The sequence below is a fragment of the Xyrauchen texanus genome, chromosome 34, assembly GCF_025860055.1.
Source record: "Xyrauchen texanus isolate HMW12.3.18 chromosome 34, RBS_HiC_50CHRs, whole genome shotgun sequence".
NCBI classification, from domain to species: Eukaryota; Metazoa; Chordata; class Actinopteri; order Cypriniformes; family Catostomidae; genus Xyrauchen; species Xyrauchen texanus.
Genome location: NC_068309.1, coordinates 10,930,589 through 11,392,175, shown reverse-complemented (window position 1 = coordinate 11,392,175; position 461,587 = coordinate 10,930,589). Strand labels below are relative to the sequence as shown.

The 461,587-nt window shown below is 38.3% G+C and overlaps 11 protein-coding genes across 18 annotated transcripts; 8 read left to right on the top strand and 3 right to left on the bottom strand.

Moving 5' to 3' along the window:
- The first annotated feature begins 793 nt into the window (after window positions 1–793).
- Window positions 794–157,147, top strand: whrna (whirlin a). Of its 4 annotated transcripts, none has more exons than XM_052103941.1 (12): window positions 794–886; window positions 72,138–72,359; window positions 78,623–78,748; window positions 96,787–96,995; window positions 103,070–103,106; window positions 117,710–117,922; window positions 129,189–129,398; window positions 137,741–137,812; window positions 140,379–140,877; window positions 142,319–142,479; window positions 143,225–143,347; window positions 156,606–157,147. In XM_052103941.1, the coding sequence occupies exons 1-12, from the start codon at window positions 854–856 to the stop codon at window positions 156,786–156,788; spliced, it is 2,088 nt and encodes a 695-aa protein (XP_051959901.1). In that variant the 5' UTR covers window positions 794–853; the 3' UTR covers window positions 156,789–157,147. The 4 variants fall into 4 exon arrangements, with proteins under 4 accessions (XP_051959901.1, XP_051959900.1, XP_051959905.1 ...); XM_052103940.1 differs by lacking the exon at window positions 794–886 and adding an exon at window positions 4,396–5,208; XM_052103945.1 differs by lacking the exon at window positions 794–886 and adding an exon at window positions 4,945–5,010.
- Window positions 157,148–166,671: 9,524 nt separating this feature from the next.
- akna (AT-hook transcription factor) lies at window positions 166,672–203,891 on the top strand. The gene is made up of 24 exons (XM_052103948.1): window positions 166,672–167,057; window positions 178,681–179,044; window positions 179,258–179,426; window positions 180,069–180,891; window positions 181,653–181,947; window positions 182,483–182,557; window positions 188,265–188,415; window positions 188,704–188,831; window positions 188,958–189,017; window positions 189,194–189,312; window positions 189,423–189,588; window positions 189,866–190,035; window positions 190,139–190,306; window positions 194,931–195,177; window positions 195,320–195,423; window positions 196,046–196,338; window positions 198,198–198,351; window positions 199,134–199,304; window positions 199,525–199,667; window positions 199,758–199,892; window positions 200,540–200,656; window positions 200,771–200,875; window positions 202,083–202,224; window positions 203,031–203,891. The coding sequence occupies exons 2-24, from the start codon at window positions 178,856–178,858 to the stop codon at window positions 203,293–203,295; spliced, it is 4,389 nt and encodes a 1,462-aa protein (XP_051959908.1). The 5' UTR covers window positions 166,672–167,057; window positions 178,681–178,855; the 3' UTR covers window positions 203,296–203,891.
- Window positions 203,892–205,588: 1,697 nt separating this feature from the next.
- On the bottom strand, window positions 205,589–247,754 carry LOC127627524 (syntaxin-binding protein 1-like). Of its 2 annotated transcripts, XM_052103946.1 has the most exons (20): window positions 247,608–247,754; window positions 230,659–230,708; window positions 229,804–229,885; window positions 229,210–229,286; window positions 228,612–228,690; window positions 227,172–227,275; window positions 225,888–226,036; window positions 225,535–225,619; window positions 224,079–224,209; window positions 223,753–223,860; window positions 223,573–223,633; window positions 219,197–219,262; window positions 219,010–219,090; window positions 217,375–217,513; window positions 217,129–217,238; window positions 216,918–217,019; window positions 215,862–215,947; window positions 210,473–210,627; window positions 209,230–209,386; window positions 205,589–205,862 (listed from the first exon to the last, which is right to left on the bottom strand). In XM_052103946.1, exons 1-19 carry the CDS (start codon window positions 247,642–247,644, stop codon window positions 209,277–209,279), a joined length of 1,812 nt encoding a protein of 603 aa, XP_051959906.1. In that variant the 5' UTR covers window positions 247,645–247,754; the 3' UTR covers window positions 205,589–205,862; window positions 209,230–209,276. The 2 variants fall into 2 exon arrangements, with proteins under 2 accessions (XP_051959906.1, XP_051959907.1); XM_052103947.1 differs by lacking the exon at window positions 209,230–209,386.
- A 2,512-nt stretch (window positions 247,755–250,266) lies between these two features.
- On the top strand, window positions 250,267–293,089 carry LOC127627785 (protein Niban 2-like). The gene is made up of 14 exons (XM_052104330.1): window positions 250,267–250,566; window positions 260,912–261,042; window positions 265,219–265,347; window positions 265,594–265,699; window positions 267,377–267,544; window positions 277,672–277,787; window positions 286,101–286,205; window positions 286,795–286,957; window positions 287,954–288,141; window positions 288,292–288,447; window positions 288,862–288,975; window positions 289,320–289,427; window positions 289,570–289,681; window positions 290,615–293,089. Exons 1-14 carry the CDS (start codon window positions 250,512–250,514, stop codon window positions 291,673–291,675), a joined length of 2,712 nt encoding a protein of 903 aa, XP_051960290.1. The 5' UTR covers window positions 250,267–250,511; the 3' UTR covers window positions 291,676–293,089.
- A 74-nt stretch (window positions 293,090–293,163) lies between these two features.
- Window positions 293,164–299,363, bottom strand: LOC127627786 (probable low affinity copper uptake protein 2). Of its 2 annotated transcripts, XM_052104331.1 has the most exons (5): window positions 299,168–299,363; window positions 297,803–297,869; window positions 296,623–296,706; window positions 294,981–295,248; window positions 293,164–294,795 (listed from the first exon to the last, which is right to left on the bottom strand). In XM_052104331.1, the coding sequence occupies exons 1-5, from the start codon at window positions 299,171–299,173 to the stop codon at window positions 294,630–294,632; spliced, it is 591 nt and encodes a 196-aa protein (XP_051960291.1). In that variant the 5' UTR covers window positions 299,174–299,363; the 3' UTR covers window positions 293,164–294,629. The 2 variants fall into 2 exon arrangements, with proteins under 2 accessions (XP_051960291.1, XP_051960292.1); XM_052104332.1 differs by lacking the exon at window positions 296,623–296,706 and having other exon boundaries at window positions 293,166–294,795.
- A 3,723-nt stretch (window positions 299,364–303,086) lies between these two features.
- On the top strand, window positions 303,087–321,819 carry LOC127627610 (ER degradation-enhancing alpha-mannosidase-like protein 3). 2 transcript variants are annotated; one of them, XM_052104059.1, is made up of 20 exons: window positions 303,087–303,687; window positions 307,265–307,310; window positions 307,561–307,661; window positions 307,924–307,963; window positions 309,251–309,363; window positions 309,659–309,812; window positions 310,021–310,155; window positions 310,240–310,345; window positions 315,630–315,727; window positions 315,851–315,976; window positions 316,077–316,160; window positions 316,282–316,365; window positions 316,458–316,582; window positions 317,092–317,257; window positions 317,448–317,602; window positions 318,704–318,824; window positions 318,944–319,120; window positions 319,237–319,402; window positions 319,636–319,827; window positions 320,188–321,819. In XM_052104059.1, the coding sequence occupies exons 1-20, from the start codon at window positions 303,548–303,550 to the stop codon at window positions 320,379–320,381; spliced, it is 2,523 nt and encodes an 840-aa protein (XP_051960019.1). In that variant the 5' UTR covers window positions 303,087–303,547; the 3' UTR covers window positions 320,382–321,819. The 2 variants fall into 2 exon arrangements, with proteins under 2 accessions (XP_051960019.1, XP_051960020.1); XM_052104060.1 differs by lacking the exons at window positions 303,087–303,687; window positions 307,265–307,310; window positions 307,561–307,661; window positions 307,924–307,963 and having other exon boundaries at window positions 309,265–309,363; window positions 309,640–309,812.
- Window positions 321,820–333,617: 11,798 nt separating this feature from the next.
- Window positions 333,618–375,829, top strand: LOC127627726 (neural proliferation differentiation and control protein 1-like). Its single transcript, XM_052104242.1, has 9 exons — window positions 333,618–333,993; window positions 354,275–354,433; window positions 367,148–367,240; window positions 367,864–368,067; window positions 369,426–369,492; window positions 371,626–371,707; window positions 373,489–373,568; window positions 374,043–374,142; window positions 375,255–375,829. Exons 1-9 carry the CDS (start codon window positions 333,888–333,890, stop codon window positions 375,324–375,326), a joined length of 963 nt encoding a protein of 320 aa, XP_051960202.1. The 5' UTR covers window positions 333,618–333,887; the 3' UTR covers window positions 375,327–375,829.
- Window positions 375,830–382,640: 6,811 nt separating this feature from the next.
- LOC127627723 (POU domain, class 5, transcription factor 1-like) lies at window positions 382,641–388,243 on the top strand. The gene is made up of 5 exons (XM_052104240.1): window positions 382,641–384,206; window positions 384,291–384,402; window positions 384,483–384,613; window positions 387,552–387,716; window positions 387,798–388,243. Exons 1-5 carry the CDS (start codon window positions 383,445–383,447, stop codon window positions 388,059–388,061), a joined length of 1,434 nt encoding a protein of 477 aa, XP_051960200.1. The 5' UTR covers window positions 382,641–383,444; the 3' UTR covers window positions 388,062–388,243.
- Window positions 388,244–390,074: 1,831 nt separating this feature from the next.
- On the bottom strand, window positions 390,075–394,078 carry fut7 (fucosyltransferase 7 (alpha (1,3) fucosyltransferase)). The gene is made up of 3 exons (XM_052104241.1): window positions 393,927–394,078; window positions 393,577–393,654; window positions 390,075–391,581 (listed from the first exon to the last, which is right to left on the bottom strand). Exons 2-3 carry the CDS (start codon window positions 393,591–393,593, stop codon window positions 390,537–390,539), a joined length of 1,062 nt encoding a protein of 353 aa, XP_051960201.1. The 5' UTR covers window positions 393,594–393,654; window positions 393,927–394,078; the 3' UTR covers window positions 390,075–390,536.
- Window positions 394,079–399,612: 5,534 nt separating this feature from the next.
- Window positions 399,613–403,561, top strand: LOC127627866 (chloride intracellular channel protein 4-like). Its single transcript, XM_052104462.1, has 6 exons — window positions 399,613–399,888; window positions 400,251–400,360; window positions 401,058–401,183; window positions 401,406–401,512; window positions 402,450–402,625; window positions 402,845–403,561. The coding sequence occupies exons 1-6, from the start codon at window positions 399,853–399,855 to the stop codon at window positions 403,007–403,009; spliced, it is 720 nt and encodes a 239-aa protein (XP_051960422.1). The 5' UTR covers window positions 399,613–399,852; the 3' UTR covers window positions 403,010–403,561.
- Window positions 403,562–404,654: 1,093 nt separating this feature from the next.
- Window positions 404,655–443,614, top strand: LOC127627804 (patatin-like phospholipase domain-containing protein 7). Of its 2 annotated transcripts, none has more exons than XM_052104356.1 (36): window positions 404,655–404,826; window positions 405,600–405,640; window positions 408,346–408,411; window positions 408,787–408,874; window positions 411,116–411,195; window positions 411,498–411,586; window positions 411,798–411,938; window positions 413,763–413,922; window positions 415,310–415,390; window positions 415,484–415,612; window positions 416,045–416,125; window positions 419,722–419,863; window positions 419,993–420,076; window positions 421,299–421,384; window positions 421,484–421,636; window positions 421,728–421,805; window positions 423,656–423,861; window positions 424,241–424,372; window positions 424,721–424,844; window positions 427,364–427,477; window positions 427,558–427,624; window positions 427,771–427,920; window positions 428,349–428,412; window positions 432,944–433,112; window positions 434,082–434,264; window positions 434,731–434,849; window positions 435,453–435,609; window positions 436,106–436,222; window positions 436,299–436,368; window positions 436,453–436,569; window positions 437,087–437,235; window positions 438,763–438,915; window positions 439,059–439,175; window positions 439,726–439,810; window positions 440,040–440,155; window positions 441,850–443,614. In XM_052104356.1, the coding sequence occupies exons 2-36, from the start codon at window positions 405,602–405,604 to the stop codon at window positions 441,973–441,975; spliced, it is 4,032 nt and encodes a 1,343-aa protein (XP_051960316.1). In that variant the 5' UTR covers window positions 404,655–404,826; window positions 405,600–405,601; the 3' UTR covers window positions 441,976–443,614. The 2 variants fall into 2 exon arrangements, with proteins under 2 accessions (XP_051960316.1, XP_051960317.1); XM_052104357.1 differs by having other exon boundaries at window positions 427,364–427,481; window positions 427,562–427,624.
- The last annotated feature ends 17,973 nt before the right edge of the window (window positions 443,615–461,587 follow it).

The window sequence follows — 461,587 nt, the reverse complement described above, 5'->3', positions numbered from 1 at the left end:
CATAGAATAGCCCAAAAAGAAACTGGTGGCTGGGGTTAATTCTCAGTGTCCCCAATATGCACTAAGAACTACACTGATTTTATAGTTGTATATTAGCTATGAACACAAAATCTGGCTTTCTCTGGTGTTTTGAATGGTGTCTGTGTAAGAGTTGTTGAAAGGCTGAATCCATTTCACTCTTCACTGGTACCTCCAGGTAGCTCTGAGTCACGCTTTCCTAAGCCTATTACATAAAGTACTTTACGTCTTTTTCTCAAAACAGAGAGATTAATACAGTTGGCCAATGCAGAGGTAAATCTCTCACACCCCATCTCACCCTCAATTGTGGATATAAACAAATTCACATCAAAATCTCGCTCGCACCAGCCCATGCTATTTTTGTTGACATGCCTCTTTCTTGGTCCCATGTCAAACTCACTATAGTATTATCGAATGGTGCTTTATCCTAAGGACATTTTTCAGCTTGGGCAAGTGCAATAAGGTGCTGCAGTATGCACTATAAATTGAAAATCAAACAGATAGCCAAAGTCATTAGCTGTGCTGATGCAGACAAGGGAATAGGGAGAGTTAATTAGTTCTCTCCTTTGGTGCCTACCGGGCTGGAATTCAGCTCATTGTTACTCTGTCTATGTCCAGATCAGAGGCACGGCAGAATAATCATGTTTACCTTGCCATCTTGTCACTTATACTCAGTAACAGCATTAATTACGCCCATCAATCACTCACTGTCTCTCCTTCCCTCCCTCCGTGACCTCTGCATGTTGCCACAGCTCTGAAAAAATGACTAGACACCTAATTATCCAATACAGGTGGACTGGGGAACGACTGATTAGAGCTCCTTGGGAATCATACCATGTTTGTGTGTCCAAAGCTTAGAGGATCTCAGGTAGGCGGGACTCTGAAGTATACTGTATGTCTGTTGCTTTAACTATGGGCATTTTTGGCTCTGTGGACTCAGAATATAAACTTCTTTAACCTCCTGAGACCCCACGTCCACATAGACATTACATTTGGCTTCACTAAACATTATGCCTAATTTATCTCTGAAGACAATAATATGCTGATCTCAGTTCAGAAGAATCTGGGCTGTTATTAAGGGGTTAAACTTTATGCACTGAGTCATGTGACAAAACAACAAGGCACTGATCTCAGCAGAGTTTGTCTTTGGGAGAAACGGCAACAAAACTACATCTGGTAAGAAACCTAATTAAGATTTTATTTTAAAATCTGTTTTAAGTCTCTAGTTTCATCCGATATGCCATTTAAAAAAATATAATCAATGTATCGTGAAACAGCATGCTATTAAACACAATATCCACATATTTGGACCATATTTTCCTTAAAAGATCCAATATTCATCAATGGATGCATCCATAAGATGGACAATGTTGATTTCAGAGGCTGTATATGGAGTTAGGATGAAAATAAGATGCATTTTAAACTGTTCTGAGACCAGTGCAAAAAGACAGCAGTCTGGAGGATAAGTCCTTGCCTAAATAGGGAGTAAGGGAACATATTATAGCTCTCTTACGCAGCCAATGCATTCACTCCTAACATCTGGTCAAAGTTCAGTTTCAGGCTGCAGATGATGTTTGGACCACTCAACATGTTTGGCAGACATGGGACAATGGTAATCAGTACATAGATTCAGAGGTTTACATGCAAAAATGTATTTTAACATGGTTGGCAGTGATTGGAGGATGCTGGACATTACATAAAATCTGAATTATTTATGCTAATTTCTGAACTAATGTCTCAAAACATGAATAACCAAAACTCCAGGAAACATAACAAACAATTTGAAAAGATATATAGACTTCTATAGCTTGGTATTATTTAAAATTTCACAACTTAGTCACACTGTATTTTTTTATTTATTTTTTTTGTATTATTATGTTTTATTATTATTTAAATTTATTAGGGGCTAGTATTAATAAATAAAAAAGGGACTGGAAAATGTACAGAGTTGTCACTCTTGCCTCTCAGGGGGTTAAAACACACACTCTCACTAGATGATAAAATTCATGAAACATTTTCACCACAATGTCATTCTCAACACAAATTAAATTATGTAATATATTAATGAGCAATATGTGGTGAAAAAGACATTTGGCAAACTTATATGTTTTGTTAAGGCTAATTTTAAAGCTTTCATTTTATGTATCCTAAATACACACAGTTAAATATTTTCACTTTTTCGACATTATTTGACAAAATGATAGCTTGTTTGGAATGTTGTACAATAAAAACATTCTGTTCAAGTGATATTTATTTTTCCTTGACAATATTCATCAGTATATTTCAAAATATTTTAATATTCATTTATTAAATATTAACATTTTTATATCACATTTGACAATTATTTAGATCATCATAGATAGTAATAATTCATATTTTTGCAACAAAATATTTGAGACTAGGACAAGGGTAAAATAATAAAATATATAAATAAATATAACATAGAAGACATTTAAGAAGTAGCAAAACTAATAATGTAAGAATGGCAAAATGCAAAAAAGGCAAAGTTTCCGAGAATGTTTTAAAGTGACCCCATTATAACAACTTGAAGAAACCCACATATCCAGCAGAGATTTTGATATGCGTCTACATTGACACCTGTGCCAATGCCAGCCAGAAATCCATTTGATTTAGATGTGTAAATGCTGACTCAGACTTGTCGCAGGATTTCAGTGTTCTGGAGGGTTATGGGATGTACAAAATGCTACAAATATGAATGTATTGTAGACCTTATACTCAAATGGATTAAGAAACTTAATTTTTAGAAATGTAATTGAATTTAATGTAATGAATTTCATTTAAGACAAAATGTTTTAGAATTCTGTTCATTTTAATTATGTTAAGAAATCAACCTGCAAAAATCCTTTTTTAGTGTGTTTTTATTATATAAAACACAAAAATGTACAGTAATTGATTCCCCCACACTATAGTTATTTTAAGACACATCTCTCTTAGTGCCTCTTTTTATGTTATCTTAATTTAACAGAAAATAATCTAATATCTTATTAAATAATAGTGTCTTATTATTTAGCTAAGTGCATAAAATGATGATAAAAGGTGATACATGATACATACATATGAAAATATTATGACAAAATTTAGCAAACACTTGTCTTTTAACTTAAAAGTAATTGTAATTTATTATCCTTTTCACCATAGCATTTTTAGTAGTTAAGACATAATATAGAGCAGACACAGACATTTTAATTATTTGCATATATGTATTTATTCATTTATGTTATTGTTTTAAATAATACAGGCTCTTAATATTATTGTATTAGTTTATTTTAACATTGTGTAATTTTGATATTTCCGTTTTTATTTCAATTCCCACTACAGAATAGGCTGTTTTATTTATTTTGCTTCTTTAATTTGTAACTTTGAACTTGAAATCCTGCATCTCTAAAAAATATTTATATATAAATGTTATATGTTCAATGTTAGAATTGTATTTTAATCAGAAGTTTAACACTAAGTTTGTAAAAAGCTGTCAATATGTTTATGCTCTCCATGATTTCTGATAGATTGTTTTATATAACTCCAAAATAAGCAGCTGGGCATTGGCGAGTCCTGCGGGCGCCCAGCCCACCCGTGTGTTGTTGGTTACTAAGCAACTTTTGCGCTCAACATAAGCTGCGTCATTTCCTGTGTATGGGGCACATAGGAGCGCGTTCAGTCGATCCCCTCCGACAGCAGAAGGCAAGACGATGACTGTCGAGCTCCGTGCTGTATTACTTTATTAATTTGCGCAGTAATGCAATTAATAACTTCGCGAACTGTTGGATGCTGCGTCTTTGGAATACGCCAAAACACTTCCCATGGAACTAAAGCGCGTTTCAACTTTCTGCTCCATTCACTTGTGCGAATTTGATATTGCCAAAAAGATAACAACTTTGTGTTGTGTATAGTTTGGGTGCCATCGATTGAAACGCCGGACGAGGGGATTTAAGCAGCACTTGAAACCCGATGTTACGCGTTAAAAACTATCAATGCGTTTGATAATGTGGGTTTTTAAGGTTTTGATTTCTGGGATAAGATCTTGAATTCCCTCTTAAGGGATCCACCGTTGGCGACGGAGATACTGGAGAAGCCACACTGGCCACTTGACCCATTTTCACGAAAACAAATCGCACCCGGAGCTTGCAGCTTCTGTCGGGTGCACTACTTTTCCGTGTGCTTGAGGACTTCATTGCCAGAAATGATCCGTGCGTAAACAGTGTATTTATTGAAATTCAAAGCATTTTGTGCATCATTGTATCCTGCCATATATGTATGTGTTTATAGGGTCACTGTGTTGCCATACGTTTGGTTTGGTAATAATGACAACCATCAAGGAATTGCAGTGCCATCCGCCAAGTCACAGGCTCATGTAGTCTTGGCACCGGTGGTACCGCAATGCTCGCCGTGACTCTCCGCTTCAGCGTGGCTCTGTGATCCAGGCAAACGAGCGAGAGGATGAACACAGACCTGGAGCGCCTGTCGCTGAACTCCTCCACGGGTATCTCCGTGGCGTCCAGTGCGCGTTCACTGTCCGCCAACGTGAAGAAGCTGCACAACGCGCTAAACCTGCTGCTCAACGACTGCGAGAGAGAGCAGTTCATCCACTGCCTCAACGTGTATAACTCGAAGCGCAATGTCTACGATCTGGTCCAGACGCTTAAAGTCATCCTCAACGTTCCGAGCAAGCGTCAGCTTCTGCCCATGTTGCGGCTGGTTATCCCGCGCTCGGATCAGCTGCTGTTCGATCAGTACACCTCAGAGGGGCTGTACTTAAAATCCGACACCCTTACGCGAAATGGTGACCCGGACGGTGCCAACGAAACTGCTTATTCGAGTCCGAAGCACGGGGCTCATTTCTTGGGCCACTCCGCGTCGCAAGCCGCTCTACGCGGTTCCCCTGACAATATCAGCACGAGCAGCGATGGGACAGCGTCTCTTGTTCCTCTACTAGGCAGGAATTTCTTACCTGAGCCCCCAGGAGAGATCCGACAGGTAACCCTCAAGCGTCACAAGAGCAACGAGGGCTTGGGATTTAGCATCCGCGGAGGCTCTGAACATGGAGTTGGGATATATGTGTCACTGGTGGAACCGGGTTCACTGGCTGAAAAAGAAGGTTTGAGAATTGGAGACCAGATATTGAAAGTTAATGACAAAGTGTTCGACCGCGTCACGCACGCTGAGGCAGTTAAGGTAAATTGAGCGTTATTTTATTTTATTAAAAGTTTTGCGTTGGAACTTCATTTTATTATTATTATTATTTAAAATATATTAATCAATTAATTACTGACTGAAGTTTTTTTTTTTACTTCTTTGTGTCTTATGGAAGTGTTATTAAATATCTTATTTTTTAAATAGTAATATCATTATCAACCAATTTAATTATTATTATATATATATTTTTTTTACTTATGTAGATTAGATTATATATTTTAAATGTACTGCTATTATTATTGGATTTTAAATGAATCTAAAAATTATTAAATTATTTTATTGTGTTGTATGTATGAGGTTACCTGTCTTAGAAAGGTGTAATTACCTACTGTAACTTTAATTCATTTAAAAAAATAAAATAATACTGTAAAGTTAAAATAATTAATCACACATTTGCAAGTTAAGTAACCTCACACATACAAAAAAAAAAAATAAATAAAAAATAAAACAATTAAGTGACTTTTTAATTTATAAAAATCATATAATAGGCCTAATAATAAATTAACTATTGAATTAATTTATTTGGTAATTTTTGTGTTATATTGTGTCTTAAATGGTGTTATTAATTATAATAAAAATATTTTTTGTATATTTTATTAATTATAAACATATTTATTTATTAAGCTCTTGATGTTGGTATCATACAAGTGCAGAGACGGGTTTCCTGTCATTTCTTACCTCTGTTAGACAACAAACTGTATGCACGCGCCTGGCCGCCGATGTTAGAATCGTATTTAGATCACGCAGTCATTTGACCACAGAGGAACCGAAGGTAGACCGCCCTCCTTCTCCTTTATTGAATATAAATGCGAAACAAGTAGCTGAAATGTCCCTGGAAGCACCCGAGTGATAAATGCACACATTTATTGAGGTGAGTTTGCCAGTGACGTTGGTGCAAATGTCGATTTTATTGACTAGTGTGTATGTTCGCTACAGTTAAATGACTGCCGGTTTCATCGATAGTACTTGCTGTCACGAGGAAGTTTCTATGCTCGCTCAATTTTCCAATGCGGGAAGAGTTCCTCCAGGTCTATCTGACTTAGTTGTAATTCAGAAGAAGAGCAGACTCTACCTAGACCTATACATATTAACTACGGTAGAACAATTATCATAATTGGAAGAAAACTGTAGCCTCTGAAGTATTGCTATGAAGGTAAGAGGAACTGTCCGTGGTGCTGAAATCATCTATTCAATATGGAGTGCGTTCTGTTTTGTGCATTCTCTATAAAAGTCTTCACCAATAATCTTTTTAAGTTCACATACAGTACTACAGACATCCTTGTTGATCCACCACAGAGATTAAAAAAAAATCAAACACTAAAGGATCTTTAGAAAAGGATGTAAAGGTTAAGGCATATGTGGAAATAAATCATGACTAGCTGGGTTGTCATTAACTATTTACACGCAACTCTTCACTTGATTACAGTATAAAAGACAATGGTAATAATTATAAGGTCAAAATGTATTTATTATGGGAATATTCCATGTTCAATACAAGTTAAGCTCAATTGACAGCATTTGTGGCATCATATTGATAACCACAAAAATAATTTAGAATCATCCAGCCTTTATTTAAAAAAATACAGTGCTGCATAGTTACAGTGAGACACTTACAATGGAAATGAATGGTGCCACATTTGGAGGGGTTAAAAGGCAGAATTGTAAAACTTATAATTTTATAAAAGCACTTAAATGAATTCTTCTCTTAAAACTCAAATATTATTTGAGCTGTAAATGAATATTTTTTATAGTTGTTTTAGGGTTTTAGGATTTTTTGACATCACATCGTCATGGCAATGAAGTTGTAAAATTGGCTTTAACTTTACACAGAAAAGGTTAGTGAGTGATTTTATCACACTAAAATCATGTTAACACTCATAATGCTGACGTCTTGTGGCTATACTTTTGAAGCAGTTTAACGTTTACAGATTGGCCAATTTACTTCAGTTGTAAGTGCCTCACTGGAACACAGCTTTTTGCTGCTTTCAAAGAAAAGGTGGGGCAAGTCCAAATACATTTTTGTGGTAATCAGTAGGATGCCATAAATGCTGTCTATTGAGCTGTACTTTTATTGAACCCAGAATATTACATTAACCTCATTCGACCTGGCAAACACATGCTTGGAGGTTGTATTTTGGTTTTACTATATGCAATGCATAATTTTAATTAATTTAAACCAACTGATCTCAGTTCAGTAGGTTCTGAGCTGTCAGCAAAGGGTTAAACTTTCGACATATGGAGTTATGTGACAAAACAACATAGCGCAGATCACAGCAGAGATTGTCTATGGGAGAAACGGCAAAAAAATGACATCTGGTATGAAACCTAAATAGGTTTTACATTGAAACCTGTTTGAGTCAAAAGAATAGTCTCTTGTATCATCCGATATGCCATTTTTAGAATTTGAGCGATTAACTGTGAAATGCCATGCTGCATAAACACAATGTACACTCATGTGTACTTTAGTGCATTATTTCTTTAGAAATCCAATATTTACTGAGCATTATCACATTGAGAGTCAATGGGTTCAACAAAAAGCTGAAAACTTTTGCTTTCAGAGGTTTTCTTCAGAGTTAGGTTGAAAATAAGGTGCATTTCAAACTGTTCTGAGACCAGTGCAGACAGACAATATACTGGAGGTTAAGTCATACACTAAATAGGGAGCAAGGGAGGAAGGGAACATCCTATAGCTTCCCAGCTAAGTGCATTCACTCCTAAAATCCTGCAGATCATGTTTGGACCACTCAACATGTTTGGCAGACATGGAACAATTATTATCAGTACATAGATTCAGAATTTAGATTATAACATTATATTTTAACATGGTTTACAGTGATTGGATGATGCTAGCCATTACTTTCATTTGTAATGTCTGTAATGTCTCAAAAACATGAACAACCAGCACTCCTGGAACATAATAAACTTTTAAATTGGATTAAAAAAAACTTTCTATAGCTTGGTATTATTTTAAATTTCACAACTTAGTCCTGCTGTCCACATGTGTTGCCATCAATTTTAAGGAAAACTATTTTTTCTAGATTTTATTTCTTTGCATGTTGATTACATTTACATTTATGCATTTGGCACACGCTTTTTATCCAAAGCGACTTACAGTGCACTTATTACAAGGACAATCCCCCTGGAGCAACCTGGAGTTAAGTGCCTTGCTCAAGGACACAATGGTGGTGGCAGTGGGGATCGAACCGACAACCTTCTGCTTACCAGTCCAGTGCTTTAGCCCACTAAGCCACCACCACTCCATACATTATTAGGTGCTACTAGTTATAAATCAAAATGGTAAATGGAAAATGTGACACTCAGGTCTCAGGAGAATAAAGTACTGGTGTATAACTAGAAACTATACTCCATTCAGTTGACATTGACCTCTCACTGTCTCGTTGATGCTTGTTTGAAACTGTCGCAAGGAAGGAACTAACACTTCTCAATTCCCTTGATTACTCATATCTCTATAGAGCTGTGTGCCAAGAGAAAATTAACATTAACAGTTTGCCACCTTTCGATGTCATTCTTTCACTCCTTCGCTTAGGGAAAATTGGCACAGTGAGCGGCAGTGTATAAATTCCTGCCACCCTGCCGTTTTTAAACAGACGCTGACAGAGGGGTGGAGGCTTCATCCTCCCAGTTAATCATATTGATCTGCATGAGTAAATAGATGGGCCTCTACCCTGGGCTGAAAATGACCTTCCATTTGTTTTGATGCTTTTGTTCTAATGTACTGCAGACATGGGTAAAAAGGCAGAAGAAGTGTCAATGCAGAGAGGAAGGAGAGTGACAAGTATGAATCTCTCTGAGTGTCTACAATATGTACTGTATCTGTCTGTTATATGGTGCTTTTGCTAGATGCAGAATGCAGCTAAATTTAGCACAGTATACCTTCGGTAAGCACCTCCATGCTCCCTGAATGCTGAAGCAGACATAGAGTTATATCTAGATTTTTCTAACAGAAGGACGGACATCTGTTTCAGTTCGGGACAATGCACATTTGCAACAGGCTCTGCTGACATTTGTGGTGTGTAAATGACCCCTGAACATTAGCTGTTTTGTTCTCCTTTGTCTTCTTGTGTTAGTTTTGCGTTTCTTTATATTTTAGAAATAAGCACCAACGTAAGAAACTTTTCTATGTCTGTTGAGACAACATTAAGTGCTCCAACAGATTCATGTAAAATTGGAAACAAGACTGTCAGCAAAGCTCATGGTAAAAGTAGACAATGTACACACTGACAACAAAGCACTGCATGCTGTATCACATTCACAGCCAATCAGAACAATTATATGCTTAATTTACAGTTATGTGGAGTGGCATTTTAGACCAATGAGATTTCACAGTGGGTGAGGGAGCAATGGAAACCCAGTGACAGAAATAGAAACCCAGTGACAGAAAACCTTCTGTCAGTCATCATTTGTTGCAGTCACAGCTGGGTTAGACAGACAATAATTTTACATGGAAGAGATAGATTTATTGTTTCATTATCATTTTGTGTCTAGTTAGGACACAAATATAACAATTCTTGAACCAGCAGATGAAGTGCTATCCATCATTCAGTCATTCAGTTACATAATGGATTTGGCTTATGGTGAGAGGGCAAAGGAAGAATCAATCCAGTAGGTTGTGACAGATGGGCTGACATCACTGTTTGTACTCTGTCTTTGCTTCATTGTCTTCTTATCTTTCATTAACTCAGATTTTTACCTGTTTGGTTGTCCAGATAGCTGTGTGGTGGGCTGACTGTCTCTCTCTCTCTCTCTCTCTCTCTCTCTCTCTCTCTCTGGTTTGCATTTCTAGAGTTCAAATCAAATCAAATCAAATCACTTTATTGTCACACTACCATGTACACAAGTGCAACAGTAGGTGAAATTCTTGTGTGCAGTTCCGAGCAACATAGCAGTCATGACAGTGACGAGACATATACCAATTACAGTAAACAACATACTTACACAAAACAATTTACAAATCAAATGTACACATACTTACACAACACAATAATTATATACAATGTACAGTAAACAATACACACAATATACAATACACAATATACAATACAATAAGGAGTATATGATATATATATATATATATATATATATATATATATATATATATATATATATATATATATATGAAGTAGTATATTGAGGAGAATATGTTGACAGTCCAGTGTGAGATTATAGATTAATAAAGTGCAGTGCTAATTATTGATCGTGATAGATCAAGTGTTCAACAGTCTGACTGCTTGGGGAATGAAGCTGTCATGTAGTCGGCTGGTGCGGGTCCTGATGCTGCGATACCGCCTGCCTGATGGTAGCAGTGAAAGCAGCCCATGACTCGGGTGGCTGGAGTTTCTGATGATCCTCCGAGCTTTTTTCACACACCGCCTAGTGTACATGTCCTGGAGGGAGGGAAGCTCACCTCCGATGATGTTCCTGGCAGTTCGCACCACCCTTTGCAGGGCTTTGCAGTTGTTAGCGGTGATATTGCCGTACCAGGCAGTGATGCAGCCAGTCAGGATGCTCTCTACAGTACTGGTGTAGAACCGTGTGAGGATGTGGCGGTTCATTCCAAACTTCCTCAGCCGTCTCAGGAAGAAGAGGCGCTGGTGAGCCTTCTTCACAACTGCCTCAGTGTGGACGGACCATGTGAGTTCTTCAGTGATGTGGACACAGAGGAACTTGAAACTGCTGACTCTCTCTACCGGTGCTCCATTGATGGTGATGGGGCTGTGTACTCTGTCTTTCTTCCTGAAGTCCACAACAAGCTCCTTGGTTTTACTGACGTTGAGGGAGAGGTTGTGCTCCTGACACAGCGTGTCAGAGTGTGCACCTCCTCTCTGTAGGCTCTTTCATCATTGTCAGTGATCAGACCTACCACCGTCGTATCGTCAGCAAACTTAATGATGGCATTGGAGCTATGTGTTGCCACACAGTCATGCGTGTATAGGGAATACAGTAGGGGGCTGAGAACACAGTCCTGCAGGGCTCCAGTGTTGAGGGTCAGTGATGAGGAGATGTTGCTGCCCATTCTAACCACCTGACGTCTGCCTGACAGGAAATTCAGGATCCAGCTGCACAGCGAGCCGTTTAAGCACAGAGCCCGGAGTTTCTCATCAAGCTTGGAGGGCACTATGGTGTTGAATGCTGAGCTGTAGTCTACAAACAGCATTCTCACATATGTGTTCCTTTTTTCCAGATGGGAGAGAGCAGTGTGTAGTGTAGATGCAATGGCATCATCAGTGGAGTGGTTGTTGCGGTAGGCAAACTGCAATGGGTCCAAAGAGGGGGGCAGAACAGAGCAGATGTAATCTCTGATTAACCTTTCAAAGCATTTGCTGATGATGGGGGTCAGAGCAACAGGACGCCACTCATTTAAGCAAGTGATTGTGGCTTGCTTCGGTACAGGCACAATGGTTAATGTTTTGAAGCATGTGGGGACTACAGACAGGGAGAGGGACAGATTGAAAATGTCCGTAAAAACACCAGCCAGTTGATTCGCGCACGCTCTGATGACGCGGCCCGGAATGCCGTCTGGGCCCGCGGCTTTACGGATGTTCACCCGTCGGAAGGATCGGGTTACATCCACAACAGAGACGGAGAGTGAATCAACCTCTGTAGCGTCAGCAGCGAGTGCTCTCTCCGCGAGGGCGGTGTTATTGTCCTCAAAACAAGCATAAAATGTATTAAGTTCGTCCGGGAGAGATGCAGCGGTGTTCACAGCGGAGTCTTTATTCCGTTTGTAGTCCGTGATGGTATTAATTCCCTGCCACATGCTTCTAGAGTCAGTGGTGTTGAACTGACCTTCAAGTTTGTGCCTGTACTGGCTTTTGGCTTCACTGATGGTGTTACGGAGGGCATAACTGGCTTGTTTACGCTCCTCCGTGTTAGAAGAATTAAAAGCGGAGGACCGCGCATTGAGTGCCGCACGAACGTCGCCGTTAACCCATGGTTTCTGGTTGGGGTATATCCGTATTGTTTTGGTCGGAACAACATCCTCTACGCACTTCCTGATGAAACACGTTACGCTGTCAGCGTAAACCTCGATGTCGTCATCAGAGGCGGACCGGAACATCTCCCAGTCCGCGTGATCAAAACAGTCTTGTAGCGCAGAGTCTGATTGGTCGGACCAGCACTGGATCGTTCTGAGGGTGGGTGCTTCCCGTTTCAGGTTCTGCTTGTAAGCGGGCAAAAGCAGAACGGAAGAGTGGTCCGATTTGCCAAATGGGGGGCGGGGGAGGGATTTGTAGCCATCCCGGAAAGGAGAGTAACAATGATCTAAAACCCGGTCCCCTCGTGTGTTGAACTTTTTGTGTTGGTGGTATTTTGGAGCGATTGTTTTGAAGTTGGCTTTGTTAAAGTCCCCGGTAACAATGAACGCAGCCTCAGGGTGCGCGGTTTCCTGCTCACTTATACTCCCATACAGTTCCCTGAGTGCCCGGTCTGTGTCGGCTTGTGGGGGGATGTACACACCTGTGATGATGACCGCTGTGAATTCCATCGGCAGCCAGAATGGTCGACACAGAAGCATGAGATATTCCAGATCAGGAGAGCAGAAAGACTTGATGAAATGTACGTTCCTCTGATCACACCATGATTTGTTGATCATAAAACATACACCACCCCCTCTGCTTTTACCAGAGAGGTCTTTCGCTCTGTCCGCTCGGTGCACGGAAAAGCCTGTGATTTCGATGGCCGTGTCTGGAATCTCCGCAGCCAGCCAGGTTTCTGTAAGGCAGATAACACAGCAATCTCTCGTCTCTCGTTGGAAAGAGATCCGCGCTCTCAGCTCGCAGAGCTTGTTGTCCAGAGACTGAACATTTGCCAGTAGTATACTGGGTAGCGGGGGTCGATTTGCACGACGTCTTACTCTGATGAGAACGGCGGCTCGTTTTCCTCTTTTCCTTCTGCGTTTCCGCGGCCGGGCAGCCCAGACAAAGGGCTCCGCCGGCGTGTTTGTAAACAGCGGGTCGGCATTAAGGAATTTGAAGTCCGGTTTTCGATGTGAAATTGTAGAACCAATGTCCAAAAGTGTTTGGCTGTCGTAAACAATAAGGCAGACAACATCCAAGACAAAAAAAACAAAGAACTGTAAACAAAACAAACAATAAACCGCAGTGTTGTAACGGAGCTCGCAACGCAGCAGCCATACTCGGCGCCATCTTGAGTCCAGTTGGTGCTGAGATGAGGATAGATTATACATGCTATAGGTGACCCATGTGCATTATCTTTGTGGGCTGTACTGAATGCATGTGATGCCCTTTGGTGTCTCGTGGTTGGTTGGCTTGTCTGCACGGCCCCCAAACTTTGCTCTGCTTGCAGAGCAACACTGATATATGGCAATGCCTTTCAGGAATTTCCTCATCTCCTGCTTAAAACATGACCAAACAGAAGACACTATGGCTCTGTTCCAAATCCTGGCTACACATTTACATTTATGCATTTGGCAGATGCTTTTATCCAAAGCGACTTACAGTGCACTTATTTCAGGGAGCAATCTGGAGTTAAGTGCCTTGCTCAAGGACACAATGGTGGTGGCAGTGGGGATTGAACCAGCGACTTTCTGATTACCAGTTATGTGCTTTAGCCCACTACGCCACCAATACTCCACCACTGCGGTTAGGCTACACAGCTGCCTAACCACATAAGTGACTGATTTGGCATGCTCTATATCAGCAACTCACACAAATAGTGATCCTCATGCAAAGCGCACAGGAGATTAAACTCTCAATAGAATAGGCATTTAGCTAAGCTAAGAACGTGAAACTCTAAATAAGCACAATATTCATAGCACACAAAAATATTTGTAACTATATTAAGCTAAATTGAATATGCACCGATTTATTGTGTAGAGCGGAGGAGGGCGGGGCTGAGCTGGAAAAATTCACGCCCGGTCCGCAATCAGCCTGATGGGGAGCGCGAGGGATAAAGGCGGCCGGTGACGACGCATCGAAAGAGAATGACATGGAGCTGCACTGTGTTTATGTTTGTGTGTTTTTCATTCAGTTTATTATTAAAACTATTATTTATATTGCCAAGCCGGTTCTCGCCCCCTCCTTGCAGATTAACCACTGTACAATCAGATACTAATATTTATCGGGCAATTATCGGGCAATTGAGGGTTTATTTACAGTATAATTAATTATGTAAACGTATTTCATTTTGATAAGGTTCGATTGTATCATTCTGACATGCTATTCTGCTCACCACAGTTGTACAGGGTGGTTATCTGAGTTGCCATAGCCTTTCTGTCAGATCGAACCAGTCTGGCCATTCTCTGTTGAACTCTCTCATCAACAAGGCATTTCTGTCCACAGAACTGCCGCTCACTGGATGTTTTTTGTTTTTGGCACCATTCTGAGTAAACTCTAGAGACTGCTGTGTGTGAAAATCCCAGGAGATCAGCAGTTACAGAAATACTCAAATGATCCCATATGTTACCAACAATCATGCCATGGTCGAAACCATTCTGATGGTTGACGCGAACATTAACTGAATCACCATGCATTGCACCTCTGCCACACGATTGGCTGATTAGATAATTGCATGAATAAGTAGGTGTACAGGTGTTCCTAATAAAGTGCTCAGTGAGTGTGTGTGTGTGTGTATATATATATGTGTGTTTGTGCGTTAATGTTAATTTATAAAAAATACTTTTGCTTATTGCTCTTTCATTATTTTATTGCATTAACCAGTGTTAATGTATACAACATTTAATGTAAAAATGTATATGTAGTAACTAACATTAGTTAGGATTAATAAATCCTGAAAAGTATATTAACAATTAACTAATTTTAACTAATACAACTTTATTCTAAAGTGTTACCTTTGATAGTTTTTTTTTTTTTAAATGAGCTTGTTGCAAGACATTCTAATATTACCCACCTGCAATTCCATAGAATGTTCAGAATATGGCCAAAACAAGGAATTTAAGAAGGCAGAATAATTATGCCTACCTTTTGGAACAGTTTTCATACTTAGAGTGTGTCTATGATGCCTATAAATGTTTCCTACATAGGCAGCTCACTAGGATTTGGAACAGAGCATACTGTAAATGTCTCCCTTTTCCCTTCATCTTTCCTTCCCTTCATCACAATCATTTATTTTACGAATGCAGAGTACCTGTTAGATGTTGTTGGGGAGATTGAATTTTAATGCTTTTGTGTCTCTCATGCAGAAGCACTGCTAGACAGAAACATAGACCATTTATTTGACAGATCGCTTTGGCCCTTTGGCTCAAACTTGGAGGAGGTTAAATCCTTCTAGCCTTTGTTGTCCTGACAGTGAAATATGATTAAGAGAGAAGTGTTTACCAGCTAAGGCAAGCAAGATTAAGGCAAATGCTGCTGTTCAATTGCAGTCAGAGCCAGGAGAGAAGATTCATCAATAGGTCAAGCCTATAAGCGTACCTGTCCACAGCAGTGAGTGGAGCTGAGTAGGCATTTTTTTCATTTATTCGATGGGTGGGCCTGGGTAGCTCTGCAAGCAAAGAAGCTGACTACCACCCTTGGAGTTGCGAATTTGAATTCAGGGTGTGCTGAGTGACTCTAGCCAGGCTTCCAAAGCAACCAAATGCCCCATTGCTACCTTGGGTTACCTTCCACGTGGTCGCTATGAGATACACTTGCTACGTCTCTGCAGTGACACACTCAGCAATCCTTGAGGAATTACAGCACATTGGCCTGCTCACATGATCTCTTGTTTATTACATATGTTTAGGGCAGGTGACTGACCATCCTTTGTATTCTTCATCTTGATTTAGCTTCACCATAAAACAGAGAACATACACTCTGATAGACCTCATCAATTTAAGGTAGGGCAGGATTTATGCCTGGCCATTACACCCTGTTGGGTACCTGTTGATATATTGCTGACCATGTATCATTGGACCATATTTCTGTGACTTCAGGACCTCCTCTCTTTGTGATATACTGATCCCAGATCTGTCAGTTTTGTGTTTTACAAATAACTGTGATAAATCATACTAAGGTGACTTTGGTTTAATGGTTTTAAGGATTGGGGTTTGCTATCACACTGGTTGTAAGTATTATCCCTGGCGATGGGTGACCCAAGGCATGTTAGAACACATTTGTAAAATGACTTACAATGAATTCAGTTTATTTTTTCAGTATGTGTGTTCTCTGGGAGTTGAACCATTGCTAACACTCTACAACAGCGGTTGTATTTTAGCTTTGTAGGTGGATGGTGATCAGCACTTTAAAACTCCAAAAAGCACAGACAGTCATAGTAAAAGTAATCCATATGACTCCAGTGGTAAAATGAATGTCTTCTAAAGCGATACAGTCGCTTTAGGTGAGAAATAGATCAACATTAAGTCCTTTTAACTATAATTGTTTACTGTTTGCTCTCCAATGCACTTTTATGAGAGCATGAACCAATGAAGCTTGTGAACAGCATTCTGTTGTAAATAAACCGAGACACACTTGTATCGCGTCAGTTCTCGTGAGAGGCTTAAAGTGCTGATCATCATTCACTTGCATTGTATGGACCTACATGGATATTCTTCTAAAAATCTTAATTTGTGTTCTGCAGATGAAAGAAAGTCATACGCATCTGGGATGGCATGAGAATGAGTAAATAATGAGAGAATTTTCATTTTTGGCTGATTTGGCTTTACCATATCATTAGTTATAAACTTTGAAATTAGTTAGTTGTTAGAAATGGCATGAACATGTAAGATAATTCTTCTTCATTGAGTACTTTCAGGGTCAAGTAAAGCACATCACCTACATTTATGCATTTGGCAGATGCTTTTATCCAAAGCAACTTACAGTGCACTTATTACTGGGACAATCCCCCTGGAGCAACCTGGAGTTAAGTGCCTTGCTCAAGGACACAATGGTGGTGGCTGTGGGGCTTGAACCAGCGACCTTCTGGTTAACAGTTATGTGCTTTAGCCCATATGCCACCACCACTCCACTTCACCTCAGGTTGCTTCAAGTGCAATTTCAGTGCAGTAAGTGTATCCAATACAGCCACTACAGTGTTTTACTAAATGGGGTATAGAAAGAAATTCACTGCTCAAGACCACCAGACAGCAGAGCCCTCATGAACAGGAAAACATGAATGGAAGGGACCGATACCAGTAAAATCTCCAAGCTCAAATTTGTTGAATGGGTTTGACTGCATGGACTTGACATGTTCCTTGTCCTACTTTTTTAAGAAAGTGAAAAGTTGCAGAAATTCTGACAAATCTTTGGCTTCAGTATGTGTAAGTTGTCATTCAGTGAAGCACAGTGCAATGAAAATCATAATTATTCACCTGCCAAAAATACTTTTCAGACATTTTATTGCTTCAAAGCCATTTTTGGATGTATTTTTTTCTTCCTTTTGTGTATTTCTTTTTTTATTGTTTCTTTCTCTTTTTTTGGGGCATGAAAGGACTACACGTTTACTGTAATTCACGATGAATAAACCTCTCACTCTTTCAGTCTCTTGTCCAATTCTGGCTCTCTTTTTCTCTTTGACACACTTTCGCACGTATACTGTATACAACATGTAGAATTATTCTACGAAGGCAAAGAGACTGAAAGAGTGAGAGATTCATTCATCTTGAATCTTGCTTGTCTCTCTTCTACGTTGCAGAAAAGTCAGTAGGATGTAAAGAATACCAGAAATTGCTTGACTGTTTGTTTTCATACATAAAGAAAATCCTGATATAACAACCACACCAGAAAAAGAGATTGTGTATAGTTAGACAAAGCTAGAATTTTGTTGAATTATAAAATAGGTTGCTCTTTAAAGAAAAGAAAAAAAGCTTAAAAATGTAAAAACCTAGCATGACGTGACTTAAAAGATCTCAAGACAGTCTGGAAATGAAACAAGAGTGTTGCTAGATTTCGATGGGCGAGTTATGATGTTAGATTATGATATCAAGCTATGATACATACCATGGTTTTGAATGATTATCATATCCATACAGTATATCATGGTATTTACATGGTAGTCCAAGGCACTTCAAACAATACCATAGTATTACCATGGTGCATATCTGAAAAATATTAAATTACCATGGTACATTAAATATATGATACTATGATACTTTTGTGTGTGTTTATTTATTCATTTATTGATTGACTGGACCATTCTAACATTGTGTGTGTTTAAATATTCGTTTATTGATTGACTGGACCACTCTTACATTGAATGTATTAACCGCAATACACTCTGTTTACATCTAGCCTCTGTTCCCAAGTGACATTTTCCTGAGTTTTGTGCATATGCAAGCAATTTAATGATAATTTTAGACATTTGTAAAGACATTTGATAATAGACATTTGTAGCTATTAATAACCCTCTGCACTACCTTTTTTACTTTCCTGTTGCTGAAACAGAAAGACCCAAGCATGTAATATAATACAGTTTAGCCTGACCCCTCCCCCCTATCCCAAACCCTACATCCCATTGTCTTCCTTGGACCCTGACCATCTGTTGCACAAGCTCTTGTATGTGCAGTATGGCTAGCCACTTCTAGTCTTAGAAAGACAGAATGGATGGAAAGGTGAAATGTGGTGTATCTCTAATGAGGCAGTGCAGTATTTCTGATATGCATGCTCTTTGCCACTGGCACATATCCTTGCATTGGTCTCTGATTGGCTGACACCTACATCATGGACTCCTGCTGGTAAACAGTTAAACAAACTCCACCTTGTCTCAACACATACAACTAATGTCAGACACAGAGGGAAAGAGGAAAAAGAGAGTGTCATATGTAGATATTTTAACATGACTAAACATCTGTTAGATAAATGAGACTTGGTTGGCATCAAAAACATATGCAGTCCAAAAGTCCATATGTTAGACACTGGAGCTAGTTGTCACATGGGCTATATATCAGTGACTATACGTTTTTGAGTCAAAAGTCCAGTATTACGTTGTATAACACTTGTATAACCTCTACCCCTCCTTCTCTCCTCTTTTTTGATTTCATCACAATTAGTGTACTATGTACACACATGCCCTGAATGCAAGATCAAACTCCAGTTTCCTGCATTATACACCCTCTTCATCCTAATCGGCACAGTCTCACACACATACAACACATATGCCTGCACCCCCACACATAAGCACAAACTCAGCTTCACCCATCTAAGTATACACTTTTTATAGAAGATTTTATTGCTCTCAATGACATTTGTGAGGACGTATACACAGAGCCCCGGGCAAAACCTACATCATGAGATGAACACAACCATGCGCGTACAGTGTTCTGTATGCATTTATTGACGTGTGTGCTTGTTTGTGCATGTTTGTTAGTAAGTGCACACATGCTGTAATAGGAAATTAGCAAGCACAACATGCATCGCCAGCATGTGGGTTTGTTTTGTTTATTCCATCTGTTTTTTCAGTGTCATGTTACTCTAATGACTGGTCTTTAGAGTTGGTTGAATATAGCAGCAAAACAGTATGAGTCTTGCTGCTTAGACTCTCTGCTGGGTAAAAATCCCATTAAATGACTAAATGGCTGCCCCTCCCTGGGAGGAAGTTCACACTGAGCCTTAGTCGATGTGCATGTGACTCTCACTCAGAGTGGCTACTCTTGCCAATTTTCACTGCCGCATGGGAGGAATGGCAGTAATTGACCTACAAAGGTTACTTTCATGTAGTTTTTCTCTTTTATCTCAGTGCTATCCAGCCTCTGTCACTGTCATCTGCTTTAGTTGTCTGTATGTATCTGACTTCCTGATTAATCATCAGCTCTGGGTCTATCGATCTGGATTTTATTGGCAGCGGGCATAGTTTCAGATTTTTTGATGGCTTTATGGCTGGCACTGTTTACCAGATGGATCTGCTAATTGACTCTTTCTTACTATGGTGTTTTTTCATGCTAGGTTGGGTGAGTCACCAGCACCTTTCAGGCCTACGTGCATCAACACAGTGCCTAGTTTGCAAACATAGGGCATTAAGGTGTAATAGCAATATGTCACCATGATGGAGTCTGTTACTCTGTTCCAAAACCAAGTGAGCTACCAAAAGCCAAGTGTGCACTTCATTTTTTGTCTGCAGTCACGACTCACGCACAATGAAGGGTTCTAGCTTTTAAAGGAATAGTTTGCCCCTAAATTAAAATTATTTTATAATTTACTCACCTTTATGTTTTTCCAAACCCATATGACTTTTGTTCTTATGTTCATATCAAATGAAATATCTCAGTCTGTCTTTTGGATGCAATATCAGTGGAAATTGCTTCACTTTAAAGCTTAAAAAGGGACCCAAAATTATCACAAAAGTAGTCCACGTAACTGTCTCATGGTGTTCATGGTGCTAAAGCTGTTCGTATCATATTAGATATATGATTTTTTTTTTAAAGCCTCTACATCATCAGCATGATGAACACTTTGCTGAAATGCCTGATGTATGCAAAGAGGCATTTAAAGTTTCCATGCTCTCCTGGAAGTAGAAGTCTTGTATTATTATCTCCAAAATGGCAGCCTTCGTATTGTGATGCACATGTCTTTTTGCTGTGAAATATTTGCTGGTTTTGATAAAGTAAAAATGACAATAACATTTCAAATTGCTGATATTTCAAAATGATTATTTGCTGAATTGAAAGTAATTGTTCCTGGTAAAAATGTAATACAGTGTTTTATAGAAAACAAACGTTTAGGGATGTACCGATATGTAACCGATATGTGACACTTACCTTATTTTGTCATCAGATTACTATTTTACTTAGGAATTATGGTTTAGAAATGTACAAAGAGGTACAAAAGCTTTTTACTGTTCTAACAAAAAAATATTTCCATTGACTGTTTATATTGAAGTTTCAACCAAAGGAACAATCCCTCCTTTTAAATTCTGCATTTTAATAGTATATTGGATAAAGCCAACCAGACAGCTAAAGTAACTGTCTGAAGCCCTGACTGAATGCAGACTATATTTTAAAATGCTGTCTTTTAAGGTTTAGTAACCGTGCAAGGGCTTGTTGTGATTTCAATCTTTATTCAATCAATCAGGCAGCATTAATGGATATTAAACAGATGTTTCAGAAGTCAAAGTCTGCTGGTTTCAAAGCGTTTTAGTTTCCCTTATTATACAGCCTAAATTGAAGTGCCACTTTCACAACTGTCATGTCTGGGTATGGCTGTTTTTCAGCATTAAAGTGAAAATTAGAAAGAACACAATTTCTATGCCAACACTTAATATTATTTCTGGACTGTGCATTTGAATTCGCAGAGTTTCTACAAAGTGTGTTTCTTAATTTTAAATAAAGCATTGGTTTTTTATGGTAATAACAGATGATTTTAATTTGGTCAATAACTGGCCAATAAATATTGGCTGTTGATAGATCAATGCATCCCTACTGACATTTCAATGCATATATAAAATAAAATACATCAGGCTTTTGAGGTATGTCTCTCAATTATCATTAAATTCCATCCATGTACTAAAATTGAAAAAGCAGAGTTTGAAAATAATGACAAATAATTTATAAGATATATTTTAAGTAATTATAAATATCTCATAATTTTACATTACAAGCAATTATGACATCTGACTATAACATCCTGAAACCCATCAACATTTTTGTTTTTAACAGTTTTGCTTTTTAAACATCAATATAGCGTTTAGTGCATAAAAAGCATATGATAGTAATAGTTTTTTATAAATAAATAATTTATTCATATTTGATTTGATGTGTTGAATTGTCATACATTTCTATAGACTAAGGAGAGGAAGTTGTAATTGGCATTTAAGAGTGTCCTCTTAAGATACCCCGAATTTACAAGAGAGTTTAAGAGAAACATAAAGGGGTCATGAAGTGCTATTTTTATATATATATATATATATATTAGGGCTGTTAATCGATAAAAATTCGTAATCAAATTAATTACATGGTGTCCCGATTAATTAATCACGATTAATCGCATATACACATTTTTGCTGAGAAAGCCCCTCATATAACAATATATATATATATATACAAAAAAAAAATATTCAGATAATTAAAATGCATTACATTCTTGTGGCAGAAGAGTTAATCATTAATAAGACAATACAAAAAGCGGCTTTAGAATACAATGTATTGTTTACTACCATATTATTGATCATAAGTCAATCATTGGCATACAGTTCACAGCAATCCATTTCACAAGTGAATTTGTCAATCAGTTGGAGATTTATTGTGAGGGCTTGTTTAAGGACCCGTCAATGAACAGCTGCATCAGACATGCTTGTGTAGCGTCTTGGATGTGTTGCATCATAAACATAAAATGTTTAGGTCACTGTGTCAAGTTAAATATAGTTTAATACTTAGAACACATATTGAGATCCCTTAGTTCGGATTTGCGCTCCATCAAGTGTTTTGAATGCAAGAACATAATGCGTGTTTATGTTGTTCTGCTGCTCAAGCATATTTTTCTTCACTATATAAACTGCGCATTGCCACGCAGCTGAAGTTTCACTTATTGCCATCTGGAGTAAACAGGTGGTACTACATGCTTGCATTTCTCAGGAATCTTCCATATTACGGTCCGGGGGTATTGCGATTAATGGCATTTTTTTAACTCGTTATTTTTAGTCAAATTAATCGCACTGAATTAACGCTCTAAATCGACAGCCCTAATATATATATATATATATATTAGTTTTATTATCTTTCCTGAGGTCCAGTGATAATGTTCTGAAAGTTTTATCTTTTTATTTCCCCCACCAATAGTAATATATGATCATTTTCCACCCTGTTTTTGGCCCTCTGTCTGAAATGCTTTGTTTTGGCCTCAAATACAGCAAACTCAATCGATAGAACATTTTAAAACAAAATTGCAGGATTTACACATAACACACATCCAACATATTGCATTGAATATATTAAACTGTTCATCTCAACCACAACTGTTAACACAGCACCATAAACTATCAAACAGTCATAACATATTAAATATTCATGAATGAAATTGTTTACTTATGTTTTTGAAGTGTTTTTCACTGACCCCTCTTTCAATAACAGTTCCTTTTAGTGAACAGACTTTGTCTGTTCACAAGCAATCCATGCTGACATGAGCCAAAAAACGCACATACATAGTCCAAAGAATGGTGAAATTACGCACATACATAGTCCAAAGTACGGAGAAATTACACACATATATTCTGAAGGCGCACTGAGGTGCAGTGAGGTGGAAACACACAAAAAAACTGTCAAAAATGTCCATCGTCCATCGTCAAAGATGTCCTATGTTTATATACACAAACAATTAAAAATAGCACAGATGGTCAAAAGAACGCATCCATAATGTGTTTGTGCTCAAAGCAACACAGGCAGCTGCTGAATGAAAGAGAATTGCTTCTCCTTTCAGTGTTGTAACTTGACACAGCTTCTTTTAAAAGAGGCATGAGATATGTATCAAGTGGTCAAAGATGTCTGTCTAGTGCTTAAATATATAAAAAAAATTATCCAATATAGTTCAGATGGGTCCCCTTAGGTGTTATGTTAAGAATAGTTTGCCACGGAAGGCTTGCTGTCTTGACTTGAACTGCGCGGCAGTGGGCGGGGCCAAGGGTGCGATGACGCCTGTTGTGGTATGTGTAAATACAAATGAGCACATCGCAACATCGGTGACATCGCAAACAGACAGATTTCAAAACTAGATGTTTCAGCAGGGTGGCAAATATAAATGGTCTCTTTAGACTGAGGAGGAAGTTCTGAAAGTTACAGTAGGTTTTAATAATACAGTTAGCTTATATGTCTAAATATCAATGAAAATGTCTATACAATTATTGTATTATTAAAAAATTAATTGCTGGGAGGATAACCTTTAAAGCCTTGATGTATTCAAATCTTGATGTATCAAATCTAATTGAAAACAAATCGCAATTTTTTTTATTGTCTATAGGTTAAAAAACAGCTCCATTTCAAAACATTAGAATTTGAATATTATTTAATATATCAGGCTTTATAGGGTTAACAGTGAAACTTTGCAATTCATTTTTAAACATTGCTGCCTTTGATTATTACTGTGATGGCTTAAATATTTAGTCATATCAAAGTAATATAAACTTCTAATCTGTCGACGTACTGGGACTCTTTTATAGATTAATGCTTAAAAATGTTTAACGCTTAAAGCCTTTCTCTTCCCAGTAGGATCAGGTCTGTTATCTTATAAAAAAATTTGGCACGGTTGAAAGCATGCATATCTACTCATACATTGTTTGGTTACAGAGGATTTAGATCTAGAGAGATAGTTAAGATGTTTTGGGCAAATTATTAAAATCGTTCTTTGGTGAGGATGTGCTTTGAAGAGGACTCCATTTTAATTCCCCAAACGCAGACTGTTTTCTTCTCTGGTATGAAGGAAATGATTTAGCGGAGGGTGTCAAAGTCATATGGAGATATTAATTCTGCAGTGATATCTGCGAGGTCAGAACAGAGGCCTATGTTTTATTATAACTCCCTGGATTATGATGAGCACCAGAAGCAAGAGTACTTGAGGATTTGAGTCTGCACAAGGTCCACATAACTGATTCCATTCTGAGATTTATGTTTCCCGGACTTTGTGGAAAAATTCATTTTGGTGAGCCTTCGGATCTGTGTTGAAAGGCAGATGATATCCGTACTGTTCCGGATTGCAAGTCCTAAGTTCAGACCTTGACATTGCCAGTGTTAGGAAAGGTACTTTGAAAGCTAGTCCCACTTCTACATCCTAGCATTTTGTTGCGCTACCTGTTAGCAAAAGTAGCTTGTTACTTGAAAAGCGAAACTATTTTTAAAGCAGCTACTGACACACTACTGAAAATTTTACTTAAAGAAACTGTTTACCTGAAAATGTTGTTCCAAACCCGTTAATAAAGTTTTATTTTGTGGTAGACAAAAGGAGATGTTAGTTAGAATGTTAGCCTCAGTCACCTGTATTTGTTTTCCATACGATGAAAGTGAATGGTGTATAATGCTTCCATTCTGCCTAAGATCATTCCACAAAAGAAATTTATATGGATTGGGAACAAAATTTATTTATTGAAATTATCCCTTTTAAGTTTGTAGTGCCACTACTTTTTAGGTACTTACTCCCCAACAATGGTTACCGCAGAACACTACTCCTCAAACCACAAACACAAACTGATGAGTTTTCCCCTGTGGACTGCTGCCAGTGGTAGTGATCAGCCCTTGAACACACATATTCACAGGCTAGCTGTACCTTTAAAGCCTTTTGCCAGGGTGCCAAATGTTCTGGCTTGAAGATGATGGAGGCGGGGGCTGTCGAGCTTTATGATTGAAGGGCGGTATAATGAGAGAGCAGGGATTTGATAGGTGATAAAATTGTTCTGCCACTCAGAACACATACTCATATGTTCCTCATGAGCGTTGAGGGTTACTGACAGATACAGACTGCGTACGGTTGATAATACACTGGCCTGACTGATCCAGTCAAACACTGACTAGGAGGTTTTGAGGTTTTTACGTCATTGTTCGATATGTATGTTGTGTCATTGTTTACAGAGTTAGATAGAATATCATATTTCACAATGGGTGATATGGCATAAACATATTAAGCCGGCAACACACTAGCAGAATCAGAATAAATTAGTTTGGGTGGGGGTGACACACTTAGTGACTGTTGTTGTTGATCTTGGTAATACAGCATAAACCAGCATAAACACTACTTATTACATTTGATAAATGATAAGTAAATGTTAATAGATGGTTAAGTAAGGATTAATGTACAGTCATCTTCAACAGGTTTATTTTTGTAATATTGACTTGCTAACTAAACTTAATACACAGCTACGTATGAAATAGTTAAACATAAAACATTCATGCAAATATTAAAAAAATATAATACGAAAATATTTGAACGTAGAATGCCGCAATTGACCAATCACAATCACTTATTATCTTTAAGTACATAATAACTACAATTATTATTATTATTAAGTACATTCTCAGCAATGCTATATCTATAATATTAATAATAATATATAAAATAATTGTAATATACGTATAATATAATTTGTCATACAAACAGATATGTTTGCTCCAAAGAGCAATGAGACTCTCCTCTGTATGTACCGTCCACACATACTTTCTTTTTGATGCCATTGTTGTTCTGCATAGAAATATTTCACTTTCGTCCTCTGAAAAACTTCTGGAAAACTATATCTATGAACTGGACTTTGGCCTGGAGCTCATTGGTCACTGCCTTGGTCACGTGCACCCGTCCCACCGACTGCCAGCGATGATTTCAAAAAAGCTGGATGTTGTTTAGGGGTTTGTGAAGTGATTATCCCAGCAGAGAGTCCCGATGTTCAAGGGATTAACAACCTCCCGCTGGCATACACTAATGCGTACTCCGTCTCCCTCTGCCTGGCCAGTGATTATGTAAATGAAGCTCACACCTGAAAATTGGTGCCGGCTTTACAGTACATGCAGTATATATTCATTTAAGTCATACTTTTATCCAAAGTGACTTGCAGTGCATTCAAGGTCTGCATTTGATCAGTATGTTTGTTTCCTGGCATTCAAACTCATGATTTTGGTATTAACCTACTGAAAAATCCCTTTCTATGCTAGTCTAGTTTGGTTTTTCGACTGACTGCACTACTTAAAAAACCCATGATTTTGGTATTAACCTACTGAAAAAACCCTTACTATGCTAGTCTAGGTTGGTTTTTCGACTGACTGCACTACTTAAAAAACCCATGATTTTGGTATTAACCTATTGAAAAAACCCTTACTATGCTAGTCTAGGTTGGTTTATGCTGGTTAATATGGTATAATTAATATGGTCCAGCTGGTAGACCAGCATAGATTGCCAGCTAAACTTAGCAAGCACCACTAATAAGTGCACTAAATGTTTCAATAAAAGTGTCTGCTAAATAGCTACTTACAAAGCTCTTCATATAGACTGTGAAACTGGACTTTAATGACTCTGTCCTCTTGAAACAGCAAAGTGTTCTTAAAGTGCACTTCTAGACTTGTTCTGCTTCTCACAGGCTTTGTCTTTTTCCCCTGCGTTCACCACTCTAGCTTCGTAGGTGGCCTTGTAGATCTCGCCCTTAGTTTTGACCCAGATTAACCCACCCGCATGGGTCTGAACAGGGTGGTGTGCTGAGTAACATAACAAAAATCTCCATTTCAGTGTAAAGCTAAAAAAATCTCCACAAGGAAGCTTTAGCACAGCAACCACCTGTGTCTAATATATCCATTATAAAAGTAGCTTTAGACCTGAATTGAGTTTTTAGGAATGGTGGTGAGACACGAGAGTGTATTTATCCCTCTCATTTTGACATATTGACGTATGGAGTATTAAAGCCTTGCGGAAGCATGATATGCTCTGAATAGTTCCATTCTTCCTTGCAGCAGTTTTTTTTGCAACTCTAAAGCTCAGAGTTAGTAGTAAAATCAGCAATATCTTGCACATAATTCTCTTTAAAGATTAAAGCTGTTAGTATATATGTTGATGAGGACAAAGAAAAGGCTGCTTTTTTGCCTTACTTAGCAGTGTAAATCTAGCAAACTTTTTATACTTTTAGTTTTTACATTTTTACATTTTTAATTTAATTTTAATTATTTTTTTGTAAATTTATAACCCATGCCCAGATATAGTGAGGTAATAAGAAAAAGGCAGTATATGATTCCTAAACACCAGTAGAACTAAGGATAATACGAGAGAATTGTTGCCAAACATTTTGCTGTTCCTGACTGTGTGTAGCACCTTCCGCTCTGCATGTCCTTCTGATGGAATCAAGTGAATGAAGTTTATTTTTTAACAGATCCCTGATCATTGTAGTCTGATCATAACAGTTACTGTGGCGGATTTCAGCACGGATGGTAACGCAAGCTTTTCAAAGAGGCTGTTATTGAAGGATGGGGCAGTTGAAAATTACATTGTACAGCAAACTTGCAAGCCGGTGTGTGAGCACCAGAGCACAGCAATCAGTGCTTTTGCTCATTTAATATGCAAATTGTTTGTTTCTTAAAGGTGCAGCAGTCAAAAAATGGCTAGATTAATTCTTAGGGAACTAAAGACCCCTTGCACTGTGAAATTCCACGGGTGAAATACAGTCACCTCAATGGAAATCCACGCTATTAGGAAATTCACCTGATGGACTTCCATTGGCAAAGACATTTCCCAATGCAAATTTCACATGGGGTTCAAGTTTGGTGAACTTTGACAAATTTGCAGCATTTACTTCCTGTGTGGGTTTACACTGAATATTCATATTGGACGAGGAAATCATTTTAGCGATGAGATGCTAAATTTCCCAGAGTATAAAGTGCTGAATAAAAAACATATAGCTAGACATGTGGGCTAGTTTTTGAAGGTTTTATACTTGCTTAACATTTGCCTACGCCTTCTTGCCTGCAGAATTCTTCTGTGGATGGTAAAAGCAAGAGTCCCCCTGCCTAGCCTGTGTACATGTTTTCTAACATGATATGTGTCACCACAGGAATTTCCTTTGGATACAAACCTTTATGTCAAGGGGTTTGCTCTTTGAACATACTGAGAGCCCTTTCAGTTCAGCTGATGGTATGGTTAGTCTTCCCTAAAGGCCATCACGCCATGTGCCCGGCTTTTTATGTGACAGAATGTTTTCCAAGAGAGGAGGGAACAGCTGTGAGGCAGGACTCAGGTGGGCGGCTCTCAACGCAACTCCACCAGTGTAAATGATGGCTTTTGGTACAGAAGGGGGGAAAGGTTTAAACAAACAGCAAAGCAGAAAGTTGTGCAAATGAGGGGCACTGACACTGACTGATCACCATCACCCACTGCCTATAAATTACCTGTGTGTCTATCAGTGGTGACTGGTACTTTTCAAGAATGGGAAAGCATAAGTGTACAGTCTCACATATTTATGGCAAAATGTTAATTTTTGTGTAAACCTATTTGGATTGGAACCATGTATGTTTATTTGTGTATGTGCAAGCATACTGTATGTGTACATTATATAACTTGGTACTTGGAAAGATTTCAGCTTTGCTTAGTTTCTGTTTTACATGGTTAACAATGACTTGAAAATAGTAGGGCTGTCAGTACATTAAAGTAACTAATCATGATTAATATATTATATAAATAATCATTTTTAAGTATCTTTCAAGGAAATAAAAATAATGTGCATAAATCTGTACAAGTTTTAAACTTGTGTTTGTACATTTGTTTCTGACACTTGTAGCAGCCTATATTTGGCAAGATTTCTTTCCCCACAGATTTGATTTGTTTTTTACTTTTATAATATTAATAATAATCCTTAAAGATTATCTAGTATTATTCTATTTTGATAGGAACACATTTCTGGTTTGATTTCATTGAAGGAGTACTTGAGCATTATTTATGGTGTTGTGGAGGTACATCCATCTAAAGCATTTTTACTTACAGCAATTATTTAGAAATAGAAAGTACTCTGCATACATACATCCCCATAATCGTGAAAATTACTCTACCAGCATAAATGTGTACAGTATGTATGTATATGTAGTTGTAGACTGTGCTGTCGAACAAAGGTTTATTTTATCTTTTCACAAGCAGAGAGAAGACGAGACACTGAAGTATTACCTTTTCTTAGTAAAGAATATGGAGAACAGCTCATAAAAATAGAGAGCCCAGAGCTCCTCCAATACCTGAACACCACTCTTACCATCACATGGGTGAGCGAAGTGTTGCATGCTGGGAAGAAAGGTGCAGCGCCGGGTTAAGAAGCACTTTCAAGAGCTCTGACCTACAATAGAAATATCTACGACAGCAGGTGCACCCCACAGCTGCCTCTCGAAACCAGAGGAGAGCAGGGAAGAAAGGGAAGGCGCTTTTAAAATGACATACGATGCAATTTGTCATTCCTGCTTTTTTCTGCCTTCCTGCTCACTGCCTTTGATGAAATGCTGGGAGGATTGTTAGTTAATTAAACGGGATTAGGTGTAACCTGGGGATCAGGCTGTTCATTTATCCTCTTACAATCTCACACTCTCTCTCCCACTCATTCTCTTTGTAGGAATGGATGTGTTAGCTCATAAGTAAAAATAATGGCTCTGCTCTATTTCACCTTAAAGCACAAACGTACTGCTCTGGATAGCAGAAAGCACATAAAGCCCCCCCCCACAAACTTCCATTTGTTGATGCTAATTGTGCAGAAACGTCTAGTTACTGTTCCCTGATGGAGGGAATGAGACTTTGTGTCGAATGAAGCGACACTAGGGGACTTTCTTGAAGGCCTCGGTTACCTCTGAACTTGAGAAAAGGCCAATGAGAATTTGGCAGACAGAATTAGCATGTCCCTCCCCCAGACATACAGGTATAAAAGGAGGGAATCGTGCATCTGTTCATTCAGTTTGTTCCCTCCATCAGGGAACAGAGGTTACAACAGTAACCTAGATGTTCCCCGTCTGTCGTTCAATCAACGTTGTGTCGAATGAAGTGACACTAGGGGTCCCTTTTCAATCACGCCCCTCCCATGCACGATTCCCTCCTTTTATACCTGTATATCCAGGGGAGGGACATGCTAATTCTTTCTGCCAAATTCTCATTGGCCTTTTCTCAAGTTCAGAGGTAACCGAGGCCTTCAAGAAAGTCCCCTAGTGTTGCTTCACTCGACACAACTTCGAGTGAGCGACAGATGGGGAATGACATATTTCAGCTTTAGCTTCAATTAATTTACTTACATAACTAAATTATCCTGAATTTACTTTCCAGTGCGGGGCAGTTTATTAGAAACTCCTTTTTAGACAGACGATTCTAGACCTGAAATATCTGCGATTTATGTCAAAAATCTTTAGTAAGGGTATATTAAGTTATTTCATTCTGGTTTGTGTATAATTTACACACTTATAATTTGAAACCATGTTATTTTCTATATTCTATAGAGCTGAAGGTCGGTTATGCAGCAGAAATGCTGTCTGTGTAATAGAACACGTGAGAGCCTGCTGTTGTAGTTATGCTGTAGTGCCACTTGCATGCCATTGATGCTTGATGTGTGAAGCAGGCCTTAAACTCTGACTGAAATATCCATGACGGATCCAAGATCAGTATCTGAATCAATTATTACAGTTCCTGAGTTTGTGTGTTCTTTGTGACTACATAGAGGGGCTTCTGAAATGATCAAATTAAATGAATGTGGATGTGTGTGTGAGCGTGTATTTATCACTTTGTGGGGACCAAATGTCCCCATAAGGATAGTAAAACCTGAAATTTTTGACCTTGTGGGGACATTTTGTCGGTCCCCATGAGGAAAACAGCTTATAAATCATACTAAATTATGTTTTTTGAAAATGTAAAAATGCAGAATGTTTTCTGTGAGGGTTAGGTTTAGGGGTAGGGTTAGGTTTAGGGGATAGAATATAAAGTTTGTACAGTATAAAAACCATTATGTCTATGGAAAGTCCCCATAAAACATGGAAACACAACTGTGTGTGCATGCATGCATGTGTGTGTGTGTGTGTGTGTGTGTGTGTGTGTGTGTGTGTGTGTGTGTGTGTGTGTGTGTGTGTGTGTGTGTGTGTGTGAGTGAGTGAGAGAAAGAGAGATTCAAAGAGAATGCAGAAAGAAGGGCAGACCGGGGGTCAATAAGTCCTTGTTGGGCAGCTGCAACGGCAAGAAAACACTCTTCCCATGCCATTCTCCCCAATCAAGCCCCTACTCTCCCTATAAATAGCACCCGCTCTCCCTCTAAGTACCATGTAGAGGAAAATACACATAGTCCTCCTTCTAATCACTTCAGACACCTGTGTATACACAGCTCAGTGCCACTTCACATCCATCCATCCATCCATCCATCCATCCATATATACATACATACATACGCACATACCACTTCTATGCCAATCCACTCCTGCACCTGTCAATCCATCCACCCACCTGCCTGTCTGTCAGTCCAGGAGTGCTTATTTTTTGCCATTGCTCCTTTGTAATTGTACACTCTCAGCCTCTCTATAGAATGGAGTGGGCGACAACAGTGCAGGGAGGAAGTGACTTCTAATATCAGGCATTAGCAAACACATCCTACTTTAATGGAACAGGCCAGACATTGCTCTTGCATTTGTAAAGCGTTCCCAAATGTTTTCATACACTGGCTGGTAGCTGTAAATCAGCTGGTTTGTTTTAAGCCTTTGACATTTATTATCACGTATAAATAATAACTGTGGCTTCTAAAATTCAGATTTGACAGCACAGGGATGAAAATTCAGATGGCAAAAGTTACTGTTACACAGATTCACAACACCGTGTTTGCCTTCAAATTGGGCTGGTGGGTTCATTTTAGATTTTACAGCATTTTGGAAATATGCTTTTGTTACTTAGTCCAAGTTACTGTGGTAAAATAAAGCAATCCAAGTGTGTCACAATAAGGGATGGGTCATTATAGTCAGCTAGTCATCAAACAACCAACTAGTTGCTTAGTAAGGTTAAATTTGTTTTTCTTGTTTTGATATTTGTATTAACTTTAATTAGTTTGCTGAGTGCATCGTGTTCTTTAGCTTTTAGACAGTTTGCACGATAAAACCCTCACGGAAGAGTTAAATACATCCCCTACTGTATGGTGATCATGCTGTATTGTGAAGTTGTTCCCACCCCTTTTGGTCGCAAAGTTTTTATATATTTTGATAATTTTTTTCCTCCTTGCTGTAACAACTGACTGATGTGCTTAGTAAAGGAGGGGGTTGGTTGCTCATTGGCTGCTTGAGCTGTCCATCAAGTCTCTTTTAGGCTCAACTGGCTGATTGCATGGTATGCAGTGTTTGTGTGTGTGTTACTTGTGGCACGAATTGTAGGCTATATTTGTAATTGGGAATTAGGAAATTGGAGAGGATCTTCTGGAGAGGGTTTCCTGTGCTTGTCCTGGGAATAAAGAGAATATGAAGTTGGAAATATTGAGCTGACCTTGAGCCTTAGAAATTGTCTTGCATTAGCGAAGACAAATCAAAAACAAAAAAGGGCCCCTAAATGCTTATCGATTAATTTAGTTCTGGGACCAGTGGCTGCTGCACCTCTGCCCTTTGTAGTTATAATAATGTGCTTCAAATCAGTGCTGTGCTTCCATTAGAGGTGCCTTCCCACTACAATGCAACCATTAATTTCTTTGCCATTTGACCAAAATGTTCTAACCTTACACCAACCCCTTAATTTATCCCTCACAGAAACCTTTCTGTATATATATATATACATTTTCATTTACACATTAAGTATGTTTATTCAGACATTTTCCTCATGGGTACTGCTGGCTGGTCCCCACAAGGCAACTGATTTCAGGTTTTACTGTGCTTGTGGAGTACACTTTTGCTTAGCTATCTAAAATGGGGTCATACCTTAGACTTCTATTGTTTTTATACAAAGCCTATTATACTGTAATTATTATTGTCTAACCCTATCCATATCTCTAAAATAAATATTTGTTAATTTTTTTAATAATTTTAAAAAACAGTACTTGATTTATTTATAAAATATTTTCCCCAAAGGAGGGTTTTGTCAAATTTAGCTTACATTTGGGTTCAGTTCGGTAAGGACACATACACATGCAGTCCTGACACACTTCATTTTTAAAGGAAACCTTACTTACAGCCTTACCAAAATTATTTATAGGCTTTTGCAGCGGCACAATGTTCCTACATGGGATTTACAGTAAATGGTGAAATTGTCATTTTCAGTGCTGAATGTTTCTGAGAGAGAGAATATGCTTTCAGAACATTTCTCAACAATCAAAAGGCAGATTCAGGCAGAACCTATCGTTCTGTGGATGGTAAGCCTCAAACTGGGTTACTGTGATGAGCACACGGCAGAACTCATCTCTGCCTGTGGAGGAAACTTGCTCTCCTTTCCATCCAGGATGCTTTGCCTAGTGGAAGAAGTAGGTGTAGTTTGACTTTTTTGTAAATTCTGTACATTTGTACTCTTTTGGATAATTCGAACAGTGTACCAGTGTCAGAAAATTTCATTTTTTATTAAAGCTGTTGAACACTTTTTAAAGTTGGTCAGGCATGTCTTAAACCTGCAAACCAGCTAAGGCTGGTCCCTTATCTGTCACTCACTCAATGTTGTGTCGATGAAGTGACACTAGGGTTCAGTCTTGGGAGCCCGAGACACCTCTGATCTTTGATAAAAGGCCAATGGGAATTGGCGAGTGGATGCCATGCCACTGCCCCGAACATACGGGTATAAAGGAGCTGGCGTGAAAACCGCTCATTTAGGTTTTCTCTTCAGAAAAGTGCAGTTGCTATTCATTGAGCTGAATTTCCACAGCTTCCCATTCACCTCTGCTGGATTCTGATGGTGCATTACAGCGGCTTCTCCCCCTCTGCACTGGTGCACTGCAGAGATCTTCTCTGGGTGCTTCGACAGAACAAACTAAAAGAGTATATTCTAAAAGAGTATAAATCCTAAAAGATTATTCTGAAAGAGCGGCACACACATAAACGTCTTTTTAAAGACACGTTGTGGTCGTTATCTCACGCCTTCTGATTGCCATGATCGCTGTCTTTCGTGCCTGGGCGCTGCCCACGTGGAGACATCGTTCGTGGATGCATCATGTCTCACTGCGAGAACATGACAATGGCAATGTTGCGGTCGCGGCTTGCCCTCGTAAGAAAGAAAGCCACCCCAGCGGCTCCCCACCTTGGCCCTTCTACCTACGGGTTTGAGGCCAGCGCGGCTAGCACTGGGGGCGATTTGGGGACCTCAATGGGACCACCTCCACTAAATCCCCACGGACCTCCCATTCCCCAGCACACTCGTTTGCCCCAATCAGGCTTCCAGATGAGTGCGCCGGCTCATCTTAGGGCGAGTTTGACCTCTTGTTTGGGGAAAAAGTACATTTTCACTCTTTTGGGGGAGAAAAAAAAGAGGGAATGGGCACGACTAGGTTAGCCTGCACCTATTTTTTGAGCAGTCAACTTGTCCCCAAAGGGCCATTCCAAGCTCATAACTGCATTGGGGCAGGTTACGTGTTTCGTCCCATGTCAACCCATGCAAATATGCATTTAACAAATGACAAGATGGAAATTTAAAAGACAACAATATAAAATTAAATATTGAATGTTAGTTAACATCTCGGGTTACTTAACTGTAACCCCATCTCGTTCCGCTTTTATCAGGGAACAGGTGTTACAGTTAAGTAACCCGAGACGTTCCCTGTCAAAAAGTTACACTTTGATGCTGCGCTGATTTAGCACTTTGGGAACGAGAATACCCACTTCGAGAGTGACCGGATGTACAGTCGAGAAAGGAACCTTAGGCAGGTAGTCAGGATGAGGGTGCAAAATTGCTTTAGCAATCATTTCCTTGGGCAAAATCTAAGCAGGCTGGCAAGACAGACAAAGCCTGTAGATCCCAATTCTTTTTAGAGAAGTAATTGCCATAAGAAAAGCCATCTTGAGAGTCAGAAGTTTATCAGACGCTGACTCTAGAGGTTCGAAGGGGGTCTCAACCAGACCCTCAAGGACTATTGCTCCTTGTTGCCCCTCCCCCTCAGTGCGGCGAGGAAGGAATTGCCCGAAGGCTTCCTCGTGACTTTTAGCCTCCTGTACCCTGGTGATAACTTCATTCATAGCGTCACCAAATAAGCAAGAAGGCGAAACCGGGGCATAGAGAAGGAAACATTTGTCCTTGTCTCTGATGCCCGACAGGTTGAGCCATAAGTGTCTCTCTGTGCTGACTAAAGCCGACATAAACCGGCCAATGGTGCTGGCCATCTGCTTGGTCACATGGAGTGGCAGATCCGTGGCTCGACGAAGCTCAGAGAAAGCCTCTTCGTTGACCATGTTGCCCGCACTCAGGTCCTTCATCAGATCAGCCTGGTACGCCTGTAACACTGCCATAGTGTGCAGGGCAGCACCAGCCTGACCTGCTGCCTGATAAGCCTTCCCCACAAGCGTGGAGGTGGTCCTGCACGGCTTTGTGGGGAGAGTGGGACTCTTTAGTAATGATGCTGAGCCATGTGAGAGATAACCTTCAAGTGTCTCTTCTACCGGTGGCATCACTGAAAACCTCCTGCCTCGGCACCCACGATAGTCGAATATGTCAACGTCGAGTGCACGAAGACACGGGAAGTATAAGGTTTCCTTCATGAATGAGAGAGCTCGTCATGGAGGTCATCAAAGAAAGGAAGGGACTGATATAGTGTTCCCTTCACTTTTTTATTTTTTTGGCCACCAGACAGAAATATGTCTTCTAGTTTGGAGCGTTTGGGGGTCTCTTGTCTCTTGTTCAGCCCGAGTAACCGCCTCGAGTAATTCCTCAGCTGCTTTATTATTGTGCGTGGAATGTTCAAAGGTTCAGCGTCCCCCCTCGTGAACTGAAGAGGCGCCAAAGCGCACTTCAGGCCTACGAGAAGGATCAGCTGGATCTGGGGAGAGAGTGAGCCATAGGGACGGACCCTTCTCTCGCTCCTCAGCCAGATCTATGCAAGAGCCCCACGATGAAAGAGTGGGCGCTGGCTCTTGGAAGTAAGCGTGACGAGTGTGAAGCATTCTGACTGTAAACAGATCGCAATGCTTGCACCCGCCCTACCCCAACGCGAGAGCAGCATGCTCTTCCCCCAAACACACAAAACAAAACCGGTGTGTGTCCGTTTCAGCCATAGAGCGTAAACATGGGAACACACACAGCTAGCTTTGTTTATCAGTCATTCTTTTTCTTCTTTTTTTTTAAAGAAAAGAGAAAAAGAAAGGTATCTGCACAATGCCTAACAATTCTAACTCCTAACAGAGGAAAGTAGAAAGTTCTGACAGTCAAGAAGCACAACACACACACAGAGTGATCTGAAGACAAAAGATCTGACGATGCACCTGTTTCTCATCTATTTATAGCCCTGCTACAGGTGCATCCAATGAAGTCACCAACAGAGGCTATAAATTCTGGTCAATTTCATTGACGTGTTGCACACATATTCACAGCTGGTCACACCTAAAGTTGTTCCCAAAGTGCTAAATCTGTGCAGCATCAAAGTGTAGCTTTTTGACAGGGAACAGAATGTTATAATAGCACTTTTTACCCCGTATTATTTATTTTTATTTTTAGGACTTTTGGTGGCATTTGTGCCCCAAACCCTGGTTAATTTCTGTCTCTGGGGTGTGCATATATGTTTACAGCTCTGTTTGAGCATGAAAATGCAGACATTTATGTAAAAACACAAACACGTAACCACTTAATTCTAAGGGGTGTTACCCTCAATCACCATGCTGCAAACTAAAATCTACTGATCAGATATAAACCCACTATAACTTTCTGTACAGTGATTTACCAGTCTGTTGAGTACTAGTCACAACCCTGAGGTTGGGGGTTAAGATAAGGTAAGCAAAGAGTGGGAATTATCCAGTAAACCCTGCCTGATCTCTATTTGTGAAGAGCTTAAGCTGTTGGCGGTGAAATCAGTGGCTTGATCGGATGAGACAGATGTGTATTTTGACTGCGTGTGTGTGTGTGTGTGTGTGTGTGTGTGTGTGTGTGTGTGTGTGTGTGTGTGTGTGTGTGTGTGTGTGATGGCTGAACTGATAAGCTGGGCTCTCCCTTATCAACCAGACAGCCCCAGCGAGATGAGCGCGGCAGCGGCATTGGATTGATCGCAAAATTAAAGCACCACAGAGGGAGGGAGCATGTAATTGAAGAGATGAGTCAACAAGCTAGTCCATCTCTCTCCCTTTTCTGTCTTGTTTTTTCTCTTTCTAACTATCATTTTCCTTGTCATCTTTGCAAGACGGTCAGAGTTGAGCCCACAGCTGTTTTGGAAATATTTTTGCTTCGATTTGTGTTGCTCGGTGAGGTTGCAGTGTTAGTCTTGATTATTAGGAAGATATCACGCCTAATCTTGTCCATTACCATGGTGATATCTTTTAGTGTGTGTTTGAGTGTATGTAGGTCAGGTTTCGGCAAAATTCTGAGTTGTAGAATTGGTTTTCTATCAATTCATGAGATGGATTTTGAATTAAATTGGCCATGCCCCAAATGATTTTGAATTGGAGTGACAGCAAGAGAAATTTACTGAATTGACTTTGAATTGATAAGAATAATTACATTTTTAGTTTATTCACTGATGTAGAATGTTTTTTTTCTAACTGATTAGACATACTTCTCTAATCTAAATGTAATACAGTACATATCAAAACAGTGAACATTAAAACTCATTTTGATTTAGCCATAAAGCACCACAAAATGTCCATCACATTCTTTTTAGATAACTTTATAAAAATAAATGTTGACAAAAAAAAAATGTAGTCTGTTGATTATATAATAATATAGTTTAATTCTGGGAAATTAAGTATTACTTCCACCATGGTCCATAAAAAGTTAATTTATTCATTTTATGGATTACATTATGACATATATATTTTTTCATAATTAATTGATCCCTCTAATTCTTATTATATATAAATATATAAAAAATATTCTGAATCAAATTTATAGCTGATATACGGTATGGTTTAAGTCTTCAATTTTTATTCAAAAGAGGGGGCAACTGCTCAGTGGTGGAATTGCACACACAGATATTATATTAGCCACCAGACATTATTATATTTAAGATGGAGTGGTAATCCACACATCAATGCAGAACCAATTATGCGGTAAAATGTAGTTTAGTTACGCTACTTACTTTTGAGTTTTAGCAATGCCAGAATTGCCAGAGTTAGAATATTTTATTATAGTGCCTTTTATTATTTCACTCATAAATAGACAAATATTGAGTAAAACACACAAATACAAAATCATATCACTTTTCATAATTTGATCCATTAAGTAAGATTTTTACCTTTTTACTTTGCATTTAAATTAAAGCATTTACATGAATTTCTTTTCATGTATGGCATTTTTATGCCATTTGAATTCTGCTTCCATAAATTAAATTTCAATTAAATTTGAAATTATTCATACTGTTTCCTAACTCAATTCTAGTTCAATTAAAATGTAGGAATTGGATTGGAATTTAAAATGCATTCTCAAATCAATTCTAAATGGCACACAACTGTAATTTAGGTTAAATTTTACTTAATCACCTCTTTACACAATTAAAATAGTCAGAGCTGAGCTGCTACAGTTTTGTGTAGGTCTAAAGCAGATTGTGGCATCTCTCCTGCACCTGTAGGTGGACATATGTATCAGACCATGTCTGAAGCAGATTATCTCTTATATAATTAAATTTAGCTGCTGTTTGCCGTGTGTGATTTGATTCCCTGTGCTAACGGGCCTGCTGCAGCCGCACATGACTCAGGCACGTCTGCTCGCTCCTCTCTCAATCCGGTGGGTGGACCATAATTGAGCCCAGTTGAAAAGGCCACAATTGACACTGACAAGCCACTAATGAAGTGATCCAGACAGTCAGTGCATTTTTAGGCACTCAATCTGACTGGCTGAACCTAAAGAATAGGAAATAACACTCAGAAATATCAAATCAGGACCAGAAGCACAATTAGGCTACAGCCCCACATAAACACCTGCCACAAGTACACTATGTTCAAAAAAGAAACAAGGGTTTCTGTCAATGTCAATGTCAATGTCAATTTTATTTATATAGCACCATTAATCCCAACCGAGGTTGTCCAATGTGCTGCACATACTATAGCAGACATAAGACAATACAATACAATAAAACAATAATAAAAATAAAAACTGTAATAAAAAACAGTTTAAAAAACGTACAATACACTTTCTCATTGAATATAAGCCAGTTCAAAAAGATGCGTTTTTAGCTTAGATTTAAAAACAAACAACGATGATGCAGAGCTGAATACACAAGGGTAGTGCATTCCACAGTCTGAGAGCAGCTACTGAAAAAGCCCGTTCACCCCTGCGCCTCAGCTTCGACTTTGGAACACACAACAATCTCTGGTTAGCAGACCGGAGAGACAGAACTGGACGATATTCAGTTAGTAATTCCGAGAGGTAAGAAGGGGCCAGACCGTTTAATGATTTAAACACCAAAAGAAGAATTTTAAAATTCACTCGGTAACGCACGGGCAACCAGTGAAGAGAACGCAAAACAGGCGTAATGTGGTCTCGTTTTTTAGTCCTGGTTAAAAGTCTTGCAGCTGCATTTTGAACTCTCTGTAACCGCGAAAAAGCTGACTGGCTAATCCCAAAGTATAGTGAGTTACAGTAATCCAATCTCGAAGTAATAAAAGCATGAATTAATTGTTCAAAATTTTTTCTTGACAAAATAGGTTTTACTTTAGCTAAAAGTCGAAGCTGAAAGAAACATGATTTGACCACTGTATTGATATGTTTGTCAAATTTCAGCCCATCATCGAAAACAACCCCTAGATTTTTAACCCAAGGCTTCACAGACGAGGATAACTCACCAAAATTAATTTTCGGTGGACTAACAGAGTCTGAAGGACCAAACACTATTATCAATTATTATTATTATGACTTCTGAGAAGTCAACGCAGCTGGATTCAACATATGCATCACCTACAGCGGATTATGTTATGTTCCAGGTAGTCACTGGAAAGCTGCTTTTTTACATTAAGGCTATAGACATGCTATTGTCCACGATTACATTAATAGACACATGTAGATATTCTTGAAAACTACAAAGCAAACTACAAAGCTTCTTCCAGAGAGTCTGACTACGTAATTATGTTTTTCTTCTGTCTTTGCGTGTTTCTTTATTCCTTGGCTTATATATTTTATGTTCAAAGGTATTATTTAATCGTAGTTTGCTCCAATCTTACCATAGAGACTGAACAACATAATGTGTAAGCTCTTTTTGGCACCTTCCAGAATGTGATGTTTGTTATTCAGTCTGGAATTGTAGTTAGTTGGACACATGCATTGCTACTCCATTTTCAAAAGTTCAAACATCAGTGCATCGGATGGTGCCTTCTCATTTATTCTATGTATATTGTAACATCTGAGGTCTTGCGGCTAGACGTGGTCTGATATTAGTTTACCTTCTTCGTTTTAAATAAGATAGATCATAACAAAATCTCAGACATGGAAGATATGAGATTTTGATTGGTTGCTGACTGTTTGTTGCCACCAATTTAATCCCACATTTGTGACCAATATGTAATTTGCAATTTGAAGGATCTAAAAACAGTTGTTTTTGTATTGTACACAGAGTTGTAAACTATAAATGACAACTCAGACTGAGCACACTGTCTTGATTTATGGTGAAAATTGTCACATGACCAAAGCCATCTTTTCACCTCTGAAAGATGATATCTGTCAAGTAAAGATATCAACCTGTCATAATAAACATATAACTACCACATTAAATACTTACAATATCTGAAGGGTACATCATTGATTTATTAATTAGATTGCTCTGGCTCACACAAATCATGCTCACAGGACAAGTTAATATGTAAGTGGCCACAATTGAGTCCTGTTATAAAATTACAGATTTACAATTATTGTTATTGTAAAAATTAAATACAATTTGCAATTTTTATTGGTTCATCACTTCCATTTTCCTCAAATTTGCATGCAAGTAAAACTCAAATTTAAATATAGCTGCAAGCAGTGATGACGGGCCCAAGCACAATGGGGCTTTTGTAAACAATGCATGATGGACATTTATACAAGTAATACAAGTAAACAAGTAAGACACCATGTCTTACCTTCTGGTCAGACATAATGGTTAACAACTTTGATGTATGTGGCAAATGGAATAAATGTGTAATTATGGCAAGTTCTGGAATACCCTTGAACATCAATTGTTGCCAGCTCGAGGCCTTATGACCGTAACCCACTATAGCCACATTCATGTCATAAGCATTATTAAACATATGGCAGAGTTTGTCAAATACACCCGAATATAATACAACATCATAGAATTTGATCTGTTGCCATGACAACGCTTTTCAAGATATCATAATCCCTTAACAATTTCATATCTGTGGTGTCTGAGTGATTTGGGTAAATATAAGAGGACTATTTTAAAGTTGATTTAAGTGCCACACTTCCTGTTTCCAGTTGGTGGTGCTATGACCATGACCCACAGTAGCCATATCCATGTGATCAGCCCCCATTACCAATCATGCAGCTCAATTTTGATCTAAATCATGCAATACACACAGATGATATAAGACACTTCCTGTTTCCCATTTTTGCCATTAATTTATTGCCTCGCCATGGCAACACCGTTCAATATATCAAAAATCTGTTTGCAATTTAGCATCTTCAATATCTTGGCATAATCTTGGTGACAGTAATAAAAATCCCCTAGGAGGAGTATTTAAAAGTCCATGGCCTGCAATTACCCAAAGAAATTGTTGTTTTGTTGGGTGGAGCTAATGACTGCTGAATTCAATCCAAAATGGCCAACTTTCTTTTGGGTGGAGCTAATGATTGCTATTTTGAAAGTTTGGCTTGATGAGAACAATATATGTACTATAAGTGGTGAATGCAGGTAAAACTGACCCACCACTTTAGTCAAAAGGTGGTGCTATACAGATATATATACTCAAATATAGAATCTTCAATGCCTTGGCATAATGTTGCCCACATTTGGGGCCAGTCAGATGAATCCCCTAGGAGGAGTATTTAAAAGTTCAAAGATTTTCAAAATATTTTCAAAAAATCTAAAATGGCCAACTTCCTGTTGGGTGAGCTAATGACTGCAAGAATGAAAGTTGTTCGGCTTGATGAGAACAATATATTTACAAGTTTGGTGACTCTAGGTGAAAATGTGGTGCTACAGAGGCCCGCAACACGCCCATGTATGAAATTTTGCCCAGTCTAATAGCCGACAACTCTTTTTTTTTTTCTCTTAATTTTATGACATTTCCAAGTGCCTCAGAAACACCCAAATATAAGAAGAAAGGAATAATAAAAAATGTATGCATTAACATGGCAACAGTATTTAAGATATCAAATATCCCTTTACAATTTTTTATCAGCAATGTCTTTACATTATTCTAAATAATTTTGAAGCAATTCATGTAAACACAAGAGGGCTATTTCAAAGTCTGTTAAAAGTGCCATACTTCCTGTTGCCAGTTGGTGGCACTATGACTGTTCCCCATAATAACTGCATCAATGTGATCAGCCCCCATTACCAAGCATATAGCTGAATTTTCATCAAAATCACATAATCCACAAAGAAGATATAAGGCACTCCCTGTTTCCCATTTTTCACCACAAATGTATTGCATTGCCATGATGACACTGTTCAAAATACCCCCCGCAATTTACAATGTACAATGTCTTGTCATGATGTTGCACACATTTTGTGCCAGTCACATGAATCCCCTAGGAGGAATATTTAAAAGTACAAAGCTAGCGAATTTCAGAAACTCCAAAATGGCCAACTTCCTGTTGGGCAGAGCTAATGACTGTTAGTATGAAAGTTGTTTGGCTTGATGAGAACTATATATATCAATGTCGTTGAAAACATTTGTTGCGTAAATGGACATTCATGTGACCATATAATTTGTGGGAACTGATGGATTCAGAAAAGCATTAGAATTTTATTCTAGCCTATCCGGAGATAGTCGCAAAAATGTGAATTAGCTAATTATAGTATCATCATGTGGCCAATTGTCACAAAATGTTATATACTGCTTAGTGTTGACACCCTGCTTATGTACAGTAAGTTTCATGACCGTCAGCCATTCCTAGTGCAAGTTATTAGGTGCTGAAATTTGAGTGGCTACTGGCAGCCATATTTGTTGAATAAAACAAAGCCCTCCACCCTGTCACATTCCTCCCTCGTTCTCTCAGGCCTGGGAGCCCCCGGCATGACGTACCCCCCCCCCCCTTCCCTGCCTTACGCCCCATCTGCCGGCAGGTCATCCCTGCCTTCCTGAATTTGGGAGGGGACAAGGGGAGGGAAACAATAATGAAAAATAGGAGAGTACTCCCTGTAACAGGGCAGTACCCCCAACAAAAAACTGTTAAATTTAAAAGAGCCAACACGGAGCGGCAGTGGGAGAAAGACAAAAAAAAACACTTACTTACCGGTTCTCCGATACGCCGTAGCTTGGTCCTCGGCCACTCCTCCAACCTCTAACGGACAACAGCCGTGCCTCCCCGGGCGGATCGGAGGCCCCCTCAGGAACAGAAGGTTAATACCCCGTCCCTGCCAGCGGTTCTCCCGCTCCAGGCGGTCGGCAGTGTGCCCCTCCCCGCTCGCGGTCGGCTGTCTCAGACCCCGCTGAGATTCAGCGGCTGGTAGGGGTCTCCTCTGCCCCTGGCAGAGGCCTTAACCACTCCAGGTGGTCGGTTAGGAGCCCTTTCTCCCCTCTCAGTCGGTGGCTGCTCCATTGGGATGGATGTAGCGGTGAGAACTCCACTACGGCATATCCCTCCTCCTTCCCGGGTTTTCGGCACCAGTGTAAATGGATTAAGGTAAAGGAGGAGGCGAGAACCGGCTTGACAATATAAATAATATTTTTATGTAAAACGGAAACCAAAAGACACAAACACACTCATAGGATGGAAAGCTGCCCAAAAACATTCTCTCTCTGTCGCACCACCATCTGCAGTCGGCCTTTATCCCTCTCGGAGTCTTGATTAGCCTGATAAGGGACCGGGAGTGTAAAATCACGACCCGGCCCCGCCCTCCGCCCTTTCACAACCCTATACACTTTTGGTACCTAAACCATTATATAAAAAGTAATAATTTTGCGCAAATGTTAGATTTTTTTTTTTTGTGATACACTTATAAAACAGACTGAGGAATACTAATATCCAAAAAATATATGAGAAACAGGGTGTGAAATGAAGTCCCAGGGCTCTACAGACAGAGATATGTGTTTAAGGGTTAAACTGGAAATAACTAGATTTGTTTTTCTACATTTTTTACACTGCTTTCTGGAATACATGATTCTGATTGGTCAATTATGGCATTTTGCAACCAAAATATTTTGGTATAATGAAAAATTGTGTAACTGGCCCTTGTCCGTTGTCCTGAGCAAGCTGTGCTAATTCCATGACTCTCATTATGGTTCACTTTCCAATAATGAACCATTTAACCTGAAAGTTTCAGTATGCAATAATTATTATGAAATCATCTCTGGTCATTTGATTTTTGAATAGCAAACATTCTATCAGTGTAAATCAATGGAAGATTTTAATTGTAAAATTCTTAAAAATATAATGTTTTTTAAAAGAGAAAAAAAATACATGCATTTAAAAAGGTCAGAAAGTATTATTTCATCTGAAAACTTCCTATGTTGACAATTGACAGGTTGTGTGCTCAAAGCTCATCGGATACAAGGCCATCATTTGAAAGTTGGTGTCATGTTGTGTTACTCTGTGTGTGTTTGGTGTGTGAGCTTAACCTTCAGAGGAAAGACGCAGGTGGTAGAGGTAATTTTATGGGCAGGTGACCACTGAACAGAAAACGCAGCCTGTGGCAATGTAAATCCAGACCACAGGCAACACTTTATCTCTGTCTACTCTCCTGACACACACACACACACACACACACACACACACACACACACACACACACACACAAAATAAACACAAACTCCAAAAAGGGTGTAATGTTTAAAGTTGCACTGTGTAGAGGAGACCAGGGCTTGTAATCTCTAGCAGAGGTTTTCTACATATTTCAAAATTTCAAACACCAAGTTTAAAATAGTATATATTTTTTTAATTAAATGGCTATTATTACCTTTTTTTTTGTACAAAAAAAAAAAACAAAAACAAAAAGCAAAACTAAAAAATAAACTCCAGTTCTATTTAATACAAGTATTAAAGTTATTACTTAACTGTTAATTCGTACTTGGCATCTAATCATGAATAAAATAAGTGGTGTCACCAGTCACTGCTACAAATGGCTTACCTGCACATTAAATTATAGGACAAAGTATTTTCACATCAAAAAACCCTACACATATCAGCTTTTAAGAACAAATGCTGGGAGTCTCAGGACCAAGGGGTGTGTCAGTGAACTATTTAATCAGTTGATTAGGGCTGAAGATTTATGCAGATTACAATAACATTCACACAGAGCAAAATCTTTTTTCTAGTCTTTCTAGTGCAAATTGTTTTATTTCAGCCACATAATACAACACAGACAGGCTATAATGTGCATTTTAAAACAGATTTTTGCTCCACTAAGAGCTGTTTTGACCCTTGAGAAGCTCATTTTTACCTTGCAGCATGCACTGGGCTTCCCAAGGTAGAGTTCCCACGATGATAAACACTTAGCGTGATTCATGCTATTGCTTTTGATTTAAGTATTATCCAAATCAGCTGTTCTTCTCTTCTAATCTACTCCCCATCTTATCAGGAGAAAGAGTGATTAACTGCACTTTTTCTGTTATAAAGAAAGAGTTCCCTACTTCTCTGTTCCCACTCCAAGACCAGTAGAGGAGATGGATGGTTTTGAGCCCAGGGTCAACAGCTCTTCCCAGCTAGCCATTCACACACACACACACTGGCAGTTTGGTCCCAGGGTCACTCTCTATCTTCCAGAGCACAAATAATGAACTCTAGTAACCTGCAGTGATGACTGGGGAACAGGGTGGTGAACTGAGCTGTGGAAAATTGTCATGACTGTTGCAAACTGAAGAGAAGAATTTTGAGCCATGCTCTCATGAGATTATCTAGTGTAGCATTGTAATAATACAAGAAAAGTACTCTAAAAGGAATATTCCACGATCAATACAAGTTAAGCTCAATCAACAGCATTTGTGGCATAATGTTGATAAGCACAAAACAATTATTCTGAGTGACTATTTGCACTAGGTGTAAACGTATAAATGTTTGACAAACTTTTTGAAAAGTGATATGATAGATACAAATTCTCCCTGCCCAGTAGGTGGCGATGCACAAAAAATGCAAATCGGAGAAAAAAAAAGAATGTGAAAGTGGAGATTTATTGTAAAAAATAAATTAAATATTTGTCTGTTTCTCACCCACACCTATCATATTTCTTCTGAAGACATGGATTTAACCACTGGAGTCTTATAGATTACTTTTATGGTGCCTTATTGATCTTTGGGAGCTTCACAGAGCTGATACATTTTCTAAAAATCTTTGCTTGTTTTCAGCAGAAGAAAGAAAGCCATACATATTTGAGATGAGGCATGAGGGTGAGTAGACCATGAGAGAATTATCATATTGGGTGATCTATCCCTTTAATGTATTCACATTCTACTTTTACTTTTTGTATTAAGGTTGTATAAAGATCATGTGCTTTAATGCAGTGTGTCTGTGTATTTTTAGTGCGTTGGTTTGTGTGTCTGAGGTCCCTGTAAGTCATAGAACATATTACCTTTCGCGTGACGGCACTGCTGGTGCCTGGATGAAGTTGATAACAAGAGACACGGCAGCAATGATGCAAAACACAGAATGTCTACTTCACCTAAACCACTAGAACTGCTACATTCCACTAAACTGTTTCGGCACCATAAACACTGTGCGTTGGGGAATATTTCCATCTTGTGGTCTGACCAGAGGACAGCTTAGTATGATTTCACAAGTTCTATCAACCAATTTATGCCCTCTGATTTCATCAACCTGGAATCATGGAAATACATTACTGGAATCATACGATATACTGTTTTCGGTTTTCTGGTGAAAAAACTATTACTTTTATTTCTTTTCACACAAATTCTGTCCCTCACACAATTCCGTCTCATATTATATAAACGTTTGAACTATAGCGCATGACTTGTAAGGCTATACTGTACATTTTCATGTTTGCATTACACAAACAACAAAATGTACAAGCTTGTTCGAATGCAATCAAATTGCGCAGTAGCTCAAGTGATAGAGCGTTGCACTTGCAATACAAACGACGATCCTGAAGAGCAAGTGAATCGACACATGACCCAAAAATCTCATAGAAGCATTGCAAAATTATGTGGTTGTGTCAGAAATTGCATTTTCATGTACCATCAGATTTTAAGCTCAAACCCGTAATCGCTCTCTCTCTCTTTATAATTTCTTCTCAAAGCTAATTTTGTTGCAATAGGTGGGTTTTTATGTAAGCATCGTAGGAAACGTCTCGGGTTACATGTGTAACCCTTGTTCCCTGAAAAAGGCGGAACGAGATGTTGCGCTGCTAAGCGCTACGGGGAACAGCTTTAGCTGTGAGCCAAGCTGAATAATGTGTGGAACACGTCAATGAACATTGACCGGAATTTATAGCCTCGGCTGGTATAATCATTAGATGCACCTGAGGCCAGGCTATAAATGGATACGTCACCAGGTGTCGTCAGATACTTCTTTTTGAAGAGCAGTCCTGGGACGTCCCAGTGCGGCAAAGCAGCGCAACATCTCGTTCCGCCTTTTTCAGGGAACAAGGGTTACACATGTAACCCGAGACGTTCCCTTTACAAAAGGCTTCACTACGATGTTGCGCTGCTAAGCGCTACGGGGAACGCAATACCCACGCCGCCGCACTTGGGGCTGTCCGGACCCCTACGGTTGTGCAGTGTACTCACAAAAACGCGAGAGGTCTCAGACATGAGCTTCAGATGTCGACTCAAGGGCATAAGAGCCCGGAGTAGCATAAACATCTAAACCATTCAATTTTGATGAATGTGTGCGGAGAGGACCAGCCTGCCGCATCACAAACTTGTTCAGGCATGAGCTGAGATGTCGACTCAAGGGCATAAGAGCCCAGAGTAGCAAAGCATCTAACCCATAAAGTTCGATGAATGTGTGCGAAGAGAACCCTGTCGCAACACAAACTTGTCATAAAAACTGATAAATGTGATCGGAGAGGACAAGCCTGCCGCATCACAAACTTGTTCAGGCGTGAGCTGAGATGTCGACTCAAGGGCATAAGAGCCCGGAGTAGCAAAGCATCTAACCCATAAAGTTCGATGAATGTGTGCGAAGAGAACCCTATCGCACCACAAACTTGTCATAAAAACTGATGAATGTGAGCGGAGAGGACCAGCCTGCCGCATCACAAACTTGTTCAGGTATGAGCTGAGATGTCGACTCAAGGGCATAAGAGCCCGGAGTGCAGAACATCCAAACTAAAAAAGTCCAATGAATGTGTGCGGAGAGGACAACCTGCCGCATCACACACTTGTTTAGGCATGGGCTGAGATGCCGACTCAAGGGCATAAGAGCCCGGAGTAGCAAAGCATCTAGCCCATAAAGTTCGATGAATGTGTGCGAAGAGAACCCTATCGCAACACAAACTTGTCATAAAAACTGATGAATGTGAGCGGAGAGGACAAGCCTGCCACATCACAAACTTGTTCAGGCATGAGCTGAGATGTTGACTCAAGGGCATAAGAGCCCGGAGTAGCAAAGCATCTAACCCATAAAGTTCGATGAATGTGTGCGAAGAGAACCCTATTGCACCACAAACTTGTCATAAAAATTGATGAATGTGAGCGGAGAGGACCAGCCTGCCGCATCACAAACTTGTTCAGGTATGAGCTGAGATGTTGACTCAAGGGCATAAGAGCCCGGAGTGCAGAACATCCAAACTAAAAAGGTCCAATGAATGTGTGCGGAGAGAACAACCTGCCGCATCACAAACTTGTTTAGGCATGGGCTGAGATGTCGACTCAAGGACATAAGAGTCCGGAGTAGCAAAGCATCTAGCCAATAAAGTTCGATGAATGTGTGCGAAGAGTACCCTATCGCAACACAAACTTGTCATAAAAACTGATGAATGTGAGCGGAGAGGATCAGCCTGCCGCATCACAAACTTGTCCAGACATGAGCTTGAGATGTCGACTCAAGGGGATAAGAGCCCGGAGTGGCAAAACATCCAAACTATAAAAATCCAATGAATGTGTGCAGAGAGGACAACCTGCCGCATCACAAACTTGCTGCAGAGGGAGACCTCTAGCCAAGGTTTTAGAGGAGGAGAGCCCTCCGGTAGAGTGCGCCCTGAAACCTACTGGCGAAGCTTGACCGCGTGCCTCGTGGGCCCGGGCAATAATGAGGATACCTCTTTGAGGGCACCCCGCCCACCAAGCCGTGGCAAACCGCAGTGGCCACATAGAACCTGGCAGTGGCGAGGCAAGTGCCCGCTGACAGTTCTTTCTACAGAAAATCCAGAACTGAAACAAACTGGCAGTTAGCTGGTTCTGTAATAAGAACTTTAGTAGAAGGAAACGCATGCAGGCGCATTTGCGTTACTACGTTCAGCCCCTCCTAAGGGGGAGGGGGGGGACTGGGTGACTCGGGGAGAAGTAGAGGAGACATTGCGCTATCAACAGAGGCGAAGAGGTCCTCTTCTGCCCTGTAAAATCTGCCCAGATCAGTTCCAAGTGGAGGGAGCCCTAGCACTTGAAATGGTCTCGATAATCTCAAGAGAAAACCCTGTGAACCTCATTTGGTACCCTTAGGGGCCAGACATGAAAGGTTTCACAATTCGGGCCAAGGACGAGAAGGTCCTCCCTGTCTGGAATCGCCCAAGGTGAGCCGTCGAGGAGAGTAATTAGCTCCGAGAAACATATCCTGTCCGGCCAGCGCGGCGCCATTAATAGGAGGCAAGACCCTTGCTGGTGAACATCGCCAAGACTCCCGGGAGCAGAGAAACCGGGGAAAGAAATACATACAGACGCATTCCGGGTCATGTATGTGCTTTAACGTCCAGACCCAAGGGGGCTGGGTGATTTCAGGGAGAAGTAGAGGAGACATTGTGCTATCCATAGAGGCGAAGAGGTCCTCTTCTGCCCTAAGATCTCACCCAAACTTGTTCCAAGTGGAAAAAGCCTGGCATTTAAAAAGGTCTTGATAACCTCAGGAGAAAGCCCTGTGTCCCTCAGTTGGTACCCTTAGGGGCCAAACATGAAAGATTCTACAATTCGGGGCAGTGATGAAATATTGCCCTGTGCCTGAGATAGAAGATCCTTCCTCTTCGGAATCACCCAAGGCGAGTCGTCGAGAGAAGAGATTAGCTCCGAGAACCAAGCCCTGTTCGGCCAGCGCGGTGCTATCAGTAAGAGGCAAAAACCCTTGCTGGCGAACTCTGGGCAACTACTACCTTAGGGTGGAGTTCTTAACTCCCACGTTGGTATTTCCTGTCTGGACCGTAAATCTGCTCCTGTATACGGGCATCCAGGGATATAACTGACCTGAGTGACAGGAGCTTACCCTGGGCCCTAAGGAGAATCCGACGTGTCAGAAATACAGCTGACAAGAACGTGGGTCTCCTTGAAGATTTATGTAAGAGGCTACCGCTGCATTGTCCACCCACAGCAAGACATGGCAGCCTCAGGAGGAGTTATTTCAGGGCCAGAAATACAGCCATCAACCCGAGACAGTGACTGTGACAACCGAGCTGACGACCCTCCTATCCCCTTAAGCTGGACGACCACTTAAGGCCGCTACCCCGCCCGTCAGGGAGGCGTCTGTCGTTAGCAGTCTGCGACAACAAGACGCACCTAGAGTGGGACCCAAGGCAGAAAACCGGGTCTGAACCACATAGAAAGGGAACGAAGCCTGAGGCGCGTAACCCTATTTAGCCCAGGGGTTTTGGCCCTTGGAAGAAATCCCCTGGCTTTTGGCCACAACAAAAACGGTCTCATGAGCAGAAGGTCCAGAGGGATCACCGTGGACGCGTTCGCCCTGAGACCTGGAAATCGTTGATACTGATAACAGTGCAACCTTGACCTAGCCTGACTTTGCTCAGGGTGATCTGAATGGACTCAATCCTAGCGGGAGACAGTCGTGCCCACATTGTGATTGAACTCCATACGATGCCCCGATAGACAGTGTTCTGAGTGGGAAAGAGGACGCTTTTCTTGGCGTTGAGCCTCAACCCCAGAGAAACAGATGAGCTAAGACGATGTCCCTGTGCTGAACTGCCAGTTCCTGGAACTGCGCTAGGATCAGCCAGTCGTCTATGTAATTCAGAATGCAGATGCCCCGGAGTCGCAAGGAGCCAGCGCTACATCATGCATTGTGAATGCACGGGTAAAAAGGGCTAGGCTGAGTGAAAGAACCTGACCCTGGAAGACTTCGCCCCCAGAAGTGAACCTCAGGAACTTTCCATGTTGTGGCAGAACTTCTAAATGAAGTATAGAAGTGCGTCATAAGATCGATGGTGACCAGCCAAACGAGTTGTAGGGCTTGAGACACGACCGTCTTCACAGGCATCTGTAAGCCCGTTTATCGGTCCAATGACGGTCTCCAATAATACGGGTGAAGGTCTCTGCGCGTTACAGTCTTTCTTGTACGCAACACAACAATATTAAATGAAATACATTTTCTCTTATGTATTATCTCGTTATTTCATCTGACTCCATAAATGAAAAAGGTTTTTAATGATATCTGAGTATCATTAAAAGTGAGCGAATGTTTGATTATTCCTTTAACTCTTTAATTATATTTTACCCGTTTAGATTAAGAAACTATGTCGCTTTGAGGTCCTCGCGTGTTTCTCTACACCGCGGGTCTCACGATCACAAGCGGCCAGTATTGGATCATCAAACAGAGGTAATTGCTATATACCTGAGATCGGTCACATTCACGTATACACAATCAAAGATACTTAAGTATAGCCCCATGGAATTGCATACACTTGAATGTAACTTAACGTTTTCTTCAGTAGAGGTCACGGCCACTATTATAGATGTAAGTTGACCAACATAACTTCTCTTATAATAGCTTTGGATTGGCCATGCGTGGTTTCCCACGTACACTTATCTGGAGAAACATCAAATTAAAACAGAGGTTAGACACCCGAATTTAGATTGGTCAAGCAGCGTTTGCTGTTCTAAACGGAAATTCCCTTTTTGTCTTTGCAAACCAAGTACACTTGAATCGATGCCAAATATTAGTCGTCACTAATCTGACGCAGACTTGCGGTAACATACTGAATCGTTTAATCTGTTTGGGAAACACAATGTCAGAGTCAGTCAGAATAAAATCAAATGTTGACAATTTATTGACCAGGTAACATAATCAATTCATCAATTCCAATTAGACATTGATAAGTCAAAGTTAGACATTTTATCAAAACATAAGAAATACGAATTGCAATCACCTGAAATAAACTACAAACAGTAAACTGTTTGGGATCGTCTGATTACAGAGAGCCCTGAGCAATGTGTCGCCTCTCCTTAAATACCCAGATAATTCAACATGCTTACCAAATGGTGGTGTCTGTCATTATAATTAGATTTTGGTCCCCTGTTGAGGGGGTTCCTGTAGATTAACATACAGGAGGTATGGAGGATCTGGGGGAGGGCACACCTTTACACATTTCACATATTTTATAACTTCTTTTAGCTTTTCATTATGGCTGGGAGGATGAGACCAGTTTACCAGGCGCACTGAGAGACTTTAAATGATACCAAACATGTTATAGTTACTTTTTGTACACACTTCACATTGCATAGGTTTTTAGTGAGCTTTAAGTGAGGAGTAGGAGTAAGATGAAGATACTTTAGAAGGGAGGTGTTAGCTGCACAGTATGTTGCATCTCGGATGTTGCTGTTACATCTGCGAGAGAGAGTTCAGATGTTAATTCTCATGAGAGCCTTTTGTTTTCTCGAGGAGTAGCCCAGACTCACTGGCACCCGCCTTACACATCATCTTGGACTTGAACACCCACGGGTAGTTCAAGCTTTAAGATCTAAGCCAGACGCCACCCCTCACCCTCCATGGGAAACGGGAAGTATTTAGTGTAATAACCTAACTCTCTCTCTGGAAGGGGAACACATACCATGGCCCCTTTAACCAGGAGATTGAGTTTTTTTTTTTTTTTTTTACAAAAAAGAATTCCGGTTTACGGTAGTGAGAACACGCCGTTGAAACACGGAAAAGCGGCGAGAGAATTAAATCCTGACGCCTTTATAAGACCCACAGAACAGAATATATCCGGCAGAAGTTTCCACGCTGCCAGGATCTCTGAGATGGGTATTATATTTTAACACTTCCTGTTGAGGGGTTGTCAGGTGTTTCGCGTCCTGAATAAAATGCAGGAACAGCGAAAACACCCCATTTTGACGGAAGCCTCTGCAACCCGAAACACCAAGAGGTGGCGGGAATGGAGGGGCTTCGAGGGGGTACCGGGAGGGGTGAAGTGAAGCACGCGCCCCGTCCCGAGGGGAGCTACCCCCTAATCTAGGCACAAGACCGTCAGGGTTTTCTCTTACTAGAATTTATAGTCCTGAGGTCTTGCTTCGGGGGCTGGCGAGGGCGGTGAGACTGTCCCCAATCCCTGGGAGGAGGAGCACGACTCGCCACGCTTTGCTTTTGAGCCTCCCTTCAGTCAGGACCGAGGTGGGTCTGAGGCTTTCTCGTCAAGCGCAGAACCCACACTCAGGTCGTCCAGGAGGTCAGCCTGGTACGCCTGAAAAACAGCATAGTGTGCAGAGCAGCACCAGCCTGACCTGCTGCTTGATAAGCCCTTCCCACTAAAGTGGAGGTTGTCCTACAAGGCTTTGAGGGGAGAGAGGGCTTCTTAAGTGACGATGCCGAGCCCAGCGAGAGATAGCCCGCAAGCGTCTCTTCGACCGGCGGCATCACTGAATACCCCCGTGCCTCAGCACCCACGATAGTTGAATAAAATGACGTCGAGGGTATGTGAACACGGGAAGAATATATATATATATATATATATATATATTTTTTTTTTTTAGGGGTTCTCCATGAGCCGAAAAAGCTCTTCATGGAGGTTATCAAAGAAAGGAAGGGACCCATGAGGCGTTCCCTTTCTTAGACTGGAAGATAAAATCTATCCCCTAATTGGTGCGTTTGGGGGTCTCTTTTTCGCGTGGCCAGTCCAATCTGGCAACCGCACGAGTAACAACATCGAGCAATTCCTCCATAGATTTTTTATCGCGGATGGAAAGCTCGGAGGCGGGAAGAGAATAGCGATCCACCTCATGATCCGAAGAAGCGTCGGAACGTGGAACGAGATCATGTGAAGGACCAGCTGGGTTTGGGGAGAGAGTGAGAGAAAGGGATCAACCCGTCTCTTGCTCCTCAGCCAAATCCATGCACGAGCCCCACAAACGATCTTTTCGTGAGTGCTGACTCCCGGAAGCTTTGTTAAAGCAAATCGCAGTGCTCGCACCCGCCCTGCTGCAACGCGAGAGCAGCGTGCTCTACCCCCAAACAAACAGCAAAAACTGATGTGTGCCGTCTTCAGCTATAGAGCGAGAAGAGGGGAACACGCACCGTTTGCTTTCAGTCATTCTCTCTCTTTTTTTTTTCTTTAGAAATATATATATATAATATTTTCTAAACAGAAGAGAAAAATAGAACAACGTTCACTGCACACTGCCTAACAGAATCTATCTCCTAACAGAGGAAAGAAAGTTTTGACAGGGTGTGTGAAACACACAGAAACAGAATCGCTCTGAAAAAATCTAATGATTACATCAGCCGAGGCTATAAATTCCGGTCAATGTTCATTGACGTGTTCCACACATTATTCAGCTCGGCTCACAGCTAAAGCTGTTCCCCGTAGCGCTTAGCAGCACAACATGGTAGTGAAGCCTTTTGTAAAGGGAACATTCTTTACACTATTGTAAACAGTAAACATACACACCAGAGCAGAAGGGAAAAAAACATTTATTTACCATTTATCAAGCGCCAAAACTTTACTTGGTAATACGCAATCTGGAATCATGTGTAATAATGTAAGTCACATAAAGTGCTTTTTGCAGCCTGAACTTCTTCAGAACCTAGAATCTTTGTGACAACTGCACTAAAAACAAGCTACACACAGCGCAACAAATGAAACAGAATGCAGGTGTCTCGAGATGCTGAAGAAACAGCAAGAGACGTGGTGCAACATTTAAAGACGTCCGTCCAGCATATTTTTCCATTGTAAAACAATATAGAGAAGAAGTGTGCAAAAACACATTCGGTATTGACCCCTAACACTTTGTTCCTAATTTTAAATCTTGACTTGTACTACACATAAATAACTAATACTGGCATTATTTTCATGCTGTTTAGCCAGAGGGGGACTGGCCCCCACAGTTAGCCTTAGGCACAATTTACAATCAAGTTTTTATTATTATTATTATTATTATTATTATTATACTGCACTACAATTACTCGAAGACATTACTATATTCAGTGGTCGATATGTAAAAAAAAAAAATCAAGGAGGATGGTGTAGTCAAATATTTTTTTTTTTGTGGGGGGGAGAGGGGTCTAATACATAGTGGACATTGACAATTGTACAAGTTGTTGTAATGAGAAATGTTTAAAAAATCTAGTTTAAAACACTTGTGTCATGTTCTCAGAAATGTAATTTTTGTGTCCAATTTGGTTTCATGCATTTTTGAAAAACCTTTATAGCATTTTCTACACAAAAAAATAAAATCTAACTTTAAAATTGTCATGTGGTGTAACCATTAAGTAAAAAGTATTATAATACTTTCTTTGCACCTTGAATATATGAAAGCAAAGACAACTTAATCATTAATTTCCAAAAAATTTTCAAACACATTTCTCAAGATAAATGATTTTTTTTACATATATAAATATTATGAATTTCGGAGTCAAACATATCAAGAAGTTTTCTCAAGGTTACACCACATGAACAAAATGTGCCTTTTCATATAAAATGTAAAAAAAAAAATATCAGATGTTTTTTAAAACTTCATATTCAGTTTTGAGGGTCTAATGGTGGTTTATGGTTTTTATGGTCAAAATGAATAACTACCTACATGTTGATTACACCCAATGAAGCGTTTTTTATTATGGAGCTAAAGTCTTTGAAGCATAAAACATGGTGAATTGTTCTAATTGAAAAAATAAATTCTTTGTATTTTCAGTGCTTGATTTTAAATTTGTTGAATTTACAGTGCTTGCATTTTGGGAGGCTGACATTTAACATGGTTGTATTTTTATATTTCATTTGGAAACATTTCACAACTAATTTCATTATTAAAAATTTCTAAAATTCGTTTTAAAAATATTCAGTTCATTTGAAAATACCATCTAGATATATTAACAGTTAAAATTCAGTCCGTTCCAGTTGGCCCGGTTGCTAGAGTGGGTAGAGTCACATTGGGTTAACCTCCTTGTGGTCACTACAATGTGGTTCTCGTTCTTGGTGGGGTAAGTGATGAGTTGTGCGTGGATGCTGTGGAGAATAGCATGAGTCCTCCACTCCGCGGTAATGTGCTCAACAAGCCACGTGATAAGATGAGATGGTGTATTGATGGTCTCAGACACAAACGCAAATGAAATTTGTCCTCCACCACCCAGAATGAGGTAAGTAATTATGCCACCACAAGGATCTAGAGTGCATTGGGAATTGGGCATTCCAAAAAAAAGAAATAGCCTATTGATGTCCCTCTTATCTGCACGCAAATTTTCTTAGCCTACTTCTTTTACACAGCCTGTTTTATTTAACAATAAGCTATCAAAATCTCTATCAAAAGGTGTGGCGAAGCTGTGCACAGCGCTGCCCACTGGACCGCACAGAGCGGGTGCATTTACATTGTAGTGAAGTGCATACCAGCAACTAGAATGTACTGTCTTTTAAAAAATGTTATAAACAGATTGCCGATATATTGTCCAGTTTATTACATAACTCCAATGTTTGAAGAGCTGATTGCTGTGTAGGTAGGCATTACGTATAATGTAGTAGGGTGACCAGTCCTGAATTGGAAACATTTTAGTCTCATTTCACTTATTTGTCCATGGCTGGGTTTCCCAAGGCACAACGTAGAACATTAGTATCACTAAAGTAGTACTTAATTTCTATGGCACATTTCCCAAAAAGCATCAAAGTAGTAAAGTAAAAACTTTAAAACCGCTCGTAAGTCATAGGTGCAACTTAAATGTATCTTTCTCTAATTTTCACAGTTTATCAGTAAATAAGGAATGTTTAATAACTTGTATTGATATATTTGTATAATTGGAAAGCCATAGCCAGAAACAAGGCTTTGGGTATGCCAAGAGAAAACTTTGTTCAAGAACTGAAGCACCGACCCACCAACAGTGTAGGGAAAAGTTAAAATAACTGAAAAGTGACTACAGAACCATCAAGGACCACAACAGCTGGAGTGGTTCAAACAGAAGAAAGTGGGAGTGGTTCGACCAAATAGACGCTATATATGGCAATAGACCGGCGAGCAATGGGAGGGAGTGTGTTGTTGGAGTCCATGATGGAGGATGGTACATTAACTCTATACTCTTGAAAGCTTCACTTTATTTAGATGACCAGCTACTGGAAAGCTTGCTTCTAAAACAACCAGGCCAATTTAACTGTTACACATGTGTAAAATCTCCATGCAACAACTGCTTTATGCAACACATTGAGCTAATAGCTAACAGCTAGCGATCATATTATTGTTTTTATGTCAGTAATTTTTGTGTAACATTTAAGATGATGTCACAGCAGTAGAGACAGAGCAACTATGACGATCAGCCTATAATCCCACCCACGTTGAGGCAGCACTAAACTGCAGTGGAAAAGCATGCTCAGAAAGGTAAAGTGAGCAGAGTCGAACCGTAACGTGCAGTGGGAAAGTGCCATTAGAGATTAAGTACTAAAGTGCTACTAACGTCCTACTTAGTGCTTCGGGAAACCTTGCTAAGGTTAATAATTATAATAATAATAATATTGCATAAAATAGATATTTAAACAGATGAATAGATCAAATAAAATCAGAGAGAGCAGAAAAATGTAAATTACTTTTCTCATAAATCTCCTCTTCCTTTCTGATACCCAAGGGCGCTCTCGCCCGAACCACGCGTTATGCAGCACTACATTTCTATCACCGTTATCACCTCTAGTAGTAAACTGCTGAACTCACGATAGGTGATTGTCCCTAAAGCGTAGGTTCCACATGTCTCCTTGTTTGGTGCTCAGCAATAACAAAGTGATTTCTAATCAATTAATGTCATTGGCAGGACTATTCAGCCTCCACTGTGGTCATTGATCCTGGAAGCTTTCATCTCGACCCACAGAGCAATTTGTGAAAACTAAACATTACATACACATAAATGCACACCTGATGAATTGGTTGTGTAATAGAATCGTTCTGCACAAAACTATTGCAAGACAAAATGTAATTATGTAGTTAATTAGGATCAATATATCTTTAAACATTTCCAGGCAGGTAAATTACAAATGTTTATAAAGTTATGCACAAATATAATGATGTTACTCTGACAAGCAGCACTGGTCCACCCTGATTGACGGCTAGTCCACACAATCAAATCTGCCAGAATATATGAATAGTTTTCAAATAAAAATAAACTGAATTTTGTTTCACGCAAAATAGCTCACATCATAATAATCCTAGATATTTCTTGCAACAAGGCGGATGGCATCCCCCCTCAACTCGAGCCCAGACTATATTACAGCTTTTTCTTTTAAAGCATAATTTCTGTAAAGCTGCTTTGAAATGTTGGTGAGAGGGAGGGCTCAAAGCAAGTCAGGTAGGCCTGTTTATTTTATTAATAATTCCAAACCCGAATCAAACCCCAAGTCATACATAAATAACTGATCTGAACATGGCCCAAAACTTGACGGTTTCTCGGCTTTGGGAAGGTTGCAGACCGCTAGTAGGGTTAGGATTAAAGAAATAGTTGACTTAAATTCAGTTGGGGGCCGTGAATTAAAAGTCTAGGCCTTCAGTGTGATTAATGCTATTAAGAAAACACAGTTTCACAATGAATAAGACACCCTATGCGTATGGTCATCATACATTATATTGCAGCTAGCTAATAATACCAATTAACATTTTAAAAACACATCCACGCACATCCAAGGCAGAACTTGAAACAACACTGAATGCTCAAGCAAGCATAATTTTAACTGCAGCATGATTGTTTTGTGAAATGAACGTCTTCCAAACAGACATTCAAAAATCATAATTTTTCATATGAATTTACCAAGTGTCACAGTTTGTCTCCACTGTGTTCAAGGACTCTCATTTTGAAGTTTTCCCCAGGACTACGTTTCCCAGAGACCACTGCCCTAATCACTTCATCTGGTCATTGTCATCCCCACTTGTATTCCATTTCCTCATTAGTATCCAAGTGTATATATACCCTCTAGTTTTGTTTAATATTTGTCAGTCCTTGAAATGGTAATGTTTGAAGTTAAGTTTTATGGTTTGTATCCACTCCAGCGTTTGTTCTACTCCAGTTTATATAGTTAAAATATTCTAAGATTCTACTCCTGCGTCTCCTCTCTTCCACTCCTTGGGGACCCAATTTACAGAAGGACTGACAGGGTCCTCACTGGACGCTGTGCAATTTCGAGGAGGTGGTGTTGAAACTTTGCGGCTCACAATTCACTGTGGGTGTGGAGAATGAGGACTTTGAATCTCAGGCTTCCATGGCTCATGTCTCCATGCCTTCCACATCCCCTATATATATACCCTCTAGTTTTGTTTATCATTTCAAGGACTAACAAATACTAATATTTGAAGAGTAATGTTTTATGGTTTGTTTCCACTCCAGCATTTGTTCTACTCCAGTTTGTATAATTAAAAGTTTGTTAAATTCTACTCCTGCATCTCCTCTCTTCCACTCCTTGGGCACCAAAAGTTACAACATGGAGGTCTATAATACCTGAAAAAATCGATCTAATAATATTTGCGATTTAAATGTTGCTTGCAGTAAATTCAGTTTTGTCAGGTTACACAGTTATGCTACATTACATTCGGGTTGGAAGTGGGATATTCCTACTTTATATCTCCAACCATAAATGCATTCCATTCCCTGATATTCAGACCTGCAATGCTCACATTAGCTTAGCAGGGGGTTGAATCTCATTAGAGATGTCTCCTAGCAACCAAAAAACAAGGCTGCAATTCTGGCATTTGTCCATCAGGTATACGATTATCAAAAGAGATTATAATGTTTTATAAACCTGTTTCTGCAGGCGTTTGTTAAACAAGCTTTAATATTATGTAATGTGGAAACAAACTCATTTATCGAGAGTTTATCACTTGTTTATCACTTACTTTGTATATCTCCCTGAGTGTCGACATGCCCCTGCATCTTGCTGAAATCGGTGTTGATACACAAGTTGTCATTTTGACTTCAAGATGCATTCCATTGCACTTTCCTAGTAGGAAGTTCTGACACTGAATGCTCCAGCAGCATAATTTACACTTAGAAAACTCCTGATGTTGCTATAACGATTCAAAAAGTGCTTACCAAATTTCTTGAAGTGAAAATCAGTCCTCCTTTCCTGTTTAATAAATTAAGCAATCACACGGTCATGAAGGACATCTCATGTTTATAAATCCATAAGGATCTCATGACAAATTACATCACTTAAAGTGTGATTGCATCACTCAAGGCCAGCTAGAAGGCCTTGACCGGGACATTTCATTAAGATCACACGCACCCAGAACAAATAAATCAATCTGATTGGCTGATGAATCTGACAATCTGACATAAGATGCTCATTCATTTGCACTGTTGAGGGATTCTGAAGAAATGAAGGCCTGGGGGGGTGGAGCTCAAACTCACGTGATGCTTTGGGCATGTGATTTGTGAAACAGTTGTCACACTTCGCTTGTAACCATCAAGGAATAAATTGTGACTGGATAAACTTTTCTCTATTTGTTTGTAGATTAATTAAGAATGGAAAGCAGTTAAAAATACATAGGCAAAAAAGTGATTGAGAATGAAAGGATGACAAATATTTATTTATTTGGCATGTTAGGCCAGCAGAGAAGCTGTTGCTGGCCCTGAGAATTCGCCACAGCTTAAATTCTGTTATCTTTTACACAACGTTATGATTTTCCAAACCCATATGATTTTTTGTTTAACATGAAACATAAAAGGACATTTTAGCTGAATGTCTTTACAACCAAAGTAGACTGTGACCAGTGGATGTCAAGCTCTAAAAAGGACAAAAAAGCAACATAAGTCTTCTGAAGCTATACGATTGCTTTGTCTGAGGAAAAGTCTGAAATTTAAGTCATTATTCACAGAAATCCTTTCCTTCCACCACAGCTCTCAAATCTTATTCACACTTGCACACATTCAAATCTGACACCTTAAGAAGCATCTAGCCAAGTAGAAGGTATAATTTTGGGGTCGTAAATGTAAAAGCATGAATTCTGTTCTGTTTTTATTTTGTTTGTTTGTTTGTGCGTCGAAGTGCTTAATATTTGTGTACATTTGAGAGTTTGATTCAGGCCATTTTTGCTCATTTGTGGAGAACATTAGATGATATTGTTGTTTGTGGTTCTACATTTGTGTGGCCCACCATAAGTTGTCTGTTAGTGTTGTTTACAAAACCTCTCAAAGCATCCTGTCATGTTTCAGTCAAAGAGTGAAAAATACCCCTTAATCCGCCCCCTGATTCAAGCACAAACTCTGCCCTCAAGTCAAGCTCTCTTCCTCCCCTTTTACTTTTCCATCTCTCTTGTCATCCACCGTAGTGGTGACTTCTGCTTAATAACTCATAAGAATGAGAGATGAGACAAGAAGTTGGAAAGCAGAGAGAAGTGATAGATGGAAAGAGGGATTCGTAGAGAGAGGAGGAACGGTTTGCTGTAGCAACTCGCTGTAGTCTGATCGATCCCTGAAGCATAACATGCCACAGCTCTGGACAGGAATATTGAAGGATGTCAGTGCTGCCCAAAGCTGTCAAACTATGTCATAATTCACTGTCAAAAATGCATATCATTCTTCAACTGACATGTTTACATAGTTTGGCATTTTACTGCTTAATTGTAAGCATTATTTAGTGATGTACTGTTGAAAACGTTGAGCTTTGTTTTTGTTTTTTTGTTCAGAGTTTAAGGGACAGAAAGAGAGATTGTCTTGTTATTTTGTTAGGAGCAGACATTTTGCTTATGCACTAATGCCTCAAGGGAGTGCAGGACTCAGTAATGGGCAGTCACAAGCAGATGGTCTGTATGGAAGCAAAAATAGCGAGACAGGAGTCAGACACTTCTACAACGTTTTACACTGAACGGACCAATTAGTGCTATGTATCTGCTTATATTCATTTCACCCGTGAAAAGTAATACACAAATAAGATCTCTTTATGGTGCCTTCACACTATAGTTATGCAATGTCACAGAACTTTGCGAATCCATTAATTTCAAAGGGAATGGTGTATTGAAAATATGTAGAGGGAAAATTAAAGTAACGCTCCTAAAAGGAATCCTTGGTTTCAGTACAATTTAAGATCAATCAACTACATTTGGCATAATGTTAATTACCTCAAAAAATCGTTTAGAGTCAAAAAATTATTGTGACTCATCCCACATTTATAAAAAAGAAAAAATAATTGCAGATAAAGCAAGGCGCTTGCTATAAAGTAAAGTCACATGACATAAACTTTTTACATGTTAACGTGATCTTAGTGTGAAAAAATATGGGATTTATTGCCATTACAGCGTTTACCAGATTAAAAGGTTTACCACGTTATGTCATCATGATGACAACAAAGTTGTAATATTGGAAATACAGATGAGGATAGTAAGTGATTTTATCAAGCCCAAATCACTTTATCATATTAAATGTTTCCATTACATTGCTTGCCAGGTAAGTTTTTGTTAAATTGGCGTAAACCCTGGGTTTTATGTACCATGAAAGTTGTTCAGTCACCGGTGTTTATCACCATAGTAACATACTTGTTTTGTTTATTGGTGGTTGTCTATTGCTAAACAAGTTGCTTTAAAGTTCCAGCACGGCATTGTTTCACACTATTCCTTTGGCACTGCCCAAGTCAGGGGCTTTGAATAACCCAGGATTATAAAAGGGATTATACATAATTATAAAGTAATCCCCTTTCTAAATTTTAAGGTTTACAATGGCCTAAACGTGGGGCTTAAAAAACATTAATATGCCTTAATGACATTAAATGGATAGCAAATAGACTTTTGCTTAACTCTTTGCTTCTCAGATTTAAGAATCCTGTTTAGAAATAGACTATAAGAATCTTAACAATAGATCTCCACAATGTCACAAACACTGATCAGATTTAAAAAGTCAGCATGATTATGATATACTAAAAACTTCTAATCAAATTATTCCCAGACCAAATTATCTGAGCTATGCTATCCACATTGATTTAATAACCTTACTCCATACTCCAACTGTATGTCAACAATTTTGTTTCCACATTGTGAGACAATGTTGATGCTTCAGTGAAACAATGCTGTACAATTCCATCAAGCCTCATAAGCTATGATGATAGAGCAACTTTTGAGCAATACAATTCTCCACTGGGTTTATATACAGAATAATATTCCTTAAATATCTGCAACATATACTAGTTTCTCCATGAAGTCACAAAAATGGACACATCTAAAACACAAAAAGACGCACATAGTCTAATGCACAGATGTATTTATACCACAAGAACTGACAGATCTCTGGTTCATCTGACTGTACCAAATAGATTCTTAAAGATTTTAGAGCCATTGTCATCTTGGTCTCCATCCAAAACCATTCAATCACATGCAAATTGCTTCAGCAGTATTCCCGCTCGTCTGCGTAATCACATTCTGAACCCACACAAGACCCAATTACCCTTTGTGGTCATCTAATTGGCCCCTTTTTGTTATGCTAATTCAAAGCAACGATCACAGATTGTCTGTTTATGTATGCATGTGGTACTTTTCTGTGGCAGCTGGTCAGTACACACTCGGAGTCACACCCTCAAACATTTATGACTTGATTTCTCATTCTGCTCTCAGATGCTTTATCGGTCCAGTTGGAAACAACAATAAATAAACCGAATGCGCAGCTTTGAGTAAATGTGTGTTCCTGCTGAGAAAAGCATGAATTTCCATTCTGGCCCAGCCTGGGATAAGCTGGTTCGCCAGCATGGTCTTTCTCGGGAAGCTGGTTGACCAAGGAAGTCTTGCTGTATAACCTACTGTAGTTAAGAAGCCTGGTGGGCACACCTACAGTGGGTACGGAAAGTATTCAGACCCCCTTACATTTTTCACTCTTTGTTATATTGCAGCCATTTGCTAAAATCATTTAAGTTCATTTTTTTCCCTCATTATTGTACACACAGCACCCATATTGACAGAAAAACATTTTTACAGTACATTTACATTTTTGCACATTTATTAAAAAAGAAAAACTGAAATATCACATGGTCCTAAGTATTCAGACCCTTTGTTCAGTATTTAGTAGAAGCACCCTTTTGATCTAATACAGCCTTTTCAGCAGTTTTTCACATCTGGATTTGTGTATCCTCTGCCATTCCTCCTTGCAGATCCTCTCCAGTTGTCAGGTTGGATGGTAAACGTTGGTGGACAGCCATTTTCAGGTCTCTCCAGAGATGCTCAATTGGGTTTAAGTCAGGGCTCTGGCTGGGCCATTCAAGAACAGTCACGGAGTTGTTGTGAAGCCACTCCTTCGTTATTTCAGCGGTGTGCTTAGGGTCATTGTCTTGTTGGAAGGTGAACCTTCGGCCCAGTCTGAGGTCCAGAGCACTCTGGAGAAGGTTTTCGTCCAGGATATCCCTGTACTTGGCCCTCGATTGCAACCAGTCGTCCTGTCCCTGCATCTGAAAAACACCCCCACAGCATGATGCTGCCACCACCATGCTTCACTGTTGAGACTGTATTGGACAGGTGATGAGAAGTGCCTGGTTTTCTCCACACATACCGCTTAGAATTAAGGCCAAAAAGTTCTATCTTGGACTCATCAGACCAGAGAATCTTATTTATCACCATCTTGGAGTCCTTCAGGTGTTTTTTAGCAAACTCCATGCGGGCTTTCATGTGTCTTGCACTGAGGAGAGGCTTCCATCAGGCCACTCTGCCATAAAGCCCCGACTGGTGGATGGCTGCAGTGATGGTTGACTTACTACAACTTTATCCCATCTTCCGACTGCATCTCTGGAGCTCAGCCACAGTGATCTTTGGGTTCTTCTTTACCTCTCTCACCAAGGCTCTTCTCCCCCGATAGCTCAGTTTGGCCGGACGGCCAGCTCTAGGAAGGGTTCTGGTTGTCCCAAACGTCTTCCATTTAAGGATTATGGAGGCCACTGTGCTCTTATGAACCTTAAGGGCAGCAGAAATCTTTTTGTAACCTTGGCCAGATCTGTGCCTTGCCACAATTCTGTCTCTGAGCTCTTCAGGCAGTTCCTTTGACCTCATGATTCTCATTTGCTCTGACATGCACTGTGAGCTGTAAGGTATTATATAGACAGGTGTGTGGCTTTCCTAATCAAGTCCAATCAGTATAATCAAACACAGCTGGACTCAATTGAAGGTGTAGAACCATCTCAAGGATGATCAGAAGAAATGGACAGCACCTGAGTTAAATATATGAGTGTCACAGCAAAGGGTCTGAATACTTAGGACCATGTGATATTTCAGTTTTTCTTTTTTAATAAATGTGCAAAATTGTCAACAATTCTGTGTTTTTCTGTCAATATGGGGTGCTGTGTGTACAATAATGAGGAAAAAAAATGAACTTAAATGATTTTAGCAAATGGCTGCAATATAACAAAGAGTGAAAAATGTAAGGGGGTCTGAATACTTTCCGTACCCACTGTATATCTCATACAAGTGGAGCGACATCCAAAAAACAACATATTATGGTGACCATGCTGGTCTTTTCAGCAGGGTGTACTGGTGTTAATGTAAATTGGCAACTATACTTTAACTACATTGTGAAACGAGTGCTACTTTCTATGTTTCGCTGCAGTTTCCTGTGAAATTAACACTAGAGGCACTACAACAACTTTGCTTTTGATTCACTTTCACACAAATCACGGGTACTATAGCTGTTTGTGACTTTATAAACACATGTTTTTGCTCTGTTAATCTCACTCTGCTATGTTAAGCCCTCAATATACTTCAAGAGAGGTTCTTATTCGTGCTTCCTTCAGGGGTAAAAAGAAGATCTAAACAGCCGAGCAATGATATACTGTTTGTGAACATTGAGACACCGGTCACACCGCTGTGGGAGGCGTTCAAAGGAGCATTTAAATATGAGGACGCTACATGTAAAACCTAAACTAACATGACATTAAAATGTGTTAACACTAACTTTATGCCTCACTCTATGAGTAGAGTTCACAAAAGATTAGTAAAAGAAGCTGTTTTAACCTCTCAATTATGATTTAAAAGTAAAATATGCATTAGAAAATGTTTAATTGTCATGTTTAGATTCTAAATTCATGATGCTAATGCTCTAACAGGCTATACACGGCCATAATATGCACCAAATACACAATTATTGTAATTTATGATGACACTGATACTTCTGCAAAAAGTTATTCTGAATACAGACAAAAGAATGATGATAGAGGCATATCTTAATTTTGGGCAGATGTGTGAATGGCTTTAGATGTAGGTGGCACATGAGTGAATGGGCACTTGAGAGTATTTGAGTAGATTTGAGTCCTTTTGTAGACTAATAAAAAAAAACATGATTTCATGGTCTTGGAAAATGTGTCTATTGAACGATCATTCAGATGTTGGTCATTTTGCACCAGCCCGCTAATAACTGCATGCAGGTGCGTTCATATCGAATACTGACTAAAAATGTAAACAAAGTAGTAGGTGGAGCTTCAGGTAACACCTACCAATGACGTGGACCAATGGCAGTAAGGTGTTTAGCAGCTGGTTAGAAGTTTTCCTAAAAGTTTGCCCAGGCAAGCTGTTACGAACCAAAGAAACAAATGCAAAAAACAGTCTTTTTGGAAAGATTTTGTTCTAAATTACCTCACATCGATTCGTTCTTCGATTTCAAATGAAGTATATCTGAGCCTTTATGTTATTTTTATTTTTTTTACTCTAACCATCATTTGAAAAACTACATTTTAACGCTTGTATGACAGACCCAGCTACATTCACATACTTATTCCATTGTGATTATCTTGCACTGTAGCTCACCTGATAGACTGTTGATCTTTGGACTCAGAGACCGAACTTCGAGCCCATCTAAGGATGCTCTAAGTGAAAGTGAAGTGAAAGCCCCATAGATGTGACACGAAATTACGTAGTTGCTTCAGTAAATGTGCCTTTCATGTTGAATTTGCTTTTAAAACACTATGGCCTAGATTTAGGTCTTGGTTATCTTTTAGGACACTATTAGTTATGTTTAAGTTAAAGTATTTGGTTAGGGAGGTACGTTTTACTCATTAAAACATCAATCTAATATTTACCTCAACCTCATCTGATTACAACATCATTTCACTCACTTTTTGCACCCCCTGCAGGATAGTTCACTTGGAAACTCCAGCTTAACATGTAATGAAGCACGTCATTTTTGGTTTGCAAAAATGTTGCCTTTGTCACGTAAATCATAAGAGATCAGGTTGGAATTGGTAGAACCATCAGACTCAGATTTGAAATGACCAGGAGCAATTCGTTTTAAGTGTCAATTGCCTTTAAAGTCAAGATTGAATAAAAAAATTGACATACTGTATTCACTGTAGTAATGTACTTTTCTGGTTTAATTGCTCACAATTCACCAGTACATGTTATTTCAAAGAAACACGGTTTGACTTGTAATCTTTCATAAAAATGTCATAACTTTCCTTTTTAGCTTGGCAAGAGCCAAAAAGCTATTAATGCATTGTCGCATTTTGGCCCCAACTGCAGATCACCCACTTTTAACAATCCAATCAATTTCTGGTAAATATATAATTAAGTCCCGCTTCATTAAATTTTTAAATATACTGTAAATTAAGTCTTAAAAAATCTTGATTTCTTTCTCCCGTTGAATAACTGTATCACTTGGAATTACATCACATTATGGAAGTAAATCAGTTGCGAATGCCATGTCATGTTGATTGTGTTCAAGATGGGTTATTAAGCATTTCTCACATCTCTTGGCAGTATGAAACTTTAATTTCATTCCATTCCATTCTTTTGCTCTTACTTGGAGTTATTCATTAACACGTTTTTTTGTACATTTTGTTATATGTTTTCCTAAGGTGACACTGTAGCATGCGCTTATACTGTATATCTTTTTCTTTTCTTTTCTTTTCTTTTCTTTTCTTTTCTTTTCTTTTCTTTTCTTTTGTCTGGATTTCAGTCTTTTTCTTTCTTTCTTTCTTTCTTTCTTTCTCCTCCACAGTATTACATATCCCACTCATTTGTTGACACACTCCATCAGGCAGTGTCACCGTCAGCACTTTAAAGCAGCAATGGTGCATTAAGATCCTCACTGCGAGGCAGTCTCTTATTTGTTAGTATTCACAGCAGGAACCAAGCTGTTTTTACCTTCTATTCTCATCTCTTAAACTTCCCCTCTCCCACTCTTTCATCCTCTCCCACGCTCATATTTTTCATTTTCTGGTCATTCCAATCTGTTCGCATTTTATTTGTTTTTCAAAGTTCTCTAAATTCCTCTATCCCAAAGAACAACTTGTCACTTACTTAAATAATGCAAGCAAATCCCAGCCCAGGCAAGAGACAAAACCTTACGGACCAGATTAACGGCGGAATAAATCCAAACTTTGAGCTTTGAAGCATTTTTCGGGATTAACGATGAAGAGCCTTAGTTGTGTTTCTTGCTGGCAGATTTCTTTTTTGGCGGATGACTCTCGAATAAGCAGTTTTATTTTGTTACACTTCAAATCTGGACCACTGCGTTTTGCCACTCAATAAACATTCGACAGAACTTGGTCAGAGACACCAAACAGAAAGAACTCCAGGGGACTGAAACTACCAAACTGTTTCTGAAATGCACTAGGGTGGAAGTACAGTATGAGCTGCATGGGAAGTAATACTGTGAAGCCACTCTGAGAACAGGAAGTTCAGTGAGCTGAGCCCAGTTGCATTAGTGCTGTGGTTGCAGTCGCGTACCGCTAATCTTATGGAGGGCACGCAAACCATGAGCGTGAGTCCTATCCACAAGTGGGGACGTCATGTGCAAGCATTTGTATCGGGGGTGAAATTAAATGATCACTTGGAAACAATTGACTTGAGACTTGAACTCCAAACTAGAAACTTGTGAACAAAAAACAAATGAAATTGATTTGCTTTTTGACAGCGTTTATAAAACTAACATAGAATTCTACTACTAAAAGGGACTTGATTGATTGATTGTTTTATTATCTGATTTCTCAGATTGAACATTGTCCTCGCCTTTATGTGAACACAGACACCAATTATAACAGGACAACTTAACCAATTTACCAACACAAAGTGAAATAACAGTGTGCCATAACAACAATATCCACACACAATACTGAAAAATAATAATAATGCGAGACAAAGATGTCTTCTAGCACATTTACGTAGCACAAAAACACATTCAGAATGAACAACCCCTTAGAATCCGTAAGTAAATGCTTGACTGTGACTTAAATTCTCGTTCTAAAAAGATCCTTTGCTTTACAGCTAAGCTCAAGCTAACATTTACACTGTCTTTAAACTGCTGCTCCTCATGACAACTAGCGTACTCGGTCAATAAATCAACATTTGAGTGCATGATGCATTATTTCACACAATTTTGACTCATGTGTAAAAACATTTTTGCAGACTGTGGCATTAAAAAGTCTGGTGGTGCTGCTTTGATGGTGGTGCCAGATTTATCCATTTATAAAATTGGTTCTTTACGCAGTGAGGGGGTCCTGCACGGCTGCTGGGGTTTTCCGTACTCCAGTGAGTGAATGCATTGGGATATGCAAGTTTAATGCCAGTATAGTGTACCTATGTCTGTGTGTACGTGTGTGTGTGTGTGTGTGTGTGTGTGTGTGTGTGTGTGTGTGTGCGTGTGCTTTAGAAGTAAGAAAAATGCCATTTCACACTCAGCTGAATTTGTGGCGTCCCGTTGTGCAAGTGCTACTACACTTGATCTGCGAAGTGATAGCAAGCATAGCAGGCCATCGGAGGCCAATGAAGCGAACACAACAGGGGCTTTTAGTTCATCGCCCCATTCCTCTGTCAGTTTCATAGTGTCAGTTGAGATCCGCCTGTGTGTGTGTTTATTTGTTTTTCTTTTAGCGTGTGGCATGTGCGCATGGTTGATGGAAAGTTTATCATATGGAGTGGAAAAGTTAACATTTTCACATGAGTAACTTGACATTCCCATAACTGTCTCTATGTCCAATCACTAAGCAAACACAGTAGACTGAGGTTATGTTCAGAATAGCATATTTCATTACCATACTATTCTTACTTTTGTGCAGTGTATAAAAAATAACTTTTTTTACTGTTTATTTTCCACAATGCAATGAATCATGTCATTCCAGTCTGTCAAGCACATTAATGGGCAAAAAACACCATAAAACCACAGTAAATATAATCAATATGACTCATTTACCGTATTCCAATTCCAAGAAGCAATACAATTACTTTGTGTGATGAACAAAATTTATGTTGTGATTGTGTAAAGCACTTACATATGCCGGCTATGTTAATAAAATTAAATGTCTTTGTTTCTCATCATGTCTCATGACCAAATACACAAGACGTGATTACAAAGAATGAGGTTATTTTAAGAGATTCGCCATCATGCCATCCAATACTTTCTTTCTTCTGCTGAACACAAACACATTTCAGCTCTGTAGGTCCATACAATGCAAGTGAATGGTGACCAGACCTTTCAAGCTCCAAAAATCACATAAAGGTAGCATAAAGTAATTCATAAGACTCCAGTGTCTTCAGAAGCAATATAGGTGTGGGTGAGTAACAGATAAATATTTAGGTACTTGTTTTTCTATACATATCCACTTTTACATTCACATTCTGAAAGTGAAAGTAGAGATTTATAGGAAAAAACTATTTAAATATGTATCTGTTTCTCACCCAAAGTGATTGTATCACTTCAGAAGACAAATATTAAACCACTGGAGTCACATGGAGTACTTTTATTCTGCCTCTATGTGGTTTTTTTGGAGCTTAAAAGGTCTGGTCACCATTCACTTGCATTGAAAGGACCTACAGAGCTTAAATATTCTTCTAAAAATCTTTAGTTTGTGTTCAGCAGAAGAAGCAAAGTAATACACATCTGGGATGGCATGAGGGTAAGTAAATTATGAGAGAATTTTAATTTTGGGGTGCACTGTTTCTTTAAAAAGGCAAAATGAAAAACGTTCCCCTCTAACTGCATTAAACATACAATATAATAAGCACATGTATAGTATAACATACTACTGTTGGAAATGTTTATTGCAGAATAATACACAGTTTTTTGTTTTTTAAAGTATACATTATACACTGCTCAGTGTGACGTATAGTCTGATTGTACCTCTCTTTTTCTTTCTTGCAGGTGCTGAAGGGAAGTAAAAAGCTCGCCATGTCAGTGCGGTCTGTGGGCCGGATCCCGGGCGGCTATGTCACAAATCACGTCTACACCTGGGTGGATCCGCTGGGCCGCAGTGTGTCCCCACCCCCTGACCTTCTGGCAGAGCATTGCAGTGCCACCCTGCGCAGATCCAACAGTCAGGGCCGCAGTCACATGCAGCTTCTGCAGGATGGCGATGAGAAGAAGGTGAGAGGAAGACATTTTAGTTTTTCAAGTCATATTTGCTGTAAATGTGCGCTATATAACTTAAGTTATTTATCTAAAGGAATATTCTGGAATATTTTCAATTAAGTAAACAGCATCTATGGCATGCTATCGATTACCACACGCAAAACTTTTGACACATTGCTCAGTTCAGAACAATTTACTATAAATGCATTTACAGTAATATACTTGCAATGGAAGGCAGGTGTTGAAGCACATACATTTTTCAGGAGAAAAATATTGGTTATTTGAACAGTACAGTTGTCTAAATCATCCTTTTTAGGTGAGACTATAAACTACATTGTAAGTGCAATGACTGTAAATATGCTTCCTTTTCATTTATGGACACTGTACTTTGACAAAGTAAATGTTGTTAATATACTTTCCATTTCAGCTAAATATGCAGAGACAACTATAAGTAAGTCATTAGTAGGTTACTTTAGATTTAAGATGGGCAAAGTCATGGTAAGGAGTGAGTGATTTCATATTCACAAACCAACTTTGTCACAATCTATGAGGAAAGACCAAACAAACTTGTATAAATGCTCTTAAATGCTCTTCTCCAGGACTCTGCTAAAGAGTGTTTAAACACTCAACATAAAAGTTTGCATTGTTTACAGCTCATCAGCTTTAATTAAGGGATGTTGATTTACAGCTCTTGTGAATTTTAAGAGCACTTCTTCAGTATAGGTTGAGTGTTTCATTATTATGGAGATGAGATTTTACTGCCGCATAAGAGCCGTGCGGGTGAAGAATTAGCCTAGTCTTTCATTAAAACATTATATGGCGTTATTTCCGTAAACCAAGGCTCTTTGTCTTATCTGTGCCAGCTGATTATAATCTCTTTGACAGAGTACCATTGGAGCGCTGCCCTTTTCTATAAGTCATAATTTATCTACTGTCAAGCTCACACGTCTCTGGGCTAAACCATCTTAGATCATCTCCGTTAGCTAATGGGTAGCAGCGATTTTTAAGACAATGATTTATAAACTACAGGCTGTTACCAGATTAGTTCTATGAGTTCTTTGAGACATTTTTTCACTTAACTGGTAAGCATTTTCTGCTATTTTGATTTGATTAGTTGTCAAAAGTGGAGTTGGAATGGTTGCTGTGGTCATTGTGTTTTCTGCAAGAGAAGTTAGATATGACCCAGAATCAGCCTTTTGTGATGAATAATAATATTTTTACACATGTCTTTGCTTTCCGAGTTGTTTCCAAGTTGGAAGCACCCCTTCAAGTTGCATTCTTTGCAACTTTTCTAGTAGGAAGTTGAAAATTCTGACTTTCAGAATTAGATTGAATGCACAAAGGTAAACTTAAACCTATCACTTACCCTATCTCCAAAATCTGATCGGTTGATAAAAATGTACCAGCACCAACAACGATGTTGATCCAGGAGCATGTTCTACTTGGCAAAATCACAATCACAGGTTTGTGGTTTTTGCATTCGAATTTGGTATGGTAACCATTAGGTTGTTGGTTCGAATCCCACAGGGCCAACAAACCATCATCTGTAGATACTCAACTGCAAGTTACTTTGGATAAAATGTGAATGTTACATGTTCTTTCTCTGGAGCACAATGTACGGGCAAGTCCAGCAGACGTTTAAAGAAAATACATGTATAGGAAAGCCAGAGCAGGATCACTCGCGCTACTTAATCACTTTTGACCAAGGGAAAAACCTGAAGAGTAAAAAACATTTCCACAGAAAGGGAAATGAAGAGTGTTTTGAACTCTTTTAATCAGGCAATTATTGAATATGTATGAAAAATTAAGTGGCACCTAATACATCAGTCTGTTCAACAGTTACAGTCTCCATCATACCTGAACGAAATTGAGATGTCTGGAGTTCAACGCAAGTGCTCCGTTATGAATTTTAAACAATATAAATTAAATAAATGGTACCAGTAGCCCCAGCTGATAGGTGTCCTATCTATGACATCTGGTCTCAAAAACAATTATTCAACATTAATATCCATTCAAAAGTATTTGTGCATTGTGGCAAAATGTTGTGCAGGCAGAAAGGAAGAAATCACAAATACTTGGCAACATTTCACAATAGTATAGTGTTTTGTTAGGAGCCCCTTAGAGGGGGTTGGGGGGGCATTTTATTTTTTGTACGAATAATTTATGGTACTTATACCACAAATGAACCGTACTGTAGTAAATCTGTAGTTACCATGTTTTTGGAAGATTTTGTTTTATTATTGCCATAGTTTTGGTTTTCCTGTACTTTTACTATGGTATTACTATAAATATTTGGTTGAAACCATGGTCAATTTTGTGGTAATGGTTTTACAACAAATACTATAATATTCTAGTAAAACCATGGTTAATTTTCATAAGGAATGGACAAAGCTATTTCGAGGCAATGCAAAGCTTATTGCGAGCGAACACAAACTATTGCAAGGGAGCGTAAAATCTTTTGTAAGAGGTCACAAAACGTTTGCAAAAGAACTGAAAACTATTTAAGAAAATATATAGTTTCTTTAGGGCCATTTTTTTAATTTTTTTTATTGACTCTTCATTTTACTTCATAATTAAGGAAAGTCTTAAGTGAAAGGTTTTGGACTGTGTGTTTTAAATTTTCCTGCAGCTCCAGAGTGATTAGTCACATGGTATTTCTAGCTCTGATGAAGGGTTCAAAAACATATTTTGTTCCCATTGGAAAAGTTGGCAGATTTTGTATCACTAACTTCTCTGTCAGCCAATCAACTTCCATTGACATGAATGGGAATGCTAACAGATAGCTCATTCCAAGTACACTGTAAAACAAATCTGTAATTTTAATGGTAAAAGACTGTAAAAATGCTACAGAAATTTTTTTTTAGTATTAACTGTAAAATATACAGTACATTTTTTTAATACATTTTAAGACAATACAGTAGTTTTTACAATAGAATGTTGTAAAAATACATTTTTTTAGATGTAAAAAGTATGATTTTCCTGTATAATTAATGGTAAAAAATTTACATTTTTTAACAAGAGAGTCCATGTACTTTTTACAGTAAATTATTGTTAAAATTACAGTAAAAAACAATAATCGGGCATTCCCACAACTCCCTGACCTATCATATTTCATTATATTTTATGGGAATAGTTATGTTTCTTCTTATTTTTTATATCAGTTGTGTACATTGGGGTGTTCTGTTTTATATTTAATGTAGTTTGGTTAATGTTTACTACATTATTTGAATTTCACATGTGTTACACTGATGGTGTTTAGTGTTTGTGTGAGTGACACTGAGCACTGTCTCTACATGTTTCTTAGTCATTGCTCCTGAAAGAGACACTATTGGAGAATTTAATGTCATCCTGTAATTTTTATGTTGATTAACAATAACTTATAAAGTAAAAAGCAGATTTATACAGTTTCAGAAGGCTAATATCAAGTTATGCAAATTTAACAGAATTTTTTTTTTCAGTGCCAGCATGGTCATGTAAAGTACAACAGTTTTAAAATGTAAAAGGTTGTTCTGTAAAAAAAAATTAGTTTTATTGTAATTATGTATTTTTTAAATAATTATTCTGACAACCACAGCTGCCAGATTTATTAAATTATTTGGTAAAAACAACAGGATTTCTTTTTACAGTGTATTATATACACCTCCTTGGTCCTAAGCACCTCCTCTAAATTTGTTCAAGCACTATAACTCATCCCACTATATTGTCCTGTTTTCTCATCTGTGTGCCAAATTTAGTTACTGGAAATGTGATGATAAGGAGAGTTTTATGAACCGTTCATCCAGGTGTAAATCTGCCTAGGCTATTGGAGAGCGTGGCCCAGCAGACGGTGGATGCGTTACAGAGGAAATGAGGGCACTAGTGTAGCATGACAACTTCGTTAGTACTGCACAGCGCAGCAGAAATCTCTGTCCTGATTTACAGCCCTGTTTTCTCAGTCTCACATCTCGGCAAAGAAATTTGCAGGGTAATTCTAATAAATTCCGAGGTACAGAACAAAAGTTAATGTAAGCTTGGAAATTTCTGTTGGAAGCCGAAATACGAAAGCGACCAGGGTGCTTCCTATGATGAAGAACCATTCACACGGTGTTTATAAATGTGCATCATTAAAAACAATGACACACAAAAACACTGTATTGCCCTGAGCCTACCTGACCTTTCAGGCATGGCTAGTGCTAACCTTTAAGCAGCATTTTGGATGGCAGGCACTTTTGGTGCTGATGTTTGGATGAGATGCTGCACTGCATTGATCTTCTAGAGTGCACTGGCGCTCCAGTGACCCTGGGGGTAGAGCAGCCTGATTGGCTCTGTGGGGATTCTATGATGCATTCTAATCATGGCACTATTGTTGCATTTCTGTGGTGTGTATTGAAGAGGTCTGGGGAGAGTCACATTATTTCTTTTGCTGGTTCAGCAGAATCATTCTTCAGTATGGGTGTCGGATGTTAGAGGCGCATTAGCTGTTAGAGTCAGGAATTATAGTTGTAATACACAATAATAGCTGCTCTTTGTTTGAGAGGTGAATGTTAAAAACATGTTTTGTGTGCATGATGTGGTTGGGAAATATTTGAATTTCCATGTTGCTGTAATGTCTCAGCAGATAAGGGACTACATGTGTGTTTGAGCATGTGTTTGTATATTGGCACTTTTGCACTGCACGTTACGGTTCGACTCGCCTCAACTCTACTCGCTTTATTTTTATGAGAATTAATTTCCATTGCAGTTTAGTGTCGCCTCAACGTGGGTGGGATTATAGGCTGATCTTCATAGATGCGCTGCCTCTACTGCCGTGAGATCATCTTAAACACGACACAAACTGACCAAAACAATAACACGACTGCTAGCTGTTAGCTACTAGCTCATTGTGCTGCATAAAGCAGTTGTTGCATGGTGATTTTACACAAGTGTAACAGTTAAATTGGCCTGGTTGATTTAGAAGCAAGAAGGATTTTGATATCACATTTAGTATGGGCTCCGCTCACTTGGAACCTTGGGACCGAGGTGGTACTAAAAAAGTATCAGGTACCAGGTACTATCCACAGCGGAAAACCCCAAAATAGCAAGCAGAGTCGAGATGAGTCAAGTTGTACTGTGCAGTGGAAAAGCCCCATATGTGTACAAAAGTATGCAAGATAATCTATCACTATGCCTTTAAACTAGCACTAGATTTTTTTTCGACTTTATACATTTTTAACTTCTCATGAAATGGTACCACAGTTCCCTTTCTGTCACTCACTCGACGTTGTGTCGATTGTAGTGACACAAGGGGCTTATTTCGGGAGCCTCAGATACCTCTGAATATGAAAATGGCCAATGCCAAATTGGCAGACAGAATTGGCTTGTCCCGCCCCTGGACATATGAGTATGAAAGGCAGGGATCGTGCATCTGTTCAGTCAGATTCTTTTTCGGAGCCGAGCGGTTGTGTGTGTTCAGCGAGCTGAAACCTCACTCTGTTCCACTCACCTCTAAGGGAGCTTTATCAGAAACAACACGAAACGAAAAAGTCTTTCAGGAAGTGTTGGCCGCACATGGCTACCCACCAACAGTGTAGGGAAAAGTTAAAATAACTTACAAGTGACTACAGGACCATCAAGGACCACAACAGCCAGAGTGGTTCAAACAGAAGAAAGTGAAAGTGGTTCGACCAAATGGACGCTATATATGGCAATAGACCAGCGAGCAATGGTAGGGAGAGTGCCTGGGACTCGGCCAAAGTGTTATTGGAATCCACGATGGAGGATGGTACGGTTTGTTATGTTAACTCTATATTCTGCTTGAAAGCTTCACTTTATTTAGTTGACCAGCTACTGAAAAACTTGCTTCTAAAACAACCAGGCCAATTTAACTGTTACACTTGAGTAAAATCACCATGCAACAACTGCTTTATGCAGCACAATGAGCTAGTAGCTAACAGCTAGCGGTCGTGTTATTGTTTATGGTCAGTAATGTTTGTGTAGCCTTTAAGATGATGTCACGGCACTAGAGGCAGCACACCTATGACGATCAGTCTATAATCCCACCCACGTTGAGCCGGCACTAAACTGTAGTGGAAAAGCAAGCTCAGAAAAGTAAAGCGAGCAGAGTGGAGTCGAACCGTAACGTACAGTGGAAAAGTGCCATAAAATCCTCCTTTGAACCTAGAAGGTAGTGTGGTATTTATATCACTGTGCCCATCTGAATTAATTTAGATACCTAGATTATTATTCTGAATACACCACACTGTGTAGCGGTTACACTACTCTAGAGTATTAATTTGATAAATTACCTGTTACCTTTTCAGGTGAATTTGGTGCTAGATGAGGGGCGTTCTCTGGGCCTCATGATCCGCGGGGGAGCTGAATACTCTCTGGGCATCTATATCACGGGTGTGGACCGGGGGTCTGCAGCGGATTGTGGGGGACTGAAGGTAAAGTATATCATCCTTTTATTTTCTCTTTTATTACCATTTCTTTCTCTCTTTATCACTCTTTACACAACTTTTTAACTCTTTTAATCTGCCTTTTTTGCTTCAAGATCTCACTGTTGTGAAGTGTCCTTAAAGTGTCCTTAAAAAGTATTAATATTTAAATTAACATTTTTAAATTTAAGGCTATAAAAATACTTTACAAAAAACTCCTAAATATCATTATTTAAAATTGTTAATGATGTCTTACATTTGAGGAACATAAATATTTTAGGATACTATGTAGATAAACATATATCCATTTGTATTGAAATATTGGCAAATGTAAATAAATATGATTAAATATTCTTCTTCAATGAATTCATTAAAAGCAACATTGTTCATGGAAACATACCCTTATAATTTTACTAGATTTTTCTAGTGTTTTGCGTTTTCTTTTTGCATTAAAAATGTATATATAATATGTTTATCTGCTTTCTCTGAGAGAAAAATCACAGAAAAAAAATCGGATTTTATTTATTTATTATTTTGATTATTATTATAATTGTATACTTTTTTTAACCTTTATCATATTGTGTGTGTGTGTGTGTGTGTGTGTGTGTGTGTGTGTGTGTGTGTGTGTGTGTGTGTGTGTGTGTGTGTGTGTTTGAAGTGAGAGTGAATAAGGGAGAGTACATTAGCACTCAGTGGACAGGCCTGTCTTTCCTTTCCCTCTGCCTGACAGCACCACATGAATCAGAACCTGTGTTTATTGATAAAACATGTTTGTAGACCCTGTCCAAAGTGTTCAGCTAGTCTAGCTGCCCCTCCATTCATTTGAGCACTTCTTTTGAGTGTCAAGTCAAGTCATTTTTATTTGTATAGCGCTTTTCACAACACACATTGTTTCAAAGCAGCTTTACAGGAAATCATGCATTAACAAAAAAAATAAATAAAATGAAACATATTTGAAGTATATGAAATATATTTACAATGTCATTGTGTAGTTTGATTTAATACAATTATAAAATGTGTATAAAAATTTAATAATTAAATAAGAATTGTATTTAGAACCCCTGTGAGCAAGTAACATTGCATGCTATACATTGTTTGGTGTATTCTCAAGCACTTTGTGGGATTTGTTCAGAAAAAAATGGGAAAAGTCAGTTTTTACAATGTCACATTTGTTGATGATTGGCCAATGGCTGCCATGTTTCTCAATATATGCAACTGTCCTCATGATCAAGGATGGCAGCTCCCACAAAGACACTGAACGCAAAGACCTGCATGCCAATTTTAAAATGTATTTGCCCAATGTTTATATATTTAGAGCCACTTTCATATTGTTCCCTATTATAGTGCCACCAAATGGCTAAACCCCACAACGTTTTCTGTGTGGTCTCAGGTTGAGCCCTTATATAAGTGTGTCAAGTTTGTTGAAAATATCTAATTTCACTTAAGAGTTATTTCAATTTACATAAAAGCAGAGACCACTTTTAAAATTCATAGGCCTGTTTTTGGCATTTATGAGCAAAATTTTGCCATGTTCTCTGTACTAATGGCACTTCTTATTTTGGTGGTTTCCTTCTGATCAGACGAATGGCTTTGAAGCAATTCACTAATGTAGTTTTGGAACTATTTTTGAAGTGGAAACAGGCCATAAGGCAAACCATAGCAAATATGGTATCATTGCACTCGGCAATTCCTCTCGAACTTAACGAGACCAGTCTTGTGAAAATAGACTAAAGTTTAGACCACTAAAGTTATAAGCTCACAAAAAAAATATTTTTCCACCACAAGGTCATACCAGACCCAAACACATACAAAGTTTCGTAACGATATGCCAATGCGTTCATAAAATACAGCATTTTGCATCTAAATTCAAAATGGCTGGCACCCCAAAATGGCCAACATAGAAAAATTGGGTATCGTTTGACTCTGAATGTTTCACTGAATCTAAAGAGACCAGATTTATAATTTTTGGCCGAAGCGTTCAGTAGTTATAAGCAAAAAGAGCCGTGACCAGTAGGGGGCAGTGTGGCAAAACCCTGCAGGTGACCTCAAGGCATGATGGCGATGACACATACCAAGATTTGTCACAATCCGTTAAAGTGTTGCGGAGATAAAGCATGAAGTCCATTTTTGCGTAGATGCCATTACATTTTATGCAGAGTTATAGATCATGATGGATGTTTCTGGTTCCGGCAGTCCTACCTAAAGCAGCTAACATTGAGTAGAAGGATAAATTGGGTGTATGCCTGGCTCAATAGATGAGTCTTTAGTCTAGACTTAAACTGAGTGAGTGTGTCTGCATCCCGAACAGTGTTAACAACATTTTTAAATTAATACGAAATTTAATAGGTAGCCAATGTAATTATGATAAAATTGAGCAATATGGTCATATTTGTAGTATATGTGGGTATACTAGTGAATGTCATGTGATTGTGTGTTCTGCACCTGAGGAAACTGTATGTGAACGCATGCATGGTGGAAGTAAAACCTGTTATGTTGTAGTTCAACACAGCTCTCTTGTGTGTTTATTAATCGCACCACACGAACCCAAAGTACAACATGGTGTCAGAAATGGTAAACTCCCCAGTCAACCTGAAGGGAGTGAAGAATATGCCCTACGTGAGTTATAACTGCAGCAAGCGAGCAAAGCAGCATAGAGCATTCAACGATAGAGAGAGAGAAGAAGAAACCTTTCTCTTCGACATGGTGAGTGCTAAAAATAGAACACAGCGTTAACGCTGAAATCGCAGGAGTACAACAGCAAATAGACAGTGAAAATAAAATAAAAAATACAGAGGTGCACCACGTGAATGAGAGCACAAAGAAGATAAACATGGGGCAGTTCAAACCCCCGTCACCCCTCCTGCTAATGGGCAATATTAGTGAGAACTGGCGCCGATGGGAGCAGCGGTTTGTGCTGTACATGACAGCAACGGGATTGAATGACAAAGATGAGAATATAATAGCCTTGGAGGTATATAACACACATTCAAACAATAGCCTTGGAGGTATAAAACACACATTGAGTATGCCGATCGTGATCATCCTGAAATGAATGAAATCTTCAAGGAATTTAGAGAGTATTGCAGCCCCAAGAAAAATGTAGTTTTTGAGCGCCACCAGTTCTGGTCACCGACGATGACAGAATCTATGGGAATTGACAAGTTTGTCACAGAAATGCGCCAGAAGTGTAAACATTGTGAATTTGGAGCAGCCGAAAATGAAAAGATCAGGAAGCAGCCTCTACTTAGAGAAGCTGACTTAACTCTAGACAGAGCTGTGGAGATATGCAGAGCATCTGAGGTTGCAAAAACCCAGATACAGGCCATGGAAATACAGAATGACGCCACTGTTCATGCCATTAAGCATATAAAGAAAGTAGATGCTAAACAGGGTAAACAGCTGAGTGCAAAACATGTGCCTGCACAAAAAAATGCATTTTTCAAAGCAGAACCTATGCAAAAAATGCGGAAAAGTGCATGCCCCAAGTGAGTGTCCAGCATATGGTGTTGTGTGCCACAAGTGCAAAAAGCGTAACCATTTTGCTAAGGTTTGCACAACACTACAAAGCAAGGGCACAGCTACACACAAGCACACAGAAGTTGGTGCTTTATTTATTGGGTCTGTCACATGTGCGGATGCTGAAGTCAAACAGCAGATGTACAAAGGCTGGTTCACAATGGTCAATATAAGGAATGTTGCAGTACAGTTCAAACTTGACACCGGTGCTGGCCAATATAAAAATTTTCATGGCCAACCAATCACCTATGCCAATCCTCGGCCAAGAGGCCTGTGAGGAGCTGCAGCTGGTGAGGAGGGTGGAGACATTGAATAAAACAGCCCCATCCACCAAAGAGGAACTTGTGGAGAAATACCCCTTGGTGTTCAATAGTCTGGGAAAGTTTCGAGGACAGCACCATATCCACATAGACCCTACGGTAGTTCCTGTTGTACATGGCTGCAGAAAGATTCCACTATCAGTCATGAGCAGACTGCAAACCACGCTACAACAGCTAGTGGACAGAAAGGTAATAGCACCTGTGTGCGAGCCAAACGGAATGGGTGAATAGCCAAGTCATAACAGAGAAAAAGGATGGATCACTGAGGGTGTGTTTGGATCCTTGTGACCTCAACAAAGCGATTTGTCGACAATATTATAGCATCCCGACACCAGAAGAAGTCCAGTGCAAGCTTGTTGGAAAGTCAATTTTCACTATACTAGAGATGGCTACTGAGAAAGATGGCTACTGGCAAATAAAGCTTGATGAAGCATCCTCAAATCTCTGTACATGTAATGTCTGAGGTTACCGTTTGGAATTAAGTCAGCCAGAAAAACTGCGAGATCTTGCGGAGATATTGAAGGGGTGCACATCATAGCAGATAATATGATCATCTCAGCCTATTCAGATGCAGTCATCCTACACAAGGTAATGGAGAGAGAGCTAAAAAAAGCAAATGTAAAGTTCAATAAAGACAAAATTCAGTACAAGGTGGACTCTGTGAAATATATGGGACACGTAATAACTTCTGAAGGAGTGAAGCCAGATGATGCTAAGGTTCATGCCATTGTGGAAATGCCAGCACCCGAGGACAAGCATAGCCTCCAAAGGCTGCTTGGCATGGTAAGGTATCTTGCACAATACATACCTGATGAAGCCACATTGACTGCACCGTTGCGCCAGCTCCTCAGAAAACATGTGGCAGTGGCACCTGGAACAGGATGTAGCACTTCAAAAGCTGAAAGTTGTTATCACTCGAGCACCAGTACTTAAGTTTTATGATCACACCAAGCATCTCACAATACAGGCTGATGCTTCAAAAGATGGCCTGGGTGCCTGTCTGCTGCAGGAAGGAAGTCCACTGTTCTATGCATCCAGAGCATTATCAGACACAGAGCATAATTATGCCCAAATTGAGAAAGAATTGCTGGCAGTTGTTTTCGCTACATCAAAATTCCATCAGTACATCTGACCACAAGCCTCTAGAGTTTATAAGCCAAGCCTCTTTGCAAAGTACCTGCGAGGCTACAGAGGATGTTGTTGCAACTGCAGCGATATGATCTACACATTACTTAGACACCTGGTAAGAACATGTTCATAGCAGACACGCTGTCCCGAGCGATTGTAAAGGACCAGACAGATGAGGAAAAATCTGACTTGAGCAGTGATAGAGTTGTTTACGGCATCCAGGCAACAGACACACTGAGTGCAGACATGCTACAGCGCTTGAAAGATGCCACTCAGTGCGATGAAATTCTACAGGCTGTAGCCAGAGTGCATAATCAGGGCTGGCCAGTAAGAAGATGTCACCTTGAAAGCAAGCTTCATCACTACTGGCCACTGAGGCACACAATCAGCATCAGAGAGGGTGTGCTGATGACAAATGACAGAATTATTATCCCTAGCAGTGTCAAGCCTCTGATGTTGGAGCGGTTACATTTGGCTCACCATGGGATGCAAAGAACAAAAGCACAGGCATGGCAGCTTATGTACTGGCCAGGCATGACAAGTGACCTGGAACAGCTGATTGGATCATGCGAGGCCTGTCAAAGATTACAGCCCAAGAATCAAAAAGAACCACTGCTGTCACATAACATACCAGAGCTACCGTGGATCAAAATAGGTGCTGAAAACTTTGAGCTCAATGGTCACTCATACTTGGTGTTGGTGGACTATTTATCAAAGTTCCCTGAAGTGTTGCACTTGTCTGACAAAACAGCACACACTATGATCCAAAAGATGAAATGTGTGTTTGCAAGGAATGGTATTCCAAAAGAAATAGTGAGTGATCATGTGCCCTTCGCCAGCCATGAAATGAGGATGTTCGCAGCAGAGTGGGGCATAACACTCATCCACTCTAGTCCTGGTTGTCCACAATCAAATGGTTTGGCTGAGAGGACTGTACAAACAGTAAAGCAATTATTTAAAAAGGAAGCTTCAACTGGTGTAGATCCTCACCTAGCACTACTTTCGCTCCGCAACACCCCTGTAACAGGAATGAGCTACTTACCTGCACAAATGCTCATGGGGAGAGTATTAAGGAGCAAACTTCCTGGTACTGATGCAGTGCTGAATCCAGCTACTCCTAAATGAGTCCACAGCAGACTTATGCATCTTCAAGGCAAGCAGCACTGTTATTACAATGCCACAGCAAAGCCTTTGCCTAACCTGTCCGCAGGTAGTATGGTGCGCATGGAGACAAAGAAAGGGTGGATGCCAGTGGTAGTTGTGGAGAAGAGAGAGGAGCCACGCTCATACAATGTCATGGCTCAAACAGGGCAGCTCTACAGAAGGAACAGACGTCACCTGAGGTCAGCTATAAAACATCAACAGACACTTCACTAGAGCCTGAGTCACCAGAAAGTGCAGGAAGCCGGCTGGATCAGAACCTAGAGAGTGAAGAATGCCAAGAGTTTACAGCAACACCTTTGGCTACTACATTTACATTTATGCATTTGACAGATGCTTTTATCCAAAGCAACTTACAGAGCCCTTATTACAGGGACAATCCCCCTGCAGCAACCTGGAGTTAAGTGCCTTGCTCAAGGACACAATGGTGGTGGCTGTGTGGCTCAAACCAGCATCCTTCTGATTACCAGATTACCAGTTATGTGCTTAGACCACTACACCACCACTCCATTACTACAAATTATTACACTAGAAGTGGTAGAGAGATTTGTTCACCAGTTAAGCAGAAGGACTATGTAGTTAGCAAATGCTGAAGAGATCATATGAGTATCCTTTTGAAACAAGTTAAAGTGTTGAGGATACATACAACTGACTGTGTATAGTTTGAAGCTGAGAGAAAATAACAAGGTTTCTGGTTATGTAGTTTATTTATATATAGACATATAATTTCAAGGACACTTCTAGTCTAAAATAGTGATTTTATTCTGAAAGAGAGGGATGTAGTATATGTGGGTATACTTGTGAATGTCATGTGATTGGGGGGCGTGTATGTGAACGCATGCATGGTGGAAGTAAAACCTGTTATGTTGTAGTTCATCACAGCTCTCTGTGTTTATTAATTGCACCACACGAACCCAAAGTACAACAATATTCCTTAGTTCTACTCAGCACTCTGGCTGCTGCATTTTGAACCAATTGAAGTTTATTTATTGAACTTGCTGGACATCCTCCCAGTAATACATTGCAATAATCTAGTCTTGAGGTCATGAACACATTAATTAATTTTTCGGTATCAGCAACAGAAGAGCATATGTCGTAATTTAGCAATATTTCTCTGGTGGATGAATGCTGTTCTGTAAACATTGGAAATTAAATATTTGGTATCAAATATAACACCCAAGTTCTTTACTGTAGAAAACAACTTAAAAGTACAACCATCGAGAGTCAAATAATATTTTAGAGGCTTATTTTTAGAGGTTTTTTGTCCAATAATTAGTACCCCTTGTTTTGTCGGAATTGAGTAGAAGAAATTTGAAGGAAAAATGTGTGTGTTTATGTTTGTATGAAAGAAAGTGTGAAGTGTGTGTGTGATTTTTGTACAGCTATTTCTCAGTGCACACCTGTAGAATTTGCCCAGACATCCTGTACTTTCACACTCCATTTCCTCTCTAAAATTATGCAATACTTTCAGATAAATATTATTATTATGAGATGTCAGTGGAAGTTTTAGGCATTTTCAGGTTTTGTGCCCTGCTTTTTGAATCATAGTGGGATTTAGAGATGACAGTTTAAATGGAGAGTAATCCAGAAGATGGATATTTTAGCGTCCACAAACATGAAAGCAGCTTCACCTGCGTTTATAGTGCCACATACTGTATGTGATAAACAACCTCTAACATGCATGCTATGGAACATGCATGAAAACATTTAATCAAATACAACTAAATGCCCTGCAGCTCAAAACATGCACTGCATTCATGCACTGAAAGCATTGATAATCCGTTTTAGCAGCAATACTGATTTGTATGCATAGAAAATGTTTGTACGGAAGAGGATTAGGGCCAAGCAATAATAAAAAAATAAAACCATCTCGAGATTAAAGTCATTATAATGCGAGATTAAACTCGTTAAATTTCGAGAAAAAAATCGAAATACAATCTTGAGAATAAACTCATTAAATATCGAGAATAAAGTCATTATAATGCGAGATTTTTTCTCGAAACACAATGACTTTATTCTCGATATTTAATGAGTTTATTCTCAAGATTGTATTTCGACTTTTTTCTCGAAATTTAACGAGTTTAATCTCGCATTATAATGACTTTATTCTCGATATTTAATGAGTTTATTCTCAAGATTGTATTTCGACTTTTTTCTCGAAATTTAACGAGTTTAATCTCGCATTATAATGACTTTAATCTCGATATTTAATGAGTTTATTCTCAAGATTGTATTTCGACTTTTTTCTCAAAATTTAACGAGTTTAATCTCGCATTATAATGACTTTAATTTCGATATTTAATGAGTTTATTCTCAAGATTGTATTTCGACTTTTTTCTCGAAATTTAACGAGTTTAATCTCGCATTATAATGACTTTAATCTCGAGATGGCTTTTTTTTTTTATTATTGCTTGGCCCTAATCCTCTTCCGTATGTTTGCATATAATACTGTTAATTAATAAATTATTTTTAAAGATTTTTCGAGAAAAAACTACAATGAGAAATATTAACTACATTTTTTGTAAGAGATTCTTTATAGAAAAATAGGAGATCAAAAATGTGTTGCAATATCACACTTCATTCAAGTCCTAATAAGAAAACTTTAAATTAAATTGTACCAATTATGCCAGCGATATTTAGGGCCAATTAGAATTGATCACAACCTAGAAGCCCTTGCTGAAGTCTCATGTGTATCAGCCAACAGTAAAACATATTTTAATAGCTTTCATCTCCCTCACTGAAACAATTATTATATAACAGGGATAAATTACAAAATCATGGATAATGTTGTATATCTGTTGACTTGATGAGGATGCCGATGATTCCACACTGCCACAGAGGAATGTACTTATTATACACACAGGACATTTATGATGGGTGAATTTAATCTTATTTCCCAAATGATTATGATCTGGGTGACATTCTCTTTCACAAACAACGCCGGGACATCTGTTGTCCTTTCTCAGTTATTCACTTTTTCTTAATCTCAAAATCTTTATCTTTGGAAGTTTCAAGCAGAGCTGCTAAAATACTAGAGGTCTTAAAGGAAGATGTAGTTTGTAGAGTTTTAATTGGATGGAATAATGGAATTTGTTCATTGAGAGGTCTCTTGGCTCACTCATGTCTTGATGCAAGAAACCCCTATTGACCGCAGAAGAGCCGCAGTTAATCAGCGTGCATTCACTGAAGCCCCTGCTTCTGTTTTTGTTTCTTTTGTAATAGTCTTTTGTGGGTATTTGTATATATTACTCTGTGCTTGTTTTAGTGTAGTACTACATTTGGGTATGTGCTGGGCTTGAATAACTTTACTAAATGGAGAATGAACAATACAATTAGCGCACTTATTGGCTGCAGAATGGTATAACACTTTAATGTGAGCACTGTTGTAGTTTGTAATGGTCAAATTACTTAAAGCCATAAAAGGATAAAGGCTTTTTAGAACATATATTTTTATGGCGAGGCACTACTGAAACTCAGCATTTTGAAGAACTGCTTGTGCATTAGATGATATTGTGGACATGAGCCCTGAAACCCAATCTTTGTAAAGTATTTTTCATAAAATACATCTGATCGATTTTTTAATAAATGCCTTTATAAAGGGAGTTATAAGGGAAAGGAGGAGGCGAGAACCGGCTTGACAATATAAATAAAGTTTAATGATAAACTTAAACAAAAACACAAAAACAAACACATACAGGGCAGCTGCCGTATTTCTCTCTCTCTCTCTCAAACTGTCATCTCCTGTCACCTTTATCCCTCTCTCTCTCAAACTGTCATCTCCTGTCACCTTTATCCCTCGCTTGCCTCATCAGGCTGATTGGGGTCTGGCAGTGCGTCTTTCCGGCCTGGCCCCGCCCTCCTCTGCACTACAGCCTTCTTATAAGTCACATTTCTAGAATTGTTTTTAAACTCACAGTAATTTTTATAGCAAGGTGTTTATTGTAGAAATTATTTAAAGACACTATGAATGAAAACAAATATTGTTCCTTAAAGCAGAAGTTCACCTAAAATGACAATTGTCATTTTTTACCCACCCTAGTGAGCACATTTTCCAAAAGGCAAAAGGAGAAAGATGAATGTAAATGCTGATCATTTCTATACATCAAAACAGTGAACAGAAGCTGTAAAGATCGTTCTGGTTTTGTTTTTTGTTTTGGGTTTTATTTTTTATTTTCTTTGTTGCTTTTTACATTTTCCTTTTATTTATTTTTTTTGTCTTGGTTTAATTTTTTTATTTTTTGGATTGGTTTAAATTGGTTGTTATTTTGGTTTGATCTTGTCTAGGTTTGTTAATCTACCTGTAATGCTGGGAAGAAGTCAAGAGAGCTGGATCTAGGTGTATCTAAGGGTTTTTAATGAAAATAAACAAACACAAATAACTGGTAGGCACAGGAACAAATAAAACATCCACGATGGGAAACAAGAACATAAACAGGCGCAAACATCTATGAAGGGCACTGGTTAAACACAGGAGGTCAAACACATACAACAGCTGACAACAAATGGTCAAACAACAGGGCTTAAATACACAAAGGATAATGACTAAATGAAACACAGGTGAGGACAATGAAGGACAGATGGCAGAGATGAGAGCAGGGAATTATGGGAAGTGTAGTCAGGGAACAGATGACAGGGGAGAAACCCAGGCCAGACAACAGTGAATCGTGATACTACCAAGCAAAATTGCAACTAAACTTGAAGCCAATACATGTATTTTCATTGAATGGAAAAGAGCAGCTTTGACATTTTTGTTTTGGTTTGTTTTGGTTTTGGTTTGTTAATAAACCAAGCAAAATTACAACTGAACTTGACAGCCAATTCATTTATTTTCGTATGTAAGAGCAGCTTTGACATTTTAATATTAATTCCTTTTGTGTTCCACAGGAAAAATGTCATACAAGTTTCAAGAGACATTTAAAGGGAATAGACAATGACAACATATTCCGTTTAAACAAATTATCTGCGGAAGGTACAACTCAGTTGGACTGACAACATTTAGACATGTTAATGGGTGATTTTTACCACAACACATTAGAAAAACTTTTTTATTATTATTATTTACAATAGCCATGGAACTTAATTATCAAATATACATATAACTATTTTGGAAGTTGCATTCAAAATCTGAGTGGTGTCCTGGGTTTGGGAAGGACGTTTCTTCAATTCTTCTTGGGTCTTACAATGTGCCTTTCCATCATTTCTTTAACCCCCATTTAAGTCATTGTCTCTTCCCCTATCTCTGTCCATCATTCTTTCTCTCATTCTAATTTATGAGCGGTCGTGCTCTGAATATGGACACAGTGGTGCTTAGCTCTTACATTCATTCATTCATCATTGTACTTAATGAGTGTTTAAGACTTATGGCTACACCAGGAGTACTTAAAGTTTGAGTAATACTTGCAGTGACAAGAAAAGCCATATAGCAAGCATATACCAAAGTACAGACCCTTTCTCTGGTGCCTCTCTAAAAGTACCATATTTGTCAGTCAGACAGAGGCGTGACCATCTCAAAATGGATTACAAACTTGCAAAAGTGGTCATGTCCACAGTCTAAAAGGCTTTTATTAGTCCGGAGGGATTTTTCTTATGTTGAACAGCTTCCTTGAAAAGACAGTCCATGGGTTTCAGGATAGTGGGAGTTGGATATGTTCTTCATTGTATAGGAAGAGCAGGATCAACATACAAGACTATTCACAGTTATGAAATGAAAGTGTACTGTATGACTCCCCAGGTCAAAAGTTTGCATGGAAAATGACTTTATTTTAAAACTCCTCAAGGACCAAGTGAATTGGCATTATTTGACACTGGGTAGACAGCTGAAAAGAGAAGCGCGCGGCACTCAATATGACTGATAGGAATCTTGACAGCTCTAAATTCTCAAAGTAAAATTAATAGGTTGGAAAGGAAGTTCCATGGAGTCATGCAAAGGTGAGGAGAGATCTAACTGCAGATCATGCAAGCAATTTTGTATGTAATTTGTAAGTTCAAAAAACACTATAAGATTGAGCCTCTGAGGTCTGGCAATTATAGACAAAAAATCAGGTGTTGTTACTGTATACTAAAATAAAGATGGAAACTATTGATTTGAAAAAATAAATAAAAACGAACTAATGAGATTTTAAGTAAATTATACAAAAGTACCAAAAGAAAACAAATCGGAAAAAGCATAATTATTACAACATTGCAAGTGACAGAATATCTGTAAACATGAATATTTATAGTCTTGTATTTGGCTTTGAGCAGCAACCTCTAAACTACTTTGCTAAATGAGGAATGAGTGATGCACAGCTTTCTGGCATCTTGACGGAACTTCAGAGCTGATTTTTTTCCTCTCACAAACCTGGATTTTTAACAAAGCAGAATTGCCACGTGCATTTAGCCACCATTCCTGAATGCTATCCGGAAATTGGAGCCAAACAGTGGGAAACAAGCAGCTTCACTTCCATCATCATCTTCCTTCAACATGGCTATGCAGAAAGAAGGGAGGCGTAAATCTCAGGGATGCCGTGTTTTACATGGAACTCCTTCAAATTGCCATGGACCTCTCTTTGTGCACCCCACTCACTCTTACAGAAAGAAAGCCCTAAATGCAATAAAAGGAAATGGGATAGAAAGATTGAAAAAAGAGAGACTCAAAGTAATGTGAAGATGAGGAGACTTGACCGTCATTCTCTCATGATAATACTGTCTTAATACAACGGGTCCACATGCCTTCTGATCTATCCGAATTTACGCCCACCAGGGTGTAAATGTCAGGACTGTTAAGGGCTAAGAATGCAGAGGAGTTCAGAGAAGATTAAATGGCAGATGGTAGCATGGATGCTGTGGGTTTTCATTACCATGGCTTTGGAATTGTGTTGTGTTCTTTGTGGCTTTGGAATTGAGAAGAGGAGGAGGGGCAGTGACTATGCACGCCGGCCCCCAATCGGGCTAATCAGCCGAGGAGAGGGATAAGTGCAGCGGAATATGACAGTTTGGGGGAGAGAGAGAGCCACATTTGTGTTCTGTCTTTTTAATTAAATTAAATATTATTTTGATAGTTCAGCCGGTTCCCGCCTCGTCCTTTCCCATCCTTAACCTTGTGAAAGGTATGTAACCCAAATTTTATGGCAAAAGTGCTGAAATGGGGAGGTTAAGCAAATTAAAGCCACCTTGCCACATAACACTCTCTCTTGGCTCTCACACACACATGGTATGAGTGAGTAAATGATAACAGAATTTTAAATTTTAGGTGAACTATCCCTTTGACTGCATTTAAAGTGAGCATTGAAAGAGTCCTCTCTGTATCTCAACCTCAGTCGGGTATCTCACACAATATTGGAATACTCTGGAGTGATACGCAGATGAGAAAAACAGGGAGATAAACAAATGAGCTAGTAATGGGGGTTTCGCTAGGGAAAGCAAGTGCTGCTGTACCTGCCACATCGATTTCAAATATCTCTTGTGTTCTATAGTAAAACAAAGCCGTATTATGTCCAAAATGATCAATACTATAATTTATTAATATCATGATTACTGCAGAGCCTCCTTAATTACCCTCAAGCATTTCAGAATGCGCAGGTATTGATCCAGGGGGGTGGGTGGGGTGGGGGGGTGAAGAAACTGAGGCTCTGTTACATAACCTAGTGAGCTACCTACCAAAGCAGCATTTTAAAGCATCAAAGGTTTGCTCCTGAAAGTATGGCAGTTCTAAATGGTGCAGTAGAGTACAGTGGCGGCTGTGGCTCAATTGGTAGAGTGGGTCGGCCACTAATTGCAGGGATGGTGGTTCAAATCCGGGTCCACATGACTCCACATGCTGAAGTGTCCTTGGGCAAGACACTGAACCCCAAGTTGCTCCCAATGGCAGACTAGCACCTTACATAGCAGCTCTGCCGCCATTGGTGTGTGAATGGGTGAATGAGGTGCAGTGTAAAGCGCTTTGAATACTGTTAAGGCTTAAAAGGTGCTATATAAGTGCAGACCGTATTCAGTATGATTATGCTAAAATAGCAAAAATGTCTACATTTAATTGTTAAAAATTCATGGCTCTCAGAAACTGTCGTGTTTGAACCTTTTTGTGAGCATTTTGTGTGTTTTTCCAACCATCCTGTGCTGTGTGTTAAGACTGAAGAAAGTACTAAATTGTTAATTTAGTAACTAAATAATTTTTGAACACTTTGTTATATAGAAAATTGTAGGGAGGAGGACGCCATTTTGTGTTTATTGACCACCTTTTCTCCTGTTTTTGGCTAGTTGGGGAGTGAGGGTAGATTTGTTTATTGTTTACCTTTATTCTATCAAAGATAATGCAGTTCCACTCATAAATAGATAGATTAGCTTTTTGTTTATTTTGGCCTGGTCCCCCTCCTGAAGCCATCTTAGATTGTGTTTTAAACCATTAAAGTATATGTTTGTTTTGAGAACTGGTATTCATTCTAGGACAGTAGACAAAGCCTCCTGAATGTTTTTCGTGTTCTTTTGTTACCCTTTCCCTCAAACCCTAGACAAAAGGGGAACAGGATGTAACACTGACCATGAATTTGTCAATCAGAAGTGAATACTTCCATTGGCTCAAATGATTGTCAAACCATGCCAGACAAAATGTATCTGATGTTGTATATCAAAGTTTGCAACAGCTGTATCCTAGCAACGCTTTTGTGTGCTGATTCGCATATTGTTATGCCTGTTTCGCCATGAAGTATCAGTAGGTCTATTGTGGAGAAGAATGTTTGTGTCCTGACTTGTTATCAGAACGTTTGAGAAAATGGGGGTTTGAATCCAGTCTTGTACAAGATGATAACTTCTGTTGTTCTTGACTTTGTATCTTGCTGTGCACAATATAGACTGATCTCTATGGCTAAAGATCTGAAGTAATAAAATGGATGCTTTCAATCAGTAGTTCTCAATTCTGGCTCTGGGGACCCAGAGCATTTCTTAAATTGCACATCCTTGTTTCCTCGCTCCTCTGTCCTTGAGCCCCATTTAATGAAGTTTCAACAACATAACGGAAAGCACTCCGATATAATGCAGATGCATAAAGTCGGAGCTTTGTATTGACGCTTGTGATCAAGGTCTTCTCCTTTTACAAAAACATCTTACTTCGATTCCTCTTATCTTTTACTTTCCTTGCATCCTTTCCTTTTTTCTTACAGGGTTGAGATAGGATGCAAGAAACGAAAGCAAGGAAAGGAAAACGAGGATGTACAATTTCAGAAATTGTCCTCCATGTTCCATCGCCGGACAGCAATTCTAAGGAAACTTCCCATTGCCTTTGAAGGAATGCAAAGTGTAGGTTGTACAAAGTAACATTTATCTTTAACAATGCTATCAAAGTGAATATCAGGCACAACAACACCACTACGACATGGCACCATCTTGATAGTTTTGGGCTGAATGGATCACATGACTGTGTATCATTTTAAGAAATCTCCATTTTCCCTATCCACACTACATGGCAAAAACAGCATTTTCAAATGTATCCACTTGGGAGAGCATTTTTTAAAAGCTCAGTTTTCGCTGTCAAAAACACCATCTCAGTGTGGACTGGTGGCCAAAACGTAGAGAAAAAGATGCATTTTCAAACGAAAATGTATTAGTGTAGATTTATGGATCTCTCTGTAAATGAGCTGATGATCTGAATAATGTGTGTTAAATAGGGGAGGAATCCAAAAGGACCAGAATTTAGAACCACTGCTATAAACTAATGGCAGATGGCAACTGCAGTATCTTTTATTTTGTGTGCTGAGACTTATATTGCTTATCTAAGGTTGCCAACCATTCCGTATAATACAGAATCGTCCCGTATTTGAGGGAACAAAGTTGCGTTCCCTATGAAATCCATTTGTCCCATATTTTAGTGACCCAAACTGGCGAGAATGTTTCACAAATCAGGAAAATGGACTTGAAATACTCACCTTTCAATTGAGTTGTGAGAGATACTGGCTGTTAAACGTTACACGTAAGCTACACTTGACAGAAGCGGTCAGGGAAACGGTCAATGAAAATCAGCGCACGTCTTCTGCCATGTTTTCAGTCAGAAGCAGGAAAATTGTCAAACATATAGCATTCAAGTGCATGATAATTGTTTCTCACCATTATGATTTGAAAAACACCAGTAATTCATGACATTGCATATTTCAGTGCTCGTTGTGGAAGAGCGAATCAGATAAATGACGGTGAGAAAAACTGCAGCACTTTTTAAAGTACAATACAGTACAGATTTAGCAAACATGTTTTTTTGTTTTTTTTACATCTCCCTTGTGATACACACTATTTACTGACAAAACAGCTACACTGTAATCCAAGGAGAAATACACTATTTCATGTTAAGCATTTTCTCTCCCATAAAAATCCATTATAATGCATGGTTACTACTAAGACATGTACTTTTTTATCCTACATTTTATTTGACTAATTAAAAAAATATATTTTTAATTTGACAGTCAAATAGCCTACTGCCTATTAATGGACGACCCAAATTTTTAACAGGAAGCTGGTTCTTTGAGCTTTAAAAATAGAAATGCTTAAGTTAATTATAGGGAAGAAAATGCTTGACAGAAAAATATTGTCTTTCTCTATTGATTACAGCTTAATTTTTTTGGCAAAAGTAGTGTTTATTAAAAGTGAAGATTGATAGAAATGAGGTTTTCCTGGATGTTGTAAAGCAGTTTTCATTTTAAGGGTATTGGGGCTGTTAACACCAAACACGTTTTTGCATCTGTCTGCGCTGTTTTCAATTGTTTTCTATGTAAACAAGCTTTGGGTGGACCTCTTTTACCATTGCGTAGTGTCTCATGCCCCGCTGGAAAAAGTGTTCCTTATTTAAAGCTGGAATGTTCCGTATTTGGCTGGTAGAAAGTTGGCAACACTATTAATAACGCTTCTGTTATATGTAGGCAGAATATATGTAGGTTCAGCGCATTGTCTAAATGTAACTGTTCAAATGGATGCTTTATGTTAAAGACTAATTGCAATGGCAGTGTATTATCTTTTGTTTATCTCTTTGGCATTTTCAAGCTATGTCAACTGAGTGGCGTAGTGTGTAAAGTAGTGAGCTTACACTGCAAATACACCCCAGTCAGGTGTTCGTGAGCCGCATGAACTGGTAAAAAAGCTGGTTGCTTGCAGCTATATAATTTTTTTTTTTATTCATATCACAATGTATTTTAGTAACATGGCAATGGAAAATGCTATTAAATCAATTTTGAGTCCGCTTTCAAGTAAAAACGGGTTATTGTGGATGTGGCCTGAGAGAGAGAGAGAGAGAGAGAGAGAGAGAGAGAGAGAGAGAGAGAGAGAGAGAGAGAGAGAGAGAGAAATGGAGCCAGTTTGCTGTTGTGATGGGTTAATACCTATTTTGCTCAGAGTTTGACTGCCAAAGAAGGAGCAATGATAAATGATTGACAAGCATAGGAAAAAGATAACGAGCACATTGAAAGAGTGGAAGGATGAATGGATGAAGTGGATGAAATTGACTGGGGAGCCTGTCATAACTCTGCTAAACAGATATGGAAAACAATGCAAACAATTTTGCATGTGTGTGTTTGTCTATGGCAGTGCTTTTCAACTGGTGAGTTGCAGATATGATCTGATTGGGTCGCAGACAGCAGAAAAAATTTATTTGCAAATAATAAAATGCAAATATGGGTTCTGAAGCAAAACAATTTTGGTCAATTGGTTTGTATGGCCTAGTTTTTCACAATCAGTCATCAAAATCACTTTCTTTGTGTTACATCTAATCAAAACTACCAACTTCTCTGTTGTTTCTCAAATTTTACCTGAATACACCACTCTGTCATTCCACCAATATCTGTTCTCTGGATGTCCAGGCCAACCCACCCCCGACTCCACCCCCATTACACCCCCCCTTCCACCCGCTGTCCTGCTCTGCCTGCACTAGCCCATCCAACCTCTCCTCTCTCTGCCCCGTTCACTTCGCAGGTGGGGGATCAGATCCTGGAAGTTAACGGGCGGAGTTTCATCAGCATCCCGCATGATGAGGCCGTACGTGTGCTGAAGTCTTCACACCAACTGATGATGACAGTAAAGGATGTTGGGCGACTGCCACATGCCCGTACCGTAGTTGGGGAGACCAAGTGGATTGCCAGCTCACAGATCACAGAGAGCTCAGCTAGCAGCAGTGTCACAGGGTGAGTAAAAGAGACTGATTTATACCAAAAAGGCACTATCTTTAATAATAAAGATAAAAAGTTAACTTATAAAAGTCAATATTTTTAGAGATAATATTTTACAGATATTTTTATTTATTTTGGCCTTTGTATAATGACATCTTACATTTTGTCTTTATAATATTACACTTACTATTTTTCACACACAGTAAAAAAAGGTCTTTATACATGAACATATAAAGTATATGCATTTCAGAAAGGGGGGTCCTTTGCAACAGTAGCATCATATTTGGGAATCCTTGGCATCAGAAAGTTACATACATAAGTGAATAACAGGGTGGAAAATTTGAAAATATGTTATTTGCTACTTTAAACATTTTTAATCTACTTGGCCATAATGACTGTTTGGTCAAAATAATTGCTCTGCTGATTGAAAAAAAAAATCACCCTTTTAAACCATTTTGCATAAGTAAAAATATACAAATAGATACAGTATATAAATATTGTTCACTTAAACGGCTGAAAAATATCAAGATATAATTGTGTCTGTTGATTATAGTCAGCCCTAAATGCTTGGCTAAATCACATCGTTTTCGGAATGGCAGGTTACTCAGACTGCACTGCTGGTTTCTCCATATGATATCTGTCTTTAGTAACTCAGTGGTAATGAAGCAGTGAACAAAATGAAAAGTTTCTAAAGTCTCTAGCTAGATTCTCCAGCTCCTGGTGTGTCATTTATGTCAGGTTTTGCTGTCTTCAACATCCTGCAGGGAAAATGTAATATGCCACCAAAATGTCTGTACCTTTACTGAAAAGCACTTTTTATATTTTGTTCTTTAAATATTCAAGTAATAAATATTCATACACTGATTTCTCTGAAGGCTCCCAAAGGCCTTGTCTATAGAGCTGTTTAGTCATGTCGTCAATTATAGGCCAATCCAGAAGGTTAATTAGCACTGGGTTCCCTCTAGGACTTCTAATGGGTTTTAGAATAGTGATTTTTGATTTATGAGTAAAATAAGATTGTACGTGCTTGACGAACAATGTGTTGGATGGACAACCATTGTTGTCCTTATGTAGCAACTTGTTAAAAAAAGTTGAATTTAAATCTTTCAATATTTAAAATTCCGCTCAAAAATCAAATTCTCATTCAGGTTTTAGGACCACAAACTGAACACCTCTGTTATACATGTCATGTTTACATGTGTTTTTGTTCATGTTTTGATTTCATGTCTTTTGTTTTGACAAGTCTAGTTCCTGTTTCCTGTCATGTGGTTTCCCTTGTCATGTGATGTCCTGTTTTCCCTCCATGTTCATGTGTCTTGTTTTCATTGGTGTATTGTTTCATTATGTTATTATCAGTTCTAGTTTGTCATTGGTTTTAGAATATTAGTTCTGTTATGTAATTGGTCCATGGTCATTGTCTTGTTATCTTGTTTATTTTTCGGTCTGTTCATTGGTTAATGTTTCCCATGTCCATGTATTTAAGCCCTCATGTTGCCATTGTCCAGTGTCTAGTAATGATGTAGTTTGTGTAGTTTATTTGAAGGTAATGTCTTAAGTTTAAGCTTAGCAAAGTTCATGTTCATGTTTATGTTTCAAGTTTATAGTATGTTGTATTTATGTTTATAGTTTTCACGTTTATTAATACATTTGCACTTGGGTTCTTCATTTCATCATCATTGCCATTGCCAGCTACAGTATGTTACAATACACTTGCTAAACACAAACAGTAATTTACATCCATGCAGTCGACGACACCACAGACAAACATGTTGCTTACTGTTTAAAAGCATTCTGTTTCATTTAATAAATATGTTTCAATTAACTTTAAACCCACCGATTCACTGTGTCCTCCTCTAATTTGCCACGTCTTTGAGCCAGTCATGACAGGAGCTTCAGTTAACGTTTACATCAATTTTCGACCATGGCATGAACGTTGGTGCCAGATGGGCTGGTTTGAGTATTTTTGAAACTGCTGATCTCCTGGGATTTTCACACTCAACAGTCTCTAGAATAAAACATCCAGTGAGCGGCAGTTTTGCGGATGGAAATGCCTTGTTGGTGAGAGAGATCAACGAAGAATGGTCAGACTGGTTCGAACTGACAAAGTCGATGGTTAGAGATAACCCTTCTGTACAAATGTAGTGAGCAGAATCGCATCTCAGAATGCACAACACGTTGAACCTTGAGACCTTAAGACCACATCAGGCACTTAATTAGGAACATAGTATTCCTTATATAGTGCTCAGTGTGTATATTTCCAGAAATATCTACATATCTGTCAAATATATGTATTTTTTTATACTTTGAGCAATTTGTTATCTAATCTTTTTTCTCACTAAGATAAATAGTATGCTGGTTATTTTTTTAACTTGCTCTTAAATACAGAACAAATCACAAATGCACAGTTCAGCCAAGCTAATTTAATTGGGATTGAGGTGATTGAATGGGATTTACTGTTCTAAGATCATATCATATAATTGCTGATCTTTTTGAATCAAACATCAGTGTCTTCACTAACCTCAGGGCCACTCACTTTCAGAGAACAGTAAATACTGAGGAGCTCATTGGATTATTTTAGACTGTGTGTGTGTGTGTGTGTGTGTGTGTGTGTGTGTGTGTGTGTGTGTGTGTGCGTGCGTGTTTTTGTGATTTACGAGGACAATTTTGTAAGTTACAAACTGGTAATTACAAGGTTATTATGCTATAAATGTGATTTATGAGGACATTTCTAGTGTCCCCATAATTCAAATCGCTTAAAAATCATACTAAACAATGTTTTATTGAAAATGTAAAAATGCAGAATGTTTTCTGTGAGGGTTAGGTTTAGGGGTTGTGTTAGGTTTAGAGGATAGAATCTATAGTTTGTACAGTATAAAAGTCATTATGTCTATGGAAAGTCCTCATAATGATAGGTAGACCAACATGTGTGTGTGTGTGTGTGTGTGTGTTTGTGTGTGTGTGTGTGTGTGTGTGTGTGTCAGACTAACAGGATCATAAAACAGCTCAGGTGTGTCTTTTGCTCTGTGGTGCTTCTTTTTAATAGAGGTTAGCTGATGAGGTGAGCTGGGGCGCTTGGCTCTGATGCCAGGGGAAAAATGCTAGTTGGCATTTTATTACAAAGCTTTTTATCAAGCTCTTGGTGGACTGGGGTATGAGCCTAAGCCAAGGACAGAACTGACAAAGGATGTGTTAGTACCTATAAATAATATTACTAATGTACTTTACAATTTGTTAACTGCTGTGCTTGATACTTCTCTAATAATTTACACTGGTTATTACAAGGTTGATCATAAATAAATGGACCTAAAATATTGATCGGAGTTCATATTACCTGTATTTTAGTATGCAAGAAGAATAAAACTGATTAGAGAAATATGAAACTAGCACAGTAGAAAATCAGTTGCTTGGCACAGCAGACAATTGGAACATATTCAACATATTCACTGAAGAATGCTTTGATTGACCAATCAGAATTGAGGATTTCAGAGAGGCAGATGATATATTACATTAAATGACACCATATATAATACAATACAATATGATATACATTAAATTTACTTAAGTATCAAAAGTACAGGTAAATTGCATAAATTCATTCAACAGTTCATTAAACCCATGGCAACTTATTTGATTGGTGGTGCGCATCATTTACCCCCATGCCGTCCCAGATGTGTGACTTTCTTTCATCTGCAGAACACAAATTAAGATTTTAGAAGAATATAGCATCTCTATAGGTCAATGCAAGTGAATGGTGGCCAGACATTTCAAGCTACAAAAAGCACATTAAGGGAGCATAAAGTCAACTACATTGGTTAAATCCATGTCTTCTGAAGCAATTCAGTTGGTTTTGGGTGAACAAACAAAACTGTAACTAATTTTCACTGTATATCTTGCCAATGCAATCTATAGGCACAGTTATGATTTCAAGCTTGATTTCACTTTCTAGTGCTTGATGCATGTGCTAAGTGGCGCTATAGGAAGTGTAATCGATCTTGAAATCCTGATCACCGAGAAGACTGCTAATTTCAAAATGTATAGTAGAAAAAGGAGTTATATTGTGGTCTATTATCACCCAAAACCAATTGGATCCACTCGGAATACAATGTTGAAACCACTGGAGAATAGATCACTCTTATGCTGAATTTATGTGCTTTTTGGAGCTTTAATGGCCTGGCCACGATTCACTTTCATTGAATTGACCTACAAAACAGCAATATTCTTCTGAAAATCTTTTTTGTTTGTGTTCTGCAGAAAAAAATATATAAAGTCAAACACATCTTGGATCGAATGAGGGTGAGAAAATAATGGAAGAATTAACATTTTTAAAGAACCATCCCTTTAATGGCGCATTCGAGTCACATCAGAATGATCTTATTAATGGGATTATGGGGCCAATAAGCAACAACCCAGCACACACCCAGAACACCCTGGCAACTGCAAAGTTATGTGCAAAAACAGAATACCACAGCAACAGCATAGTAACAACATGGCAACCACATACTGTAGCAATGTGCCAAAACACACAGCAGAGATCACCTTGATAACTGCAAAACATGCCCTAGCAACCATCCAGAAAACCCTAGTTACCACACAATGTAGCATAAATGTGCTACAATACAAATATTATGCTTTAGCAACCACCAGAAAACTATTTTTGCATTCACATCTTCATAAAATATGAAAATAAATATTGTAAATATGAGTGCTGGTTATTATTCATACACTTCATATATTGTTTAAATATACAATTCAATCACATGTATTTACATTTTAAATGAACAGGTCTCCTGGAAAGGCAAGAGACTGATCGCAAATAACTTCATTATTTCGCAACTTTCATAACTTTTAAGCCTAAACGTATCAATTTAATTAGTCGAAAAAAATAATAATTATATTCTAATTATACTACTTAAAGCAAATCTTGGAGTAGCCATAGTTCAGTTAAACAAAAACAACACACTGTTTCATAACTGTGCTTTTTTGTATTTTCTAGTCCTGAGCCTGTTTAAAAATTGTTTATTATTTATTTATTTAAGAACAATACAGTCGGGTTGACATAACTAAGCATCTCATGTATTGTATTGTATCATATATTGCATATCATCATCATCATATCATACTGTGTCAAATCATATATCATATCATATTGAATCATATATTGTGTCGTGTAATGTAATGTAATATTTCATCTGGCTCTCTGAAATCCTCAATTCTGATATATGTTCTCATGTTCTCATATGTCAAATATGTATACATGCAGTACCATTACTGTATGTACAATGTGCAAACATGGCCAACAAGAGATTAAGATATTTATTGTTATAAATTAAATTCTTTTCATATATTTGTTGTATAAAACAGTTTTTCCAAAAGTTATAGACAGTCAAACTCCAATAGATAAGAGAAAAACCTGTATACACAAATCAGCCGCAACATTAAAACCACCTGCCTAATATTGTGTAGGTCCCCTCGTGCCACCGGAACAGCGCCAACCCGCATCTCAGAATAGCATTCTATGCATGCTATTCTTCTAACCACAATTGTACAGAGCGGTTATCTGAGTTACCGTAGACTTTGTCAGTTCGAACCAGTCTGGCCATTCTCTGTTGACCTCTCTCATCAACAAGGCATTTCTGTCACAGAACTGCCACTCACTGTTTTTTTTTTTGTTGTTGTTGTTTTTGGCATCTTTCTGAGTAAATTCTAAAGACTGTTGTGTGTAAAAATCCCAGGAGATCAGCAATTCTTAGTGATATACTCAAACCAGCCCAACAGAGAATGGCCAGAATGGTTCAAACTGACAAAGTTTACAGTAACTCAGATAACCGCTCTACAATTGTGTTGAGAAGAATATCAGCTCAGAATGAAATTCTGAGATGTGGGTTGGTGCTGTTTTGTGTGACCTACACAGTGGCTGAATGGTGCATGTTGTGTTAATCAATTGAAGCTGAAGATATAAAATAATAATAAAAATGATAATAATAATAATAACACAATCTGTTGCATTGCAATTCAGAACCTATTTGTGAAAAAGGTTGAAGACTACATACGTACATACTAATCTCTCCATATTTACCTCTGTCCCACAGCCTCTCTCTGGAGCAGGGAGCATCAGCATCAGGAAAGGTGAGCACAATGTTCTCTCACATTTGGCCTGGTTGACAGTTTTTGAAAGAGTACTGGTGGAGTGAGTAAAATCACAGGGGTGACTTTGAAATTAGTTTCTGTAGCAGGGATTTTTGTAATGTTTTAAAATTTTACTTTTCTTATTTTTATTTTCTTATTATATTTCATTCTATTTTTAATTTGAGTTTAGCTTTCATTGTTCATTATTTTTTATCCATCCATCCATCTTCAACCGCTTATCCGAAGTCGGGTCGATGCTAGATTTAGTTTCCTTTTATTTAGTTTCTGTACGAGTATTGCTTTTAATCGCACAGCATCACAAATTGTTCCATCCGTCTGTGACAACACAGCTTTTTATCAGAAAAGAAACATGTTGTTGTTTTGCATGACAAAAAGTTGTCTCATTGGGTGGTTCTTTTTGACAGAATACACCAAATTTTATTTTGGGTTTATGTCTTAGTGCACATTAATCATTTCAGTTTAGTTTTCATTTATTTTTTTAGAATACAATTGAAATTGAATTTAAAATTTGAAGGAACATTCCAGATTCAAAACAAGTTGATTACCATAAAAAATAAATTTAAATTCTTCCCTCCTTAAAAAAAGCACTTACAATGGAAGTGAATGGGGCAAAGTTTTGGAGGTTTTAAAGACAGATATGTGAATTTTAACATAAAAAATGACTTACATACATTTTTCTGTTAAAATGAATGTATTATTTGAGGTTTTTTTTAAATTATTATTTTTACAGTCAATTTAGAGTTTTAGGGTTTGTTGACTACATCGTCATGGCAACGAATTTATAAAATTGGCTATAACTTTACACAGAAAAGGTTAGTAAGAGGTTTTATCACACAACTCAGGTTAACCTGCATATTGTTTATGTATTGTGGCCATACTTTGAAATAGTGAGTACTAACATTCACTTCCATTCACTACCATTCTAAATGCCTTTATGGAACTAAGATATTAGTTTTTCTAAAAGAAAAGGGGGGGCAAGTCAAAATTAATTTTTATGGTCGCCAATCTTGTGACAAATACTTTTACTATAGATCATGACTTGTGAGGCGATACATTTTAATGTCGGGATTACATAACCAACTACTTTTACAAGCTTGGTAAAACATGACCAAATTGTGCGACAGAGCTCAACTGATAGAGCATTACACTTACGATGCCATGGACCAGGGTAAGTCCTGAAGAGTGTATATGCTCAGAGTCCTATTTATAGCCAGGATAATCTCCTTTCTCCGTATACAGTACAGTATGCTCACGATATCACACAAAAATGCCTCCAGGACCTTTTCTCCAAGTCTATTTCTGTTCAAAGTCCCTCCTTTTTTTGTCCTCCATTGTGAAGTTATATTGTTTTTATGTAAATTGAGTGACATTCAGTCAATAAGCTGCATAATAGATCAGACTCTGTATATTTGCTTTGCTTTGATGACCTAATGAATGTCCTTTTGTATCCGTTCCCATCCTAGCCATACTAATCAAAAGAGAAATGGCATACGAATCACAGATCATTGCATATTTGGACTGAGAAGAGACCTACTGTTATTGATGAGCCGTGAGGTTGAAATGGGAACAGGGTGAAATGCACACCAGCATTGCTTAAAATATTCAGGGATTCATTGTGGCTCTGACACTTGCTAGGCAATCACGCACCTGTTCCTGTATTGCTCTCTCTGTACTGAGGCCACAAAGAGTTGACGGGAGAGATTGTGGATGTAATGAGGAGAACAGGTAGAGAGGAGGAACTACAATTGAAAGACACAGGAAGGGCAAAGGCGTAAAGAAAGGGATGAAAGAGGAAGGTGGTATCGCTGTAAATTACCATCTCGGTTTGAGAAGCGTCACTTTGTATCTCATGGGTAAAAAGGGTGTCAGGTAATCGCTGCCGGGAGGCTTTGATCCCCCTAGGCATACGGTATCCACGGTCATCTGTATTCAAACACCAGTTTCTGAAAAGGACACATGCACTTAACATTCTTACCGGTCCACAGTGTAACAGTGTGTGCATGTGAGACTAGGAGTGGATATATATTGGACAGATTGAAAATAAAGACCGTATTTGCATTTCCTGAAGGAAATGCCGAAAATACATTTTAGGTAAGTTTAGGTCTTAGAATTCGGTTCTATGTAAATGAGATTCTGCATCAGAGTCGTTTTTGCCATTGCTATTGCCATGACACAGCACGTATTGTTTTGAATTGGGTGTGTACAAGAATCAACACATTGATTTTGAATGCTGAACAATCCATCATTGTTAGTCAATGGGAGATTTTCATACTTTATTCTTAGATTTCTTAAAAAGTATAAAAAAAAAATAAAAAAAAAAAAACAGCCTGATCTCATGAACATTATACATGATTGCGTCATTTTTGCTAAATTATATATCATGTTTCATTACTCATATCGGGACAGTTCCGTGGTCAAATGTCCACTCTGAAATTGTCAAATGGTGCTAAAATGAGTTACATTTTCTCCAAACAGATGAGGTTTTTAAGGTTAATGCTTTATATTTAAAATAAAAAAAACGACCTCCCTACCCTAAACAATAACATAACCTATTGTGTCATAAAAAGCAAATGTGAGATGAAAAGTGAAATTCCTGAAGCAACCATGTCATTTTGTGGTGCTTCTATGAGTGTTTGGCTTATGTCAACTTGCAGCACCTTAGGACTATTGGTAAAAATAATTAGCAAAATATGTATATTAATTATAGTAATGTAATTCTCTGAGACCAGGTTGCAAAAATAGATAGCAAAGAAATAGCAAAAAGGCTGAAATTATCTACGAAACAAAGTCTGAATGAAGTCTTTACGTTAACGGGATAGTTCAATCACCCTCATGCTATTACAAAACCATATGACTTTTTCCTCCAGGGAACTTTTTTCATACAAGGAAAATAAATGGTGACTGAGGCTGACAGTCTGCCTAATATGGCTGAATAAATTGCAAAAGTTGAATGCTTTTGTTTAGGGGTTTAGAACAATTGCCTAACCAGAATGTTTCAAAAATATCAATGCATTGCTGCCTTGCAAGCACTATAAATATGGGAAAGACAGTATATATGTAATGTATACATGAAAAAAAAGAGATGGAGAATGTATAAAATATGTACAGTATATAAGAGACGAGGACATGAAATGAATAAATAAAACAGAGAAGGGGATAAAAATGAAAAAGGGCAAGGTGTCCCACCTGATGAACAGGGTTTTACAAGGCACTGTGTCGTTAACTGAGGTTAATGCACAAAACAACAGCCTCCAGTAAAGCTGAAACGGTGCATGAGCACTTACTTAATAAGATGGGCTGATTATTCAATATAGAGGGAATGACATGCTAAAGGACACCGTTAGATAGTGTCTGTATTCATGTCTGCGGGCTATGAGTTTTAAAAATAAGCTGCTCATTTTGCATTCCAAAGAGTCGTAACTTCACAGCATACCAGATAACATTGATAAGTAACCTGCATCAATGTTTGCGAGAAAAGCACAGTCAGCCGTAAATCACCTCTGATATGTAGACATAAACGTCTAATTTGATCTGCAAACACATAAAATAGTAACTTCTTATGTAATAGCATTTGAATTATTGTTAATAACTATATAATTACTAGAATTCATCATATCAGTTGCAGTAAAAATGCATACATTGCAACAAAAAAAAAGAAAAAAAAAGAAAAAGGTGCAGTGCTTCAACATAAATTAATATTAATGATGTTAAGTGGCCATGTAACAAGTCTTTTTTTAGTCCTGCAATTCGACTGAGATGATTTTTCAGAGTTTGACCGAGCATGCAATTGATAATCACATAAATGCCTCATAATGTTTTCATTTAAAGCACCCTGGCAAACACTTAATAATTGGAAAAGTAATTATACACAGCTAGGTAGAGGGAGCTTTGATTAATTGTAGATCAGTTAAGAGTGAGCTATGCATACATAAGGGACACACGCAGACAAGGCCGTTGCAAGGTAATCTGGGGCCGCTTGAACCCCCACCCCCTAGTGCCCACTGCACCACTACAAACACACATTGTCAGTTAAATAAATACAAAACAAAATATATAGAATAAAGATAGTACAATTATACTGTATACTAATGTATACTAATGTACAATGAACATTGTGTTGACATGAAAATAATGCTGTTGGCATAGCTCTCAAAGATTTGAGTATACAGCATCATTTATTTTACAAGGGAGTCAAAATGGAAGGATAATATTTAATCAATGCAATCCATGGGCTTGATGAAAGCTAATACAATCTAGATTAAACATATTTTACTCTTACACTCTTCCCTCTCTGATACAGGATACTTTCTGGCAGTTACTGGGCAGAGGGTCCAGGATCTGTACACAAGATGTGCTTAGATGATGCAAGCTGACTTCTAAATCTATATTAGCCAATCATCACCATGTTAAAATATATTAGATACATTTAATTTAAGATAGTCGAAATTAGATTAACTTGCAATAAGTGACAACATGATAGCAGTTCCCTAACAGATAAATTGTCCTCACTCACCTTCTGAGGCCACAGATGAATCTGCATTAAATACAGGTTTACTTCAGTTTTATAATGCTTGCAAACTGCTTGCAGCTTTGCAGTTGAAACAATTGATAAAGAATGAGCTTGTCTTGTATGTGTTTCCATTAAAATAATGGTACCATTGGTGTATTCCCTTATCTATGTAAATTCTTAAAATTCTAAAAATAATGAATGGTGATGTAAGACATGGACATGCATGCCAACATCCCCAAGATATTGAATGAATACATTGATATTATATTTCCACTAGCTTCAAATTCGGAAAGAATTCAGTTGTATTTTCTACTTATCCATCGTTCTGTTCAAAGGCTCATAAGAACAGTGATTGTTCTCAGCATGTATGCTAAAACTGTGCCGAAGGATGCCAAAAGGCTTCAATCTGAACTCAGTCTGTTTGAGTATTTTAAAAACACGGTGATGATGTCAGATAGTGGATGCAAGCTGATAACCAAATGCAACTGAGGCTGCTCAGTGGTTAAAAGTTTTAACTTGCAGATAACGGTTAAAACGTTTTGGTTTTTTTTACCTGCAGTTGCAAAGCTAACTGATTGCTTAGCACATGCAAGACAATTATATGTGCACTTTACATTACAGAAAGCACTCACCTTTCTTTATGGAGCTAAATTTATGACCAAAGTTTTTGAAGCATAAAAGCATGTCAAATTTCTCTAATTGAAAAAATAAATGCATTGTGTTATCAGAGCTTTCATTTAAATGCCTTGAATTTACAGTGCTTGCATTTAAATGCGTTGCACACATCCGGGAACTGCAGAAAAAGCAGCAGAGTACCGATGCACAATCTCCACCTGATGCTATTCGTTCTCACCAGAAGTTGGTGCAATGCGATTGGGTGTTGACTGCTGAAGACCAAAGCTACAGGTAGAGAGAACAGCCATGTACGTTTTGATAGTTTGTTTTTTAAAATTGTTCATGGGTAGAAAATAGATACATATTTGATTTGCGCATGTGGGTGGGCATGAAACACACCTCTCCACTGATTGGTCAACCCACGTTCCTCAATGCCATGCAACAGAATAATTATCCACCACCACTCAACTTTTAATGCAACTATGTATTATCTCTCTCTCATTAAGCAGCCAGACTAAGGAATGCCTGTGACACAAAGTTAGGCAGATATGTCTCTACTAGAAATTAATATACTGTATACTGACTAGATAAGTTTATTTGAATATGTGTTAAATGTATTATGCTTGTCAATTACATGTCTGATTAAAACAATCCTGGACTGTGTCCTTGTTTCTTCGGAATTATTTACTTTGGCACCGGACATTAATACGCAGATATTGAAGTAATTCAGGAAAACACAAAATAAATAAATAAAAAAGGCACAGTTTTCAACATGGTGCAATGTGAAATGAAAAAATATATGTTCCAGCAAATCATATTAATGGAATAATTGAACCCAGAATGTTTATTTTAATTATTATTATTTTTTTACTTATTTTTATTATTTATTGTGGCATGACACAACAAGGTGGTAGCTCATTCAAATATTTTCTTTAACAATCTGTTTAAAGTAGTACTCTTAATGTTTATTTCTTCAAAATTCAATTAGTTTTCAACTATTGTTCTTCCACAGAGTTGCTCATTGCTGTAGCCTGGTAACTTCTATACAACAATTTGTTATCTGATAAAGTGATAAAAACCTGTGCACCTCATGAGAGCTGCCAGACATTCAGAATGGATTTTCTGACAGCTCTTGCAATTTGTGAAAACTAAACATTGATGAACAAAGCATTGATTCTGATTTTGATTTCCACCTGAATTTGAACTACTGAATTTGAGGAAGCAAATTTTGTTTAGCAAAATAGAACAGGCTTAATTTTACCTGTCGAAAAATATAGATTGTATTTTCAAATGAAATGAATATTTTGTAAATGAACTTCATAAGTTAAATATTTATTGTTTGCATTTTTAATATGAAATTGTTGGTGAAATGTTTCCAAATGAAATATTCAATGCTTAAATTTCAGCCTCCCAAAATGCAAGAACTGTAAATGCAACACATGTAAATGCAAGCACTGATAATTTAATGCATTTATTTTTTCAATAAGCTTAATTCAACATGCTTTTATTCTTCAAAGACTTTAGTCATGAATGTAGCTCCATATTTCCAAAAAGTGAAAAAAATGCAGTCATTGTTCACCCCTGTGTTGTTGTAGCCCCATATAACATTCTTGTTTTTCTTAACACAAAGGGAGAAATTGTAAAAAAACGAATTGTGCTCAGTGATGCCATACACTGGCAGTTTATGGTGACCACCTCTTCAAGCTTCAAAAAGACATAGAAGTAGAATTTAGAATAATAAATTACTCCATGAGACTCATGATTGTTATGAAAGCATACAATAAGGTTTGGTGAGAAACAAACCAAAATCAAATCAACCTTCTGAATCTTGAAGAGGTGGTCACCATAAACCGCCATTGTATGACATCACAGAGCACAAAATCTTTTCAGAAAAACAAAGAAAATCATGTAGGGTTATAACAAAAAATTACTGAATTAAAATGTTTTCGTGAACTAGTCACAGTTGCTGCAATTTCTCCAGAAGTGAGGATTTTGTACTTTTTTTTAACACATGGCATTGAAACTAGTGTCATTTATTTTAGTTCAGTAATTTCTAATTCCAATATTTGATAGTGGGGTTATGTCTGCTTGTCTGCTTTTTGGCTAGTTTAGCACTCACACAGTTCATAAAATGGAGATGAGTCATACAGTGGTGTGAGGTCACAGAATTTCTGTGTGTAAGGTCTTCAGATGAGAGAACAAATGCACATTTCCTTTATCCTCTGCAAATTAAAATTACTCTACCTCAAAAGTTCCTTGCAGAAGTGATTTGCCCATTTGCAGGCCCTAATTCTTTTCTGAGTGACCTTGATAAATCTTTGCTGAGCCAAGCACTTATATTCATTGCCTAATGTTAAGTTTCTCTATATCTCAAGAGAGGCTTGCGTTGTTTCAAGCCAAACGCCTTGCCAACTCATTGTGGCTTAAACCCATTTCAGTCCTGCTCATTTTGGAGCTAACTGAATTCTGCAGATTGACTTTACCCTTTTGAGACAAGAACTATGGTGGCAGTGGGGGGCACAACACAACAGTATTAGCAAAGTAAACAAAAGTTGACATCACAATAAACTTAACTTGCAATGCAAGAACATTAAAGCTATAACATAAAGTTATAATGATTAAAAAAAAAACAATTGTATTCTATTGTCCAGTTATGTTAGGACATGTTTATGCACTAAAAATGGCATAATTTCTCACCCTTATTATTAAAATTGCATTTAGATTACTATGCAAATGCTGGCTTTGCAATGTGTGACAATGCAATATAGTTGAGCTGTTTCAATCATTTGATAACAGCAAAATCTTATTTCCAAGCCCAAAACATCTCGTTTTCTGTTCAAAAGTTGAAATTTAGTCATTAGAGTTATAAATAAATACTATTTCCTAGCTCGTTAATTATTAGAAAGTATACTCTTATTGATAGTTTTATTAACTAGAATAATAGTATCTTTTTATTCTAGTGTTTATAAGTAATAATCTATACTACTTCCTCCTTATTAATTTAATGTGACTGGATGGGCCAAGTTGCTAAATACTAGAAAGCTGTAATTTATGTGTATTGTATATGTGTGTGGTCATTATGTGTTTATCTATTTACCTGTGTAACATTAGAATTTCATTCGAATTTCTGAAGTTGAGAAGGAGATATTTTTGTAGCTGTTACATTAGACTTTTTTTAGACTGGGGAGGAAGTTTTTAGTTCTGAAACAATGTTTTTGTAGTACATTGAACTCTTTCCTTTCAAAGGATCACATAAAATTTGATTATATGATGCCTTTCTGAAAATGTCAGAATATTGGTGTCATAAAACCCTTAATTCCAAAAAAGCCCAGAAGAGATTTTCTAACTATAAAGTAAATTTTCCCTCCGGCCAATTCTTTTTCTTCTTCGTTATTATGGAACACCGTGGCATTTATGTGAAGGTGACTTCAAATACTCATAGGCATTTTTAATGTTTGCCTTGGTCTGTAAACTTGCTTATCTCAGAGAGCTTATGTCTTTTTAGTCCTTAGCACATAAACTATTGACTGTTCTGCTCTGCCACTGTTCTGCAAAGAGGTATAAAAATCAGCACTTCCGAAGAGACGTGCTCTTTGCAGGGCTTAATGTAGCACAAGAGGTGGAAATGGAGCTCCAATTTCAGTGTGGGCTGCAGTAAAGATGAGAAAAGCTTTTGGTGCTCTTTTGAAAATCTCAGTCACCCTTGCCAAAGTCTCTGGTCAGCATATTTGTGCCTGATAATGAAGATAATGGAGCTGTAATACACGGCAGCTCACGACTCAAACATTTGTCATTTGAATAGATGTGCTACCAAGGTGAAACTGATCTTGATCATCTAATTATTTAACTTATTGCCTTTGGCCTTATGTTGTAGTAGTTTTCAGGTAATGTGACAGCATAAGTGAGATTAATTTGTTTTTACTGCATTTTGATGGAACAGAATGAGATTAAAACACAATGCTCTAGTTTTAGTAATGAGATATTGTAAGTGTACATATATAATGGTTTTCTCAAAATGGTGCCTCAAGAAAAAGAGAGATAAAAAGAGTGTTTTATTATTACATTACACATACTGTATATATACATATATATATATATATATACACAGCCAACACACTCTCACATCGAAATCGTCAGGATTTGTGCAACTTTTCTAATTTTGTCTAATTCGTATGATATCGTGCGGCTGCACTTGTTTGAATTCCTACGACTTTCACTACAGCCAACGATGTTGCTGGACATCGTTTCCATCTAACACGCGACAATTACTTGCTTCTGTCACAAACAACAGCTTCCTGTCATGTTTACACACTACCAGAGGTGTAAAGTAACGAATTACAAATACTCACGTTACTGTAATTAACTACTTTTTCCCAAGAATTTTGGAAAACTACTTTTTTAAGTAGTTTAAAAATTGTATACTTCTACTTTTACTTGAGTATATTTTAAGTGCTGTAACTGTACGTTTACTGTGCTATTTTCCCACCGTCTGTGTTCGCTACCTCCCTGTCCTGATTTTATTTTTATCTATCAACATGAGTGTCTAGCGAGAGTCTCATGACTCCCGTCAAATCACTCGTATAAAACTGGAACGGCAGCTGCAGATCTGGTGCCAACTGTGGAGAATGCTTCAGTTTACAGCTGAACATCACAGCCGCACCTGAAATCACTTGCGATTATATCAAACACAGTTGAAAGCTATTTGGTTCATTAAAAAAAGCTTAACTTTGTCTTTTGTGTTTGTTGTAAGTTGACACAGTATGCAATAGACTGCCATGTTTTAAGGTCAATATTAGGTCAACAAAAAGAAACCGCTTTCTCTAGAAACTCGTCAGTCAATCACTGTTTTGAGGAATTTAGTCTGTTAAAGTTACAGTATGCTTTCATAACACATCAAGCTCTTTTATTTAAAAACATTGAGGGAAAATTTGATTCTTCATGATTATGACCCCTTTAAAATAAAAAATAATCTCCACTCTTGTTAAAGGTGAGTTATTTCTAGTTCTCCACAGATGAAGCTTCATTTATTTCAGTCATGATATTGATCAGCAATTATGTGTTCTAGTGATTTAAAGAGCCTGTCAATCGAGTGATGCTTTAATGGGTAAACATGGATGTAGTGATACATGATTGATCCCATCATGCTGCTATCATAATTTAAGGGCTAGTTCACTCAAAAAAAATATTATTATAATAAATTATAAGTTTCCCCCCAAACTTTACTTTTCATAATTGAGCAGCAGAGCTGATTTCTCAGAGTGCTCTGGAGGGCAAAGCTTGTGAACTTCAGAACCTCGAACCTTCAAACCTTGTGTTTGCATCTGTGAGGTATCACAGATCAAACCAGCATCTGGATTTATCTCAGTGGTTGGACTCAGGGGTGGGGAACCTTTTTTCCATTAAGGGCCATTTGGGTATTTACAAAATTATTTGCAGGCCATACAATTGCTTGCAATTTCTGATTGTGGGTTGAAATTAATGTACGCATTTCGTTACGTGCTCACACACCAAAAACACTAAAAGGTCTGTCTATTATATAATATTTTGTGTTTAGTGGCGGGCCATGAATTAAAAGTATAGGCCTTCAGTGTGATTCATGCCATTAAGAAAACACAGTTTCACAATGAATAAGACACCATATCCATTTGGGCATCATGCATTTTATCGCAGCTAACTAGTAATACCAACTGACATTTTAAAAACACATCCACGCAGGAAAGCCAGAACTTGAAACTGCAATTACTTTAAGGAAGCCTAATTTGAACCGCAGCATGATTGTTTTGTGAAATGATCGTCTTCAGAACAGACATTCAAAAATCATAATTTTTTCATATGAATCTACCAAGGAGGTCTATAATACTTCTAATCTAATATAATAATATTTGCGATTTAAATGTTGCTTCCAATTCATTTAGTTTGTCAGGGTACACGTTTATACTGCGTTCCATTCAAGTTGGATGAGGGATATTCCTACTTGATATCTCCGACCATAAATGCATTCCATTCCCATATATATGACTTTCGTTGCTCATTCATTTGCACTGTTGAGGGATTCTGAAGAAATTCTGAAGGCCTGAGGGGGTGGAGCTCAAACTCATGCACTGCTTCAGGTATGCAATTTGTGAAACAGTAGTCACACTTCGCTTGTGAGCATCAAGGAATAAATTCTGACTGGATAAACATTTTTAATATTGTAGTGTATTTTTTGAGAACCCTGCTGAAAAGATCCACTAGTTAGTCTAGCACCTATCTAGCTACAAACAGCATAAACCAACCTGAACCATGGAAATTCTTTCTTCTCTAAACTGGTCTTTTCAGTTACAAATCATGCCCTTATTATGCACGTTCCACTTTTTGTTCTTAATCTCTTTTTCTTGCTTTTATTTGCAAGAATAGCAGATCTCTCCAGACTAGCTGTTCTTCAATGTTTATTGAAGGACATTAGCCACATGGGCCACAGGGGTCAGGGCCTTTTTCTTAAAAAATTGGGTGAAAATAAATGGTCTGCTATATAATGCAGGGAAAACAATTTAGTTCTTGTTCGAGTGCTCTATGATTAGAGTTTTTTTTTTTAAACTGCTACAACATTTCAACATGAAACCTGCTTTGCTCTTAAGAGAATAAAAAAAGAATAAGGGCAAGAATAGTTTAGATCAGAGCTGACATGATCAGCATTCACTCTTCTTACCCACTGTCTCTGTCTGTATTGATCAAGCTCAGTTCAAAGGCTTGAGTCATTTTACTGTTTGATAATATAGACACTGGTGCTGCTTGGCTGCACCTGCAAACCAGGCAAGCTAACAAGCATATATCTCCAACCAATAATTGCTTAATATGGCTGCTAATTCAGCTGGAAAAAATAAATAAGAAAAGGCTTAGAGGATAGATTGTTAGAAAGCCCATGGATTGCTTTTTGCAACCTGCAAACCTTTGAACAGACACTTCCAATGCCAAAAGACTCAAATGCTTAACATAAACAACATTTAATCACTGTATATATATATATATATATATATATGAACACTGATCAGCCACAACATAAAACCACCTTCCTAATATTGTGTAGGTCCCCTTGTGCTGACCAAAACAGTGCCAACCCTCATCTCAGAATAGCTTTCTGAGATGATATTCTTCTCAACACAATTGTACAGAGCGGTTATCTGTGTTATTGTAGACTTTATTGGTTCGAACCAGTCTGGCAATACTCTGTTCACCTCTCTCATCAACAAGTCATTTCTGTCTGCAGAACGTCATGGTTACTGTTGTAACCTCCGTTCCCCGAGGGAAGGAACGAGATGTTGTGTCGAATGAAGTGACACAAGGGGTCTTCCTGGGATGCCAAACGTTCCTCTGAACCTGAGAAAAGGCCAAAGTCAAGTTGGCAGACAGAATTTGCATGTCCCACCCCGGACATATGGGTATAAAGGGAAGCGGGGCAGCGAGTGCCAGTCAGGATTTTGCACTGAGGAGCCGAAAATAAGATACGGCTGTTTACAGTGGTAGGTCTAGTGCTGTGGCAGGAGGGACACAACGTCTCATTCCTTCCCTCAGGGAACGGAGGTTACAACAGTAACCATGACGTTCCCCTTCTGTCACTCACTCGACGTTGTGTCGAATGAAGTGACACAAGGGGTACCATATAAAAACACCACGCACTGACCGTGTGACGTGAACTGCCGAGACAGGTGCAAGCAGGCTGCTGTGTGCTAGAAGCAACTGTGTCGGCTGCACGTAGCCCTCCCCAACTCCCTGAAAGCAGTGTCACATACAGACCATAGGTTCCCCGCACCCCTACGGGGGAGAACAGGCACTACATCACTAGCATGGGAGCAAGCCCGGCAGCCATGCCTTTTCTCTCACTATGTCTTTCACATTGGACGTGAAGCGGCTGGGGCTATCTTAATGCTATGAAATGTGTCGGGGAAGGCGGTCTTTCCTGGTCCTATTCTTTCAGGGGGAAAAGATCCTGCGGAGGCCACATCATGCCCAGTCTAGGGGGAGGTAATGTGGCAAATACACCACAAGGTTTGTGAAGCTGTTTGTGGGAAATGGTGCGGTGGTAGGTCCAGCCTAATGAGGGGGGACTCTACAAGCACAGCGACCGGAGCAGCGGGGCTGCCCAAGGGAAACGCGGGGCCACCGACAGGGGGACCATACCGTGGGAAATGCATCGCGGGGAGTTTGCCTGAAAAGGGAACTAAGCACGTGGAGCCCGACCCCAGTACAGAGCACCTGTGACTTGTGTGGGTAGAAGGCTAGGGAGGAGAACATCCAGGGAGTGACGTTTAGTGGCTAACCTGGGATAGAAGGCGAACTGGATCAACTTGGTGAAGGGTGCTGTGTGCAAGCGGAACACCCGGTCAGTTGTGCAATGTTACCGAGTTATACCGGCTCTGACACGGGACGCTTCAGAGCTTTCCTGGTCCTTGAAGGGGTCCTGGAGACGGGGGGGCGTATGCCGCCTGCGAGGTGCTTGACACTGGGGCTGAGAGCAGGGCCCGGGTTGAGGCGGAGCTACTTGTTGTTTAGCCGCAGGGGGACGCCTTCGGCGAGCAGGCGGGGCGCGGTAGTTTGGCGGCGCCGCGGCAAGATGTGCCATCTGCTTCTTCACCGCCGATAATAAATATATATATATATATATATATATATATATATATATATATATATATATATATATTTACAAACAAACACACACTTGCGTATATATTGGATACTGTTTCAATCTAGAATAACCATAAAATTCTACAGTGTAAAATCTTTTTGTTTGATACCTTTTCAGTCATTATTTGTCACTGACCAATGATGAATGGATAAACAGTGAGACAGACAGACAGGTTGTTGTGGTTTGGAGATGTCCTGACTGGTGACTTGGAGAGCATGCTGATCCTAGTGTAAGTGTAATACTGATAGATGATCATGGTGACTCTGAAGCAGTACTTTTTGATTAGTAGTCCAATTAAAAGGAAAAGTGATCTCAAGGAGAGATGTTCAAGCTTTTTCAGTTTCAAGCTGAAACCTAAAGAAAATGGGAAAGAGGGTCAGAGAGAGACTGAGTACCATCCCTCTCCTTCATGGAGATGTGAGTTATGATATCAGGAATGTACCAAAGGTTATCCAATGATGTTCTCATTTGGAAAATTATGTAAAGACTGCATGATTCAAAATGTTTGCTCTAGGGCTCAATGAACTGCAAGTGCCTGGAGCTAAATATTAGTCTGCTCTTAATATGTTTGGATTTCTTCTTTTCACTTTTTTAACTTTATCCCTCCTCATGGTTTTATACACATTTACATTATATTATTATATTATATATACATTATATACAATTTACATTTAACTCAAGTATCCCTCTAAGATTAAAATTTTCATACAATATATATATATATATATATATATATATATATATATATATACTAATTCGAAAAATAAAAAAAAATAAATCTCTTCTTTCTCTCAGGCTGGTTTTTATAAAGGTGTAGCTGGTTCTCAGGTGACTCTGTCCAGTCTGGTGAACCAAAGTAGGGGCATGCTGGAGGAACAGGCCAGACACCTGCTGACCGAGACAGAAAGGCAGACAATGGGTTACTACATCCAGGAGTATCGCGACGGCCACATCGGTGTTGAACAGTTTGTCATGGCCCTCATTGAGTTGTTCAATACACATGCCAAGGTGAGGAGACCTGCATGTGCATTTATGACAGAATGTTGCAAACTTAGTGCTAAATGTTGTTGTGTCCCTAATCTGGTACTTACATCATTTTCAGTCCGTTTTATTTTTTGGTGTTGGAACCCTGTTTATCTTTTATATTTATTTACTCAAGAATTTAAATGAGACAGAATTTCACTCTAATCACATTGATTGCAAGTCTTGTGAAGGCCTACTGGATTATATTTAAAGGGATAGTTCACCCAAAAATGAAAATTCTCTCGTCGTTTACTCACCCTAATGCCATCCCAGATGTGTATGAATTTCTTTCCTTTGCTGAACACAAACAAAGGTTTTTAGAAGAATATTTCAGCACTGCAGTTCCATACAATGCAAGTGGATGGTGACTGAAATTTTGAAGCTCCAAAAGCACATTAAGGCAGCATAAAAGTAATCCATAAGACTCCACTGGTTAAATCGATATCTTCAGAAGTGATATGATAGGTGTGGGTGAGAAACAGATACATTTTTATGTATTTTTTCGAACAATCTACACTTTTACTTTCACTTTCACATCCTTTTTTTGTTTTTGGCAATTTGGATTCTTCGTGCATATCACCACCTTCTGGGCAGGGAGGAGAATTTATAGTAAAAAAAGAATTACATATTGATCTGTTTCTCACCCTCACCTATCATATTACTTCTGAAGATATAGATTTAACCACTGGAGTCACATGGATTACTTTTATGCAGACTTTGTTCATTTTGGAGCTTCAAAATTTTGGTCACCATTCACTTGCATTTTATGGACCTACAGAGCTGAAATGTTCTTCTTAAAATCTTCGCTTGTGTTCAGCAGAAGAAAGAAAGTAATACACATCTGGGATGGCATGAGGGTGACTAAATTATAAGAGAATTATACATTTTCAGTGTACAGTACTATCCCTTTAATATTAATTATTCCATTAAAAATCAAAAGTCTCAAAAGTGATCTGTTTAATATATCAGCTGTTTCTACTAAACGGCAATTAGAGCTAATAGAAACATTGAAGTTTCTCCTGAGATAAACAACCCAGCAATCTCACATGTGGCTCCTCTAGAGATTCAGAAGAGATCTCAACACTGTTGTCAGATTTGCAGAGATACTAAGGTAAAAAAAATATATATATATATATATATATATATATATATATATATATATATATACATATGTACTATGCACATTAATATTATAGCAAGAATTATCCACAATTGTTCTGTTAATGTATTACTTTCTTTACTTGAGCACTTTGACAGCCATGTACAGTGCAAGCCACTTTTATATACACCGATCAGCCACAACACCACATACCACCTGCCTAATAGTGTGTAGGTCCTCCTCATGCTGCCAAAACAGCTGAGATTATATTCTTCTCACCACAATTGTACAGATCGGTTATCTGAGTTACCATAGACTTTTTCAGTTCAAACCAGTCTGGCCATTCTCGGTTGACCTCTCTCATCACTAAGGCGTTTCCATCCTCAGAACTGCCGCTCACTGGATGTTTTTTGTTTTTAACACCATTCTGAGTAAATTCTAGAGAACAAACCAGCCTGTCTGGCACTAACAGGCATCCATGCGGTTATCTAATCAGCCAATCGTGTGGCTGAAGTGCAGTGCAGTGCATAAAATCATGCCAGGAGCATCAATTAATGTTCACATCAACCATCAGAATGGGGAAAAAATGTGATCTCAATTATTTGGACCGTGGCATGATTGTAGTGCCAGATGGGTTGGTTTGAGTACTTCTGTAACTGCTGATCTCCTGGGATTTTCACACACAACAGTCACAACACTCAGAATGGTGCCAAAAACAAAAAACATCCAGTCAGAGGCAGTTCTGTGGACGGAGAGGCCTTGTTGATGAGAGAGGTCAACAGAGAATGCCCAAACTGGTTAGAACTTACAAAGTCTTTGGTAACAGACAACCACTCTGTACAATTGTGGTGAGAAAAATAGCATCTCAAAGTGCTATTTTGTGATGCAGGTTGGCACAGTGTTGGCAGCACGAGGGGAACCTACATAATATTAGGCAGGTAGTTTAATGTTGTGACTGATCGGTGTATATATTTATTATTCGTCACTTTATTCCACGTCTCTATTTGATAAAAATGTATTCAATTTACTGCTGGAGCTGCTGCCCCAGCGACCCGACTTCAGATAAGCGGTTGAAGCTGGATTGATGGATGGTAGGGTGGTATTCGATTTAGAGTAGGCTATATCTGTTCTATTCTATACTGTATATTTGAGATGTTTGTCTTTTACATAGAGCTACATTTAGGATTGTTTCAATTAAAATAAACTAAGAAACTAACCTAATGAAATATCTCATTTTAAAAAATATATATTTCTCCAATGGAATTGTAGTAAAAATATCTGAGGCAAAGTTGATAATTAAATGAAGCATGATCTATGAAAGAGCAACCTCTGAGAAAAAAAGTATTCCCTGGATAATGATAATTATAATGACAGTATTTCGAGACAGCAATGTCTGTTGATATAGACCATTTCAAGGATGTAAACAATAACAAAGGAATTAGAAAGCTACTGCACATTTCTGGCCCTGGAACATTTCCAGTAGCAACATTATTATAACCTAGAACTGTCAAAATAAAATTACTAGTGCATACATTTAGAGTCTATCTAAAACATAACAAATGAGATATGTGCAAAAACTAAAAATGAAGACTGAGGTGTCATTACTAGATCCTTAAACCATTTCTTTGTGAGTCACATTTGTGATGTTCACAGGTCAAAAATGACCTGAATATACTTGTAATATTTTCCTTTCACCATTAATTTTCATACATTAAAAAAATGCTGGGTTATTTTTTCAACCTTAATGTTGGGTTGGGCCTGTTGGGTCATTTTATTGGGTTATTGTCTCTCTGTTGGGTAGATTTTGTGTAACCCAGCCACTGGGTTAGTGTCGGGGTTATTTTCACTGACAGTTGAATCTATACACCCCTCCCCCCACCACAATGTGGCAACCCAGTGGTGGCATCAGAACAGCCCAGCTGATGAGTTACCTGACGCGGGCTTTTTGGATTGTCTTCAGGAGTAAGCAGTTCATAGCATGGAGAGAACCGCTCCGATCAAATTGGAGGATTTATTCAGTGAGATAAGGTTTGTGTCAGTGTTTTTTTTAATCTATAATATTATTAATTTACACCAGAAAATGCAAAGATAATGTTCCATAATCAGAACTGGACAGCTCATAAGACATCAACTGTTATCAGACAAACTAGCATTGTGAGCTTTGCTAGCATGTAATGCCCACTGGACACTGAATAGGTTTATTTACTTTTTAAATTACACCTCCTTTTGGCGAAATTTGCAGTTTTGAATCCAAAATATATCACCTACATGATTAATTTAGTTCATACCGTATCACCCTATCTATCACCCTAAATGCTTCACCATTTCACACACTGTGCACAACCGCTTCCCAACGGTGAGTGGCACGCTATCACAATTAGTGTAAAATATAAAGTGCCCGCTATCCTGTTACGTGAACGTGGGTCGGGTGCTCATGGGGATGTCAGATTGGGTGCTAAAAATGATTGAACATGGCTACACGCAGACCACCTCGCTTCAACAGAGCTTTGTCCTCGATGGTCCCTTCACGGCATGCACCTGAATTACTTGCAGAAATACAGCTCCACAGTCTTTTCTTGAGATTCGCGTTTGAAGGGATGACATATCAATTCAAAGTGCTTCCCTTCGGATTGTCTCGGGCCCTGTGCATGTTCACGAAATGTGTCGATGCAGTGCTTGCTCCTTTGAAGATGAATGGCATGCGCATTCTGAATTACCTCAATGACTGGCTATTACTGGCCCGATCAGAGGCTCTGCTATGCGAGCACAGTGACTTGATGTTTCAATGTCAACTGGGCGAAAAGCACACTTTCCCCCTGTCAACAAATCTCTTTTTTGGGGGTTCGACTCGACTCCAAGAGCATGCATGCACACATCACGAGCGAGCTCGTCCAGACCATTCACCAGTGTCTGTCTCAGTTCCAACTGGGGAAAGCATTTCCACTGAAGTCTTTTCAGAAAATGCTGGGTTTTATGGTGGCAGCATCTGCCATCATACTGTTGGGTCTTTTAGACATGAGACCTCTCCAATGCTGGCTCAAAGACCATGTACTAAGTCACGCCTGGTGTTGGGGGCATGTGTGCGTCACCGTGACCCACTGCTGCCTGGCTGCTCTAGCAACATGGACAGCTCCAAATCTTTATCAGCAGGGTGTGTTCTTGTTTCATGTTTAGATTCATGTTCGTGTTTTCAGGTCTTTTATTTTTAAATTGGTTCACATCCTTGTCTATTCATGTGATTATCCTGTTATCCTCATGTAACTTGTTATCAGTTCTGTTCTGTTATTGGTCCGTATGTTATTAGTTCTGTTATTAGTTCTGTCTTGTCATTGGATGCTTTGTTATGTTGTTACCCTTTTGTTTGTGTTTAAGCCCTCATGTTAGCCATTGTCTCTTGTGGAGTATTGTTGGTGTAACATCATGTGATTGTTTAATCTTGTAACATTATCCTTAATTCTTGTCTTTGTTTGTTTTCTTATATTCACATCATATAGTCAAGTCATAGTTTAGTCTAGTCTAGTTAAGTCAAGTCATAGTTTATAGTCAAGTTTAGGTTCGGATTTATATTCTGTTTTGTTTTCACTTTGAATTAACTTTTTTGGATTTATTGCACTTTCTAAAATAAAACTGCACTTGGGTTCATATTATCATCATCTCATCCTGTCTTCAGCCTGCCTACTATGTTACATAGTACTATGACCACAGATGCATCCAGCTTGGGTTGGGGTGCGCTGTGCGATGGATGTCCGGCTTTTGGCACTTTGAGAGCTGCAAAACAGGCATGGCACATCAGCTGCTTGGAAATGCTTGTCTTCTTACCGGTGAAAGCTTTCCATCACGACATAGTGAATCATCACATTCTAATTCAGTCAGACAATATGTCAGTGGTAGCGTACGTAAATCGCCAGGGCGGCACTTGATCACTACCAATGATGAGCCTGGCACAAAGCCTCCTCATGTGGAGCACGCCATCTCCTCTCGCTGCGCCAGGGACCAATGGCAGGGGAATGGAGACTTCATCCTCAGACAGTCTGAGGATTTGGGAAATGTTCGGCAAATTGGAAGTCAACCTATTTGATTCCACAGAGACAGACCACTGCCCTCTTTGGTACTGCCCTCTTTGGCAATCCAAAAGAGGGCCTTGGCCCACAAGTGGTCGACGAAATGCAAATATGCATTTCCCCTTTACATCTTCTCCACTTTGTCATCAGCAAAGCCCCAGAGGACAAGGAAATGGTTCTTTTGGTTTTGCCAAAATGGCCCAACCAGCCATGGTTTCCAGAAATTGAGATATTAGGCAGACCTCCATGGAAAATACCACTGAGGATGGATCTGCTCTCTCAAGTACAGGGCACGATTTGGCATCCTCAGCCAGAGGTGTGGAACCTACATGTATGGCCCCTGAATGGAGCACAGCGAAAAATTTGCTCAGTCTGTAATTAACACCATTTTGTAAGCTAGAGCGCCGTCTACGAGACACCTCTGTGCACTAAAGTGGCATGTGTATCCGGATTGGTGCCCTTCACGCAGCAAAGACCCAGTGAATTGCTGGTTTTCACCATGTAGGGTTATTCATTTTCATACACACTTGAAGACATATTAAGTCACTGCCCAACGGACATCATATACATATTCCTCTAAGAGTTTATACCAAGGTGCATCTCTGTAGTGCAGCATGATGGGACTCCGTTCCCCAATGCATTCACTGCAATGTCTCGTGAACTGAATTGATAGGGAACGTCTCCGGTTACTCATGTAACCTCGGTTCCCTGAGATGAAGGGAATGAGACATTGCAAAACTTGGCCACACTACTACTTCAGAGTTTGAGGTACAAGCATACATACTTGTCCTTCAGTCAGAAAATTTTGAAGAAATGGTGTTTGAGTGTCCGCTTATATAGGGAAAGTATGTGCCTAAAAGGACGAGGCAATTGCATTGCCAATCATAAGATTGCCGTTATGATACAAGGGCTTCAACTAGGTTGTGGAAAAGGAATTTCCAGAATTTCCCCAAAGCGTTCATTGCAATGTCTCGTTCCCTTCATCTCAGGGAACCGTGGTTACATGAGTAACCGGAGATATTTTTCTTTGTACTCTAAAACCATCAGCAGTGAGGCAAATACTTGTGTGATAAATCACAAACTGGTTTACAGAAACATTTACATTTATTAACAATGCTTCCAGTATTCTAAAGACTGTAAGATTGATAACATTATGGGTTGATATCTTTCTTTAACCTTTTTACCTTTAGTCTTTTTGTATGTTGGAACAAATATGGTGGAGTATCTCCAACAGGCTGAGATGTCAAGGCCTTATTTCTCCCACATCCTACACTCAGCAATTCTTATTTTAATTTAATAAATTTGTATAAATTTTTATGAATTCCTTACATAAATAGTTTTCTAGTAATAGACACTAGAATTATAAGTAACATTTAAAGGGATAGTTAACCCCAAAATAAAATATTATCATCAGTTACTCACTTTCAGGCCATCCAAGATGTGCATGATGTGATTTCTTCTGCAGAGCTCAAATTAAGATTTTTAGAAAATGTCTCATCTCTGTAGGTCCATACAATGCAACTGATTGTTGACCAAAAGCTCCAAACAGCACATAAATGCAGAATCCAATTAATCCATATGATTCCAGTGGTTAAAAGACTGTGAAAGTGAGAAAAGTGAGAAACAGGTCAATGTTGAAGTCCCTGTTTTTTACTATAAATCTTCACTTTCACATCTAAAAGTCACACGTGTCACCTGTTTAGTTTTTCTTTCAGATGTAAAAGTGGAGATTTAGAGTAAGAAAGGACTTTATATTGATCTGTTTCTTACCCACATCTATCATAACACTTTTGAGTAATATGGATTAATTTCATGCTGCCCTTATGTACTTTTTGGATATTCAAATTTCTTGCTACTATTCACTTGCACAGAATGGATCAGCAGAGCTGAGATATTCTGAACAAAACAAATAATTTTAGAAGCAAAATAAATTCATACACATCTTGGATGAGGGTGAGTAAATGAGAGATTTTTCATTATTGGGTAAACTATCCTTTTAACAATGCAATGGGTATTGTTAATAAATTAATGTTTTTAATGCCGGGTGTATTTAACATTAATAATAAATGTTACTTCATGTTCTACATGCTTTTAAGTTAAGCTTTATAAAATGAGTTTAAATATACTTATTACATATTTATACATTTGTTTATGGTGTGGTTTATTTTCCAATATTTTTTAAGAATAAAACAGTCTAAATATATTAACCCACTTATGAGATCAAATGAACCCAACATTCCAGTAAAAATGAACCAACATTTGGGTTGAATAAATAACCCATTTACTGGGTTAAAATGAACAACCCTACTTTCTGGGTTAGTTTATCCCAACATGTGTTCTGTCACATAATTAAACAGTGGCCAGTTTAAAAACAACCCGCTTTGGGTTGTTTTTAACCCAGCATCTTTTAGAGTGTATAAAACAAGTACATTTTATGTTATCTTCACCTCAATAAAAAAGCCTTCATTTCAGTAAATTGAAAGTGTCAAAACATCACAATTTGTCAAGCACTGGAGGTCTCTGATGACATCTGCTATTATAAAAGTCAACAACTTCATGAAATAACAACTATGTTCAGATGGCTCTGGTGCTCCATGCATTGGCTGATCTCTATAAGCTCATGTTCTAACAAACTTAATTTCTAGATATTATCACAAGTTATGCAATGGATATATATTTAGACATTATAAAAAAAATATATATATTATTTGTCAAATTGTAGCATTTTTTTCTAAACCACTTGTGTTGAAGATTTTGCAATTATGCTCCAGTATGCTGTCAAACATGACAATGCACCACAGTCAAATCTGATTGTATAAAAAAGAAAAGACAGAGTTATGATGTTTCCTGTCATTTATTTCAAACATCAAAATTCTAGCATAAACTTTGTCTCACAGATAATGATGATTTTCAAATCTAGTGATGTGCATAAGTTCGCGTGATGGTTAGGGTGTGGTTTAGGGGTAAACATATCATTAGCCTGATATGAAATCAATGGAAGTCAATGAGAGATTACTAATATAGTCAATTGTGGATGTTTTAAACTTCATTTATTTGTGGTTGTGTTCTGCATTGTGTCTGATTTATTGATATTTATTTGACAAAAACATATATATTATATTTGCATAATGTATTTTAGTATTTCCAATTAATTTCCTATAGTGGATAAAAAATGTAAATGATATATATACAGGTGAAACTCGAAAAATTAGAATATCGTGCAAAAGTTCATTAATTTCAGTAATTCAACTTAAAAGGTGAAGCTAATATATTATATAGACTCATTACAAGCAAAGTAAGATATTTCAAGCCTTTATTTGATATAATTTTGATGATTATGGCTTACAGCTTATGAAAACCCCAAATTCAGAATCTCAGAAAATTAGAATATTGTGAAAAGGTTCAGTATTGTAGGCTCAAAGTGTCACACTCTAATCAGCTAAACACCTGCAAAGGGTTCCTGAGCCTTTAAATGGTCTCTCAGTCTGGTTCAGTTGAATTCACAATCATGGGGAAGACTGCTGACCTGACAGTTGTGCAGAAAACCATCATTGACACCCTCCACAAGGAGGGAAAGCCTCAAAAGGTAATTGCAAAAGAAGTTGGATGTTCTCAAAGTGCTGTATCTAAGCACATTAATAGAAAGTTAAGTGGAAGGGAAAAGTGTGGAAGAAAAAGGTGCACAAGCAGCAGGGATGACTGTAGCCTGGAGAGGATTGTCAGGAAAAGGCCATTCAAATGTGTGGGGAGCTTCACAAGGAGTGGACTGAGGCTGGAGTTACTGCATCAAGAGCCACCACACACAGACAGGTCCTGGACATGGGCTTCAAATGTCAAACGTCTTACCTGGGCTAAAGAAAAAAAGAACTGGTCTGTTGCTCAGTGGTCCAAAGTCCTCTTTTCTGATGAGAGCAAATTTTGCATCTCATTTGGAAACCAAGGTCCCAGAGTCTGGAGGAAGAATGGAGAGGCACACAATCCAAGATGCTTGAAGTCCAGTGTGAAGTTTCCACAGTCTGTGTTGGTTTGGGGAGCCATGTCATCGGCTGGTGTTGGTCCACTGTGCTTTATTAAGTCCAGAGTCAACGCAGCCGTCTACCGGGACATTTTAGAGCACTTCATGCTTCCTTCAGCAGACAAGCTTTATGGAGATGCTGACTTCATTTTCCAGCAGGACTTGGCACCTGCCCACACTGCCAAAAGTACCAAAACCTGGTTCAATGACCATGGTATTACTGTGCTGATTGGCCAGCAAACTCGCCTGACCTGAACCCCATAGAGAATCTATGGGGCATTGCTAAGAGAAAGATGAGAGACATGAGACCAAACAATGCAGAAGAGCTGAAGGCCGCTATTGAAGCATCTTGGTCTTCCATAACACCTCAGCAGTGCCACAGGCTGATAGCATCCATGCCACGCCACATTGAGGCAGTAATTAATGCAAAAGGGGCCCAAACCAAGTACTGAGTACATATGCATGATTATACTTTTCAGAGGGCCGACATTTCTGTATTTAAAATCCTTTTTTTTATTGATTTCATGTAATATTCTAATTTTCTGAGATTCTGAATTTGGGGTTTTCATAAGCTGTAAGCCATAATCATCAAATATTATATCAAATAAAGGCTTGAAATGTCTTACTTTGCTTGTAATGAGTCTATATAATATATTAGTTTCACCTTTTAAGTTGAATTACTGAAATTAATGAACTTTTGCACGATATTCTAATTTTTCGAGTTTCACCTGTATATATATATATATATAAATGTATCTTTCTTCTCCGGTTGCTTCTATACTACTACAGCTATTCTAAGAACTTCGCAGTGCAATACTGCAGATATTGTTGATTTTTTTATAACAAATTGCTTGTTAGGTTCCTCAGTCACTTTAGATAAAAGCATCTGCTATAAGAATAAATGTAAATGACTTGCGCAGCTCCATTACAATGGGAGCAATCTATAGTCACTTTAGAATCCGTAAATAAATACGCTTACTTAATTAGCCAGCTAAACTCTAACTATCAAACCTACTATTAGTTGGTAAAAATGTTGTTCACCTAATAGAGATAAGATGTGTGCTACAGTTGTTAGTACTGCACGTATCCATCTCGCATTTCATGCGTCCATTTGTGGTCCCTTTTTCGGAAATATAATTTCCATAAGTTCAAGGCATACAGGGAGCATCTACCCACTGCACAACATTTTATCAATGACATTATATTACAATCGTATTAACGCTGATTACGTTAATCATGCTAAAATCACTATGAATAAAGCACCTCCCACTGTTGTTTTGAATGAGTTTGACAAATAGCCTAAAATGTTCAAGGAATAAAGAGGTCACTTCCTTACACAGACAAATAGCCCTTGAAATGGTCTATACAACCAGAATGACCTAAAACTGTATTACATTCACATTTATGATTATATTAAAGGGATGGTAAACCCGAAAATAAAAATTATCCCATAATTGACTCACTCTCATGTCATCCCAGATGTACATGACTTTCTTTCTTCAGTAGAACACAAAGATTATTAGAAGTAATATTTTAACTCTGTATGTCCTTACAATGCAAGTATGGCAGGGTGGAGGGCGGGGCCAGGTCGTGATTCTACACACCCGGTCCCTTATCAGGCTAATCAAGCCTCTGAGGGGGATAAAGGCTGACTGCAGAGGATTGTGTGGGAGAAAGAGATCGTTAACGGACATGTCCGTCATGTATGTTCGATAAGTTTATTATTAAAATATTATTCATATTATCAAGCCGGTCCTCGCCTCCTCCTTTCCATTGATCCCTTTACAGCAAGTAAACAGTGATCAGACCTTTGTAGCTCCAAACATCACATAAAGAAAACAAAATTAATACATGATTTTTGGAGCTACAAAGGTCTGATTACCATTTACTTGCAGTGTATGGACCTACAGAGCTGAGTTATTATTCTAAAAGCCTGGGATGGAATGAAGATGAGTAAATGATGAGAATTTTAATTTTGGGTGAACTATCCCTTTAAAGCCCCCTAAATCGAAACAATCAACATCAGTAAAAGCTCAGCCACATTCACTACTCTCTTCTGTATGTGTGTATGTGCAGTTCTCTCTACTGTCCGAGGTCAGGGGGCTGGTGGCCCCTCAAGACGTGGAGAGATTTGACGGGTTGGTTCTGAGACGAGAGATCGAAGCCCTGAAGGCCAGGCAGGGAGGCAGAACTGGGTTTCAAGACTCCTCCTTGGTTTCGTTTCCCGACATGTTGGCCTCTTCCTCAGCCAGCTTTATGACCAACATCACCCTCAACTCTGCACGGGTAAGACTGAAGAGAGACTGTAGGTGTTTAGTGAGCCATTGGTTTTCATTTTGGGGGGAACTATGCCTTGCTTTAAGGGCCATGTCTGCATATATAATTGGAAAGGATAAGTTGGCTGCGGATGGCTGTGTTCTTCTGTATTTGAATGTGTGGGATAAATGGAAGGCAGTTCACAAGATTGTTGGACAGTTTGAGCACAAAGAAGGCAAATCTGTGCAGATTACTAGGTTACAAATGAAGTGTTCTGAATTTGCCTGGTGAAATAAGGTCTTTCTCTCTCATCATCATTAACCTGTCTGTCCCCCTGTCTCACATTGCTTTGCTGTGTCTCACTTCAGCTCATCTATGCCTGGTTTTGAGAGTGAATATGCTGTTTAGAGTTGAGTGTATCGGTTTCAGAGGTGTAAGTGTTGTTGGTGTGACAGATGGAGAAGTGTCTCTTGCCAACTTATAAAGTCTGCTGGCTCCCGGTGTAAATTACACAGTTTAACACCCAACTCCCAGTCCCTCTCAATAAACCGGGAAAGACTACTTTGGCTGATAGCTATGATGGAGGTATGTTAAACATTCTTACTTTCCCTTACATAAATTTACCAATGTAACCATAGTAACCATGCTAACCACCAAAATATCATACAAAACACCATTTCTGCAGTTGTCGTTACTACATTTAAATTAATATTCCTGGTTCAGGAAGTTGGTCTCATGACGGCATGCAAGGTTTGGACATGTGAACATCGAGCTCTGCATACTTTGCTAGTTTTAACACTATTTATGTCATAAACCAGTGAGATTCGATACACTCTGTTCCATAAGTGTTCTAAGAGGAGAAGATGTCAAAAAAAAAAAAAAAATCTAAATCCTCAGGATATAGAGACAGTAAAAGACACTTAAAGAGGGAATTATCTGCTAATCCGCTAGCGACCAAGGTTGATTTGGAGTGTGTCTGGAAGTTGACAAGGAGAACCATAGCCGGTGGAAAAACATCTGTATTGTTGGAATTCCTGAGGCCAAAGAGGGTCAAGATATGGTGAAATTCCTGGACGGGCTCTTTCCAAGTCTGCTTGACATAACAGGCCATAAGTTGGTAACCAGGAAACATGCCCTGTGAGGAAACATACCACCACACTGAGCACTGTGGCCCCCCAGTGTGCTCAGTCCACTGCTGTTCACTCTGCTGACTCATGACTGTGCAGCAGTTTACATTTACATTTATGCATTTGGCAGATGCTTTTATCCAAAGCGACTTACAGTGCAATTATTACTGGGACAATCCCCCTGGAGCAACCTGGAGTTAAGTGCCTTGCTCAAGGCAGGCACGGATTTAGAAAGCAGAGGCCTCTGGGCGCAAAATCTTGGGGCCCCCTCCCAGAAATTTTCAGAAATATGCTCGTGGAGACAGAGACATCTGATAGCTCACCCTTTTTGTTTTCTTTATTTTATAAAAGCACAAGGTTTTGTTGTTATTGTGAGTGTACACAAATAAATGTAGACCCATTATAGTCTCTAATGATGTCTTACACTTTTCTGTATGCCCCAAAATGACGGAGAATTTTATGTTGTTTCCGCTGTAATGACGACGTAATGCCGGCGCGTCCGTTGACCCCAGAGGATTAATCAGCAGAAGGTACTAAAAATATTAAAAACAACAAAGCGATACTTCTCTGCAGTGAACTGACGGAATAAGACGAAAGATATTGGCTACTTTTAAAATATTATGTGAAATATTATGTGAAAGTACCCTGAACTAGAGAATGACTCCCACATATTATGCATTGATAAGCCTAGACCGCATATCTGGTCATAAAAATTAACAGTCAACATTAATACAACAACGTTACATGATTTAAAAAGCAACTTATCATACGGGGACAGAGGGGTGGTGAAATGCGGGTGATGGACTCTAGCGAAATCAGAAAAAATATTGATTTAGTTGGGTCGGTGCACAGAGATTCGGAAGGCTTCAGCGCCAATCCGGGCATCTATAATAATCAGGGTTTTTAATATGGGGAAAAAGTAATAGATAGAACTACATTTTGAGGCTGTCCAACTGGTAATGTACGTTTACCTACCCGTCACCGCCGGGTCTCTGCCGCCTTCAGCAGGTGTCTGTCTTTCAAGCCGGGCTGTGGTTCTTTGTCTTGTCGTGCTGGTGCTGATGCTCAGGTTCATCTGAAATAGCAAGGCTGGATGTTGTGCTAAACTTCGCTAGCATCACCGCAGGCACCGCGCTAAATAAAGGCTCTTTACGGTTGGAATATTTCTCCTAATTAAATCCTCTCTGCTATCCTTCTCCCTTTTAGCTTTCCATTTTGTGGCTCCACTGCTCCACCGTTTTTTATCCATGTTGTTTGTTTTTTTTCGATGTCCTCAATTCTCTTTTTTTCACACTGTCTTCTACCGCCGGTCTTGCCGCTATCAACAGTTTCCGCAGTAAACTGACTCATTGTCATCATCAGACACAGCCGACACAGCCAAAACACTGATCATGATACTTTTTTGTGTCCAAATAAATGATTGTTAACGCACATACACACAAACACACACTCATTATTTAATTTTATTTTAACTTAATTTTAAATAAATAATAAAAAAAAAGGATGAGGCCACACAGTTAGTGGGGTCTTGGAGGCCCCCTACAGGTCGGAGGCCCCCGGGCACCGGCCCAATCGGCCCGGTGGTAAATCCGGCCTTGGCTCAAGGACACAATGGTGGTAGCCGTTGGGATCGAACCAGTGACCTTCTCATTAACAGTTATGTGCTTTGGCCCACTACGCCACCACCACTCATTCAAACCACATCATCAAGTTTGCCGATGACATGACCGTGGTGGGTCTCATCAGCAAGAATGATGAGTCAGCATATAGATAGGAGGTGCAGTGGCGAACGGACTGGTGTAGAGCCAACAACCTGTTTCTGAATGTGGACAAAACAAAAGAGATGGTTGTTGACTTTAGGAGAGCACAGAGTGACCACTCTCCGCTGAACATCGACAGCTCCTCTGTAGAGATCGTCAAGAGCACCAAATTCCTTGGTGTTCACCTGGCGGAGAACCTCACCTAGTCCATCAACACCAGCTCTATTACCAAGAAAGCCCAGCAGCGTCTCTACTTTCTTCGAAGGCTGAGGAAAGCATATCTCCCACCTCCCATCCTCACTACATTCTATAGAGGGACTATTGAGAGCATCCTGAGCAGCTGCATCACTTCCTGGATTGGGACTTGCACCGTTTCAGACCGCAAAGCCCTGCAGAGGATATCTGAGAAGGTTATCGGTGTCTCTCTTCCCTCCATCAAAGACATTTACACAAAAAACGCTGCATCCGCAAAGCAACCAGCATTGTGGATGACCCCACACACCTTTTCTCAAACCTTTAAAACTTTTCTTACTTTTAATGATTTGGAGACCGTCATTCATGCATTTATCTCAACCAGGCTGGACTATTATAATGCTCTGTATGCCAGAATAAACCAGTCCTCACTCTCACATCTACAGCTGGTACAGAATGCTGCAACCCGTTTTTTGACTGGGACAAAAAAGAGGGAGCATATTATGCCTATGTTAGCATCACTTCATTGGTTACCTGTTCAATTCAGAGTTGATTTTAAGATTTTAGTATTTTTATTTAAAGCACTGCATGGACTTGCTCCTGCTTATATTTCGGATCTTCTTCGTCCCTACTCTTCTCAGAGAATGCTCAGATCCTCCTCTCAGCTGCTATTGACTGTTCCAAAGTCACACTTAAAAACCGAAGGCGATAGGGTCTCTTCTGTTCAGGCTCCAAAGCTTTGGAACACCCTACCTCTTTTTATTAAATCATCTCCTACTCCATCTTTTATTAAATCATCTCTTAAAACATACTTTTTTTCTCATTCTTATTCGTAACTTGTTTTCACCATTAGTACAATTATGTCTGGTGACACTTTGTATTATATATTTATATGAATTATAATATTTTATTTTTTCTTATATTTATATTTATTTTAATTTAAATGTTATTTCATTCATGGTTTTTAGTGTAGGGGATGTATTATTTTATGACTGTTGTACAGCACCTTGGTTAGCACTTATGGTGCTTTTAAGGTGCTATATAAATAAACTTGACATTGACCTTGACCTTGACACACCCCTCACACAAACTCTTCACCCTCCTGTCATCTGGCAAGAGGTACTGAAGCATTCGGGCCCTCACGGCCAGACTGTGTAACACCTTCTTCCCCCAAGCCATCAGACTCCTCAATACTCAGAGACTGGGCTGACACACATATGCTTGGGTGCTGTTTGTGATTGTCAGGGCATTGCTATGCAGTTTCAAGGGTCTTCTGTGTGGTTGATAGGGCATGGCTAGGTGGTTGCTATGGTGTTCTGTGTGGTTGCTAAACAGTGGCGGGCTGTGCATTTAAAGTCCTGGCCTTCAGTGTGATTCATGCCATTAAGAAAACACAGTTTCACAATAAGACATCCTATGCCTTTGGGCATCATACATTATGTCGCAGCTAACTAATAATACTAATTGACATTTTAAAAACACTTCCACGCATGAAAGCCAGAACTTGAAACGACAGTGTGGCAGGGCCTTGATTCCTCACACCCGGCCCCTAATTAGTCTCCCAAACAGACATTAAAATATCATAATTTACTAATCTATGAATTTACCAAGGAGGTTTATAATACCTAGAAAAATCTATCTAATAATATTTGCGATTTAAATGTTGCTTACAATAAATTTTGTTTCGTCAAGGTACACGGTTATGCTGCGTTCCATTCAAGTTGGATGTGGGATATTCCTACTTGATATCTATTCGGACCTGCAATGCTCCCGTTAGCTTAGCTAGGGTTTGAATCTCATTAGAGATGTCTCCTAGCAATCCAACTGATAAACAAGGCTATAGCTCTAGCATTTGTGCGTCAGGTGTACAATTATCCAAAGAGATTATAATGTTTTATAAACCTGTTTCTGCAGGCTTGTTAAACAAGCTTTAATATTATGTAATGTGGAAACATACTCATTTATCGATATTACTTAATAAAGTGAATGTTTATCACTTACTTTGTATATCTCCCTGAGTGTCGACATGTTTGTGTGACATCATGCCCCTGCATCTCTGCGAAATCGGAATTGAGAGAATTTCTGCACGAGCCTAAAAGTTGTAATTCTGACTTCAAGATGCATTCCATTGCACTTTTCCTAGTAGGAAGTTGTCAAATCCGACTTTCAATGTTGAATGAAACGCAGCACTACTTTTCAAAACTTGATCCAACACTGAATGCTCAAGCAGCATAATTTACACTTAGATAACTCCTGATGTTGCTATTACAATGCAAAAAGCACTTACCAATTTACATGAAGTGAAAAGCAGTCCTCCTTCCTGTAGCAATCACACGGTCATGCAGGACATTTCAGGTTTTTTAATCCATAAGGATCTCTTTCTCAATGGCGATAGCAGCAGTAATGACAGTCGACTCGTCAGCAAGATCTTGCGCACTTCGCTTCAAATTATGTCTCTTAAAGTGTGATTGCATCACTCATGGCCAGCTAGAAGGCCTTGACCGGGACATATCCTATAGATCAAACCACCAAGAATAAATAAATCAATCTAATTGGCTGATGAATCTGACATTCTGACATTAGTTGCTCATTCATTTGAACTGTTTGGGATTCTAAAGAAATTCTAAAGGCATGAGGGGGTGAAGCTCACGCGCTGCTTTCGGCATGTGATTTTTGAAACAGCTTTAACACTTCACTTGTAAGCATCAATGAATAAATTCTGACTGAATAAACTTTTTGTTTTTCTCTATTTGTTTGTAGATTAAAGTGGAAAGCGATTAAAAAGACTGATTGAGAATGAAAGGATGAAAAATATGTATTTATTTGGCATGTTAGGCCAGCAGAAAAGCCGTTGCTGGCCCTGAGAATTCACGACTGTTGCTAAATAGTAACTATGTGGCCCTAGCCAAAAGAGTCCACCCCTTTATTATATATGACTGGTGTCCCTCCTTCAATGTAAATCTATGGGATTTTCAAATCTGAATGATTTGATGTATAATTTATGTCCATAGTACAAATGATGTGGGATGAGTTACAGTACATTCAGAAGTTTAATACTTTGGTTTGGGGTTTAAAAATATATATAACCCTAAATATGAGCATTATGGTATTTTGGTGGATACTTTGGTTACCATGGTAAATTTCTACAAAGGTATGTACATAAGCATACATAGAGTTCACAGTGTTCTTGGATTTGAGTGTGCCTCTCACGTTCAACCCACATACGCACTCGTATTGTTGAGTGAGCTTGCTTTGCTATGACTCTGAGTTTCTTTTGCATCTAAACACACACTTAGTCACACATAGATGTAACCTATTCTGCATCCTCTGCATGGATTGACTGCTCTAAGAATGACACTGTCTGTGTGTTAATATGGGTTGCAGGGATCAGACATCAGCACATGCATGTCCGAGTGTCTGTCGCAACTATTAAAATATGTCAGCTGTAGTGTGCACCTGTATATGTGTGTGTGTATGGACTTTGGAAATGAGTGAATGCATTTGTATGCAAGCTTTTTTCATGGCCCTCCTCTGTAAAGCAGTGTTATTGTAAGCCTGGCACTTCTGGCTACAGTAATTACATGAAGAAGCAGCGGGCCAGACCACTACCAACCCTGTGGAACTCCAAAGACTAAATGTGCGCCTTGGGACTCTCACACTGTTACTGCACCTTATCGGCTATATACAAAGCTGTCTTGGCAGATAAGCCCACTCAGACAAAACAGACCCCTTGGGGAGAGCTTCCTGATTTATGTTCCACTGACGCAAAGTGGGGGATTGTGGGAATGTGGAGGACCTGTGCCAACACTGAGGAATGTCTGGATTTTCTGAACAAAGCATTTCAGCTTGGGTTTGAAGAAGGAAGAAATGGAAGAAATGGAAGAATGTGACCGATTCATCATATGGGTCAAAAGCAGTGTGATGTAAATGTTGATTAACAAAGCCACAAAGTGTTATTCCATCTACAGACTTGTTTTAGGGTTTTTGTTTTTTAAATCCCTAAATCAAGACCAACATTTCTGGCTCTTATCTAACTTTCTGTCTATCTACGTACCTTTTCTGTCTGTCTGTCTGTCAGTTTTTTCTATCTGTCTGTCTGTCAATGTTATAGCTCTATGTATCTGTCTGTCTGTTTGTCTGTCTGTTGTTAAAGGAAATGTTCACCCAAAACATGTGCCACATGCCAAACAATTATGTGTCATAATTTATTCTCATGTTCATTCCAAATCCATATGACTTCTTTCTTAGGCTGAAAGGACACAAAAGGAGATGTTTTATTGAATATCTCTGTATTTCTTTTTGCCTAGCACTGAAAACTATCTGCTGCATTTGTATTGAAAAGACGAACCATGAAAAATAATTTAAACATCTTTTGTTTTTTTGCGTTAGAAAAAAAATATCCTACAGGTTTGGAATGATATGAAAAATTATTTTTGGGTGAAGTATTACTTCAACACTACACAGTATAGTATTAAGTAATATTAAGGTATAAAATATTAAGGTCTTGTGGCTATACTTTCTGTTTTCCAATTGTATTTATTTTTGATTATTGTATATTCTTTTGAACCTAGACAGTTCCTAATTTTACTTTACATTTTTTAAGTAATATTAGTCCATTATTTAAAATTCCCACTATGTGTCTGCACGTTTATAAATGGTTTAATATGTTGCAAAAAATATAGGTGGCATTTGTGAATTGTAAAATATCCTCTTGCTAACAATATCTATGCCAGAAATATTGATCTGCACAAATGCACACCTAAAAAGCACAAATGGACTCAGAATGACATCTAAAACCCATGCAAACAATCTCCAACAAGCATATATAAAATAAACAGTTTGCCTATGTCGCAGTAAACAAATTAGTCCATAAGTGTGACATTGATGAGTGGTGAGCAAGCAGATAAAGTGAATTGATGAGGCTTTTGTTTTGGTGGGGGGGGAGTTTTAATGAGGTGAATCACAGGTCTAGACGCAATGAGCCATGAACGTTGAATCACAAAATCTCCCTCAGCCAGCCGAGTACATGCACATTCTAAATCTTTCTTACTCTATCTTTGTGATATGTGTATGTGTGGGAGAGACAGCATGCATGTTGGATGGAGAAAATGAGTCCAGCTGCGAGATTGAAATGTATGACTATAAATGCAATGTTGTGAAGCCCGTCTGTGAAATGGGCCCTTAACAAAATGCAATTTGGAACAAACAATTGTTTGGGGAATAAAAACACCGCTGTGTTTTCATTTGATATAGACACTTATCTTTCTCTATCTATTGTTTCGTTGTCTCACAGAACGACGGTATGGCAGAGAACAACGAGGAACAGTGTCTGGAGCGTAGCAATGCCCTGCCAGACGTCTCTCTGGTAAGTCCTTTAGTTTGAAAATGACAGGAAAAGGTATAGGAGTGAGAGAGGATATGAGAGATCAGAGAAGAAGTGTTTGGAGTGTTTAAGTCTTCCGAGCTGCAGAAAATCGTGAGAACGGGTATCATGCAAGATTTAGTCCCTCTGCCGAATCCGATCCCCTCTGGACCGCAAAGGGTAGCTTTTTGTAGTACCTGCACAGAAGAGTCTGTCATCACTTTTTTTTTCCAAACAGGTATGGTTTGCTGGTTTTTAGAGGGGTTTAATAACTTTTCAGCTGATCAGCTGGTCTAAAATAGATGACCACCAGCTTGGCTAGAAGTGTCTTTCCTCTCTGCTTAAACCAGCCTATGGGGGTTTGCTGGTCTAACTGGATTCCCAGTCTGGCCAAGCTTTTCTTAAACATGTCTAGGTGGTCTCCCAGCCTGGTCAAACAGGTGTTTAGCATGTTGAGCAGCTAAAAAGTGCCCAAAACCCCCATATAACCAGCCAAATGGACCACTTTGGGAAAAACAAGCTAACCAATTTAGGCTGGTTTAAACTGTTTTTTCTTTTTTGTTTTTGTTTTATTTGTATTAATTTATTTGATAATTTTATTTTACCCAAAGCAGGTTCATTCAGTCAATGAAATTGGTTTGAGGTCCAAGGGAAACTGAAAGTGGGGAGACTGAATCTTGCAAGACACCAGCATTGAAAACCTTGAAATCACCAGATGACCACAGTGAAGATTACTTTTTGTATGGTTATTACAAACCAGTGCACTCTCAAACGGTTGTTACACCTTGGCTACACAGATTGTTGTTCGAGAGAGAGACAGTGAAAGAGAGCTATAAAGAGAGGGAAAGAGAGATGAGCTGATGACACCATCTGTATCGGCTGCCTGTTGTGAGGGAGATGGCCAGGGAAGATTGGGGTCCCTCTCAGAGGGTTTCATGTTGGTACTTTGATAAAATCCCAACACGCACCATCACTGCTCTATCAGGCCTTTCCACAAGATCAGACACCAACAAGTCAGAAGTGCACACAAGCAAAGTTTTGGGAGAATTTTCAAGCCCAGATAAAACCCACGAATGCAACTAGTATTTTGCGATGATTACTTTTTAATGACACTGACACTTCATCCATCTGGTTTTCACTCACCTTGTTCTGCCTTAATTTCTTCATTCCCTTCTTTTTTGTGTGTGCTTTTGTTTTTTTTTTTGTTTTTTTGGTTTGCCTCCTGGTCTGAATGAGACTGTTGATCTGAGAGAAATTATTGTTCTGAGTCTTCTAAGCAGTAATTTGTGGATACATGTGGTGTTTTGGTTCTGAGATATGTTTCTGTTGTGCGTATGCTTTATGTGTAAGTATAGATGTGTACGGTGTGAGTGTGTGTGTGTGTGTGTGTGTGTGTGTGTGTGTGTGTGTGTGTGTGTGTGTGTGTGTGTGTGTGTGTGAGCGTGTATTTATCACTTTGTGGGGACCAAATGTCCCCATAAGGAGAGTAAAACCCGAAATGTTTGACCTTGTGGGGCCATTTTGTCGGTCCCCATGAGGAAAACAGCTTATAAATCATACTAAATTATGTTTTTTGAAAATGTAAAAATGCAGAAAGTTTTCTGTGAGGGTTAGGTTTAGGGGTAGGGTTAGGTTTAGGGGATAGAATATAAAGTTTGTACAGTATAAAAACCATTATGTCTATGGAAAGTCCCCATAAAACATGGAAACACAACATGTGTGTGTGTGTGTGTGTGTGTGTGTGTGTGTGTGTGTGTGTGTGTGTGTGTGTGTGTGTGTGTGTGTGTACAGTATGTGAATATGATGTATTGTGAGAATTTACTGATGGGTTGTGATATTCAAGGAATAGTTCACCCAAAAAAAATGTATTCTGTCATAACTGATTTACCCTTGTGTCTTTTCAAAACCTGTATGACTTCCTTTCTTCCATGGAACACAAAAGGAGAAAGTTTGAAAAACACTTTTTTCCATAAAATAAAAGCAGATAGTAATCAGGGACTGTCAAGCTCCAAATAGGACAAAAAGCAGCATAAAATAGTCCATACAACTCATTAAATATATTCTAAGTCTATTAAGTCATTAGAAGCCATGCATACAATATCTGTATGCGAAGAACAGACTGAAATTTAAGTTATCATTTTCTGATAAGCTTTCCCTCAAGTCTTAAAAAGCATTGATTCTTGCTTGCCTCATAATTAAACGTGACATGCCATGTCATTTTACATTTTCGCCTGTTCCACATAGCTATCATATGGCTTCAGAAAACTTGAAATAGACAGTATCGTTTGTGTCAAATGTACTCCTTTTATAGTGCTTTTTTTCTTTTTGGATCTTGACAGCCCCATGTCACTGCATGTTACTTTGTATGAAAAAGAGCAGCATTAACATTCATCAAAATGTCAATGGTTTTGGAATGACATGAGAGGGTGAGTAAATGATGACAGAATTTAAATTTTTGGGTGAATTTTCCTTTAAATGCAAAATCTTTCTAAACCCTCGCAACATGTTCTATTGATCTCCTTTGGAGTGCATTCTGAATTATGACTAACGCTCTGCTCTTTCATCCTAGGATGAGGTACATTCCACCTCAGATTTCCCTCCTTCCTTTAAACCTCCTCCTCCCTCAGGGCTTCAGCGCCGCCACAGTCGAAAGGCCACGCTTAGTAAACGTCCCTCTTCCAGGTCCTCCCAGTCGGGCTTGTACTTTACCACACCTTCCCGTAATCCCACCAAAGAACCCAAACTCTCCAAAATGCCCAAACCTCACAGCTGTCCACCCAACAACACAAAGATAGAGGTCCCGGCACCTAAGCTGTCAATTATGAGCCAGCCTCCTATAAGACCTTTCCCCTTTGTCCAGCCCCCTGGCAAAGTGAAGCCACCTATCCAATACACGTCTCTGGTTCCTCCACCTGCTCCAACTGTTCCAGCACCACCTCCTCCCCCCTGCCCAGATAAGCCCGCCCCTTCCTCCCCAGATTCCAATAAGCACTTTGTCATGGTGGAAATACATAGGCCTAATGTAGAACCTGATGCAAATGAGGTGTGGCCACTTCCACAAGCTCGAGGTGAGTTGCCCATATTTGGTACATTGTCAGGAATATTTACTTACTGCAGATATTTAATATAACATTAACCATCTGTCGATGTTTATCCTCTCTGGTTAATTTAACCCATTTACTGGCTAATAAGTAATTATCCTAAATTTTAGTAGAGAAATTGTACATTTTAAACGAATAGTTCACCCCAAAAAAAAAAAATTCAGGCATTATTTACTCACTCTCATGTTCTTCCAAAGCCTTGTGCTGTTACTTTTTTTGTGGGACACATAAAGAAAAGTGTTTAAGGGTCTTTACGCAGTTCATTGTGGTTTTCAAGTTCCATACAGCACAAAATGCCATATGTATATCATAAAAGCACCATAAATGTAGTCAATAGGACTTGCACTATAATCCAAGTCTTCTGAAGCCATATAATTGCTTTGTATGAGGCATGGACACCATTTAAGTGGTTATCCACTGATAAACTTTCCCTCCGCTTTGTCAAGCCAACATCAAAATTTGTCTTGACAAACTGCGTATCTACTTAATTTTTATTATCCTTTTTTACATTTTACTCCCCCTGATCACTATGAAATTTTGTTGTATGGAAAAGAGCTGAGTGAAGATTTTTCAAAAACAGTTCCAAAGAAAAATGCTTTGGATAGAAGCATCTGCCAAATGCATCGATTTAAAAACAATTTTGGTGAACAATTCCTTTACGGAAAAGTTGCACCTATGTATTTGGACACACTGACCGTGTTTACATGCACTTAAGAAAACTGTTTATTCCAGGGTTTTTGCAGTAAGCGGCATTCTGAAAAGTAATTTAAACAAGAACGGCAATATCCTTACGCCGTTTAAGGGATTAAAAGAAAGCGGTTTAACACCCAGGTTTCCCCGGAGAATGTGGCTTAATGTGGTCATGTAAACACTTAAGCAGCGTTCAGAGTGCGCAATGCACATGTGCATGAACAAACTGGATAACAACAAGTCAACACATCTGGAAGTACAGTGGGTAAAGCACATACACTGTAAATTATCTCCATTTAGTACACCAATGTAAAATATAGATTCATGTTCGTTTATATGCGCTCATGCTTTGGGGCAATCCCAGAGTTTCAAGTAAGAGGGAAACCACACTATTGCAGTGCAATTCAGCTGTAGTTTGCGATGCAAAGTTAACTCTGGAATAGCTGGAAATAAAGCAAAACAACAGGGGATAAAATAGTAAAATAAAATAGTGAAGTCATACTTGGATGCCATGTTTATTATTTACACACGCGTCAGAGGGAAATTATGTTTCTGTGAAGAAAGCTGCTTACTGACCAAGCCGCATGTATATGGGAGTAAAGAGTACACTACTTATACAGTGCATATAAACAGGAAAATTGCTTTCTTGCAATAAGCTGCTTTCTGGTTTCCATGTAAACGTAGTCACTGTGATAATTTTTTTCAACATTTGCTGCAGGAGAGACATTGCCACAACTCTCAGACAGTGGACAGACACTTAGCGAGGACAGCGGAGTGGACATTGCAGAGTCTGGCTGCCTCAGTAAGGATAGCAGCCCACGTCCCGCTCGCACCAAAGCCCCACTGGAGGGGCACGGAGGAGAGACATCTGCCAAACCGGTGAGGCAGAGAGAGATAGATTGTTAGAGAGTTAATGATAATGACAAAGTATAATGACATTAAAAGTGATGCTTGGGTGTGAATGAGTGAGAAAGAGTAATGACAGAAGAGTGCAGTCTGAGTCTCGCATTAATCTGTTTCGTCCCCTTCCCTGTGACTGAGTGCTTGACTTTATCACAATTCATTTTCACATTTCTTCTCCTTTTGGCATATACATTTTATTTTAGTTTTCAGTATATTCTTTTTTGTCTAATTAATCTCAGCTCATTACACTTATGGATTTGCTAAAATCTTTTATCCTAAGCGACTTGCAATGCGTTCATAGTATACATTTTATATTGCGCTCCCTGGGAATCAAACCTGCAACCTATTCGCGTTGCTAGCACAATGCTTGACCAGATGCACTACATATAACTTATGAAAAAACTCAATGTACTGAACCAAAACAGTTCTTAGTGGCTGTCTTTTAGCTGCTTCTTGGCTGTGCCAGTGATCTTGCAGAATGGGATAATAGGGCTATCTGAGGACACTGTGGTTATAATTAAGCCAGTTCTGACCTTATTTTAGGCCATCACAGACACAGAGCAATGTCTTTCATCAGAGCCAAATATGTCTTTGCTTCCTATCCCTGTTCTCTTACATTCTCTCTCTCCTTGCATTTGATTTGCTGCTTTTCTGTCTCTCTTCTTTCTCCCTCATTATTTCTCTTATCCTCTTACTAATAATCTCAAAATCTGTTTTGCAGCCTGGTCTGTTGGAGCCGACACCCACTCTAGTGAGAGTGGCAAAAAGCACTAGTACACTGGGCATTGCAATAGAAGGCGGGGCAAATACACGACAGCCCCTTCCACGTATTGTTACCATACAAGTAAGTCACCTGTACAGATTAGTACACATTAGTATAGATAGTACATATATTCTTTTAATTAGAGGTGTTTGCCATTACTGTTAAAAAAAATAGTTTTAAGTCATTTAAATAAAGCCATATAACACATACTCAACATTTGTCCACAAGACTTTTGAGAACTGGATCTTGTAGCCTAGACTTTTTGCTACAAAAGGATGTGAAAACCATCCTGATCACTCATTCATACAAAACAATATAGTACTTTAACTTTTGTAAGACTTTTCCTGTTGAAAGCTCATATGCGAGGAGGCATGAACTATCATGAATATTGAGGTAATTCACACCTGATGACACAAAAGACCCCTCCCCTGGGCCTATCAATGAGGAATGTGACAGAAAGAGAATGATTGTGAGGAGACTTAATGATCAAAATCAAGTTTTAAGTTAAAAGAAGTTACATAAAAGTTATTTTACATGAAGACTTTACTTAATTTTAGACCTACACTACCATTTGAAAGTTTTAGAAGAAGTCTCTTCTGCTCTCCAAGACTGCATTTATTTGATCCAAAATACAGTAAAAACATTGTGTGAACTCATTTTACAATTTAAAAGAACGGTTTTCTATTTGACTATATTGTAATATGCAATGTGTGATCAAATCTGGATTTTTAGCATCATTACTGCAGTCTTCAGTGTTACATGATCCTTCAGAAATCATTATAAGATGCTGATTTTCTAATATGGGCATATTTAAAGTGCATTTTACTCATTTTTGCAAGCACAAGCATTGATGATAATGAGGTAGCATAAACACTAGATCAAATATATTTTAAACATTCATATAATTTTATCATATTACATATCATATTTATATCGTGCAGCATACAATTTAAATACCTGCTTTAGCCGAAACAGCATTTAAATGTAACTAAAACTTGCTTATTAGGACATATTTCAAATGTCAATACACTGAATCCTGTCTGGCAAGTCTGGAAACAGTCCCACTAGTAAAATATGTACATGTTTATATAAAATAGCATGTCAACTAATGAAAACTAAATGACTTACTCGTCCAAAATTGTATCCTCTGCTGGATCAAGTCTCTCTTCAAAATACAAACGTTCATCAGAGTCCCGCTCTTCTTCTGAGGAAAATGTTAACTCTTCCTTCTTATTGCATGTGTATCGTTACAAACGCGCAGTAAAATGAATGAATTTTTTACATCAAACCTCTGAACACTGTCGGGGGCATGTACCATTTCCCTTGATCGTCTCAGTCCATTAGCGTATGAATGGCGCGCTCTGCTGGTGGGTGTGATCACATTACCTATAATGAGCTAAGCCTGTAAAAAATGTACAGCGCTTTATTTCATACAGATTACATTGCAGGGGAATAGTTGTTTTAAATTTGAATTATTTTATTTAAAAGCAGAAATCTTAAGCTTTCTTTAGACATATGTTTCATGTTTGTGTGATAAATATTCGCGGAGTTTCAGTTCATTTTTGTGACGTGTTTCAGAAATATGCTCGTGAACACAGAGACTGCTGAAAGCTCACCTTTTTATTTTCTTTATTTTACAAAAGCACAAGGTTTTGTTGTTATTGTGAGTGTACACAAATAAAAGTAGACCCTTTATAGTCTCTAATGATGTCTTACACTTATCTGTATGCCCCAAAATGATGGAGTATTTTAAGTTGTTTCAGCTGTAATGACGAAAATATCCAGCAGGACTCGCCGGCGCGTCCGTTGACCATAGAGGGTTAAAGGCTCATGAGGATCCCTCAGCATTCATGGACTGTTTCATTATGCCCGTGTGTACAAAGGAGGCCCATTTCCATTTCCTTGGAGGTATAGTACACAGTCTCCTCCTCAGGGGGAACAAGCTAAACGTATGAGAAGAGACTGTCAGTGAGGGATCTTCTTATGCAGATTCTCTGATCTGGGGCAGCAGATGAGGATGTTCATGTGGTAACACTGTTCCCCTCAGATGAGGAGGAGTTTGCTGAGGAACGGCATGCTGAAGAAGATTAAGCAGGGAAAACATTTATAGCTGTTCGATTAAAAGAGGTTATTGAGGGCAGCCAAAGTGTTGAATATCCCTATGCTAAAGGAAAGGAGACAGAGGCTTGGCCTGGCCCTGATAAGGTTCACCTTCTTCCAGACTTTGAAGCGGTTGTGCAGAGGCAGCTTTTCACACATAGCCTCTCATAGGTGGTCTGGAACCAGCAGAAGTCTATTGAATGTGGCTGGGGCAGAAAAGATTGGATGCGGGCCATTACCCTCAGTAGACTAACCCATGGCAGCCTTTGATTCACATTCACACTAGTCTGTTTTGCTCAGTAATGGATTGTTTGCTGTAAAAGATGTGCCATTCTCTCGTTATATCAGCAGGAGCTGGGCCGTGAGGCTCAGAAAGAACAGGAGCCATCTTCTGTGCTTGACGAGCTTAGGCAGGTTTCCTCCCTTCTGACTGTAGTTATGAAAGAACAGGTAGAGGCAGCAGGACAATTCATGGCATCACTGTGGGTGGCGAGGCGTCACTTGTGGCTGTCCCAGTCTCAGCTCCAGCAGGATGACCGTGACTGTCTCTCTCTCCTGATGGTGTGCTGGACTCAGGCTGCCTCGGCTCCCCATCAGCTAGGGTCACAGCTTGGGCAGCCCGGAGGCCAAGCCCCTGGGTCCTTTCAAGTATGACTCTGGAGTATCTGTTGTAGTTTTCCCATGTGCCTCCTCTGACAAGGGTTCCTCTGCGGTCTACAGTAGTAGACCCACAACACATGGAAAGGTTGCGAGCAGAGATTATTAGACTCCCCGATAAAGGGGTCATCAAGGAGTTGAAGAAGATGACCGACATGCCAGATTTTTCTCTAATAATTTCCTCATACGCCCAATCTTGAACCTCAGGTGACTAAACAAATACCTTCGGCCCCTGAAATGCAAGATGTTGACAGTTCCGAGGGTATGACAGGCAATAAACAAAGGCAACAGGTTTGTCACTGTCAATCACAAAGATGCCTGTTTTCAGATACCTATCTTGGGAGGTCATTGGCGCTTTTTGAGGTTTCAGTTCGAGGACAGAACCTATGAATTCAGAGTACTCCCCTCCAGCATCTCCTTGGCCCCTCGGAAATTCATAAAGTGTATGGATTCATCCTTGCACCTCTTTACTATCTAGGTATCAGGATCCTGAATTGTCCGGACGATTGGTTGGTCTGTGCCCAGACAGAAAAAATGTGCCGGCAGCATATGTCTCTGCTTATGGAGCATATCCAACACTTAGGTCTTCATCTCAATATAAAGAAAAGCAAGTTGGAGCCATTTCAAGTCACTCAAGTTTCTGGTTCTGATCTTAGACTCCAGAATTGTGACTTCTCAGAGAGGTCAGATAATCAAAGAGGATATATATAATCAAAGCTTGCCTTTCTCACTTTCGAGTAGGGTTGTGTCGAAAGGATGGAACCAAAATGGTCAATAATTTGCCCAGTGAGAACACTATCAGTGTATCTACAGCATACAAAGGCATTCAGACAGACTGATCAGCTGTTTGTATCCTTTAAATCAGAATGCCGGGGCAAGCCACTATTTAAGGCGAGGCTATCACGTTGGGTTGTAGAGACAATCTAGATGGCCTATAAGGAAACGGACGGTCTGTCATTGCTAGGACTGAGAGCACACTCAACATGAGGGGCAACCTCATGGGCTTTGTGGCGGGATGCCTCTCTGAAGAAAATTTGTGTGGCAGCCACTTGGTCATCTCCATCTAACTTTAATAGGTTTGGGGAGCTGGTGTTAAGAGCAACCAGGAAGGAACTTGTCGTCTAGGCTGGGTTTCAGGTCCACAAAGAGTATCCACATCACCAGACCTGGAGGATCAAATCCCTGTACATATGGAATACGGGGGAGAGGATTGGACAGATAGTCTCTTCACTCAAAGAACAAAGGTTACATCGTAACCGAACGTTATTTCTCCATAAAAAATTTAACCATGAACAGAACTAAAACATTTTAACTTTCGTAGTGTTCCGCAATAGATGCAAAATAGTTCTTGTGAACAAGCATGACTAGCAGAGGTGCATCTGTATACCTTGTATAATCGTTTTTACATGCTACTAAATGATTGTTTGTCATTCTATGACTTTGCTCTATTTAAACATGGATCTTTTAGCCTGCACAACATTTTTTATCTATTGGTGCAATAAATATAAACTTAATTTATTATAATCTGTTACCCTTCTTTTTTTATTTATTTGACATCCATGGCTATTTATCAGTTGTGCGACTGTTGAGCATTGTTGGGTGTAATGTGTTACAAGTAGCAAGTGTTAAGTAATCAAATTACTTTTTTGAGTAAATGAGTAAAGAAACACAATATTTTTACGTAGTGCATGATGGCATTGTATTTCTATAGTGTGTGAGGCCAGAGACTATTTAGCATAGACGAGTCACTTTAAATGAATGGTAGAAATTGGAATGCCCAACCAAGAAGCTCTAGCACCCAACAGTCAATGGATGTAGAAAGGCCTTGCAGGTAAAAGAGCCAGTCACATTTTAGATACATACATCACCTGTCAATCAACTCCCTAACATGCATGCACATTAGCTATACAAGCCAGGAAAATTGAATGTTTTACCGTAATATTAGTTCAACATTCAGTTGATTGAAATGTGATTGATTCATGTGTTAATACACACTGCATTAAAAAATCAGTAAACACATTTAGGCAGAGAGATTATAAGACTAGTCTTACACTGGCCATGACATGATAGACAGGGCGAAATACTCACTCAATTCACTGATTTATGCAGTCGAACTGCTCTGTGTTACAGCTCCCTGTAACTGGGAGAATGTAATGAGAAATGCTGACTCTAGATTAGTTGCTCTGAGCAACGTTCTATATCGATTGTGTATGCAGAGAAAATGTCTTAGTTTCTAAAAAGATTATACATTTTTGTTCTATAATAAACAAGAAGTTTGATTCATGAATCAAATTGTTTTTTATGAAATTTTAGTAGCATTAAAAATTATTATATTCAAGTTGTATCATCATGTGCCTTTGAAGTTGTATGCGATCAACCAGTGGTGTCTGTACGCACCGTGGATCAACTCAAAACAAGCTGCACTGAGATGACTTAAGTGAAAAATGTTATTATCAGACACATTCCTTACAAGTTAGGCTGGCATTCCCCACCAAATTATATCCTGACTTTTGAAATACATCTTAAGTTGACTCTGATATTGTCGATGGGCACAGCACAGCATATGATGCTGGTTCAAGTGCAGAACTTCGCTGCTTTAGGTAAGACAGTGGTTATTCTTCATTATTCATATTGGCTGCCATGTTGATGGAAAAACAAATCATGCATATTCATGCATTTTATCTTTATTATAAATATGACAAGAAGACCTACTTTCTAAATATCTAGTTGTTTAAAATGTTGTTTTGACACGAGTGCTGTACAGTAGCTAGCATGTCATATAATGTCTCTTGTATGCATTGCATTTCTTATTTGTATGGAATGCATAGCAGAAGAGAAAGTGCAACATTAATCTAAGCTACACATTAATCATGCACTAACACAATAATGTAATGATTGATGGATAAAGTAAAACAAAATCAGTGACTCTCTCCTTTAAATCCAAACACAATTGGTCAAAAGAGACATATAACCTAATGTTCATGGTATTGGTGTCTTTTAATAGTTGTGCCTATATTTCTGTGACTGCTGTCTTAAGATTCCTTGTGTCATGCTGAGTACACTGATCACAACAACTATCCATATTTCCTGTATGCCATTTTGATTTTCATTGAAAACATACCAATTCCTTTTTCCAATTCCTCTTAGGTCAAAAGTCCAAATCGCTCGAAATTTGCCATGTGTCAATCTAGTTACATTCATAACAAAAAGTTATCAAAATCCTTTTGATAGACTAAACTCGAACAGCACTTTGACAAATTGGATGGCAAGATGCCAAAAAGCATCAGCGGCTGTATCTCAGTGATACTTTGCTGTATTGACATGGACTGCATCACACAAATTCGGTGACAGTGCCAACTATTGGTCAAATTTATCATGAAATGTTTTGTTTTATAGCCATATAAGTCTATTTATTACATTTTTACAGCTTTTCTTAAAATCATTATCAGAAATGTCCAATCATATTTCCTTACATGCCGATGGTTTGCTTGGCCCTGTAATTGCTGCTTGTTATTTTTATTCATGCAGACCAAACCATCATAAATATCATAATAAAATAAACAAATAAAATGATATTGCTTTAACTTATTTTAAGTGCTTACAAGCTATCTGAATGATGCTTCAATATCATGGCACATGCACTTAAAGGCCCTATTCCTCTTTAACCCCGATAATTGGTGCTTGCAGCTATATTTATTATTATAATTATTCTACCCAAAAATCATATGGGCAGCCAAAACGTAAGTCTGAGAGACACCAAACTTGTCAGAATGGTCCTAAATCCTCCCACTACTCAAGCGCATACACACACCTCCATTCGACTCTAGGTGGTGCTATAGTAAGCGCTTTTACTTTTGGCTCATATCCTCAAAACAATAAGGGTTAGAATCCAAATTATTGTTTCCTCTGATTCCTTGGGTCAAGTCAGACAACACATATATCCGTATGCCCGTTTAAATTTTCCGGCATTTTGAATTTCCTGAAAAACATATTTTGAAAACTCCTAGGCCGTTTGTCCGATTTGCTTGAAATTTTGCACGCTTCATCTAGGGACCGTCCTGACAAAAATGTTTTCAGATTTTTTATTTATCAGATTGTTTTGAAGATATAAGCTAATTAATTATTTGGGTGTGGCCAACATTTTCTTAATGGCGTATATCTTCTGAATGCAAAGTCCAAACTTGGAATACTGATATCAGAACTACGAAACCTGGAATACTGATATCAGAACATTTTAAAGATGCATGCAAAGTTTTGTCCAATTACACCTATAGGGGGTGCTACAGCTGAAAATTCCTTATAACTCTTCAATCGTTTGAGTAAAAAATTTGAAATTTGGCATGCATCATCTCTGGGTCAAGTGCTAACATATCCTTACAAAAATGATTAGACAAATCAACAAAAATGGCTGCCACCAGCCAATCAAATTTCAGCAGCTAACAACAAGCGTTGCAAATGGCCTATCTTTACCATTCAGGCCTTAATATGGCTTAGATATAACTCTACAACTTTGCCTAATTTAGTATGCTTGAATCTATGAATATACAAATTAGTCCCTGCCTCTTTTACCCTCACCCCTGCACCGCTTGCCTGCAGCTCGAGCTACCTACTTACCTTCAACTCTGTTCACTGTAAACCTTCTAAACACTACACAAGGGTAAGTGGTAATATTGGAGTAATTCAGCCATATATGTTCAAACCGGAAACTGATTCTGAAGAAGAAGAAGAAGAGCTAAATGCACAGGGTCACCTACAAGTCGTTGTATCACAATGGTAATGTATTTTATGTATCGCTCTGTTTTTGGATAACATTTTTAAAACACTTTTCTGGAAAATGACCAAAAAAAGAAGTTGCTGAGAAGTTTTGCTGGGACATTATGATTTTTCCAAATAAACTGCACCCATTTATGTCGGATTTTCAGATACTTTGGTAATGCATGAATTCTCACCATTTGTCCTTTCGCAACATTGCATCAGAAAACAGAACATGTCTTGCAAAATACCGATACAGCGACTCGACAAATTGTTTCACTTTATACAAATGAAGAGTGACTTTAGGGAGCGACAGCCAATACGAAAGAAGACGGTAGAGCTCACGTGGTCCTTCTCTCTCTCAGCTCCTGCAGTGCAATTTTCCAGTGCTATATGATATGTCTCTGCCCACGTACAGGGACATATGTAAGAAACATTATGCGTGGAAAGGTGGATCTGAGATCTCGGGGATTCCAAGTAGGTTTAACTCATCAAATAGCCTGTAAAATTAACTATTAAATGATTTGTTTTCAAAATGTGTTACATGTACGACAGCAAACGAAACCATATAAATGATCAGATATAGTGAATAAATGTACCATATTAATAACCTTACTAATATTTTAATAATAATATTATTTGTATTAATATTAAATGTAAATAAACAGTGCTGTTTAGACTCTCCATACACACATACATGTATACAATGTATACAATGTAATGTATACTTGTATATACTATATATTAATACTATAATATTAATACTGTATTAATTAATTAACTGTAAACTTATGCATACTGTATATATTAATACAATATATGTATTCTGTGAGATATACTGTATTTACAGTTTATATCTTACAGAGTATATTGCATTATATTACAGAATAAACCATAACTCATTACATCTGAACATATATTGTCATATTTTGTTGTAAATTGTCATAAAGGTATTGTGTGTGTGTGTGTGTGTGTGTGTGTGTGTGTGTGTGTGTGTGTGTGTGTCTTTTATTTGGATTGTTAGTGGAAGAATGCAAAAAGAAATGGAAAAACCTCCTTGACATATACAAGTGAGAATTAAACAAATTGAAAGACTCAGCAGCTGATCACAAAACCTTGGAAGTACAGTGCCATCGTGGGCTTCCTCAACGCCTTTTATGGAGTTCAGAGTCACCAGTGGAAACATGCGTCAAGGGGTTGGGGAGCCCATTTTGGCAACCGAAGTCCAAAACCAACAAAGGAAGGCAGTGCCAGTCAGACAGCCAGCGGGTCAGGGAGAACCAGACAGCCAGCCAGATCCATTGAGCAACCAACCAGCCACAGTCACCAGTCAGCCAGATCCTGCAAGCAGCCAGCTAGATCCAACCAGCAGCCAGCAGAATACAAGCAGCAAACAACTAGATCTAGGCCGACAGGGAATGTAATCAAGACAGGAGGAAGAAATGTCAATAAGGCAATAACTCTTTTTGAGAAACGTCTAATTTCAGCCTTAAATAGGGCAGAGGCAGCACCATCTCATCCCCCACCAGCATCTGAAGACCCATATTAACTTTTCCTCCAGAGCCTGTTGCCACAAATCAAACAATCTTTGAGGCGTAGTGCAGTCAGGAACAGGAAGAGAGCGGGGTACAGCTGACAAGGCCTTGAGGGGTGTTCGTAAGCTTATTTACCCTTGTGGTCCTGTCAGCAGTACCCTGCAGGCGAGGTTCATAATGTTTGTGTTTTTTGCTGTTTATGTTATAAAAAAAAACACAATAACTGTAAGGTATTTTTTTTAAATAAATACATTTGTTTCAGACTTTTCAAGCTGTTTCTTTTTGTGATTATTGTTAAGGGGATAGTTCTTCTGCATAACACAAATTATATTTTGAAGAATGTCTACGTGTTTTTGTCCATGCAGTGAAAGTCAGTGGGGTCCAATATTGATTCGATAGATGAAACTATTTAGTATATATTAAAGTTCATAGCCTTTTATAGTGTGATTACCATACTGCAGTCACTATAGGTGTTATGCTTCATTATTCATACTTATTCATTCATATTGCTGTTATGTATTTGTGGGAAATGTGTTTAATGGGCATATCTAATAGTGTAGCCATCGTTGTTTCAAGAAATGACACATGGAATCATTGCTCTTTTATTATAATGTGGGTGGCTCTTAAAAGAGCCTTTGGTATGGTTCTGTCAATAACATTTCATGCCTGTCACACCTGTGGCCAGGGAACTGCACCCTCAGCACAGAAGTAGTCAACAAGGGTCTCCCTCACACGCATTGCTTCACATGCTGCATTGTTGATCCCTACTCTTCTGATGTTCTGCAGTGCAGAGGCTTCTCCGTCATCAGCAGGGGTTAGTGGGTCCCACCCAGTCCTTGTTGTCCTTGGCAGAATGTTGTGTAGATTTCTGGTGGCCTTCACACAGGCTTCCGCATTGGCAGGGCTGACACCAATTACACACCGATACATTCGCCACTGTGCTGCGAGTATACCAAACGCATTCTCAACAGTCAGTCTTGCCTGTGAAAGCCTGTAGTTGAACACCCTGTGTCTACTGGGAAGGGTGGTACCTGGGAAGTGTCTCATCAGGTCTCTGCGGAGAGTGAAGTCTTCATATGCCACGAAGTTGGCAAGTATTTGGCATCTACAACTGCTAAGAGGACAATAGAGAATGTTCCCTTGTAGTTGTAGAATAGTGATCCAGAGTTGTTGGGAGCCTGGATCAGTGCATGCTTCCCATCAGTAGACACTAGACAGTTTGGAAAATTCCAGCGATGGTGGAACTCTGCTGCAATGTTCTGCCAATCTTTGGGAACAGGCATGTAGTCCTCCACCAGGGAGTCCCAAATGGCCTTTGCCACTTCTGCCACAATACTAGCTACAGTGCTGTGTCCAACACAGTAGCTGAAGGCAATACTATGAATCCCCTGTTGCAAGGAACCTGTGGAAATATGTATTAATCACAAAGCAGAAATGTATATGAAAAGCATATTGACCTACAAAAAACATACATGACAGTTATAATGATATATATGATATATATATATATATATATACTGTATAAGAAACAGCTTTATCTGTATTAAGAGTCAAAGACTTGGAGTGCTGTTCGTGGACCCAGACAGACCGGTGTTTGCGCTTTCGCCGCAGATATATATCCGCAATGGCAAAGAGCATGCCTTGTTTCTTGTTCATCTTTGATATTAAGCATTTTATGTACTGATTCCATTTATATATAGTCTTTTCCCTCCAAAATATTTGTTTTTAGCAGCAAAAAAACTGATTCGCTGTCAACAACAATGGAATGACATTTATGAACGTCATTCATAAACATTACTAGGCAACCAGTAGTGGGAACGACAACTAGCGACATGCAGCGACAAAGTCGCTGGCAGTGTGAAAGCAGCTTAAGCCTTCTGTCAAGCCAAAGCAAATCCTGAGACAAAGACAGACACAAAATGGAGTTGCAATCATAAGCTCCCTGCCGTCAGTCATATAATGGTCTACAGGAGTGCTGTCAGCCTCTGTGAATTAAATAATTAGCACAGGAGCACAGCGGTACAGATCAATTGCTGTAAATGGTATAGACCTCCAATTGCAGGCAAGAACAGGAAGCAGGTGCTAATGTGTGATGGCAGCAGAATATGTCTGATTTTTTCTTTTCGTTTACAAAAATCTCAGCCACTCTGTTGAACAGGTTTGTGGAAATACGAATGGTTAGGTGTGTAATTTGTAGAGAGATGATGATATGTGATAGCCTCTGGAAAAGGGATTCTGTTCCTCTGTGAGAGTAATTGATGGACATTTTGAGGAGGAGAAGATGGCTTTAGTTCTAAGAGCTGAATATGAAATAACAGGGCTGATGATTACAGTTGATTTAGCAGCAAATCACCACATTCTTAGTAAAACAACTGAGAGACAAAGAAGAGTTGTGTTGATGTAACGGGGGAACAATAGAGATAGGAGACAGAGAGCAAGAAAGGGGCAACAAACCATCTTTCATAGCTCAGGAGACTTAATGGAGTTCTCAGAAATGTTTCATTTAAGTATCTTAGTAACTTTGTCTCAGATCATTCTCCTAAAATTAATTAGGAGAAATAAAAAGATACAATTTAGACACTCATTGACACAGCAAGAGTACAGAGATATAAAATGAATGTGGAAAGCAGCAAAAGATCCACAGATTTCAATGAGAAATATTTGAGTTCATATTGAAGTCTCTGACTTTTGATCGCCAACTTTGATATCTTGGAAATGGATAGCAATTTATCTTTATTATAGTTTGAGGAAAGCTCTACCTGATTGGTAAGGTTTAGGGTTACATGTGGGTAATAGTTTCTCCAATCATGTAGCTCTTTCCTGATTAATATGACTGAATTGTCCAATCAGGTATTGCCTTCCTAATGAGTATAAGTGACTCTTTCCATACCATCCTACGTATTGGAAATTAGCCTGCAGGCATCATGATCAGTAGTCTCAGCCCCAGACAACATGCCCATGGACAGTCAAAATACACAATTTCCAGCAGTAGGACAAAACATACTCTAAGCAAGTATGTGAACGTTGACGCTTCTAACTACCGAAGCTCAATTTCGTGTGTTGTTGTAAATTATAACACCTTGCAAGTATGTGTTGCATTCTCAACATTGCTGCAAGGGGTTTTATAGCAGATATCAATACGAACTCTCAGCTTTAACATTGAGTTTATCTCTTTCAAGCCAACTCCTATCATGGCGAAACAGAAGTTAGAAGAGTATATTGCAAAGCAAGTATGATAAACTCTATATATTTATAGGAACTTACCTGAATAATAATGCATCCAGTTTGATGGTACAGAATTTTGAAGGTAACTCTGTTGCCCCCTTGAGTACTGAGGTTTGTTAACACCACAATAACTCTAGCATGCACATTAAACAGGGTCAGCTGGGCCACGCATTGACACTTCGTTGGCCTAGACTGTGCAACTGCATATTTCTGGCCTTTGAGTGAACCATTTTTCATTGGTTTGACAGGAAACAAAGATTATAAGGTACCAGGCTGATACAATTAGCACATCATATGAATAAAAAGCCATTGGGTTTGCCAATATACTGATTGTCATCAAATCTTTGAAAGATTCAAGCTACTATGTGTTCTAGCATTTTTCTTTTGTTTTCAGTTTCTTAGTTATTAGCTGGTAATTGATACTTTTGGAGAGACAGAAATTCTGACAGCACAGCCAACATTCTTTTCTACTAATATATTTAGGGTTCTCTATACAATTCTTCAGATGTACTTGCCTCTTAAAGTCATAAAAAAGTGAACCATGTTGGGCTTGAGGGATTCTTGACCTGAATCAGTTGCAAATTGAACCAGATTTAAAAGTCTGGCTAGACAAAACGACATGATCAGTGACCACTCTCGTCTTTGAATTCATTTTCAGGATTTTCTAAATTGTTCACTTACTGGATCAACAACATCGCTTCAGAGTTGATCAACACCCCAAACCCCACTAATGTCATTTTCAGCTAACTCTCACTCAGTTTTCCACCTGGGATCCATTTGTGATGAATTGTTAGTGTTTAAATTCTCAACTTTGATTACATGTGTTTTGATTTCCCAGTTGACATGCATAAACAAATGGATTCTATTCAGCCAATTATGTTCAGTTTATAACCCAAGGGAATCATTATAGCTTTCTATTTCAGAGCCAAATCTACTCTTAATACTGACCACCTTATCTTACTCCAACATTACATGGATTTGTCCTCATTTCTGCCCTGTTCTGGTATATCGGCAGGATGGCTAGTTTCAAAGTGTCTCAAACTGTATATCTCTCATTCTCTTTCCCACAGAGAGGAGGGTCAGCCCATAACTGTGGACAGCTAAAGGTGGGCCAGGTAATCTTAGAGGTAAACGGTGTGTCTCTCCAAGGAAAGGAACATCGGGAAGCTGCTCGACTTATCGCAGAAGCCTTTAAAACCAAAGAGAAGGACTACATTGACTTCTTAATCACAGAGTTCAATGTGACTCTATAGGACCGAATGAGTCACATGATGCTCTACTATGGCAGACTATGCAGGAAGAATAAATAATGTGTTACATGGTACACTTGAACTCATCTTTCTCTGTAATGTTTGAAAGCTGATGCTGCTTGAAAGGCCATCCTATGTGCATCAACTCCGCTTTGACCTTTCAGATGGCAAATGCCAGAATGGAACAAAAGTTCAGTTTATTCTGGGCAGGTTGTTTTAGAAGATGGAACCATCATTTCAGTTTATCCTTTATCAGTTTGGTCATCTGACTGCAATACAGGAAAGGCTCTTAATGTATAGAGTGTTTTTGATACTCAATACTGTCAGTGTCATGGGGTACAGACCTAACTTCCTGTCCTGGTGTGGAGGTTATTGTGAATGTGGAAATCATTGTTGTTGTTATATATATATATATATATATATATATATATATATATATATATATATATATACATACATAAAATCTGTGCAAATGGATACAAGGTATTTAAAAATATATATTTAAAGTTTAAGAGGTGGACATAACTACTGATTATCAAAAATATAGTGACTAACCACATAGAAATAAGTATTAAAATAATTTTCAGCTACCCATTATGGTTTTCTGTAAACAAAATTGCTAAAACATGTGTCATGATTGCCTTTTTTTAGCTAGTCAGCTCATTTGTGCTGTTTTGCTGTTGATTACATTCTGAAGTAATTGGTTTTAAACTGTGGCAATCAGCCACTGGGACAGAAAATGCTCATCAGAGACAAAAGTTCTGATCCAAATATCTAGTGAGCTGCCTAACATTTTAGAGGCTGAAACATACTATATGCAAGTATGACTCTACTTGCTATGATTTCATGTGTTGTTGCCTTCTGAAATATGTGTCAGACCACAATTTAAGTACTCGTTGCATTCTCAACGTTGCCACAAGTAGCGCTTTAGCGGACATTAGTATGAACTGTCTGCTTCTACTGTGAGTTTTCTCTTTCAAGTGAACTACTTTCATGTCAGACAGTTTGAAGAGTATATTGCTGAGCAAGTAAGTTAAAGTGAATATATTTATAGCAACATCCCCAAATAACAGCACATCTAGTTTAATGGCACAGAATTTTGAATGCAACTCTATTACACTCTTGAGTGCTGAGGTTTGTTACAGATACAGTAGCGCAAGAACGCATTAAGCATGCATTGATCAAATGCTCATATCTGCATACATGTACTTGTGTAAGTATGTTTCTGGCCTAAGGCATCACAAGCAGGCTCCTGATTTTAATGCTTTTCCAAAACAAGCATTCCTCATTTTGTCAAAATCTAAAGGGAGCACAACATGTATACTTTGCAGGGAAGGCAATCCTATTGTGCATTGTGATGGAAAAACAAGTCTATCGAAGATGGCAGATGAAGTGAGGGAATTTTCTTATAATTTGTTCAATACTTCTTCGAAAGTAACGTCAAAATATACTTCGGTCAGATGCAAATGCTGAGCATCCGCACACAGGACGCGTGACGCAAATCTCGTCATCGGCAGAGTGCTCGAGAACTGAATGCGTGCAGCCCAATATTTCAAACCGTGCTTCTTATAATGTGCCTGGAATTACGTATTTGCACTAATTAGTGGGTCCACAAGGTGGCAACACTTAGATTTGAGCCATTGCTGTCACAAAGAAATGCTAGAAGAAGATGTAATCGCCGGTAATCATCAGCAGATGAAGGTAAAAACAACAATGGTAGATGTGCACATCAAGAGCGCTTGTGTGAGGAGGTCAGAGAGAACCTCATTTGTACAACTTGAGCCTGAAGCACTATAAAAACATCTTTATGAGTCTAAACTCCTGAAGAGAAATAGTCCGGTGTCTCATAGCAGTCGTAGCTATGCTACGCCAACTGTCTGTGGATGCACGCACAATAATATGGAGTGTAGTTTGAAAGGTTCGCATTCAACTGTACGCAGATGCTGAATGTTTGCGTCAAAATCGAAGTATAGTTTAGGCTGAATTGTGACTCAAATCTCCTGTGGGCTTCAGGTTTGGAGTGCTGTTTGTGTGCCACACTGAGTTGCTCCTAAAATAGAGTGCTCCAATTCGATCACTAACAGTGTGAGGTTTCATTTCAGTTTGGATGCTGCCAATGTAGGCAGTAAACACCAAGGCAACTCACTAGGTTTTGTAATGGAGCATATATGGGTATGCGGTTGAGACTTTGAAACAGGTCAGTTTTAGTTAGATTGAGGGATAAACCTGAAGACACTTTATGCAATTACAAGTGATGAATAAAGAACTTGACACGGCAATCAGATGTGCAGTCACTGAAACTAATGAAAGTTCAGATCTTCAACGAGGGATCTGATTTGTGGACTCAGAAAAGGTAAAGCTGGGAAGAATAGACAGCTTAAAAGAACAATGTGTCAGTCAGGTTACATAAGAGGGAACAAGAGGGAAAGGAAATCTAGAAATGGTGTTATTGTTATGTGGACAATGTGAGAGAGAGAGAGACAAAGACCGAACTGAGACACACTGTCACTTCCACCTTAAGCTTTTAAATATTGACTAGTCCAAGCACATGACTGCTCTTTCCCACCTGCCCACCCTCTGTAATATGACAGCCATCTTAAGCCCGCCTACATCACACACATCATATGACTCCTCTACAAACACTGACATGCAGTGTGTTATTTATTAACTCAAATGTGGAAATTTGAACAGTGTATGTATAGTATATCTATATATTTTGAGTAAATTACTTATAAAATGTTAATAATATCATCCTGAAAACTTTTCTTTTTTATAGCTGAGGTACAGTACCAAGTTTAATGACTTCTCCAAAAGAGTGTTGCATCTAAAGGATTGACAGCTCCATTTTTGTTTCTTTGTTTTGTGTATTGCATATTATGTTTTTCCTCATCTGTTGTACTTCCCACACTTGGGTATATGTGCAGCTTAACTCTATTGTGTAGGTCCCACTTTGGCTGCCAAAACAGCGCCAATCTCAGATAACAGCTCTGTACAATTGTGGTGAGAAGAATATAATCTCAGAATGCTATTCTGAAATGCGGGTTGTCGCTGATTTGGTGAGACGAGAGGGACCTACACAATATTACGCAGGTGGTTTTAATGTTGTGGCTGATCAGTGTATCTTTTCCCCTGAGATCTCACTTCTGCATACGCCTGTCTGATAGGATTACGAATGATCTGTCTTCTTTTGTCAATGCTTTCCTCACTGCTTCTACCACAGATGCAGAAAATTCACAGCAAAGTCCTGAGTGCACAAAGGTATAAGGTATGAAAGGCAGGCACATCTGAAGCCGTGGAGAGAAAGATGCATCCCACAGATGCAGCTCTTCAAATGGAAAGCAGTTCTGTCTAGCACACATGTGAGGCTATAGAGCTGTTTTAAGGGGTGGACAAGAATACAGATCAAAGAACAAAATATGTCAGACCATGTCAACATTCAGATGTGCATAAACATATGGTTACTCAAATAAAATTACCCAAACAGATGTGAAGAAACAAGATCTTAAACACATATTCAGGATTGGGGCAGACAACATGTAATAATTTGAGAACAAACCATTGAAAAGCATTGAAAACCCCTTATTGGTCGACTCTAATCTTAATATTGGGGATGTTGGGACACAACATATCGAAGGGCTTGTCTCTTTAAAAGACAACAAAAAATAAAACATGTTTAAAAATTAAATATGTTAGGTCAAACCATGACCTATAATTTGCTACTTCCTGGTTAGACCAGGGGGAGGAATATTCTAATTAGAGAGCATTAGATTGAACAAAAATCTGTGAAGTGCAGGATGAGTCATCAATTTTATTGGTCCATTTACTTGGAAGATGAAAATAAATGATTTGCTAAAAGTAAATTTTGCAAACTTTTAGGAGTCCACTAGCCTTTACATGACAATGGCAAAACATTTTCAAACCAAAATGTTGTGCTTCATTAAACGTTTTGCTGCAGTTTCCAAAGAAATGTACAATGGGATGCACCAAAATGAGTGAAATGGTGTTGTAATTAGAAAAGGTTTTTAAGATGAATGTAGATGGATATTTTAATGAATAAAACATACTTCCCTAACCTAAAACTTTAGCCTAAGCATAACCAATAATGTTTAAAAAGATAAATGAGAGGGGTCACAAGACACCTTGCGAGAAGCAGACGTGTGATTGGCTAGCTCTGCGCACTTTGCTGGTTTTCATGTTATAACCGGTGAGATTCGATACATCCAGTTACATATTTGCTCTTTGAGATAAACATGGAAAAGAAGTCAAAATCCTCAGAGTCTGGAGACATTAAAAGATACTTACGTGCTCAATATGAGGAATCTGGCGGCCCTTTGAACCGGGGACTCGATTTGGGAAGCACGTCGGGAGAAGAAATCCAGCGTCAACTGTCCAACATCTCGGTGATGCTGACAAAGGTTGTTGCTGACTTGGAGGATCTCGCTGTAATACATCGAATGATTACAGCGATGGAAACAAAATTCTCTGAGTGGGTCACAAGAGTGGCAGATGTTGAGAAACAAACTGATTATCCGGAGTCATCGGAAAGGGAATTATCTGCTAATCCGCCCGCGTCCAAAACAGACTTGGAATACATTTATGAAAAACTGGAAGATATCGAAAATAGGAACCGAAGGAACAATATACGGATTGTTGAAATTTCTGAGCATGAAGAGGGCAGAGATATGGTGAAATTCCTGGACGAGCTCTTCCTGAATCTGCTCGACATAACAGGCCATAAACTGGAAATCGAGTGATCTCACAGAGTCCTGGCTCGCAGATCTGCTGAGAGAGACAGGCCCCAATCAATTCTGTCCAAATTTCTGAGATCATCCGATAAAGATCTTGTGTTACGCGAGGCAAGGAGCAAAGGAAAGCTTTCTTGGAAGAATCACAATATTTAGTTTTTCCCAGATTTTGCGAATTGGACAAGAGAGAAATGCTCTCTTTTGCACTGATGTTCCGGCCAAACTGAGAATAGGCACCAAGGATGGCAGCAAAGTATTTTTATGCCCCAAAAAGGCACTGGCCTTCATACAAACTATTGGTGAGTAAACCATTGGGCATTTCTTAAGTGAGTGGACCGACTCGCTCTTCAGTGTCTCGACTGTCTAAGGAAGATGGGCTCCGCCCAGCGGCTGGAGTTTATTTTGTGACATTACGCTTCAAAAACTTGCATTGACGGAAGATCGCTTTTACACTTAGGTTCCCAGCCAGATGGAGAATGGACACTATGGATGACCGCAAAATATCTACATGCTACATAAAGGACGTCTTTTATAAAGTTGACGGACTGAGTAAATCATGGTGTATTTTCTTTACGAGGTCTCCGAGTGAATTTGTCTCTTGATCATCCAAGGAACTGGGATGCCTGTTTTGTTTCTTTACGTGCTGGCTCCGCCTAGCGGCTGGAGTTTGTTTTGTTGAATAATACTGCTTCGTGTCAGCTGTGGATGAATCTGATCATTCTTTGTGCTTATGCCTCCTGTTGGCTGGAGTTTGTTTGTGTGGAGTATTTTTAAGGGACATTAGAATGATTACGTCATCTGCTGCTCTCATAACAGCTGGCTCACTGAACAATTGTCTCTCTTTCCAAAGAAACTGAAAGGATATATATTAGCTGGAGATTGTTTTGTGGAGAAACACACCTTCAAGACAGTACTGTGAATTAATCTACATGTTCTTTGTGTTTATTCTGCCTGTTGGCTGGCAAGTATTTCTGTTATGTAATTTTGCCTCACAAAATTTGTGCAGAAGCACCAGGGACTCTCGTATGTGTACATGTACCTTCTGAGTTTAGAGGGATTGACGCTGGTTGATGCTGTCGTGCGGGAGGTTAATGTGCACATTTTTCTTTTTTTCTGTTTGTTTTGTTCGGGGGGGAATTTTTGGGTTTGATTGTTACATTAATGAGGAATGAGGTCTGTATAATCTTGCTTTTGACTCACAATTTATTTATTTTTATTATATCAATGTGTCAGATGTTAATATGAGTGGATTATCTCTCTTCACATGTGAATTCACAATGTGAATGGGTTTGTGCACCCCATAAAAAGAAGGAAGGTTATTTCTTTCTTTAAGCGTAACAAATATAATATACATCTTTCCCCACAGGAAGCTGAACATTTTGGGAAGATATGGGGTGGACTTGTTTTCTTTAGTGTTGGTTCAAGTAAGAGTAGGGGAGTCATTATACTGATAAATAAACATCTGCAATTGAAATTTCTTAAACAGATTAAATATAAAATAGGAAGAGTCGTTATTGTTTTAGCAGACATTCAGGGGCAAATGTTGATTTTAGCTAATATTTACGCACCTGACGCTGATGATCAGGGCTATTTTAAAGATCTTGAAGGGATGTTGCAAACTGCTGGTACTCCTGATATAGTATTGGGATGAGATTTTAATTTATTGATGGACTCAATCCTTGATAATAGTGAAGCAAAAGTGTTTAAGCCCCCTAGAGCAACACTGACGCTTCTTAAAAATCTTGGTCTTGCAGATATCAGACGAATTTTGAACACATCTGGTAGGGACTATACATTTTACATTTTACGTTATACATCAGTTCATAAGATTTATTCTAGAATAGATTTTTTCTTGATATCTAAATCCCTCATTTCATCTATTGTTGACAGCTCAATTGGAAACATTTTTGTCTCAGATCATGCCCTGGTGAGTTTATAGATGTTGCCACATACAGTGAAAAAGAAATAATATACTTGGCACTTTAATGTATCCTTTCTGCAAAATCTTGATTTCCAACAAATGTTAAAGGCTGAAATCAATGTTTATATGGAGACCAACTGGTCCTGAGTATCCTGTGTGGACGTGGCTTGGGAGGCACACAAACTCATGAAGTTGGAAGGGAATATTAAGTGCTGAGGCAGAGCTGAAGTGCCTAATGTCGTCTGATGGATATAATTCTATTTTGTTTTGGTTGTTCAGGGCAAAAACAGTCGGGGGACAAAGCAGGGAAGCTTTTGGCAAGATATATACAGAGAGTGTTTTTTCTACCATTCCCTCAGTGAAATCTGCTGGTGGTGAAATATTTACCTCGGCCATTGATATCAATAATCCTTTTAAAGAATTCTATCTTGATCTCTATAGTTGCATGTCTTCATCTACTGATGAAGATATTAGAAAATTTGTGGAATCATTAGAACTCCCTAAACTGACCAAAATTTCAAGAATTGAAATTCTCTTGATTCTGAAATAACCTTGGAAGAGCTTGACGAGGTAATAAAGGCCTTGCCTTCAGGCAAAGCTCCGGGGCCAGATGGTTTTGCTAGTAGTTAGGGTTAAATATTGATTCAGTATATATATATGTATATATACCCTATATATATATGTGTGTGTGTGTGTGTGTGTGTGTGTGTGTGTGTGTGTGTGTGTGTTTTGCTGTTCCTTTCTAATAGATGAATCAATAAAAATGTTAATCACAAAAAAAAGATAAATGAGAGTTGAACACAACAGAGATCCTTAGCCTTAAACAATGCCTAAAACCTAACCGATAGTGTTTTGACTGCAAATTCGAAATGAAATGCACATTTACTTAAAAAAACTCGTTATTCCATTTCGCTTTTATGGAACTTTCACTTTGAGTGACCTTGGATGGGTTCGAAGTCCAAAGTAGTCCAACACTATCAGGTGAGCTACCGTACAAGCTAATCATGTTGCATTAACTGTGTAAATGTTAGTGGGTCTGAAATACAAGCGTTAAAATTTTTAGTTTTTTAAATGATGCGTTAGAGTAAAAGGGATTTGATATAATAACATAGCAGTGTCTGAGTAATAGAGAAAACAATAAGTGTTTATAAAGTTAGAAACAGCCATAGTGTCCGTGATTTGTGTGAAAGTGAATAAAACGCAGTTGTTGAGGCGTGTCTAGTTTTAATTTTACCAGGAAACAGCAGCAAAACGTAGAGAGTGGGACGTAAAACTCATTGTATGAACATTAAATACATTTTTGCAAACTGAGACTATGGATATGGATAGAGTCAAAGCTAATTGACAAACTAAAAGCCAAAAAACTCAGATTTTGATTTTATGAGGTCTTTCATGTCTACAGAGGTTTTCACACAATTTTTTTTACTGTTACCAGCACAGGCAAATGTCCATACCATCCATTTACAATAACTGAAATAGTCTAGTCGACTTGTTTGCATGTTGCACTACCATGTGGGTATGAGTTAAGAGTGGGGGAAGTTTTGAGAAATATCAGTTATAATCTTTGGATGACCTTTAAAAACAGAATTTATGATTGAATTAGTGATGTTTTGGAGTGATGTGTAGTCTTCCTAAGAGGAAAAAATGAAGCCCTTCATCTTACTGATATCTGGTTGTGTTGTGACTGACAGTGACGGTCTCTTGATCTCCTCTATTAACCTGCACTCAAAATAAAACCTGCAGAACCTCTCATGCTTTAACACAGAATAACATTACTGCACATTGCTTTTCACCGAATCATGTATTTTGTTATGTTTTATTGGTAATATTTTATTCCCACTATGATAGTTGCACCTCAACAACTCCTCTGCCTTTGTTTGTCTATTCCTGTCTGTTTGCCAACAGTTTAAAGAAAAGACTACTCCGCCATTGTATTTATACAGAAAGTGTGTTTAATTTTCCAAAAAATAAATAAAAAACATTAACTGCAGAAAAAAGAAATAAAATAGAACCCCTTGTATTTTCCCTTATTCTTTCTATTCTTCTTTCATCTCTACGCTGTTCCTGGTGCTTTGTGGTAGGTACAAATCTCATTAACTATAATCAGAGAGATAATATAAAATTAATAGGCCTTCACGTCTCACTAAAATATGCGGAAATTCCCTAGTGCCATGCTTTTAAATCCATTCAATCAAACCAATTCCTACACAAAGACACATTTGTGGTTATCTGGACTGTTTAGTTATCTGCAAACAGGACGCATCTTGTGGTTTTTCATTTATTAGGTGCCAAAGCACAAAGGAAAAAACATTAGAGGTTTAAAATCCTCACAGAATGCAGAATTAAAACAGATAGCTCATGGCTGAATAAGCACAACACATAGCTATGAGTAAATCATTGGTGACAGGATTCATAATTTTGAAAATACTGAATATTTTGTCTAGCATGTGTTTATATTCCAAAATGATTCAGAGAAGAAGTACAGCATCAGAGCAAGATTCTTAGTGATACATAAATAAATAAAAGCACTGGGTTTGTGGCATATGAGTAAAATGTAAATGTGTTTATGTGCATTTCCAAATACTATGAAATACTGATGTGGTACAATGGTACAGAGACAGTATCGGATGGTAATACTTTGGTCTATTCCATATTCATGTGATGTATTTGTACTGTAAGGTACATCAAAGAATATCATGGTACTACCATGTTGCAGGTATAATCAAGCAGCTCATGAACCTCGTCTTGAAATATTTTCAGTTGGGTTTTATTTTTTTATTCATTTATACTGAATTCTGTAAAGCTCTACAGAATTTTAAGAAGTTATTATGTCGCCATCGTGTGGCTGGTAAGGGCATCACCCCATAGTTCTAAATTATAATATAACATATCATGTATTATATAATACATGACTGCTCTAAAAAAAAAAGTGTGTTGCTCTGTCATTATAAAACTACACGAGACTGACATTCGTATGAGAGCAATCCAAAGCGATTGAGGTTTATGGTAAAGTGAATGATCCTGCCGTGTTAAAGAAATGTCTTCATTTCTTTGACCCAGTCCTCTTCCCTGTCCAGCCAATCAAAACTCTGGTTCCAGCGTCATGTTGACTTTGACAACCAAGCTCCGCCTTCAAAAGCAAATCAACGTCTTCCTTTTGTACGATATTACGCTGTGTAAAATAATTGACCATACGTGTTTGTTTTGTCTTTTTAAGAGGTATGTAAAAAAAAAAAAAAAAGTTTTCCTGCCTAGAACACAGAGTACTTGCAAATTTAACTTTGTGCTTTGACATTAGGTGAAATTTAACTATTCGCGTGAAGTGAGTTATAGAGATTTTGGCTCGCGCTAGCAGCACAACACAGACTGTCGAGCTGAAGATTCCCGACTTGGAACGTGGTAAGAGAACAAAAGTGAAAGCGACATGGACCCTTGAGTTAAACTCTTTTATCTAGAGGCAAGTGAAGTCCCTGTTTGCCTCGTCGCTTGGTGATGGAGGGGCGTGCGGGCTACTGGCGTTAGTGCTGTTCTCAAGGCAACAGTCTGAAGTTCGTGCATTCATATGAAGATATATGGTTTTGCAATGGGAAAGCATAGATGCTCAAGGTAAGATATCACAAAAATACACTACTAAAAGGCAGCATTGCATAAGTCACTCCTAACGGATTACATCAAGTATATCTCTCGATGAACAGTGTTTAAATGTAAATTATTGGAGTTGCTACTCCAACTTTCCAAAGGATTTTTAGTCTTGATCAACAGGTCAAACCTCTGTGCTTGTCTTATAAGTGAAACAAGTGTGCCATTCCTTATGGTTATTATATTATAATCATCGCCTACATATTTTGAGGATACTTAATTTCAGTCTGACTGCACGTTAGTGAGAAGTTATGTTATTATTACACAGAATTGTAATGATATATGAACTATACTTTGGATATACTTAACTAGTAACTATTGTGAGCTAAATTTCACAGACCACATCTCAAAGACTGCAAGATCATGTAGATTTACACTCTACAATATCAGGAAGATAAGACCCTTCCTCTCTGAACATGCCCCACAACTGCTTGTTCAATCACTTGTCATAACTAGACTGGACTACTGTAACGCTCTCATTGCAGGCCTCCCTGCATGTGCAATTAGACATCTGCAAATGATCCAGAATGCAGCAACATGTCCAGTCTTTAATGAGCCAAAGAGAGCTCATGTTACACCACTCTTTGTCTCTCTCCACTGGCTGCCTGTTGATGCATGTATTAAATGCAAGGCTCTTATGTTGGCATACAAAGCAGTCACTGGGTCTGATCCAGCATACCTAAAATCATTTCTACAGAACTACACGCCCACCAGAAGCCTGCAGTCAGCTAAGGAACTTCGCCTTGTTGTACCAACACAAAGATGCACCAAAACACTTTCCCGGACTTTCAGTTTCATCATAACACGTTGGTGAAATTACTTTTATCAACTCCATCCGTGAAGCTGAATCACTCTCTGTCTTAAAAAAACAACAACTTAAAACGCATCTTTTCCATGAGCAATTAACCAGTCTCTAAAAAAAAAAAAAAAAAAAAACTTGTTGCACTTTTATTTTGAATACAATTCTGATGCTAGTGAAACTTTGTAGTAGAGGTCGACCGATATGGGTTTTTTCAGGCCGATGCCGATCTTTTGAAATCCGGGTCGGCCGATGGCTGATAAATGCTGCCGATTTATTTTGGCCGATATGTGCTTGTTTTTAACCTCTTATTTGAACCTTTTATTTGAAAGATAAAATGTAACACAAATAATTACTTAAGATAGACAACATTTCTCAACAAAAACATTTATTGAACACTTGACCAATCTGCACTTGTACACTTAAATTAAAAATGTATAATGTAAAAACATATTGTATAAGTAATGTATAACAAATATATTAAATAAACGAAGCAGGTGTTACGAACTGCTCTGAGACACGAAGGTTGAGATCCAAATGCAGCTTTAATTAAGGGGCAATCCAGACACGTAATCCAATATTCAGAGCATCCAAGAGAAGCACAGGCATAACTAGGGATGGGTATCCTTAAGGTTTTATTGGTATTACTACTCTTACCGATAGTGCTTATCGATCCGGTACTTTAACGGTATTCTTAACGGTTCTTTTTGTTATATATATATTAAACAATAAATAAACAAAAGATAAACAATTACACAAAGATAACAATTATATAGGCACAGTGATTTAATTTCAGGAAGGTCTACTAACATTACTGTTCAGGTGTGGTCTAAAAAGAAATCTAATAAAGTAATCAATTGTAAAATAACACTGCATAGTTTATCATAGATAGATTAATGCTTATTAAAGCAGAAGTTATTCATTCTAGAGCTGTAAGTGATTTTCTCTTTGCCTTTTGTTGTTTGATTCACAGTAATTGCTCAATCGTCAGCATGTTTATTAGACTGCTTCCCCTTTAAGACCGAGTGCAGATCTAATAGGCTCCAGATGCAGCATATTTTCTCCCAACTATTTCCATAACTACGTCCATTTAAGACAAACTGTGTTTAAGTGAATCTCCAAGCCGGTCGTTTTGACATATTTTTGTGTATAGTTGATCGTTTAGACGCGCACATGAAACGCAAAGTAGCCTATACTTTGCTTGTCTCGTTGCGGTCTGTTTGTCACGTTTTTTCTCGAAGTTGGCAGTAACATATCAAAAGTTTATAATTAAATATATAGGAGTTATAAGAATTTAATCCTTACCGTTTTCTCCAAGGAACTTAGCTCCTTCCTTATGCACTGGATGAGGTCTGCTCACTCTGCTGGAAAATTAATCTAGGGGCAGCGTGCGTCGAACACGTGTTCCACAACAACACTAGGCTGCCCACAGATGCGCCTGCCTAATAATCGGCTTGATATACTTGGATATTGGCTGATGCCGATTATGTTAAAAAATGCGAAAAATCAGCCGATTAATCGTCCGACTGCTACTTTGTAGTATGGCACTTTTCGTACCACTGTCTCCTTAAGATGATTAGCTTATGATTTCTAATTTTGTAAGTCGCTTTGAATAAAAGCGACTGCCAAATTAATAAATGTAAATGTAAATGATTGTTGGTGCCAGACTTGCTGGTTTGAGTATTTCTTTATCTCAGTCTCTGGAATTTACTCAGAATGGTGCCAAAAACCAAAATAATCCAGTGAGTGGCAGCTCTGCAGATGGAAACGCCTTGTTAATGTGTGAGGTCAACGGAGAATGGGCAGACTGGTTCAAGCTGACAGAAAGGCTACAGTAACTCAGTACAATTGTAGTCTACGTGTATTTAAGTGCTATTTGCTGAAAATATCCTCTATTTAAACAGATTTACATGGTGAAAGTGATGAAATAAACCCTTCACACAGTTTCAATCTCTTACTGCAGTGGTTCACAACATTTTTACAGAGGCCTACCCCTTCAAACATTCAACATACCCACTCTCTAACGCATAGATAAAATTCACACAAGGTAATTTGAAATATGTCTGTTTAACATAATTATCTTTGTAAAACAACTCCCTTATATTAAACATTTTATATTTTTACATGTTTTGAACATATTAATCATATACTACATACTGAATAAATGGCTTACCGATTGAGATCGGTATGCTAGATATGACATAACTGCATAACTTGAAAACTCCCCCCTTATTGCGTATGCAAGAATATCGTTCGGTTCTGTGCCTGAAATTGCTCATCATTGCAGGTACAGCATTGCCGGCCGAATTCGAGCATTGCGTGGTCAGCTCAAGGTGCTTTTCTATGTCACATTTGATACTGTTAACAAGGTTGAGCTCATTTGCTGAAAAACATCATGCAACAATGTGAAAAAAAGTCTCTACTGTGCGAGCAAATGTGATTGAAAATTACTGCATGTGAATATAGAAAATTATTTGGTGCTGCTGAATGTCTGACACCTGTCATCAAAGCTTTTGAACTTATACCATCAGTATCAAAACTCCCTATGCATCCTAACCTTAAATACAAATTACATTTTAAACTGTGAAAAAAAAATAAACTAAACTAAAAACTTGTGGACAATTGACATGTGCAAGTCTGGCTAAGTCTGGTAAAACAGTGAAGAATTTTACTTGCTATCACTAAGCTACGTCACCTAGGGCTGGGCTGGCAAAAAAGGATACATTTGTGACGCACGATGCATGAGTAGTTGCATTTTTTTTAACTGCAAAAGATAGGGTTATTTCATAGCATATTTTTCGGAACTTTATGACACAACCATTTTGGTGTTCTATGCTAGAGGGACACAAAATAATTTTTGCCAGTGAGAAATACATGAACTGGGTTTGAATGTTATTTTAGACTGTGATGAAACTGAAAGAACGTTAATCTCGGAATGTTATTCGCATACCCCCATTGTCACCTCACGTACCCCCAGGGTTACGCGTACCCCAGTTTGGGAAACACTGAATACTGTAACCAGAAAATATGCTCAAGGTTTGTGGAGTTTAATTTTGTGTGTGCCTCTCATTTCATTGCATGAAAAGTAGTGGTGGCCATGTGGCCTGTCTGATGTCATGACAGGTTCTTTGTCTTCGTCCCCGTAGAACTTCTAGGCCCTAAGTAGCTTTAGGGCTCACTGTCCATCCTATTAATCCTTTTCAGCTCTATGTGTTTGTTAGCACTTTAATATATTCAGTACAGTAACAGTGGATGATCTATATATAGGATACATGTTGCTTTTGGCTGAGCTCACTGCATAGGTTTACTTCTTAGGGTTTACCGTGTGTCCCGCCCATCTCAACGACTTCAGGACAGCCCTCAGATGCTGCAGGTGCCGCTGTCAATCATTACTGTAAATGATGATTCAACTAGACAGGCATAAGTGGCGTGCAGTCTGAGGATTCGGTACATGAGCCGCTGAAATGTAGCCAGGGCCCCGAACAAACCGAAAGGAAGGGTGACAAATTGGTGTAATCAGAACAGTGTGGAAAATGCAATTTTTTAACGGGACATGGGAGTTAAGGGGATCTGCCAATATCACTTTGTCAAATCCAGTATTGAATAAACGCGAGCAACACCTAACCGATGGAGTCCACCAGAACCAACACAAAGCAATGCTTGCATGCTGTCCGTTCAAATGGCCCGATAAGGTCTGCGCCAATTCTTTTGAAGGGGGGCCTCGATCAAAGGAAGTGGACACAAAGGCACTCCTGGGGTGGCCGGCGAATTCACCAGCTGACATTCATGGCATGCCTCACACCACCTGCGAGCATCCCTGTGAATGCCTGGCTAATAGAGGTTCAGACCGTTTCATGTTTTTTCTCGCCTCAAGTGACCCACCATCGGATTACATTGAGCCTTGTATCTTCGGTACTAACAATTGGGATATATCCTCCTTTGTCTGAGCAACCTGTGTCACTTGATACAACCGATCCTTAAAACAGATATGTGAGTGCGATGTCTGGCTGGAGACGTTGACAATCAATCACTCACACTTGGTCAAATGCGTGCCTAAGAGTCTCATCTCATGTCTGCTACAGAGGGACATTTCCGATGGGGAATCCTTAAAGGGCTGGGGAAGCCGAGACTTCCCCCTGCCCTTACATCATTCTGTCACGGAGCTGATGTAGACAACCCTGGCTCCACCTCCCCAGCCAGTGAATCGCACAACACACAGAGACACATTGTTACAGGACCCATCCACACAAATTTCCCTTAATAAAGCAGTGATGAAACCTGAAAATGAGTGAATGGGTGAGACTAATTGAATGAGGACCATCACTAATGGGTAATCATGAATATCCCCATGCATACACCTCACCTTCACCCGAATACCTGTATCCAAAGCCTCGGGCAGTTGTTGTTCCACGAACTGGGCTTTCCCAGTCAGCAGCTGCAGGAGGTGAACAGATCACTGCACTCGTGGCCATTTTAGGGCTTTGTCCGTACACACAAACAGCTCCAGGTAGGCTTCTGGGTCATTCTGAGCCCCCATTTTAGCAAGCACGTGGGGGTTTGCTACTGCCAGGGTCACGGTGGACGCCCCCTCCTGGGGTAACAAGCTCTGCAAGACCCGCTGGTCCACCTGTTGGGCCTGAAGGAGTGTCTCGAAGCATAGTTGCTGCTCCTTCCACAGCTGCATGAGGGCCTGGTGGATGCTGGCAAGGATCTGAATACTACTTCTAGATGCGAGGACTCCATAGTAGCGTATTCTTCTTCCCTTCCGGTTTTCATCACCAGTGTGACAAGTCTCTAGCTTTCTTCTTAAGGAGGAAGCAGGAGCCGGTTAAACAATACAAGTAAGGTTTTATTTTCCTCACTCTTTTGCCATAACACACACTAATGGCTTTTCAGCACAATCACACACAGTCCACTTTGTTTTGTGTTGAAAAAAATCTGTCTGAACCTTTTATACCCGTATGTACGGTGGAAGGGCATGCAAATTCTGTTTGCCAATTCTCATTGGCCTTTTCTCAAAGACGCTCAAGGGAGACCCCTAGTGTCACTACATCAACACAACCTTGAGTGAGTGACTGCCTTATGTATCCCACCCCTTGACAGGTCCACTATTGAAGATAATACATGTTATTCACTTCCCTTGTCAGTGGTTTTAATGTTATGGCTGATCAGTGTATATGTCTTATAAAACTTTATTTTTAAATGGAAAAAAATATATAGGCTAATTATTGTAACTACACTAAATATGTCACTATTAAATACAAGTAAAATGGACCCACTTTATATTGTGTGTCTTTAACTAATACTTGTGCATTTGATACAATGTATTTATTATGTACTTACGTGTTGTTGCATTGTACTTACATTTAAAGTACCTGCATTTAATTACATCTTTAGTTACACTGTTAAACTTACCCCTAGTCCTAAACCTTACCCTAAAACCTAACGCTACCTGTAAACCTATCCGTACCTCAACCTCTGTAGCAGCAAATGTGAATCTTGTGACAATTTTGCAGAACAACACGTAGTTACATCATAAGTACATTATTGTATGTATTTTAATGAAGTACATAGTAGTTAAAGACACCTAATATAAAATTGAACCAGTATAAATAAGTGTGGTAAATTGAATTTTTAGTAAATAATGAGTAGGGCTGGGTATCGCTAAAAAAAATTCAATATCGATACTGATATCTTCCTAAACGATACTTTTTCGATACCAATTTTATTTTAACAAGATTACAAACATTACCTCAAAAAAACTAATTTTTTCAGTTTGTTAACTTTTACAGACTCAAAGACTCATCTCCTGAGCCACTGCAGCTCCAACAAAGGAACAAACAAGCTCAAAATGTAACCAAATGACACAATAAATCAGTGCAAATAGATTTAATACATTTTAAATAGTATAACATTAATGTGAAGAGGAAAAACAAGAAAGCTAAACTTTTAATTCAGCCAACCCTAAGGATAAGCACGGTTTAACAAGATGACTAGTTTAATGTGAGATAAACATGTTCAGTTACTGTAAACTAGGGCTGCCCCCTGATAGTCTACTAACCATTAGTCGATGAGAAGAGTCTTGTTCGACCAAGTTTTGATCGGTCGGTTGGTTGGAGAAAAAAATGAAAGGATGCACATTGGTATTACCGCTGGTTGGACGCTAGGTGGTACTATGGCGTGATTTTCGGTAAATATGGTTAGGGTTAAGCTTACACAATAAAGCAAGACACCTTGATTTCAAACTTTGAACTTTATTTTGTATTAATTTTAGCTAAACGTTCAAATGAAACTGGAAAAAATAAGTGCATTGAAAATGTGTTGTTCAACTTTTTGAAAGATGGCTTTACAACAGTTGTGAACATCTCTCTAGCAAAGAAGCTTCATCTGTGCATTCTCTACCCATCGGGTATTTCGTTATCCAGGTAAAAATGTGTGTGAATAAATTCATTTTTTTCTTCCATCACAATATTCATATTTACCTCTGGGCTTAGGGATTAGTGAATATTCTTGCTTTAGTGATTTTGCATTGAAAATTATATAAGTGATTTAAAAAAATGAAAAAACTTAAATAAAATACATTTCTAAATTAAAATTGCACTCCAAACAAAACGAAAAAGCAAATAAATAAATAATAAAGTGATAAAATGATATATAAATATACGTAACCAACTTTCCATTTACTGTCAGGCAAAAATCCGTCTAAACATGCATTTACATTTACATTTATGCATTTGGCAGACGCTTTTATCCAAAGCGACTTACAGTGCACTTACTACAGGGACAATCCCCCCGGAAACAACCTGGAGTTAAGGGCCTTGCTCAAGGACACAATGGTGGTGGCTGTGGGGATCGAACCAGCGACCTTCTGATTACCAGTTATGTGCTTTACATGCAGGTGGAATATAGTCACTGAAATATAAATCATGGTTTGAGATGAACGTGTTTTTGTATTATTTTATACATTTTGTATGATTTAATATAGTTTGTATTATTTTACAGGCTGGAGAGTTGCATTCACAATGAACTGCTCTGTGGAAATAAAGTGAACTGAACTCAAAGCACCTCCTGAACTGAGATGTCTGAGGTCATTTGCAACACTAATAAAAAATAAAAATTCAGAAGGCAGAAACAACGAGTGAGATCCATAGATGCGTGTGTTCCACGAGACTGTACGTCTCTGTATCAGCGCGTCGTACATGTGCATAGACGGCTTTTCTGTCATTTGTACTTAATAATATAATAAATATTGTTTCTTCAAACGTGTGTCTTTGTGTGTATGGTATATTATTTGTAATATTAATTTGATAAAAATAATAGTTAAAAAATTATAATAATTTAATAGATTAATGGGAAAACAAGCCATATACAGTGGGTACGGAAAGTATTCAGACCCCCTTAAATTTTTCACTCTTTGTTATATTGCAGCCATTTGCTAAAATCATTTAAGTTCATTTTTTTTCCTCATTGTTGTACACACAGCACCCCATATTGACAGAAAAACACAGAATTGTTGACATTTTTGCACATTTATTAAAAAAGAAAAACTGAAATATCACATGGTCCTAAGTATTCAGACCCTTTGTTCAGTATTTAGTAGAAGCACCCTTTTGAGCTAATACAGCCATGAGTCTTTTTGGGAAAGATGCAACAAGTTTTTCACATCTGGATTTGGGTATCCTCTGCCATTCCTCCTTGCAGATCCTCTCCAGTTCTGTCAGGTTGGATGGTAAACGTTGGTGGACAGCCATTTTCAGGTCTCTCCAGAGATGCTCAATTGGGTTTAAGTCAGGGCTCTGGCTGGGCCATTCAAGAACAGTCACGGAGTTGTTGTGAAGCCACTCCTTCGTTATTTTAGCGGTGTGCTTAGGGTCATTGTCTTGTTGGAAGGTGAACCTTCGGCCCAGTCTGAGGTCCAGAGCACTCTGGAGAAGGTTTTCGTCCAGGATATCCCTATACTTGGCCGCATTCATCTTTCCCTCGATTGCAACCAGTCGTCCTGTCCCTGCAGCTGAAAAACACCCCCACAGCATGATGCTGCCACCACCATGCTTCACTGTTGAGACTGTATTGGACAGGTGATGAGCAGTGCCTGGTTTTCTTCACACATACCGCTTAGAATTAAGGCCAAAAAGTTCTATCTTGGTCTCATCAGACCAGAGAATCTTATTTATCACCATCTTGGAGTCCTTCAGGTGATTTTTAGCAAACTCCATGCAGGCTTTCATGTGTCTTGCACTGAGGAGAGGCTTCCGTCGGGCCACTCTGCCATAAAGCCCCGACTGGTGGATGGCTGCAGTGATGGTTGACTTACTACAACTTTCTCCCATCTCCCGACTGCATCTCTGGAGCTCAGCCACAGTGATCTTTGGGTTCTTCTTTACCTCTCTCACCAAGGCTCTTCTCCCCCGATAGCTCAGTTTGGCCGGACGGCCAGCTCTAGGAAGGGTTCTGGTCGTCCCAAACGTCTTCCATTTAAGGATTATGGCGGCCACTGTGCTCTTATGAACCTTAAGGGCAGCAGAGATTTTTTTGTAACCTTGGCCAGATCTGTGACTTGCCACAATTCTGTCTCTGAGCTCTTCAGGCAGTTCCTTTGACGTCATGATTCTCATTTGCTCTGACATGCACTGTGAGCTGTAAGGTATTATATAGACAGGTGTGTGGCTTTCCTAATCAAGTCCAATCAGTATAATCAAACACAGCTGGACTCAATTGAAGGTGTAGAACCATCTCAAGGATGATCAGAAGAAATGGACAGCACCTGAGTTAAATATATGAGTGTCACAGCAAAGTTGTCTGAATACTTAGGACCATGTGATATTTCAGTTTTTCTTTTTTAATAAATGTGCAAAAATGTCAACAATTCTGTGTTTTTCTGTCAATATGGGGTGCTGTGTGTACAACAATGAGGAAAAAAAATTAACTTAAATGATTTTAGCAAATGGCTGCAATATAACAAAGAGTGAAAAATTTAAGGGGGTCTGAATACTTTCCGTACCCACTGTATCGTCTTGACATTGTCAAAGGTATCAGATATTGGTGATCACTCTGACCATCGTCGATCCCCGAGATCATCATCTGTTGGCACAACCCCCTAATGTGCATTTCTCTCTATAAATTAACAAAATGTTCAGACAACCTCCTTGCTGGTTTTGCCGACACATTCAGGATCATTACAGCTTTTCCCTGTGTCGCTGCGGCTCGCTTCTTGTTTAAGAAGCCTCTTAAAATTATATTTTAAAGGCTCATTAATACGGTTTAGTATTTCTCTGTAATGTACAACAGTGTTAGCAATGTTGTTATAACATTCTTTCTCAGCCCTGGACCTCAAACCATTTTCTGATACTAGTGTTTTTCCTTGATGCCTAACCACAGCCAATCACCGGCACTTTTAGATGTGGGCACGTCTAGCATGCTACATGCTTATCACTGATGTTGACGAGATTAACCCCTTAGGTATTGAACTTTGGTACCGAATGACAAGACATTTTTTGATACTCGATTGTTTAGAAGTTCTAAATTGTATCGAACTCTGTACCCAGCCCTAATAATGAGTACTTTTACATGTATAACGAAAAGCTAATCCTGATGATTATAAAAGTCAGACAAAGAAAGGGAACACACTACCACTCCTCTCCACCCCATCTATCATTGTTCAGAAAGTTTTAAGATCCAACAAAATATCAAATAGAAAATATAGAACTAATGTTTTTGAGTTTATACTCAGGAGCTCTTTCTTGAAGGACTTGCGAACCAGATGAAAAGCTGAAGTTACACAATTATTTATTCCAATATTTTGTGATTCCACTTGGGAGCAGCTGTTTAAAAACAAGCATTTGTCTAGCCTTTCATCATGGTTCATTAGTGGCCTGCTACAGTACATGAATGACTGCATTAATTACACTACTGAATGGAGATACATCAATACTCTGAGTATTTTCGACAAGAGCAGCTCTTTTGATTGTTGATCAGCTTCTTTCAAATGGCTTTATTTAACTAACTAAATTAATTTATTTTCAGTTAATTGTAGGATAATAAATGACTGCAGCATCTTTGTAAACTCTGATAGCTAATTCCATAGGTTTTATAAACTGTGTATCATGTCTACTTTGCCTTTGTCTTAATTTGGCAGAATAAATACAGACACATTGATTGCTTTGTCAATTTTGCTCACAATGGTATTACTTAGCTGTTCATACACTCATTTAACACTTTATTAGGAACACCTGTACACCTACTTATTCATGCGTTTGTCTAATCAGCCAATCATGTGGCAGCAGTGCAATGTATATAATCATGCCGATACGGGTAAGTAGCTTCAGTTAATGTTCACATCAAACATCAGAATGGGGAAATAATGTGTTCTTAGTGATTTCAACCGTGGCATGATTGTTGGCGCCAGATGGGCTGTTTTGAGAATGTCTGATCTCCTAGGATTTTCACCTGCACCAATCTCTAGTGTTTACTCAAAATGGTGTCAAATACAAAAAGCGGCAGATCTGCAGACAGAAAAAATCTTGTTGATGACAAGAGGTCCACAGAAAATAGCCAGACTTGTTCGAGCTGACAAAAAGGCTACAGTAACTCAGATAAACAACCTGTACAATTGTAGTGAGCAGAGTAGCATCTCCGAATGCACAACACGTCAAACCTTGAGGCAGATGAGCTACAACAGCAGAACACCTTGTCAGGCACTTTTTTAGGGCCATAGTGTTCCTAATTAAGTACTCAGTGAGTGTATTTACAGAGTCCTAAACCTACTGGCACTTTATCTTCTGTGTTTTTCAGGAAGTCATTGCTACCCCTGAGTGGACAATATCTGGCCTGTTCATAGGATCTTCTGTAACTGGTCTTTTAATCTCTCAGCCTTGACCCTGAGTGATGACCTCAGTATCGATGTTGAGGACATGCAGGCTATACAGGTGCTCAAGGTGCAGTAGAGGGAGTGATAAAGAGCCAGGTAATGGAGCGGCGTAGAGGTGGTACTACCGCTGCAGGGTTCCTGGTGTGGACGCCAGCCCCGGCATACTCCTCTCCCTCAAACCCAGATGGGTCGGACTACAGCCTGGATGAAAAACCAGATGAGGACTTCCAAAGCCAGATGGATGAGAATGGCATTATTGGTCTGGCAGAGAGTCAAAGGCAGCTGGAGGTGGGGGTAATAGAGTTGTTTGACTGATAACTGCCCATTTATTGGTCATTTAGAGCAGTCTTGCCATGACTTTTCATTAGAAGAGACTCAATATGCTTGCTAAAATTTTGCTTGGAACCAGAGTAGATCTGCGTATAATTAAAACCAATTTTAGATAATAAAGTAATGTATAATGTAACTTTAAAAAGTTTTTAATAAGTATACCTTGATTAGGTGGATCAGGAAGTAGATGAAGAGATTGCAGAAGACCTGTTGTGGGACGTAAAAACCCCGGAGCCGGAGGATGGCCCACCGCCTGCACTGGAGGAGATAAGCTATCACTTAAGTGAGCTGTTAGATTCTGAGCCCCTCTCCCAGACCAATGGAGATGACTCGTTTTTGCGTAAGGACCCAGTTCAATTAAACGACCCCAGCTTTTTAAATGTGCACCATACTTGTTGTTTTTTTTTATTTATTTGTATTACATAACAGTTGGTTACAATTTCATTTTTTTGCTTCCATCTTAGATTTTGATGCTGATAGGAGGTTATTTACAGAAGGCATTCTTAAAATAAATGGAGATAGTCTTGAAGGGGCTGTATTCTATAATTTTGAAGCATTACTTTTTCACTTATATTTTTATTCATGATTTCATTCACCATTTTGAACTCTAGCTCTGACTCTTAAAATAAGAAGACATTTTTGCTACTGTACTTATAAAACTTCTATAAGTAAAAGACCACTAATATGATTGGCAAACCTTCATGAAGTTCACTTTGTCATTCATCAGGACAGGCCAAGTTACTTAATACTGAATATGCATTGATGTGTAAAGTTTGTGTGGATACATGACCTCAAGACTTCTTAATAAGATGTTTTTGTATCTTAGTTTTCATAATTGTTTTTTGTGGGCGGGTGGAACTTTGAAAGTTCTACATGTCTTCGGTGAACTCTTATATTTCCAAAAGAGCAAGGAAAATCCTGTTTTGAGTAATATATCCCACAATGTCAGATTATTCTTCCTTTTTTGTTCCATCTGTTTTAGAGGAAGAACAGGATGAAGACTGGAGTGTTAAATTGGAAGACTGGACTGATGATGAAGATGGTACAGAGAACATAATAATCCACAAGCAGGAATTAAACACTTTCCCAGAGAGAGATCGAGCGTTAGACATGACAGATGAGGAGACAGAGGAAAAAAACACATGTGAAGATGCTGAAAGACACATGAACCATTCATTTCCAGAGAACTGCAATAATATCCCAACTTTAGAAATCACTGAACATTCTAAACCAAGTGATTGTGAGGAACTCAAGAAAAACAAGGGTAGATATCTCCCAGCTTCATCTCTGTCTTGTGCAAACACATCTAATCCTTACTTCTTTACACATTTGTCCTCAGAAGAGCTGATGAATAACTGTGGAATTGAAGCTGAGACTTTTCCAGAGCTGGCCCTCACTGACAGCAGGGTGGAGTCATCTCTTAGTGGTCACCAAAACCCCACCCGTAAAACATACCACACTGTTAGATGTAGTGGGGAGGACCTTAAGTACAAGGTCACACCTCAAACATCAGCTAGAAGCCCTGTGATGAAAATCAGACTTGAAAACTCAAACAAAGATGGAAGGAGTGGAGACAAATTAGACAGTAGGTTGCACAGCTTTGCCCACAATTGCCAGCCTCCAATGACTTCTACCAGAAAAACAAACTGTTGTTCACAGGAGGATTGTGAGGTTTCCAGTCCAGCACAGCTGAAAGCAAGCATCTTTCCTTCAGAGTTCTCCCCACCTCCTACACTTTACCATTCTTTAGCACAAAAGAGCCAAAGAGCCTCAAAAACCTCCTACACAGATCCAGGTGACATCAGGTGAGATGGAAATAAGTGGGTCCAAATTCATAATGCAATTGTTCTCAAAATCAAAATTAACCCTATTTACTTTCTTAAGAAATGTCCTTGGTGTCTTATTGTGCATGATTCATTAAAGCTATACTAAATGTTATACTAAATAAAATAAATGTTTGTTTTCATAATCCTTTATCAATGTGTAACTTTAACATCTCTCAAACTACTTAAATTTTCTGCTGACATGACTACTGGTCGACCGATATGGGTTTTTCTGTGGCCTATACCAATATCTAGAGAGCAGAATGGCTAATGGCTGATATAAATGCAGATAAACATAATCAAATTTAGCAACAGCAAATCAGATGTAAACAAAATTTCTAGATTGAAAGAAACACTTATTTGATGAAAATTATACTCAAATTAAGTATTGACTTAAGAAATGATTTGATTTTGAATGAAAGTATTGACTATTTATTGACAAATCAATTGGTAGATTTGGAAACTGACACAAGGAAAAGGTAACTTCTGTTAATCGGCCAAGAGAACACAGTTATCGGCTGATACTTCGCTGTAACGCATCGGCCGATTAATCGCCTGACTGATATATCGGTCTATCACTAGACATGGCCAAGGCCAAGAAATGTTAAGTTGTTCAATTTAAAGCCTTTTCAGGTTCAGGTTTAAAATAACCACTTTGGTAACTGTACAAAGTCCATACTCTTCATTTAGTCTATATCTGTAATTTATTTCAGCACTAATAATTGATATGTATTCATTCTTAGGAAAGGTCAGCTGAGTCACTCCTTACCTGATTTCTCCAAAGTGGAGCCGAGGGTTTGTTTCCCGAAGAGCGGATACAAACCTCCCAAAAGTCGTAGTGCTGCTCGTGGCATAACTTCACATCTTCCTGTATTGTTCAAATCCCCTGCTGAGATTGTGAGAGAGGTCCTGTTGAGCAGTACTTATGTGTCTCCAGGAAGTCCCTCCTCCTGTGGGAGCCAGGAGCGTCTGAAGAGCACAGTACCAGAAGAATTCCGCTGCCCCCAACAGGCTAGCACACTGGTCCAGCAGTTACAGGTACTCCGAGAGGAGCGAATCAGGAAACACTGAAATATATAGTGTGAAGATATTTGCTGTTCAGAACAGAATACTAGTGTACTGGATACTGTTTACTTTTTGAAAAATATTCTGTGATGTCATTTGCAACAATAAACATTTGTAAAATTAAAATATGCTACATTGTTACCACAAAATCTCACTTGCATGAATAATTCAGCTGTTGGTGTCCAGTTGATGGTATATCAAGCAGACATAAACTGATTTTTGATCCAGTTTTATATAAAACATCTTATTTCTTTGGTAGTCTGATCAATTAATGAGTGAAGAAGGCAAAAGGAATCTTGTTATTTAACGTCAGTTGCGTTTGGAATGTGTACCGCATACTGCTTTGTTTTACAAAGGAAAATCGTTTGAATACCATTCCCAGCATACCCATACGCTCTAAATGAGGTTATGCATATTTATTCAAGAGGCAAAAATTAAAGATGAATCAATCGCTGTTATTTTTCTTTATCTGTGTCATTTTTTTCCTCACACGCTCTCACTCTTAAAGGAGGACTATAACAGGCTGTTAACCAAGTATGCAGAAGCTGAAAATACTATCGATCGTCTTCGCCTGGAAGCTAAGGTAAGGTTTTGCACATTAGGTTTGGTTTATGCTTGGGTGCTTTTGCTTGGGTATTTTGTACACAATTAAATGTTTTAACCCTCCTCATGGTGATTTTAGACGCTTTCCCTTTGAGTGAAGTTTCCTGTGCCCTTCTCTCACACCTATCTGCAGCCTTTTCTATCTTCGTCTGCTCTGATGTCGTCTGGAGATATTTAAAGGCTCAAAATAAATGCACATCTTTGTTGTGATGCCATTGTCAGAGTCCTCACTTTTGTTGTAATACGTCGATCGATCACTGGCTCGGAGACGAAATTCACTGAGTTGCTTATAAGAATGTCGGATGTTGAGAAACGGATTATTATCTGGAGTCATCAGAAAGGGAATTACCTGCTAATCCGCTAGCGACCAAAATAGATTTGGAATGCATTTGGGAAAAGTTAGTAGACATTGCGAATCATAACCTGTGAAACAATGTCCGAATTGTTGGATATCCTGAGCGAGCAGAGGGTCAGAATATGGTGGAATTTCTGGACGAGCTCTTTCCGAGTTTGCTCGACATAACAGGCCATAAGCAGTAAATCACACAAGCTCACAGAGTCCCGGCTCGGAAATCCGTTGAGGGAGACAGGCCCTGATCGATCCTGGCCAAATTTCGTGTTACATGAGACGAGGAGCAAAGGAAGGCTTTCTTGGAATAACCACAACATTTTGTTGTTCTCTGACTTTCCGAATTTGACGAGAGAAACGTGATCGATTCAAGGAATGCAGGAAACTTTTACATCAACGGAAGGTCGCTTTTGCATTCATGTTCCCGGCCAAATTTAGAATAGATGCTTAGGATGGCTGCAAAGTATTTACATGTCCCCAGTAAGCATTGTCCTTCATAAAGTCAATGGAATGAGTAAGTCATGGTGTGATTCTCACATTGCAGCCAAGTGAGCTTGACTCACTGAACATTCACTTGACTCTACGAGGAAACTGGGCACCTTTTTTGTTTCTGTTTGTACTGGTTCCACCTAGCGGCTAGAGTTTGTTTTGTGGAGGAACACACCTTCAGGACAGTGATGTGGATGAATCTACACATACTTTTTGTTTATTCTGCCTATTGGCTGGAGTTTGTTTTTTAGATTTTCTTCTGTTTTGTAATTCTGTCTCATAAAATCTGTATAGAAACACCAGACTTGAGCAATCTGATAGCAAAGTTGTTGCGGGGGCTCTCATAGGCATACATGGACTGAGTTTGAGGGATGGACGCCGGTTGGCGTTGTCATGTTTTTCTTTTTTGTGTTTGTTATTATTGTTTTAGCAGAAATTCAGGGCCAAAAGTTGATTTTGGCTAATATTTACACATAATGCTGATGATCAGGGCTGTTTTATATATCTTGAAGGGATGTTGCAAGTAGCTAGCACTCATGATATTGGGAGTAGACTTTAATCTTTTGATGGCAAAAGTGTGTAAACTGCCTAGAGCTACATTGACACTTCTCAGGATGTGTAAAAATCTTGGTCTTGCAGATATTTGGAGACTTTTGAACCCATCTGGGAGGGACTATACATTCTTTTCCTCAGTCCATAAGATTTATTCTAGAATATATATGTTTTTATATCTTTAAGTCCCTCATTTCATCTGTTGTTGATTGCTCAATTGGAAACATATTAGTCTCAGATCATGCCCTGGTGTGTTCAGAGGTGTTGCCACATATGGAGAAAAAGAAATCACATAGTTGGCGCATTAATGTATACCTTTTGCAAAATCCTGATTTCCAACAAATGTTAAAGGCTGAAATCAATGTTCATATGGAGACCAACTGGTCCTCAGTATCCTGTGTGGACATGGCTTGGGAGGCACTTAAGGCAGTTCTTAGGGGTCAGATCATACAGTATGCCTCATTCATCAAAAAATCCAAAGCACGAGAACTAGTGGAGTTTGAAGGGAATATAGCTGGATGGCCTCAGAGAATTGACCCGATTGAAATACAGATATAATACTATTTTGTCACGGAAGGTGGAGTTTTGGTTGTTCAGGGAAAGACAGTCATACTTTGAGTCAGGGGACAAAGCAGGTAAGATTTTGGCTAGATATATAAAGCAGAGAGAGTTTTTTTTCTACCATTCCCTCAGTGCAATTTGCTGTTGGTGAAATGTTTACCTCGGTCATTGATATTAATAATGCATTTAAAGGATTCTATCTTGATCTCTATAGTTCCACATCTTCGTCTAATGATGAAGATATTAAACATTTTGTGGAACATTTGGAACTCCCTAAACTGACGACTGAGCAAAAAAATTCTCTTGATTCTGAGATAACCCTGGATGACCTTGGCGAGGTAATTAAGGCCTTGCCTACAGGCAAGGCTCCGGGGCCTGATGGCTTTGCCGCAGAGTTTTCTAGATCTTATGCTACAGAACTGGCTCCACTTTTGGTATTGAACTGGAAGTTCTTTTTGAAAAGGAAGTTTCGGTATTGAACTGGAAGTTCTTGCCCCTATTTTGCCATTGTAAATCCTTTCTATCAAACTAACCGGAGAAGTTCAATTGCACCCCGTTATCTTGCATTTCCACTCAGTATGGACAAAAGTGTTAAGAGTGATTTATTGAGACATTTATTTAAATGTTGCCTCGAGCTTATGGCTGAACCCCAAATTATGTATTAATTAATCCCATTTCTGCTGGTCAGAGTGGATTTTTAGGGGGTTACTACACTCGATGACCTTTATAAGAGTGGCATGTTGAGATCCTTTGAAAATTTGGTTCAACATTTTGGGATCACCAGATCAAATTTTTTTAGGTATTTACAGCTGTGCCACTTGCTCTGTACTTTTTTTTGGGAATAGCATACACCCCCCTAAAGCGGCAGATACTCTGGGAGTGGTGATTACTGCTTTTGGAAAAGGTCATGAGGCATCAGTGTATTACTCCCTGCTAATTCAGAGAATGGGGGACGGAGCTTCAATTTCTCTCAAGAGATTATGGGAGAAAGATTTAAACTTTGATTTAAGGAGGAGGAAGAGTGGGCTAGGATTCTCAAAAACGTCAAGTCTGCATCTAGAGATGCAAGGGTGCACCTTATGCAATTCAAGATATTATATAGATTCTATTGGACCCCCCTCTAGATTGTATAGGCTTGGTCTTAAAGTCACGCCCACCTGCTGGCGATGCCAATCAGAGGATGTAGACATAACCCATGTCTTTTGGGGGTTGTTAAGATCCAGGAGTTTTGGTTGAACGTTCATAGTTTTGTTTGTGATGTATTGAGCACCCGGGTATCAATTTGCCACAGACTATGTATTTTGGGTGATGGGGCAATCATCGATGTTGAAAATAGACACATAAAGAGTTGGGTCCTAACCAGTGTCATGATCACCAGACACTTTTAAGGAGATTGAGGTCGGCTGGTGTGCCCTCATTTTAGGAGTGGGGCTCGGAGATGGCGAGGGTGGTGGCCTTTGAAGAATGGTCATTTAGAAGACTTGGGAAGTTTAACATGTTTGTGGTGAAATGGGTCGGTTATCTGGCGTTTATGGATGTGTGATTATTATTATTATACATTTTTTTGTGTATGTGTGTCTATATCGTTTACGACCACTGGGATGTTGTTGGGGGCCTTGGTGGGGTTGGGGAGTGGGAGGGGGAGGGGCAATAGTGGTGGTTAATGTTGATTCTGTGTATATGTTTTTGTTTCTATGTTCAAATATGTGAATCAATAAAAATTGTTAATCTGAAAAAACACTATAAAAATTGCTACATGTTTAAAACTATAATCATCTAAACTAATAGTGAAATAAACAAACTATATTAATAAGCAAAATAAAAAAATAAGATGTCATATGCGCTTCAACCATTATATCAGAGGTTAGCCAATAAAAAAAGGCAGCTCATCACTAGTTGCTAATTAAAAATTATTGCATCAGTGCATAGTAGCCTTTCTCTGGTAATAGACAACAACATTGTTGGTAATTGTTGAAATGAAGCATATTTTAGATTGTTGCCAGTTCTCTGTTCATTTTTCGTCTCTATTTTAATTTGCTCTAATGCTCATTAAATTAATCTTCCCCTCATGCCCTGGCCATCTGGCTCGCCTTTTAGATTAATATAAAAAAAGTTTCATTTACTTTAATCCCTTATTGACTAGTTTGTTGCTTTCTTGTGTATATGGAAACTTTAGACGTAGTCCGGTGAAACTGTGTATTAATTGAGATCTGATGATCTGTTACTGGTCTTGATCTTGTAGTTGTAATAAGGACAAACGTTTGATATTTTATTTATTGTCCAGGGTTTTCCTGGCTGAAAATGAGGCAGAGGTGGTACCATACTGATCAAAAAAGTGACGTTAAGAACACGTAAACGTTGGCTTTGCATTAATACACTCCTAATGACCTGGCAACTGAATAATAGGGTTCATTTTGTCATCTGTTTTTTTAATTTAGTCTTAGTCCTGTGTAAAATGTCCATTTTAGTTTTTATCATATTTAGTCAATCTTATCCTATTCTTTTTGTTTTAGTCAAGTTTTAGTTGACAAAGTCTGGGCATTTTAATGTAGTTTAGTCAATGAAAACTGTTGACATTTTAGTCATATTTTAGTAGCATTTAGTCATATTGACATTTTAGTCACTGAACACTGTAAACATTTTTAGCCATAAGAGTATTATTGATAATCATTTGTCAATGTAGTCTATCCAAAACCTATATATATATATATACATATATATATACACACACACACACACACACACACACACACACACACACACACACACACACACACTTTTTATTGTTGTTGTCATTTTAGTGTTATAAGATTGTTCTTATCATGATGATGACGTTGCAAGCTGCAGACAGCGGGGGTGAGAGACGACCGTCTCCGCGGAAGTTTAAATCTTTCCCGGTCTCAACTCCCGCTCAGATTTAGTCTCTTCCGCGACTGGTTCAAGTGGCTCTGATCGCACAGAGAATGACAGTTTTGGAGTTTGTGTTTATTTACATGGCACGTATGCCATGTTATATGAACTTTAATTAAGGATGAAATAAAGATATATCGGCAAGTTTTGATCTGTGTTTCTATCAGACACTCGAGCTGCAGCGCTCCTTTCATCTCGCGTGTCATCATTATAGTTTTATATGATCTCAAGTTATGTTACTTGACATCAAGAGATTTGACAAATTTTTTTTTTTTTATTATTGCAGAGATTTGCAGTTACAAATGACAATCCACCGAGTGCAACGCTTTTTTGTGTTTTCCATGAAGACACCCATCAGAGTTTTGTAGAGAGCCGGAGGTGGCACAAAATTTGACGGAGGCGGATGCCTAGTAATTCTCTATGCAGGATAAACACTGTTAACATGGGTCAAGGCGTCATGTAAAAATTACAGTCAGTATGATTAAGTATCTCAGTATTTTCAATCATTAGGTTACTGAGGCAGGCATCTCTACTGTATTTCTATTGCTTAGAAGTACTATTTAGGATTAATCTGAATAAACTTTTAACCCCAAGTGTTAAACTTTGAGCCATATTTAGGGATATGGTTAGCCACCACTCAGAATTCTTTAAAAATGCATATCAATGAGTGTGCAAAAGCCCACAACGTTTTGTGCACAGGCAAGCACAGCTTTTTACAAAAAGTGTAAAAATCTATTATCTGTATGTTGTGTTTTATCCAAAATGTTGTTAACGCCCTTTACTCTTAAAATCATGATTTTGTGTGTGTGTATTTGTCTCACTTCAGGTAGGTCTTTTCTCTGATCCTCCCAAACCCAGTACAGCTATACTGTCTGGTGTCATCCAGGAGGGGTTAAAGGTCATGACCCTCAGCTTTCCACAAGCACAGAGGGCAGAGTTTGGTGCAGGCTCTGCTCAACTGACACAACATAATTCAGGTACACCACATTGAAAATCCATCTCTGAAACTGAATGCTTGTAACTGCATGTAAATGTCAATTATATATGTTCAGAGTATAACAGAGGTACAAACGTTGTGTAGTACCATAAAATGTTGCACTTTTATTTTCATGCTGTAATATTCTCCTCAAAGATAGTACGTTAAAATCTCCAAATCTGTGATTTTAATAAAAAGTTTTTCTAATAACCTTAGAGCAAAATGTGCTTTGCAATCAATCTGAGAATGTTTGTTTAGTCACGCCGGAATTGCTTTTCTCACATTGTAGATATTCCCAGAAAACCCTCCTCTCGCCCCTCGTCTGTGGACTCTGGCTCTTCCAGGAGGCTTGGATCTATGACTCCAGACCTTCTCATTGAGACTCTGACCAAACAGACTCACAGATTTCAGCTACAGGTACATGATTTCAGAAAACTGTTTGGAACATTTATGCTAACTGTAACAAAGAATTTTGATTTTGATGACATTTCATATTTTAACAGAGGTGCTTTGAATCCTAAAACACTATCTTTGCTTGTTCAGGTTAATGCTTTTGAAAAGCTTCTGAAGAATGGCAAGCTAAAGCCATGTGAACAAATAAAGGTATTCTTTTTTACTTTTGGGACTTTTGTTTGTGTAGATGAGTTGCTCAAAACAGTGGAGCTTTAATAGTGCTACAGAGACACAGTGCTTACAGTTTTCATAAAAAGGAACTTATGAATGGCTTTTAATTCAATTGAGAGTAAATGTGTCAAATTTTATTTCTGAATCCTTTGTAGGGTCTCTCCACGCTGGCTGAGGGACAGGAGTCTTTGGAAAGGGCTTACCTGGACTCACGAGCCCAGTATCAGATACTGCAGCAAAGCCGAGGCTGGCCTGTGCACTTTGACCCAGACAGGTGTGCTCCTATTTTTCTGATCACATGAGCAAGCAATAAACAAACTACATTTTCTGGTCTAATGTGTTTGCTGAACATTGTTGAATTGTAAGTTTATGTGTGTGAATTAGGGAACTAGAGGATCAGATCTTCAGATCGGGGATGCAATTGGAGGAGCTGAGGGATTGGGTGGAGCAATTAGAACAGAACCGACCCATCTCAGAACGTCCTTTAACTTTGACCCCTCACACAGACATACTCTCTGAGTCCATGCATGAGGCTGAACCATTACCTGAGGTACCTCAAACATCACATCTAAACCTCACTAACCTGAGGTGATCACAAGTGGTCAGCTGAGACTCATCAGGACAGTATTTCTTTAGCACTGTCCACTTATGATTGGATCAAATGTTAATACTAGACCTAAGAGACCTGATGTAACCATCATGTACTGGGTGGATAGTGGTAGGTGATATAAGGGCATTAGTTACACTCTGTTTCTCTGGCAATGTTTAACTATGCCCTCTCTCTCTCTCTCTCTCTCTCTCTCTCTCTCACACTTTCTTTCTCCCAGAGCCCATTGTCAGCTGTTCATCCTCAGGCTTGTGTGGGTGTTGAAGTGAGTTCAGTTAGTGGAGAGAGTGATGTAGACCGAGAGGATGACGAGATTCTTCCTTCTCTTCTTCATCCTCTCTATGACAAACGCCAGTGTGTGGAGAGAGATTTCAGTAATCTCATGGACTGGTTAGTGACCTTTGACCTGCATCTCTTTTTCAATAAGTTTTACTGTACATACACAATCAGGTGTTCTGAATCTGTCACATGATCTCTTGCTATCTTTTTACAGTTACCAGAGTTTAAAAGAGCTCCCCAGCCATCTGGACAGAAGTGCACCCTTAACAAGCCATGACTCTCTGGATTTTGGAGACACTCCTTCTACCAGAAATGAGACTGTGGAGGACAGACAGCGACACCAGTCTACCAATGAAAGAGAGACAACCAAAAGTGCTCTGTTGTGAGTTGAGCTCCATTCTTGTAATATTACATTAACTTTAAAGAGGTTTAGAAGCTTAACGGATACTTAGGTATGGTGTCTGGGGCTGTCCGATATGTTACAAAAATTATATATTGATATTTTTCAGCCTATTGACAATATTCAATTTGCACTTGCTGAGCACTTTATTAGAAACACTATGGTCCTAATTAAGTGCCCGACGTGGACTTCTACTGTCCATCCGCCTCAATTGTACAGAGATGTTATCTGAGTTACCGTAGCATTTCTGTCAGTTTGAACCAGTCTTGCCATTCTCTGATGACCTCTATCACAGGATTCCTGCGGGTCTTAAAAGGTCTTTAAAAGTCTTAAAGGGTTAGTTCACCCCAAAATTTTAATGATCCCATAATTTACTCACCCTCAAGCCGTCTTAGGTGTATATGACTTTCTTCTTTTAGCCAGACATGATCAAATTTATATTAAAAAAATATCCTTTCAAGCTTCAAGCTAAAATGGGAGTGAATGATACCTTAGATTTTGAAGCCCAAAAAAGTGCATCCATCCATCAAAAACGTAATCCATACGGTTCCAAGGGGTTAATAAAGACCTTCTGAAGCGAAGCGATGTGTTTTTGTAAGAAAAATATCCATATTTATAACTTTATAAAATATGGCTTCAAGTAACTTTATAAACACTGACTTCCAGTAACGGCCATCCTCGCATTCAAGTCTTAAATCGGAGCAACAAGCCTTAAATTCATAAGGTCATGAAATTAAATGTAGTATGAGGGATTGTTTTCTCGTTGCGTTTAAGTAGAGTGACCAGATGTCCCGTCAAACTAAATCTAAAATAAAATATACATTTTCACAAGCTATATAGCCTATACAGTTAAGTGCAGAAGTTTGCATTCCCCTTTTGTTTTTAAAAGATTCTACACCCATTTCCGAATGTATACAAATAGCCTATAAGAGATAAAAACTTTTTTTTTTTTTTTAAAGTTATGTAGTACTGCACTTCAAAAGCTGCATAACACAAAATGTACTCTTAATTGCACAAATCATCCTGTTCAAAAGTTTGCACCCCTTGGATGATCTTCTGTTGCCTTCTTGAGCATCAGTAATTGTTTGCACCATTTCTAATAGTTGTGTATGAGTTCCTCAATTGTGACAAGTGGCAAAAGCTGGATCTCATCATATAGCCATTGAAGAATTCAAATGTGCAGAAGATGCTGAGAAACCAAATATTTTACAGACCCACATTAGTTAATTAGTTAGTTAAGGTGGCCTTAACTACTATGTACTTAACCATTTGATACAATGTATTTGGTGTGTACATACATGTTGTTGCATTTAATTACATTTGTAGTTACACTGTTAACTTTACCCTTAACCCAAACTTTACCTCAAAACCTAATTCTAACCCCTTATCCTAACCCTAACCTTACTCCTAAACATACCCATACCTCAACCCCAGTAGCAGCAAATGTGGATATTTTGCAGAACAACAAAGTTACACAAGTACATTACACATTTACATTTAGAGAACTTATTGCGTTTCCTTCGATTGATTCCTTAAATGTTCTTTAGTTGGTCTTAAAAAGGTCTTTAAAAAAAGTCTTACATTTAGCTGCATAACACCTGCAGAAAAGTCTCATCAACAAGACATTTCCATCTGCATAACTGCAGCTCACTGGATGTTTTTTGGTTAAAATCTCTGAGATCACATTTTTTCTCCATTCTTATGATTGCAGTTTAAAAATCACGTATAACCGTACATTAATTGTGCAGCCCTGAAAGATCATGAAATTAGGCTACTGATCCACTCTTAATAAAAACTAATGGCTAAATAATAAGCACATTTAAATTATCACAATATTGCTTAATTTTATATTGTCATATTGTGAATATTCAATATATCACCCAGCCCTAATGGTGTCCATACCATTTTTGTAAATTCATCACATATACAATGTCCTAACCAAGTCCTAACAAGTAAATAATATTTCTGTCCTCACTGAGAATGAAATGCTATGTAAAGCAACAAATTGGAACATATCAGCCGAAAAAATCATATGTAATATTTTATTATTAAAGTAATAGTTCACCCAAAAAAATGTAATTCTCTCATCATTTACTCACCCTCATGCAATCCCAGATGTGTATAACTTTCTTTCTTCTGCTAAACACAAATGGAAGATTTTTAGAAGAATTTCTCAGCTCCTTAGGTTAATTCAATGCAAGTGAATGGGTATCAAAACTTTGAAGCTCCAAAAGCACATAAAGGCAGCAAAAATTTAATCCATAAGACTCCAGTGGTAAAATCCATGTCTTTTTTTTTTTTTTTTTTACTGTCAATCTCTACTTTCACATTCTTCCTCTTTTGATTTTGGCGATTTGCATTATTTGTGCATATCGACACCTACTGGGCAGGGAGGAGAATTTATTGTAAAAAAGCACTTAAAAATGTATCTGTTTCTCACCCACATTTATCATATTTCTTCAAAATACATGGATTGTCACTCCCCAATTTTCTGTATTATTATTGTCATCACCTTCCTAAAATAATGTCCCATGTCATTTTTTGACAAAAAAATATATTTTTTTGCCTAAATCATCTCCTCGTGATGCTGGCCACCTCCTTTCTGAAAAACCTGAAAAATGACTTGAATGATTTTAGGAAGGTGACATTGTGCTTTTAATATAAGAGCCATGCTTTATTAGAAGGTCTCTCAAAGGGAACAGTTTAGTCCTAAACGGCTATTGACAGAGGTTGCGTCTTGTAACACTTTTTCAATAAAATCATTTCTCTGCTCTAAAATTCCCTTTTCGGAACCAGTGTCCAAATGCCCTGCTAATCAATAGTAATTCTGTCTCTTAAAATTTGGGTGCAATTCAGACAAGCATTTTCATTCATAGATCTTTTGATACATGCTCCTATAATAAAAAATAACATGTTTATTCCATCCTGTACTGATGATGCTTTCAAAACATGGGCTTATTACACTACAAGTCCTGTATACGGTTGATGGTTTTATCTCTTTTGTACAGCTAAGAGCAGAGTTCAACATACCTAATTCACATTTCTTCAGATATCTCCAGCTTTGCAATTTCCTTTCCTCGTGTTCAAAATGTTTCCTGTTGCCACCACCTAAATCCTGGAACTTTCCCAAATACTAAAAAGATTATTGGTAGGGTGTAAACTTACTTAACTCTTATTTATATAAGATTTAAAGCCTTTGAAAAAAAAAAAAACCAATGGGAAGATGAACTCAAATTACAAATATCAGAAGAAATCTGGCAAGTTGTTTTAGATAGGATACACTCATCTTCTATTTGCATGCATCATATTGTCATTCAATTCAAAGTTGTCCATCGATTGCACTGGCCAAATGTGAAACTAGATAATTTCATACCACATATTGATCCTACATTTGACAGATGCAAATTAGAGCCAGCCAGTCTTGCACACCTGATTTGGTCATGCCCTAAACTTGTTTTTGGGAATCACTTTTTATAATTTTTTCCAAAGCCTTGGGAATACCAATTGAGCCATCTCCAATTACTGCAATTTTTGGAGTGCTGGAGTTAGATCTTGGAATATATAACCGTGTTAAGATGATAATGGCATTTGCTACCCTTCTAGCCAGAAACCTCATCATGTTCAAATGGAAAGATAGACTTCCACCTGCCTTTACTAATTGGATTAGTGATCTTTTACACCATTTGACTCTGAAAAATCCACTATTCAGTAAAAGATAATAGTCAAAAATGTTATAATATCTGGCAGCCTGTCTTGTCACATTTGGAAAAAATGGATCCTAAAGATGTCTTGTCCTCATGAACTTTCATCACCATCCTCATTTGGTTTTGTAAGTAAAATGTTATTTAGCATCTGTAATTTGATAGATATAGTTTAATTGCCTTGTTTAATTTGTAAGAACATGTCTAACAAATATTTGTTTCGCTTTATGTGTGTATGCATTTATGGGTATATACACTATGTGTAGCAACATCTGTTGCTCTGTTGGGGTGGGATTGGGGATGTTCTGCCTCTTATTCTGTATCACTGTTAAAAGAACAACATAAAAACTTTGATTAAAACAAAAGACGTATTAAACCACTGGAGTCGTATGGATTACTTTTATGCTGCCTTAATGACTTTTTGGAGCTTCAAAATGTTGGTAACCATTCACTTACATTGTGTGGACCAACAGAGCTGATATATTCTTCTAAAAATCTTTGCTTCTGGGATGGCATGAGGGTGAGTAAATGATGAGAGAATTTTCATTTTTGGGTGAACTATCCCTTTTTAGAGCAATGATCAATATGAATGAGCAATAGAAACCAAGTGCCCAAAAAATACTTTTGGGGATGGTTAGGACAAAACCCCTGATTAACGTAGAAAAATCATATTTATAGCTTGTAGCTTTATCGCTATAAACACAGTGTAACATGAAAACAATGAGGATATATGTGTGATTTGTAATCTGATTATCAGAGATAAGTTGTTATCAGGTTTGTGTAAGGTAATGAAAGTTATTTAAAGTTCAATCCATAGTGTATCTATTGTCAACATTTGTCAACACCTGGCTTTTTGCTCTCTCACTCAGTCACCTCTCCATTCTCTCTCTTCTTTTTTTTTATAGGCAGCCAGCAGCAGATTGTGTCCCTCCCCCTGGCCCATCTGTCAGGTCGCAGGTGTGTGACTCTATGGAAACTGGCTCAGATGCTCTTTGCCACCCCTCACTGTTGCCAGGGCAACCGGGCAGAGAGAGGAAAATGGTAGGAAACAGGAATATTCACAGCAGCAGTCTGACCAGCCTGGCAGAGAGCACAGAACCTGGAAATAAGGGCTTGAAAGTAAAGCCAAAGTCCGTTAGACCACCCCCTCTGGTCAGTGTCTAATATTGGTCTGCTCCTTTATGATGAGCAACAGTTTAGTCCTCTGATTTATGCTATTTATCTTATCTGAAATATGAAGCCTTTATGTTCAAGAAAAAAATACAAGATTTCTCATGTATTTCTGACATTGTAGGATGGGGTTGTGTCTCCAGAAACAGACAGTGGGTTTATGGGCTCTGAAAGCACTACGCTCACTCCTGCAGTTCATAATCCACTCCAGCAGAGGGCAGTTGTGAGGTTTGATTCATCTTCACTGTAAACCATTTCTGCCCATTCACTGTAACCCTTATCTGTAAACGAAATCATAAAAGGCAAGGATCACTATTACTATGGCTCATACTTAAGGTTAAGGATTAGCACAAACCCCTATCACTTAATAATAAAAGCACATAACTCATCCTGCACTGCCATGGACATGAATGATGTATCATTCATGTCCATGAATGATTTGATGTATCATTCATGGACATGAATGATACATCAAATCATGCATCTTTTTGAGGAGAAGTGTGCCATTATTTTTCTAAGCAATCTCACTTACAATTTTCACCTGGTAGATGATAAAATGAAAAACAACAAAAAAAGATCCTTTATACTTGGAGGAACCTGAGCAATATCAGGCCAGAATATAATTGAGAATTGGATGTGAGCTCTGTTCACTGAGGCCAGTAGGTAGCCAAATAGCACACACCAAGCAATGGCCTGTCAACACAACACCATAGCATTGTGGAGATGACTTTTGCATAGGCAAGCACAAATATCTAGTTCTAAATTTTGTTCTATGAAATTTACAATAAACCTTGATGTTTGTTTGTGTTTGTGTTATGCAATCTTTTTCTCTGTCTGATTCCTTCTCCAGTTCCATCAAGCAATCTGGTCCACACATGAAGAAAAAAGTAAGGCCAGAGTCCACTCCTCCCTCTGGACAGTCTTCAGGGATTTCCCCATCTTGGTCACATCCCTCTCTGATTCCCCCAGTAGAACACTTTAGGGCATCTGGAGGACAGACAGATCCTGTGAGGAGGAGTGGAAGGGAGGAAAGGTGTTCTGCTACCAGCCTTTCTACCTCTATCTCCCCACTTCATTGGCCTGATTGCACTCTACATCCCTGGGCGAGCAGCCTGACCAGCCTAGAGCATAGCAGTGACCAGGGTGTGTGTCACATAATAAATAAGTTTGAAATTAGATCTGGTTGAAATACTGAATATCATGATAAATTCATAATGAAAAAAATTAAGCAACATGGTGTGGTTGCGATAATTTAAATGTGCTATTTATTTGGCCATTAAGTTTTCTAAAGACTAATGTCAGACTAGTTTTACAATCCTTTCTTGTCTCACCGCTGTCGAGTATGAGAGTGTTTTGATAAAGATGTTTTAACCTTGTGCGACCCTGCGCAAACATGCGTGTATGTTGTATTTTGGCTTCGCTATACGCAACGCATAATTGAAATTAATTAAAACCAACTGATCTCAGTTCAGAAGACTATGTGCTGTCAGTATAAGGTTAAACATTTGACGCACCGAGTCATGTAACAAAACAACATGGCTCCAATCACAGCAGGGTCTTTGGAAGGAACGGCAACAAAACTATATCTAGTAAGAAACCTAATTAAGTTTTTACATTGAAACCTATTTGAGTCAAAAGGTTAAAGTCCCTAGTTTATCCAATATGCCTTTTTTTTTTTAATTGAACGATTTATCGCAAAACACCACACTGCTAAACACAATGTACACTAATATGTACTTTAATGCATTTTTTCCTTTATCCTATATTTACATTTACTTTACATTTATGCATTTGGCAGACGCTTTTATCCAAAGCGACTTACAGTGCAGTTATTACAGGGACAAACCCCCCTGGAGCAACCTGGAGTTAAGTGCCTTGCTCAAGGACACAATGGTGGTGGCTGTGGGGCTCGAACCAGCGTCCTTCAGATTACCAGATTAGCAGTTATGTGCTTAGACCACTACACCACCATCACTCCATTTACTGTACATTATATTAATTATCAGAGGCTTTATATGGAGTTCAAACTTTTCTGAGACCAGTGCAGACAGACAGCACACTGAAGTTTAAGTCATTCGCTAAATAGGGAGCAGGGGAGCATCCTATAGCTTTCCTATGCAGCTAAGTGCATTCACTCGTACAATCTGACCAAAAGTTCAGTTTCAGGCTGCAGATGATATATGGACCAATTCACATGTTTGGCAGACATTTTTTTTGTTTGTTTGTTATGTATTTTGCACATGTTTATTGTATTACTAGTTTCGAATCAAAAAGGGAAATGGAAAATGCGCACAGCAGTCTCGCTTGGGTCTCAGGAGGTTAATAGCATCTGTCATTTAAACTTTAGTAGCAAAAATTATGTCTGAGTTGGTAAGTTTGAATCATTCTTGTGAATGCATCCAAACTGTGTTTTCAGTGAACCAATTAAAAATGTTGTGTTTGCATCACTCCGAAATGTTCCAAGAAGTCTTCACGTAGAAATTTTTATTGTATTAGTTTAAAATTTAATTTTTCTAAATGCGTTGTTATATCGATGTGGGTCGTCAAATTGGTGCACATAAATTAAAATGATTAACTATCATTCTTCATTGTTTATTTTGTGAAAAACTTTGTGGAAAAAATCCCTTGATTATTTTTAACTAAGTGTTCTTGTTTCTTAAACATTTTGAACAGTTGCTGCTTTGTTAAAATGATGACAGAAAAAAAATCGGACAGGAAAAAAATCACCCTTTTAAGATTTCAGAGCAAATAAATATATTGAATATCATTGAGAGGCTGAAATATGCCAAGATAACATTTGTTTGTCACCCAGCCCTAAATCACACTTTTTTTTTTATAAGAACAGGTCTTTCTTGCTCTTAGAATGTCCATTTGTATCCAAAACGATGTCTGAGATTAGATAAATGATTCCTTTTGTTAAGCAATGCTGATTATTTAACTCTGGCACTATTTTTCTGTTTTTTTATGACTCTTTCTTCATCTTTCTTTCTGTCTTTCCTCAGTCCATTCCTTATCAGGGGAAAAGGCACAGGATAACCGCTATACACAACCAACCAATCAGCAGCTCCGCTCTCACAGAATCCCCTCCCTCCATGTGCCCTATCACCACAGCAACCACCTTAAAGCCCAAAGTTCTGTCCAGCTAACAAATCACCAGTGAGTTTCCTAAAGTCTGACATAGCGACAGCAGCACAAACAAGCAAAGATTTATGGCAGCAGTTTGAGCCATGACTCTGAGGGCTCTACTCTATGTAGGGAATATTGGAAACACTCCAGTGTGGCAATAAGTCTCTATGCCATCATTTTTCACTTCACGGCACTCCGAGTTCAATCTCGATAATTAGATTTGGGTTTTTTATTTTATTGTCTTTTTAGAAATGTTTGATTCAGCAGTTTGAAGTTTGCTCCAAAATAGACTGAAGAGTGTGCTGGTATGTATCCTAGAGTGTTCTGCTCTGCAAAAAAGACCAGCATTAATCACCATTATCTATTAATAAAACTATAACCCTTTTGTGTGTTTCTGATGGTTGAAATACTTGCCTATCTACATCCACACACACACACCATTCTTGGCAATGCCGGAATATTTTAATTTTTTTCTCTAAACCCTACGTGTTTTGATTTGAACTCTAACAGAGACCAAAAATATCTTTATAGCCAGTATCAGCAAAGTACCTTCTAAACAACATGAGACTAATCTTGATTAGCCAGACTTTCAGCATAAGGTCTTGTCCACATTCAAGCTTATTTCAACAAAGACTACTGGATAAGCATGTTTCTGTATGGTTTGTTGTTGGAAAAACAAAGCTGTATCAGTTCTTTTTCTGCTTTCACATGCTCTATTTTTGTTCATAAACAAAGCGCAGGTCAGATGTTGCTTCCTGATTCTTACACAGATGAATGATCATGTTGTGTGGTGGCTATTGTCTCTATTTTAGAGAGGCTCTTCAGTCCCTACAGCAGGAAGTGAACTTACTGAAAGAAAGACTAGAGGGAAGTCCAAGGCATTCGAACCTTGCCAGCCCTATTGGAGTGCCCCCATCTGCCACGGAGGATATCAGGGATCACGCACACCCACTGACCTCCACACCTCAGTGGCATGGTTTAAGGTAGCATTCACTCTATTCACTCACTCATTGCTCTTTAAATATATTCTATAAATTAAGGTGCAGTGTTGCTATTTGATCTTATGCTATTCATTTTTTTTTTTTTTTTAATATTTGATGCTTCAAATTTAAGTAATGTTTTCAAGTTATAGGAATCATATTATTCTGGTACGATTACAAGTGATTTGCCAAAAAAAAACTAAATGCACTCCTTTCTTCCTAGGCATTTGGAGAAATCGGTGATCAGCAGGCAGAAGGAGAGGGGGAGGAATATAGAGAAAGAGATAAAAGAGAGAGAAAGCAGACCAAGACCTGCCATGAGGCAGAGATCATCGTTACCTCAGTATCGGCCTAAAACAGATCTGAGTATGTTCACCTAAGCACATTTCTGTCACTGTCATGTTTGCAATATTTAAGTGTATCTATTGTAAACATGCCCCTTATTAACCCCAGCAGTTGCTGACTCAAAGCACGCCCAGTCTGAGCCAAAATCATTAATATTAAGTCACATGCCAGTGTCACCCATAAAAACATCAAGAGGAAGAAGACGATCCAGAGCAGGTTTTGGACATCTCTTGGACGACTCTACCAGTAAGAAAATATGTCAGTCTTTATGTAATAGGGGCGATAATATGGCAGTATTGGTAACTTAACACTTTTCAGTGTGGTTTCTGAGGTTTTGGATGCATTTTGGTGAGTCTCCTTAAAGGGATAGTTCACATATTTATAGAGGTAGATGGATATATTTATTTTACCGATTAATCGGTGCTGATAGTTGCTTTTTTGGAACTATAGGTTATTGGAAAAATTCTATTGCAATAGTTGTCTATAGTTTTTTCATCATTTCGTCAATTCACAATGTTGGTGTCCGGTGTTTCGGGCTTGTTTCTACTTAAAAGTCCTATGTTATGCACCAAATCTTAATTTGTTACTATTGGGATTTTGGTTGAACAATAAACAGCATTTGGAATTGTATTCATTTTTGACTTTTTTGTCTTTGCCCGCCATTGTAAAGAATGAATAAGAAATTTTTTTTACATTCTAAAAATCGATTCTATAAATCGATTTTATAAACTATCAGCTGATTAATCAGTTAACGGCCTTTTCCACCACCTTAATTAACGTATCCACAAAAATCCACTATCGGTCGACCTCTAATGCTTTACTTACCCTTTTTTGTTGTTCCAAAACCAAATGACTGTCTAAAAATCTCAGAAATCATTTATTTATTTCATTAGGGCAGCAGGCTGGCTCATCTGCGGGCAGATCAGATGAGAGTGATGAAACAGAATCGAGCCGAGGGCCAGAACCTGCCTGCCCACACTGCTTGTCAGCGCATACTGCTGGCTCTACACGTAAGCACCCTCCCTTCTTCCTAATAAAGTAGTCTGAATCCTGAGCTCACCATTTCATTTACTGTGCATTATTTTTGCCCTTCTGTCTTCCTGTCCCATCCTGTCTTTGTAAAGGACCAATGAGGAGCAGAAGTTCACCACGTCTTACCCAGACTTATTGTAGCCATTGTCCATTGTGTGGTGCTTTACAGCCCAGTCAAACCAGAGCTCAACAACTAGGTTTGATACTATATAACTCATAATTATCTGTTAGAGTGTGTGTGTGTGTGTGTGTGTGTGTGTGTGTGTGTGTGTGTGTGTGTGTGTGTGTGTGTGAGCGTGTATTTATCACTTTGTGGGGACCAAATGTCCCCATAAGGATAGTAAAACCCGAAATTTTTGACCTTGTGGGGACATTTTGTCGGTCCCCATGAGGAAAACAGCTTATAAATCATACTAAATTATGTTTTTTGAAAATGTAAAAATGCAGAAAGTTTTCTGTGAGGGTTAGGTTTAGGGGTAGGGTTAGGTTTAGGGGATAGAATATAAAGTTTGTACAGTATAAAAACCATTATGTCTGTGGAAAGTCCCCATAAAACATGGAAACACAACGTGTGTGTGTGTGTGTGTGTGTGTGTGTGTGTGTGTGTGTGAGCGTGTATTTATCACTTTGTGGGGACCAAATGTCCCCATAAGGATAGTAAAACCCGAAATTTTTGACCTTGTGGGGACATTTTGTCGGTCCCCATGAGGAAAACAGCTTATAAATCATACTAAATGATGTTTTTTGAAAATGTAAAAATGCAGAAAGTTTTCTGTGAGGGTTAGGTTTAGGGGTTGTGTTAGGTTTAGGGGATAGAATATAAAGTTTGTACAGTATAAAAACCATTATGTCTATGGAAAGTCCCCATAAAACATGGAAACACAACGTGTGTGTGTGTGTGTGTGTGTGTGTGTGTGTGTGTGTGTGTGTGTGTGTGTGTGTGTGAGCGTGTATTTATCACTTTGTGGGGACCAAATGTCCCCATAAGGATAGTAAAACCCGAAATGTTTGACCTTGTGGGGACATTTTGTCGGTCCCCATGAGGAAAACAGCTTATAAATCATACTAAATTATGTTTTTTGAAAATGTAAAAATGCAGAAAGTTTTCTGTGAGGGTTAGGTTTAGGGGTAGGGTTAGGTTTAGGGGATAGAATATAAAGTTTGTACAGTATAAAAACCATTATGTCTATGGAAAGTCCCCATAAAACATGGAAACACAACATGTGTGTGTGTGTGTGTGTGTGTGTGTATGTGTGTGTGTGTGAAATGTGACTTCTTCAGAAACAAAGTCAACTTTTATTTATTTTTTTGTTAAGATTATAATATGAAAACTTAACTTTTTTCTTAAAATATGAGTATTGTTACAGGTAAGAATAATGTTGATTCTCATTTTTGGTTATTTAGCAAATCAGGACCCAGTCTTCATTCCCACAAGGAATCAGCCTTTAAGATCTCAGGACAGAATAGGCATGAACGTGGCAGTGGCTCCTCCACCTACAGGTGGTGTTCCTGTTGTCCCATATGTGCCAGTCTATCCTTCAACTCTGTAAGTAACACAAAAAGCTGATGATTTATTTACAAAGACTCTTCCGATGCAGCTGCTGGGACAAAGAAAAATGATTGAGAACACCGTTAAGGGGCGGTCACACAACATTTTGCACTCCCATTCAAACGCATCCAAACGCAGAAGACCACAAACGGTCTTGCTCATGCAAATCAATTTTGTACGACGCTGCGTGCCAAAGATCAAGTTTGGTGAACTCCGAACTAGAGGTCAACCGATAGTGGATTTTGCCGATACGATAACTAAGATGGTGGGAAAGACCGATAACTGATTAGTCGGCCGATCGTTTTTAAAATCTATTTATAGAATGTCAAAAAACATCTTATTTTTCATTACTATGGCAGGTAAAGACAAAGATTCCACAATGAATAAAATCCAAGATGCAGTTTAGCGTTCAGACAAAATCCCTATTATAACCAGAAAAAAATGAAGATTTGATTCATAACACAGAAATTTTAAATAAACAAGTATAAACAATCCCATGATTTTGAAATGATGAAAAAACTATCTGCAACTATCAACATATCTTAGTCCATTGCATTGTCCGAAACAAAATGTGGGTGCTCAAAGCCTAGTGTGACCGTGACCTTAATGAAAAATCTTCCTGTCAAAGGTTGTGTTTTACAAATGGATCATCACAGTTCATTCTGCTATCTAACAAATCGTTTTTTCTAGAGTTAATAAATCAGTGTGGGAGATCTGTATAATTTACTGTAGATTTGCGCTGTATGGCCAGTCACCTTTTGATGGTGTTTAAAAATAATACATAGTACTCTGTTTCCCTGCAGTTACGTTTCCAGCCCGGTAGCAACACAGGCCTACTCACAACCCTTTAACATCTCAGTGAGTCACTCTAGAGATGAAAGTTTGGGGGACAGAGGTCATCGCAGACGCTCTCTCTCTATGGACCATCAACAGCGTTCTCTAAACAGCTCTCTAAATCGTGCCCTAACCGGAGCTAGGAACATGAGACGGGTCTCGAATCACATGGCTCACTCTCTTGCCTCAGGACTGCAGAATGCAAGCTTCCTCACCACATCCTGCACTTACTGACTTTTACGTTAACATTTATTCATTAAGCAGATGTGTTCATAATAATAAGACAGCTATCTCTCTGCTTCACAGTTGTGTCCCATGACAGAAAGGATATGTGTTCATTATTATTAGTTTACATATTAAGTAGTTTGGCTGTGATGGGCAGACATGCACTCTCTGACATGGGAATCTAATGTGAAATGTCTCAGGTGAAGTGCTGCCTTACAAAATGGTAGCTGTGTTATGGCAGCTGCAACATTCCACAAAAGTTTGTACATATATTAGCTCAAATTTTTTGGGAAACTGAAGCCACATTTATTAGTTATTTGCTCTGATTATGATTAGTTATGTGCATTAGGTGACAGAAGTTTTTCTATTTTGTAATACTTATTTTATTGTTTGTCTGATGATTTAAAGACACGGTTAGAGCAGGAATCTTCAGGAAAGCGGTTCTCCAAGGTAAATGTCAAAGACATTACATTTTACAAAATGTAGTAAAGATCAGAGTAGTTTAAGATCAATTTTAATTATTTTGTGTTTTAGATTTATAGAGCTGTAATTTTATAAATTTGCTACTATAAAATTACTCTATAATGTTCAGTTACATGTGTTTGAATTTGTGTATTTCTAAATAAGGAATTGAATCTTTGTTGCAGGTGTTCGTGTGTAGATAAAGTGGTGAGAGCCAGTTACATTCATTATTGCTCATTCAGAACCCAGTGATGAAGGTTGGTGACTAATCCAACAGTCCATGCCACAAAATCACCCAAATTTCCATACAAATCATTCTTTTTGTTCAGTAAATCTAAGCAACTAGTTTTACCAGAATACACTGCCGCTAATTCAATTCGGGATCAGAGCCATCAAGGAAACCACTTATGGAGCATGGAACAAAAATGCACTGATTCCATATTTGTAATGGAAGCATATTTATTAGACAGCCTTAGTACATCGGTATACTTTATACATGAAGTATACTTCAGTTTGTGCTTCAACACTCGCAAACATAGAATTCCGATAAGTTCAACAGGTTTAAGACTACGTTCTTTTTTATTGATATTCTCTGAAAAATAAATTTAATAGAAATCAATTCAGTAGACACAGTTAGCGTTATACAACAGCAAACCAAAATAAGGTAAGAATTAAATATAAAAAAAATAGAGCGAGAACCATATAAGCGTTTGCATCACAGAAAACGCTTAGTGCAATATACAACCTGTCTGCCAGAATAATAAAGAGGAAACCAAATGTTCAAATGGGGGTTGCGTTTGCAAAGCCATTCAACAGTGGAAGATATAGCATTGCACCATAAATAATCAGACATACAAACAATGGATAGATATTACCTATTTTTTCCCAGTTTATCACTAGAGCTACAGCTAAAACATCAGAAACACAGTGGCTTTACATAGGCAAAGGAATGTTTTACTACTTCAGTTAGAAATTTGCACCAATTAACAGCTGAGACAAAAAACAGTAACATATGGCATATATAACAACGCGCTACTCAGTGCATGGCCCATTTAAACATCGTTTACTAACCAATGATAAAGACTAAATCTGACAAGATACAATACTGAAGTACAACTGGCCCTTTTTTTAATTCTTTAAACATTTGTGAGCGACAGCCTTCTTGACACTAAACCATGAAGTCTCTGCAGAATGAGACATGAAAATAAAAGGATGCAGAGATAAAATGCTCCCAAAATCGTGACTGAAGGAAGGGTGACATCTGCAATCTATGTACAGTGTCTCTTTCACTTTTTACTCCTTTGTTTCCTTCATCTTTACCACTGAAGCCCTAGAAGATGCTTATTATTTCATTTTTACACATCTTAACACAAGTTTTCATAATTTACTTTTCAGAGTCAAAAGGGAAAGACAGTAACGTGCGTAGCATGCACACCAAAAATGAGACCACATCTAAACCCAAAGCTTCTAAACTTGGCGGCAGTTTAGTCTTCAGCATAGGAAGTGATATGCGTAATCTTACCTCACTGGTTCATTTGCATACAAACCAGTCCCACACCCACCCACCAATAAACCATTAAAAAACACACTGCGTTAAATAAGGAACAAACGCAAAGGGATCTACCATTTACACATTCTACCAGGTTCCATAACATACAATATTACATTTGGTGCTTTCAGGTTTTTAAATGGCAATTGATAATTAAAACTCAGTTTGACAGTCTAATCACTTGCATCCATTGTAACATAATACTTGCAATTATTCTTTTTTTTTCCCAACATACTATAAATATATATATATATATATATATATATATATATATGTATATATTATCACACACACATACATGTGTGTGTGTATGTGTGCGTGTATATATATATACACACACACACACACAAATGTATAGAATATTCTCTTGTTTTTGTTTTTTTACTTTCAAGCAAGATGCGTACACAATTTATATAGGAGCTGGTTCGATTTACAGGTTAATGGACAAATAGGGAGAGGGGGTGGGGGGGGGGATTGTGATTTTAGCTTGTCTGCTCTTCATCGGGTTTGTTCATGGCCTTGAGAGTGTCGAGGAGCATGGTGGGGGAGACGACATGGGTGGAACCTGTATAGACGAGCATCAAGAGGAGAAAAGATAAAAACTCATTAGTTCTAAACATACAAATAGATTAACTATAAAAATGTGTTTTCAACTGTCATACAGTATATGTCTAAATACTTGACAATTAAATGCCAATTAAAAATAATACAATAAAACTGGGCTATTCAAATCTGGTCCTGCGTTTTGCTCCAACCATAATCAAACACAAATGATCATGCTTAAAAGGCTGGTATGTAAAAGCAAGGTTAGAACTAAAATCTGCAGGATGGTGGCCATCTAGGAACAGAGATAAATAGCCCTGCAATAAACTCTAATGAGTTGACTATGTTTATTAATGTATAATAATGTATAACAATTTTAGAATTTATAAAATGTATAAATAAAATGTTAACATTTGGTTAAGGAAAAATGCATGTTTAGAATGTATTAAATACAAAATGGTATTCACACTAACTTTAAAAACGAACATTTATTTAAAAGTGTGTGTGTGTGTAAAATATATTTTAAAATTTAACTTTTTCTCAAAATAATTAAAATAATAAAATTCATAAAGAATGGACTTTGACTCTTTAGATATTCAGCTGAAGACACATTTCTAACACCTATTACAGACATGTTCAAATTAACCCAAACATTTGTGCTACAGGGCCACCAAAAAATATCATTTATGTGGTATAGTACCAACTGAATACCCATCCCGACTGAAATATCCACTGTTTATTGGTTCCCTGTATAACAAATGTTTTAATTCTACTCCCTGTTAAAATTAGGCAAAACTGCCTAATTTTTAGCAAAGCTGCATGTAATTGCAATGCATTAAAAATCTAAAGCGATAAAAGCAGCTTGTAATGAATGTAACATTAACTTATAGTGTAGGGCTAGTAGAACCATCAAAGCCTGCCTACAGAAAGAGGTTGAATTAAATCTTCAAATTCTACCTCATTGGATGCTGAAAGAGTACAAATGAATATGTAATGCATGCTCAGTTAGAGTCAGCCTTAAACTAACTTCAACCTTGCCTGATTTTGACTTTGATATTGTCTATGGGGGCAACAAAATTCAAACATGCAGCTTTGCTAGTTATCACTTCTACATTGTGATTTGTGGCTCATTGACTAGATGAACAGGTCTAAACTAAACAAAAACAAAAATAAAAACAGAATGGAAAGATTATTTTCAATATGGCTGGAACAGTCAAGAAGTGTTTAATGTTGCAGTATGGGTTAGGACTGGCATACTGCACATGGTGAGAGTTTACAAACACAATAAACCAACAGAAATAAGGGGAAATCAAGAGGGGATATAGCTTTAGCAGGCTGACACTTGAGTAAAGATTATTGATAGGTTTAAGCAATTATCCTTCTTGAACAATGATTTCACAATGGAGTCAGAAAAGTTATTTGGAAGGACTCTATATTACAGGACCATATTGGTGCGCTGTCTTTTGGGGCTATTAGTGTAAAATTACTCTTTGTAACAAGATTTAGAGTAAAGGCAAAGATAACATATAACAGTCAGTTTCAAACATGTTACAATGAGTAATACATAACACTAAATATAGGATACAACCATAAGCCAGCACATGAATAATAGTTTTGTAATATAAAGTGTACCTAAACTTGATTTGGTTTGCGTAGCGTGTATGTAGTGAGATATGTTTAAAGGGGTCATATCACCCTTATGTACATTCCCTCTTTGTAAGTGAAATAACAAACTGTTGGCTGCAATTACATGTTGATCGAATTATAAAACAAACCCTCTTGAAAATAGACTTAATCTTCTCGTTTTTAACTCTGGGATTATTCAAAAGAATATGCAGAGTTGTAGGTTGTAGCCAGAAATGCGTAAGGTTTGTGTAACGAGGTAAAAGGGAAAGGAAGAGGCGAGAACCGGCTTGATAATATAAATTATAATTGAATAATAAACTGAACCAAAAAGACACAAACAGGTGTCGGACAGCTGTCTGTAACTCTCTCTCTCTGATGCACTACTGTCTCTGGTTGGCCTTTATCCCTCTCAGGCTTAATCAGCCTAATTAGGGGCCGGGTGTGCGGAATCACAACCCGGCCCCGCCCTCCGCCCTCCCACAGTTTGAGAAACATTTCCACATTTTATTCTTAAAATGAGTTCTTCTGGTTTACTAAATGAGTATTATATCTATCCTACTTCCTCTGTATTACAATGACTGGGAATGCAAAGTTTCTGAATATAGAATAGTCATCCTTGAAAGTAAATGTGGGCATTCATGTTTATATATATATATATTACACATTTGAAAGTTGTGGACGTTCCAAACAAGTTGGATTTGAAGCTCCGTTTCAATAGAATGCTTTTTGGACTGGAGAGAAAAGTTTTGAGTTCTAAAAGTTAGTGTTTTCATAGTACAAAGACGTCTTTTATATCAGAAGATCAAGAGAAATTTGATTTGTCATGATATGACCCCTTTAATTGTCCACACACTCTGTAATGCATTTAATAGTTAATTTTTTCAGGCATAAAACTATACAATAATATGAAGGTTCTGAATAACCAGGTCCAAAACTAGTTAGTAGCGAAATGTTAGTTGTTGGGGGGGATTTGGTGAAGCGTTAGTGCTAAAGCATATCATAAGAACACAGCTACATTTCAAGTGTTGGCATCTGCAGAAGAATTATATAGAAAGGAGAGCCATTCGCTCTGGCAGAGGAGTAATTTTAACATATTCTTTGCAGAAGGCCAATTTGTCATGTAGATGTGATGTGTGTTAGTTTGAGGAACTGGATTGAGAAAACAAAAGAGACCAAAAAGCAAATTATCCTGCATTGGCATCCAACATCAAATCAATTACCTCTCCAGGAAAAAAAATACAAAAATAATAATAAAGTTAATATGATTGATTGCTTTTGATTGTTATTCAGAAATAATCTGAATATGGTGAGTCTTGAGGGTAGATTAAATCTGCGGGAAAACATAGAAAATCATATTTGGGAGGTCAAATGGAAGTAGCCCTTCCTCATCGGAAGAAGACGCACTACTGAATTAAAAAGCGCATACTTGGGGAAAATGCAGTTTAATCCACCCAGCTGAGAGGAATGCGGAAGTCAACCGGGATGGAGTCCGGACCCCTACTACATTTGTCACTTAAGAAAAGGCTCCGCCCACCACAGTTCTGAATAAGGCATTCAGCCAGCCAATCTTTTCACTTTCGTCAATGGGGTCGGATAGGTATTGGCTGGTACCAGGGTGGAGCCTGAGTGAGACTGGGGCCGGACAGCCATCCCTGAGGCATGGTGGCATTTGTAAAACGGTAGAATGTGGAAGTAGGAGCAACGAAAGAAAGCCCTTGTGCTGTGGAGATTCAGAAAGGGTTTCTTTGTTAGGCTGCCTTTACTTTGTCAGTGAGATTTCTCTCTTTCCACCCTTCCCTCTTTCTGTCTCTCACTCGTCTGAGGGTTCAGGTTCCTCAAAGGCTACCCTAGTGGATTCTTGGAAGTCGGGGTGCCGCAGGTCCATTAGAAATTTGGTGGGGGTGAGCGAGTGAGTAGAACCTGAGGAGGAACAAAGGTGGCTTCACGCTTAGAATTGATCTCACACTGCACCTTACTTTCTTTCACCACCTTTCATCTTTGAGAGGGGAAAAAAGAGGGTTAAACAACCAGTCTCCACCATCTGTAGAATTTGATGGTCACAGATTTTCTCGAGGTTTTGTCCTAGAACCCAGAAAACAATGATTTTGGAAGCTCTTGGTTAACGTATTAGTGATTGAAGCCACAAAAACTTGTAAACCTCCTTCAATCAAGATTCGTAATTGGAATTACAGCCAAATGGATTTTCTCACTGAGGTCCTTCAACAGCATTAGTCATCTCTAATAGCGATGATGACCTCATGCTTGGACAAAGTAGTATAACTCCAGCAATAACATGGATTGAATTTGAAATTTCTCATTACATTTTTTTATTCCCTACGATTGAAGATATCATTCAAAACAAAATACTTTTTTTTTTTTTTAATGGAAAATGACTAATAAAGAGCTCTTTCTTGGCAGCATTTTGCATTTCATTATTCATTTCTAAATGGGCATCCACACTAACAGAGATTTGCAATGACAAAGTGACCGGAAGTTGAAATGTTATCCATCGCCTGACACAGCAGTCGAGTAGGAGCGATTATTAGCATCCAAGAGGACAGTGACTTGGGCGATCACAAACTATTTATTTACCATTTGAAACTATTAGAAGTGTGAATGCCAGCTAACATTTATATGTTGGCTTCCATAGGCCTTAGTTAAAAAGACAATCCTGATAAATAAACAGAAGTACATCTTTAGCTTAATCACACACACACACGTACACACACACACACGAGACATACACACAGAAAAAACTTACGAACATAGACTTATGAACACAGCAGAGGCTCACAACTGCACAAAAAACAAGACAAGAGCACAAGAAATATATACAAGACAGATTCCCAGTCTGGGATGTAAATTAGTTAGTTACAGGTAGCAAACATCAAAAACAAATGCATAAATAAGGCTAAAGGGGATCAATCTTAAGGCTTTAAAGGGTGGTTGCTTGTAAACTGTGGAATTTAATATAGCCATTGTTAATGGTATCCTGTGCAGACTCACCAATGATGGCCTCCCATTTGCTGTTTGCCTGTGTGACTTCATAGGCACAGCGCATCTCGCTAAAGGACATGCCTCCGAGGATGAAAACCATGATGCGTGGGCCTGTGCGGTACTCTCCAGGGGTTTTATTCTTGTGCCAGTGGCCATATCGGGCACTGCCATGGGAGGGACACAATAACAGGCAAGAATCATACTTAACATCAACTTTACAGTACAGTCTTCAAATATTTGTAGTTTTGTTTTTAAACCAAAAGATTCAAACATCATAGAAGTGGGACATCATTTGAAAGAATTGGTTGTCGCAATACCATTTATTGCTTACCAGTGGCATTAGTTAGAGGATGCACGTTTATAGAATTAAATTGCTTGCTTCCACCATTAGAGTTTGATCAGAATCTGGATCAGAATTTCTATCCTGCAGGTACATTCGTTTTAAATGGTCGATTTCAGACCAGATGTAGATCAGTCAGTTAATCATTTCACTTTTGTAATTGATGGAGTTTGATCATTATTAGGTGGTCGACTTCATGCAATGCTGCGCAGACTGATCGGCGCCTGACTTGAAGTAGTACATGTAATTAGGAATTTTTCCCAACTTTAGTGTCAACTTTAGTGTCATCATGATGTATGACATCAAAGAACTTTAGATTAATTACGTAACACCGGTTCTCTCATAACAGAATGAGGTATCACAGCAGACATCCCTCCTTGCATAGGCAAGGGGAAGAGTGTGCTTAGAATGTCATTTCAGATCATTACAGCTGTTATTATAGGGAAGAGGCAGGCTCCTTTAACAAGCTGTGATTGGTCTGCCCTTCGGACAGGTGTGGTGTTATTGGAGTTTCAATGGTCTGTCATGCCTGAGGCATTTCCCATAAGATACCATATGTTTGAAAAAGAGAACCACGAGAGCAAGTCGAGATCAGCCAGCTAGCTCGGCTGCTGCAGTTGCCCCAATGCAGCTGCGAAATCTCTGATGACAACACTGCAGGTACAGGTACAGGTAAATTTCGGCATCAGCAGTGTGCTCGAGCTCTGAATGCGCACAGCCCAATTTTTCTAACTGTACCTCTTTGAACATGCAGAATGCACATGTGCCTGTAATTATTTGCACTAATTAGTGGGTCCACAAGGTGGCAACACTCACATTTGAGCAATTGCTGTCACAAAAAAGCGCTTGTTTCACCCGTAAAAAAAACAGGAGACGAAAGTAAAAACAAGAGTTTGGGGTATAAAGAGGTCGGAAGATGAATGCATTTGTAAAACTCGAGGCTGAAGAAATATAAAGACATCATTATTTTTGTAAAAAAAAAAGGGAAATAGTCAGTATCTCATATCAGTTGTAGCGCACACGCACCAAACATCTGTGTATGCGCACAGTCAAATTTGGTATATCTTGTAGGGATGTTCGATTCTATCTTTTTTGGAGTTGACTCCGATTCCTGTCTCTAGATGTAAGAGTTGAAGGAATTAATTTATTTTTAGTGAGGACAGGGTCGAGATTCAAGCCCGTTGCCAAGGGTGACCATTAGGGGGCAGTGCCTTCCCTAAAAATTACTTGTCAGGCATGAGGATAAATATCCCCAGGACTTTTCAACTGTATTAGCTTTTTTAATCCAATAATTTTGATTGTTGCTTTGTAATAATTCTGCAGTTTTCTGTAACTGCTGGACTAGGATCAGTCTCACCAAAACCCAAACTATTAGTGGGGCTGGAAAAGATGACTCTAAATAAGCACCTGCGTCTAACTGAAACCACATCGCTTGCTGTGTGTATCTGCAGAGAAAATGTAATAATTCTTATATATATATGAGTGTATACAATTTTTATAAAAGTAGTGAAATTCATGGAGTAAAACATATTTATTAAATTATGGTAGCATTAAAACGAGTTCATCCCTAATTACACAGCAACCGTTATAATCAAATCAAGCAAGCCTACACTCAGATGACTCTAGAAAATAATGTATTCACTAGATATATCCCTTGAACATGTGAAGCATTGCCTACTGGATTTTATTGAACTCCCTAAAACTCTTCAAGTTGATGCCGATATTGTCAGCAAGACCGCAAGGTATGCCAGGTGCAAGCAAGGGCAGACTTGGCACTAGGTAAAGGTAGGTATCCGCCTAGGACCCCCAGAAGCCAAGGGCCCCCTAAAAATACAAATAATGTGCTTTTTTATCATTAATGCTAAATAACGTGCTGACATTTTAAATATCACTGTTGCAACACCGATATGATTTATATTCCTGTTGTTTTCAGCACCGTCAATGCAAGCAACCACTTTCCCCCTCAGATCAGGCTGTAGTGGAATATTCCAAGGTTTTATGCATCTACACATGTTCGTAAACAGGTGAATGTTAGTAAGCAGCTTTCTCCACAGCAACGCCGGCTTGTGATGCACAAATGGCTTGCATGCACAGCGTGAGTCTCGTAGCACTTTATTAGTGTTTAGCCTCCCCTTCAGCTGATGAAATCACACTGTGTGATGAAATGAGAAAGGATCCATGAGAAAGGATTACATCAAGATGTAGATTGGAATGCAGGTGCGAAAACATCACTCACTGCTTCTCTCTCACTGTTGTATGCGTGCTAGTGATAAAATATTAAATATAACAGTATACATTTAATTCAAGGACAAGTTGATAGAGAAAAAGTGAATTAAGAAACAGGGAGAGTGAGAAAGAAAAAGGTATTGTAGTGATATACTGTAATTATATTTCATAGTAGCCAGAGTGTGTTTTTATAACGTGTTATTATTAACTCTGAAATATCTGGAAATAAAGCAAATCAACAGAGAGTAAAATAGTGAAGTCTTCCTCAGATGCCATGTGTGTTGTTTACATAAGCGTTGCAGGAAAATGATGTTGCTGTGGAGAAAGCTGCTTACTGATGAAATGTATACGGGAGTAGTGTACGCCGCCTATACAGTGCATGTAAATAGGAACGCTGTTTCCTCGCAATAAGCAACTTTTTCACAATAAGCCGCTTTCTGGTGTCCATGTAACCACAGTCAGTGATATCTTTCAGGACGTAGGAATATTTTCTCCATACCATTCCATAAAAACTTTTTATAATAATAATAATAATAGACCTTTTTCACTTTTTTTGGAATGCGGAAGTACAATTTTGCAGGGTAAACTTCGACAGCGGTGAATGGGAGACCACAGCAAATATTATTTTCACTTACACATTTGCTCAAAGAGCAAAAGAAGAAACCCACTATTACATTTGAATGACTTTCCAGAAGAAGAAAAAAATAGAGAGCAGTGGATTAAGACAGGTGGGAGAAGATGGCAAAATTACTGTCACTCTCTCAGCAGCTGTAATTGAAACCCCCTCGCAGCCGAGGTAATTCATTTTTTAAAACTAATTCCAGGGTAATATAACACAAAGCATAATGTTATAAGCTTGTGTTTAAAATGTTTAAAACAATTATCATATAAAAAAGTTTGCTAGATTTATGCTGCTAAATAAGGCGGAAATGCGTCATCACAGTCTGTGAAAAAGGTCTATAAAAAGGCTTTCAGCACTATAAGAGCAAATGGACCAAAATGTGCCTAGGCCCCCCAAATCACAAAATCCGCCCCTGGGTGCAAGTGTGATTTCGCTGCATTCAGCTTTTAGGTCTATATATATTTGATGTTGGCTGCCATGCCAACGGAAAACAAATCATGCATATGTTCTTGCTCTATTCACTTAATTATCAATAAGGTCTGTATGTTATCATGAACAAAGTATAACTGTTTGAATTAATCCAGTTTAGAGACATTTCACATTTTACCTTGAAATGCCTGTTAAAAACGTCAATCCCTTGTTTCTGCCAATAACCACGTTTAAAGAGGGAAAATAACATACCTTACATACACATGTAGGTGATTTTCATTTAATTTACAAATAGAAACTAGACAAATTGAGAAACGGGCTGGGTACAAAAGTTATGAATCAAAGAACAAATCATCAGTAGTATATAGTGGAGAGCAAAAATGACACCGATAAAACCAACATCAATTTACTTCCCAACCACTGCCCCATGCATTGATGTAATGCTAGAAAGTTCTGAAAGTTTCGTCTTTTGAAGTCTGTCACACACCCTCTCTCTCTTTAGGACGCACATGCATTATCTCTCACTCAAAAGCACATGATGAATGAGTGTCCCACCTACATGTGTGTGTAAAAGGTATGTGACTGGTTCTTAAGAAAGCCAATTCAATGATTTGAGCCAATCACAACATCCTGTTCGAAAAGATACAGAGTCGATTGAACAAAAAGTACATTTCTATCTAGAGTCAACTCCGATTCAAAGGCTTTGTCTAATACTTTGACAGGCTCGCGTTCGACTGTGTGCAGATGCTAGTATACTTTGGGCTTTATTCGTAATTGTCCAGACGATCCGATGATGTGCGGAATGGCATACTACCCATACAACTTCTGCCATATCATAACTTTTTGTTTTTCTTCATAAAAACAATTCAAAATTATTCAAAAAGACTCCTTTTATTATTATTAAAATAATATAGGCTTACGTCATACACACAGGCACTGTATTCAAATGAAAAGAGTTTCAGGTTATTATACTGAATGTAAAATTCAATCTGGATTTCTATCACATCCACTTCTGCTGCAGTAAACAAAGCAAACATTGCACAATCTGCCATGACTGATGCAAGTTCAGAACATGGCGGAAAGCGCTAAGTGTCTGGCTTGATGGCTCCCTTTTCAACTCTTCCCCCGACTGCAACCTGCAGATCTCACCAATTGGTGAGCGAAGTTGAAGTCAAAAGCACCTATTGGCTGGTTCCATTCAAAGCTGGTGTCTGAGCGAGACAGAGGCCGGTCTGGTGGCGTCTTTCTATTACTAATCAGTCAACCAGCCATCCTCATGTCTCACACCATCTGTCCTCCATGGTCATTGTATAATAACATGGGAATCGCTTTGAACAGGTGATCTGGAGTTCAATCAATACTGACACAATGGTACCCAGAGAACTAATACAGGCACCACCTGCTCTCTTGCACTAGGAGCCAGGGACCTGCTTCGTCTCTGCAATTTACTGGAGCTGTGCATGTTTTTTTGCCTATAAGACAGAACCGCATGCTGCGATCATTATTTCTGATCCTAATAGAAATCTCCCAGTTTTTGCTGGTGCTGCTGCTGGGGGTCTGAGCCAAGTGACAACAGTCACTTGAGCCCCCGACATCGCACCACCCACCAATCAGGGTATTGATCTGAATGTTCTCCCCATCCCTCTGTACACAATGATTATTGATCTGAGTTTCTTTTATATTTTTAACTTTTATAACTTTTGCAATACAAAAATACATACACCTGTGCTTTGGGAATGTAAATGTAGTGTGTGTGTGTGTGTGTGTGTGTGTGTGTGTACCTGACTGCAGAAGTGCTGAAGGAAGAGGATGAGCGTGTTGAGATGTACGGATAGTGTTTGGTGTCCAGCTTCTCATCGATAGCATCCTGCAAGATTTACAATTAAGTACGATCACACATTTATACATGCACAGTCACACACAGTCCACCATTTCTTTAAAGACAAGGTTCTCACACTTCTTGATCTAGAACTTTTTTTATATTTTCCAAAACCTTTCTCACAAATTGGACTTCACTATGACATGCAAGCAAGTTTTACTCTACACAATCCCATCAGATGAAATGTTTTAGGGCAGAGCATACTCATATTCATAAAGTATTGTACTTTTTTCTAAACAACCTCAACAACTAATAATTCACTTAATAAGGAAACTATTTAGGATATTAAAGGGATAGTGCACCCCAAAATGAAAATGCTCTCATCATTTCCTTACTTTCATGCCATTCCAGATGTGAATGACTTTCTTTCTTCTGCTGAAAGATTTTTAGAAGAATCTCTCCAGACCTTCCGAGTCGATAGAACAAAAGAGTCTATATCTATCTAGAGTTGACTCTGATTCCATGGCTTGTTAGAGTAGAGGAATCGACTCTTTTGCAGTCCACTCCCCATTCTTAATACTTTGACAGGCTCATGTTCAACTGTATGCAGACGCTAAGCAGCGGATTTGTTTCACGCCACACCTATTATATCGCTTCTGGAGATTTAACCACTGGAGTCTTATGGATTCATTTTATGCTGCCTTCATGTGATTTTTGGAGCTTCGAAGGACTGATCACCATTCACTTACCTACAGAGCTGAAATATTCTGCAGTAGAAAGAAAGTCATACACATCTGGTATGGCACAAGGGTGAGTAAATGATGAGATTTTTCATTTTTGGGTGCACTATACCTTAAAGACTTGTTTTCAGAGACTATATCTTGAATAAAATGCATTTAGTTTTTTGCACTGGCAGATGTTTTCACTTGTTTTTTTCTCTTGTTTAAAAATATTAAAACGATCTGCCAGTGCTCAAGACCAAACACACTGTGTAAACCCTGTTTAGTACAAGCTTTACCTCTATAATGTCCTTAATCAGCGGGGTCCAGCGAGAAAGCTGGTAGGTCTGCTCGCTCACACGCTCCTTACGGTCAAGCTTTTTGCCTCTGCGGAGAGTTGACTGCAGCGTACAGAAGCAAAGGACAAATGTCAAGCCTTTAATAGCAAGGAAACCTGTTTGTAATTGTAGCTTAGAATAGCATATATAGAACTAAAAGTGGAGAGTGTACATCTGTGATGATGGGGACGCCCAGGTGAGCCATATTGGTGATGATCTCACTGTCCTCGGGAGGGATCTGGGCATGTTGGATCAGCTTGTTAAGATTCTCCTCTGTGATCCCTGTTTTGCCCACACACACACACACACACACACACACACACACAGAATTGTTACAAAATGGCTGATCAGGGCATGGGAACACAAGCTGGGGCATAAAATGGCTGCCCATCACAGATAACAGAGCAATCTCTCTAACCGTTTTTGAGGAAGATGTAGAGCAGGATGATGCGGATCTTGTCATAGGTGCTGACGTTGGCGTCAAGCAAGATTGGCACGATGGCCCTCATGGGGTCTTTGATCTTTTCACCCTCTGCATCTGTTCCCAAAGCGAGATCCTGGCAGCAGGGAGACAGGATGCAGTGAATAAAATACAGTATACTCAGCACACTGGAAGCAACCAGTAATAAAAACAGAAAATACCTTTTACATCATTTTAGCATCAATAAATAGTCATTAATGTAATACCTGGTAGTAAAGCTAATCTAATCAAATGACAATCACATCTATAAATAAATAGCAGATTGTCTCTTTGCATAAAGTCATTGTTGTGAAGGAATTGTACTGTTACAAAATGTATTATATTTATTTCATAGTAACCACAATTTAACTGTGGTGTTTGTAGTAAGACCATAGTAACCTGAGGTAAAGTAAACTGATGATTGAGTGTTTCTTCAACTTCGGGCACTTCTAGAAAGTGAAATCTTGTTAAATAGTGTTTTGTCTACCAACAATGTCCAAAAGTCTATGTACATGCATCACATGATATTTGTCATTTTTACATACACTTCTGAAAGTCATGAAGATCACCACCACAATGTAATTTCCACCACATCTCAAATTGTGTATTGTGTTTAACAGAATTCTGTCGTGGAAATAACAGTTTTTATGTTTTTGAAATATATTGGCCAACTCAATTGTCTTGCTAATATCATAGCTATCATTTTTATCTTAAATACAATTAAATAATATTTTTACACTTTTTGCATAATTTATAAAAAATTACAGCTTGACCGGTAATGGCATTTCTTTGGATTTTTCTTTGTTTTCTTCAAACATCACTTGTCTTAAATTTTATCTCAAGCATGCTTTTCACTGATACAGTTGTTGACTTGGTTAACATTAAGTACATTCACTTTTGAAAAAAAACTTTATTAGGGGCAAAATTATTTGGTGTGGTGGAAATGATGTCAAAACTGTGGGAAAGTTGTATGATAGATATAATTTCCGCACACTAAATATTGAAATGGTTTGTGATTTTATTCTGTCTTTAGATTATCGTAGTTTTAAACATGAAATCATTTGTATTTTTATAATGGATTTTTAAATGGAGTTTAAAGTTGAAAGTCTAAAAATTGCCTAAAAGAGCAAAATCCCTACATAAAGGGCACTGGGGAAAAGTGCCAAACATAAATGTTGAAGGCAGCATTTTTAATGTGACCTTCATATAACAAAAAGAAAAATTATTTTGGAATCTGTTGGCTTCAATCAAAATCAACCCCTTCGACACGAAAATTGTCCAAATTTAAAGAAACACTAATTAAATGTTTTATTTATATAACAAATAAAGTTATTTAGACCTCCTGTACTTCATATGTATAGTATATAAGTTAGATAGGTCTGTGTGTAATGTTTATATATGTAGGACCGTGGTCCTGCAAGTCACAATATTTCGTTCCCTTGTATGTCTCTACATACAGAGGAATGACAATAAAGCTCACTTGACTTTATAGTACAGCTTCACATTAGTGCAGTTAGTATCACTATAGCAAACACCATTGATTAATTTTGTTCTGTTCTTTTTGTGGTAGTGACAGTTGGTGTGAATCTGTACCTGTTCTACACGGCACAGCTTGTCCACGGTTCCCTGGTAGTGCTTCATGCAGTCCTCAGCCAACTGCAGGTGGGTAGAGTACTAAACAGACATGGTTTAAGAGTTAACAGAGAAAATTGCACTTTCTAAGAGATGTTTCTACGAGATTGGACATAGTCTCACATGTATCTCTTGTGACCTATCTCACCTTGCTTAGCTCTTTCTGATATTGGGGCATCTTCTTGAGCATTTGAGACAAGTCCCTCATGGTGGTCTGGAGCACAAACATTGGTTAGATAACAATCATGTAGTTAAACACATGCATTGGAATGTGATCAGAAAGAAATGCTTTGACTTTTATGTTACATTGTTTTTTCTGCTTTGTAGATTATAATCTCAGTGTTCTCTAATTGCACTGTCAAACAAAGTGATAGCCAGTGCTGAAGCATTTTACCAATCACAAATTAGCATAATTAATTCTGATTCAAAGTAATGGCCAGCATCATCCAATCACTGCCAACCATGTTGCATAAGACATCTGAACGTGGTGTGTTCTTTAAGACAAACTGTCATGACTACATTTTGATACAAGTAATTAAATAAATTATGAATAATGAAATGAGTGAAATTAACCTTAAAATGTAAAAATATATATATATATATAAGGAAAAAACACTTTTATTTAGAAATGTTTAATTGCTGCCTGCATGAATTTTTTTCAAAGCATATTTTTTCCCCAACTCTTATTTCCAGCTGAAGTTCTTGACATGGGTTTGCGTTTGATTATCTAGAAGAAAAGAAAAGTAAATAAATAAAGTAATAATAATGCCCTCTAACGTGACTGGCTGGACTTTTTTAATTTTTTTTAAATATTTGGATAAAATACTTTTTATTATTATTTAGATTTCATAATTTAGTACAGGCATCGGCAGTTGGGGATTTAGGCATGGGTGACATGGGCAGGTGCCCAAGGCGGAATCTTGCTGGTGGGGGCACGAGGTGCCCACACAGACAAGTGTGAGTCCTGAACTTCACCGGCCATCTCATTTACAATCATGAGATTGTACATTTCCTGGTCATTTTCAAAACAAATTGCAAATTGTATTTGCAATTGCGTTTTCTATTTGTGGACACATAAATTGTGACATAATCCAAATGCAATTGCATATCACATATTACTGTTTCCATTTGCATAACACGAATGTACAATGAATGCCAAATTTAAATTTGAAAAGCAAAGTCCATTTTCCATTGCATTTCCTATGTCTTAAGAGTTATAACCCTGTCATATCGAAATTGCAAAAGCAATTACCCCTTATGCTATTTCCTTCTGCGTCCCATATGGAGCTAGCAATATGTATAATGGACGAGCAGTTCCCTTTGCACTTGCATTTCTGATGCCTTACATCTGCCAATCAGTGTTGGGGGTGTGAGTTTATACTGTGGGGCTTGTTTTCAGTCAGAAGTGATGACAGTCACAATAGAGCAGTTCAGCTTGTAGTCTAAAAACCTGGAAGAGAATTGTCCGTGGGTTCCCTCAGGATTTTCCTATGGGTTTTTATCAAGTGTGCCGCAGAAGCCCTCAAAAGTGAAGCCAAAACGTCTCGATCGCCCCCCCGGTGACTGGTCCTAGTATAGGTCATAAACCCCGCCTCCCCATGTTATTTAACGGGACGTGAGACCAACTAAACAATTAAATTACACTTCACATAACTTTTTTCCAAAGATAGTTTCTGTCATTTACTGTAGTTTCTATCACGTTGATGTAATTTCAAGTGTTTGTTTTCAAAATAAGTTTGTTTTTAGTTAGTTATTTGATGCTATAAAAACGGTTCTGTGACATCATGATTGACAGCTGTGATTGACAGGTTCTCTGAGCAAGTAGTCACTGAAGCACCAACAGACTTTTTTTCAGGATCTTCGGAGGACTGAGGAGTTTGGAGCTTTAAATTTAATATCTAAATTTCTATAATGAATTATTTCACACCATCATAAGTCAAAAGTCAAAAGTGCAGGGGCATGTGCTTGTGATTGATTCAGCGAGAGTGAGGGTGGGGCCTTGATTTCGCGGCTTTACTTCCTGCTCACTACTGCGCAGGTCTGGTCCCGAAATCGCAACTGCGCAGACTCAAGTCCCAAGATGTCGGGACACTGGCGGCTTCAGTTCTCACCAATGGAAAAGATTGAAGGGGCGTCGTCCATCTTTTTTTACAGTCTATGGTTTTTATACTTATGAGTTAAATAAGGTCTGTGGTAAACATTACTTGATGATACGTGGATGCTTTGTTCTACAACATAAATTACACACTGTCATACAGGCACGGATTTAGGAAGCAGAGGCCCCTGGGCACAAAATCTTGGAGGCCCCTCCTCCTCCTCTCCTCTTTTTCTTTTTCCTTTCCTCCTTTTTCTTTAGTTAAAAACAAAAACACCAACTCCATTTCTTGTGATGTTAACTGTGACAGCAAAAGAGATCTATAAATATCTATAAAACAAAAGACAAAATGGAAACTATCACAGAACAAAATCAACAGAATTTATTGGAATAAAAGCAGATTAAAATCTATGAAAATACAGGCTAATAACATAACTAAGAATAACTATAGTCATGTCTGTACAGTCTGTTTTTTTACGGAGAAACAGATGATCAACGATATACTAGGTTGTAACGTGACAGAGGCTGGTAGCAGAGCAATCAATTCAGTGAATTACACTGCGCAAATCAAAAGTAGTACCCACCGGCACCGGACGAAGAAGGATTGACAGTCTCCACAGAATAAAATATTCATTTTATTTTATTTTTCGTGTTCGCATTTATGAGGAAAAAAATGTTACGGACGTGACCGCTCTGAAAGCGGCACTAAAAGTAAAGAATGCTTTAAAACGTTTTCACAGAGACCTCAAACAGAAAGCACAAAGCCTTTCTTTAAAGTGAATTTCGTTTTGTATTCATTTAAATCCTAATTTTAATCAATGTTTCATCAACCAATTCCCTAGATCCGGGCATCTAATAATCAGGGTTTTTAATAAGGGGAAAAGGTAATAGATATGCCTACATTTTGAGGCGGTCAAACTGGTAATGCACGTCACCGCCGGGTCTCTGCCGCCTTCAGCACCTGCTTCGGTTTCGGTCTCAAGCGGAGTCGGAGACTGTGGTGGTGGGGAGGCATTTGAATAGGTGTCTGTCACTCCAGGCGGGCTGGGGTTCTCTGTCTTGTCGTGCTGGTGCTGATGCTCAGGTTCATCTAAAATAGCAAAGCTGGATATTGTGCTAAACTCAGCATCACCGCCGGCGCCGCCAGGCTCTTTATTTTCGTCGAGCCGACTTTTGAAAAAAGTAGAGATGGCTGGAATATTACTCCTAATTAAAACCTCTCTGCTATCCTTCTCCTTTTTAGCTTTACGTTTTGTGGCTCCGCTGCTCCACCGTTTTTATCCATTTTGTTTGTTTTTTCGATGTCCTCAACTCTCTGTTTTTCACACTATCTTCTACCGCCTGTTTTGCCGCTATCAACAGTTTCCGCGGTAACCTGACTCGTCATCATCCGACACAGCCGAAAAACTGATCATGATACTTTTTTGCGTGTAAATAAATTATTGTTAACACACATACGCACAATTACACACGCATTCATGAATTTTAATTTAATTTATTACTAATAAAAAAATTACAAAAAAGGATGAGGCCACACAGTTAGTGGGGTCTTGGAGGCCCCCTAGAGGTCGGAGGCCCCCGGGCACCGGCCCAATCGGCCCGGTGGTAAATCCGGCCTTGCTGTCATACCTCAAATGTGAATTCTGAAGCTGTATCGAATTACATCCTTTTTTTTTTTTTTTAAACACAGCGGCTTCAAAATTTACATTTGAGGTATGAAAGTGTGGAATCGGAAATGCAAGTGCAAAGGGAACTGCGATTCCATTCGAATGTTCGCTTCTAATATGGGACGCAGAGGAAGTGAAATAGCAAACGGGGTTATTGGGAAATGCAATGGCAAATGTACTTCCATTTGAAGTTTGGCAGACAGTATACGCTCGCGTAAACGAAAATGCAAACAGTAATACGTGATTTGCAATCGCATTTTATGCGTCCACAAATAGAAAACACAATTGCAAATGCAATTCGTTTTGAAAATTGCCTGTAAAAGGCTTCCTTATTTTCCAAAGTATCCAGTCGTGGAGAGCACTTTCCAAATTTTCATTGGAGAAAATTCCCGTTTTAGCGTGGATGAGAGGCTAAACTTAGCGAAGTGAATTAGGTCACAAGATACAGCACGATATAAAGGCCATTATGGTTTATGCTATTCCACTACATTCTGCAGAGAGTGGGATATATTATGTCACAGCAGACATACTGTACATGTGTGTGTTTATTTGTGTTTGGGCGTGCTGTGTCAGTTAGTCAATCAATACTAATCCTGCTGTAGCTTCAGAACGCCTTCACAATGAGTCAGATTTCACATTCGGCTGCCAACAAAATCTCATCTGCCAGGCTATCCTCCCCCGCCCACGCTGCACAATTCTCTCCTTTTATTCCTTTTTTTCTCTCTTCCAGACCTCTCTCCCCTCAGTCAAACTCCAGCGTACCTTCTCTCCTGTGCTCATCCGTTTACTGGCAGAGAATTCCTTCAGGGAGCGTGTCACCTCCCTGTAAGCGAAGGAAATGAGAAAGGGAGGAAGAGAACAGGGATGTTACTATTTACAGGCATGAGAATATTAAGGGGTAAAAACTAACTAAATAGGACCAAATACTAAGGCTTCACTCACTGAGACACCTCAGCGATATGTTTGTGTCGTAGTGCCACCCAGAGGTCATCGTCTTCATGCAGGAGGACTTCCTTATCGCGAGAGTCACCTATGCCGCTGGTATCATACCTACAAAATCAAATCAAACAATTTATATTCCTAACTTAAAACCAGACTTTTCGCAATCCAACTTGTGATAGACGGACATTTTGGTCAGGTGATCAATTGGACGATGTTATTGGCAAATTCACAGTCTCTGTAAATATCTTTCCGTGTATCTATTCTGCTTTCTGCAAAAACATTTCTTTCATCACTAAGCAGGCCATTTTTTTTAAATTCTTGCTCACTTGTAGACGTCATTCTCGATGGGCAGCAGGTCATATGCCATAGCCTGGAAGGTGAGTTCGTGTAGGACGGGGGAGACAGGGTCGAAACCTCGATCTAGAATAATGAGCTGAGAGCGGGCCTTGTCTGGACCCTACAAAGAAATAAAGGCAGATGTCTGAAAATATTCTCACGCTCCATACTCTGCGCTACACATTTTTAGATAATAATGCTACCCACAAATAATATGGACTGTAATGGAGTTGACTTCAGCCAAGTAATACAGTTCACTATCCCAACTGTAGGCTAAGGGATAAAGGGATAGTTCAACCAAAAATGAAAATTCTCTCATCGTTTACTCACCCTCGTGCCGTACCAGATGTGTGACTTTCTTTCTTCTGCTGAACACAAATGAAAATTTGTAGAAGAATATTTCAGCTCTGTTGGTCCAGACAATGCAAGTGAATGGTGTCCAAAACTTTCAAGCTCCAAAAATCACATAAAGGCAGCATAAAGGTTATCCAAATGACTCCAGTGGTTGTATTTATGTCTTCAGAAGCGATATACAGTAATAGGTGTGAATGAGTAAATTTTTACTATAAATCTCCACATTCATATTCTGCAAGTGTAAAAGAAAGTTGAGATTTATAGTAAAAAAAAAAAAACATTGAAATATTGAACTGTTTCTCATCCAAAATGATTGCATTGCCTCAGAAGACATATATTAAACCTCTGGATATATCCACATATGGATTACTTCTATTGTGCCACTATGTGATTTTTAGAGCTTCAAAGTTCTGCCCACCATTCACTCTCATTTTAAGGACCTACAGAGCTGAGATATTCTTCTAAAAATCTTAATTTGTGTTCGGCAGAAGAAAGAAAGTCGTACACATTTGGGGTGGCATGAAAGTGAGTAAATGATCAGAGATTTTTCATTTCTGGGTGAACTATCCCTTTAATGTCCAGACACAGGTGTGCATTTATCTGCATATTTTTAAGGCTCCTGCCTCATCCAATCAGAGATGGAACTCCTTTACACAGAATATAAAATATCGAACTGTGATCATCTGTCACTTATTTATTTGGAGGCTAGGTCAGTTCGTTAGTTGTTAAAATACTGAACAATTTATTCAAGTATTTAAACTTTATCAAAATATTTTGCATCAGACTTTGCAACTGGTGTGAATGGCTTTGTAGCAACAACAAAAAACTGTTGCCGAATATTCTACATTTACTTGTTGTTTAGTTGCATCAAACTTGGTGTGAACATGCCATTACAGTCTCCCTAGAGAATTACAGCATTTCAAACAAATTTCCTTGTTTATGTATAAATAACGTGCATTAACATGCAAAAGAGGTCTTGCAGTTGATGGTGAAATAAAGCACTCCACCCATGATATAAACAATGATTTGGATTATCCTGCCTCCTTTCTCTCACTGCAGTGCATAACAATAACTGCAAGATGTGCCACTCACCTCCCCCATTGTGGGATCATCTGCCTTATAGGCATCCAGTTTGTCTTGAAGCAACTGAGCCAGAGTGGCATTATCTTTGTATTCCCTGTGCACAGAAAGGCAGATTATTAGCGCAGACAAACATACATTTAGACTGTAAACCCCCAGGCACTGGCTACTCATTTTGGTGATCCTGACTAACAGCCATTTCCTAGAATCCAGTTCAGAGATTACTTAGTATGTCTTCTGCTTTCCTCCCCCCAATATTATTTAAAAAAAAAAACTATAAATAAGAAAAGGGACTGTTGGAGAACTGATTCTAAAGACTAACTCTGCAAAACATGTTTCTACCATCACGGCCCCTGGTGTCTTACCCTCGGTATCGTACAGCAGGGTACTCCTTCAGTGTGGCACACAGTGTGGCCAGCTGCTCGGCCAGTCGTTCCATCACAGGGTTCTTCAACTGTGTCTTATGAGGGCTGTAGAAGCTCTGGAAGGCATCAGGGTTGTCCAAAGAGAACACCTAAGCACACATACATTCATACTCGTTAGAATATCCAGTATATCCCATTCAGTTGGATGTGAGGACCAATAGAGCTGAGATATTCTTCTAAAAATTGTCATTTGTGTTCAGCAGAAGAAAGAAAGTCTGGGATGGCATGAGTAAATCATGAGAGAATTTTCCTTTGTGGGTGAACCATCCATTTAATGCAGCGACAAGCGTTTGCGACAAAACTACATTTCCCATCATTATATGTGACTGCACAAGAAAGATAAAATAGGTAGATAAAGCATTAATGAAATTCCTAATGCGTGGCTTTGCTCCTCATTTTGTTGCATTAGTGCTAAAAAAAAGCTTCCTTTTATGCATTTCGCATACAGAAGATACCAAAGACCTCAATGGCATCATGTCACAAAATGTGCTTCTCTACTTCCTGTTTCCAAAATATTGATTTCAGTGAGATGGCTCTTCATGTTTACAGCTCCAATCTGTGATTCAGGCCTTTTCTTTCTGCCTTTGTGTTTCCTGTGTCTGAATCCCTGCCATATCTCTCTCTCTGACTGTAACGGACACAGTCTATCTGTATTAGTCACCAACATTTTCTTTTATCACAATTTGTTCTTTCTCTCAAGTACGGATGTGTTTAAATGTTCTTTATCTTCCTTATTTTGCCTTTATGTCATGACACATAAATGTCTCTCATAATTCGCTCTCTATGTTTTAGCAGTGCTCGTTCACAACCAACCCTCCCCACCCACTATTTGCACAGACAAGGTCACATGACTATCCTTCTGTTTGGCAGATGGGTTCCCCTTGATGCTCGTTCCCTTTCATAACCTCATCTGATTGGCTACTGCTTCTGTGGATGCTGCATTGGCCAATTATGCATGGCTGAACAAGGCAGGCTCGTAAAGCCCTAAGCTGCAGCATCATGCCACAAAAGGTACAGCTCCACTGAATTAATCATAGAAGACAGCATCAGCAGCCAGGCATTTTGGGCCAGATTGCACCCCCCTTCAGCAGTTTTGTAACACTCTGTTTGAACAGAGCTAAATTTACTGTATCTCATTGGAGAGAGCTGCTGCAAACATTAGCTCCCTGTATTCACTCTCTCTCTCTTTTTCTTGCTGGCTCCTCCATTGCCTTAGTTGCTCACCTGGGACTCGTAGGGCAGGAATGCAATGTTGATCTCAGTCAGGGTTTTAATGGTTTTAGAGGCCCGGCTCTTGACCACTTCATTAAACAGGGGATCCGGGCAAGCTGCAGAAGACACATAAAGTTTAGCAAAATGTACATCAGCTGTTATATTTATCGGAAATGCTGTTTATTTACTATATGGTCATTCACTTTGAAGCTGCTGCTTAGAGGACAGGTTTTGCTATTTAGTTTTGCGTTCCCTTGCAATTATTTTGGGTTGTCTTTGCAATACCTTTATTCATCCCTTACAAAATATAACCATGGTTTTACTACAATAACCATAGTTAATGGTATTTGTAGTAAAACCATAGTAACCACAAAATTTATCATGGCTTTACTACAGCAACTAGAGTATCAACTATGGTATAGTTCACCCAAAAATGTAAATTCTCTCCTCATTTACTCACCTTCATGCCACCCCGAATGTTTATGACTTTCTTTCTTCTGCAGAACACAAATGAATATTTTAAGAAGAATATTTCATCATTGTAGGTCCATACAATGCAAGTGAATGGTTACAAAAACTTTGAAGCTCCAAAAAGCAAATAAAGCAAAACTTTTCTATAAATGATCCTTCCTGCCCAGTAGGTGGCGCTATGCACGAAAAATGCAAATCACCGAAAACAAAGGATATGACAGTGGAGACTGATAGAAAAAAGGACTTAAATATTGATCTGTTTCTCAACCACGCCTATCATATCACTTCTACGATATGGGTTTAACCACTGGAGTCTTATGGATTACTTTTATGCTGCCTTTTTGCTTTTTGGAGCATCGACATTTTGGCCACCATTCACCTGCATTGAATGGACCTACGGAGATGAGATATTCTTCGATAAATCTTAATTTGTGTTCAGCAGAAGAAAGAAAGCCATACATATCTGGGATGGCATGAGGGTAAGTAAATGATGAGAACATTAAAAAATGTTGGGTGAACTATCCCTTTAATCACTCTATTAAACCTGCAGTAATCATGTACCCATTTTTTGTGGTCAGAACCATGGTTTTAAAAACCATAGTATATGTACCACAAATTAACCATAGTGATTTTATTTTTATTTATTTATTTATTTTGCAGAATGGTTATGATTTTTATTACAATATATATATTTTTTATTACTATTACTACAGTTTTACCACAAATGTCACAGTTAAAATATGGTTACTGCAGTAAAACCATGGTCAATTTTGTGGTTACAGTGGTTTAGATAGATAGATAGATAGATAGATAGATAGATAGATAGATAGATAGATAGATAGATAGATAGATTGATTGATTTAGTTCACATTTGTTAAAGGAAAGCTTTTTTGATTATATCAGTTGTTTAATTCATAGGGTCACCAACCAATTACTGTAGTGCGTATTACAAAGTACAGTGGAGTGCCCTCCAGTACTCACTGTCAGTGAAGAACACATGAGCTGCTTTATATTTCCCTGTATGAGGATCTTTGAAGTCATTAATGAGAGTCTGCACAGACTGGAAAGAGACAGAAACAAGGTGTACATAAGAGTGAGCAAGCAAGTGTGTGTGTGTGTGTGTGGTGGGGGGGGGGTTGTGTGGTTTACAAGGTCTGTTCTTTGTGTAATATGCAATAAATGTGGTTTATGATGACATTTCTTGTGTCCCCCATAATTAAAATAGCTTACTAAACATACTAAACAATTTTTTTTTGAAAATGTATTAATGCAGACATTTTTGGGGTTTTAGGGTTAGGGGATAGAATCTATAGTTCATACAGTATAAAAATCATTATGTCCAATGTGTGTGCGTGCGTGCGCAGCCATTAGAATCTGTGTGGGTTTTTGTGTAGGCTGAGTCAATACTGTGTGTGTATGTGTTAGTGAGTGACATATGTTCAGTTTGTACTGTGTGAAGGTTTCGCCTCCACACTGAGAGCGTTAAGTCTACACTATCACTATCTTATTCTCTCTGTGTTAGTGTCAAGGTGTTGCTTTGGTATATTGGTGCTTTCTGAAATAGTCGTGTCTTGAGTACCTTCTCAGTTGGGGTGATCAGGTAAATTGCTTCCAAGGAGGGCAGAGGCTCTCTTCTCTTGTTAATGTCTTCAACAACTGCAGGGGATAAAGAGTGAAACAGGACTGTCATAATCCAGCTATCAGAAAAGGATACAAATATAAATTTTGTCTGTACTTTTGTCAGCTTTACCACATCACCATTTCCTGTCCAGTCTAGGTCTACATGTGAGGTTTCAGATTCGATTGTTTGTGCTTAAAACTTAAAACTAATGATTGCTTAATGGCCTGGCAGTTAGCACACATACCCTAAAACATTAAGCTGTAGTGCTCATATAGGAGATTAAGTCCAGCCTGTGTTACATTTCCTGCCTTCTCTCTACAATCCCTGTTAGAACATGGTAGCTGGTTTCTAGCTGGTCCAAATTGGCAGATTGACCAGACATCATGTTCCAAAAAACAGCCTGACCACCTTAATTGGGTATTACCCACTGGAAGCTGTTTTGTTGCTGGTCCAAGATTGTCTACCAGCTAGAAACTATGTTCCAAAATGCCAGTTTCCAGTTTAAGCTAGATTTTATAGCAGGGAGAGGTCAAAAAGTGAGGATTGACTTACTGGTGATGCCCTCTGTCATGATGTCGGTCATTTTGCAGCAAGAGGAAAGCATCCTCATACTGAGCTGGTCCACTATCAGAGCCTAGAGACACAAAACAGGGAACTACTTAAGACTCGCTAGATAGAGAGGAAACAACAATGAAAAGAAGAAAAAAAAAACATACACACACACACACAATCATTTGTCCAGCATTATGCAGAACTGCCACAATAAGTTCAACAGTTTAACATACATAATTTCATGCATTGATTTAGATTTACATGATTTTTGACCAACCAATAGCCAGGATTGCATTTACTTTGTAAATAATACAATATATATTTTTAATGATGATGCTGACACTAACACTGTCGGGCTGTTTCTGTCTAACAAATCCGGAAACCCTAGATAAAATTGTTTGATTTTAGTCTGCATCTAAGGGACTCCATTAAAGATGTACACTGATGCATGCCCAATTCCAAAAGTGCTTTTAAGTCCCCGTGGTCACGTTGTGATTTGCCTCAATCCAGGTGGCGGAGGACAAATCCCAGCTGTCTCCGTGTCTGAGACCGTCAACCCGTGCATCTTTTCATGTGGCTTGTTGAGCGTGTTGCGACATACACGCTCAACTTACCACGCATCCAACTGAGAACGAACCACATTATAGCGACCACGAGGAGGTTAATCCATGTGACTCTACCCTCCTTAGCAACCGGGCCAATTTGTTTGCTTAGGAGACCTGGCTGGAGTTACTCAGCTCATTCGAACTAGTGACTCCAGGGGTGGTAGCCAGTGTCCAGGCCCTGAGGTGTGGGCTTTGATAACATAAGGACATTGTGGTTGCTATGGTAAGGAGGTGAAAGAGTTCGCCTTACCTTCCATTCTCCCTTCTTTTTCACCTTCTTGATAACATCATTCATAATCTCTGTAAAGGAAAAACAATGTGCATCAAATGTCTACAATTCATGCATCTCTCAGACTAGTAATATTACCCCTCCCCAAACAGAATTACACCCTGTACTTTTCTGTCATTTTCTCCATCTGCCTTTATTCATTGAGACGGTTTAGAACAGAAAAACAACAAAATATTGCATTATATTTGACATGAAGCAGCTTGTGTTGGTTTATAAATCACGTTAATAGCTATTGATGTGCAGGAGGCAAATGAGTATCCTCATACGCTAAATAGGAAGGCTTTGGTGTTAATGCAATCTCTTTCACTGTATCATCTCAATGTGGCCCCCCTACACACACACTTGCTTCAGTGCTGTGTAATCCATCAAGCACTGCTGTGTGGGTGTGCCCATTCTGTGCTCGACACACATCTGAGCCCAACTGTGCTTAGTGGTCCACATCCTAAAATGGATTATATATTTCCCTTGCTTGCTTGCTTTCTTTGATTTTTTGACATGGTATTCTTCTAAGTACCTTTTGAGTACCATGTAAATACAGTTTGTACATTGGTACATGAATATGCTAATTACTAGTAAAAAGTAGTAAAATTTACTTAATTTTTATTTAGCAAATTTTACACAGCTTTTCTTAAGTAAATAAAATAATAGTCTGCTTAATAAAATAAAAGTCTACTTAACTTCATAACATTATATTGAATGAAGTGAGTCAATTTAACTTAAAGTTTTCAGTTAATAAAGTTAATACATTTCAGTAACTTTTACTTACAAATCTTATGTACATAGTACTAAAATATATAAAAGTTTTAGTGGAACATTTTACATTCTGTACATTCTGTAATAAACATCATGTTTAATCATGTACCACATTACATATGGAAGGAAGCCTTCCACAGGGAAGGTTAATGCATGCTATGCAGTATATTAGACGATGTCACCTTTCATTAGTGCATTACTTTCTATAGAAATTTAAGCATGAGTGTAGTTCAAGCAGGAAGATCTAGGGATTCATTCTATCAGGCATCTCATCCAATCACAACACAGCCTCAGCTTCATAAGGCCACTCAGTTGTTTCTTACTTTTGGCTTACTTCCATTGTTTTCACCCCCCTCCACCCCATCACCACAGGTTTAGGTCCCTTCCTGCGCAGGGGTAAGCTCCACTCCCCTGCCGTTATTGCTTCAAGCAGGATGCAAAAGTTCAAGCAAGTATCAGAGCACTGAACCATATACGACGGGGCTTACACAAACGATTAATACAAATTTATTTCTACGTTCTTATTAATCTCAATAATCCCATGTCTTTTTTGATCGAAAGAAGATACAGACCTGTGCACGCAGACCTCAACACTTGGTACGCAAAATACGATGATGGTAACAATCAAATGGAAATCTTTTTGATCATGAACAAGTAATTTTGAGTAACTAAACCTTTGAGAAACTAAACCTTAGACTTCACAAGTTACCAAACGTAACAACAAAATCAACAATAAAAATGGTGTAAATAAACTTGCAAACAGTAAAACCATGGAGGTTCATTAGTCATTCAAGCCAGGTGTATGCTGGGAACACCAGCTTAGAAAGGTTAAGTACAATTTACTTATTTACCTGTGAAATTTACTCAAACTAGAAAATCAATATGACAAGGTTTTCTACTTCGGGATTGATACATGATGACCCATTGTAAAGATAACAAACAATCATGAATAATATGTACTTTTAAACTAGAGAATGTTTGAATTTAAGTAAAAATTTTGAATTGACCATATATTTTTGAGTTCTTATTCAATGTTGAAAGAACTTAATCTTTTCTGCTAAATTAATTTCACCGCAAAATATTTTTTTCAGTGTATGGTACATATCAGAGTACTACTGTATAATCATCTGATACCATCACTGTATCGTGATACCAGCACAGAATTTTTTTGTAAGCGGACATACCTATCAGAACTACAGCTAGGTAAGCTGCACACTATCAGATGTGGGACTTCAAGCACGAAACAGATAAAACGTTCACTCTGGCAGAAAATTGAATCTTCTTTATCAGCAAAATCTCTCCATTCAGATTCCAATATTGTGATTCTTACAGACAGGAACTCCAGCAAAATGTTAAATGAACATAGTGGATCATAGAGAATTGAATCGGAGTAGAATTAGGGGTGATTAACTCTTGTATCTTCTCTCTATTTCTTTCTCTGCATCTCTCTCTTATTCACTCTGATGTACTGTAAATAATCCCAGCATGCAGGGATTGGGCGGTGGTGACCATGTTTGTGTGTCAGGGCCAATATTAGCCTGATTGTAATGCTAGCCATCTGGTTGTAGCATTAGAATAAATGCGCTTGGGATGATTTTGTGGCTTTGATTTTGTGACGTTTGTTGTGACAATTTAAGCCCTTCTGTGGCAGAAAATACAAGGATTTGAGCGAATACAGATGGATTATGGGTGTTTAAACACAGGGCTTGTTTTAGTTTATGGTGAAGAGATAAGCGCACCGGTCAAAAGGGGAGATTTAGCATATAAATGATTCTTATAGCAATTCATGTGAGTAAAGAGACCAAATCTAATCAAACCATCTGATCCAAACAACGCACCAATTAACATATATTTGTCAGATTTCCGACCTGTTGGATAGGAGTGTGGTTTATTCGTTAAGAACATATAACTGAAAATGCTACAATGTTGCCAGAGAATAATTCAGCATGACTTTTCAAAAGAACTATTCTGGTGCCAAATCTACAGTTTGATGTATTTGGATGCCTATAGACCCCATTAGGGTCTAGGGGCACAAACAGCCTTTGAAAGAAATGCAGACCAGTAAGCAAAAATGTGTGGCCAATACTGTGAAAGTGTGCATTATCTGGAAAGCACCACACATTTTTATTTTATTGATTTTTTGTTTTGTTTTTATACACACTTATTTGCAATTGTTTCCTCAAAGGTGCAATATATAACCATTTTCATATAATATTCGCCCTTTTTTTGCCAAAGTGTGAACAGCTTGTAACGTAACTTAAAAAATTAGCCCTACCTAGCTTGCCTATTAAAGCCTGTAGACTGATTTTCAATCCAAAGGATGTGACGTTTATGCACGCTCCTGAGAGCCTTGTCTCAGACAGTAATACATTACATTTACATGTATGCATTTGCGACACATTATCCAAAGCGACTTACAGAGCCCTTATTACAGGGACAATCACCCTGGAGCAATCTGGAGTTAAGTGCCTTGCTCAAGGACACAATGGTGGTGGCTGTGGAGCTCGAACCAGCGTCCTTCTGATTACCAGATTACCAGTTATGTGCTTAGACCACTACACCACCACCACTCATAGATTGTCTTCTGTTATTCAAAAGCGACAACAAACTGCAACACTAGGTAACATTATCTTAGAGATGGTATCCAGCAAACGTCCGGCTACCAGCACAACACCGACTCCTACACAAACTCAGAACACAAAAAATAAAATAAAAAATCTACTGAATCCCATCTGGCTAAGAGGGATCGTGGTAGTACGAAACCCTTAGTGAACATCGGCAGGGCATTTGATTCCTGGAGGGACCTTCATTTGGTTTTGGTGATCAAAACCAACCCTGAATTGGCATTCTTCTTATTGGACAGGTAAGCTTACATAAATGCAAAGCATGTGAAATATAGTGCCATAAGGACTGATCTGTGTAATCTTAGCTAAACTACAATAACACATTAAATGAATGCTAGACAATGTTCAAGATAATGCAAAAAGACCCATTCATTAGTGTAACATAACTTGGTTATACAGAAAATATTTGCTTTCTATTATTATAAAACAATGGCACATTGATATATCAAAATGTCAGTTGTGATGGAATCACATCAATACTGAATTGTGTCAACGTATTTATAATGTAGGCCTACAGTCTATTTTATAAACAGCTACTGTCATCATCCACCAAATTTAGCTAACAGCTATTGATAAATCTAGCTAGCTAGCTAACGCTGACATAGGCTATTGTATAAATGCAGTCAGTGTATCATGCAAATAAAAGCGATTACTTCAAACTACAGTCTTGCATAGTCAGACATATATCCACACTTTGTTTTAGCCCTGTTCCAGCACTGGAGAGTCAAATATAATATACAGTTTCAAAGATTGTAGTAAAACAATCATAACTGTGTAATTTTAATTATGCTACCTCATCTGTCAGCATGATACCGGTGAATCACGTTCAGCCTCTTTGTATGTTACGTCATTGTTTTGGTCGATGCTTGCACACTCGCGTCCCTATGGAGTGTGTGCGTGAGCACTAGCAACAGGTAGCTGGCTGCAGTTCACTTAATGGCCACAGGTGTCATTAATAACAACAGTTTCTGAATCTTTAACACGATTATTGTTTATAACTTGTGGCAATACTTTTAAACAGTGAGGATTTTAACGTTTACAGCTTGGCTTCCATTCACTTCCATTTTAAGTGTCTTAATTTAACCCAGATTTTTTGCAAGAAAGGAGGGACTAGTCAAAATACATTTTTGTGTTAATTATGACATAAATGCTTAACTTGTTAACCTGGAATATTCCTTTAAGGAGCTATTTCTAGTTGATCTAACCTTTAAAATTGGTTTAGCTTGTGTAACCTAATGTATTCAATTTGATTTAGAGATGTTAAATAATATTTTTTTTATTAAATAAAACCTGTTAATTCAGATGTTATCACATGAAGCATATTTTGTTTAGGCTAACAATTACTTCTGGTGTATTTGTCTATAGGGCTGAGTGTTATATTGAATTTTCACAAATCACAATATTTTCACAATGATTTTGCTGGCAATATAATATCAACCATTGTAAATAGTGCAATGATTTGAATGTACTTTTTATTTGGCTATTATAATAAAACTGTGTTTATATTTTAATAGTGTTTATATTTCAGTACCAAAAATGGTGTTAGAGTTGGCAAGTTCAACTCTATCAAACTGTCCTTTTCAATTAATGAATTCAAAACTCTGATTCAATGATGCACTTGTGTCATCGTTTAAAAATGTTCACTTCGGAAAAAGTCTCTTGTGTGGCATTTTTCATATTCATTCAAATACAATTTTAAAAACGTATAAAAATGTAGGTGAATATGGCTGTTTATTACTAATAAACACGTCAAATGAAAACAATGTAATATTATTTTTTCACATTTTTATTCTATTTGGCATTTTCAGTGAAAAAAAGACTTTTAATCTATTTCAGAGTAAATACATAAATAACAAGATATATATGGAATATAATCAAAAGGCTAATAATATTGGGTAGGGTACTACAACTACTACTACTACTGATGACAGAAATTCAGTTTTTGGGTGAAGCATCCCTTTAAGCAATTTGATGTTACTTCAAGAAGCATTGATAATGTTTTTCTGATTGTTTGATATAAATGTACAAATTTTTCAAAGAACTAGTAAGCACAATACTTTTTGTTCTACTATAGTATTGCCTGGAAATAACCTATAGTGAAATCACAAGAAGCTTTAGAAAGGTTAGCGCTGGGCACTTTCACTCTCAGCTGTCTCCTGAGGACACTTTACATCCTGTCATGTGACATCAGCACTACCACCACTAGCCACAGTTCACTTTTGCCCATGACAAGCCTCTGGGACTGAAGTAAAGACCCTTTCACTGTACAAATCAGGGTTATTGTTGCAAGTGAAGGCAAAAAATACAGAGAAGGACACAATAAATGTCAAAAACAGCCTAATCGAAGGCTTCTGTAATATATCCTAAAGCCAAAACCTCTCTGTGAATTCAAAAAGGCATCAGAAAGCTTGTAGTTTCATGGATTTAGTACATTCTTATGCAGTGACCACTCAATGTATGGATTTTATGTCCTTGCTGATTTGTGGCGTTCTCGAGATTTTTTGCCGTGCAGCAGAAATATACTTCGAGTTGGAAGAGTTAAACTGAATTAAATCATACAGACTGCAGCGTCTAAGTTAATCAAATCTTTTTTTATGCTCCTCATATTGGGTAATAAAATGTACCACAGACTATCAGCTATTTGTCACCGCAGACTGAATAGTTTCAACACGTATTTTCTCAGTAAGGTGCTGAAGAATGTGTACAACAGCAGGAATGGTTTAACTGATGCCATTGGGATCAGTCAGATCAGTTGGATTTGAAAATGACACTAAAGCAAGATAATTATAATTTGATCAATCAGTAAAATCCGTTTGACATCACAGGCCTGAATGGGCTTTTTTTTGTCCTATTAAGAATGTGTACAAAAGCAAATAGCAGTTTCCGTGGAGTCAAACATAGCGTAGAAAAAGGGGGTGTGAACGGGTGTCATTAGAGCAAAATGCAGCAAAAAGCAAGAGACAGCTGCAGAGACTGTGTTACCTTCCGGGTCACTTAACAATCGAATTCACTTCAATGTATACAGAACTGTATGCATGTTCGAGAGACCCTCAGGTTTATGGCATTTACCTACCACTTGAGCAGATACTTTTTACTACATTTCTTGATTTTTGTTTTCCCTTGACCCCTTTGCTTTCCCCAAAATGTATCATCCTTAAAGGACAGGGCATCTTATGGATAGTTATGCAGTGTCTGACAATTAAGGACCAGGCACCAACTGGTTCTGTCATATGGCCTGATCAATAAATTGTCGCGTTATATCTATCAGGCAAAATGAGGGTGTGCTAGTGCATGCCAGTGCATGTTGCATTCTGACTGTCACTTCCAGGGCTTCCAGGGCATTGTGCCTCCTCTGGGCTTCCTCTGGGCCATCAGCCAAGTGCCTTTGGCCCACCGATTACTCTTGGGCCAAAGAAGACCAACTGGGGATTGAGGCGGGGTCAGTGTCAAAGGCAGAGTCAGGTTGCACTTTCCACCAAAATAAGCAAACAAATGGCAGCTTTAGTCTCCACTATGTTCATTCAAGGGCTAGCTAGTCTCCAGAGTCTGATACCTCAGCTTGAGCATTCCTCTTGCTTGTTAAATGGGTGGGGTGTGTGATGTTGGCAGCTGGGCAGCGTATTAGTGCAGGTTGTAGGGCAACGCTGCGGGGCTATTGGTCCAATGGTGGGAAGGCAGATCGATTTTGGTCTTGTGGCTTGAAGTCCGAGGCTATTGGCCCTTGCTGACCAGTTGATAGCCCTGGCTCACACTGGCTCCATAATTGAAACACTGCTAATGTGTATATAAGCATTTAGGCACTGCACCATGAGTATTTAAATTAACTCATTGAGTGCATTTATATGCACACCAATATCAAGATAACTACCAAAAATCAGCTTATTCCAAAAATACGACAACTCAAGAATCCAACGTTAGATAAACCAGTAAGAACGCCATTAGGGGTGTTTCCATGCCGAGCAAAATCAGGGTTAGGGGCAAATATCTGTGTGCTGATTAGTTTATGCTTAGACCTAAATCATTTTTACCATACACCGATAAACAAAAACCATTTAAGGCGTTTAACCTAACATGTTGTTAGTCTGTAAGGCATAATCGGTTTAAGAAAGTGCATGTAAACACAGTCCTTGTCGTTGTTTTCCGCCAAAAACACGCAGTTTTCTATGTAAATTAGGCATATTGATTGTGCAAATCAATAACTGAATATACGATCAACAAGCATCAGGGCGGACATGTTTCAATCTAAATTGCTCAACCACCACCAATCTACATCGACTCGGCAGAGTCCTTCAGCCGGTTGTGAATCAGGTTGCTACTAACTGATTTATGCAGACAATCGGTTATCCCCAAAATCCCATTGAGTTCCATTGAAAATGTACTGTATGACACTAACTTCTGGAGCTTTCAAGTTACATTCATCAAACTACAGAGCTGAGATATTCTTTTAAACATCTTAAATAAAGAAATAAAGTCATGCACATCTGGGATCTCATGACAGTGAATAAATTAAGAAGTAGTTTTTGTGTGAACTATCCCTTTAAACAATCTCACTTTAAACTTAATGTAGATGCCTTCATTAAGAATAACGCCTTATATTTGCTACAGCGCAGATGTAGTTTCTTTCCACTGCAATCAAAGATATATTTGCTAAAGTCTTTGGGTATGATGCAATTGCCGGTTTACTGTGTTTGACTATTGGTTAATGCAGAAAACCGTATAACTGCTCATCACTGCAGATTTAACCCTCTATATTCCCAGGCTCCCCCGAGGGACTCGCCTCTCATTTCATGACCCACTTTTATGCTCACTCTCTCAGGAAATTTACAGCCATTTACCTTAAAGAGACAGTCGACATTTTATCTTATCCTCGTGGATCTGCTTTGATTTTCCGACATGGATAAAAATCCTGTAAACCTAAAGTTTTAAGGTTTCATGTTTTCTGTTTATGTTGCATCAGTGACCTTGTTGTCATTGAGACAACAGTCAATTTTAAACAGAAAATTCACCCAAAAATGAAAATTCTATCATTATTTACTTGCAGATGTTAGGCGCAATGTTATGGAGTGACAGCCTTAGCAACCACTTTCATTGTATGGAAAAAAGTTGCAATGAAAGTGAATGTTGAATGAGACTGTCAGTCCCTAACATTCCGCAAAACATCTTTGGTGGTACAGATTTTAAATTGCACAAGAATGAGTTTTTGTTAGAATTTCCATTTTGGGGTGAACCAACCCTTTAATATCTGCTGAGTTGGATTACAAGCAGAATCTAAATGCATGTTTCTTATTGAGACATTATTGTAGAGCGTAGGTGGGCGGGAGTAGACTGGTGACAACAGTTCGAGGGAGAGCGAATGCCCGTAATTCTCTCTCCCTCAAACTGTCGTCACCGGCTACCTTTAATCCTCACGCTCACATCAGGCTGATTGGGGACCGGGCGGTGCATCATTCCAGCCTGGCCCCGCCCTCCTCTGCTCTACAATTATATAAATATAAAAATAGAGAGAGACTTTTTTCAAGGTAATTGGTTCCCACTGAGCAGTCTCATCCATACTGAAGTGCAGTCAGTGCACATAGTGTCAGATAATGCCTCTGAGAAGGTGACAATCGAATCCTTGTATAACAGACTGAAGATGCTCTGCTGAACCCCAACCAAAGTCACAGAGTCCAAGGACAGAGCATGCACCCACTCACATCCGTACACCCTGCTGGTATCGAATTTCAGCATGCTGAGTCACTGTGCAACACATCTCTTGCTGCCTAGGCAGCTCTGTCCAATGAAAAAAACAGCAGAGCTTTTAGAGAAAGAAATAGTGATGCTATAGACATCCATGCCAGGTCAAAGGTGCTTTTCATTATGGTAGAGTAGGTTTAAAAGTGTTCAATGGAGAAATTATGCAGGAGTCTAACTTGAAGAATTTAGTTATTTAACAAAATTATGGTGGGCAAAAAGTAATTATAGAGTACAGTTGACGGTTAATTTTACTAATTAACAAAAAAAAAACTGAAGATCAACCATTTTTTAAACCAATTTTAACAGGAGACCAGCAAACAGAAAAATTATAAAAAATTGCCATGGTAATACAATGTGTTTTTGGACATGTTCGATGGTATATGAATATGGTCATCATTCAGTACCATACTATATATTAAAGTACTATTACCATCTGATATCATAGGTGTTAGAGCGGAATGGCCACTAATCACAGGGTTGGTGGTTCGATTCCTGGCCCACATGACTCCAAGTGCAGAAGTGTCCTTGGGCAAGACACTGAACCCCAAGTTGCTCTCAATGGCAGACTAGCGCCTTACATGGTAGCTCTGCCATCATTGGTGTGTGAGTTTGTGTGTGAATGGGTGAATGAGACGCAGTGCAAAGCGCTTTGCATACCGATAAGGTTAAAAATGCACTATATAAGTGCAGACCATTTACCATTATCAAGCTGCCATAGGCTACACTGATGGTGACTGTCAAATCAACATTATTAATGGTGCACACTGTCATTTTGTCCTCATTACAATGTTTTCCTCCTACAGAAATTAACTGTATTTTTTAAACGTATGTATAAAATCGATCACTAACATGAGATGAAGGCTCTAGGTATAGGCCTTATCTGCCTATTTTATTTGTATTTTTTTTTGAAGGGGTATGGCAAGGTGATTAAAAAGGAAAAATAAAAATAGTACTTCATGTCAAAAAGGTTGCAGACCTCTGCTAATTTAATAATTATTTGAATGGCTTTGAAATGTATACATCATTAAATATGTACCTAAAATAATATGGTGCCATACACATTTTATAGGCATAAAATGCAACGGGGTCCCTGTTCCATCTCTCTACATACCAAGGGGTCCTTGCCCTGAAAATGGTTGAAGACCCCTGCCCTAAACCTAACCAATAGTGTCAGGAAAAAGCAAATGTGAGATTAAAAAAATGCAATTGCTTAAGCATCCACATCATTTTGTGGTGCTTCTATGACATTTTCAGCTTACATGTCCACTTGTGCACTCTTTAGGACTCGTTTTACACTCCATTGCATCATAAGTGCAACGCTTTTTATGGTATTTGCACAAGCTTCTAAATAATAATAATAATAATAAGACGTTTAATTTATATAGGGCTTTTCCAATGCTCACAAACAACAAACATATACATTAAAACAAAGTCAAACACTACAACACAGTAAATGCATCAAACACCACAAAACAAGAGAGCCAGAGTCAATCATGTAGTCTGGAGTGAAAGTATTCTGTTTTTCTGCACGTATCCAAAACGACAGTACAGGCATAATGAACAGTAGTGGAAAAATTACATGTTTAAGGTAGTTCCGTGTGTAATGGGGCACCAAGCAACCTGTGTCATCCTGCATCTTGCATGCCACAGAGCCAAGACGAGTGCAAACTCCAGGACCTCAAATGGCAAATCGGAACACATAAGAAGACGACCGCCGCACCATGAAATCTCTCCATCAGATATGCAGCCATCTGCAGCAACCACACCAAAAACACAGCCAGGAAGGCAGACCCAATGAAGTCAGATAGATCGGGTGAGACGCCACACCAGGCCGGTGTAATGGAGCAAACAACCCCACACATCAGCGGGTACCACGAAAACAGGCGAATGTCCATTAGGATTAAATTAATGTCCATTTTTTGAGTAAGTATAATGGGGAGAAATGTACATATAAACAACTACAACATCAGGACAAAACAAAAGACAAACATCTCTCATTGGAAACGCTACCTGTGAAGTTAAAAATAACTTCTTCAACTGATATGAGACGCTTGCGTTCTGCTCTATTCGTTGTGGTGCATTTAGCTTTTTTTAGAGCAATAACGCGACTGTCTGAATGGTTACTGGAAGAAAAACTTTAGCCAATAGTTACATGAATGCTACTCATACTCGAGAGAAAATAAATAAATGCTTATCTCAAATTCACCAGAATTGAAGGCTTTGGTGTTGTTTTTTGCAACAACAATATAAAATCTCCAGGGGGAGTATGCCCCCGGACCCCCCTAGATATAAGGTTTATTAGGCAGATTTCTGTGCGTACCCCTAGATCCTGCAGGCGCCCCTGTAAGTGGAGGTTGTTCAAACAATGTACATAATCTCATAAATCCCCTCTGTGTATACATTTTATAGACTGTGCTGTTTATTAAGTAACAATTTGAAAATTTTACAGCCTCATTAATAATTTAAAACATTTCATAACTTGCCTCACAGGTTTCAATTTGAGGTCAATGTGTTTTAAACCGCAGTACTCTGTAGTGATTCACTGTGGGCAGGGTGCACTGCAGGGACAGAATCTTTTATCCTGAGGTCTGATTTATGTATTTTCATTGGAAAGCCATAAACTCACTGTTCAAGGAGAACTCTGGGTAATGTATTCCCTGAGAGATAATCGAGAGCTAGAACTACAAATTATCTTTGTTCTTCAACATTAACGTGACCACTGGTAATAGAGTGCCAATTCAGATCATGCCGTCAGTAACAAAACAAGGAGATATCTATCACTGTATCAAACTGTATTATTCATGAGTTATGGCTGATCTAAATAGAAATCTGTAATTCATTTTAATTCCTAGAACATTTTATATCCCCCTGCAGAGATCTAAAATTTGACACTATTTATGTCTATGCGCCCTTGCACACAGCTAATGCAACACCCAATGTCAGGGCAAGTGCAAACATGAATAATGACAATTCTAGTGGTGCATTCTAGATCTGATAAAAGCCGTGCTGGTGTAGATCAATAGACAATGCATTTAATTCTGTTTAATTATAATGCGCTTTTAAGGCTTTCCCAGGCTGCACTGTCAACATGTCGACATCTAGAATAATAAAGAAGCGATTTTCTTTTCATATTGTTGTTCTGTTTCTCTTTGGTTCATAGGTGCTTGCTATGGAAAGTATCGCTATTACTATTGCTTATAGTAATAGCAATACTTTCGATAGTTATAGTTAGGGATTTGAACAAACCCATATATTGAGCTTTGGCGTGTAACTTGTCCAGCACTGTTTGTAGTACGAACATGAATGATACCTCAAATCATGCAGCTAGCTTGTTGATGAGAGAACTCAACATGTTGTTAGCGAATGTTTCGGTACCCTAACATCAACCCCATTACTGACAAGTGTCATCTTTCATCAGACATTTTTGCATCATGTCAAGTATGTTTGCCTTATCTGTGGCGCTACTGATAGCATGGAAGTAATTGCATTAGAATAATCAATCAATGACAATTCTGAGGTTGCATGTTCTCTCTAAGATTTCATTTTTACTCCACTGATGGTTAGGTTTAGGGTTTGGGTAAGGGCATATGGTTTCAATATGCATTCCTGTCAACTGTCTGAATTACATAATTTACAACTACAAACATCTAGCTTTTGGCGCCACTCTGTGGACATTTAATCTGGAAACTGGACCTCACGCATAAGCACACATTCAATAACACTTCTAGCTTCGCCCACTAGAGGCAGCGATTCGAATGTTAGTAAGCCCAGACCGATTTGAGCTGAAGAATTTTCGACCAGCTGTCACCGAAATCATAGTGAGATCAATCTGTATTTTTCGAACTGATCGGATTTACAATTTTTGCATGTAAACGTTAAAACAGGTGAAAAAATCCCGTAGACTTGCATTGAAGGAGCGACCTGAGCCATATCTAGGGACCAGAATATCATAGAGATGTAAATGACGTGAAGGAGGTTTGCTTGTGTATTGGATGGGAGCAAAGTGAGATGGCTATTACTAGCTATAGAATGTAATTCCAGAACAAAAGAGGAAATTGTCCATACTGGATTTGTACTCTCTAGCTCTGTTGATGGAGAACATTAACAGCTCAGTGCATTTGGCCTACTATTGGCCTACTACGGCTATGTTTGGAATAGCATATGAACATACTATTCTTACTATTTCTGCATAATATAATATGTATAGTGTGCACGAAATATCTGGATATCTTTGTACATTTGCCAACATGTGCATTATACAACAAAGCACACAGCACAGAATAATGTATCTTACAAAGTAATACCCTTGACTTGACCTTCCATTTCAAGTGTGATGATTGAACCAGACAGAATTAGAGCAGGAGATTTTCACATCTCTTTCTTGACTTATTATTTGACCAGACTGATCAATTGTAATTAAACGAGCAAAATAAAAAATTGTATGATAACCGGACAGCAATTAAATGTATTGAGATGAGGTTAAGTGAGCATTTATCGTGCAATAATGCCCACTTTTTCATATAAAAAATATAAATAGAAACAGTAGGTTTAGATATACATTATACGGCAGAGTATTCAGTAAGTATTAAACTAGCATTCCATTCTGAACATGGCTATGTCAAATGCATGATGTGAAAGGGACAGGACTCTCTCTCTCTCTCTGTCTCTCTCTCTCCTCTAATACTTGTGAGATATGAATGTCCTCAGTTCAAGCTTGTGTCACACGCTTACAGTGTGCCGTAACTTATAAAAACACTATGATCAAGGACTCTCGTCTCAAATACTCTTTTGTTGTTGTGCCCTTGAACGCTACAGCTGAAAAGGAAGCGTTGTCATCTAAAGGGGTGTCACATACCAGGTGTTGTGTCTGTGTTGGTGTATAATGAAGACCACTATGTGAATGAAGTGTTATTTTTCATTCCCTCATTGTGTCATTGACGGATGTGTATAGATCTAGATGCCTGTGCATTCATGACTTGTATTGGTCAGGTTAGCTCCAACGACAGGCATTCAAATGTAGCCATATATTCTGATGGGGTTTTTTTTTTTGCAAGCAACATATAAATTAATTGCATAAATTATATTACAGGTGCTGTTTCACCATTTATAATGTGTTGCTAGTGAAGGGCTTGTGACTATGTACATTCTTGTGGTGCTGTCAACCAATTAAGGCTGTCAGGAAATTTTTTACAGTTCCAGAGTGATCAGTCACTTGGTATATGGCTCAGGGGAATGACTCAACAAATTGCTGCCGAAGCCAAGTCTTCTAAGGCTGTGTGTGCCAACCAAGCAACAGCCATTTTAGGTATTACACCACCTCTGTATTAATAATGTAGGCTGAGTAATTGATCATCAAATGAATGCAGATAATTACATCAGCTACTGGGTTTCAAGTATATAGAGTCCAAAACGTCTCTACAAAGAGATTTGTGGAGAAATCGGGGAAAAAAAATAAAAAATAAAAAAAATATATATATATATATATATATATATATATATATATATATGTGTGTGTGTTTCCCTAAAGGCTGAATGTTGAAAGCAATTTTGCAAAACCTGAAAATAGTGCATCGTATAGGCTCAATACATGTGAATAGATCAACAAATAGAACTGCTAACAATAGAAACGGTTTCATTCAGAACTAAATGAATGTCTGTATCATTCACAGATGCTTTCCATGTCTACTCCTGCAGTCCCTTAATGTGGCATTAACATTCTAGAATGCACATACGTATATACCTTTTCCTGGATCCTGCAAAAAATATAGAACTATCAGCCATCCGTCTGTCCATCTCTCTGTCTAGCTCTATCTGTCTGTCTCTCTGTCACTCTTTCTGTCTTGTCTATCTGTCTGTCTATATATTTGTCTATCTATCTGTATGTCTGTCATTCTATCTATCTCTCTGTCTGTCTGTCTGTCTATCCGTCTATCTATGTACGTGCATATGGCCACATTGTCTTGAGACATCACTTGGCTCTCTTCCCTTTGTTCTTTAATATCTGACCCTGTGTCTGGATATTTGTGTTGTGTGCTAATGTCCATTGAGTTGACAGTGAAACCAACACAACGCAACACACACACACACACGCACTGCTTGCATCAAACCACACAAAAACCAACCTATAATTCTGCATGTGAGGAAAAGTGAATGCAGGGCAGGTGCTCAGATCGCTTATGCCTTTTATCAGATCAGATGTCAGTGCATGTGTGCGCGTGCATTTTCACATTCATTTGCAATGGACAATGCAAAAGGATTTTCACAATTATGTAAGGCAGTTGGGCTTTCCATATATATATATATATATATATATATATATATATATATATATATATATATATATAATTTTGTTATGATTGTAATGATATCTTACTGATATAAAATTATTAAATTAAACGTAGCCATTCCTAAATAAACAAAATAAATATATAAAAACAATTTATAGTGCAAATTTTAGGATTATAGGCTATTGAAACTAATTATATAATAATTATAAACACAAATAACTTATGAGATTGACATTTGAAATGAGAATGTCTATGTCAGTAAGCATGCTTTACCTATTTTTGTATGTAGTTCTGAGTACATAAAGCACACTTTATGGTATATAACCCAATGGGATAGCCTACATATCTTCATATGTAGTCATTATTATTCATTTATTTAATAAAATGCATCATTTATTAATCTTTATTTATTCATTTCTGTAATCATATATTACATGTATTCCTTCATTATATTTGTATAAGTCATTTGTTAATACATAAAATATGAAAAGCTTCATGAGTATAAAATGAAAGTATTATCGTTTGTGATTACGGCAAGGTTCATTTATGTTAATTAGCAATTGAGACCTGAAATCTCTAAAAGAGAGCGACCTTTCGGATGCCACTATTCCTACACAACTGTCACATTTTCCATGTTGCATTAAGACAAATGTATTTATCTAAAATGAGAAAACACCTACAACCACCAACAATCTGTTGTTTCTAAATGATCTTATCTGTGAAAATCATCCAGCATGCATTGAACATAGCAAACACCGACATGGCTAACGGAAATTACAGCTGCACATATGAGGGATGCGCATTTGGTGCTTTCATTTTCCAGTCTTCAAACGAACGCGAAGCACTCCGCCATATAACGATCCATTTGCAGTCGTGTTAAAACCAAGGGCTCTTTTTCCTGGGCAGATTGTTTCACCAACTGGAGTTTTACGCAACGCAATAGGCCCTACAATGCACTGGTGATCAATCATAGGGGTGAGGCTTTGCCAAAACACATACGCATATGTCAGTCTAATCATTGAATGCCGTATTTTGATATTGTATCTTCAATATACAATTATATAATCATTTGGGATGCTAATCAGAATGAAAAATAAAATAATCTCCGTCGAGACAGCATGCGTAATTCATTACATATTCGTGCAGAATAAGGGCGTTCCTATGTTGGACCATCTTTAAACCAATGCATCAAGCGTTTTTTATAGCAATCTGGTTCTCCAGCTAAATATTTCTGGTTTAAACCAAAAACGCATGGGGAAAAAAACGCTTGTTTGTGTCATGTTCCACAGATGCACAATGCGCAACGGTGCGTCCCCGTGAGCACTGTAATGTCTTCACCACTCAGCACAATGGCAGGGTAAAAACCGACCACATCCTCAGGGAACCAAACACGCAAGGAGCATTAAAGTCACATGCAATTATAGGTCTATACCGTAAAAACTATGTATCTATTTGGTTAGACCTTAAAGCACGTGTATACATTCTCAGTAGTTGATGATTAACATGATCTTACTTTCGCCAACGACCGCCTTTAATCCAATCGGTGCCATGATGCTCCTGAGTGTTCGCCCGTGTGCTGTATGTTTTCTTCCTCTCCTCCTCTTGCTGTCTCTATCAGTGCGATGGATGGTGCGCACCTCACACAGCAGCTGACTGCGGAGATTCGTCACTGCGTAACAGCCCCTCCTTGCTCTGATACTACCGACCAAGCGCCGTTATATTCTGCATGTTTGCCAAACACACAAGCGCATAGACACTGGGTGGATTCTTTCTACATTTCCCGCAGATTTTTCCTGTCATGTTGAATGAAGGTTGTAAAATATAAATGTCCTTGTCTTGCACCTGTTTGTGGTGTGTTTGTTGGCTACTACTTGATTAAGCCCTCTGGTATCTCATCATATAGTCACTTTGATACGATCAGATGGTCATCATATAGATTTTGTAAGGCAACTAAAGGTTTTACATTGGCAAAGAATTTCAGTTGTTCATACATGTTTTACTACATGGATTATTCGGAGCATTTTCTGCAGCGAGCTTTCAAAACAAAGCTTTTTTAGTTTACTTTAATACATTTCCTACACGAATAATTAATTTAAATAGAAACTGGTACGATATTTACTTGTATTGTGTTATTTGTCTTGCAACATAGGTGTGATTTAAAACTGTTAGGTCTAATGCAGCATTTAGTAAGTTACCAATTTTGTCCACCAGAGTGCGCTACAGATCTTCTTATTAGTGTCTCGTGATTTTTTTTTTTTAACAGGATAAATTACATTATACAAAAAAGATTCTAATAACCATATTGAGATCTTTTTTATATTATTATCATTATTTGTAGATTTTCTCTGTATTTTCTTCTCAGAATAAGAATTATAAGATTTTGTTCCTTCCTGTAAAACTTGCAAAAACATTTTGATTCATAAAATAATAATTAAATTAATCATTTATGAATCTCTTATTTCCCATACACAAATATGATATATGGCAATATGTGCAAAACACATATGTGTCACAGAAATATCTTGTTTATGAGAGAGTTCAACGGAGATTAGCGGACTGGTTCGAGCTGACAGAGAGGCTAGGCTAACTCTGTACAATTGTTGTAAGCAGAATAGCATCTCAGAATGTACACACACTACCGGTCAAATTTTTGAAACACACTCATTCTTTATTATAATTTTGTTTTCACATTTTAGAATGATAGTAAAGTCATCAAAATTATGGAATACATAAATGGAACTATGGGAATTATGTTGTGACTAAAGAAAATCCAAAATAAATCTTCAAATTAGTCACCCTTTCCCAAGAATTTGCCTAGAAAAGGCACCATCACTATTTGAAAAAAGTCCTTTTTGATCAAATCTAGACAGGCCCCATTTCTAGAAGCCATCACTCCAACACCTTATTCTTGAGTAATAATGCTAAATTGCTAATTTAGTAATAGAAAATCACTTGCCATTATTTCAAACACAGTTGAAAGCTATTTGATTCATTAAATGACACATAACATTATCTTTGTGTTTGTTTTTGAGTTGCCATGGTATGCAATAGACTGGTATGTCATAAGTCAATATTAGGTCAAAAATGGCACAAAAAAAAAAGAAGCAGCTTCCTCTAGAAATTCGTCAGTCAATAATTTGTTTGAGAATGAAAGCTAAATGCTTTCATTTAAAACAATGCTTGAAACTGCCAAATAAACCTGAAGTTTTCATACAAAGGTGTACACTACAGTCTTCAAAGACAGAGGACAACTGGTTCTAACAAGGACAGAAAGAGATGTGGAAGGCCAGATGTACAACTAAACAAAAAGATGAGTACATCAGAGTCTCTAGTTTGAGAAATAGACACCTCACATGTCCTCAGCTGACAGCTTCATTGAATTCTACCCACTCAACACCAGTTTCATGTACAACAGTAAAGAGAAGACTCAGGGGTGCAGGCCTTATGGGAAGAATTGTACAAAAAAAGACACTTTTAACAGAATAATAAAAAGAAAAGATTATAGTGGGCAAAGAAACACAGACATTGGACAACAGATAATTGGAAAAGAGTGTTATGGATCTTAACCCCATTGAGCTTTTGTGGGATCAACTAGACTGTAAGGTGTGTGAGAGGTGCCCGACAAGACAGTCACATCTATGTAACATATATTTTCCCAAATACTAGTGGAATTTGAATTTGTAAACTATATGCTCAATTTTATGAAACACACACACACATATATATATATATGTGTGTATGAAAATCTGATTTCTGTATAGGTTTCAAATTCTGTATCTATTTATTAAATTGATTTATCGATTATTGATTTTGTATTTGTATTTGTTCATGCATGTATACCTGGCATAAAAAGAATGCAGACCTAGCCTCATAGGGTTCAAACAATTATTTTTTTATTTTTTTTAAATATCAGGATAAAATGAAATACTTTTTCTTTATTCTTTAAACGAACGTGATTTCCTATTAATAGAAAAAAGCACTCAAATAAAGCAAGCAAGCCTGTTATTTTACAAACAGTCTTTTGTGTTGTGTCATTCCCAGATCGAATCAGCCGCTCTAAAATCATCTGCGATTAAAAATGCAACAGGTTTGTTAGGGTGAGTTTGGGTGTGTCGGGCTCAGTAGGCCACACCCCTCAGAGTGTCACTCGTTTGACCGAACAAGTTTAAATGCTTTACACGGTTCTCACGCGATTTCTAGAGTCGCGCGTAGCTCTGTCAGAGAAGTCGTTTTATTAGTCTCCAGTCGATGCAAAATGTGCGCGCCGTCGATCTGAGGAGCTGATTCTGCTCTCTGGGGATGTGTTTCTCGGAAGACTGAAAGGATAAATTTCACTAGTGTTTTTCTCTTTAACACAAGTCTCAAATCTCAAGGAACTTTCCATAATATTGGTGTTTTGTTCATTTAAATCGCCATCATGGGTGATGTGATTTCAACCAACCTGGACGAGGGCAAGCGCGAGATGATCACAGGTGAGACGCGTTTGTTACTTATAACAAGATAAACCAGTAAAATCGTGTTCTACAATTGAATTAAATGCTATTGTGAATGTAAGCTCCGCTACCTGCTATGCATTGGCAGTTCTTTAAGAATTACATTAAATACATTTTCATATCAATGTAATCTTCTACATTATTAACTGTGATGGTTTAAACTGAAAGTTTGACCCAAAGTAAGCTAGAGAGATGTTAATGAAATCTTAACTCTTAAGAAAACATGTTAAGGTTCTCGATTTGGAATGATAATAGAATTATTCTAGTTACGAAACCGCCTTTTGTGTTCCATTAAGTACTTTGTTTTCAAAGTGCAGGAGTAAAGTACCTGAAACTCCAGCATAAAGAGCCATTTGAGCATAAATTAATTCTTTAAACATATATATGGTTCCATATTGAACCATTAATTTAATTGAAGAACCTTAAAGGATCCCTCCTTGTATATAGACGACGACTTTTGAGATAATGTTGAGTAACACTTTCTCTGAGACAATGCCTAATATCCTCTTTTTATATATATATATTTGTCATAGTTCCATTAAATGTCTGTTGTGAAAACGGTTGTCTCAGCCAATTGTACTCAGTCAGTATATATTTAGTTATTAATAGTGCCTTCATACACTTTGACGTTTTTGTATGTTCAACTGATATTTTCTGTAACTCAAACATATAAAATAAATGTCAAAGTGTTTTAGTGTTGCCCTTCCATTTTGGTTTTTCTTGTGATCTATGAAGCTTAAAGCGTCTACTGACAGCACTTAACTTTAGTGTGTAGTCTTTAGTGTGGTTCCTCTGGTTGGTTTGAAGAACTTGTAATGTCGTCTACCTGTAGAGGCATGCTCCCAACAGAACCATATATTAGTTCCTCTTCCAGTCATGATGAGAAATAATTATGTACTTTTACAGAAGCATGCTTTTCTCATTAAGGGGCTTTAATCTTTTTCAGCCAGTAGTTTTGAGAGGCATGGTATAGCGCAATAATGCTTGCTAAGGTTTGCTTAGTTTGTTCATTCAGGCTTTTAGAATTTTCCTAGAATCATAAATGGAAAATTCAGAGTTGGACTGTGCCACTCGGCTGAGACATGGGAAACTAATGTAACCAATGCATAATTTGTGACATCAGTGGTGGTTACTGTGTTTTGGAGCAGCGGCTTCTCTTTCTCCCCTTGTTCCCATATGTTAACTGTAGAAACTAACTAAAGGACTGGACGAATAGAGCCTGAGTGTTTTTTTAAAGTAACGTTCTGCTGTGCAAGACTGTTGAGATTCCTGGTTGGGTAAAACAAACTCCGCTTGAGAGATTTTCTGAAGATTATTGTTATATATACCAACACTGTTTTGGGAAACAAAAGCTCAACCAACCTCCCAGAATTCAGAAATGATGTGTCTTTTGGCTGTAAGTGGAAATGTGGGAACACTGCAACCAGAACACACACCGTTTTACCAGGAGACACACCATAGACCATTAACTAACCAGAACCCACACCTTATTCCTTACCTAAAAAGAAAATTCTTTACATTTTTAGTATTTTCTTAACTTATGAATCTGTTTCCCAATTGACAGTGTCCCCAAAAATAGTCCTTTGTGAAATGCCATACTATAGTGAAGTGCATACAAGTCAGGACTGGTTAAGAAGTATAGGTTTCATTGTTTGTGTCTTTCAAGTACCAGTCCAATGTTTTCATTGATAATAGTTTAATCTTGTGTCTGTTAATGAGCTGCCACATAATTCAATTCCATTTCTGAGAAGAATGCCCATGGGATTAATGCAGGTGGATCAGGGCAGGTCCCACGCTCTTGCTGATGTCAGAAAATGCTGACTCTGTCTGCTGACTCGGCCCTGAGAGATGATGACAACCCTTTAAATTCTACCAACGCTCAAATTAATTGTGGGAAGGTGTTTAGTCTCTGTAAAGGTAGAGTATATGGGGGTGGTTTGTTCTTCTGAATCCTGGAGCAGTTGTGAAAATGCCTGTAGTAGATGGACAGGAGGTCAGAAGTTTGAAGGGAGGTTTGAACATGAGAAATTCCTCTGAAGAACTTTAGAACTCCCTTGTGAGCTATTTGACTATTAGAGGATGTTCTCCGAGAGCAGGTTTCAACATGTCTGAAAGTGAAGGGTGGCCCATCTGCTTACTTTGCATGTGGGAGTGGACATTTGTGAGCTTTTGGTCTTTATGTTCTTTGGTGCAATAGATAGCACATTTGACATCTAGATTTTAAAGGAGCTGTTTAAAGGTTGTGGGTTCAAGTCCCACCAAAGTTGCAGCTTTTTAGGGGTGGTGTAGTAGGGAAAGATATGGGCTGGAATATGCCATCTTGGAATTAGGGTCTTTGACTTTGTGACGCCTAGGGGCATGGATGCAGCATCATTAAAACTTGGGATGCACTGATCCCGATACTGAAGTTTTAGATGCATCGGGTATCGGACCGACGAGCCCGATCCAAATCCGATACTGTGTGTTAGTCACTTTCGTTACTGTCAAGCTAAAAAAATTACTTGCATAGAACCATAAAAACACAATTAAAGTAATTCATATGACTAATTTAATTCGTCATTTTATTCAAAGCCACTTGATGACGTGCTATAGCTCTGTGAATCACAAAAGACTGTTTTATGAGTAAATATATAAAATTCATGTGCAGTGTATATATAAATATATAAAATGTCGCAGCTCTGTTTACACACACATTCGCGGCTATTTTTAGCCTTCACACGTTGCTCAATATCTGAGCGCTACTCACAAACAACATCTCAGATGTAGATGCTCAATAGTTTGGTTCACTTATAATATGCATTTACAAATAGACACATACAGGACTTCCTGGAGAGTTTAGAATGTCAAAATAAAGCGTGAGGGTTTAAAAGTTAAAGGTGCACGATTGAGATGTATTATTGTTTGTTTACAAATTATTATAATATTTAGCAGATATCTTGGCAGAAAAGAACTAGTTGAAAAAAAAAAAAAACTGCTGCTGCTTTTCTGCTGATGACTTATATTGTTAATTTTGCTGCTACATTATCCAGTATACTAGTTAATAATAAAGTGTTTCTGAATAAGCTATACATTTATATTGAAATAATGTGTAGTTAGTGTGTTTCTTTACATATTAAAGAGTACTCTCAATTAGTTCCACACAATAATGTAAAGATATTCTAAACTGATTATGCAAAAAAAAAAAAACAACACTGGTATGGGATCGGTGTTGGCCGATACTGAGATTTCCATTATTGGAATCGGATCGGAAGAGAAAAGTGGTATCCGTGCATCCCTAATTAAAACACAATAGTTTGCAGGAACCGATGCTAAAGCAGAAATTCACTATTCACAGTAAGCCATGATTAATTTAATCCATTAGTGAAAGTGTCCAGTAGCAGGGTGGTTACTGAGATAAAGCGAATAGCATTCGGCTTGTCATGTGATCATAACATGGCAGCCCCCATGAGGGGACCCTTTTCATGTAGGGATGCACCGATACCACTTTCTCTTCCGAGAATGGAAATTCAGTATCAGCCTATACCGATCCGATACCAGTGTTGTTGTTTTTGCATAATCCGTTTAGAATATCTTTACATTATTGTGTGGAACTAATTGGGTGTGCTCTTTAATATGTAAAGAAACACAAACCTCAAACTACACATTATTTCAATATATATGTATAGCTTATTATGAAAAACTTTAACTAGTATTCTGGATAATGTAGCAGCAAAATTAACAGTAATTCCAGTACAAGTCATCAGTAGAAAAGAAGCTGCTTGTATCTGGATTTAAAGTTTCAGATCCTTTTTTTTTTTTTTTATTAGACATCAACTCGCTTTTCATTTTCATTCATTTTTGGAACCCGTTCAACTTAAAGAGCACCTATTATGGTTTTTAAACATGCCTAATTTTGTTTTAAATGTCTCATACAATAAATTTACATGCATCCAAGGTCAAAAATGCTTTTATTTGCTTTTTTATTACCAATTTAAACCCAAGTCCATTAGTGTTACATTGGAAGATCAACCTGAACCACCATCGCAAGCACAACGAAAACAGGACGTTTCTCAGTGTTAAGTTTATAAGTAGTTTGACAATAACGTTAGTTAGCCGGTTAGCAGAGGCTAACAAACTAACAGCGGCACTGTCTGTACACGTATACAGACCAGAGGCGGGTTTTTTGTTATCAAATTATGTAGGTTAATACAGGAAGTAAGTCTGGAATTACTTACGACTCGTTTCAGGTGTTTCGAGTCAGTTCTTTCTTTTGGGAGCCAATAACTATTTGTTATGCACTTTGATTTTTTTAAACTTTGCAGACTTTTTTTACATTCTCAAACGGCTATATAACACACTACATGAAAGGTAATATTTGAAAAACCATAACGGGTGCTCTTTAAATATTATTATAATTTGTAAACAAATTATAATAATAATATATTATAATAGTAATATATATATATATAGTAATATATCTCAATCGTGCACCTTTTGTCACGGATCCACTCTCTCTCTCTCTCACTGCCATCACAGCACTCCCTCTCCCCTGAGTTCTGATTAGCCTACATGCACCTACCTATCATTAGTGGCTAATCAAGGTGTAAAGGAGTCCAAAGGAAAGGAGGTGGCGAGAACCAGCCTGGTGATATAAACAATATTTAATGATTAACTTAAACAAAAGACAAACACACACACATGACGATGTCCATAAACGATCTCTCTCTCTCTCTCTCGTCGCACCACCGTCCGCAGTCGGCATTTATCCCTCTCAGAGGCTTAATTAACCTGATAAGGGACCGGGTGTATATAATCACGACCCGGCCATGCCCTCCGCCCTGTCACACAAGGACTGCATAACCCGCTTTCACACACACACTCTTTGTCTGTTCTCATCGATAGTATCTCTGAGGCTCCACACCTTTCTACTATGTCAAACATAATGTCATAAGACTGTTGTGAGTTATCTGTTCAATGTGTCTATACCCTGTCTAAATATTACTCACCTGCTGTTTGGACTGGATTTACTCGCATGATGTTTACATCACTGTTTCAATCATCTGTTCAATAAACCCTGCTACTGAGATCATATTTCTACCTCTGTGAGTCTCATGACACCTTTACCTTTTAAACCCTCACACTTTTATTTTGACATTCTGAACTCTCCAGGAAGTCCTATTTGTCTGTTTGTAGACGGATTCACAGTAGTTTAATTCACTTCTTATTCAAATTCTGGTAAAATGCACCTCCGGTGCCATTCTAAATGCATATTATAATATGCATATTATAAACATTATAGCATCATAATCAGGCTACACTGGTCACAATGTATGTTTTGCACTGTAGATTCAAAAGGACTGACTCGTAAAAAAATCATTAGTTAGGGAATCGGACCACACAAGTCACGTTGTATGTTTTGCGCTGGTAATTCAATAGCATTGTTTCAGTGATGCTGAATTGTATTGCAGGAAATGCTTTCAGTGTATTTTAGCACAATGATTTTTGAGAAGAAAAGTCATGGAGTGGAAAGTCATGAAAATCATTCGTTTCTGGTTATTTATTTTTTTAAGATGAAAACGGTTCTGAATCTGTTCCCAACTGGGCATTTCCATGAAGATGTCAACCGTACCATGGAAAACAGTGATTTCAATCTTATTTCAATTCATCATGCAGCCTTGAAGGGAATTATAACATAATAAAACATATCTCAGAGGTTGAAGTCTTGTGTTTTGTGTTTTGGATGGTTTCCCCTCATGATTCAAGTTCTTCTTTCACAATGAACCATGTAATTTGAGTTCTTTTAGTTTGTCAAGACAAATGGCTGTAAATATCCATGTGAATAACTTCTGTGGAGTAGTCAATGCTCAGACAAACCAAACTGAGTCCTCAAGTTATACTAGTTTAGTACAATAGTGGCTCTCCAAGAGAATGGACTGCCCTGACAGACGCAGCGTCTGCTGCATTCATTCAAACACAACAACAAGCTTTTCATGAACATTCCCTGTGACAAGAGGTTCTAATTTGATGAGGCTTTTAAAGAAATGAGGTACTGTATAAGAAAGAGATTTGTTGTGGAGATATAGACCTGAAGAAAGCCATCATATAGTATTTTTTTTCTGATACACTAGACCTGCTAAAATACTGATAATTGAAGGATTGCTTAATTTATACAACGTGTGTTGGAATGCTGACCTGTATGAATCCTCACGTCACTTGTGTTTGAGGATATGGTACGTTAAACCGGAATACAAAGAAGACCATGTGTATTTAGTTTTGTGTACCAGTAATTCATTAGATGTGGCCTTCCATTTCAGTCCTAGTCAGATTGTTCCTTCCTGTTATGGAAGCACCTTTCCTTTCACTCACACAAACATGCATGTGTACATACTGTACAGTAGCTATCTTAATGAGGACAATCCATAGACTACTTTTTGTATTAGATAAAGCTTATTATAATAACTACAGACTTGCCCTACACTTATTGGTTTTTTTTGTAACACCCATTTTATTTTTTATAATTTTTTCAAAATTGTTTTTATCTTTTAGCACATCCACAATGGGGACTTTTTCATATTTAGCTAATTTATGGGGACAATTTTCCCCTTAAGGTAGGCCTGTAGCTGAGTAAGCAAACTCTGCCCCAGACACTCAGTGGAAGACCAGGAAAACAAGGCTATCAACCAGAAACCACCAGAGAACTTTGAATATTGCATTCAAATGTGATTGCCTCTAATCTTGCATACATTTTTCCATGAAAATTTATTCTCTCTCTATATATATAAACAAATTCTTCTTAATAGCACCTTTCTTATTTTCATAAAGCTTTGAGCCTGTGTGCCTATTAAAAGTGGATCAGTGTTTTCTCAGACATAATAATTTTAACACCAGAGTGTTGTGATGTCAGTGTAGTGTATTTGTTGATTAGGGCTGCACAATTTGATCCAAAAATCATATTGTGATGATTATTGTGATTATAAGCATTTTATGCATTCTCATATTGCTACTTCGATGTCAAGCTTAAAGGATTTATTTACATAAAATCTAATTCAATAGCAAAAATAGTAGTAGCAGTAATAATAATGTATTATTTTAGAATAATACAAAAATATATACTACTATTGTAAACTGATCTGAGGCTACTAAAACACTGTATCATGAGCCCCAAGCATACTTGTAGCGTCTAGTACACTACAGAGTGTCATGTGTAGGGCTGCCCGCTAATAGTCGACCAAACGTTACTTGATGATAAGAGTTTGGTCGAGCAAGTTTTATTTGGTCAGTTGGTCGCAGAAAGAAAACTCCACAGGAAGTGACGGACAGACATGATCGTTTACACTGCTGGTCCATGCGTTAATTATGTCGGGCAGGAAATCTAAAGTGTGGAATAATTTCAAGAGGGTAAAGGATGACCCAAGTAGGTGACATGCAAACTATGCACACTAACAGTTCTAGTGTCCCTATAATTCAAATCGCTTAATCTAAACTATGTTTTTTGAAAATGTAAAAATACAGAACGTTTTTTTGTGTGGGTTACTGTTAGGGGATAGAAGCTATAGTTTGTACAGGATAAAAAATTATTTTGTCTATGGAGAGTCCTCATAAGGATAGCCGCACCAACGTGTGGAACAATTCACTATCAAAAGACTTAACCTATCTAAACAGCTTTGTTACATTATATATACAGAATATTACAATATTTAAACTAAAATATGTAGTAGTTTTTTGGTACTTGTATACATTTCACCCTCATGTCTGTAATACTGTATACCACAACCAACAAATGCAGTCTGCAATTTAAATATACTCTGAATATTCCTTTTAAAGCTACATTGTACTAAGTTAAAAACATGTTAACACTGTTGACAGTTGTTGATTACCACAAAAAATAATTTCGTCTCATACCTTAGTTTGGAAATTAAGACCCGATATATATATATATATATATATATATATAAGATATTTTTCGTTCAAGGGTAAAAAAAAAGTTCTAAACCGCTGAGCAACGGTGTACTGTTTGTGAACATTCAGACACCATGCACACCTGGGAGGTCTTTAAATTTCAGGATGCTCAGTAAAACCTTAACTAATGTGATATTAAAATGTGTTCTTAATGACTGAGTAGAATTCACACAAGGCCAGTAAAATAAGCTGTTTTAACCACTCTGATAATTTGAATTAATATTCAATATATTAAGTAGATAATGTTTAATTTGTCTTGTTTTATATTCTGATTTCATGACGCTAACACTGCGCGGTCATGATATGCGCCATTACACTCGGTTATTGTAATTTTTGATGACACTGATACTACTGCAAAAATGGGTGAGAAGAAATGATTCTTTTGTGGACTAATTAAACAAACAAAAATGCATGGCAGGGTCTTGGAAAATGTCTTTACATGAACGATCGTACAGATGTTGGCAAATATGCATCAGCTCGCTAATAACTCTGCACGCTGATGTGTTTATGTTGACTGAACAAAGCAAACAAAATTAGCTGTCGGGTCAGTCCATCTCAAATGGTCCAATAATTGTAAAGTTAGTTGCTTGACCATTTTTAATTTACCCTCAAATTGTTTAGATTGATTACATCTGTGTTGGTATTGCAAAACCACCAGTTTTTTTCTATTTGATTTTACTTGGTTTAACCACGACGGCCATCTTCGTGTCATGGCACACAACAAATATTGGCTATACAGCTGTTTACTGAAACCTCAATATCTCGGCTCAGGATGGTCTTAGCTCCTTGGAACAAAAACGTATCTCTAGAGCACATTACAAGTTAAATGTATATAATATAAACATTTTGCCCATTCTTGTTCCTTAGACTTCAAGCTTAAGTTCTAATGTAATGCTCAAGATTTATAATGGGAAGGGTTCGAGTCTTAATTTGAGTTTGAGATTCCACTGGTTACAGAGCTAGGGCTAGTAGAAATCTGGGGAAAAGCCTGCTTTATTCATGCATTTTGAGAAATGAACTGATTTAATAGAAGCATAACAAAAATGAACAGTATTTTACATGTTTAAATGTACATGTTTTATTAGAAGCTCAGTCAGTCATAACCCATTTCTTAAAGGTGATGTTATCAGGACGTGTGTCATCTTTGTCTGACTCTTTAAGCATCTGCAGTAAGGCCTCTATACATAGACTCTAGTCACACTTGTTGATCATGCAGTCATAACTGTTTGTCAAAGACTAGAAGTACCAGCTGGTCCACTTTTAGCTTTGCTGACTCAACCATCAGCTTGATGTTCGGATGTTGTGTGCAGACACAGACAGTGCTCTTGGCAGCACACACCATTTTGGTCTCCGTTCACAAAATTTATGAATTTACTCTGGGTGCTGATTTTTAAACTCCACATACAGTTCATTAAGGTTCCTTTAAAACTATATGCTTTGTTTATGAACATTTTGAAGAACCCAGTGATAAATCATGCTTCACTGTTGCCAATATCAAATGTAGTAAAAATGTAGACCTCATTGACAAGCATAAGCTATTGTATGTCAATCACAAACATAATTACTGTAAAATACTTTCACTACTAAATATTTGTTATATTACATCTGTATTTCTCAAAATGCATGAAAAGAATATGCAAAATTCATACATGTACATCTACCTTGTAATGTGCTCTAGTCTAGAGATCAGTTTTTGTTCCAAGGAGCTAGGACCATCCTGAGCAGTGATTCTGAGGTTTCCGTTAACAGCTGTATAAACACAATTTGTTGGGTGCCATGACACAAAGATAGCTGTTGTGGTTAAAGGAAAATAAAAAATGTAAAAACTGGTGGTTTTGCAATACCAGTACGTAGAGGTAATCACTCAAATAGGAAAAAATGGGAAAATTAAAAAATGGGTCAAGTAACCGGTATTGGACCACTTGAGATGGACTGACCATGTCGGCCTCATGGTAGGTGGAGCTTCAGGTCACACCTAACGATGACGTGGACTAATGGCAGTAAGAAGGCGTTTAGCAGCTGGTTAGAAATTATCCTAAAAGTTCGCCCAGCCTAGCTGTTACAAACTATTGAAACAAACGCAAAAACACCTTTTTGGCCAGATTTTGTTCGAAATGACATCACACCCGTATGGAAGTCTATAGCCCAAGAATGCAGTTGCCCAAAGACTTCAATGTACATGTCTGTATATGCACGTTTTTGTTTTGCAAACTGATGTATTAGTTAGTAAATTAATGTAAAAATAATTTTCTGTGATAATCAATAGCATGCCACGAGTGTTGGCGATAGAGGTTGTTTTTACACAGAATATTAATTTACAGTGGTTTCTTTTTTCCTGTGGTGCAGTTTAGCAATCTAATATTACCTTGTTTCTGTTCCAATCTAGCCTGCACCAGTGCTGTGATGGCAGAGTTTGGGAGGATTTATGAGCAGCAGTACGCCGTGGCTCTGTTCAACAGTGTGCGCTTTGAGATTGAAGCAGGGGGGATCCCCCAAACACAACTACTACACCGAAAGGTACCACTTCTGTCAAGTGTCAACACCCCAACTTTTCATGTATTCCTCCTCTACATATTTCAGGGGGTGTAGATCCAGTTGACATGTATCTACAATATTACAGTCAATATTGTAAAGAGTCCTGTTAAAAGTTAAGTTTGGTGCCCACCCTGAGTTGATCCACATCCTTACATACACATTTTGATATTGAAATAATCACTTTTACATTCATCACATCTATTGGGTCTTTATGGCCCTTTCTTGCTCCATCATGATTTGAGTTTGTCTCCATTTTGAATGTGGCAGCTCTTTTTGATGACCCCCACCTTCTGTTTTCCTCATGTTGAAGGCTTACTGTTGTTGTGCTTATCGACATGAAGTCGGCTAAAAGGAAGTGGAGCAGATTTCACCCAAGTCAAATAACTTTAATGAAGGCCTGAATAGCACACAATCACAAAGAGTTCAGATGCCACAGAATCAAAGGATGTTGGTTGGCTATGGGCCTGGATACCACTTTTTTTTCTAAGTGATGTGGATAGTTGTCTAGTGCTCATTCTCAGGGCATTCTGCACCACCAATAACTGTTAATTACTCAGAAATAAACACCTCTGTGAAGTTGGCACCCTATATAATTAAATCATTACTAAATCTATACCATTCGTTTGTGCTGATTTGTGCCACAATAATTAAACGTTTGTGCTGTTTGGTGTTTGAGATATTAGACGTTTTTGGCAATGCGTTTCCACGAATTGTGGTCCAAATTGCTCCAAACTGGTGCCATCGTTTGTGCTCTGTTTGTGCCATTTAAAAGAAACCCTAACTATTTCCCTTCCATATATATAGCAAGAAACATTTCGGGAGCAGAGACATCACTCTCCACACAATGTGGTCTAAATCGCTCTGAACAGGTGCTGTTTGTTTGTGCTCAATTTGTGCCATTTTAAAATTAATCGTTTATCTATTTCCCTTCCTTAGAAATAACAGCTTGTATTCGGGAACGGTGATGTCACTTTCCACTCCATGTTGTTCAAATCGCTCCAAACTGTTGCCGTTTGTTTGTGCTGATTTGTGCTGTTAAAAGAAACATCATAACGCATTCCTTTTTTTATTTTATTTTATTTTTTTAATTTAATGAGACAGATTTTGGGAGCTGTGAAAATGCACAGGCTAAACCCCATGTCAATCACTCTCACCTGTCTTCATTGTTTGTGCTCGCTTCTGGTTTGTGCCATGCTTGGCATCATTGAAACAAAGTTTTGGCAAAGATTTAATCTTTCACCACATCAAACTCAAACACATCTTTCTTTCTCTGTTTGGAAATATCAGATTTGAACCAGGGACACAACTCACCTTTCAGCTAAAGTCACTTTTTCTGAAGGTAATTTATCTGAATTGTTTGGTAAAATTCTAAATTGTCCTTATTAAAATCACATTAAATTGTTATTTAAGCTTAAAAACTAAAAACTTGAAACTCCGTTGTTTAGTCTAGACTTAAACTGAGTCTGTGTCTGCATCCCGAACAGTGTTAGGGAGACTATTCCATAGTTTAGGAGCCAAATAGGTAAAGGATCTACCTCCTTTTGTGGATTTTGATATTCAAGGAACTATTAGCCAGAATTCTGTGATCATAATGAATGTGATTGAATATAGCATGTCAGAAGGCCACATACAGTTCAAGCCACTTACAGTTGAAGTCAGAAGTTTACATACACCTTAGCAAAATACATTTAAATGTAAAAGTTTTTTACAATTCCTGACATTTAATCGTAGAAAATATTCCCTGTCTTAGGTCAGTTAGGATCACTACTTTATTTAAGAATGTGAAATGTCAGTGTAATAGGAGAGAGTATGGTTTGGTTTATTTCTTTCATCACATTCCCAGTGGGTCAGAAGTTTACATACACTTCATTAGTAATTGTTAGCATTGACTTGAAATTTTTTGTACTTGGGTCAACACATTTTGGGTAGCCTTCCACACGCTTCTCACATAAAGTTACTGCAAGTTTGGCCCATTCCTCAAGGCAGAACTGGTGTAACTGAGTCGGAATTGTAGGCCTCCTTGCTCGCTCGCACATGTTTTTCAGTTCTGCCCACAAATCTTCTATTGGATTGATGTCAGTGCTTTGTAATGGCCACAATACCTTGACTTTGTTGTTCTCAAGCCATTTTGCCACAACTTTGAAAGAATGCTTGGGGTCATTGTCCATTTGGAAGACCCATTTGCGACCAAGCTTTAACTTCCTGGCTGATGTCTTGAGATGTTGCTCCAATATATCCACACAATTTTCCTTCCTCATGATGCCATCTATTTTTTTAAGTGCACCAGTTCCTCCTGCAGTAAAGCACCTCTACATCATGATGCTGCAACCCTCCATACCCATCAGGGTTGGGATGGTGTTCTTCGTCTTGCAAGCCTCACTAATCCCTTTTCCCTCCAATCCTAATGATGGTCATTATGAACAAACAGTTAGATTTTTTGTTTAATCAGACCAGAGGACATTTCTCTAAAAATTAAGATCTTTGTCCCCATGTGCAAACTGTATACTTGCTTTTTTTATGGTGGTTTTGGAGAAGTGGCTTCTTACTTGCTGAGCAGCCTTTCAGGTTATTTCAATATAGGACTCGTTTTACTGATATAGATAATTGTCTACCTGTTTCCTCCAGCATCATCACAAGGCCCTTTGCTGTTGTTCTGGTATAGATTTGCACTTTTACACCAAACTCGTTCATCTCTAGGAAACAGAATGCATCTCCTTCCTGATCGGTATGATGGCTGTGTGGTCCCATGGTGTTTATACTTGCATACTATTGTTTGCACAGATGAACGTGGTACCTTCAGGAATTTAGAAATTGCTACCAAGGATGAACCAGACTTGTGGAGGTCCACACGTTTTTTTTTTTCTTAGGTCTTGACTAATTTCTTTTGATTTTCCCATTGTGTCAAGCAAAAAGGCACAGGGTTTGAAGGAAGGCCTTAAAACACATCCACAGGTACACCTCCAATTCAGTACACCTCTTATCAGAAGCTTGTATTGCTAGCTGCTTACTGGCTGACTGTCTCCGATGCGGAGGCAGCTGGAATTCATCCTCCGCCTCCCGAATTGAGGCAAATCACTATGCAATGACCAGGACTTAAAAAGCACATTGGGAATTGGGCATTCCAAATTGGGAGAAAATCCCCCCAAAAAAGTCTTATTTCTAAGGGATTTGGGGAAATAGTTTCTTTAACGGCATAAATGGAGCACAAACAAATGACACCGGTTTGGAGTGATTTGGACCACAAGGGGTGGAGAGTGATGTCACTGCCCTGAAAAGTTTCTTGCTATAACTAAGGAAGGGAAAAATTAGTGTTTCTTTTAATGGCACAAATGAATGGCACCGGTTTGCAGCGATTTGGACCACATTTGGTGGAAAGTGACATCTCCAAGCCAAAAAAATTATGTATGATATCTCAAACACCGAACCAGCACAACGTTAATTAACAACGTTAATTTTTGCAGCACAAACGAATGGTATAGATTTGGTAATGATTTAAATATATGGGGTGCCAACTTCACAGAGGTAGAACAAAACCGGATGTCTGGGGTTCGATTTTTGAGGAAATTGATTGAGCTTTATTTCTTCTAGATTTTTATGAAGAAATTTAGTTCCAAAGCAATCTTGCTTGTCTTGATTCATCATCTTTGTTAATTAAATATTTACCTAGATATAAAGGTATTATATTTTACACATTTACACACAAACCTTAAATTGTCCATGAAGTTATTTGACCTTGACTCAATGCAAAAATCAAGAAGCATACGCTCATTTTTGAAGTCTTTCTATTGTTGTGAGCCAAGACAGGTAGGCCTGAAAATATTTGTTTGGATTGATTTATATTTTATCTTTCAAAGATTAACTGATTAACTGTTCAAAGCATGTGTACTCGCTAAGTATGCATTAGAAAAAACCTGTCCTGATTGTAGACATAACAGACCCTGAATGCCTTTTATGTTCCACCCATTTCTTTGAATTGGTGCCGTCAATGTTATATAAATACATCAAGAGCTGCATGGAGGCCTTTTTGTTGTTCCATGGTGTTGGGAATGTTTCATGTTGGTTTTCTAAACACCATCCAGTGTTTTGGTTAGTCATGCTTTCATCTAGCAAAACTATTTTGATTCCCATTAATTTTCAATACATTTGTTCTCAACACAGGATCCATTGAAGAACAAGTCCATCTTCTCAGGAGGACTTTTTCAGTATCTGGAAGAGAGCAAGAAATGGAGGAGCCATTTTTTGTATGTGGGTGAATCCTACAACGTCAGCTTATATGAGAGCAAAGCGGTGAGTGTAAACTGCTGAGTCGGCTTTTTTTTGGGGGGGGGGTCCATTGCACAAGCATGACCAGCTTAGATAATTAAATGTAAACAAAAGTGAAATGTGTTTTAGGGAGCGCAGTCTTGATATGGCATAGCTACTTATAATTATTTTCCTAAACCTTGTCTAAGTCTAGAGTGTGGTGCTATCACTGGTCATGTATGTCATTTCCCCAGCTGCAGAGGGATTCTGAGCTGTCGGTTTCCTTTACAGGCACATGATCGAGGTATCCACCCAAAAGGGTTCATAAACTGTGCCGGGTACAGAGCCCTGACCTCTGTGGAGGAATACCTTGAGCTTCTCAAGGACAGCCTGCCTGGTAAGTGATGAAAAGGCTAAATACGATAAATGTATACAAAACTAAATGTAAAAAGAAAGAGAAAAGAGGTGTCTGAAATTCTAATTACAATCCTACAGAAATCCTGAAGATTCCCATTTAAATTTTTATAATTATGTAGAAACAATTTTAAAGGTTCCTAGTGGAACTGTAGTATTTTAATGAAGATTCCAATGTAACATAAAACAGAGCTAGTTACTATACAAACAGTTCTTAATCATCTCTGTGCAGGTGGGTCCAAAAGTGGCACTATGTTGTGAAAAAATGTATGCTTAAAATATTCAAGTCTCCGGATACATAAATAAGGTATATCATATGTGGTATCGTTTGAAAGCTTAAAATCTGATAACCATCACTTACTGCATTTGTTAAATGAAATAACAAAATAAGGCCTGAAAACACCCCTGTCGCAAATCAGGGCCATCTAGAGGTTATGTGGTAGAAATTATAGCACTTAAATAGACATATCATATATCTAAATCAAATTAAATATCTAATTCCCAGGCATTTTGTTACCGTAATACCACAGTTCGAAAGATTTTCAAAAGTATCACAAAGTGAAATCTGATTTCTGTAAGACATCAAATACAACTGTCTCTTTTAATGCACTGATCGCTGTTTCTGTAAACCCCAAATAGCTAAAAACTTTATGTCTGCTTTATCCCTTAGGCAGTTTTCTACAAAATGAGAATAATTTTTTTTACTGTGAGCTTGCTTGCGTGAATAATCCAATGTTATATCTAAGATGTCCAGATCACAATATGCGGTCTAGCAGGAAAAGCATGCTAAACAAATCATCAGAAATATGTTATCGACTATTGATGATAAAACGTTATACATCATTTCAAAGGGGATGATACCTAGATTGAGCTTCTAGTCCACTCAGAGGCCGAGATATTCGATGAAACAATGGGGTTGGAGCGTGAACTAAAAATTAGACTGAATGTCTAAGGATAAGCACATCTGTGAGGGCTAAAATGCATTAGAGCACCACCTACATTACAGATCGTCATTTTGTGATGGAAGGTTATGTAGAAAAAATTCGTTTTTCTAGTAGTTGCCTCCATCTTGTGGAATAAAATAATAATTTTTGGAGGGCGAACCAGAATTACATGCTTGCAAATTAGGACTCCTTTTTTTTTTTTTTTTTTCTCTCATTTGAGGGTTTTTCTGAAAAATTAGACCATTTCTGGGTAATTAGTCAACAGTATGTGTAAATGGTGAGCTTTTATGAGTGTGAAAAGTTGCAGATGGAAACTCAAAATTGCCACATAGTTGAGACTAAGGCCATATCTAAACTAATATGTTTTTGGTTGTAAACAAAATTTCTACACTGAAATGATGTTTTGCTCCACTTTCAAAAATGCTTTCCATTCCACATACTTTGTGAAAAATATGACATTAGGATACTGAAAACTTATAATATGCGTAATATGATAAAATTACTCTTTAGAACAAAAATAAGAATTAACGCAGAATGAAGAATTGATCTTTTGGAATTTTCCAACTGCTGTTCATGCGTAGCTCTCCCTGCAGAAATTGCAGTTTTTCTTTTTGATTCTTAGAGGATTTGTGAAAACATCTAATCTTATCAGTGTAATTTGACAATTTGTGTGTGACAATCTTTAGCAGTGTGTATTTTGTGATGTGTTGTTTTAGATACAAAGGCCAAAGCAGGCAATACTCCATTTCTGAAGTGCCCCACACAGTTTCCCCTCATCTTGTGGCATCCGTACGCACGCCATCACTACTTCTGCGTCATGACAGAGAAAGAACAGCAGAAGTGGCATGCCGTTTTCCAGGATTGTGTGAGACATACCAACAACGGTGAGTCAAGGTTAAGAACAAAAGACTAAACAAAGGTTACATTGTAACTGTTTTTAGATTTACAGTGAGGGAAAAAGTGTTTGATCCCCTGCTGATATTGTACGTTTGCCCACTGACAAAAAATTATCGGTCTGTAAACCTGGTGGCCAACTACAAAAAACATCTGAGCTCTGTGATTGCCAGTGAGGGTTTTGCCACCAAGTACTAAGTCATGTTTTGCAGAGGGGTCGAATACTTATTTCCCTCAATTCAATTAATAAGATTTTTGACATGCGTTTTTCTGGATTTTTTTTGTTGTTGTTCTGTCGCTCACTGTTCAAATTAACCTACCGTTAAAATTATAGACTGATCATTTCTTTGTCAGTGGGCAAACGTACAAAATCAGCAGGGGATCAAATACTTTTTCACTCACTGTATGCCCATTTCCTTTTTGAGAGAATCTGCTTTCCTGAGTTTTAATAAGCCCTGTTTAATCTTTATCTTTCTGTACCATCCTTGATCTTTCTTATTAATCATCTCTCAGACTGTCTTTCCTGTCTGTCACTCAAAAGTATTCCTGAGAGAATTTCTAGAAACACATGCTCAGAAATCCTGGCATGCCTTTATAAAAACACACAGTATTATATTAAGCTACACCCTGAAAACAGTCATCATTTTTGCAATTCTGTTCGGTGATGCCGTATCCGCTTTGATTCATCGTAAGCGCATAGTTGAAAATCATGATTCTGATCCCTTAGACAAGTAATACCACACCTTCACAAGTAATGGCACACCTGCTTTGAGGTACAGTATCATTCATGTCAGTTACACACTGAAGTTTCATAGGACAAAACTTTAACATGAACTATGAGCAATAATAGTGATGCTCACCTAAAACAAGTGCCACTAAGTATGATGTTAAGCAATCACATTAACAAGTACTTGCACATAGATCACATGACCCTTCTATTGTTAGCTGGACAGGACTTCAGTCCTTTCAAATCTGATCAAATGCACTGATATTAAAAAAATGCCCATGGTTTTGTATTCTCCTTTTGTTTCCTTGCAATTTCCTTTATCCTGCTGTAAAATAACTGCAAACAAGTTTAGAACAAACCCATTTTCTCTGTTACGAAGTGTCAAAAGAATGTTGCAATAAACTATTTAATACAAGGAAGAATTATATTAATTCAATGTATACAGTAATATACTCCTCCCCTGTTGCAAGATTAAAGATAAATGTCAGTTAGCCCAAACTGTCACATTGGAGAGAGGAACTAGAGAGAGGAACCCTCTGTCCCCAACCTTATTTGTGCTTTTCAAGATTCCAAAGATCACTCTATTGTATATATTAAACAAAAATTTTAAAAAGAGATGGGGATTAATTATCCAGAAGATGGATGGATAAACATATGCCGATCGCAGAGTGTGACTTGTCTCTCCAGGGAATTTATAATATGGAAAGACTTGCATTCAAATTGAGATTGCAAGGGGGGCATTTTGATAAATACTTTGACCGTCGTGAGATGTGCACTATTGATAAACCCATAACTAATGTCTAGCTAATGCAAATCCATGGAATGTCTGTACCCAAATGACCCTGGCTGTGTTTTTGTTGGTTTGTCTTTATATATGTTCCAATTTATAAGAAAGAATACATAAATAAAAGGAAGAATTGTATTTATTACCTTGTTCAATTCCAGTATTGGCCAACAAGCAGAGCAACATACTATAGCTTCAACATCAAACCAGGTGTCGACTGTTAACTGAACCTCACCTGACCACATGTCAACACCTTCCCATGATGCACTGGAGTAGATATGAGACTAATTTGTGATTTGCGACATGAAAACAAATTACTGGCTTTGTGAATCACAGATAATGACATAAGGTTTACAAACCAGATAACGTACAATTTACCCCGGTGTAAAAATACAAACCGAATTCAGAAAAAATTGGGACCGTAGGGCATTTAGGCATTGAAAACACAAGTTTAAGTTTAAAAAGTGGAATTTTCCCCCATTCATCCATTATGCAGGTCAGCTGCACAATTTTACAGGGCCTGCGTTGCCATATTGCGTGCTTCATAATGCACCACACATTCTCAATTGGAGATGGTCAGGACTGCAAGCAGGCCAATCTAGTACCTGCACTCTCTTGATGTTGTTCTACTGAAAATTCTGGGATGTCCCTGGAAAATATAGTGCTGGATGGCAGAATATGCTGCTCCAAAATTTGTACATATCAGTCTGCATTAATGCTGCCCTCACAGATGTGCGAGTTACCCATGCCACAGGCACTGACACACCCCCGGCCCATACAGACACCGGCTTTTGGACCTAGCGCTGATAACGGCTTGGATGGTCCTTTTCCTCTTTGGCCCGGAGATAACACGATGGCTGTGTTTCTTTTTTAAAACAATTTGAAATGTGGACTCATCGGACCAAAAAACATGGTTCCACTGTTCTACTATTCATCTAAGACCGAGCCCAGAGAAGTTGGCAGCGCTTCTGGACAGTGTTGATGTAGGGCTTCTGTTTGCATAGTATAGTCTTAACTTGCATTTGTGGATGCAGCTGCAAATGGTATTGACTAACACATTTTTACTAAAGTAATTCCAAGCCCGTGTTTGTGATATCCATTACAGATGAATGATGTTTTGTAAGACAGTGACAGGCCTCCTTCCAATTTGTCTTTGGGGAACATTGTTGTCAAATTGCTGGATTATTTGCTGAAGCATCTTGTTGGTAATTTGACACGTCCTTGCTCTTTAAGGATTCGGGACGCTTTTGGAGCGTGTTGCAATCATCCGATTTAAAATTACTGTACAACTTAAAAAAATAAACAAAAACAATGAAATTCACAAGGGTGAACATATAATGTTTAGTTGAAGAGCATTCAATATAGAAAAGGGTGAAATATCATTTACAAATCACTCCTTTTTATTATTAGCATTTTTCATACTGTCCCAACTTTTTCAGAATTGAGGTTGTAGTTCTAGTACTTCTCTGTATCTTATTGGGACATAATACAATTTAGGGTGTGTCTACAAACAGCACAGCAATATTGCTCACTGCCTCACCCGAAGTGTCAGTCACATTAAAGACTCATGCATTCTCTTTTGCATTTTTTCTCACCTGTCTGTCTGCACTAAGGACGTTTTGACCTCCCTACTGTGGACATCCAGAGATAGATCTATTAAAGGTTGGACCTTAAAGTCACTCATTAGCCAGGGGCTGAATGTTATCTTCCCTCAGATTTCCCTGCAGTCACTATGCAAAATTTATGATGGCAAGTACTTTGCTATTCTCCCAGTCCTGATCTTGCCCCCTATTTAAGTCAACATGAAACAACACTGGCATCCTGTTTTACACCATAATATTACAAAAATAGGATATTTATTGAGAAAAGAATTAGGGCTGAACTTGATTTTTATCCATTGGAAATTGAATGCATCTGCTTTTTAAGGAGGTTTTTTTACAGGGACGTGGAGGCTAAAGTTAGTTCAATCTTGAGAGTATCTATTTTGCCAAAAAACTGAAGATTTCATACAAATGTGTACCCTACAGTCTTCAAAGACAAAGGACAACTGGCTCTAACAAGGACAGAAAGAGATGTGTAAGGCCAGGTGTACAACTAAACAAGAGGATAAGTACATCAGAGTCTCTAGTTTGAGAAATAGACACCTCATGTCCTCAGCTGACAGCTTTATTGAATTCTACCCGCTCAACACCAGTTTCATGTACAACAGTAAAGAGAAGACTCAGGTGTGCAGGCCTTATGGGAAGAATTGTACAGAAAAAGCCACTTTTGAAACAGAAAAATAAAAGATTTGAGTAGGCAAAGAAACCCAGACATTGGAAAACAGGTAATTGGAAAAGTGTTATGAATCTAAAACCCATTGAGCTTTTGTGGGATCAGCTAGACCGTAAGGTGTGTGTGTGTGTGTAAGAAGTGCCCGACAAGACAGCCACATCTATGGCAAGTGCTTCATGATGTGTGGGGTTAAATGTCACCAGAGTATCTGGACAAACTAACAGCTAGAATGTCAAGGATCTGCAAAGCTGTTATTGCTGCTTAAGAGGATTTTTTGATGAGAACTCTTTGAAGTAGTTTAAGAAAGTTCTGAACATTCTTTTCAAATTGTAATAATAATTTTTCACTTTAATGTCCATACTATACATTGTGGTCAGATGAATGCCAATTTGGTGAAATAAAAGTGCACACTTTGGTCTGTTAGGATCACTATTTTATTTTAAGAATGTGAAATGTTAGACTAATAGCAGAGTGCATGATTAATTTCAGCTTCATCGTATTCCCAGTGAGTCAGATGTTTACATACACTTTTAGTATTTGGTAGCGTTGCCTTTTAAATTGTTTAACCTGGTTCAAATATTTTGGTAGCCTTACACAAACTTCTCACAATAAGTTGCTGGAATTTTGGCCCATTCCTCCAGACATTTGTAGGTCTCCTTGCTCACACGTGCTTTTTCAGTTCTGCCCAGAAAATTTCTATCAGCCTGAGGTCAATGCTTTTTGATGGCCACTCCAATTCCTTGACTTTGTTGTCCTTAAGCTATTTTGCCACAAATATGGAGGTATGCTTGTGGTCATTGTCCATTTTGAAGACCCATTTACGACCAAGCTTTAACTTCCTGGCTGATGAACTTTCCTTCCTCATGATGCCATCTATTTTGTGAAGTACATCAGTCCACCCCCATGCTCCCACCCCCATTCTTCATGGTTGGGATAGTGTTCTTCCGCTTGTAAGCCTCACCCTTTTTCCTCCAAACATAACAACGATCATAATGGACAACCAGTTAAATTTGTTTCATCAGACCAAAAGACTTCTCTCCAAAAAGTAAGACCTTTTGTTTCCCATGTGCACTTTCAAACTGTAGTCTGTCTTTTATGGCAGTTTTGGAGCAGTGGCTTCTTCCTTGCTGAGCAGCCTTTCAGATTATGTCAATATAGGACTACGTTTTACTGTAGATGTGTGTGTGTGTGTGTGTATATATATATATATATATATTAATTATACTTGTCTACCTGTTTCGTCCAGCATCATCACAAGGTACTTTGTTGTTGTTCTGAGATTTTGCTGGGATTTCTTTTTTTGAAAAAAAGAAATGGTGATTTTTCTGTCAGGAACCAGACTGTTGTGCCCTGTAAGACCAGGAACATGTTTTTCTAAAGTATTTGCGGTCAGTTGTGATATCATGTTGGCCTAAAACAAGAGTCTTCAAGAGAAAGTTGTGTTCCTCAACCTGTTTTGCGTATTGAATTTACATTAATATGTAATGAGATGCTCATGGGTGCTAGAAAGTATACACCCTTACAGTATTTGCCTTTTAGGTAGAAGGGAAGGGCCCTAACACTTATGAAGATCCTGCTGAAGACATTAGCTTAAATAGTATGATGACTGGAGGCAGTTGCTCTACTAATGTGAGAGCACAGCTGCGTTTTGGCTGGAGGGTTTCCAGAGGAGAAAACATCCAACCACATGCAAATCTGTGGTATTACAGCAGGTGCTTGAAGCACTTGGGTTTTATTGCCGCAATGGAATGATATCCAGGAAAACACGCCATCACACACACAAAAGCCTTTTATACGGATGAGATAAAGCAAACCGCAAACTTACTTTACTAACTATTTGAATTGAAACTAAGCCTCTATATGAACACAATACTTGTTTTAAAATTATTTTCCTACCTAGAGGAAAGGGGCTATACTTTAAAAAAGACTTTGCTGCTTCAATGAAAATGTTGCATTCTGATCATTTTTGTTCATCTAGTTATTGTATTGGAGTCATTGTTCAGTCAGCCTGTGGTAGTTAGTCATTGTTGATGTTTTGTTTGAGTCTTGCCTGTCTCATTGGCAACTGGGAGAGTTGGAGATTAATCATGTCATCACACCCATTATGACATCACTGTACAGAGATGCACCGCAAAAAGGAAACCAACAGGTTTTAAAATAGATGTGTAGATGAAGCAAAAAAGCCAGCAAAGCATTTTTTCCTAATTTGAGTATTATAAAGGTTGCAATACACAACCAACTAGAATGCTTTGAATTACACAAGTACCTTTTGTACAAAGTAATAAGCACCCTTTGAGTCTCTATCTGGATAACACCCATAGTGCTCACTGGAGATGTCATCTGTGAACTTTTTACATTACTCTTGCTTTCCATTTCTGTTCATCTGAAGACCACAAAATTCCATTTATGTTTGCTTGGTCTGAAAACATCTTTCCTGCAGTTTTATAAATGCAGTTTAAAAGCTAATATGTTTACACTGTGTCTCATAATGGATTTATAGATAAGACTTTTATCTTGAAACTCGCCTTCTTGGTGACGTCCTGGTAATTTCAGCCTAAATGGGAAATTCTCCAGTAAATGGAGCAGTAACGTAACCGCGCACACATGCAGTGGCAAAAAACCTTGGGAACCAGCCATTCCAGGAGTCTCTGTTAACCACCGCACAGGCCTGTGCCAAAGGCAGCCCATGCTAAACTGTACCATATGTATTATTTTTAACCGAAAGAGCCGTGCAGTTTCTCTCAGGCTTGCAAGCTGATCTGTAATCGTGAACTGAAAATTGTGTTTCACCCAACAACAACAACAACAACAACAATACACACACACACACACACACACACACACACACAGACCCACATTCAAGTTAATTAGAACAGTTTTGGGACAAAACTTTATGCACACTGCAAAAATTATTTTCTCTTGTTTTTTCAGTAAAAATACCTTATCCTTTAAAACAAGAAAAATTTAATGTAGAACCAAAATAGCATAAGATAATAAGCCACTGGGCTAAGAAAAATAAACTTAATTCAAGATATATTCTCTGAAAACCATATCTTAATTTTGCTTCAAGTAAATCTATCTTGTTTTAAAGATTTACTGTATATACTGTATTACGGGTTTATTGTGGATGTTTTTGCTGGAAAACGAGGGAAAATACTGATTAAGTAAATTATTGTTTGCAGTGAAATAAAGGATTTGTGGTGATATTATCAGTGGAAGTGGTGGTGTTTTGGGACAAGGGGGAGTGATGCTGATTTTGGGTTATTGTGTTTTATCGAGCACAGAACTCTAGGGACTTTCTCTCAGAGACTGCTGACAAATGCATTTAGTGTTTTCTCATGGGGCTCAGGCCAAGAAAAACTAGTTATGTTCTACTTTCCTCCATTCTTGTTGGTGTCTCTCTCTCTCTCTCACTTTGTCTCTTGGAAAATGGACACTGAGCATGTTTCCTGTTTCTGACAGACTCTTACACACTCCATCCCTCCCCATCTCTCACTGCTGACTTCCTGTCTTTGTGTCACTCTCTCTTTGTCACTCTATACAGCCAATCTGTATCACACACTTCATCGCATATACACAGTTAAAAATACTCAAACACACACTGCATCACCAGCTCCTGTCTTGTGAGAGTTTGTGCAGCTTGCCTTTGCTCATGTTAGGGGTGTTGCTGTTCAAATTTCTTATGGTTCGGTTTGTATCACAGTTTTAGGGTCACTGTTTTGGTACAGTTCGGTGTTTGCAAAAACACTTCATGTTTTCCCTTAATAAAAATAATTGTTTTACAGTAACCATGGTATTTGTAGTAAAAACATGGTAATCACAAAATCAACGTGGTTACTGTCGTGTTTACAATATATAGAAAATCATGGTTACTATTTGGAAACTACAGTATTACTGTTGTAAAACCATGGTAAATTGTATCAAAAGCATGATTTCTGCTAAGAAAACCATGGTGTCCACAGTCATGGTTACTACAATATTACTATAGTAAAACCATGGTTAGTTTTCACTAGCATCTTTAACAAAAAAAAAACTTCACTATTTAATCAATATTTTAACTTGATACCTGCACTATTATACTACCTATATCGACATTAAAATGCATTTCAAACTCTACTGAACATTTATTCAATATTCGGAAGCTGTACATAACTATAGAAGGAACTTCTATAGGAGCTGTTGAAATGGATATGTGGGATGTTGTGACGTGGCTCGAGTGTTTTAATCATACGTGGAAATCACACATCTTCATCAGCAGAGTAGGGGAAAATTTTGTTGACAATGAACACCCCATTCACTTTAGTTATTGTTTTATGCCTGTCCGAATCAGCACTGAGTGCTTGCTTAAAAAAAGTGTGTGCAGTGTGTGCAGTTTTGGATCATCTGCTCCTCTTTCCCCAGTGATTTCGGCATAAATTATCACATGTCGATGTATTATTACCAGTATACAGCATTCGTGTTGAGCGATGTCTGCAAACAGTGCCTGTTTTTTGACCATTTGTTTTTGCAGTCAATTACAACAGCAAATGTTTCCAGACAGGAGACCTGAATAAAGCAGGGGCTTCTCAATCAACGGCTCATTTTCTCCACTTGCCTATTTCAACACAACGCTTGCAGAACCGTGATGTCATCAAGCTGACCCACGTGAAACACAGGCAGAGCGTATCAATTTACAGATCCATCCAGGTGCATTAGCAGAGGTTGTAACTGCGTGACTATTTGACAAATTTTTTTTCACAAAACCTTGTGCTCCAGATGCGTCAAACTTGTAGTGAACCGTGGTGACAATGCTTACCGAATCTTGGGTTGCGAACTGTATGGTTATTTTTTTTTTTTTTTTTTTACAGAGAAACGTTACACCCCTAATGTCTGTGTATTTGTCTTTCCATGTCTTTCTGTGTAACTTTGTAGATCCCACACTCAGTTTCTGTTGGCAACAGGAAAGCTGTTCCAAAAGGTTATCTTGGTCCCAAAAGACACAGAGCTCAAATTACCCCCCAAAAAAAGCTTGTGTTAAGTGTTTTTTTTCTCGATTGACGCATTTATCATTCATAAAGCATCAACCAGCATAAACACTGGCTAGAAGGGTGGAGTCATTACTTGGACGCACTCACATGAAACACACACAACAGCTGTCAGTGATCAAATGATGGGTAAAGGACCTATTAATGCTTTTTGTTGTACAAAACAAGGCCAGATGGGACTTGTGACAGAAATGGACAATTGAATTGTTATCGATCACGCTAATTGATAACTATCACGAAAATTCAAAAGGAAACACCAAGCGCTTTTCATGTGGAGTTGAAACGGCGCTTGACACTTTTGTTGACGCCCTTATCCGAATAATGGAGGCTTCATGATTGCTGTAACAAAGTGGATTGCCACAGTCTGCTGACTGATTCATATTGTGAAGTATGAGAGTTTAAGAGATTTAATACGCATTGCAATGAATATGCAACAGTTGCAGGGACTAGGTGTTTCAATTAGTCAACCTTCCACTTAGACTGGGAAATGTTTAATGTTACTTGAATTGGTGCTATAAGTGTATTTCTGTATACTGCGAAGGGCTCTGTTTGGAAAATGTTAATAAAACATTGTTACATATTTTTTTGTTTTCTTTTCTAAGAAGAAAATTATGCATTTAAAATAAGTATACCGTATAATTAAAAAAAAAAAATATATATATATATTTATATATAAATATATCTCTCATAATATAAACATTTACCCTAATAACTTGCATATATTATGCATATTCCTTGTCTTATTTTGTGCAATTCATATGTGCACATTATTCCAAAGAGAAATGAATGAATGATAAAATCCAATACATTTTGAAAATATGTCACTTGAAGTAAAATGGTTTGTGAATGCTGTTTCATGTGAAAGTGGGATCCTCATCAGTTGACTGATTTGGATGCTTGGCCAAAATAGCACATTAGCCATGGAAGTCAAATTACCATGTTAATTATGTCTGCATTTAAATTTTTTTCTTAACAGTCTTGTCACATTAGGTCAGCTGGTTTCTTCTCAAATTCGCCAAAATGAACCAATGTTGCTCAGTGCAACTCGTACATGTAATGGGATTCCATTCCTTGCAGGAAAAAACATATATTATAGGTGATCAAGCAAGGGATTTTTTTTAGGCTACCAGCTTGACCTAGATGGTCTACTGGGTCGTCCTCATCCCCACTGTGATTGTTTTAGCAGGATTGAAAAAATTGTCAATTAAAATTGACAATTTTAAAGATGATCATAACAGAAGTTAAACCTGCAAACCACTTACACGGCCGTGTCTAACTAATAATTATTTTGTTTTTTAACCTCTCTAGGACTGTCAGAAGATTGCAAGGTATCAACACCGGCATTCACTGACTCTTTGCGTCTGTACAGGCAGGCTAAGGGTCACTACGGCACCTGGGACATGATGTGTGGAAACCAAGCACAGGTCAGTAAAGGTCTCTCACATTCATTCAGATGTTTGAGGGGTACAAAACCACATCTGTCATTTGTGAGTTGGGTCATCTTCCATTCAAATCAGTGTTCCAATAATAGTGGCATTTCAGAGCCAAAATCTTGCTGCCGCCAGTTTTTACAGTGCATCTGGGAGTTTAAGACACTCTTGATGCTATCAAAAAGACAATGAACTTCAAACTCTAACTCATAGCAATGGATTGAGAATGGTAAAGTAATCATAGCCTCCCTACAGAAGAGTGAGCATGTGTAGTTCAGACAGTGTTCATCCCTGTGCACTTTTCTGCAGATGATTTTGGGTTGAGTTTCCTCCCAGTGTTCTTAATCCAGGATTTATTCCGAGACCCAGATAGGTGGGATGGTGAATTAACTATCTGTAATGGTAGTTTAATAGCCCACTTTTTATCATAAGTTTCTTGCACCAAAAATTGTAATTGTAATTTAGTTTTACATAAACATTTTATTTCCTCTTTGAGACATTGGAATTTACTGGGGAATTCACTAAGAATGGATTATACACAGAAAGAAATCTGGGTATTTGCAAGTGCTGTTCACGCTAGTTTAATGGCCGATTCACTAAATAAATTATGTAGATCAGGCAACGGCGCAAACACTCACACAAAATCGCTGCAGATTGCAATTTGCACACGGAGTTCTAATCTTGGGGGCCAATTCTGAGCGTTGTGTTGCGGAGGATGCAGCAGACCACTGTTATCTGATACACTGGAATGAACAGCATCATTGACTATTGTGATCCACTCCCCTGAATTGTAACACTCTGCTGCATCATTTGATAATTATCTAATGAATTACTGCTGATACGATCGATAGAATATGTATACAAACTTCTCTTTAAATGGTGGTAAATGGTCTGCACTTATATAGCGCTGTTTTTAACCTTAGAGGTTACCAAAGCGCTTTACACTGTGTCCCAATCACCCATTTATCACACACACGCAGAGCTGCCATGCAAGGTGCTAGCCTGCCATTGGGAGCAACTTGGAGTTCAGGGTCTTGCCCAAGGAGTTGTGTGGGCCTGGAATCGAACCACCAACCCTGCGATTGGCAGCTGACCCACTCGCACACAGCCACCGGAGTGGCTGTCACAGCCGCCGCCTTTTTCATTTGGTGGTAAATGTAATTATTTTAATTGACAATTTTTACATTGTCTAATCATGCTCTGAATTTTCTTAATTTGTATTTTTTGTTCTATTTTTTTTTTAAATCTTTTTTATAATAAGCCTAATTTACATAGAAAGTAGGCGGGTTTGCGTGGAAAGGAATGACAGTGAATTAATTGAAATGCCCAAGACGCAGCACAATTTCAGTGCTGATTGCGCCCGTTTAAACTAGATGGTTCGTAAATAAGACATAAGATGGTTTTTTTTTTTTTTTTGGCAGAAATGCCATTCGCAAAAGTGGCACTATTGTTCAGTGAATTCCCTCAGAGTTAAACAGTCTTTTTTTTTTCTACTGTATTTTTCTGGCCTTTATATGTACAGGAAATTATCTTGCTCTTTTTCTCAAACTCACTCAAATACAAACACTTACATACACTTAAGACAGTATTCTTTTCCATCTGACCAGCAGCATAGTTTCTTAAAGACTAGCTCTTTGTAGTCCTCCGTCTTGGCAAATCCAACTCTGCGATGTCGCAGCTCAGTGTTCCAGTTGAGAGACTGAGCTCTCTGTATTTAAGATCTGGAGCAGCCTAAACCCTCAATAACGCCTAAACCACAGAGCAGAAAGGCAGCTGAGAATGTGTCATCACAGGAGAGAGTTATGGTCCGATATGTGTTATTTAACCGGTCTCGCTCTAATCATAGTGTGTTGGAACTAACTCTAATATACAAAAGCTTTAGGAATGTCTATCTCGCTTGCTTTCACACACATACACGCATTTATTTGAATCAAATGCAAACTAGTCATTGAAATAATTGGTTGCTGGCTGCCCTCACACCTCTCCCTCTCCCCTCTCTCTTGCACATATACACAAAACATTACCATCCCCTTAAAGGAGCCAAATCATGGAAAACAATATTTTTCTTGCGCTTTTAAAATAACTCGCACCAGTCCACCTAGACCATTTATAAAATCTAAGCTCAGTGCCAGGGGCACCAGAACCCAGCCAAAATCCCTGTTGGCAGATATTAAAATAGCAGAGATAAACAGGCTGTTTTTACTACTTTTAAGTCTATATGTACAGTATCTCTCAAAGTGAGTACACCCCTCATATTTTTGTAAATATTTGATTATATCTTTTCATGTGACAACACTGAAGAAATGACACTTTGCTACAATGTGAAGAAATGACACTTTGCTACAATGTAAAGTAGTGAGTGTACAGCTTGTATAACAGTGTAAATCTGCTGTCCCCTCAAAATAACTCAACACACAGCCATTAATGTCTAAACCACTGGAAACAAAAGTACACCCATAAGTGAACGTCCAAATTGGGCCCGATGTCATGTGACTCATTAGTGTTACAAGGTCTCAGGTGTGAATGGGGAGCAGATGTGTTACATTTGGTGTCATCACTCTCACACTCCCTCATACTGGTCACTGGAAGTTCAACATGGCACCTCATGGCAAAGAACTCTGAGGATCTGAAAAAAAAGAATTGTTGCTCCACATAAAGATGGCCTAGGCTATAAGAAGATTGCCAAGACCCTGACACTGAGCTGCAGCATGGTGGCCAAGACCATACAGCAGTTTAACAGAACAGGTTCCACTCAGAACAGGCCTCGCCATGGTCATCCAAAGAAGTTGAGTGCATGTGCTCAGCATCATATCCAGAGGTTGTCTTTGGGAAATAGACGTATGAGTGCTTCCAGCATTGCTGCAGAAGTTGAAGGGGTGGGGGGGGATCAGCCTGTCAGTGCTCAGACCATACGCCGCACACTGCATCAAATTGGTCTGCATGGCTGTTGTCCCAGAAGGAAGCCTCTTCTAAAGATGATGCACAAGAAAGCCTGCAAACAGTTTGCTGAAGACAAGTAGACGAAGGACATGGATTACTGGAACCATGTTCTGTGGTCTGATGAGACCAAGATAAACTTATTTGGTTCAGATGGTGTCAAGCATGTGTGGCGGCAACCAGGTGAGGAGTACAAAGGCAAGTGTGTCTTGCCTACAGTCAAGCATGGTGGTGGGAGTGTCATGGTCTGGGGCTGCATGAGTGCTGCCGACACTGGGGAGCTACAGTTCATTGGGGGAACCATGAATGCCAACATGTACTGTGACATACTGAAGCAGAGCATGATCCCCTCCCTTTGGAGACTGGGCCTCAGGGCAGTATTCCAGCATGATAACGACCCCAAACACACCTCCGAGACGACCACTGCCTTGCTAAAGAAGCTGAGGGTGAAGGTGATGGACTGGCCAAGCATGTCTCCAGACCTAAACCCTATTGAGCATCTGTGGGGCATCTTCAAACAGAAGGTGGAGGAGCCACGGTCTCTAACATCCACCAGCTCTGATGTCATCATGAAGGATTGGAAGAGGACTCCAGTGGCAATCTGTGAAGCTCTGGTGACCTCCATGCCCACTTTGGGCCCAATTTGGACAGTTTCACTTAGGGGTGTACTCACTTTTGTTGCCAGCGGTTTAGACATTAATGGATGTGTGTTGAGTTATTTTGAGGGGACAGCAAATTTACACTGTTATACAAGCTGTACACTAACTACTTTACATTGTAGCAAAGTGTCATTTCTTCAGTGTCACATGAAAAGATATAATCAAATATTTACAAAAATGTACATAGACATAATAGTAGTAAAAACAGCCTGTTTATCTCTATGGTCAGAGAGAAAATGTCAAATTGAATTATGACTTTTTTTGCCACAAGAAATCTTTACTAATATTATTAATGGACTTCAGGGGGACAAACGTGTGAATATGGCCCTTTTACGGCATACACTGTCCTGTTGGCTTATTGACGGCCTACACACTCACAGAACATGAATCAGTAGTTTCTGCCATGTTTGTTACAACATCCTCTTATGGGGGTTGTGCTATGAATCAGGATGGTGATATCTGTGTAAGATAAGTTTGAAAAGACAGAGTTGTTTAGGTTAATTTCAAACCGTCATACAGTCAATAACATGCCTCTTGTTAGACTGGTTTTATCACTCATGTGTTATTTATTTATTTTGCCTGGAGTGTTCTCGTACTCCTTTCCATCAGGCATCAGTCGTAAAATAATTTCCCATTAAATACAATATAAAGCATCAGTTCACCCATAATTGAAAATTATTTCATCACCCTCATTTGTTCCAAGCCTGTATGACTTTCTTTTAAACACAGAAGAAGAGGTTTAGCTTAATGTTCAAGCTTCTCTTCAATTCAATGAAAGTGAATGTAACTGGGGTTGTCAAGGTAAAAAAAAATAAAACAAATTTGTGACAAAAGTGTTTCATACAATTTGTATGCCATTTCCCAAGTCTCTTTTTCTGAAGATTTGTGTGAGGAACAGATCGTTATTTCAGACATTATTAGCAGAATATCATTCAGTTCATCTTCACATTCGCATATTTTATCTTGGTGTCTCACAGTCAGTCATGAGACATGTGAGGACCAGTGTTGTCAAAGTTATTTTACTAAAAACAAGTTTGTTTTTGTTTTTTATAAGCTGGATGACGAGACTAAATTATTGTCTGTGGTAAAATTTCTGTCAGATGTGACCAGCATTTTAAGTGCTCAAGTTACATTTAACCCTGAATATTCCATTAAAAGCACACGTGATGTGTACTTTCCTACAAAATTTGTTTATTTTAGACATTAAATGTGTTTTTCTGACTGCTAGAACACACCTTGGAAAAGCTTCTTATGAATGAGCTTTCTGTGTTTTTCGTGGGTATATAAAGCACATAAGCCCCACTACTCTTGTGCTCTTACCAGGCAAAAGTGGCACAAGTTGGAAATAAAGAAGCTATTGACGTTTTTTGTGCGCGCGTGAGGCATGGTGATTTAGTGTTCGAGGGCTTCTGCATCCTCCTCACCCAGCCCTGATGTTTCAGGATGTCATGGTCAGCCTGGATAGAGGAAATTGCCGTGTGGGTTGTTATTGCTGCTGGGTGTGGGCCGCCTGTTTTTGTTTTTCTATGAAGGGGCCTGTGTGGCGTTAGTGCACACCTGGTCCCTCTGTTGCCAAGGAAACTGGGTGAGGGAGTGCACAATCCTGTCCGATAAATTTGTGAAACTTTTAATACACTGGGGTTTCATAAAATTGATAGAAGCCAGGCCTGTCTGATTGAATGCAACTATGTGATTGGCTCCTGAGTGCATTTAAGTTCAATTAGCCATTACTCATAGATTGACCTAGAGGTCGTTTTGTGTGTTCACATGGTGTGGCTGGATGCTTTACAGATGATCAGCTAATAGCCACTTTCCCCACACAATCACTGACGGATTGTGGAAAAAGAAGCCCCACCCACTGACCCCATGACTTCTTTTTTTTTATGAATGTTTCTGTTTTGGTTGGTTTAGCTCGTATGCTGGTATATTCATGGCTTCATGGGTTCGCTGTCCTTTTCTGCATAACGCGACGGCACATTTGAACTTTTCGCGGCCGACCCACCGGACCCCTCGGTTCTCCCAATGGCCAGTCTTCCCCTGATCGGCTCCAAAGTGCGTCGGCCCACTGGTAAAATGCCAGATTACCAGTCCAGGCCTGATCCCACTCCAAACTAGCACCGTTGGTTGAGTCGATGTCATTTCAAACAAACGGCAATATTTTTAAATTGCCACCATGTTTACTTGGGCTGGGTATTGATAGATTTCCCGATTAGATTCAGATTCACAAGCTCCCTATTTAAATCTGATTTCAATTCGATATCGATTCATATGGGTATATTTTTGTTATAATGTCCATTTTGATTACTAGGGCTGCCCCCAACCAAAGATTTTCCTAGTTGACTAGTAGTTGTTAGTTTAAGCCATTAGTCGACTAGTCGCACGTTTATGATATTAATTTAATTACTTAAACTATTTTCTGATGCCCCCAATAGTTCCAGGGTTGAGAAAGAATGTTATAAGTAACATTGCTAACACTGTTCTACATTACAGAGAAAATCTCAACAGTAATAATGAGCCTTTTAAAATATACATTTTACAAGCGCACGCATGAAGCGAGCCGCAGCGACACTGGCAAAAGCGGCAATCCTGAATTCTGAATGTGTCTGAAAAACCAGCAAGGAGACTGTCTGAACATTTTGTTAATTTATAGAGAGAACTGCACATTAGGGTTGTGCGGACAGACGATGATCCCTGGGATCGACGATGGTCCTAGTGATCGCCAATAGCTGATGCTATTATTATTACTAGGCTATTATTATTTTCAAATTAATATTATAAATAATTTGCCCATTTACACACCGACACGTGCTTGAAGAAACACACTTTATTATATTATTCAGAACATATGACAGAAAAGCCGTCTATGAGTATGTATGATGTGCTGGTACAGACGCGTGCACTCTCGTGGAACACGCAAATCTAAAAGTTTCTCATTCTTGTTTTGTTTTATTTTTTTGCAAGAACCATATAGTCTATGAGTGCTGCAAATGACCTCCGACATCTCTGCTCAGGAGGTGTTTTATTGTTATAACAATAAAGCAAGACACCTTGATTTCATATATATATATATGAAATCAAGGTGTCTTGCTTTATTGTGTAGGCTTAACCCCAACCCTATTTAACAAAAATTACCCAATAGTTCCACCTAGCAGCCAACCAGCGGTAACCTGCGTTCATCTTTTTTTTTTTTTTTTTCGACCAACCGACCAATCAAAACTTGGTTGACCAAGACTCTTCTCATAGACTAATGTTTGGTCGACTATCAGGGGGCAGCCCTATTGCTTACATATGTTCAAAATGCTCTCTTAACTAATGCTGTTAATTATACAGGGGTCCTTCTAACTTGGTACAATATGAAAGTATTAATTTTACAAATTATATTTTATATATTTTTCATTATTTTGGTCACATTTTAGCTTTTTAAAAATCAATGTATTTAATCAAGAAGTATGATATTATATTGCATATATTATATTTTGTTACATGCTTGTTTATTTGCATAATTTGTACTATTTACAGGTATTTCTATTGATTTGATTTGTTACCGTCTCTTTAAAGGGGACCTATTACGCAAAATTCACTTTTACATTGTGTTTGTACATAAATAGGAGTTGGCAGTGTGTGTACACAACCACCCTACAATGTTTAAACTCCACACACACTTTCTTAAATTTCTATTAATCAGTGTGTCAAAATGAATGGTTTTCATTTCTGCTTTAAAGTGACGTCACGTTAGAGCAGGCCTTGGCCACGACTAGTGACTGACTCCACCTTATTATCATAGATCCTCCCCTGAGTGAACTACACACAGTCGGCCATTTTTTTCCGTGCTGGACCAGATACAGTGAGAAGAATAATGTCTCAACTTCATAAGCGCTATAAGTGTTCTGTGTCTGGCTGTACTCCCGGCATCACGTTTTGTTTTTGAAGGAAATGTGCCCCCAAAACATACAAAAATGTTTTCATGTTTGTTCAAATCATTTTACACCGGACTGCTTTGTGAATGAGTGTCAATGTAAAGCAGGATGTTTGCAAATCGCCTTTCTGAATGTGTTTGGTAACTTTAGCTGCATTAGCCATGGAATCAGTTAACATTGTCTTTGATCTATTCATGGAGGCCAGATCTATGTCAGGGGCGGGGAGCAGCAGCTCATTTGCATTTAAAGAGACACACGTGACAACAGCGTGTTTTTGATTCCACCCAAAAATAGGCATTTACAACATTTATCTCAAATTATCTGTGGGGTATTTTGAGCTGAAACTTCAGACACATTCTGGGGACACCTGAGACTTGTATTACATCTTGTAAAAAGGGGCATAATAGGTCTCCTTTAAGGAAACCCTCTCCTAGTGTTTAGTTTTTTGGGGGAAATCAATCTACAAATCTCTTTTATTTGTCTTTGCATATTAAGATGGGATAGGACAAATTATTTTAGCATTAAAAAAAATTACACACTTCAGATTTAATCTTTTGACATTTTAGAATGTGCCATCTGTGACCTGGTTACCAAAGATATGCATGCAAAACCACAGGCCTATGAGCATAGTTAATGATGCCCTCAAAGCTGTCTGATCAGTTTCTTAAGAAGTATTCAAATCAGCCACATGATCATTATGTAAACAGTACTAAATTATAGTGGAACGACACTATACTGTTTTGTTTTTTTGTTTTGTTCAAGGTTTTTCATCAGTAAAAATGATTTTTTTCTAGATTCTGGCTAACCTCGTGATGGAAACCTTGCACCCTGAATTGAGGAATATGATTGTACCACGGTTAAAAGGAAAACTTCAACAGAGACAGAAGGACTGGATGCTGGTTGGTTTTCATATGTAAATTTTGAAGCTGTAAACTGGCTGTTAAACAAAGATAATTTATATGTACACAATGTGACAGAGTTTGTAACAGTGTGTCATGTACTATGCATACATATTTACAAGCTATAGTTATTGTTGCATCATGCAACTATTGGTATCATGTCTTTTATAAGAGATTAAGAATTGAGATGCTACATCCTAGCTGAAAAAAGAAAATTAATATAAACCAGTTAGTTGGTCTTCCATTCAGGTCTGGCTGGTCAGTTGACTGGTTTTAGAAGGGTTTTGGCCACTTTTTAGCTGGCCTGGCTGCTGGACCAGCTTAAACCGGGTTAGGCTTGTTTGGTATGTTTATCTCAAGCTTTAAGTATCACTCTTTGTCCAGTTTTACACATTTTGTTGTAATTATAAGGGATACTCCATAAATATTTTGATTGAATGGTTGTAGTACAATTAAATTATTACCACGTAATTATTTCCCACGTAAACTAATTTAGTTTTACTACGTAAAACATTTGTGAAGAATCTCAAAATACAGGCCATACTTGTTTATGTGCTGCAATATCTGAGGTTTGTTTGTTTACTGTCAGATCTCCGATGCGGTGTACAGGCAGGTGCTGGCACAGACACGAACCCAGCATGAAGCCCTGGTGCAGGTGTGTGAGGTGGAGCGCCCCCGTCTGGACGCTGCTTTACGTACAGATATGGATCAGATCATCACGTCAAAAGAGCATGTTGCTGGAAAGATTCGTGGTAAGAGCACAATAAACCAGCACTGATCTTTTACCAAACTAAGGAGAACACCGATACAGTGGCACCTGATAACTCCTTTTTATTTATTTTAATTTCATAGATGTTTAAAAGCTGGATTGCTCTGTCAGCAGTCTTTGATGTTTGTTGTTTTGAGTCATCATTGGCTGATTCTTATAGAGACAAATAATTTGCTTTACTGTTTAAATTCTGAAGTGTTCAGCAGAAAGTCCAGGCTGTTTTTTTATATATATATATATATATATATATGCCATGAATGGGGACTGAGGTATGTCAAGCCCCAAAAAGGACTAAAGCATCACAAAATTGTCCTAAAAGTGATCCAAATGACTTATGCACAATATTCCAAGTATTCTGAAGCCATACGACAGCATTGTGTGAAGAAAAGACTGAAATGTATTATTCTGCAAAATCTCTCTTTTGTATCGTAATACAGTTTTGATGTGAAATTTGTTAGGGTGAATGCCTCATTCAATGCCTCATTCTTATTCAATAATAGTAGTAGTTTTAAAGCACAGGTGCTTTTCCCAGAAGCACCTGTTCTAACACGGCATGGCCCGTTGTTTTTTCATGAGTCATTGTATAATGTAGCTTAGTTTGGCCTTTCAGCTTTCATAATTGAGCTTTAAGCTTTGTGCTCTACAAACTTTGGTTTGATAGCTCATTCTACTTAAACATTGAGTACCCATAATTTAATGAGTCATATAGTAAAGCATAATAAAACGTTTTCCGGTAGCTTTGGCCTTTCATCATCTTAAAGCCTAAAATGACCAGGAGATATCTCATAACCTTAAAGGAAAACCACATGAATCTAACACATGTTTTTGAATGTGGTTTTGAAACATTAAACGTACCCCCAACGTTTTTGATGTGATTGTATGCGCTGATTTGCAAATTTTAGCTGTCAAATGTTCGCGTTCATGTGTTTTTCTGTAAACTAAGTTTTAGTGTGCTAATGTTCCACTTATCTTCTTGAAGCTTTTGTGTTGCCTCGTGCTGAGCAGCTTCTGAGGAGCAGCGTTCAGCCCTACATCAACTCCATCCTGGAGGCTCTTATGGAGCCCACCAGCAGAGGATTCTCAGAGGTGAGGGACATCCTCTTCCGTGAGCTGTTGGAAATCGGCAAGAACACAATGAATGATAACAGCAAGGAGAAACTGGCAGAGGTGAGGAGTTGAATTCAAGTCCACTTTATTAGTGCTCGCTAAGGGCCACATAGCCTAGGAACCAACCACATAGAAGCTTTTGTTCACCTTATCTAAGCCGTCACAATTCAATTGAAGTGTTTTCCTTTCTCTCTTTCCTTTTATTTCCAGCATATGGACAGGATTTCCATGCTGGCCTTCCACCCAGTGAAGATGCAGAGCTGTTATGAGAAGATGGACATGTTGAACCTGGAGGGTCTCCAGCAGAGGTTTGACGTATCTAGCCCGTCTGTGTTCACCCAGAGAGCTCAGATCCTTATGAGACAGGTCTGTCTCCATCTCTGGTCTCTTTCTGTTAACATGCACAGTTCTTGTCATTTTTAGATATATCATTTCAAGAAGGACTTGGCAGTAGCACCTCAAGTTAATTTCGTAATAAGCATTGTATAGATTTCACTGGTGCTGACCAAAAACAATGTCAAGGATTGTCCACATTGATTCTGCAAGAACATAAATCGATGAGTAAAAATTGTTGAAGAATTTAAAAAGGTTAATGTGTGCCTCCATGTGGCTATATCTGGTACAGCAGGTATGGTGGCCATTAAGAGCTGTTAACAAATGCAATGAGATGTTATAGAGCAGCTAGGCCTTAGTCTATAATTGAATGATTTTTCTGAAAAATGTCAAAATTTGCTGGTTTTTATATTTTGTTTTATAAATGTCCCCCTTGAATGGATAAAGCAAATGGACAATGCAGTGCATACATTTGAGCAACTGCTCCACCAAAGTCTAGACGGCCACAGTGGAGAGGATACCTGCAAGATCTTGCAGCGCTGTCAGGACCGAGTGCTCAAAGTAAGTGCATTGGTTGGGCCTGCATTTTTTAAAGGGTATTTTAGTTTAGTGGTACATTTTATTGTGCAGGCAACCAAAAGGTTGTTGATTCAACAGTTTTGCCCTTGTGTAGGGCACTTAATCTCAAGTTACTCTAGGGAAATTGTCTTTGTAATAAGTGTTCTGTATATTGCATTGGATGAAAGCGTCACCTAAATGGCTTATTGGTAATTAATTTGTGTCTCTACACAGCCATGTACAGCTAATAAGACGCATCATTTCACATTGTTTATGGACCCCTACTGTATTAGACTTTTCCTCTTTTTTTCTTCCTCATCTTGATTCCTTTTGTTCACTATCTGCAGAAATATGACTACGACAGCAGCACCGTAAGGAAGAAGTTCTTCAGGGAGGCTTTGCTTCAAATCATCATTCCATACATGCTGAAACAGCTCTCACCATCCTGTTCACCAGTTAGTAAAGCGTGTGCCTACTAGAATTTAGAGTTCTATAATATCTGTATTTAAACTTCCAGATCCCCTCCTTTTCAATATCACGTTTTCTGTTTCTTTGTGACCTTTGCCGTCATCATGCAATTTTCTCTGTGACATCTAGGATTTGCCCAAGTTCAAGGAGCTTATCTTTGAGGACTTCTCTAGATTCATACTAGTAGAGAGCATCTTTGAGGAAGTGGTTCTGCAGTCAGTCACCAAGGATATCTTGATGGGTAAGACAATGTTGAGCACGTTTTATTAGATGGATATTGTATTGTAACTTTATATTTAAGCAATTAGGTGTAAGAGGCCTGGTTATATTTGTTAATATAGTCATGGCTAAAGGGACAACGTGCAGCCAAATGCCCGCAACCCCTTTAGCCGTAACCAGTTATGGGAGTAATTGGATTACAAAGTAAATAGTTACTGTAATCGAATTACTTATAAGACACATAGTGTAAAATGTAATCAGATTGCAAGTTCTGACTTTCAATGAAAGTAATTACGTTTAGTACTTGGGTTACAAATATTTAAAAACAAATGGGAACTCATGTTCATATGTATGTCTGTTTGTGTTTCTGTGACAACTGAAGGGTGTGCTAGAATGAACAAGGATAAAATGGACATTTTGTAATTTATTGGGAAAAACAATGTTTTTAAGTGTTTAGAAAGTAACATAAAAGTGATAGTAATGTGTTTACTTTTCAATGAAGTAATCAGTAAAGTATTCTGATTATAATTTTAGAGAAATAGGTAGTAATTTGTAGTGGATTAATTTTTGTAACTTACCCAACACTGTGCTGTAACTATATTTGCAATATAGCATGACCTTGAGTGCCTTGTTTCTTTTTATAAAAGTTACTGCATAATAGTATGATAAAACATTAGAATATCACAATGAAAATAATAAGTACTCAAAGTAAATTCATAAAGTGCCATCCTTCCACTTGAAGATGTAGATCATGACATAAGGTTAAAAGTTGGCCCATAATTATATTGGTGCTGTGCAGTAATGTATAGTAGCTCGAACAGGTTTCATGTCATAGTTGTTACTATAACATGTATTTTACTGTGTCAGTAGAATCTGTATTGACCAATCTGCTTAACTTACCATGTGGATGGGCTACCCTGTTCCTCTCTCTTACTCTGACTTTGTAACTCTGCAGCTGTAAAGGAGGCTGCGGTCCAGAGAAGGCATAACCTATACAGGGACAGCATGGTACTGACCAACAGTGACCTCAACCTGCACCAGTTGGGAGAGGACACCATCGACTGGGCTGGCCAGTTCGGAGATGTTAAAGGAGAGAAGCGGGGGGGTGATGGGGCCAACAGGAAACGCAGGCAGATAGTCTCAATGATCCATCTAGAAGGGATGCCTCCACTGCCTTATGAGTCTTGCCAAGAGGTTCCAGGAGTGGATGGCATCCCAGAGGAGAATGAGGGGCAAGAAGAACAAGATCTTGCAGCAGAAAATCCTTCAAACTCGATGGAGAACAAGGGGCAGGTAGGAATGGATCTTGTTGCTGAGAAGTTTCCAAACACAATGGAGAACAAGGGGCAGGGAGGACAAGCTCTTGCAGCTAAGACGCCTATAAAAATAGTTGAACATGTGCCATTCAAAGAAGAACCAGGGTCACCTGACAGCATCGACGAGATCAGAAATCTCATCAACCCCGTTTTGGAGGTTGCTGTCCCCGCTTCCTTAAAAGAAGATTTAGAAGAAGAAAGTTTACAGTTGACCAATGGAATTTTGCCTCTGGAGGAGGGTGATGAGGTGAAGCACGTCACCATGGTAACGGAGATGATGCCAAAGCAATCGCCAACAAAAATGGAAGGGCGTACAGATGAACTTGATGGACAGACTTTAAAAACAAACCTCTCAGATGAGCAGCAGAGCTTGTCCGCAATTGAGAGCGCCATTCAGCAGATTGAGATTGCAGTTCAGGAAGACCCCGGCGAGCACCTAAGTGAAGGTACCGTTGACTCTGATGGGGAATTCACCCAACCATCAACCAAATACAGCCCTCATCACCATGATGACAGTGGCTTTCAGTCTCCAGCCAACGAGAATGTAGAAGAAGGGAAGCCTCAGTCTATTACGGATGGACTGAACGCAGTGGACGCAGAGCAGGTGACGTTAACTCTGGTGGAGGGAGTGCAAACTCCAAGCATCAATTTAGCTGTCAAAGCTCCTTGTAAAACTACAGATGACGATTATTTGCAATGATTGAGAGTTAAACGCAGAATCCAGACCACATGGAAACGTTATTTTATAAGTTGTTTGCTGGGACTCTTGTTTATATTTTTGTTTCTCAGCAACACTCTTACGATTGGTATTTAAGTCAGGCTGGCGTTATTTTTATTTATCGTTGTTATTTTTTTTTCTTATTCTTGCAGTTAATTTTGACTTGTTTTGGTATGCTTAAACAATGAGCAATTAACATGTGTTTGTTTGTTGTGTTCTGTGTATATATAGAATATTCTCTCATACATGCATTCTCTCATACATATTTTTACTCAAGATACCCACAGTAATAATTATGTGGCAGAGGGTTCATAATATGAACTATTAATGTCCTTTACGTCTGTACATTTCCTAATTTCTGTGCAAATCATCAAGCGTGGTTGCTGGTGGCATTTTTTTCAACCCTTGACATCAGTGAGGGTCATGAGGAGATTCCTTAGGTAATGTAGATGTGTTAATAAAGACTCCACCTGACTGTTCTCATATGCAAAGTGCATTGGCGCATTAGATAGGATCTTTGCGTTGTAGAAAACTACAATAATATTTGATACAGGACCAGCTGAATCATTACATAAAACTGAAACTTTTCTTTTTTTTTCTTTCATTTACTATGGAGATATTCAGACACTTATGTATGAATGCAGCTAAATTGAGCACTTGTAAAATGTGTGAATGCATTCCTAATAAATTAAAGCATATATTTTTATTCCTCCTTACTCTTTGTGATTTATAAAGAAATCCAAAGTGACCTTGCTGCTTTAGAATGCATAGCATACATAATACAGATTGCACTCTTTTGTGCCACAATGTGTTTTATAGTTGGCACTGTGACTCTCGTTCATGGAGTGCTGTATGTCCTCCAACTGTGTTTGTGTGCAGTACAGATAGATAGATAGTTGGTTGCAGAGAGGGAATCAAACTTGTAGCATGTTGTGGATTGAGGCTATTGCAGCTGTCAAATTAAACAAAATCCTCAATTTAGATTTATAGCATTCTATTAATTATATTCACATACACATATTTACTTGTTTGAAACATGACACATTTCAACTTATGAAATAAAGCATAATTTTATTCTCAGAAATATATAGTCTAGGGTTGTATCCATTTATTTTAAGAGTATGTTAATTGTGACATTTTCTACACCCCCTTTTTATTCTATTGTAGGATATCTGTGGGTAAAATAAATGGCAATCATTTTGAAATGTTTTTTGTGTTCTGTAATGGTTTTGCGTGTTGAATAAATTTAAAGGGAAGTTCACCCAAAAGCAATAATTATCTCATCATTTACTCATCCTCATGTGTATGACTTTCTTCTGCACAACAGAAACGAAGATTTTTAGAATTTCTCCGCTCTGTAGGTTTATTCAATGCAAGCGAATTGTGACCTTATTGAGGCTCCAAAAATTACATAAAAGCTGCATAAAAGTCCACTGGAGTCATATGGAATACTTTTATGCGATTTTTTTGGAGCTTCAAATATCTGGCCACCATTCACTTGCATCAAAAGGACCTACAGAGCTGAGATATTCTTCTGAATATCTTTATTTCTATTCTGCTGAAGAAAGTCATCCACATCTGAAATAGTATGAGGGTGAGTAAATTGTGAAAGTGAATTGTTATTTTTTTTGGTGAACTATCCCTTTAAGACATTAAGATGTAAAAATATTCTATAAAATAATAGTCCTTTTGTAGTCCATAAAAATGTCCTATTCGTTCTCTTGCAAACATAGACTCCCTGAAAACATATTGCAAATATCTATACACATTAAAGGAATAGTTCATCCAAAAATGAAAATCTGTACAATTCAAGAGAGTGGTGACTGAGGCCTTTCACCTTACCTCCCCATAGTACAAAGCAACAACAGGATTTATTCTTTTATATGAAAGGTTTATTTCTTGTAAAGCCTTTGTGTATAACTTTAAAATCAAATCTGTGTGCTACAACTTTGCATTTCAACCGATTACACCAAGGCCATGTTTCAACAGTTTATTTGATTTAGACATGAGGTGTAACCCTATTTTAAAACATTCTACAATCAAACATGTGTCTTTTTGAGTAATGAATTGCACAAACCATGGAGACCAAAAAGTGCCTTGAGGAATATTGCATTTAAATAAAAGTGGTGAGGATTGTAGGTTTACTACAGAAATGCACTCCTTTTCTCCAAACAAATGAATGCACAGTTTAGTATTGCACATTCCAACTTTTTGCTCTGTTTCAACATCTCCATTGCTGGTGAACATTAAGGCCGGATGATTTTTATCTCCTTTTCACCCAATGATTTCTGTTCCCCCATGAGCTGTAATTACCAGAAGAACACAATAAAACCCGATCTTGACTCTTGATGGAATTCTACTATATACCACCACAAGGTTTAAAAACTAGTGTAAATTCCCCAAAATAAAACCACAAGTTAAGTTTAATTTATCAAATCTTGCACAATGCATTTTGTGTAAAAACAGGAAATTAGCTTAATCAGTAGTTGTAGAATGTGAAAAATCAGTGTTCATTACAGTCCTGAAACAGACCGGTTGGAAAGGTCGTCATGTGCTCATCACCACATAACACCATTCTATAAAACATTCTTAAGTTCAGGCACAATAGACAATGAGGTTAAAATGTAACCAACAATGTCCCTGCCTGTTATCACATACTTTTGCCATGTTGGTCAACCTCAGTCTTCATTAAAATGTGATTTCATGCCAGCTCAAACATTTTCTTAAAAATTCAGTTAAAAAAATATCAATCAATCTGTTCAAGCAAAACAATCTTGCATCTCTCATTGTTCAAAACAATAACCACACTGCTTGTGGGTTCACACAACTTGCACCATGAAAATAAAAGATCTAAACATTTCCTCATTTTCAGTTAATTAAGATCACAAGCTTTTCAAGCTGTTGTATTTAGTTTTCCGTTCCTTCATCCCTACTCCTCAAATGTGATTCAGGAGTGGGAAAGCCAGGAAGTATCCCAGAACGGAGCCCACGATGACTCCCAGGAAGATCCATATGTTGTAGGACATGACGCAGAGCATGAGCATGTAGCCTAGTGTCACCTGCAGGATGTGTATGGTGGTCTTTAGGCAGTGCAGAAGCCAGCTAGAAAAGGAAAGAACCAAAATGGACACTGCAATTTAGCTATGGCTAACATTCAACAAGTTGACATAGAACTACTATTACTATTGGCTCATGCATGATACATTGTTGGATAAAAGTGTATTTTATTAAATGTAAACTCAACATCACATAACAGTTCTTGGAAAAGACTTTCTCAGTAATGTTACCTCTTAGCAGTGGATGTGGTGCCAGCAGTGCCACTGGTACTCTCAGTGGGAGCTAATGAGATCTCAGAGGGGCTGCTGGCCAGTGTGGAGCTTCCCCCTTGACACCCCATGACAGGAGCAAAGCAGGCCTGATCAGTAGAGAATGACACTGGGGCAGCAGGACGTGTAACTGGGGATTGGGTCTGTTTTCCGATGTTGATCTTCCATACTTTTAGAAGCTCATAGAACACAGTGAGCAGAAGAACAACAAAGACTGATAGCACCATTCCTTCAGAGAGAAAAAGTAAGATCTTAGTTCAACAAATTGGGAGGGAGAGCATCCTGTTAAAATGATGGTAAAACAAATTCATAAATCTGGCAGCTGTGGTTGCTAGAAATTCGCTGCCATGATTCAGGCATTATGGAATGCAATTTTGGTGGCAATATTTTTTACTTTTACTAGCGTATATTTATAAAATTTTATAAACGTTAATATACCAACATATCAGAACCAAAATAATCTGCTTTACAATCTGCTTTTTTCTAGTTTATGACAATTTGGAATTATCCATTATAAAATCAAGTGCAGGTCTGGTAAAAGCACTCTCTCACTGTCACATGCATGCGTGCGAGAGAGAGAGAGAGAGAGAGAGAGAGAGAGAGAGAGCACATAAAAGCTGCTGCATGTATATCATATATGCTGATTTGCATACATCTGATATACTTTGTTTAAATGGCTTACATACCCAAATTTCTGACATGTTTTCAAACTGGTTTTAAAACAGCCAAACACGGCAAGTGCAACCATGTCATTATGTCAATGTACTCGTAAACATTATATTAAGATACTGATACAAAGTATGAGTATTTACCACCTCCAAGTATCACCCAATAAGAGTACTTCAGAGTAGTATTTGTGCATCTCTTCAATAAATGACATGTAATGTAACAAAAACACCCTAATGTACATAACAGATATTAAATGTTTAGTTTTTTTTTACAAATATTTCAATAAAATGTCTTTTATTTTATGACTTCAGTGAACGGCCAATTGTTTTTCACCATCATTTTAACAATAGATTACTGTAAAAGTGCATGTATTGTCTTGTTAAACATAACATACATTTTCACCATTACATATAAAGTAAATTAAACTTTTTACTTCTAAAAAAAAAATTTTTTCCTTCGATATTTTACTGTAAAACTATACATGTAGCCTACTGTCTTGTTAAATCACATCTTTCACCATAAATGGTAAGGTAACTAACAGTTAACCAATTCATAGTTTTTACTGTAGCATTTCTACATATATATATATTTTTAGGAATACTTTACAGTGTTTAAATGATCAAGACAAACATTTATGTGATGACAGGATGCTTAAGTCATGCTACATATAAGCAGATCAACATGGAATCAGTGCTCAAAGAACTCCAAGCATTAGATTAGATAGTTTGTTTATCAAATATCTTGGCTAATTTGGTTATGCTTTTAGCTACCATTAAACTCAATCCCATTTGTCCATGTTTCCATCCATCTAACAGAATATGTGAAAAAAATCTGGGTCTTATAGAAGCTAAAAACTAATGTACTTGTGCAATATATGGCTCATCATCTATTGCATGACTTTGTTGCACTAAAAGTGAATACACAGGAAACCAACCAAAAAAAGAAACCGGTTGCTTCTGGGATTCCCACAGTATTACTGAATATCCAAAACAACAGTGTCTGTGAAGGTGGAGCATTTCTGTAACAAAGAGTCTAATGTCAAAACTATGTGATCTGGCCTTATTTTCTAGAATATTCAAAGCTCACCATTGTCTACTGAAGGTGAAAATTAGGTAACTTCAAGGTTAAGTGTTAACGTTATCTCCTTTTGTGTTCGTGAACACAACAATGTCATACAGGTTTGGAAAAACAACTAAAATGAGTTAACTAAATTAGTAAATTAAGGGCATCTTAAAGGGATAATTTCCCCCCAAATTTAAATTCTCTAATTTCCTCACCCTCATGCAGGCCCAGATGTGTAAGACTTTCTTTCTTCTGATGAACACAAATGAATATTTTTAGAAGAATATTTCAGCCCTGTAGGTCCATAAAATGCAAGTGTATGGTGGCCAGAACTTTGAAGGTCCAAAAACCATATAAAAGGCAGCATAAAATAATCAACACAAAAAACTCCAGTGGTTAAATCTATATCTTGATCGGTGTGGGTGAGAAACAGATCAATATTTAAGTCCTTGTTACTATAAATTGTCCTCCCTGCCCAGCAGGTGGTGATACACGCAACAAATGTGAATGGCCAAAAACAATAGAAGAATGTGAAAGTGAAGATCTATAGTAAAAAATGACTTAAATATTAATGTTTCTCATCCACACTCATCACATCACTTCTAAAAACATGGATTTAACCAGTCGTATGGATTACTTTTATGCTGCCTTAATAAACCTTTTGGACCTTCAAAATTCTGACCACCATTCACTTGAATTTTATGGAACAACAGTGCTGAAATGTAATGTTATTCTAAAAATCATTGTTTGTGTTCAGCAGAAGTTATTCACATCTGGGATGGCATGAGGGTGAGTACATTGTGAGAGAACTTCAATTTTTTTTGTGTGGAATATTCCTTTGATGATATTTGCATTCACATGCCATTACATTAGTATTTATATTGTGCACCTTATGTACATATTCACTATATTACTACAAGTTACATTCATTAAAACAACTTTAGAATCAGAGTGGTAAAATAAAGCCAGATCATTTTGTGGGTCATATTGAAGATGTATGCATATATTGTATACAATGATCATGTTAGGTCTTGTCTGTAACTCCCATGTACCTGCAGGCCCATGCACGCTCCAGAAATCAAACAACAGGATGACGTTACTGGACCCTTCAAAGTGCATCTGTTGAGAACAGAGAACACAATCAGCAGACTTTATAATTAGTGACTTATTTCCGTTGACTCAGCTTCACACATCTGCGAAGGAACGGGTGGTTTCACATCACAGATTGTCACATCGTCCCATGAGAAGTGTCTGTAAATTGGGATCAAGACATAATAGAGTTAACAACACTTCAATTACCTTGTCAAAATAGTGTCGTTATAATCCGGCCCAAAAAAGCAGTACTTGACATTTGCTGCAAGATATTTGTAATAGAGCCATTCACAAATACCATCAAGTTTAAACTTGCTTAACATATGCTATCTAATTCTCTACAGCACATTTCGAAAGAGCTCTTGTTTGCTTTAATCACAAGAGACAAAACTGCTTTCTGTCTCTTTGAAATACATGGGAGAACTTCAAAATAAGAGACAGAGATCAGGATCAGAACAAAATGACAGCAGACTGTGATTTGGGCATATTTGCTCTGTACTTCTGTAGGTGCTACGGTTTTAAAAATGGTAATAAAAGGGTGTGTGAGGATGCTTGTGACAGTCACATTACTTGAAACAGCAACAAAAGAAACTTGGAATAACAAGAGTTCTGCAGGAAGAATGAAAGGTAGACAATGAGGTCACTGTTACTCTTCAGATCAACAGCATTCCATGTCCAGCTGTATTCATGAGAAAATATGCGGTTCTTTTTACAGGAGTAAAATTTAGAAATTTCATCCAATCCATTCTAAGCATTGAAGAATTCCACTGGCAATAGAGTATGTACTGTACACATAGTGTCTTGTACTGCACATCTACGGTTTCACATTTGTCAATGGAGACAAGTGCCTCTTGATACGTTTCATATCAAGAAATGCCCAGTGACATCTCAGAGCAGCTTGAATGAATACATCTTTTATTTGCTTAGTGAAACATTGGCCTTGGAACAGAAAGTGGATATCAGAAGAAAAAAAAACAGCTGTCAGCTGTTATACCCTGTTCAAAAGAAGCATTCAGAAACAGCAACAATTTATTATTTTTAATAACACATAACCAACTATTTAGATGAAAGCCCATAAAAGTACGTGTTAAATAACTAATAAAAGTCCATGAAAGTACGTATTAGATCATTAATAAACGACACAACGACATAAAATTAGTTAAACAGATTTATCTATTATCTAAATGCCTATATTTTAAAATAAGCCCATGCATTAGCTTGAATTGGATAAAACTCCAATTTACATATCATATATTATACGTGAATATGAAATATAAATGTTACGGACATATTAGTGGGCTGATTGCAGCATGTGCGCAACTTACATTCATGATGGACTCGCGTGCAGCCCTCTAAAACGAGTTCAGGATCATTCAACTTTCTCAAATAAGAGAATAAACGTCCGCTATGAAAATAACGCACTTTCAATACCAATTGCGCATCAACAGCCAACTTAGCCGCATTTTTAACTGACTTTATAAGCCAACAGCTGAGTCGCGCGCAGCCTAAACAAAAGAGTGCTGTTACATCACGAGGCTTTTATTTATATCTGCCGCAGAGGACTCTGGGAGTTGAAGTCCTTAGGGTCGCCTGCGCTGTGAGGCGAAATTACCTGAATAAAACTGTACGTGCCAGTCTCACTTTTTAAAAGCACTTTAAAAAAGATAATATAGGTTCTACCTGATCTGCCTGATTTTTAAAATAGAAATAAAAGTGTTAGAGAAATAAATACATATTTATTGAAAACATATTTGAAATGACAGGAGTGTCATCTGCAAACTTCAGGAGCTTGATAAGGACCCCTCTCTCACACTCCTGAAGTTTGCAAATGACAAAGTCATCGGCCTCATGTCGATCTGTATACAGAAGGGAGGTTGAATGGCTGGCTCACTGGTGCAGTCAAAACAACCTGGAGCTGAACACGCTCAAAACAGTGGAGATTATTGTGGACTTTAGGAGGAACACTCCCACAATGATCCTGCTCACCATTCTGAACAGCACTGTGACAGTAGTGGAGTCATTCAGGTTCCTGGGCTCTACCATCTCACAGTACCTAAAGTGTGAGACCCACGTTGACTCCACTGTGAAGATGGCCCATCAGAGGTTGTACTTCCGTAGCTAGTTGAGGAAGTTCAACCTGTTAAAAGCGCTGCTGATACAGTTCTACTCAGCAGTCATTGAGTCTGTTCTCTGCACTCCAATAACTGTCTGGTTTGCTTCAGCTACGAAATTGGAAATCAGAAGACTACAAAAGACAGTTCGGACCACTGAGTGGATTATTGGTTGCCCCCTGCCCTCCCTTCAAAACTGTACACTTCCAGAGTGAGGAAAATGTCTGGAAAAATCACTCTGGACTCCACTCACCCAACCCAATACCTCTTTGAACTGTTGCCTTCTGGTCGGCGCTACAGAGCACTGAGCACCTGAATCATCAGGCACAAAGACAGTTTTTCCCCGAGGCTATCCATCTCATGAACAGGTAAAACTGCCCCATTGAGCAATAATTATGTGCAATACACAGCTTAGTCTATTTCCTCTTCTGCCATTACATTTCCTTATATATCTATATCTATCTCTCTCTCTCTTTATATATATATATATATATATATATATATATACAGTGAGGAAAATAAGTATTTGAACACCCTGCTATTTTGCAAGTTCTCCCACTTAGAAAACATGGAGGGGTCTAAAATTGTCATAATCTAAAAAAAAAAATCCAGAAATCACAATGTATGATTTTTTAACTATTTATTTGTATGATACAGCTGCAAATAAGTATTTGAACACCTGTCTATCAGCTAGAATTCTGACCCTCAAAGACCTGTTAGTCTGCCTTTAAAATGTCCACCTCCACTCCATTTATTATTCTAAATTAGATGCACCTATTTGAGGTCATTAGGTGCATAAAGACACCTGTCCATCCCATACAATCAGTAAGAATCCAACTACTAACATGACCAAGACCAAAGAGCTGTCCAAAGACACTAGAGACAAAATTGTACACCTCCACAAGGCTGGAAAGGTCTACGGGGAAATTGCCAAGCAGCTTGGTGAAAAAAGGTCCACTGTTGGAGCAATCATTAGAAAATGGAAGAAGCTAAACATGACTGTCAATCTCCCTCGGACTGGGGCTCCATGCAAGATCTCACCTCGTGTGGTCTCAATGATCCTAAGAAAGGTGAGAAATCAGCCCAGAACTACAGGGGAGGAGCTGGTCAATGACCTGAAAAGAGCTGGGACCACTGTTTCCAAGGTTACTGTTGGTAATACACTAAGACGTCATGGTTTGAAATCATGCATGGCAAGGAAGGTTCCCCTGCTTAAACCAGCACATGTCAAGGCCCGTCTTAAGTTTGCCAATGACCATTTGGATGATCCAGAGGAGTCATGGGAGAAAGTCATGTGGTCAGATGAGACCAAAATAGAACTTTTTGGTCATAATTCCACTAACCGTGTTTGGAGGAAGAAGAATGATGAGTACCATCCCAAGAACACCATCCCTACTGTGAAGCATGGGGGTGGTAGCATCATGCTTTGGGGGTGTTTTTTTGCACATGGGACAGGGCGACTGCACTGTATTAAGGAGAGGATGACCGGGGCCATGTATTGTGAGATTTGTGGGAACAACCTCCTTCCCTCAGTTAGAGCACTGAAGATGGGTCGAGGCTGGGTCTTCCAACATGACAATGACCCGAAGCATACAGCCAGGATAACCAAGGAGTGGCTCTGTAAGAAGCATATCAAGGTTCTGGCGTGGCCTAGCCAGTCTCCAGACCTATACCCAATAGAGAATCTTTGGAGGGAGCTCAAACTCCGTGTTTCTCAGTGACAGCCCAGAAACCTGACTGATCTAGAGAAGATCTGTGTGGAGGAGTGGGCCAAAATCCCTCCTGCAGTGTGTGCAAACCTGGTGAAAAACTACAGGAAACGTTTGACCTCTGTAATTGCAAACAAAGGCTACTGTACCAAATATTAACATTGATTTTCTCAGGTGTTCAAATACTTATTTGCAGCTGTATCATACAAATAAATAGTTAAAAAATCATACATTGTGATTTCTGGATTTTTTTTTTAGATTATGTCTCTCACAGTGGACATGCACCTACGATGACAATTTCAGACCCCTCCATGATTTCTAAGTGGGAGAACTTGCAAAATAGCAGGGTGTTCAAATACTTATTTTCCTCACTGTATATATATATACAACAACTCATTTTTTCATTTTTTTTTTTTACATTTGCTGTTGTATATGAGGGATATCACACTCGCAATCGTGCTATATGGCCCTACATTGGCACTGCTGTGATTACCTATGGCACTCCGCCTGTGGCCGAATCACAACAGTGCTGATGTAGGGCCATATTGCACTCTTGCTCGAGTGATATTTCTTATATATATTATATATACATAATATGCCTTATTGTGTATTTCTATATATACTTATATTTTCTATTCACTTTTTATTCTTTTTTTATTTATTTATTATTATATCTGACTTGTTGTTGTATTGTTTGTGCACTGGAAGCTTCTGTCACCAAGACAAATTCCTTGTATGTGTAAGCATACTTGGCAATTAAGCTAATTTTCATTATGATTCTTCTGATACAAAGATGTAACATATACAAACAATATAATTAATAAACCATTTATTGATGATTCAAAACCATAAGCAATCATATCCTGATAAAATACAACAAATAATCCATATAAGTAAAAACAGAAATATACATAAAATAAATAAAAATGTGCCTATTTCAAATTCATCCTGGCATTTGAAAAGTTGATAGACCCAGGGTGAAATTTGTTTTTTAACTACCTGACTCTAATTCCATAAAAAATATATTTTCCAAATAATAATAACAAATAACAATAATGTAATATTTTTTTTTCTCATTTCAAATATCTTTTTATTTATTTATTTTTATTCAACTTTCATAAAAGCTTACAATGACATTTAACATCAAACATAAGACAAACAGATATTGGGGGAAACATAAAACAGATCTTACATTGTACAGAGTAAAACATTAAATTCTACAGACATTTTATTTCAAAATATGAGATGTTTTTATACACTTCTTAATTCTAGTGATTGACTTCAATGAGTCATAAAATATTTTAAGATCTTTACAAAAGAAATTAAATGAGGGTGTTATAGACATTACTTTAGCTTTATGTATATCATTTCAAATATCTCTGCTGTTATGAAAGGGCTCTAAAATAAAGGTAATGAATTCTGACGGCGCTTATTGGTGACATCATCAGGCCGCGCCAAGACGAGCGGTGATTAGTCGGCTAAACTCAGCGGAACGAGGGGTTAAATCTAGATGAGATGGGGATTATTCGGCGTTGGGTACTGTCGATTTACCCGGATATATGTCTAGACATTTTTAAAGGGACTAAAGAGATCAAGAGTGGTGCTAAAAATACATTTGAGGGTTGTTTACTAGTTAGCCGGGTGGCTACACAACTCGACAAGTAGTTAAACTGCATTAAGTCTGACTTGTAAATAATTAAATAGTTCGTTTCGGAATTTATTATCTGGAGAGCATTATGTACGATCATTAAACCGGGGATGTTTAATCAACTAACGTCAACTAACTACATAGGACCAGAGTCAAGTGGATAAACATTGACAGGTCTTTATCAGGCAGTTTAAAAGTTATTTTAAGGGTTGAATGTAATTTAAAATATCTGTTTAAATGTGGAAAAACTGGATAAGAAGAGGAGCACAGGGTTGTGGATGGCTGGTCATGGTGCTGGCAGCTGTGTTCTGTCTTTTTACTGGAGTCACTGGTCAAGATGGGAACACAATGACTGCAGAGGAGAAGTCTAAAATTAGGTGAGTTTAACTGAAATAGGCATGGTTTACTGACGTGTAAAGTTACATTATTGTTTGATTAATGGTGGTAGGCTATAATAAAATAGTTATTGGATGACTTTGATTTCAGCCTTTTAGCAAACATTTCAATACTCAATATATTTCAAGATTTTTTTATTTTATTTTTACAAAATTTCTTCATAATCCAATTGGGGGATCTTGACTTTGCTCACGTGTGGTATCTGAAAACACACACAAAGTGGACCATTTTATATAACTTTTTATTGGTTTTATTTGACTTGGTGTCACCTGTTGTGTTTCTGGTTAAAAATGACTGGTCATTGGACATTAATGGATTAGTCTACAATATACAGAAAATAAAGTGTTCAGGAGCATTCCAATCCTTTAGATAAACAATTATGTGTTTGCATACACAAATCCTTGGACACACCCACACCCACACAATGTGTGTTGAGTGCCCTTTTGTGATTCATCTTTCCATGTACACTTTTAGAGGAATATTTCAAGATAAATTCTGTTGTGTTTTGGCTCGTTTGAATCGGGATAGTCTGCTGAAAGTTATGATATGTCATTGTCTATGTTATATACAGGTGAAACTCGAAAAATTAGAATATCGTGCAAAAGTTCATTAATTTCAGTAATTCAACTTAAAAGGTGAAACTAATATATTATATAGACTCATTACAAGCAAAGTAAGACATTTCAAGCCTTTATTTGATATAATTTTGATGATTATGGCTTACAGCTTATGAAAACCCCAAATTCAGAATCTCAGAAAATTAGAATATTACATGAAATCAATAAAAAAAAGGATTTTAAATACAGAAATGTCGGCCCTCTGAAAAGTATAATCATGCATATGTACTCAGTACTTGGTTTGGGCCCCTTTTGCATTAATTACTGCCTCAATGCGGCGTGGCATGGATGCTATCAGCCTGTGGCACTGCTGAGGTGTTATGGAAGACCAAGATGCTTCAATAGCGGCCTTCAGCTCTTCTGCATTGTTTGGTCTCATGTCTCTCATCTTTCTCTTGGCAATGCCCCATAGATTCTCTATGGGGTTCAGGTCAGGCGAGTTTGCTGGCCAATCAAGCACAGTAATACCATGGTCATTGAACCAGGTTTTGGTACTTTTGGCAGTGTGGGCAGGTGCCAAGTCCTGCTGGAAAATGAAGTCAGCATCTCCATAAAGCTTGTCTGCTGAAGGAAGCATGAAGTGCTCTAAAATGTCCCGGCGTTGACTCTGGACTTAATAAAGCACAGTGGACCAACACCAGCCGATGACATGGCTCCCCAAACCAACACAGACTGTGGAAACTTCACACTGGACTTCAAGCATCTTGGATTATGTGCCTCTCCATTCTTCCTCCAGACTCTGGGACCTTGGTTTCCAAATGAGATGCAAAATTTGCTCTCATCAGAAAAGAGGACTTTGGACCACTGAGCAACAGACCAGTTCTTTTTCTCTTTAGCCCAGGTAAGACGTTTGACATTTGAAGCCCATGTCCAGGACCTGTCTGTGTGTGGTGGCTCTTGATGCAGTAACTCCAGCCTCAGTCCACTCCTTGTGAAGCTCCCCCACACATTTGAATGGCCTTTTCCTGACAATCCTCTCCAGGCTACGGTCATCCCTGCTGCTTGTGCACCTTTTTCTTCCACACTTTTCCCTTCCACTTAACTTTCTATTAATGTGCTATGATACAGCACTTTGAGAACATCCAACTTCTTTTGCAATTAACTTTTGAGGCTTTCCCTCCTTGTGGAGGGTGTCAATGATGGTTTTCTGCACAACTGTCAGGTCAGCAGTCTTCCCCATGATTGTGAATTCAACTGAACCAGACTGAGAGACCATTTAAAGGCTCAGGAACCCTTTGCAGGTGTTTAGCTGATTAGAGTGTGACACTTTGAGCCTACAATACTGAACCTTTTCACAATATTCTAATTTTCTGAGATTCTGAATTTGGGGTTTTCATAAGCTGTAAGCCATAATCATCAAAATTATATCAAATAAAGGCTTGAAATATCTTACTTTGCTTGTAATGAGTCTATATAATATATTAGTTTCACCTTTTAAGTTGAATTACTGAAATTAATGAACTTTTGCACGATATTCTCATTTTTCGAGTTTCACCTGTATTTAAGTTTCAGAAAGGAAAAATATGACAAAGACACTCCTGTTTATTATATTTATTTGTGTCTGTGGGAATATCACTAATACTCACTGCAGTTTGGCCTCTGAGTGAAACATTTTTGCTCATTGCATTTTGATAATTGAGACCTTTCCAACAATCTATACCACATGGATATCTCAACTTTTCTATGTTTTTACCAAATCTGAATATAATTGTTGTGATAACAAATTTGCAAATGATTAGAACAAAACAGTTCTAATTTGTCAGCAAATAAAAAAAAAAGAAGCATTTTTTAACAATTGGTTGGATCAGCTATATGCATTGTAAAGTCCAGATACTAAGCTTAATTAAAATGAAATTTATTTTGTTCAGATCAAGCAAGTGGTTATTCATTTATTACATTATTATTATTATTTCTACAGGTAGTGCCCCCCACTAGCCTGGTATAAACTCAGTTCAATGAATCCTTCTATCAAAAAAATACAAATAAATAATATATATATATATATATATATATATATATATATATATATATATATTTGTACTACTTTTTAAAACATATATATATGTGTTTTAAAAAGTAGTACAAAACTTGTCATAATTATTAAAAAGAAGTTGATAAATAGATCTAATGAAATATCTTGGGAGAACATATGCAATATGAAAGATTTATTTACAATCTTAGTTGGCTGGTCATTTTTGACCAGCAACACAAAAGGTGTTAACACAAACAAACACAACACAAGGGATAAAATCAAACTAAGAGGTACAAAAACCAATGGTGTGGTGCAATGACACCCTGTCAGACATAATTACAGAGCTTTATGTAATTGTAGACATTACCTGTAGACTCTAATTCCATGTAATTTAGTTTTTTTCTCAAACTAATTATGTTGTTTTCTTCTTGGATTTTAAATCCTTGGTGACTTCTTAGTTTCATTACTTGTATATTGTTTTCTGTTTGAATTGGGATAGGATTCTATGAAGGTGGTGACAAATGCCATTACTCAATTTAACTGATTCTGAAGTGCCGGGCATCCTTTCTCAGTCAGCCCAATGATTCAGTTGGCTGTCATTCTAATCCCTGTGTAAGCAGCTGAGATTATGTTTATCTGTAACTAAGATTCACAGAGTACCTTTGCCATTTGTCAGGGTGTAGAAATCTCTAAACATATTCCCTAACCACATGGAAAAACAATGGCAGATTTTGGCATGTGAAGCAACATTTTTTTTTTTTTGGTGCATTTGTCCTTTATTTCACCCAGAATGCTGCACATTACATATAAAAGACATAAAACACATATATAACAGAAAATAAGACAATACATTAGAGGAATGCTTTTTTCTGATTTGGATGTCAAAGCAAATTGATATAGATGTTAAGTTGCATGGCTTTTCCTTTTGAAATAGCACCTGCTCACTCATTGTTACATTTTGTGTTCTAGGGACCAGATTCTGGAGATGTTCGATCATGCCTATGACAGTTACATGGTAAGAAAATACTCTCATTCCATCAGCACTTCATCTGATTCTAAACTAGCATTCTCCTGAACATTACTGGATATTTTGCTATGAATACTATTGGTTTGGTTTTTCGGATTCCTTTTGTAAGTATGTCCATCAAATCGCACTGTTTATCAAAAAGTAAATGTATCTCTGTTCTGTTACTTTACCTTTAAATTCATGCATCTGTGACTGGTTAAAAGATAAATTGTTGAGATGTTTAATTCTTCTCCGTCAGAAATATGCATACCCAGCGGATGAGTTGATGCCCCTCAGCTGTAAGGGGAGGGTGAGAGGGCTGGAACCCAATCGAGGGGACATTGATGATTCTTTGGGGAAGTTAGTCTAGTGTTCTCTCTGCTTGCATTCTTGCTGCCCTACCATATACTATATGTTGAAAATGCATCTCATATTACATAATTTGACTTTGAAAATATGTCTGTTTGATATATTTAGTTAGGGATGAATAAAACTGCCTTTGAACCTCTAGTAAAAATGTGTTCACCATGAATAAAACTAAAGCGAGTGTGGATAATCTTGAAATATGTCTGAATTGATTCCTTGGGTTACTAATGCCAGCTTATCTGTCTCTCTTTTAAAGGTTCTCTCTAACATTAATCGACACTTTGGATACCCTTGTGGTGAGTTAAAACTCTTCTGGTTATTTATTTTAAGTCCGTAAAAGTTTCTGAAAAACACTAATACCCTTTCTAGAGGTCAACTGATGGTGGATTTTGCCAATAACTAAGGTGGTGGGAAAGGCCAAACTGATTAATCGGCTGATAGTTTTTAAAATCAATTTATAGAATGGCAAAATTCTATATGTATACTTGTTTTACTGTGGCGAGCAAAGACTTCGAGTCAAAAATGAATAAAATCCCTGAAACAGTTTATTGTTCTACCCTAATCCCATTAATAACCAGAAAAAATGAAGATTTGGTGCATAATGTGGGAATTTTAAGTTAAACAAGCTGGAAACACATCGGAGACACTTATTTTGAAATGACAAAATGAATGAAGATGTCGGCAACTATCGCCATAGAATTTATCGGAGACACTTATTTTGAAATAACAAAATGATGAAGCTGTCGGCAACTATCGCCATAGAATTTATCGGAGACACTTATTTTGAAATAACAAAATTATAAAGCTGTCAGCAACTATCACCATAGAATTTATCGGAGACACTTATTTTGAAATAACAAAATTATAAAGCTGTCAGCAACTATCACCATAGAATTTATCGGAGACACTTATTTTGAAATAACAAAATTATAAAGCTGTCAGCAACTATCGCCATAGAATTTATCGGAGACACTTATTTTGAAATAACAAAATTATAAAGCTGTCGTCAACTATCGCCATAGAATTTATCAGAGACACTTATTTTGAAATGATAAAGCTGTCGGCAACTATCGCCATATAATTTATCGGAGACACTTATTTTGAAATGATAAAGCTGTCGGCAACTATCGCCATAGAATTTATCGGAGACACTTATTTTGAAATGATAACGCTGTCGGCAACTATCGCCATAGAATTTATCGGAGACACTTATTTTGAAATGATAAAGCTGTTGGCAACTATCGCCATAGAATTTATCGGAGACACTTATTTTGAAATGATAAAGCTGTTGGCAACTATCGCCATAGAATTTATCGGAGACACTTATTTTGAAATGATAAAGCTGTCGGCAACTATCGCCATATAATTTTTCAGATAACCAAAGCAACTGTCAGCACTAATTAATAGGTAAAACCGATATATCGGTCTGCCTCTAACCCTTTCTTATGTCACCCAGACATGTTGATAATGACTAAATATTTACAAAGCACACACATTTTAATAAGGCATTCTTGGTCGTATTTGACTATCCCTCACATCCATGGTGACGCTTATGAACTGTTGTTTCATGTTTTTCTGGGCAGTTGTTAAACAAACTGGATGAGTTTGAGGAGGCAGTCAAAAAGACGATCAGTGACGTCAGACTGGACAATGATATTGTCGTCTCCGTCTTTGAGACCAATATTCGTGTGCTAGGGTATGGATCAGGAAGCTTCTCTTTCTTTTGATGTTCTGATCTTTTTAAATCAGTCTTTACATTTTTTTTTAATAATTGATAGGTTAATACAGTAGCCTTTCAAGCCACACTTCTAAAGAATTTAAAAAATCAAAGTAGCCTATGTTTCTTGTTCAGCTTGTGTTTTAATTATGTTTTCATAGTGCAAAGCAATGGTATCTAAGTTCACCAAGAGAATAAGGGATTCTAGGCACCTAGAAATTAATTCTTGACATTGATTAATTTGTCTCCTTAAAGTGCAGTTTTGTTCCTTCAGTGGGTTGTTGGGTGCACATGTGATGGCAGAAGTTCTGAAACAGCGTGGAGAGAGGATGCAATGGTACAGAGATGAACTGCTGCACATGGCCAAAGATGTGGGCTACCGCCTCCTGCCTGCCTTTAACACCACCAGTGGCCTTCCATACCCTCGGGTAACTCCACTGCTTTTGATGTTTGGACAGAATAATTTTTAATTAGTAACTCTAGACATGGAACTCTGCATCTTTTACTTTCTCCAAACCCCAGTTTGTTGATACCTACGAGCAAAGGCTACACAAGTATGATTCAACATTGCTTTGTAGACCTAACTGAACAGAGGATTTCTTCAAACTTTTTTTATTTAGTTTTTTTCTTCATTAGGTAAACCTGCGCTATGGAGTCCTCAGCCCCCTCTCCCGTACAGGCACTGAGTCGGACACCTGCACTGCATGCGCGGGGACCATGATCCTAGAATTCGCAGCCCTCAGTCGACTCTCTGGGGACACAATTTTTGAGGTAAACATTCAGATTGTTTAGTTAACAACAACAAATCAAGACTCAAACAGTGAGCTAAGCGATTTTTCCTGTAATCCACAACAGGAACATGCTCGGAAAGCTCTGGACGTCCTCTGGGAGAAGAGACAAAGAGGAAGTGACCTCGTTGGTACAGTTATCAACATCCACAATGGAGAATGGGTTCGCAGGGGTGAGATTTTAATAATTATGACAAACATTCACTTCATTTTAGAGCTATAAAAATTAACGCGTTAACATGCAATTAATTTAAAATCTTTAAATGTTGCATTTTTTTCTTAAATGTGATTAACGCATTTACCAATTTGACATTCTGTGTGTGTTCTGAACACTGGTTGGAGTAGGGCGGAACCTTTGCAATGTGTCAGGGGACATTACACAGAGACACATACCACACACACACACACACACACACACACACACACACACAATAGCAATACCATGTCAGTGATTATGTGATTGGAAAGGGCCTCTTAATGCTATTTGTTTGTACAAAACACACCCAGATGTGACTTGTGACAGACATAAAGTACTTTGCAGTAGGGCTACACGATTATAGCAATAATCATAATTGTCGATTATTGCTCTTGATATTGTAATCGCAATTATTAATGTCAATTAAAATATTAAAATACTTGTGATGTCACAAAATAAGCAACCGCGTGGTTCTTCAGAGTAGCAGATTTCAATGGTGGATATGAGCTGCGCTCCAGTTTCTTTTAAGCATCTTTTAAGCATTATGTTGTATTTTATTTTATATTGTAATAATGGTTAAGGTAAGGCAAATGAAAATGATTGTAAATTGATATCTGTTGTATAGAATAAATTTAATTATTGCAAAATTACTGCTTAAATTATTAGTCCACGTACAGTAAATAATATGGCATATTCAATATTCAAACGTATTAACAGCTGATTTAAATTGACTAAGTTACTGCGTTCAGTAAGACCTTTGGTGGCTAGACAGGGGACCGTTCATCCCGTTAGATCTTCAATGGTGATCTTGTTCAAGTAAGATCATTGTTAGATCATTTTTGGCCTCAGTGGTTGCACTTTGGAAATTAAAAACAGTCATTTGCGATCTGAGTGTGCGATTTGTGAAAATGTTAAATCTACCAATACCAGCTGCGTGGCAAATGGGTCTTATTTGAGCATATGCAATAACAATGATGGTGATTCTTTAAATATGCTATTCATGCCATATTTTTTATGTTGGCTACACTTCCAAAACACACTTAGAATAGTTAAGCTGAATTATTGTATTACTATTTTTTACAAATCAAATTCACATTGGCCTACTTATTAACAAAACTGTTACTACATTTTTAACAAATTGTACACAGAAATCGAGCAATGCGACAAACTCTCCCATTTATAATGACTGTTGTCACTCACTGCAGGTTTACACTGATTGAGATCGGCATTTTGACGCGAGCACAGTGACACTCCACACAAAGTTTTGCACTCTCACGAATGCTCTCATTAAAAACAAAGCAGTCTAATAATCAGCATAATAAATCAATTATTTACACCATGTCAGTGCCTTGATTAGAACAGGATCATTTTAGTTTTGTCGTGTTGCTCATTTGCAGTGTATTTAACATCTACGTTCAAACCGAGCGGTGCAATATGCAATGAATCCAAAATATTTACAAAGTGCTTTTCGCTCTTGTTCTACAGCTTCTTTAGGTGATGTTTCTTCAGTATTAATTTTTGTGTGCTGCGCGAACAGAGCAAGAACATAAAACAAGCATCTGGGCATTAAAACGGTTTAAAACTTGCGCATTATGATCAGTTGTCATTACAGATAGGATGGAGGACTAATCTAAGTGGCTCTGATTGGCCATTGCCATTTCATTGCTCAACGGACATGTTAGTGATTGGTTAGAATGCTCAACCGCTGCAAAAACATGTTGTAAATAGAAACTCTAAAGGGGGTATAAGGGAAAGGAGGAAACAAGAACCTGCTTGACAATATAAATAATAGTTTAATGAAGAAATAAACCAAAAGACACAAACACACATGGACAGCTGCCCGCAAACGTTCTCTCTCTGTCGCACCACTGTCCGCAGTCAGGCATTATCCCTCTCGGAGGCTTGATTAGCCTGATAAGGGACCGGTTGTGTAAAATCACGACACGGCCCCACCCTCCACCCTGTCACAGAAACCATTGACGCAACAGGAGCAGCATTAAAGTGAACACAGTTTTCACAATTACATAATCGTCGCAGTCGTATTCGTAATTCGTTTTTCGATTAATTGTGCAGCCCCTGTAAGCACATCAAGTCTTAACTATCACCAAAATGGCAAAACACACAATACAAGGCACTGATGAGGGACCGCTGCTACTGGCTAGTGGAGTTCTCCTTTGGCAGGTCTGTCGATGCTCCACTCAAATTTAAAATAATTTAAATTTTGAACCCGTTGACGCAGATTTTTTTCAAACCGTCAGTTAATGATTACCGGACAATTCAGATGTATTATAACGTGAGCAGTGCCATCGCTAAAAGCAGAATTCTGCAGCACTTGTCATGTGGAGTTCAGAGCGGCACCTTGACACCCTGAAATTAATTATTTTAATTCCATATGCAAAGTGGAAATTTTGTGCACAGCCTGTTGGCCGAACGATATTGTGGAGGATGAGGGTTTAAGAGATTTATTTTGCATAGCAATGAATATGCAACCTGTGGAAAAACTAGTTCTTTCAATTAGTCAACCTCCCACTTAGAATTTGGGAAATGTTTAATGTCACTTGTATACAATTAACATGTAGTCATTTATCAGACGCTTTTATCAAAAGCAACTTACAAATAAGGAACATTGAACAAATGAGCAAGCAATTTGCCATACATTTGTCAACAACATCTACAGTGTTGTACTGCCAAGCTCTCAAGGTAGCTGGAGTAGTATAGGTGCTAGCACAGAAGAATGAGGCAAAAAGAGACCTAAGTATTTTTTTGTGTGTACAGTAAGTGCAATTAGTGTGGATTGGTTAAGTGCTCACGGAACAGATGTGTTTTCAGCTGGTTTGGTGCTGTTTTAGTGAATTTCTATATACTGTGGAAGGCTTTGTTTAGAAAATGTTAATAAAGCATTATATTGTGTAAGATATTAGGTGCAGAAGAACAAACAATTGCTGGCATTATGACTTGAATCTAGAAAACCCAACCTTTTAATCTTGGAATTCCTCAACGTCATAAATGAAAAGATTCAGCTCACTGGTGCCAAGAAGCCTAGCTGAAGCTCACATCTGGCCAATAAAACAAATAAAAGAGCCCATTGGTCTGAGGCCCCTCAAAACATGGGTGGCGACATGGAGCAAACTCAGCATGACCTTCTGAACTTCCACACAGAGCTAAAGCAGGTTTTCTTGAAAGGTTTCCTTGTTAAAGCCCCTCATGTTTGCACAATCCTAATATGAAGACATCTCATCTTAATCCAAAAACGTTTCACACAAAGTACCAGTACTTGTGATTTAACCCTCTAAAATGTACAGAATGCATTTGGACCCAAAATGTACACAATATTTAGCCTTGTTAGATAATTCTAAAAATGACTTTATGACCAGTGATCAATTTGAGAACTGACAAATTAATGATTATAGCCTGATGTACCTTTTAAAATATGTGTAGTGATTTGTAATCGCTTATAACTGACAAATCATTAAGTATAATCTATAAACTTGTATTGTTCATCTCATTGTACTAATTGTAACTATTCAAGGCTTAACCTGATAATATACCCTGACAATCAGGTTTCTCATGACGTGTAATGTATTATCCATGTTGTAAAACCCATGAATTAACCAATATGATTTGTAATCAGGGATTTTCATGTTTTGTTACTTACACGTATATTATTCATGAAAGTATGTTATATTTAGTATGTAAAGGCTTGCTTGTTTACGTAGAGAATGTTGATGACAACGAATGTCACGTCTCATGCACCGTTTTTAAGATATAAAAGTTCATGATTAAACATTAACTAGTATGAGCGGGAAGTTTGTAGGAATACTCGACACAAAGGATTGTAAATCAACTTTGAACAGGGCAGACCAGTCAACCATGTGACTCTGAAAAGCCACTTCTGATCAGGACACATTTGGGGTGTGGCCAATTTCAGGTCAAACATTTCCTACCAAGAACAACTCCCTCTCTGTCTTCTCTCTTCTTTGGCTCTCTTGCTCTTCACTTCCTCTTGCCCTCATGGCTTGCAGCCTCTGTGCCATTTAGAGTCCAAGGAAACTCGGGACCTGAAGTCCCGAGGAAGCCTCTCAATCTCTGCTCTACAGTTCACACACCCAACGGGAGTTGTGAATCTTCCTTGTGGAAGGCCTCGTTTCAAAGCCCACCTCATCATCCTTCGAGACAAAAACTATCAGCAATCAGAACAGTCCAAGACATCAACGGAACAAACTTGCTACAAAGAGCCAAAGAACCAAGCAACACAAGGAAATGCAACACGCTAGGAAACGCAATGACAAACCAGTGCATCTCCAGACTTTTGCTCAAAGTGCTGGTGTATTATTTAAATAATTTGGGTAATCCGATTGCAAATCAATTTTGACGCGAAGGATAAATGGTTCTTGAGGCATTGTCTACAGACTCCATAAAGTTAATTTTCACTGTATTGATCATTTATTTCACGTTCTGTCTCTTTACTCACCAACCTGTTTCATGTTGTATGTGTTAGATTAGTGGATGTTTATAATAGTGATAAAGTTTGTCTGTATTCACAGATAATTTGAGTGTGGTATATTTTTATAAATAATCTCATCCCTGTTTCTAAAAGATTTAGCTTCAAAGCTGTACCTAAATATGTGTGATATTATTTTCAATAAGCCATGAGAATAAGATCACTCCAATAAGTGAATTCATCATAATTCCCTTATTAAAGCGAATTCCTTACAATAGAAATTGTGAGTGAATACAACAAGATGTTGAATTTTTATTCATTTATCTTGCTTATAAAGGTTGTCGAACGTAATTAATTCCATTATAAATGTAGAATAAGGTCAGTTTAACATACTGTTCCTACAATTGTTACATAATTTTTTTAGTTTTCTTTCCTAAGATGGAAATAAATCCAATTTGACATAAAAATAAGTACAGTGTTTATAGTGCGGAATTACAGCAGTTTCAAATTCTGCGATTAATTGCGATTAATTTAAACTATGAACAGTTATGCGATTTAGTTGCAATTTTTTTGATCTACTGCCAGCATTACTTAATTTACAGTATATGGCAGTAAAATAACCTTCACATTCATTTATTCATTTGACAGATGCTTTTATCCATTTTATCAGTATGTTTGCTCCCTGAGAATTGAACCCATGACCTTGGTATTGATTGCGCCATGCTGCACCAGTTGAGCAATGGGAACTTCACTACCTCAAATCAGTCTATGATTCTCATAGAGATTATTTTCACATCAATGTCTTCTTTGTTTATTACAGATAGTGGTGTTGGTGCTGGAATAGACTCTTATTATGAATACTTGATGAAAGCATATATTCTTCTCGGAGACAAGGTGTACCTTGAGAGATTCAACACAGTAAGACCTCTTTATTCTCTTATGCTGTTCTGCTAAAAATCTGAAACCTCCATTCATCACTTAAACTAATTTTAAATCAATTTCTAGTACACATGACAAATGTGTTTTTGTCTATTGTGACAGCACTACAGTGCCATTATGAAGTACATCAGCCAGCCTCCTTTGCTGCTCAACGTGCACATGCACAACCCTACCGTGAACGTGCACAGCTGGATGGATTCTTTGCTCGCCTTCTTTCCTGGACTACAGGTTTCTTACTATACCATGTTACATCAAGAAATGGAAAGAAAGAGAAAAAGCAAATGTAGTTTTAGAATTGAATTTTAACTTTGTGTCTAAACACATTCAGGTTCTAAGGGGAGATTTGAAACCTGCCATTGAGACACATGAGATGTTGTACCAAGTGACCAAACAGCACAATTTCCTCCCTGAGGTAATTCATAGACTGACTGCCTCTACGCTATCACCTAAAATTGAAACGGCCTAATATTTCAAGATTTCTCAATCCTAATCCTCTATACACCTATGACTTCAAATTATCTGATGTCTTACAGGCCTTTACCTCAGAGTTCAGAGTTCACTGGGGGCAGCACCCTTTAAGACCAGAATTTGCTGAGAGCACATATTTCCTTTATAAAGTAAGTAAATATGACCCTCTGAGGGTCAAGATTGACTTTGACTGTCTTAATGTTTTGTCTGTACTCGGATAATTTTACCATCTCATTTCCAGGCCACAGGTGATCCGTACTACTTGAAAGTGGGCCAGTCTATAGTGGAGAAGCTGAACGCTCATGCACGGGTCCCCTGTGGTTTCGCCGCAGTACAAGATGTGAGAACAGGAACACATGAAGACAGGTAAGAGAGAGGCTGAAACTCAGAAATCAGGGGATAAAATTTTTTTTGTATAGTCTGGCTGAACTGTTCTTAGCACGCTGTGTGACAGTTTCAGTATCATTTACACGTGCACACTGTTTGGTACGGTGTGGATTTCTCAGCACAGTTAGCTTACCATACTCCGGACAGAGAACTGTGCTGGTTTAAACGGCTTTAGTGATGTGGCGAATAACAATTGATCACTTCCCCAATCAGTCAATTCGAACACTCATTTATCTGCACCACAATGAAAAAATGAATTGTAAATGTGTCCGGATCTGTACCGAATGGCATTATTCGCCAACATTTACCATTCGACATGATGGTGGAAAAGTGCCTCGGAAGTGATGCCTTTAGGAATTATATCAACATTTGCTTGAGGACAGAGACACACAAGCCAGCCATGCCCAGCACTGAATTTCTTTCCTGATTAAATTCGAAATGTTGCTTGAACTCATAGTAAAAGTATTTTTGTGTTTGTTTGTTTCAAGGATGGATTCCTTCTTCCTGGCCGAGATGTTTAAGTACCTCTACCTGCTGTTCTCAGAGAAGAGCCAGTTGCCTATAAACATTGATGAATATATTTTCACTACTGAAGCTCACTTGCTCCCTGTATCTCTGTCCACAAACCAGCCCCCCTGCCATAGCAACAACACGGTGAGAGTTGTCAAACAGGAACCCAAAATCACTAAAACGGGACTTTTGAAATACTGCTTTTGGATCCATAATAACTCTCTATATGATTGGATGTTTCTCAGATTTGCATCAGTCATTTGACTTCAGTTACAAAGACTTATATTTCTACAATGTGATCATATATAGATTACACCTTTTTGCATCTTTTTAGGAACCTCAAGGATCTCATATGGACGATTTGTTTTCATACTCCTGCCCCAGTGCTCAGACCCTGTTTCCCAACAACCCCACCTTTGCCAAAACTATCAGGGATAGTTACAAATACCTCAATGGTGTGGGCAGACTCCACCAGAACTCACCTGTAAGGTGGGTGTATTTTGTGATATAGGTTTACTTTTAAGTGAAGAGTAATTGGTTATCCTACAAACCGATTAGTCTAATTCAATATGGTGCAAGTCGGCAGCCTGTAAAAGACAAGAGACTCATGGTAGAAAATGTACTTTTAGAAATGTACTGTAAGTTTCTTTAATTTAATCTCATTAATATTCAGGTCATATTTCACCGCAAAATGAAAATAAAAAAAATATTTTGTGCATAAAGAACATAAAGTTTTAGGACCTTGATACTTAAAGGGATAGTTCACCAAAAAATAAAAAATTCCTCATCATGTACTCACTTTCATGCCTTCCCAGATGTGTATGACTTTCTTTCTTCTGCTAAACACAAATAAAGATTTTTAGAAGAATATATCTGTTGGTCCATACAATGCAAGTGAATGTTGACCAGACCTTTCAAGCTTCAAAATCACAAAGGCATCATAAAAATTATCCATGTGATCCAGTGGTTAAATAAATGACTTCAGAAGCAATGTAATGGGTGTGGTTGAGAAACAGATAAATATTTAAGTCCTTTTTTACTATACATCTCCACTTTTGCTTTCACATTCTGAAAGAGAAAGTGGAGATTTATAGTAAAATATTATTGAAATATTGATCTGTTTCTCACCCAAAGTGATTGCATCACTTCAGAAGACATATATTAAACCACTGGAGTCATACAGATTACTTTTACTTTGACTGTCTGTGCTTTTTGGAACTTTAAGTGCTGATCACCATCCACTTGCATTGTATGGACCTTCAGAGCATAGACTTTCTTCTAAATATTGTTGTTTGTATTCTGCAGAAGAAAAAAGTCATACACATCTTGGATGGCATGAAAGTAAGTAAATGATAATCAAACTTTTCAATTTTGGGTGAACTATCCCTTTAAGCACATTTCCTCCAAAATTGTCTGTACTTTTAATGAAAAAAAAAAAACTTTACTGTAATAAAATTTTATAAGTCTCAAAATAGTCTTTGATTTAATTTTGGGGTGGAATATGACCCGAAAATATTTGAACAATTTTTATCAAAAAGTAAAATTCCCCCTAAATGATTATTTACTACAACACACCTTTCTTTTACACAGTGGGATTAAACTGCCTCTTCATGACACAGGCCTGGAGCCAGTGGAGTTTCTGAAGAGCATGGGCATCTCTCTAACACCCCTTTCTGAGCTGGCCTCTGCCAGTTTAGGCTTCGCAGCAGAGGTGAAACAGACCTTAGGTTTACATGTACTTATTTGTTGCATTGGGCTAACTGTTGGATATCTGTCTTATTTATTCTTTCCTCTGTACAGCCATTCATTTATGTGTCTCTCCTTCCACAGAACACTCAGAAAGGTGTTTACAAATTAAAGCTGGTTGCTGAGGTTAGCCAAACTCCTGAGCATGAGGAAGTGGTGCCACTGATGGTGCAGCTCATTTCTCCTCCATTTTTGGGTAGAACGGTCCTTACAGGTGGACCAGCAAAGTTTGGAATGGACCTTACCAAACAAGAGCACGGGGTGAGCAGCTTGCAGGAACTGTTCTGTCTAGTTGCAGGGCACGTTGTATTTTAATTTATTAAATAGTTTTTGTTTTCTTTTTCCTCATATCCCCACATTTTTTTTCCTTCTCTTAGTTGAAAGGCAGTATTATGAGGAGTGTTCCATATACAGCATGTGGGTCCATTGAGAATGCAGTAGAGATGCAGGGACACATAGCGCTGGCATTGAGAGGAGACTGCATGTTTGCTGCTAAAGCTCGCCGCCTACAGGAAGCCGGAGCCATTGGTGTCATCTTCATAGGTGAGCTGGACTACGATAAACATGAATCATCTATTTCTTATTTTAAAGGTTAATAAACCATACAGTAAATAGTCTATTGTTTAATATTTATAAATATATTGATATGAATAGATTTAAGTAAATAAATATGGTTTCCAGTCCTAATCTTCATTGTCACCATGTAAGCATTTTTATGCATTCACTTGAAATAGAAATAAAGAATTTGGATTGTTTGGATTTGAATATATTCACAGATCACAGAGTGGGCAGCAGCTGTGGCAAGACTCCACTGTTTCAGATGGTTGGAGATGGGGAGACTATAGATGACATCACCATTCCTCTGGTGTTCCTCTTCAGTAATGATGGAGCTATACTTACTGCCGCTCTAGAGGAACATCACAATGTGGACGTCCTTTTACTGGCCAAAGAGAAACGACTGTGTAAAGGTACCATTTAGTTGAAGACACACCTCCAAACCACGATTTGCTACTTCCTATAAAGTTAAACTTTCCTCATTTTTGTTGGATCTCTTGACATGTTGGAATCACTCTCATTGAAAAATTGATAACTTCTGGTCAATTTGCCATTGCAGATCGTTGTATGAGTGAACACTCCTTCATTTTAGAGATAATTTTATTAGACAGATATGTTTGTACACCACTAAGCAAGAGATTGTGTCATTAATATTTTGCTCTATTTTCCTAGCAGAGAATGTGCATTTTACATATGAATTTCTGCCAACAGGCATGGACTGAAAGGTCATTTTTTGTGGTCTTTGATTTGATTTCTTTGTGATTTCCTTGTAGAAAAAACAGAGAAATTGAACATTAAATTCCGTCTGGCTAAGGATGGAGAGTTTGCAGAGGGGGAAGTGGAGAGCACTACCATCCAGCTGGTGCTTGAGCAAAGTGAGGAGACCACAGAGACAGATGTTGATGGGAGAGAAGGAGACCAGGAAACCTGCACCTCTTCACCGAAAAACCCAGAGAGCAGCCCCTGACAGTGGGACCAGCCCATAACATGGTTCCCTTCACAGAATGCAGAACCCGGATATTCAAACTCTCTCTTTCCCCCTTCTTATATTAAAGATACCCTCACCTTGTGTAGTTTAGAGTTTGAATTGGATTGATCTGCACAGAGTTAGAGGGCAAGACATGCAAAATCCTGTCTCTTTATTGTGGTATTTGCAATGGATTCTTCTCAATAGTCCTCGGTTGAAAAAACAAGTGAGAAGAAGTGGTTCTCTTCCTCATATCTAAGTGGCTTGAAGTCTTTAGGACAGCCTTAACACAGGGCTCCTATGACCAAAACCCCCAAAACACTGTTGTAGTCATTATATCACAGAAGATGTTTAAATGAGGGAGATTGGACCAAAATACATGACATAGGTTAACATCTCTCTCTCTCTCATATATACAGGATATATATACAGTATTTACAAATAAAAATCAGGGAAATCAAAGACAAATGACTTGAACATCTTTGCATGTGTACGTGGAGGTGGTATGAGGTGGCCTTTATCATTATGTCATGGAATCTGTGCATTTCATCATGTGCCAATACAAAGTCTTTGTGTTCGTGTGTGCATATGAAAAGATTATTTATTTAACAGTTACCTCTTAATTTAGCACATTTTCACATTCCCCAACAGCTTTCACGAGGTCCCAGGATGCACAACACATCAAACCAACAGAAATGTCACACAGTGATATTTACATAATGGTTTTGAGCGATTACAAATACATTTAATGTATACAGTGACATTGTGGTTTACTTGGTGGGGTGATAATGACTGTTAATCTCTTATATGTTCAGATTTGATCATAAAGTTGAAATGTTTTTATTTACTGTATGCCTCCACTTCCCCATATATATGTTTTCCATCACAATGTAAAGAAACACTATTGTTTACACTAGATTCATTGCTGTTTCTACATATCACTTTATCTGTTTTCTGCTAAAAATCACCAAAGAATAATGTGCTTTTGTTATTTTTCCTTCAATGCCATGTATGATTCGCACATAGCTCAGCCTTTATACTCAATCAAATATGATGGATCTGTTAGGCTGTGTTATTATTTCAGATGATCTATCACTTTAGCATTGAAGACTGCATGTAACTGTTCTATCAGTCCCAAAAGTTTTCACTTCAAGTCTTGACACCTTGCACTGTTATTAATGTAAATCTGTGTAACTCTCAAGGGCTTATGACTGATTCACTTTAAAGTGGGGGCTACAGATCAGATGGGATTCTTATTTATTTCTTAAGATATTTTCTATACATTACTTCAGATGCCATAGATAATGTGTGTCATAAGATTATGAAGAAGCATTTTTTAAGGACAAAAGTGGTGGAATATTGTATATTGCTTTGACAAAATGATATTTAAAGAGCTGATTTTGTAAAGAATGATCGGGACTTGCCATTAAATCAAGTTATGAACACTTTTGTCTTTTGCATTTAAAACGTGTGTGTGTGTATGTATTAATAAATGATATAAATAATTAATATAAATCATTATAGTATATCCCTGGAGTGGAGATTAAAACACACAAACACTGGTACTTGTTATGGTTTAAAGATTTTCTCTAACGCTTGTTTTTTACGTTGCTTGTCATTATAATTATAATTGCAATGGATTTCTGGAAGTGTTCCGGAAAGTTTTATTGTTCGCACTTCCCTATAGTACCTCAGGAACCTATCAGGTACAAAACAATCTACTTATACACGGACAACAAAAGTTAATATTTTCCATTAAAATGTTTCCCAAACTCTACTTTCAGTGGATTGATTTGTCTGGGAAGTTAAACAAACCCCCATTCTCAGATGTTCAGGTAAATATTTCTTATATTAACGATAGATTTATTATCGCGTGAATGCAGGACTTGCTATTTGATTAAACATTACACTTTAAAGCGTCTTTTTGTTATCAATTTAGATGAGAGAAGTGACAAATCTCCAAGAAGAGAATCCGGGGAAAAGGTGGGTGATATTTTAATCTGGCTCAACTCCTTGCGTTTGTTTTATTAAACTGAGGGTGTTTTACGCGATTTAACAAGCTGTTGTAAATCTGTCACAATTATTGGTGAATTCGTTTTGGTTGCTAGCTTTATTAAGTTAGACGTTGTTATTTAAAATACGATTTGTGGCAGCGGGGGCGTGGTCAAGCGCCCGTCCGGGAGAGGAAAGCGGTAAGGGCGCTTACACCTGAGCTAAATTATGCCTAACACCTGTCTCTAATTCCAGTGAGCACGAGGAGAGCGGCATAAAAACAGACACAGAGCCTCCAGTGGGGGAGAGCCCCGACAAGCCAACTCAGTGCACTTGTATTATATTATATTATATTATATTGTATTGTGTTGAAGTGTATTGTTATAAGAAAGACGGCAATTAAAGCCTTACCTTTGGTTGAAGACTCGTTTCATGTCCTCCTTCCCGTAAGGGTCGTTACACTGGTGCCGAAACCCAGGAATTAAAAAAAAAAAAATTCCAAGCATGGAGAAAGGTCGCTCCATAGAGTCCTCCCAGCTGGCGGAGGTCCTCCAGTCCCTCGCGACGCTACAACAAAGCCACCAGCAATCCCTGCTTGAGCTCCGGCAGGACCAAGATCGCCGTTTTTTTGAAGTCATGCGGGCTCAGGCAGAGGACCGGCACGCCATCCGGAGCCTCCTCAGCCAGGAGACCGCGTCGGCCACAACCGCACCCCGGACACGTTACAGAAGATGGGGGCAGCAGATGATCCTGAGGCCTTCCTTGATTTGTTCGAGCGCACGGCAGAAATCTGGGGCTGGCCGCTCGAACAGTGGGCAGCCCGCCTAATCCCCCTCCTGTCCGGGGAAGCTCAACTTGCGGCACAACAACTGCCGGCGACGAACCTCCTGGCCTATCCAGATCTGAAGAAAGCCATTCGGCAACGGGTCGGTCGGAGCCCGGAAGAGAATCGCCAGCTCTTCCGCGGCATGAAGATAGAAATGTCTGATCGCCTGTTTGCGCAACGGCTCCGGGACACCTGTCGGAGGTGGCTGCTCGCGGGGGACCACGACATCGAGGGAGTGAACGACCAGGTGGTACTGGAGCAATTCGTCCAACGGCTGCCCCGGAAGACGGCGGAGTGGGTCCAGTGCCACCGCCCGGCGTCGCTGGAGGAGGCTGTTCATCTGGCGGAGGACCATTTGGCGGTGATCCTGAGGGCGGACGAGCCCTCTTCTTCTCTCTCCCCTTCCCCTGTGTCTGCATCCCCCTCCTCCCCTCCCCTGTGTTCTCTCGCTCTGTTCTCTCCCCAGGGCCCGTTCCTGCCCCGCGCAGGCGTGGAGTGTATGTGCGACCAGCTTCCCGGCCTTGGGAGAATGTTCCTTCCCGTCCTTCAGCCGCTCTCCTCCTCAGGTGGGGGTGTCCGCCAGCACAAGTGCGGGCGTAACGCCTGGGCCGGCCTGTTGGAGGTGCGGGGACCCGGACCACTTCCGGGATCAATGTCCGCTGATGGAGGTGGGGACGGTGGTGCTGGTCTCCGGCGTCCCGCAGGCTGCCCCGATCGGGCTGGAGCATACCGGATTCGGTAAGGATCAGGGGGTATTTACCAAGCTTTGCTGGATACCGGCTGCAATCAGACCACCATCCACCAACGCTTGGTTCAGCCCGGGGCTTTGGGTTTAGCTAAACTGGTGAGGGTGAGGTGTGTGCATGGGGATGTTCACAAGTATCCCATGGTGATTTTGGCGATAAAATTCAGGGGAAGAAACCATAGTGTGGAGGCAGAGGTTAGTTCCCGCCTCACTCATCCGCTAATCTTGGGTACTGATTGGCCTAATTTTAGAGACATTTTGGAGGGTATTTGCGAGGATGAGTCCTGCATAAAGAGGTGTGCGGTGTGCGATGCTTTGGCAGGGAGGCGGAGCCGGGCCGTCCTCGGCTGCTCTGAATGATGAGGGAAGGGGCGAGGTGGCCACCCCTCCTCTCAGGGAATTCCCTGGGGGACTTCCCTCTAGAGCAGTCGCGGGATCGAAACCCTTAAACATGCTCTTGACCAAGTGAGAGTAATCGATGGTCAACAGCTCCGGCCGGGCATCGCCATTTCATACCCGTATTTTGCCATGATTAAAGATCGGCTATATAGAGTGACGCAGGACGCTCAAACAAAGGAGGAAGTAACACAATTATTGATTCCACGGAGCCGCCGGGAAATGGTTTTCCAGGCGGCTCACTATAATCCTATGGCCGGTCACCTAGGGGAACGAAAAACACTTCTCCGTCTAATAGCCCGTTTCTATTGGCCGGGCATTGGCGGTGACGTCCGCAGGTGGTGTGCGGCGTGCCGTGAATGTCAGCTGGTAAACCCACCGGCCACCCCAAAAGCGCCATTGCGCCCTCTACCATTGATCGAGGTCCCCTTCGAAAGAATTGGTATGGACCTCGTCGGGCCATTAGAACGGTCAGCATGCGGACATCGCTTCGTGTTAATCCTAGTGGATTACGCGACGCGATATCCGGAAGCAGTGCCTCTGAGCAACATCTCCGCACGTAGTGTTGCAGGGGCACTCTTCAAGATAATCTCCCGGGTGGGGATTCCGAAAGAAATCCTCACCGATCAAGGCACGACTTTCATGTCACGAACACTCCGCGAACATTACGAGCTCTTGGGCATTAAGTCGATTCGCACTAGCGTTTACCATCCCCAGACAGATGGCCTAGTGGAATGATTTAATAAAACGCTCAAGAACATGATTCGTAAATTCGTACACGATGACGCTAGAAATTGGGATAAGTGGTTAGACCCCCTGTTGTTCACAGTACGGGAGGTCCCGCAAGCCTCCACAGGGTTCTCCCCGTTTGAGCTGCTGTACGGGCGACGCCCACGCGGGGTCCTTGACGTCATCCGCGAAGCTTGGGAGGAGGGACCTTCTAATAGCAAAAATTAAATTCAGTTCGTTCTCGATCTTAGAGCAAAACTCCACACTCTGGGGCGACTAACACAGGAGAATTTGCTCCAGGCTCAAGAACGCCAACGCCAGCTGTATGACAGGGGTGCTCGGCTACGGGAATTTGCACTGGGAGATAAGGTACTCGTATTACTCCCGACATCGAGCTCTAAATTACTCGCCAAGTGGCAAGGACCCTTTGAGGTCACACGACGAGTAGGGGATCTCGATTATGAAGTTAAACGTACCGATAGAGGGGGCGCACGCCAAATTTATCACCTCAACCTCCTGAAATTGTGGAGAGAAGAGGCGGCCTCTGTGACGTTGGCCACGGTAGTTCCGGAGAGGGCGGAGCTCGGACCGGAGGTAAACAAAGCCCGCAATCTCAATACCCCGGTTGCTTGTGGAGACCACCTCTCACCGCGTCAACTCACAGAGGTTTCCGATTTACAAAAGGAATTTGCAGATGTGTTTGCATCATACAGCACCACATGGAGACCGAGCCGGGCGTGGTGGTGCGTTGCCGCCCCTAATGTTTACCCGAACATAAAAAGAAAATAGTTCGGGAGGAATTAGATGCGATGCTTGATATGGGCGTAATAGAGGAATCCCACAGTGATTGGTCCAGCCCGGTTGTTCTTGTTCCTAAGAGTGATGGGTCTGTTCGATTCTGTGTGGATTACAGAAAAGTCAACGCGGTGTCTAAATTTGACGCGTACCCAATGCCCCGTGTTGATGAACTGCTCGATCGGTTAGGTACTGCTCGATTTTATTCGACCTTGGATCTAACATAGGGTTATTGGCAGATCCCCTTGACACCAGTGTCCCGTGAGAAAACAGCCTTCATGACGCCGTTTGGATTACACCAATTTGTGACGCTTCCTTTCGGTTTGTTTGGGGCACCAGCCACGTTTCAGCGACTCATGGATCGGATCCTCAGACCTCACACCGCTTACGCCGCTGCCTATTTAGATGATATTATCATTTATAGCAGTGACTGGCAGCGGCACATGCAACATCTGAGGGCCGTCCTGAGATCGCTGCGGCGGGCGGGGCTCACAGCAAACCCTAAGAAGTGCGCGATTGGGCGTGTGGAGGTACGGTATCTGGGGTTCCACTTGGGTCATGGCCAGGTGCGTCCCCAAATTGATAAGACCGCGGCGGTTGCGACTTGCCCTAGACCTAAGACCAAAAAGGGGGTGAGGCAGTTCCTGGGGCTGGCTGGCTATTATAGAAGGTTTGTGCCTAATTATTCGGACGTCACCAGCCCGCTGACTGACCTCAATAAAAAGGGGGCTCCAGATCCGGTTCAATGGTCGGAGCAGTGCCAACAGGCGTTTATGCAGATTAAAGCGCACTTTGTGGGGGGCCGCTTCTTCATGCACCTGACTTCTCTCTCTCCCTTTTATTTTGCAGACGGACGCTTCAGACAGAGGGCTGGGGGCCGTACTCTCGAGGTGGTGGAGGGGAGGAGCCCAGTGCTGTACATTAGCCGGAAGCTCTCTTTGAGGGAGACTAAATACAGCACCGTGGAGAAGGAGTGTTTGGCCATCAAGTGGGCGGTCCTCACCCTCCGGTATTACCTGCTGGGGTGGGCCTTCACCCTCTGCTCGGATCACGCCCCACTCCAGTGGCTCCACCGCATGAAAGATACTAACGCCCGGATCACCCGTTGGTACCTGGCTCTCCAGCCCTTTAAGTTCAAGGTGGTCCACAGGGTGCAGATGGCTGTCGCCGACTTTCTCTCCAGAAATGGGGGGGGGAGTGGTAGACAGGCCGGATGGCGCCCCGGCCTGAGTCGGGCGGTGGGGGTATGTGGCAGCGGGGGCGTGGTCAAGCGCCCGTCCGGGAGAGGAAAGCGGTAAGGGCGCTTACACCTGAGCTAAATTATGCCTAACACCTGTCTCTAATTCCAGTGAGCACGAGGAGAGCGGCATAAAAACAGACACAGAGCCTCCATTGGGGGAGAGCCCCGACAAGCCAACTCAGTGCACTTGTATTATATTATATTGTATTGTGTTGTAGTGTATAGTTATAAGAAAGACGGCAATTAAAGCCTTACCTTTGGTTGAAGACTCGTTTCATGTCCTCCTTCCCGTAAGGGTCGTTACACGATTTAAACTTTAACTTTAAGTAGTACAGACATTTTTCACACAAATAAATAAATAAATTCCACTGCACCGAATGTTAAAAGTGTGCTATATCTGAGGGAAGTCTTCGGCACTTCAATAATATTCATGATTTACAGTTGACACGACCAAAAGTCGCCAACAGAGGGCGCCTTTTAAAAGAGGCCTCACCTGTGTCCCCTACCGGGCTTTCTGCCCTAACTCTGGACACGTCTACAGGTGAGTGGGCTGAGCTCCACATATACTGTATCTTTCATGCAGCACAAGTCAAAGATGACACAAATACAAAAGTAACTTAGTGCACCTTTCAGTCGGCTTGATTTTTTTAAAAGTGCTTGAAATTAAAATTGAACATTTCATCCGTGTAATGTGTGTCCATCAGAGACAAGATCCACACACTCCACTTTCACTGAATAATGTGTCTTATAATAACTCGGGCTGTTAATAGATTTCAAATTGTATTCTAATTAATTACATGATGTGCCGATTAATTAATTAATTCATTAATTAATAGTGTCAGAAAACAAGTTAAGCATTTCTAAAACACAAAAAGTGGCTTAAAATTCAAACTATTATTGGCCTACTTACGTCTGAGCAAATTTTATTTGTTGGTCTATGTACTCATGTGTCAGACAAATGCTTTTGGAGTGTCTCACTTTGGCTGTGTGGTGTTTCACTAGTTTTCAGTGTATCTAGTCATACGTGCTGTGTGTTTAGGGTGCAGTTTTAAAGGCATATTTCACCCAAAAATGAAAATTCTCTCATTATATACTCATCATCAAGCATCTTCGATGTGTATGACATTCTTTCTTCTGCTGAACAATAATTACGATTTTAAGAAGAATATCCCGGCTCTGGGTAGTTCAGCGAGTAAAAAAAATTTGCAAGTTTGAATCCAGGGTGTGCTGAGTGACTCCAGCCAGGTCTCCTAAGCAACCAAATTGTCACTGTTGCTAGGGAGGGTAGAGTCACATGAGGTAACCTCCTCATGGTCGCTATAATGTGGTTAGCTCTCGGTGGGGCATGTGGTGAGTTGTACGTGGATGCCACGGAGAATAACGTGAAGCCTCCACACGTGCTATGTCTCCGCAGTAATGCGCTCAACAAGCCACGTGATAAGATGTGTGGATTGATGCTCTCAGACACGGAGGCTACTGAGATTCATCCTCCACCACCCAGACTGAGGCGACTCACTACGCGACCACGAGGACTTAGAGCACATTGGGATTTGGGCATTCCAAATTGGGGAGAAAAAGGGGAGAATATAAGAATATTTCAGCTCTGTATGTCCTCACAATGCAAGTTAATGGTGGCCAGACCTTTGAAGCTACACAAATCACAAAAAAGACAGCTTGAAAGTAATCCATGTGACTCCTGTGGTTGAAACCATTTCCTCCGACACAATATGATAGGTGTGGGTAAGAAACAGATTCATATTTACAGTAAGTCCTTTTTAAAAAATAAATCTCCACATGCACTTTAAATTTCAGATGTGAAAGTGGATCTAAACCGGCACCACATGTGAGTTTCAGGTGTGAAAGTGGCCACTGTATTCTCCCCATTGACACGTTCAGTGGGAGACACTGATATTAACACAGAGACAACTGTGCTAAAGCATCCATGTAAAACATTTACATTACATTTATGCATTTGGCAGACACTTTTATCCAAAGCGACTTACAGTGCAATTATTACAGGGACAATCCCCCTGGAGCAACCTGGAGTTAAGTGCCTTGCTCAAGGACACAATGGTGGTGGCTGTGGGAAACTTTTTGATTACCAGTTTACCAGTTATGTGCATTAGACCACTACACCACCACCACTCCCATGGTCATAGAGTGACAATGTTCCACCTCCTCTAGGTTTAGGGGCAGAGTTGGGAAATATGAACTATTATTAGCCTGAAATGGAATCAATGGAAGTTTATGAGATGTCCTCGCTAATAACATGTTTGTGCGTGCGTGTGTGTGTGTGTGTGTGTGTGTGTTTTCTGCATTGTGTATGTTTTATTGATTTTTATTTGATAAATAAAAAAGAATTGCTCTGTGTTGTAGTCTTTCACATTCATTTCCTTTGGTGGGCTTTTGTGTGTTCAGATGGCAAATGTAGGAAAACATTTGGACTACTCAGATGAAGGATACCATTGTTATTAAAGAAACAAAATGAAAATGGGTAAAATAAAACCCAGAACAACTCATAAGGGGTTAAGGGCCAGAGTGATGAAATGGTCTATTGCTTGTATTGTATATTGAGATATTAAGAGTGACTTTTTAAGAGCTGTTTTGCGATGATGAAGAAATGTTCGGGAAGTTATATCCCTACTCCTTATGTCTACTTGTTAGAGTTATAGAATTATTCACAATATTTTGTACATACTGTATATTGTTTTTATGAAAAAAACATTTATTCACTGGAGGGGAGTGTTTTTGAGACAAATGAACAGTTTGTTAACATCTGCATGTGGTAACAAATTAAGAATTTTTTCATTGTGATTAATTATGAACTTATTGTGACTGAAATATTGTGATGTCGTTTTTCCTTGCATCAAACATGGATTTCTGGAAGAAGTATGATGGCTTGCAGAACCTCAGAGTGCCTAATGAGCCCATCAGGTACAGTATCAGATCACTCTACTCACAGACAGCATAATAAGGCCTACATATTAATCGGTTAAAAACTATTATCTATTAAAAATATATTTGAAAAAACTTTACTTTCAGAGGACGAATTGGTCAAAGAGATAGGGCAGGTAAGGATGTCAAATTTGTGTGTGTGTGCAGGACTTGGTTTTTAATCAAACATTGCCTTCTAAATTGGCTTTATGTTATCCATTTAGTTGAGAGAGGTGAAAACCCACACATGCCTAATCTCGAATTTGTGGACTTCATTAAAAGAAGAGAACCGGAGCAAAAGGTGAGAAACTGGGTTTGGATATTTTGATGTCTCATTTGTGTTACACAACTGTGTATTCAATTCAGCATTTTAAATTGATTTACACTGTTCATGAGGATATTTTATATGATCGATTAAAGTTGTCACATTAGTTAAAGCTGTCATTGGTGAATAAGTTGTTTAAAGATTATCTTAAATCTAGATTAGTATAAAAGGTTGAGTTCAAAATTATGAGTATCCCTTTATTAAAAATGATGCCGTCTTTTCCCCACACAATTCTCTTGTTACAAAATAAAAATCTAATGTTAAATGTTGATCAAATTTCTCCTTTGATAGTTGGCACTACCAAAACTTGCCAAGAGAGGACGCACAACAACAACTGCCATGGCTTCCCCTTTGCCTCTTATCGGTCCTTCTGTGCCAGGCCTGTGCAAATCCAGAGGTGAGTGGTAAACAGCATGTTACATTTTGTTTAACCTCAATGGTTAAAAATTTAGTTGTCCTTATTGTCTTTAATCTTTTTGGTTTGCAGTGACTCTTCCTCTTCTGGGTAAATTCCACCCTCCAGAACCCTGTCATGTTGTCCAGACATTTCGAGGAGGTCCCTCAGTCCTGAGGTATCTATTTCTAGCTCTCAACACTTGCAAGTCTCACCATCAATGTTACATTTGAAATCATCTGAGCTTGTCTCTGAGGTTTAACATCTCTAAATATAGCATAAAGTTTGTTTATCAGTGGTGGTTAGTGTTTGACAGACCCAAATCATTGTAGTGCCATAAATCAGTTTTTAAGTGAATGAAAACAAAGCTGAGGGGTAGACTTATGGTCTTTTCAGTGGCATGCACTGTATAAAGCTGTATGAAGGCTCTAGATTACATCTAATTTTCCACAACTCGTTCTTTCTGTAGTTATTTGTCAACTGAAATGTATTGAATATATATATGTTTCATCAGCGGAACAATCCAAAACACTTGAATGAACAGTACAACCCATTGAAGAGACTCTAAGTCTATCCCTCACAGCCTCGTTGTCATTCCTGTCAAAAATTAAAGATAGAGCTATTGTGAAGAAGGTCCATATCTGTTTAGTATCTCTATCAGCTTCTTCCAGGAAGCCGTGTGCAAGAGCAAAACACTGTATGTGCCAAAACAAAATTAAAAATTAAAATTAAAAATACTATGTTTGCAAAAAAAAAAGAAAACAATCCTATATGTGTGAAAGAAAATAAATAAAAGTGCAACAAAATAAATCTTGTTAAACAGAATGTTATTGTTTTATTTTACTGAACATTTTTAGAGGTTTATATTGTAATTTTTTGTTCACTGTGTTTCTTTACATGTATATGTATATAGCCTACTGTATTTACACAGATGAGCCAAAACATTATGACCACCTCCTGCCTATTATGCTGTTGGTCCTGACCCGCTGAAGCATGGACTCTACAAGACACCTGAAGGGTGTCCTGTGGTATCTGGCACCAAGACATTAGCAGCAGATTGAGTTCTGGTGAATTTGGAGGCCAGGGCAACACCTTGAACTCTTCATCATGTTCCTCAAACCATTTCAGAACAATGTGTGCAGTGTGGCAGGGTGCATTATCCTGATGAAAGAGGCCAATGCCATCAGGGAATACCATTGTCATGAAGGGGTGTACCTAGTCTGTAATCATGTTTAGGTAGGTGGCACGTGTCAAATTGACATCCACATGAATGGCCAGTCCCAGGGTTTCCTAGCAGAACATTGCTCAGTGCATCACACTCTCTCAACTGGCTTGTCATCTTTCCACAGTGCATCCTGGTGCCATCACCTCCCCAGGTAAACGGTGCACACTTACACGGCTGTCCATGTGATGCAAAAGAAAACGGACTCATTGGACCAGGCAACTTTCTTCCACTGTTCCAAGGTCCAGTTCCAACACTCACGTGCCCATTGTAGGCGGTGTTCGATGGTGGACAGGGGACATCGTGGGCACTCTGACCAGTCTAGGGCTGCGTAACCCCATACGCAGCAGGGTGCGATGCACTGTGTGTTGTGACACATTCCTCCTGTAAACATCATTCAAATTTCTGTGACGTGCCACAGTAGACCCTCTGTTGGTTTGGACCAGACAGAATAGCCTTCGTTACCCTCTCACATCGATGAGCCTTGGACGCCCAACACCCTGTCAGATTTTGTGGTTTGTCCCTCCTCAGACCACTGTAGGTACTCACCGCTGCTCACCGAGAGCATCTCATAAGCCTTGCTGTTTCAGTGATGCTCAGACCCAGTCATCTTGCCATATATTTTGGCCCTTGTCAAAGTCACTCATGTCTTTACTCCTGCCCATTTCTCCTGCAATCAACACGTTGACTACGATAACTTTTTGTTAGCTTACCATCTAATCTACTCAGACCTTGACATGTGACCTTGTTAGGAAATGATCAGCATTAATCTCTTCACCTGTGAGTGGTCATAATGTTTTGGTATATGTTTCAGTAACAGCACAACGTACTACAAGAATGAATAATTTCATACTGGTTTCTACAGAGACCTTGCAACTCGAGATGATCTATTTGGCTGTGGTATTTTATACTTATGAATACATCTGAAGCCTTAGCCACAGTTTGTTGCTTGTAGAGGTACTGTAGCAATAACCCCTACTTTGTATCACCTTTCCTCTGATTCTGTCTGGAAGCTTGATTTTTAAGACATAATACTGGGTTAATGAGTAACTAAGTAATGACGAACAGCATTCACTTAATATTCAGACCGACCGACAGACAGACAGACAGACTGACTGACTGACTGACTGACTGACTGATGGATAGATAGATGCACACATTAAAACAACACTAGCATACATTCAGACAATGGTCAACTACATAATTAAGTCAGATTTAAACCAAAATATTGAAATGTGTTCTTAAATTGTCACATTTTTATTGGGGAAATTATCAAGTTGTCCTATGTGTTTTACATTTTATAGCTAAATCTAAACATTTATTACAATATTTGTTAAAAAACTAAACTTTGTTTGCGTGCTACCGTTTACATTTTTGTTATGTAATAAATTGTCTTGTTTCATAATTGTTTTACTTTTTTAATTGGTCTAAAAAGCCAATTATAGCCAATAAATATAAACGAAATACATTTAATGAAAGAAAAAAATACATTGTGCATTATTTTATGGAACATATTTTACTTTGTTATTTGTACGTAGAATATGTTCTCTCATGTGAGAGAACAAACATCCACGTCAGCGTCACTGCGTCACGACATTATTCATCCTCCACGCTGCTTCAAGCCTCCTCTCTCTAATCTCTGTACTCTGTTAACACGGTTTGCCATACTCCTCCTCTTTCCCAATCCCTCCTTCCCTGCAGCAATCTGTCATCTATCTTTAGCTCTGTAAAACACGAACAGCGGCTTAACATCGCCTGTTTCAGACAGGCAAACACTTACCTTGAGTTGACTCTCTCTCTCATCTTTATTCGGGCCGGTCTGTCTCACTCAATTCGACCTAAACAAATGGGGGAATGACACCCCGAAGCTTTTATCTGCTGGTCTGGACTTGAGAAGCACAGCGAAGGATGTTGTTTTCTCCGAGCTGGTGCGCAAGGCGAGCCCGGGTCTCTCTCCTCCTGCCCGGGGTCTTGATCTGCGTAATCCTCGCTGCGTCCAGTGCGAGTATGCCAGGTAAGAGTGTGTATCTGACATATGGTTGTAACAGCATTTCATTGAAGCTTCTGTGAGCTCAATAAATGCTACTTTTCAATCTGGAATCCTTTATATTTATATATACATCATATTTAAAGTGGTTGAGAATGATTTTTTTCCCCACAGACGGTGAATTTAAACAGAAGTTCTAAGTTTATAGTAATGCATTGCTTTAGTTTTGACTGGTGTTTTGTCTTGTATTACACTTTTGTGGCCGTGATATGTTCATTTTTGGCAATTAGAAGCAACAGGATGTAGGCTGAGTCTAAGTAAACCCTAATCCAGTTGAGCAATTGGATAAGGAACAAACAAGGAGGAATAGAAAAAGAAATGGTATTTCCTTGTGATTTTCCCTACTTATCCAGTGATCCTTACACTCTTATTTAAGAGCTATTAAAATCAATATATGCTTTGTTTTGATGTCATACACTTCTCAGTTACATCTCTTTATGAAAGGAAGAGTTATTATACAGGGCTCTGGGCTAAAAATGCCTCTGAAAGTGACAAAAATGCCTAAGATGTTTAAAGTGGGTGCAAAAATATCCTGTTTTAAGCCTAGTTGTTGGTTTAGAATTCAAAATATATTTTGTTCATATATGTATTTGACCTAATTTTACAGCATGGTTTGTTTGTATATGTTTTTATTTTTCTCCTCAATTTGGAATGCCCAGTTCCCAGTGCGCTCTAGGTTCTCGTGGTGGTGTAGTGACTCAATCCGGGTGGCGCAGGACGAATCTCAGTTGAAGCGCAGAGACAGTCAATCCACGGCTCTTATCACGTGGCTTGTTGAGCAGGTTACCGTGGAGACGTAGCGCATGTGGAGGCTCACGCTATTCTCCGTGGCATCCACGCACAACACTGCACGTGCCCCACCGAGAGCGAGAACCACATTATAGCGACCATGAAGAGATTAACCCAATGTGACTACCCACCCTAGCAACCGGGCCAATTTGGTTGCTTAGGAAGCCTGGCTGGAGTCACTCAGCACACCATGTGTGGTAGTCAGCATCTTTACTTGCCCTTCTGAAGTTGCAAAATGCCCCTGATAATCAATTGCAGGGCTCAAAAAACTGAGAAAATATAATATTAATAATAATAATTTCTTCTACACTGATTTTCTGCACTGATCCAAAGCCAATACCAAATGTTACAACATAAACAATTCATCCTAAGGAGACTGCAATACAAATTGCCATATGATCTTGTTGGAATTATTAGTCCATATGCATTTTTCTCAATTTGTTTGAGGGTTTTTGTGTCAGTCTTTGATACATGATGATACATGTATTACATGGTTCATTGTTGGCTTTGTGATTGTGAACTATGGATTGTGGGATGTAAGTGCTGTAAACATAGATTATCTATACAAGCTTCTCTCTCGGACTCCTGTGGGAATTACTACAGATGGACTCTGGCACAACACAATCTCTCGTTATAGCTTTCTTCTTGGCTTACAAATGCATGCTCAGTATTCCTAATGATATTTTTGTATATATTTATGAAGCAGCTGTCATCAAACAAGTACGATTAAGAAGATTGTAATAGTTAAAATCTAATAGTTTTGTACTTAACTGCATTTTTCATCAGATTTCATACAACAAAGTCAGAAATTATCCAGAGCTAAATGTCAGGCAAAATGCTGAATGCTGAATGTTGATTACCACAAAAAATTATTTCGACCTGTCCGTACTTTTATTTAAAAAGAAGTTACCATGTGGCACTTACAATGGAAGTGAATGGGGCCAATTTTTGGAGGGTTTAAAGGCAGCAATTTAAAGCTTATAATTTTATAAAAGCACTTACATTAATTCTTCTGTTATAACTCTTCTGTTAAAATTGTAATTTTTACAGGCATTTCAAAGGTTTTAGGGTTTTCATTATGGCAACAATGTTGTAAAATTGACACGACGTCAACGTCATTGGAATTTGCGTGTATAGTGTTGAGGACCTCATTTATGAGCTTAAGTCTGAATATGATCGAGGAATCAGACATTGGTCTCTGATCATCAACTGACCATTTACCGCCAAATAGCAGTTTATTTTACTCTTACAATTGGATAGCCCTAACTACTACTTCTATGCTTATCATCAGTGATAATAAATGGTAATAGATGTCATTGAACATCTGTATTTAATTTGAACTGAATTACAATTAAGTTGATTGAAGAAAGTCAAGTTTACATAAAGACAACTTTAATGTCAACTTTGTTTAAACAACTTTCCCCTCTTAAGTTGACACAACTTAAAATTTTAAGGCAGCACTAAAACTTTGTTAAAACAACAATATTTTTTACACTGTTGAGTTTTTTTTTTTAAAGTATTTATACATTGCATAAGCCTATATTACTAGTATTTTGATAAGGTATAAATAGCATATGCACTGTTTCTGGACCTAAAAGATCAGATTTGAGTGCAAGCTTAATCTTTCCTTACTGACATCCAGGCCCGGACTGGCCATCGGGAGCACCGGGACAATTCCCGCTGGCCTGGCGACTAAGTTGGCCTGCTGCCAGCCAGCGGTTTTTTTTAATTATTTTTTTTTATTATTATTATTTTATATTACTACCTTTACCAGTGATCATTTTTGAATTCGTCATTCAATTAAATTATTATTAATATTAATAACAATAATAAAAAAAAAAAAATCATGAATCTGTTAGTCTTGACTGGCAAGGCTACGATTCGACTTTACGCCTCAGACAAACGGTTAAACAGAAAATGCGAGCAGCACCCGTCTAACGTTACATTCGTGGATAAATCAAAACAAATGAGTGCACACAGAAAACTCACAGAAGCAATGTACTGAGGTAAAAATTCTAATTGTTGTTTTTTGTTATTTATAACATATGATTTAGTTTAACATAACACAACTAAGGGAGCTGTTTTGCTGAATATAATCTCGATTGAAAATGTTACATATAACATTTACATATAAATGTTCAATAAACAAGTAGCGTAGTTAATATTTATTAAGTTACTTACATTTTAGACACAAACCATATTAACTGTTTTTGTTCTATTTCACCTACTAAAATAGTTCCAAAGGAAAGCTTCAGCGGTGTTTTGTTACTGAATGATTCAGCGTTTTGAACGAATCTTTTGTATGAATGACTCACTAATTAAGACGGTCACTTGCCGCCACCTATTGGCGGTTTAGTTTAATGTTTAAGTATTGCATTTTTTTTATATTCAAACATTTATTTAAAACATCAACCTCATAACATTATTTATTGCAGTTGTAATTGCAGTGCACAGGACATTATGTGCAGACCCATTTGATATTAGGACTGCTTTACTTCTAGGTTGTTTGTTTATGTTTTTATGTTATGGTCATACTGTGAAATAAATGTAATTTAGGGGGAAAAAAAAACAAGGTTGTCCGTGTTTCTAAATTTTATTTGGGTGCATAGGATGGCCTGGATGGGTGTAGGATTTCCCGGCCTGAAATTGTGTCCCAGTCCGGCCCTGCTGACATGAGTGGTGGAAAGAGTACAGATTTTTTTACTTAAGTAAAAGTACTCCTACTGAAGAAATAATTAACTTGAGTACAAGTAGAAGTACTGAGAAATGAGTATGACTCAAGTAAGAGTAAATAAGTAGTTGCTGAAAAATTACTCAAGTAATTACATTACAAGTTACTTTATTAAAATTATATATAGAATATACGTTTCCATTTTTAGAACACAAAGACATTTTTACTCTTGAAAGAAATTGTCAAACTGCATTGTGTTATTGTTTGACATAGTTAAAACATTGCCTACCTTAAAAACAAGTTAAGTTTGATCGGGGGTTAAACGTGTTCAGACGGTTCCCTCATACCTGAATGAACAGCTCCTTTCCAGAATAGTCAAGTGGTTTTTATTATAAAATGAAATATGCAGAAAATCACAGTATTACAGTTCTTGTATAGTAACAGTCCAGAAAGTCTTGAAGAGGCTAGAGAAGAGAAGACCCTGGCAGTAGTTTATGCAAGCTGCTGTGCTCATGATGTCGTGCCCTGTGGGCTTCCATCGTGCCACGCACAGCGTGTTTTAGTTAAGATTTTCTTCATCCCAAAACTTCAGAAATATATATATATATATATATATATATATATATATATATATATATTTTTATTGTAGTGAAAAATAACTGTAGCGAAGTTGAATACTTCATTTTTAATTAACAAAAGTAAACTGACTGACATGTTGCCCTAAAGTGTACTTGACATGCCCTGAGGCTGACTGGAGGTAGGGATTGTGTTCCACTCTTTGTTTTTCTCTCTTTCGCTCTCTCTTATATCATTTTCCAGAGGTGTTTGCATGTGTTTATGCATGTTTTCCATTGTAAAGTGGATTGTTGATGTTCCCTATTGTGTGACTTCTGAAAAGCGCTTCCACTTTCAGTTTGAACTCCCCTCAGGTGGTTGATTATCTGATCGCCAGAGTAGATTTCTATTTCATTGAGAAAGAAAGACCAGTGGTTAGAGCCGCTAGCAATGCAACAATTTCACAGATGGGGATCAGAGCCTGTTTATGCACAGAAGAACAAAACAACTCGTTTTTTACATTTTGTGAGGAAAATGTTAGTGCTGATTTCCCATGCAGGTTGCCGCCACGTTGTTGTGGGTGTTGCAAGGTGCTTACTGCCCCAGTCAAATCAAAGAGCCCACCTCTAATTTCCCATAAATTGCTTGTCCCTTGATGTGGCCTGGGCTGCTCTTTTAACTGAAGTCTTTGGGATGTTTTTACCAGATTTATCGTCTGACAGGCAAAAAACAAGTCGAATTGTTTCTAACAAAAGTTATATAACGCATCTCTTCTCAACAAGCCACATTATTTTAGGTATTATTCATATTCGTAGCACAAACGGTGTGGAATGAGTTGCACACTGATGTTCAATACTTAGGGTTAGGGGTTTGAAACGAATTACTCAAATTAATTAGGGAGACAAAATCATCTCATTCAATAATTTAGAAAACAAAAACTCAATCTATAAAACTATAAAAGTCAGTTCCCTTTCGATTACGGTTCATTCACATTGCATCAGCTGACGCTATGGGAAATTCCTTCTCCAACAACCTATCGAAGCCCTTGTGCCATAATGGCAATCAGCTGATTGGCAATGGTGTTTGAACCCTGCCCACCCAGGCGCTGTCATTTAAGCCTATATAAGCGAGTGGTCAAACATCATTTCTTCAGAATTTTCTTCTTTGAGACTATAACTACACCTCTCATCTTGAACTGGCTTTCAACTCATCTTCGCCATCGAAAGAAACACATTCAGCAGACAGATTCTCTTTTTGGACGTGAGCAAGACTTGTCGCTTTTACTGCCAGCCTACATAAGTTGACTGAACCGCCCCTGCAAGTGTTCCAGCGAGGAATTTCCTGCGCTCACCGCAGACGAATCACTTCAGCGGAGAGTTGTATTCTTTATTGCCATGCATTTTATATACTGTATATACATTGTTGTTCCTCCATGGAAGATATCCTATATGAGCTGCTTGTGTTTGCTTCTTTTTGAAGATGTCGTTTTGCAACCTTTGCAGAATCAACTCTCATAGAGACAGACATGAGTCCCAGGATGCTCTGCTTGAGGATCGCCCTTGTTCTTAGCAATGATTCAGTCTCCGTCAGAGCGCAAGGTTTTATCACATCCGCGGATCTGATGATGGGGATGATGCCATGTCACTCGCAGCGTCTGATATGGCTGATATGGTTATGTCAGGCTGATGATGTTGCTGTCACTTCTCTCACATGGTCGAGCAGCGTGCACCCGCCATTGATACGAGTTACTCCACGTCATTGCGTGGGTGGTTAGGAGCTCAGCCTTGAGTGGTGAATGAATGATTCCTGCACACCGTCCGCCATCAAGAGTCTGTGGTTCAGAAAGCAGTGTCATTCTTCCCTGAGGTTCATACAAAGCTTACTGAGACCTGACACATGCCCAGATTGGAGGGGCTGCTGTCCTCAGGCACATTTAAAAAAATATTTTTAAAAACATTTTTAAAAAGCTCTTTCTTCCTCCCAAACCAAACTATCTTGGCCTGATAACCATAGGTGATTTGGTATCTGTTGTTAGCTTGTTTGAGCCTATACACTATTAGCACTGTGCACGGATGTGTGACGTGCTCTGAGTGAGAAGCTCCCATCTGATAAGCGGAAGCTATCTGTGCCCGTTATCCGCGCCCACTTGCGCTTTTCACGAGCGCGTGGCACGCCTCTGGGCATCTCAGAAAAAATCAACCCACACTCCACAAACTGCTCCAGTCTTATAAACGGCAGATCCCCTCAACACATGCGCAAAACTCAGCACCCACCCGTGCATTACGCGGTCGCAAGGCACACGTTACAGAGAATTTCTCAGTATGTAAAAAAAACTGTGTGTGGTTCTACATTCTGGTTTGCGACATTGCTTCACTTCAACAGCATTCTGTTCTCCACGTTACAGGTGGACATGCCCATTCTGCACTCCAAGGTAGTAAATCTCCTTACGAGAGATGCACTAGGGGTTGTTCCTTGTGTGGTGCACAGAGAGAATGTCACAGCCATTACTTTCTCATCAAAACCGTGCCCCCCGGCCTTTTTGCATCTGTGACATTTGAATTGAGCCCGGGATCTGTTCATAATGATCACGTACAAAAAATTATCTCTCTTATGTTTGCATGCTCATAAACTATAAAGATGCATACCTTAGTGTACGTGTAAAGCGTTAGTCTCAATTTAGGTAGCTATCATTGGCTGGCCTTTGTAAAATATTCTGTCCAATTGGCAACAGGCACTTCATATATAGACCCTCCTTTCCATCTGGCTGTTGTGAAAGGGGTTTGTATCGCAAATGCAACCGCCTATTGACTGGCCAATTGTTAGATTTTGTCGCAGAAGTCACAAGCACTTCTTATAAGCCTTTCCTTCCCAACTGGCTGTTGTGAAAGGGTTTATCACATTGTGGGCTTTTATTTATTTATTTATTTATATATATATATTATACATATACATATACATACACACATATTTTCCCTATAATTATTTTAACTCCCCATCTGACCTTTTAGGGGTTATCACTCATTTATTCGACTAAGTTGTATTTCTAGTGACATCAACCCCCCAAGCAGGCAGTGTTGCCCTGTGAGTATTTTTATTGGGTGCATCAATTTGCGGGGTTTCATGTTACATCATGTAGTGTGGCATGATGGAACTCATTCCCCATTGCGGCAGCTGAATGTAATGTAATAGAAAGGGAACAGCTCTGTTACACATGAAACCTCAGTTCCCTGAGATGTATGCAATGAGACATTGCATAAAATGGCCGCACTAATGACTCATTTCTTACTGAGAGATACATGCTTCATCTCTCAGTAAGAAAATTCTGAAGAAATGGTTTTTGAGCACCCCTTTATATAGGCTTATTGATGCCGCCTGGGTGGGCCGCCATTGCCAATCAGTGGATTGGCGTTATGTCATAAGGTCTTCAATAGGTTGTTGGAGAAGAAATTTTCCATAGCGTCAGCTGATGCAATGTCTCATTCCCTACATCTCAGGGAACTGAGGGTACATGTGTAACCAAGACGTTTTCCTATTTAGTTTGTTATTTTGCATATATTCATGGGTATATTAGTCAATGTCAATGTTTTCTGGGCCCTGAAACAAAACTTGTTCAGAACCACTGGGTTAATCATTTACCAACGTAGCTGTGTATTTAGTTATGTGTTTTTGAACTTGGCCTATAGTCATACAACTCACTCAGAACATGGAAATATTTTATAATTATACATCAAGTTTGAGGTAACATAAGGCTATGTCCTCTGCCCACTTTTGCTTTCAAAAAGTAATTCATTGATTCTTGCGACAGACCAAGGACTCAATTTTCAAAACTATGTTTTAAGGATTCTTTCACATAATCAAGTGTTAGGGTGGAAATTAGGCTTTTTAGTTTGTGCAATATAGCATTCCAGTCTGGAAATTTGAATCTTAAAATGTCACCTTAACCCTAATTCTCAACGTGTAAAGTAAGAGAGATAAAAGAAAGAAATCCTGTGGTTTCTGAAGGGAGGGACCAATTTCTTTCCATTACGTTGCTGTTCTGGCCACAGCTTGCTTTGTAATGCACTTACATAAGAAGTGTGAGGTGTCTAAGTGTTGCATCCATCTCTTCTGAGGTGATAGAGTGGATTGAGAAAAGGTTAGCTGCGTTGCTGTGGCAACTGTTTGGAATTGGACCTTGCGCTTGGTCTCTCAGGGGAACGTGAGGGTCTCTGCTTATTATGGCCACAATGATGGTTAGCAGACTGCTCATTGAGAGCGGTGGCTTATCTCTGTACCAGAGAGCTGAATAAGGCCACGTACTGCATATAAACCCACAGCGTGAGAATGGAACAGCTGCGGCTAAATATAAAGCTCCCACTTTTTAAGTAGCCTTGGTTCCGAATCTATTTTTCCTTTACACATTTTCAAAGGCATTTAGAAAACTTCAATAAAGAGTTCCAAGCCATAAACTAAACCAGCTAGCTCAAATGAATCATTACAATATTTTATTTGAAGCTAAAAAGTGTTTGAAAATTAGACAAAAGGACAAAGATTGTGTACCATAATTATTTTATTATGGAAATAACTACTCAACTGGGTGTTCATTTGTATATAGTACTCATTTCAGAACGCATTGCAAATTATGTAATAGAAAAAGGACAGTAAAATAAAAAAATAATGACTTTATAATTGGTTTAAGGTATGAAAACAATATATTTTAGGTTTATTGCAAAATATTCATATACATACAAATATTTTAGTAGTTTGAGAGAATAGGAAGACTCGATTTTGTCATTTGCAATGCTTTAAGTGGTGTGTGGACACTCCATTCACGTTTCCAACAGTGGCGACTCTGAGTGGTGGATCTCTCTTAAGGATTATGGGAATGGTATTTAATTCTTCAACTGGACTTAAAAAATGTTTTTACCTGAAATCACACTGACTGGTGCCTTCTACAGAACCATATCATTAACAACCTTGGAGCTCATGGTATTTCTGTCTTGAAAGACTTATTGTTAAAAAATGTATTCCTCTGTGGAGAAACTTTGAAGGATTTTTTACTTTTGGAACCCTACTATTAAGCTTCATTACTCTCTATTCTGCCAAGCAAGGCTTTACTGCTATAGGCTTGCTCAAAGCAGGTTCTACTTGTGTGGTTAAGACGCAACCAAACATGGCATACATGTTTAAATATGCACACTAAAACCCAAACATAGACTTTGGTGTTCAGTAACACTCAACAAACATCCACCCTTAAGTCTTCACACACTAAGTACACACTCCGGTTGCCAACTTTGTTAAGGAAGGTACTTTGAGATCAGCCAGGACTCTTACAGGTTCATTCCATACTGTACAGAATGAAAGAAAAACCAATTAGAGAAACTTGCTGGGCCAGAAGGGCAGTTTTCATTGTGAAGCACTCGATTCTATTGTCTGAATGTGGCTATTGAACGATGTGGCCGTAAATCTGTAAAGTTTGTGTTTAGCGCAGTTGTCACAAAGATTCAACATTCTAAACAAGTTCAGGCTGCATAGAGGGGATTGTTGCATTGTTTCATATTATACCAGATTGTTCTACACCAAGTGAAGTTTCAGCCAATAAATAGTAAGGCAATGCACCCACCCCCTTATGCTCTAGTGTAGCCTACTAAGTTTAAGAAATGTAAACCCAGATGAAATATGTTATCAACAATTGTCCTGTCTGGTGCATTCTCTGTCAGCATTTTTCTTACAAACAAGTACCATTAAACTTTCCCTTGGAACAACTTCACTCACTCAAACTTAACAGGTGCTTCTGCATCACACACTTGGTTGAGAACGCGTGAGACGGAGGCTCCTGGTTTTCACCGTCAGGACTTCATTCAAGGTTTATTTTCATTCATCAAGAGAAATAATGGTCAGAAATAAAACTGCTTTGATTTGCTAAGTTGCTTATAGGTTAAAAATAGTTATTGTTAAGCTGCAATTACCACGTTACTGACGTGATATTTGCAGTGAATTTGTGACATTCATCTTAAGTACTCATTGTCAGTATATCAAACCACTTGTATGTATAATCATAAAACCATGCAGATACAGTGCAGACATTAGAAAATGTTCAGTTTAGACAAGTCTCAGCCCATTTAGATCAGGAAATGAACTTGAGTTACGGATGTAATAAAATGAACATTACTTTTTGGCAGACCGCACTCTGTAAAAACTTTGTTATACATGCACAATGCAGAAATAATACTAGAGACACAATGAAGAGACTGTTCGTTGTCCCCCACTTTTCTCTGTGCATTTGACTGGTTTTTTTTTGTACTTGGCTGGCCACATGCCTGCTGCTGAACTGATGTATTCAAATGATCCTACAACCGACTATCAGTTATTTGCAAATGAAGAGTGGAGCCCTGCCTACTATACTTTCTGTATCTCTCCTACACATATTCATTTAATAATAATAATAATAATAATAATGTAGAAAATCTAACAGATGATTTTTAAGGACACTTCGGAAAACATCAGATTTGGGGGGCGGGTGTACACTCCAAAAAGCAAGTCATTACCCTTACTTTATTGAATTACTTAAGTGAATATCCATCCACAACCTGTAACACAAGTGCCAATCTTCACCACAATGTTACCCCCCAAAACTCAAGCATAACAGACACTCTTTTTAAATACCAATAACAGAACATTAAACATTAACAAATCTCCTCCAATTCTCATCTTGTTCAAATATGCAAAAAATAACACTTCATTTCAATATATGTTCACCCTATCCAGTCCCATGCAAAGCATGCTGGGAAATATAAATCCCCTGCTTCATCAAATCAATGTTACAAAAAATATTCATGTAGTACAAACTCAAATGTATTAAGTAAACTTCCACTTTAAATGTAATTGGACAGAATGTAATGAAATCAAGTTGTGACAATGTTCTAGAATTGTGTTGCTTTTAGTACATTTTAATTAAGTGAACTGAACAACCTTCAAACATACTTTTGTTTTTGTTTTTTGTGATACACTCATCAAACACTTTATTAGGAACACCTGTACACCTACTTATTCATGATATTACCTAATCAGCCAATCGTGGCATTAGTGGAGTGCAAAAAAATCATGCATTACGGGTCAGGAGCTGCAGTTAATGTTCACATTAATCATCAGAATGGGGAAACATTTAATCTCAGACAGTGATTTAGACCGTGGCATGATTGTTGGTACCAGATGGGCTTTTTTGAGTATTTCTGTAACTGCTGATCTCCTGGGATTTTCATGCACAACAGTCACTAGAGTTTTCTCAGAATGGTGCCAAAATCAAAAAATATCCAGTGAGCAGCAGTTCTGCGGACTGAAACATTTTGTGGATGATTGAGGTCAACAGAGAATGGCCAGACAGTTTCGAGCTGACAGAAAGACTACTGTAACTCATATAACCACTCTGTACAATTGTAGTTAGCAGAATGGCATCTCAGAATGCACAACACATTGAAAGCAGATGGGCTACAACAGCAGAAGACCACGTTGGGCGCTTTATTAGGAACATAGTGTTCCATTAGCCAACAGAGTGACTAATAGATTAAAAAATAATGTAATTAATAGAAGTTCTTTTAATAAATAGAAACTACCTTTTTTTTTTTTTTTTATAAATGTGTAGTGCTACCATGGTAATGTGATGGTATCCGATGGTAATACCATGATGAATGATTACCATATTCATGAACCAAGGTATTTACTTAAAGAACTCCAAAGCGCCAAAAAGGGGATTTCCAAAAATCTATGGTGTTACGATGTTACTGTGTCCAAAAAACAAACAATAAAAACAAACGCTGTCGTAATGGGAAGAGTGACACACCTAAAACATATGCTATATACTCATAAACCAGTAACCTGGCACATTCAAGGTTAGGCTGGTTTAAGAGTGTGCGATCATGGATAGACACAATGTTATGTCTATTAATGTCAGAGGACTTCATTCCCTATTCAAATGGACTAAGGTATTAGACTTTTCTTGCAAAGGAAAAATGTTGACATTGCTCTACTACAGGAGACCCACCTTCTGAGACCAGTTAATACATCAAGATTGCAGGACAAGCATTGCCTCAGGAGATGGCACAAAAACTAAAGGTGCCTCTATATTTATGAAATGTATAAAATGTCTTTATATACAGAACATGTTCTGACATGTTGGAAAAAAGTAACTTGTGTATTTATGCCCTAACTATTTTTTATTCATAATTTTTCAAAAAGTAACTAAGGAATTGTTGACACTACAGGACTACCAGTTAATATTTTTTTTTTTTTTATCCTTCATTAGATAAATCGTCCATACTTTAATCACCTAACCAAACAGCTTCCTCCAAAGCTTTAGGGATTTTAAATAAAGACCTGAACTTGGCAGATATTCGGCAAATATAAAATATGTATATTCCCTCTCAACCAGAAAATATTCATATTTTTCAGCTCAGATGAGAAAGGATGCTTTTTCCAGGATGGATTCGATTCTTTCTCCATGCCCTTTTGTTTTGTAAAATCTGGTTGGAGGCTTTGACTGCAGCAAAAAAAAATTGTAATTGTTGTACAACAATAACATTGGTAGCATTGCCTATTGGAAATATTATTCTTGAACTTTCCTCAGCCAGAAGCAACCATGCAACGCCAAAAGCTATAAAGACGTGAAAATATGAAATCATCATGGAGAAAGACTTATGCTGACATGGATACACGATTGGGGTTGAAATGAGTTGGGGGAGACAAGAAAAGTTGAGATATAAGTACCCTTTTTGTTTGATGTTACTTTTTCCAAGGCAATTCCTTGTATTGTGTAATCATTTTATTGCATATTTGAATGTATTGTCACTAGTACAGTCATTATAAAACATTTTCCATACTCTCATGTCCACAAAGATTCTGTAAAATCCAGTCCATTGCTTATCATGGTAACATTCCAATACAATCCAGTTGTAATCACATTAGCGCCCAAGAAAGTAGTGGCTGTTAGCTGGATGGCGTGGTTTCTATAGCAGCAGGAATGACAGCCCATTCTCATAAAGTTAATAAGTAATGAGAGTGGGAAAGAGCCAAATTAATGTAATCTGGAACCTGTTTTAACAGGTTAACATTTAGAGTATCTTGGAGTGTTTTCACAGAATCATTTTTAACATTATAAACGATCTTCAGAAGGTTGTTAGATGAGAATGTGGGAGTATTTGGTTATGCACAAGCCTTCTCTGGTTCTTCTATTGATATTTCAGATCTGTCGTGCTTGATGATGTGCATATAATGTCAGTTTTCTTGAAAGGAATACTGATGGATTTAGCATTTTGTTTAAAAGAATAGTTAGGTGAACTGTCCATTTAATAATACTGAAAATAAGATTTTAGAATGAGAAGTTTGTGTATTTGAAGCCATGGATTTGCAAATCCAATTTAAACAGTCAAAAGAGCTGGCACTTCGCTTTGGGTTTAAGTGAAGCAACAGGAAGTCCACACAATGGGAGTTTCCCCTTATCCTTCCACAATTTCCTGTTCATGGAATCTCTCAACACTACATAAAATATTCCCAATTATTATCCACTTGAAAAGATTTGCACCACATCACTGCTTCGCAACAGATTTTGTAACATTTGTTGCCCCTCATGATTCCTATCCTACCTCACAAAGTAAATTGCCACCTTAAACACCCCGTAACTGTTTCCCTGTTCCAGAGTGCTGTAGTCATGTGCTGATGTAGGCTTCCTTGCTGCTCATGGCTCAGTTAATGATTTGTAAGCCAGCAACAGATGGTTAGAATATTCATTTTTCATCCAGCATTATGATATGCTGATCCGTGTTATGTAATTGTGTGCCATTTTCTTGTTTTGACAAATCTGTTTCCTCGCACTCATGAGGCAGATCTGACCTATTCATGTGTTATGCATTTCAGGGAGCTTGTAAAATCACAAAAGTCACAAATGTCCAGAACAAGGTGTCTACAACCACTTTAATTTCTTATTTCAGAGGCATGAACAACGCACATATTGGCACAGCCGGGTTTAAATGTTTAAACTGGAGTGGTTCTTTCACGTACGCATTCTTTCAGAATCAATGTGTCACTGATGTTAGATAATGTCACAAAAACTAGATTTTTATGTTTTCTGAAGAATGCTGAGAGGTGCTTGCCCATGCAAAACTTTCAGTCGTGATTAAGTTGGAGGTGGTTGCTATGACATTGCTATGCTGTTACTAAGGTGTTCTTAGGTTTTATCATGTTGCTATGTAGTTTCTTGAGAGCTTTTGACTAGTACAATTGCCTTGCTTTTAAAGCTCTACATGTCTCATTTAATTATGCAGATTTGTTGATGTCATCTGTCAGATTTTACTTTGATCAGAGTTGTCATGTATGTTTTAATGTGCAGATCAAAGCATCTACAGCAACGAACGTTCCAGACACATAGTTCCATGAACTGAATGTGAAACCACAGGGGATTAATAGGAATGGTAATAGAGGTCAAGTGACCTGCAAGAAATGGGGTTTTATAGCCAAGTTATTAATAATCTGGTCTGGTAAAGGGTTGCAGGTTCAAATCTCACTATGCATGATCCATGAACTATCGCTATTATGCCCTCTAGCAAGGCACTTAACCTCAAGCTATTCCAAGAGATTGAAAAACTTTGGATAAAAGCATCAGCTAAATGCAAAATATGCAAGTAGTTCATGTATTTCAACTGGTGGAACATGGTTCTAAAACTAGAGAAGGTGATTGGTTAGATTACCAGGGAATGCGCCAATTGCTCCAAGCTATTAATTGAATATGACTTTTGATGAAGCATTTGCCAAAAACATAAAAGTTCAATGTAGAGAAACCGGTAAAAGCTAATGTTCTCCTGGCGAACATTAGAAGCAAACGTGGTGCCCGTTGCATCCACGTTTGCATCCTCCTGATTTGCAAACGCAGCTTGAGATTGTGGACTGTTGTGTAAATTAATGTTCATGACCGGCTGGAGGTGGGCGGCCCAGTTGGATGTTTAGAGGAACATGTATCTCTCACATAATACATACACACACACATGCTCACACTTCATGAGTCAGTTAATCTCAGTTCTCATAACTTGTCCAGATTTAAAAGCAATCTGGTAGCATTTAATGAATACTAATGAAGGGATGGAGGTGTATGACTAGTAATAAGCAGATATCAATTGATATTGGGCAGTGTGACAGGGTGTAGGGCCGGGTCGTGATTCTACACACACGGGCCCTTATCAGGCAAGATTGTTTACGTCCGTTGTGTGTGTGTGTTTTTGTCTTTTGTTTATGTTATTCATTAAAATATTATTTAAATTGCCAAGACAGTTCTCGCCTCCTCCTTTCCATTGAACTGCGTTACACTGGTGCCGAAATCCGGGAAGGAGGAGGGATGTCTGTCGCGGAGTCCTCAACACTGCTGTCCACCCGGGGGAGGGAGTAGCCCGACCGCGGTGAACGGCCGCCGTCCGCGAGTCAAGTGGAGACTGGACTCCCCGACCACCTGGAGCGGAGGAGTGTCCCCAGGAGTCGTCGTGAACACGGAGGGGCGTTCTTTCCGCCGGGGGTCGTGGGTCTGACTCCGGTCCACCCGGGGAGGAGCGGCTGTCGTCCGCCTTATAAGGGAGGAGGAGTGATCGAGGACCATGCGACAGTGTATCAGAGAACCGGCGAGTACTTTTTTTTTTTCCCCATCTCTCTCTCTCTCTCTCTCTCACTGCCGCACCGCATTGGCCTTTTCCCTCTCGTTTAAATTTGACAGTGTTTTTTGGGGGGTACTACACTGTTACAGGAAGTACCCCCCTATTTATTTATTCCTGGTCCCCTCCCTTGTCCAGGTAGACAGGGATGACCTGCCGGCAGAAGGCACGCCCCTCCCCGGTCGTGATTCTACATGTCCGTCATGTGTGTGTTGTTGTCTTTTGTTTAAGTTTATAATTAAAATATTATTTATATTGCCAAGCCGGTTCTCGCCTCTTCCTTTCCATTGAACTACGTTACAGGCAGCAATTATTATTTAGTGAACATGAAATGCAGCATATTATATTGTCGTGTGTCTTAGTTAAACTATAAATTCATTTTCTAACCTTGGAGTTTGCATTGTCAGAACACTTTTACTGGTTCAATACTGCTCTTTTAGAAAGTATTGTTGCCTGGAAACATGTCGCCCTTGGTGAGATGTGAATAACAAAGATGTGACACTTAAAAGCAAAGAAAAGGCATCAATTTTAAAATATGTTCTTATTACACAACAGATCCGAATCCAATTGTGTGCATCTGTAGTAGAACAAAGTACACAAGTTTGTCTTATACTGTTTACACAGTCCCAGTGGCATATAATAAAAAGGTCTTTATGATGAATTTCTTTACATTTCTTTGTTATTTTAAAAGCGAGGTGGACATGTCTCCCTTTGTTATAATGGTTCCTATGCCCCTGATTAGAAGGGATTGTCTAAGGACGTATAAATGTACAGTACACCTGCATCAGACGAATGCTTTTTGATCTTCTTACTTTGGTTTCATTGCATCATAAACAGAATGTTTTCAGTTCACTGTAGCACGTTTAATGTAGTTTGAAACTTAGAAAAACGGGTCTTGAGATCCCTGCATTCGGATTTGCACACCATCAAGCTATTTTTGAACGCAAGAACGTGTTCTCATCTTTTGCTGACTGCTGTCGGCAATTGTGCTGGTTTGTTCCCTGTATAAGCTACGTGATGCCTATAAACCATTTTAAAGACCGTTCATTGGTGACGTCAAGTGACGAATATTCCATGAACATTTCCTGCTTGTCAAAACAGACCATTTAGCAGAGACCGGCCAATTCTATTCAAATTAATGGAAGAAATTGGAACTGTCAACAAAAAAATTTCAGCCTCATCACCACTGCCTTTAAACACAGAGCACCTCTCCTCGGGAGTCTGGTCTCTACCTACTGGCATCTTCAGGGTTCCAGGAATGGGGCGTGAGGGCCTATTGCGAGTTAGATGCATCACCGGACCCGCAGCCCCAGGTGCAAGTTAGATGCAATGCCGGGGATTGGAGCACGTACCGCAGTCGGGCCACTCGAGTGAAGCCGGCACCACACGTGCCTCAGACCAGTACAATTTTACTGTTTATTTGAAATAATGTTCTTTTATCGTAATCTTGACCAACCGATTTCTCTATTCAAGTAATGGAATCTGTACTGCCATGACGCTTGTTTACATAGAAAACAAGCATTTAATCTGTCTAATCTAAACTGTCCAAGTGCATTCCAAAAATGATCGCTGAGTGGACTGACTTCCCTTGAAAAAGACTTTGTTGAAAGGATCCAGAAATACATTTGCGTTCTTATTAATTTGTTGGTCTATACAGCGAGACATTTACTGCCCCCTAGAGAAAGAAAGTGGTACTTCAAGCTTGAATTGTTCAGATGGTAGAAATATTCCTTATTACGTTCAGGGGACTTGAATAATTGCATACATTTGTGTTTTTCTTTATTTATATATATATATATATATATATATATATATATATATATATATATATATATATATATATATATATATATATATATAAATTAATCACACTGAATTAATGTGTTCTTTTTTTAAATAATTTCAAAATAATTTTTTGTGGTAATAAACTTTAAGCCAGAAATGCTGTTAGTTGAGCTTAACATATTAAACCTGAACCATTCCCCATCGTTGTATATCTCACACCTGAATGCCCCCCACCACCCCCTGTAGTTTGTGTCCTGATCTGGCTTCATTCACAATGAATTACCTGGTATGATCCATAAGCGCTGTCACAGCACACGCACAAACATGCTGCTGACCCAATTTCCTTCTCTACCCTCCACTGAGAGCCGAGCTCCCCCACTGAGAGAATTAGAATGAAAATTGAGGGATTTACAAAAGATGCTGAGAGAACTACATAGGAGAAAATTAAATATAAGAGAGATACACATAGTGATTATGAATATGGACTCAATGGCATGATCAAACCCAGATGAACCCCAAATTGCAGATATTTTTTAATAATGATCCACTGATTTACTCAAGCAACTGAGAGTCATTCATGGAAATGAGGCACATTGAATTGTTCAGCACTGATGTCATTAGGTAATTCAATCATCATTTCTTGAAAAAGAAGGATATCTTTGGGCTTCAAGGAATGTTCAATGCAGGTTTAGCTCTATTGACCGTATCTATGACGTGTTTTTTACATCATGGTCCCTTCTGGTATCCTTGCATGTATTGTGCGAATGTTACGTATTTACCGGCTTTAATTTGTCATGACTCATGACAGTAGTTAAAACATACAATGAAACTATAGGTTATATATATTTATTTAGATAGGTTAGTAAGTGATTTTTATTACTTTATCATGTTAACATGCATCATTTTTGGATTTGTGGCTATATCTCTAAAATAGTTTGTGTTTTAACATTTATTCCAGGGCATTGCCTTTCCCCATAGGCTTTTATTGTAAGTGCATTACTGTGAACATGATTTATTTATTTATTTATATATATATTTTTACTACAGTGTTCTGTGGTGTTCGACAGCATGTCAAGAAGTCACAGAGCTTAACTTGTATTCAACCAGCACGTTGCTTAAATTTTGAAGAGGCATTTTAGATATGTTGTAAATTATATTACTTTTTTCTGTACATTTGATACTAAGAACAGTGTGATCTAATAAGAAATATATGACTGTGGCATGGCAACATTTTTGCAAAATGATATTACATGGTTCATTACACATATTGAGGCATTTCTGAGGCAAAATATGTTTTTACTTGCTATATATATATATATACTTAAACCTAACCCTAACCAATGGTGTCATAAAAGGCAAATGTGAAATGAAAAATGCAACCATGTAATTTTGTTGTGCTTTGATGGCATTTTTGACTCCTGCATCCCAAGTGCAAAGATATGTCAGTTGAGCTTGTTGTAGCACCTCTAGTGTTCATTTTAACAGGGAACTGCCATGATACCTACAATGAGCCATGTAAAAATTATGTTGCAAAAATGTAGGTTGAGACCAGGTTGACCAAGACATTTTTTTTTGTTGTTGTTTTCTCCTTAATGTGTAGTTTGCATCTGCATCATAATTCTAAAAAAATAAACATTATTATAAATGTCCAAAAGCACACACTGATAGTCTATACCTGCAGAAACAACAACACCAATAACACAACCATCATGGGTAAGTGAATGCAGGTGGGGCTTCAGTGGAAATGATGCATTTTAATAACACTTTTAGGAACAACATTTCCTTCAGCAGCCATTAACACCTGGTGAACTAATGCATAATGATTTAAAGGCACATCAACATTCAAACACATTGTTCCTAACGTGTAATTACATGTGACAATTTATGCTTTAAGGATGGTTAGATGCAGTCATGTAGATACATTTTTACATTCTCTGAAGAAAATGTGAGTGCAGCTCGCAGTGCAGAACTCACCACTATGACACTAAAGTGTTGTCGATGGTTGCTATGTTGTAGCTAAGGTGTTTTTTTAGTATTTTTAGTGCTTTGCTATATGGTTGCGAAGGTGTTCTGGATTGTTGCCAGGTGCTTGTTCACAGGCACTAGTGGGTTTTATTCATCCACCCGGTGAAAATCGTAAGTCTGCATGGAAACTAAGTAGCACATCTCTTTAACAACCAAATGGTGAGGGACAAGTTGTGCAACAAAGTTTAATACTTCAGGGTGAGACATATTCACGTACCTGAAATTAGATGCTTCTAGCCATGCAAGATCGATTTTGTGCGTTGTTGCAGTTCAGACTGTGTCAAACCGCATTTGCTTTCTCAACATCGCCACAAGGGGCGCTAAAGCCTACATTAATGTGAACTGACCGCATCTACGGTGAGTTTTCTCTTTCATGTCAACCATTATCAAGGTGAAGCAACTGTTTGACGAGAATATTGCCAAGCGAGTTAAAGTCGATATATTTATAGCATCTTACCTGAATAATAGCATATGCAGTGTAATGGGACTTACTTTTGAAGGTAACACTATCGCCCCTTGAGCACTGAGGTTGTTACTGCCACAGTAACACGAGAACTCGCCTTCAACCGACCTCGCGTTGGCAACGCATTGGTTAAGTCCTCGTGTCTGTGTACGTTTACTTGTATGAACAGTGTTTCAGGTTGGAGGTTTGAATCCCTCGTATACTGATAGATGCTTTCTAAAGTTTTTGAGTATATCTTCAAATCCTGCTCTCTCTTTTATTCTTTTAACAGTTTCATTTCTTTTTTTCCCCTAGTAAACAAGTGCCCCAACCACATAGACTGTGCTCGAATGGGGCGGCACTTCTGCAAGCCTGGCTCCTCCCAATGTGGCCCTTGCCTCTCCCCATTGGAGGAAGATGAAGTGGGACATTGTGTTGCCCATAGGAGACACCATCCCCAACACCACCTCCACGGTATGAAGACTTTTTATGCCCACTTTATCAAGTTCAACAAAAGACCCACACACAGATGCTCCTGAAACCAAAACTCAGATTCACAGATGATACCCACACAATCACGTTGATGCCATGGCATTGTATAAATAAGCATTATGAGTGATAATCGGTCTGGGTGCAGTGTCACATTTTATTTCGCATCTATTGTCTGGCTTGGCGCTGTGCTTTGGTTCTCGTGCATCGGCATACTGTGAGTCAGGCGAAACGTGGCTGTTTTTGTAGGCAATGCTGTGCGTTCATTAACAGTGCTCTGTCTGGACTTCTGCCAGTAACTAATGCCATCATGAAAGAGGACATGATACTGATGGCGATGGCCTAGACGTAAATCCTTCGGTCAGCTGGCTCTTTCTTCTGCACTCATCTGTCTCTCTCCCCTCATGTGGAAAAGGCACATGACTGAATTTAATCAGTTGGAGTGTAAGCATGCTCGTGTCTGTTTGTTTATGCATCCTTGGGTTTAATTTAATTCCATGTGAGCACTGCCCTAGCAATAGGAATCAATCTTGTCTAATCCATTGCAATAGTGCTATATTGTTTTTTTTGTTTTGTTTCAAAGCCACATTGTTGTGGCTATTAAAGGGATAGTTCACCCAAAAATTTAAATTGTCATCATTTACTCACTCTCTTGTTGTTTGAAATCAATATGACTTTCTTCTGTGGAAAACAAAAGGAGACGTTATGCAGAATGACAGCCTCAGTCACCATTTACTTTCATTGCGACTTTTTTTGTCATACCAGAAAGTGAATGATGACTGAGGCTGTCATTCTGCCTTAAATCTCGGTTTTCCACAGATGGAATTAAGTCATATGAGGGTGAGTAAACTGAGTGGTTTTCATTTTTGGGGGAACTGTCCCTTTAAAAAAGCAATTCAGTTTTGTTCCTGCCCTGCCAATATTTTTTTCTGACACCTTGATGGCTAATTTAAACTGATCATTTAGATTTTTATTTATATATTTTATTAAACATCCCCCCACACACACACACACACTAAAGACCCAGTGGTATGCAATCAGTCTTCAGTCAGGCTGGACTGAACACACTTTTACAGGTCCCCTTTCAGTTCCATTAACCCCCTCAAAATGTACAGATGGTTTGAACCCCACCCCCCCTCCACACACACACACAAATGCAGCAAATAATTTCTTATTTTTAAAATTTTCAATAATAGCTGGAAAAATGTACAATTATGATGTTACTCCATGACCGCTATAAATTCATCCGCACATTTTTTGCTTAAAATGATGCCATACTTTTTGATATGTTTTATCATTTTCAACCCATACTAACTGATCCCACCAAGACTGTCACAAATCATTTTCTTAGGTTCGACAAAACCTCATCTATGTTATTATCCTTTATTTTACCAGGATAGTCCCATTGAGATAAAAATCTCTTCTTCCAGGGAGTCCTGGCCAAAATGGCAGCACAAAAAGTTTCACATATACAATACAAACAAAAAATCGTACATAGAATGTAACCCAGCACTCATAAAATGGCAACAAAAGTTACTTTACAAAACATGCACACGTTTCCTTTAAATTGGTCAATAAAAGATTTTTAAAACCGTTTAAAGAGGGGAGAGTTTGTATCATTATTATACTCTGCAGCTCATTCCATAACCAGGGGCATAGGAAGAAAAGGCAGTTTTACCAAGCTCTGAACGTACTCTAGGAACCTTTAAAAGCAGTTTTGCACTAGATCTAGTGCTATAATTACAAATACAATAAGATAATAGACGACAGATATAAATTGGTAATTTGCCTAACAATGCCTTAGCAATAAACATCAACATGTGTATTTTTCTCCTTTGAAACAAAGAAGTCCAACCCACCAATTCATATAAAGTACAATGATGAGTGCGTGAGGAGGCACTCGTCACAAAGCGTAAGGCAGCATGGTAAACACAATCCAATCTTTTTAGCGACGATGAACCTGCATGCATATAAATCACATCACCGTAATCCAATACTGATAGGAAACAGCTTTGAATAATTCTCTTTCTTGCTTCAAAAGGAAAACATTACTATGTACTACGTAACACGTAACATAGTTACTACGTAACTATGTTAGCCAGATAGATAGCTTTACCTAAGAAAGTCAATATTGGAAATGTTAGGCAGAATGTTAGCCTCAAGGCCCGGTTATAGATGGCTTACGCATGTCTGTAAATTGCACATAATCAGTGTACTTTTTTAGATTCTGTCTATTTTGATGTGTCTTTGCAGTGTTTTCTGATATCAGCACTCGATTATGTCAAAATCAGATGAAAAATTATAAATTCACGGTCCGATGCACTTGGCAAATTTACCACTAGGTGGCAGCATAATCACTTCCAAATGTCATGCTAACTGACATGTATTGGTCCTAAATAACACTGCTCTTTATTGGTACAAATATTTCATACACATAAACCAGTCATATGACAAACACTTTTTCCAAAGATACAATGAGTAAAATGCCCCATATTAATGCCAGAATGTTAGTTTTCCTGCGTTCCGTAACAGATCGTGCCTGGTCGATCACGTTGCCTTTCAAAGTATATTCCAGTGATTCCCACAGTATTTTGTGAGACTATGGGGGGGTGGACCTCCGATCCTCTAGGGGGGTTCGGGGGCATGCGCTCCCGAAAGAAAATGTTGTACATTTTGAAGTTAAAGTGAAATACTTCCATCTGGTGCACTTTGAGAGCAATATTTTTGAGAGGCAACTTTGAAATTAATTAAACTGAGAAAAAGTGTAAAAAGTCTGGTCAATTAATGGGAAGCATTCGATGCATGTGCACTACAACTGCTTTGTGATATTCTTTAAGTACAGTCAACGTCTGGCACATGTGCCGACAAAGTACATAGATGAGGAATGTTCCCATGTCGAGAATCTGGGCTGCAGGCAGACAGTCCGCACAGACTGTACTGAGGACGAATTTTGCATCACACATACTGTGCATGTTACGATCAGAAACGCAGACAATCTAAGTATACTTTGGCCTTAAGTCCCCATTTACATTCATTGTAAGGAAAAAAGATGCGATGAAAGTAAATGTTGACAGGCTAACATCCCATTTAACATCTCATTTTGTGTTCAACATAAAGACTGTCATGTGGCTTTTGAACATCACGGGGTGAGTAAATAATGACAATTAAAAAAAAAAATTGTTAAACTATTCCTTTAAAGGAAGCTTCATAGAGCGCTATCAGAGTGATAGTGTATGTTAGACTATGGTGGAACTTACTGATAAAGAGTTTGCTGAGCAAACATTCCTGTACCTTGAGTCTCTTTGCATTACAGTTATGAGTGAACAACATTGACTGTACACTAAGAAATAACCTGCTGCTTAACCTGTTCATCTTTTGCACAATACATTGCTTTTATGTAGCCTGTAATTATAAATTGTCAGTATTGTTTGTATAGGCTATATTTTTCTCTGTGAAATTGCCTTATATATCATATCTAAATTCCCATTCTCTTGTAGGCCATTTCATTCTTTGTTAACTTGTAATGTGTGTCAGGTGTTGACCGTATCCATTTAAGGGAAGACCGGGGCTAGTATTCACACAAGAAAGTTGTCTCAAGGGCTATATCTCAGTAACTATTTGGAGACAAAAGTCCAATTTGCACAAATGTGTGTTTCCTTTAGCAGAGATTGTGTATGTTGGTTTAAAACTCCTAGTTTAAAACCCTCATAAATTAGTATATATTTTGTGAATTCAAAGGTACATTTTTGCTTATATCATATAGTGTATTTGCTATTGCTCTTGTAAACAAGCAAACATAATGAAATCACACTGGCATACATTAAGTCAAGGGTCAACTATTTTATGAAGCTAGTGAAAATGACAGTAAACTGACTTGACTGAAAACTGAGAACAGACAAATTAATAATTTTTTTTTTTCCCCAAGTCAGTTTGTATAGATTATTTTAACATGGTAATGCTCTTGAAATCCGAGCCCGAATTTTCCATCCTTTGAATTTGGGTCAGATGGTTTGAGGGCTGGAAAGAGGTTGGGTGGTGTAGTTAAGTCGTCAGTTAAACCGGAGGGCCTCCGACTAATCATCATCCATCTTTCTAGGTCAGCAGTCTCATTCTCACATCACTGATTGGATGTGTGAGAGAGATGTCAGAGACCAAGACATCAGTCAATCACCTGCCCAAATTAAACACTAACATTACTGGATGCATCATCATAATGACTGAAATGGTCTGAAGGTAGTATTTAGAGGTTATAGCTAGCTTACATATGTGTCTGTGAATCACACAGATTCTGGCTGTTTTGTTGTGTTGGAGTGTTGATATTAGCACTTTATTGTTTGCCAAAAACAGATGAAAAAATACATTCACTCCACGATGCGCGTAGCAAAGTCACCACTAGATGGCAGCATAATCATGTCCAAATCTCAAGTTAACTAGCATGTGTTGGTCCTGAATATTGTTGCTCAATAAAGGTACCACTATTCACAACAGGTATACCAGTGATATAGGAGGCACTGTTTTTCTAAAGATATGCCCCATATTTGTATCGGCATTAAAAGGGATGTAAATTAAGATTCCATAATGACTTTTTCCAAAATAGCTGGAGGAATATTGGGGTTTTTGATGCCTACCAAAGCTTTTGTATCTGGTTGGTTAATTTTATCATTATATATTATTTTTGTGTTGTTTAAGCAGACTTTGTTTGTCTATTTGTGTGAGCAATTTCTGCAGAATACTGGTAAATCCAACAGGTTTTAAAAGCCTTTTCCTAGGTTTTTTCAGGGTTTTTCAAATTCCTAAAATGAGCAATAGTAATAGTGATGCTTGCTTCAGCAAGCACCACGAATGAAGTTTGGATATGGTAGAGTGAAATAAGATGGGCAATGTAATATAAGCTTGTATAAAATATTATTCTTCCTTCCTCCTTTTTTAATTTCGCACATATTTTATAACAGAAAATAATGTGCATAATCATGATTTTATATTCTTTTGAGTAATTTACCATAATAGTATACAAATGAATTGCAGAACTACTTGTCTAACCTTCTAAACCATATTTTGGGTCCGCTCAGACTGAACATTTTCTTTCTAAACACTGCGTCACAAATAGAACAGAACGTAGGTGGGTGATTCTCGCAAAATTAGACATATGAGGTGTCATGAAACATTTTGATGATAAATGTAAATGCTATCAAAATAAGAAGGAAACAGTTATAAACATCTCTTCATGTACTATTTTGCACATGATTTCAAATGACATCATAAATACCAATTTTGTTGTTTTTTCCACATTTAAGGGGACATTTTTCATTACCGCAACGTGTCCATGACTGGATTTGTGTTCTTTGAGATGGAAATATTTATAATTAAATAATAAAAAGCTTCAGTGCATGTTATACTATAAACATTTACAGTAAAGAAACATGTGGTATTTGGTGATCATTGGTAAATGTAGTGACAATAATAAGGAATATAAATGTGTCCAAGACTAATTTTCTCATCCTCCGCAACAATTTTCAATCATTGTTTAAGTCCTCAAGGAACTAACATTTTCAAGAAATTTTGTTGGAAGGGACATAATTGACTGTGACACTCAAGATTGCTACCAGGTAAGCAGTTCTTATTTTTTCTCTCCAAATAAAAGTTAAAATTTTGTTTGTCATAGTACCTACACAACTTTTTAGTTCTCATTACTGAAACATGAGTTTGTGAAGTTTTAAAAAATGTTGCCGTTTTAATTTTTTAATTACTATAATACCCCATTATGGTCTAAATATAAAAAGAGAGGGAAAGTTTAGCTAACCCTCATTTAGCTTCCACGGTTAGCAAGAATGTTTAAGGTCGCTCATCCTCCGCAACACCATTATCATTCACCGCAACAATTGAAGGCCTGTTGCGGTGGAGATACTCAATGTTTCGGTAATGAGAAACAGACTTATGAAGGAGGGACATGCACTATAACTCTTGCTCATTTCAATATAACTTGATATTTGCCTTAAACACTTCTTGAACAAATTGCGTAAACCTTGCAGAAATGTCACCTCCTCTGCTAGACATTTCTGCATTTTACCTGACATATGGGCAAAACATAAAAAACGCTCATGAATGAGTTACAGTTGGGGGAAAACGTGATTGGTACAAAGTAGAGATGCACCGATTGCAATTTTCTTGGCCGATCTCGATTTCCGATTTTTTTGCAAGTGTGACCTGCCGATACCGATTTTTTTCCGATTTTCTTTCTAAGAACTATTATTGACCACATATACAAACAAAATCTACCTTGCTTCAATGCTAAATATTATTTTCATAATAAAATAAATTATTAAACATTACAATTTCCCCCAAACTGCACTAAGTTACAGGATCTTCTCTCACTTCAACAACTCTCAAAATAAAGTGCTCTGTGACTAGAAAGAGGTAGAAATAACAATTAACTGCAAATGAGTTGCTTTATATAACAGATGTCATTTTCCACTATTTTTATAAATGGACATTTTTCTCTTTATTACTCGTCTAACAAAACAATTCCAACGATCTGAAAAACTGAAGTGTCCAATACGCTCAACTTACGTTAGATGTACAAATATCAGTTGTAAAACAGAGCACTGCTTCAGGAATGGCTTGCATACCTGTCAACACTCCCGTTTTTCCCGGGAGTCTCCCGTTTTGTTATTTCTCCCAAAAAAACTCCCGTAATTTGTATGGCCCAAACCACGTTATATGAATAATCACATCAATATATTATTCCAAGGTGGTCCAGTTGCCATGACCACAATCTGGCAACCTACATCCCATTTGCGCTGTTGATATCTGCGCAGGCAGTAGACGCGGGATGTTAAATCAAGCATCACTGGTAGAGGGGAGGAGAAGACTCAGCTGGTGCTCCGGTGAAAAAAACGAAATATACATGTAATTTTAACAACAGCTGGATGGAAGAATTGAATTTCATATCCCGAAGCCATATCGACAATGCCCACGCCTTTTGTAATGTGTGTCGCACTGATTTTAATATCGGACATGGTGGGAAAAATTACGTTAAATCACAACGGCACAATTTCTATGTATTTAGCCTGCCTCTGCCATCCAGCACCCCCCTTCCCCTCTCCCGGATTTGTGTACCCAAATGTTGACAGATAACAGGCTGCGTGTGTGACATGACACAAGATTAAACAACTCGGGCAACGCGACGTCGTTAAGTACCTCATACTCTGTATCGAGGAAATTTATCAGATTTCTGAACCCTTTGTCCTCAACTATGGAGAACAGCTGGTCATCCAGGGCCATGAATTACATAATTTTCCTCGTAATTGCTTTGGTCTTTTCGCTGCTCATTCCAAGGAATGATAGGAGAGGCTGCTGACTTGTGGCTGGCTCTGAGCTCTGGCTAGCTTTAGCCGCTTTCACTTTTTAGCTTCTTTTTTAAAATGGGCATTTTCAGCTGGGTGATGGTGTTATAAGTGTCTAATTAGGTTTGTTGTTCCGAAAGTTATTGTGGTGGTTCCCCCACGGTTTACTTTGGCCTTACAATTATTACACATTTCGAACTTTATATATACTTCACTCACACAGTGAAGATCTCCCACGCCAATGACATGTTTACATGCGGCTGTGACGTTATTGCCTGCGCCGCTGGCAACAAAACGGACCGGCTTGGAATCGGTAAGACGTGAGGCTGACCGGCCGGTTACCGGTCCGGGCCGAGCCGAGCATGCGGAAAATCGGCTAATTTCGGTCCCTGGCCGGTCGATCGGTGCATCTCTAGTACAAAGCAGTCGTTCCAGTTGTTTGTTTTAGTTGTTTGACCAACTCATAAATCGAGTTGCTGCTATTCAAGTTCTTCACATGAAATTATTCTCAGAAAAAGGTTGTGTGGTTGAATGTCAGGACCAAAGTGTTTTAGCTAAACTAAAATCTTTTTACAAGAGCACATGATGCTGTTACATTTAAATGTTTCTCAGGACCACATGATAATATGTTACATTGAAAAAGTTCTCATGAACACATGATTATGTTATACTAGAATGATACTATTTATACTAATGGTTGTATATTTGTTAGTACTACAGTGTAGGCTACATGACATGATTCTTTATGAGCATAACATTGTAACTTATATACACAACACTTGTTAACACAAGGCATGGTACTGTGATGATTACGATAAATGAGAAAATGAAACTCTGTTCATGAAATAAATATTATTTTAAAAAAAGTATGCGTTTTAAATATGTAAAATAGGGTTAGGCATCAAACCCCTTTGTCAACAGTTAATGTGTGAGCTAAATCTCATTTCCGAAACATTGATTCTCATTACCGAAATGGCATTTTCATTACCGCAACATGTATCTTTTTTACAGATTAAGTAATAATTAGATAATCATATTTTGTTTTAAAATGTATATACATATTACACAACACTACTTATTTAAGGTCTGCTACATAACAAATGTGTATGTTATCTTTTAGTAAAACAATTAAATAAAAGAAATTGTAAATCATCACGTATGTTTCGGTAATGAGAGAAAATAAGGAAATTACAAAAAATAATAAATATGAAAAAGTAATCTCTCCAGAGTTTTACATAGCTTTGAGCACGAGTAATAAGAGTCTACTTTAACATTAGCCAAAAATACACCTTTTTAATCATATATTTAATGTAATGTCATGTTGCGGTAATGATAATTTTTTTATGGACTTCATCTAAAAATGTAAATAATTATATAGGAAATATTTTTTTAAATATTAAAAAAAGAAAATTGGCTTTAAGGGCATTTTAAAAATTCTGATGCTGGACACCTTCTAAATCTGGATTTCGTGAGAATCACCCAGGTGTCTTTTTGACTTGGCACAGAGTCAAACACTTATTGAGCTACACATAACACAAAACTACACATAAGCTACACATGATTTTCTCAGACACTTTTTGAGTCTAAATAGAATTTACATTTACTTCCATAAATTTATAATTACTACTGATAATTTCAGTAATATTCCCAAATGACAATAGCCAAATCATATTGTCCATGTGTTACACTTGCTATAGTTTATTTCCACGTTGCCTGTTGGTCAAATGCCAATGTCAAATGCAAATTAAGCCCCACCTTTAGTAAAAAATAACATAAATAATATTCATGTGTACAAGCATATGGAATACTGATTAATTAACAATTTGTTACACAATATCAATATGATATAGAAGTAATTTGTCTTGTAATAGACAAAAAATATATATCCTGTGATAGTTAACTTATATAGATATGAAATAATCGTAGAAATATGAGTTTTGGAAGCGAAAAAAAGAACAACACTATTACATATCTTGGGTCTTTATTGACCATATTCACTTTTGTTATCAAGCAGTAAAAATATAGCCTTTTTTAAAAACACTATTCAGAGAAAGGTTGAGGAATACTAAAGAAACATATATTATGTACAGGGGATGGAATGAGGTCCTGGGTCACTAAAGACCCAGAGGTATGCAGTCAGTCTTCAGTCAGACTGGACTGAACACACTTTTACAGGTCCACTTTTCAGTTCTGTTAAACCCCCTCAAAATGTACAGATGGTTTGACCCGCCTACTTTGGCACCTGCTGTGGAGGACACACAGCCTGGACTGTGAGGGTGTTTAGAAAGTAACAAAGCAGACAGTGATACATGCTGTTGTATCACATCAGGCTTGTTCCAGGAGGCAGATGGCCAATCCTCTGTAGACTAAACATATACCATGACAATAAAAACTTTTACTTTTCTGTAGCTCAGGTCTGTCATACTGTCAAGCAAGGTCAAATATTTAAATTCTGTCATTTTCTTGTCTGTCGTTAGCATGTTTATTATGTTAAATCTGTATGACTTGCTTTTGTCTGTGGAAAAGGAGATGTTAAGCCTCAGTCACACTGCAATTTCATTGTATGGAAAACAGAGCAGCGTCAAAACTCTTAAAATGTGTTCTTGTGTTCCACTGAAGACCAGCAGACTTCATAAATGAAGTTTGCTAAAATGTAAATGTCAGTTTTTGCAACAGCTCTTTGCATGCACAAGCTCTATGCCACATGCAACACCTCACCCCCACATCTCCAGAGCAGTTAAGCATATATTGTCATTAACATCTATTAACAAATATTTGCAGAATATTGTATATTATTTTGTTGCCAATGTAAAATTAAAAGTGCTAATGGAAGTTTGATTCTTTTCAATTAATCGGTTATTTCTAAATGGATGTTGCAATGTATCATTTCATAACACTGATTCAGCATTCACAATTACAGGAATTCACAAAATAGACCACATCTTTTGTGTTTTGTTCCAGTGTAGAGAGTGTGTAAAGAGGTAATGAGAGATCACACGCCCCTTCTCATTGGCCACACACACACTCAGGCTGGTTACCAAGGGAAGATCTTCCATTGTCTTGGAATGTAGCTTACTGTCTGGCCAACCGCACCATTAAACCGTGTGCTGCCTTTGTTTTCTTTTTAGAGCGTGTCAAACAAACAACACCCTGGCACACTCTTACTCTCTCAGAACACACACACACTCACACGCACTGCCCAATGCCTCACACGCTAAATCTCAAAGAATATCTGTAAACCTCTTTTGAAAACCGATAGTATACCAACAAAAACGGGATTATCATGTGTTTAGAAAATAGTATAATGATAATGTCTTGTTGTTTGGACATGTTCCATGGTAATTCCTTGGTAAATTTTAAGTATCATGGAGTAGTGAGCAATATTTGGTCATCATCTGTATTGGCCAATAACTATGCCTGATTTGCTGATTTAACAAAATTGTGTCATTCCGTTTAGTGTCAGTTACAAAATGTACCAACAGTCATGTTATTGGATAATGCAGATGTGGCAGGGAGGAGGGCGGGTGCTGGGTCGTGATTCTACACACCTGGTCTCTTATCAAGCTAATCAAGCCTCCGAAAGGGATAAAGGCCAACTGCGGTCGATATAGGACTCATTTTACTGTGGATATAGATACTTGTCTACCTGTTTCCTCCAGCATCTTCACAAGGTCCTTTTGTTGTTGTTCTGGGATTGATTTGAACTTTTCTCACCAAACTATTTTCATCTTTATGAGACAGAACGCATCTCCTTCTTGAACTACATTATGGCTGCGTGGTCCCATGGTGTTTATACTTGCATACTATTGTTTGTACAGATGAACAGGAAAAATGCTCCCAAGGATGAACCAGACTTGTGGAGGTCCACAATTTTTTTTCTGTGGTGTTGGCTGTTTTCTTTTGATTTTCCCATTATGTCAAGCAGAGAGTCACTAAGTTTGAAGGTAGGCCTTAAAATACATATGTCTATCAGAAGCTAATTTTCTAAAGGCTAGACATAATTTTCTGGAATTTTCCAAGCTGCTTAAAGGCTTAATGTAAACTTATGCCCCACTGGATTTGTGATTGTGTCAATTGTGTCAATTCAAAGCAAAACAATCTGTCTGTAAACAACTGTTGGAAAAATTACTTGTCATGCACAAAGTGTATGTCCTAAACGACTTAAAAAACTATAGTTTGCTAATTTGAAATCTGTGGAGTGGTTAAAAATGTGTTTTAATGACTACAACCTAAGTGTATTTAAACTTTTGATTTCAATTGTGTGTGTGTGTATATATAGAATTTTTACCTAATGAAGAATATGGTTTATTTTTATTCACAAGATTTGAAATTGGAGACACGATGTACAGTATGTGCTGACGGGACATGTTTCCATTTAGTCAAATTTTGCTTTGAATGCTTTGCTTTAATTTAGAAGATTTGATTATCTAATCAAAATCGTGCCAGCCACAGAGGAGAACAGAGGAATACAAAACCAAACCAAACAAAACTATTTACCTATCTGCATACATTTTTGCAGATAACCGATAGTTCCTAAAGCCAACTATTGGCACCAGTTACTATGGTTAGGTGTGCTGCTTGGCCAGGTATCGCGGACTGAACATGAACATAGGATTTTGATCTACAACACTCATCCTCAGGAAAAGCAACTTAAATCAGGTGTTTGGGAGCATTTGAAAGACATTTAGTGCCGCCCCCTTCTGAAGTTTTCCCACCATCTTTTGATTTTACTGCCCCTGTTTGGAAATTTCCAGGCTGCAGCAATAACTACTTGGGTGTTGTTGACAAATTAAAGGGCAGTATTTTTATGTAGCCTGTTGCCTATTCTTTATAATGGAGTGTTTGACAGACACTGGGTTGCTTTAATAAATTGTTGCAGAAGAAAAAACTGTTGGATGCCATAAACTACATGTTGCCCAGCAACAATAATCTTCCAGTTATGCTCTTTTGTTGCGACTCCATGCACTCTGGTTACATTGAATCCTCCAGGATGCACACAAGCTTGTTTTTGTGTCTTACATTGGAGTCTCCCTTATTATACAGTATATCTCCTATTTATTTGTTGTGTATTTATCAGTTTTCTAATTGTTGGGCTGGGCTTAGCATTGATATATCCCAAAGAAACACGTCGCTGTGTTTACTTGTGATATTACTTTTTTGCCTCTGTGTTGTTGCATAAAAAGAACATTTGCAAATAATCGTAAAACTCACACTTGGCATCTCTTGTCGACCAGAACCATGTAAATTCCATGGTATTTTTCAAAGTACCATCTTGTATAAACACTGCCATAATACCACCACAGTACTTTTTTGTATAGATATCATAACCATATTAATTCTGTCTTTGTTTCCTCAGGTAAAGAGATATCTCTTCCTGATGTTGATGAAGAAATCGACTATCTGTCCTCTGTCATTTCCAAGCAGCAAATGACAGAAGTCAAGCAACCAGGTTTGAGCTGTCTTCTTATAATAGTAGTGTGATTTATGGTTAACATGTTAGTATAGTGGTAAAACAGAAATGATTCATATCAAATCCTGTTTGACATTCATTCCCCCACACTTGCCCATCTCGTTCTGCTAGTTGCAGTTTCAGTTTGAATTTAGTGTGCTTTATCGACATGACAAACAACGCGATGTATATCTAAAGTATATGCAACCGAAATGGCAAGGCAAGTTTATTTATATATGGTATAATTTTACTTAAACGTAAAAAAATGTAAAGGGGTCATATCATGAGAGAACTCATTTCCGTTGATATTTTGACTTCTAAGAGGCCTGACAGCAAACCTGCAGCCTGTATATAAGCTCTTATATGCAAAGAGATTGTTATCGAAGATGTTTTAAAGGTACAGTAGCAAAATAGTGCCTGCTTAATCCTAATGGTCAGAGAAAGGGTGGAAAATGGTCATGAAAAACACAATTATGTCAGTTTTAGCACAATTTTGTTTATATTTTGCTATTATAAGTGGACCTCAATATAAAGAACACCAAAAATGCAAAAATAAAGAGAGATTCTTGTGTCCCTCAGATTTGTTAGAGATCCATTTATTCTTGTTATTCTCTACCCCTTAGGTTCTCCCTCACAATCTTCTTCACAAACACTGTCAGACTCGAGACAGAAGAGTCTGTCCCACACCACGACTTTAGAACCAACAACCAGTGGCCCTTCAACGCCAACACATCCGACCCCTAAACCTCCCCAACCACAAACAGACTCCTCCAACCGTCATGGGCCGATCATCAACCCCCACCCCTCCAGCGACACCTTGCTAGTCTGTATGTATCTTGTTTTCAGAGTTTCACATCATGTTTAGAACTATATTGATGTAAAAACATCTGTCATAACTCAAATGTAATTGTCATAAGCAGATTTACCCAAGCCTCGCTGTTGACTTTGATTGTAAAGATGGATGACACTGAATACCAGAAAATTAGGTCAGCTTTTATTAAAGCACTAAAATAGCCTTTATATCATATTCCAGCCTCTGTTTCTTTCACATCTCAATGAATGGACCAAAAGACTGAAATGGAGAGGGTTTGTGAAGTCGCAAGATGAACAAATGCAAAAATGTATTTTATTTAGAAACAGTATCTAGTTATAATTGACGTGTTAGTGAGAGTCTCTGACCTGTTGGTCAGGTCCTTGAGAACTAGGCCAAGTTATATGAATAAAAAGTAACACATTTATTCAACCGGTGACATAATATGAAAACTGGAGGTGTCACAATGAAATACTGAGACATTCTGTGTCATGCACATTTTCTGTGCATGATGATGTACTGATATTTAGGTTCTTCATTAATGGCTTTTATGTAGGTTTAGCCATTTCAGGGTTCCCAAAAACCTGAAATTATCAGGGAAATGTTAAATTGTTATTTCCAAGCCTAGAAAGTAATGTAAAATAATGATAATTCTTATAGAGGATTTACGTTTTTCTATTTATGCTCTGCTCTAAAATTTTTCATCCGTCAGATATTGTCCTTTTGTGAATGCTGATGGTACCTGACATACAAATGGAAATCTGTCACTGTGGGAACACATCCACTTGCTAGCCTTTCTCTCCACCTTTAAACACACAGCATCCTCATACTTACTCCTAAAAGAGTTCTGTACCACTCTTTTCATTTAATACAACAACTAAGGGTTTTTAGGTGAACACAGATATCCAATGTCATGACTTATTTAGTCACAGTAAATTTTGTATTACGTCAGTGTTCTTTGAGCAGGATTTCCACAGTTCTCTTTCAATGCAAACATTTTAATGTCATTTCACCATATTTAAGTGTGATTTTCTATCCCACATCCCCCACAAAGGTGCCATTATAACTGCAGATGTATCACATGATATTTTATCATTCACAATTTGCTTGTGCTCAGATCTAAGGACACTGTGAACCTCTCTGGCCTGTATCAAACCAATTTAGATGCTCTATGCTCATGCTGTCCTCTCATGAAAGTGCCTTTGAGTGTTTGTCTCCAAAACCATGTAGATGTGAGGGAGTTAGTCCAACCTCAGAAGAAAAGGTTTGTTTTGATAAAGCATAAAATTCTTCTTTTGACTGCCCTCCTCATAATTTCTCCTGTCTGTGTCCTTTCTCTTCTCATTGCGTATGTGTTTGTTTCACTTGGAGCAGTGATGGTATCTTTATGCATTATTATGGGAACCATAGCTATCATCCTCGCTGCTGTCTGCTGGGTCAGGTAAGATAAATCTGCTTTTAGTTAATGGTAATATGAGATTCCTATCTGGTCCTTTTAAGAGTTTGCTTTTAGCTTAGATTGAACCATCAACCTTTGTGTTGACAAAATATATACATATTATACATACATGCATGCATGCATACAGTACTGTGCAAATGTCTTGGGCACATAAGATGTTTAACAAAAACATTTATCTGCCAACAACCAAGAAAAACTGTGTCCTTATGTCCCTAGGAGAATTGGTGCTGTTTTGAAGGCAAAGTTGGTCACGCCAAATATTGATTTAGTTTTTTTTATGTTTACTAGACTTTGGATGTTAATTGAAAAATGAAACTAATTATGGCACTATTTTTTAAGAACTTCTCATTATGCAACATTTTTCACAAGTGCCTAAAACTTTTGCACAGTACTGTGTGTACTGTTGGCGAAAAGTTTGGAATAATATACAGATTTTGCGGTTTCGGAAGGAAATTGGTACTTTAATTCACCAGTGAATTAAAGTTGCATTCAACTGATCACAAAGTATAGTCAGAATATTACTGATGTAAAAAAACAGCACCATCACTATTTAAAAAAATTTATCAAATCTAGACAGGCCCCATTTCCATCACTCCAAAACCTTATCCTTGAGTAATCATGCTAAATTGCTAATTTGGTGCTAGAAAATCACTTGCCATTATATCAAACACATAAGATTAACATTGTCTTTATGTTTGTTTTTGAGTTGCCACATTATGCAATAGACCGGCTTGTCTTAAGGTCAATATTATGTCAAAAATGGCAAAAAAAATTAACAGCTTTCTCTGTTTGAGGAATGAAGGCTATACAATGCTTGAAATTGCCCAATGTCATACAAAGGTGTACACTACAGGCTTCAAAGGCCGAGGACAACTCTCTCTAACAAGGACAGAAAGAGATGTGGAAGGCCAGATGTACAACTTAACAAGAAGATGAGTACATCAGAGTCTCTAGTTTGAGAAATAGATGCCTCGCATGTTCTCAGCTGACAGCTTCATTGAATTCTACCTGCTCAACACCAGTTTCATGTTCAACAGTAAAGAGAAGACTCAGGGGTGCAGGCCTTATCAGAAGAACTGCAAAGAAAAACAAAAAGAAATGGTTAGAGTGTGCAAAGAGACATTGGACAACAGATAATTGGAAAAGAGTGTTATGGATCTTAGCCCAATTGAGCTATTATGGGATCAGCTAGACAGCTAGGTGCGTGAGAAGTGCCCGACAAGACTACAGCAAGTGTGGGGTGAAATGTCACCTGAGTATCTGGACAAACTGACAGCTGTAATGCCAAGTATCTGCAAATCTGTCATTGCTGCACATGGAGGATATTTTTGATGAGAAATCTTTGAAATAGTTTAAGAACTTCTGAACATTTCTTTCAAATTGTAATAGTAATTTTTCACTTTATTAATGTCCTGACTATACATTGTGCATAAAAGTACCAATTTCTTTACATAAGAGCAAAATCTGTACATTATTCCAAACTTTTGGCCGTGTGTGTGTGTGTGTGTGTGTGTGTGTGTGTGTGTGTATACATATACACACACACACCGATCAGCTACAACATTAAAACCACCTGCCTAATATTGTGTAGGTCCCCCTCGTGCCACCAAAACAGTGCCAACCTGCATTTAAGAATAGCATTCTGAGATGATATTCTTCTCATCACAATTGTACAGAGCAGTTATCATAAGAGTTACCATAGACTTTGTCAGTTCGAACCAGTCTTGCCATTCTCTGTTGACCTCTCTCATCAACAAGGCATTTCTGTCACAGAACTCACTGGATGTTTTTTGTTTTTGGCACCATTCTGAGTAAATTCTATAGACTGTAGTGTGTGAAAATCCCAGGAGATCAGCAGTTACAGAAGTGCTCAGACCAGCCTATCTGGCTCGAACAATCATCCATGTGATTATCTAATCAGCCAATTGTGTGGCTGTAGTGCATAAAATCATTCAGATACGTGTCAGGAGCTTCAGTTAATGTTCTCATCGACCATCAGAATGGAGAGAAAATGTGATCTCAGTGATTTTGACCGTGGCATGATTGTTGGTGCCAGATGGGCTGGTTTGAGTATTTCTGTAACACACTCTCTCTCACTCTCTCTCTCTCTTTCAGGTTACAGAGAGAAAAATCTTTGGCACAGAAGGTCGATTACCCTGCGTTTAATGCAGCGGGTCCCAATAATAGCCATACCTCTGTAAGCAGCTTTCACGTTATTGCGAGTTTATGTAAAATATAACCATTACAGCAGTACTTCTTGGAATGTTTAATGTAATGAAATGTACTTTTTGCTTTAAGATGTTTGAATGTGTATGTGTGTACTGTGCTGGGTGGGTGGATTACAAAAATGGAGTGCTTTGTAATTGGATTAAATTACATTTTAAAATACTCATAATCAGACTAGTTACTTTTTATAGATTACATTATTACATATTAACAAGGCAATGACAGTAAATTGTTTATTTTTATTTTTTTATCCCCCTTTCTCCCGATTTGGAATGCCCAATTCCCACTACTTAGTAGGTCATTGTGGTGGTGCAGTTACTTGCCTCAATCTGGGTGGCATAGGACAAGTCTCAGTTGGCTCTGCTTCTGAGATGCCAATCCGCGTATCACGTGGTTGCTGTGCATGATACCGTGGAGACTAATGCTGTTCTCCGCAATCCACACACAATTTACCACACGCCCCATTGAGAGCGGGAACCACTAATCACGACCATGAGGAGGTTATCCCATGTGACTCTCCCTAGCAACCAGGCTAATTTGGTTGCTTAGCATACCCTGGATTTGAACTCTTGACTCCAGGGGTGGTAGTCAGCGTCAATACTTGCTGAGCTACCCAGGCCCCCTGGCAATGGCAGTAAATTGTTGATAATTTATTGATAATTTTCATATCAATGTCATCATATTCTTACCCCAAAGTGCAATAGTCTCACAGATGAACATTTTGAGCATGTGCTCCTTTTACATTACAACAGTAAAATATGCACCTCAGCTAAGGAATAGGTGATGGAATATTACTAAGTAGTAAGAGTTAAAAGTAAGCGTGTCTAAGTTTTGAGCTGTTAGCTTTGACCTAGCAATGTCATTGCTGTTGATTTCAGGTTCATTACTGCTTGTTCATGTAATGTTTATATAGTTTTATGCACTGAAAATGAACTAGATATGCTTTAAAAATATTTTATTATTTACTACTACCTCAATAATGGTGCAGCTCACGCATTGAACTTGATTGCTTCAAATGGCCTAGTGGATGCCATCTCTAAGGGTCCTGCCTGCAGTGTATACAATAGTTCAACTGCAAGATGTGCAGCAATATAGAACAAAGCCCATCACTCTACTGTTGGTGTTTCAGAGTTTGTAGATGAAAGCTTTGCCCTAGGCAATGTCGTTGATGTTGATTATATGGTCATTCATTTATGATAGTTTTATGTTGATTTTATAGTCAATGTTCATAATGCTGCTATTGTTTTAGGCTCTTAAAAATAAATTGATGACAAGTGTTTTGAATTATAAACTTTGGCCATGCATTGTCATTGCTGTTAGATTTAATGTTTATTTCATTCATGTAATGTTTAATGCATTTTTCTTAAATTCATAAGGAGCACTTTTTGTGAGGCTCTTTGTAGTAATGAACTAAAAATGAGTAATAAAGAATTGAATACTTTTTCTTCCTCTTTGTACTTTAATGTTAAAAGGATTATCCTACTCAAATGCATGTGACATAAAATAAAATAGAATTAGGTTGAATGTAATCCAAAAGTAATCAGATTAGATTACATCACAAATGTAAACTGATTACGTTACTGATTGCATTTTTGTCATGTAATTTGTAATCGGTACCTGATTACAATTCATAAAAAATCCACCCAGCACTACATGTGTATTAGACTGTATGAGACAAGGAGTCTGACTGACTCTCTCTCTCTCTCTCTCTCTCTCTCTCTCTTCCATACTTGTTCCCTTTCTTTGTTTTAGTCTGGGGATAAAACACTAGCTCACAGTGCTCAGATGTATCACTATCAGCATCAGAAACAACAGATGCTCTCAATGGAGAAGTAAGCATAATGCTTATCTATGTATTACTTTAGAAGAAATATAATTGAAGGATTATTCACAGTTAGTGCGGGAGTTATGTACACTTAGCTAACTGTCCCGGTAATTGCCATCAACATTTTTTGTGCATTTTATTGTTACAGAAGTCACTTTTCTAAGACATTGTTGGCTAAGAACATGAAGATAAAAATACATAGTGTTCTTTGACTGATTTCCTTCCCTCATATTCACTTCCACTTTTATAAACCCATACATGTATGCACAATCAATATAATTAGGCACTGTGCATGTTATGGACCATACTGAAAGTCAGATTTCAAATCTTAACCTTCTGGTCTCAAATAACTGTAGCACTGTGGAAGTGATGCATTTACACATTTTTGCATAAGTATCACAAAGTGTGTTATTTCTGATAGCAAACATAGACAGACAGACATTCATGTTTCTAATGTTTTTATTTTTTGTTTTGAATGCAGGCACGAAGCTGAACCTAAAGTCTCAGAGTCTGGGGCCACATCAGATGAAGAGACTGAAGAGGGTGATTTCACTGTGTATGAGTGCCCTGGCTTAGCACCAGTGAGTAGACTGTAATATTTGACCTCTCCCTCAACTTTTGTCACCTAATTTATAAATAAACTGTCCATCACATGTTTTATAAGACACACTGTGGTTTATAGATGCAGAGCCAGTTTCACACACCTAAAACTTAAAGGGATAGTTCACCTAAAAATGAACATTCTCTCATAGTGGCACCCTCATGCCATCCCAGATGTGCAAGACTTTCTTTCTTTTGCTGAACACCTGAAGATTTTTAGAAGAAAATGTCAGCTCTGTTGGTCCTCACAATGCAAGTTAATGGGTACCAAATCTTTGAAGCTCCAAGAAGGATATTCAAGCAGCATAAAGGTAATCTATATGACTCCAGAGGTTAAATCCATATCTTCAGAAGTGATATGATAAATGTGGTTGAGAAACAGATAAATATTTAAGTCCTTTTTTACTTTAAGTTCTCCTTCATGCCAAGTAGGTGCGATATGCAGAAAGAATTTGAATCGGCAAAAACAATAGAAGAATGTAAAAGTGAACGTGGAGATTGATAGCAAAAATGACTTTAATGTTGACCTGTTTCTCACCCACACCTATTATATCATTACTGAATTACTTTTGTGCTGCTTCTATATGCTTTTGGACCTTCAAACTTTTGGTACCCATTCACTTGCATTGTATTCTTCTAAAAATCTTAATCTGTGTTCAGCAGAAGAAAGTAAAATATATCTGGGATGGCATGAGGGTGAGAAAATTAGAGAATTTTAAATTTTCTGTGAACTGTACCTTTAAAGGCTTTAAATGTGGCATGTGGATTTTTAAAAAAAATGTTCTTCTATCCCAGCGTAATAAGCAGAGACAAATATAAGTTAATCGAGGACTGATTTCCCCACAATGTGTAAACACTGGCTCTGTGGTTCAATCAAAACATTGCTCTGTTTGTTTGAGCATTCCGACCGTTCCACCATGGTAATGTTGGCTCAATCAATGCTGTTAGTTTGGGGGGTGGGACTATCTGTTTAGCCGACCAATACTAGTAGTGTAGAAATACTTTGGGGGGGAACCAAATACTGCCTGGGGAACCAGAACCATAAAATCAATGTGTTAAGGCTAATTTTCTTACACTTTCTTTTTCTCTGTAGACTGGAGAGATGGAGGTAAAAAACCCGCTATTTGATGACTCTACCTTGCACTCCCAGAGGAATCACAAGTGACCTGGACACACACACCTGCATACTTTTAGAATAGGCTTAACACACCTAAAAGCTCCATCTGTTGAACCACACATATTCTATGTATCACACATGCAAAAAAAACATGTATGACTTTTCTTTCTGGAACTTCTCAGTTGACGCCCTTCATTCAGCCAGCCCCTCAGAACAAACTGAAAACATGTAATACATTTACACTCTAAAGACACACTGACGAATAGATATACACCAATCATCCACAACATTAAAACCACCTGCCTAATTTTGTGTAGGTCCCACCTCATGCCACCAAAACAGCACCAACCCGCATCTCAGAATGGCATTCTGACATGTTATTCTTTACAATTGTACAGAGCAGTTATCATAAGAGTTACCGTAGACTTTGTTAGTTCAAACCAGTTTGGCCATTCTCTGACCTCTCTCATCAACAAGGCCTTTACATCCACAGGACTGCCACTCACTGGATGTTTTTTGTTTTTGTCACCATTCTGAGTAAATTCTAGAGACTGCTGTGTGTGAAAATCTCAGGAGATCAGCAGTTACAGAAATACTCAAACCAGCCCATCTGGCACCAACAATCATGCCACGGTCAAAATCACTGAGATCAAATTTTTCTCTCCATTTGGTGCCAGATGAGCTGGTTTGATTATTTCTGTAACTGATGATCTCCTGGGATTTTCACACACAACAGTCTCTAGAATTTACTCAGAATAGTGCCAAAAACAAAAAACATCCAGTGAGCAGCAGTTCTGTGGATGGAAATGCCTTGTTGATGAGAGATCAACAGAGAATGTTCAGACTGCTCTGTACAATTGTAAAGAATAACATGTCAGAATGCCATTCTGAGATGCGGGTTGGTGCTGTTTTGGTGGCATGAGGTGGGCCCTACACAATATTAGGCAGGTGGTTTTAATGTTATGGCTGATCAGTGTGTATATATGTATATGTGTGCATGTGAATTATTGATCATATAAGCGAAAGACATCAGTGGTTGGCTGTCTTTTTTTCAGATGCACCTTATATGGACTGTCATTCTTAAACTCAAACCACTCTGAAACTTTTAATGTGGTTTCTTCACACCACATATGATGTTTTGTCACACTAGCTTTCATGTTACGCCCTTTTAAAATTATTCCTCATTTAGGGTCATGTTGAAATCTTTATTTTAATCAGTGTTCATCTTTTGGTCAAAGCAGTGTCCAAAAGTACCTATTTGAGGTTGATTTGTAGTAGTGGTCTCTCACATTTACTCATCTTTATACTATTTTCTTATTGTCTTTATTACTGCTGATTTTCTGTTCAATTTCCATTTTGTCACTTTATTTTTGTAAATGTTCTAATTTGTATGCCCTTCAAAGAAAAATGTACTCCATTTCTCCCCCTCTCCATATTCTCCCTACAATATCTTATTTTTGTCTTCTTGTCCCTCAGTAAATATTAGTCAGTTTTATCTAATGATATCATGACTTTGTTGTGTCAGGGAATGTAATACTACATAGTTTGAAATAGAGACATTAAGGCTACTGTGCTCAAGTCACTTATAAAGTCACTTTAAACTGTATCAAATAGCATTTATTTTATGTTTCTGAGCTATTTTCTGGTGTGGCGATAATGCAAAACAATATTTCTGATACTAGTAGAAATAGGTTATCTGACCATAACATTAAAGTTGTTTAATAAACACAATACATAATTTTGAAATGAGTAGATTTTGTTTTACAGTAAGTGTAATGTTTATATTTTTACAGAAAGCTTTGAATGAAATGGTTGACCAGAATTCATGTTTTGATGCATGAAATCATCTCAAGTTGTTCAGAAATCAATAGGGTTGTACCAACCACATGAATATCACTGAATTTTCATATTCAAAAGTGTATGTTTGACCTTTAATCTAGTTCAAGTTGCAGATTTAATTTAGCCCCTTGACACACCTGACAATGCTAAATTTCTATCAACACTCAATCTTGGTAAATTTGCTTTTAGAAAGTAGCCATAGCTTAAATATTTGTTTGTCCTCTCCAACTCTGTCACCTCAATCGAATGTGGCAATAGCAGAGACGACCTCCCCCAGTTAAGCCCCTTTTCTGCAATGGGCCACTTAACTGCTCCATAAGTTGTGATTCAGAAGGAGTCATCACCGATCCAGCCACATTGAGGTGCCTGTGGGGGAGAGCCATTAACAGCCATTGTAAATGTGAATGATGAGGAAGGCGACCATAGGCCGCAAGATCAAGATAGAGAGAAGGAGGCCGTGGTCGTCAGCAGGGTGTAAAAAGCAATCAAAAGGCCATCGGACGGGTTGTATAAAGTAAATGGGCAGAGGGAAGAGAGATCACATACCTGTTTATCAGATACTAAACCTTGGAGGACCTATTTTATACACTCAAAAATATTTTATAGAATTACACATTTCAATTTTATGACACATTAACATCAAACTGAATACAATAATATTTTGAGAATGAACATTATAAAGAATTAAGCATAAATTAAACATTAAGGTGTATAAAATGCTTAATTCATGCTTAATTCAAATGCTTAATTCTGTGATATAAAAACAATCAAGTATTTTAAATAGGCATCTTCATAGTTTACAAAAACATGTTTCAAATGAACCATTTTAAAGGAAAGATACTGTTTGTGTGGTCTAGACTTTCATAAAATAGAATCACATTCTTAATTATATTCAATACATTCAATAAGAGGCAAAATACTGCTTTTTACTGTATTTTTTTATTCTTGTTAGTTTACTGCTGCCTTCCATCCATGCACAAGGACACTTCCACTGAAAAGTGGGAATGGAATATATGCATTTGATACTTCTGATTTACAATGGGGTCCAAGATTCTAGTGAAAATTCTTCTTTTTTTTTCTTCATTTAAAATTAGTTATCTGCAAAACACTTATAATGAAACTTTTAGATGAATTTCAGAATTTGTTATATTTGGTATGCTCCTCTTTTGCTCTACTGATTGTCCATGTTAACCCAGAATAATTTGGAACATTTTATAATCTGAAATAGTAAACATGTTCAATTAATTTATCTGTTTTGGTATTTATATATATATATATTAATATATTATTAATTTACACTGTATCTAATAGTCTGGATGTCATGTTATTGTGTGTGAAACTAAGATAAAAAAATTGGTTGATTAAGTTAATGATTAATCTTTTAATTGGTATTTGTTACCAATTAAATATGTGTTTTTATTATCTTATTACCATAAGGTCAGTATACAGATGTATGCAATAGCATTTGTGAAATGCTCTTCTGTTAAGCTTGTTTATTTTCCTCCTCAGATTTTAAGATACGCCTCATAATCAACATTGCATCTTGCACTGGATATCCGTTACCAGAAACATAGTCACCATTTACTGTTATCCATTAAACATAACAATACTTGGTTCGTAATTCTATATTAGGTCATTGTAAGGTTGATGCATCCCAAGATATAAACTCCTGAAATGTTTCAGAATGCATCAAATGAAAACCATAATGGTGCAAGCTATTGCTTCATATCATGCGACCAGAGACAGTTACTGTAAAATAATCAAATATGTTCATATAGTGACTGCCTAACTTAATAATAAGCAACCTTCACATCACCACATCGGGGTCCTGATCTCATTGTCAGGGTTTATTGTGCAATAATGATCACCTTGCTTAATTTAATTCAGATGAAGTTAACTCAAGAAATATGTTTAGCACAGTTTTTCTTTTCCTTATTTAGACTCCTCTCAAGATGCTTAAGTATATAAGCCATCTACGTAGAGCCAGAAGAATAAAAAAAAGCCACCTGGGAGTGTTTTTGGCCTAATCCTGGTTCAGCCATCCCTCACTGCACACCCCATGGGCCAGTGTCATCTTTTTCCACTTTCTCCTCCTCTGTCTGCACTTTACATAACAATCCCCACCCAAGTCCATGGGCCAACACAATGCCTGCAGCAGTGGTTTGATGTCTTTTAAAACTTTTGACTGGCCCCTAAGGCCTCCTGTGTTTCCTTTCCTTGGCTTTGTAAGCAGGAGAGATGGAGACCTCAGTTGTGACCTATAGCTCCTGGTCTGCCAGAGTATGTTTGAAGGCAGGGGTTTGATTGTTCAAGATTTGAGTTAGCTGTGCTTCCACCAATGGTGCTGGTGGGTGTGTGTGTGTGTGTGATGCCTTGAGTGGGTGGTGAGGCATCAGAGCGATTAGACATGGCGATCAAAGTAGGATGCATGGTTATATACAACTTGTCTCAAGGTGGTTTTTAGTAGATGTATGACATTAGTTCCCCTCAAGTTGTCCTAGCAGAGTAACCACACACTGTAAAATCGAATTAGTTGACCTTACTTAGATTTTTGATTGCAGTTTGCATGCTTTATCTAAGTAAACATACTTATTTGGCTCAAGTAAAGTGAACTTAATTATATAAGAACAGTTTACTAGTTGCAAGTAATTTGTTCTTATTTAAATTATATAGTTGAAAGAAATATAATTTTTTTAATAACAATTATTATATTTCTCCATAAGTTCTTTTGTCTTGAGCAAACATAAATAATTTATTCAAGTGCAAGGGCTTATGGGTATCCCACACAGCCACAATTTCGTACATCATTTTGAGTTAGTCGTACTTGAAGCCAACGTTTAAAGAACATATGTATTTGAGTTATGACTCCAAAATATGACATAAAAAAAATTATGTGGTGTACCATAATGTAAAAGTTATTCAATAATTTTCTTGCACCATTAATACATGAGAGTTCATGCAACTTAATCAATAATTTCAAGTTTTCAAACATATTTGTCAAGGTATAAACACTTTTTTTTTATTTATTTTTTTACAAATATTATACATTTCTGAGTGAGAATATCAAGAGGTTTTCACCAAAGGAACTGGACAAAATGTGCCTTTTCAAAAAAAAATCAAAATATATTATAATATAAATAATTTATATTTAAGATGACTGATGCATGTGGAGTCTTTTCTATATTTTTGCTTATTGATTTTACGCTTGAAATCATCTATAATCAGAAGCTATGCACACATATTCATATATTCACATTTATGTACTCAGTTTTGTATTTATTTATATCATCACTGTATAAGATATCATTATATTCATGCTTGATGCCTTATCCAACCTGAGATCTCAATGCACGTGTGTGTACAAATGTATACATTTGGTCCTCTAATATATGAGTTTGTTACCCTTTAACCTCATGAGGCTTCAGAGCTGGAACGAGAGAGCATAGTTCATGACTTATATTTTTCGAAGAAATGTGCAGACATCGTACAGACATAGACCTAGTACACAACATCTCACTGAGTATATTTACGAGTAGTTTGCATAAATAAATGTACAAGTGGGGCTATAATCTATATTTTGTTTCCATAATCACCTGATCTGTCAGATAGAGTTATTGTGCAGAACTGTACCTAAAAGGGAAATTCCTGCTGTAACAGTCTCAAGAGTGTATAAAGACCTTAACGAATATCTGGGTGTCAGATTAACACCTTAGCTCTCTAGCTCTTCGCATCTGATCTCCAACTTTGAGGCCTCAACTCATCTCTGTACTTTAACTTTTTTCCATTTACTTACTTAATTCATTAGACAAAGACAAGACTGTGTGTTGTTAGGTTTATTCCAGGACTTAGTCATTGGATATATCCTTAAGATATATACTTAACATTTATAAACAGACATTTATTTTCAGTATCATCACATTTATTCTCATATTCATTATTTCATTTTCTATTTTTACCAATTAAAGTTGTTATTCCTTCTACAAATTATCTGATTTATTGAAGTCAATTCCATCTGCTGGATCTCACTGCATCAATGACAACATCATTTTTGTTTTACATTTACAAACAGTCTTAAGGGTCTACCTACATGCTGGTTACACAACATGACTGTGATTGGGTGGACAAAAGTTTTTCAAATATTAAAATCTTTCTACTGCTCATTTTCTAAACAACTAATAAAATATTGTTCTGCACCACTCATGCCAACATTTCTTTTTTCAAAAATGTGTGTGTGTATATAAATGATTTTGAACTCAATAACTTAAGACATGCCCAGTAAAGAAGAGCTGCATTCCATTAGCATAATTTTTCTTCGTGAATTGCTTTTGTGACGTATTTTTCGAATAGATCTGGACAAAAGTGAGCGTGACATTATTGACCCTTTTTTCTTATATATCTTCTTTAAAATGTTATATAATGCAAAGATATTCATACATAATTGTATGGATTAGATGTGGATACCCAAGTAACTACTTCACCCCTTAACGTCTCTTCTAGACATCTTCTGTAGAGAGACTCCATATATTTGTTCTGGTTAATTCTGTAAGACTTTGGGATAACGCAGGACAGAAACTTTAACCAAGGGTTTGTTTCAGAGGAGGAGGGGTAGGGGCGGAATCAAAGGGTTGCGACGTATTGTTCGATGCTGAAAGGCAGCTAATGGCCGGCCATCGCAACTCTGGATTTGGACGCCGCGGGGCGCCCCGGGCCCTTCTTGCACAATACCTCCCCCATCCACTTTCCTGTGGCGCGTCTTCCTGCCGCAATCTGCACCGATCGGCTCTGTCGGGGGTGCACAGCTGTATAGATGCGTCTGTATAGAGCTCAAAACTGTAAACAACTAGTAGGCCTAATGGAAAAAAGGCCGAAACCTTTGAGTGGCTGCTGCTACTACTAATACTACTTAGGCGTCACTTAATATGCTATTTTATGAATATATATTTTTATGATTATTAATGGACTATATTAATATAGGTTACATTTTATAAAGTAAAATGTGCATTTGATAAACGGTTCATTTCTATAGGATAAAAACGGAAGTGAACTGAAATCAGAAGTTCTTACAATATTGTCATTCCCATTATTATATTTATTTTCAGAACACTCTTGCATGAATAGTACCTATGATCAATGACAGTGATCAACCAGCAGCGTGAAGGTGGGAGATGTGACGCTTGTAATCCAATTGCTTATCTGCAAGAGCTGCCATATCAAAGACAAACATGTCACCTTTTATGTGTCTCTGTTAGCCAAACGAAACAGCACAGAACTCTTAAATGTCTTAAAACAGTCTTATGTTCGAAGAATACACATTTGACCGACTTTAAACTGTTTTTTTTTTTGTTTTGTTTACAACACTAATTTACCAAGAAACAAATTAGCATTAGCCACAAATGATTAGCATGTCCTCCTTGACTAGCATTCCTTAATTTTATAATCATTGTTTGCTCATATGCAATACGTCTATAAATAAGTGTCTCAGATGTCTTGGAGACGTTCATGATTTTGAAAGTTTGTAATTCTGATCTTTTTAAGATGTTAAGCAGATTGTAATTAGATTGTGATCTCAGAAACGTACAATGCTATGCGAACTTGCTCACTTTTTACTCAAATGGTTATTTTCCCACATATGTCAATATTTTCAATATCAAGAACAAGTCGTTAAGTGCATATTCCTGAAACAACGTTTACTTAATGTGGCATGAATATGTAGCCACGCTAGCCCTATTTGCATTGTAAATACTCATGTTGGACTCAATCGCCCTCTCATAGGCTATGCTATGGATGTTCTAACAGCTGGGTTGTCTTTAAAATAACTTTTTGATTTGTGGACTTTTAGCAACAAACATGTATGTTGTAAAGACGCACAACATATTCCCAAACATGTCCTTTTACCCAATGAGAAAACCAAGTTCATTCACAAATTCACTGTCAGCTGTGGCTTATTGTCTCAGGCGTCCAATGGGTGAGGAGATAGTTAAGACTCCTGCCTCCAACTCAAATTGATTAGGAAAACCTGGGTGGGACAGGCCTAGAGTTGAGCGTTGGAAGCTGTTTTGTGAGGTGGGTGTTGGTGAGCTGCCCCATTCTAATTGATGGCCATCACACACTTGTATCTACAACGATTGTGTACATTTCTTTACAGGCTGAGGTGCACTAAGTGAGGAGGACATTAGGACTTTTAGAGTCTGTGGCAACTATTTAGTCCTAAGTTTAGTGCTTTTTTGCAAGGACATAGGTTACTGGGATGGAACTATTTATGTAATTTTATTGATTATCAAGCTGTATGTTTTATTGCCTGAAGTGTGAAGAGATTTGTCCAGCAAGATGACGGATCGATCCCAGAGCCCGGCAGGCGCGGAGTGCAACAGTCGAACCTACGAGCTGAACAGGGCCATGTACCATCAAGTCCCGGGCCTGGATGGACTTGGTGGTGCGTCTTTACAGTTCGCGCACGGTATGCTTCAGGACCCAAGCATGCTTTTCAACAAATCCCATTTCAATGGAATCAGCCCAGCGCCACCACAAAGTTTCTTACCTTTTTATGGGGTTGGGGGCGATTTTAAGGCGAGTGATTTGCAAGGTAGCGATTTTACGCAGCCTAAACACTGGTACCCGTTTGCAGCACCCGAGTTCACCGGCCAGGTCGCTGGGGTCACCACAGCCACCCAGCCTGAAAACATTAGCCCACCTATCGCTGAAACCAGGGAACAGATCAAGATGCACGCTCAGGTAAAAACCGAGAAGGATGTTGAGGGCTACGCCAATGAAGAAGACAAGCCCCAATCACAATATCATCATTCCGCGGGCGCATCGTCTGTGGCCTCTGGGGTGTATTACTCCACACCCTGGAACCCGAACTTTTGGCACGGTCTGCCTCATATTACGCCCCCCGCTAATATTTCTCAAGCTCCCCTGACTCCATCTGCATCATCATCTTCTCTGTCTCCATCTCCGCCTGGGAATGGCTTTAGTAGCCCGGGATTTTTCAGCGGAGAGTCTGCGCAAAACATCCCCGCGGGTCAGGCTCAAACCACCGCTAGGAGCAGCGGCTCCTCCAGTGGAGGGTGCAGTGATTCTGAGGAGGAGGTGATATTTCAGTCATAATTAAGTGTTTAATTAAACTAGCGTTGTTTTGAGTTGTATTAATTGTTGTGCTTTTAAACTTTTTAGGAGACCCTGACCACAGAAGACTTGGAGCAGTTTGCTAAAGAGTTGAAACACAAGCGCATCACTTTGGGCTTCACACAGGCAGACGTGGGACTCGCTTTGGGAAACCTGTATGGTGAGTTGGAAGTCTCGAAAACCATTCTATATGTAATTGTGGAAGTTGCAACTTTTTTAAACTAGCTTTTTTATGTCTAGGAAAAATGTTCAGTCAGACTACTATCTGCCGCTTTGAGGCCCTCCAACTGAGTTTCAAGAATATGTGCAAACTGAAGCCACTGCTGCAGAGATGGCTGAACGAGGCAGAGAATTCTGAAAATCCCCAGGATGTAAGTATACAAATTTCTAATTAGTCCCACTAGGGGGCGCTCGACACTGACAACCACTGCCATTTAAGTTGAACTTCTTTCTACCTCACACTATATGTTTACTTCAAAGATTGATGCACTGGCTATGTTAGGAATTTAAATGGATAGTTCACCCAAAAATGAAAATTCTTTCAATTTACTCGCCCTTATGACATCCCAGATGTGTATGACTTTCATCTGCAGAACACAATTTAAATTTTTTTAAGAACGTCTCTGTCAGTAGGTCAATGCAAGCAAATGGTGGCCAGGCCTTTTTTAAGCTTCAAATAAAAAAGCCATTCTCCTTATTACTCCAGTGGTTAAATCAATGTCTTTAGAATCAAAATGATGGGTGTAGATGAGAAACGGGTCATTATTAATACCCTTTTTTTTTTTTTTTTTTTTTTTTTTTTACACAATAAATCGTTCACATTCTGAAAGTGGAGATTTTTTTTTTTTTTGTGAAAAAGGACTTCAATATTGACGTGTTTCTCACCTACACCTATTATATAACTTCTAAAGACTGATTTAACCACTGGAGTCATATGGATTACCTTTTGGTACAATTCATTTGCATTGACTTACAGAGCTGAAATATTCATCTGCAGAACACAAATGAAAATGTTCAGTAGAAGGACAGTCATACACATCTGGGTTGACATGAGGGTGAGTAATAACATAATTTTTTTTTTTGGGTGTACTATAGCTTTAATATGCTAAAAGTGTACATTTTACTCCATAATGTGCAGTTTACACTGCATACTGGCTATTTTTAAATGGCATGTAAAGTTGAATGCAACAAACTTTTAAAGCAAGTGTTTACAGTGTTTTAGGGCATTTACACCAAACACATTTTGCTTCTTTGCTCAGATTATCCAATGTTTTTCTATGTTGACACGTGCTAGACAGACATCGGCCACAGCAACGTGTCTCTGTTTTTGAAGCTTTTTTTATTTGATTTTATAAAATATAAGTTAAAAGGAACTTTAACTGTTTAAAAACTCCTTGAGACACATGTGTTCTGTTATCCACCTTTTTCCTGAATGCAGATTTGTTCCATGATTCATAATGGAAGCCTGTTTTTGTTTTCCGGTCTTCAGAGATTTCACTTGCATCAGTGTATGTTTTAGTGGGTAATGTGATGTTTAGTATATTCAGTTTGTTAAATGCCAAATAAAGGGACACACCTGAGTGGGTAGATGACATTTAGCCATGACCTGAGGTTAGTTACATCGATATCATTAACTATTTTGAGTTATGACCACCAACAACTGCACAAATTGAGGTTAATCTTATTTTTACTCCAAACTAAGGCTACGTCAAGTCATTTCTATTTGAGTAGCACCTTTCACAACACGCATCGTTTCAAAGCAGCTTTACAGAAGATCAGGCATTAACAGAAGATAAAACTGTTATGTCTATGAGTCATCAATGTGTAGTTTGATAAAATACGATTGTGAATTGTTTAAAAATAATTAATTAAATAATTGTATTTTTAACCCCCCTGAGCAAGCCGAAGGCGACTGTGGCAGGTAACACAAAACTCCATAAGATGTTTATTTTAATGGAGAAAAATAACCTTGGGACAAACCAGATTCACTGTGGGGGCCAGTTCCTCTCTGGCTAACATCATGAATATAATGCCAATATTACCCATGTATAGTGTAAGTGTTAAGGGACAGCGTTTAAACAAAGATTTTGTATGAACTGTAAGATTAATGACTAACGTCTTTGTCCATCCTGTATTAACTGCAGAAGTTCACATAGATGCAATTGTCCTTGTTAATTGGCTGATGAAGGGTTTTGTTGGCAATTCATTGTTAGTCGATTTATTCCATTTCAAGAGTGTAGTCCATCATTAGACCGAGGTGATGCAGGCAGAGAACAGTGAGGTGCATCGCAGTTCAACCTAGCTGGTAATTTCAGTGAGGTCTATCCTAAATCCAAGGATCAGGTAATGGCATATGAAATATCCCATGTCTTATGGTTTGAGTTGGCATCAGTTCAAATGCTTACATTCCCTTACTGCACATGCGAGGAGAAAAAAAATGCAAGAAGCTTTGCCCTGCTTCATTTCCATGTATGGACTGAAAACACTGCAATTGTCCTCGTGTTCTGCTGCCAGACAATAATTACAAGTTACAGCATTTTGAAATTAATCAATTTGGGACGGTGTTTTCAAAAATCTGTTTTCGCTCGACAAAAATGCCATCTCGGTGTGGACTGAAGGGCAAAATGGCGAAATGAAATGGGGCGGTGGATGTCTTACCTGGATCACTCATTTCAGGTGTTTTGACATTTAACTTTTCTGGTTCCAGTCTCCAAAAAAAGCATTGGCATTCAGAATCATGATGCTGGCTGATTATTGGTTAGAAAAACTGGGTATTTGCAGCATTTATATAAAAAAGAAAACGCTAAAGCGCAAGAATGCGTTCTGTCATTACTGCAGTAATTGACTTGTCACATGACTTCGTGTAATTGAGTACCGTCTAGTTATCTTGGTAGTTATTTTGAATTTTAAATTAAAGTTTGTTAATGTTCTAACTTTTGTCAGTCTAATGAAATTATATTCTAGATGCTAATCTGTGTTTCTTTCAGTTCAGTGGTCATACTTGAAATGGAAGGTCAAGTTGTGCATTTCCTTGTAGGAAAAGAGTATTCTAAGCAGTGTGCTGTGATTGCATGCAGCACATTTGGTAAATGTAGTTTTTATCATCTGGTTATTGTATGCGTACAATTTGCACATTGTAGGCTAATATATATATATATATATATATATATATATATATATATAATTATACATACACTGCAGAAATTTAGTATGCTATTCTGAACATAGCCATTGCCTCTTGTCGAGCCTGCAGTCACATCAATATTTATTCTGAAAGTTTAATTACCAATTTTTCATGAGGTCTTCCAGATGTACAAGATTGAGCGGGTTTTTGTTGACACAAGGAAAAGAAAGAGGAGAACCAGTTTGGAAGGCACTGTTCGTTCTGCTCTGGAGTCATACTTTGTGAAGTGCCCGAAGCCAAACACTTTGGAGATAACGCACATATCTGACGACCTAGGCCTAGAGAGAGATGTAAGCATGTCTTTCTGCTTTATCACATAAGTACTTTTAGAACTAGTTTGATCTGAGTTGTATACTTTTTTTTTTCTCTAGGTGGTACGTGTTTGGTTCTGCAATCGTAGACAAAAGGGGAAGCGCCTAGCATTGCCATTTGATGACGAATGTGTCGAAAATCCGTATTATGAGCAGAGCCCACCACCTCCGCACCACATAGGTAGCACAGGCCTCCCAGGGCAAGGCTATCCTGGACCAGCCCATCCTGGATCAGCCCCAGCCCTATACATGCCACCCCTCCACCGATCAGAGGTCTTTAAAAATGCCCTGCACTCTGGACTGGTGGGTCACCTCACCAGCTAATCTGACCAGCTACCACTATCTGCTTCCCTGCCAGTCCAACAGCTTTGCTGAAAACCTGTGGCACAAATTCATTGAGAGTAAAGATAACTTTCAGGTGACTGAAGTTGAATTTTTTTTTTTATAGAAGTGCTCCGAGCCAAGTTATGGATCAAACCATTCATATGATTTTCTTTTTATGTAATGTTGCGTCGTAGCTGACTCTGTTCTTCCATAATGTGCCTTGGGAGACTAATTTTCATTGGTGATCATTTGAATAATGGGTGTTTGTTGAATTCATGGGTTCAGAAATGATTTTATAGTAGTTTTAATGACTTGTTACTCTTTTGCTCATTCCAATTTTAATGTACATATGTTTGTCTCTATAGTTCAATATTTCCCAAGTTTTTATATGCTCATTTTTTTTTAACCGCTCAAATCACCTTTTTGTTGTGAACTGGAAGCAAATTCAAGGTTTCATGAATTCCGTCTAAACCAAGTTTGAATTGTCAATTATCTAAACTTTAAGGGGATTTTTTTTATTTTTTTTTATCATTTGGAGGAAACTTTTTTTCAGATGGCCCACAAAGAACATCAGTCATTGTTCTTTTCTATAGATGCCTGCACTGTCCTCCCATCTACAATAACTTTTTTTTTTATATATATATATATATATATTTATATACATATATATAAATCAGGGTGATTGTAGATCAAATTTGCTGCCTGTTAAGTTCAGTTTGAAAGCCTCTTTGGAGGTTATGTGCCTTATCTTTCTGATCTTTTAGTTTCTAATTCATGCTCTCATCACTATGCAATGTAAATGAAAGTCATGTTTGATAATTTATTGAGATGCTGCTCTTTCTTGCAACCAACACATCCAGTATCTGTGTAGCTATTAAACCATTCCATTGTCCGTCATTTCAAATCTGTTTTGGCCTCCTTTTTGAACTGGTGCAATTAAACCAAATTTTTGTGTCTTTCAAAAGGAATGTTGGCTTCTAGCACGCATGCTCCCATCCTTCAAGGTCTCTTTTGAGGACATATACAATCTTGTTGATGGGGAGGAAATGGGTTTGCACATTGTGGTTTCAGTTTGGCACAAGGGCCTCAGTTACATAGATTTGAAGTCTAAGCCTGGTTTCTTTGCAAGCACAGGTGCACACCACTGTTCCATGCTTTAAATATATTCTGTAATAAAAATAGATCTGCTCAAAGTCCCTTTTAAGGCAAGTAAGTTCATTTGGTGGCCATCTTGGGAACTCTCCTGGGCAGCTATTTTCTATAGATACAGCTCCCATATACATGAATGGGGAAAGACCAAAATCTCAAACAGTAAAGATTTATGCTCAAAGAACATTTTAAATCAGCAGTAAAATCATAAATTGTGCTACTTTAGTTCCAATCATGCTAAAAAGGAGAAAAGAAACCCAGGCTGTTCCAGCTAAGGTGGGTGCACATTCTAGAGTTCACTGACAGACAATGTCTCTGAAAGGTAATTGGCTCTTTGCCTGTAAGATGGGACTTTTTTCCTAGACCCATCATATTGGGTCTTACAGTTTCTTTCATTTGAATAAAAGTTGTACATTTTAGGCTTAATATTCCCTGGTCCTGCTGCTGAAGTCAACCATAACCTTTAACGTGTGGACTGAAATATGTTAGTGATATTGTTTATATTTTTTTTATTCTTAAAATACTTTTTCTTACTCCAGTGCAGAGATGGCTAAAAGTAAGCCATTTGTATGTTGATTTCCCCTTGAAGTGTAAACACTGCAGCTCTGTGGCACTTTCAAAACATTGGGTGTTTCTCAATGTGCGTTCTCATGGACTCGTTCAATTCCAATACTCAAGAACACAAGTACAGAAAATATATAAAATTACCAAAATGTGTCATAATCCATGATCATGCTGAATATTGAGGATGGATTGGATTATGACTTTAGGGAATGAACCCATTTATATAGGCTTGTGAAAGTCTGACAGCTAATGATGGGGGAGTTAAGTAACAAAAACATGGAGGAAACAAGTGTTAATAGACTTTATTCTTTTAACGTGTCACTAGTCTTGCAAAACCTCACTGGTGTGATTATAATAATGCTGACACTTGTGTGTGCAAAAGGCAGTAGTTGTCACACTGGAAAACAAATGTGTCTCGGTTGGCAGTTGTGCAACAGGAAGATCAAATCTTGCATTGGATGCATCATACATCCTCCTGACTTTCAGTTCGTTCTTTCAAGGTATTTTGGAAAGACGGGTCTTCATTAGAAATCAAGTTGTTTCGGTTTGAGCATCTCAACCAGCCCGACATAGCAACATTGCCACAACCAATGGTGTGCTGATTGGGGTGGGAACTATTTTTGACCAATGGCAGACAGAAGATGAGTTTGAAAACAGTCATCATTCTTGTAATTCTCTTTGGTGCCTCTATGGTGCAAAAATGACATATTTTACCTTTAAACACAGGAAACAACATGCAAAATGTAAAGTATTCTTTATATGTTACCATTTGCTCAAAGTTCTTAAATCCTCATAAACCTTTTGAGTTGGAAATTGTCCATATATAGGGCATATATTGCACAGTCTCTCCCTCCAGTCTGTATACAGCTTGACTGTATAGTTTTGTCGCCACGTGAAATAAGCATTATACTTCTCTGGATCTTTAGTTAGGTCTCTGAGATACTTGGCCAGAGCCTTGATGGACTTGAAGTCATCCACATGGATGAAGGATGTAGGAGGTGCCACAGCTTCATAGTCTCTGCGTGGCGGCCCCAGCACCACAGGTACAGTCCCAGCCTGGAAGGCATTTCTCCAGAGCTTCTCTGTGATATAGTGTGGAGACTCTATGTTTTCAAAGGCCAAATAGAAATAACAGCCTGATATTGTGGAGAGCAGCATCTCCTTAGGTAGTTTCTTTTTGGCGAAAAGGCCATACAATTGCACGTTAAGGTTCTTCTTTAGCTCCTGGAACACAGTGCTCCTTTTGTGACGTCTCTTGAAATTACTGACCACCCAACAAGCTTCATAACTCTTGTTATTTGATATAACAAAGTCTAGACCTGGTTTCTCCCTGGGCAACATCTTCCCATAGGGCACAGTGATGTCAGCTTGAGGATGATATGACATGGTCAGGTTGAAAAGGTTTTTGTATGCCCACAGGTCTCCGTTGTTTTGTGGTGCCTCCAAAGATAGCCACACCCATTTTTGAGTAGCAGGGCGAGGGCGATCCAATGGCAGGTGCTGTCTTTTCATCTTCAATTCAAAGTGATGAAAGACCACCAGGTCGGCGCTCTCATAGAATTTGTGATTGTCTTCTAACGAACATCTGGAAATGCCATAGTCCTTCTGACATACATCCCCTGTTAGGTTGTACTGGGTGCCATATGGCCAGTGCCACAACAGTATGGTGATGTTTTTCTTGAGCAATCCACTGCTGCCATTTTGATTTTTGTCATAAACCATAAAAATTAATGTAAAGAAGATGGTCAGGAATATAGTGCGGAGAATCCACCTTGACATACATCTTGTAAAGGGACCCATTAGCTTGCTGTGAAAGTATCAGTAGAGGGTTTTGATTTGTTATTTTGTTTTGTAAACACATTTTCAAAATGTTTATTTTTTTATTGGTTGTGCAAAGTCTGTGGCAAAGTCTGAATCTGTGTCATTTTCTTCCTTCCCACACGATAAGAGTGTGCTGAGAGTCTTCACTAAAGCACAGTCTCTCTAAGAACTCTAAGAATGAGAGTTCTTTCTTTCTTTGCTAAAAGCCTTGCAAATGTCCCTTGTTCTGTATGGCATTTGTGGCAGATTTTCTAAAAGAGCCTTTTTAAACATATTTTCTCCTTTTTAAATATTGTATCCATAAAAATGTAGCTGTAATTGTGCAATAAAAATACTACATAATAAAACTACTAAAGCTGATGTGTTATTTTAAAGAAATATATTCTGGGTTCAATACAAGTTAATAATGTTGATTACCACAAAAAATTATTTAGACTTGCCCCTCCTTTTCTTTAAAAAAAGCAAAAATCTGGGTTCCAGTGAGGCACTTACAATGGGAGTGAATGGGACCAAGTTTTGGAGGGTTTAAAGGCAGAAATGTGAAGCTTATAATTTTATAAAAGCTCTTACATTCATTCTTCTGTTAAGTAGTAATTCTTCAGTACTCACGTACTGTATAATTTGAGTTTTAAAGTTGTTTAAATTGTAGTTTTTACAGATATTTTAAGGCCTTAGGGTTGTCATGGCACTAAAGTTGTCAAATTGGCTATAACTTTACACAGAAAAGGTTAGTAAGAGATTTTATCACACTATGATTTATGATTATACTTTTGAAACAGTAAAAATTTGAACATCTACAAATTGGCCCCATTCACTTGCATTGTAAGTGCCTCACTGGAACCCAGATTTTTGCTTTTTTTAAAGAAAAGGAAGGATGAGTCAAAATGTATTTTAGTTGTAATCAATATATGGCCACAAATGCTGTCGAATGAGCTTAACCCTGTACTGAACCCAGAATATTCCTTCAATGCTGCCATAAAGGGGAGTCAGAAATATTGTGACAACAAGTTCCGAGCACATGAAAGATTAAGTGAAGTCGTATTTACAAATGGGAAACTCTGAATTCATGATGATGTTTGAGTTGCTGAGATGTAAAATAAGAAGGTTCGTGTCACATGAAAGATGATGTAAAGTAATGATTTTGCTAAATTATAAAAATGTCAGTACTTTATTTCATTTGTTATGTATGGCAGATTAATGTAAAGCTAATGACTCACCCTTTATGCTTCGATAAATGTAAATTATTTAATAATTTACAGATACCATGCATTAATAAACCATATACAGGTAGGTCTTGTAAAAGTGCTGCAGGTCTATTTGCTTGCTTATATACTGGTACAACAGACATTATTTGGCTTCTTCCGTATTTTGTTATTTTTGCTTCCGAGGTGCAAAAATAGGTTGATTTAATGTAAAAGACATTATGGCTCTGTGGTGCTATCAAAACATTCCTCTGTTTGTTTGAGTGGCCAGTCCAGCCTGACGCAGCAGCATTGGCTTAACCATGTGAGTTTGGGGCAGGTCTGTCTGTTTGTCCAACTAATGAACGTTTTAATTATGTTTGGTGATGCAAATGCTGCAAATCAGCTTTAAGGACACATTTTTCCTTAATGCATCAATTTACTAATATATCATGTATTTTAACATGACTGGAATGCTATTTTTACCACTCAGCATCCAGGACCTATTCATTATATAAAGGGTAATAAATCAAATTCTAACAAATGAGAACAAATGAGCTGAGGCTTAAGTTGTCAATTGGGGATGTTACGATTCTTAAATAAGATGCAGAGCATATGCTTTATACTTGAGCAATGTAAGAAAAATACATTGTAAGAAAGTACTAAAATATGGTAGAAACAAACACTGACAATGTCTCAGCCGGGCAAAGAAAGACAGATCTTTAAAAAAAAACTACAGCAAAGTGCAGAAGCTAAGGTCAACGGTATGTTTTTGTATAGATCAACGGCAGATTTCTTACCTGGGTCTTTGAGGCATGTGGCAGACCTCAGCTGTTGTGTGCCTTGAGAGATTAGTGATATAGAGGAAATGTGGAGACCTACCCAGTCATTTAATGACCAAGAGATATGCAAAGTTACTGAATCGTAAAGGAAACATCAACTTCCTGCTACGTTGACTTTTCATTTATTATCTCCTTCCACTTTGAACTTTCTTGCCCATTCCCCACCAATTTTCTGAATAAACATCAAAATTACACCTCAGTGACATACCACAACTAATAAACAGATGATTATTGGACATGATGTGTTGTCAATCCATAATATTACAGCACATCTTCTCATAAACCGTTGATAAGTTGATGTTTATTACCTGAGAGGGTTTCCACAAGGATGCCATTCTCTCCTTTAAACTTGCAGAGAACTGATTTGGCCACTTACTGTATTGTGGCTTTAAGAGCTGGATGAAAGAAATATGGACAGAACGCGAATCAGCTCTTGCAGTTCTTTATGTATCAGTGCACGTATCTCTGCCTCTTGCACAGTGTGTGCGGTTACACCTTTTGAGCTCTATGGCATTGAGGATACTGAATTTCTATGATAAGAGGAAGTGTGTTACTGAAGCTTTTCTGTTCTCTCTCGTACTCTCATTTTTTCCATCTTGCGCCTGTCTTGAAATAGAGAAATGAAATGTGTCATGCAGACTGTGGCAAAATTGTTTTATTTTACTGAAGCCCAAGAAATAAATCTTAAATGACAAAGAAATGAGAAATATAAAATGAAAACATGAAGGAAATCACTGGGAAGCAGGGAGAGGGGCTTTTGAGATGCAGACTTTATTTTACAACTACACAATGTGCTTTTTGTTGCAAAAGATTACCTAGAAATAGAGATGAGGATATGCAATTGTGAAACAAAAGTAAGCTCTTCTTAACCTTTAAACGAATACTTCACCCACAATGAAAAGCATGGCATTATTCACTCACCCTCATGTTGTTCCAAACCCATATTGATTTAATTTCTTCTGCTGAACACAAAAGCAGATGTAAGGTAGAATGTTAAACTCTTGTCACATTGACTTTCAATGTTTGGAAAATAGATGCAACAAAATTGAATGGTGCCTTACATCTTCTTTTCTGTTCCACAGTTGAGCGTCATATGGGTTTGGAACAACGTGCAGGTGAGTGAATGGCAGAATAAAAAATAAAATAAAATAAAATAAAAGTTGCAACATAGCCATGCTGAACAGACCAGCTCTGACTATCATGCCACAAACCTTACCCCACTTCCTTTGCTAAAGGTTTCTTAGACGAAGCCCTGTGGAGTTTACCAGCACACCCAAGAATAACCCAAGGGAAGTTCAGTCAATTCTGAACCTGTATCATCAATAGCAAACTTTAAATGTCCAACCAAACCAAGTCTTTTGGCCCATTAATATGAGCAACATTATGCTTAATTATTCTGTGAAGATGCTCACACATGTCAAAAACTTCAAGAAATAGTTTAATATAATATTTATTTAGTTATTTTTAATATTATTTAATAATATTTTTGTTGTTGTATTTAGGTGACCTCATAATTTATTAAAGCATTAATATTAATTGTCCTGCTCTCATGATACATAGGAAACAAACTGTGTCTTGTGTCTTATCAGGACACAATGGTGGTGGCCGTGGAGTTAGAACCTGTGACTTTCTGATTAACAGTCCTGTGCTTTAGCCACTACGCCACCACCGAATAATCATTAATAGAAAATCTGTGTTTTTTCGTGATTGGATGGATAAAGGTGTCTGGTCTATTGTACACTTTGGAGAAGGGAATTTTCTCAGTTATGATGATTTTTGTGGTAAGCACAATATCACGTGTACTAAGAGATTGTATATGTCTTTGTTAAAAGCTATTCCTGCGGGCTTGGCTCAATTGGTTAAAGGTGCATTGTGTTATTCACCTGCGATACCAAGACTGAGTACTTTAATAATTTCTGGTTTCAATTTTATCAAGGAGAGTTGTAATAATAAGGTATTAAGAACATTTGTAAATGCACAGACCTTCCCTTTACATGTCAGAAAGAGACCCCTTGTTTTTGATTTTAGGAGATTAGATTCAAATTAGAACAAGGTTTCTTTCTTTCCCTCTTCTACCGAAGGCTAAAGAGGTTCAGTTTAAAATGATTAATGACATATATCCTTGTAATGAGTTCCTTAGACATAGATTTAATATGGACTGCAATCAGTGCACCTTCTGTGAAGCAGACATGTAGTCATTGGAACATTTATTTTCAAAAAATTCTGGGATGACCTACACAAGCATGTCTGATGCTGGATTGAGATGGGGGAAATGACCCATAAAGATTTATTACCATAAATCTCCACTTTCAATTCTCCACCCTCTAACGGACGACAGTCGTGCCTCTCCGGGTGGATCGGAGGCAGTCCTCCAGCCTCTGGCAGACGGAACGCCCCGCCGCGTTCTCGGGGAACAGAAGGGGTCTCCCCCGCCCCTGGCAGCGGCCCTGACCACTCCAGGCGGTCGGTCAGGAGCCCCTTCTCCCCTCGCGGTCGGCGGCCGTCCTCCGCTTCCAGGCGGCCGGGTTCCTCGTCCCCCGGCAGATGGCCACGACTGCTCCGTTGGGGTGGCGGTGAGAACTCTACTACGGCATATCCCTCTGCCTTCCCGGATTTTGGCACCAGTGTAAAGCAGTCAATGGAAAGGAGGAGGTGAGAACCGGCTTGACGATATAAATAATATTTTAATTATAAACTGCAACAAAAGACACAAACACACACACATGACGGACATGTCCGTAAACGATCTCTCTCTCTCTCTCCCGCACTATCCTCCGCAGTCGGCCTTTATCCCTCTCGGAGGCTTAATTAGCCTGATAAGGGACCGGGTGTGTAGAATCACGACAAAGCCCTGCCCTCCGCCCTGCCACACATTCAGTTTCATGTTTCTTTTTGATAACAATGGTGGTTCACACCAAATCTCCACAGTTTAGTTGCAGTTACAATAACTGAAATAACTATGGTAGTTGGGCGGACTCCATAAGCATTACTAGGCCCTTTTTGGGAGGGCTTCAGCCTAAATTCCATCTCAGCTCCCCTAAAATTCAGTGACTTTGCGATCAGCACGCAAGTGTTTTACATAGCTGCAGTCACTCAATTTGACCCACTGAACAAATCCACCCCATTTCCTCATTTGATTCGTGAAAGAGCGAGGATCAGCATCTGTTGACCGACTGAAGGAGAGGAGGAGGAAAACCTATAAGTACTTTTAGGCTAATAATATTGTCTTTTTTGTATACCTTGATGGTTTTGGACAGCAGTTCACAAAATGATATGCTTTGATGTCATTTACTGGAAAATTGCAGATGATATTTAAACACTGCTAAAGTCTAGTAGTAGAGACACCAATTTAAATAAAGTTTAATTAAACTTGTTCCTGTCATGAATGTCTCTGTGCTTTATCAGTGATTTAATGACTCAAAACACATAAAAGACTTTCATTGGTTGCCACCTACTGGCATACAAGTGTGATTTACCAAAATGGTCACCTAAAGAAATAAGTGAATAAATCAGTATTTTTAAATAACTTTATAAGTGTGTTAATTATAGAAAATGACAAGATTCTGAATGAATATAAGATGGTCTTGAATGATGCAAAAACAAACAAACACTATTTGTGCTTAAGAGTGAATTGTACACATCTAGTGTCATTGGGGCTGAGCCCCCCTAAGACTGAAATCCTAGAATCGCCCCTGGTGGACTCTGTAATTACCATGGCAATTATTTGTAAGGGTTTAGACCCCAAACCTCCTAGATTAAAAACAAATCTGTTGGTGTGGTTACAACATACATGAGAAATTAAAACAACAATAAGTATCATAATTTGTCATACAAAAACCAGAGTTTAGATGTCAGAATATAGATTGTTTAGATGTAACACCTCATTGCTGTAATGATTCGCTCTCTTCCAACTATTTATTCATTGGAGCATCCTGATTGTCATAGAAATTCCAAATCAAGGAACAGTCTGTAAAGCAAGTTCATCAACACTGACAAATGCTTCAGGAATTTTAAGTAACATTTCGGCATTGATAGTATAAAACTCTCATCATATCCTCAGAATAGTGTATTTTGTGCGCATCAATTTTTACATGTCTTAAATGAAATTTTTCAAAACTATTTTTTGTAAAGTAGGAGAGACTTGTTGTGGGGCTTGCTGTGATTTTTTTATTTCAGTTAATAAAATGTCTATTTAGGCATACCTTAAAGGAATATTCTGGGTTCAATACAAGTAAAGCTAAATCAACAGCTTTTGTGGCATCATAATATTGATTACAACAAAATATTGTATTGACTTGCTCCTCCTTTTCTATAAAAAAAATTAAATTAAATTTGGGTTCCAGTGAGGCACTGACAATACTGTTTCGGGGGCCTGGGTAGCTCAGTAGGTAAAGACACTGACTACCACCCTGGAGTCGCGAGTTAGAATCCAGGGCATGCTGAGTGACTCCAGCCAGGTCTCCTAAGCAACCAAATTGGCCTGTTAGCTAGTGTTCTCTTCGTGGTTGCGGTTCTCGCTCTCAGTGTGGCGCGTGGTGAGTTGTGTGTGGAGAATAGCGTGAAGCCTCCACATGCACTATGTCTCCGTGGTAATGTGCTCAACAAGCCACGTGATAAAATGCATGGATTGACAGTCTCAGACAGTCTCAAAGATTCCACTTCCGCCACCCGGAATGAGGCAAGTCACTAAGATACCACGAGGACTTAGAGCGCATTATTATAATTTTTTTTTTTTAAATACTCACTTTTTCAAAAGTATAGCCACATGACATAAACAATATGCGAGTTAACATAATTTAAGTGTCATAACATTGCTTACTAACCTTTTCTTTGTAAAGTTAACATCAATTTTACAACTTGGTTGCCATGACGATGTAATGTCAACAAACTCTTAAACGACTGTAAAAAGTACGATCTAAACAACTTTACAGCTCAAATAATACACAAGTTTTAACAGAAGAATTAATGCAAGTGCTTTGATAAAATGATAAGCTTCACATTTCTGCCTTTTAAACCCTCCAACAATTGGCCCCATTCACTTCCATTGTAAGTGCCTCACCGTAACCTCAATTTTTGCTTTTTTATAGAAAAGTAGGGACGAGTCTAAATAATTTTTTGTGGTTATTATTATTATGCCACAAATGCTGTCGATTGAGCTTTATTTGTGTTGAACCCGGAATATTCCTTTAAAGTCTTGGCTACAAAAAAGATATATAGATTTCCACCATTGTTAGTTCATTGAACACTTTTGACCTTAAGTTGTCACAATGGAAACTGCCATTAGTCACCCTATTATGGGCTTTCAGCATAATTTATACAGTAAAACAATTCTGAAACACATAACAATACATGAGGCAGTAAAAAAGTTAAAGGCAACAGACAAAATGTCAAACGATTACAATAAATATTATAATTAATAAAATGTATGTAAAACACACATGACAACATGGCCCAATAAGCTGTGACTTTACATTTATGAAAAATTGTTACAGTTAAACCCGAGTTAAAATCTACCTTCATTATATACGTTATATAAAACTACATATGCCAGTGTGGTTTTATAATATTCACTTGTTTACCAAAAATCTATCGCAAAAAATAATATTTGAATTTTAGTTAGAATTTGCAAAAATGATGAAGTAGGTATTTGAAACCAACATACAAAACATTGTTAGAGAAAATACAAATGCATGTTATTGGACCATAAATTTAATGAGACAACATTTTGACAACATTCCTGTGTGACTAGCCCCCCTCTCCCCACTCTATTTAATTGTAAATCATAAAGACACAAAGTGAATATGACACAGTGCCACCATTGACAGTGTCTAGCTGTATTAACGGCAAAGGATTATGGGAGTGAGACAGTTTTGGAAAGAAACTCACTGTGACTAAAGCCGCTGAGAATGAAGGAAGATACAGGTTGGACAGGTTCGGCCTGTGGGATGGTATTCCGAACACCCAAGACCAATGGGGTGTGGTGGGAGTTTTAGTTTTGAAAGGAAGTAATAGATACTGCAATTGGGAGAGAAACAAGGAAAGGTGCTAGTGTCTAGTCGGTACAGATTAATCCTTGACAATAGGAATAGTAGAAGCAGACAGATCCAGGTGTGAACTCGTGCTGAAGTGGATTCGCAGGTGCCTCTGAGGTGGACTGATGTAAACTGACCTTATCCTCCTGGGCCAGTGAGCGATCTTTGGGGACTGAGACAACAACAGAGAGAAGGAGGAGAAATGGCTGAAGCACCAAAGATTGAACTTTTTGTCAAGGTCAGAACATTTTATCAACGTTTAGTCAGTGTATTCCACTTACTGTTTTGTTGAAACAAACTCTTCTTATTGACGTTTGCTTTACCTGATTTCTTAAAGATAAAATATTTGTGATCTAACCCTTGCTCAACATGTTTGTACTTCCAATCATTCCTATGACATTATCCTGTTGATCTTCTAAAAAAACATGTTTATTTGTGGCCTCAAACTGGTCAAACTGAATTTAGTACTAATGATAGGATCTCTAAAACATCTGTCACTGTATCAGTACTTTTTAGGTACAAGTTCCATAGGACTATCATTGAATTATTGCATTGAATGGATGCATTAACTAAGGTTTAGTAACTGAATGTTTTCTCCAGGCAAGTGATGATGGTGAGAGTGTTGGTAACTGCCCATTTTGTCAGCGGCTCTTCATGATTCTCTGGCTGAAAGGGGCAAATTTCACTCTTACCACAGTGGACATGAAGAGGTGAGAGATGTCAACATCAGGACACAATACTTCTGCACCTACAGTTTATTCTGTTTATTCATGGGTAGAGATATATTCTGTGGGGGTTGATGTTTACACTGATAATTGAGATTAGTTCCCAAACAATCTCTTTAACATCTCAGGGGTTTCTTCACAGACAGATGATGTTAAACGAAGAGCAAGTGGAGACAGATTTTTCTCCTGACAAAAAGACCTTAGTAATCTCCCATATAGAGTTCAGTCTGAGAGATTTCAACAATGTCTCTAATTGTACTCAGATTTGACATGATACCACAGTCTGCAGTCAAAATTCAGAGACATATGACCTATGAGTTCTGCTATCTATATTCATTTATAGCTCCATACTCTTACTGTATGTCAATATTTGTGTCTATTTGTACTGTTCCTAGGGGACTTTAGGAGAAATATCTGAGAAAATGCTGATACTTAAATAAAACATTACTCTTATGAAAGGGTAACTTCTGAGTAATAAACCTTCTTCTTGGGTATTCTAACAACAACAATCTTAGAGGAGTATAGGTACCTAAAACTAGTTGTTTGAAGTATCATGGATCAGTTTCTCCAGTAATAAAAAAAGAAACCGTACTCCATCCAAAAGTCTAAATCCTAAGAATGATCAAATAATTATTGATAATCATAATCTGATCTGGTTATTTATTGTTTTCTTTCTTTCAAGAGCTCCAGAGGTACTAAAGGACCTGGCTCCAGGCTCTCAGCCCCCCTTCCTCATCCATAACGGAGAGGTTCGCACTGACACCAACAAGATAGAAGAGTTTCTGGAAGAGATCCTTGCTCCCCCACAGTGAGTTTGCGCTCATACTAAGACCAAAGACTAACTTTAAGTAGTTGGAAGTGAGGTCCAGATTACAAAAGATATCCTATAAGAAAGTGTATTTTACAGTTTATACAAAAAATAAATGCCAAAATGTGTTCCGCTGCCAATCAAAACCATTAAGAAAAAACAATAAATTTTGTTATGCATGTATGACACACAAAATATTTCCTCCACCATTTTTCGATGCAGGTTTCCCAAGTTATGTTGCCGCTCTAAGGAGTCTAACACAGCTGGAGATGACATCTTTCACAAATTCTCAGCATACATCAAAAATCCCAATCCTGGCCTTAATGACAGTAAGAGTAATTTCTCTGGTGTTCATTTTTTGGCAAGTAAACAGAAGAGAGCACAGAAACTCAAAAATAGCTTCAAGGCTTAAAGGGGTCATAACATGGCATTTTTAATTATTATTATTTTAATATGTTCCTTGAGGTTCACTTATAATATTAGTTTTTTTCTTTTTTTTTGCACAAGGAACAGTCATATATTTGTAAAACAATCTAGAACTGTCAGAAAAGCTAGTTTTTTGTGGCTGCTTAAAGACTTGAGTTTAAATGCCTACTTTTATGATTGTCTCTCTACTCTTGACTGACCTGCTCTCTGGTTGCCATCTCACTGCTCACTGCTACTGGGCAGCCTACGGAAGTGATAAGGTAAATTAGGCATTGATGTGTTGTTTTGGAGGGGGTCAGATGCCAATGTCTACCACAGTGTAACATCACAACGTGGGGGAAGTAGAGAATGAGTCTTTTTGGAAGCTTGGTTTCAACAAATGCTCTTTTTGCATTGAGGAGGAAGTTTTGAGTTCTGAAACATACATTATCTTTTTTATTGTACACTGACCTCTTACATATTACAGGATCAAGAACATTTTGCTTTATCATGACCCCTTTAAAGTACTTGCATGCAAAACTTTGTTTGGATTACTTGATTTATTAAACATCAAAAGATTGATAGATAGATAGCTTATTGATCAACAGCTGGTCAACAGCTTACGTTGTGTTTTGGAAGCTGGTGTCTGCACCAGGCTTTTAAAAATCTTAACAAGCTTCATCAGAAGGACCATTCTGGACAACAAGCTTCACCAGCTAGGTTTTACGGGTAAAAAGCATGGCTGTGCTAGCCCACTTGCTAGACCAGCAACAAACCAGAAAAAAGCTGGTCTTTATTATTATTTTTTTAGGCAGGGAATGCAATGTAAAATTAACACCTTGATGGTTTTGTACCTTTCAGTGTTGGAGAAGAAATTTCTAAAGAGCTTGATGAAGCTGGATCAATACCTGTTGACTCCTCTTACTCATGAACTGGACCAGAATCCAGATGCAGCCCAATCCACAAGACTCTACCTGGACGGAAACTCATTCACTCTTGCAGACTGCAACTTGCTACCAAAACTGCACATTGTCAAGGTTCATACTCTTTTCTCGATTCAAATGACAAATGCAGAAAAATTACTACTATTACTACTAAGAAACTACTGTTTCTACTATTATAATTCAGTGTACTGCTCTGTATAATTAGTGCAATCGGTTCTTCACTGACGCTCCTTAAGATGATCATTGTACTTTGTGCCAAGCTGTTCATATACTGTATTTTTTATAGGTCTAAACATTACCTTTACTCCATAGGTGGTGTGTAAGAAGTATCGTGGTTTTGAGATCCCTGTAGAGCTAAAAGGCTTGACGAAATACTTGGAAAAAGCATACAAGGAGGACGTTTTCAAATTCACCTGTCCAAAAGACAAGGAGATCCTGCTTGCCTACCATTCAGTGGCCAAATATCTCAATAAGTAGAACTGGACTTTAAAGGAGAGGAGGGTATGGGGCAAAGCTTGCTTGGAATTTATTGTAAAGCTAAATGTTTTTTTTTTAAAGATGCCTAATGTATACATATATCAATAAACTGCTTTTGCTACATGTATTCACATTGGGACATTTGATCATCTGGTATATCGGTGCAGGTTGGGTTGTTTTTGTTTTAATTTAGAAAGCACATTTGTGAATATAAGATGCATGTCTTGCTTGTTCATTCAAGTTTTAGTATTTAAATGTGAGTCACTTTTGTCCCTGATTTTGATAGGTCACCTTTGTTTGATAGGCTACAGACTCAGTGGGAATCGTCAGTGAATATTGTTCTTGTGAACCGTGTGAAATGAGACATTTAATTGGTCTGCAATTCTAACCCATGAGAAAAACAAAGGACTAGACAAATACAATGAAATGTGTATATTATTGATGTCAAAAGACATTTATGTTTTGTGTTTTTTAATAACTACTCTTGAGACTTTCATATGTTTAAAACAGTTTGCGAACAAATAAAATTCTTTATTAGATTGAGTTTGGTAAATTTGGTCAAACTATTAACTTATAGAAATGTTTTTTCTGTCTGTTTCTATGGTTAAATTATGCACTTTCATAGCGTAAGCCCCTGTAGTTTTTTTATTGCAAAGATGTCAGGTTTACAGAATCATACAAATACAAAAAAACAATCCTTTCTTACAATACTGAAAATAATAACATTAGATGATGTTTAAACAGAAAGAAAATAAATTACCAAAGAAAAGGATAAATAACTACTAAAAAAGGTAATTGAATTACAAATGAATTAAGACAAATTTAATTCATCTCGTTATACATCAATTCATACAGTTTGACAATTTTGACACTTTTTTGTTGTTCAGTGTTCTGAGAGTCAAAAGGAAACTTGGGTACAGCTGATGAGAATGTATATTTATGCTAATAATATTATTATATTAACTGTATATTCTATATTATAATTATGATGAGAAAAGTAAAATATTGCATCACTTAATGTTAAAGTGAACGCTTGTCTGGTTTTTAAGCCAAAAACGCTGGTCAGTTCAACCCAAAATTTTGAAGGTGACATTTAAAAAAATATGGTCTGCTTACTCAAGATTCACTTTACAAAAGATGCAATACAAATTAAAGGTGCACTCTGTAAATTTACCCTCATTAAAAAAGTAAATTGTAATTTTGTAATTTATGTAGGAAATCATGACCACTCACATTAAAATGAAGTATCCAGTCATATCAGTAACCTTATAAAAGCTGTTTTTATTCTACATGGAGAGGGTCCGCACATGGGGGCTTCCATGTTAGAATCACATGACCAGCCAAAATCTCAGTATCTGTCCTGATATTTGACAATTTCACTCATAGTATTCATGACTACATTTCTACAATGTCATCTTGTAATAGTAGGGTTTATTCTATGTAAGATTTTAAGGTTTACATCTCTGACTTTATTGGGGATACATTATTGTATGGTAGAATGAATTCAAAAAACTTTTGGAAACTCATCCTTCCATCCTGTCAACAAACGTCAACGAACAGTCAACAACAACGACTCTGATTGGCTATTTGATGTCGATTGTAACCAATGGAAACGCAGAACACTGCCACGCGAATGACTGTCCAGGCAGTACAGCACAAATTTGATTTCATGGTGCGAAAAATGAGATGCCAAATTATGCGATGCAGTGAAATGTGCGTTAATTTTACAAGAAAGTGCCCCCGCAAGTAGCTGTGGGATAAATGAACTCTATATAACTGGATTATTTGAGTGTCCTCAATTTCGCTGTCTTATAACAGTAAGTGCAGCTCGAGCTTGTTTGCTAGCTAATTAGCAAATTGCTTGTCATTTATAAACACCTGCTATTTCAGTCTTAATTAGCGGTTTTAAAAGATATACCTGTTTTATTTGTATATATGTGCAGATGTTTTACACCTGAAGCTTAATTCAAGTCGTGGTAATAGCTGACGTGGTTGTTTACATATTAAATACAGTAACTGAAACGCCTAATAGACTATTCACCACTGCTTTTTATCTGACAGCATAAACATTAAGCCACATTAAACTGGAAATTTCATCTGCCTACCTAATTAAATGGTTTTACAAGGCTTGTTAAGAACAAATAAACAGAAGCTTATTTTTTTTTTGGTAGATGACAATTGTTGCAGTTCAGTTCAGGTTAACTTTCAGAGGCATGTAGAATTATTGTATTAATGCAACAGAATAGAGACATGCTACTATTTAAATATCAATAAACGATGCTTTCATTTACATTTACATTTAGGGAGTGGTGGTGGTGTAGTGGTATAAGCACATAACTGGTAATCTGGTAATCAGTAGGACGTTGGTTCAAGCCCCACAGCCACCACCATTGTGTCCTTGAGCAAGACACTTGACTCCAGGTTGCTCCAGGGGGATTGTCCCTACTGTAAGTCGCTTTGATAAAAGCGTCTGCCAAATGCATAAATGTAAATGTAAATTGTATTAATGCAACAGAATAGAGACATGCTACTATTTAAATATCAATAAACGATGCTTTCTCCATCAATTAATTTATTTATGTCTTTTTAGAAATGGGGGAATATGAGAATGTAGACAAGTGTATGTATCCTGTAAGTATCATCTAAACATCTTTTTATTGTCATGATTGTACAGGTTGTTGTGGTAAATGTAATATATATATATATATATATATATTAATAGATAATTAAACAAGTTTATAAGTTGTAAATTAATGAAAGACCTATGCATATGAAAAAAGTGCAAACTGTTTATGAAAACATACAACAGCACGAACAACAAATATGCCTAACATAATATAGTAATAACAATGTATAACAAATGATAGATAAAAATGAAATTTCAAAAGCAGTGCAGAATGTTAAGCAATTGCAATGTCTTTATGAAATGAATGTCCTTTTTGTTGTAGTTGCCTTCCTGGGCCTTGTTATGACTTGGCATTATGACTTTAATTTTCAAGTGGATTCTTTGTGTTCTATCCACTACCTGTTTTAAAAAAAAAAGTTGAGAGTATGTCCTGATCTTTATGTCTAACTTTATGGCATCATAGTGGACCCTATCAGCATTTTCTTGTGCTGTGCAGAATTTACAATTCTTTATGTTTTTGTGAAGGGAAGCACTGTTTGTGTTTTTGTGCAAGAGAGGAAGGAAATTGAACAAGCACTGGCCCCTTTGAGTTTCAGTTAGAGAGGCCCTATTATGCTATTTGGGATTTTACCTTTCCTTTAGTGTTTAATGTAGCTGTTTGTGCATGTAAAAGGTCTAGTTACGAAGTACAAAGTCCATGCCAAAGGGAGTTACTCTCTCCCACAGAAAACACTGCTTCTGAACTGCCTGGTTTGCAGTCCAGCCATTACTTCCATGATATAGCTACGTCACTATTGGCAATTTTCCACTGCATGTTACGGTTCGATTCGACTCGACTCTTCTTGCTTTCCTTTTCTGAGTTTGATTTTCCACTGGAGTGTAGTGCTGCCTCAACGTGGGTGGGATTATAGGCTGATCGTCATAGTTGCGCCACCTCTACTGCTGTGACGGCATCGTAAACGCGACACAAACATTACTGACCATAAACAATATCACGACCATTAGCTATTAGCTACTAGCTCATTGTGCTGCATAAAGCAGTTGTTGCATGGTGATTTTACTCAAGTGTAACAGTTAAATTGGCCTGGTTGTTTAAGAAGCAAGCTTTCCAGTAGCTGGTCAACTAAATAAAGTGAAGCTTTCAAGCAGAGTATAAAGTAACAAAACGTACCATCCTCCATTGTGGACTCCAACAACACTCTCCTTCCCATTGCTTGCCGGTCTATTGCCAGATGGCATCCATTTGGTCGAACCACTTCAACGTTCTTCTGTTTGAACCACTCTGACTGTTGTGGTCCTTGATGATTCTGTAGTCACTTAAGTTTTTTTTTTCTTTTCCCTACACTGTTGGTAGATCCAGTGGTAGCCGTGTGCGCCAACAGCTGAGACACTTCCTGAAAGACTTGTTTCCTTCGTCGCTAACGAGAGGAATGTCTGCACCTAGTTTATTAACCACTGCGTTGTTTTGCGCACAGCCATTTCATTTTAAAATTCGAAAGTCGCATAAACAAATTATACTTCTATCGCTGTTGTTAACTTTAAAACTAGCGGGTTGATGTCCCATGTCGCAAGTCCAGTGACGCTGGTAGTGACTATTCTCTCTGACCAATCAGTGATCTGCAGTGTTTTGACGTCACATTTAGTATAGGCTCGGCTCGCTTGAAACCTGAACCGAGGTGATCCTAAAAAAGTACCAGGTACTATCCACAGTGGGAAAACCCCCAAAAAGAGAGCAGAGTTGAGTTGTACCGTGTAGTGGAAAAGCCCCATAACACATTTGCATAATGCCCACCTCAGGAATGTGCTACTCGGGAAGCCTTAGGAGCTGAAACTCGGTTATGGTAAGGGACATTACATTTCCGACACATACTCTAAGCAGTTGACCAATCACAATAGACTGGGCCCGCTGACAATTCAGAGCAGACTGGGCTTTTTCGGAAAGGGGGGCTTTAAAGAAACATGAGCTAAAACAGAGTGTTTCAGACAGAGGGTGAAAAGAGGTGCTGCAGCAATGTACAGTATGGGGAAAAATTATGTGTTTTTTGAACATTAAAGCATGTAAACCTATTCTAGTAGATCCCCAATATATTTTTTTTTTACCTAAAGAGTATAATATGGGCTATTTAATGAGGTTTGTTCTAGAAAAATTTACATGATGATTTAAAAGAAAACCCACATCAGTCGTGGGGTTTCTTTCAACTTGTAATGGTCTGTGGAACAAATATGAATGAATTATAAGTACAAATATAAAAGAGGATCATATCCAGGAGGGTTGGGTTTTTATCTTTAAAGTGTGTAGTTTTTTCTTTGTTAAAATACTTTCTCCCATCCTTGCTTTAGGTAAATATGCAGAAAAATCGAAAAAAGCCATTCGCAAGTTGGTTTTTATGTCCCAAAATAGTGTTAACACTGTGGCTTTGTGCCGCTATCAAAACATTACTCTACTTGTTTGAGCATCCAGACAAGTTACTTTGGTTGAGCCAAATTAACTTGACTCAACCAATGTGACTGTTCTCGACTCCTTGTGCGGCCTATGGAAAATTGGGGGAGTGTTCAGGAAACCTGTTTGAAAGTGTTTTTGCAATTCAATTTGCTAGTTGTACAGAACCTACACATTTTTTATTTACACAGTTTTTTTTATTGAATTCCTTAAACTGTGTGTGTGCTTTTGTGTGTCTCACTGTATGTATTTTGATGTGTATTTCCACAGGCTATTACAAATGATATTCGTTCCCGCCTGCAGCACTTTGTGGAGGAGAGGATGCAGACCACCATGGTACATGGTACTCACTGCTGTGTTCCCAGAATTACTCTGAAATTCTCTCTTCCCACATTAGTTTCCCATGCAGATTTTTGTGCAGGGGGAAAAGAGTTCGGACTGACCCCGATCAAATATCACACATTATGTAACAAGTTACAGAGGTTTATACTTTTTGGCTGACAGTTGAATGGGATTATTGTTTCGTACTGTGAATCTGTGGTAGTAAACCCATGTCGCAAACTCTTTTAGGTTTAAAATGAATTCTATTATTGAAAACTTGTTTTTAATGAAAGTTAAATTAATTTTATTTTTCATCTAGATATTTCAGTCTGCCAGTAAAATCAGATAAATTCCCTTATCTTACATGACTGTAATTGTTGTCTGTTCCAGTTGACAGGTGTATTGATCGGGGCAGTGGTGGCTGTGTTTCTGATAGGAATCTCTGTGCTTCTTCTTTACCGCAGATACAAACTAGCAAGTAAGTTTATCTTCTATGTCCATAAACGAATGCTTGGAGTTTCACACTTTTAAACACTTTCCAACTATAGAGTTGGATATAGTTTCTCCTTTGATATAGTTTTTCGTATTGTAACAAAAGTGTAAGAAACTATTTAGTGTTTTGAAATTTTTTTTTTTTAGCTGTGGTTCTTGAACTTAAAAAAGAAGTGTTAAAAGGATCATATCATTAGCTGCTTTTAGTTGTGTCTAGCTTGCCGGGTTCGCTAATATTTGGGTGAAGTAAATAAAAGTTCATATTTTTTTCTACATGCTTTTTTTGTCAGGGAAGTGGATAACTAGCTCATTAAAACACAAAATGTATTAATATATTCTCATATACTATTTTAATATAATACTTAAACAAATAAATAATGCAAAACAAAAAAATTTTAGGCTTTGGATAAAACAAGCGGTCCTATAAACTGGAATATGCAATCTTCCTCCATAGAGCAATCACTCCAATGTTTACCTCTCACACCTCCGCTAACAGACAGATCTGTTACATACATTCTCCTGATTACAGTGGGGGAAAAAAACAACGTAACGGCACCAACTGGCCAGGATCGGCACGGAACAAAGAGAACTCTTTGGCCTGATTGTGGAAAAGGGGCTATTCATTTTTTTTTAAAATCATTATATATTTTTTTGTCTCCTTTAGGCCCACTTATAGTATTAAACAAGCGTTCTTGATCCAAAAACAGTCATAATTTATTGTCCATTACCATTGTCCACCCTCTCTCTAACCTTTAAGAATTACAGTAAACAGGCTGTTTTATTTTGCCGCTGTGTCTTAAAGGAATATTCCGGGTTCAATACAAGTTAAGCTCAACCAACAGTATCTGTGGCATAATGCTGATTACCACAGTTTCAGTGAGGCACTTGAATGGGGGTGAATGGGGGCCAATCTGTAAACCTTAAAATACTGTTTCAAAAGTATAGCCACAAGACATAACCAGTATGCTTGTTAACATGATTTTAGTGTGTACAAATTGCTAACTAACCTTTTCTGTGTAAAGTTATATTCAATTTTACAACTTTGTTGCCATGACGACATAATGACAACTACTTGAAACACATGCACAGCTCCAATAATACATGAGTTTTAATGGAAGAATTAATGTAAATGCTTTTAAAAAAATATTATAATTTTCAAATTTTTGCCTTTTTAAACCTTTCTAAAAATTGGCCCCATTCACTTTAAGTGCCTCACTGTAACCTCAAACTTTGTTTTTGAGAAAAGGAGGGACAAGTCAAAATACATTTTTGTGGTAATCAACATACCACAAATGCTGTCAGTTCAGCTTAACTTGAATTTAATCTGGAATATTCTTATAAAACTTCTATGTAGGTTTACATACACATTTATATTTTAAATGTGCTGCACAGACGGTTAAAATAAGACTGAAAGGACCTTTTGTAAGAATGGCTTCAGCCACTTGTTTCTATTGTGTTAATGTAAAGGGTTACAAATGTTAGAAATCCAGCTATTTTGGAACAACCCAGCTTAATTTCAATAAAAGGTTTTGAATTCTTCAAGTTACAGAATTAAACTTTTATTTCAGATTATTTGACATTATTATGATGGGTGGGGCCGGGCCGTGACTAAGCACACACAGCCCCCAATCGGGCTAATCAGCCAAGGAGAGGGATAAATGCAGCCGGATGCGGCAGTTCGGGAGAGAGAGAGAGCCACACGCAGCTGCTGTGTGTGCATTTGTGTTTGTGTCTTTTTGTTTAAGTTTACATTAAATATTACTTTGACTGTTCAGCCGGTTCCCGCTGCCTCCTTGCCCGACCTTACCCATTACATTGGTGCTGAAACCCAGGAAGGAGGAGGGATGCGCTGTCGTGGATTCCTCGCCACTGCCGTCTGACGGGGGATGTCACTACCAGCGACCTGGACGTGGAGGAAAGGCTGCCATCCACCTGGAGTGGTGGTGCCGCTGCCAGGGGCGGAGGGGCTCGCTACCGGCCACCAGAACTTGCATTTGTGTTTGTGTCTTTTTGTGTTTACATTAAATATGACTTTGACTGTTCAGCCGGTTCCCGCCTCCTCCTTGCCCGACCTTACCTGTTACAATTATCAACCTTTTAAATGCCTGCAGTTTGCAAGAATCAGGCTATGGTATGTTAATGAAATATCTCCCAAGCATGTGATAATGCATCCAGTGGGTTATTTGGCATTTTTGGTTACAGTAGTTTTGTGTTTGTGTGTTTCAAGGTCAGCAGGCTGGTGTCCCTAGGTATCGCTTCAGGAAGAGAGATAAAGTGCTCTTCTATGGCAGGAAAATCATGAGAAAGGTGAATCATAGCTCAATGCAACTCATGTGATTTGTAGCCTGTTTTCAACTTTTAATTGTCACGTTCAGAGTTCAGATTTGTTCTCCATTTCCAAGATAAACAGCCAGTTGTTCTGACTCTGTAGAGATTTGCTCATAATTGCTCGAACATTATATCAGTTTAATTAAAATGTGCATTATCTAATTTCATTTTACCCTGCCTCCACTGGAGGGCAGCATAGAGTGTGTCAAATGGCAATGACTAACCTGTTTATTTTTTGACTCTCTCCTTCCTCCCTTGGTTTTTCTATTTCCATTTCTCAGGTCCAGACCTTGTCCTCCACACCATCCTCCGCTTCAGTGTCTAAACAGCGCTCTCGAAAGAGGCCTAAAGTTCTAAGTATAGCTCGAAGGTTTGTTTTCTCATTAGATTCTCATGTTCACCACCGGATTTATAGTATCGTTGACCTCTCTTTTACCACTGTCTCTCTCATGCACAGTTTAAGGACAAAAGTAACTAGATTCTGTACTATTTTTGGTTATTTCTAAATCTGTGTCAGTAATTTAGTATATGAGTTATCCAATCATAGCTTCACCTTTGATTCCTGCTATGATGTCATAAAGGATCCTGCGGATTAGGAAGGAGCCACCCACTCTACAGCCCAAAGAACCCCCTCCCTCACTCTTGGAGGCGGATCTTACTGAGTTTGATGTCCAGAGCTCAAACCTGCCCTCAGAGGTTCTCTACATGCTCAAGAATGTTAGGTAAATACTGTATAATACAGTATATACAGTGATAAGAAATAGTATTTGAATTCTTTGGAAGTACCTGCATTTATGTATAAATGTTTCTTAAAATCTTGTTTGATATTCCTATGAGTTACAGTAATAAACAAACACAATCTACTTTAACAAATAACAGACAAATTATGGTTTTGGTCGTGTACATGATGAATACATCATTCAGACATTCACAGTGTAGGTTGGTAAAAGTATGTGACCCTTATGCTAATGAGTCAACAAAAGCTAATTAGAGTCAGGACATGACAAGCCTGCCATTCAAATAACGAAACAAGATTTGATGTGTGGTTTAGAGCTGCTTTGATTTATATAAAAGCACACAAACATTTTGAGTTTGCTATTAACAAGAAGCATCTGCTGACGTGGACCAGGCCTTACAAAAAAATAGATCTCACAAGACCTCAAGAATTGTTGCTTCACATAAAGCTGGAAAGGGTTACAAAATGATCTCAAAGAGCATAAATATTCACCTGTCCACAGTTAGACAAACTGTCTATAAATGGAGATGATTTATTACTGTGGATTCTCTCCCTAGAAGTGGCTGTCCAGCCAAGATGACTCAAAGGGCAGACCGCAGAATGCTCATTGAGGCAAAAAAGAACTCTAGAGTGACAGCTAAAGATTTGAAGGAATCTTTGGAACTGGTTAACATCTCTGTTCTTGAGTCTACTATACAGAAAACATTAAACAGGCATGGTGTCCATGGCACGACACTATGAAGGAAGCTGCTGCTTTCCACACAAAAACATTGTTGCATGCCTGAAGTTTGCCAAAGACCCCCTTGACATCACAATGCTACTGGGAAAATGTTTTGTGGACTAATGAAACTATGGTTGAATTGTTTGGGAAGAACACACACTGTGTATGGGCACCACATAACAACATGAAACATCATCCCATTGGTGAAGTACGGTGGAGGGAGCATCATGATTTGGCACTGTTTTGCAGCTTCGGGGTGTGGACCACTTGCCATCATCGAGGGAAAAATTTATTCCCTAGTTTATTAAGATATCCTACAGGATAATGCCAGGGTGGCTCTGCACCAGCTGAAGCTCAGTAGAAGTTGGGTGATGCAGCAGGACAATGACCCTAAACATTTAATAAATTCACTGTAGAATGGCTTTCAAAAAAATAACATTTTGGAGTGGCCCAGTCAGAGTCCAGAACTTAAACCAATAGAGATGCTGTGGAATTACCTCAACAGAGCCGTTCACACCAGACATCCAAAAATATGGCTTAACTGAAGCAGTTCTGTAAGGAAGAATGGTCCAAAATTCCTTGTTTTGCAGGTCTAATCCGCAGCTATTGGAAATGCTTGGTTGTGGTTATTGCTGCTGGAGGATCTGCCAGTTATTACATTTATGGGTTCACTTACCACAGCACTGTGAATGTTTAATAGGGTGTCAATAAAGTCATGAAAGATTATAATTGTTTGTATATTGTTAGCTTAAGCACATTTTATTTATACAAGTATTATACATTTTATTATATTATATATTATACATGTATTATATAAGATGAGATCACATTTTATGACCAATTAGTGCAGAAAACCAGCTGATTCCAAAGAGTTCACATAATTTTTCTTGCCACTGTATTCATACTATTCATATGGTCTCTTATTCAACAGTTCTGTTGAATATTTAATTCAGAGGCAATAGCACCATTTTACTGTCAGATATTTTGTATAATGACCACTCAATAATTCACAGTGTAATTGACAATTGTTCCATCTTATGGTGAAACTTATGTTGTGTCAAACCCTTTTCTTATGTCAATGCATTTCAGGGTACTAGGTCATTTCGAGAAGCCCTTGTTCCTGGAGCTGTGTCGGCACATGGTGTTTGTGGAGCTGCAGGAAGGAGAGGTGCTGTTTAAGCCGGGAGATGATGATGAAAGCATCTATGTGGTTCAGGACGGAAGACTAGAGCTTTGCATTCATGAGCCTGTAAGGATGAGCCACATAATTCCCATTTGAGATTTACAAATGTACTAGATCATCTGGTATTCCATGTATAAAGAAAATGTGCATACTGTGCAGTAGGGCTGCCCTCGACCAAAGATATTCCTAGTCGACTTGTAGGCGTTAATTTAAGCCATTAGTCGACTAGTCGCACGTTTATGATATTAATTGAATTGCTTAAATATATATATTTTGGGGGAAATATATATATCAGAAAATGGTTTGAGTTCCAGGGCTGAGAAAGACTCAATGTTATAGGTAACATTGCTAACACTGTTGTACATTACAGAGAAATACTAAACCGCAATAATGAGCCTTTAAAATATAAATTTTACAAGTGCACGCATGAAGCGAGCTGCAGCGACACCAGCAAAAGCGGTAATGATGCTGAATGTGTCGGAGAAACCAGCAGGAGACTGTCTGAACATTTTGTTAATTTATAGAGAGCAATGCACATCAGTGTATCAGAGTGATCGCCAATAGCTGATGCTTTTGATGATATCAAGACAATATTTGGCTCGTTTTCCCATGTATTAAATTATTATTACTAGGCTATTATTATAATCAAATTAATATTAGAATGAATTTGCCCATAGAGAGACAGACACATGCTTGAAGAAACACACTTAATTATATTATTAAGTATAGATGACAGAAAAGCCATCTATGTGCATGTATGTTTGTACGGATGTGTGCTGTCTTGTGGAACACACACACCTGTAAAAGGTTCTCACTCTTTCTTTCTTTCTTTCTTTCTTTCTTTCTTTCTTTCTTTCTTTCTTTGTCTTCTGATCGTTTTTTTTTTTTTTTTGAAAGAACAGTATCGTCTATGAGTGACATCTCAGCTCAGGGTGTGTTTTGAGTTCAGTTCACTTTATTTCCACAGAGCAGTTCATTGTGAACACAACTCTGTATTATTTTATGTTTTAATCACAGATATATAGGCTGCAAACACGTTCACCTCGAACCATGATTTATTTTTCAGTGCTTATTATCATTATCATCATTATAATTATTATTTTTACATTTATAATGGACCGAATAATTAAGAAAAGCATCTAATAAGTGCCCAGCATACAGATGGGAACTCCTTCAATACGGTTTAAAAAGCATCCCAGGGTGATACCTCAAGAAGTTGGAATATGGCCCTAAACTTTGTTGAAGAAATTAAATAGTGACAATTGGTTTAAAGCGGGGTGTTGTGGCTTAGTACGTCTAGGATACTGCCCGAAAGGTTATAGATATGAAGCCTGCAAGAATTTAATCATGAGCATCACCATCATGCTTTGATTGAGACACTTAACCTCAGGTTACTTAATGGGTACTAAGTGTGAAAGTCACTCTGGACTTATTAAGTGCATTGTTTTTTAAGGATGGCACAGATCCTGTGGTGAAGGACGTATTGCCCGGGGACAGTGTTCACAGTCTGCTCAGCATTCTAGACATCATCACGGTACATTGTCTTGTCTATTTTTTGACTGCTTATCCAGTTCCAGTCCAAAGAGATTAATGCTTGATCCTTCCTCTCTCTCCCTTCATTCTCAAGGGTTATCCTGCTCCTTATAAGACTGTGTCGGCACGTGCAGCGGTCAGGTCTACCATATTGCGTCTGCCTGCTTCAGCTTTCCAGTCTGTGTTTGAGAAATACCCTGAGACTCTAGTGAGAGTCATTCAGGTACATATGGTGTCTGCATCAACATGATTTTAGTCTTACTGAACATCAAAAATTCTGTATTTATAGGGGCCATATTCTACTTATTTACTGATGTTGACTTATGATTGGCTAACTGATATTGGCATAGCCCACTCTGTCATTCGTTAGGGTAAGCGAAGGTGTAAAGTTGTTTCAGAGGCAGGGCAAGTTATTCGATTTTGATGTAAGATTACACAGACATGCATTTTTATTTTTGTATACAATTCTTTGTATGTGTACACATTATTCTTGAAATAACATGCACTTCTGAACCGTACACAATATGAACAGGGATGTGAATTAAGAAATTAAATACAGATGGGTCTATTTTGATTTCATGTTGACTTAAATGTGCTCATGGTTGTAATGTCATAACCATCTTTTTGGTTTCTTTGTCTGCCTGTGGCTGTTTAGATAATCATGGTGCGTCTGCAGAGAGTCACTTTTCTAGCACTTCACCACTACCTGGGGCTGACGACCGAGCTTTTCAATCAGGTTAGAGAGAGTATACATGCATCTCAGAATTATTACTTTTAAGAACACACACACACACACACACACACACACACACACACACACACACACACACACACACACACACACACACACACACCGTGTTATTTCATGCTACATTAACCACCATAATGTGGCATAATCACTCCTACAGTTGAGCCATAAAACTCAGTCCGTTTGAATGACATGAGTCATAAGACCTCAGCTCTCCTTTAAAGGATAGGCTTTAATGCCCTCTGGGGTTAAAATCTCCCATCAACCTTCAATGCATGGCACAGCACATCCCTACATACAACTACACATGTCATCTCATTACATCAGCCTCTTTCGTCATCACAGGAGCATAGACAGGCCAAGGGAGTTGTTTTCTGTTTTGATTTAAGAGTACTTTTGACTTGTGCTGTGAAATTGGCTCTCCCTTCTACTAAAAAAACAACTTAGTCTCAACAACAGGCAAAGTTACGTGTCAAAAGAACACTACACTCACTTTTGATCAGCTGAATTGGGGTATGTTTGTTCTGAAAAAGCACAAATGATTGTAAAAATTAATCCAGGTCAGTGACGAATGAGGATGATGAAAAGGAAAATTCTAGTGAAAACACATTTATCAAGTAGTTTTAAAAATGTACTTTTTGTAGCCGTGTTGATTTTATACAGCTTTGAAAAACATTTATACCATTTCACTAAAAGTTGATTTAATAACCATGAAAATTAGTGGTATAACCATTAAGTAAAATGTTTTAATTAGGGCTGTCAGAATGAATGCGTGAACACATGGGTCATTCCTGGTATTCAGTGCCTTTTCGAAATCATAATATTTAGAAAATCAAACACCGTTTTTAAAATCACTTCTTGTGTAATAATGATAGGGAGATTTGAAAAATGATTTTGTTCTAGCTCAGGTAAACATATTTAAGCATTTATGAAACAAAATAAATGAAAGGAAGGACCAAAAATGTTTACCCTGTTAGGGACAAATGAACAACAGTTTGATAGACTTATGATTTAAATGTATGGGCCTTCGTGTTCTTAAAAGCTGAAACCTGCCAACCAGCTTTGTTTTTGTTGACCTTATGACAGTTTTGTAAAAATAAATAAATAAAATATCATGCATAACAGGGTGGACAAAGTGTTTTTACAGATTGGACAAAACCTGAAACCAAAAATTATTTAGTGACTATTTATGACTATGTATTTATGACATGCATTAATACTTTAACTTAAACATAAATTACTTCCAATTAGTCAAAGTCCCACTTAGACTTTGGGAAACGTTTATGTTACTTGAATTGGTGCTATTTTAGTGCATTTCTATCTTTATACTATATTGTTTGGAAAATGTTAATAAAGCATTGTATTGCTACATATTGTCCTGCTTACTTTCCTAAGATGAAAATAAATGTATTTTGACAAGAAATAAAGCATACAGTTGATGTCAGAGGTTATATACACTAAGGTTGAAGTCATTAAAAAGAAATTTTTAACCACTCCTCAGATTTCATATTAGCAAACTATAGTTTTGGCAAGTCGTTTAGGACATCTACTTTGTGCCACAAATTTTCCAACATTTGTTTACAGACAGATTGTTTCACTTTTAATTGACTATATCACAAGTCCAGTGGGTCAGAAGTTTACATACACTAAGTTAACTGTGCCTTTAAGCAGCTTGGAAGATTCCAGAAAATTATATCTAGCCATTAGATAATTTGCCAGTAAGCTTCTGATAGGAGGTGTACTGAATTGGAGGTGTACCTGTGGATGTATTTTAAGGCTTACTTTCAAACTCGGTGCCTCTTTGCTTGACATCATGGGAAAATCAAAAGAAATCATCCAAGACCTCAAAAACAATATTGTGAACCTCCACAAATCTGGTTCATCCTTGGGAGCAATTTCCAAATGCCTGAAGGTACCATGCTCATCTGTACAAACAATAGTATACAAGTATAAACACCATGGTACCATGCAGCCATCATACTGCTCAGGAAGGAGATACATTATGTCTCCTAGAGATGAACATAGTTTGGTACAAAAAGTGCAAATCAATCCCAGAACAACAGCAAAGGACCTTGTGAAGATGCTGGAAGAAACAGGTAGTGAGTATCTATATCCACAGTAAAACGAGTCCTATATTCACATATCATGAAAGGCTGCTCGGCAAGGAAGAAGCCACTGCTCCAAAACTGCCATAAAAAAAGCCAGACTACAGTTTGCAAGTGCACTTGGGGACAAAGATCTCACTTTTTTGAGAAATGTCCAACTGTTTTGGCCATTATGATCGTTGTTATGTTTGGAGAAAAAAGGGTGAGTCTTGCAAGCTGAAGAACACTATCCCAACCTTGAAGCTTGGTGTGGCGGCATTGTGTTGTGGGGGTGCTTTGCTGCAGGAGGGACTGGTGCACTTCACAAAGCCCTGACCTCAATCCGATATAAAACTTGTGAACAGAACTGAAAAAGCCTGTGCCAGCAAGTAGGCCTATAAACCTGACACCGTTACACCAGTTCTGTCTGGAGGAATGGTCCAATATTCCAGCGACTTAATGTGAGAAGCTTGTGGAAGGCTACACAAAAGATTTGACTCAAGTAAAACAATTTAATGGCAATGCTACCTAATACTAACAAAGATGATTTAAACTTCTGACCCACTGGGAATGTGATGAAAGAAATAAAAGCTGAAGTAAATAAGTCTCTCTGACTGACCTAAGACAGGGAATATTGTCTATGATTAAATGTCAGGAAGTTTAAATGTATTTGGTGTATGTAAACTTCTGACTTTGACTGTATATAGTGTCAAATTTCAGCGATTTCTGTGATTAATCACGATTAAAAAAAAAAGATGTCGACTGACAGCACTAGCTATCATTTATGTTTCTTGAATACTTTCCCCGAATTACCTTGAATGTGAATGTATATGCATATATTTTGTACAAATGACCTTTTAATCATGAATATCATGACGTTTTCTTGGGGTTATACCATTTAACAACCTCAACCAACTTTGCCAAGTCATAAAAAGGTCAAAATCTCTGATATTTTTAGGAGACTTGACTATGATGTTGAGACAGTCATGAAGGTTCACATGGGTCCTCACTTTCATGTAATTTCCTGTTTTATGGTTTTCTTGAAAATGAACAAAACAGCTTCATGTTTGTTGATTATACTACCCATCTGATTTTGCAGACAGATGTTTTTTTAAAAGGTTAATTCAAAATATGTATACTATTTTAAAACAAAACTGCTCCACTTCATTCAAATAAATGATAACATACCATGCCAAAGAAATGTCAAAATGAATTTTCATTCATAAAGTTGAAACATATACATCATGGAATTGTTGTATACAAGTCATTATATGAATTGAATAAATTAATATAACACAAAAATTTGCATCACTTCATTGACCAGTAAAACATTAATGTGAGTAATTAAGAGTGTAACTTTGTGAAGTAAGAAGTTCTATCTTTCAGTATAGCAGTATGGCTTTTGCTTAGAAGAATAAAATTATTTTCTGTGTGCCAGTGCTAGATGATTGTAAGTGTGTCTAATGACGTGTGTGTGTGTGTGTGTGTGTGTGTGTGTAGGAAAGACAAGCAGTACCGGTTTTCACAGTCAACAGTGTGCTCGCTGAAGGGAGTCCCATTAGAGTCCCGCGCAAGCCCCACTTTCAGACAACATCAGAAGACGAGCACCTGCACAGCTCTGGAGAGCACTTTACAGACTCTGGTGCACAACAAAAACACATCACTTCATTTCTTCATTCAGCTACAGTATTATTTCCAAATAAATTCACATTTATAGAATTTTGGTCATGCATGGTTGTTTTGAGAGTGATATAAATTTCTCATCACTCAGATGGAGGGCAAGCTGGTTCATATGAAAACGCATCCTCAGTTGTGCACAGGTCTCGCTCTGTCTCAATGCCTATTGAGAGGACAGGTAACACCACACTGTATGATAGATCATCCACCATTTTCCACTCACACAGATTCTGCTTTTCAGTAGCCAAGGCTTTCTCCCAAAAGGCAGCCCAAAACACATTTGTTTCTCTGATAAGAAAAAAGCCACATTCGTATGAGGTTTAAAATTCAATAAAAATTATATTTTTTAGAAATGAGGCCAGAGCATAATTAAAAAATATTAAAGCAATAGTTCAAGAAAAATGAAAATTCTCATCATTAACTCCCCCTTATGCCATTCCAGATGTGTATGACTTTCTTCTGCAAAACACAAACGAAGATTTTAGAAGCAGGTCCATTTAATGCAAGTGAATGGTGACCAAAACTTTGAAGCTCCAAAAAGCACAAAGATGGCATAAAACTCATCCATACTACTCCAGTGGTTTAATCCATGTCTTCTGAAGCGATTCAATTGATTTTGAGTGAGAAAAGACTAAAATGTAACTCATTTTTCACGATAAAAAGGACATTAGTAGTCTCCTGGGCGATCATGATTTCAAGCTCGATCACACTTCCTAGTGCTCTGTGCATACGTCAAGCACAAGGAAGTGTTATCGAGCTTGAACGTGCATAGAGAATGCAATGGCAAGATGTACAGTGAAAAAGGAGTTACATTTTAGTCTGTTATCACCCAAAATCAGTTAGATCGCTTAAACATGAATTAAACCACTGGAGTTTTATGGATTGTTTTTGGAGCTTAACATTTTCAGTCACCATTTACTTAAATTGGACCTACAGAGCAGAATTATTCTTCTAAAAATATTTTGTTTGTGTTCAGCAAAAGAAAGTAAGTCATGCACATCTAGGATGTCATGAGGGGTAGTAAATAATGAGAGAATTTTCAGTTTTTGGGTGAACAGTTCTTTTAATGGTTTAATTCGGTAATGCCTCCTCCATTGTTTAATATCTCTAATTCCATCTGCAAACTTCTGTCTTACCATACTTACAGCTTGAACTCTCATTTGTTGTAGAAGAAAGTCTCTTGGCACTATGCAGGTTCTTACATTTATATCTTAAGCAAACAATATATATATATACCCAGAAATTAACTACACTCCCTGAGCACACTGTCTCTTGCACAATAACTGTGCCGACAGTCAATCCTAAAAATTGGATTTGGAAAAACAAATCTGAATCGTGTGCATTGTGAACTTATTTACCATGTATTACCTAATTATATTACCTAAATCCCACTTATGCAGGGGTGGCAGGAAACGACCTGAACATGGCTTACGAACGGGCCCGAGTCACCATAGACGATCCTCCATCCAGTCCTGTAATTTACAAGGTTTCTCACCCACCATGTACTCTCTTTCAGTTCCTTCTAATATCTCTAGAGGTTTGAAAATTTCTGATCATTTTTCATTCACGTTTATATTTTCTTCAGTCCATTTTGAAGAAGAGTGTGACCATGCAGCAAGCTCCATCTGCTGTGATTCATTACACGGACAATGCGCCATGCTCTGACGTGCCCCCCAGTAAAATAGGAGCCATATTCCAGGCTGCCAAGAAAGACCTGCTGGGTGTTTTTCAGCTGCAGGTTAATGTACACCTCCAACACTTGGAATTGGGTTCATGTTAAATGTATTATTTAAATGTAAAATATTTTTATTTGTGCTGTGTGTGTTTAGGACCCCAGTTTGCTGGAGGGCAGGGTGACACTGCATCAGGTTAAGGCTGGATCTATTGTAGCTCGCCAAGGAGATCAGGTGAGACATCTTGAACAGACATCATCCCAACAGAGTTGGAACCTCATATGTGTTTGATTTGTGATGCTTTGCATAAGAGGCAACTTCATAAACAGGATTATGTCAGCGTTAAGCTTGGGATCAATGCCTTTTTCACGCATTGATAATTGGAAGATTTTCCCAATGATTATCGATATATATATATATATATATATATATATATATATATATATATATATATATCAGGTTATTTTTCAGATATAAATAGGGCTGCTCATTGCACAATATTCTTTGTCTTTTTAAAAATATTGCTCAACACAACTTTGGAAAAGTGTGAGCGACAGGGTAAATTAAAGGATCACCTCAGGGCCCAACTCGCATATTTTTCTATTAAATTCGACCCAACTCATTATCGAAGGACTAAGATTATGTACTCTTGCCATCACTGGATGTATATTGTATCTTTCATATAGCCAACACAAAGTATTTTCAGTTACTTATGTTAATTTATGGTTTGACAGCATGAATGAAAGACCTATTCAAGGCTACATCCAGATAAACTGTATAATTAATATCGCCTTTTCTAAATATTCAGATTGTGCAGTTACACCGGTTTTATACACTAACCTGAAAACTCATCGTCTATTAGTTCATTCTGAAAGTACCAAAATCTTTCTAACTTTGGACTGCCATCTGCTGCACCACATTAGTGGTGTGTGAGCATGTATTTATCACTTTATGGGGACCAAATGTCCCCATAAGGATAGTAAAACCCGAAATTTTTGACCTTGTGGGGACATTTTGTCGGTTCCCATGAGAAAAACAGCTTATAAATCATACTAAATTATGTTTTTTGAAAATGTAAAAATGCAGAAAGTTTTCTGTGAGGGTTAGGTTTAGGGATAGGGTTAGGTTTAGGGGATAGAATATAAAGTTTGTACAGTATAAAAATCATTATGTCTATGGAAAGTCCCCATAAAACATGGAAACACAACATGTGTGTGTGTGTGTGTGTGTGTGTGTGTGTGTGTGTGTGTGTGATATCTGTGCCTTTCCTACCTACGACTGTCTTCAGGAGTATTATATCACCCTTTTGTGGTCACCCAACACTGTTACACCAGACTGTTTAACAGAAGTCCAACTGAGTGAACTGGAAAGCATGCAAATTAGGCTTCTTATTTAAATGTCAACTGATTTTAATATATTGATGCCTCAACAATATATCGATAAAATAACATGTCGATCAGTAATCGAAATATGCATATTTAATGACATCCCTAGTAAGCATGTACGTGATATTGCCAAAATAACATATTTTAGAAGGTAGGATTATTTGATATCTAGAATATCAGACAGTCCTTGTGTGAGAAACATGCCAATGATGCCCAAAAATACTGTCTAGAGTGGCAGCTCATTAGGTTTTGATACACCGTTTGAATGTTTGCATACTGATCATATTATCAAAAATGTATGTTTGTTTGCTTTCTAAAAACATTATGGGGCATGATTGAAGCTTTTAAAGTCACTAGGCCAGACTAGAACTTTAATACCGATCATTCACATATTCTGCTCATCCCCTTCCTCTTGTATGTTTGTTTATTAGATATTTTGTATATTTTGAAAATGCTTCCATTTGCTACCATTGTTGTAGTTTCAGCTATGGTTAAGTTATTTAACCATATTTTGCATCCAATTCACAGATTTCTGCTGATGTTCACCCACAATATAAGCGCAGAAAATTTGAAATATGTGTTTGGATTCTGAGTGGGCTTATTCCAATAGAACATGAATGTATCTTTGGATTTCTTCTTTGAAATGCATTACCCTGACTGAATTACTTTTTTGACTGTGTGTGGATGTGTGTCCTTTAGGAAGTGAGTGTGCAGTTTGTTATCTCAGGTACGCTGCATGTATACCAGCGGATGATCGACAGGGAGGAGGATACGTGTCTGTTCGTGGCTCGCCCAGGAGAGCTGGTGGGTCAGATGGCCGTGCTGACAGGCGAACCTCTCATCTTTACTGTGCGGGCGCACCGTGACTGCAGCTTCCTGTCCATCTCTAAAACGCACTTCTATGAGTAGGCGACAAACAAACACTCATTTTATAGGATTGTGTTCTGCACTTTTTGTAACATTTAAAGCATCCAGTCACAGTTCGTTTTGTTTTTCTGTTGTTTAGAAGCAGGTTTATCTGAAAAAGTGCATACAATAATATATTGTCTTGACCAGCTGTACAGAAAACACAGAAGTAATTTGCAGAAATGTGTGCAGACATTGTAAACAGTATTTCTGTCCAACCTTTCAAATGTCTTGAATAAGAATCTGAGGATCTAAAGTGTAATTTAGGGTCTTATTAATTGAAGCGCTTGTTCACTATGACAGGTAGGCTCTCCAGCAGATGCATTGACTCATTCTCCTATATGCACACATATATACTGTATGTGTGTGTTCTCTCAGGATCATGCGAGCTGAGCCCACAGTGGTGCTGAATGTTGCTCATACTGTCGTAAGAAGGATGTCATCTTTCGTCAGACAGATTGACTTTGCCCTTGACTGGATGGCTGTGGAGGCGGGCAGAGCTGTCTACAGGTCTATTTCATTTTCTCTCATATTTACCACTTATATCTTCTCCATATTTCACCTGCTCTCTTTTCTCATTGCCGCTTTCTTTTTTTTTTTAAGGTTAAACACAGTACCTTGATTACTATGTATTAGTTTTAAATGTCCTCCATGCTGTGTTCTTGGCTCAGCTGAAAATAGATTGCAGATAAACTGTGATAATAGTGTAATTCCTCTGTGAGAGTTTTGGACAGAATACAATTGAATAAACTTGGCGACTTCCTCTTTTCAGGCCTCTGGCTAAGACAAAGAAGCTCTCTCAGCATCTCCTAAATCTTTTATGACACACGATTCCCTCCCTCTCTCTCTCTTTCTCAGGCAGGGTGATAAGTCTGACAGTACTTTTATAGTGCTTAGTGGCCGCTTGCGTTCCGTCATCAGAAAGGAGGATGGGAAAAAGGAGCTGACGGGAGAGTATGGCAGAGGAGATCTCATTGGAGTGGTGAGCTTTTGCACATGCATGACTTGTACTGGAATAGACCACTTTGCTGTCATAGCAATCTTATTCCTGACTTTATTTTTATTTTTTTACCTGCATTTGTTACCTGTTCATGGAAGGCATGACGAGCATCGTAGTGCCTAAAATATTTACAATAAAACACAGCCTTATAAGTGCCTTATTGCTTTTATAAATAGTTACAGTACTGCATTATAAAATATGTGTAGATATGTTCCAATGGACAGGGTACCCATGGGTACTTAAAAAGACTTAAATTCACTTTTTAATATTTAAGGCCATAAAGAGTCTTGAAAACCTTAAAATACAAGAAGTTTTAAATATTGCTTGCAGAGGTCTTACATTTTGGGGCGTGAAAAGATGAGATGCTTAAAACAGCAAACGTGTGTTTTTATTGTTTGTTGGCAACTTTGGTAACTAATTTGCATGCTAACAGAGCTGTTATAGCAGTATGGAATGCGCTGGGTTCCAAAAGATTGAGTTCTCCGACTGGTTAAAACCAGTTTACATTCAGTAATGCATTCATAATGAATTCTTAAGACATTTTAAAAATTATATATTATATTATATTATTTATAAAAGAAAACGCATAAATGCACAATTAAATTTCCAGAGACATCCAAGTAGCCTAAGTGGTTTTGTATTGACCTGATCATTTTATTATTTAATATATTTTAAACAATTATTTAAATGTGAAAGTGGTCTTAAATCTTTCTTTTATTTAACTTTAAACAGTCTTAAAATAAAAGTATTACATTTCATTCCTTTGTACCTGCAGATACCCTGATACATAATTAAGTGATTATACATTTTTCAGTTATTGGTAAATGTTTGGTTGGTTACAGTTTTACAGGTTTTAGTCATTTTACACATTAATGTCAATGCTGCTTTCCTCACCTAGAATTGACTAAACCAAAACATTACTAAAATTTATAAATCTGACATGATTAAATATTGATTGAAAAATTATGACACAATAAAAACAGCACTGTCACAGCATTGTCTCTTGTTCTATTCACCCTTTACCTTGATGTGGAATTGTTCCATGATTCATAACGAAAGCCTGTTTCCATTTTCCAGTGTTTTCGCTCGCATCGGCTTATGTTCTTTGTGGATAATGTGATGTTTAGTGTATTACATTTGTAAAAAATAAAACAAAATAAAATAAAAGGCATGTGTTTCCATAGTGCCTATTCTTTAGAGATACAGTACCTCGCCCATCAGAGTTTAAGCTTACAACAGCACAAGTTGAGCCTGAACTCAGTTTTACTCCAACTAACACTTAAAATTGTATTGGTAGTTTTTTCATTGCTTCTAATGAGACCGGAAACTAGAAAACATTCCAACGGCAAATAGAATCATCGAAAACTGGCCAATACTGAGTTTTCACTAGATTTAATGTTTTTCAATAATGTACATGTGCTTTTATGCCTTGCAGACATTAACATTTTTGAATTGTGTTAATTTAAATACATCCCCAAGGTATTATCTAAAGCTGGCTAACTTTGTGGGAAAGACTTATGATAGCTTTTGAAGCATTAATATTAATTGGTTGAAAATTATAAACAAATCAGTCATGTATAACATTGTTTTTTTATTTTTTTTATTGTGTTTAGTTGAATGTATAATTGAGTAATATTATAGCTATAGTATATAGAAAACTAAACTACTAATGTCATATTTGCTTTCAAAGCCTTCATATTTTTGTGGGCAATGAAACTGATGTGAGGTAAAGTCAAAATCCGAACTGCTGTCCTGACCGGAGTGGCTGAAAAAATCCTTATTGCCAAGCCCTGTCTTATAACGTCATTATTCCTGCCCATTTTTGCCCACTGTTCATTACACTCTATTACCTCTCTTTTGCTAAAATATCACAGGGATCTTGTTTTTTAGCATTTAATCCATTAATACTCTATTACATATAATTGCTTACTTGCTATAGTAACTTTGCTCATTAAATGTGCTGTTAAAGAATACATCAAGAATACATCAATGCCACTGCATACCAATGGCATTTATGTATTCTTACAAATCCGTGCCACAGGTGTGCTCCAGAGATGGCAGACTTGCTTATTTAGATAACTCTGTATTTCCAGAGAGATCGTACAATCTTGTTATTCATTACTCTTCATACCCGTTGTAATTTCTATGCTGCTAAGAATACCTGGCCATGGCGATGCCATGGTTACGTGCACTGGAGAGCAGCGATGGTGCGTTATTCATGCCACTGAGTGATGTGAACGAAGGCCTGATTTGAAGATCCAGATTTAGCCTCCATCTACGTCATAGATTGACTCAATTTGTATTCTTGATATTGCTCTTATGTGCAACTGAAGAAATAATGTCTTGGTTCCTCACTTTTTTTAAATCAGGCAATATGTACAGTACATTATTCTTTATAATGCACATTTTTGTACCTTAGCAAGCTTAAAAATCAATCACTGCATTGTGTTTACGTTTATTATTGTGTGTGTGTGTGTGTGTGTGTGTGTGTGAGAATACAGGTGGAAGCTCTGACCCATCAGAACAGAGCAACTACTGTTCATGCTGTTCGAGACTCAGAACTAGCTAAACTACCCGAGGGAGCTCTCAGTTCCATTAAGAGGAAATTCCCACAGGCAAGTCAACCGCACTGCATCTGCTTTACAGTCTGATAAGAGTTCCTTCGGCACCTGATCTGTTTATTTAATCTCATTAGGTAGTCACAAGGCTTATTCACCTGCTCGGACAGAAAATCCTCCAGCAGGTTAATGGACCTTTGACAGGTGTGTGTGAATAAAACAACTATCAATGTTCAGTCTTTAACTGCTCCATCAGAGGCAGAGGTTTCCAGGCTACACATGAGCCTGGCTGATGCATAATTACTTCTGTGTATCTGGTGCTATTTTAACATTTCCCTATGTTGCTTAAGCTCGCAGTCTGGCTCTGCACACCCCAGGAAGTAAATGGGATGCAGGGAACCCTGCCTCAAACCTTTCCACTGTCACTGTGCTCCCAGTATCAGAAGAGGTCCCTCTGACTGCTTTCACCCTGGAACTTCAGCATGCACTCCTGGCTATCGGTGAGGATCAAAGGCCCCTGTCCCAAATGGCACACATAATGGACTTGTAGTCTTGTTGCTGTCGTGCACGCATGTCCGTTAAGTCCACAAGACCATAGGTGTCCCATTTGTCATTTTATGATTCAGTAGGGTGCTCATAGTCACCCACTTTGAGAATGCCTCCAATGCAGCATTTAGTCTGTACTGGTGCAGACTTCACAATGGACTACTACAGCCATGCTGCAATACATTAGTAAAGTCTGGACTCGGAGTAGGACCACAATGGCAGAGAAAGGCTTTTAGGACACGGCAATATGCATTTTATTATAAAACATTTTTTTAATAATCAGGCGTACAGTAGGATAGAAAGTTTAATTAAGATATTGAGTGAAATGTATTGCGGACAATCACTATAATCTGTTTTTATGTGCTTCTATATGTGTTCCCAGGTCCCACTCTCCTTTTGACGAGTGACATCATCAAACAGCACCTTGGATCTGCTGCATTAGACAGGTACGACATCAAAGTGACATCAAATATTAGTTGATTTAGCAATATCACACAAGCGAGGGTTGTTGGACTAAATTTCAGAACAGATCAACAGCCGTGGTGATATTCAGTACAACATCATGATTGTGAGTTTGAATTTACTTTAATACAATAGTTCTATAAACAAAAGGTTGACATTAAGTAACTTTTATTTTGTCTATTTTTGCTCCACTAACAAGAATAGTGACAAAGTCAGTGCAGGTCAGGATCAACCTTTATGTGTCTCCAAGCAGTGCACAGACTGAGAGTCTGGAATACTGTGTACAGACAAGTGGGGTGATACAAACAGTGAAACATCCTCATTCTGTTAAACTAAATATTTGCACTTTTGGAATGCCTCTTGCCCAATAAGAACTAAGAACCATAATTAGCTCTTTATAATGTTTATGTGACATTAAATATTTAAGGAATAATTGACGACAGCTCCTTGGATTACTTTATTACTGAATTATTATGCACACCCAAGGTGGTGATGCAATCCGTGTGAGCATTATTTTTTTTATTCATAATTCAATTCATATAATTCAGTGGTCCAGAGCCAGTTATTCTGCTTAGACCATGGTTATCAATACGTGTGTGCGTGATTACCTGTGTATGCCGTGGCTTTCATCAGCTGTGTTTGTCAGTAACATTGCTTCAAATCGACAAGATGTTCGTTTACACTTCTCTTGATCAAGGTGGTACATCACTATATTTGTATGTCGCTTTTTAGTTGCAAAGCTATTGTATTCATAAAGTCAAGTTTCTGTGTCTTGCTCGCGAGTGTCTATGTATGTGCGTATGTATGTGTCACTCTAACCCTAGCTGTGTGAGAGTGTAGGAGAGCAAGAGAAGAGAGCAAGGGTGTGTTCCACATATAATATTAGTTTTTTCAGATATTATTGAAATTGTCATACTCATTGGTGGGCCGTGCATTTAAAGTATAGGCCATCAGTGTGATTCAAGCTATTAAGAGTTTCACAATGAATAAGACACCCTTTGCCTTTGGGCATCATACATTATGTCAAAGCTAACTAGTAATACCAATTGACAATTTAACACGTCCACACATGAAAGCCAGAACTTGAAATGACACTTAATGCTCAACAAGCATAATTTTAACTGCAGCATGACTGTTTTGTGAAATGAACGTCTCCTGAACAGACATTCAAAAATCATAATTTTTCATATGAATCTACCATGGAGGTCTATAATACCTAGAAAGATCTATAAAAAAAATGTGCGATTTAAAAGTTGCTTGCAATAAATTGTGTTTCGTCAGGGTACACGGTTATGCTGCGTTCCATTCAAGTTGGATATGGGATATTCCTACTTGATATCTCCGACCATAAATGCATTCCATTCCCCGATACAGAACTGCAATGCTCCTGTTACCTTAGATGGGGTTTGAATCTCATTAGGGATGTCTCCTAGCAACCCAACTTATAAACAATGCTGCAGTGCTAGAATTTGTGCTTCAGGTGTACGATTATCAAGAGAGATTATAATGTTTTATAACCTGTTTCTGCAGGCGTTTGTTAAACAAGCTTTAATATCATGTAATTTGGAAACAAACTAATTTATAGATATTACTTAATAAACTGAATGTTTATCACTTACTTTGTATATCTCCCTGAGTGTCGACATGTTTGTGTGACATCATGCCCCTGCATCTCGATGAAATCGGAGTTGAGAATTTCTACACGAGCCTACAAGTTGTAATTCTTTCTGACTTCAAGATGCATTCCATTGCACTTTTCCTAGTAGGAAGTTGGAAAATCTGACTTTCCGATTGTAATGGAACTGAATGCTCAAGTAGCATCATTTACACTTAGAAAACTCCTGATGTTACTATTACAATGCAAAAAGCACTTACCAATTTACTTGAAGTGAAATCAGTCCTCCTTTCCTGATTAATAAATTAAGCAATCACACGGTCATGCAAAACATCTTGTGTTTTTAAATCTATAAGGATCTCTTTCTCAACGGCAATACCAGCAGTGATGACAGCAGACTCCTCAGACAGCTTGGTCTTACGCTTTTCACTCTTGTAATGTAATTCAAGCGTGATAGTGTCACTCATAGACAGCTAGAAGGCCTCGACTGGGACATAACCTAAAGATCACACCCACCAAGAACAAATAAATAAATCTAATTGGCTGATGAATCTGACATTCCGACTTTAGTTGCTCATTCTTTGCACTGTTGAGGGATTCTGAAAAAATGAAGGCCTGAGGGGGTGGAGCTCAAACTCAAGTGATGCTTCGGGCATGTGATTTGTGAAACAGCTGTCACATTTTGCTTGTAAGCATCAAGGAATAAATTCTGACTGGATAAACTTTTAGTTTTTCTCTATTTGTTTATTAAGAATAGAAAGCAGTTAAAAATGTGATTGAGAATAAAAGGATGAAAAATATTTATTTATTTGGCATGCTAGTCCATAGTTATATGATTCACTTAGCCAGCATCTTTGTTTTATTTGGTTATTTTGATGTGGCAGCCTGTGCAGCTCTTTGAAAAAATGTGGCTTTGGTTTTGTGGTCAAGACCTGGAAATACTTCATAGCTGTGCATTACTGAAATGTAATTGCACACCTTAGAAGGTCTGTCAACCAATCAGAATCAAGTACCCTGTGGTATAATAGTTAATAAATGTATGCCCACTCCATCTATTAGAATATGAAAGTTCTCTGTTAATGGATGCAGACTTTCAGATGAATAAATGCTTCTGGCTTCTTGTAAAAAACAAACTTAACACATTAAAGTAGTTGTTTGATGAGGGAGATGAAAGAAGATATGTTTTGTGATGTGCAATTGAACAACACAATAAACCCTGTAAATAAACTGTCCTCTTGAGTGGAGATGTACGAGACTAAATGGTTCTGATGCTGCTAGTCGTCAATGGATTTACTAGTCCATTAATATTTCCCTCCCATTAAACTATTCAAAATTTTACACATTTACATTTGGCTTTATATTTTTTACAGAGGCTGAGCTTACATTATTATCATATTAATGTTAGATTTTTAAAATAGAATTATGCAAATATTATAAAAAAAATTCGTATTTCTGGATCAGATGCAAAGTTTCATTTCACCTCCAGCTGCGTGTGCTGCTTCCCTCTCTCACTCGCTGTTTGCGCAGGAAAATGTCCTCTCGCTAGACAAGAAAAATCACTTCGGTGGTGGTGTGGGAATCAGATTTCGAAACGTTTGAAAGTCCCTATGGATGTTTTTACATTTGAGTCTTCTTTAAATCTTTGCGTGAACAGGCTGGGTTGCTCTAATGGTCCTGCACTATTCATTCAATTGTTTTCAATAAATATGCTTGTTAAATATTCATAAACGTTGTTTCAGTGAATGCGTGTCATGTTCAATATTTAATGTACAATGATCATAATACAAAATGAGGACGTCGCAGATAAATGCTGCTTTTCAATGTAATTTAACGTTGAATTTGGAATATATTAAGTATTTTAAATTGGTTAGATAAACAATTTTGTTTTTAATGTTTTATGAAAGGTGGTTTCTTTTCAGACTAGTCGACTCTAAAATATTAGTTTAAACTTCAGTGAAATTAGTTGTTCCGCACACCTCTACTGCCGCATAATTAATGTTTCTCAAACTCAGTGTGAGATCTCCAATGCTGATGTTTGTCTCTGTTGTGGACTGAGTTTGCTGTTTTTCTGAATAGATTTTACTCGAGGAGCCCTGAAGTGCCAATGCTGCCTTGTTTCTGTCAGGTTTAATGACATGCTACAATCTATCAGGCATTTATTTGACATTTTAACAACAACAGATCCACAAAGACAAGGCTTCAACACACATTTCCCAGAATATCTAGAGTAGATCTCCAAACTGTGTCTGAAATAGTTTTAAATGTGACCCCAAAAAAAAACAATTGGTGACAATGATTTTAAAATTAGTTACAATATTTAGAGTGCATGACTAGTGTTTTGCACTTTGGACTTGCGGTTTGAGCCCATCCAAACACGCAAGCTGACACTTAAGACAAAGGTGTCATAGAAGCTACACGAAATGATGTGGTTGCTTCAGAAATTGTGCTTTTCCATGTCACATTTTATTTAACAACTGTATCGGTTAGGAAATTTTAAAAATCATGTATTTGTTCCTTGTTTAGCTCAGCACTGAAATATTTAATCGGCTCTAAATGTTATGTAAATGTCTTTTTTAGTGGAAACTTATTTTTGGATAATCTCCATCCAGTAATCGCAAGCAACCAGAAAAGTTAGCCAACTACAAAATGAGTGATTTTATGTGTATTGACATTATTTATCATTGTCTATTTTTTTTTCAATCTCAGTATAGTGTAATGCAAAATAGCAAGAATATGGACAACTCCAACCTGACCCGGTTTTGACATGCGTATACACATAACATCACATTTACATTTTTGTAGTCGTTTCTTACCAAATTAACTTACAGTGCACAAATCAAGTTACTTGAACATACCATGCGAAGCACCTGAAAGTACAACTCTTTCCCTCTGTACACCAGTGTGCATGAGTACAGGTTGTCAAGTTGGCTAGGTCAGCAGGAAGACATCCATCGCATAGTCCTGTATCAGACAGATGTGTCACTCACCCCCTGGACTCAACGCTGCATCAGACAGGCAGATTGCATCATCATCGTGGGACTGGGAGAACAGGACCCAGCCGTTGGAGAGGTTTGACATTACATAATCCTTGTTTCAGAGTGAAGACCACTGCCTTATAAGAACTGGTGATGTTACTTTGGTACTAGAATTGCATGAGTACTGTACCGTTTATCCGAGCAAGATTGAAGTTTACAATACGTACAGTATCTCTGTGGCTACTTACTGGAAACTTGCTGGGAACAGTTTTGTATTGAAGAAGAATCTTTAATACAAATTGCTTCAGTCCAACAGACTCAAATGAAGTGGGCTTCAGTGCCTGTAATTTATCATTCGCACAGGATAACGGGTATTTTTATCAGCTGAACACAAATAAAATGAATTTGAACCATAAAACTTTGGCCTAAAAATGGCTAAGACTGCTCCAGCTTTACTGAGGGTGCATTTTTTTTTAATCTTCTGTCCTGTAAGTCACCACAGAACTACCCTGAACACAGGCACACTAAGCATACAGTAATAGACCTAGTTGGAATTCAGGTCGTACTCCCTTCTTTTCCATGAGAGTGAGCGATTAATCATTTACATGCAGCAGTGAGAATGTTTTTTAGATAACCAGGTTTTCAGCAGTCAAGCCTATGTGTTTGATGTTGGATCAGAGGTAGAGCAACATCCTCATTGATCATGTGTATTCTGCAGGCTTAAAAGGGTATGGCTGCTACAGTGCTACTCTTTGAATAAGAGACTTCAAGCTCAGATGTGGTAAAAAGGTATAAAATAGATGATTCATATAAAAAGAAATGAGAGAGTATGTTGGTGTTCTCTTAAAAGCATGCTGACCCATCCAGAGAACAGATCGATAATTGCTTTTTTGAATGAAATGACCTTCCAATAGAATTGTTTTTTTTTGTGCATCTAAAGAATTCAATTAAAACAAATAATTTCATTATGATGATGCATTTAGACGCATGATGCATTAGTGTAGTTTTCAAAGGATGACATTCAGAGTTCAGACTTTACTCTCTATTTCTCTCCATCTCTCAGCTGGAGCGTATGTTAGAGGGAAGTGCAGTGAGGGCACAGAAACAGCTGGTGTTGTTGCACCGCGAGGATGGCCCTCCTCCTAAAGGAACAGCTGAATGGCTGAACATGCGGAGCTGGATCTCCAGACACTTTCACCTGTCCTGCCCTCGCAGGGTTTTCTCCAAGAGGAGCCTGCCTAAACTGGTACAAATTATTCAGTATTACATCATAGGCTCATTGAAATTACCAGTGCCATTTTGAAAGTCAAAATGGTTATGGTTATATTAGAGCTCTGGTCTAGACCAGACACATGCTCTAGACCAGTGTTTCTCTTTTTTTGCTGTCACACCCCTCTTTAGAACCACTTGTGCATCCCCCCCTCACCTTACATAATTTACATTTATCAATTTTGCACATGATTTTGTCTAGTCTCATTTTTCCATTAATATGACTGGTGCATTTTATGTCATGGCAAATCTTTGTCTCTTTGGGACATCAAAAGAAAAGATAAGTAGAACCAAAGACTAATCTTTCTTTTTGAAAGTCCTTTAGAAAGTTTCCTTCATAAACAAGATGCTTTCTGATTGTAATGATCTACTTGCTTGCTCCAGTCTACTGCTAGTCTTCTGTGGCTTTTGCTCTGGTTGAAGTCACTGTTTTTCTCTATTAGAGAGAGATGTATCAGCGTGTGTTCCAGAAACCTGCCGACCGTCACTCTGATTTCTCTCGCTTGGCCCGCGTTCTGACAGGCAACGCCATCGCTTTGGTGCTGGGGGGTGGAGGAGCCAGGTATCCATATTTTGTACCTCTTAACTAGATCTGTAATAACAGGAAGAAAAAAAACACTTCCACTCTAATGGAACACTTCCACTCTTCCACGATCCCGATCTTGTTTACACTACTGTGATATTTTCCTTTAAAAGCCCGTTCCTAGCACCTCTCAAGTCTTTGTTTGACCTTCTTCCTCTCACGCACTTTTACTCTCTCTGTGCCCATTTAATTTTTCTGACGGCTTTTGTTTGTCTATTCTGTCTTTCTTGTGGTTGGCAGGAGGTGTTTAAAGGTTGGTTGCTATTTTCTCCCATTAACCTTTGATTGATTCTGTGTTCAGTGTTTACAGTGCCTTGTCTCTCTTAGGATAGAATGCCCCCCTAGAGCCTTTCAAAGACAGAACAATAAAAGGCTTGTTTGGCGCTAACAACAAAGGGTCAGAATAGTTATTCCCACTACTGCCAGACATAATTTTTTATTTATTTTTTAAATGATAGTACAGTACGGATAGTAGTTGAAATGATTGTGCAGAACAGAAAGGTTATATTTCCATATAGGCCGCATATCACTGATTTTATTTACCCCCTCAACCTTTTGTCCACCTTGTCTTTCCTCTTTAAGGGGTTGCTCACAAGTGGGCATTATTCGTGGATTAAGTGAGGCGGGAATCCCCATTGATCTGGTGGGTGGCACCTCGATTGGTTCCATGATGGGCGCTCTGTATGCAGAGGAACGCAGTTATAGCAGGATGAAGATTAGAGCCAGAGAGTGGTCCATGGTGAGATAGTGTTTTTGTTTTGTTTTATGTTATGTTTTTTCTCCTCACCTTTCCTCGCCTCTGCTCTCCTGACCTGTGCTTTTCTGTCCTGTCCTTGCTCTGCTCTGCTATTCTTTCCTTTCCTTTTTTCCTTTCTTTTACTTTCCTTGCTCTGCTCTTCTTTCCTTTTTCTTTCCTTTACATGCTCTGCTGTCCTTACTTTTTCTTGCCTTTCCTTGCTCTGCTCTTCTTTCCTTTCTTTTCCTTTCCTTTTATCTGCTCTCCTGTACTTTATCTGCTCTCCTGTACTTTATCTGCTTTCCTTTACTTGCTCTGCGCTTCTTTCCTTGCCTTTACTTGCTCTGCTATGATCTCCTTTCCTTTATCTGCTTTCCTTTCCTTTAATTTCCTTTCCCTGTTCTCCTTTCCTTTCCTTGCACTGCTCTGCTGTCCTTTCCTTTTCTTGCTTAGAACACACTTAGAACACAGAATGCTAATTAGACCCCCCCTTCTGCAGGAAATGACATCAGTGTTTAAGAAAGTGCTGGACTTAACCTACCCTATCACCTCTATGTTCTCCGGAGCTGCATTTAACTCCAGCATTAATGCTGTCTTCAAGGACAAGCAGATAGAGGTAGGAATCTGGCTCTTTTTGGCTCCTATAGGATCATGATCAGCAAATTTAGAGGCTTAACCATGTTTTCTTACAGGATCTCTGGATCCCATATTTCAACATCACCACAGACATCACCGCCTCCACAATGAGAGTGCACACTGACGGTTGGTACAGTCACACAGTCCACAAGTGTCTATGAGGCCCTTCTTAACCAGGATAAATGTCTGATGTTTGCTCCCTTCTATCAGGCTCTCTGTGGAGGTATGTGCGTTCCAGCATGTCCCTTTCTGGTTACCTGCCACCACTGTGTGATCCAAAAGATGGACACCTGCTCATGGATGGAGGCTACATCAACAATTTGCCAGGTGTGTAGTTGTACATGAGCTCCCCTCAAGGCTTGAAACTCTTCTCCAGACATTATTCCACCAATTACAATATTCCATGGAATAAAAATGTTTCATGCATGTGAAGGTGCGGTCACACATACTTTTGCACAACGAAAGTCTGTGGGGTAAATACAGTATCTCAGTGGGAATTTGCGCAATCGTGAAATTGCACAAATGACTAAGGGTGGCAAAGAATTTCCTTTCGCAGATTTCACGTGGAGTTCAATTTTTGTGAAATTTGCTGCTTGGTTTGTCGGTTATGCTTTGTACACAGCTACACTGAATACACAATGGACAAGGATACCATTTGAGCGTTGAGTTTATTTTTACTTAACTCTGCCAGAGTTTGAAGTGCAACATTAAAAAGCAGACACACAGAACGGACAGCTAGTGGACTGTGAAGAGATATTTGTGGAATTTGACAAAAGTGTATTGATTAAAATGACTTACTCCAACTTTAAAGCTGCTGAAATAGTGTCTTCTCCCCACAATCCAGCGGATGTGGCACGCTCCATGGGCGCCAAGGTGGTGATTGCCATTGATGTGGGCAGCCAAGATGAAACCAACCTCACCAACTATGGAGACGCCCTCTCCGGATGGTGGCTACTATGGAAACGGCTCAACCCACTGGCTGAGAAAGTCAAGGTGAGGGAGACATTAGCTGAGTGCTATATTTACCTAATTAGTTGTGTTCAGTTTTTCTATTGCTCATACTTATGGTTAGGAACAAGTATTAAACTTGGGAGCATGCTATGGATATTTATACCTTACTTTGTGTGGCTGGCTGAATTAGGGATGGGTGATATGGCAAAACAATTAAATCTCGTTTTTTTATGAAACTTATGAATGATTCACGATTTGATTTTTTTCAGCTTTTAAATGTTCTCCAACATGATTCAAACTGTATGTTATTTATTAGAATGCAAGGCAACCTGGTTGGAGAAATACAAGTTCTTTTCATTATAGGAAACAAAGGTGTGGAAGAAAAATTGACATGCACCACAGGGGGAAGTTGTCAACGGAGTGTATATGTAAAGTAATTAAAATCGAATGAACCCAGATGTTCAGAAATAATAGAATAAGAAAACTGCAAAATACATTTTTGCCAGTGTATTCATTTTTATCTAAACCAAGTCTATCTAGAAAGTCATCTAGAAATCAATATCTATAAATGATCAAGTCTATCTAGTAAGTAATCATTGTATATCAAACAATTTGTGTGTATATTCATAAACTGCTGACAGAGACGCACCCTCTAGCAGTTCATGCTCCGCAGCGCAGCAATATTAAATAATTTATCATTACAAATCAACAAGCAAAGTTTGTCAAAATGATCGCTTGCCAAATGTTGGTAATAGATGCAGTACACCTGAAACACGTCACAGAACAAATCAATAAATAGCGATCTATCTGACTCATCATTACAAATGGATATATATATTCCCCCATATATAGCCCCTCCATAATTTGAAATGAAGCGCCCATAACTGTCATGTAACTAACGTATTTATTATGGTGTATACCTGCATGATGGACTAAAGCTGAGCTACAATTACACTGTGTACAACTGGGAATTTTACCATTGTCTTTTATATCAGTCAATCAACAAGTGTTGTTGACCTGTCAATTTCATTTGAAGCACGCACACACATGCAGCTGATCAGATCAGGGGTGTCATTAAGATTAAGAGTGGCATTTTTTTCTCTCTTTGTTATTCAGCCTTTGTTGGATTTACAATGTATCTAGCTATAGCATTTGCAACATATTATATATATATTTATGTTTGTGTATGTATGTATGTATGTATGTATGTATGTATGTGTACATATTTTTTTTTTGGTGCAAAATCTGAATTTCTCGATTTAAAAAAAAAAGAAATACAAAATTATGTCAAAACGCAAATACGTATTAATCAATAAAATTTGAAAAACCGCCCAGCCTGAGGTTCAATAGAAGTATGCTACTACTTTCCTAAGTGATCAGACTTATGAACACCTTAGCATCTGCGTAGCAATGCACTGGCAACCATCCAAAACACCTTAGCTTTGTGGCAGCGAATTTTGTATGCACAAGCTTCACTCTCAGGTTTTTCAGAACATTTTAAAATATAGTTTGTTTATTATTGTTGTTGTGGATTTGAGATTTCAAAGGGTTTATGTGCCCATGTTTTAGGTGCTGAACATGACTGAGATTCAGGCACGGCTGGCTTACGTGTGCTCTGTGAGACAGCTCGAGTCAGTTAAAAGCAGTGACTACTGTGAATATATCAGACCTCCCATTGACAGATACCGAACACTCGAGTTCGGCAAGTTCGATGAGATCAGCGTAAGTATTTTATCTCTCTTATTTTTCTTAGTCTACTCCCTGTACCATAAATATTGTAATCTTTCTTTTGACATTTTTTTGTGGACACTTTTTCACTCTCGACTTGGACTTATTTGATTTGCCACATGTTTGAATGTCAACAGGAAGTGGGCTACCAGCATGGGAAGACAGTGTTTGATGTGTGGTGCAGGAGTGGAGTAGTAGAAAAGATGATGAAGGACAGACATCAGGAGGAGTTCCACAAAACTCAAAATAACAATGTGAGCCAGAGATAAAATAGGATTTTAATAATGATTGCTAGAGATACAGTACCAGTGAAAAGTTAGGACACACCTACTCATTCTTTATTTTTACTGTTTTTCACATTATCGAATGATAGTAAAGTCTTCAAAGCTATGACATAACACAGATGAACGTATGGGAATTATGTAATGACCACAATGTTAAATAAATCAAAACTATTTTACATTTTGATGTGTTCTTTAGAGTAGCCAAACTTTACCTAGATTTCAGCTCTGTACACCATGGGTATTCTCAAAACTAACTTCATGATGTGCCACTTGGGATGCTTTTTAAACCATTTTGATGGATCCCATGTATGCTGGAAAATTGTTGGCTGCTTTTCCTTTACTATGTAGTCAACTTGTTATTTTAGTTTTGTAAATACATTTGTATGTAGGCTCAATTGTATTGACTAATATATATATATATATATATATATATAAGATTTAAGATTATAAAAACATTTCAGTCAAGTGTCCAAACTTTTGTTTGGTAGTGTGATGTGTTCATTTGTTGTTGTCTCTGCAGGTGGTGACCTGTCCAAATGCCTCCTTCACTGATCTGGCCGAGATCGTCTCACGCATTGAACCAGTTAAACCAGCTCATATGGATGGTAAATTATGGATTTGAAACCCTTGTTAATTCACTCAAGCCCTTTGCAGGATATTTGGCAGTCTGTTTCAGGGATTTTTGGCATGATTCCTCATGATGATTCAAATCCCAGCATTTTAACCTCTGTTTGGCTGCTTGTTAGTTGGATGTCAGTTAGTGTTATGTGATTTCTGTACAAACATAAACATCATTAGGATAATTTTCCTCCCTCCTGTCTCTACCTCCCATAGATGAATCAGACTATCACACCGACTATGAAGAGGAGATGGCAGAGAGCACTCTATCAGACATGGAGTTCTACAACCAACACAGTGAACATACTGAAGAGGAACTGACTGCAGACACTGTGAGTCTCACATACACATTTAATGGGGCTGTACCCTACACTCTGTCATATTTCTTTCCCTGAAGTCATTTTCCAACACTCTCTGTGAGCCTTAGAATTAAACTGGTTGTTTTTGTTACTGTACCTTTAAAGATTATTTCTGTAAGGATTGGGTTACTTTCACATACGGGTGTAGTTTACATTGCCATTGATCAGGGTATGGCAGTTTCTTTTTTTTTTTTAGCACCAAAACAGTCATTTAACAATAGTAAATTGAAGAAATATATGATATTTTCCACACTTTCTCTGGCCTTTTGTCTAAAATGCTGTCTGAATCTCCTTTAAACTTCAGTGTCAATGCCCACTGTTAACACCAACATTTAAAAATAGCGCAGATGTGTGCAAGAACAAGTCCAGGGCGCTTTTGTGCTCAAAAGAGCAAGATGCAGCGCAGATGAATAAAACTGATCTTTTCTGGAGAGATGTAACTTGACACCGCTTCTTTTAAAAGTGGCGCAAGATAGTTGACAACGATCTAGAGCAGTGGTTTCAAACTCAGTTCCTGGAGGGCCGCATCTCTGCAGAGTTTAGTTCCAGCCCTGCTCCAAAATGCCTCCTTGTAATCTTCAAGCACTTCTGAAGACCTGGATTAGCTGCTTCAGGTGTGTTTAATCTGCTGGACTGTGGCCCTCCAGGAACCGAGTTTGACACCCCTGATCTAGTGTATTTGTATATACAAAAATAATTCAAAATAGTCCAGATGGGTCCCCTTTGGTGTTCAGGAATAGTAAGTAAGTCACACTAGGTCTTTCTATCGTGCTCTTTCTGTGTTTACGAATGACAGTGGCAGGGAAAAGATTGTGGTGACGTAAAAGTAGGCCTTTATGTTGTTGCTGTAGTGGTGGTTCTGGATTAATAATAATAATAATAAGTTTAATTTATATAGCATCTTTCCAGAGCTCAAGGACACTTTACAGTAGTAACAATAATACACAAACAAAGAACAGTCACAAAACCACAATTCAGATAGCACAGTCATTGAGATTGAATACATTGAATACATAGCACATTAAGATAAATAACACCAAGAAAACAAAAAAGTTTTAAGTCGAGATTTAAACTCAAGAGTTAATAAGCCCCCTAGTGATGTAAGGAAGTCGCAGAAGTAGAGAACGTGGCGTTTTTGCAGCTTGGTTTCAAAAAGGAATTAAGTCTGAGTTCTGTATGCATTTATGACCTCTTATATGTCAAAATATTAACATGGCATGACCCCTTTAATAGTTGTTGATAATGTGCCATTCTGGCCATTTTAAGGTGTTTATGCTGGTCAAATGAATGTGCTTATGGTTATGATGTCACTATTTCTGAATGACTTATTTTTGCAGCTTAGTTTCCAGAAGTAGAGGTGGACAGAGGAGGAAGCTTTGCATTGTTAACGTTAAAGTATTTGTAAATAGTACATTAACGTCTGTTATTTACAAATAGTGAGGAAAACCCTGTTTTCCATGATATGGCCCATTTAAATGTATATCCAAATCTTACACATTACACTGTATACAGGCACTAGTTGGTTTGCCATAATTTGAGTTCTCTTAGTAATATCTGTATTGTCAGAATATGATATGTGGATATAGATTCGTCGTAACTATTTTTTTACCTGTTGTTAAGATGAATCTTTTGGTGTGACTTAAAGGCTTCTTGATTGTTATGCCTAGGACGAAGAATTCGAAAAGACTCGCAGAGAGGGTGTGCATTCTGAACCAGAGAACATGGGACCTGTGTCCTCTCTAACACTGCAAAACTCCAGCCCCCACAGCCCTCCATGCCAGGAAAGCACATGATAAGCACCCCTCCATCCTGACCACTGATTCCCTCCCAGAGATACCAGCGTGGCATGTTACAAAAACTGACACTCCCAAGATTTGGGGTTCCGACCTTAGTGCACATTCCAATCACATTCCTTCCTGACCTTGAAGAGCAGAAAGTTGGCTGTTTGAGTATTTGTAATAGCCTTTCCCCAAAAATCCAAAGAAGACATCTAACTGCAACACCACTGAGAGCTGGGTAACATTGCATGGGGTTGTAACTCAAGAATATCCCACTGTATCATCTGTGAAGTCTCATGGTGACTGTGAACTTTGCTGGGTAACATTTTGATTTTAAAGTCCCAACTTTGTTCAGTCTCAAATTACTTGTACAGTTAGTCAGTAGAGGAGGGATTTACATGAGGAAGACAATCAACTAAAATGTTGCATTTACAAATGGTTAGATTGGATTGCTTGTACTCTCGATTCTTTCTACTGTCAATGAAACAAGCAAAAAAGAGAATAACATTGAGAGATCACAAAAGCAATGAGATACCTGTAGAGTTCTCTAATTATAAGCTCTGATAACTGATGTTTTTTTTTTTTTTGCTTGAACCTCTCAAAGACGATTTGACAAGTCGATTTGTCCCACAGCTTTGCTGTTGCATGCAGATCAGCGATATCGTACTGAAGGATACTTGATCTAATGTGGACTTTAGACAGCTTGGAGACTAACCTAAGATCTAACCTAACCAACGTCATGTATCATACTGAATGTGTCTGATAGATTACTTTTACCTCTAACATTATGTGATCAAACACTTACAATTCACAAACACAAGCCTATCAATGCAATACTTTTAAAAATCACGTGTTATTGTTGTGAAGAATGGTTGTATATGCTACCTGTAGTGCCTTTTTAACCTTGACACTAGCCATAAAAGTGAATGATAGTTAATTAATGTGCCAAATATATGAATAGTCTAATAATGCCAGTAATGATTAATATGCAATTTATTTTAGTTTGTCTAAGTTTTGTTGAACACGTGTGAGTCATAATGTGATCTTTAGTTATATACAGTCATGACTTTTATTGACTTGCAGTACCTGGTGTATGTGAAGATTTGTGGTTACACTGCTGTTACGATAAGTTTGAAACCATCTTTATGCTATGTGCCTATAGTTTTGCATTAATATGTTGAAACCCTGTGCTAAGAAAGCTACAGACTAAGCGTTAAAGGCATAGCTCAACCAAAAATGAAAATTCTGTCATTTACTCACCCTCATATTGTTCCTAACCAGGATGACTTTCATTCTTACCTGGAGGGCAAAAGCAGATGTTGGGCTGAATGTTAGCATCAGACACCATTTGCTTTTTTCATTGTATGGGAAAAAGATGCAATGATAGTGAATGGTGACCGAGTCTAACGTCCTTCTATGGGTTTGGAGTGACATGAGGGTGAGTAAATGATGATAGAATTTTCATTTTTGGGTGAACTATCCCTTTTAATGTTTTGAAAGTTAGCAGTGGTCTATGTTAATTGTTGGAGACCGTTTGTTCCCAAAGCGAAAGTAAATGGACAAGATGGACATTAGAGCATCCAAACAAGAATATGTAATTATTTTCAAATGACATGAGAGTTTGGTGTCATTTGCCAACTTAATAAAGTTTCAACCACTAATATAGTGCATTTTACTCTTTTCCTGGCTTCTGACTACTGAAGCATCTGAAATGTGTATATTTGCATATGTTGCATAATGCAGAGATGCTCACGCTTACCCTGTCTGCTGTGCACTGCGCTCCAGGAATCGTGGACCCGTCAGTAATTATGAGAATGACTTATGCTATTCGGCAGTAAGCCCATAGATTTTCTGCCTAATGGAGACTCAATCATCTTTTAATGGAGACTCAAACATCTTCAATCATCACTTGGTGCCAACTCTGTGCAAAACAACCTCAGCAGACCAATGCACGTGAGGTTTAATGCGTTCAGACACAGTTTTATGAAGACAACACACTTATCAAGTTAGTTTTGTGTACTGGCAACTCGGGGACTAATCACAAAAGAGCAAATGTGTGATACATGATCACATGCACTTAGAAGTTGGAAAGGTGCGATGCGTTTTATGCATGTAAAATGGAGCTGGGTGCAGGCAAGGTATAATCAACTGTTTTACTTGTTTATGGATATTGGAGAACCTGTTTGCAAGTAAAAGTTCTACAGCTGTTTTCTATAATCCACTATTTCATATCAAAGGTACTCTCTGACTTAAGTTTGTTGACATTTATTTAAGTGGGCATCCTTGCTAATTTGGTTTTCCTGTATCTCAAATGGTAGGACATTGGTGCTAGTAATACCATTGTTGTTGGTTTGATTCCTAGAGAATGCTTGAACTGATAAATTGAATGGAACAGAATGCAGCGCTGAGCTCAAGTAGGCCCTACTTTTTTTTTTCTCAACATAAATCCTCTTGTATTTAAAATGGTTTCCTCAATATGAGTGGTACAAGACTTTGTGACTTTTCCCAAGCTTGTAAGCTGCACATACAAACAAATTTGGACTTGATTTGAGGAGTATAAGTGGTCGTAAAAAAAGATAAACCTTTCCTGTTCACAGTCAAAATTGACTGACCATGGAAATGGATAGGAGAGAGTTTTTTTTCTTTTAATGCATAAAATCAATAAATCAGCCACAATGCTAAACAAGAAATCAAGAGGTGGGACTATAAATCATCCAGAGTGCAAAACATACACACACATGAATTGGTGAGACTATAACACAGAGCTTTTATTTTAAATTGAAACGGTCAAATAAAAGCAATAAATCAGCCACAATGAATAAAACACACACACACACCGAAATGCCGGGGTGAAACAATGATACACCCACAGTGCAGAACATGCACAAACAACCACACACACACAAACAAAATTAAGTTATAACAGTTCTTCTTTCCACCAAATGTAAGCAATCTGCCCCCAATGCATGACACATTCTTATATCTTCTTCATGGTTCAACTTATAGAAGTGTCAGTTTTTACTGAAGTGAAGTTAACATAAATTAGCTTATTTGCATATGCAAATTAATGGTGTAATTTATAAAGTGTTCAGGTAAATAACATATAAATAGCATAAATTACAGAAGAAGTGCCTAACTTTAATGCTATTACATAAGGGAAGAACATTTTTTATCATTTCTTAAAAAATAAAAAATAAGTTACACCTGTTCTGTTTCCGGTCAAAAATGACCGCTAACAGCCAAGGTGTTTACCTTCATTGAACCTAGTAGGGTTAAACATTTGCTTATATTATTATCACTGTAATATTACTGATGTATACTGCATACACAAAAGATCATTTAAACTTGTAGACCAGAAAACAGAAACATCACAATCTGTCTTTAATGTAACCATAAGAAGTTATTTAAATATTCATGGAAAATAGTTTCACACACGTATTCTATATGTGAAGTAGAATACTTTATTTCAGATGAACTGCATAATAAAGTGGACAGTGTAGACTAGACATTGATTTGATCCACGCAATGTGCCACATGCGTCCGGTGTAGATAGGGTGTTAAATTAACTCGGCCATATTGTTTGTGCTACAGATATGACTTGTTGAGGAAAGGTGTGTTATTACTTGTTTAAGTGGTCGACAACATATTTGATTTGATAAAATGGCTACAATTTCTGTACTCTTGCATGGATGGAGGAACCGAGCCATATCTAGAGACCAGAATGTTATAGAGACAAGGAATCGTGGTGTGGTGGTGGGATCTTTTGACTTAGACCACTGAGAACAGCTTAGTAACCACATACAGTAGCAATGCTCTGTTAACCACCTGCAACACCCTAGCATTGTGGTTCTGAGTTTTGCAGAGGTAAGCACGACTCACATTTTTTTGAGAAAATGTACACATTTTGTTTATGAGTTTACTGAATCCTTATACTGTATGATGGCCTCTTAACTGACATTGCACGACGAGCTCAAAGCCATATTTTGAGCACATGGTATATCCCTCTTTCCCCATTTCCGCTTCATGGCAAAATCTCAAAAATTGCCTGCCCTGCATCTGCACCTCAGTGTTGTCATGGAGAAATGACTTCAGGAATGGCAGCATTGCAGTAGCAGATTGTGACTCACAAGGCTGTTTTGTTGATGGTATGATTCATTCAGCCTTTTCAGGCACCATGTATCTTTGTTTCCTGTGGACAAATGGGGTATTATAATGGATGCCCTTTGTCTTCCAGAACAGCATGAAAATAATGACTTGATGAACATGTGTGAGTCAAGAAGCTATACAAGATTTCGGCATCAATACGCTTAGTTTGATATACATTTGAATGCATGCTAAAGTGTTTATATCTTAAACCTTGTTACTGCTCATATTTGATCACTTTAATGTCCTGCTAAATATATGATAAACTCTTTGAATTAGTCAAATGAGTCTTAAATACATTTTCCTGAAATACTCATTAGTTACTGTATGTTTGGCAAACTGATCCTGCCATTTCCTTCTGACTACAGAGCCACACTGATTAATACATTGTGGATCCAGGAGACTGGTTGCTCTGTCTGAGCAGATATTATACGTTTGCAGAAGCGCTAATAAGATAATAAGAGATGTCACAGTTTGGGTGAAAGGTGAGGGATGTGTCTGGATGTTGGAGAGAAAAACTATTGAAGCTGATCTTTTATATAAGCTGTCAAAAGTGGGATGTTTCAGTGCTGTGGCACCGCCAGCGACAATGTGGTAATTATACCCTTTTAGGAAAAGAAATATTTTCATTAACTTCAGCTTTAGGTGTCCTGTCTGTTTTGTCCTGTCTGTTGAACATTCTTGACAAACATGACACTGCAAAAATGACTCTGCAGAACTGTAATCCTGCACACTTCCTGTATCTTCCACTAGGTGAGGTCTTGTAGCAGCCTGCTGTAAGTGTTATGAGTGGTGTTTAGGAGCAGGTAAAGGACATTTATTTACTCTGTGTTTTAGCTCCTGTCAGAATGACAGACGAGGTGGCATGCGTGACCTTTTTGCACCGCTGGAGCGGGCTTATATTTTGCCAGCTTGTTAATTCATTGTCTTGTTTTCCACTGAGAATAGCCGCCAACGCCACCGCTAATAAATGAGTCTGTGAGGGAAAATATGGGTCACAGATTCTGAGTATTTAAAGAGTCTGTGTGATTTTAGATCATCTTTCTGAGTTAAATAAAAAGTTCACCAAAACTACTTCTGTGGAACACAGAATGAGATAGTTTGATGTATGTACTGGTCACTCTTTTCCATGCAATTATAACGAATGGGTCTGGAGATTTGAAACTTAAAAAGGATGCAAAAAACCTCTAAAAAGTATTATAAAATTGGTATGTATTACTTGTGCGCTATATTTAAAGTATTTTTAATAAGATAGCTTTGTGTGAGAAACAGAAATTTTAGTCGTTATTCACTGAAAATCTTGATATCGGCCCTTGCTCTTCTCGCTGAGTTTATGAGAAAAGTAATGAGTTATGATTCATGAATAAATCATTCTTTTGAGTTTTTTTTTTTAGATCTTTAATGATTTAGTTGATCTGGTTCACAAAACAGGTCTGAATGACTAATCCAGTTTTGAGTTAAACTTGCTGACACAATGATCCTGCCGCAGAGGTCGGATGACTTCAGAAGATTTTAAATATAGCGCACAAGTCATATATACCGCATATATGATACTTTCATAGTGCTTTTTCATCCTTTTTGAAGACTGAAAGCTGTAGTCCCCATTCATTGTAATTGCTTGGAAAAGAGCAACCAGTATATTTTTTTAAATTTCTCCTTCTGTGTTTCACAGTAGAAAGTAAGTCATAGAGGTTGGAACAACACCTGAGTGAGTAAATGATGACAAATGTGTTTTGTGTGTGTGTGAACTTCTTTAAACCTCTCTAAAAGGCACAATTTAGTTTTCAGTACATGCATGGGAAAGAGAACAGTGAGAACAAACAGGTTTGGGTTGATGGTGAATGTGTTTTTGTTCTAGATACAAGCACAGGACAAATTACTATACAAAGGGGACTATGGTGCAATTTATGGCACGGAGATCACGCACACCTGATGATATAAACAAATATTCAATTTTGCCATACTGCTACACTGACTTGACGTTTCTGTCTGGTATTCTCTCTCGTTCTCCCCCTCCCCCTCTCGTTCATTCTTTAAAAAGCTGTCTTTAAAAAGCAATTTGGGTTACAACAGGTAAATGGATCACGGCGCTATAGAAGTCGGATCTCCCTCCAGCTCTGACGCACATGTACACACACTGACACACTCCTACCGCTTGATCAACTGGCCTCATGGGTACACGAACTCTTAGAAATAACAAAACCCTCTGGCGTCTGATGACTTTGAGTAGGCAGTGTGAAACGCGCACTCGTGATTGCTGACCACAGTAAGAACAGAATTCATGAGGGGCGAACAGATTTTCAGTGTTAACTAATGACCTCTTCCGTGAGTGTTGAGCTCAACACACAGCCCATTTATGCAAACCCTTTTACTTTTTTTATTCTTTATTTAGTACAGACAAGTAATTGAACTTATACACCATATATTACCTCAAAAATGTATTTCAACATGTCGCTCCTTTAAAAAAAAGCAAAAACCAGGGTCACAGTGTGGGACTTACAATGGAAGTGAATGGGGCCAATCTGTAAACATTAAAATACTGTACTCACTGTTTCAAAAGTAAACCACAAGACATAAACAATATGTGTGTTAACTTGATTTAGTGTGATTACTTTACGACTAACTTTTTCTGTTTAAAGTTATTTCAGATTTCACAACTTCGTTGCCATGATGGTGTAACACTTTAAACCCTAAAACAACGATTGTAGTAACTTTAGAGCTCAAATAATAGTTTTTATTTATTTATAACAAATTAATAAAGAGTTCAAATAATACATACGTTTTAACAGAAGAATTAATGTGTATTAAGTGATTTTATAAAATTATAAGCTTTTCTTTTCTGCCTTTAAACCCTCCAGAAATTTGCCCCATTCACTTCCATTGTAAGTGCCTCACTGTAACATTTAATTCATTTTTTTATATAAAGTAAAGGAGGGATGAGTCAAAATAATTTTTTGGTAATCAATATTATGCTACAAATGCTGTCGATTGAGCTTAACTTGTATTGAACCCAGAATATTCCTTTAACATGGGACTAGTGTTATTAAAATTGACATGCTACCCTTAAATCAAACCCATTCTGGTATGCACAATATGCACAAGGAGACCAGAAAGCAACTGGATAAAAATCCAGGAATTGCAATGGTAACGTACACAGAAGTTCATCCATTTACAAAAGTAGTCCCAAAGCTGAAAAGATGATTTAGTAGGCTTGGGATCGATGCTGTTTTCATGCATCGATGTAACCCGCACAAGAAGAGACAGTCACAATGTAGATGAAAACTGCTTTTATTAAGAGCAGGCAAAAGTACAATAGGGAAAATCCAGAAGAAGAGTAGTCAAGGGGAGCATAAGGTCGAAGCCGGGGAATCAGGATAAGGCAAAGGGGAAAATCTACAAATAGAGTGGTCGAGGAAAGCGTAAGGTCGAAGCCGGGTAATCAGAATCAGAATAGCGAGTAATACTAACAGGTAGAATAAACAGGGGAGCTAGGGGAACACTAGAGCTGGCAATGCGAAGGGGTAACTAAACAATAACCAACACCAGTGAGACGAAAGGGTCGTGATAACGATAGGGGAACAAACGAGCGGTGCAGGTGAAATGAATAACTAGGTGATGGGACGAGTGCAGGTGTATACAATGAAGGGGTGATTGAGACGAGTGCAGGTGTATTCAATACTCTGGCGATTGGGAGTGGGCATGTGAGCCCGAGGGGGGAGATTGGGAACGAGCATGTGAGCTCGAGGAAGCAGAACGAGCATGTGAGCTCGAGGGAGCAGAACGAGCGTGTGAGCTCGAGGGAGCGGGGCGAACCGAAGGAGCGGGGTTCGTTACAGTACTCCCCCCTCTGCTACGGATGGCTCCTGACGGCCGCGTTCGGTTGCGAGGCGCGACCTCTGGGAAGTGGTGCGGGACGATCGGGATGCTGGCGATGGTAGTCCAGCTTAAGACCTGGATCCAGGACATCTCTCGACCGTACCCACGACTGCTCCTCAGGTCCGTAGCCCTCCCAGTCAACCAGGTACTGCAGCTCGCCTCCCGGCGTCGGGAGTCTAGCAGAGCCCGGACCGTATAGGCGGGTTGACCACCGACATCGAGTGGTGGAGGGGGTATCTGGGCTGCCGTGGGTGGAAACATGGGGCTGTAGTGCACTGGTTTAAGAAGGGAAATATGAAACACAGAACAAATTTTGTAGCGGGGTGGTAAAAGTAATTTGTATGTGACAGGGTTAATGCGTGAAATAATTTTAAAAGGGCCGACATACTTGGGACTGAGTTTTTTCGACGGGAGCCGGAGACGGATGTCTCGGGTGGAGAACCAAACCCTTTGACCCGGATGGAACAGGGGGGCAGGACGGCGTCGGTGGTCTGCCTTAGCCTTCTGGGTTTGGACGGAACGTTGTATCCGGTCGTGGGTGGCTCTCCAGACCTGGGCACTCCTCTGGGCCCAGGCATCCACCACCGGAACGTCGCTGGGGTCAGCTTCCCACGGGAACAGAGGTGGTTGGTAGCCCAGGATGCATTGGAAGGGGGTGAGGTGTGTCGATGAGCTGACAAGGCTGTTCTGGGCGTATTCGGCCCAGGGGAGGTAGGTGTGCCAACTGGCCTGGTTTTGGGCACAGTAGGCCCTCAGGTACCTGCCTATCTCTTGATTGAGACGCTCGGTTTGGCCATTGGTTTGGGGGTGGTATCCCGAGGAGAAGTTGAGTTGGATACCCAGCCTGTCGCTGAAAGCTCGCCAGAAGCGAGACGTGAATTGGGTACCCCGATCAGAGGTGATCTCCTCGGGAATACCGAAGTTACGGAAGATGTGGGTGATCACCAGGTCGGCCAGTTGTGTCGCGTTGGGCAACCCGGGCAGAGGAATCAGGCGGCACATTTTTGAAAAACGGTCTATGACCACAAGGATCTCGGTCCGGCCGTCGGAGGGGGGCAAGTCCGTGATGAAGTCCATAGCAATATGGGACCACGGTCGGTCAGGTACTGGTAACGGCTGGAGGAGACCTGCAGGAAGGTGACGAGGCATCTTGGACTGAGCACAGACGGGACATGAGAGGACAAAGTCGTGAATGTCGTCTTTGAGTGAGGGCCACCAATATCTCCTAGCGAGCAGCTCGGTAGACCGGGTAATTCCCGGGTGGCCAGAACAAAGTGAAGTATGTACCCACTGCATCAGTTGAGGGCGAATAATGGTGGGGACATATACCTTGTTGGGGGGGTTTGAGGAGGTGCGGGCTCATTGCCTTGAGCCTGCAGGATGGCCTCCGTCAGTTCCCACTGAACGGGTGCAACGACGCACGACGTGGGGAGAATGGTTTCTGACTCAGGGGGTTCCGAGCCATGGCTGAACAGGTGAGAAAGTGCGTCCGCCTTGAGGTTCTGGGAGCCCGGACGAAAAGTCACGGTAAAGTGAAATCGGGTGAAGAACATCAGAATAGTGAAGGCCTCCTTAAGGGCCTGGAAGGCTTGTCGGGCGGGTGTGTTCCAGGTGAGGAACTTTGGGTTGCCTCGTGTGAGAGAAGTGAGGGGTGCAGCGATTTTGCCGAAGTCTCTAATGAAACACCGGTAGTAATTGGCGAAACCCAGGAACCGTTGGAGCTCCTTGAGCGTACTAGGTTCGGGCCAAGATAGGACTGCGGCAACTTTGTCGTTCTCCATCTCCATAGTTCCTGCTGACAGGACGTAACCCAAGAAGGAGACGGAGGGGCGGTGAAAGGCACACTTCTCTGCCTTCACGAATAGGTCATGCTCTCGTAGTCTCTGTAACACCCTCGAGACGTGGACGGTGTGTTCAGAGAGTGTAGCGGAGTATATTAATAGGTCGTCGATGTAGACGATGAGGAAGAGGTCTAGCATGTCTCGGAAGACGTCGTTCATAAACGACTGGAACACTGAAGGGGAGTTGGCGAGGCCGTACGGCATCACCAAATACTCGTAGTGCCCCCTGGTGGTGATGAACGCCGTCTTCCATTCGTCCCCCTTGCGGATGCGCACAAGGTTGTACGCACTCCTGAGATCGAGTTTGGTGAATACCTTCGCCTTACTGACCTGTTCGAGGGACGGTTGGATGAGAGGTAGGGGGTAGGCGAACTTCACGGTGGCCTTGTTTAGGGCCCGGTAATCGATGCAGGGTTGAAGCCCGCCGTCCTTTTTGCCCACGAAAAAGAAGCCGGACGCCAACGGGGAGGTGGACGGCCGGATGATGCCTAGTTTGAGTGCCTCGTCAATGTAGTCTTCCATGGCTTTAGTTTCGGGTAATGTTAGGGGGTAGACTCGGCTCTTGGGGAGTGGGGACCCTGGAAGGAGCTCGATGGCGCAGTCCACGCTACGGTGGGGGGGGAAGACTAACCTGGGTCTTCTCGAACACGTCAGCAAAAGAAGAGTATTCAGGAGGGATGGTGACAGAGGAGTTTACTTCGGGGCTCTCTACGGAGGTGGAGGACACAGGAAGGGAAATGCAGTGTGATAGGCAGTGGTCGGTCCAGCGCAACAGCTCCCCTGTGCGCCAGGAAATGTGGGGGTCATGAAGCGCCAACCAGGGGTGGCCTAAAACTACAGGGTCTCTGGGTGAGTGTACTATAAAAAATTGGATTAGCTCCGTGTGAAATAAGCCCACTTGGAGGGACAATGGCATGGTCCGGAAGGAAATGAGGCCCGATCCGAGGGGTGCCCCATCCAGAGAGTTAACTCTGAGGGGGGGCACGACCGGACTGAGTGGGATGGATAGCTTCTGGACCAAGCCATCGTCTAAAAAATTTCCGCTGCCCCGAATCCACTAGGGCTGGGGTAGAAAAGGAGACATCGTTAAAACTCAACATTACTGGGAGGCAGACTTGTTTCTGGGTAACATTGAGAAAGACAGATGTTCTCACCTGGCTTCTGGAGAGGGAATGCCGAGGACCGGCTGGGCAGGAGTCAATGCGGTGACCCGGGGTGCCGCAGTACAGGCAGAGATTCAGTGTCAACTGTCTGGTTCGTTCTGCTTGGGTTAGTGGAGCGCGACCAAGTTGCATGGGCTCGGCTGTGGAAGAGCGCTCGGGAGTCATGGGTTTCGGCGGGTTGAGAACCGTAGAAGGCTCGTGGACGACAGAGGGGCTCCGATAAGCACGGTCCCGAAGCAGGTTGTCCACAGTGATGGAGAGCTGAATGTAGTCCTCCAGTGATAGCGATTCTCCTCGGCATGCTAATTCCATTTGTAGCCGGTCATTCAACCCCAGGCGGTACACAGTCAACAAGGCAGGGTCGCTCCACCCGCTACCCACGGCAAGGGTGCGGAAATCGAGTGCATAGGCAGCGGCTGTGCGTGACGCCTGTTTTAAAAACACGAGGCGGCTGCCTATATCTCTGCCAGCTGCCGGGTGATTAAAAACCACAGCAATCTGGTGACAAAATTGATCATACGACAATAAAAGGGGGCTATTGGCGGTCCACAATGCGGTAGCCCATTGCCGTGCTTTGCCCGAGAGCAGGGAGATAACAAAATGCACTTTCTCACAGTCAGTGTGCAAAAGGGGTGATAAGTCATATATACAGTGCATTGCATCAAAAACCCCTGACAAGCATCTGATCGAACCGTCAAACCGCTCGGGGTTTGAAAGTTCGCGGCGCTGGGAAACACAGTGGGAACATCAACGGACACAGGGACAGACACAGGTGGCACAGGAAAAATCGGATCGGAAATAGCACGTACCGTTTGCAGAATTTCTTGTATTTGCTGTCCCTGAGCCGTGAGTGCTTGGTCGTGTTTGCCAACGGTAGATCCCTGGGCAGAAAGCGCCGTGCATATCCGCTCTAGCGAGCTGCGGAAATCCTTGGCGGCTTCCTTTGTGACTGTCTTCTGTAAGGTTGGTTATTCTGTAACCCGCACAAGAAGAGACAGTCACAATGTAGATGAAAACTGCTTTTATTAAGAGCAGGCAAAAGTACAATAGGGAAAATCCAGAAGAAGAGTAGTCAAGGGGAGCATAAGGTCGAAGCCGGGGAATCAGGATAAGGCAAAGGGGCAAATCTACAAATAGAGTGGTCGAGGAAAGCGTAAGGTCGAATCCGGGTAATCAGAATCAGAATAGCGAGTAATACTAACAGGTAGAATAAACAGGGGAGCTAGGGGAACACTAGAGCTGGCAAAGCAAAGGGGTAACTAAACAATAACCAACACCAGTGAGACGAAAGGGTCGTGATAAATATAGGGGAACAAACGAGCGGTGCATGTGAAACGAATAACTAGGTGATGGGACGAGTGCAGGTGTATACAATGAAGGGGTGATTGAGACGAGTGCAGGTGTATTCAATACTCTGGCGATTGGGAGCGGGCATGTGAGCCCGAGGGGGGAGATTGGGAACGAGCATGTGAGCTCGAGGAAGCAGAACGAGCATGTGAGCTCGAGGGAGCAGAACGAGCGTGTGAGCTCGAGGGAGCGGGGCGAACCGAAGGAGCGGGGTTCGTTACAATCGATAATCGTAAGATTTTCCAGATGATTATCGATATATAACAGGATTTTTTCAGATATACAGTAAATTGGGCTGCTCGCTGCACAACAGTCTGTCTTTTCAAACATTTTGCTCAATACAACTTTGGTAAAGTGTGTGCAGCTGGGTTATTTAAAGTGGGTCATGCACCGGACATGTCTGCTGCACGACATAAATCGAAACAACTATTTTCTATAAAGGTTCTGCATACACCACGGGCTCGCAATCTCTGGAGGCTGTCAAAAATTCTGCAGCGCCACGGAGCTCAACTCGCATAGTTTTCATCAAACGACATAGATTATTTACTCTAGCATCACAGGATTGTAGTGTATACTATATGTATCTTTCAGATAGCCTACACAATGTATTTTCAGTTACAAGTGTTTCTTTTTGTGGTTTGACAGCTTGAATGAAAGACCTATTCAATGCTACATACAGGGAAATCATATAATAAACTATAATAAAAAGCCATTTCTAATAGTTTAGTTTGCACAGTTATGTCAGTTTCATACACTAACCTGCAAACTCATCAACATAATTTTGTTCATTCTTGAAGTACAAAAACCTTCGTAACTTTGAGCTCTTAATGTGTGTGTGATTGCATCAGTAAATGTTATATCGCCCCCTTGTGGTCTCCCTAAGCTATTCAGTCAGACTAGATTGTATGAGATGCAACTGGCAGTTAATTGAAAGCACACAAATTAGGCTTCTACTTTAAATGTTGGCTGATGTTAATATATCGATGCCTCAGAAATGTATCGATAAAATAACATGCCGATCAATAATCTACTGTATAGCGGAGGGGGGCGGGGCCGGGTCGGAATATCGCGCGCCCGGTCCCCAATCGGCCTGATGAGGCGCGCGAGGGATAAAGGCGGCCGGTGATGATTGTTTGAGAGAAAGAGAATTACGGGCATGTCCGCATGTGTTTGTTTATGTTGTGTTTTAAGTTTCTTATTAAATTATTATTTATGTTGACAAGCTGGTTTTCGCCTCCTCCTTGCCCATCCTTTAACTGTTTTACATCTACATATCGATATTTAATGACATCCCTATGATTTAGACAACTTTACAGTTTAAACAACACACATTTTTGTATCAAAGAATTAACACGTGCTTTAACTAAAATATGAGCTCCACATATCTTGCCCCATAGACTTCCATTATACGTACATTATATAACGATAAACGTGAGCTTTTTGTTTTATTTTCCAAACTGAGGGAGAAGTCAAAATTGTTGTCTATGGTAATTGATCAGATATCACACATTATGTCCAAAGAGCTTAATTTCTTTTGAACCAGAGTATTGGGATAAGTTTAGGAACACAGAGAGGGATGTTAAGGATGTCTATATGTAATTTATGTCTATAGGAGGGAAAACGGTTTTAACTACTAATCCTCAACTACTAAAAGCATTGAGATAAAAATGGAATAAGAAAAACGTTAAGATAATTGCTGCTGGCCAAAAGAGCAATTTATGTGGAAATGTGCTGCACGTTTTCTTTCCCCCAGCTTCAGGATTATCAAAAAAAAGTCATTTAATTTTGGAGCCAATGCATCATGTGATGTTTCATTTAAAACTTTGACATGAGTGTAAATGTTAAAATCAATTTCTTTAGACTTAGACTCTTGATGTCTCTCTCTTGCAATTTACTAAGTAATTTATTTTTTCAGTCATTTTTTAGGCTAACAAGCAATTCACTATATATATTTTTTTGGTGTGCCTTATAAGAGTTTTGACTGATGTGTGAGCTATAATCTAATGGGGTTGTGAATCTGTGTGTGTGTGTGTGTGTGTGTGTGTGTGTGTCCACAGGTATTTGCTCAGTAGTTCCTTGACCCTTTTTAGACCAGCTGTACCTATGTTTTCATGGGCGTCTGTATTCACTCTCTGTTTATAGATTGGGTGTACTACCTTGACTCAGTAACCTGAAATGAACATGCAGTGTTCAATGTGAAACGTTTCCTTTTGCTTTTTCAAATGAAGAAGATAACTAATTATTTTAGCAACAGCAAAGCGACAGACTATTGCTCTGATATTTGTTAACATGTGCCGGATCAATGATTGCGGTCACCACTGGAAGATTGTCTGTCAAGCCAGACACTAAATGCTAACATTACAAACTTTTGTAGATTGATTTCCCTGAACAGTTTAAACAATGCTGTTCAGTGGTGCATACAAATATGTCTCTGTTTGTGTGAGAGGTCTGACATTTCAAATTCTAGTTCACACATTCAGATTTGTCTGAAAATGGGTTTCCTTAAAGCATCAAAAATGCTGTTGGTGAGATTCCTCATCGGCCTTCAAAGGAAGTGAACTGCTGACAAATTGACTCTTTAGAAAATTGGAATTTGAAGGCAACCGTTGTCCCTCTGACCTGGTATTTGCCTCATTGGTTCCACTGTAAATCCAGTTAATCAAAATGTTCCAGATTAGCCTTCTGCCTCTTGCTGATATCGTGGCTTGTCTTCCTCCCTTAGAAGAAGCTTCACTATAGGGGCATTCTCACCCGTGAAGGGATTTACTGCTAGATTGGACGCTTTGTATTCAAAATTGTTTGGTCCTAAAATGGGCCTTTTGGGGCCAATCACTGAATCATTATTAGCTCTCTCTCTCTCTCTCTCTCTCTCTCTCTCTCTCTCTCTCTCTATCTCTCTCTCAATCTCTCATACTCAAACACACACTGGCTCATTTCCACTGTCATTTCTACTCTATTAATCACTTACTTATCTCCATGTGGGTAAACTACAGTGAATAATGTTTTTGAAAGTGAGAGCTGTTGACAGATACATAAAGGTTCATGTTGACTGGTGTTCCTTTTTTATTACCAATGCACCACAGATGTTAAGATTTTCTTTAGCTTTATCCAGCCTTGCCATTTAGCATACGATCTCTAATTTCTTTAACATCCCATTAATTTCAGTGGTAAACCCAAATGACAATAGTCATACTGTTCATGTGTTACACTTGCTATAGTTTACTTCCATGTTGTTTTTTCATCAAATAGCAATGTCAAATGTAAATCAAGTCAATCACTGAAACAACATTGCCAACTTGAGTAAGAAATAGCATGTATATTATGTATGTGTACACACGTTTGGGATATAAGTAATTCTGCATTGTTGCACAGAAAATCAACGTGATATAGTATTTAGATAGATGGATGGATGGATGGATTTATGTATTGTCCTCAAAGAGGAAATTTGTTTTCACCATCGGTGCGTAGAAAAACATAAACACAACAACACCATACATATTTACCATCAAAACAATCACAAACATAGAGGGACCAAAAAAACACACGAGATCATACAACAAATGCCAAGAGCTTACGATGGCATCATAATGGTTGATTACCTATGCGTTTAAAGCTTGTATAGCAATAGGAACAAAACTACCATACCTACCATAACTGGCCTTTCTGCACATGGGTAGTCTATACCTGTTGCCAGAAGGAAGGAGGATGAAATACTGAAAAAGTGGATGGTCCGGATCATTTAAAATTGTATGTGCCTTCCGAAGCATATATAAGCGTGTATACACAGTCTGATCAAGTCGGTGTAGGAATACCAATAATTTTTCTCGCTAGATTAGTTATCTTTAAGAGTTTATTCTTATTGGTTACTGTTAGCATATGGAAAAAACAAATAGCCCCATACTTAAGAACTGACTCAATAATACTTCGATACAGAAAAAGCAGAAGACTAGGCTGAACTGACAGATGTTTAAGTTTACGAATAACTGTAAGTCTCTGTTGACAGCACTTGTAAATACCTAGAATGTGCTGATTGAAGCTGAATGTAATGCCAAGATACCTGAAATGTTCCACTCTTTCTACCATCTCTCCATTAATGATAATACTGGAAGGATGGATCAGTTCCTTAGTCTTTTAAATATTAAGGTAAAGAAAGTTATCGTCACACCATGTACTAAAAAATGCTATGGAGCGTTGATAGTCCAAAAAAAGAATAATTGTCCTTATTAAGCAGTGCAAGAATGGCAGTATCATCTGCATATTTAAAGTAATGAGTGGTAGTAACTGGACTCTGACAATCATTTGTATAGAGACTATAAAGAAATGGGCTAAGTACACACCTCTGAGGGGCGCCAGTGTTGAAAACAACAGTAGGCGATAATGCATTGTCCACCTTTACCACTTGTGGTCGATTCGAAAGGAAATGATAAATCCAATGTACTAGTGGTGATGGAACTTGCAGACACTGTAGTTTCTTGATTACCTGATGACGTTGAATTGAAATAAAGGCAATTAAACTAAAGTCAATAAAAAGAAGTCTGGCATATTTTCCAGGGGTATCCAGGTGTTGAAGTAGACAGTTCAAGAGACAAGACACTGCGTCTTCTGTATCTATTCCACTTATATGCAAATTGGTGACTATCCAAAAATGGTGAGACATAAGGAAGCATAATGTGCTAATCCATTTTCTCAAAGCATTTCATTATGATAGAGGTTAGAAGATTTGTATGATTGTTGTACACATTTGTTTATAATAAACAAATAAATAGATATCATGTCATAGTAAACATAGTGAACACTGAAATAATCATATACAAATATATAATGCATGGAAGTGCCAAATGTTTTCTAATGACCCTATTGGTATATAAACCATTATAATTTTTTATTATAACTTTTTATTTATTAATTTTTTTGCAGCTTTGGCATATTTTGTGTGTTGCACTATTTATAAGAGATTGATGGAGAAAAAATGGATGAAGAACAAGACCCAGGTATGCATTTAAGGGTTAAATTATCTTCATGAATAAAATATGACCGCTTTCACGGATTGGATCATGAGATTATCAGTGAATAACAACTTAAACTCCCCTCCCTTCCACACAACACGTTACTGTATGCCATAAGAGAGCACTTTGAATGCAGCACATTTTTGTATATATTTTTGTCTTGCTTTTTTCATTTTTGTCAATAAATTATTGTCATTGAATGTATCTGCCTGTTATGTTTTTTGTATTGTTAAAAAGTGGTTGTGTTTAGTGCTATGGGTAGGGTTAAGGGATCTTAAATATCTCCTAAATAATAAGTGTATCTATAAATAAGGATTCTTAAATATTTGTAGATTTCTATAGATGTTAATATGTAAAAAAAACTTTTCTGTTTTAGATGTTGTCAGTAAGGCCATATCATATGTTTTAGTGTCTATACAAACTAAAAATATGTTATGTACAAATAATATTGAGTATCTTGGAGGATCTTGGTATATGAATATGGTAATCATTCAGTATCATGCTATGTATCAAAGTACCATGGATGATGTATCTGATCGCATCATTGTTTTATGGTATCACCACTACAGTCATTTTTGTTATGAAAATTGACTTATAAATGTGTTAGAACACTGTTATAACAGCTCTAAAGGAAGGAAGAGCAAACACATTTTCCTCCATTAAAAATGGGATTTTCAAAATCTTTTTAGACCCTTGGGTTAACACTGATCTGTGCATTTTGTTTGAAGCAGGGATTTTGAGTTATGCTTTCTCTCTCACTTTCTGCCTCTGTCTGTCTGTTACTCTCAGCTGTGTGTTTAGACACAGTCTGTATGTGTGTGCACATGTCTGTGTTTGTGTATCTAGGGGGATGATGGGAGTGGTAAAACTGATTGATCTCACTTTATAGGTTAGAATAGCAGCAGGTAGGTGTGCAGCCTAAATCAGGCTGTCGCTCTATTTTTGCAGGTCTAAGAATATTTTTGTACGCTGTGAAATGTGGGAACTCACCCCTTGTGAAAGTGCGTCACCCTGCGCATCAAGAATCTATAAACAGATCCACTACACACACACACACACGCACACACACACACACACACACACACACACACACACACACACACACACACACACACACACACACTCAATGCACACCACACACAGTGTGAGCTCCTTTCGAATGGAAACAGCTTTTTCAAACTATAAAAATACCAAACCATATCTATTCTTAAACAAAAATGGAGCAGACATCATTGTTAACACGCATTGTGTTATAACAAATTTTAACCTGATTCTTTCATGCACATATAATGCATTTGTCATCAGTGCAGATTATGTTTCACAGGAGACTGGTTGGTGTGACTGTTCTTTCTGTGCATTCATTTGACATTTTCCCTTATTTGCTGATCATTTACAATAACTAAGACATAATCATCATTATTCATCTGTATAGCTGCTCTGTCGTCTTCACTTATCTCTTTGCCTTGATTTCAGTGTGAAGAATGATGGAAGAGATTTAATGATAGTACTTGACAAAAGTGATTTATTATATTCAGTTTGGCTGCCAATGTAGCAAAATTGCAAGAAAAAAGTAACAATCTGTAACAATTTTAGAACACTAGCCAACATCTTTATAGCCCTTATGCTCTTACATTCTGTCATTCCCAAGACATTTACATTTATTCATTTTGCAGATGCTTAAGCAACAGGATAAATTCAACAACAAAAGCAAATTATCCTTAGGCAAGAACAAAAGAAAGTGCCTCAATATAATGGTTAAATGTTGCTTGTAAGGTCATTCCACCATCAAGGTACAATTAATACATTTATAATATTTTCTTGTATAAGTTCCATTCATCTTATAGGTCTTACATTATTTTTTGCTTCTTCTCTCTTGTTGTCTACCTCCATTCTAATATTTGATCAATCACATCATAATATTAATGGTATTAAATGGTTTGAAACTAGTTGTATCAGAAAAATCAAATTTTCCTTGTTTTTTTTTTTTTCAATAAAATTTGAATGTACCATGAAAATATTCTGTAATTTTCAGAATTGTCAACTTCCTCTCCAGTCCAAAAACACCATCTACTGAAACTAAGCTGCAAAATCGTGTTTCAAATTCATCTAAAAACCAATTGTATTGGACTTGAAAGCAAACCTGCAACCCACAGGTAAGCGTTGTTGCTTGTTCCACATTCCAATGTGTTATTTATATAGTCAAGCCAATTTAATTTATATAGCAATTTTCACAATTCATACATATAAAGAC

Excerpts from the sequence above, each read along its gene's own strand:
- whrna (XM_052103940.1), top strand. The coding sequence starts at position 4,474 with ATGAACACAGACCTGGAGCGCCTGTCGCTGAACTCCTCCACGGGTATC. Across the intron at positions 78,749-96,786 it reads CGGATTGTGGGGGACTGAAG|GTGGGGGATCAGATCCTGGA; the intron begins GTAAAGTATATC and ends TTCACTTCGCAG. Across the intron at positions 143,348-156,605 it reads CACGTATTGTTACCATACAA|AGAGGAGGGTCAGCCCATAA; the intron begins GTAAGTCACCTG and ends TCTTTCCCACAG.
- akna (XM_052103948.1), top strand. The coding sequence starts at position 178,856 with ATGGAGCGGCGTAGAGGTGGTACTACCGCTGCAGGGTTCCTGGTGTGG. Across the intron at positions 189,018-189,193 it reads AGCCATGTGAACAAATAAAG|GGTCTCTCCACGCTGGCTGA; the intron begins GTATTCTTTTTT and ends AATCCTTTGTAG. Across the intron at positions 202,225-203,030 it reads CCAGTCTATCCTTCAACTCT|TTACGTTTCCAGCCCGGTAG; the intron begins GTAAGTAACACA and ends GTTTCCCTGCAG.
- LOC127627524 (XM_052103946.1), bottom strand. The coding sequence starts at position 247,644 with ATGGCACCGATTGGATTAAAGGCGGTCGTTGGCGAAA. Across the intron at positions 229,886-230,658 it reads AAAAGAAGGGAGAATGGAAG|GCTCTGATAGTGGACCAGCT; the intron begins GTAAGGCGAACT and ends TTGTGTCTCTAG. Across the intron at positions 215,948-216,917 it reads TGATTAAGGACATTATAGAG|GATGCTATCGATGAGAAGCT; the intron begins GTAAAGCTTGTA and ends TAAATCTTGCAG.
- LOC127627785 (XM_052104330.1), top strand. The coding sequence starts at position 250,512 with ATGGGTGATGTGATTTCAACCAACCTGGACGAGGGCAAGCGCGAGATG. Across the intron at positions 277,788-286,100 it reads TGTGTGGAAACCAAGCACAG|ATTCTGGCTAACCTCGTGAT; the intron begins GTCAGTAAAGGT and ends ATTTTTTTCTAG. Across the intron at positions 289,682-290,614 it reads CACCAAGGATATCTTGATGG|CTGTAAAGGAGGCTGCGGTC; the intron begins GTAAGACAATGT and ends GTAACTCTGCAG.
- LOC127627786 (XM_052104331.1), bottom strand. Across the intron at positions 296,707-297,802 it reads GAGCGTGCATGGGCCTGCAG|AAATGCTCCACCTTCACAGA; the intron begins GTACATGGGAGT and ends TCTTTGTTACAG. Across the intron at positions 294,796-294,980 it reads ACCACATCCACTGCTAAGAG|CTGGCTTCTGCACTGCCTAA; the intron begins GTAACATTACTG and ends TTCCTTTTCTAG.
- LOC127627610 (XM_052104059.1), top strand. The coding sequence starts at position 303,548 with ATGTGGAAAAACTGGATAAGAAGAGGAGCACAGGGTTGTGGATGGCTG. Across the intron at positions 310,346-315,629 it reads TGGAGAATGGGTTCGCAGGG|ATAGTGGTGTTGGTGCTGGA; the intron begins GTGAGATTTTAA and ends TGTTTATTACAG. Across the intron at positions 316,583-317,091 it reads ACAGGAACACATGAAGACAG|GATGGATTCCTTCTTCCTGG; the intron begins GTAAGAGAGAGG and ends GTTTGTTTCAAG.
- LOC127627726 (XM_052104242.1), top strand. The coding sequence starts at position 333,888 with ATGTTGTTTTCTCCGAGCTGGTGCGCAAGGCGAGCCCGGGTCTCTCTC. Across the intron at positions 333,994-354,274 it reads GTCCAGTGCGAGTATGCCAG|TAAACAAGTGCCCCAACCAC; the intron begins GTAAGAGTGTGT and ends TTTTTCCCCTAG. Across the intron at positions 354,434-367,147 it reads TCCCCAACACCACCTCCACG|GTAAAGAGATATCTCTTCCT; the intron begins GTATGAAGACTT and ends TTGTTTCCTCAG.
- LOC127627723 (XM_052104240.1), top strand. The coding sequence starts at position 383,445 with ATGACGGATCGATCCCAGAGCCCGGCAGGCGCGGAGTGCAACAGTCGA. Across the intron at positions 384,207-384,290 it reads GCAGTGATTCTGAGGAGGAG|GAGACCCTGACCACAGAAGA; the intron begins GTGATATTTCAG and ends TAAACTTTTTAG. Across the intron at positions 384,403-384,482 it reads CGCTTTGGGAAACCTGTATG|GAAAAATGTTCAGTCAGACT; the intron begins GTGAGTTGGAAG and ends TTTTATGTCTAG.
- LOC127627866 (XM_052104462.1), top strand. The coding sequence starts at position 399,853 with ATGGCTGAAGCACCAAAGATTGAACTTTTTGTCAAG. Across the intron at positions 399,889-400,250 it reads AGATTGAACTTTTTGTCAAG|GCAAGTGATGATGGTGAGAG; the intron begins GTCAGAACATTT and ends TGTTTTCTCCAG. Across the intron at positions 402,626-402,844 it reads CAAAACTGCACATTGTCAAG|GTGGTGTGTAAGAAGTATCG; the intron begins GTTCATACTCTT and ends TTTACTCCATAG.
- LOC127627804 (XM_052104356.1), top strand. The coding sequence starts at position 405,602 with ATGGGGGAATATGAGAATGTAGACAAGTGTATGTATCCT. Across the intron at positions 421,385-421,483 it reads CCAGTCCTGTAATTTACAAG|TCCATTTTGAAGAAGAGTGT; the intron begins GTTTCTCACCCA and ends TATTTTCTTCAG. Across the intron at positions 433,113-434,081 it reads AGGACCCAGCCGTTGGAGAG|CTGGAGCGTATGTTAGAGGG; the intron begins GTTTGACATTAC and ends TCCATCTCTCAG.